This window comes from Ochlerotatus camptorhynchus, unplaced genomic scaffold, assembly GCF_037179485.1.
Source record: "Ochlerotatus camptorhynchus isolate MF236.1 unplaced genomic scaffold, CSIRO-AGI_Acam_v1.1 ptg000137l, whole genome shotgun sequence".
Taxonomy (NCBI): Eukaryota; Metazoa; Arthropoda; class Insecta; order Diptera; family Culicidae; genus Ochlerotatus; species Ochlerotatus camptorhynchus.
Window position 1 is genome coordinate 1,709,307 of NW_027040627.1, and position 520,376 is coordinate 2,229,682.

Here is a 520,376-nt window from a genome sequence, read left to right on the forward strand (position 1 = left end):
ATGTCTTAGCTAAATATTTCCCGCGAACTCGGAGCCAGATGTCAGTAGTGTGCTTTGGTCAGAAATGTTATTGTTGTTGCTATGGTCATTCATGCCGGTTTGTCGGTGGCTAGCCACAGCAAAACACAATCTTTCCTGCATCGTATATAGAGTCGTCCCCTCAAAGTCAAGCGTAATTTCTGACATTACTGATTAATTTTCGAGGGACTGATGGATGAACAATTACGATAGTTGCTAAACGATTTTGATGATAATAAACAATCGGTGTATCCCTCAATCAATGTCAGCTTTGACAGCTCAGCCTAACTAACGAGAGTGCTTACTAAGTGAGCTATTCCCGTTTGTTAGCTGAATCTCGGCAAAAAAAATCTAAGTGTGTGTACCTACGAACCTACTCACCAGAATATATACCGCATTCGCAATCACCGAATGTAGCATCGAACCGAGAACCGAACAAACTTCTGCACCCAATGATTAAATAGGGTAGAGAACTACTTCGGCCTAATCGCCCATTTTGGGCCTATCAAGCAGAAAACTTCAAATAAATCCATAATTTCAGAGTTAACAAGTCAATTATGCGTTTGGTACGATACTTTAATTAATAAGCTATTGTACAAAGTCAATGACAAAGCATGATATAAAGGTACCCATTATTCCCAAAAACAAAAGAAGCGCTCTGACCGAATCAATTTTTATCTTCATCCGATAGGCCAAAGTGAATGCATTGACGTTTCAATGGCGTTTCAATGCGTTAGGCCGAATTTACAATCCGTAGGACGAGTTTGGCGTCAAGAAGCAGTGTTATACCAACAATCAATACGAAACTAACGATTTTAAATTGGCTCACCACTTTAGTAGCCTATTGGTCCCAAGCAAACGATTAACGTACCCTATTCTAGTTGAAATTCTATTACTACACTATGTTTGTTTTGAATCGCTATGAAAGTTTGACAGATAACATCAGGGGTGTGTGGATTCATGCAGAACATGCAGGGGTGAGTGAAATAGCTTGGGACTGCTTGGGACCGTTGTTCTGGTACTGAGTGAGCCAAAAATAATAATGATTTTCTTCGGGACCCAGTGGTCTTAGAGTTACCTCTATGGTTATACCCCGTTCACATTACAGCCTATATCACGTAATATAGGCTGTCTTGCAATGAGCACTCATACATAGGATTTCCAGTGAAAACTAGATGTATGAGTGCTCATTGCAAGACATCGTATATCACGTGATATACGCTGTAATGTGAACGGGGTATTAGACTTTTGACAATATCTCGATGATCGGTTTCTCTTTTCAAATCTTACGGTCCGTACGGAAACGTAAATAAATTTGGAAACCATCAGTAATAATGACATTCCGTTTGGTGCTAAACCACCGACAAACCGACATGAGACTTAATTTTGACTTATGCCTGAAAATCGCAAACGGCCGATTAAAATGTGTGGTGATCCGAACTGTCAAAATCATAGGATTTTTTTATCTAGATAAAAATAATTGGTCCAGAATAGATCAGACACGAACCAATTCATAACTTCTGCATGCGGGTCCATATCTTAGCTAAATATTTCCCGTGAACACGGAGCCAGATGTCAGTAGTGTGCTTTGGTCAGAAATTTTATTGTTTTTGCTATGGTCATTCATGTCGGTTTGTCGGTGGCTAAACTGCGCTATATTAAGAAGGACTAAGTGTGGGTTGTGCTTAATAGGCTGGAAATGGGGTAGTTAACCCTACAATGCTTTAGTTTTTTTTAATATGATTTATTTGTCAAAGCTCAATTGCGTTAGCTTTGCGGAGCTCGAGGCGGAGCTATAATTCAATGTATATTAACAATACAGTGAACTCTCTACAACTCGAAATTGAAGGGACCATCGAGTTGTAGAATTATCGAGTTATAGAATAACAATCCCATGCAAAATTGCTATCACAGTAGCCATGAAGTTCATTTTTACTATGGTTCTATAACTCGATATCGAGCTCGAGTTGTGGAGAGTTGACTGTATTTCTTATGACTAACACGCAGAAAAAACATAGTTCATTCAAATAAAGCACGATTCATTTCAAACAAAATTTTGAATAGAATAAAGATCAATAAAATCCATAGAGTAATCCAATAAAAATATTGAATTGAAATAATGCCACCAGCTTTATTGAATTAAACATCGATTTTTATTGATCAACCTGCAGCATTTTTTATAGCAACGAATAATTTTAGTTGTAGCGATTCATATTTTTTATTGTATCAAAATCAAATTTATGTAAATCAAAAAATATTTGTTCCTCTTATTTATTCTATGTCAATTCAGGTTTTTAGAAAATTGCGAACAATACGCTTACTCGCATAAAAAGCATTCTTCGAGTCGGAATCAAATTCAATCATATCATTCAAATATGAAAACGTTAACGAACCAAATTTGTAACAATTGTATGGTATTGCGTTTTACTGCGTTTTTTTTCACGTCACCGCTGAAATTGTAATTACATGAATTAGGTAATTTGAAAATAATTTGAAAGAATCTACACAATTTAATAAAATTATGGCTTACATTTTAAGAGCAATAATAACGGAGGCAAAGGCAGGAGGAACTTCTTTTCGTTTGCCAAACGATGCCGAAACAGACTGACAGTTTGAAACGTGCACTTAAAAATATTCAGTTAAAACAATCAAAGTAACCATTTCGATTGAAAAAAGTTGGAAGGGTTGTATACTAGATACGACCGCAGGGTTGGCGTTGGATAACGTCTGTTATGTGTTGTACTTAATTGTGTATATAATATTTTAGGAATATTCCTTAATAACTCTTTTGCGAAAGTTTGGTGGTCCTGAAAAGGGCCGTTTTGTTGGGCTGATGTTGTTGGGTTTGCTCTGCTCTGTCGCCCTGGAGGAGCTTTGGAATGATGTTGGTAGTTCGAAGACAGACAGCATCTCCCCTTCCAGCGTTCCCACACCCCAGTATAGTCCCGAAATTTAAGTGTAACTGTGATATTCTGGATAGAAATTGTTTTCAAAACTAACTCTTTGTCGAATTATTATTGGCCCTGAAAAGGGCCGTTTTGGTTGTGGTTTTGGAATGATAGACTGAATAAATGATTATGTTTGAAAAATTTCAGTTTTTGCTCCGATCAACAACCATACGGGGCAATATGAGCACCCCAGTAAAAGTTAAGGTTTTGACAGGTTTTCACTAGAAAATAACATGCAGGAATCAAGTGAAATAGAAACATAAGTTCTTTTAGCAACAGTTACGTCACAGACAAACAGACGTAACACTTCATTGTGTATCTTCGTTCACGCATTTAACGGTTGATTTAAATATTATCAGTTGCGCGAACTACTCGCCGCAGCGCTGGCATCGGATCACTTTGACGTTTCTATACATTCTATAGAACTTTTATGCAATATTGTTTGCGAGTTAGCGAGCAAGCTTGTTTTCCGCGATAAGCCAGAGAGATGTCGTTACTGAGGTCCTATGTTTTGAGATACTATGTTTTCAAGAAAAACTTTGTCAAAGAGTTACGTCTGTTTGTCTGTGGTTACGTGTATTGCTCGCTGTAGAACCAGCGGATCAGTAAAATGTAATATAGTGAATGCGATGCTTGTTTTCTTGACTGCATATCTTATAATATTCTAGAGATTTTGAGCTAATGTTACATTTCCATTATTATCTTAGACATGTAATTGAATTTTGATACGGTTTTCATGGAGATGCATATTAGAAGCATTTTCAACAAGTTTGTAAAAAAAAAAATAGATTGAGTTAATAGGTATTATGCCCAAACGAACGGTGGCCCATCTCGCCCCGTATGGTCTTCTTGCCCCCATCGCCTCTATTGGACTGAATTCGGAAACGCTCATGTCCAACCGGTTTTCATTTTGGGCTGGAAATTCTCAAAAGCAACATATTTTAAAAATCTGGGAAAATCCGGAACATAATTAAAAATTCTTGAAATAAACGTAATAACATATAAGTGAATTATATCTGGGTAAGTATCTGGCAAGACGATTGAAAATCTGGAAAATCAAATAAATCAGGAATACTGGCAACGCTGTCTCGTTTCATACCCGTAGAGACAACCGACACTCATCCCATTTTCAGTATTTTGCTACCCACAGTATTTATTGTACCGTCCCTGTATTCATAATATGCTACTCGACGCAGGTATAAGACCACCCTCGACGGTCGAAATGTCATCATCGCCAGACTGTTGAGCAGTTCAGTCGATTTGAATTCTCTCTAGTTTCGTTCGTTCGTTCGCAAGTCGAATTAGCTCCGCGTTGTATAGTGACGCTCTCGCTGACCCAGCCATGGGTAAGAAATCGCGCGGTAACGCGAGTGCCGGCTTACCGGGAAAACAGACTCTCCCAGGAGACGGCGCGACCACCGAGCCAGCTCAGAAGAAGCAGAAGAAAACCCCATTGCCCGTCCCGACAGGCGTTGCGGACCCGCAGCCGGGGCCTCCCGGAACTAAACGACCCAGACCTGAAGACATCAGCGCCACCGCATCGGCAGCAAAAAAGCTGCTGAGCAACAATCCGTTCTCCGCCCTGCAGAACGGAGCCCAGCCGCAGTCGGACCCTGAGACGGTGCCTAAAAAAGTTAAGTTGCCACCCTTCTATGTGAAGGGCTTCCCTCCCGGGCTATGGGAGCAGCTGGATTTCTACATTAAGCAGGGCCTTCGCTGCACCATTCAACGGTGCACGGAAGGCTACAAACTGATGGTCTCGGCCGAAAATCACTACAACGCAGTCCAGGCCCTCTTGGACAGGATGAAGCTGGAGTACTTCTCCCACGACGTCGAGGCCACCAAGCCGCTGAAAGTGGTGCTGCGCGGGCTCCACGACATGGACACCACCACCTTAATGGACGAGATTAAGGCGAACGGCCTCAAGCCGGTCGAAATCCACAAGATGACCCGCAGCAAGGCCATCAAGTATCGTGACCAGCTCTACTTGGTCCATCTGCAGAAGAACTCCACAACCGTGAAGGATCTCCATACGACACGCACACTGTTCCACATCGTAGTGAAGTGGGAGCGGTATAAGCCAACCCACCGTGGCGTCACTCAGTGCTCGAACTGCCTATTGTTCGGGCACGGCACCAGGAACTGCCGCATGGCCAGCCGCTGCATCAAATGCGGCAAAAACCACAAGATCGACGACTGCGACAGCATCGAGGAAGCCGCTCCCACATGCGCCAACTGCGGTGCTGCCCACAAGGCCACGAGTAAGGCCTGTCCGAAGCGGGCCGAATACGCTGAGATCCGGAAGAAGGCCTCGTCCAACAACCAGCCCGGTCGCAAGAAGGTCCCGGAAAACAACGCGCAGAACTTTCCTCCGTTATCACCGGTCCAACCACGGCCAATTCCAGTGTTGGCGCCGCTCCCGCTCAACCAACAGTTGGCTGCTGCCCAGTCGGCTGCCGCTGCAGTACCCAGTCAAGCCTCCGGCCCATCGACGGATCCCCCTGCTCCGGGATTGGCCGGTACAACCGGTGAAGCTACAGACGATTCTCCGCTGTCAACGGATGAGATCGTCACACTGTTGGCCCAGGCCATCATCATCAAGCGCACCTGCGCAACAAGAACACAACAGCTCCAAGCTATCATCTCCTTCGTCGCTAATTATGGACCGTGAACCCATAAAGATCGCCAACTGGAACGCTCGCTCCGTAGGGGCGAAAAACATTGAGCTTGCAGACTTCCTCCGCAAGCACGACATCGACGTGGGCCTCCTCACCGAGACCCACCTCAAGACCGGTGACAGCTTCTGGCTGCCCGACCACAGCATTGTCCGGCTTGATCGCACCAGCTCCAGGGGGGGCGGTGTCGCGGTCATCATCAAGAAAGGCATCAAGTACTGCACCCTACCCCACTACCGCACTTCCATCATCGAGGCCGTCGGCGTAGAGGTGGAAACATCGACCGGAAACATCCGGTTCATCGCCGCCTACTGTCCCCGGCAATGTACCGTTAGCAATGGTACAGCACAGCAGTTCAAGAACGACCTTGCCATCATAACCCGCACCAATGCCCGCTTCGTAATCGGAGGGGACCTGAACGCCCGGCACGAGGCCTGGCGGAACTACCAGCAGAACCAGAACGGCCGCCTGCTATTCGACCATTCCCAGCATGGTCTCTATTCCGTCTGGTTTCCGGACGAACCAACCTTCACATCACCGACGGGCAACCCATCGACGCTGGACCTGTTCTTGGCAAACACCAGATTAGCCAAGCCGGTTGCCGTCAACGACCTGAGTTCGGACCACCAACCGGTGCTGACCGAGCTGGGCTACAACGTGGCCCCTGCACCGTGCCAGCGGAAGGACTACCATCGAGTCAACTGGGTCCAGTTTCGACGCGTGGTCGACCGCCACATCGACGACAACCCACCGCTCGACACAGTGGAGGACATCGACCGGGCCCTGGAGGGTCTCCATCAAGCCATATCCGTGGCTGACGAAGAGTGCGTTCGACGAGTTCCTGTGAGGGGTAAGTTTCAAGCAATTGATTCCCACACCAAACTCTTGATTCGGCTCAGAAATGTTCGTAGACGCCAGTTTCAGCGGACTGGGGATCTGCAGCGTAAATACGAAATGGTCGATCTGAATCGGCAGATCGCTTCCAGAATGGTCTCAATCCGGAACGAGAGTTTCGGGCGGCTCGTTCAGAACCTGGACGACCGTTCCAGACCATTCTGGAAGGTTGCCAAGGTGCTGAAGTCTCATCCCAAGCCCATTCCACCACTTAGAGTCAATGACGAACGGCTTATCACCAACGAAGAGAAGGCCAATGCGATTGGGGAGCACATTGCCCAGTCGCATTTGCTTGGCTCTAAAATCCCAAGTCCACTCGAGAACCAGGTTGCGCAGTGCGTCCTGACGTTAGATGCCTCCCCTTGTGCCGTCCCTCCAGAAGAACGGATTACAGAGGAACAAATTTGCTCAGCGCTGAAATACAGTAAGAACATGAAGGCTCCCGGGTTTGACGGAATATTCAACCTAGCGTTGAAAAATCTCAGCCCGAGGGTGTACTCGCTGCTAGCTGCCACCTTCAACAGATGCTTGGAGCTGCACTACTTTCCAAGCATCTGGAAGGTGGCAAAAATCATCCCGATCCGCAAACCTGGGAAAGACCCTTCACTACCGTCAAGCTACAGACCGATTAGCCTGCTCTCAGCGCTGAGCAAGCTGTTCGAAAAATTGATCCTCAGCCGACTCAACAAGTTTGTGGAGGAACATGACATTCTTCTTCCGGAACAGTTCGGGTTCCGCAAGGGGCATTCCACCAATCATCAGCTAGTGCGGGTGATGAATAACATCCGAAGTAACAAAGCTGTATCCAAGTCCACAGCCATGGCCTTGTTAGACGTCGAAAAGGCGTTTGACAATGTCTGGCACGACGGACTTATATACAAGCTTTGTAACTCCAACTTTCCACCATACCTTGTGAAAATCACCCGTAACTATCTCCAGCAAAGGTCGTTCAGGGTGTCGTTGAATAGTTCCCTTTCGGGACAATTTCCGATCCCAGCAGGTGTTCCGCAAGGGAGTCTGCTGGGACCACTGCTTTACAGCATCTACACGTCGGACATCCCTCCTCTAGGAGACGGTTGCGTGTTCTTTCTGTTTGCAGATGACACCGCGATAGCCGTCAAGGGTAGGATGCCTCGTGAAATTACGAACAAGCTCCAACGATGCCTTGACACCTTTACTGATTATGCCACCACGTGGAAAATCAAAATCAACGCCTCGAAAACCCAAGCGATCATGTTCCTTCACAGACAATCATTAAAACTTAAACCGTCTCCCTCCTGTACCGTAATGATGGATGGTACAAGGGTCGAGTGGTCCACTGATGTTACTTATCTCGGGATGTTGTTCGATGAGAAGCTCCTGTTCCGCTCGCACATAGAGAAAACCCTAGTTAAGTGCTCCGCCTCGGTTAGGTGTTTGTATCCGCTCATTTGCCGCAGATCCCGCCTCTCAAGGCAAAACAAACTGGCTGTTTACAAACAGATCATAGCCCCCGCGATCTTCTATGCCGCCCCGGTGTGGGAATCGTGCGCTCAGACCCACAGGAACAAAATCCAGGTTGCACAGAATAGAGTGTTGAGGATGATCCTAGATCGTCCATTCGACACAAGAATAGCAGACCTCCATCAAGAGGCAGAAATTCCCAAAGTAGATTCCAAAATTGATGATATGACAACTAAATTTATTCAAAAATGCAATCTTTCTGAACATGCTTTAATAAGCAATTTGTACATAGTAGGTTAAGTGTATATAGTAGAGTAGGTTTTAAGCTGTAAATAGTAGTATTAAGTAGTTTCTCTTCAAATTCTAAAAACAAAACAAACCAATCCCACCAAGGTGGTCGACCGTGTACTAAGTCTAGGACTAATTCTGTAAAACAAATTTTGAATTTTGCCCATACCTAAAGATGAAGAAAGCAATTAAATCACTTAGTAAAAAAATTATATGGTAATCGTCCAAGTTAAACTAAAATAAAGATCATTTAAACTAAACTAAAACGAAATGTCATCATTACAGTTTCAGCGTGCATCTGCTCGTGTCATTCGTATATCAGATCATCACCTTATTTACATTTGAATATGTCTGGACGTGGAAAAGGAGGTAAAGTCAAGGGAAAGGCAAAGTCCCATTCGAGCCGCGCTGGATTGCAGTTTCCAGTCGGTCGTATTCACCGTCTACTCCGAAAGGGCAACTATGCCGAGCGTGTTGGAGCCGGTGCTCCTGTCTACCTGGCGCCGTGATGGAGTATCTGGCCGCTGAAGTTCTCGAGTTGGCAGGAAATGTCGCCCGTGACAACAAGAAAACCCGAATTATCCCACGTCACCTGCAGTTGGCCATCCGCAACGACGAAGAGCTGAACAAACTTCTTTCCGGAGTGACCATCGCTCAGGGTGTCCTGGTCCTGGTGTCCTGCCAAACATCCAGGCCGTCCTGTTGCCCAAGAAGACCGAAAAGAAGGCCTAAATTCGATCGAAGTTCCCACCCTTTAACAAAATCCGTCCTTTTCAGGACGACCAATTTGATGGTAAAGAGTTTCGTTTTCAAAACAGTTTCCTTCGTGGTGCGCAAGGAGTGATAAAATGAATCCATTAAAAACATGGTTGAATCTTTCTGTCATGCTCTCCCTAGTTAATTGATATCCTCATCGAGTAGGTTCGATGATGGTTGATTAGTGTAGAGAAATTAACCGGTGCAGTTATCATTCCATCCATATCTAAAATTAAACTATCGACTAAATTTTCAATAGCGCCCTAAAATATCCATCAGTACCGTCCCAACGACGCGTTCATATAGATAAGATTGGTAAATAGCAGATTTTTAGCGATGGGCCCAATCTTAGATCAATTCCCCCTACCTTGCAGAGCTGCGGTGGCCCTGGACTTATGGCCTACATTGGTGCAGCGGAATGAAATTCAATATTTTGATTGCCGAAGCATATACTCAAAAAATTTACCACATAGGTATCTAATGGATGAAAACCATGTGAACTTCACATAGTTAAAAATCCCACCACCATATCACATGAATATCATGAGGCCGATGAAAGTCATATGAAAAAAAAGTGTCGGAAAGGCATTAGAAAATTAATCGTTAAACCAACAATCAATACGAAACTAACGATTTTAAATTGGCTCACCACTTTAGTAGCCTATTGGTCCCAAGCAAACGATTAACGTACCCTATTCTAGTTGAAATTCTATTACTACACTATGTTTGTTTTGATTCGCTATGAAAGTTTGACAGATAACATCAGGGGTATGTGGATTCATGCAGAACATGCAGGGGTGAGTGAAATAGCTTGGGACTGCTTGGGACCGTTGTTCTGGTACTGAGTGAGCCAAAAATAATAATGATTTTCTTCGGGACCCAGTGGTCTTAGAGTTACCTCTATGGTTAAACTCTTTCTTGATAATGTTGTGGCCCTGAAAAGGGCCATTTTTCCAACGCGCTCGGCGTAGTTGCCCTTGCGGAGCATACGGTGAATACGACCGACTGAGAACTGCAGCAGCTGGGCATTCCATGACGGCGGCCCAGTATACCGGAGCACTGGCACCAACGCACTCGGCGTAGTTGCCCTTTCGCCCCCAGGCTCTGCTGCCGCTGCTCTGCTTCCGCTGCTCTGGTACTGCTGCTCTGCTGCTCTGCTGCTCTGCTGCTGGGTCGACGATCGGATAGACAATGATGGAACGGGCGACCTTGTTGGACGCTTATATAGTAGAACAGAAAATATCAGAGGTGTCAGATACTCGCATCTGATGTCTCGGTTGGAGAAAGTATAAGAATATAAAAAAATCAATCGATCTTCACCATTTTTAGACAATGGTTTACTTTTAACCATTTTTCAATAGTTTACAGAATGAAATCAATAGTTTTGAAACATTCAGCAAATTGCTAGAAATATTTCCAATCGATTGATGCCATTATCTCATAAATCTATCGAGAGACGGTTGAGTTATTATGGTTCAAAATCTTTTAATTTTTCGTAACGCATCCAAAATGACTGTTTTTACCCCCGTATGTTGCCGAAAGACGTTATCCAACGTCAAAAATATATAATTGTTACAAACCAAATATCGTTTATTTAAATCAATCGCATGAGCGTTTTTTCTGCGTGAAAGTTAGTAGAACGGGGACCGAATACTCGCGGTTTACTCGAGGTTAAGGAAAACAATTTTCAAACAGGTTTGACGTGGACTTGAGATAAGGTATTAAGGGAGTGCAGGGGTGGACTTGAGATAAGGTATTAGGGGGATAAGGTATTGGGGGGAGGGGGTGGGGTTGTGAATTGTCGTTTTAACCTCCGTATAATCAACAATCAATACGAAACTAACGATTTTAAATTGACTCACCACTTTAGTAGCCTATTGGTCCCAAGCAAACGATTAACGTACCCTATTCTAGTTGAAATCCTATTACTACACTATGTTTGTTTTGATTCGCTACACACTACGAAAAACACATGTAAATTTCAGTGCCCTGAGACCGACACATGCAAGCGGCCCTTTTGACATAAGAATCAGTTGAAATGGTTGAGAAAATCAACTCGAACAAACGCACTTTTCATCGAGTTGCATATGTTTCAGTTTCAGGACACTTAATTTTACATGCCATGTTTGTTTACGTTCCATGATTTACGTCAAAGCTGAATTACGTCTCGTGTAAAAATAATAATTTCTAAGTGTGTATGAAAGTTTGACAGATAACATCAGGGGTGTGTGGATTCATGCAGAACATGCAGGGGTGAGTGAAATAGCTTGGGACTGCTTGGGACCGTTGTTCTGGTACTGAGTGAGCCAAAAATAATAATGATTTTCTTCGGGACCCAGTGGTCTTAGAGTTACCTCTATGGTATAATGCTTGAGTTGATGTTTTTCAGTTTTGATTTTGGTTTGTCTTAGCGTAGTAATCCAGTAGGAGAAACTGCTGGTAGGACTTCTTTCACTGATTGGTGGCTACCTGCAGATATGTAAATTGTTGTTCAAGATTCCAGAAGGCAAAATGAAATTTTTTGCAGTCCGTGTACTAAAATAAAATTGAAATCCTTTAATCGCAGTATCCAGCTGCTGCTGCTGCTACTTTTAGGTACTCATCCGATACCGATCGGAAAAACATTCAGTGCAAGGCTAATCTATTCCCGATTCCTTCCTATGCAAAATGCACTTCCAAAATTATATCAGAAAAAAATATCACACGCGAACGTGAAAAAATAAACCGTAAAACCGCTGCTTCGACTAGATTGCATGTATTTGCGTTGTTACCACCATTGGAATCGTTTTCGCACCCAGAATCTGCACTCTGGTTGACCGTGATCTTTTAACAGCTCTCCTATACACGGTTAGAAAAAAGTACTCAAAATTAAGTTATTTTCACTCATCTCGGTACTATAGTGCAGGAACCCAAAAGTAGGTAAAGCGGGTCAAAGTTATTTTCATTTACTTGTGTGCAGTTCGTATGGAATTTTCCACTGGCTTTTTAACCAAAAGTAAGTTAGTTGTACCCAACAGTAGTTAAATATGATTATACTCAACGTTGGGTTCCCACACTTTACTACCTCTGTTGGCTGGTTTTGCTCCTCCGTTATTGACAACATTAGAAGGAGAAAAGGAGACAAACTAGTCAAAAGTAGGTAAAAGTGAACTTTCCGTTGGGTACTTTTTTCTTATCGTGTAGGCAAACGACGTGCCGCGCTTTTCGCTCCCAGTTTATTCGTCGATCGTGGGGAATAACATTGTGGCCTTTTATTAGGCCGGGCGCCCTCTGGTGTGGCGGTTATGTGGCATCATACAACATGTCAAATCATGTGCGCCACATGACATGATGTTTTGACTGTTTTGACATGCTATAGCAGATGCCACACCTCCGTCACATCAGTGGCACCTTTGGCACGGTCGTTCGTTTCGCAAAGCAAAAGCCGCTTGAAACGTCGCAAAAGACCCGTTGAAAAAAACGACAGGCCGCGTGGTTTACGAAATCCACTGAATGATATAATACGCGTTTGCGCACATCTAATCTGCTGAATGATTCTAAAATTGATAGGTTTTCGTTATATTAGCAATTAATTACAAATTATTGCGAAACAGAATATTCCACCTCTGACGGGGCGACATCATTGGTAACGTGGTAACGGTTTTGTTTTCTGGCACTGGCGCGCATTTTAACGCCGGCTGTGGAAGATCGATCAACAGCAACGACAAAACGCGAGAAAGAGATGTGAGCGGTTATTTTGACAAAATTTAATCGACGAATACCTCTCAGTGATGCATGTGCGTCGTGTGTCAAGTGCTGCCAAAACTAGCAAGATTCAAATCTATTAAAATACAGCAAAAAAAATATCAACGCTCGTATCCACCTCATTCATGCTCTCGTTCATGCTGATGTTTCAAATATTAATGTATTGGAAAATAAAGCAGTTAAAATTTTGCAGAAATATTCACTTTTGATTTTCTAGATTTAAACATAGATTGCCCTAATAAACGGGTACCATACTCTAACGATATCATAGATGGTACGACCATCCCACATAAAGTTGGGATGATATCCCGAATTGGTGGTTAGGCGCTTCTTATGGTTATTGTTTATGCGGGTGACCCATACATGTAAATTGGTATTTACATGGAGAAAAGTATTATCCTTTAACAAGAAACGTAAGCGTCAGCAAATACTGTAAAACTGCTGAGGTCAATTCAATTGATTTAAATCACTGAGTCAACACAAATTTAAACCCATTTGTTTATTTTGAAACCCTTAGTTCTGTAACAAATTTTTGTTAACTTTAAAAAAAAAAGTTAATTTTTGGAACAATTTTTTGAGCTAAAAACATGTTAAAGTTCCTTACGGATGAAATGGATTAATTGTTTTCCCGTTAATCGGTTTCCCATTTGCTCGCCCGCATAAACGCGAACCATAACTTGTTCTTACCGAAAATGGATAAAAATTGTTGATAATCCCTGCTAAACTTTAACTGGAATGGTTATGGAACTTTTCATGAACTTTTGTGTGATAAAGTTTTAACCTTATGTATTATGGTTTGTTGGAACTGAATCTTACAAATAATGGGTTGTTAAGAACCATTACCATTCCAAATTCTTGTTTTGTCCATACATTTTCGAAAAATAAATTATATAAAAACCTTTTTATTTATGGTTTGAGAATTTTAATGATTATAGTAGTCAGTAAGGTTCATGGATGGTTTTGTAACATCGATCAACTTTATGTGGAATATATCGCGAATAGGTTGCCTGTAAATTAATGATTACCAATTCGCGATATATTTCACGTAACGTGGACGACAATATAAAACCATCCATGGACCTTACTGACTACCATAACCATTACCATAAAAATTCTCAAACCATAAGTAAAAAGCTTCTAATATAGTTTTCGTTCTGAAAATGTATGGAGAAAACAAGAATTTTGAATGGTTCTTAACAAGCCATTATTTGTATGGCTCAGTTCCAAAAAAAACATAATACATAAGGTTAAAACTTTATCACACAAACGTTCATGTAAAGTTCCATAACCATTTCAGTTAAAGTTTAGCAGAGATTATAAACAATTTTTATCCATTTTCGGTAAGTTTATGCGGGCGCACTTATTCGATTTAGATAGTGTAGCAGTATGCGCCAATTAAACATCAAAAAGCTCTATAGGAGTAAATGAATGGCAGAGTCACCGTCGTAAATATTGTTAATTTTTATGATTTCTTTTTTCGGGGAGTGAACTTTTTTTTATCGGCGAAAATTGGCAACGCTGCAACAGCTCGCATTTTCATCGATTTTATCATTGTTATGAACTGGTGGCACTCCTGTTTAAACGATCTGAAGGATGTCGGCTTGTTATTGACCCGTTGAACCCGACGTCAATCAAACATCAGTCAGCTTGCCTACATAGGACTGGTTACAAAATGTTAACCTGCTTGAAGCATAGCACCAAACGAAAACAACGACTCTTCCTCTCATGCTGCCGGCACCAATCTTACCGCACCGTAGTTTTACCGGTGACCTTCGTTCGTGTTGTACGATTTCGGTGGGTTGTTGACAAAAGTTCAATATTGTTTCCGAAGCTATTGTTCTACACAGTGTGACTACAGTGGACGTTCGGATTATTACGCGTATTCCGCTGATTAGTTTGTGATTAATAGGTTTAGAGGTTAGAGACGCAAACATTTTTCGGGTCGGTTTCCGTATCGGTTGTGATTGATAAACAATTTTCGTATCGGTTGTGTTGGTGAAGTGTAAAAGCCATGTCCTCCGACAACGTGGAGAATTTGGTTCATTCGAACCAGGTCCTGACCTGGCGTCCGGCACCAAAGTGCCCGAAGTGCCACCAGGCCTTCACTTCGAGCTACGGTAAGGATAGTGTTGATGTTGTTTTCTGAATGAAATGGCTAATGAGATTTTATGTTTCTAGTCAAGCAAAGCGTTTCTCGGCGGGCGTTCATTCTGGGATGTGATCATCTTATGTGCGAAAGATGCATTATGGACCAAATGTACACGCCGAATCGTGCAGCCATCTGTCGGATCTGCAACATTCGTACGCCGTTGGATCCGAAGCGCCGTATTTACGAACAGCTTCATTACAGCTACCAAATGATGGGGATTATCTATCAGCGTCAGCACGAGGTTTCCCGGCTGGCTACGGTAGTTGCTGGTCCCTCGGCTCCGGGAGAAACCGTTCCCGTTGAGGAAGAGGAGGACATGGAGTGCTACGAGTGTAATATGACGCGTACGCGCCACTACTGCCAGGAGTGTGATGCTGCATTGTGCAAGGATTGTTTCGAAAAGATCCACCGCGTCGGGAAGATTCTTGCCAAGCATAAGCTGTGCTCGATTACGGCTAAAAAGTGGATGCAGGGCGACATTAGCATCTGCGACCAGCACAAGCTGACGACGGTGCTTTTCTGCACCAGCTGTGAGGTGCGGGTCTGCACCGCATGTCGGGATGAAAGCCATTCGTCCCATTACTGTGCCGATTTGTTGGACATCAACCGGGAGGCCCAGCCGCGGCTGGACCAGCTGCTCAAGGATATGGAGTCGGCGTACGCAATGAACGAGCAAGGAAGAAAGGTGAGTGATGTTTCCCCATTGATCTGGACATTTTTTTGTGGTCGAGTTGAATGTGTAGTGATGGTTGCCTACCCTCCGGGAGGTATAACCTCAAACATGCAATAATTGGCGGTGACTTGAAGCTGGGTGTGGAATTGTTCGCCGAAAAATTACACGTGAGGAAGTGGCAACATGACTCATTGGTGATCTTATTGGAGCAAACGAATTTTAATAGCTTTTTCCTGGTCTCCAGGAAATTCCTTCAGGATCACAATGCACACTGCTCTTTGAAAATAAGTTAAAAAAAAAATCCTGTTAATTCTCCTCTTAGGATGCCTTCAGCCGCCGATTTCTCACAATTAAAAGCTCAAATATTCCCCAAATATTTCTCTACCTGATGGTGTCGTTACTTTGCATGTGTGCACTTTTGTTCGCGAGAAATCGTCGGCTAATGTAGAAATACATATGAAGAATTATCACGCAATTCTTCTTAAACTTACCACAATATTCTCTTGGAACTCTACTCAGAATGCCGTTGAAACTCTCCTTGGAATCCTTCTTAAAATTCCTTTACAACTTTTATGGGAATTAGAAAACTCTCCCTCGGAATTCTTCTCCAATTTGTTTTTAGATTCACCCTCAGAATACGATTCCTTTGATATATTTTTTTCGGAATTCCCTTGAATTTCTTTTCTGAACATCCCTCAGTATTCCTTTGAAATTATCCTCAGGAAACCTTTTTGGAAATCTCTTGAAATTCTAATTTAATTAAAATTCTCCTGCCTCACCAATCCCATGAAATATTCTCAGAATCATCTAATAGGGGTGCCTAGAAAACTAGGCCCTCCCCAGAAAATTTTGAAGATTTTACGAATTTAAATTGTCGATATTGAAATTTGAAAAAATGAAGTGGGCGTGGATTGTAAAATTATTGCCATCATTCTTTTTTCTGCTATTAAGATGCTTAACTTCCTTTTACTCTTTTCTCAAATGCAACGAGATTTGTTGTTCTTAATGACCTATCATGTTTATTTATATGACTGTGAAAAAAATCTTACCATTACAGTGCGAGTGGATACGGGATTTTCGGCTAATTCGAATTAAATAACTGTAAAAGCATTGTATTGTAGTTTTTCTCTTTATTTCGTTTCGGTAAAGTTTCTAATGGTACTTTTCTTGATTTTTATTTCGCAGCTTAATCTACATATTTCGCTTCAAATGTTGCATATGGCTTTCACTCGTCTTATTCCAGTCATTTTGTATTTCTCATTTTCTCTCATACGTTTTATAGCCGTACATTTTGACATTCATTAACCTAAGACTGCAGTCAATCATGTATGTCGGAATCACAAACCACCACAAACTCATTTGCACTCATATTCCCCCAAACTCCCAACTCCCAAGTGCAACTGATAAATTCCCCTGACAAAACACATGAAATCTGTTGTTCTATTTCGCACGCGCACTCACCGCTTATTTGCTACCTTACTGGCGAACCTACAAATATGGGGTAACTAAGTCGATACCTATCCGTTCGACGCTCTCTTCACGATTCTACACCGCTTCGCTCGGCCGATAAAGTAGAAGCAACAAGTGTTAAAAATGATCAAAACAAACCGGTCTTTCTCTCGCAAATTGCAGTACGAACAGCTGACTCACACTAAACAACGACAATAAATTACCCATAACGGGTATCGAGAAGAGATGATAACGACGATGATGAAACCTTACCTATGCGTTTTTAGGAAGAAATTGTGTACATTCAGGCGTGCGATGCGATTTCTATCGGTGCTTAATTCGCGCTTTGAAGGAAACTGCCAATTCGCAAAATGCTAAGCAAATCACCTGACAAAAGCGCACCGCTCGTTTGAACGCATGATTGCGTACTTATTCTACATATTTTTGTTACAGTTAAAGCGAGATAAATTAACGTCCATGTCTACTTATTCTTCGCGAAGCAAATTTATACGAAATGAAACTATAGTTGGTATAAATTAGATTCTAAGGAATGCACTAGTTGCTCGAGGAATGCAGTACGCATGTTCACGGTTTCCAACTCAACCCATGAACTACGCGTTTTCACAGTCTCTGGATAATAAGCAAAATTCTCGAACGTGGAGAATCTTCCAGAAATTGTTAGCATTAACATCTGATACGTTCAATTAGGTTAGGAAAACTTAAGCAGAAAACTATTCACAGAAATTGCAATCATAGGAGCGCGGTTATCGTCCTGGTCTACTTCCGTCTTTCTTCGCCGTAGTCGTGGTGGTTTGGCGATAGATGGCCACTGGTTCCATCGTGCTTCACTTCGATCCGCACCTCCCGCAGGGCTTGCATCACACCCTGTGGTGGCCGTGCCGAAGTTGTATGTTTCGATCCGTACTGTGGTGGCGGGATAGACTCCGCTATCACCGTGACCGGGACCGCCGGATTTTCTTCTTCCGCTCCGGTAGAACTCGCCGGAGCACTCGGAGCCGTTACCACGATCGGAGCACTTTGCGGTGTGTTCACACTCGCGTCAGGCCCGGTGTCCGATGCCGCTTCTATTCCGGAGCTCTCCGCCCGGTCATACTCGGCGTTGATGTCCTCGAGGGTGATCGGCGTCGTGGCGGAAGCTCCAGCTGCGCTGGGGGCCGTCACTTCAATGGCGTTCTCCGTTACGTACTGCACCGGATAGGGTTGGTTCTGGTTGTACCGGTTGTCGTTGTCTTCCAGCTTGTTGCCGTTCAGTTCGTCGTTTTCGTTCTCCGGGCTCGGTTTGACCACGGCTTTACCCTTGGATCGTTGCTTTTTCATCTTTTCCTCCATCTCTTGGAATTTGATTGCGAGGTATCTGCGGCGGGAAAAGGAATGGAACAATGGAAGGTTTGTGAATAAAGGGGATTAACTTTACAATAAATTTTTCGAAAATAGTAAGATTAGTAAAACCAACCGGGAAATGAAATTCTACAGTTTTGTACTAAGCCAACGGTGTTGATCTCCAAAGTTCTGTCTAAAACGATTAAATAAAGCGAGACCATGCCAACTGACGAGAGTGACAAAGGTCATTGATAGCCCTGGAACTAAATCTAATCTAATCTAATTTTAACAAAAACTAGTCATGCGGCATATCCAAATTTTCAGAATTTCATGGACATGTCATTAGAGACCATGTCAAATGACCAAGGCTGGTAGCGAGTCACTTTTTAGTGACTTGGTCAATTTTTTCAAGCCAGTCACTAAAAAGTCTCCTTTTTGAGGGCTAAGTCACTAAAGTCACTTTTTCTTGTAATCAGTCACTATTTTCAACTTTTTTAGAGTGAATTTATTTCAAGATTGATCATTCCTTGTGTTGTGATGTTTAATAGTCTTTCTCTATATATGCACAGAGCGTCTACTAATTTTTTAAATAAAATTTCCTGAGTTTTTCCAGAGCTTTAATAGATAAGAAAGCTATTTTTAAATGCGTTCAAAATATGCTTTTTTGGAAAATCAAAAACAACAGCAATTAACTCAAATGTTTTTAAGACATGGCAATCAGTTTTATATAAACAGCTTTACAATCAAATCCATTGTTTATCGTTTATTGTTTATTGTTTATCAGTCAACAGGTCAAATGTTTACCCCAATGACACTTGTTCTACAACTAAATACAAAACTAACGAATAACATAAATTAACATAAAACTCGTTTAAAACTACGCTTGTTTGTTTCTCGTGACACATTGAAATCGTACACATAATAACACCGGTTGAATACACGGGACATGCTTGGCAAAGGTTCGTGTAAGCCATAATTAGTTCTTGCCGGAGGGATGGTGATAAACGAGTGCGACCGAAGATTGCGACGACGTGTGTTGATGTCCAAGAGACTAAGAAGCGTAGGACTGTCAATGTTGCCTTGCAGAAGATCCCCAACAAAGCGCGCTTTTGCCACGTTGCGTCTTGTTTCTAGTAATTCCAGATTTATAAGTAGACAACGGCTTTCATAACTGGGCAGGTTGAATGGATCTCTCCACCTAAGATGACGTAGAGCGAACCGGACGAATTTTCGCTGAACAGCTTCGATGCGTTGAATTTCATTCTGGTAATAAGGAGACCAGACGATAGACGAATACTCCAAGATAGGGCGCACAATTGAGCAGTATAAAGTTTTAGGCAGTAAACGTCCTTGAACTTTTGTAAAGCGAAATAAAAATCCTAGTTGCGATGAGGCTTTAGAAACAACGTACACGACGTGATCCTTGAAGGTTAATTTTGTATCAATCAGAATCCCCAGGTCCTTGACTGTCGAATCACGTTGTAGATTCACGCCTCCCAAAGCATAGCTAAAATGGGAGAGTGATTGCTTGCGGCCAAATGAAATAACCGAACATTTGGACACGTTCAGCGACATTCGATTAATATGACACCATTCAGCGAAAGATAGGTTGAATACTCTTGCTAGTGGTGTTGCAAGTGTATTCGCGCAGTATTTGAGGACAAGCGATGGAATCCCATCCGGACCACATCCCGTGGAGGATTTTAAATCCTTTCCGGCTTATGTAACCATATCGTTCGTGATCACGAACTGTAGCCCAGAGGCCGAAAGTCGAGGAACATTTCTGGTGGCGACGGCTACATCCTGCGGGTCGATGTGTTCATTAATTGATTGATTTATCTTTATTAGGGAGGCTTTCAGCCTGGGGCTGGTTCGCCTCCAAGCATGTGTGTTCATTAGTGAAAACATTGCTGAATTGAGAACGGAACAGGTCGGCGATGTCAGTGGTGGAATCAGCTTCGAACAATCCGTTGGTCATCGTAGAGGGCAGTCCGGATTACATCCGTTGGTCATTGACGTAACGCCAAAAACTTCTGGGATTTGTCTTGAAGCGTCTTTGCAGATGGTCCTGATATGCGTTGTACAAACGATTATTAAGTTGGTTGTATTTAGTGCTCGCCGCCATATATCTCGTTCTCGTGGAGTCCGTGCGATACTTGCTATGTCGTCTGAGAGCTGCCCGCTTCACAGTCTTAAGATGCTTGAGGTCAGCATTTGACCTGGCTGGCTTAGCCGGCACAGGATACCAGATATGGTCGACGCAGCGAGGTTGGCATCACAATTTTGAAGCACCTCGTCCCAATCGACATGTGCGAGGAACTCGTTCATGCTGTTGAAGTCAGCCTTTCTGAAATCATAGGCGATGCTTTCAGAGGTATCTTGGAAGTGTTGCTGTGGACTTATCTTGAATTCCATCAGTACAGGAGGATGATGCCTACAGATTTTAACGAGCGGTGATGGAGCTTGCATAACTGTGCTGTGCTCGCAAAGTTCCTCACTGCGAAGCATAGATCAAGTGTACGATTGTTTGCATTTGCAATTCCACTCATTTGTCTGAGTCCAGTGGTGCTATACGCATCAAACAGCTTCCGTGATGCCAGGCTAATCGAGGATCGTGATGTAATCGGGTACAGGGAACCATGTGGACTACGCTGTCAAGAGATCGAGCTCAAGTTGAAATCGCCTATGATGATAACGTTGTCTCTTGGTTCTAACTGCGAAACCACCCAGTTAAGCGAATCGATATGCTTTTCGATCAAAGATTCATCGTTTACTCGATCAGGGGGAATATACACAACGCATAGGTAGAGTGTTGCATCGACAGTGGCAATTGCGATCCATATTTGCTCAACCGCCGAGCAATCAGGAGGGTCGAGCGTACGGGATTTAAAACTCGAGCGAACAGCCAGCAAAACACCACCTCCAGTGCTTTTGTTGCCATTCGAAGGCGACCAGTCTTGTCGATAAACGGAATATGATTAGCCAAACAACTGATTCGTTGAGGTATGTCCATTGAGCCAGGTTTCGGAAAGTGCGTAAACATCATAGGAACCGTCGCTGAAGGCCAATTGGTACTCGGCGAGAGAGCTGTTGATCTCACCAACATTTTGGTAGTACATTAGGACATTCGAAGAAGCAGGTGCAGCAATACTTGCTAGAGGCGCAGTCCTAGGGATTGAAGATTTGTCAGAGCGGGGATTGCCGTTACTAATAGGATACTTGCCATGATAGGCAGCTTGGAAGACCCCATCGCCAACGCTAGACTCAGGGCCGGGACGACTTGGATGGCAGGAACGAGAGAACTGCGACAGGTTTTCGATGATGGCTAAAGGCGCGACTGAGCTAGGCGGGTCAGGGGCTTCCGTACTGCTTTGTGTCAGGCGTCCCAGGTTCGATGGCGGTGATCTTGGTTGCGTTGGAGAATGGTGTGAAGACGAAGCGTAGAAAAGTGGTGGAGGACTAAGTGTCGGTGTATTGTAGCCAATAGTGTCCTCGACGAGACGGAAACGGAATGCCGATCAGGTAGTGGAAGAGCAGGCTGGAGGACCTCAACTGCAGACTCGACAACAGGACCGCGACGACTAAGATGATCGCTGGAAGCAAGAGACGGGACTGTGTCGGGCTGAGAAGAGACCTCTAAAGTGCTATCTAACATGCGTCGCGGGGTCCTTAGTCCATTATGGCTTGCTCCGTTAGTCAATCGTCGTGTTTCGTTGTCAGTTGATTTTTCCGGAAATTTGCGGTGGTCGATCGTTGATCCAGTAGAACCAACAGAAAGCATCAGTTTTTTGACAAATTCCCGGAAACGGATACCATTGAATGTTTTGAAGTTAAGCACTTGCTTAATTTCTCACTTAAATAGTTTAAAAAAAAAACGCACTTAATTTGAGTAAGTCCAAGATTTAAAAATATTCAATGTCTTGAAGTTTGGTATTCCAAGTACAAGTTCAAGATATTGACAAATTTCAAAGTGCCTGAATTAAGGAAAACAAATTAATGATTTATTTCAAGTTCGTTATTAACTTTATGAAAGATTAGAGATCTTCATTGCAGTTCCATTAACTTCTTCTTCTGAGGAATTAAAGGAAATGCTGAGAATTTCCGTGAAGCTTCATAAACAAACTGCGGGAACATAAGGGAAGTTAACACACTGAAAATATGGGGAACTTACTTAAATCCTCTAATCGGTTCTTTTAACAGCCGAAAAACTTTTATAAAGTCCCTAGAATTTCAGAGCACATAATAGGTGTAAAGGAAACTTGATAATTTAGGGTATTGTGCAATTTTTTAACAAGTTCTAAGCACCTCAAAAAAGCTAGATCTAGAGATCTTTGGGGAACTTCCCATCTTAAGAGCAGTTCCCGTAACTTTAGTCCAGACTTTTGGGGCAGTTAAAAGATCTATAATCGTAAATTTAGAAAAATTGAGAACTCTTAAGATGTTCCGAGAATTTCAGGGAAGTACAGAGACCATCAGAGAATTTATGAAAACTTCAGAAATATTTCAGGAACTTCACAGACCTCCAGAGAATTTCTGGGAAATTTATCTTCAATAGAGTTGAGAGCTTTAAGGAAGCTTCGAGAACATCAAGACGGATCAGAGAATCAAAGGGTAGTTCAAATAATTTCATGGGAATTGTAGAATCCTCCGGATACTTCAGCAAACCTCCGAGAGAATTTCTGGGACGTGATAAAAATTATATGAACATCCGGAAAACGTGAGAGTATTTTAGGGGTGTTCTATCATGGAGATTTCAAGAACTTTAAAAAATGCGAAAATTTAGCTAAGTTGATTAGAGAATATCAACGAAGTACCATTAATTTAAAAAAAAATGTGATAACTTTTAGCAAGCAGCGATATCTTCAAGAAATTCCAGCGAACTTTTAATAAATTTAGATAGTTTCATGATATTCAGCAAAGTTCTGAGTACTTCGAGGACGATCAGATAGCTTCAGAATAATCCTATTAACCTAAGCAAATTTGCAGCAACTTACAAGGAATTCCGTGGAATTATGGGGTATTCCAAGAATTCTATGATTGATTCGAAAACGTCAGAGAATTTTGAATATGTATTAGAAAATTTGCCGGATTATTAAACAAATTTAGAGATCTTCAGGTAAGTATAGATTAAATAAGAAAATAATAGAGCGTTTATGATGGCTAGACTACTAAGAATTAAGTCTTAAGGACAATTGTTGAATCTTCAAGGCAAATCAATTAATTTCAGTAAAGTTGCGGTTTCTTAAAATATACTGATAAATTCAGGGCAGTCTGGAGAACTTCGAAGATATGTAGTTATCGTTTAGGCAGTTTTAATAACACCAGGAAAGTCTAGACTATTGAAGAAGTTTAAAATTAGTGTCGATAATTTAATGGAAGTTTCATCAACTTCAGAGAAAATCATAGAACTATATTAATTATTTCATTCGAATTTCATAAAAGTTGCGGATTCGCAAAAGTTCCAGAAATTTAGAAAAACTTCGAAAACATCACAGTGGTCTTCAGAAACATTTCGATGACTTCATAGCAATCTATGGAGCTTAAGGGGAGATCCGCGAACCTCAGGAATTTTTATGAACATTAGCAAAATGCAGGAACTTTTCAAATTGGAGGAATTTCGAAGGGAGTTCAGTTCCATTAGTTTAAGAAAATTTGTGGGAGATTTAAAGCAGTTGCCAGATTTTCAGATAACTTCAGAGACGTTGAAAAGTTAATTGAAGTCTTCGCATAAGTTCAGAAGTTTACTGAAGCTTAAACATTTTTAGGACGGTTCAATTAGATTTAGCGCAGTTGTACTGCAAATGCTGCAAAAACTTAAGAGAAGTTTTGAGAATTTCAGAAAAGAACAGAGAATGTCAGAGCAGTTCCGTTAACATTTAAAGAAGTTTATAGAACTTCAGCGAATTGTTAATCCTTTAGACGAGATCCAGGAGAAAACATTTAGGAAATTTTAGGAAGTCTTAAAAAGCTCAGGGATGTTTAAGAATTTGATGAGAAGTATTGTGAGGCTCAGGCTAGCTTCTCAAACTACAAAAGAACTTCAAGGCAGTTTCATTAACTTCAGGAAAAATTTGGGAACTTTTAAGTAAAGGATGTCCACGATGAAATTGCCACACTATGAAATTGCTCTAACTTTTTAACCGTTGGGTAGAATTTAATGAAAATTTGGGTGGATTTAGTTCATAGTGCATTATTTACATCCTGCAAGTTTTAAAGTCCTGTGATCAAAACTCGCGGAAATGGAGTCGAAAGAACAGCTTGTGCGTGATAAAATCTTGCGCATTCATCACGAGAACAAGGATCTCTCGCATCGTTCCATCGCTAAAACGTTGGGAATCACGGTGTCGCGAGTGATTAAGCGGTTCGAGGAACGGTTGACCACCGATCGGAAGCCCAGAAGTGAAGGAAAAAGTATTCCGTACAACACCAAAAATCACAACCGCGTAGTTGGGGCCTTCAACCGAAATCCGAACGCCTCCGTTAGGGATGTGGCTAAGAAGTTGCACCTAAGCCGAAGTTTTGTCCAGAAGGCCAAAACTAAGGCTGGGCTTCGAACGTTCAAGGTACAAAAGGCCCCTAATCGCGATGAGAAGCAGAACAAGTCCGCCAAAACCCGTGCCAGGAAGTTGTACCTCAACATGCTGACGAAAGTTGAATGCTGCATCAGGGACGACGAAACATATGTGAAGACCGACTTCAAACAGATCCCCGGCAACCTGTTTTTCACGGCCAAGGATAAGTTCAGCGTTCCGGAGCATGTCCGCACTCAGAAGATGTCCAAATTTGCGAAGAAATTCCTGGTTTGGCAAGCCATCTGCACGTGCGGGAAGCGGAGTGCACCTTTCGTGACCCAGGACACGATGAACGGACAGGTGTACATAAAAGAGTGCCTCCAGAAGCGGCTGCTTCCTCTCCTGAAGGCCCACAACGTCCCAACAATCTTCTGGCCGGATTTGGCCTCATGCCACTACTCCAAGGACGTGCTGAAGTGGTATGCGGACAATAAGGTCAATTTCGTGCCGAAAATGTTCAACCCTCCCAACACTCCGGAGCTCCGCCCCATCGAGAAGTACTGGGCGATTATGAAGCAGCACCTTCTTAAACGACCTAAGGTAGTGAAGACAGTCGAGGAACTGAAGAAAGTATGGGTTTACATGCAAAAACGGTTGATTCACAGGTTGTGCAGAATCTTATGGCCGGGGTTAAGGCCAAGGTGCGGGCATTTGCGTATGGACTGTAAATAAAATACGAGTAAAATGGTAAAATGAAGTTTAATAGTTATTTCTCAATCCCTGAAAATTTGATGGCAATCGGATGAAAACTCGAATTTTGCGAATCAATTTTGTGTGTGGCAATTTCATCGTGGACACCCTTTAGTTCTGAAAACCTCGGAATAGTCCATTCCATATTCAACGGAGATTTCCATTGAAATATTCCTCAAAATTTTGATGAAGCTATCCTCCGAATTCAATTTTCTTTTAGTTTTCCTTGGAATTACCATGAAATTCTCCAAATTCTCCACAATAAGAAACCCTTTGGAAAGATTCTCCGAATTTTAATTGTATTCATTTCAGATTTCCTTTTCAATCGCACTCCTTTTCTTGGAATTCTACTCACATTGAAAGTCTCTTAAGAATTCATTGGCATTTTTCCTCACAAATTACTTAGATTTCCTCTCATAATTTGTTTGGAAAACTCTCCTGAATTGAGTTTCCAAATGCCTTTGAAGATGTTCTGGAGTTATTTTCAGATTTAATTGTAATCCTTCTTTTAGTGTTTTCAAAAAAATTATGCTCCGGATTCGTTTTCTCCCACAAACTTTATGAAATTATGCTCAGAATGCCCCTGGAATTTTTCTCTGAAGCTCACATGAGTTGTTTTCCCCAGAATTTCCTAAGAGTTTTCATTGAAATTTACTTTAACTTGGTTAAATTTACTTTACTTGGTTATAAACCTTCTATTGAATCTTTCGCTTTAAAGGTTCATATCGTACATAAGTGTTTATGAGATACTAATTGAATAAGTCTAAAACATCAAACATTTATTTGGTGTACCATCATAACGACTACTTTTCTTCTCTTAGGTCACTTTTTAGTCACTACGTCAACGATTTACATAGTAACGAGAGATGATAAAACCGATTTGTACCTTCCTAAAGTTGTCCTAGCTCGCTTTCTACTCTCTATATGCAATTTTCCCATTGCCGTACTCTAAACGGATCTATCAATTCTATACTTTCATCTCCTTATCTATCGTATACAAATTACCACTTTAGTCTGTTATTTGAAATTAGCATCTTCAACTATAACTATAAGTCACTATTTGGTCTCTTATTTCATCAACATGGTCACCAAAATCACTATTTTTAACAGCAGTGATTGCTACCAGCCCTGAATGACAGAAGTGACAAAGGCTATCCGATGACCCTAGAACAGATTCCGGAAGCCCCGGGGAATTAACCGGTCTCTTATTGCAACAGAAAACAGCATCCGCTGAAACTAGAGAAAGACCATTTCCTCAGGGGCCTCCGGAACCTATTCCAAGGACATTGGGTGGCCATTGTCATTTTTCTCAATTGGTGTGGTCTATTATGCATTGTCCATGAATTTCTGAAAAATTTGATGTGCCCGCACGTCTGGTTTTGTTGAAATCAGAGAACGGCCACTTCTAAAGGGGTTTCCGGATCCTGTTCCAGGGACATAGGGGGGTCATTGTCACTCTTATCATTTGGTATAGTCTTTAATGAAATGTCCATCAAATTCTGAAAATTTTGATATGTCGCATGGCTAGTTTTTGTTGACATTAAGGATGGCCTCTTCTTCTGGGGCTTCCGGTACCTGTTCCAGGGACTTTGGGTGGTCCACTGTAGAATTCATGTACGCCGTCTTTCAATTCTTATCTAAACCTACAACTTTGCAGAACATTGTTTGGTTCTATCTTATAGGGAATCCGTTTATTATCGGGGTTGGAAACCGAACTTTTTGTCAGTGCAAACCTCAACCTGAGCTAGGTTTTAAAAACAAACGAGTAAACTGACGTTTGTCAGAAAACAAGCAGACCCAATCTTGATACCCGATCCAGGTTGGAACTGAATAATAAACGAATTCGCTAATATTGTCTGAGCTTCGCAAAAAGCGTGGGTTACCCGGGTACCCCGTCATCCGTTTAAAGGGTACAGTGGCGTCGCCCTAACCCCAATCTACCGATTCAACAACTCTCAAAACGTAAACAAATACAAAGATAATGCTTTGAATCGATACATATCAGTGAAACTAGAAGATCCTATGCATTTTGAGGCCGATTTGAATATAAATATTGCTCTAAATAACGTTTGAACTGGTAAAAAGTGAGGTTACGCGACGCCACTGCAAATAGTACATGGCCCCTGATTAGCCCCTCCTTCACCCACATTTCTTGAACTTTCACCAGATCGTTTGTGTTAGTATTTGACAACATGTCAGACAGCTTAATAGCGACAAACATCACGTACATGATTTTATTTCAACTCAAAAGGAAATTTTCAGATATCTGTAGAATTACAAGATTCTGCACACAATTCACGCATACAGCATCTAATTGTTGGGTAGGCACACAACTAAAAAGTGAGGTTACACTACGTCACTTTATGTACTTTATACCCGCTGGATCTACTCTAGAGGTTCCGTTGATAATTAGGAATCAATGTAGATTGCCTTTGACATCCATTAAAATTGCTTGTTGTGTTCCCTGGACTTGCCGAAGAAGTCATGTAGGTTTATTTAATTTACGATTACCCTGGATTTTCCTCTGAACTAGCTTTTTATAGTCTTCTGGGGTTTTATTGTTCCAAAAATCTACCAAAAATTTTCATGCGGAGGTCATCTGGAAATCAGCTGATGTTAAAATTGAAGTCCACTGGGTAAAGTTCTCCATCGTCGATGTCATCCGAAGCCGATATCAACAGAAATTCGAGAACGTAATTGCAGGGCTGGTAGCGAGTCACTTTTGAGTGACTTGGTCACTTTTTTTTTCAAGCCAGTCACTAAAAAGTCTCTTTTTTTAAAACCAAGTTACTTAAGTCACTTTTTCTTGTAATGAGTCGCTATTTTAAACTTTTTTAAACGTGAATTTATTTCAAAATTGATCATTCTTCTGAATAGGCCTACATTTTGTTATAATTTTTGAACAATTCGAAGATGACTACCTTGTATAGAGTTTTTTTTTACGTTTAATCGTTCTTCTCTATCTACAGGGTGTCCACTCCACTTGGCTAAATAAAGTTCCCTGAGTTTTGAAGTTCTATTGATCTCAGAAAAGCTAGATCTAGAGATCTTTGGGGAATTCCAGAGATCTTAAGGGGAAGTCCCCGAAACTTTAGCCCACACTATTGAATTGATTTAAAAATATATAAGCGTGAGTTTAGACAAATTCAGATTATTTCCATGATGTGCTGAAATAAAAAGGCTTTCCAGGAAAAATTGGTGATTTAAGGCAATGTTCCGGAAAATTGTAGAACTTAAAGGCAATTAAATCGATTCCAGTAAATTGGTGGATTCTTTTAAAAAAAAAAAACTAAGATATTCAGAGCAGTCTAGAGAATTTTAAGGAAATTGAGAAATATTTTGGGAGTGTTTAAAAACATCAGGAAACTCTAGACTACTGAAGAAGTTATGAATTAGTTTCGATAATTTGAACTTCAGAAAAACCTTGAGAACTTCAGTGAAAATCATAGAACTATATTATTATATAATATTAATTATTTCGCTGCGGAAGTTTAACGAAGTTCCTGAAATTTCAGAATAACTAAAATTTCAAGAAGTTCCCAGATTTTCAGAGAACTTTAGAGATGTTAAGAAAATTATTGAAGTTTTCACATAAGTCCAGAAGTTGTGAATTTAATTGAATAAGTCTGAATAATATCAAACATTCATTTTGTATGCCATCAGAACGACTAATTTTCTACCCTTAGGTCACTTTTTAGTCACTTTTTTGTACAACTATAAGTCACTATTTGGTCACTTATTTCTTCAACATGGTCACTAAAATCAGTATTTTTGACAGCATTGATTGCTACCAGCCCTGTAATTGGAGGTGGGTCGACCACACAGTACGAAAGTGCAGAACCGAAATCTGTACTCAAGCGCTGGATTGGATTCCGGTAGGGCATCGCAGCAGAAGCAGAGCCATGAGCGATAGCTCAATTAAAAAAAAATCGATCAAATTGACAGAAACTTGCCATGGACCCAGGTCAAGTCGGTTTCAAGCAGTCAACCAGGATACTTGAGTTGAATGAGCTAGGGCAGATCCAGATCACACCAGAGTCAAGATCTAAAACATTTATAGCGCAAATCTTACATCCTAAATCTCCCATGTTTTTTTTTAGGTTTTGAAGCATTATACAAGTCTAAATCATGGTCTAAAGAACTCTCATAGAACCAAAATTGTTACTGGGATTGGCTCCGGGGTTCTCTGGATTTATCCTCCGAATCTTGCTTATCCAACATCATCCGTGCTTGCCTTTGAAATCCTGTTGACTTGTAGGGAGATTTCGTGTTTATGGTTTTCTCAGTCTAGGGTAATCCAAACGGTCTGTTATGCATTGCCCGACGTTTTGGCCGTTCATTGTGGCCTTGAAAAAGGCCACAATGAACGGCCAAAACGTGAAACAGAAAAGTACTATAAAATTGTGCTAGATATTCCAAGAGATACTCTAGATTGATCCATAAGGTTCTCTTAGCGTCGCTGTAACCTCAATCTATAGGTGCACCAATTTTTGAATTTAAAGTAAATCATACTCGAAATTAACAGATAGGGGAAATGTATGTAATGTCGGCCTAAATGTCCCTAATTTGGGCCCATCCATAAATTCAGCAATCGACTAAATTTTCAATACCGACCGAAAATATCCATTAGTACTGTAACAATGACACGTTCATCTAGATAAAATTGATAAATAGCAGATTTTTAGCGATGGGCCCAATCTTAGATCCATAAGCCAACATTATAGCCATTTCCCCTATAAGTGAAGATTCTACAAACAACACACCGTCACTTTTTGCATTTTATGTCATTTTGATCTACTCTCGAGTTCCTGTTCATATGTAAGGGTCTATATGGATTGCCTTCGAGGTCCACTGAACTTGCTAAGTGTTCCCTGGACATTCCTACGGAGTTCTATGAACTTAATATATAAGTCTTTTAGGGATTCCTTGAACACTAGCACTAGCCCATTTAGGTCTTTGAATTTGTAATTGCTAGACTCACGTTGAAATCACTAACCTCTCTCGCAACTAGGTATACAAATGACTTCCCACCGAGGTCATCTGGGCGTGTCCTGGAAGTTCTCTGAAGTTACAATTTAAGTCAACTGAACATATCAATAATGTCCTCTTAGGCTTGCCCACTACCTAATCAACAATGTGCCACGTAGACTATAATATAGAATTAAATAATGCTTTAAAACCTTGTTAAAACTTGTAATACTGCTCATTAAGATCTCTAGACTTTTCTTTGAAATTCTCTTGATTTACCAATGCGGACTTGTCCTAGAGTTGCCCACTCAATCGTTCGTGTCCATTGAGTCCTTTATCTTTTTGGTTCTTCATAGTTGACCTTGGGGGTATGACCACTGCAACCAGTACGTTGATCTATTGTTCGTGTACTTCGTTTACTCTTTTGTTGTTGTACGCTATCACAAGTGTTTAGAATCAGATTTCGGTAAATTTTACACAGTTGCACCATTGAGAGGTAATCTTCTAAAATGTATCTACGGTTCCGAACTATCACGGTTGTAGGACAAAAAATCGTATAGACAATAGGTTCATGCACAAAATTAGTATGAAATCTAGGAGAACCCAAGTTCAAATCGATAAGTTTTCCAAAAGGATGAATGAAAGCTAGGAAAACAAAAGATCGAATTGGCATATTTTTATTCCTCTACACTCTATTTCAATTCTACTCAGTGACTGAGTAGTATTGCCCTCTTTTTCTCTCACGGACATTTTACTCAGTTGCTGTTCAAAAGGGAGATTACCCAGTCATTGAGTAAGTTCCCTTTTGAACTGCAGCTGAGTAAAATTTCCGCGAAAGAAAAAATGAAATAGAGTGTAAATTTCACTAGACCTTTTGTCCATTCGACAATAAGTATGTTAAATTTTTATCGTAGATTCACTGTTACTTCAGTAGCCGCAAAAACACTTCCAAGAATTTAAAGAATTAATAGACATACTTATTCCTATAAATGCTAAAAAAAACCAGAACACTTACTTATCAACCAGTGGTCCACTGTAGTCTTCCGGGAACTTCGGTGTAAACGGCAGGATGTACTTGTACAGTCGTTCGTTCAGGACGTACAGCTGCGCCGTGGTAGAGCACTTGACGTTGAACCACCAATCACAGGTCAGGGCAACCTAATTGGAATAGAATTTGCTTTGTTAAAAATAAGAAAACCAAATTCCCTGCCATTCGCAAACCCAACTCACCTGACTGAAGATGGTTCCATTCGGGCAGAGGAAGGACGCCTTGCCGCCGTTCAGATCACAGTAGTGCCAAACCTGACAGTTGGTTTGCGGATCACCGAAGAAGCCCTTGTACCGTTGTTCCTTGCAGCTGAAACTGGTTTCCGGAATTTCAGAATAGTTCGGATAGTCGATACCCGGTCGGCCGGAGTTCGGTCCCGGCGATGTCGGTCCCAGTTCCGGATGATGCGGCATGTAGGGACCCGAATCGGACTGGTCATCGTCATCGTTGTGAGTGGCTGGTTTTTTAGTGGGTTTCGGTGGCTTCACATGTGGCGCCGGATGATGGTCGTACTCTTCGGTGGTGAACTCTTGCTCCGGTTGCTGATGGACTTGCTGCGATGCTTTGAGGTTGTTCAGGATCTTCACCAGCGTTCGGATGGAGTTGTCTATGTTGTCTGGAGTCAGCGTTTTTGGGAGGTGGTTACTGTCTTGAAGTTTCTTGAGTAGATCGGCGAGCGATGTCGATCCGGATGCACTGGCACTGTCGATGATTTGCGTAGAACTGACGGGGTGGGGCGGGGGATAAGGCTTGGCTGGGGTGTTATGTTGATACACGGGACGGGGCTTCTCCTCGTGATGGGCTGGTAGTAGTTTGGTAGTTTTGGCTGGTTTTGAGAGTGGAATGTAGCCACCTTGAGTGTAGAAGTTCTGTTTGACTTGTGCTTTGTAGTCGGCCTGCTGATCGAAGTAGTTTGGACTTGGGGACCGGATATCGGCTGGGTTGAGGCTCTCGGTGAGGTGTTGGCGGATGGGAGGTGCCTTGGTTGAAGCGCGGTGGTGTTTGTATGGTGGGGGCTTCTGGCGAGCGGAATACTTTGGTCGAGGAGTTGTTGGGATCGGAGGTGGTGGAGCTGGAGTACTACCCGAAAGTGGGATGTAGGGAGAGTAGTTCTCCTTGAGAATCGAAGCGGGATGGGGACGCGGAGTTGAGTACTCGACGCGCTGTGGGATATTCCGTGGAGTTGAGTATTCTACGGCTACAGGAATCGGCACGGGTATTGGCTTTGAACCAGGTCTGTATAGGTCGGAGTCATCTAGGTAACTCGGTTTGTGGACAGAGATTGGCTTAGGACCTGGCTTGTATATGATGTGTTCTTCCAGGTAGCTTGGCTTCGACACGGCTACCGGTTTCGGAAGGGTCTTGTAGATTTCAAGCTCGTGATCGTAGCTGGGCTTGGGAATGGGTTTCGGGTTGTAGACCTGGTCCTGATCTTCGTGGTAGCTTGGCTTTTCCTTGTAAGTTGCGTATGAGCCGGAACCAGTTGAAGGTCTTGCAGGCTTCTCGTGGTAGTACAGTTGATTTGGCTCGGGTGATGGTTTGACCAGTACGTAGGTGGTTTGGAACTTCGGGCCGCTGTAGCTTGGCGACGGAGTTGGTCGGGGAACTGGTTTGAGGTCCACTTCTTCTTCTTCTTCGCTTTCATCTTGTACAATGTGCTGTCCGTTGGGCGATGAGCCACCGCTGTTGTAGGTAAGCGGGGTAAAGGCACCGGGCAGTTTGTTGGAAGGCAGGAACGGATTGATCTGGTATTTTTTGTACACGGTGGCGGGTTGATACTGTGGAAGATTTCCGGAATTAATTCAGGTGCTGAACTGTACATATGCGTGAATTAAATTTATTTGTTTTATTATCAAAAAGATCCATATAGCAGTTGGTAATTAGGCCATTTTGACTCTCGCCAAATTTCGATATTTTTCAATAAATCATAGCATCAAAACGTCTCTTCTAATCAAAATGATATCTGAAACAAGGTTGTAGGAAACTGGATTGCCTTTTCAGAAAAAAATACGCACTGAAAATAAAATCACAAATTTTCAAACAATTATGGCAAAGGTTACAATTTAACTACTAAAAACTCTACGCTCCTCTAACTTAAAAAAACAGGTAGGTTAATAAACCTGAGTACCTATGCGCTTATCTTACTGGATACAGCATAACAAACATTTTTAATAATTATTTCTAGGAAGTCCTGAAAATGTATTGCGTGAAGATTGAATACCTCAGATCTGAAGTCCGGAAACCATTAAGCAATGTAAGTCCATGATCTAAGAATTTTTCTAAGTAGGCATGTGATCTGGGACGCTTTCTAAGCCTGAGAGTAACAACTTGAGTTCAAACATGATTGACAATTACCTTAATCGGACTTCTTGTCGCTATGGCCGGTGGAGTTGGTGTGGCGGTCAAACCAGATTCTCCAACGCTGTTACTGCTGCTGCTGCTGCTGCTACTGCTAAATCCATTTGGTAGAATCGATGGTTGTGGTTTCGGTATGGTCGCCGGTGGCTGAATTTCAATCGCATACAACTTCGAGGGTGGAGACTGCTGTTGTTGATATTGCTGATACTGATGCTGATGCTGTTGATGCTGTTGTTGCTGTTGTTGTAGCTGACCACGAGTGTTGTACAGAAAAGCCAGATTTGGGTCACGGCCTCCACCTGATCCGGAGTTACTGCTGCTGCTGCTGCTGCCGCTGCTACCGGAGGACGACGAAGATGGGGACGGAGCTAATTGATGGCGGTGTGAGTATTCGTACTTGATTGGAGAGTTATTTATCAGAATGGTCTTGAATGAGTTTCCTTGAGAGGATCCAGATGGAGAAGATGACGCTGATAAAGAGGACTGATAGCGTGTTGATTGATGGATCTGCGGTTGATAGGATTGGTACACCAGGGGCGGTTCCCCTCCGAGGCCGCTCTGCTGCTGCGGGTGACGCTGGTATTGTTGAAGTGACAATATTTGCTGCTTGCTACCATGCTGGCCGTGGTGAAGGTGTGACTGTTGCGGTTCCTGAGGTCGCTGTGTCCGCTGAAAATATTGCGAAACGAAATCCGGTTTTAAATTTAATTATTATTCTCTTTCAGTCACCGCAACCCCCTAATTTTGACTACATTATTTTAACACCTCATGAAGAAACTAATTCGCAGCCGACCGACCAGCAGTAATCTTACGCATGATACATTATCAGCAACTAGTCAAGTCACATTCTGATCGGTAAAGGCGTGTGTTCAATCCCCCAGACATAGTCTACAAAAGCAAACGCCGAAGAGTGTTGATCAAAAACCAATTAGAGGCCCCGTGACGTTAATTAGACACCTGAGTGTAAATTACAACCACCCGCACAAAAGCTCGACCAGGAAAGCACTCTCACTTTTGGCTACTGTTGTCGTAGGACTATTGTCTAAGCCCAATTTCGTTCGTTCATTATATTGGTCCGGCTATCGGAGGCAGCGGAGATCTGGAAATTGCCATCCAACTCAATCACTCACTCATTCACAAGCACCGCCCGCAGTCGAGTGGAGAGCCCTCAACAACGATGGCAAATGTGACAGATCGAAATCAAATGCACGTTACGACAAGAGAATCAGATAGGTCGTCAGATGGATGGATGGATTGGATTGAATGTATCTCACTCACGGCTAGTTTAGCGATTGTGTGGGAACTCCGGGTACGTTTGGTGTGCCATGCACAAATCATAATAAATTCCCCATCTGACGGCTCATCTTCAATTGCCTTTGCAATTGATTGCTAAAGGTAGGGATGTTGCATTGCAACAAGACTTCAATGTTGTCCTGAAATTAATTAAGTGAGTGTTTGTCTTTAGTTGCTATGCAACAGCTTTTTTCTTAGAATGCTTGAATTACTTCTAGTTATTGCAGATTAGAGAGATTTTCAAGTCAGAATTTTTGCAAAAACAAAAATATAGTCTAGTAGGAGTAGGATTCTGTCAATTTGAACATGGCTATGTTGAATTTCAGGAATTCAAAGAGTTTTAATAAATTATCAACAATTCAAAAGTATTTCAAATGTGTGTGTTTTTTAAATTAAGGCTACTTAAAGTATGTGTAATAATAAGTTTTGCATTTCGGAGAATAAAGTTATATAAAGTCATACAATTGCCCGCCTAACAAACGTTGTAATCTAAAGCTTTTACTGGAATGAAAATAGTACAATGTTCAAACACACAGTCTTTATTTGTATTAAAACTTATAGGAAGGGTAAAGAAAATCTCTAAGTCAAAGTGGCCATTGAATAGATAAAATCTGGAGAACCGGGAATCACAAACAACCGGTAATTTGATTGCAATCATAAAACACATTTGTTATACCTTCATAGACCATAGACCTTGTTAACGGTGAAACTGACATAGACCGGAATCTTAAAATGTTGTGTATGCATGACATTAAAAAAAAACAATTTGTCCGATTTGTCCAAGGAACTGGAACAGGAGTTGGCCAACCACACCATATCCACGCAAGATCGTTTCTTCGGTTTGAACACTACAGATGTGAGGCAACTTGATTATGAATTGGCCGTGAAACTCGCCGAAAGTGATTGGCTAAAAAGCTTCCGCCAAAGACACCCCGAAATTACACTTCAAACCCCCGAAAACACTTCAGTAGCCCGAGATAGATGTTGCAATAAACCGGATCGGAACCATCCCTCCTCTGACGAGAGAGGAATTTTAATCACTGGTGTAATTTGCTTGTCTGCTACAGGAGTCTACGTCTCTCCAATTTTAATGTTCCCACGTGTCCGGATGAAAGATGACCTATCAATTGGAACACTAGCAGGGACGCTGTTCAAGCACATCCCAGCGGATGGATGCAGACGGATTTATTCGTTGACTGGTTCAGGCATTTCCTGCTCCATGCGAAGCCCACGAAGGACGAGAACAATTTGAAATTACTCGATTTGGCTAGAGAAAACCAGGTTACTGTCGTATCGCCCCCTCCGCATTGCACCCATCGCCTACAACCATTGGACGTTTCGTTCATAGGTCCACTCAAGTCGTATTACTCAAAGGCGATCGAAAACCGAGAAAGTAAGGGACAGCGGGTAAAACATACTTTGATTCACTTTTTGCTAAAGCTTACGGCAAGGCAACTCCCCAAGTAACAATTTGGTTTTATGAAGGTTCTGTAGACCATGATTTAGACTTGTAGCATTCTTTAAAACCACTATAAATGTTACTTGGGTCAGCAAGCTACAGAGGAAAATGGTTTTCTATCCGCTTGGTACCAAGGTGTCTTCAACGGTGCATATTTTGCTCAATCTGATATTTCAATTAAACCTGCTGCATGAGGCGAGGTACTGGGAACACAGTTACACTCACGAAATAATTCTATTGGGTTCAAGGAGTATGTATTTATATCACTACAACCGGTTTTCCCGAAATACAATCCGAAAGTCCCAGGTCCATTCATATTAAGCGGCTGTTCATTTGTACTCTTATACGATGCGATTTGGACTGAATCTGTAGTATTTTACGATTCTCTCTCTGTGCATTGTTATACGACTTTTGGTTGTATGAGTCATAATCTCAATAATTTTTTCATGCAATCTCGAACAACGTTTCAGTTCGAGTATTCAAATGTTCGTAGATCTCATTGTTTTCTAAAATAATTTACAAGCTCAATCTAGTAATATTCCAAATTTCGGATTTAAAAAAAATATCTAACTTATGAAATATAATGCAGGGCTGGTAGCGAGTCACTTTTTAGTGACTTGGTCACTTTTTTCAAGCCAGTCACTAAAAAGTCTCTTTTTTAAGGCCAAGTCACTAAAGTCACTTTTTCTTGTAATCAGTCACTATTTTCAACTTTTTTTAGCGTGAATTTATTTTAAGATTGATCATTCTTCGCTTTGTGACGTCGCTTAATGACTTCGCTTTAATCGTCTTTCTCTATCTACAGGGTATCTACTCATCTTTCTAAATAAAATTACCTGAGTTTTCCAGAACTTTAACGGATAAATTCCAGGCTTATCATAAGAAAGCTATTTTTTAAATGCGTTAAAAATATGCTTCTTTGCAGATCAAAATATGCGGCCCGTTAGAGACATCTTGGCGAGCCAAGATCTCGACTATTGCAATTTAATTTATGTGTTTTTAAAACGGATAGATCTGAGGATTTAGTAGTTAGTGTCATCTTGTGTTCTCCCAAGTTGTTAGCTGCCCATCTGTGTACCCCCATATTTGTCTTTTTCATTAGAGTGTCGCTTAGTTCGAGATCAAGAACATATTGCTCTCCAAACCTTGTGTTCTCAATCCCTACCCTGCCATCCATTTGTTACAATTTGGTACCCGTAACCTCGAGATAGCCGCGAGTAATCGGCCCCCGCTTTACTAACGTTAGTTTTAAGTAATTTTGTAACCCAAACAATGAACATCGGCTCCGCAAAGCTACGGCAAATGAGACTCGAAAAATAAACGCATTATAAAAAAAACAATAGCAATTTACCCAAACGTTTTCAAGACATGGCAATCAGTTTTAAAGAAACAGCTTTACAGCTTTAAAGAAACAGCAATCCATTGAATGCTGAAGTTTAACACTTACTTAATTTCTAACTTAATAAAGTTAAAAAAAACTTACTTAATTTGAGTAAGTCCAAGATCTAAAATTATTCAATATCTTAAAGTTTCGCATTCCATGTACAATTTCAAGATATTGAAAATTTTCAAAGTGCCAAAAAAATGATTTCAATTCGATTGAATTTTATTTTAAATTATTTATTTCAAGTTCGTAATTAATTTTATTAAAGATTAGAGATCTTCAATGCAGTCCCATTAACTTCACAATAATGGTAGGAACTTTGGAGAAGTTCTGAGTAATGAAAAGAAATGCTGAGAATTTCAGTGAAGCTCCATAAAATAAGGGAAGTTAATACGCTGAAAATATGGCAAACTCACTGGAAACTTTAAGAACCTCAAAGCGGTTCTTCTAGCATCCGATTTTTTTTAGGAATGAATTTCCTAGAATTTCAGAGAACTTCACATGTGTCAAGCGAACTTGAGAAATATAGAAAACACGATTTTTAAGAAGTTCTAAGTGCCTCAGAAATGCTAGTTCTAGAGATCTTTGGGGAATTTCAGATCTTAAGAGCAGTTTCCGTAGCTTTAGTCCAGACTTTTGGAGCAGTTCAAAGATCTATAATCGTAAATTTAGACAAATTCAGGATAGTTCCATAGTGTGCTGAAAAAAAAATCGAGAACCCTTACGATTTTGCGATTCAGGGATATACAGAGGCCTTCAGAAAAATTATGAAAACTTCAGAAATATTTCAGAAACTTCACAGAATCCCAAAGCAGGGCAATTTAAAGGTGTTTATGGGAATTCTATTTAGTTCCGAGCAGAACTGAGATCCTCAATAGAATTTAGAGCTTCAAGAACATCAAGACAGATTAGAGAATCAAAGGGCAGTTCAAATAATTTCAAGGAATTGTAGAAACCTTAAAGAAGTTTCGAGAAACTCAAAGAATTCCCGCAAACTTCAGCAAAGCTCCGAGAGAATTTCTGGAACGTGATAAAAATTATATGTACATCAGGAAAATGTGAGAGTATTTTAAGGGTGTTATATCATGGAGATTTCAAGAATTTAAAAAAAATGCGAAAATTTAGCTTAGTTGATTAGAGAACATCAACGAAGTTCCATTAATAAAAAAAAATGCGAGAACTTTTAGTAAGCTTCAAGTAAATTCAGAGAACTTCTAATAAATTTAGATATTTTTAGATGGTTTCATAATATTCAGCGAAGTTTCGAGTACTTCGAGGACGATCATATAGCTTCAGAATAATCCCATTAATATAAGCAAATTTGCAGCAACTTACGGAGTTCCGTGGATTTATGGGGTATTTCAAGCATTCTATGATTGATCCAAAACGTCAGAAGCGTCAGGGAATGATGAATATATATCATAAAATTTGAAGGAATATTACACAAATTTAGAGAACTTCAGGTAAGCATAGATAAGTTCAGGGAAAATTAGTGAGCGTTTATAATTATTATAATAGGGTAGAGAACTACTTCGTTCTAAGCGCCCATGTTGGGCCTATCGAGCAGAAAACTTCTAATAAATCCATGATTTCAGAGTTAACAAGTCAATTATGCGTTTTGTACTATACTTTAGTCAATATGCTACCGAACGAAGTCAATGAGAACGCGTGATATGAAGGTTTGCACCCATTATTCCCAAAAACAAAAGAAGCGTTCCGACCGAATAAATTATTATCTTCATCCGATAGGCCGAAGTGAATTTAGTGGCGTTTCAATGCGTTAGGCCGAGTTTGGCGTCAAAAAGCAGTGTTAGACTTTTGACAATATCTCAATGATTGGTTTCTCTTTATCAAATCTTACGGTACGTACAGAAAGGTAAATAAATTTGGAAGCCATGAGTGATAATAGGATTCCGTTTGGTGCTAAACTGCGCTAGATTAAGAAAGACTAAGTGCGGGTTGTGCTTAATAGGTCGGAAATGGGGCAGTTAACCCTACTTACGAAAAATCATTTAATTCCAGTAAAATTGCGGGTTCTTAAAAAATACTGATAAATTCAGGGCAGTCTAGAGAACTTTGATTAAATTCAATAATCATTTAGGCAGTTTTAATACCACCAGGAAAGTCTAGACTATTTGAAAAAGTTTTAAATTAGTGCCAATAATTTACGGGAAGTTTCATGAACTTCAGAAAAATCTTGACAACTTCAGAGAAAATCATAGAAACATATTAATTATGTCGCTCTAATTCCATGAAAATTGCAGGAGCACAAAAGTTCCTGAAATACAGAAATTCACAGAAGGACAGTGATCGTCAGAAACATTTCGAGAACTTCATAGAAATCTATGGAGCTAAAGAGGATATCCGCGAACTTCAGGAATTTTAATTAACATTAGCAAAATGCGGGAGCATCTGAAAGAAGTTTAGTAAGCTTCGAAAATTGAAAGAATTTCAGGGGAGGTCAGTTCCACTAGTTTCAGAAAATTAGTGAAAATTTAAGGCACTTCCCAGATTTTCAGATAACTTCAGGTTACGTTGAAAATTTAATTGAGGTCTTCCCATGAGTTTAGAAATTCAGTGAAGCTTAAACATTTTTAGGATGGTTTAATTAAATTCAGCGCAGTACAACAAGCTTCATGAACTGCAAAAACCTTGGAGAAGTTTTGAGAATTTCAGAAAAGAACAGAGAACCTCAGAGCAGTTCTGTTAACATAAGAGAGTTTATGGAACTTCAGCGAATTGTTAAACCTTTAAAAGAGATCTATGATCGTTAGAAAAATTGAGGAAACTTTAAGGAAGTTTAAGAATTTAATGAGAAGTATTGTGAGCATCAAGCTAGTTTCTCAAACAAAAAAGAACTGCAAAGCAGTTTCATTAACTTCAGGACAAATTTGGGAACTTTCAAGTAGTTCTGAAGACCTCAGAATAGTCCATTCTGATTTCCATTGAAACATACCTCAACATTTCGATGATGCTTCAAATTCAATTTATCTTGAAATTCACAACAATAAGAAACCCTTTGGAAAGATTCTCCGAATATTCATTGAATTCATTTCAAATTTCTTTTTGAATCTTCCCTTGGAATTCTACTCACAGAAAGAATTCAGTCTCCTAAGAATTTATTGGCATTCCTTAGCTTTCTTCTCATAATTTGTTAGGCAAACTCTCCTGAATTTATTTTCCGAATACCTTTGAAGATGTTCTGGAGTTATTCTCAGATTTAATTGTAATCATCCTTTTAGTATTTTCAAAAAGATTCCAAGGACCCGGATTCGTTTTCTCCCACAAACTTTATGAAATTATCCTCAGAAGACCCTTGGAATTTTCCTCTGAAGGAGTTGTGCTCCTCAAAACAGGGTGGCCAGTGAACCGGGAAAACCGGGAATACCGGGAAATATCCGGGAATTTGAATAGTAACCGGGAAAACCGGGATAAACCCGGGAATTCGATGAGAGAACCGGGAAAAATAAATTAACCACACAATAGGAATAAATTTTGAGACCAGAATTTCAGAATAAACTGTTGAAACAGAGTGATTCTTTACCAAATGAATGTCTTTCTCTAAAAGTGCATAATTTTCTTCAGATTCCCGTCTTATTGTTTTTAGAATTTAATCACTCTGTCATATTTCAAATTGATTTTCGTCGTTTCAGATGAAAGGTGCATGATCCTTAAAACAAAATGTTGAAGATGCTGGACTTAAGAAACAAATATTTATAAAAACTGAAACTGAACTATTCTTTTCCGGAGTTTGAATTTTATTCAAAAAAAAAAATCTCATGATATGAATTCCAGAATTAACTTGGAATTCTGCTCTGAATTATCATGGATTTCTTCTGAAATTAAACAGAAAACGCTCGGCGTAATAATTATAACAGGATACATCACTCGAAATTTTATTTAGAAACCCCTTGGAGTATTTTAAAGAATTTCTTTCTAATTATTAGCAATACATTTTGTTGCAGCTCTGTGATGAATCTTTCACACTAGGGTTTTAATTATCGTCGGAATACTCTTAAAACTCTGTGTTTTGTTGAATTCTAATTAAATTCTCTAGGAATGATTCTTTTTTTTTTCACGGTCCACATACAAATCTCCTCGGAATCACGTAGGAATTGTCTCTAAAGTTTTTTTTCACAGCTCCTTTTGATATCTTCAAAAATTACAAATTATAATTACAATTATAAATAAAATGGAAGCACTGCTGGATAACTGTAATTGAAGTTATTCACATCATGACTTGCTGTTTGAATATATATTCAGGAACATCCTCTAATTGAATATACCAGAGGAACTCAGTCCAACAGTTTACTTTTAGATATAAATACGAAATGTAGGTTCTAGAGTGGGTTCAACAGAAAGAGGCAGTTATTCAGACCCCATTAGCACCCTTATTTCAAATAATGATGCAACTCACACAAAACAAACTACAGAAGTCTATTCATCATCCTCTATATAGTCAGTTTCCAACAATGTACCCCATCTTTCCGACCGTTGATAGACCGTTGTTTTTCACAGCACGATAGGTTAGGTTTCTGGTCTGCCTTATCATCCTATGAACATAAAACACCAACACCCGTCACTTCCCGCGTCATCCTCAATCCGATTTATCCTTGCGATTTCAAACCAAAACATTCAAGGTGTCAGAAATACCGGGTTGCTGGGTTGGGTATTTAACAAACAATCGCAGCTTGCTCTATGACCGGCACAATCGGTACACTTGCGGCAAACTTGCGGCACACTGACAAAAAAGATGACCCAAGATTGGTGTGCCGAGTGACCTACCCCTTGACGTGGGTATTAAATTTAATTAACCATGTTTACTTTCACGTTGAGCGAGTTACAATGTCAGTAGGTTTTACATATTTATGTCGTGTTTAACTATGTACACCAGCGCGAGTGCTGTAAGGTTAATATTTATGTTAATGTAGACAACGGAGTCAAGACACATTTTCTTTTTCCGATATTCCTAACAATTTGCTCTATAAACGCTCCTATAGTTGCGGTACGTTAGAAGCGTTAGGTTCCTATAGTTGTGTATGGAGTCTCCATACACAACTATAGGAACCTAACGCTTCTAACGTACCGCAACTATAGGAGCGTTTCCCCTAATTCTCATTTGTATCAAGTTAATTTTTTCTGATATTTTTAAAATTAAATCTCTTATTCTTCAAAATTCTGTTTTATAACCTATTCATCCAGATAGTATTTGCCCTAGTGACGTTAATTTCTGATACTCAATAAATTCTAGGGATTTGAAATCATAAGATGTATCGAGCATAACAATTGGTAGAATTTGATTTTTAAAAGTATCTCGAAAAATCAATAAATTGTTTTGAATACATGGATGGTTGATTGGTTGGTTGTCTTTATTAAGGAGATTTTCAGCCAGACGCTGGTTCATCTTCGGCTCGTTTTGAATACATTGCGTGACTCATAGAGTTGAATTTTTTCTTTAGCTTTAGAAAATACTTTTCTGTCATTTTGCTTTTATTTTTCCCATAAATAACCTCCAAGTTGGCCACGTTTTAAAAAATGCGTACAATTTCGTTTTATGTTGAATATTAACAACCGGGGAATTAATATGATTTGAACCGGGAAAACCGGGAATAAACCGGGAATTTCAAAATGAAAAGTCACTAGCCACCCTGTCAAAAATTACTAAGAGTTTTCATTAAAATTTGCTTTCAATTCAATTCAGGGTTTCTGGAGTCAAAGTCCATGCACAGTTTTAAAAGCTTGTGGAATTTTATTATAATTTCTTAGGACCTCATTTCGAGAAGTTCTGGGAAAAAAATCTGTCAGAAAAACATCAAATGCAATCTGCTTTTAAGGTAGTTCTGAGGAATTTTAGATTTCTTGTGAAGCTTGATAGTTTTGAGTAGAATTTCTTTTTTCCCAGAACTTCCTCGAAATGAGGTCCTAAGAAATTATAATAAAATTCCACAAGCTTTTAAAACTGTGCATGGGCTTTGACTCCAGATTCTTGAAAATGTATTGAAGTATTATAGCTTTCAAGTCCACAACTAGTTCAAATTTAAAATTTCTAGGAAATATGCATGTTCAAAAACAAAACAAAACATTTCAAGTCTCGTTTTTACCTTTGTTACTAGCGTAACATAGGTATTAGAATCGATTTTCACACGTCTTTCCGTCTGCGCCCGATAACCATCCACACAAGCTATCTCACCTGCATAAAACATTCTCAATCTATAGAACCCAATCGATTCTCAATTTCATCTCAGCAAGATTTTTTCGAGAATCTCAGCAAGATTTTTTCGAGATGGCTCATTCGACAAATATGGTGCATGTCGGTTAACCCCTGTTTTTTTAAGTCAGGGGAAGGCTTTATGTTTAGTTTGGGCGTTAGCATCAGAAGAAGAAATCTTGCGCAAAATCGTGGAATGTAGGGAAGAGTAGCCCATAATGCACCCCTGGGGTAAAATGGCCCCGTGCAGTTTTTCGTTGCTTATCCATTACTAATTCTGGAAATATCATGTGCCAGAATGGTAATTCAAGCACTGAACTAGCAATGCTGATTGTCACATTCACGAATTGACAATCGGAAAGCTATGAAAAACAGCGCAGGGCCATTTTACCCCAGGAGTGCGTTTTGAGCCAATAGACCTTTTCGATGCTGAATCGTCTTTCTCTATCTATCACACATGTATGAATCGACGGTGTATTTTCCCACTAACCTGTTTCCCTCTGACTCGCACTCGTTGGATTTAAATGGCACAGTAGTGTGCGTAGATATTCACAAATGAGTGAAGTGTCAGACACCTTTACCGAATAAGAGTATTCAGTTTTGTTGCACCAAATGAATGAACGAAACGAAAAACGATGGTTAAATACAAAAAAAAAACGATCTCAACAGTTCACCAAATGTTCAATGATTGTATACAACTTTGAACTGCACATAGCTTCTCTTCGTTTCTACCGCACATCATTGCCGCATAGATAAATACAAATCAGTGGATGATACATAAGGAATCGCAAACGTCATCTTTCTACCCAGGGTGGCCAGACCTACCGATTTGGGGATAAGGTTCAAAACTTGCTCTACTCGGAATTCGTTCAACTTGTACAAAGATCGGTAAACTGCTATAAACTCACTGTCCTTCAAAGAAGCTTCCGGAGGGACATCTAAGGTATCTAAGACCACCCACGATTTGTACTAGTACATTTGCTATGCTAAATCTAAGGAATATGTTTGTAGAACTACACAGCTAAAAAAAAGTAGTGTAAATTTCCGTTACTATGATGCACATAAATGGAGCGTCATAAATCATACAAATTTACATTGTAAATCGTGTAAATTTATGAGACATGTCATGCAATATTCCATATATTGTATGCAACTTTCCATTTTTGTTTGCAACATTTCTTGCAAGCTGCTAGTTTACGTGAAAAGGAAGTTTACATGCATGAATGTTTGCATGCATGGATGTTTACATCACCAGTAAAATTCAGATTTTTTTAGTGTGTACATTTATTTATAAGGAGAATTTAGAAACTGTAAGTTTATTTTAGGGGAAGGAGAAAATCCAAAGCGATTTTAGAAATAAATTCAGTTCTAAGAATAATTCCATTGAATTGAGTATGACAAATGATTTCAAATGTAAGTTCCGGAAAGCATTTAGACGAACTAAAAAAAAAATTCTGAGATAATTCATCTGAAATATTGGGAGAATACTAAGAGCGAACTCAATAGACTGTCCAAGAGTTCAAAGTTCTTCGAAATAATCTAAAAAGATACCAGCATGCTCAGAAATTATCGTAAACACCCAAGACTTCAGTGTGATTATTCTTCTGGAAATATTCAACAGCTCAACACGGCACAGGTATGAAGTTCTTCACATTTCCCTGAAGTTCTACGAAATTCCTTGATATTCTATGCAGGCTTGCAATTGCTCATTACAGCTAAAATGCTATTTTTCGTAATCATGAAACAATGAGATACTATAATGATAATTTTTATTTGTAAGATGCAAGAAGAGGTGGTAAAGTTTGTGTATGACATATAAAATTTGTCAATTTTGCTTTCAGAAGGTCCCAACTAACGATTAGCTGTAACGATGAGCAACCCGATGAGCGAGCAATCAGCGATCATAAAATCGCTAATTTTGACCTTCTGAAGGCAAAATTGACAAATTTTATAAGTCATACACAAACTTTACCACCTCTTCTTGCATCTTACTAATAAAAATTATCATTTTAGTATCTCATTGTTTCATAATTACGAAAAATAGCATTTTAGCTGTAATGAGCGATTGCAAGCCTGATTCTATGAACTTCCTTGAACTTTCACAATTTCCTCGGAAGATAGGGGAAATACAGGTAATGTCAGCCTAAGTGTCCCTAATTTGGGCCCATACATAAATTCAACAATCGACTAACTTTTCAATAGCATCCAAAAATATTCATTAGTATCGTCCCAATAACGCGTTTATCTAGATAAAATTGATTAATAGCAGATTTTTAGCGATGGGCCCAATCTTAGATCCATAAAGGGTGATACGGTCAAAATTTGGTCAATATCAACTTGACGTATTTCTTTCAATTTTGCATTTAAAAAACCTGAACACCCCTGATTTTGAAGGTGTGTGTGTGTAGAATGTTGCTCCTATTTTGATTTTGGAATTCACTCTTCAGTTGTCAAAATGCCGTCCAAGCAAGAAGAGCAGCGTATCAAAATTTTGCTCGCGCATCGCGAAAATCCGAGCTACTCGCACGCAAAGTTGCCAAATCAACCGTTACAAATGTAATTAAAGTGTTTGGGGAACGTTTGTCGACAGCCAGGAAGTCTGGATCGGGGGGAAATCGAAAACCGGAAGCCGCTGAGACGACAAAGAGAGTTGCCGGTAGTTTCAAGCGAAACCCTAACCTCTCTCTCCGAGATGCCGCAAATAAGCTGGGTGTATCGTCTACAACCGTGCATCGAGCCAAAAAACGAGCCGGACTATCGACTTACAAGAAGGTAGTGACTCCAAATCGCGATGATAAACAAAATACGACAGCCAAAGCGCGATCCCGGAGGCTGTACACGACGATGCTGACGAAGTTTGACTGCGTGGTAATGGACGACGAAACCTACGTCAAAGCCGACTACAAGCAGCTTCCGGGACAGGAGTTTTATACGGCAAAAGGAAGGGGAAAGGTAGCAGATGTTTTCAAGCACAAGAAACTGTCAAAGTTCGCAAAGAAATATCTGGTTTGGCAAGCCATCTGTACCTGTGGCTTGAAAAGCAGCATTTTCATAGCTTCCGGGACTGTCAACCAAGAAATTTACGTGAAAGAGTGTTTGAATAAACGTCTGCTGCCTTTCCTGAAGAAAAACAGTTGTTCCGTACTGTTTTGGCCGGATTTGGCATCTTGCCATTACGGTAAAAAGGCCATGGAGTGGTACGCCGCCAACAACGTGCAGGTGATTCCCAAGGACAAGAACCCTCCCAACACGCCAGAGCTCCGCCCAATTGAGAAATACTGGGCTATTGTCAAGCGGAACCTAAAGAAGACCAAAAAAACTGCTAAGGGCGAGTAGCAGTTCAAGGCAAACTGGCTTTCTGCGGCGAAGAAGGTGGACAAGGTGGCTGTACAAAATCTGATGGCAGGGGTCAAGCGTAAGGCCCGGCAATTCGGATTTGGAAAAGCGGAAGCCTAACTGAATATTTTTCCTGAATTTTATACTAATTGAACTTGAAAAAGAAATTTAATTTGATTTTTTAAATAAACGATTTCACCGATTTACACGCGTTTTCCCTTGACCAAATTTTGACCGTATCACCCTTTAATTACAAACGCAATTCAAATATTGTGAATTCCACGCAATTCCCAGAAGAATTTTGAGGGAGCTCCAGGATAATTTTCCCCCAATAGACCCCTTTCATTTTTTTGTCGAGAATCTGAGATGAATTACATCGGAATTCTACGGAAAAAAATAAAAACAAATTAGCTTCCAGTTTAAAATTTGATTAGAATCTAAGGACGAATTTGAATCATTTTTTGGAATGCTCTAATGATAATTTCTGGACTGTTTTAAAGAAATTTTCAAGGGACTTCCAGTGGAAATTTCAAATTAGTTTTAGAAGAATTCTGGAAAGAACTCTGTGGCCAGAAAGCACTATATATCTGAGGAAAGAAATAGCTGATCGGGTTGTGTTGCCAAAAACGGGTAGGCACTGCATCTGGATTTTTTTTTAATTGCTGGGAATTTCAGGGAACTTTGTTTTTTTTTTAATTTAGTCGACACTCTGATTTGTTTTCCTTTATTAGAGAGACTTTCAGCCGTGGGCCCACACTCTGAATTATTTATTTATGTTATGGTCAACAGGTAAAATATTCACCCCAATGACAGAATACTTATTTTAGACAAATTAACTCTTGAAATTGCACTTATTTATAAAACGGGAAACATTGAAATTTTTTTAATATTTGATTGCAGCATCTGTTAAAGATGCGACTCATCCTCCGCATGGGCTCATTCCATCTTTAGTTGGTTCGTGAGAGGCTGTTGTTAAGGAAAGCATGCGATCGTAGATTATGGCGGCGAGTATTGATGTCGATACTACTCAGCAGGGTAGAACAGTCAATGTTTCCCTGAAGAAGATCAACGACGAAGCTCGCCACGTTAAATCTCGCATCCAAAAGCTCTAAGTTGATAAGCATACAACGGTTTTCGTAGCTAGGCAGATTTGTTGGGTCATTCCAGCGAAAATGCCTTAAAGCATATCGGATGAACTTCCGTTGAATAGCTTCAATACGAAAGGTTTCGTGTGGAGACCACACGACCGTCGAATACTCCAGAATAGGTCGCACCAACGAACAGTATAATGCTTTTAGGCAGTATACATCTTTGATTTTTTGGCGAAGTGGAAGATGAACCCGAGTTGTGAGGAAGCCTTGGATACTACGTATGCAACATGATCCCGAAAGCTGAGCTTAGAGTAGATCAGTATTCCCAGATACTTGATAGTTGATTCACGTTTCAATTTTTTGCCCGTCAGGGTGTAGTCATGGTGAAGAAGCGAACGCTTGCGGCCAGAGGAAATTACAGAGCATTTCGAGACATTCTGTGACATACGATTAATACGACACCACTCAGCGAAGACTTCCAATTGTTGCTGCAAGAATCACTAGGTTTTTTTTTACCACGAGATAGAATTTCAGGTCGTCCGAATACGATAGTTTAAGACATTTCAGGATGGTGTTGACGCCATTCATGTACAGCAGAAACAGAAATGGCCCAAGATGGCTCCCTTGGGGAACGCCGGATGTCTCGGTGAAGGATGAAGAATCATAGTCTCCAGTCAGGTAGGAGTAGAGCCGAGTAAGCAAGCCATCGTGAACACCTATCCTGTAGTATTTAGCCAACGCAGAATCTGGGATATAGAACAGCTACCGGAGGAGTGGAAAGAGCGAGTAATATGCCAAGTATATAAAAAGGCGACAAACTAGAATGTGAGAACTATCGAGCGATCACTCTTCTTTTTTTTAAGGCTTTATTAAAGAGATTTTTAGCGTTAGGCTAGTTCATCTCTACGATCACTCTTCTTAACGCGGCCTACAAAGTGCTTTCCCAGATCATCTTTCGCCGTTTATCGCCGCTAGCAAGCAAATTTGTGGGAAGTTATCAAGCCGGTTTTATGGACGGGCGATCGACAACGGACCAAATCTTTACGTTGCGGCAGATCCTTTCAAAAGTGTCGTGAATATCAAGTCCCTACGCACCACCTATTCAACGATTTCAAGGCCCGCTTATGATACTATTAACCGTGAAGAGCTATGGAAGATTATGGACGAGAACGGGTTTCCCGGGAAGCTGACTAGACTGATCAGGGCTACGATGGATGGTGTATCGGGTGCGTTATCGGACTCGTTTGAAACTCGCAAAGGACTTCGACAAGGCGATGGTCTTTCCTGCCCCCTGTTCAACATTGCGCTAGAAGGTGTAATAAAACGTGCGGGCTTTAACATGCGGGGCACGATCTTCAATAAGTCCAGCCAGTTCATCTGCTTCGTTGACGACGTAGACATTGTGGGGAGAACGTTTCAGGCCGAGGCGGAGCAGCACACCAGGCTGAAACGTGAAGCAGAGAAGGTTAGATTAAAGGTGAATACGTCGAAGACAAAGTATCTGTTAGCTGGAGGAACCGAGCGGGATAGGGTTCGCATAGGCAGAAGCGTGACAATCGACGGAGATGAGTTCGGGGTGGTGGATGAATTCGGATCATTGGTGACGTCGGATAACAACTGCAGCAGAGAAATTAATCGGCGTATTATTGCCGGAAGTCGTGCTTACTGCGGACTCCACAAGACCATGAGGTCGGGTAAACTTCACCTCCGTACTAAATGTACCATGTACAAGACGCTGATAAGACCGGTAGTTCTCTACGGGCACGAGACGTGGACGATGCTCGAGGAGGACCTGCAAGCACTGGGTGTTTTCGAACGACGAGTGCTTAGGACCATCTTTGGCGGGGTATGTGAGAACGGTGTATGGAGGCGAAGGATGAACCACGAGCTGACGCAACTCTATGGCGAACCCTGTATCCAGAAAGTTGCGAAAGCTGGACGGGTACGATGGGCGGGATACGTTTTTAGAATGCCGGTCAACAATCCCGCAAAAAATGGTGTTTGCCTCGAATCCGGCCGGTACAATACGAAGAGGAGCACAGCGAGCAAGGTGGTTAGACCATGTGGAGTAGGATCTTGGAAGTGTGGAACGGTCAAGAAATTGAAGACAAGCAGCCACGGACCGAGTGAATTGGCGTAACATTGTGATGCAGGTGCAACCCTGTGGGATGTCGGACCAAGATAAGTAAGTAATGTCATGGTTCATTTTGTTAAATGCTGCGGAGAGGTCTGTGTAGATGGCATCTACTTGATGGTCACGTTCTACTTCACATATGATGAACGAAGTGAACGTAACTAAATTGGTTGTCGTGGAACGCTTAGGCATGAAGCCATGCGGGAGACGAAACAGCCCAGGGCTAAAAGTCTCCTTAAGAAAGATATAAAAAATTAAGCCATGCTGATCCGTCGAGAAACAGTGTGCAAAACTTTGAACCAATTTTTCGAGTATAATCAACTCGGTAGTTTGAAACAGTCCTTTTGCAGCCTTTCTTGAGGATTGGGAACACGGAAGACTCTTTGCAGCAAGCTGGAAAAACGCCTGACATCGAGGAGAGATTGAAAACGTAGGTGTCGTGAGAGCTGACAGGCAGCGCTTGAGGACTAACGACGGTACACCATCTGAACCGAAGTTTTTAGCTGCCTCCCGGCTGAAATTACTATTTCGCTGGTATTAGAAAATGGATGGCTGGAGAAGGTTGAGGAAGTGACGTTACTAGACGCAGCGATTACATCCTGAGAGCTGCGTCGTTCGTTGTTGAAAACACTGCTGAATTGTGTGCGAAACAAGTCGGCAATACCCACGATAGAGTCCACTTCCACTACGCCGTTCGTCATACTTGAGGGTAGTCCGCTTTCCTTTCTTTGGGCATTCACATGACGCCAAGAGCTCTTAGGATTTGATTTCAGACGACGCTGAAGCTGGTGTGCATGGTACAGTTGGTTGTTGAGTCGCTTGTAATCCGTGTTCGCTTTAGAAATAGCATGCTTTCGTTTAATCGGTTCGGTATTTGCTGTGTTTACGAAGAGTAGCAACTTTAATTTTTTTCAATCGCTTAAGCTCTGATTTCGACCAGGCAGGTTTAACAGGTTCGCGATTGTTTCACTTAGGTACGAGTTGATTTAGGATGAATACAAAAATTTTACTTCCATTATATATATATATATTTTTTTTTTGAAACTAGTTGCATTAAATTGGGTTGCAATTTGAGATCACACGATCAAAAAACGGACGAAACTAAAATTGCGTCGAAAAGAAATGAGTGTATTATAGAAACCACCCAGTATTGCTAATAATGAACAAAGTTTTAGGGTCCATTTTGGCTGACATTAGGGAAATCAAACCTATTTAGTGTTTATCTAAATATCATGTGCAAATTCCTACCCCTGTTTAGAAATGTAACCCAGCAAACCACGACATCCCCACACAACAGCTTCTAATCTGTGTGACACTAGCAAATCTCCCGTCCCAAAACAATCTGTCCAGCTTTGAGAGGCTACTTACAATGGGCATATAATTATACGCCTGATTGATTGGCAGACTGAAGTCGCCATTAGATGATGGGATGTAGAACGTCATGTACGGAATCAATCGTCGGTTCCGGTCCAGGGTTTGATTGTTGAGGGGCACCAGATTATCCGCACGGGACATCAGTCGTGGGGGTGGGGGTCGACCCTTGGCCGTGGCATACCGTTGCAGAGGGAAATTACTTCCTCCATAGTGGTATTGGTTACTCTCCGGCGACAGGGATGCTGCTCCGACCAGTGCGAGCACTGCGGTTAAAGCTGTGGAAAATAATGAAGAAATTTTCTAATTAGAATTGATATTTCCATACAAACGCAAAACTACTTTAATTCTCATTCCTCTCCATAGTAGGGAAGGAAAAACAAACACGAAAAGTTTAATGTTGTTAACAGGCGTGTAAAGCAAACTACTCGTGACTTGGGATTTGAATCATTCTTCTCTGTTTGGCAAGCCAAACTTTGTCTCGGAGTGGCTTTTGTGGACCGACCGACCGACCAAGGCACTGAACATGGGCCGATTTCCATGTTCACAACTCTCTTAACTCCTTCTCCCTGACATTGTGCAACAAGACGAAGTAGTTTAGTTTCCCCCATGCCGAAAGCCCGCATTTCACTCTATACCCCCAACGCAGCGTGGCCCCACGTTTCGCCAGTCACACATTATTCGGAGTGAAATTGATTTCATGCATGTTTTATTTCCAGAAGTCCAATGAGACCATCTCCTCCCTCGCCTATAGCTTTGGCAGCTCCGTATGGCTTGGAGAAGTTTGTGGTAAAACAAACTGAGAAACCAAAACGTCTAGGGTAATATCGTGGGACACTCGAGTGCACGTCTACCACCCGCTGCTGCTGCTGCTGCTTCTGGGGTGGTCTTTTACTATTGGTCATACCGAAAGAGGTGTCACAATTTGAATTGTGCAGTTGTCCAGAGGATAGAGAGGATTGCAGAACCCCAGTCGCTTGCTTGCCTGCCTTGTGACTACTTACGGGATTATTTGGTTGTTGTACATACTTATTATCGTCTCTGGAATATGTGGTCGTCGTGTTGTATGTGAACAGTTCCACGCCAAATGACGAATCGGAAAGATTCGACCTTTTCTGATTTGGATAAAACTTCGCATAATTGTGTGTTATGGGCAAACATTCAGATTTTTTTAGGAAAATTCGGTTATTTTGGATGTTTTAATTTTATTCAAAATGGCGTCTATGTCATTTTGCAACATAGATCAAAAATATTCAAGATTTACTTTAAAGTAAGCCATTAGATTACCTGTGGCTTGCATCGGATAATGTGATTCGAATCAAGTCGAATGGTTGTATCGTTAGCGAGAAATTGTTAATATAGTCTCAGCAGAACCAATCGTGTAAAAAAAACGTGTTCAAAAAAAGCTTTGAGTGTATTAGAGTTTTTAACACTAAATCGAAATTTTTATTCAAAATCACAAAAAAAAAAGATAACTTTGTCTCAGAAGTCCTTTTGATTATAAATTACGTTTTCGTGCTAAAATTTATTGAAAAATGTCACTGACGCCATTTTGATAAAAATTACTAAATCCAAAATGGCCGAACTTTTGCAAAAAATTGAATGAATGCCCATAACACGCAATTAAAGTTTAATGGCAATCGGAGAAGGTCGAGTTCAAATTGTTATGTTTTTATCATATTTGGTCTGGAACTGGTCATGTGGCTTATTGCCCCAGCATGCATGTACGTGTTTAAATATGTTGAAAATTTCTTTTTGCTACGATGTCACTTTTAGGCCACATATTTCACAGTTAATTAATGTTGGAATTGTTCGTTTTCCGGCAGTTAGTTGTAAGTTTTTTTTTTATGATATGAAACAATTTTAGAAAGAACCAAAATTCACCATTTATTAAAGATTGCAGTATTCGACATGAACATCACTCGTTCTTCTAAAGAGCAGCAACAATCGTGCCAAGAACCTAGCTTCAGGAACCTAGTTTTTTTTTTTCATTCCAATGATTTCGAAATTTTCAAAGCCTTATCACAAATGTTCTGAGGTTTTGAATAAAAATCTTGACTCAATATACTCGCACAGATTCTTAAGCCTAACACGGGAGATATTAAAATCAAAGCGGTTACAACATTTGTTGAAAATCTTGCACATGCTAGTTAACGGCTTATTAGCGCCGTAGCTTGTGCGAGAAGCCAGGGTGTTGAAAAAATAATAAGAACGTAAATTGACTCGTCTGATATTGACATTCAACTGCTGCCGAAGTGGACCGCAATTAATGTCCGATCGTACGAGATCAGCGATGAAGGTAGCCTTAGAGACGCTACGGCGAACACGAAGTATTTGTTGGGACATCAAATTTCAGCGATTTTCATAACTAGGGAGGTTGAAAGGATCACTTCAGGGTAGCCAACGAAGAGCGAAACGTACAAGTTACCTTACCAATCAGGCTAAGGCCTTTTTGTCCTCTGCTGTCCGAAGAAATCGTTTCCACTCTACTCGATCCATGGCCACACTTCGCCAGCCTCGTAGTCTGCGAAGGGTCCGCAGGACGCCTTCTACTTGATCGATCCACCTTGCCCGCTGCGCACCTCTTCTTCTTGGGTCGCTTTCTAGAACCATTTTCACTGGGTCATCGTGCAGCATTCTTACGACGTGCCCAGCACACTGTAGTCGCCCAATTTTTGCAATGTGGACGATGGATAGTTCTCCCAGTAGCTGGTGCAATTCGTGATTCATTCGCCTCCTCAACGTTCCGTCATCCATCTGCACTCAACCGTAGCTGGTACGCAACACCCCTTCCGTTCGAAAACACCAAGGGTTGTTCCTCCACAAGTATAGCCCAGGTCTCGTGGCCGTAGAGGACCACCGGTCTAATCAGCGTCTTGTAGACAGTCAACTTTATGCGGCGGCGAATTTTATTCGACCGGAGCGTCTTCCGGAGTCCAAAGTAGACACGATTCCCTGCCATAATGCGTTTTTGAATTTCTCTGCTGGTATCATTTTCGGCGGTCACCAGTGAGCCCAAATACACGAACTCATCGACCACCTCGATTTCGTCACCGTCAATCTGAACTCGGGGTGGGAGGCTAACATTGTATTCCCTAGAACCTCTTCCTTTTATGTATTTTGTCTTTGATACGTTGATGGCAAGTCCAATCCGCCTAGCTTCAGTCTTCAGTCTGATGTACGTTTCCGCCATCGTCTCAAAGTTCCGTGCCACGATGTCAATGTCATCGGCGAAACCAAGAAGCTGGTTGGACTTCTTGAAGATCGTGCCATTCGTGTCTATCCCAGCTCTTCTGATCACACCTTCTAACACGATGTTGAATAGTAGACACGAAATTCCATCACCTTGCCGTTACTTCGAGTTTCAAAGGGACTCGAGAGTGTCCACGATACTCGAACAACGCACATCACTCGATCCATCGTCGCCTTGACCAATCGCGTCAGTTTATCCGGAAATCCGTAATCTGCTAATCTGCCACAGCTCATCTCGATCGATTGTGTCGTATGCGGATTTGAAATCGATGAACAAATGATGTGTGGGCAGGTTGTATTCGCGGCATTTCTGCAGAACCTGCTGAATCCCGCCTGGTATTGCCCCACGAACTCACTTGCAAATGGTGACAGGCGGCGGCATAGAATTTGGGAGAGTACCTTGTAGGCGGCGCTCAGCAGTGTGATCGCGCGGTAGTTGCAGCAATTTAATTTGTCGCCCTTTTTGTAGATTGGGCATACCTTCCATCCACTTCCTATAATATCTCCTTCTCTCAAATCTTGGCAATTACTCAGTGCAGCGCTCTAGCCAGTGCTTCACCACCGCACTTTAATAGCTTCTTCAGCCAACCGATCTCCTCCTCAACTTCTTGAAGTTCAGGGGCCGGTAGCCTGTCGTCTTCTGCACGTGCTCCAAGGTCTGTTGCCGTGCCACCTTCGTTTCCTGCTGCATCACCGTTGAAGTGCTCGTCATAGTACAGCTTCCACCTCTCAATCACCTCACACTCGTTCGTGAGAAGGTTACCGTCCAAGTCCTTGCACATATCGGCTTGCGGCACGTAGCCTTTGCGCGAACTATTTAGCTTCTCGTAGAACTTCCGTGTGTCGTTTACGTGGTACAGATTTTCCATCGCCTCGCGATCTCGGTCTTCCTGCTAACGCTTCTTTCTTCGGATAACCGAGTTTATTCTGCATCGCTCCACATTTAATCTCGTGCGTCCAGCATTCTCGCCCATGCTGCATTCTTCTCCGCTACTAACAGTTTGCATTCCTCGTCAAACCAGTCATTTCTTCGGTCCGGGGTCGCAGTACCTAGTTCCACTGCAGCAGTACTACCTATGGCGGAACGGATGTCCCTCCAGCCATCTTCAGGAGAAGCTGCGCCAAGCTGCTCTTCCGTGAGTATTGCAACTTTCAGCTGTTGCGCGTAGTCCTGGGCAACTCCGGCGTCCCGTAATTGCTCAACGTTGGGTCGCGCCGTCCAACTTCTACGTCGAGTTTTGAGCGCATGCATACTGCAACTAGGTAGTGGTCCGAATCTATGTTCGCACTGCGGTACGTGCGGACGTTGATAATGTCGGAGAAGAATTTCGCGTCGATTAGAACGTGATCGATTTGGTTTTCTGTGTGTTGGTCAGGTGATCTTCAGGTGCCTTTGTGGACATCCTTGCGGGGGAAAAGGTACCACTACCATACCCCGAGAGGCTGCAAAGTTCACGCATCATTGGCCGTTGTCGTTCGATACGGCATGCAGGCTGTTTGGCCCGATTGCCGGTCTGTACATTGCCTCCCGTCCAACCTGAGCGTTCATGTCGCCGATGACGATTTTGATGTCCCGTTGCGTCCCTGCGCATAGAACGCTTCTTTCTCGTCGTCGGGTCTCCTTTTGTGTGGGCAGTGCACGTTGATAATGTTGTAGTTGAAGACACGGCCCTTAATCCTCAATTTGCACATCCTCGCGTTGATCGGCTGCCAACCACTCACGCGTTGGCGCATCTTACCCAGCACTGCAAGGCCGGTTCCCCGCTCGTTGGTGGTGCCACAGCTCTGGTAGCAAGTAGCCGCTCGATGCCCGCTTTTCCATACCTTTTGTCCCGTCCAGCAAAGTTCCTGCAGTGCAACGACTTTGAAGTTGCGTGGTTGAAGTTCGTCATATGTCTGTGCCGATTGTTCCGATCCGTATTTCTTTCTTCAGTATTTGCAACCTCCTGTCTCGCCGGGGGACCATCGCGCACAGCTCTGTTTAGAGTTGAACGCTGGCAATAGGACGGTGATCAGCCGCTCCTAACATGGAGAACTGACACCGTTTTGAGCCGCACCTCCATGGTGAACAGACGCTCGGGTTTGGTGAGGCATTTCCTCTATCACCATACTATGGTTGAATGGCCTCAATACGATTCACCCCGTTGCTGTAAAATGGAGCCCATACTACGGAACAGTACTCTATTTCATTGATTTCTTCACTATCATATTATCTTCAACGTTCTTCCTCTAAGCCTGCTGCTAGTTCCCTTCTTGTATTCCCATCAGCTTCCATATTCTTTTTCCAGTAGCGTCGTGTTCACATGTGCAACTTGTGCACGACACAGGTGTAAATAATTTAAAAAAAATGCGTTTAGATTTTTAATAGATTTTATGGTCACATTATAGCTGTACTTCTTTACTCCAGACCACAAGTGACCATTAATACACTATTTTATAGGGTGGTCAATTAAATCTTCGACCTTAGTTTGCTTCAAAAAGGGTTAAATTCAGTTCGGATACTCTGCCTAATCCCTAATGCATTGATTTTTAAGCATGTCGATAACACTACCATGACTAAACTGCACTATTTACACCTAAAAGCGAGCTTTTTTGGGTGGCGGGTGACAAGTTTGTGAATGGTCAAATACCTGATGTAAGCCAAGCAGACCTTCTATAACCTCTTGAAACATACCACAAATTTTCCACAATACATGGCGGTTTGCACCACTAGTTGTAATTGAAACTTTCAGCAGTCACGCGTCAAACGGGAGCAACACGGAAACAGCAGTCTGGTACGCTTTGGACGTTATCATACTTGCTGACCGGTTTTAATATGTGAGTTTAAATTAGAAGAACATTTGTGATGTATGTGTGCCCAAAGTGTGCATTTCTCGCTGTGCACTTGGATATCTGATTGTGATCAAGTGAAAAATGGAGAAAGAGTGCGCAAAAGCCCGCTCTCACTCTCATGTCAGTTGTGAATCTCTCAATTACCGATAGTTGCGCCGGTGCGCCTGTCAAAAGTTATGAGCTTCCCCTGGTTCATTCTGATAGTGTTGTTCTGATTGTTGATTAATTCCAGTTTGCTACGCAGGGGACTATTAATTTTCTCCAGATTTTGACATTGTTTTGTATCAACAAATGTTTTAGTTTTGCAATTCCTCCTATTTCGGTTAGCGCGAAAAGGGCCATACAAGTTTTGTTTATACAAGATGATAGGCCCTTCAAATGTTACCTTAGGTATTGATTAATATAGTGATGGAGAATATGTCCCTCGAATTCATGGAGCATTGAAAAATAAAACAAAAACTAATATGTGGTGGTAAACTACACCGTTCGAAAAATTCATGTAATTTTCTGCAAGATATAGCGTACATAAAATTTACGCTAGATTTGGCATAAATTTACGCGATATTTCGTGTAAATTTAAGCGCAATATGGCATAAATTAGCAATATTGCATGCAAGCTTGCAGACGATTTCGCTGTTTATGCTAAGTATAGCTCAAAATTAAACGAGGGGATATTTTACGCGATAGTTAAAATTCAGATTTTTTTTTCTGTGTATAACGAACAAAGCTTGGTGCACAGGTAAACAAATGAGGCACGCGACGCCTCTGTCTTTTTCTCTCCATCAGCTTTTCATTTCCTGCTTCTTGGATTTTCATCCACTTCAATCTTCTGCTGATTTTCATTTTTCGATTTTCCACTTCTTTTGATACCCGGTTTCACCTTCTTTATCGCCATATTTTTCAACCGTGCTTAAGCCTGTAATCACCTTTCCGTCTTCCTTCATCCCTTTTCGGTTTGCTTCGCCCTCTGCTTATTCCTTTGCATAACCATCCACGATTATTTTTCTCTATCTTCTTCTCCTTTTTCGCTTGATCTTCTGACCCGCTTTCTTCGTCTTGTTCTCCATTCATGTCTTCTTCTGCTCCAAGGTTTGTATGTTTCTTCTTCATCATCCTCTGTTTTCTTTTGTTGTCCTTAACGTCCTCTGAATCCGCTTCTCTGTTTTCCTCGTTTCCCCAATGTTCGATATCTATTTTAACTTCATGCAGGAACTTCAGCAACCGCTTTTCACTGTCATCATCGTTGCATAGTGCCGTGTGAAGACTAGTTGGATCGATCCTATGTTTCGTCCTGACTTTTTTTCAAATTTACTGCAGTGGAGAATTACGTGCCGAACATCCATAACCGTTCCATAGCATTCGCATGTCGGTGGCGATGATTTCTTTTATAGAAAATCATGTGTCAGCCTGAACAGTAAGTACTGTTCTGATCGATCCATGTCACGTTTTATCTCCTTCAACTTGACATCTGTTAGTTGTGCTTCCCACTGTTGACGGACGGTTTGGTTCATTGCCTTAATGACATCTTTTCCTGGAATACCGCTGTTGAGTGGCAGATTATTTCGTAAGTCGGTCCGCTTCTTCGTTGACACGGATGCCGGCGTGGCCGGGAACCCAACACAAGTGAATCCGACGGTTTTGAAGCAGATATTCAATTTCTTGGATCCAGGGATGCTGCGATTTGTCACTCTCTTTTGCTGAAAGACAGTTAGCCGAATCGGACAGATTAATCAGGTAATTTATTGTACTCGGCCAGTTGACAGCCGAGTTGATTGCAAAGGCCTCCGCCCAAAAAACGCTACATTGTGACGGAAGGCCTATTGGTCTCTGCACACTGCTGCTGAATACTCCTGCTCCTACTCTGTCTTCACACCTAGAACCGTCGGTATAGATAGCCCGCAGCACGGTGAAACCGGTTTGCCAGCAACTCCTGAACGATGGGATACACTGTATCCAGCTTTCACCTGTCGTTTCACGTCACATACAATGCGTGGCTTGGTAAGAATATTTATATCAACCACCTTCAGAAGATCGGATACACCTTGGAAGACTGGAAGGCCAACATTTCTGTGGTCCTTCTCCAGCAACCGAATTGTTGCGTGAAAAACCAAGCTATCGAACGTTTATGTGCCCGCTTCAGCCATGATCGCTGGAATCGGGCTGGTGACGTAAGCTCCCGAGGTGACCCGGACCATCCGGTTGTAGATGGGTGCGAGAGTTAGCACAACCGAATCCTTCGATCTACTGACGAGTCCGATGCCGTTGAGAACGCGTGACGTAACGATTGACGATCCGATGCACAGAAGAGACTCGCGTTGCCCTCGTGGAAGTTTAGTCCCAATTATTTTAAGAATTCGCAGTCTTGAGTCGCATGTAGTTTTCACAGTCTAACAATGCTGCTTGAAAGTCAGTGACCAATCGAGGGTGACACCGATGACTTTCAAACGATTCGTCTTGGGTACAGCTACACGATCGATGCAGATATTGTTGCTAGGTTCTCGACGGGCGTTGGGATTGCCAAAGAAGATGTTCGATTTCATAGCTGAGTTATTTCTATGGTAAACTCACGGCTTAATATTTGCTCCTGCAGGCTGTAAGCATAATATCTAGGTATTTTTTTCTTGCTGGAAAACGTTATAATGGCACATTTAGAAGCATTCAATACCATCCTGTTCTTGTCGCACCAAACAGCAAAAATGTCGAGCTGCCGCTGAGAAACAATGCATCACTTCGATCTTTGATGACAAGACAGCATAAGAAAACTTCAGGCAATGGATAGAAAAGTGAACGTCATTCAGATACAATAAAAATATGAACGGTCCCAGATGACTGCCTTGAGGTACACCAGAAGAAACAGCGAACAGTTGAGAAATATGATCTCCTATCTTCACTGACATATGGCGACCGGTGAGGTATGAGCGAAGCCAATCAAGAAGGGAACCGTGAAAGCCAAGTCGCTCTAGTTTGGCCACTGTTATCTCGTGATTGATTTCATCAAAAGGAGCGGAAAGATCGTTGTAGATAGCATCCACTTGATGTATTGAACGAGATTTGTAGCGGTCGACCTCTTCGGCATAAATCCGGTGTGTTCGGTCACGATGTACCTAGAGCATGTGTGTTTTAAATAATCTAGCACCAATAGTTCAAAAAGTTTTGAGAAAGCACATAAAGCAGCGATGCCACGGTAGTTGGACACCGACTGCATATTGCCTTTTTTGAAGACAGGGAAAACAAAAGAATCCTTCCAGTCGTCGGGAAAGATCCCAGAATCCAAAGCTAGGTTGAAGATGGATGCTAAAGGTGCGGTCAGCACTCCAATACAGTTCTTAATAACAGCGGAATGGATTCCGTCAGGGCCAGAGCTGAACGATTTTTTCTAACGAAGTCTACGAACATCATTAGTCGGGATAGGCGGATGCGGTACAACAGTAGAAAGTACAGTAACCTCGCTTACGGTGACTACGATGTGCTCGTTAGGTAAATTTTCTTTGACGAAGACACTGCTGAATTGTGACATGGACAGGTTAGCGATTTCATCCGTATCAGACTCTTCTCGATCCGTATTGTACATGGTAGAAGGGAAGTTCGATTCCTCCCCGTAACGTGGGTAGATCACCTTTTCTTAGTACGTTACGGGATGTAAGATCTACCACCGATTCCTAGTCTTGACTACTTCAAACTAGTTCAGTAATCAAAGGAACACATCTTAGTCCTTGTTACTTTTTATGCCTTATTAATTGTGATAAGTCTTCGAGTTGCTTGGACCGAGGATGATCTTGAAACAAGGAAAAATGAGTTAGTTAGTCTTCATCTATGTGATTCCTAATCTTCTATTCGTTGTTCCCTAGTTTGAAGTGGGGTAAGACTAGGGTTCTGATGCATGGTCATTATTGTTGTCATTCCTTAATTTTGCTTAGGAATCCAATGTTGACTGACAAAGGGGCGCGCCTTTGGAGGGTGTTTCAATACTCCGAAGGGTATAAATAGCGGGACCTTTCAATTAAAGTCGGATCCTTGCGATAAATGCAAGAATGACAACTGTAAAAAAAATCGAATTCTTCATCATTTCTCAATAGTGGTGGAGTAATACGATATGCACTAAACCTAAGGACACGGGATATACTAAAATAATCAAATTACTGGTCGCAGTGGTGTTAGGTCCCGAACAGAGGAAAAAAAGCCCGATTCCTTCCGTTGATCTTTCACATGATTCCAGAAACTCTTGGGATTTGCCTTGAGTTTAGTTTGTAGATGGCGCTGATGGGCTTGATAAAGCTGTTTGTTGAACCGCTTATACTGTTTGTTAACGAGGTTGTACTTCTTCTTCGATGCCTCCGTTCGAAGTTTACGAAAATTTCTTCAAGGCAGCTCCTTTGGATGACTTCAGTCGCTTGAGTTGGTGATTGGACCAAGGAGGATTACTAGAAATGGGTGGAGTTGTCCTGAGTACAAACTGATCGATCGCACAGACGACAATATTCGAGAAAACATGAGAGGCAGCATTCGCGTCACGAAAGTTTTCCAAGCTTAAGATGTCGAAAAATGGCTTAGACAATCGTAATCTACGAAAAATTGGAACCATATCTATCAGATCAATAAATGTCACTTTTGGTCACTTTTTCATTGTTTGTCGATTTTTTGCAATAATGTGAATTATTGCCCATAACACATAATTATGCAAAGTCGACTCAATTTATTTTTATTTTTTCTCCTTTTTGGCCTGAAACTGTTACACCATCTGCAGTTTGAAGAAGGTATAATAATGATTATTAATTGTTGAAAAGAAATTAGCTATACATAAATTGACAATGGGTATCATCTAAATTAATTGTACAATCCTGGCAAAACCTAAGAAACAACTGTTAACTTCAAATTGCTAATTGTTTTTCTTTTTCTTATGCCTTTTTCATTTACAGGTAAGTGCCAACTAACACTAAACACCATAAGGCACCATATGGATCTTTAAGGTAAATGAGTTTTAAAATTACCCGTTTATATCCTCCATGCAAATCCAACACTCACTTAAAAGAAACAATCGCATTTAATCAGCCACTCGGTTGCTCTTTCTCTCTCTCTCTCTCTCTGTGCTCGCTCACACATAAAAAACTCGTAATTTGAAAAGTACGTAATCGTCCGTACATAAATTTAATCATACGGACATCCATAATACATGTAATTAATTGACTCACAGTCATAATTTATTTTTCCGGACCCTCCACCAAACAACGCAACACGACAGTTGTTGCAACGGTAGGCAAAACGAAAACCATCATCTCTCTACCGCCCAAAAGACATGCTCGCGGGATGTTTTCGAATTTCAGACGACCCCTAAGTGCTCCCGGCCGGTCGGTTCCCAACAACAACGGGGCAGCCTGATTATCACTCCGACCTTTTCTCATTTGAAATACATAAAAATTACCCCGAGGGACGATTAAGTCCAACAACAACGCCAGTGAGGCCACCCAATTTGTCGTACTGCCACCGCCGCTGCACTCCCGTTTTGGTTGGGTTCACCCGAAAAAAAAGTACTTAAATAGCATGCACACATGTCCACACACACCCGATTTATGCGCATATATGCACTCAATTAATCGCGAAAAATCACAGAAAATTAATCAGCAAGTTGCAAAATTAATGCGAACAGCAGTTTTTCCCCAGCGCTTACCACCAATCGGCGGCGGGGAGAGTGACGGGTTAACTCCCCTGGGTCCACGTGTTGGGGGATCATTCGCAGGGAAATTAATGTTAAATGACGGTACTGATTTCTCATTTTTAACAGTCTAATAATGGTTGGGAGAAAAAAAAGAGTTGTCAGAAGTGGGATTCGAACCCACGCCTTCAGAGAAGACTACGACCTGAACGTAGCGCCTTAGACCGCTCGGCCATCCTGACTTGTGTGGGGATTCGGTCAAGTGCTAGACGCGATCGGCTTACGTGACTCAACTTGGCTCAGCAGATCGCATGATGATCAATAAAAGTGTAGTATCTATCGTCTATCCAGGGGCGGCAGCACACTAATAGAGGAAGCTATTTTTGTGTATTCCGCTCGGGTCGGGTGGCTCAGCTATCTTTATTATATTTACTATTGCCGGTTGCGTTGCCCTGCTCACACACATGCCACGGTCCGGGAGAGTGTGGCGTGCGTTATCTTTACTGATGCGTCGAGATGGTGGTATACACGTCAACGGAGACGATGTGTGCGAGTCACTGAGTGGAATTGTTCAGTTGTGGAGATAGGCTTAGTAGTAAACTGGTACGTATATTTCTTAGCGGAAGTGAATATACACTGTAATTATTTTTGAGAGGCATTGTGTACTGCCGCAAACTGCTATATTAGAAATAATCTCAGTGAAAAATGTGTGTTTTGTGACAAGTCTAACTTTCTAGTATCTATATCAATCGTTGAGCAAAGTTTTATTGGAAATATTACTTTAATGAGCATATGTTCCCAATTCATCAAACAAATACCATCGATGCTAATAACCGCATCATGCTATTAATGCTACAGTTGTTGAATCAACTAATACCAGAGACAGTGAATTCCTGAATTGGCAATAATTTTCAAACATTTAACCTTTCACAACTGAAAATTATTTGCTTTTCACATAGATAACTGAATTCTTTCTGTATGTAGCTTTTACTTATATATTATGTATAATGTATAAAAAAATGTACTTCTGACATCAAAACGATTGCATTCTGACACTTTCTGACATTTCTATATCATTAAATTTTTGACGGAGAGAACTCTTGAACTAATTTTCTTGGCTGAAAATCTGACGTGTTGTTTTTTTCAGCTGCGTTTTTTCCTTCCGTAAATTGAACAATTATGATTTCAAAATACTTCAAAGTATGTGACAACATTTATTTCCAAGCGTTCAAGAAGTAGTCAGTGTCGATTTTCCGTCGATTGTTGTGTTTTTCCCCCTTTATTTGGTTGCTAATCCGGTCAAAATCTATTGGAGGCCGTTTGCCCAACCAGAGCTAAACTTCAAAGTGAATTTCTTCACAAGCTGCTTATTCATCTCTATCTATGGCTCTTTGTAATCCACGCTGACGAGTGGCTTGAAAATGTTCACTTGAAGCATCGGAGCTGGCATAGCAATTTTTCTGGAATATCTGATAAGGAGGAGCTCCACTTGACTATTTGGGTGAGATCCCTCTTTTTTATCTGCAAATAATTATGTTTTATAGAAGAGTCACTACCAACATAGGAGAAAATTCGGTAAGATCCTTCCATTGCATTATTTTATGATTCTTCAATATTGTACAAATATTTACACATTACACACAACTACACATAGTAACTCGGAGCGTTTGGTACGGTATGTCCACGCATCCTTACACCCCTGTAGATTCAAGAAATGTTCCCATTCATTTCCAAGAATCATCTTTGCGGCAAATACAACGCAGTAGGCCTGGCCGTATTGATGTTTATATCATATCTCAGATATGCTGTAAACATCAATTAGACAAGAAAAATGATTAGACCTCATCTAACCCAATCATTTTCCAGGATGCTTTCTCGTACTGGCTGCGTTTGTATTAGATTAGATTAGATTAGAGAGAACTCTTGAACTATTTTTTTTAAACTACCTAGTAAATTTTCAGGATATAAAGTCGACACTCTAATGGTTCGATAATTTACTGGATGAAGATGAGAACAATTCAAAAATTGGTAATGTATTTTGTGCACACTGCCAAGTCAGTTTCTTACTAAAGTAGTTCAAATTTTGGTAGGCTAAGCAGGACCCAATTTGGAACCGTTTGAGCACTGTGGAGCGAAAATTTCAAATTTTGCATCAGTCTACTGTCCATACATTTTATTTTTAATTTGTATGGGCCGTGGATTATTGCAGGCAGCCTTTCGTTGTGAACTGGAGAACAACACCACTCACCACACGGAGATTGAATAAACACCGTTTGGGGAGACTGGAAGGAATTCAACTTTGAAATCTGTGTTAGGGAAATCACTTTTCGCAGGCAAGCGGTGATTATTTTAATTATCATAGCAACATTTGCACATTCGTGCAATTTTCAATAGTGACATTTTGAAAAATGATATAGTCTTAATTTTAACAGATTCGTAGAAAAAAATCCTATAGATTGGTGTATTCAGAATTAAAATCCATCATCTCTGGATCAAAATCAGACCACTTTCATGCCACGACCGACTTTGGTTTTTGAAATTGCACCCCCAATGTTGCCTTAAAGTACATGGTATGTTAGATTTAAACATATCTAGATAGAGCTTGAATTAGGCGTAACAGCTTTTGTATACAATGACTTCTCTCGATGATTTTTAGGAATTCAAGGTACGCCCACGTAAACCAACATTACCGTCGGGTAGAGAAAGTCTTACCCTACCTGATGGTGACCCGATTGATGACCTTGGCCACCACACACGCTGATTGGAACTGAATCCGATCAACGGTTAGGGCCAGCCTTGATAGCTAGCTGCTTGGGGGAGCCTTTCGTTTTGAAATGGAGAACACCACCACTGATTGAATAAATACACTGTTTGGTGAGACCGGATGGAATTCAACTTTGAAATCTATGTTAGGGAAATCGCTTTTCGCAGGCAATCGGTGATAATTTTAATTATCATAGCAATAGTCATACATTCGTGCAATTATCGATAGTGACATTTTGAAAAAATGATAAAGTTTTGAATTTAACAGATGCATATTTCTGATCGATTGGTGCTAACATTGTTGAAATTGATCCAGGGGCAGCTGAGTAATTAACGCTCAAAATCTTTCATAATTTTGTTACATGTTCCATTTTCAGTTTTCACAAAGTGTACTCCCATATAGAAATCACAGATGTAGTCCTACGTCAAAATCACGACTCTTGGACTTGAACAAAATTTTAGAATTCTGATTCTTTGAAGAAATGTCTGAAGACTTTTGATGAGAGTACCGAATGAGTTTTTTCAGATAATTGTACGGGAATTCTAGGGATAATTCTTAAAAATGTGGATTCTAACTGAGTTCCAGGTAACTTTGAGGAGTTTTTCAAGAAAATTCTAAAAATTCAATTCAAATTCAAAATTCCTTTGAAATTATCAGAGCGCTTTGCCAATGCCAAGATTTTTTTTTATTGTTTTAATCCAAGATCTTACGAATGGTTCACAATCCGAAATGTTAAGCTATTATATTTATTCAAGGTTTAAGAAATTCTTTTTCAATATTTTGGTTGATTTCTGAGTCACAAATCTCGAAACAAAATCAAGAGTCCCAAATCTATAACAAAGTGTTCACTCGGCTGTCGACAAAAGCAGGCCACGCGATCGTCTGTTTTCTCGGCAGCAACCATTGTGTGGTCCTCCTCATTGTTATTCATCAGGAGTTCTTTCGGTCGACTTTGGAAAGCAACCATTTCGTGATGAGTGTGTGAGTGTTGACCACGTTTTGCGTCCATTGCTGCAATGGAAGCGCTTTGCTCCACGATGGCGTAACTGCCATACAATGAAACCACTGGAAGCGGCTCCAGTTCTGATGGGGGAGGCTTTTTGGATAGCGGAAGATAAAGTGTTTATTGTGTGGTACCTTTTGACTACAGTTTTAAGATGTATTGTATAGTGACCAAGAATCCTCGGTTGTGTAAAGTTAATTCGGTTGAGCCTTATCAAATAAATTAATGAACAAAACAAAATCTATAACAAATCTTTAACTTGTCTTTAAGTAATAAAATCTTGAAGATTTTTGGTAGCCTTGATATATTTTCTTAGTCGGAGATCTCGAATTATTTTCCCTAAATCTCTTTGTTCAAGCTTTCTCAAGCAACCTCTAAATTCAATCTCTCTCTTTTTGATAGCGTTCGGTTTAGTAGTTTTCAAAATATTACATTATTATGGAAGTCATGGAATTACAATTCTAAAGCCTTTAAACACTTTTGTGATCGAGCTTTTGTGCGGATCTTCCGCTCCCACAGAGAATGATGGAAAGAGAGATGAGAGCACATATGCTGGAAGAATAAAATCAGCAATAAGATCCGGGTACGTAAATACATTGGGTAGTGAAAATTCAACATCGTGTAACACATTTACACATGTCTCTCTCTCTCCCACACAGCCGCTTGGAAGTTTGGTTTTACCTTTGATTCTATCGAACAGAAGGCAAATTCGGTATTACGCGGTGGCTTTTCAATGCGTAATAGTGGAGTAATGAGTCCTTGTTTGAAAAGTGAAAAAATGAACCGCCGGTCATCACCTCTTTTCTGTGAACTGGGTCTTGAGAACAGCTCGGGAGCGGATCGTCTATCTTTATTACAAGCCTTCATACGTTAGCTCTGTTATCAAGCTAACAAAACTCACCAGCTACAATTCTCACCAAACTGTGGTGAGTTTGAGCATCAAGATTTTTGCTATACACCCGAACAAGAACCGAAAAGTCCATCACTGCAGTAGCTTCGTGTCTGCCATCGGCGAAGAATAAAGAGAGATAGAAAACTTTGCTTTCTCTATCTAAGAAAACGATGTGCAACAGAATCATGTTTGTGTTGAGTCAACTTGTAGCTACTATTTTATATGCTATGAATAGTCTCGCAATATCAAAGAAGCTTGTAAAATCAATATCATGCTTGATATTTTATTCCTACATCACGCGTGGTATTGGGAGCCTTGAGAGCAAAAACAATCATCATTTGAGTGAGGATTATGCCATCACTGGTTTCAAGTTAACCCAAAACACCACTTGGATTAACTTGAAAGATTCTCATCCTAAGCTATTGCCGAGCCTAGGTTTTAAATGTATTTCGACTTGCTTAATTTCTTTGTTCAGGCTCCGCCGCCATGAGACCTTGGGTCTGCCTCTGATGCTACCTAGATTTAATTTCCACCCGTTCGTAGTGCGTGTCCTACCATCCTCCATTTACGGTCTCGAATTTCTGTTGACAGCATTCGAGATCCAGTTGTGCAACCACCAGGACCTACCCTATATAGTAAATTTCGAACAGCTATGTGGTTCTGTAGACCATGATTTAGAATTGTAGAATGCTTTAAAACCTCGATAAAACTTACAATGTTACTCGGTCTGGGTTTCGCCTTCTAACGTTCTCTGTCTGTCAAGACCTATTCTATATATAGCTTTCTACCTTCTCCACTTGCCCAGCTACCGTAAAGTTGAAACGATTGGCCGTGTTAACACCCAACGATGAAGATTTCATGGCACCAATTTAACGGATTGCTTTAACTCCACCAACGTCTCTCATTAGCACGTTTCTCTTATTTCGCCATTGCCACATTTCAAAGCTGATTATAGAACTTCCAATAAATCAACCCAAGCAACCGGGTTTGCAAAGTTTACACTCCTCCGTACATTCATCAACGGCGAAAACCAAACGAAACATTGCATTCGTTGGTCAAATTCTCGGGAAATAACCCTAGACTTTGGTTGGTCTTTCTGTACCCCCCCCCCCCGCCCCCCAGCCTTCGGTTCGGGCAATATTGATTCAATATGCAACGCCTAAAACGAAATCCACCACCGGGTTGTTGTTCACGCACTGCACTCTCCCCCATCATCTAATAATAATGCATTGCGTATTAGATCCGTCTGCTGTGGCGGATTCGCAGGTTAAGTATGCAAACGGATTCTTCGAGGTTTACGGCCTGCTAATACGCGCTGATGACCGACCGGGTCGGGAGGTCTGCTCACGTGTACCTTCTGTGTACCGACTTGTGTGTATGTGCGGTGGCGGCGGTGTCTACGTAAATCACGCGAATATCCTAAGAGCCATTATGATGAAGCCGTCGACGACGACGACGGCGGTGCGTTATGATTTGCAATCTCCCGGCCATCAGGAAGCGGCGGCATCCCAAAATCCGACAGCTAACTGACTTATGTGCTGCGGAATTTATGAGCCACCCTTCCAGCTTCCGGGCCACCACCTGCAAAAGGCTAACCAATCTCCAATATTGGTTTCTGGCAGCTGCTCTGCCGCGCGCTGCATCGAGAAACCGGTCGCTCATATTCGTAATAAAATTACACTAATTAATTAATTTCCAGTAGGTTCCGAATCTCGCTCATATGGCTCAGAATCGACTCTCAAACGGTGTCGTTTGTGTCGGTGTAGGAACCGGGCTAGATCGGTTTAGGAAGCTTCTTGTGCCCTGAAGGGGGCTCATCGATGTTGGGTTCACGTTATAGTGTGTCTATATCGAGCCAATATCGGGGGACCTGCTGTGTGTTTATTCATTTCAAATTACTTTCTTCTGGGCGAGTTTTCGGTACACTAGAGGGTTCGCCTGGGCATTGCATTTGGAAACGTCTAGCACGAACCGATTGAGGACTACTTGGAGACCGGGAATAATGCCGATTTAGGCTTACAAACGAGGGATGTCAACTTTACGACACAGAACTTTTTATCCAGTGACTCATAATTCCTCCAACATTCATTACTGTTAGGATTACCAACCGACATCACAGGGAAATGAACCGGTTATGTGCATCCCTAGATGAGACATGCGCTTCTTGCGACCCCCTGCATAGTGCTATGTAAATTGCAATTGATTCAAAAGCTTGCACGCGCGGAAGGGTTCGTTCAAAGGCAGCGAGCTCGAACCTAATTGAAGAGGTGACAAATGGTGCACGCGTTCTTCGGCTTTGGCAAATCTCGAACCGAACCGAACCGACAACGAAGCCTCGAACTGGGAATAAGAATCGCGGTCATTTCCACTGGGACTTGAAGCCGGTTCGTTATCGTTATAGGAAACTCGTTCGTCGTATATAGGAACGGCGACGGATGCAATATTGCATACATTGAGGGTTCTTGCTTTGTATCAGGAAGATGAAACAACACACGGCAAGAACAACAGAGGATTATTATTGCATTTTGTTGGCCGTGGTTCTGCTGGCTGGCGCGAAGTCAGTGTATCGAAATAGGAGCAACCGGTTTTGGCAATGTCTCAGGGATTTCGGTTGTGTGCTTTTTTGTGCATGCGAAAGGGAATTCCCTGTGGATGTCTGGAACGAGAAGAATGTGCACTTTGATTCGAAAGAATCAAGCGCTATTATGGGTCGAATGTTTCGAATTCATATGAGTAGAGCGTTGGAAAAGGTTACAGGAATTTAAAAATATCTTAATAGGGTTGGAGGATGTATTCCTGCCATAAGATCGCTATAGCGTGGGAACGTAGTCTACACTTCTAGGGATAATACCTAAGGATTTCTGGTTGCAGTCCAGCGAGGTTGGAATATAACCTCTCCTGTTGGTACATTATATTGAGCAGTGGCGTCACCCTAACCTCAATCTACCTGTTCAACAACTCTCAAAACGTAAACAAACAATACAATATTGGTTCCAATGGATACAAATCAGTGAAACTAGAAGACTCTATGCCTTTTGAAACTGATTTGAATGTAAACATGACCCTAAATAACGTTTTCAAAGTTTTTGAACAGGTAAAAAGTGAGGTTACGCGACGCCACTGATATTGAGGTATCGGGCTAGGAATGCGTGCTCTTGGTTCATTGATTCTACTGATTCACACGATTTTTGCCGTTCACCAATTTTTCCAAAGTGGCTCTAATGTTGGTCTATGGATCTAATATTGGCCTCATCGCTAAAAATCAGCTATTTATCATGAAGTAATGAAATTGATTTGTTAGCGGAATGCTTAAATAAAACCCAATTTCATTACTTCATTATGATGGCTACCAAGCTTTTGGGATTTTCCTTACTAGAGGGTTGTATAGATTTTTTTCTCCTTTACTTTACTTTGGTTTTTATTAGTTAGTTAGGTTCCGATTCAACACATTGTAGTTTCATTTTTATACCTCTGATCTTGACTTTTTTACCTAGGGAATGATTACTTAAGGGGGTTAGATTTTGATAAGTTCTTTAGTGGGAATGACACTGATGAAGACTGCACTATGATGTTGAAAATCAATATTTTTACCTATTTGAATCGATACGTAGAGAAAATTCCGATCGATTTATGCAAAAGTATTGAAAATGTATCATGAAATAACCGAGTTATAATCGTTCAAAACCTGAGCACTTTTCGTTACATGTTAATGTTTCGTTCTCGCAAAGTGTACCCTCATATAGAAAACAAAGACGTCCAAATCCGGGAAATTCCGATACTCCGATAACTTTCAAAACTCTTGGCAACTCCAAGCAGGATAAATGATGGCGTCGGTAATACCTTTACCTATTATAGTCAGGTGATAAACAAAGTCCTTCAGCGTTCAATTATTACCAAAGCACCAGCAAGATGACTTACTTGAACTGCCCCCTTCAAATTTTCTAGGGAGTAAACTCTCGGACACTATTCAAGCGATTTCAAGCATGAAAATTGCTGTTCCATATTTGCTGCGTTGCAACAAACAAGGGGTTTTTTTTCTGATAGCTGATATTTATACCTACTGCAGAAAATGCGAAGTGGCTTCAGAGCAATATCCAGACCGTATCACCTTAAAAATGATGTATCCTAATGCAAAAAAAAAAATCTTCCAAGGGCTTCATTTACTCCCCTGATGATAGGTATAGGATAGGATAGCAAATAGGTAAAGGTATTACCGCAGCCGTCTTTAACTATGCTCTCAATCTACTGGCACTCCTGGAACTTACAAAAAACGGTTGTGAGAACTTTCGGAACTACTAGCATTACTCAAATTTGCATTAACTCCAAGAAACAGGCATTTCGGTAACATGCGAAACATTCTGCTTTGAGAAGTGAGTCATCAATGATGCGAACGTTTCGAATTTTACTTATGCTTCAGAAGTTTCTATTGTTTCTATGGCTCTGGTAATTTTCGAAGTTCTAAAACCCAAGTAACGACATGTTTTCCGTTCATCGGGAAACTTTGCGAGTTAAGATGGGTTCAGAAAATCCGGTGTATTCTTGCTGTTTTTTTTTAAATTATTAGATCTTTTAATTTTGTTAAACCTCTTAACGGAATCTCTTTATGAAGAGCTTTTCGAGTGGGTTCATTTATTTCCTTTTAATTCCGTTATAATTGCTTATCTTTTGACAGATACGCGTATTTCGTCTACTACCCTGCAGAATTAATAGAGTTTAAAACGCTTCCAAGGTATGCCTCGCAGTTTTGGGAGTTCTTGAAACATCGAGTTCAGTGATTCTGGATACAACTCTTGAACCAAGAATTTCTCAGATTTCCGAAAAACTTTTTGAATTCTTAGATAACGGAGTCCTCATGATTCCCAACGATCCGAAAAACTTCCAGGAACTTAAAGAAAGATTGAGCGAGCATTGAGAACTTTCGGAAAAATCTATGACAAAATGTCGAAAAAGAGCAGTTCTAGGCAAAAAAGCGATGTTTGCTAAAATTGAGCCATTTTGGATCATGTATAATTTTAAAAATGGCGTCTTTGAAATGTTTCAAATAATTGTAGCACGGAAACGAAATTTCTGATCAAAATGATTTCTGGAGCAAAGTTGTAGAGAAAACTAAATTCTTTTTTTGAAAAATTTCAAAGACGCCATTTTGAAGATTTTACAAGATCCAAAATGGTCGAATTTGAGCAAAAATCTGAACCCATAACAAACAATTATGCAAGGCTGGTAGCGAGTCACTTTTTAGTGACTTGGTCACTTTTTTTCAAGCCAGTCACTAAAAAGTCTCTCTTTTTAAGGCCAAGTCACTAAAGTCACTTTTTCTTGTAATCAGTCACTATTTTCAACTTTTTTTAGCGTGAATTTACTTCAAGATTGATCATTCTTCGCTTTGTGGCGTTTAAACGTCTTTCTCTATCTACAGAGTGCCTACTCATTTTTCTAAATAAAATTTCCTGAGTTTTCCAGGATTTTCAATTACTTTAATGGATAAATTCCAGGTTCATAATAAAAAAAGAAGCTATTTTTTAAATGCGTTAAAAATATGTTCTTTTTTGGTGGATAAAAAACAATAGCAATTTACCCAAACGTTTTTAAGACATGGCAATCAGTTTTAAAGAAACAGTTTTACAATCAAATTCATTGAATGTTGAAGTTTAACACTTACTTAGTTTGAGTAAGTCCAAGCTGAAAATATAGGGAACTTACTGGAAGCTTTAAGAACCTCAAAGCGGTTCTTTTAGCATCTGAAAATTTTCGGGAACTTTTATGAAGTTCCTAGAATTTCAGAGAACTTCACAGGTGTCAAGTAAACTTGAGAAATATAGGAAACATGAGGGGTATTGTGTAAATTTTTAAGAAGTTCTAAGTACCTCAGAAAAGCTAGATCTAGAGATTTTTGGGGAATTTCAGTTCTTAAGAGCAGTTTTCGTAGCTTTAGTCAAGACTTTTGGAGCAGTTTAAAGATCTATAATCGGTAAATTTAGAAAAATTCAGGATAGTTCCATGATGTGCTGAAAAAAAAACGAGAACCCTTAAGATGTTCCGAGAATTTCAGGGAAGTACAGAGCCCTTCAGAAAATTTATGAAAACTTCAGTCAAGTCTTCAAACACAGAAGTCAAGAGAATTTCAGGGAAATTTAAAGGTGTTTACGGGAATTCCATTTATTTCCGAGCACCAGAACCGAGATCTTCAATAGAATTGAGAGTCTAAGGGAAGCTTCGAGAACATCAAGACAGATTAGAGAATCAAAGGGCAGTTCAAATAATTTCAAGGAAATTGTAGAAACCTGGAAGAAGTTGCGAGAAACTCAGGGAATTTCCGGAAACTTCAGCAAAGCTCCGAGAGAATTTCTGGATTATGATAAAAATTATATGAACATCCGGAAAACGTGAGAGTATTTTAAGCGTGTTATATCACGAAGATTTCAAGAACTTAAACGCGAAAATTTAGCAAAATTTATTAGAGAAAACTAACGAATTTCCATTAATTAAAAAAAAAATGAGAACTCTTAGCAAGCAGTGATATCTTCAAGAAATTCCAGAGAACTTCTAATAAAATGAGATACTTTTAGATAGTTTCATGATATTCAGCGAAGTTCCGAGTACTTCAAGTACGATCAGATAGCTTCAGAATAATACCATTAACTTAAGCAAATTTGCAGAGACTTACAAGGAGTTCCGATCGTTTAGGCAGGAAAGTCTAGACTATTAAAGAAGTTTTAAATTTGTGTCGATAATTTAAGGGAAATTTCATGAACTTTAAAAAAATCTTCAAAACCTTAGTGAAAATCATAGAATTATATTAATTATTTCATTCTAATTCCATGAACATTTCGGGTGCACAAAAGTTCCAGAAATTTAGAAAAACTTTGAAAACTTCACAGAAGTTTAAGAATTTGATGAGAAGCATTGTGAACATCCGGCTAGTTTCTCAAACTACAAAAGAACTTCAAAACTTCCCTTGGAATTCTACTCACATTATAAGTCTCCTAAGAATTCTTTGGCATGTCTCCTCATAAATTCTTTAGATTCCTTCTCATAATTTGTTTGGTGAACCCTCCTGAATTTATTTTCCGAATTCCTTTGAAGATGTTATGGAGTTATTCTCAGACATGATTGTAATCCTCCTTTTAGTATTTTCAAAAAGATTCCAAGGACTTATGCTCCAGATTCGTTTTCTCCCCTACAAGCAAAAAAATATCCTCAGAAGGCCGTTAGAATTTTGCTCTGAAGGAGTTGTGCTCTTCAGAAATTTTCAGAGTTTTCATTAAACTTTGCTTTTAATTCAATTCAGGGTTTCTTGAAATTCTACTCAAAACTATCGGGCTTCACAAGAAATCTAAAATTCCTCAGAACTACCTTAAAAGCAGATTGCATTTGATGTTTTTCTGAAAGTTTATTTTTTCCAGAACTTCCTTGAAATGGGGTCCTTAGAAATTATAGTAAAATTCCACGAGCTTTAAAAACTGTGCATGGATTTTGAACATTTCTTGAAGTATTATAGCTTTTAAGTGCAGAACTAGTTCAAATTTAAAATTTCTAAGAAATATGTATGTTAAAAAAAAAGAAACACATTTCAAGCCTCTGTTTTTTTTAAATTTATTTGTTGCTGAAGATTAGTCCACTGTCTATGAAGTTCAAAGTGTGAATGAAAATAACGAGAAAATTTAAACGCTAGTATTTTAAAATTCATTATTTTCTTTAAAATATGCTCAGTAAGAAAATTATTAAATTCTCTGAGCCGTCCAGGTAGTTTGAGGAAAAATAAAATTTCCTGAGGATTCCCTGTTTTCCAGGTTTTTGCAGTTAGTAGACACCCTGACTAATACCGTGGGTTTGGCCATAAACTTTCTATTGAATCTTTCGCTTTAAAGGTTCATATCGTACATAAGTGCTAATGAGATACTTATTGAATAAGCCTAAAACATCAAACATTTATTTTCTCTTAGGTTACTTTTTTTTTCACTTTTCACTTTTTTTCAGGAGTCACTATTTTTACAACTATAAGTCACTATTTGGTCACTTATTTCTTCAACATTGTCACTAAAATCACTATTTTTGACAACGATGATCGCTACCAGCCCTGAATTATGCAAATTTTCATGCAATTTGGCGTGGAACTGCTCAGAACAAAAGGTTTAATAAAATATAAAGGGATGATCGAATGGTAAAAAGGTCGAAATGGAGAAAAGTTTAAATGAAATTTAGGTCGAATACACAAAAGGTCAGACTGGACAAAACGTCAAAAGGACAATAGGTGGAATGCAATTTAAAGGGATAAAAGGTCGAATTAAATATAAGGGGACAAAAAGGCTAATCAAATAAAAAGGGACAAAAGGTTGATGTGTCCATTCTATTCTTTACAATTCTTTTGAAATATTTCCGAAAATCTTGTGGTATGCCATTTAGAATTTAGAAAATGTTATCTCAAAATGTTCTTGGATTCCACGTCAGAATTCTATAAAAAATTTCCTTTTCATTTCAAAATATTCTTTAGGAGGATCTCCTAGAATTCTCTCTTCTTATATATCCCATAAAAATTTCTTCAGAATCTCCTGGAACAGTACTCAGAGTTTCTTTGGAAATATGTTCAAAATTTCCAAACAAATCCTCCCATTTTTTTTTATATTTCGTCAAAACTCTCATAAATTCCTTTAAGAATTCTTTTGAAACTAGCTTAAACTACTGTAAAATTTTGTTTGACTTTATTACTAATTGGATTCTCTTGGAATTATTAACCATATTTTGTTGCAGCTCTCCTCAGAAGTTCTCTTTGATTAATTGATCGATCTACAATTAAGGGACTTTCAGCCGTGGGTGATCGTTATGTGTAGTTTCAGTATTTTAGTCATAGGGGAAATGCATGTAATGTCGGCCTAGATGCCCCTAATTTGGGCCCATACATAAATTTAGCAATCGACCAAAATTAGCCATTAGTACCGTCTCAATGACGCGTTCATCTAGATAAAATTGCGATGGGCCCAACCTAGATTTTTAGCGATGGGCCCAATCTTAGATCCATAGGCCAACATTAGAACCATTTCCCCTATCATCATTTAGTTTACCTCATGGCTAATTCCCTTTAAATCCTTTCAGATGTTCCTTGAAATGCTCTTTTAAATTCCATCCGATTCGCTTGTAAGTTCCCTTAAATACTACTGAAAACCCCCATAATAGTCTCTTCACATCTACCTTAGAAATCAGGTATGGTTCAAATTTAATTTTTTTTTTTTGTTTTTTTTTTTTTCCGTCGATCTTGTTTTCCGTGCTGAGCACCAATGCTACCGACGTGCCAGGAAGGCAGCTCCCACACCTGGACCCTACCTATCGACCCATCAACTCATGAACCGGGGACCAACGGCTTTACTTCCCATCCGAAGGAAGGCGTGATCAGAGATGTTATGCCTCAGAACATCCCGGCGGCGCCGACTGGGATTGAACCCAGGCCTGCTGGGGTGAGAGGTAATCACGCTTACCACTACACCACCGGCGCCGTTGAATTTAAATTTTATTGAAATGATTCTCAAAATTACCTGAAATTTCTATTCAAATTCCATTCAAAGTCGCCTCAGAATTAATTTATAATCGTCCCTAGAATTCCTGTACAATTTTTCTCTGCTTCGGAGTGTCAGAATCCTAAAGTTTTGTCCAATTCAAAAGCCATGTTTGTTTTTTAATCTGAGATCATTGAAATACACCATATCAAGACCAACAATTGAAATGGCCTTAACTCCATTTTGTAAACAAACCTTGTAAGGCCATTTTCTCGCGAACCGAAGTCCGCAAAGGCAGACCAACATAAGGTAGGGAAAATTCTCCTCTACCCGATTGTGGTTTAGGTTTGCGAATGAATGTTTCGGTTCACGAGAAAATGGCCTTACAAGGTTTGTTTACAAAATGGAGTTAAGGCAATTTCAATTGTTGAAAATTCGCATGTGAAAAACTGCCCTAGTGTCAAATTATTGAAAATTTTCAAGTGTATACTTCAGAAAAATTGTTAGTCCGAAAATTCAAAAGGTATTCCGTGGAACTCATTGTTTAAAAAAAATAAAAATAAAATTCTCAATCTATCAATACGGCCTAGTGCCGTTCGAATAATCTACATGTAACTTTGACAAATTTCAAAATTCTGAGACATTTAACAACTTTTCAAATTTTTGACTTAGGTAATAAAATTATCTATATAGGTTCCTCCGGGTTTCTGCATTTAAAATAAATAACTGAAATCAATCATGCCGGTATTCATTTCTTACCAAATTTAGCAGCTTGTATGAAACCGGGAAAAATATAAATAGGGGAAATGGATGTAATGTCGGCCTAAATGCTCCTAATTTGGGCCCATACATAAATTCAGCAATCGACTAAATTTTCAATAACGACCAAAAATATCCATAAGTACCCTCCCAATGACGCGTTCATCTAGATAAAATTGATAAATAGCAGATTTTTAGCGATGGGCCCAATCTTAGATCCATAGGCCAACATTAGAGCCATTTCCCCTACTTTAAAAAAAAGTATGACCACTTTGCTCGAAGAACAACTCGAAACCCATAGATTAAGAAAAGCTACTCTAAACTCTTGCACAACACCCACTACTGAAAATCAGTAATCTCGGAACATTCAGAACCACAAGGAAATTTTATGTACGTCATTACTATCCATAGTCATAGACTGGTTCCTCTCTCAGGAGAATGCGCAAAATCTCGTAGATCCCCAGGAATTTCTAGAATTCCGATACTCTCTAGGTTTTCCAAATGTTCACAACCACACAAAACTGTAGCATGGGACAAGACCTTTCAAAACTATAGGATTTTCTGGAACACTAGTAACCTTAGAACTCCTGAGAACTCCATGAAACTTCGGTATTTTGAGAGCTTGTAAAACATCCAGCAACTTTCAAAACTACGAGAATCGACCTCCCTGAACTGCAACTTTTAGAACTTGAGCAACCCTTAGGACTTTTTAACATAAATCCAGTAATCTGAGACCATAAAAAACATTCGGCAATTTTGAGAATTTCCAGAATTTCTGGAACTAAGGCCGTTTGGAGTAACTCCTGGAAAAAAACCCGAATTTATCCACCTATAGTGTGATCAGACCCTTCTTACTTATTCAAGTTTATTTATTTTATTGTCATTATCAGTGACCAAGCCCCTCACCCCCGTGTCATCCAGTGACGCTACGCCACTGCCTGGGGGTACCCGGAATATATCCGGGTGTAGTCTATTGGGTGAGGCTACCAATCACCTTATCATCGTATTTTAATGTGATTTAATGGGTTTTAATTCAATTCATATTCAAGCAACTTCCCCGGGGTACCCGGAACATGTCCAAGTGTGTCCAATGTGGTCTGGAACACTTAACACGACTTGCATTGATCTTATTTTTGAATTCTGTAGTAATTTGATGTGTCGCATGATGGTTTTGATACGTTTTCCGTTAAATCCAGCGTGAAGGCCCATATTCACCGGATCTTATTCCGGCCATATCTCCGGAACCGGTTCAACGATTCCAAAACCGTTCAATAGCGTTCAATTGGGACCCCAAGACCTATCATTTGGCGCCGAGTTTGTCCAAATCGGTTGAGCGGTTGCTGAGAAACGTGAGCGCATTCATTTCGTTACACACACACACACACATACACACGTACACACACACACACAGACATGTTCCGATCTCGTCGAGCTGAGTCGAATGGTATATGACACTCGGCCCTCCGGGCCTCGGATCGATAGTCGGTTTTTCAAGTGATATCTATACCCTTCTTTGTAAGAAGGGTAAAAAATGAAAGTCATTTCCCGGAGGAACTCTGAAAAAACTTCCCGTGGAAATAGGAAGACATTTCCAGGGGAAGTCGGATAAAACTTCGAGAAAAAGCCGGAAAAATCTTCCAGGGGAAGTCAGATGAAACTGCCGAGGGAAACAGGTTTAAAATTCCCACGAAAAGCGGGGAACACTTTCGGAGGAAACCAGGTGGAAGCTGTAAGAAGTTTCCGTAAGTAGTTAAAATAAACTGTGTAGTGGCAAGCTTGACTGCCTGGGTTCAATACTAAATGGTCAAATCGCTTGTTTATCGTGTATTTTGCGAAACTTGTCGTCGTCGGTGCCGGGTTTGAATGGGTACAGCAACTCGAGTAAATGGTATGATGTGATATGAGGGGCTCGGTGGCCTTAGAGCGATCGTTTTTGCTTACTGAGCAGAACATCATGAGTCTAATCTCAGGCCCATCCACATTCAAGATCTTTCAATCGCATTTGTTAGTGTGACTACATGGTAATAACAGCAACTCGATGATTAAAACGGAACTCGTTTGCCTAGTGGCAAACGTTTTTACTTACTGAACAGAAGACAGTGGGGTTCAATCCCAAGCTCGTTAGCGTTATAGGATCGTTAGGACATCAATTCAGCTAATCGTTAACCAAAACGAACCCTGCTGCAATCCCAACCCTCTTACCCAATATCCCAGTGGTGCCTCATGGAAGTTCAGAGGTGTTCTCGGCTTCCATCAAAGCGAGTGTCACGTCAACACAATCCTACCCATTCCTTTGTTGACCCGCGTTTGGGTGCGGCCGGAGCTGGTATTGCCTAGTTTGAGATCAGTAGTTTTTACTCATTGAGAATGATTGCTAGTCCCAAGCATCGTCTATTGGTTCTCTGTGTTATTACAGCTGATCTGGCAATAACGGGGTAGTAACAGTGGGCGGTCAATCATGCTCATGCTCATGCTATTTAAAAATCTTGTCAAATGCTACCGACTTTGTTGATCTAAATGCAGTGTGTGCATGTCGGAACCTACTAAATTGGATGACTGACGATTATTCGAATTTTAATTCGAGCCTGATTTTTATCAGACAACGGTTATATAAACCAACAGCAACCAACTTTCCTCACACTTTCCCATATGACCGCTGTGTCCGTATTAATTCAGCATAATATCTAGTTTTAAACTGTCACCGTGAACATACAGAGCAACTTTCATTTTGAGCAAGTTTGGAGACTTTAACTTCGGTTTAATTAATAATCGCAATATAACTATTATCAGCCACCGCATTTCCTTGCGAATATTTATCAATCCACAAACAACCGTGTACCCCCAAACGGGTTCCCCTTTCCGCTGATTGTTATGCAAATCTTTCGCGTTGCAGTCGCGGGCAATCTTTCGGCGCGTTATTGTTCCGAAATCCGGACGGACGCAGCACAGAGTTTCCTTTTTTGGACATTTACTTTTTTTTGTCTGCTTTTGCTTTTCCAAAGTGGAATACCATTGAACAGTTTTCTCTTATTATCGTCAGGGCAATCCACCGGAATGTGTCGTCGTATTTAAATATTTGAATCCTTTGTCCACAGTACCTTCACTAGTGTAATAGTATTTCGAAATTTAACATGTTTTAAAAAAAAACATTTTTACGACGAATCGCAAACCAAAAGCGCATCCTTTTGAAACATTCATTACCATTGGAAATCTTCTATGCGCCGTCGAATCCACGCGGGGTAATTAATTGACGTTGCATTATTTATAGGCCGTTGATTCATAAATAATTTCCTTCACATTGTTGCCTGCAAAACTGCTGCCAGTTTGGAATTTGTTCACCGTGGCACCGGCCGGTGCATTCAATTGCAGATCAAGGAGTATTTATATCGAACAGAGGAAAAAACCCGTGATCCTCTTCCAGTCTCCAGTCACAACTGGCAGGTGCTGCAGTTTATTGAAAAGAAAAATAACTCCCACCAGTAGCGTTGAAAAATAAAATATAAAGGAAGAGTTTAAAATTCAGATTAATTAAATACATCACCGGATGGCCATTAATGAGACATGTCAGATACATTGGAAAGCAAATGTGCATCGCGCGCTTGTATACGTTAATGCATTTGGCAGGGATTAAGCTTCCTGCATAGTTCGAGAGAGTGAGGGAAGATTCATTGCAACGGTTCCACGGAAGTGATTTGTTTGGGTAACAAATGATCGGAAATTCGGGAAAAAAAAGCCTGATCGGCATCTCATCCGTCTTGCGGACATTCTGTATGCTTTGCTTAATTTGTCTCGTGGCATTTAAAATAGCCCATGGTTTGAAAGTTGAACGGAAAATTACTAAATTTTGGAAATCGATACTTCAATCCTTCAATCCATCCTTCACTTCACAAGATCACTTTTTCCGTGCAGATTTTGTAATGAAACTACTAAGCCGTACACACATTTTAGAGACTCATTTTCGTTATACATTTCAAGCTTTCAAGCAGGTAGGCGTATCAACTGAATGAAGAAATGAAAAATGCATATGAAGAACATAATACCAAGGTAGAAAATAAAATTAAAACAGATCCAAAATCATTTTTTAACTATGTTAAAGAGAGACATAAATCAAATAACTTCTAAAATGCAGTTAGATAACAGAACAGGCAACACATTCAGTGAGATCAGTAATTTATTTGCTGACTTTTTTCAGAACATTTACACAACTCATGACGAAAATGATCGCGATTGTCAATATTTTTCATATCTTCCGGAGCCAATGACGGATATTACAGTTAACAAAGAAATCAAAGAAATCTTGCATGCTCTTGAGTCCTTGGATACGTCAAAAGGCGCTGGTCCAGATGGCTTACCACCTATTCTTCTAAAAACACTTTCAAAAGAATTAGTAAAGCTTTTATTTTGGTTGTTTAATTCATCGTTGAACGCCAGCATGCTGCCTCCAAATTTGGAAGGAATCATTTTTAAACCATATTTTTAAAAACGGGAAAAATCGGATATCACAAACTATCGCGGGGTTGCTAAACCATTCCTAAACTTTTCGAGTCCATCATAAATGCCAACATATTTTCCCAAGATAATATCTCATTACTAGTTAACAACATGGATTTGTTAAAGGTCGATCTACAGCTACTAATTTGATACATTTTGTAACATATGCTTTAAATGTAATGGATACGGGAAATTACGTAGAAACATGATTTTAGTAAAGCATTCGATAGAGTGGATATACCACTGTTGATTTTCAAGTTATCCAAGTTAGGTTTTAAGGGGAAGTTCACCGCTCCGAAAAAAATAATTACGTTTTGATTTTTCTAAAAATATTGAAAAATAGTATCAAAAATCTAAGAAAAAATCACATTTTTTCTAATTTTTCAAAGAAAATTCACGTGCAAAAACATGTTTCATAATTCATTATGGTATAAAGTTGGACTCAAAAAACCACAAAACATCAACTTTTCGGTTTTTCTCAGAGTCCAATTTTTTTTCATGATGGGATAGAAAAAAATATTTTTACATGTAATTTTTGACAAAAATCTAAGGAAGAAACTGATTTTCTTGGATTTTTGATAACTTTTCCCAATATTTTTAGAAAAATAAAAAAGGTACCGAAAATATTTTTTTATTTTCGGGCCGGTGAGCTTCCCCTTAATACCAGGCTAATGCAATGGATCGAGTCATACTTGTCAAGGAGAACGCAAAGAGTAAGATTTGAAGGAATATTGTCGTCTGTCGTTCATGTAATATCTGGTATGCCTCAAGGTTCGCATCTTGGTCCACTACTATTCATCTTATTTATCAATTATATAGAATACATTTTGAAGCTGCTTCATGTTTCAGTATTTTATGCAGATGACTTAAAACTTTTCATGGAAATATCTAAAGCATCTGATCTGCAGCTATTTCAGCAAGAAGTTGACATTTTTACACTTGGTGTAAGAAGAATTTGTTAGAGCTTAACGTTAGTAAATGTAATTATATATCGTTTAAAAGAAAGCATGCCACAGTAAATGACACAATTTGGTGAGAAAACTGTTGAAAGGTGTAATCAAGTAAGGGACTTAGGCATTATTCTCGGCTCTAAGTTATCATTTGTAGATCACTACAATAACATTATACATAAAGCAAGTACCATGCTAGGGTTTATTAAAAGATTTAGTCTGCACATTGTATGTGGCCTATGTGAGACCTCTTCTTGAATACTGTAGCGTAGTGTGAGCTCCGTATCAGGATACATATATAAACCGCATTGAGTCTGTTCAAAAACAGTTTTTGTTGTTTGTCCTTCGAACATTAGGTTGGACGAGATTACCACTTCCATCTTATGAATCACGATGTTTGTTAATAAATATAGATAGACTGGAAATTCGAAGAGACTTCGCCATGCTAACATTTATTAATGATGTTATTGCTCAAAGAGTTAATGTTCCGGAAATTTTAGAACATATAAATTTGTATGCTCCCACTCGTTCTCTGAGAATTAGGAATTTGTTTTACATTAACAATCAAAGAACAGACTATGCTAAAAATGGGCCTTTGAATAGAATTTTGTCCTGCTATAACGCATATTCCCAATCAATTGATGTAACAATGAATAAAATAACACTAAAAAAGCATTCTTTTCAAGGTTAGCCAGGCAATTATATATAAGACATAGTTAATAAGCACTCATTGTCATTGGTCTACGATTGATTGACGACATAAAAAAATATGTATATATTTTGAGTAAGCTACTTCTTATATGATCTCCAGATTTATCAGGACTCATCAAGAGCTCTAAACTTGTCCCAAAAGTTGCCTGGTTTATTTCAAAAGATCTTCAGATTTTTTTAATAATCTTCACACGGAACTTGCTTCGCAAGATCTCATCACTTGTACCCTTGGAAATGACCCACAAATGTACTAGACTGCTCCTATAAGTGTTCTATAAGGCCTCTAAATGCTTTTTCAGTACACCTTTGAAACCGAGCACCATTACTATAACCGTAAGAGACTAGAAAAAGAGCTTGTGCTCATATCCCAACCGTCAGTGGAAAATGAATCATCACTCAACCTTTCTAGCTTTGTAGATGCTTCCAACGACCAAATAATCATATAATTACCAAAAACGGAACGTACGGTACGAGATGTCCACGTTATTTATTCTGAAGCATCGCATCTTCGATTGAAACAGGTCCGAGGTTTTCTTAATCATCTTGCCCCTTAAATGCCATATACAGGGTGTCCATCCAAACGGGAAAACCGGGAAAAATGCGGGAAAACCCAAATCGCACCGGGAAAGATAATGTATACTCATCCTAAGTAAAATTTTTGGTTAAAGTCTTGTAGGCCATAATTTGGTCTTCAAGAATCATTTAAACCCTTATAACATTTTCAATTTTACATGGAATCAATGAATTTTATATCATATACATAATTATATTCATTTGTCTACACTTCTGTTTTAATTTTCATATTATGCTTTCACTGTGGTAAAGTATCAAATTCCTCAAAATTACAAAACAAATTTATTCTTTTCTTTCACTCGTTGCTCATACCAAGATAGCTTACAGAGTATTTTTTAGAATTTCTTTTGGTTGTCGATGGATGAACATTTTTTAAATTATTTTGCTACAGTTTTTCGAGTAAAGTGGTGTTAATATAAAACCTAACCGAGACATATCTTGTCACGAAGCTACTTGAAAATAGAGAAGCAAATTCATGCCAATTAAAAAATGTCCGATCTCAAACTCCTTGCATACCCGATCATGCTTGGCCTGCAAATGTTCGACACCGTACCCAATCAACGAACTTAAAAAAAAATCATGAGATGATTGGTCCAGAGATAAATTAAAAATAATTTCTGTACTTTGTGCTAATCAGGTACACAAGATTACACACAGGTACACACATATATCAAATAGACATGAATATTTATGGTGGTATTTCCATCATTTTCCAGGATCCTTCAAGAACTGGCTGTGTTGGTATTGGATCAGATTCGATTGGAAGCTTTCTTCAGTACATCTTTGTAGTTAGGGAACATGTATAAATGATTGTAAGTCATAATCTCAAATGACCTCCAGAGTTGGCCTATGAGAACTAAGAGGGCGATCGACAAAATCTCTTTATTTATATTTGTCGTCGTGATTCTCCAAAGATCTATAAATGTGCCAAATAAGATCCATGATCTTTCCAAGATCTCAAGACTTGTCACTTTGTAAATGTTCAACATATCAACTGGAGTTGTTTGTTGTAAAATACTATTATTATGGCCTATAATATGATTTCTTTAGTGACTATTAATCTTGTAATGCTTATAAAGTTGTAGAAGACCTCCAGGTATGATCTATAAAGTCTCTATTATGAAGCCTAGCGCTTTAAAATGTTACCCTTGTGTATTCCAGTCCGTAAGGTCTTCGGAGTTGACCCATAAGGCAATCCTAAGTTGATCCATGAAGCCTCTGTCATTAATGCAAAAAGTCGTCAAGTTTTGGAGTTGATACCACCGAACTCCACCCATGAGATACCCATTTTCTACTAAATCCTTAAGTCGTTGAATTGACTCGTAATCATTCTCAATCAGTTAATACATTTCGAAGACAGCTGGCGGTTGGTGGTTGGCCTTCGGGGGATAAGCATTTCTTATTCCCTTCAATGGCAATCGGATGACGGAAAAAATTACTAATGGCCCATACAGACAGTTGAGGATTGACCCCCCCCCCCCCCCCCCCTCTATGCATGGTTAAACATGTGGATGAAACGTTGAAAGAGTGTAAGGCGTTTATTGCCAACACTACAAATCAATTGAAAGTTTCAAACCCTATTCTACCTAGGATCAAAGGTTTACCAAAGATTCACAAACCAGGAAACGAAATGAGGGAGATTGTCTCGGCGGAAGGATCCCCCACTCAAAAGCTTGCCAAATGGCTAGTAAAGGAATTTCAAAATATGCCTAAACCCTTTACCACTCGCTCAGTTAACAGCACACAGGAATTCGCTAATCAACTTCAGGCATCAGGCGAGATTCAGGAAGATGAAGTCATGGTTTCATTTGATGTCATATTTCGGTCATATCTCAAACTTACTTGTATGGAGCAAAATTATTTCATTTTCAGAGAAATTTTTTATAAACAAACTGAAGGTGCTCCTATTTGCAATCCGCTTTCTCCATTTTTACTTGCATTGTTCATGGTTAACCTAGAAAATACCTTGGAGAATATGAATTTGTTTCCCAAGTGTTAGTATAGGTACGTGGATGATATTTTTAGCATTGTCAAAAGGGAAGATTCATCGAAAACTTTGGAGGCCATAAGCAACGTTCACAAGGACATCAAATTTACTCACGAAGAAGAGAGAGACGACAAACTCCCCTTCTTAGATCTTCTCTTCATCAGGGAAACGTCTTCGTTCAATTTCGAAATCTATAGGAAACCAACAAATCAAAGAGAGTAATACCAAGCAATTCAAACCATTCCCATCAACAAAAGATTCAATAAATGTGTTAATGAAAGCCGGAGTCTACAAAATCTCTTGTCCAGATTGCAATAAAATCTACATTGGTCAGACGAAAAGGACTTTGGAAACAAGGTTTATGGAACACATCGCAGAGGTAAAAAAGGCTAACAAAGAGATGGATAAAGGACTTCATTATGAATTTAAATCCAAGGTTGCAGCACATATCTTTACAAAGGGGCACAATTTGACAAAGTATGGATAACATTAATATCCTGCGGAGTGTATCTTCGCCTTGGAAACTAGACGTAGCAGAAAGTTTAGAAACATTGCTTAATAGAGATCAAGTAAACGGAGACTCGAGACTCTTTAGCATGCTACCTAAAACCACACATCGTAGCATACATCTACCTGTTGGAGACTAAATTTAGGCACCTGGTTAGTTAAATTGTGACATAGCAGTGGATACCTGCTGATTTTTAATACCTATTGAATAGTATATAACTCGTAGATAAAAGATGGATACTTCAGTGATGCTGAGTAGTTGGCACTGATGAAGTCTGCAAGTAGTAGACGAAATACGCGTATCTGTCAAACAGAATTTAAAGGAAATAAACCAACACACTCAAAGCTCTTCCTAAAATCATGGTATAATTCTCCTAACAAATCTCGAAACTCCTGAATCTTGGAAATTTGCTTAATTCCATTATTTTCAAGATTGCTTTTAGTACAGACTACCGAGTGTTCAAAAATTTTCTTACTCCGAGATCTCCAACAATTTTCCCTAGACCTCTTAAACGATTTCTTAATTCAATCTCTCATGCTTTACAATTCGGTCTAATTATCGTTTTCGACGCAATTTCAGTGATAATCCCGACATTTGCTAAACAAGCTAAATATCAAATCAATCAAATGTCACATTACAGTCACTGTCGTGTGGTCGAAGACCGTCACGTATTTATGTATTTTAGTTTTTCTCATAACAAGAGCTGCTAATTTGTAATTGTCCATCAAAGCGAGTGTCACGTCAACACAGTCCTACCCATTCCTTTTTTGACCTGCGTTCGGAAGCGGCCGGCGCTGGTATTGCCTAGTTTGAGATCACCAGTTTTTACACATTGAGGATGATTGCTAGTCCCAAACATCGTCTATTGGTTCTATGTGTAAGTACAGCTGATCTGGCAATAACAGAGTAGCAACCGTGGGCGGTCAATCATGCTCATGATCATAGCAAGAGCTGCTAATTTGTATTTGTATTTTATATAATTCATCTGACAATAGAGCTAAAATTAAAATTAATTTAACACAGACCTAATTCGATTTGCAAACCGTCCAGTTGGTTCATTGAACTCGAAAAACTCTTCGACAGCCGTAAACGCACGAACACACGCTGATATTGGTTCGTTGTTCCCAAGCATGGTTCGTTGAAAACTTGATTGCAAGAACGTTGTATTCCGAAGAGATCTGCTCGGCACACGAAAGTTCAACGTTGCAAGCAGTTCGAGGGCATTAGTTTCACCATTCAACAGCTTAGCAACAAGCAACGATGTTAATGTTTTGCTTGCGTGAATTTTGAAAATAGTAAGCAATGATGTTCTAGGAATGACATTTCAACAACAACATTTGTTCGGAAATGGTTTAATTTTCACATAATTGATGAATTAGAACATTGACATATGATAGTTATTTGATAATTTTCTTTTTTCTCGAATGTTGTACTACCGTTTGTGTTGTGCGAGGGAAAAGACGATAGAGCATGAGTGTACGAATACAAATAGACTGTCGTGCACGACAACGAAGCGAGTGTAGTAAAAACGTCAACCAAAAGTTAACTTGATACTTGACATGTTTCATGCAATTACTCCACATTTGAGGTTCACTTCCAGTTGACTGAAGCTGGACTGAAAAAATCACAATCATTTTAGCTGACCCATAGTTGTGAGATAACTGTTTATAAAACATATACAATGCATCAAAACGTCGTAAAGATCAATGGATTATTTTTTACCTATTCAAGCGAGCCATTTCGTTCAATTATTACTTTCAACTTAAAAAAATAATTCCTGTAGTTTTGCTATATTGAAGATAATTTACCCACAAATATCATCGCAGATTTGCATTTGGTTACGTAAAAAAATCATTTAATAGGGTTTTTGATCTAATTTCCGTCCTACTAAGCACAACCCGCGCTTATACTGCTTTTTGATTCCAAAGTCGTTCTTCGAGTTTCAATTCCATCCTAACGCATTGAAACGCCATTAGATTTTCTTCGTCCTAGGGGATTCGCTAGGTGCGCTTCTTTTGTGTTGAGAACAATGAGCGTAAATATTCATACAATACGCTCTAATAGGATTTATGTTGTAGCTAATGAACTAACGCATCGGAACAAACCTATTTTATTAATTTGTGCACGGTGAAATCATTGATATTATTGATCTTTTCTGATCGATAGAACGGAAATGGGCGACTACAACGAAGTAGTGCTCTAAACAACTTTGTATTAAATTTTGAATTTGAACCGGGAAAATGGGAAAAATACTGGAAATTTCAAAATGATGATTTATGCATACCTATTTATCAACCAACAGCTCAAATTTGATAAATTTTGATGCACATCCTGAAAAGTTATAGCTCATTGAACTTTTTTCTGAGAGGTAAGAAAAATCACGATGTTACATACTTTTGTCCGCTACTGTAGGTCTGCCTGTTATGACATACGTTCCTATTATGGTGTGTTCCAATTATGCCATATGGAATTCTCATAGACCATAAATTTAACACACCATAATATGAACGTATAGCCTTAACTGGTACACTTACCCTATGCATTTTCTATTTCCAGTCAATACAAACTTCAAACATTCCATTCAATCATGCTCATGTCAACAACAATACCAACATGTCTGATAAAACTCGATCAACGAGTTTCCACTTCATGTTACAAACCGTTGCAAGCAAATTTATTTCCAACGGGTTCGTTGGTCTAGGGGTATGATTTTCGCTTAGGGTGCGAGAGGTCCCGGGTTCAAATCCCGGACGAACCCACCTTTGATTTCTTTTTTGGGTCTATTCTTACTAACTAATACAACAATACAATAAAAACAGAAAGTGGCTCGTTCCTTCGGCCCACTACTCAACCGAGTCTTTCGGTTGTTTGCTATTGTTGTCCAGCATTGCTAATCAGTAACGCTGCTTTATTGGACTAGAAAAAACAGTCGTGATTTTCTTCTTGCAAATTTAAATCACCTCCAATGGGTGACGAAAATGAGGCCACTCAAAGCCGGTAAGACGCCACGCGGTAGAACAGTCGAACTGAGCACGACTGAGTGTTGCTATAACCGTTAAACGTTTATCATTAATATGATTGGTGCTGCTGTTGTAACGCGCGTTCTTCTATAAAGTCACGCGCGCGATGGTTCGCGAAATCTGCTGGACGCTAAAACGTAGACGCGAGAATAATTAAATTAATTCCGTTTAAATGCGAGTCAAAGAGCAGCAGCAATAGAATTTAAATTCACATTGGTTAGCAAAGGCGCGATGTGTGGCTCGTACCTACATGAGGGGGAATTTCATGCGCGAAATGGAATAGAAATCTGTTTTCAATAGGAGGTCGCGCGCTTAAGTCGAGAAGAGATCGAAGGTCGTGCCAGTGTGCTGGTCACACTTAGAATCCGGCGCCAACGTTACAGACAGTGAGCTGGAGTCGTGAGACGGGTCCTTCGAGAATGGAACGTAGCTGCGGACACGATCTGTCCATCGAATAATGATCCCCAAAGACATAGGTGTCTGTAGTAACGGCTTAGAAGAACATGCTTATTTCTTGCTTATTAAATATTTGAATTCAACTTAAATCCCTTGCCTGCATCTGCGTACCTCTCTGAGATGAATACGGATCACGACGCAATTGTAGATACAGGTACGCGACTTCATGTGTAGGATAGAATTGAAGTTTGCACGCTTTTTCGCAAGCGCTTTGAGCGAAAGACTAGAACTGGATCAGCTGCAGCAGCAGTGGAAATCTGCCTGCCTTTGTTGTTGCTGACCACTGGCGGACCGGCTATTGTATAACCTTCGGAGATTGATTGCCCACAATGGCAGCCTTTCAGAATACTGAACACCGCGGACCAGGTGGTCTAATTGGTGATCCTGCTGTATTGGACGAGCGATTTGTTTACTTTTGCTAGAGTCGTTTATGTTCGCACGTTCTGTGGTTGTACGAATATAAATTAGTGATTGTTGTGGTCGCTACCTTTTATGAACTCAATCGAAAACATTTTTAAAGAATTTTAGCATAGGGAAAGTGTATCAGTTATGGCACTAGTGGTCCTCTAATTGGGCATATGGCATAAAACCTTAAATTTTTCATAATATTCAAAATTTCTTCCACAGGAAGTTAATCACTGTATGTCTACGTTGAAAAATATGGAAAGTCTTATTTTAAACATAAATTAAGCCGTATGCCAAATTAGGAGCACTAGTACCACAACTGACACGAAGAGATGAACTAGCCTTCGGCTAAAAATATCTTAAATAAAGTTAAAAAAAACAACTGGCACACTTCCCCTTTATCACTGTTTTCATGTGGCACAACATTTCACTATAAATGTACTTCTTAACTAAAAGTAGTTGTTTTTCGAAATTCTTCGATGTGCCCTCATCCCACCTCTCTCGGTAGTAAGATCTTAAATACAGCGAATATTTACATGTTTTGGTTGGTTTTCTTCATTCATACATACTTAAAAATAACTAATTTTACGCTTGACGGAATCCATTTTTGACGTAAACTAACATGTAATGTAAAATTAAGGGCTCCGAGGCGTTCGTTACTCGACAAAAAGTACGTTTGATTGAGCTGAGTCAATATTGACACTCGTAAATGTCAGTGTCAGAGCACCTAACTTTACATGATTTTTTCTAAGTGTGTACGTAAGATATTTCGAAGGTCCTCTCCTCCATGTAAGACATCCTAAGAACATTTTAAACACACTCTTGTCCCTTAATTCTTACGTATTTATTGCATGATCCCTAATGTATCAATGCATGTTTCGTTATCAATCATATAAAAATGCTTTACATTGAGTAAATCTAAATGCCGTAACCCATTTTCAGAACTATAAAACAGGTTACAGAATTGATGATAATCTATCAAAAAGCACCCGTATGGGTGCATTCCAAATTATCGCCCAAGTCGAAAGAGGAGTGATTTTCTTAAATTAATTCAATTTATTTTGAATTCAGGCAATTAATCACAGGGGATTTTGGAACAATTGTTCAATTCTTTCGGATTCAACCACATGTGAGACAGGCACTTTCCTCCGTCATCGACTGCTTTATTGTTCCAGCGTCCGTTCTATTTATAAGCCTCTTTAGCTCAGTTGGCAGAGCGCTGGTCTTGTAAACCAGCGGTCGTGAGTTCAATTCTCACAGGAGGCAAAAGTGGATGATACTATTTTGGGCGCGAGTAGACATTGGGTGATCTGTGAATGTTTGATGATAATATGTGACGCTTCGTCGTGACTTTTCCATAAAATGCTGTCGTCAGTCTGCTCTCGTTCTGTCACGGTTTTCTATGAATTGGTTGTTAAGGAACATCCATAAATGACGTAGTTTATTTTTTTTAACCAATTTTGGACCCTCGTTTTTGGTTTTCCTAATACATGTCCAGCCACAATTTCAAACCATCCCCCCCCCCCCTTCCTCACCGTTTTAAATGGTACGTTATTTATGAAAACGGTAATCTCCAATCTTGGTTGATTGATATCAAAGGTGTAGTCCTCTAACAACGTGGACTTATTTTAAGAAATGTTTTATAATACACCTTCCCCTCTTACCTGTTTATGAACAACACCTTCAATTACGTGCACTATGCATAAGTCTCATTCGAATGAGTGATCAATGCTGTACAATAAGATCACTGTCAATGTTAAGAATACGCTTCACTCACCTGAAAAGCAATAAGAAAAGTTTTTTTTATTAATGTTGACATAATATAGAACATGTTATGATAAGCGTGTAATTTATTATTCTAAAAGCTGTTACAATTGCAGTAGCATTGCACATTATATATATAAAGCAGAGTATTAGAAAGCGATATCGAATTATTTAAAAGTAATGAATAAATTCTATATGAACATTTGAATAGGTCCTATAGAGAGTTAAAAAAAAGTTTAACTTTGTCTAGGTAATTTTAGTGAGTAAATAAATTAAATCCTTATATAACACCGTTAAAATGTTTTGATATTCAACATAGATCATTGCTGGTTGTTCATCAATCTGCTCAGAATCTATCCTGACCTGCATTGGAATGTTACATTAGTAATCTTCAGATTTACCCCTGAAGTTCAGTGAACTAATTATAAAACTTAACCAAAACCAAAACTTGTCGAGGTTGTTATTTGGATTTGTCGTATAATCCTGTGTTCGAATTACACTAAACTCGTTCTCCAGTCAACCCAAGTTCATTGAAATGTTTCATATGGAAAAATATATTGGAACATGCCACAACAGAGCAAACTAAGCCAGGCATCCGGCTTTCGATAATTTTTAACTACGGAACTGTTTAGTAAAAGTTCAAAATCAGCGAATAAGTCTGAAATTAGAAAGTTTATTCGGCATATATACGGACTTTGTTCAGTTGACTCCATTTAGGCCGGAACAAATATCAAGTTTTTCTTTTGTCACCCCCCCCCCCCCTCAAAATTTTGGAATATCACCAAGGGGGAAATAAAATAAAACTTTCAGTGTATATATGTTTTTCGCAAATTCATTTGAGTATCGATACTCGCTTTGCTAGATTTTATTATGTTATTGTTGTTTTTGTTGTTGTATCACCTTGTTCTTTTAAATAATTTTCACATAAATTGGCACATGACCAGTACGGCATGACAGGTCCTTGAAATCGGATCAGCCGGTTTCAGTTGTTGAAAACGGATTTTATCGAACATCATTCCTAATCTTTTTTGGCAACTGATCGATCCCTCTTGTTCGTTGCGCACATCTTCGTCTTGTCCCAATCGGACCACTACAAAGAACCATTTTCAGTGGGTCGTTATCCGACATTATTACGATGTGCCCAGCCCACCGTAGTCGCCAGATTTTTGCATTAGATCTACATTTCTTAACTTACAAACCTTCTGCAATGATATTTAATGATTCACTTCTTTTCTACAGTGATTCAACAATTTTCGAGCTAAATCCAATCTTTTCAAAATTGGTTTAAATTTTTAGAAGTGAGACCAAATCAGAAACGATTCAGGAAATTCCTAACTGAGGTGACACTTTTCAAAGCAGATTCAAAACTGAGTCTGAACTTTTTTGAAGTGAGTTCAAACTTTCGAATAAGTCATCAATATTTTTCTAACTGAGTCTAAACTTTTCTGTTATGTTATTCAATCCTTTTTAATGTTGTCAAAACTTTCCTGACATGATTCAACATATTCCAAATCCAATCTTTAAAGAATTGGTTTCGCATTTTCTGAAGTGAGGCAACATTAGCTGATTAATCCTTTTCCTAAATGAATCCAAGGTTTCCTGCATTGATTCAACTTTTTCCGAACTGAAACCAAACTAGTCAGAACGGGTTTGATATTTTCCTAAGTGAGCTCCAGATTTTTGTTAACTGCTTTGGCATTTGGCAAGGAGTGAAAGTGCTTAGTGAAAGTGTAGAAAGTTTTCCGAAGTGAACCGACAATTTTTTTAGCTTAAATTTTCCAAATGGTGTCCAACCTTTTCTGAAGTGTTTCAAAACCTTCCTTAGGGAGTCCAAACTTTTCTGTTCAGTGATTGAATTATATTGAATGTTAGTCTGAGCTTTCCTGAAGTGATTTACCTAACTTTTAACGTAGATTTCGCTCCCTTAGATCCCTTCCTCGTTCTTGTGAGATTCACATCGTTTGAAAATTAGGCTGAGATTTTAAAGAATGGACCTTTGTGTGTTCATACCTGATGGTAGATTTTTTTTAAAGCAAGCACAATTGTTGAGAAATCTGGGTTTACATCCACAAAAGTACGTATTTTTATAGAAATTTGGGTTTCTTGATCAGCCAAGTTGGATTTTGGCTCCGTCCTTTGAAAAACAGGCTTGGATGTTATGGAATAGACCTTTGTGAGTTCATAGGTTTTGAAGCCAGGTTGGATTTCGGTTCAATCTTTTGAAATTTGTGCTTGGATTTTGTAGAATGGAACATGCTGAATACCGGAAGGACGAACCATGCTGAATACCTGGAAGGACAAAAGAAGGTATTTTCATAGAAAATTAATTTTTCTGTTTTTCCAAACTGAATTTTGGCTTCTATCTTTGAAAAATAGGGTTGTATTTTAATAGAAGTTGCTGAATCCATACGTGAGGGTTGAATTTCTTCAATTTTTGAGAATACCGAGTTTAAATTCACAAAAGTACGTATTTTCATAAAAACTTTGATTTTCTGTTCTGCCAAGTTGACTTTCGGCTCCGATCTTTGAAAATAGACTTGAATTTTATAGAATGGACTTTTCTGAATCCATACCTGATGGTAAATTTTTTGAAGCGTGCAATTTATCTAGAAAACTGGTTTTGAATTCTCAAAAGTACGTATTTTTATAGAAATTTGGGTTTCTTGTTCAGCCATGTTGAATTTCGGCTCCTTCCTTTGAAAAATAGGAGTGGATTTTACCGAATTGCTGAATCCATCTGTATTACCTTTGTTACTAGCGTAACATAGGTATTAGAATCGATTTTCACACGTCCTGCCGTCTGCTCCCGATAGCCATCCACACAAGCTATCTCACCTGTATAAAACATTCTCAATCGATAGAACTCGGCGCGATCTGGCTCGACAGTTTAATTACGACATCGTAGAATCAAATTGAATATGAAAAATCGACCCAGCAAGGTGAAATTTGCTGATGTCTGTATGTGCGTCTGTGGACGCGTTTCATCTAGGCAAGCTTTTTTCGAGATGGCTCATGCGATCAATGTGGTTGATATCTCGTTCGATAGGCCCCATAGCGCCATTGATCGCTATTGAATTTTTTCTCGATCTGACTTCCGGTTTCGGAGATTTATAGGCCAGAATGATTTTAGTGAATGATTTTTTAAAAATCAACGGTACACTTTATCAACATGATTTCTTTAACAGTAGAAAGACCTCATCCATATCTACTTGGGGAAAAATTTTCATACCGATCTGACTTCCGGTTCCGGAGATTTACAGGATAGAAAGATTTTAGTTAACGATTTTTTACAAATCAACGGTACATCCCATCAACGTGAAATTTGCAGCAATGGAAAGACCTCATCCATATCTACCTGCAGAAAAAATTTCATACCGATTTGACGTTTGGTGTTCGAGATTCCGCCTTATTACCTTTGTTACTAGCGTAACATAGGTATTAGAATCGATTTTCACACGTCCTGCCGTCTGCTCCCGATAGCCATCCACACAAGCTATCTCACCTGTATAAAACATTCTCAATCGATAGAACTCGGCGCGATCTGGCTCGACAGTTTAATTACGACATCGTATGATACCTGCAATAATAAATCAAGAATATGCTTGATACATGCATGTCGGTTAACCCCTGTTTTTTTTTTTTTTTTTTTTTAAGTCAGAAGAAGGCTTTATGTTTAGTTTGGGCGTTATGATGAGAAGAAGAAATCGTACGCAAAATCGTGGAATGTAGGGGAGAATAGTCCATAATGCACCCCTGAGGTAAAATGGCCCCGTGCAGTTTTTCGATGCTTATCCATTACTAATTCTGGAAATATCATGTGCCAGAATGTTAGTTCAAGCACTGAACTAGCAATGCTGATTTTTAAATTCACGAATTGACAATCGGAAAACTATGAAAAACAGCGCAGGGCCATTTCACGCCAGGGGTGCGATTTGAACCATCCTACCCTACATATTCCAATAGACCTTTTCGATGCTTAGTCGTCGTTCTCTATCTATCACACATGTATGAATCGACGGTGTATTTTCCCACTAATGTGTTTCCCTTTTGCTCGCACTCGTTGGATTTAAATTGTACAGTAATGTGCGCCGATTTGACGTCGAGAAGCTCTATAAGACCAGTCAGATGTTGTCCCTTCATATTTGTGCACGGCCGATGAGATCAACCAAAATAAAAGCCTCAATAAGCTTCTGGAAAATGAGGAAAATTTACCAAAATTTTACACAGTCTAGTAGTAGTACCAATAGACCAAGAAAATCCAATCGCTAAAACTCTGGCATTTTTTCCTTGAAAAAGTGCGAACAAACTGGAAAAAACATGAAGTAAATCGCACTTATTGCGATTAATGAGTAAAATAAAATCAAATTTGGGTTGATCTCGTTGGCCGTGTGCAGAGAGTTTTTCCACCTGTCTGCACACGTTATTTCTAAACAATCCGAATTTAAGTAAGATCTACTCATTTCCATTAGAATTAGGGCTAAACAATATAGAGCGAACTAGATTGTGACTGACAAGATAACAAATTAACATTCGGATTCAGGTGTTCATTCGCCATCTTGTCAGTCCCAACTTTGTTTACTCAATTTTGGGGGATATGAGTAGATCCTAGTTGTTTAGAAATAGCGTGCATCCTGCATTTTTTTGTTCAGGATAGTGTATCTGACGCTTTAAACCTTGGTCTCTATATATTATATAATATATATAATATTCACAAGGAGGATAGTGTAACTGACGCTTTAAACCTTGGTCTATATATCACCCTCATTTTAAAAAATCGCTATTAGAACTGGTACATCGTGAATCTCTCACAGATCAGCTCCTGCCGAGTTCACGGGTAAACTTATGTTAATCTGCTGAAAAAAATTGACATAACAGCGTGGCCCTGTTTACTGTAAATGAATACCGGAATAATGCTCGTGTAACATTTGAACAGGAGCTATCAACAATTTGCTACACTGTTAAATATCAACACATTTTTATTGGTAATTTTCCATGTAAAATATCATATGATTTTCATGTGTCCACACATAAACAGAATCCACCCAGAAGTACACATGATATGTATGAGTCAAATGAATAGTATGTGTGGTTACACATGAATTTGATGTGTACACATAAGAACTATGTGTCCGACATATATAGATATATATCATTTGTTTATCACATTGCAAAAATTCATGTGTGGGACACATAAAAATTCGCAAAAAGGCCCTTTTCACAAGAACCGATGTACACCCTACCCGATGGTGTTGTAAGTTTGCGTAGACGTACATATTCGGTTCACGCGAAAAGGGCTTAACAAGTTTTGTGTACAAAAGTCTCAAATGTTACGCGAGTATTATTCATGTGTTCATTTTAAGAAAAAAGGGCCTATCCTCGTTGATCGATTCTTTTCATCGACTTTCTCGTTGATTAACCACGGCAACATAAATGAATTTCTCGCTAAGCTCACAAGACAGTTCGACAGAAGATGATGTTAGCTTTATAGTCGCTATATTCATAGAATGCCGGATAGAATCTCGCGAACTAATTGAGCTGTCAAATATCTGTTTGACCAATTGAACTGTCAAATCACGACCATCGAGAAACGAGAAAAGAGCACATCAGCTATTGCGAACAAAACTTTCGGAACCCGTTTTCTCGTGACTTAAGACTCGCCTACGCAAACTAACACCATCTTTGGGGAAAATTTCCTCTATCCGATGATGCCGGTAATTTGCGTTCGATTGGCTAGGAAAGAATAATCAACGTTTTGTTTATAAAACGTGATAGTACCATTTCAATTGTTGGTCTACAATATATTGAATTTGTTCCGCTTTTTGATAGATTGAAATTCTATCCGCCAAACTATAAATATAGCTATAAATAAAGCTTAAATCAACACACTGAATGGGAAATTCAATTGCACTCGGGTTATTCGCGAAAGAGAATATCGATTAAGAGAATTAGGCTGATTGATTATTTAACTTTATTGTTATGTATTGTATATAATAAGATTGTGCTTAAAGTATGTAGAGCACAATAAAGCAGATAAAGAATAAAGTAATAAAGCTCCAGTTGTAAGCCAAGAAGAAGAAAGTGATTTATATATACTTTGCACTACGTAAAACTCATATCAGCTCCTCATAGATAAGCCACAATTATATCTTAAAATTATTGTCATGTTAGAAAATTAACGTGAGGACATAAATCAATTGATTATTGAATAATAATTGCTGTTCAATTGAGCAGTGCAGAAAATGCGACCAGTAAAAAAAAATATCCTCTAAGGCCTCGTATATCTATGGATAATATCAAAAACGAGATTATACTGGGTAACAAAGGTTCTATTCACCTGCCCGGTGGATCAATTTGGGTTTTTTCATAGAAATTTGGTTTTTTGGTTCTGCCAAATTGCATTTTGGCTCATATCTTTGAAAAATAGGCTTGTATTTTTTAGAATGGACCTTGCTGAATCCATACGTGAAGGTTGAACCGGGTTTGTAATTCGAAAAGGTTTTTTTTTGGTTTTCCTTTTCTGCTAAGTTGGATTTTGATACTGTCCTTTGAAAGTTATGCTGAGATTTTATAGAATTGACCTTGCTGAATTCATATGTGATGATTATTTTTTTAAGCACACCCAAAGCCAGGTTTAAATTGACAAAGCTACGTATTTTTGTTAAAATTTGGTTTTTATGTTCAGCCAAGATGGATTTTGACTCCTTTTGTGAATAATATTATATTATTTTTTTTTTGAATCTTTGATCTTGAATTTCTGTGTACGGAATCTTGAAAATGTTTCGATGTTTGGATTTACTCAAATATTCCTTTGGAACTTGGAGCAAATGTACCATAGATTTCCTTAGGATCATACGAAAATGTCTTCGGAATTTTATGAACTTTCAGGTTCATTAAAAATCAGTGTGTCAGTCTTCACTCGGCTGTCGACAGAAGCAGACTACCCTCGATGTGTGTTACGCGATCGTCTGTTTACTCGGCAGCAACCATTGTGTGGTCCTCCTCATTGTTCTTCATCAGCAGTTCTTTCGGTCGATGCTTCGTCAATTTCGAATAGCAACCGTTTCGTGATGAGTGTGTGAGTGCTGACCACGTTTTGCGTCCATTGCTGCAATGGAAGCGCTTTGCCCCGCGTTGGCGATACTGCCATACTACGAAACCACTGGAAGTGGATCCCGTTCTGATGGAGGAGGCTTTTTGGACAGCGGAAGATAAAGTGTTTATTGTGTTGTACCTTTTGACTATAGTTTTAAGATGTTTTGTATAGTGAACAAGAATCCACGGCTCTGTAAAGTTAATTCGATTGAGCCTTAACAAATAATTTTTTAAACAATACAACAACAATAAAATCAGTGTGTAAAGCTTGAAAAGAAGTGCTGCGAACAGCTGTCCAATTGATATTGACGGAATCACTAATATTTTGATTGTTATTTCAATTCCGTGATGTAGAGAATCAAGTCCGTTAACTTCAAAATTTGACCAGGTTATAAAATTTCATTGTTTTTTTTTTCTCTTTCTTGTGATCTCGAAATTGTCACATTTCACCCATCGCAAATTTTGTGAGATTTAGAGAAAAAATCTCGACTCAATATTCAGGCTAGTTTTACAAATTTGATGTTGTCAAAAATGGTCTGGGAAATTTTTCAGGCTCTCGATATTTTTCAAAGGCCTTCTAATTTGCAAATTTCTATTTGCAAAATCTTTGAAACCCGCTAACTTTAATATTAGTATAAAGATCAAAAAAAATCATGTCGCAGAATCTTGGGTTACTTTTTAAGTCCATTAAACCAAGGTTGCAAATACTCATTTCTGCTAAAACAATGTTTTTTTTTTAAATTATGAAATAATTATATGCCATGATCATATTTTGAATTAGTAGGATACAAGAAGAGGTTTCAAAGAATTTGTTTGGCATATTAAACCTGTTTAGTCAGCGGCGCCGGTGGTGTAGTGGTAAGCGTGATTACCTCTCACTCCAGCAGGCCTGGGTTCAATCCCAGCTGAAGCCGCCGAGATGTTCTAAGGCATAACATCTCTGATCACGCCTTCCTTCGGATAGGAAGTAAAGCCGTTGGTCCCCGGTTCATGAGTTGATGGGTCGATAGGTAGGGTCCAGGTGTGGGAGCTGCCTTCTTGGCGTCGGTAGCATTGGTACTCAGCACGGAAAACAAGATCGACGGAAAACAAATCCAAGGAATAAAATAAACCTGTTTATTTCACTTCATGAGAGCCAAATCGGCGATGTTTCACACACTCACTCACTCACTCAGCGATCAGCAAATCGCTGATTGTGACTCATAGAAAGCAAAATTTACAGGTTTTATGTTTCAAACGCATACTTTGTAACCTCTTCTTGTAAGTTACAAGTAAAACATGCCATCATACCATCTTTTGGTTTTATTATTCCGAAAAACATTATTTTAGCTGAAATGAGTATTTGCAACCTTTAATGCAACAGCCACAGTAGGAAAGATTGACACTTCTCATAAGTTATGAATGAAAGTATTATGATGCAGCATCGAATTTGAAAGCGTAGCAATACTTTCGAAAATCACTGTTGGCACGCAAAGTGTAAAATTTTGAAACAAAACAAAAGTTTTCTTCGTGGGCACAGTAGTGGATGTTATTTTGCGGCTTCGGATATTTAGTTACACATCTTGAAGAGTTTGTATTTCCTGCTTTTTCCTACGTGAACGAGTTGTTTTGATTGTAAAGCACACATCTCGTGAAAGATCTGTAATTATTTTAATAAATTGTGAACGTTTAAAAAACAGCTTTCAAGTGGGAAAATTTTAGATTGCATGCACAAGTGCAGGTACTTAATAAAGCATGGATCATAATTGATTAGGTAGATTAGAGATTTCAAAAAAATTATTAAATTAGGCTAATGAGATATCATAATCATCAAACGAATTTAAATAAGAAAATTTAGACAGCCTAATAACATTAAGTAGATTAACAAAAAAGTTAGGATGCCCCCCGCATCCTAACTTTTTTGTTAATCTACTTAATGTTATTAGGCTGTCTAAATTTTCTTATTTAAATTCGTTTGATGATTATGATATCTCATTAGCCTAATTTAATAATTTTTTGAAATCTCTAATCTACCTAATCAATTATGATCCATGCTTTATTAAGTACCTGCACTTGTGCATGCAATCTAAAATTTTCCCACCGTCCGCTTAGGGAGGCAACTAGCCTTTATAGCAACTGACAATTAGCCTTTTCATATATTGTCTGTTTATTTTGATGGTTAATTTTAAAATATCAATTTGGTATATATGTGAAAGGATGAATCGTTGGGAAATGGATTTTCGGTTGCTTTACATTTTGCAGCACAAATCTAGTACTACGTGTCATTTCCTCAAAACCCCCCAATACTCGACCTCTGCAATCCCTTCCTTTTCCCATGGCGTTCAAGTGGTCCGCATAGACTATTCAGCCATTACTCGGCTAGAGATTGACTTGAGCTCCACCTTGCCCCACCAAACGCTGCATAATATAACTAGCTCGTTTATTTGCAAGGCTCAATCGCGTTAGCTTTACGGAGCCGGTAGTTCATTGTTTGTTGTAACAAAATTCACTTAATTCTATGTCTAGTAGGAGTTGGGGCGAATACTCGCGGCTTACTCGAGGTTACAGAGGTACATTGTCGAAAGAAAGGATCAGGGGAGGAACTTGGGGTAAGGTTTCGTTGTCTCATCAGAGCGTGGTCGCCAGTATGAACGTTAGTGCAGTTCTAGTTTCGTCTGGAGTTCGATGCCTTTCAAGTTAAAATGTATTGAAAACTTTCTTATTTCCATAATGTTAAGATTGTTTGTCAGTCTGTCAAATGTCAAATGATCCAAAATCTCGTCAGGGATCTTATGAATTGAAGTTCAAGGATTTTATGAATTCCTGGTATCTTGCATAAACAATTCCGACCACTCGATGTTTGACTCATCATGTCTTATTCTTTTTTTTCCAGTTTAAAACAGTTTATAAGCTTTAAAGGTTGAACACGAAAAAATGTAGACACATTAAATATGTTGCCATAAAGGCATTTTTTGAGTTTATTTTTTTCAAAATTTCTTAATCAAGCTAAGAGTGTATATCTTGCGCGCTCAAAACGAAAATACCGGTTTATCCGCTCCTGGCAGTTTTCGATCAAATTTCTGGGCAATAATTTCATACCTCGGTTGACCGGAAGAGTGCCCCGGATGAATATAAAATCAAAAAGAAATTGAAATTCCCCAAAAAGTTCCTTGTCTTGCAAGCAATCTGCAGTTGTGGGATTAAAAGTGAAACTGGGACCGTTTTATTACAGTTAAACTAATTTCAAAACTATATACGTGCCAGATTTGGAAATAATATTTTTTGAATCTGGAAGTGTGTTTATGATACCATTATCCATTTGATAAAGGTAGAGTGAACATGCGGGGCTTATTGTAAGTAAAAGTGACCTCGGAGTGGTCGTGAATTACCAGGCATTCTGAAATGGGTCACTGGAGCTGCAATAGAGCTAACACCTTCTAACTCCTGGACTAAACCTGCTTTAATTGAAGGGTAATAGAAAGCAGTTTTCTTCCATAATAACACTGCCGGACAGTGGGGGTTAGATTGTACACACACACACACACACACACAACTGGGACCATGAACCAGCAAATTTACCAGGAGGAGTGCCTACGGAAAAGAATACTGTCTTTTCTAGAGCAGCATGAGGTGGATTGCCTATTCTTGCTGGACTTGGCAAGCTGCCACTACTCAAATTCCACCAAACAGAGGTACAGCGAAAATTGCGTCACAGTGGTTCCCAAGGAGATGAATCCGGCCAATACTCTCCGGAACTAAGGGACAATTGAGGAATACTGGTCAAATGTGAAGCATATACTGAAGAAAAAGGGTGGAAATGCAATTTGGCAACCAAATACTTAAAATGGGAACAGGGCTCATGTAAAAGAAAAGTTTGAGAAATGGCCTATGATAAAAAGGAAGACTGAAACAATAGTCTTACAATAAGCATAATACTTACAAATGTATAGCTGCTACATTGAACTATGAAAAATAAAACGCACACTTTTATAATGTCGCTATCCCAAGCCGACCTAATGATTAATTCAACCTTGTTCGGTCCAGTAGATGTTCGGCCCAGTAGAATGAATAGCAAATCCTGTTGTAGAAGAATTATGCTTTTTTCAGTAATTTGATTTGGGTATCTATAGTATATAATTTAATATTTTAAAATGCTATCTCGACGTTTCATTCCTCATTTTGGAAATAGTTCTAATAATTAGGCAATGTCTTCTTTTGAGATAATTAAGCAAACGCGGAGCACCTTCGTGATGCAAGTTTGCAGATCGCCTAAAGATCATCATAGTTCATATCTAAAAAGCGTTACGCGTTAGAGAATAGATTTATTCTAGACTTTAATTCAGGAGACCATAACAATTTCAAATATGGTAAAATATCTCAGTTATTGAAAGTCGTGTTACACAGTGTTGTTAGTTTTTAATCTTGTTTTAAGTTGTGCAAGATCTTGCAATATAAACTTTTGACGAATGCGTACAGAAACGAAATCAATGCTTACCTTTTTTAGATGACTGACAAATAAATTTGCATGATTATATTTCTGAAAGTTTTCTGATTTTGTTTAAGTCACATTTTGGTAACTTTTTTAAATGATTTTAGTCACTAATCCACTATTTTTACCCTTCTTACAAAGAAGGGTATAGATATCACTTGAAAAACCGACTATCGATCCGAGGCCCGGAGGGCCGATTGTCATATACCATCCGACTCAGCTCGACGAGATCGGAACATGTCTGTGTGTGTATGTGTGTGTATGTGTGTATGTGTGTGTGTATGTAACGAAATGAATGCGCTCACGTTTCTCAGCAACCGCTCAACCGATTTGGACAAACTCGGCGCCAAATGATAGGTCTTGGGGTCCCATTGAACGCTATTAAACGGTTTTGGAATCGGTGAACCGGTTCCGGAGATATGGCCGGAATAAGATCCGGATAATATGGACCTTCACGCTGGATTTAACGGAAAACGTATCAAAACCATCATATACCATTCGACTCAGCTCGACGAGATCGGAACATGTCTGTGTGTGTGTGTACGTGTGTATGTGTGTATGTATGTATGTGTGTATGTGTGTGTGTATGTAACGAAATGAATGCGCTCACGTTTCTCAGCAACCGCTCAACCGATTTGGACAGACTCGGCGCCAAATGATAGGTCTTGGGGTCCCATTGAACGCTATTGAACGGTTTTGGAATCGGTGAACCGGTTCCGGAGATATGGCTGGAATAAGATCCTGTGAATATGGGCCTTCACGCTGGATTTAACGGAAAACGTATTAAAACCATCATGCGACACATCAAATTACTACAGAATTCAAAAATAAAATCAATGCAAGTCGTGTTAAGTGTTCCAGACCACATAAGACACACTTGGACATGTTCCGGGTACCCCGGGGAAGTTACTTGAATATGAATTGAATTAAAACCCATTAAATCACATTAAAATACGATGATAAGGTAATTGGTAGCCTCACCAAATAGACTACACCCGGATATATTCCGGCTACCCCCAGGCAGTGGCGTAGCGTCACTGGATGACACGGGGGTGGGGGGCTTGGTCACTGATAATGACAATAAAATAAATAAACTTGAATAAGTAAGAAGGGTCTGATCACACCATAGGTGGATAAATTCGGGTTTTTATTCTTAACACTGCTATCAGCCCTGCAGCGGATATGGCAATTTTTGATTTTAAAATCATGTTAGGATCAAAATTGTGCTCAAATCATCGTAGGAATCATCGACAAATTATGTGAGGTTATATGGGAGGGAAGGGGTATACAAATTTTTTGCAGTTACCTAATTTGTGGGGGGAGGAGGGGTTTGTTGAAATTTTCTAACATGAGATTTAAGTTTTATAAGAAATTTATTTGATTTGAACCGATATTAATCCAAAACACTCATTGGAGCATATGATAAATTTATTTTAAATTATTTAAAAAAAACAGGATTGAATTTATAATTATTTAAAATTGGCGAAAAAGTTTCTTAGGATTACTGGTTGACAAAAATCATGATTTATTTTTGGGATATTTTTGAATTATTGACCAGGAAAACCGAGAAAAACCATTTTTCGAAACATCCATTGCTCGGATCTCAAGTTCTTCATCGGTTTTCTTCAAGACCTTTTCACTGCGGGATCTTTTAGTCGGGGAATATTCGACTGCTGCAATGGTACTTTTGAGTGGCGGATGATAAATTGTGATTGAAACAAAAGTTGCTCAAGTGTGTATTTTTTCCCTCTGTCCACTGTGCGAGGTGTTTTTGAAAATGACCCAGTTTAAATGCGGAATAAAACGGTTCAATGTTGGCAATAATTGACATTTAAGGCCAATTATTTTTAAGTCTATAATTTAGATGACCATTAAAGTTTTAATCTCATTCTTTTCGTTATTATTAAGACTTTCACCCTAAGACTGGCTTGTCTCAGAAAAGACATTTGATTTTCCTGGATTTCACAGCTCCCACGAAATTAAAGCTGGATGTAATTGTTAAGATTATCTGCAAGTTGATGGCATAAGATAATTAACTAATGAAAGGGATGCCGAAAATTCATTGTTTTAATTGTGGTGCAATATATTTGATTAGTATGATATAACCTGTTATGCTGTAAAATATAAAAACGTTTTTTATTCACGATTGACGCCTAATTTTCATGCTCGATAACACGTCCCCAGTAGAATGATTTTTATTGCATCTGATCGTGCTAAAAAAAACTATACAAATGAAGGTAAAAGGGTGGCCTGACGACGACGACCCAATTCGTTTCACACCCGCAGTATGCCAGCTTTCAGGAAAACCACCACCCCAGCCCATTGGTTGAGTGGTTCGGTCGGACGAAAAAAAAAATAACCTCAGCCGAGCTGAGAGTGCAGAAAAACAATATAACTAATCGAAATGTAAAGTTTTAAATAATTGCCATATAAAATTCATAATAGCAATAAGCTGCAGCAGAATTTATGAATTTAAAAAAAATATAACCGGCGAACGCTACCGCAACCAACAATTGAAATCCCTTCGAAATGCGGTGGATTCCACATACCGAAACACACACCCGCTGCCCCCAATCGTTGACCGCCCAGTTCTGGTAGTATAGAAACAGACGGTCGGAAAATCGCGACCGGTGGACGACGACGCCGACGACGACGACGCGGTGTATAAATCATATAATTAAATTATTTATGCTGACACGAGTTTACATGACATTTTTTTCATATTTGCGCCTCTGTGTGTATGTGTGTGTGAGTGCTGCCATGGTGGATGCTGAGGTATGAAATAATTCCACACGTGTCTCCTGCCTCTGCGGCTCTCTCATTGAATTGAAATCACGGCAGTACCTCTAGTGATGGAGGTGGCCAGAGGCTGTGAAAAATGAATGGGAATAAATTTTTGTGTTTTCACCTTCCCAGTAGTGCAGTGTTGCTGTTGCTGTTGTTGTTGTTGTTGTTTATGACTATTGTGTTTAGCTCGCACCCGCCGGAATCATGAGAAATAATGGCGTTTTAGTGGAAGCGTTTTTTTTTTTTGCATTGCCCGATGTGTAGTTGTACAGATTGTTGTTTTGAAAAATAATAGCAGGAAAAAAGTTAGCTTTGAATAATTACTTGTTTTTTTAAATTTGTTATTAATCATCCGGTTTTAGAGTACAGGTCAAACGAGATGGTGATAAAAAGCATGATTATGGTTTTGCTGTGGGAAAGTTGAAAAGCCATTCGAATGCAGATTCGTTTGCGCATTGCTATTATATGGGAGGTTTTGATATGACAAAACCTTTTAATTAGTTGGAAAATTCAATTATTAATTACAGAAGTACAGCTTAATTATTAGTTTCGAAAAGTCATACAACATGGCTGTGTATTTTGTTATGATTATTTTTGTCAAACATAGAGAAGTTTTCCGGGGTAAATTGTGAATAGCTTATAAACAATGCTTCAACCACCGATTTGCTCACACTCAAACACAATCAGGCACGGCTATGATTCATGTAGTTAATATATTTTGTTTGCGTGAGAGAGAGAATTCACAAGAAATCGACGATTGAATTCATATTGTTTGCAGAAGCCGTTTTGCCCTAATCTCAATTCATTCCGGAATTCTGTGATGTAAACATCCATGCATGCAAACTTCGTTTTCACGTAAACAAGCAACTTGCAAGGTTGCACACAATATTTGGAATATTTCACGAAATGTCTCACAAACTCATGTAAACTTGTATGATATACAGGGTGGCCAGCAAACCGGGAAAACCGGGAATACCGGGAAATATCCGGGAATTTGAAAAGTAACCGGGAAAACCGGGAAAAACCCGGGAATTCGACGAGAGAACCGGGAAAAATAAATTAAACATACCATAGGAACAATTTTTTACACCAGGATTTCAGAATAAACCATTAAAACAGAGTGATCCTTTACCAAATGAATGTCTTGCTCTATTTGCTGCATAATTTTCTTCAGTTTCCCGTCTTATTGTTTTGAGAATTTAATCACTCAGCAATATTGCAAATTGATTTTTGTCGTTTCAATTTCAGATGAAAAGTGCATGGTCCTTAAAAGAAAATATTTAAGATGCTGGACTTTGGAAACAAATATTTGTAAAAACCGAACCTGAATTATTCTTTTCCGGGGTTTCAATTTTTCGTTGTTCAAAATTCTCATGATATGAATTCCAGAATGAACTTGGAATTCTGCTTTGAATTATCATGGAATTCTTCTGAAATTAACCAGAAAACACTCCGCGCAATAATTACCGTTGAATTATTTTTGGAATTTACTGGAAACCCTTCTAAGAATTTAGTTGGAATCCTTCTTAGAATTTCCTTGAATTTATTTCGAGGCTTTGATTCCTTTAAAAATCTTTTAAATTTTTTAATTTAACTCTATTCAAAACAACAGACATCTTTCGAAATTTTATTTAGAAACGCTTTGGAGTATTTTAAAGAATTTCTTTCTAATTATCAGCAAATGTTTTGCAATCAATTTTGTTGGAGCTCTGTGATGAATCTTTCGCAATAGGGTTGACATTATCCCAAGAACACTCTTAGAGCTCTGTTTCATGTTGAATTCTGATCATAATTCTCTTGGAATTCTTCTTTAAATTCATCTGTCATTTTCCTCAAGATTTAAAGTTTTGTTTTTCATAACTCCTTGGGCCTTATTACGGGTGTCACTACACGGTGATAAGGAAGTGATACTCAGAATAAGAGCCGTGATTGCCGTACAAATCAAATGGGAATCACTTCACCGTGACGACAAGTGACAAGTTTTCAGCGTGAAGTGACATCCGTAATAAGCCGCCTTGTGAAAACTTCCAAATTTACCTAAAAATTAATTTAGAACTTGCATTCTTCTCCACAGAAATCCCTCCAAATTCAGCTAACAATTTTTAAGGACTCTAATTTTGGACTTCTGCTCAGAACTTCTCCTTCGACAACGGTGTGAGAATCCTTCTCAATATATGTTTGAAATCAACACTTTGAATTCTTATAAATTTTACCAAAAATTCCAAGCTTTGTCCGCAAGATTCTATAGATTGTTCTGTTATTTTTTATAACCCTTAAAATGCTTCCAAGAGCTTGAAAATTATGACTCCACGACTCATAAGTATTTTTTTTTACTTCAAATCTGTGATCTTGAAATTGTTTCAAAATCTCACATTTTAATTATTTTTTCTCCAAATCTTGCATCACGAAGATTGTTATTTATCACAAATTTTGAAGAAAAGTTCTAGTTTCAGACTCTACACAAATTTCAAAGCCCCAGAATTTTGGGAATCTCCATAAATCACATTTTTTATCCTTTCAGTAAATTCCTTCCAGTTTTTTGTTGAATATTAACAACCGGGAAATTTTTAAGATTTGAACCGGGAAAACCGGGAAAAAACCGGGAATTTCAAAATGAAAATTCACTGGCCACCCTGGATATATGACGCTCCATTTATGTGCATCTTAGTAACATAAATTTACACTACTTTTTCGAGCTGTGCTGACCTTATGTTGTGTTATGCATAGTTTTATTAAACACTAAAATAAAGCATTCAACACCAATAATCAATCGAAAACTGCTATAAATTTTTCCCCAATTTGAGAAACATGACAGCAAATCACACCTGTCTATCGCAAAGATAAAAATTACCCAAACAATCGTAATCCGCTGCGTTCCACACTCCAGTCCAGCAAGCCCGCTCCGGTTGATGGTGAATGGCAAATCGCTTTAATTGAGAGCCTAATCCAAACCAATCAATTACTTCTGTGGTCAAATCACGGCAACAGCATCATTTTGATTTGCATGATTTGTTATGTGTGCACTGCTGTTTTGCCACGAACGGTCCTTCGCCGTCGGTGGTCGGTATAGACACGTTAAGCGGGGCGGCGCGCGTCGTTCGAATGTTTGGACACACGTTCTAAATATTGTTGCGTGCGGAAGAGCAGTGATTGAGGTCGATTAGTTACGCTCGTCAAATCGTCAATTATCACTCTAATCATGGCATGGCGGTGTTTTTTTTTTTCGGTGGTGGATCGAGAGGTAGAGATTAGTGGTTACGGTGGGTGGAAAGTCTTTTTTGGGATTCCGATAGTTGGTCTATTATGTGCAACGCCTAGGGCATGACTGTGGGACGGAAACTTGTGCATTAAACTTCAAATTTGGACCAAACGTCAATTACATCAAATGTAAGCATATTTTTTTTCGATAATTGTTCTGGTATTTAGTAAATGTTTGCACAACACATTCACTTTGTTGTTGTTTTCCTGATATCAGCAAAACCCTTAAGTAACGTTAATTTTTTTTAAATAATTAAAAAAGTTTTTTGACGACCACTTGTATCACATATGCGCACATTTATTACAGATTTCGTCTTTTGACAGCCTCGTAGAATCTGTTTTACAGTAGTACGAGGTACTTGTTTCGTCAGGAAAACGTCTGATATTACTATTTTGGTCATGCATCACTTATTTTTTATCTTATTTCATAACAATCGGAACATTTAGTGATTTTCTTAAACTATTAAGTGATGTAAAAATAAACAAAAAATGCCAAACCATTCTAATAGCGCGTTCTGATGTAATTTTTATAATGCCGAACTGAAGGATTTTGCGAGAAAAAAGTGTAGAAAGTGTTAAAACCATTGCTTATTTTCAAAAATATAGGTCTTAAGCAATATATTCACATCATAAGATGTTTAAAATTGGAGTAAAATTATGCAGTGAGCGAACATTTCTAGAAAGAGCTGGAATTAGGGCGTAACAGCCTTTGTAAACCATGACTTCTATCGGTGTTTTATAGGAAATCAAGGCACACTTACGCAAACCAACACAAACCGTCGGGTATGTTGGTTTGCGTAAGTTGTTGTTGATTTGCGTTGGCAAGCCCTAACTTCTAGAAATCATCAATAGAAGTCATTATTTACAAAAGCTGTTACACCCTAATTCCTGCTCTATCTAAATTTAACAAATATGTTGAAGATGGGGTAAAATGAACAGGAAGACAAGTTTTGTAAATGTGATAACCCGAACTGATACTTCTAATTTCTAGTTGGAGCTGATCTAAAGGGTGTCCCATATCAAATTGCATCACGGAAAAAAACGCTGTAAAAAATTACCTAGTAGACCGATCCTTTTCAAACTTTTAGACAATAAAATATATGCTATTAGTAAGCTTTTGGAATATTTATTTCATTCAACTTCAATACCATAACCGTACGCCCGCACCTTACGCTTAACTCCTCTCATTAGGTTCTGTGCAACATCTGGCTGCAGCTTCTTCTGTATGGGATTTCACTTTTTCTTCATGTCTTCCTCAGATCTGACCTCCTTGGGATGCTTCCGTAGTGTCTGATTCATAAAAGCCCAGTATTTTTCGATGGACCTTAGTTGCGGTGCGTTCGAGGGTACGAAAGTGACCCCGTTGGCTTCTTACCACTCCAGGACAACATTTGATCACTGGCACGAAGCTAGATCCGGCCAGAAGATCGTAGGGCCCTCGTGTCGCTTCAACAGAGGAAGCAGACGCTTCTGTAGACACTCCTTGAGGTAGATCTCCCCGTTTACAGTCCCGGTAGTCACGAACGGCGCACTCCGTTTGCCACATGAGCAGATCGCTCGCCAAATCATGTATTTCTTGGCAAACTTTGAAAGTTTCGGCTTCCTTACTTCCTCCGGAACATCAAACTTGTGCTGGGCGGTGAAGAACAGAAGCCCCGGAAGTCCGCCTTGACGTAAGTCTCATCATCCATGATGAGACAATGAGGCTTCGTCAGCATCTGGGTGTACAGTTTCCCCACCGTATTTTGCCGTCCGTCACGATTTGGAGCCTTCTGCACTTTGTACGAATGCAGTCCCTCCCGGTCCTTGGCGAAAGACTTGGACAGATTCAACTTTTTGGCCACATCCCCGGCCGAAGTATTGGGATTCCGCTTAAACGCTTTCACGACACGCTTGTGATCCCGGGGTGTTCAGCCGACTGCCCAAGAACGTGCACGTAATCGTCTATGCCGATGACATACTCATCGTCGTAACGGGACGAACGACTAAACGGACCAGGAATATTGCCCAAGCAGCTGTCTCCGCCGTCAGCTGGTGGGCGCTTTCTGTTGGTTTCCAGCTCTCCGCTCCAAAGAGTGTACGGTGCCATATCTGCCACTCGGGCCTTCTGATTCGGGAACCACCGATCACCATCCAGGACCATCCAATTCCGCTTAAGAAAACATTACGTGTTCTGGGGGTAATTCTGGATCGGACTCTAAGTTTCGACCAACACTTCAGATCGGTGAAAGAAAACTGTCGTAGCCGCATCAACATCGTCAGGACAATCTCCCGCCCGCACCGCTCCAGTAACCGCGAGATCCGCCTTCGTGTCACCCGGGCTGTTATCGACAGTCGACTTTTCTACGGCATTGAAATTACCTGCTTAGCCACCGAGAAGCTGAACCGCATCCTCGCTCCGGTATACAATACCTACGTACGCATCGTATCCGGCCTTCTACCTTCCACGCCTGCAGACGCTGCTTGTGCGGAAATCGGAGTCCTCCCTTTCCGCTATCGATCTGCTGCAGCTACTGCTACGAAAGCCGCTGCCCTCGCTGCTAAGACATCCGGGAATGATAGGGTCTTTCTCCTCAACGAGGGGAACAGAGCCCTCCGCACTGCAGCCAACCTTGACCTCCCCCCGGTGGCCAGGGAGAAAAGTTGGCGATCTAACGTTATCAAAATAGATAAGCGGATTAAGAGAGGATTCCAAGCCGGAGATAACTCTGTAGCGTTGAGGCGTTCAGTTGCAGAACTTCTTGGGTCGGTCTATCCGGGGCACGTTCATCGCTTTACGGACGGATCGCGATCACGGGCTGGAGTGGGACTCGGAGTGGCAGGACCAAACTCCGCAACAAGTCAAAGTCTACCGGAGGAGTGTTCCGTTTTTTCCGCAGAAGCCGCTGCTATTCTTGATGCAGCCATCACTCCTGCAGATCAACCGATCCTTGTGCTAACGGACTCACACAGCGTCATCCAGGCGCTGGAAGCCGAAGCCCCGCGGATACAAGCCATTACACGATATGCCCCACCCTCAACCGTTTTTACGTGGATTCCCGGGCACTGCGGTGTTCCTGGAAATGAGGCTGCGGACAGGCTGGCGGGATCCGGTCCATCTGGTCCCCGCTTCACCAGGAACGTACCACTCCTAGACATCAAGCGTTGGATCGCGAATATTATCATGGAAGCCTGGCAGGAGAAATAGTTTCAGTCGCGGACCACTTTCCTGAAAAAGATCAAAGAAACCGTACGACCCTGGCTAGACAGCCACAAGTACAAGGACCAACGGATCATTTCAAGACTCCGGACCGGCCATGCGAGGATTTCCCACAATTTTGGTGGGACACCCTGCCACAAGGTTTGTCCAATCTTCAGCATCCCTGCCTCGGTGGAACACGTGCTGTGTGTCTGCCCAGAGTTTCAAAGGCTACGCGAACAACACCGACTCCCAGAGAACATCAGGGAGCTACTTGGCAGCGACCCCTCGACGCTGGCTGCGCTGATTGCTTTCTTGAAGGACTCCCACCTGTACAACCAAATCTAGCACTCTCGTCGTTGGCTGCGCTGTCCGTGTTCTTCCACCTTCCTATTTTCCTGCCGTCGGGTATCTCTGCCGGACTGGGGCACTGTCTCTTACGGTGGAGCTCTACCTTGTTCGCGCATCCATTCCTCACCACAGTCCCGATGTAACTCCCATTTTACATTAAGTTTTTTTTTTAATGTTGTTTCAGAACCAGTTTTACGTTACGTTAATGTTAGACTGAAACGTTTCCTTAGAGGCAGGCCCTAAGCCTGACCTTCTACTATCAAATGAACTAGCCTACGGCTAAAAATCACAAAACAAAGAAAAAAAAAAAAAAACGCTTGTGATCCTGATCAATACTAGAACATCCATTCTGACCGCATTTCTCCTTCCGTTCGATGCTCAGAGTTTCGTAGTAACGTTTAATCACACGACTCACCGTTGACTGCACGATTCCGAGTTGTTTTCCGATGTCCCGATGAGAGAGTTGAGGATTTTCCAGGTGCTTGCGCAAAATCATTTCGCGACGTTGCTTTTCGGGTGACGCCATTTTTTCTACTTTCGAAAAACTGACAGCGATAAAAATACAGTGTAAACAATACACTCTTAACTACTTCTACCCAAATTTTTAAGAGAAAATACCCAAAGGGTAATTTTCTACAATGTTTCTCCGTGATGCAATTTGATGTGGGACACGACTCTCTAATGAAGATTAAAAAAAATTCAAATTTCTGGATGTCATATGAGGATCATTCATATATTTATTTATTTATTTATGATCGTACGGGTTGGGCAAAAGATGTGCGTTTGACTTTAATAACTGTCGCATTAATGGCCCTTCGCTCATTTTCAACTTCTATTCAATTTTCATACTACCGTACTCTAACGGAACTATCCACCTACCCTCTTCTAAAGATCATTCTCTAGCTAATAAATTATCACACTAAAGCTTCATGTTGGGATGTCCAACCAACTCTGAAAATCGCTAACTTCGCGTATGAAGTAACATAAAAACACGTTGAATCTATAGTTTTAGTTTTATGTTTATAAACATCAATAAGTACATAGATAGTCATCTCGCAAAAAAAAAGAACATTACTAGACAAACTAAACCGATGTAGAAAAAAACGAACTAAACCTCCGGCGAAGCAGCTGGCGAGTCAGGTAAAAGTCAAACAGTGCAGAGACCCTATTGAAGAGTCTCTGTAAACCACCGATTGCGCAGAACATGCTATCATTAGTTCGCGGTATGGGCAGGCGCAGCTTTGAATAATTCCGTAGGCCTTGGGTTGAGCAGGGCAATATATCCGCAATTAGCAATGCCCTTGCTGTATCTCTTCGGACCGACAGCGGCTCCAGATGGATCAGTTGCAAGCGACTTTCATAGCTAGGCAATCGGAAGGGATCCGTCCACGGCAGTTTACGTAGCGCATATTTCAGGAACCGTCGCTGAAGAGACTCAACTCTTTCTAATATGGAGCGAGACAAGGAGCAGTCCAACGATTTGAGGCAGTAGATATCCGTGAAGTCTTAGGCAATCCTGTAGATAAACCCTAGAATTCTGGAAGCTTTGTCGACGGCATACGAGATGTGCTGCTCGAAAGAGAGTTGTGTATCCAGAATCACACCTAGGTCCTCAATTTCGCTGACGCACTCAATTTCAGTGCCTAAAAAAACATACTTGAACATAATAGTCTCTTTCTTGTGCGAAAAAGAGGCAACAGAGCATTTGGACGGGTTAGCCTCCATATGATTCAGAATACACCAATCAGCAAAAGCATTCAGCTGACGTTGAAGGAAGCAACAATCCCCCTTATTCTGCGAGTCACGTGACTCTCTCTCACCGGTGAGGTGACAATAGTCACCTCGTGTGAGGTGACTCTCCATTTGATTTGCACGGAGAGTCACCTCACACGAGGTGACAATTGTCACCTCACCGGTGACAGAGAGTCACGTGACTCGCAGAATTAGGGGGAATCTTCAATTGAGTGAATTCGAAGGAAGAGTTTAAGGTCATCTGCCTAAGATAATCGTGGTCCCTCAACTACCAGATTCACATCGTTAAAGTCAGGCATGCTGAAACTCCTCAAACTCACTGGAGGTTTTAAAACACTCTTGTCCTGCGAGTTTAGCCAGCCCTTACCTCGAGTGAGTGGCGGCAGGAATATGGAAGAAGTAAACAAAAACTCCCCTAGAGAGAGGGAGAGTGAACTGTTCGACGCAAAAAGCTCAGCGTTCACCCAGAGTGAGAGTAAGAACGTGTGATAGAAAACATGAACATGAATGGCAGAAAACCTCACTCTCATTTTATACTCCTTCGCTCACAAGCTCTGCAGCTCAGTGGAATGATTTTGGCAGTAGACATTCCACTCCTCGGAAAAATGCTACGCTCGGCTCATTTCAAACTCGCGAGCGAAGCTCCATCAAGCCTGGTTGAAGTAAATCAGGAAAATTAGCGGTCCCAGGTTACTACCCTGGAGTATGCCGGACGTGGCAGCGAACATACGGGACTGGTGATGACCAATGACAACAGTAAGATAGCGATCGGTGGGGTACGACTGAAACCATTGCAAAAAGCAGCCGGCGATACTAATATACGGCTTACAGTGAGCGAGTAACGGTTCCATAACAACGAGTTCGAACAGCGCTAAGCGAAGTGATGCCACGGTAGTTGCCAACGTCCTGTGTGTTGCCCTTCTTGTGTACTGGAAACATGTACGCTAGCTTCCAACAGGATTGGAAAACACCGACGTCCACGGACCGTTGAAAAACGTGCAGTAGTGGAGACAACAAACTGTCCAAGTGCGTTTTGAGGAACGCCGATGGAATTCCGTCAGGACCCGGATTGTTCGACAAATTGAGTTTCGAGGAAGCCCTGAAAAACATCTCGGGATTGATGTCAATTCTGCTCATGGTTTTGTCAGAGAGTGGTACGTAACTGGCAGCCAGTCGGGCATGGGCTCAGTATCTCGTCCGTGAAGACACTAGCAAATTTTTCAGACAGATATATTGCGTAGACCACGTTACCATTAACTATGTATCATAGACGACGGCAGACCAGCTTCATGACGTTGTTCGTTGACAAACTTCCAAAACTGCTTGGGACGTGACTTAAGCTTTCTCTGCAATCCACGTTGATACTGAAGAAAGCACCGTTTTGCAACTCGTTTGATTCGTGATTGATTCTGACATAGTGACGTTGAAGGGATCGTGTGCGGTGCTTGGTGAATTTCCTAAGAGCGGCTCTCTTTCTGGATTTCAGTCGACGAAATTCGCTCGTATGCCATGGTGGATGGGTCGTATGACGATGAATCTTTTTCGAAACGTGTCTGTCAATGACATATGCCAAGACATTGGCTCAATCCACAGGAGTAGAACTTCGGATCAGAAAGTGGCTCCACTTGTCATTTGCGAACACTAGCGCACCTCGAGATGGAAATATGACCGGTGGGCAGGAACTCACGGTCTCCCAGTGTTGGTGAGGTCTTTGCCGTTAATGTTCACGAAAAGTTCACTATTTTGCCATACAGAAATTCAAAACAAAAAAATGTATGGCCGGATTTGGAATTTTTTTGACCTGCTTCATACGACCGGAAGGTGTATGCTGGTCACAAATGCCGTGCCAAACTGATTTCCTACGCAATTAATCAACCTTTCATGTGAATTTCGCTAATAAACACAAGGAGCATTTCTTATAGCAAAACTTGCCATAACAAAATGGGCATAGTTTATTTTAGTAAACAAACTAACACTTCTTCCTACTGTGTCACCTTTCTATTTCCCGCCTAGAGCGCACCTAGCGGTAGAAGGCATCTTCTGTCTGCAGTTAAGATAGGCAGCATGCTATGATAGTGTGAGTGCACATTGCAAGCCCGTGTGGAACGCTACCACAACACATCGCTTGTTGAGCAGAAAAACGAACCACCTTTTGATTCACCGATTTGTTTGCACTTCCCCTTCTGTTCTGTGCCCAATCGCGTAGCTTTACGGAGCCGTAATGCATTGTGTTTTTTTTTCCTTGTCGGGTATTTTCATCACTGCGACCATTTTTCTGATCTATTGTGATATATTCCCCATTTTTTTCTTTAGCTATATCAAGATGCCGTATCACTATTATTAGGAGTGATCGCCATCGTTTGACTGCATTGTTTGTAACGAAATTCACTTATTTCTATGCCTAGAAGAGTTGCGCCGAATACTTGCGACTTACCCGAGGTTACACGGATACATTGTCGAAGGATAGAATCAGGAAAGTATCTTGGGGGCGAGGTTTCGTTGTCTCATCAGGACGCTGTCGCCAGTACGGTACCCAATTAACAATTATGGTTTTATGAGGGTTCTGTAGACCATGATTTAGACTTGCAGAATGCTTTAAAACCACGGTAAAACTAGCAATGTTACTTGGGTAGTGTACTTCTAGATTCGTCTGGAGTTCGACTGGCTGTAATGGCCAGTGGGCGATGATGAGACTCTTCGAGACGGGGGGACAAGAGAAACTAAACTACCCTGAGATCCTGAAGCTGCGATATTATTATCAAAGGATTACTATGTCCGTAAAGTTCTTGAGTTTCTGGAGGTATAGAAGTTTATGATGTTTCGGAAGTACCTTGAAATGCTGGAATTAGAGTTGCCGGCTCCAGAAATGCGAAGGGTTGGGGTAGGGTTCAACAAAGGCCCTGGGGAAGAAAGGGGCTTGTCTTTTTATACAAAATGCGAGTCAACTTGTACTTTTCTTCATATGTAAAGAATGTAAATCAATTTCTGCGATTTTTGTTTTGTATCATTTTTCGCTAAATTCTTTTGTATGAAAAACATTAAACAACAATTTTATTGTTCAAAATGAAGCTATAAGCTATCTATGGACATTCTCTGGAAGTTTATTTACTTCCTCCGAAGCATTCTTCTAACTTATCCTGGATTTTTTTTTCTGTTTTCCCTTATAATCTAACTCCCAAGAGACGAACCAGCTACAGGCTGAAAGTCTCTATAATAAAGCAAAAAAAAAACTCCCACTGACTGGCAGTGGCATTATGGATAGAATCCCCCTGCAACCATCTAAATAATTGCAAAAAGCTTAAATCCGGGATTTAGAAGGTGACAGCTCTGTCGCAACTCCAAAAGCCCATTTCAAGAACGCAAGCATTCCGAAGCTATTTTCGTATACGCTCCAATACATTTCAATGTAGGAATCATTAACAATTTACTGGACGTGTATTTAATGAGTTGAAAAGTATGAAAATATTATATAGGACAAAATAAAATGAACTCACCAAATCTGGCCAAGTGAACCCAACAAGCTGACCTGATGTGTTAGAGGGGAATTCGCAATTGTAGACGGTTCTCTTCACGGAGTAATCCGGTTTGTGGTAGAGCTTGCACTGAATGTTTCGAATGTAGTCTTGACACACCTCTTGGCCGTCCGACACAATCCGCACACTGACGAGCTCAATTCAGGAAATTCAAGTATCCGTTCGTCACCAATATCACTTAGCTGTTAAAAAAAAAATCCGGAATAACGCAAAATCCATTTACAAGCACAGCACTAAAACAGATAGCGCTATCTCTCCCTTTCCCCATCCAAAAAATTGTAAATCTCCACTAACCTCGAGACGACCGCGAGTAATCGGTTCAATTCCTTTAACTCTAGATTTAAGACATTAATCATGTATAATGCAAATGATAACTCGGCTCTGTAAAGTTTATTCGATTGAGCCTGTACAAATAAATTAATATAAAAAAAAAAGATAGCGCTATCTTTTCTGTTTCCCCTGAAAGTGTCTTGAAACTACTCCTGAAATTTTATTCTGACTTTTCTAGGAATTTCGGTCAATATTTATTCCATCTCTCCTCGGAAGCTTGTTTCAGAAGATTCCTGCAATTGCTCCTGAAACTGCTGTATGCCAGTTTCCCCAGATTTGCTTTTAGCGTCCTCCTGTAGTTTCTATCGATTCTATCATCTGGGAGTTTTTTTGTTCAGGCTTGTCCTGAAATATTTCTCTGACTGACACCGGTTGATTCTTACGATTTCCCCTTAAGAGTTCCTGCTGATTGTCCCCGGAAATGTCTGCCTACTTCTTTGAGTTTTCTCTTAAAGTTTATTCCGCCTTGTCCCTGAAATTTCTTCCGACTTCTCCTGGACGTTTATCTTCCGACAAAGTCTGTTAACTTCTTCAGAAAGTTTTTCCCATGTTTCTCCGGAAGTTTTTTCCAACCTCTCCAGAAAGTTTTCATCTGCTTCAATAGAAAATTTCTCTTAATATATTGATAATTACACAGAGTAAATTTCCCGGGAATGGTTTCCTGGTCGGTGTGCGCTAACTCTGGTGAAAATGTATATTTAACATGACTTTTTGCAACCGAAAAACGACAGTAGAGAAATCGAATAAACGCCCGCTGTTAAAATGATGTTGCACATAGACCTACTTATCAATCTGAACTAAAACTATCATCAAAACTCGTTTGTTAACCATTAACAGACCTGTAATTTTCCACACACCGTGCGCTTCCAATCAACCCATTGTCCACTAATCTGCCACTATGGCTTGCTGTTGTATCGAAATAACTTAATTCTGGCCTGTTTTATCAGATAATTGCACATTCAAAACTGTCTCTAATGGCCATGGAATTGATGGAGAATAGCGCGCATCACATCAGGTAATAAGAGGTCCGGTGGGGCGGTGGAAGCAACGGACGTCAGTGTTTTTAGTAATTTAATTCAATTATAATTCGCACGTGTGTGCTGGGCCAATCTAAACATGCCGCTGCTGTTCTGGATGTTATTGTTACTATTGATGTTGTTATATTTTCCACCTGGCTCATTGCAAATCGCTCCCGAAAACGAGCTTCACGATTGCACGCTCGTCGTGGCGGTGGATATTTGAAGGGGCTAGGCGGCGGTGGCTAATTGAAATTCCCGCCGAGCGCTTCGGGGATCGGTTGGGGTAGACATTTCAAGCTCACTGGGAAATCGTTGATACGACCAAAACTCTGGTCCAACACAATACTTCAAAGTATCGTAGAAATCTGGTTTAGAGCACTAGGATTGATGGGATATCATGTTACACGTTGGGTAAGGGTAGTCAAATGGCACTGTTTTTGAGATAATTAGTGTGTGTGTGCTACAGAGGTCAGTTTAAATTGGAAATAGATTGTTGAGTATCAGTAATTATTTGCAATTTGTCACATCAATTGATATTAATAGTTTGAATTTCTCTTCTTTCAGGTAAATCAATCAAATCTTGATTATAACAATCGTTTAACTATAAAAGTGAGTATAATCAGATGTTATTATCTAAGTGCTAATCATAACACAGTTGAATTTTATCGAATTTGAAATGCTTCGGAACGTTCTAACCTACTGACAAAAACGAAATCAAAACAACCTCTCATTTCTCACATTCCGTTGTTCTGCCTGTCTATCCATACAGTAAGCCAACAGCACTTTGGTGTGTACTGGCTATACATCTCCCTTCTCCACGAACACAAAGCAAAGTGAGTAAAAACAAACCGCATCATATGGATAGAGTTGTTTGTGATGACTCACTTGCGCACTTTGTTTGCTTCTGGCTAATCTTCTGAAGTGTGCGTTCCTTTAATTTATTGTCTGGAATGATATATTTTTTCTTGCTGTCTGGAGCGTCAGAAGAAGGTCAAGTTCGCCGTTTCTCCAGCCGTACTGGTCGGAGCGCCCTTCTCCCGTCCTCGCCTCTTTAGCTCAGTGGTAGAGCGCTGGTCTCGTAAACCAGCGGTCGTGAGTTCAATCCTCACAGGAGGCACGGTTATGTTTTTTACTGCGCATTTACGAATTAGAAGCATATTCGGGGAGTGATCCGAGATTTGTAAACAAACACGTCATCGCCGATTTCTTACGAATAAAAGGCTCAATCTCAAAAACTAACTACACCATTATGTAGCGAAAAGATCCCTCTATGATTTGGTATGGGTTTGTTTGCGAGATTTAGATTTTATTCGAGAGAAATCGTACGCAAAACAAATGGCATAAACATCAAATGTAAGGGTGGATTTCTTTCATCCGCTGCTTTTTTTTTTTTCTTGCAACACATGTCGTGCCAGTTCTTACAGTCGACTGTAGCAAGTTTTTCCAGAATTAATATTTTCGTATGGAACCTTCACGAGATGACTTTCTAGCCGCAGTGCATTTGAGAAAACAAATTTTCGTCGAAAATTTAACTACCATTTAAATTACAAAATTATTTTAAAAACCTTCCGATGAACACGATTGACGTCTTTGCTTACAAAAGCACTTATACCCTAATCACGAAACACTCCGGATATTCTCACAAAGTTAAATTTTCTTCACGTTGTCATTTCAAGGTGTTAAAAGTAATTACCCTAGCTGAATAAGCACTTGTGAGGTTATTTACCAGTGTTAACATTAAAAAGCTTTACCAAACCATTCCATGCGGCTTGGATGAAAGCTAATGGCAGGACGAGAGACCGGAAAAAATGCAAATTTGACGGTCCCCGCGAATTGAATTGTTTCCTCCATGAATATATTATCGAATTAACCACTCTTTTTTTTTTTCTCCTCACTCTATGGCTGCAGTCAGTTTTCCCCTGCAGCAAGAACATGCAGATTTGGCTTTGTTGAAAGACCAAGAAAAGCACATAAAAAGCAAACTCTTTTGTGTCAATCCATTACCGCGAGGATGAGTGCGAAATCCTTTCTACTGCTCTCCTGGTCCGATAGAAGAATAGTTCAGCGGTTTTTTTTTTTGTCACGATGGAGTGACGTTTTTAGATCATTTTTACGCGCAAAATACGGTCGGCTACTCGAGTTTGTATTGTTATTTAATTTAATTTAATTTAATACTTTAAATACTCTGAGGCCACGACGAGGTTCAACCGATGTTCTTCAAATGGGACCTACCTATTGCTGATTTGGGTGGGATATGGCACAAAAGCTGTCGCGCCCCTGAACCATAAATTAACCGGGACTCGAATACATCCGGGAATACCTATTTTAATTAAATTCTGTTGTGTTGTTCTAGAATCTTGAATATTTCGCCAATCTCGAAATTCTGAACTTTTCCTTAGTACGGGATACCAAAAATGTATTCTGGATCTACAATAAATAGTTATGATCAACAATTATTAAGTCCAAGATCGTCCAAGAATTTCCTAAATGATTCCAGTGAAAATGCTATACAATTGCTAATCCTCAGCACGTGAAGATTTGTTCATTTTAAATTAAATGTTAACGAGTTTTAGATCACCAGGTCAATAATGGGACGTCATTATCGCAACATACATATACGTGACAAGAGGCCCAAGACAGCAAGACAAATAATTTGGATCCGGGACATGCTGCCTACTGTCAAACTCTGCCCTGTCAGTATTCTGGAAATCTCCTCTCACTGTTCCACTTTTCAGAAAATGCTGGTCCCATAATCTGCAGCAGTTTTCTTAGACCAGGGTCTTCAAATTTGCTAAAGATCAAAGTATCAGAATCTTGAAAAAAAAAATCATAATCTTGGACTTGAATTTATATGTATGAAGTCTTGTATAATTTCCAAAGTCTGAATTAACTAAATTTTGGAACTTTTTTCAGGATTCCTTAGAAAATGCCTTAATGATTTCCTTAGGATAATCTTGAAAATACCTTCAAAGATTTTTTTTTAAATTAGTTAGTTTAATACAGTTGAGGTCATTCATGACTTATCCGGAGATGACATTTGAACTTGTGATCTCTAGCGTGAGATTTAAAAATTCTCCTCAATACGTTTATGATTCTTTCCGGCATTTCGAGGAAAGTTTATCATAACAGATTGGAAATCCTGTGCAAAACACTTTAGGAATTACCTCCAGAATACTCTGGAAATTCACTCTACATTTATCTCCGTATACCTTACAATTCTCAAGAGAATTTTCTTTAGTTTCTCCCCTTTAAAATTTAGAAAGCATTCTTTCAAACTTTGCTTTGGTTTCACTTCAGAATTGCAAGGAATTCCCTTGAAATTCTTCTCAAAATGACGTTGAGAGAATCTCTTTCAATTTTCTTGGAATTATCATGAAGCTCTCCTTGGAATTGGATTTCTTTAGAGTCTCCTAGAACCCTACTCCGATTTTTTGAACCCCGCCGAAAATTTTGTTGAAACTATCTTCAAACTAGCTTGAAATTCTAAAAAGATTTCTTTAAATTATATTCAGAATCAAGTTGCTTTGGAATTATTATCAATTGGAGCTCTCTCCCAGAATTATTTAATTGTTTAACTTTTAAGAGATTTTTAGCCGTAGGTGATCAGTAAGGGTAGTGTCAGAATTGTATCCATACCATCATAAAGTTTGTCCTTAAGAGTTGCTTTAGAATTCCCTGGAATTCTACTCATAATCCCGATAATAGCATCCTCAGAACTACTTTGGAATTCATCTTTAGTTCTCCTGACAATATTCTTGAAATGCTTCTTAAAATTACTTGGAACTTCTAGTCAAATTCCTTCAGAACTGTCTTCAGAATTCCTAAAGAGAGTGAATTGTAGAGGACTTCAATTCTAATCAAAACTCATGTGGCATTCTCAACAAAGTTCTCCAGACAATAATATTCTTCAATACGTCAAAACTCTAAAATGTTATCTTCGTTTAAGATTTACGGTTTTTGTTTAATCTGAGATCATGAAAATAGCACCACCGATTCACTCATAAGGGGCTGTCCATAAACTACGTAGACAGTTTAGGGGGGGGGGGGGGTTGACAATTATCCACGGCGCATACAATTTTTTTTTGTATGGACAATTGTCTACGCAGGGGGAGAGGGGGGGGGTCAATAATCCCAAAAAACTGTCTACGTAGTTTATGAACAGGCCCTAATCAGTACTATTCAAAAACATTACAATGGACAGTTCTGACAACGATAATGCGATTATCTCTTTTGTTACACATCATGATCAATTCCAATAGAGCATTTCTAGCTCAAATCGTTAAAAAAAATGTCAATTTTGTCTCGACCCCTTCTGATTTGAATGAAACATTGCTCACGTGTTCGCTGCTACTAATGGTTGCATTTTTCATTTAAATATCATTTTTTCCTCCAGTGTAACTTTTGAAAAGGGCGTATAAAAAAATGGATTATTTTTTATTCAAAAAATCATAACTTGAAAACTATTGATCTGATCAAAACGGCATATGAGAAGAAGTTTTAGGTAGTTAAATTATTTTTGCGGAAAAAATACACTGAAAGAAAAAACTTCGTAAATTAGTATTTAAAAACGTAAAACGATGATTATCTCAAAACACCCCCCCTTCGATCTCTATAATTTTTTTTTTCAAGAAAATTGATGGAATACCCTTGAATTTCGTGAAAAGTGTATGCTGGTAACTTCCTTAAAAAGAAATCTATAATTTTTTAAATTTTTGTTGATTTTTACAAGTTGATGAAAATGCATATTTTTTTGAAAAATAACAATTTATTTGGATTCTACGCATAATTTTCGATAACTTTGCATATAAAAACTTTTTTCCTAAGTCCAGCCGTTCTCAAGTTAATGCAAATTAAAAAAAATATAATTATAACAATTTTCAACATTATTGGCCATTTTCAAATGTTTGTCGAGATGTCCAGCAACGAGATTTTATTTCATGATTGTATATTAAAAAACAAACAATTCATTCTCAGATATGGTAGCTGTCAGACTTACCCGTTTCTATCTAGAGGCAGCGGAAGAGAAGCACGTTGATATGGTCAAATGAAAGATTTGTTGAGATAAAAAACAGTATATATTTATTATTTTATTTTACAACTCATATTATTTGAATACATTGAATAATTTGGGTGTATCGTTTGAATTAGAGAATATTTTTACTGAAATTTGGTTGTTTGAAACTGGAATATAGCAATGATATTTTCGAGTTCCAGGAATTGGTTTCACTTTCTTAAAAATTGGATCAAATTCCGTGTCAGCCTTTTTGTATTCTTCCGTAGAAACATAACAAAATGACATTTTTGTTTGAAGATCTTCTTTACGACTATTTGCCCAGTCGTACAGTTGTTAAGGGTTCGTTATAGGGTGCTCGTGTTGCTTAGCTAAACTTGCTCTGGTTGCCATTCTCTTAAGGGTACCGCCAATCGCATAACAATGACCTTTGCCGTGTGAAGTTGCAAAAAAATGCCATTCAATTTCTACATTATGCTTATCTTTAAATCCACAAATGCTAGCCAAATTTTTTATGTTTTTGTATTGTGATGCTGCTCCATCTGACATAAAAATACACTTTTGGACTGTTATTTGCAACTTTAAAAATTCTAATAATTTTGAGATAAACAACTGAACTGCTACTGTGTCATGCTTTGAAATTGATTTAGGTGGAGGTTTACAACACTTGAAATTGTTATCCATCGTAAAAAACTACTTGCTTTTTAACTTGAAACGCTAAGAGAGATGAACTGAATGGAACAGGTGAAGATCGTCCCAATATATATATATATGTAGCAGAATAATTACAATGTTGACATTATACCTATCTTCATTAGGTACAATTGATTATAGCAAACTTTTTTAAGTGTCAGTGTAAGAAGCCTCCACGGGGTGCCTTTTTATGTAGTTGTGATATCGCGGGATGAGCTCTTAAGGCACAATATGGTATACGTCAGAGAAGTACCTAGAGAATTTATCTCAATTACAGGTTTAATAACATATTTGTTTACCTGTTTATGTTTTGAGCCTCTGTTATGACATACACAATTCTATCCAGGTATACAACTAATAGAGGACAGAAAAAAGGCACATGAGTGGGTTTGTTGATTATTTGGGTATATTTGAGAGTATTTACTTATAAACTTGTTTCTTTTCCGTTGCGTCTAAATAGAAACGGGTAAGTCTGACAGCTACCATATTTGAGAATGAATTGTCTGTTTTTTAATATATATTCATGGAAAAACATCTCGTTGCTGGACATCACGACTAACATTTGAAAATGGCCCAAAATGTAGAAAATTATTATAATTATTTTTTTTTAATTGCACTAACTTGAGAACGGCTGGATTTAGAAAAAAAGTTTCTATGTGCAATGTTTTTGAAAATTATGCGTAGAATCCAAATAAATTACTATTTTACTAAAAAATATGCAATTTCACCAACTTGTAAAAACCAACAAAAATTTCAAAAATTATAAATTTTTTTTTAAGAAAGTTACCAGTATACAATCTTCACCAAATATTAGGGCATTTTTTCAGTTTTCTTGAAAAAAAAAATTATAAAGATCGAAGGGGGGGTGTTTTGAGATAATCATCGTTTTACGTTTTTTAGATACTAATTTACTAAGTTTTTCTTTCAGTGTATTTTTTTCCGCAAAGATAATTTAACTACCTAAAACTTCTTCTCAAATGCCATTTTGATCAGATCAATAGTTTTCAAGTTATGATTTTTTGAAAAAAAAATAATCCATTTTTTTATACGCCCTTTTAAAAAGTTACTCTGGAGGAAAAAATCATATTTAAATGAAAAATGCAACCATTAGTAGCAGCGAACACGTGAGAAATGTTTCATTCAAATCGGAAACACTCATGACCAACCGGTTTGCGTTTTGGGCTGGAAATGCTCAATAGTGATAATCTCATCATCATCATCATCAACTGATATCAGGCGAGAATAATTTTCAGAATTGGTTGGAAATGCTATCTAACGTGTGATAATTTATTAGCAAGAAAAAGGTCTGAAGAGGTAGGGGCAGTATGAAAATTGAATAGAAGTTGAAATTGAGCCAAGGGCCATTAATGCGACCAGTACTAGTCAAACGCACACTTCACGATTTTCAGAGTTGGTTGGAAATGCTATCTAACATGAAGCTTTAGTGTGATAGCTAGAGAAAGGTCTGAAGAGGGAAGGTTGATAGTTACGCTAGAGTACGGCAGTATGAAAATTGAATAGAAGTTGAAAATGAGCAAAAATGACCATTGTAATGACCATTTTCGCTCATTTTCTCAACTTCTATTCAATTTTCATACTGCCGTACTCTAGCGTAACTATCAACCTTCCCTCTTCAGACCTTTCTCTAGCTATCGCACTAAAGCTTCATGTTAGATAGCATTTCCAACCAACTCTGAAAATCGTGAATGAAGTTACTTAAAAACAAGATTTCGGCCATTTTGAAAGTAGCTCTCTTCGGCAGTTCATATAACCAAATTCAGCCAGTAAACGGTGCTGGTGTACACGTAAAATTTCAAAATGCTCTATATCGATCCAGACCATCTGGAAAGCTGCTGTTGTTCAGCTAACCAAGGCCTTATGCATGGTAGACAGGCCAGTTGAAAATATACTAACTATGCGGCGCTAGTGTGCATCTGATCTTCCAAAGTATGCTTTTTATCTCTAGATTCTGAGCACGTGGAAAGTTTCTTCGGAAAATGTGTTTAAGTAACCAGAGCTTTTCGAATGGTGAACTGATTAGTTCAGGATTCTGCCGCTACGCGAAGCTAGTGTACATGTGAAGTTCTAGTTTTAGCTATATCTCAAGTGCCTGATCATCTGGGAAGTTGTTGTTTCAGCATAGTTCTTCAGGTAACGAAGGTCTGCTACATGGTAGACAAATTAGTTGAAAATTAACTCACTACGTGGCGCTAGTGTAACTTAAACATTTTTAACCGGCGACAGAATTGCAATCTATCACAATCCCTATCATTAAAAAGCTGATAGACATAACGCTTGCTACATTCTTATCAGTGTACTTGTCGACGTTCTCTTCATGAGCACCCATTGTTGATGAAAGAAGTGGTGAGTGTCACCTTCGGCGGTGCTCCATCACCGATCTGATTATTCCCGACATTCACAACAATCAACAGCAGTGGCCGATTCACTTGCTTATGCGAGTGTGTTGGAGCATGAGTCTAACAGCTTCCGTCTAATTTTGTCAGCTTTGTTTGTAACTCATTCAGTCGCGCATGCCAAGTTGCACTTGGAATGCGTAGGCCTTGTTTTCATTTTATTTGTCGTTTCGTTTTTTCTCGTCATCGTACTGTGGCAGTCTTCACTCTTTCCGTTGTGCTCTTCATCATCAACAGCGATGGTTACGTTTTTCCTGTGAGAAGAGACTGTTCCTGATGACAGTCACTTAACATGGCTCTACCTGTCGCTGCGTGTCAAACAAGTTCTGGCAGCGATATTTATTTGATGCGTTGACGACTCTCGCGTGAGCGTCATGATATTTTACATCAGTGCTAACCCATCACCCAGATGTGCGCCATCGACTGGCAGCAAGCTCTGGTAAACAGTATTATGCGTAAAGCTCGATCATGACTCTTAGATTATTTGTTTACGCTCGTAAACTTGTGAATGATTAGAGTGAAGCAAAATTAAAATATCTTTTGTTATTTTTATATATTTGAAGAAAAAAAAAGTGACTTACATTATCACTACATCCCACTATTAATAACATAATTTGATATAAGTTTGAACTTTTTTAATATTGATGAACCGCAATATTTTTATCCGTTTCGTCACACGGGGAGAGTAAAAATTGGTTCGATTTGACAGCTCGAGATAGGTTAGATTTTTGGGTCCGTCTTCACATCACCCAGGTGCTAACCTGATCAACTTTGCCAAAGACAACAATTTCCTAGATAGCCAGGATCTCGAGTTAAAGTAATTTCCCTATTAGTCAGAAACGTAAACTTCGAAATTTGAGTTATTGAATTATTTACAAATCTACTCATCATTTGAAAGGTTTTGGTTATTCTTCCCACTGTGAACTTTCATATACACACTAGCGCCGCATAGTGGCACTATTATGAACTTATCTACTCACCATCCCAGGGTTGATAGCGAGTCACTTTTTAGTAACGTTTTCACATTTCTCTAGCTAGTCACTAAAATGTCTCCTTTTTAAAGCCAAATAACTAAAGTAACTTTTTCGTTTAATCAGTCACAATTTTCAATATTTTCAGCGTGAATTTATTTTAAGATTGATCATTCTTCTTGCTGTGTGTAGGATCTGATAGTCCAATGAATCGTCTTTCTTTATCTACAAGGTGTCCACTAACTTGGCTAAATAAAATTCCCTGAGATTTTGTGTTAAAAATAACTTGTTTTTGTAAAACAACAACAATAACAATTAACTAAAACGTTTTTAAAAGATGACAATCAGTTTTAAATGAACATTTCTAGACCAACAATTGAACAACAACCAAACGTAAACAATGGCTTTTAAGGCAAATTTCTTCAGCATCAAAACACACCCACGCAAACTACCAATGTCATTCGATAAAGGAAGTTTGCTCTATCAGATGCTGGTGTTAGATTGCGTGGATATGTTTTGATTCTCGAGAAATTTGGGTTTAAAGCCATTGTTTACGTTTGATTGTTCCGTCTATTTAAATTTTTGGTCTAGATATTTACAATCAAATACATTAAATATTTAAGTTGAATATTTACTTTTTTTTTGCTTTATTATAGAGACTTTTAATATTTACTTAATGTTAGTAAGTCTATGATCTCGAAGTATGCAGTGTCTTGAAGTTTCGTATTCCATGTACAAGTAAATTATTTATTTCATGTTTGTGATTAACTATAACAAAGGATAGAGATCTTCAGTGAAGTCTCATTAACTTCACAACAATTTTAGGAACTGTACAGAAGTTCTGAGGAATGAAAAGAATTGCTGATAATTTCAGTGAAGCTTCATAAACAAACTGCAGGAACATAAGGGACATTAACATCCTAAAAATATGAAGAACTTACTGGAAGCTTTAAGAATCACAAAGCGGTTCTATTAGCTTCCGAAAAAATGCAATAAGATCCCAGAATATTAGAGAACTTCACCGATGTCAAGAGAATTTCACAAATATAGCGAAGTTGAGGAAAATTGTGTTTAGTTTAGAACAATTCAGGATAGTTCCATGATGCGCTGAAATGAAAAATCGAGTAGCCTTCCGAATTGTTCCGAGAATTTCAGGGAAGTACAAAGAGCTTAAGAGAATTTATGAAAACATCAGAAATATTTCAGGAACTTTACAGAAGTTCAGAGAATAAAAGGGACGCCTAAAGATGTATACGAGAGTTCCATTTATTTCAGAGTAGTACCGAGACCTTCAATAGAATTGAGAGCTTCAGGTATGCTCCGAGAACAGTTCTGGAAACTTCAGCATAGCTCCGAGAGAATTTTTGGAACGCTATAAAAATTATAGACGCACATCTCTACAGAATAAACCTCGTTGACAGCAATATGTGTAGGTGTAGAACCGGTTATGATGACAGCGGTTACGCAGTTTGGTATTGCCCGGGTAATGACGCCTCTAGAGCACGGCCGTTGGATACCCTAGTGGCCCGAGATAGACAACCCTTCCGTGAAGTAAGAGATGTATTGGGAACCCGTGATCTTCCCTTCATGCAGACGATCTACGATGATCTTTGTTTGTCTGATGTTAGAGTTTGATGTGACCATCCCCTCCTTTCCAAACAATTTCCAGCCATTGTGTCCCAGTCTTATTATCCTTCTGTTTCTGTGCTACTTGCCACAGAGAGTAGTATCTGAAGTTTCCTACCTAGCTCCTTCCAATCGAAATTGTTCCCCATTAACCTCGAGCCCGCCACGAGTAATTGGTACCCAATACTAACCTAGAACTACTGCTGTTTAAAATGTAAATTCCGCAAAGTGTCACACACGACTGAGCCTAGCAAATAAACGGACTAGTTTAAAAAAAATCATCTGGAATATGTGAAAGTTTTTTAAGGGTGTTATATCATGGAAATTTCAAAAACTTCAAAAAATTGCGAAAATTTAGTTAAATTAATTAGAGAACATCAACGAAGTTCAATCAACAAAAAAAACATGCGGGAACTTTAAGGAAGTACCGATATCATCTAGAAATTCCTGAGAACTTCTAACAAATTTATATATTTTTAGATAGTTTCATGATATTCAGCGAAGCTCCGAGTACTTCGAGGCCGATCATATAACTTCAGAACAATCCCATTAACTTACTGAAATTTGTAGTGACTTACAAGGAGTTCCGTGGAATTATGGGATGATCCGAAAACTCCAGAAGCGTCAGGGAAGTAAGAAAATTTTCCGGAACATTTAACAAATTTAGCGAACAGGCGCATTAAGGAAATTCAGAAATCTTTTGGGCAGCTTTAATAACATCAGCGGAATCTAGACTTATTGTAGAAGTGATGAATTAGTGTCGAAAATTTAAGGGCGGTTCCATGAACTTCAGAAAAATCTGGAGAACTTCAGTGAAAATCATAGAACTATGTTAATTATTTCGTTTTAATTAAAAAAAAATGCGGAAACATAAAGAAGTTCCAGAAATTTCTGAATAATTTCGAAAAGTTTGCAGAGATCTTCAGAAACATTTCGAGAACTCTATGGACCATAAGGGAAGATCCGAGAACTTAAGGAACTTTCATGAAATTTAGAAAAATGCGGGAGCATTTCAAAGGAATTTTGTAAGCTCCAAAAATAGGAAGAGTTCAGTTCCATTAGTTTTAGAAAACAAGCGGGAAATTTTAAGAAGTTTCCTGATTTTTAAAGAACTTCAGAGATGTTTAGAAAATTATTAAGATCTTCGCATAAGTTCAGAAGTTCACGAAGCTTAATCATTTTTAGGACTGTTTAATTAAATTCAGGGAAGTACAACAAGTTTCATGAGGACTGCAAAAACTGGAGAGAAGTTCAGGAAAGAACAGAGAACCTCAGAGCAGTTCCGTTAACATTAGAAAAATTGCATAAATTTTAGAGAAGTTTCGATAAGTTGAACAAATTGTTAAAACTACAGAGGAGATCAATTTTTTTTTCCTTTGATTTGTTTTCCGTCGATCTTGTTTTCCGTGCTGACCTCCAATGCTACCGACGCCAGGAAGGCAGCTCCTACACCTGGACCCTACCTACTATCGACCCAGTAATGTACCATTGTACCATCAGGCTAGTTTCTCAAACTACAAAGAACTTCAAGGCAGTTGCATTAACTTCAGATTTGTCATGAAAATTCACTTGGTGTTCTCCTCAGCTTTGTATTCTCCCGAAACTTTTATGAAATTATTCAAGAGACTCACTTGGAACCCTTCTCTGAATTATCTTTAAAATATCACCAGAATATACTTAGAACACTTCTCGCAATTCTACTGAAATATTCCTCAAAATTTAGTTTGAACTATATTGCAAAGATCTCCTGGAGTTATTATCAGATTTAATTGTAATCCTCCTTTTAGTATCCCCATAACCACCTAAGTATTCTTAAAAAAAGTTCTAAGGACTTTTACTCCGAATTCGATTTCTCCCACAAATCTCATGAAATTATCCTCAAGTGGCCTTGGTATTTTTCTCTGAAATTTACAGGAGTTCTGCTCATCCGTTTCTATGAGTTTTCATTAAAATTTAATTTAAATTCAATTCAGGGCTTTCCTAAAATTCTACTCAAAACTATCACATAAAATAGTCCATTCCAGTAGTCCTCAGTTACTACCTTGAAAGAAGACTGCACTTTGTGTTTTCTCAACGTTTTTTTTTTTTTAGATCTCCTCTGAAATGAGTCTTTAGAAATTATAGTAAAATTCCATGAGCCCTTAAAATTGTGCAAGGGAATTGACTCCAGATTGTTGAAACATTCTTAAAGTATTATAACTTTTAAATCCAGAATTTCAAAAACTTGTTCAAATTTAAAATTTGTGGGAAATTTGCATATTCCAGAACCAAGAAAAAAAAAACCTTTCAAGTCTTTGAATTTTTATTATTTATTTGTTACTGAGGATTTAACCACTCTTGATCTTTAGAGTTCAATGTGTGAATGAAAATAACGAGGAAAAATGAACGTTTGTATTTTAAATTGATTCTTTTCTTTAAAATATCCTTAGTAAGAAATTAAATTCCCTGATACTTCCAGGTATTTTCAGGGAAAATAAAATTCCCTGTGGATTCCCCGGTTTTCCAGCTTTTGTTCAAATAGTAGACACCCGCCTAATACAGTGGTTTTGGTCATAAATCTTCTATTGAATTTTAGATAAGTGTTTATGAGATACTAATCGAATAAGTCTGAATAAAACATCAAACATTTATTTGGTTGCGTCATCATAACGACTATTTTTCTTCTTCTAAGTCACTTTTTAGCGACGCTTTTTACAACTCAAGAACAACATGTGAAAAGAGCATACATGCATTTGTAAACAAACCTTCTAATGCCCTTTTCTCGCCACCTATATGACATCAACGCAAACCATCAACATCATCGGGTAGGGAAAATTTTCCCCTTCCCGATGATGTTATTGGTTTGCGTGGGCGACCCTCGGTTGGCGAGAAAAAGGGCCTACAAAAGTTTGTTTACAAAAAGCTTGTATGCTCTTTTCACATGTGGCTCTTGAACTGTAAGTCGCTTCATCAACATGGTCACTAATATCACTATTTTTCACAGCATTGATCGCTACTCGAAATTTCACAGATTTCCAGGATCTAAAGATATAGCTTTGAAAATTCACATGCACACTAGCGCTGCTTGGTGGCAGAATTATGAACTAATATTTTCACCAACCGTAAGTTTTTGGCTATCCGAACAGCTTTTCTGAAAAGAGCAACATCCCAGCTGGTCAGGATCTCGGATCTCAGGATTGTATTTACATACACACTAGTGCTGCATGATGACAGAATTTTGACTAATCGGACCACCGGTTTTGATTATCTGAACAACTTTGGCCTAGACAGCAACTTCCTATTTAGATTGGAATTTAGAAACATATTTCACAGTGATTGATACAGTGGATAACCTCAGTTCCGCAGCTCCATTTACTTGTGTTTTTATGATGTTTTAAAGATGTGGTTGAGTAACTCGCGGTCGTGCGGACATACCTGCAAATAGAAAAGAGACAGAAATATAGACTTAAATAAAGAATTCTTTGGTTTTAGTAGATACCTAATAAAAGTTCTAGCTAGCAAAAATTGACGAAAATACAAAAATTGTGTGAACTAATTCTGAACAGGCATAACACTACGAATCGAGGACGATCTTAACAGAATACCCAAATTGTGTGTCCACTTATGATCGTGAATTTCTATTGATGTTGGCTTCTGATGACATCGGCGATGGAGCTCGGCATGCGGGATCCAATTGTGCGGCCACCATGCACAAATTATTTCAACTACAATCCGTCGTTAGTGCCAATCCGTCAGACACTAGCAGTGCGTGGGATTGACACTGATGAAACCTGTACATGTACGACGAAATATGCGCATCTGCCATGGTTACAAATGTAACTAAGTGTAATCAAATAAACGTGCGTGTAATCGTAATTTTTGGTTTTATATTTTGCTTTCGAGTTATTTAAAACATCGATGTCAGATCAACCCTATTTCATCCCAATAAATGCAACCTTTTCTTTCCCCCCAAAATCATCTGACCAAAGCTGTGGAATGCTTTTAAAAGTTAATTAACATAAAACTTTATGGTTAGCAGCACACTCGCGCGGGTGCACTTCTTTCGTTGGAACAAGTTCGCAGCTCTAGTGGAGTAAGACATTCTTCCTAGTCGTCGTGGTTGATTTCCTTCCATATAATCCTCGTACTCGCTATTAATCGGTGTTCAGCGTAGAACGGTGGACGACGCGGTCATTTTAATTTTCATAAGTTTTCCGTCGCCGTTTTTGTTTCTTTAGGACTAACAGCTTTTCCTCTTTTTTGTTGCGGGACAAGTTTTTCATGGTGCTAAGCAGATTCAACGAACTTGCTCAAGCGTCAAGTGAAAACTGTTACACAATATGTAATTAATTATCGCGTCGTTGAACTTTTTAGACGCTTGGAAAGAATAGGGTGCAGTTTTTTTTTGTCTCTTTGTTGAACCGTCAGGTTGATAGCAATGAAACAGAATGTAACTTTTTGATAATACCCATCTTGTATAGTAATCAAATTTTAACGATTTACCACCGTCTTTTGCAATAAAACTTCAACCTACATCAATTAACCTTGCTAAAATACCTACCGCAAGTTTGATGTGAACACTTGCTCTGTAAGTTCGACGGTAACCAAAACACTAACCAAATTGCAATTAATCGCCTTTTCATTGCACAAGCCACACATTTTATAACCCACCTAACAACCGGAATGCATTCGGTACGTAGTTACAATAAACACCTGTCTTCGGCCGTCGAATATACAAACCGTAAAAACGTTCCTAAGCCAGCTCATCAGAATGTACCTGGCTCCGTAGAATTGGGTCTGACACTGGAAAATGACGAATTTATGATTCCAACTCGCGACCTTGGCTGATGGTCGGTCGGTCGGTCGGTGGTATCTGTTAGCACCCGCGCGATTGTGCGAAAATAAGGTGGCAGCCAAAAATGCAGCACCAAATGGTAGAAAATTAATTCCACACACCTGCGCCCCCGACACCCGTGAGCGTGCCGGTGTCAATGTGGATATAAAAACGTTTAAGAGTGCGATTATAAGCCACTTTAGGAGGAGGTGGATGGTTTAATAAACGGCCACCGCTGACGGGAATTTTCTCAAGATAATGTAACATCGACGGTGCGGTCAATTGTTTGGCGCGGGTCGCACATTCAAAAGTACATTCCTTCAATGTTAGTAGAATAGTTGGTGCTGTTTGTTGAGCGTTGTACGATTTCAAAATGTTTCATCAATCATTGATGTTTGAAGAGAAAAAGGAATTATTTTCTTGACGGAAAATATCGAAACAAGCAAATTTATCAAAAATTTCACAGAAATAGCAGAAAAAGCAAATTTGATCATCCTCAATTCTTATTTATTACATTACTTGCATCGAAAATAAACTCTTTTTCTTTGACTATAACGTTCCAACTGGCACTTTGGGCGTACCCTCAGCACTGTGTTATTTTAGCACATTCACAGTTGTTAATTGACAGCTTGCAGAGTCTGTACCATTTTTGCATTCTTCATTCATTCTTTGCACTTTTCCCAAAAAATCCTGAGTTAGTTATCGGAGGTAAACATATTAGCACAACGAGGAGACGCAGTCGTTGCAGTTTTAGTGGTTTTCAGAAAGACATTGTCGAATAACCTAATCAAAGCTTCATACAGTGCAAATTCATTTCTTCTACACTCAACTTAGCTGAAAATGAAGACCACCTTAACAGATAGACCAACTACCTGCATGAATTTGAATTTTGACATAAAAGCATTCTCTTGTTCAAGGCAACCTTTGTTATTCTTCATTCGTGGCTGGATGTTCATTAGCGCCTCTGTTTTGACAATATTAATATTCGGCTTCATCTTGGTGGGGATGATTTTGAGGATCAAATTGCAAAATGATTATTTTCATTTAACACAAATATAGCGCTGAATCTTTTTACACACAGATCGATGGCAAATTATTGCCTCATGCTGAATTGATGATAATATCTGCGTTTTAGGCTCTGGGGTCGACAATATTCAAAATAATCATTTTGCTCGAAATGAATTTGATTATTTTCCTTTTGAGGATCGCTTCTGATTTTGACAATTTTGGGTTGGATAATCAATCAAGGTGAATATAAACAAACGCGTATTCGTTGATGTATAATGAACTCATTTGTTCATTTTGCTCGTACGTATCAGCAAGGATTTTCAAAACAAACGCAATTCATCTACACTGAGTTGAAGCACTACTCCTTGCTTGTGATGGTAAATGATAAAAACAGACACTGGTGCAAATATATATATTTTTCATCAAATACAGCAGATCTGAAATGTATGTATAGAGCAATGAGACCTTACAGGCTAATTCTCCCAATGAGAGCGTCATTCATAAGGCCTTATGCGATAAGTCGACAGATTTTGTGGATAAACTTAGGATGTCAATGTAAATGTAATTTTCAATTATTGATCTCACGTGATTTTTATAAATATAATATACGTAAATATTCATACAATGCGCTCTAACAGGATTTAGGTTGTAGCTAATGGACTAACGCATCGGAACAAACCTATTATTGATTTGTGCACGGTGAAATCATTGATAGGGGAAATGTATGTAATGTCGGCCTAAGTGTCCCTAATTTGGGCCCATACATAAATTCAGCAATCGACTAAATTTTCAATAGCAACCAAAAATATCCATTAGTACCGTCCCAATGACGCGTTCATCTAGATACAATTGTTAAATAGCAGATTTTTAGCGATGGGCCCAATATTAGATCCATAGACCAACATTAGAGCCATTTTCCCTATTATTGATCTTTTCTGATCGATAGAACGGAAATGGGCGATTACGACAAAGTAGCGCTCTACCGTGTGAGGTTTTTTTTTTTTTTTAATTTCCTTAAGAAAAATTATGGAAGGGCAGCTTGGCGCAGCTACCCTTGAAGATGGCTCCGTTCCGCCATAGGTAGTGATGCTGCAGCGGCACTAGGTAATGCGATCCCGGACCGAAGAAATCACTGGTTTGACGGCGAATGTAAACTGTTAGTAGAGGAGAAGAATGCCGCACGAGATTGAATGTGGAGCGATACAGACAAAACTAGGTTTTTCGAAGGAAGAAGCGTCAGCAGGAATACCTAGATCGCGAGGCGATGGAAAATCTGTACCGCTTAAACGACACACGGAAATTCTACGGGAAGCTAAATAGTTCGCGCAAAAGCTACGTCGCAAGCCGATATGTGCAAGGATTTGGACGGCAACCTTCTCACGAATGAGTGTGAGGTAATTGAGAGGTGGAAGCAGTACAATGACGAGCACCTCAACGGTGATGCAGCAGGAAACGAAGGTGGCACGGCAACAGACCGCGCAGAAGACGACAGGCTACTGGCACCTGATCTTCAAGAAGTTGAGGAGGAGATCGGTTGGCTGAAGAACAACAAAGCAACTGGTGTAGATCAACTACCAAGTGAGTTATTAAAATACGGTGGTGGTGCACTGGCTAGAGCGCTGAACTGGGTAATTGCCAGGATTTGGGAGGAGGAGATATTACCGGAGAAGTGCATGGAAGGTGTCGTATGCCCAATCTACAAAAAGGGCAACAAGTTGAATTGCTGCAACTACCGCGCGATCACACTGCTGAGCGCCGCCTACAAGGTTCTCTCCCAATATTATGCTGCCGCCTGTTATTATTTGCATGAGTGTTCGTGGTGCAATACCAGGCGGGATTCATGGGTGCCAGCGCTTACAAAATTTTCGCGGTTCGGCAGATTCTGCAGAAATGCCGCGAATACAACATTTGTTCATCGATTTCAAATCCGCATACGACACAATCTATCAAGATCAGCTATGGCAGATTATGAACGAGGACGGATTTTCGGTTAAACTGACGCGATTCGTCAAGGCGACGATGGATCGAGTGATGTGCGTTGTTCGAGGATCGAGGGCACTCTCGAGTCTCTTTGAATCTCCAAGGGGGTTACTTCAAGGTGATGGACTTCCGTATCTGGTATACAACATCGCGTTAGAAGGTGCTGGAATAGACACAAGTGCACGATCTTCAGGAAGTCCATCCAGCTTCTTTGCTTCGCCGATGACATCGACATCATGGCACGGAGCTTTGAGTCGGTGGCGGAAACGTACATCAGACTGAAGGCTGAAGCTAGGTGGATTGGACTTGCCATCAACGCTTCGAAGACGAAATACATGAGAGGAAAAGGTTCTACGGAAGACAATGTTAGCGTCTCAACCTGAGTTCAGATTGACGGTGACGAAATCGATATTTGGGCTCTCTGGTGACCGCCGAAAATAATTAAATAATTAAATAATAAAAGGCCCTTTATGGCAGGCAATCGTGCATACTTCGGACTCCGGAGGACGCTCCGGTCGAATGAAATTCGCCGCCGCACGAAGTTGACTATCTACAAGACGCTGATTAGACCGGTGGTCCTCTACGGCCACGAGACCTGGACTATGCTCGTGGTGTTTTCGAACGGAAGGTGTTGCGTACCCATCTACGGCGGAGTGCAGATGGATGACGTAACGTGGAGGAGACAAATGAACCACGAATTGCACCAGCTGCTGGGAGAACCATACATCGTCCACATTGCAACATTTTGGCGACTACGGTGGGCTAGGCTCATCGTAAGAATGCCGGACAACGACCCAGTGAAAATGGTTTTCGATAGCGACCCAACAGGAACAAGAAGAAGTGGCGCAGGCTACGAGGCTGGTGACGTATGGCCATGGATCTGGTACAGTGGAGTCGACTTCCTCGCACAGCAGAGGGCAACAATGCCTTAGCCTGATGGGTAAGGTAAGGTAAGGGTTATGACCCGGATTTCAATAAGCTTTTCGTAATCAAATCGATGTGTTTTTATAGTCAAAATGTGTGTCAGAGTCTGAATTTGGATTGGAATCGATGTCAAATGAAATCAGGTTTGGTCACTTATCAATATACATCAATATAATAAAATCAACAACTTACTGAGGACAATTGATGGTTTCTTACATCATGTGAGCTAATCCGGATGTTCCAGATACTGGATCCGGTGGTCACTAGACTGGCCCACAAAAATAAAAGTTCTATTCCCCACGGGCCGACCTCTAGAGTTGTTCCTTTAGGTGAGAAAATCAGTCTTTGACAGTTTCAGCTCATTTGGTTTGGCTGGCGTTTTTAGTTTGAATTTTGTATGGGTAATTTGGATAGAATACATGAAAAAATGATACAAGTTTCCTTATTCCAGACTTGATTCAGATGTTCAAAACATGTAGTTCAAAGAATAAGTAACAACTTTCCTGAATCCTGCATCATAAATCCAGATGAGATATTAGCTTTTGAATGTATATGAGCATTTTGTATATGAAAATTTCAACCAAATCCTCTATATAAACATTAAAGAAAAAACCGCCAGTCCGTTTAACGTCGAAAACAGCTGAAACATTCAGAGAGGTGATATCTCACCTAATTACACGAGTCTGGAAGTTGGCCTGTGGAAAATATGAACTTTATTTTTTTAGTGGTAATCTAGTTGATACGTTAAGTAAGCTGCCTGTATTTTTTGCAATATACGAACAAAATGCACCTACAAATTCATGAATAAATATCTCCATAATACTAACTTGAATCGTGATGCTGTCTTGAGCAAAGTTGTTTCTTGTAGTTTAGGCTACATGTGCTGAAATTCGGAGCTTAATCGAGTTTGCCGAAACAGTTCTATGCACGAAAGAGTGATGGAATGTTATTGTGGTGAGAGTGATTTTCTCACCTAATGGCACAAATTTGGGGCTTGACCCGTTGAAAACGATGGTAAAGAAAATTATCCCATATAAATGTGGGTCAGTCTAGTGTCCACAATCAACTATCTCACAAAACTGGTCGTGCGACACATCAAAACACATCAAATCGATGCTTATGAAATCAATCTTGGAATATTTTCACAACATTCCGATTACAAGGGGCCCGAATGTTCCGGATAACGGTTCCAGAAAACACAATCGACTTTCTCCTAACAATGGTCATACGGAACATCAAAACACATCGAATTGATGCGCATGAAGCTATAATTTGAACGCTTTGTCATTATACTTGTTAATCGTGGCCAGCCAGTGACCTAACCCGGATGTTCCGGATACCGGTTCCAATGGCCAAATCAACTTTCTTCATATGAAACGATTCTTTGAGTATTTTTCTGCCAGTAATCTGGTTACTAGCGTCCAGTGACCTAACACGGATAACCCGGATACCCTCAAATAGGCGTGGTTTCTATATATATTGTAACTATTTCTTGTATAAATTTGTGATATGATGAATTACAAGTAAAGCTGTACTGCGGCCAAACATGCCTACTTCCAGTACCGATTCCTAGTGACCAATCGGGTCAAAATCGGTAGTTTCAACCAGAAACTGAAAATTTAGACTCCAACAAACAATTTGTCTACAAAAACATAAAGATTTGATCGATAAAACCTGTGCAGCTACGCGACGCCACTGCTTTAAATTATCTAAATTGAAAATTTTCCTAAAAGTACATTTTGGAACTTTGTTTCATAATATCCTTCATAATACTAAAGGAATTCTCTTCAGAAAACTTTTTGGAATACACTCTGCAAGACTATTTGAATTCATAGCAATTATTAGTCCCAGCATTCTTTAAGTAAAGTTAGTTTAAATCATCCAACTATTTTTTTTTGTGAACTCATGAACACGTTATCTTGGAATTCTTTGAAATGCTCTCTTGCAAATATACTTTAATTTCCATTTTAACTCTCCGCAGAATTCCTTCGGAATACTCTAAATTATCCTTATCATTTCTCGGAATTCTATTCCCCTCTACCATGGAATTTATTGACGAATCATAATCTGCAAAATGTTGCAAAGTTCCAGATTTTTAAATGTCTTCAATGCCCCTTTCAGACAGAGATCTTAAAAATATGCCAACAGTGTTGAAGATTGTTTCAAAGAACTTTCATAGATAGAATTCAATCGGCCTGCATCAAATTTTGAACTGCTTATTTTTCAACAAAGTGTATTCGTACTTTTCCGGTCGGTCTATATGCTCATACCGGATTAAACAGCAGCGTTATCATCTAATGAGCTAAGTTTTGATCATAGGTTTTTCTTTCCAACATTTATCAAAAAGGCTTTAAATCGCAACGTCAATAATCTTTTCCCCATTAATCTTCTATCAAAAAGCGGATGTTCCTAACAAAGGCAAGTGCCGAGTAATCCAAAATTCAAGATCAATTGATAATTCACAATAGAAAAAAAAACAAACCATGTGCATCAAATTGAATTTGCTCCGCGAACCGAAGTTATGAAACCAGCTCGCACCAATTGTTCAAAAACTTGTGAAAGTATTCAACTCGGGGTTTCATCCTCCTTTTCACACAATTCGCTTTGGGGTGCGAACAGCAATCAATACAGACATCTCATGATCGATCCAATAGGTCTTCCGAAAGGCGGCGGTGGCACACGATTTGGTTAATAAATTTTCTGAAGCGTGCCAAAGCAATTTCAGCAAGGTCATCCGGCGTTCAAGACGATGACGATGAGGTGAGATTACATCAATTTCAAATGAACAACACTTTTACCTGGCTGATCGTAGATCAGTGCTCCGGAGTCCGGCTTTGCTTCGCTATCATCTTTCGCGCGCCGTACACCTGGCGCAAAGTTCAACAAAATTGCGCGGTGTGCTATAAATCACGTAGAAAGACGTTGCGTTACGGCCAAGAAACGGAAAGCCGTCGGCTGCTGTCGGCTTGAGAAAATAAACAACGATTTATAACTTTATTGGACTACTTACAGCACATAAACGCGTGAAAGTGGCTCGACATATTTGCCTTCAATGGAATGATTTTGCACATTAGCTTATTTTTGCCTTCGGCTTGTTCGTTTTGTTTCTAGTGATATTTCCTAATATTTTGAAACATTGTAGGTAGGTATGTAAACCTTTTAACGGTGGAGATAAGCGAAATATAAATAAAACGTTTTTCAAAAGATAAGCCCTTGAAACCATATGAATACTGATGGAAATTGATTCCTTCAGGAGCGAGTAGTCATCACCGAAGCAGTCGTGGCCGAGTGGTTAAGGCGTCTGACTCGAAATCAGATTCCCTCTGGGAGCGTAGGTTCGAATCCTACCGGCTGCGAAGATTTTTTTCCTGATCAATTTAAGAGTCACCTATCTTCGTCTTCAACGGAACAAGTGGGTGGGTGGGTGAACGAACCGTGAGAATATTAAGGCTCATTCATGACCGTTCACCTGCGAGAGTCATGGTGTCTGTACCAAGTGACAATGCTTAAATTTTTCCCATATATATTTGTTTTATCTGGCAGTTGTTTTCCCGCTATACCACTTACTTTTCAGTAGGTTAGACTTATTTGGCAAATAGAGTCATGTATCTTAAGTGACTTTTTAACGAGATTGTTGTCATTTTTGTGCGGTTACGCCGTGGTGACCGTGAACGTTTTCGTCGTCTTCTCGTCGTAGACGTGATTGTTTGTTATTGAGCTGTATCGTTGCTCTGTCTGACCGCTACTGTGTGTGCCAGCAGCTCCATCACACAACTTGTGCGCTGTCTGGCTGGGGTTGCGGTTGGAAGTGTAGCTGGTAATACGTTCTTCGCGCGATATGCTTCTTTTCCACTTTTCAAGGTTGAGCTAAGCGTCGCGCGGCGTTGAGTGGTCGAGAATGATGGGAAAACCTGGTTGAACTTGGGGTTGTCACGGTGCGGTGTCTGGTGAGTGCAGGAAGTGTGTTTCGGATTTCTGCTCTTATCTGTTAGTCATTTGACGTTAGATTTTTATACGAACCAAATTAAAGCGTAATCCTGGATATTTGTTGCGATACCCAGGGTGCCGTTCCCCGTTCGGAAAATGCGGGAACAAGCCGGGAATCAAGAAAATGGCATGAAGTCGGAATTTCTTTGTTTATTCGGGAGTACAGATTTTTTTATTTGTTTGAATGTAGTGTTTACAGTCGAACGCCCGAGAAGAGCGAATTCAAATCATGTAAGTTAGTTAGTATTCCCCCTTTTCAAAAAAATGTTTTTTTTTTCATGACCTTGAATTTAATATACAATTGCCCCGTAGCGTGAGTAGATCACCTTTTATTGGTACGTTACGGGATGTACGATCTATCACATCAAACCCTGGCCTAAGCTCTTGTTATTGACGGTTATAAATCTCGGATTTTGAAATTGGAAACAAGAAAAGGTTCGGACCAGGGTTCCGATGCATGGTAGAATATTAGTATCATCGCTTGTTTTTCTTACTAAGAAGACCAATTTTGATTGCTGGAAAGCTGCATATCTGAAGAGGTCCCAGAATTTTTCAAATGATACGGAACATCAAAAATGAATAAGGATTCATGTAAGATCTATTTTGATTGATGAGAGGGCGCTTCTTTGGAAAAGTCCTAGAACGCTTCGAATATTGCGGAACATCACAATTGAATGAGGCTTCTTGTGAGAAGAGCAAGTGTGTATGATATAACTGTATCGAAAACGAATACCTCATTACTTTCTCATGGTAATGAATTACAACAGTAAACAAATTATATAGTAATAAATTACTGCAGTAAACGAAGGACCAGGACATATCACAGAAGATCATTATATTGGTTGTTATATTTATGACAGAGGAAAAAAAAAACAATTAATTGAAAATTAATCAATAGCTTCAATTTTTCGAGAATCAAACATATAGGGTTAATGTCCCTAATTCTAATGTCTACCTAAGTTTTCCTAATATTGGTCCCATTTGAATTGTTCTAAAACAATGAAGAACAGGAGATTTTTATCGATGGGCTCAACCTGTAGATCCATGATATGATATTTTGGCCATTATCCTACTACACTCAATCAAGGAATGTAGGATTTTCATTCAGTTTTGTATAAAAAAATTAACGTAAGGATTCACGACATGACCAGATTTTGTAATCGACGAAGACTTGTCAAATAATCTTCCGTAAAATTAATCTTAGTTAATTTTTTGTTAAGAGATAATTTACGAAGGTTTTGTATAAAAAAAAATTACCCTGATAAAAGATGATTGTTCATACTAGAGACTTTTAAACATTATGATTAGGGGAGAGTGGACACACTTGATCTCCTGTTTTGGTTTTGTATATATCTCAACGAAAAAATCAAAACTTTATGCGGTTTTCAACCAGGTTCACAGGAAAATATCTTTATAAATACTCAAAAGGCTTCAAAATTATGCATAAATTCCCATAAAAACGTTTATTGTCTGCAAGGTGTTTAAAAACACAGTTTGAAAAATTAGGAGAGGCTTGATCCCCCTTTAATTACATGCATTATATCAAAGGAGAATGGACTTTGCATGGGTCCAATATTAGGTACACTCTGGACAACATTAGGGACATTAACCCTTATTTCCTAAATGTATTGTTTTCTAAAATTTCATAATTGTGGGACGCTTAATCCCTCTTTTTATGATATGCATTTGAATATTAATTTTTACACGCATCTTAGGGTCGAATGAGCGGAAATTCTGTGGAATCAGGTATCCACAAAGTTTTATTTTTTTCGCATTCATGCATCAGGTTTAAGCGTGTGTAAACTTTGGGGGATCTAGTGTCCACTATGTGAGTTTTCATATTCATATCAATCAAACTGATCAAAAAATAATAAAAAGAACAGCATAAATTCAATGATTATTTTAGGGCATGAGCATGATTGACCGCCCATGGTTGCTACTCTGCTATTGACAGGTCAGCTGTAGTTACACAGAGAGCCAATAGACGAAGCTTGGGACTATAAATCATCCTCAATGTGTAAAAACTGGTTATCTCAAACTAGGCAATACCAGCGCCAGCTGCGCCCGAACACAGGTCAAGAAAGGAATGGGTAAGAATGTGTTGACGTGACACTCGCTTTGATGTAAGCCGAGAATACCTCTGCACTTCCACGAGGAATCATTGCATAAAAGAATTGGGATTGCAGCAGGGTTCGTTTTGGTAAACGATAAGCTGAATTGATGTCCTAGCGATCATATAACGCGAAGGAACTTGGTATTGAACCTACGATCTTCTGCTCAGTAAGCAAAACTGTTTGCCACTAGGCAAACGAGCTCCTTTTTGATCATCGGGTTGTTGCTATTACCACGCAGTCATATTAACAAATACAGCAATTGACGAATCTTGAATGTAAATGGATGATATTAGACTCATGATGTTCTACTCAGTAAGCAAAATCGATCGCTTTAAGGCCACCTAACCCCTCATATCAAATTATACCTTTACTCGAGTTGTTGTAACCATTCAAACCCAGCACCGGCGACGAGAAGTTTCGCAAAATACACGATAAATAAGCAATTTGACCACAAATCTCTTTGATATGAAAGGACCTAGGACCACGTTTTTCTGCTCAGTAAGCAAGCCACTGCAACCGACAATCTTTCAAATCCGAAATTTAAAAGCTACGAAAAAGCACTTAGGCCTTCATTAAGTTCCACTTTCACGCGACGTTCAATGTTTCGATTTGCTCTTAACGCATTGTTCAGGATATCGTGCCTTTTACAGTCTTACATCATAACAAGCTATGACCGACGTAACGATTGTTAAGGCCCTGATTAAACAAGATATTAAAATGAAATTACGTTCTCGAAAGCAGTCAATAATGTATCCCAAACTGGATCAAACTTGCACGCTCTATTTTTCTAAACATTCCGAAGCGTTCCGCCCAAGATCAAACAGGTTCAATTTTCTACAATAGTGGCTTGGGATAAATCGTAATGTATTATCGACAGTATCGCTTTTCTTATGTTCTATCTAAAACCGCAAAATAGATCACACGCGGTCGAGGTCATCCCGCCAGGAAACAAACGGCTTTTTTACTGGAACAAGCTCACCATATACAATCACCATGGCAGCACCAACACAACCTTAAACAAATTTTGGAAAATTTCGAAAAGAAAGAAAAGAAAAAAAATACACACAACCACATAAAAGCATATAAATAGGGAACATGACACTCTTCATAATGCAAAAACCATGGTGGTGGTCCTCAATCGAACTTTTTGAATTATAACACATTATAAACAGCGACAATTAACCAATATGGAAACCGATCCGAAAAAGTTCGCGCCTCTTACTTCTAAAATCGATTAATCACGAACTAATCAGAATGTATTAGGGTAAATGTCGGCTTCGGCACCCATTGACTGTTTTCGGCAATCAAAATTTAAACGTTAATTTCACTATGTTTTACCATCAACACACTTCCCTGAATGTATCCAAATGATTCTTTAGTCTTTCAGCTTCAATATGGTTATATTTGTAGGACCGAGCAATCCTTTTATGCCAGATTTTTCTTCAAATGAAGCATACGTAATACAAAATGGGGCTGATTTCGAGTTGCTGATAATAGAACAGCTGGTTAACACGCAGTTCTAATGGGAAGGTTGCCGAAGAAAAAGAGGCTGCCGACAATAGTCACACTCACCTGAGAAGTTTAGAGCGTTGTAAAAACGCTTTCAAACAGTTTTGAAGAATTCTGTCGATTGGAATGGATAGAGAAGCAAGCAGCAGATGAATTGAAACAAACAGACACGTCATATATGTGCGTGACGCTGTGAAAATGCTAATAGAAGTGCGGACGCTGCTTAGATTGACGAGAATACGTAAATTCCCCTAGTTTATTTAGAATTATTCTAGCAATCTTGAATTAAAAAAAAGGGTTTACTGAACCAATCGCGAGGTCTCATACCAAAAAAAAATAATACTACGAATCCAACAAACGCTTTCATGATTTTGGGATTGCTGCAAATTAGTTGGATAGACATTTGACTATAACTCTCAAGATGTTAGTTTTGATTATTCCAGAATTCATATTTTTCAGAGATTAAGATTTCAGATTTAAAAACAAGGCTTTCAAGGAATTTTCAGAATTTAGAATCTAAATTAATAAATTTTCCAGAGAATTTAAATTCTGATGCGAGTTTCTTTAAAATTCTAGTGATAATTCCAAAATAATTCTCTGGAGGCTTCTTAGAGAATATCGGGGGAAATTCTGAGGTGAATTCCTAGAAACAAGTTGAATTGTGGTAGAGTTCTGTAAAAAATTCAAACCAGCTTGGGAACTAGGAAAACTTATTTATAAAACTGTTCTAGCACCTTCATTAACATATGGTACAGAAGCGTCAGTTTTGACTAAGAAAAACAGAATTTCGATGGCAAATTTTGAAATTTTATATTAGATTCAATGCAACAACAAAAAACTCTTGGATGGTAAAACGATCAAAAGAAAAATAAAAATATGGTGATTAAGCTTCTTCGAACACATTATGCTCAGGGAAAGGCAACATCCTCTTAGAAAAGCATTCCTATTAAAGTTCAATAAAAAGAAAGAAGAAAGACCTAGTTTAACTTGGAAGGTTTGTTGTTTGGTTGTTTGGTTGTATCTTATAGATATAGAGAATTAACAGAGAGAAATAGCGTAGAAATAGGAAAAGATAGAGAAAAACCAAATAAAAAAGCAGATGAAACAATTTATAAAGGTATTTCAGGAGAAATATTAAACGGGGAATCTGCGAATGAAAACGGTAGTGAAAGAGATAAATACAAACATTGGAAAAGAAAATTCAACAGGAAATGAAGCCAAGATATGCAAGAGAATCAATAAACAGGAAATTCATGTGATAGTATGTAGAGATAAAGGTAAAATGAACAAATAGATTTAAAATTCATAACAGTTAAAAAAATAAACAAAGACTTGGGCTGCCCATTACTTACGAGAGATGAACGAAATAGTTACAATAAAATATAATAAATAATACATGGTAAGATTGTTCTATAATTTTGCTATCAAGATCACTTGACTGTTATTGATGAATCATTATATATAACATATAAATATACATTTAAATACATATATAAAAGGGAAAAAAGGTTCGAACAGGGCACCCGATTGAAGCGATTTGGATAGGGAGAGTGGGACTGCCAACTTCTTGTCGCTAACATGTCGTGGATAAAGGGTGGGCTCTTCTCCACACTCATGGGGCATCCTACAGGACGAGGGCTTGTTCCATACCGAATTATATAATCTTGTTTGCTGGAAGGAGATTCCTCTTCTGTTCCCGGTGGGTTTCGTGTAGGCGTTTCTGCTTACGGGTTCACCCCTCCAGGTTTGGCCCTTCATACAGCGCCAAGCTGAATATGATTTGTGAATGGGACTTGATCAAGACGACCAGATTGGATTGCCCATTGCTATGTGCAGGCGCCTTCCCACATGAGTGGTAGTCTCAATCATCATCATCAAATTCTGAAGTGAATTCCTGGAAAGTTCTGGGCAAACTCAAAGTAAGGTAATAGAAAATTGTAGCCAATTTCCGATTGCAATATTTAATGTGATTCAGTGGAATATTTTATAGGAAATTGCAGATGGATAGGAATTCAGAAAAGTTTTTCAAGAGGTGAGTTCCATGGGAATCAACTTCACAGAAGAGTTCTAACTAAATGTTGTAGAGAACTTAAGGAAATTTCTGGAAGTATTCCAAGGGAGTTTGTTTTAAAGGCAAATTTTATGAGGATTTCAATATCATTGAAAGAAGACCATTGAGATGGTTCCTTGAATGGCTGTCATGATGGTTGATATGTCCTATCACTTCGAGTTTTCCAGAGCACAAATCTCGGATACTGTTGCGATATCACTCACGACATTGGAAGTCGAAGTTTCAGTTTCACTATTATATGTTTTGTGAGAGCTGATATGTGTGCTCTTGAAATCATGAGGTGATATTGAGATTCATGAGAAATAGGGTTTCCACAGCAATTCACCTTAAGGTAATTCTGAAGAGTATACCAAGCGATTTCTGAGCATTTCCAGGCCAAATAGCAACAAAATAAATTTCATATTGGCCTTTCTCCGATTTGCATGAAACTCTGCATAATTGTTCGTTATGATTAATAATATTCACATTTGACTTATGTTTAATAATATTCAGCATTTATGCAAAAATCTTCAAAATGTCATTTCCGATATTTTTCAACAAATAATAACTTAAAAACGTCACTTTCAAGTAAAACGACGTCTGAGGCAAAGTTGCAAGGAAAAATAATTCCTTTTCAGCAAAATTATACACGGTAATAGCGGACGAATCTTGCAACCAAATGTTTTTTGCTGGATTTTGAAAGCTATCGAAATCAAGGTAAAAAGCATTTTTTTGTCAATGAATAATTATTAATTGAAAAATTCATGGTTAATCGTGCACACTAATCCGGCATTTAGTTGCCCAGTTATAAATTGCAAAACAGTCCGCTGAAAGTAAAAACTTCTACGAAAAAATAATAAAATACATTTATTGCGAACATGTTCAAGCTTTCTTCTGTTAAGCATTTTAATGATAAAAATATATATCACGTCATGTATATCTACTAGATGTACTAATTCAGCGGGTAACGTGAGCATTTTCGATCGATCATTTCAAAAACAAAATTGAAAATCACCGGACAATAAAATTGATCCATTACATAACCTTTGATGTCTGTGTTAGGGAAGTTTGTTTTTACGACCGACACATCCTCCAATAAATCTAAAGTGACACGCTTTCAACCTTCCATTCAGGTAGTTTAAATCGGCGACCGTGTAAGGGAATCCACCACGTGATTGGTATTCTCCCATACAACTTAGATCTCACTTCCACGATTTTTTTTAGCTCGTTTCAATGCTATTTTACAAGAGTGCGATCTATCTGAGTGAGGAAATAAAAATGTTCTATTCGAAGCCGCATTTTAATGCAGATTACATTACCTGCAACCACGGAGGAATCTTAGAACAAACGATTGTTTCCGAATTTCGTCATTACTTCTTTAACACTTTTCCGAGTCAGTAAGACCTTATTACCTCTTTACAGTATACCTTCGCCTCTTTGGCGGAATGTAGGCATGGTAAATAATTGAATGTAAACAATCCTAAAATTTGAACCCCACCAAGCTGGTCCCCTGATCCTATCCTTCCACAATGTACCCCTCTAACCTCGGGTAAGCCGCGAGTATTCGGCCCAACTCCTACTAGACATAGAAATAAGTTAATTTTGTTGCAACCAATGAACAATGAACTATCGGCTCCGTAAAGCTAACGCGATTGAGCCTTAAATAAACGAACTAGATAAAAAAAAATAAAAAATTTGCTTTTAGAGTTGTTTGCGTTAGAAAGATGTTATGGTGTATTATTGCGTTATTTTGATGGGATATTTTCAGCAGTATCTCAGAATGTTATGTATGCACTTGGCTTTTAGTGTAACTATCGATTATATCACAACAATCCCGTTGATGGATATATGTTTTATTTTTTGCTGTATGCACTCAATTCTGTTTTTATGCGATTTTCCATTTTTTTAATTTTGATCACACAAATTTTTATTATATTTGTATGATTTGTGTGTCAAGATTGTCGTTTTTCTTTCAAGCCTTAAACAATTTTAAACATTTTTCAAACTTCTAATTCGGTCAGACCCGTTAGTAGTGAACTAATTTTCTTGTTTCTTCTTTTCTTTACAGGTAAGTTCATTTTAAATACACTCTTTAAATAAACAATTGACCTGCGCCAGTCGAACATGTGGTAAGTGTTATCATAAGATCTTCAAATTATTTATCTCTATTTCAAGGAGTTGAATAATTTTCTTATTATTACGAAAAGTATTTTTTTATACTTAGAAAGGTACGCGTATATTTTATATCGACAATCTACTGCCAAGCATTCGACTCATCAAATGCCGTCAAGGCCGAAAGGTAGAAGACTGAGGGACAAAAGGCCGATTGAAGGTTAAGGGGACAAAAGGTCGAATGATGATTGGAGAACAAAATGGCTGGATGTTGTATCGTTACTTTTAACGAGTATCACACTTCAGTCACAAAAAGTAAGAGGTTGTATCCCAGACACGACCGTATATTTGACGTAGGATTATGTGCTCAGTATCAATTTTCGGCGACTGTGTTAGGGAAACCACTTTAACCCATCACGGAAACGCCTCGTTTTCTGATGACAAAATTACGCATTTTCAGGCACAAAACGCACGGAATTTTCGGTTTATTCAATAGATAATTAAACAAGCGAAAAATGATTGGAGGAATTTCTAGCTTAAATTTTCCAATCGCAAGATATTCGTGATCAATCATATAAAATCGAGATTGTAGCACGATATCACGTAACACTTCGAATTAAGGTAAGCTAGCGTCCTGGAGAAAACCTTACCTTAATTCGAAGTGTTTCTGGTTAATTGACACGGTATTCGGTCATTGCGAGAATGTTTAAGTAACACTTCAATACTGTTACGCATTTGACCACAAACGTTTGGTTGGTGGGTACATTATCAAAGAGCTTTGGGGTGATGTGGCTGGCAGCAAGGCGAGCGAACGTTTGATGAAAATTAACTCTTAAACAACAATAATTTATGGTGGTCCTGAAAAGAATCGAATTCGATTTTGAATTCTGTGTTAGGGAAAGCGCTTTTTGCAGACAATCGGTGATAATTTTGATTATCATTGCAACAGTTGCACATTAGTGTAATTTCAAATAATGACCTATTGAAAATGTTCAGTTAGACAGATTCGTAGAAATAATTCCAATCGAATTGGCTTGTTTAGAATTAAAATCCACTATTGATAGAATTATAAGTGGTCAAAACCTGACCACTTTCCGTAACGCGATCGATTTTGTTTTTTTTTTTTTTTATTTGCACCCCCGATATGTTGCCGAAAGACGTAATCCTACGGCAACTTGTTTATGAATGAAACTAGTCTTATAGAAGCTTTCACAACAGGTTTGCAAAAAGCGTACTACTAGGGTAGAGATACGGCTATTCTATGACAAATGAGCAAACGACTCAGCTCATTTCCCTCCGATTTGACTTTTCACATATAACCGGTATGGGAGTCCGAGTAAGTTTCGGACGATGGCGCAAGCTGTTTATTATCACCGACTTCTGGATAGCAGCATCATAATGCGCATTCAGGGCTTCCAGTTGCCTTTTTGGCAGGAGAAATAATAATATTTGTTTACAAATGATAGATATTTGATAAAAAAATGATCACATAATACGGTAAATTCGCGAGAAACCTTTTTTCGGGGGGAAATCAGAAAAAAACTATCGCAGGTAGTTTGAAGAAAAGTTGTCACAAAGTTCAAGCAACATCCGAGGGAAAAGAAATATACATGTTTGGAGCAAATTGGAAGAAACTTCAGGAAAAAATTGAAGAAATAAATTGTAAGCTGGATAATGCTTTTGTGAGCAGTTGTTATTCCAGAAAACTTCCAGGAAAAGGTGGAAGACACAGGACCACTAAGTCTTCTAGGAAAACTCGGGAGAAAATTTACGGAGATGCCCGAAGAATCTTTCAAGGAAAGCTAGCAGAAACATCCGAGAAAGGTCGGAAGATTTTCCACCTAAATGTCGAAAGAAATTTCCATGGTAGAAATATTTACTAGAAGTAAAAAAAAAAGCATTTTGGGAAGTCTGGAGAATCTTCCAGAGGAAGTCTAAAGATACTTTTGAAAATTAAAAATTCCATTGAAAGTTAAGAAAAGTGTCCTGGAACTTCCTTTAAAAGTAATGAAGAATCTCCCAAATGGTAGCTCCACAATCTGACGGAGCATTAGCCCCATAATATTTATCCATCTTTTCTTTTGTTTCCTTCGCCGTTTTGCCTCTAAAAAAATAATGTTTTATGAGGGAACGAAAATCGTTTTTATCCATACTTAACATGATGCCAAACACGTCAACAACAATGAGCTGTCAAAACAAAACTAAAGACAGTATCTCACTGAAATTTGGCATTTCTGCCTAATATGAACGGACACCATAACCTTTTTTTGCAGTAGCAGCGCATTCTGGCGGTCAAGGAGGTTACTTTTCACCCCACCTAGTATACATTTTAAGAAGAAAATCATTTTTTTTTTCCAAATCAGAATCCGTTAAGATTAATGAAGAAATACGGATGGAAAAACGTTTTCTGTATGCATGCTTGAAGCAAATTTCTGCATTAATGATGAACGGTAGAACATGTCCAGATGAGATGGCTGCCCTAATAAACAAATACCATAAACGAACAATAACCCAAATAGTTGAACTTTTCCACAAATGGTTTGGATGATACCCCAAACACGTCGTTAAGCAAAATAACCATAACAAATTTATTAGGGTTACGTCAAATCAAAACTGATGGAAATCGACGCATACAAAATTACCGCCTAAAATATCAACCAAGCACTCTAGATTAAATCAAGAAAGCAAATCCAATTTGCGAAATTGTAAATAAATGGTTCTATAACTTTAAAAATAAATAAATTACAGTACGATGAGAGCAAGCGTAAAGTCTCACTTGGGACGTAATATCCAAAAAGAGAAGAACAACAATAATAACAAATCTAGATAGAGCAGGAATTAGGGCGTAACAGCTTTTGTAAACAATGACTTCTGTCGATGATTTCTAGGAATTCAAGGCACGTCCACGCAGACCAACCTAACCATCGGATAGGGGAAGTCTTTCCCTACCCGATTGATGATGTTGGTTTGCGTGAGTGAGCCTTAAATTTCTAGAAATCATCAAGAGAAGTCATTTGTTTACAAAAGCTGTTAGTCCCTAATAATTCCAGCTCTATCTAGAGAAATGGTCTATATGTAGCGGTAAACCATCTCGCTTACATTCCAACCTGGTAAAATATTTCCATGGCTCCAGAGAGGATCGAACTCACGACCTTCGCGTTATTAGCACGACGCTCTAACCAACTGAGCTATGGGGCCATATGTAACTCCACCACCTCTCAACCATTTATACCGACGATGGCACGGCTTATCGTTTACACACAATACGAGGATTATCATCCCTTTACCACAACACACTTCTCGCTATCGCTTGGCGTGTAAAAAAAAACCACCAGCATGCGAAAATAAAACCGATTTTTCATCTCCGTCAGGGTAACAAAAACAATCAACACCGCTCAATTCAGAGTTAACAACCGGTTTACTTATTTTTCATTGGAGCTACCAATTTTTGTTGGTTACCATTTTTTTGCATTTTTGGCTCAACAAACACAGGTCGGTGGAACAAAAACCGACTTCAAACAAATGTTTCCATTTGCCAAAAAAAAAATCTTCCATTCAGCTACTGGTGCTGCCGTTCCTGCTCCTGTCCCCATGCTACCACGCTACGCACGCTTCATTCACTGTATGTGTATGTTTGATGTTATTTTGTGTCGAATGTAATTTTTATTGAACCAATTTATTGTGGTTTTTCCTCTGAATTGCAAAGGGCATCTGCGAAAATACAAAAAATAAAAACGTTTTGGGTGGTAAAAATAATCAACAGAATTCAACAAAAAGTAAATAAATGAAAACTGGCACACCGCGGCAACTGGCACCATTTGTTTGGTTGTTGTTGATGTTTTTGTTTTGTCCAAACCATTGAAATCAATATAATACAATTTAGTAAGAAGCATTTTTACAAACAATGAAATGAAGATGTTAACCAAGCAAAGCTTTGATCACAAATAAGCTTAAATCACTAAATCGCACACATTAGAAGTACATACACTACAACCGAACAAACAAAGAAACATTCTGAAACGCTATCTGTTTGCATTTCGCACATGGTTAGAGGCAATCGAAGGACGGTTGCAATACATCGCAAGTTGAAATCCGTTTGACAGAAAGCAAAAACTGAAAGCTCCTTTTTACTTCCTTTACCAGGGATACACGATTCGTTTGGATCAAGTAAAAACTGTGTGCGTGTGCGAAATGCGTAAAAGGAGAGGATTTCACACGTCTGGGATTTCTCTGGACCTACTACGCTTTTGTGTTGAGCCAGACCAGTTTCTTTGGGAAGCAAAAAAAAATCAAAACCCGAAAATCCGACCCAAACGAGGATGGTCTACTGTGGAAGTCCAGATTTCGAAATTCGATTACTGGTTTGCTGTTTGGGAATTTTACACACAAGTGTGAACGCATTTCGCGCCTTTCGCCTTCTTTTTTTTTTAATCGAAGGCATTTGTAGAACAGAACAAGTGCGATTGATTTGGTGGGATTTGTCGGTTTGCACTGGGGTTAGAATCTAGATTTGGTTTATTTTTTATCAATTGATGTACGATGGTGCATCCATTTTCGGGAAAGAAGGATATATCTGGAACAGGGTGTCGATTATCTGAAAAACATGGATCAGGGAATTTCAGGGAATTCCATTTATAACCTGGCAACTCAGGGAATCTCAGGATTTTTTTTTAATTCAAGAAAATATTTATCAATTCTTATTAATTAACGAACATGGACAATTTCTTCTTTCTTCTTCATGGTTCTGGGGCGTATTTATGTTCTTTTTTATTAAAACCCAAGTCTTTAAAAACAAGATTCTGTATCATTTTAATTTCTGGAAATTCCGGACTTACATATTTTTAATATTTATAACCGTACAGATTTACTAGGTTTCATACCGAAGATTTTTTTATTTTAATTTTGAATTTAGTTTTCCCAGAGCTTGTGAGACATTTTTAATTTATCAGATCTCGGACTTGTGGAAATAGCTTAAATAAAATCTTGGAATAAAAATCTTGGAAAAAAATCAAGGCCCAGAGTAACAAAACTTCGATTTGGATTTAGATAAAAGGAAAAGAAAAAAAATCACGGGTTTTCAAATATTAAAAAAGATCCCAGACATAGCAAAATCTCGAGCTTGGAGCAGTTTAAAAGATTGTGGGAAATATCAATTTACCAAATTGAGAAGAATGTTTCAGGAATGGTAGCGAGTCACTTTTTAGTGACTTGGTCACTTTTTTAAAGCTAGTTACTATAAAGTCTCATATTCAAGTCACTAAAGTCACTTTTTCTTGTAGTCAGTCACTATTTTCATCTTTTTTAGCGTGAATTCAAGATTGATCATTCTTCTGTATGATCAGATAGTTCAATCGATGCCTACATGTTGTTCTAATTTTCAAATAATTCGAAAATGTGTTGCTTATATAGAACTTTTGAACGTTTAATCGTCTTTCCTTATTTACAGAGTGTCTACTCATTTGGCTTAGTAGAATTTCCTGATTTTTCCAGAACTTTAACGGGTAATTTACAGATTTATAATAAGAAAGCTATTTTTTAGATGCGCTTTTTGGTACAACAACATGACAATCAATTTTAAAGAAACAGCTGTACAATCAAATCCATTAAATGTTAAAGTTTATCATTTATTGAATTTGAGTAATTCTAAGACCTCAAAATATTCTATGTTCTGAATATACGTTTTCCACGCACAAGTTTATGATATTAAAATTTTTCAAAGTGCCAAAATCGAGGAAAAACAATTATTTATTTGAAGTTTGTAATTAACTTTATGAACGATTAGAAATCTTCAGTCCCATTAACTTCACAACAATTGTAGGAACTTTACAAAAGTTCTGAGAAATGAAAGGAAATGCTAATCATTCCAGCGAAGTTTCATAAAAAAAACTGCGGGAATATACGGGAGGTTAACATCCTGAAAATATGGGGAACTTACTGAAAGCTTTAAGAACCACTTCTGTTAGCTTCTGAGAAACTGCAGAAACTATAAAGAAGTGCCTAGAATTTCAGAGAACTTCTCCGGTGCCAAAAGTACTTCAGAAATAAAGAGAACTTGAGGAAAGTTGTGGAAACTTTTAAGAAGTTTTGGGGAATTCCAGAGATCTTAACGGCAGTTCCTGTATCTTTAATCCAGACTCGCAGTTTAAAGATCTATTAGAGTGAGCTTAGCCAAATGTAGGATAGTTCCGTGATGCGCTATAGAAAAATCGAGAACCCTTAAGATATTCCGAGAATTTCAGGGAAGTACGGAGACCTTGAGAGAATTACTGAAAACTTCATAAAAATTCCAGAAAATTCACAGAAGCACAGAGAATTTGAAGGAAGTTCAAAGGTGTTTCAGAGAATTTCATTTATTTTTTAAGAGCAGAACCGAGATTTTCGATAGAGTTGAAAGCTTCAGGGAAGCACCGACAACATCAAGACAGATCAGAGAAACAAAGTGCAGTTCAAATAATTTCATGAAAATAGCAGAAACCTTAAAGAAGTTTCGAGAAGCTCAGGGAATTTCCGGAATCTCCAGCAAAACTCCGAGAGAATTTCTGGAACGCAATAAAAATTATATGAACATCCGGAAATTGTATGAGTATTGTAAGGGTGTTTATATCATGGATATTTCCAGTACACTCAGGTCTTTTTTTTTAAACGGGGGATACGTACCGTGTAAAAAAAACCGTGTAAAAAAACCTACGAGATTTTGATTTTTCGCATGCTTAAATGTTTTTAAAAAATCGGATTTTGATGCCATTTGTAATTAAAGCATGATATGGTCCATATAGACATATTTTAAAAATTTCTGTATTTACACCAAAAATTGTGTAATTATTTATTTGATAAAGCTCAACCGAATTAACTTAACAGAGCCGATGATTCTTGTTCACTATATAATACATCTTAAAACTATTGTCAAAAGGTACAACACAAAAAAAAAATATCTTCCGCTATCCAATAAGCCTCCTCCACCAGAACGGGAGCCACTTCCAGTGGTTTCATTGTATGGCAGATTCGCCAACGGGGAGCAGAGCGCTTCCATTGCAGAAATGGACGCAAAACGTGGTCAGCACTCACACACTCATCACGAAACGGTTGCTTTTCAAAGTCGACGGCGCGTCGACTGAAAGAACTGCTGATGAAGAACAATGAGGAGGACCACACAATGGTTGCTGCCGAGTAAATAGACGATCGCGCGACATACATTGAGAGTGGTCTGCTTCTGTCGACAGGCGAGTGAACACTGCTGTGAGCGTTTATTAAGTTTATAAAACTTAAGGAAAATTGTAAGAACTTCATGGCAATTTAATAAATTTCCGTTTGATTGTGAGCTCTTATAAACAAATACTGTGTAATTCTGGGCAGAAACGAAATTCAGAAATCATTTTGGCAGTTTTTATAATATCAGGAATGTATAGACTATTGATGAAGTTATGAATTAGCGTCGATAATGTAAGGGCAGTTCCACGAGCTTCAGATAAAAGTTGAGAACTTCAGCGAAAATCATAGAACTATATTAATTATTCTGTTTCATTCCATGAAAACTACGGGAGCACATTTAATCAATTGTTACGGGAGGAATTTCAGAAAAATTCGAATACTTCACAGAAGCCCAGAGATCTTCAGAAACATGTCTGAGAACTTCATAGTAGTCTATGGAACTTAAGGGAAGATTCGATAACTTCAGGAACTATCATGAAGATTAGCAAAATACGAGAACATTTCAATGAAGCTTAGTAAGCTCCAAAAAGGGGGTAGTTCACGGGGAGTTCAGTTCCATTTGTTTCGGCAAATTAGCGGAATTTTAAGAAGTTTCCAGATTTTCATAGAATTTCAGACATGTTAAGAAGATTATTGAGATCTTCACATAAGCTCAGAACCTCGCGGATGCTTAAACATACTTAGGTCAGTTCAATTAAAATCAGGGCTGTACAACAAGCTTCATGGGAACTTTAAAAACTTTAGAGAAGTTTCGACAACTTAAGGAAAGAACACAGAACCTCAGAGCAATTCCGTTACATTAAATAAATTACATAAATTTAAAGAAGTTTCGAGAACTTAAGCGAATTTTTAAAACGTCAAAAAAGTACGAAAAAGTTCAGGGATGTATGAACATTTCATGAGAAGTATTGTGAGCATCAGGTTAGTTTCTCAAACTCAGAACTGCCTTGAAAGCAGAATGCACTTGATGTTTTTCTCAGAGGTTTTTTTCCAGAACTCCCTTGGAATGAGGTCATTAGAAATTAAAATTAAATTCCATGAGCCCTTAAAACAGGAATTTGACTCCATATTATTGAAAACTTCTTGAAGTATTATAAATTTTAAGTCCAGAATTTCAAAAAATTATCCAAATTAAAAATAGCCTGAGTTTTAGACCTTCATTTGTTACTGAAGATTAGTCCACTTTGGATGTATAAAGTTCAATGTGTGAATAAAAAACTAAATGTTTGAATTCTTTTTATTAAAATATTATTATCCAAAGAAAACTATTAAATTCCGTCAATAATGATTAAATTCCCTGAGGGCTTCCAGAAAAATTAAATCACCTGAAGATTTGCGGTTGTCCACCCTGGCTAATACCGTGGGTTTGGTGATAAATTTTCTCTTGAATCTTGCCCTTTAAAACTTCATATCGTACATAAGTGTTTATGAGATACTAATTGAATAAGTCCAAAATATCAAACATTTATTTGATGTGCAATCAGATCAACTACTGTTCGTCTCTTAGGTCACTTTTAATTACTTTTTAACAACTATAAGTCACTATTAGGTCACTTATTTCTTCAACATGGTCACTGAAATCACTATTTTGGACAGCATTGATCGCTACCAGCCCATGAGATTTTTTATGATCCTGGATTCGATAAATATCATGATCCCAGAGCTTCGAGAGTAAGATAAATAAAAATCTGGGCATAAAAAAATGATCAGCAAAAACCCAAACATAAGTTGAGTTGTAGGACTTGAGAAAATGGGACGATCCTGGATTTGTACAAATTTACAATATTCGTGACCATTGAAACGTTCATAAATTTCAAACCCACCAAAATCCCGAGATTGAAAAACTTGATTAGATGTAGAAGTTGACTGTGTCTCAATCACTTTTAAAATGTTCTTTTAAATCTAAACTTGATTGTAGCTTTTAGACATTTTTAAGTTTGGCAGGTAATGGAATACTCAAATTTGATTCATTTTTGATCACGGTGCACTTAAGGATGCTAAGCGGGAACACCAATTCTAAATACGATCCACACACAATCAGCTGCAAATCTTCTCAATCGGCGATGCTGTTGATGACCATGTACACCTTAACAGCGTCAGCGTAGCATAGTCACGGTGATTACCTGATTACTCTATTAGGGAATGACGGAGATGTTTGTGAATATTTCAGATTGACTTTCTATTTACTCCGGTATGATCCTTCAAAATCTGAGTAATTATCGAGGACACAAATATTTCATATTCGAGCTTTTTTTTTAAACTCTTTTAAAGTAATTATCATTCATTGTTATTCTTTTTTTTTTTTTCTCTGTAGCTCTTTACACTTATTACCCCGCTATAAGACGGGCATGTTCTTGCTAAGCTTTCTAGTACTACACAATAAATACTGTGAGAGAATGTCCAACCAACAACAAAGCGCGCGTTGGTCAGCAAACTAGCAAACAAAAGAGCCAACGCCTTGAAACAACTAAATTTTACCCTTTTATTAAGAGTCATACTGACCAATTCGTGACGATTATGACCATCATCATCATCATCATCATCTTTTCGTGACGGTATCAGCATAGGCAAAGGCCCATTGAGAAAATCAATCATAATTAACCTATCAAGAGGCCTGCAACCTGAAAATCGCACAAATAAAGGACAAAGGCATTTTCTCTAAGCTCAGCTCTTTGTGTCCACCCCCCAAGTTGTTCTTATGCTATAAATGCGAACAACAAGGGCAAACATACTTTTGAACATAAAAACCAATAAATGATCCATAAAATATTGGAAAACGTTCCATAAAAAACATCCAAATGATCCATAAAACTTCGGAGAAAATCCTTAAAAAAGTGTGAATGATCCATAAAAAATATCAATATGATCCATATTTAATGTAAAATTTAGCAACACAATTGTAAAAATGTACCGCTAAATTTCTAAAGAATGAGCATTGAAATTGTACGAATTACCCATAAACATATTGCAATTGATCCATAATACATTCAGCAGTGAACCTTAGGCTAAAGAAAGTGATCCATAGGAAATCATGTTTGCGCACTTAAAAATATAGCCATGTTCGTATTAATGAAAGCAACTTCCTCAGAGCAGTCTCGTTTTGGACAGCTTGAAGCTGAAATAGGTTTTATTAAACTAATATAAAATCAAAACCAATCTTAATGCTTATAATAAAACCTATTTCAGCTTCAAGCTGTCCAAAACGAGACTGCTCTGAGGAAGTTGCTTTCATTAATCCGAATATTCTTGAAGAACAACATCGGATATAACCTCAAAATGTCAGAGGGGTCAACACCACTATACGCTTTGTGAAGGCCATGACCACGTAGATGATATGGTTCAGTGTGATGTCTGCGATTTCTGGACCCATTATAGTTGTGCTGGTAAGACAACAGCTGTAAAGGAGGTTCCGTAGACGTGCTCTAAGTGCACAAATATGCTGAAGGTGGCCAAAGGAACCAAGAAGTCTGTCTCAAAGAAACCACCTAGCAGAAATAATAGAGCGAGGAGTGATGTCGCAACCGAATCTGGGAAAGGAAGTACCAATGAGATCAGCCTGGAAGAATCCCTAGACCAGTTGCTGCAGGAGTAAAGCGCAAATAAGAAAGCGCTGGAGGAAGAGAAATTCCTCCATGAAAAGCGATAGGAGGCTGAGCGGAAGATTTTCAAACCGAGAGTTATCTTCCGTCACTCTTTCAACAAAGATTTGGCTAGATTTAGCATTTAGGGATTCAATTATTATTTTAGTTAAGCACGCAAACGATGTAGAATGCGCTACTTACTAGTTACTTAGGGTAAATCATGTATATAGGGTTAAGGAACAAATTGTAGGTTACCAGATTTTAGGATCAAATTGTAGTATCTAGATTAAGCAAATATAGGGTTATTAAATTCAATATTTGCACGAAATCCACCTCCAACTAACCTACTACTATGTAGCTACTATAGAGGTAACTTTAAGAGCAGAAGGTCCCGAAGAAATGTGCTCAACTTTTTGGCTAAGCTCTGGTACTATCTTCGGTCCCAAGCTTATCGATGCACCCCTCGAAACATAGGAAAATCTAATCTTTATCTGTCAAACTTTCATAGCGAATCAAAACAAACATAGTGTAGTACTAGAATTTTGGCTAGAATGGAGTACGTTAATCGATTTGCTTGGGACCAATAGGCAAGTCAAGTAGTGAGCCAATTTAAAATCGTTAGTTTCGTATTGATTGTTGGTAGCTAGGTCACTACAAATAACTACAATTTAATTAAACGATAGGTATATTAACAAATTTAGGCAATTAAAATAATTTAGCAATAAAACGTTTTTTAGATGGTTTGGAATTGTATCTTCTTTTCCTCTTTTTTCTCGTTCATACTCCGACCTATCTAAGGTTTGGCTCAACGGAACTGTGAGTTCACAGTTCCGTTGAACCAAACCTGACGTCTGTCATTTCTGACAGCGACCGTTACCGTAGCTCTCTGAATCTCCCACAGGGTTGTCACTGGGTTTAGCGATACAGGGTTATCCCGATATTCCGAACAGCCATGATCCATAAATTAGACGTATATTATTCACGTTGTGGACACTGTATTATTAATTTTTATCCATAAACCATGAAAAATAGCTCCATTACTGCTTAACTACTTAGATTTACTGTCCTGCCGTGTTTTTAGGTAGATGTTATCGATGGTCAAGCGTCTAGAATTAGCTTCCAAAAGAAGCTTCTATAATAATCTTCTTAAAAAAAAAATGATAGATAATACCTAGGGTAGGTGTTCCAGTTGTTGGTAGACGTGCTTATTTTGGTGTGTTCCAATTATAGTCTATATCGAGGGGGGCGACACATCCAAATCTCAATTCTAGATGCTCAACAGAACTACCACTAGCGAATCAATCTTCGAAAAATATTCTTTCATTTCTCGCATCTACTTGCATCGCGCCTCATATTCTTACAGGAAATCTTCAGAATCGTCATCAATCTTCTTTCTATCTACTCAGCGTGCGCGCAGCTAGCCGAAACAAAACACAATTTTTCCTGCATCGTAGCTAGAATCGCCCCCCTCGGTCTATATACATATGTTTTTTAATTTGATCAATAAACCTTGGAAAATTTCTACATTACTGCGTAGCTACTCAGGTTTACTGTTCTGCCCGTGTTTTTTTTTTTGTCAGAAGAGCAGATCGATGAGCGAGCGTCTAGAATAAGCTTCTTAAAAAGTTTCTAAATGAAGCTTCCATAGGAAGCTTCTTAAGAATATTATTATAGAATCTTCTTTTGGAAGCTAATTCTAGACGCTTGCCCGTCGCTTCGCACATCTACCTTAAATACACGGGCAGTACAGTAAATCTAGCAGATAAGCAGTGGAGCAATTTTTCAAGGTTTATGGATCAAAATTTAAAAAATAGTGTCCCAAACATGAATAATATACGTCTAATTTATGGATCATGCCTATATTTTTAAGTGTGCAAACTTGATTTTTTATGGATCACTTTCTTTAGTTTAAGGTTCATTGCTGAATGTTTTATGGATCAATTGCAATATGTTTATGGGTAATTCGTACAATTCCAATGCTCATTATTTAGAAATTTAGTGGTACATTTTTACAATTGTGTTGCTAAATTTCACATAAAATATTGAGAATATTGATATTTTTTATGGATCATCCTCACTTTTTTAGGGATTTTCTCCGATGTTTTATGGATCATTTACATGTTTTTAATGGAACGTTTTTCAATATTTTATGGATCGTTTTATCAATTCTAAAGGTGCAAACTTAGGGCTGCCAACAACAAGCTGCTTTTCGTTCATGTCTTTCCCTTTTTTTTTTGAAGTGTTAGTTGAACTTTGCATGTAGAGGCGTGTGTATGCAAAATAATACGATTTCCATCAACAACAAGAACAACAACGAATCCAAAAGGGTAGGTCTTCGAGGGGTCTACCGAGACGTGTCATGGGTCAGACGGATCCCTTTGGATTCGATGCTTCAGATCTCCGCTACTACAATGTGCAGTCCGGCAAAGAACTAACATTCTGCCGCACCCCAGCGTCACCGCCCGCCGCGGTTGTTAATTAGAAACTTTAATTGCATAGGATCTTTTTTTTTCCACCGCTTCGCTTTATGGCTGGTTGCGTTCCGATTATTTCTTTCTTTTCATCATTCAAGACAAAACCACATAATGGAGAGCCTGGTGATGGATGCAGGCTGCTGCTGCTGCTGACTTTCGGTTGAACCGCTCGTTACTCTTCCGATCCAATACTTTACCCTAAGGCACTGGCAGGAGGTAATCACAAACAAAACGAGCCAAGAACATTATTGAGGTGCACTGCTTCTAGGGTAGATGAAAAATGCTATCGCTTTCCGATTCAAACAATTTAGCGTGATGCTTCTCTGTAGTGCATAATTGCCGTGATGAATTAGGTGAATTGATTGGGTGGGAAATTGCTTGATTCTTCAAAGAATTGACGTGACAGACGGAAGGCAGACAGACAATAGATTAGACAGTTTGTTGCTTGATTGTTCAGCCAGTATGTCAAATGGGACGGACATCAGGTCGATGGATGTAGGGCAAAAGACACCTTCGTCAATTCCTCTACCTATTATTGTCAGCCACCCTTGAGCCCAGTCTTTCAGCGCTCAACAACTCAAGTTTCAGGGCATCGCTCAGCCAAAACTTACGTTAGGTAATTTTATGAAGTAAATTCAATTGCACCAATAAATAAAACCTATTACAATCACTTGTGCTAGTTTTGTTCGACTTCATGAGATTGTCGCTTGGTTTGTATACATTTACTCGAAGAACAAGTACACTGGCTATTGCTCACCTAGCAGGACAAGTTTGGTTATCTAGGCTTAATGCTGCTTAAGGATTCGATCATTCCTTTAAAATTATTAGGAAATATTCACACTGCATAATAAAAGCTAATGACACTAGACAGATGCGTTTGAAGATTAAGAGCTGAGGTTAACCAACACAACAAGTTCATCAAAGTATTCTGGAAAATGATACACATTTAGAAATAACTAATTTTACACATGACGGAATCCGTCTTTGACATAAAAGATGAGACGTAAACAAATATTTAATGTAAAATTAAGTGCTCCGAGACTGCAAAGTTCGTTGCACGACGAAAAGTACGTTTGTTTGAGCTATATTTCGCGCCTGTTATAACTCAAATTTATATCAAAATTGACGCTCGTATATGTCACTTTCAGAGCACCTAAATTTACGTGATTTTTTCTAAGTGTGTAGATATACCTCCATCATTTGTCTTGGCTTTTTGGAATATGTGCAGAAATGCGTAAAATTTATCAAAACGGCCAGGCCTACTGTGCAGCATTTAAGAGGCAAGATGATTCAGAGGGAGAGAATGTGTACTGTCATTTTAGATAGTTTCATTTCACTTCAACAGTTGCAATGAATTTGACGCGCTCTTCTTAAACAAACCATCCCGTGGAAAGCTTAACATGTATTGCGAATTTCGTTATTCGTTCTGTTGGATCATATTGTTGGAAGGAGATTCTCTTATTCCCTCGGGTTTCGCGTAAGTGTCTCTGCTTACGGGCCCGTCCAACCCCGTTTGACCCTTCATACAGCAGTATGTTGAATACAGAATGATGACGTAATTTGATCTTGCTGTTGAGTGGAGTCGCATGCAGTGGCTACTTACATACATACATACAAGATGATTCAGAATCATCGGGTCTGTTTAAACGATGCTTCAGAATCCAAGGAGAATCCAAATGCATGAAACGTGGACATCTCGCACGGTACGTTCCGTTGTACTGTTATTTAAAAATGATTAGTCGTTGCAATCATCTAGTCTAAAAAGGCTATGTGATGCTCCAGTTTTCACTAGTGGTCAGGGCATTTGCACTAACTCTTGTCCTAGTCCTATATAGCTTATGGTTATAGCACCATTACTCGCTTTCTGGAAACGGCGGCGAAAAAAAATAGCCAAAATTGCATTAGACAACTTCAGTAAGCGATCAATTATTAGACCAAAAAAAAATGCAGAACATATGGCCACCGACCTAAAGATAAATTTGTATCTTTCAAGAGAATGTTTAGTCGATCTGAAAATGACTCCAGAGAATCGTAGTCTTAAGTCCAAGGATCCGCGGAGAAATTGCATTCGATTGAAATGGCAAAACCGAATTGAGATAAAACCTGTTGACTTCTTCATGCCTTTTTGTCGCTTCTTATGTGAGCGTTTAGACGACTATCGACGCTTTGAAGCACTTCCTCAACCTTCGAATCAGTTGAACAGTTTTCAAGAAAACTAACCAGACATTCCTTGGACTCCGCTAATCCCGCCCTCAAGGGCTTCCGAATTTGGTTTTAAAGTTCTCTGGGTTGACTTCTTTAAAATTGTGTTCAAATTTATCAAATCCATTCATAGGGTTACGAAATGTAATATCGGCCTATGCTCCTAGTTGCAGTTTATCGTTTAAACCCGGACTCTAAATAACTTGTCTCTAATTTCCTATGCCACCGGGCTTCTGTAAATTATTGAGTAAGTAGAAAAATTAGTCAGAAGCTGATTCATGCCTGTGTTTTAGTGATAGGACCACAATGAGAGCAGATGTTGAGATTCATGTATCAACGTTCGTTGCGTTGGTCAACACAGAATCTTAAATTAGCTAACACTATACTAATTTTATTTTTATATTTAACTGTATAAAACTAAAAACGGAAAAATGTTATCTTCCATTTAATTCCACTTAGGGTTTTTGATCTAATTTCCGTCCTACTAAGCACAACCCACTCTTTAACTTTCTATCTTGAACGGGGTTTAACAATTAATGAAATGTTTCTATCTAAGATGACTTCTAAATTTGTTCACCTTTCCATAAGTACCGTTGAATTTGGTAAAGAGCCACACATTGTTGAGATATTGTTAAAAATCTAACACTGCTTCTTGATTCCAAATTCATCCTACGAGTTTCAATTCCGTCCAAACGCATTGAAACGCCATTGGATTTTCTTCATGCTACGGATGAAGGTAGAAAAAGCGAGTTCGCTAGGAGCGCTTCTTTTGTTTTGAGAACAATGAAAGTAAATATTCACACAATACGCTCTAATAGGTTTTGTATTGTAGCATGTGAAATAACGCATCGGTACAAACGTATTATTGATTTGTACACGGTGGAATCATTGATTATACTGATGTTTTCTGCTCGATAGAACGTAAATGGGCGATGCAGCGTCCTACCCTATGTCCTATACGTATTTTGACTACATTGTGCAGTCTTCATCTATGTCATTCCCACTAAAGACTTATCAAAATCTAACCACCTTAAGTACTTATCCCCTAGGTAAGAATGTCAAGATCACAGGTCATTTTATACGATAGATGGGGTGATGTAAGTATTGAGTTGATAGTTCCGTTAGAGTACGGCAGTGTGAAAATTGATATATAGAGATAGATATGTATAGAGAGTATAAAGCGAGCAAGGACAACTTTGAGGAAGGTACGAATCGGATTGATCATCGCTCTCTACCAAACTCCCCATTTGGAGAGGGATGGTGGTGGGTATCCCCCGTCACCACTGGCAAAAAGAGATGATCACCGATTTACTCATGTACCTACGTGTGTTGAAACAGTTCTATCGATTGTACCGCACTCAAGTTGTTATCTGAAGGGAGGCATCTAGTCGTAAGTTTGGAAATTGCAGCTGTTGTCACCTCCAAAGGTAAACATGTCAAGATCACAGGTATAAAAATGAAACTACAATGTGTAGAATCGGAACCTACTTAACTAAACAAAGCAAAGATTTAAGTAAAGGAGACAAATCTATACATGTATCTAATAAGGAAATACTTCATTACTTCATATATAAACCTAAGTTTATAAATTTCAGAGCTGTGCAGTCAGGGGCAGTGATATTATGCTGACTCCAATTCCGACTCCTACTCCGGCTTCTAGTTAAGAAGATTGAATCCAGATTGAAATTAAAGATGCTCAAAAATATTCATCTCCATATTATATTCATTGGCACTAGGAAAAAAACTATTCTCGATATAGATCGGATCATCTACGATCATCTCCAATGGAAAAGTTGGCTGGAAAATTAGTGCTATTCTGAGCTGACATGATATATAATTTGCCTTATGGGTGAACTTTTCGAGCTCTAGTGAAAAAAATGAGTTTGAATTTTGAACACTACAATAATTACCTGATTATTGAATAAATATCCATATATCCATGTCAGATTCAAGATCTTTTAAAAATGTTCCATGTCGGACAACATGATTTTTTCCCCATGGAACGTAAAGTTTTCCCACATTTGTTAGTTAACATTAGCCTAATGCAGCGTTTCTCGATCTTCCTTTTTCCTTTTTCTTATTTTGAAATTCAATAAGCGCCCAACCCATCAATATTGCATGTTGTATATACATATGATGCTCTGAAACTTAACAGTAGATCGACATCGAATCGGCTTAAAAAAGACAAATTTCTCACGGTGGTAGATTGAGAAAAGCTGGAGTATTCGGACAGTTTTACTCATTCATATTTATGTTGTCCAGTGCTCCGCCAAAATGTTGAGTTCCTCAACCAATGGCGCTGAACGGGAAGAGAGGGTCATGTTGTGTGTGCTCTTGTCTATATCGGGTATTGCTAAAGAGGAACATTTTTAACCTGTTACTTAGGTTATATCCCAAGTAACATTGTTAGTTTTATTGAGGTTTTATAACATTCTACAAGTCTAAATCATGGTATACAGAACCCTCATAAAACCCAAAATGTTACTTGGGATGTGACAGTGCGGTGAGTTAAGGAAAACCCGGAATCTATTCCAATTTCATTTTCCGAGGGAAGAAAGATGGAATTTCCGGAATGGAATTTTAATCAAGAAAGTCGATGTTGAATTTTGGGGTGGTTTAAAACGATTGAATAAAGATTTAAAATGAAAGTTTCAAGAAAGTTGCTCAAGAAATTGGGTGAACTTTCCAGCGGATTTCAAAAGGAGCTGTCGCGGAAAGTTCATAAAAGTGTCAGGAAAGTTCATAAAAGTGTTCCAGAACCTTTTCTTAATTACAAATCACTTCATTAATGATTTTTGTTAGTATAAGGAATTCCTTAGAAGTTTAGGAAACTTCACAGAAAATCATCGAACTTTGAATAACGGAATTTCGGCTTACTTTGTAGAAGTTCAGGAAATTTACTAGAAACTTCTCAGAACTTTAAGGATCTTTGTATCAGTTTAGGGAGCTTTGTTTCGTCAATTCCTAGAAAAGGATCAGGTTCTTTCCAGAATTTTGAAGAAGTTGATGGATGTTACAAGACCGAATCAAAAATTATGAATCCTTAGAAATTGAGACGTTTTTTTAAAAGTTAAGGGAACTTTGTAGATGATCACAGAACATGGTATGAATTATAGGAAATTGGTACAAGTTCTGCAAGCTTGGCAGAAATCCAGTTGTAGCTATCGAAAAATCTATGAATTACTGGGAACTTCGTAGAAGTCGACGAAAAATCTCAGGAGTTCGTCGAACATTCCACATATTCAAGAAACTTCATAGAGACTTTGAGCTCATGAAACTTCTTGATAGTTCAGGAATCTTTGTAGAAGTTCAGGAAGCGTCGTAGAATGTTAGATGACTTTTTTGATTTTCACAGATTTTCGATGAGATATCAATAAAGTTCTTTGGATATTGGATATTGACGATCTGCAACTATTCCAAAAATTAAATGACGTCTTTCAGATATCCTTTCAAGCCGGAAGTTTGATTAGACAGTATTTAAAGGCTATACAGCTTATCAAAGATTTTAAACCCTCTGTATATAGTTCAAGCCTTCAGGTTAATCAATTATTTTAAGATATTCAACTGTTCATAGAATTCAAATTATGTCTCCAGATAGTCTCTCAAGATTGCTGGTTGATCAGATATTAGTGAATTCAAGTTGATCAGGAAGATCGGAAGATTTAAAACTGGTCAAACATTCAATTGGATCTTTCAAGATGGCAGGTTGGTCACGAACTATTTAAAAGATCTCTAGCAAATCGCAAAAAATACCTTCACAGAATTTTAAATGTCTGCAAAATGAAGACATATCTTCAAATCTGGTGTCCTTGGTATTGAAGAAATCTACTTTTTTATTATTCTTCAAATTAGATAAACAGATAACCATATGAATATTTATTTATTTATTTGTTGTTTCATCTTCGATAAAAAATAAAAATCGTACAGACTACTTTACCTAATATTCTTAATCCTATTTTTAAAAGTACTTTTGCTAATCACAAAATCGAAATCCTCGTTAGTGTCGTTAAAAGCTCGCAGACAAGCGTCGAATGGATTGTTGAAACCGTAACCAGTTGCATTTTCCTATGTTGACACTCATACCATTTTCTTGGCACCATAGGAGTAGCCCATTTATGTCATTTTGCAGGGCGAGGCAGTCGAGTACGGTCGCGATGACTCTGAACATCTTCAGGTCGTCGGCGAACATTTGCTTAAATGAAGAAATCTGAAGGCACAGATCGTTGACGAAAAGGACAAACAGCATTGGGCCGAGCACACTTCCTTGCGGTACTCCCGAAGTAATTGCAAAGGCCTTCGAGCGTGCAGAATTGATCGAAACGAAGGAATGGCGGTCGGTCAAGTAAGAGAGAATCCAATTAACTAACCAAGTAGGGAATCCAATAGCTCTTAATTTTTCGGCAGCGTACACGTGTGGCACTGTGTCAAATGCTTTTGAAAAGTCGATGTAAATGGAGTCCACCTGTCGCCGGGCTTCAACCTCTCGAAACAGAGTATTAGCATAGAGGCAACTCTAAGACTAGTAGGTCCCGAAGAAACGTGCTCAACTTTTTGGCTCAGCTCTGGTACTATCTTCGGTCCCAAGCTAATCGATTCACCCCTCGAAACATAGGAATATCCACTAACCCCTCATTTTATCTGTCAAACTTTCATAGCGAATCAAAACAAACATTGTGTAGTAGTAGAATTTCGACTAGAATGGGGTACGTTAATCGATTTGCTTGGAACCAATAGGCTAGTCAAGTAGTGAACCAATTTAAAATCGATAGTTTCATATTGATTGTTGGTATTAGTGTAGCACAGCAAATTTGTAGTAGTAGAGCGGTGCTGGACAAACCCCTGATAGAACTCCGATATTATAGGATGAACCACATTGTACAGAGCGTGCACTAAAGTTTCAAAGACCTTGCACATGCAACAGAGAGTTGATATTCCACGGTAGTTTTCAGCTCGGTTTCGATTACCCGCTTTATGGATTGGCACAATTGAAGCTGTCTTCCAAACATTGGGAAATGATTTTTCGCTCAGCGAACGGTTGAATATGCAGGAGATCGGAGAAGCGAGTGAGCGTGCGCAATATTTGAGCAGAGATGAGGGAATACCATCTACCCCAGGGCCTTTAGAAATATCGAGGTCATTCAAGGCTTTCATAACGTCGTCCGGTGAGAAGCGCAACGTTGGGATATTCAGGTTGTACTCGTGGATGCGATCGAAACTTGAAGGATTTAGAGGTGGTGAATTTGTGTTGTAAACTGATTGGAAGAAGCTCGCAAACACGTTAGCAACATCGACAGGGGAGTTAGCAGCGATCCCGTTAAACTCAACTATGTCCGGAATACGATTACCAGACCGTTGTGATTTCACGAACTTCCAAAACGCCGATGGGTGCTGCTTCAGATTCGCTTGCGTTCGCTGGACGTACTCCTCATAGCTAGACTTCAACAGTCCGTTGTATCTCGTTTCGATTAATCGGAGACTATTTTTGCTCTCGTTGGTTCTGGTACTGAAATAGCATTTGCGCGACTTACGCAATACGTTCCGCAAATTACGTAGCTCAGGGCTCCACCAGGGTTGCACTGAGGTTAACCTCGTAACACGCATCCGGAGAGGAACTCGCGCATAGAGTGTTTCATACAGATTGTCGTAGAATTGGTCAGCAATAGCGTTGACAGAAACACCATCCAGAATCTGTTGCCAATTGATAGTGGACAGTTCATTATTCAAAGAGCCGAAATCGCAGTGCCTGTATGAGCGGATTGCAGTCGGCATCAAGTCGTAAGATGAATGGCTTATGATGATGATCGATATCCAGTAGAGGGACCGGAGGCTCAAGAAGGTTAACGTTATCCGGATCACTGATGAAGGCTAAGTCAAGCAGTCTTCCATTCAAATTAGACAGTGAATTGACTTGGATTAGCCCGCTAGCGAGCATCGGTTCCGTGAGAACCAGTTACTGTTCAGTGGACGCGTTTGATGGTAAATAATCGTTCACGTCCTCGTCGAAAGTCCAACTCAGAAACGGAAGGTTGTAGTCGCGCATTGCCAAGATGATATCGGCGTTCGAAGATCTCTCAAAGATAGTGTGTTGTGCAGTAGTGTGAGACGTGTATAAATCCGGGCTGGAGAGAGGACGGAGATAGATTCCGGTGATGAATAGCGAGCGGTGATAAAATAATCTACTATCTTTATTCACTTCCCGGGATCCCAGGATATCAAATTAATATTTCCCGAATCCCGGGATGGTGGGAATCCTCGGGAAATGGAAGCTCTACCCTTAATCTTATTATATCTTAAATAGAGTTCAATTTTAAAGAATGGATAAGGGTTTCAGGCTTCTAGAAAGATTTCGAACCTATTGTGATTGACGATTTTTATTAATGTTTTTATCAAGGCTCTGATAAATTCCTCGCACTTTGTCGAGGGACATGAAAGGCTTGATGAAGTTTGCAAAACAAATATCATTAACTAAGCTTTGAAATTAGCGACGATTGGCTCATATGACGTTTTCAGAACATGATATTGAACAATTCCAAGTTCCAATATAAAAAAATTGACTCGAGCTTCTCCGATTTGCATGAAACTTTGCACAATTGGTTTTTTATGGACGATGGGTTTGGAAAAAAATACATGATTCAAAATGGTCGTATTTTAGTAGAAATGTGAATAATTACCCATAAGAATCAATTATGCAAAATTTCATGCTAATCGGAGAAGGTCGAGTCCAGTCCGGAACTGCTCTATGCCAACTCTTGCTACATGGACTCGATTCCTGCGATAGAAATGGTGTAAGCTGACTCAAGATTTTTAAATTCCATCAAATCTATCAGATTCTACTGATTCATTTCAACCACCTGCTCTTCATTTCTTCTCCATGTGTCCCAATTTGCAGTCCCCAACAACATTGTAATTACCAGTGGCAATTGCACTGCAATGCCAGGGTGCATCTTGAAGCCATAACCCATCTCTCGACAATCGCCATCATCGTTATCACCATCGTCCTCTAGTAGTCGTCATCCCGATCATCATCTGATGGGTTCTCTGATTTTAATTTAATCTGTTTCCCATATTTTACCATTTGCATATTTGTGGCTTCCCGGTAAACCTTCATCCCCATGCTGCAATTCTTTCAAAACTCCGCAACAATCCAGCATCCAACCAAGCAACGAATCCTCCTGAGTTGGAAAACTGATTTACACTCTCTCACACTTTGTACTGGATGCCCACAGCAGATCTGTCTCATCCGACAAACCTGAAGTGAATACATCAACACACGGTACGTGAATTGGTTGACAATGAAGAAATGTGTTGGCGAGTACCGACCGAGGACTACAAAAGCCGAGTTCTGGATGATGGGTATTGTTGTGATCCTTTTTGGAATGATGCAACTATTATGGGAGGTGTGAAGTGCAGCAATGAATGAGTACACGTAGGCCCAGTAGTTGTGACCAGGTACATCCGGTAGCCACTAGAGAAGGCTGCTGCTTAGCTCAGAGGATGGTGTGCCTTCCCGTGATGGCCTTCGTTCTCCGAGAAGAAATTGATACTGCTATTAGGAAACATTCGGTTTCCTTTGCTTTGTGGAAAATGCAGGATTCGGAGAATTTGTGAAGGAATTGTTGAGAGTGTTTTAAAATTTTCCAACGTGAATAGTTTTGGCATTTTGTTGAAATTCTTGTAATTTCCACAAAGTTGGAACCAGCACCTCCGAAAATCTCTGACTTGGACAACATCATCATTTTAACAGTGCTCCGGTATGCGCTTTCTCGGTTCATTGGTTGGCCGGTTGGTTTGGTGGCGGCCGGCATTCGTTTCTGTCTCACGTTTGACAGGCTTAGCCGATTCCAACCGGGCTGCGGCTGGACAAATGAATGCTTTCCAGCAGTGCAGTGAGTATCGTAGTATGTAGTCCTCCCGAATGCTGCTACTGCTGGGTTAGGGGGCTATCGTACAAATCCACAGTACGTGCACTTTTACTGTCCAGTTGCAACTTTCCCCCCCTGTCCCCTGCCCCCACAGTACCCATTATCCATGCAGGCAGCCGCTAGTTTGTGGGGAAAAGTTCAGGATAATGGTATTTTGCAATAAACAAACAAAACAAAAAGCCTGGTTCGTTGCCGGCTTTCTCTTTAGCTCGCACACATACGCACACATTACTCGTTTCGATAGGTTTTTGCCGGTGCTTCTGGTTGCTCTGCTGGCTGGATGGTTAGAGTACACGTTCTTTTGTACACGCACGTAATTGGCCTATATGGAGATATCCAAAGGGGTTATTAATTGTCACGAAATGCAACAATATAATCAACAAATGCACAAACCAAGCACCCTTCCACCGAGCTTCAGCTTTTCCAACACCGTCTGTATCTTCACCCAACCTGTGTGCAGAGCTCTCGAGAGCAGCAATAGTAGAAGAGTCCGGTTGCTCTAAATGAAAATAAAATTATATTTATATATGGCAATTGTCATGCCTGGCTTTGTGTCCCAGCAACCTTCTGCTTCAGGTTGGTGTCTGTTGGTCGGTGTGGTTGTTCCTAAATCATCGGTTCCGGAGAGTTGATCGATTCATTTTCGGGTTTGCACAGATTGTGGTTTGATATTGCCTGGATGTTTTTATCGAGCAACACCCGTCGAAATTTATGCGTGTGTACATAGATTCACACCGCCCAACCCCGGACCGTCGTCATCATCGTAGTTATAGGACGTGTGTGAAGGTCCGGTTCCAGAATGGTTCGCCACATCACCCACAACAGAGGCAAAGGCACATTGTTTTGTTTACAGATGCCATAATTGTGAGTGTGTCTGCAGCATCCATGAAGACTCGGTTTCGATTCGGATGGGATTTTTCGTCGGTTTCGACGATTGTTTGATCACTGATTGGGGAGCCAAAACTGATTGGAGCTGATTGTAAACTCTGGGCGAAGTTTGTGGTGTTGATACAATGTGTGTATACATTTTGTGGCCTGCAGCAAATGCGGTTGATTGTTTTTGCCAAATCTTTTCCGGGTTGCGGTGTTTTTTAAGATTGCAATCATTGCTTTAGAGGTGGGATATTTTTTTTTCTTTATTTGAAATTGATACAAAGCTAATTGAATGGGTATAAATTTCAATCAATTATCAAGAATTCCAAGTTTAATTTATTAATTGCTTTAACGATTTATATTAATTTCTTCATGCAACGTAAACGTTGGATATGTTGGTAAGAGTTTAACTGTTATGGAGAAAGGAAAGTTTATGTTTTTGTTTTAAATCGCAGAGGTTTCTTCAGTAGGTCAGATTAAAAGCTGTGTATGACGAAAATTAGCTCAGGCCTCAGCCGATGTGGTGCGCACACCTGTATAATGATTTACCTGAACGTAGTTTATCAGTAGCACACAATAAAAGTCTTCAAGAAGCGAGTACATTTTTGTCACCGAAACCGGTTCATACCTGTAAATAAACAAAAATAAAAATATGTTACCCAAAATCAAAAAAAAAAATTATTGCGTAGTAATCTACCGAACTTATCTACGAACGCTCAAGTCGTATACGAATCTACATTATAAACTGAGTGTTCCTGTAGCATTTCAGGTTGTCTTAAACCAGAAAAACTGTAAATCCTCATGGAATTTTTTTTTTCTGGAATGAAACCTGAAAATCTCAATTAAACATCAACTTATTGTTTTGTTTTTCTTTATTTTCTCGTGCTCGTAACTGTACTTTTCTTAGAATTATGTTGCCCTTTTTCCACTCCTTCGGATAAATCCCCTGCGATCATTAATTTGATCTATTATAGTATATCCCATGTCCTTAGTTTAGTGCATGTCGTATTACTCCATCACTATTGAGAAATGATAAAGTATTCGATTTTGATACAGCAAGGAATCTATTCGAAATTAAATGTCCCGCTATTTATACCCTTCGAAGAGTGAGAACACCCTTCAATGAGCGATAATGACCCTGCATCAGAACCCTAGTCTAAACCACTTAAAACGAGGGAACAACGAATAGAAGATTAGGAATCACATCGGTGAAGACTAACTAACTAGTTTTTGCCTTGTTTCAATATCGACCTCGATCCGGGCAACCTGAGGACTTCTCACTATTAACAAGGTATAAAAAGTGACAAGGACTAAGATGTGTTCCTTTGATTACTGAAAAATCCTGTTTCACTACTTTAAGTAGTCAGGACTAGGAATCGGTGGTAGTTTTTTACATTCCGTATCGTACCACGAAAAGGTCATCTACCCACGTTATGTTGTCCTTACTCGATTGCCCTATATTGTTGATGCATTTTCACCACACCTACATCTAACACTTAAAATAATGTCCTTTGAGAATTAGGTAGATACTTAATTCTTGACCATAGATCTTAGTTATTCAAGGAAGGACTGTGTTGTTATGCAATTTTGAATGATTTCCGGATAAACATAAAAATCATGGCAATCTATCTAGTTTGTGCCACAGCTCCTCTCAAAGATCGAGAATTAAAACATAAAACATTTAAAAAAACTCCAAGGATTTCTTCATAGTTCCTTTCAGAATTCCAATCTTGAGATTTTCTCTGATAAGTCCTAAAATTGTTCCATAATACTTAAAGAAACCTCTGCAGCTTATGCCAAAAAGAAAAATTCCCGGGATTTGTAAATTAATTGTTAAGGAATCTCGGGAAATCCCGAGGAAAAAATTACTAAACGCTTAAACATATCTAACTTCACAAAAAAATTAAGCATTTATTCAACACTAGCTGAGTGTGCCCGGCCTTACCCAGGATTCAATATTAGCTTAAGTGTATGTGCCAATTAAAAAAAAGCACGCTATATTGTACGTAGACCGCCCCTCTTATCTAAGGGGCTACCCCCTATGACCTCCACATGTCAAATTTGGTTCCAATAGCTTGATTAGTCAGGGTGTCTACTACCTGGAAAAACCTGGAAAACCGGGAATTTACAGGGAATTTTACTTTTTCTGGAAAAACCTGGAATATTCAGGGAATTTCGGTTCCACTCAGGGAATTTTCCAATTATCACTTCATTCGTAATTCAAAAGAAGTTTTTCGTTCAGTTTGTCGAAGATATCAGCAGGTCTGAGAGCCTACATAGAATTTTTTAGAGAGTGTCGGAGATCTACTGAGAAATGTGTTAAGTTTCAGGGTAGTTCGTAGATCTTGAGAACAGAACTACAAACAAATTAAAAGTAATTAATAGAAATTCATAAAAACAAAATCACAAGATCAATGTTCAAAGAAATTTTCAAAACTTCAAGCAAGCAAAAATAATTTCGAATCAATTTGTAAAATTATAAGCGAAATTTTGCAAATCTTCAGGGAAATTCGCATAACTTTAGACAAGTCCAAGAATCTACAGTGAAATATAAAGTATTTCACATAAGTTTGGAGATCCTCGAAACATTATTCAACATCAGAAAAGTTCGTAGATCTTCAGAACAAAGCTACAGAACTTTGAAAAAATTACAGGACTTCTGAAAAAATCACAAGAATCTCAGAAATGTTATTGGATCTTCAGTAAAAATTGCAGAACTTCAGGGAAGTTCGGCAATTAAAAAAAAATATTTACACGATTTCAGGAAAATTTGTAGATTCTGAGAGAGACATTTAAAACTTCAAGGAAGCTCAAATATTTTCAGATAAATTTTGACAACTTTAGGTAATCTTCAAGGAAATTTTCAAATCTTCAGGGTAACCCGAGAGGAATTTACAAAACATCAGAGAAGTTTGCAGATCTACTGAGAAATTTATTGAGCCTCAAGATTTTTTTTTGTAGATTTTGGGAATAGAGCTACGGAGCTTAAGACAACTTTACAAAACTTTAAAGATATTTGCAGGGATTTGACGGAAAATTTCACACAAATTGTGAGATCTTCAGAAAAATTCGTTAAATGTCAGAAAAGCACCTCAATTTCAAAAACAAATCGCAGCGAAGTACAAAAGTACAATATTTTGCAGAACTCCATGGAAGTCGGAAATAGTTAGATCTAAAGAACTTCAGAGAAGTCCGTAGACCTTAAAAGAAGTCTGTAGAACGTCAGAAAGTTCGTACGCTTTTAGAAAAATTTGCAAAACTAACAGATCTTCGGGAAAGTTCGCCGATCTTTAGATCAAGAATCCACAAAGAAATTTAAAGAACTTTAGAAAAGTTCGGAGATCTACTGTGAAATTGATTGAACTTCAGGGCAGTTCGTAGATCTTTAGAGCAGAAATACAGTATTTTAGAAAACATTACAGAATTTAAAATAAATTTTAGGAACTTCAGAAAAGTTCAAAGGGTAGATCGTAAATCTACTCAAAAATTAGCAGATGTTTAAATAAACTTTCAGAATTTTACTGCGGTTCTTGGATTTTGAGAGACATTCACAGAACTTCAAGTATGTTCGCTGATCTTTAGAGATATTTGCACAGCTTGAGAAAAATTAGAAAAACTTCAGAATACTTCCTAAAACTTCCGGAAAGCTCAAAAATTTCTAGATAATCTTTTAATTCTTTAGAAAATTGTACAGATGTTCAGAGATATTTGCAGATATTAATTGAATCATGAAAATCTGCAGAAAAAATTGCGGAACTTTCGAGAAGTTTGTAGATTATTAGACATTTTGTGGACATTAGAGATAATTGTTGATCTTCAAGGATCTTAAATCTTCAGGGATTCAGAAACTTTGTAGATTCTTAGGAAAATTTGCAGAACTTCTAAAGAACACACAGAACTTCAAAGAAATCTGTAGAACTACCGAGAAATTTGCAGATCATCAGGAAAGATTGTTGATCTTTAAAGAAATTTTACAGGAGAACAGAAACAAAACTTCAGGGACGTCAAAAGGTTTGAAGACCTTGCAGAATTGCGTTGTTAACAGAAATTTTCAGAACTCAAGGAATCATGTAGATCTAGTGAGAACTTTTCCCACTAGCTTGTCTAAAGTTGGTATCGACATCCTGGTGAAGTTTTGAAATCCATTTTCATCTTCATATCGCAGCTCTTGAAGGACAAGATGAGCCAGATCCCTGCCGGTGTTCCTCCTGAGCAACCATTTCCTACTCCTCAAAGTTCACCTTCCCCTTCTCATTTTATTTAAAATAATAAAATCAAATAGGGGAATTTACGTATTCTCGTCAGTCTAAGCAGCGTCCGAACTTCTATTCGCGATTTCTCAGCGTCACACACATACATGACAGGTTTGTTTGTTGACATTTATCTGCTGCTTGCTGTTCTACCAATTCCAATCGACAGAATTGATCAAAACGGGTTGAACATGTTTTTACAACGCTCCAAACTTCTCAGGTGAGTGTGACTATTGTCGGCAGTCTCTTTTTCTTCGGCACCCTTTCCATTTGAACTGCGTGTTAACCAGCTGTTCTATTATCGGCAACTCGAAATGAGCAGTATTTTGTAGTGTGTATATTTAATTTAAAGAAAAATATGGCATAACAGGATTGCACAGGCTTAATACATTCAGCGAAGAGTTTTGATGGGAAAATACAGTGAAATTAACGTTTCAATTTCGGTTGCCGAAAGCAGTCAATGGGTGCCGAAGCCATAATTTACCCTACGTCTGCCGAAACTAGAGCAATTTTCCGGTAATTCATGATGGAAGAATTTACTTTTGATTCCTGATACAGTTTTGTTTTGAAATCTAAATTGACATTTCTTTCGACATGTGCAAGCAGTGTGAACACCAGCAAACAGGGGGGTTCGACAAAGTGTGTCGAAAGTAAATTTGAGCAGATTTTTCATTATGGCTGCGGTCAAAATAAGATAGTCTAAACGGACCGTAAGAGATTGTAGACATGTGAAACCATGATTTATTCTGTCTTGATCTTCCAAACAGAGTTGGACTCAAACATATTATTAAAATTATATTTTGTTTTTGAAAGCATATTGTTATCAAATTTTGATATATCGTTTTATCGAATGGTATAGACAGATTTCTTACTTGTATTTATATTCTTGAATTAAAAAATACTACACAAATACCAAAAAAGAATGTAATATTGATTGACGTAATGCATGCTACGTATGAATAACTAATGTGATTGCAAAAACCAAATACAATATTACACCCATGGATATAATTTCTTTTCGCAAATTATGTGTAGGATAAATGCACCAATAGTGGAGGTATTTTAGTGCAATGTGTTCCTATGGTGGCTTATAGAGTCTCCCTAAGCCGCTGTAGAAGTACATTGTACTAACGTACCTCCACTATTGGTGCATTTACTAAACATTTTTTTTTGAATTGTACAAATTAATATTAAACAACCTATGTGCATCGGTTCTGCTGTAATATTCAATAACTTTTTTGCTGTGCCGAGTTTTATTTTCGATTTTTCAAACTTGGGCACTGGTACTTTTAAGTACCAACGCCCAAGTTTGAAGAATTGAAAATAACATAAATCAATAAGTTCATAAAAGGGATTCCAGATGGATAAATAGATAAAATAATAATGTGTATAATTTGTATGCACCTGGAATTTTTTTCATCCGACCTGGAAAAGCCTGGAAAACTCAGGAAATTTGATTCCTTGGATTGAGTAGACACCCTGTTAGTTCTCAAGTTATCCAGAAATTTCTGTTTCATTTGTATGGGAGCCCCCTTTACAGAGAGGAGAGGGGTCTCGAACCATCATAAGAACCTTTCCCTGCCCCAAAAACCCCTGCATACAAATTTTCACGCCGATCGGTTCAGTTCAGACAGACAGAAATTCATTTTTTTATAGGGTAGGTGTACCAGTTATGGCCATACGTTCCTATTATGGTGTGTTCCAGCCTATGGAATTCCCATAGACCATAATTAGAACACACCATAATAGGAACGTATCCATCCTATATAGATAAAACCTGGTTAAAAGTAAATCTGGACGCAGGTTTCAATACACCAGCACGCCCCTAGTGGTTGGAACAAGAAACTTTGTTCAATATGCTTCGACGAGTAACTGGTGAAAGCTCATCAAAATTGATCAACTATATTGATGAACTATGGAACTTGATATAGGGGGAAAGTTGGCTTCGGCAATACCTTAACCTATTATCGTCAGGGGGGTAAACAACGTCCTTGAGAGCTCAATGTTGGCATGTGGATACATTATGTTTCAGAGCAACTAATGGCCAAATTTGAGTGCTCTAGGACTTTGTTTACCCCCTGACGATAATAGGTTAAGGTATTGCCGAAGCCAACATTTCCCCTAATAAAATTAATTCTGCACAAACTAGGAGAATCCCTCTTAGTCTGGTTCCGTGTTCATTGTTTATTGTTTAACATCAAAAGGTTAGATGAAGCCACAATGATGTTAACCTTATAAACTAGTTAAAAACTACATTCAAGCATGGTCATATCATAAAAAACACATCTTATAGTCAGTTACTCTTGCCGGTGAAAAACAGAACAAAACTTTCGACGAAGCGCATCACGCGAGAGATGAAAGTCGAAGACAGATGCAACTCTGTTGAATACTCTCTGCAGTCCACAAATCGCACCGTATGCTCCATAATTTGTGCGACGTAGAGGCAGTCTTAGCATAAGGTTGCTACGAAGCGGCCGGGGTTGAACAGTCTCGCAATCTGTCCTTCCTTGCAGGATATCGGCCACGGTTAGGGCTTGTGTCTCTTCTAGTTCGGAGAAGTTCTAGGTCGATAACTTGACAACGGCTTTCGTAACTGGGTAATCGAAACGGATCATTTCAAGGCAATCTACGTAGCGCGATTACACGAAGAAAGCGACGTTGAACAGATTCAGGTCTCTCGGCACCGTTGTTGTAGTTTGGATTCCAAACCGCTCAACAATACTCAAGCGTCGATCGATCAAGCGAACAATAGGGAGATTTTAGACAGTAGATATCGGTGAAGTTTTTAGCTATCCTAAAAATGAACCCTAAAGTTCTTTACACCTTATCGACAACATATGCAATGTGTTGCTTGAATGATAGCTGCGAATCCAAGATCACACCCAAGCCTTTACCCTGATTCACGCGTTCGATTGTCGAGCCAAGCAGGTCATAGCTAAATATTATCGGTTGTTGTTTTCGTAAGAACTTAATAGCATTTGGCTGGGTTCACTACCATTCTGTTTAAACTGCACTAACTAGCGAATACAGTCAGCTGATGTTGAAGAAAGTGAAATCGTAGGAAGATTTTGAGGTCATCTGCATATGATAACCGAGGAGCTTCGATCACCAGATGCACGTCGTTGAAGTACAGTATAAAAATCAACGGTCCCAGAGGACTTCCCTGAGACCTGATGTTGTGAAGAAGCTAGCTGATCTGCAATCTCCTATGGCAACCTTTAGTTGGCGACCGGTAAGATACGATCGAAACCAACTCAGAAGAAAACCACATACACCGAGCTTGCCGGGTTTAGCAATCGCAATAGCATGATTCAATTTGTCGAATGCTGCGGATAATTCTGAATAAATAACGTCCGTTTGAACCGATCCGATATGCTTTCGGTTATACACGATGTGAGACACAGCAAATTGGTGATTGTAGAGCGGCCGACAATAAACCCATGTTGGTCAGCACTCAAATACTACTTTCAATGGGGCAGCAACGGCTCAATAATCACTAGCACGAATAGCTTCGAAACGGCACATAACAATGTAATTCCTCGATAGTTATCCACAGCTCGTTTCTTTCCCTTTTTGTGGACGGAAACATGTGCGCAAATTTCCAGCAGGATGGAAATATGCCCCTGCAGAGAGACATGCGGAACAGACGATGAAGCGGAATTAACAAGCTAGCAATATGTACCTTCAAAACTACAGATGGAACTCCATCAGGTCCAGGATTGACTGGATCATTTCTGGCAGCCAGGGTAATATGGTCTTCAGTTTGTATTTCATTAGTGCCGGAAAAAAGGCGGCATACATCCTGAAAGGTGACAGCAACTTTTCCGTTGATTGCATAGACGATGGGAAGCCGGGCTCCGGAAACCGTCGAAATAACGCACGAGTTTGTCCTCATCAATGACAATTAGAGGAGGGTGCTGTGGAACTAGCATAGTTAGTGCACAAGGAGCGAAGGAAATTAATGGAGCCCTGTCCTGAGTGCTCACGAAGCAGAGGTCCAATCTACGATCAGTGAATCGCAAAACTTTAGAACACCAGGAAAACTATTGGGAAATGCCTTCAATTTCGATTAAAAATCGGGGAAAATATACCTCCTTTCCCAGAAAATTAATTGTAAACCTTAGAAACTTTCCAAAGGTATCTGTATGCGATAGATTTACAAAAGTATATCAAGGATGAATAAGAACTTTAAAAAATCGAAAGTGAATTTTAAGAGAATTTTAAAGGATTTAAATGAGAATTATTCTAAAAAAGTTTTTGAGATCACTCTGAAGAAATTCTGTGAAAAGTTCTTAGCGAATTATCAAGTTATCTACCTATATATATCAAAATTGTAAAGATTTAGAACGCAGAATCAAATTCAAGATAACGTAAGCAAAAGTAAATTATTCAAATCACTACAAATGCTCTTCACAGAAGATTCCGTTGGAAGATTCGATTAAATTAGAGGAATTTATGAAATTTGATTTTAAGTTTCATGACATAAAAAGTTTATTTCAATATCAAACCGTGTTTGAATTTCTAAGTTACCATATAAATGGTTACTTATTTAGTATTTTCAAGTCACTATTTGGTCACTTATTCCGTAATTTTAGTCACTAAAGTCACTACTATTATATCACATCAGCACTACCAGCCCTGCTTGCAATGATTTATTAGAAAACTTAGAATACTCCAGTTTGATTTTTTTTAATGATTCAAAATGGTTTAATATAAACACAAATATGAATGGTTGTTATAACAAACAATCATGCAAATCGGAGAAGTTCGAGTCAGAAATTCAATTTGTTTTTTTTTTTGGCCTGGAACTGCTAATTTATTTTTGGATTCCGTCATCAACAATTTCATCTTCTCAACAACAATAAGAACAAACAGATGACCCATCATGATACACAAATAATTCAGATTGATAAAGCTCGAGAATCGAACCATATCATTTCATCACCATCTACGATTATAAGATGAAATGACGAGCAAGAACTGAAATGCCTGGTATTCCCACATAATATTGCGCAAGCCTGGAAGCAAACTAATATGACTAGTAAGCCAATTGTTTTACGTCAATCGATTGCATTTATATGCTGGTTCTAGCTTGCCTTAAGACAGTACGGCAGTGGTTGAGCGAGCATCACAGTGCGTGCGATCCAATCGTCCAGTAAATTGTAGCAAGTGGCAAAGTGGCGCTCCAGTTCCGCAGATATTTTTTTCTATAATGATGAGAATATTGTTGCTAACGGTTTTGTTCGGTGTAGCTTTACAAATTGTTCAATCGCGTGTCATGGCAGCTACGACTACTGAACAAATTTTAACGCAGGAAGTGGTAAATTATCTCAAAAATTGCTTTCCTTATTAGAAGTTAATTGAAACATTCATTTTCTTATTAGAAGTTAATTGAAACATTCATTTTGTGTTTGCAGGTTATAGAAAAGATTTCCCATAATATATGGAGATTATGGTGAAACGTGCTTATCAAGTGAAATTTGTTCAGTATAGTTATACCGACAAATGTACACTGGTGTCCCAATGTTCAAAGAACCTGTAAATGCTGAAAATGACATTGAATAAAGATAATTTAATGGTAGATTTTTAACTTTTTGACCACTTCTGCATCTCAGTAAAGAAAGATCCCCTGTTTGTATCGAATAGAAACGAATCGTTCAACATCCAGTCCCAAGCACCAAATGTGTTCGACATTCCGACAGAATGACACAGAAGCTTCTTCACCGGAATGCTGCTGCTGTGGTCTTTCCCGAAACTCGCAAACGCAACACAGAACAGGGACAGGTTGTCATCTGTGCTTGAAATGCCACGCACCCATTCCTACAACACAGAGATGAAGATTGACAATGTCTTTCCCGGGTGCACAAAAACCCGACGCGTGATAGAAAATTCCGATCTAATTCCGATGACGAGCACGATGTCAGGAATTTGTCTCCACTTCTGTCGGAAGGATTCCAAGCTTTTTTTTATCGTTCTATACAAGAGAGTAGGTAGCTGGCAAATAGTCACTCTTCTAAGAGCGGTGGTCGTTTTGCGTGTTCTTTGTTGCCATCGACCGCAAAAGTACAAAGAGATTGATGATGTTGCCCCACCACAGCCGGCTATCAGCCGTGGGAAACCGTGGGAGCGTGGAAACGTGCCACGCGGAACCGAGCCCCAGCTAAGGATTTTCCAGATTCTCTGCCACCGGCAAATGCCAATATAGTATTTGTCATGTTTGCAGGAAGCGGAAACCCTAGAAAACGTTAGAATGCGATTCGGATCCCAGTAGTGCTTTGCTCTCTTCCACACCGGGTGATTGCATTGCCCTCAATTAACTATATATTCCTTCCTATCAGCCGCACACGGAAGAAGCTCTCTATAGCCAAACGACGTGCTTCTGATCGGAATCACATCTTCATCACAGTTGATTATGGAAAAACACTCCGATGTGCAGAGATGATGACGGCAATGACAATTGGCTGCTTATCGTTACCACAAGTCCCAGGCACCTGTGTGTGCCAACAAATGCGGGAAATTGCACGCGTCTGTTTGTTTGTTTGTAAATTCTGTGCGCCAATTTCGAATCCACATCGTCTTTTCCTGGAAGCTACAGAGATGCAACATCGAATCGGCTGGCTGGTAGAGGTACCACAGAGCACATGCAAAGATGTGCCACGACCAAATAGGGAAACGCAGAGTGCCGCTAGGTAAATGTGGTTAGTAAACACGCACACGGCGAAACATCGGTGGCGGAGTTCCCAACGTCGTCGTTGTCTTGTTGTTTGGGAATTAGCGACTGCTGCCTGCCAAATTCACCCTCACTCAGCATATTCAGGTACGACACGTGAAATGTTCGAATGTCTCCTTCTGAAAGCGGAAAAAGAAATCACGCCCTCGCAATGCTCCCATCACCAAGTGCATCAGCCACTGAATTCAGACACTGTAAAAACAACAGTTGCCAACCTTCGGGGCATGGATTTACGCGAGGTCTATTAACCCTCCGTGTTTATGTTTGCATGTGCTAGCACACCAACCCAGCCCAGACCAGCCAGCAAGCAAGCAACGAATATCCTTGCAGAACCCAAAAGAAGACATGTCGTCAACGGCGGAGAACGGAACAATCTCATCAGTCCCAATTTGTGGCGCGGAGAAATACGCGTAAAAATCAAAGCTCCGGCAGCCGGGAGAAGTGTTCCTTTTGTTTTCCACTGACGCCGTTCGTTGTTTGGTTAAAATCAAATCCGATGTATTGCCCGCGGGAAGGAAACGTTTTTCCAACTCTGAGCTGCTGCTAGTTTGCCGGTTCTCGAAAAAAAAATGGTTGATTGTTGTGTGGGATTTGAAGTTGGCAATATTCAGTGCGGCTTTGTAAGGAAGGGAATTGAGTTGAAGTTTTGTTAGTTTTGCAGCCAGAATTTTTATTGGGGGTGGTTTAGTTAAAATACAGAGATTGAAAAAAATATATAATATATTGAAATAATACCAGTGACATCCTGGGAATAATTTTGCAATTTCTTTTTCAATTCTAGGGAAGATTATTCGATTTCCTGGGAAACAGCTATATAAAAGCCATGTATTTTTTACTAAAGATAGCCGACACCGACCAATAATTTCTTTACTTCATTATGATGGCTACCAAGCCTTTGGGATTTTTTTCCTTATAGATTTGAATAGTTTTTTTTTCCTTTACTTAAATCTTTGGTTATTATTAGTTAGGTAGGTTCCGTTTCTGCACGTTGTAGTTTCATTTTTATACCTGCATTCTTGAAATTTTTACTTAGGGGGTGAGTACTTAAGGGGGTTAGGGGTTTTTGCTGTTTTATTTAAGCATTCAGCTAACAACCCAATTTCATTACTTTCATGAGGGAAGCCTGAAGTATCTTTTCAAGGAAATTACAAGAAACTTTCGGGGTAGCTAGAAGCAACTCCTAAAGGAAGTCTTACTGGAAGGTTGGAAAACAAATTCTCGGAAAGTCGAATGACGCTTCCTGGAGTAGTTGGATGAAACTTCTTGAACAAGTAAAAACTTCCAGAGAAGTATGAAGAAACTTCTGGGTGGAGCTCAAAAGATCTTTCGGGGTTAATTAAAATGTAAAAACTAAATGGTTAAAATTATTTAAATCTTAATGGCAATGTACAGGTCATTATTGAACATTTTGTTGCTAACTATCAAAAATTAAACATAATATTATAAATAATATGCAATTCATCCTCCTACTCCCAAATTGCGTTTGTTAAAATGAGCTAAAAATAAAAAGTAAGAGGTTGTATCCAAGACACGGCCGGAGATTTGACGTATGATTTCGTGTTCGGCATCAATATTCGGTGACTGTGTTAGGGAAACCACTTCTTCCCATCACGGAAACGCCTCGTTTTCTGATGACAAAATTACGCATTTTCATGCACAAAACGCACGGAATTTTTGGTTTATTCAATAGATAATAAAAAAGCGAAAATTTATTGAAGGAATCTTTTGCTAAAATTTTCCGTTCGCGAGATAGTCGCGATCAATCATATAAATTCGCCCTGCGCCGAAAGCACTGCTGCTGCTGCTGCTGCTGCTGATGACGACCGACCGGTCCTCACACCACACGGTGATTGAATAAGCACCGTTCGGCGAGACCAGATTTTGAAATCTGTGTTAGGGAAAGCGCTTTTTGCAGGCAATCGGTGATAATTTTGATCACCATTGCAACAGTTGGACATTTGTGTAATTTTCAATAGTGATCTATTGGCTATTGATAATGTGTTTGTTTTATCAGATTCGTAGAAAAAATTCCTATCGATTAGCTTGTTTAGAATTAAAATCCATCCGCTATTGACAGAGTTATAAGTAGTCAAAACCTGACCACTTTTCGTAACATGGCCCATGTTGTTTTTTTTTTTTTAAATTGCACTCTCAATATGTTGCCGTAAGATGTAATCAAAAAAATCGGCATTCCAACATCTTCCCGCTTTAAAGTATAAGACATTTCTCTGCAAGTTGCATTTTTATCGGAGGTCTTGAACGAACAAATTTCTCATCAATATTTGTCATGCAAAAGATTGTGCAAAAAATAGTCCTGCTAAGCAAACATCGTTCAAATTATTTCATATTCTGAACATATGCAAAAGTGTAAAAGTCGACTCACATTTTGTATAAAAAGTCTATTTTATATTTGCCTCAGGGTGGCCACTGAACCGGGAATCGAAATCAACCGGGAAAGCTGGGAAATAACCGGGAATTGGATTGATGCCTTAAAATAATCAGTGATGAGCAAAACACCGGTACAGCACCGGTACGGATTTCTAAATCATAACCAATGTGCTGATCTGTTGTACCGAGTGTTTGGTGCTGCTGTCGGTTCGGTTTGGTAGTTGCAAGCAACACCGCACCGTGTTCACCAGTTCGCTGCACACGGTACGGTTCTGATTTTCCAGTACCGGTGTTCGTGTTCACAAGGATGATGTTTTGAATTCAAGAACCGATCCGGTACTGTTGTTTGTTTATGTGCGTGGTGCGCATTATTCAGAATTGCCAGTGATGGCAGATAACTAAACAGAGTTTGTATTTGACGAATAAAATTATGCAGTGTCAAGTCGAAATAGCGGTTTTTGAATGCAGGAAAACTGTGAATTCATATAATGCATTACGCAATGTGGGTATTTCCAGAATTGGGGTGACGTGGAGACCGGAAATCGTCCAGTTGCATAAAACTGGGAAATACTGTCAAATACCCTTCAATACGGGTATTTTCGGAAACGGGCTAACGTATATAGGCCGGATATCAATGTCAGACACCATCTTGAAATCCAATATCGCGGAATCTCGTTGCAGAAAAACTGGGAAATACTTTTTTTTTTTTTTTTTTTTATTAATTTATTTGATAAGGCTCAACCGAATTAACTTAACAGAGCCGAGGATTCTTGTTCACTATACAATACATCTTAAAACTATAGTCAAAAGGTACAACACAATAAACATTTTATCTTCCGCTATCCAATAAGCCTCCTCTACCAGAACGGGAGCTGCTTCCAGTGGTTTACTTTTATGGCAGATTCGCCAACGAGGGTCAGAGCGCTTCCATTGTAGCAATGGACGCAAAACGTGGTCAGCACTCACATATTCATCACGAAACGATTGCTTTGCAAAGTCAACGACGCATCGACTGAAAGAACTGCTGATGAAGAACAATGAGGAGGACCACACAATGGTTGCTGCCGAGTAAACAGACGATCGCGTGACACACATTGAGAGTGGTCTGCTTCTGTCGACAGCCGAGTGAACACTGAACTGGGAAATACTGTCAAATACCTTTCAATATAGGTATTTTCGGAATCGGGGTGATGTCTAGAGACCAGAAATCAATTTCTGACGCCATTTTGAAATCCAATATGGCGATTCCGGTTGCAAAAAACTGGGAAATAACAGGATGACGTATATATACCGAAAATCAATTTCTGACGTCGTTTTGAAACCGGAAACCGGATATTGGATTTCGAGATGGCGGCTGATATTGATATCCGGTCTGTATACGTAATCCCGATTCCGAAAATACCCGTATTGAATGGTATTTGACAGTATTTCCCAGTTTTTCTGCAACGAGATTCCGCCATATTGGATTTCAAGATGGCGTCTGACATTGATATCCGGCCTATATACGTTATCCCGTTTCCGAAAATATCCGTATTGAAGGGTATTTGACAGTATTTCCCAGTTTTATGCAACTGGAAGCCGCCATATTGGATTTCAAGATGGCATCTGATATTGATTTCCAGTCCTTATACGTCAACCCGATTCCAAAAATACCCATATTGAAGGGTATTTGACAGTATATCTCAGTTTTTCTGTAACCGGAAGCTGCTCTCTTGGATTTCAAAATGGCGTCAGACATTGATTTCCAGTCTCTAGATATCACCCCGATTCCGAAAATACCCATATTGAAGGGCATTTGACAGTATTTCCTGGTTTTCTTACAACCTGAAGCCACCATCTTGGATTTCAAGATGGCGTCTGACATTGATTTCTGGTCTTTATACGTCATCCCGATTCCGAAAATACCCATATTGAAGAGTATTTGCTAGTATTTCTCAGTTTTCCTTTAACCGGAAGCCGCAATCTAGGATTTTAAAATGGCGTCTGATATTGATTTCCGGTCTTTATACGTCATCTCGGTTCCAAAAATACCCATATTGAAGGATATTTGACAGTAAATCCCAGTTTTGCTATGACCGGAAGCCGCCATATTGGATTTCAAAATGGCGTCAGACATTGATTTCTGCTCTCTAGATATCACCCTGATTCTGGAAATACCCATATTGAAGGGTATTTGACAGTATTTCCCAGTTTTTCTGCAACCGAAAGCTGCCATCTTGGATTTCAAGATGACGTCTGACATTGATTTCTGGTCTTTATACGTCATCTCGATTCCAAAAATACCCATATTGAAGGGTATTTTACAGTATTTCTCAGTTTATCTGCAACCGGAAGCCGCCATCTTGGATTTCAAGAAGGTATCGGTTATCGATTTCCAGACTTATAGGCGTTACCCGGAATCCAATAATATCCATATCGAAGGGTATTTGTCAGACTTCAAAATGATTTCCAGTTCCTTCGCTACCAATTATTGTCTATCAAAATATTTGACAATTGAATTAACAATTTTGTACAAATATTTTACTCACCTTTTTGGGAGCACTGCTATTTAATTCTTGCCAATGTTCTGAACCAAGAACGGTATACCTGGTCTTGGTTACATATAATTGCACCATGCACACGGTTCAGATCTCGTGAACCAAAACCAAAATTCTAGCACACCGGTTTTCGGTTTTCAAGCCGCGGTTCTGAACATCAACTCGAAAACCGGCAGTCGGTTTTGATTTAGAACACACTGGTACACGAAAACTCAACCGTACGCATACATAAACACAGAAGTATTTTTTTGAACACGAACCAGCACACGGTGCGCACCGGTTGGTTCAGTTGCCCATCACTGAAAATAATTAATCAAATTATTTGATTACATTTGGTAGGTTCGATTAGTTCTTTTAAGTCCAATTATATTTTCTCAGATTTTTGAATGCCGGAATTTTTCTCCTTTCTATAGCATACGATACCAAAAATTAAGTCTGAGATCTAAAAAAAATCTGCAGTGTCACAGTTCGTGTCACAGAATTTTTAAAATTTCTCCCATTCTGGAATATTGAATGCACGTCCATAGTGGATTTTCCCAAATTTTAGATCTCACATAGGGTAAATGTCGGCTTCGGCACCCATTGACTGTTTTCGGCAACCAAAATTTAAACGTTAATTTCACTATGTTTTCCCATCAACACACTTCCCTGAATGCATCCAAACGATTCTCTAGTCTTTCAGCTTCAATCTGATTGTATGTGTACGTCTGAGCAGTCCTGTTATGGCAGATTTTTATTCAAATGAAGCATACGTACTCTAAAATGGGGTTGATTTCAAGTTGCCGATAATAGAACAGCTGGTTAACACGCAGTTCTAATGGGAAGGTTGCCGAAGAAAACGAGGCTGCCGACAATAGTCACACTCACCTGAGAAGTTTGGAGCGTTGTAGAAACGCTTTCAAACAGTTTTGAAGAATTCTGTCGATTAAAATGGATAGAGAAGCAAGCAGCAGATGAATGTAAACCAACAGACACGTCATATATGTGCGTGACGCTGAGAAAACGCTAATAGAAGTGTGGACACTGCTTAGATTGACGAGAATACGTAAATTCCCCTATACTGTTACATGTTCTGAAATTTCTTGCCCCATAATCTTGAACAGTTTTCTAAGACCAGGAATTTGAAATTTGTGCTCAATCCAAGTCATATAATTATCTACATTTTTGTTAATCCTGGATCTTGAGTTTCTGTGTTTGAGTTCACTACATTATTTCTCTGGAACTTATATCATGATATCTTTACAAATTGCTTTAGGATTTCCTTACGATTATTCCAAAATGTCTTAAGAATTACTTTCACTTTCTTTATAATTGACGAGAATTCTGAGCAGAATATTTGAGGAATTCCATCCAGAAAATTCTTACTATACATTTATCTTCGTATTCTTAATCATTTTCTGGAGAATTTGCTTAATTTTTTTCTTCTTAATTTTCTTTACAATTCGCTTGATATATTTTTCTGAAATCTCTTAGTAGGGTAGAGCGCTACTTCGTCGTAATCGCCCATTTCCGTTCTATCGATCAGAAAAGATCAATAATATCAATGATTTCACCGTGCACAAATCAATAATAGGTTTGTTCCGATGCGTTAGTCCATTAGCTACAATTTAAATCCTGTTAGAGCGCATTGTATGAATATTAACGCTCATTGTTCTCAAAACAAAAGAAGCGCTCCCTGCGAATCCCCTTTTTCTACGTTTATCTGTAGGACGAAGAAAATCTAATGGCGTTTCAATGCGTTAGGACGGAATTGAAACTCGTAGAACGAATTTAGAATCAAGAAGCAGTATTAGATTTTGAACAATATCTCAACAATTTGTGACTCTTTATCAAATCCAACGGTACGTATGGAAAGGTGGATAAATTTAGAAGTCATATTTGACATAAATATTCCATTTTTGGTTTAAATTCGTTCAGAAAAGAGAGGTAAAGCACGGGTTGTCCTTAGTAAGACGAAAATTAGATCAAAAACCCTATGCCATTTAGAATTTCGAAAAGTATACTCCCAAAATTTATTTGGATTTTACCTCAAAATTGCATGTGAGTTTTCGTTAAAATTTCCATGAAATTCTTCTCAAAATGCTCTTGATAAGCAACTAAGGAATTTTCTTGTACCTCTCATTAGAATCCAAAATTACCTGAGATTTCTAGGCAAATCCCATTTGCATTCTTCCCAGAGTTCCTTTAGAATATCAGTCCTTTACAATTTTAAAAGTCTCATTAATAAAGATATAAAAAAAAATTCTGGAAAAAGTGTCAGAATCCTAAAATTTGTCCAATTTGATATCTTTAAATACGCCATATTTTAAGAAAATTATCACCTAAAGTTAAAAAAATGTTGAAAACTAGCCCAGCCCCAAATTCTTGCAATAATTCTCATGTAATGTGATCGCGCACGGGCAGAACTTCCCTACGTTGTGTATTACGGATGGTTAGAAATAATAAAACACAATCGAATTACTGACCGTCCTGCCATGGCGGAGGTAGAACTACTATTATTTATTGATAATGTAGAGGACACAATACAATGCACAGCTGGTAGGGTAGTACCACACGTAGTGGACGTTTGAACAAACATAATGTTATGTAAAATGTCTTAGTCCGAAAATTCAAATGTTATTCCGTAGATCTAATTTATTTCTTAATACCTAAAGGGGGAAAGTTTCTCCAGTTTTCTGTATTCCATTTTTTTCCAATGACATCAATTGCTGAAATCAATCATGCCGGGAAGTGAAGATCTAGTCATTGCCTAAAAATCACTCTAATGAAAAAAACAAATCGGTATTCGTTTTATTGCCATATTCAGCTTATGTTTATATGAAACCAGGAAAATATGTTGGGCACCCGGAAAAAGCCGGGAGTGTAATTTCTTATCTAAAATTTATGAGCTTTTTCCGATTTTGGGATCAAATTTTAACGCCTTCTTTAAGCGCTGGAATAGGCTTTTGCGGTTAAAAAAAAAAGCTCTTGCCTCAACTATACAAGTAGTCAGCGATTCGAGAGCATAATTAATGGTTTGCAAAGAACTATTCCATAAATGTTCGATATTGCTCCCAATCAGCTGTATGGTAATTGAAAGTAGAGCTGTTGGAATTATAAATTATCTCTTGCAGGGCTGGTAACAGGTCACTTTTTAGTGACTTGGTCACTATTTTCAAGTCAGTCACTATAAAGTCACTTTTTTTCACCTAAAAGTCACTATAGTCACTATTTCTTAAAATTTTGTCACTAAAGTCACTTTTTTACGACTAATAATGTCAAGAGTAAATAATTTTCCTTTAAAAAATCACATCAAGTAACAGCTCGATTTGGTAAAAAAAAAAATTGTTAAAAAGTTTCATTAAAAATCAGCGTGTAAAGTCCGTCAAAAAAGAGTTGCAAACAGACCAGAACCGTCCAATTTGTGCTGATGGAATCACTAATATTTTTAAAAAATTTTCATCTCCGTGATTTGGACATTCAGGTCCGTTATCCGATTTTGTTCCAGACCAAATTAAAAAATTCTAAGTTTTTCATTTGCCTTGTGATCTCGAAATAGGGGAAAAGTTGTCTTTGGCAATACCTTATCGTCAAGGGGGTAAACAAAGTCCTAGAGGACTCAAATTTGGCCAATAGTTGCTCTGAAACACAATGTATCCACATGCCAAAATTGAGCTCTCAAGGACGTAGTTTACCCCCTGACGATAATAGGTTAAGGTATTGCCGACGAAAACTTTTCCCCTAGTAAAAGAAAATGTATTCGCAAATTTTCTGAGGTTTCGATAAAAAAATCTGATTCCAACATCCTGGCTTCTGTACTTCGTGATTCCAAGTCTTAGATATTTCAAAAAATGGTCTAGGAAAATTTACTAATTTCAATTTTTGAAGGACTGTGAACTTACATTCCCTATATTCAAAATATGAAAAAATATTCTGGGCCGCACAAGTTTCTTAACTTGTTTGTCTTAGAGAGTTCGATATTCCGGAAGCTTTCAATTTTTTTTTTCGATTTCCAGATGTTAAGTCCGAGACGCATGCAAACTATTTTACACAGCAAATAAATCTGACTCATATGTGAGTCCCGTTCACTAAAATTCGCATTTGAGTAAATTTTTATTCAAATATGAGCAAATATCACTGATATTTGAATGCCATTTATTGATATATGAGTGACAATTACGCATCTTTGAGTAAAAATTTACTCATTTCTGTGACTTACGTTTTTGCGAATTTGAGTGAATTTGACTCATATATGAGTCAGATTAATTTGCCGTGTGTATTCACGATCTTTCCATCTTGGAAAATTTTCCTCGTTCCAGAATAATGAGATTTTTTCTTGGACCGCTATCTAGAAAAGTTGTGTAGCTCCTAGAGCTATACAAATCTGAGGTGTTTCACAAGTTTCTATTTATTGTCTAAAAATTGTCAACATTTGCCTTGTTATTATTATTTGATTACCTAATAAGGCATAAGGATGATGCAAATAATATTTTCATTTTATGTCCGACATCACTCAAATAGGACGAGTAAGTAACTCATTTAATGATAAATTCATATGATAAAAATAAATATGTGTACTGGATAAAGCGTAGAGTAGAAAATAATTTTAAAAAGAGCTAAATTTTCAAACTTTGGGTGACATAAAACAAACATCAAATTAGCATTAGTCATAATCATGGTGACCAGCAAATCTCAATTTGTAATTTCCTGGGGCTTTCCCGAAATGTTGGTGATTTTCCCGGTTGATTTGAGCCAGGGAAATTTCTGATAACTAAATTATAACCCATTTAGCTTAGTGATCTCTTCGGCTCAATCGCATACATATATGCTTAATTTAAATGCATATTTCACAACAGGCAAACACCAATTTTTTTTTGAAAAAATCGTTAGCTTCTTATCAAGAAGTCATTAAGATTTTTCGATGTTTTAACTATATTGAAAAAAGTTAGCTCAAAACACTTTACAGGATTTTTATGAAATGTTCTCAAATTTCCTTTAGAATCATATCCTATCACAGAGTTATTTTCAGAGTTTCTCTAAAATTAATTTGAGATTTTTTCCGAGAGACCGTTGAAAATGTCTATACAGCATTTCAGAAAAAAAAAATCGAAGAATTTAGCCTAAGATTCGCTTCGAAAAAACTTACTTAAACTTACTCCTTACATTCTATTTAGAATAAGTATGTATATTCCTTATAATTTACATGCAATTATCCTCAGAATTGTCACACAATTTGGATCATAACTATCTTGGAGCTCTCCACTAAATTCTTCTGAAAATTCGCTTGGAATTCTCCTCAGAATACCCTTGAAATTCTTCTCGAGATGCTCTTGGAATTAAACTCGGAATTCTCATAAAACTCATATCAGAATTCCTTTGGAATTGTTCCCTCAAAATTCGACTCCCTTGGTTTTTATTGTGAGATCCATGAAACTCTCTTCAGAATTCGCTTGATATTATCTTTAAATTTTCTAATAATTTGCTTTGAATCAAAAACTTATTTTGAATATTCATTTGAAATGGACCTGGAATCCTTCCAAAAGAACTACCTAAATATTCTACTCTGAACGTCTGAAGTCCTAAAACAAATGACTTGGAGTTCTAGTGAAATCTCTCTTAGAGTCCTTAAAAAAGATCTATTGGCATTTTTCTCTGAACAACATTGTTGTTATCTGCAGAATACATCCTAAAATCTTTTCAACATCTCATCAAATTTATTTCATTAAAGTGACTGTATCCTGAAAATATTTTCCAGTCCAGGGGCCTTGCAATAGTTTAAAGGTTTAGAATCTTATTTTTCTCGGTTTGTCATCGAAATTCACGGACTTTTTCCGATTATTTCCCGGTGATTTCGAATTCGCGCCTTTTTCCCGGTTTTTCTGAATTCCTGGTTCACTGTATAATAAATAATATTTTTTCGAGGCAAATTTATGGGCTTGGCAAATTATTATTTGTTTTATTTTAAAGGAGCATGAAAAATGTTCAGGATGGATTGTGATTGTGAGTTTATAAATCAGAAGGGGGATCGAGAGATTGCCCTTTTCTTTTGCGCTTACGCGCCCTGGCGGCAGAATCAAGTTCCTCCAAATCGACTTCCAAGCAGATTACTATAAGAATCCGAAGGATCGAAGAGGAATATTCCAAGTCGATGGCCAAGCAGGATTACCTCGGGTAGGGTTCAAACAAGGATCGAAGAGGAATAAGATTCACAAAAAGGTAGAAATTTTGCTTAAATTTGTTGTAGCTGTAGGCAGCAGTAACACTTCCTTCAGTATTAATCAAATAGCAAAGCGCTTCTTTTTTAGTGTCCGTCAGGGATAGGGATCAGCACAAAATACAAGCGAGCAAACACATACATCTATGTGTTTGCACGTCAAAAATAAAGAGACGTGCCATGAGCTAAAGCTATGAGGTTGTGCTTATGACAAAATGTGCGCTCATGCGCAGAAAGTTGCTGATTTTTCAAAACATAACTATTTTGAAAGTTTGAGTGAAGTTAAATATTGTTGCATGCTAACGAATTAACATCCAAAATGTAGTTTTGGTTAACATTGAATTTGGAACTGTTTATAATAAAATGAGCTTTTCTCGTGCTAATGTTGAGCTCTCTTTGTGTTGTTCCTGTACGCTCTTACCCACGTTGCACCTCTCTGGTCTGTGCTCTCGCTGGTCTCTTGATCTCGAACAAATCGAGTAATAAACGCACAGCACAACCTTTTTTGAGCTGTGCGCGTGCATACAGACGATCACTGATTTCCCTATTGAAACTGATATTTTTTTAATTAATCCAATAAAATCACTGAAATTTGACTCAATCAAAACATTGCATCCGTCAAACACCTTTCATGTCGTTTTCGCCAAATTAGATTCGTAAAATAAAAGATTGCGTGTTACCTCAAATTGACACTGCCACGCAAATACTCTTTACCGTTCAACCTAATAGGTTTAATGTCCCTAATGTTGACCTAAGTGTCCCTAATATTGGACCCATACATAAGTATCGAAGGAAAGCATTTTTGATTAGCAACGTTTGTGTTGTCCAGATAACGCATTTTTCAAGATCAGGAGATTTTTATCATTGGGCCCAATCTTTAGATCCGTAGGCCAACATTAGATCCCCTATCTAAATAATAATGCCTTATAATATTTCTTTATAGATTACATATCAATTTAAACAATTAAACTTGAATCGTAATTATAAATTCAGTAGTGCTTTTTTAAGCGTCGCTCCATTTTCCCACCATTCGATCAGTTTATGATATCTTTCACCGCATAAAAATCGACAACCTGCTTTCTTTTGCTTCCTCTCTCCGACTGTGATGAGCCGCCGCCAAATCAACTAAATAAAAAAATAAAATGCCCAAAACCCACGGAGATCACGCCTGGCCCGTCCGCGCCTGACCGATCAATCAATTGATTGCCGATCGTGTGGTTGGTGTACCATTCATGCGACTCCCCTCCGGCACAACAGCGGGAGGTCTCTGCCACCTTATAACCAACATCCACGAGAAAAGATCAATCGCTTTACACTACGGCCGTTCGGCAGTTTTTGATGACAGGTTGTGTCGTTACTTGAACGAGCGCGTGGTTCCGTCCGAATCCTTTCTCTTTCGCCAGTGCAGGTCTGAGGTTGGAATAACAACAACAACACCAACACAGTCGACTGCTCCAAAGGTCGGATCCAGGAAGGAACTACGGGTGGCGTGCAGCAGCCTATCGTAAATTGATGGCTATCGTTTGGCTTGTTGTTTGCGGTTGACGTTTCGCTGACAGCGTCCATTCTGGCTCAATGTAGGCTGGACTTTGGATTGCTGCAATTTCACCCCGTCTTTTTCTCCTTCTCTACGGGCTAATGGCTTGTTGGTAGAGGAGCAGTCCTAATTGAAATTGACATCGACTCAATTTCTGACGTTTTGCAAGTGGTTAGCGATCGGAATTTCTTAAACTGATCAATTTGGTAATTATATTCATGTTTCGGTTGGTTGAATGTACATATCTGTTCAATTGCTCTCGCCCGTAATTGGCCTTAATGGTGGAGGTTGAAGTTTGACTTCGATTGTATTTATTGCGCAGGATAATTGACTGCTGTTACAATGTTCGAGTCTAGCGATTACAATAATTTTTGGCAATTAGTGAATATTCACAATTTAATAATTTATAAAGAAGCCTGAGTGGAATATAATGAAATTATGAACCAACCAAATTAGTTGGTGTTGTAAACAACTGCATGATTTACCATTTGGATTAAAAGTCACAACTTGTTCACCCGTTGTTCTGCAACAAAGGCTGTTTTGAACATTGCCACCGGGTCCATTTGATAAATTTTCGACAGCAATAACGCACACAAACACACACACCCTTATTAATTACGTAATTTGCAACCAAACTATTCATCATAATTAATTCCCGATTCTGTATTACCGACATTATTGAAACCAATTAACTCCAACTGCGGCTGACAAATTAAATTGCCTCTGTTGGAAACCAATTAAATCAGATTAAAACTAAATAAATCGCACTCCTCTGTCAACTGCGATTTAGGATCTATCAAGACCCCCTCCCACCCGCGTCCCGCAGATCCTATCTGAACACAGCCCATCAACGGCATTTCAGATTAGTGTGACACGATAAAAAGAGAGCCGCGCCCGGCCGCTGGGAAAAAAAATCGTTCCGCGGCTTTTCCGCGCCAAGCGACCTTCCCTGATTGCCTTAATTTCCATGGACGCCGATCGAGCTTTTCCGTATAATTGATCACTCGGCGACTCTTTTCGCCACTGGCTCCGACTATGGCTGGAAACCGTGCGCCGCGCGGTTTCGGACGATTATAAATTAAAACGGGAGATTATTAATACACATTTTTCAAAACATTTATAAACACGAACAGAACTGGCTCGGGAGTCATTATCTAACCTCGGTTTGGGCTTTGACTGTGTCTGCCTGCCTGCCTCTCTGTATTGCCAACTTGCCTTGCCTAACTAGAACCGAGGCGCGGAATGCTTGCAAATCCAATAAATTGGATGCGGAGCAGCGGATGGTGAAATTGTTGATGGTTTTCATGTTTACACAAAGCATCAAAGAGAGTCATTGAGAGTGTAGTGCTATTATTATTTGTATTGCTATGCTGCTACCGGTCAATTGAGAAGTGGCAGATGAGAGCCGAAAGCTATTTTTTTCCTTTGTGTAATATCGGCGGTAATCGATTGTGGGTGATTTACGATTTTGTTTGTAGAAATTTATGGCTTCTAATGAGGTTTTGGGATAATCTAGTATTTCGATGGGACACTTGGCAAATAAAGCGGACGGTTGACCTAAAGTCGTCGATTCAGTCGGATGTGGCTAGGGGTTCACTTTAGGCTCAAACGTGACTGAAATTGCTTGTGGCACAGTACCCGGAAAGGCCACACCAGAATCAATTCCAAATATTGCGGAGTGGTCTCATCAGTTGGTGTGGGAACGTCTTTTGTCTAGATCTTTCACAGTTGTGAAGTTTGATACGTCGCTGGTTTTTCTTTTGTTTTTTTTTTTATGTAGGATAATTTTTCGGCAACTTGTTGGGGGTGCAATTAAAAAAAAAACCAAAATCGACCGCGTTACGAAAAGTGGTCAGATTTTGACCACTTATAACTCCGCCAATAGCGGATGGATTTTAATTCTAAACAAGCCAATCGATTGGTAATTTTTCTACGCAGCTGCTAAAATAAATACTTTATCAATTTTCAATCGGTCACTATTGAAAATTACACAAATGTCCAACTGTTGCAATGGTGATCAAAATTATCACAGATTGCCTGCAAAAAGTGGTTTGTTTATGATAATTTTGTGATCATCCGATGGATTGACCCCTACAATATGGGTAAGTTTCCCCTGATATTCAGATGACGAAAGAAGGGCATGGGGTATAATTTTCTGTTGAAAATTCATGAATTTTGATACCCATATTTTATGGGTTTCTTCCCAAACACTTATATGGTCAATAGACGCTAGGCTCTACGGGAACCTGCTCCGCAATGGCCGTTCTGGGGACAATACGTCAGATGACCACAGTATAAGGATAAATAGTCTCTTGCTGTAAATTCATGAATTTTGATACCCATATTGTAGGGGTTCCTTCCCAAACACTTCTATGGCCATTAGAGGCCCTACGGGAACCTGCTCCTGAATGGACGTTCCGGGGATAAAGCTTAAACTGTTCCTTAAGTGAGGTGACATTGTTTCTTAAAGGAGATTCTGATACTTTGATATCGATTCCTTCGAAATTCTAGCGAAAGTGGCAAGAAAATGCTTAGTTCTGGAACATTATACAGGAAATCCGGATTTCCGGGAACCATACGATTCCGGATGGACATTGTTGGCAATGTCCAGAAAGAAGATAAGTTTTTGAACCAAAATATTCAAAATTGACCGCAGTAGCAAGCATTTCAATTTTGTGGGTACCCGGGTACCCTTGTTGAGCTCCTAAAGGGTAAACAATTTCAGGATCCCCCCTTTCAAAGCCCCTTGCTGCAATATGAAATCTTTCTTCATGAAAAGTTGTCCCTCCATGAGTTCTAAGATGTCACTGAATTCTGGTTTCCTGTCGTGAATATAACTATTTCTTAACTTGAAATCTGAAAAGGTACTCGGGTACCCTGTCGATCATATAACGGTTAACGATCATTAAGCGTGAGCATGAGCATGATTGATCGCCCGTGGATGCAACTCCATTCTTGCCGGATCAGCTGTAATTACACCGAAAACCAGTAGTGTGTACGGAGATAAACTAGCCAAAGGCTAAAAATCTCCTTAATAAATAGTGAAAAACAATAGTTTGTAAATACTGGTGATCAAAAACTAGGCAAAGGTGGAATGGGTAGGGATATGTTGACGTAATACTTGCTTTAATCAAAGCCGAGAACACCTCTGCACTTCCATGGGAAATCACTGGGATGTTGAATAAAAGGGTTGAGATTCCAGCAGTATTCGTTTTGGTAAACGATATGCTGAATTGATGTCCTAACGATTCAACAGCACGAAGGAGTGTGGGATTGAACCCACGGTCTTCTGCTCAGTAAGCAAAATCGTCCGCCACTAGGCCACCGAGCTCCTTATTTCCCAAAACAATTACGATCAAGTTTCCGTTCAACTTGTTGTTATCCCGGCGGCGACCTCAATTGCTCTTGAGAAGGATTTGATTTGGATTTCCAATCTACACGTCTTTCCTAACACTCAAATATTACTTCTTTTACGCACCCGGCCCCTCAACCGAATTTCTTTACGTTTTACATCATATTATGAACGGAAGCCGATTTACAGTATAGCTCTATAATGTGAAGGACCCATGATTTTCTGCTCAGTAATCAAAATCGGTCGCCACAATGCCACCGAGCTCCTTATATCAGCGACGAGAGTTTTTTTTTCAATCTGAAGTAATGTCTTAGAGAAACTTTCATGGACTTCAGCAAAATGCGAGCTATTTCAAAGAAGTTTAGTAAGCTCATAAATAGAAGGACGTTCAGTTCCATTAGTTTCCGAAAATTTGCGGGAAATTTAAAGAAGTTTCAACATTTTCGGAGAACTACAGAGATGTTAAGAAAATTATTATCATAAGCTCAACAGTTCACGGAAGCTTAGAATTTTTTAGGAAAGTTCATTTAAACTATGGACAGTATAACAAGCTTCGTGAGAACTGTACAAACTTTAGAGAAGTTTCGAGAACTTTAAAAAAAAAGCAGAGAACCTCAGAGCAGTTCCGTTAACATTAGAGAAACATACATTTAAAGAAGTTTCGAAAACTTCAGCGAATTGTTAAAATTTAGATAGAAGATCCATGATAGTTAGGGAAATTGAGGAAACTTTTGGAAGTCCGAAAAAGTTCAAGCAACTTAAAAAACATTTGATAAGAAGTATTGTGAGCATCAGGCTAGTTTCTCAAAATACAAAAGGACTTCAAGGCAGTTTAATTAACTTCAGGAAAATTTTTGGAACTTTCCAGTAGTTTTGAAGACCGCAGTCGATTCAACGGAGATTTCTCATGAAAATTCACTTGAAGTTCTCCTCAACATTCACTTTGTATTCTCCAGAAACTCTCATGGAATAATTCTAGAAATTAACTTGTAACGATTCTCGCAATTCTCTCGGAATTCCAATGAAATTTTCCTTAAAGTTTCATTGGAACTCTCCGAATAGAACCTTTTTTTAAGTTTTCCTTCGAATTACCTTCAAATTCTCCTCTGTAAGAAGACCTCTGGAAATAATTCAGATTTTTTGTTGAATTAATTTCAGATTTCCTTATGAATCTCACTTCTTCCCTTGGAATTCTACTCACATTTAAAGTCTCATCGGAATTCATTTGCATTTCTCCTCACAACTTCCTTAGATTTTTCCTCATAATTTGTTTGCAAACTCTCCTGGTACTCTTTTCCGAATTCCTCTGAAGTTCTCCTGGAGTTATTCCCAGTTATAATAATAATCCTCCCTTACCCCGAAGTATTCTCCAACTGCCTTGAAATTAGCCTCTGAATTCCATTGGAATTTTCCTCTGAAGTTCACAGGAGTTCTGCTCCTCAGAAATGCCTACGAGTTTTTATTAAAATTTACTTTTAATTCAATTCACTTTCATTGAATGCTACTCAAAACTATATCAGGCTTCACATGAATTCTAAAATTCATCAGAATTACCTTGAAAGCAGATTGCACTTGAGGTTTTCCTAAAAAAAAATTTCCCTAGGACTCCCTTGGAATAAGGTTTTTAGAAATTATAATAAAATTCCATGATCGTTTAAAGCTGTTCAAGGAATTGGAAATTTAGATCATTGAAAATGTCTAGCAAAAAGTTTAGAATTTCAAAACATTTGAAGCCTCTGTATTTTCAAAATGTATATGTTACTGAGTATTGATCTCTTATGGACCTATAATGTTTTTTTTTTTTAATATCTTTATTGAGTCAAAATAAGTTTTCGATGCTTTGAAGAATTTTGACTAAACCATAAATTTTATCGCCTCAAAAGTTTCATAGAATTATCTACACTGTTATTGGGTGCATGACGTTAGGCATACGGTCGTTAGGCATACGGACGTTAGGCATACGTACGTTAGGCATAATGTACGATAGGCATAATGGACGTTGGGCATAAAGGACGTTAGGCATAATGGACGTTAGGCATAATCTACCGGATGAATTCCAGAAGGATGATAATGGAGACCGTCTATTGATTGCTGACTTCGGTGACAATAATGAAGGAGCCTTAATTTTTGGAACTCACGAACGACGTCTTGGACAGGCAAAGTATTGGGTTACAGATGGTACGTTTGCCACAGTTCCTTGTTTGTTTCGGCAACTCGTCACTGGGGTACACGACGTTAGGCATACGGACGTTAGGCATACGGACGTTAGGCATACGGACGTTAGGCATACGGACGTTAGGCATACGGACGTTAGGCATAATGTACGGTAGGCATAATGGACGTTAGGCATAAAGGACGTTAGGCATAACAGACGTTAGGCATAATGTACGGTAGGCATAATGGAGTTAGGCATAAAGGACGTTAGGCATAATAGACGTTAGGCATAATCTACCCGTTGAATTCCAGAAGGATGATAATGGGGACCGTGTATTGATTGCTGACATCGGTGACAATAATAAAAGAGCCTTAATTTTTGGGATTCATGAAAACTTGCGACGTCTTGGACAGGCAAAGTTTTTGGTTGAAGATGGTACGTTTGCGACAGTTCCTTGTTTGTTTCGGCAACTCGTCACTCTTCATGGAAGTATCGCTCCCTCACATCAGAAGACAGTTCTGCTAGTATTCATTCTGATGGCAACAAAAACACAATCGTTGTATCGAAAAGTATGGGAGTAAATCCTGGAAGCATCAGATATGTTTTTTTTATTGAATGAAAAACCATTCTTCATTTCATGAGCTGTTCTTTGGCATCATCTTTTATTCAACCTTAGCTGTTTTTTTGTTATTGAATGAAATTCACAGAATTCACCATTCTTTATTTCATGAGCTGTTCTTTGACGAAAACCTTTTCTTCTTTGACATTTCCGGAGAACTTCGAGACTAGGGTGTAATTGCTTTTGTAAACAAACACTTCATTTGACGATTTCTCGCGAATTAAAGCTCAATCTCAAAAACTAACAACACAAACAGGCAGATGAATGGTACCTCTATCATTTGGTATAGTTTGTTCACGAGATTTTTCTTTTATTCACGATCAGCGATTGACATGTCTGTTTACAAAAGCAATTGCGCCCAAATCTCAAAGTTTCCCGGACTTGCAATAGATGTGTAAGAATATATTACAACAAATGTGTGCTTTATTATTTCTATATGCGATTGATTTCAAGATGTAGTAAAAAACTATGCTGAGTTTTGTTGCCAGATTACTTAACCACTATCGCTACTAATCTTGGATCTAAGTAAATATGTAGGTACGACACTTATGATATGATAAATAATGGATTTCATTGTTTACCATGCTCGAAAAAGTTTTCTAGAGTTGCACAGCAGCAAGGTATTTTATGCCTAACGTCCATTATGCCTAACGTATATTATACCAAACGTCCATTATGCCTAATGACTTTATGCCTAACGTTCATTATGCCTAACGTCCGTATGCCTAACGTATTTATGCCAAATGGGGTACACTCCTCATGAACGACGTCTTGGACAGGCAAAGTATTGGGTTACAGATGGTACGTTTGCCACAGTTCCTTGTTTGTTTCGGCAACTCGTCACTGTTCATGGAAGTATCGCTCCCTCACATCAGCAGACGGTTCCGCTAGTTTTCATTCTGATGACAACAAAATCAGAATCGTTGTATCGAAAAGTATGGTAGGAAATCCTGGAAGCAGCAGGTATGTTTTTTTGTTATTTAATGAAAAACCACAGAATTAACCATTCTTGATTTCATGAGCTGTTCTTTGGCATCATATTTCACAAATCACAGAATTCACCATTCTTTATTTCATGAGCTGTTCTTTGAGGAAAACCTTTTCTTCTTTGACTTTTGCAATATGTGTGTAAGAATATATTACAACAAATGTGTGATTTTTTTATTTCTAGATGCGATTGATTTCAAGATATAGTTCAAAACTAAGCTGAGTTTTCAGTGTAAGATTACTTAACCACTATCGCTACTAATCATGGATCTAAGTAAATATGTAGATACGTCACTTATGATACGATAAATAATGGATTCCAAACTGTGCTTATTAAATAAACTATGTTTGTTTAACTTGTATCATTTTTTATTCAACACTAAGCCTAATTTAATCATTGTTTACAGGTTTACAGGTTAATCAGGTTTCTAGAGTTGCACAGCATCAAGGTATTTTATGCCTAACGTCCATTATGCCTAATGACTTTATGCCTAACGTCCGTATGCCTAACGTATTTATGCCTAATGGGGTACACTCACTGTTATCTATATTCTGATTAATTTGAAGAACTTATGAATTTGTAATATCATATTTTTTTAAGGTTTAAAGCATTGACTATTTTCTCCGTTAATAGTTGTAATAGTTAAAAAAATACATTCGGTTTGTGTTCTGACTCAGCTTAATTTGAAAACACGAGACTGCTGAAAATATTCTATTTTTGGTCCCAATTTGATCTTCACCGAACAAAGAAAAATCTAAAAACTTCACAACATTCGAGATCTTCTAATTTGATACATTGTCCCTAGCCAACCGGTTCCTCTCAGACTCATGTTTCACCTTGCACGGATGAACGAAATGAACGCAAAAATAGGAGCACATCCCGTTTGCTTGCACCGTGTGGATTGCTTGGAATAAAATTAATAAAAGCAATCGCACGTGAGCAAAATTCATATTTCCGAAGGGATTCCAACAACGTTCCAGCTTTTGCCAACACAGCAACAGCACAGGTACTTTTTAATGAACGAAAACATACGATATCAACCCCCGTCACCCACCGTACTTGTCCTTCATCGCCGTCACCGTTGTCGTCTAAGAGCATAAATTCAATAAGCCAATCTATGCACACAACACTTCTCACGCGCGACGACCGACCGGGATCCCACCGAATTTCCGAACTTCCGTGTGCATTCCATTAGTCATTAGTTTACCCCGGCGTCGACGGGTCTTTCCCAGAGGGAATCTTAACCCTAAGAAGGAAGGGAACGATAAAAAAACCGGCACCCGGCAAAAGCACACTTCCATGTTTTATTCAAATATTTGATTTTTCGAAATGAAATTAATCAAACTGTAAAAAAGAGAGCGGCGAACGAACGATCCCGTACTCCTCCACGGTCTATTTGGAACGTACCTACCTACGGAGTAGCGGGCATCTAGCCGGCGGAGAAATTAACAGGATCTTGCACCTGCTTCTTGCTGTGAGGAGCAAACGAACGGACCAATGAGCGAAACGGCCGAACGGACGACGACGACGACGACGGATGACTCCACTCCGGGACACGAACTCTCAGAATCAGAAACTTATTAAACTAAAATTTGTATGCATGAGTTTGCATGCATTCGAAATTACAGCAGGGAATTGAAAATCCATGTTGTGACATTCTGCTCGGTCGTGGTGGTGGGAGGCACTTTTCCTAGCCTTGCCAAGATGCTATTTTTATTTGCTCTGCTTTTCTGGTTTTTCGTTTCTTGAATTGGTTTGGTTTGGTCGGGCTGATGGCAGTCGTCATATAGGCGGTTTGGTGGAATGGGAAAGCAGGGACTGGGGACAATTGGCCGTACCCAGCCAAGAAGTGAGCGACGGAATGTTTAAATAACACTGTTGTATGCAGGGCTCATTGCCATTGATGGAAAAATATGATTTGCCATCGTAAATTTGTGGACGGTCGCCCGTTCTCTCCCGCTGGGTCTGGGGATTCCGTGCTGCTGCGGTGTGATTGTCTCCCAGCAGGGTGAATGTCTTCCGGGGATCAATTATTTGTTTTATTAGAGAAAGTCATTTGCACACTCTCTCGTCGGGGTGGTGACAGACAATCGGTATTAATAGTACCTCGGTGGATCAAATCGATATGGAAGTCAAATCTGTGACAGAACATTTCTCTGACAGATGACATTTTTTTAAAGGATTGTACGTAAGTGAATGAGAAAATAATTAGGTTGGTATTGGGTGCTACATGTTGAAAACAATATTTGCAATCAGTTTGATTCATAAACTAAAATATGAGGCTTAGAGATCGCAATAAAAAATTTAATGTTTATGTGGAGAATTTAACGAATATCCACACAGAAAAAAACCTAAAATTACTATCACATCAAAGAGGATGCGCTTCAACCAAGTCGAAAATAGTCTGTAATTTTTAATGGTACAAAAGGAAAAAATAGTACATTCAATGCTAATGATTTTGAAACGATCGAGAACAGCTATGTGAATTTCCTATTCATAATTGCATGATTTCCGTTTGTTACGTTATTACATCTGCATTTTGGTGGGTTCTAGGGTATTGCGTATTTATTTTTCATTTATGTTTGAACAAACCAGTCTAACAACCAAAAGTACAGTGAGGGCTTCGATCAAGGTAGTAAAAAACTCGGAAAAATTCTGGAAAATCCAAATTGCACCAAAAAAAGATCACTCATCAATCAATTTTATATCACATACACCATTGCATAAACTGTTTTATACACCTCTAACAACGTTCAAATAATACCTTTCACTGTAGTAAACTTTCAAAACTCATTAAAACGACAAAAAGTTCCTCTCTAATCTTATTTTTTCCCTAACTCGCAATCAACGATACGACGAATGAACTGTTCGTTAGAGTTTTGAAATATATTTTTTAACAAAGCTTTGCTGAACCCATACAACTACGAGATCTAAACTTCAGGATAATTTGGAGTACTCGATATACTATGTCATTGTAACTTCGTATCCCGCATTATATTGTGGCGCTCCACGAAGCTCTAAGGGTTCACAAGATAAGTCGACACATTGAATACCTGTTTGAGTCTATAGAATATCAAAATCTGTACTCCAGCTATTTTGGAGAACCTAAGATGCTTTTCCAATTCAACTTATGTCTCACAAAGCTCTACGGAATCGTATACTAAATCAGGAACTCGCACAAAAGTTGGTTGGGAATGCAAAACACAGCCTGGAAAAACCTTTAAAATCAGCCTCTTTTTCTTCGGCAACCTTTCCATTTGAACTGTGTGTTAATCTGCTACTAGAAATCAATTGTATCAATTGTAATGAGTATGTTTGATTTCAAGAAAAAAAACTGTCAAAATCCGGTTTTGCTGAAGCTGAAAGATTAAGCAATCGTTTGAATACATTCAGCAAAGTGTTTTGGTGAGAAAATGCAGTGAAATTAGTATAAATTTTGATTGTCGAAAACAATCAATGGGTGCCGAAGGCGACATTTACCCTTTGTAACTAGTTTTCTTGGAGCACGCAAATTGTTTCTTGTTTTTCTGGTGGCAAGCTTTCTTTTAATTGATGCTAAACCTAGTTGGGTCCAACACAATTAACCTCCAACTGGATTGGTGCATCGCTGGGTGGATGCTGAGTTCAGTTGAGTCTAACAAAAATCAAACTTCTTCGTTGGAACGTATTTGTGTAAATGCAAGAATGGTAAACAGTTCAGAGAAAAGAATAATCTTTCTGAATACTTGTGGTTCTAGTTCCTCATTATGTGCCTAACTTAACCGCTCAATCAATGAGAATCCAGGAATATGATCTTGATTGGATGTAAAAATTATGATTGCTTTGAGTAGCATGGCTATGATTGAATATTGAGTTAAAGGTTATTGGGCAAACAATTACCACTGTGGAACCGTATTTAGGTGGAATAAATTGTTTGTGCCTAATGCATTAGTTTTATGTATAAAGAGTCTTGGGAATGTTTTTTTTTTCATTTATTTTGGCCAACCATACAGTTGATGAGTTCCAAATATTAACTTTTAGTTATTCGAGTTAGACAAAGTTGTAGAACAAGTTATTACCAACAAAAAAAGATAGCACCTTACCCAAGCAACATTGCAAGTTTTATCGAGGTTGTATAGCATTCTACAAGCTTAAATCATGCTCTACAGAACCCTTATAAAACCAGAAATGTTACTTGGGTAGTTTCGTCGACAAAAATGTGCGCTAAAAAGTGTCTAGAACATATTCTGTATAAGGTACACCGGAGCAAATTAAAACGCACGGGGAAGTTGAAACAGTAAGAGTATCTCTTAGTGGATTAGAAATAATCGCACCCATCGTTTCAACTTGCCCCGGTGTACTTTACGAGAAAAATGTATTCAAATTTACTCTAAAACACGATTTTTAAGGAGTCACCCTACACATCACATATACTGTATTAACAATATACACTCTTCGATTTACCTTACATCCTGTTTGATACACCATCTATCGTCAGAAACGGCAACCAACATGCAATTAATTACAGCTGAGGGGTGAATAAGTTGCAATTATTACGCATGAAAAATATATAATTACATTAATTACATCAGGGAAAAAAGCTACACTCATTCCTTAGGCCTGTAGATAGCTATGGGAACACGAAAATAATTGTTTGGACAAGTTTTGATTTAAATCTCTGTTGTAGCATTGAAGCATCGCTCGTAATGTTTAAAGAATACATAAGTTGTCTTTTCTAACTCAAAGGCGCGCTGGTTGACTGTCTCGTGTCTCAAAAAAAAAAAAAATGAAACAGTTAACTACACATGAATTTATGTACAATTTTCAGTAAAAAATACGCTATTTTAAAAGTGATTTAAATGATTTCAACAAAAATGCCCATCACAGTTTTTGCACCGTAGTTAAATGAAATCATGATCTTTCGAATGCATCTAATAGTAAATAAATTCATTTGCACCATTTTTAAATATAAACGTTTGAAAATAACGTACTTTTCAGTGAAAATTGCTTTTCAATAAAATAAGAAAAGAAGATTTTTTTACATTTTTCAATGTAGTTTTTGCTAACTTCTCCTGGAAGTTTCTTCCGACACCTTCTAGACATATTTCCTGACTTTCTCTGGAACTGCACTGGAAAATACTTCTGAATACTGCTAGAAATTCCTCCCGACTTCTACCAGAAGACTTTCAGGTGTCCCCAGAAGTTTTATCCAGCTTCACCTAGAATTTTCTTCCGACTTCTCGGATTTTTTTTTCAGAAAGTTCCAATCAGCTTCCTCTTGAAGTTTTTTTTTTCATAAAACTAGTGATAGTTTTCCACCCAATGTTAACTTTTTTTAATGAAAATGTATGTTCAAAATTAAAAAAAAATTAGCTGTTTTCCAGGAAATGAAACTTATTTCCCGGGAATCGGATAACGTTATTGTTAGTGATTTTTTTTTCTGGGATGGTTTCCCGGAATGATCCGGATACATACAAAATACTAATCAAAGGAGATATAATTTATAATTTCTGGATTAAAGATGAGTGTTTATATGAAAGATGGAGGGGTGCCAGTTGAATTTCTGCCCTAGCGGAAAGTTCGGAAGTAGTCAGAATCACAACTACTAGGGGCGAGAAAATTGCAATGCTATGGAGGACATGGAGTAAATTGAGGTAAGAAACCGATCATGCACTTATTATCAAACTTTACGGCCATTAAATAGGCATCCCAGTAATGAAAATTTATGTTTAGATAATTAATCTTTGTTCGTGTATGATAACTTTATCGCATTCACAAGTCTGAAAAGATCATTTAATATTTTGAAAATAAGTTCTTCTAGAATATAGAAGATAGATATCGAGGAGCTTGCAGTTTCACAATAGCACATCGCTATCAATCATAGTAACATCCTGGTTACTGCTTGAACTGATTGCTATGTTTAAAATGGGAGATTTTTGCAAAGTTGGATGGTTTTCTTAACCTGGAATTTACCTGAAAATCGGCTGGAAAGTCAGCGAATACATTTTTCTTCACTAAGTCGACACTCTTAAAACACCGAGATCTAAGATTCAGGATAATTTGGAGAACTCAAAATACGTTGTCATTTCAACTATATATCACATGTTATAGATATTATGGAGCTCCAGGAAGGTTTACCTGTTCTAACAGTTAGTCTAGTCGTCGCAGAGTACCTTAGTGTTGAGTCTAAAGAATTTTAAGATTTTTAACACAAATATCTCAAATGGTGCTATGAGGCTCCACGAAGTACAAAAGGCTCGGAAAAAAATATTCAGGGTGAATAAGATTTCTATCAGTTTCTCAAATATCAAGATCAAAATTCCAGGGCAATTTGCAGGATCATATATATTTTGGTTACACAGCTTTGTGTTCCATAGCATGTTGTTGGGCTTAATTAACTATTAAACCCCCAACATCTGATACTGAAAAAAAATCTAAAACTATCATAAATTCTGAACAGATTTTGTATCTATTCAGCTCAGAAAGACCACAAACTCTTTTCAAGTTGTGATGAGTTTTAAACAATTTTGAAAAAAATATTTTTAATCTGAAAATATTTTGAATTAAAATTGGGTTTTTTTACGTTGGGGGTTTGAGAGGTTATACTTTGTTGGGCTTGTAGAACTTAATGATCTAAATTACAGAATAATTTGGAACCCTTTTGATACTGCCTTCTCCTGCTTAGATCTCTTTTCTTGAAAGCAAATTCTTAGTGTTGGAGCAGGTTCGTGATTCCCGTTTAAATTTAACTGGCATTAAATTCGATGGGCACTCCAACTATCCTGAGCGGATGGTTGAGCATCAACTAACACTGCAGTTGATTTCTTGCACAGAACTTGGTATGGTTTTCGCCTAGCCACCACTAGGGGTCACGTCTTCTTCTCAAAGGAAAAACTATGCAAATTGGATTTGAATTTATTCATTAGCAGTCTCCGACAAAGACTTCTAAGCCAAATCGGCAGAAATGTTGACATCGATGCACGAAACTTTGAGACGTACAGTGATGTTCGGTATAACAGCAGCGCATGTCGAAATGGTCAACTTGGGCATGATGTAACTGTGTTGTCTTATGATCAATTGAGCTAAAACCTTAGTGACAGAACAACAAATATTTTCAATTTTACGATTACAAGATACCAAATTTTTGGAAGCCCCTGCCAGAAACTAAGTAAAATTGTTCGAATTAATAGCATTTTTAATTTTTGCATTTCAGCTTAATTTTGAGATTATAATTTTTACATTTCTCAAAATTCAGACAATCCCCACCCAATTAACAAATGTACATAATACTTAAAAATGTTTAAAATAATTCCATCAAATACATTTTCAAATAAAAATCTGCTATTATTTCAAAAATGTTTACCTAGTGTCTCATTTTCCGGCAGGTGCTTCCGAAAATTTGGTATTTTGCAATCGTAAAATTTAACATACTTGTAGTGGCGAATGCTTCAACTCAATTGAGATCTTAAGAGACCAATGCTACAACAAAGTTGTCAATTTTGTATGAAAATCAGCATGCGCTGCTATTATCAGCGGTAGCCAATCGGATTGGACTCGTCACTAACCCTCTACCGCCCGATTTTTATTTTGCGTAAATAATTTTCAATTTTCTCACGAACGATTGCACCAATTTTAACAAAACTTTGTCATTTGAAACTAGAATTCACGAGCTGGTCAATGTTTAAAAAAAATATAGATTCAGTTTAAAGGTCATTATGAATTTCCTTTTCTCAAGGCAACATTTTTTTCCTGAAAATCATAGAGCATATCTTTTCAACACAACTTCACAGAATGGTGTTTAACCGGATAATTCCAAATGATTATATACATTTGAAATAAATAATGTATCTTTTCAATCATTCATACAACGATTTGTGTGGTCGTGGCGCTTTAAATTGACCCCACCAACAGGCGGGCTTGGGCGGGCAGTAGAGGGTTAATGCATCTGAACAAAATGCATGAAAGCAAGAGATTCAAGAGAAGATAACGTAGCCTCCACTATGAGTTTTGATTGATTATGATGAAATCGAGGTGATAGACGATTTCTTGGCTCAGTAGTGACCGCCGATAATGACATCAGCAGAGAATCGTGCTTACTTTGAACTCCGATGGACGCTCCGGTCAAATAAAGCTCGTCGAACCATTAAGTTGATTATATGTATTTAAAACGCTTATTAGACCGATAGGGTAGAGAACTACTTCGGTCTAATCGCCCATTTTGGGCCTATCGAGCAGAATACTTCAAATAAATCCATGATTTCAGAGTTAACAAGTCAAATATGCGTTTGTTACGATACTTGAGTAAATAAGCTACCGAACGAAGTCAATGAGAACGCGTGGTATGAAGGTTTGCACCCATTATTTCCAAAACAAAAGAAACGCTCCGACCGAATCAATTTTCATCTTCCTCCGATAGGCCGATGTGAATTCATTGGCGTTTCGATGGCGTTTCAATGCGTTAGGCCGAGTTTAGAATCCGTAGGCCGAGTTTGGTGTCAAGAAGCAGTGTTAGACTTTTGACAACATCTCAACAATTGGTTTCTCTTTTTCAAATCTTGCGGTACGTGCGGAAAGGTAAATAAATTTGAAAGCCATCAGTAATAATAACATTCCGTTTGGTGCTAAACTGCGCTAGATTAAAAAAGACTAAGTGCGGGTTGTGCTTAATAGGCCGGAAATGAGGTAGTTAACCCTAGTTCTCTACGGTCACGAGACTTCGACAATGCTCGTGAGGTCCAACTCTTGGTGTTTGTTTTACGGTGGAGTGCCAGTGAATTGTACCAGCTGCTCAGAGAAACACCAGACCACTAAAATCTTATGACCAAAGATGAGGCGCGCAGATGCAAGTTGGATCTACCACGTGGAGGGCGACCTGTGGAGGATGGCAATGGGATGTTGAGATTCATGGACCGAGTGTACTTCGATGTACAGCAAAGGACACTCAAGCCTTAGCCTGACTGGTAAGGTGGTAGGGTGGCCCCTGAACGGGGATAATCGGGAGAACTGGGAAAACTGGGAATCGAAAACAACCGGGAAATAACCGGGTATTTGATTGTAATCACCTCTTCGGTATTTATTTAAAATTATCTACATAACAGTGCTGGGATTCTCTGTAGAACACTTTAGGAAGGGAGTTCGCTTTGAGAATCGTTCGAGAACGGTTGTGTGTTTTTGCTCCGCTGCGTGCTTTATTTAATTTTTTTTTAGCTCGGGCTGCTTTGTGCTGGCGTGTAGTTTTTCGGTGCTCGCATTTGAATAGTTTTGTGTCCCGGGTGCGATAATTCAATTTGGAATGGTTGTGCTGATGTTTTACTTCTGTTGCTTAGGTGCCTGGTGCGCTCTCGCTTCCCTTTGTTGCCGGTGTAACTCGACCGCGCTGATCTATTGTTAGGTTTTTTGCGATTGCTTTTGTGCACAGAGTGATTTGAAATAGAAAAGTGATATTTAGTTATTGTGTGGCTGACCAGAGAAAAATATGCGTGGAAGCATCGGGAATGCGCTCCCGGATATAGTAACATTGCATGATTACAGTTTACAGCATATTTGAACTTTGTACCCTAATAAACGGGTACCATATACTGACGATATCTTAGATGGTGTGACCATACCACATAAAATTGGGATGTTATCTCGAATTAGTGGTTAGGCGCATCTTATGGTTTTTGTTTATGCGGGTACGCTGATAGTCATTTCCCATATGGGATCGTGCGCTGAATCCGTGGTGTGGTCGGAGGGAGTCTCGGTGGGATGGTTTTGTGGATGCAGCTGAGATGTGGAATTTCGCCTGATAAGGGTTTGTTGGCACAACCACTACAAAAAAAATTACTTCGCTTAAAAACTTAGCTGAAATCCAATTTCTCTTGGAAATATGCAAAACATTAAAAAAAATAAGCAAATTATTAATTGACAACAATACCACTAGTTTCACTGCAAAGTGGTGTTCAGCTGTTCGAAGTGAAATTTTCTTTCTCACCTCTGGTTTGGCGTTCAAATAGTTGATGTGGCTTCGTTGTAGCCGAAGGTGGTGTTTATGTTTGGTGGACAGACTTTTTTTGAGTGATGTTTCGTTTTTTAGCTGTATCTGGGGAGCTGTCCTATTGAGATTTTTTCTGGCTACATTTTTGGATTCAGCACACGATTTTACATAAGAATCATAGGTCAAACATTGAAGTTCATTTTTTTACTTTTATTTGTAAATATTTGTAAACTAGTATTATCGTGTGTTTTGTGAAACTTAGCATCGTTATCAACGTCACCGTAGGGGGCGATTGTGAATGGTTGCAATAACAACGCGATCGTAGCTTGTACGATGTGATATGAGGGGCTTGGCGGCCTTAGAGCGACCATTTTTGCTTACTGAGCAGAACATCATGAGTTTAATATCAAGCCCCTCATTATTTATCATTAAAGATTCGTTAATCGCTTAATAACAAATAATAATGTGAATACATTGGAATAACATCAAACCGATGATTGGTGTGTTGTAATAAAACGAGCTCGTTTGCCTTGTAGCAAACGCTTTGCTTACTGAGCAGCATATCATGGGTTCATGGGTATGATCGTTAGGACATCAATTCAGCTTATCGTTTACCAAAACGAAACCTGCTGCAATCCCAACTCTCTTACCCAATATCACAGTGATTCCCCGTGGAAGTGCAGAAGTGTTCTCGGCTTCCATCAAAACGAGTGTCACGTCAACGCATTCCTACCGTCAATGCGCGGTCAATGCTCATGCTCTCTGTAGAACACTTTAGGAAGTAACACCACTCTCGAAAACTAATGAAATCTACGCTACAATAATCCTCGTATTTTCAATAATTACCGTGTGCAGTTGCTTTAATTTCTTTCCATAATTCCCTTCCTCGAAAAGTTTCTCAGAATTTCCTTGGTATACGCTTTAGAATTCAGAAATTTTGAGATTCTCTTCAGACTTCCACTGAAGTTCACATAAGAATTGTCTTGGAATTCGTAACAGAATGTTCTAGTATTCACTCCAAAAATTCCATTAATATTCTTCTCAAATTTTCCGTGAGAATTCACTATGGAATTCCCATCTTCCCAACTCTTACCTTGAAATCATTCTTCGAAATCTCTTGAAACTCTCTTCAGAATACCTCTGAGCTGAGCTGAGCTATGGACTGCCACTCAAAATTCTCATGGTATCCTGAAGATTCACACACAATGTATCCGGATTTGATCCGTTGCTGAAAATCTGACAGTTAGGCAAAAAATTAGGTGATTCGATTATTAGAGTAGATCCGGATACATTGTTCTTGAGCATTTCCTTGGACCCCTTTCACAAGTTCCATAAAGTTCCCTCATCATTATCAAGAATTGGTTAAACTCTTGAAACTATCTTTAACAGTAGAATTATTATCAGTATGCTCTAGGAGTTCTGCCTTCATAATTAACTGTTCATTAACATTTGAGAAATATTCTGTACACGGAGAACAAATTCGTTAAGTTAAGATAACAATCCTAATAATTATTTTCACATAGAAATATTGTTGTTTGAAAGAAACCTATAGTTATTCCAACATTAATTTGACCGTCAACTCAAACTTGTGATGCGTAGAGCAGACGATAAGATAGCTGGCTCTCACGCAGATGAAAACGATTCAAATCTAAGTTGAATGTTCTTGTTCACTTTTTTATGATTTGAGCAAAACAAACTTCCTTAATATGTCGATAATGAAGAACAGTTCGTTTAATAAACATTGTAAAATTTTGCTTCCCTAACAATAGTTTTCTTGAATCAACTAAAGCATAGTTGTATTTTGAAGTTTGACGTTTGTTCATCTACTAAAAAATATAGTTGAGCCAACCGAGGAGCCAACTATGGACTATAGTTGTTGCCCTATATATATATAGTCAAATCAACTATTGTTTCGGTTTATCTCTAAAACAAGTTATTTTGACCGGGAAAATAATTGCGTCTGCTATAATTTGTTCTCCGTGTAGGCTGGTTCGTTTCTGGTAAAGAGTGAGAAGGCCTTGATCAGTGTTCGGAAAATCATTCTCAAATCTCATTCAATGGGCCTCTCTGAGAGTTTAAACTCGCGTGCGAATATTGCAAGCAAAACTCATGCTTGAGATTCTCATGCATATTCACGTACTCACTCTCACAACGCCGAAAAATCATTTCAGCTTAAAACTCATAGCGAATTTATTTAATATCCAAGTTGGAACCAGTTCCAACCCGTGCCAGTTCGAACCTCAACCCGCGCCAGGTTACAAAAACAAACGTTCACACTGATGTTTGACAGCTAACGAGAAGACACAATCTTGATAACCGATCCAGGTTGGAACTGAATCAAAAACAAATTCGTTATCAGATAAACCGCTTGAACGTCAATTGATAGCATGCTTATGGATGTAGTGTTAGTTTTCCATCCCCTAATGGAAAAATAATAGTTATAACAATGAATAGCGTCAAAATATAAACAATGAATTTTTGAACTAGAAAATTCATCCATGATTTTTGCCCTGTTGAATTTTGCAAGGCAAAAACTGTACATGGACTATATTAATATGTGTTCCTCGGATCATCGGTGACTTCTGAATTGCATCATCTTATTAACGCACCTGCATTAATTACTTTTCCAGTGCAAGTAAATGGCCTGAATCGAGAGGTATTGCCCAATAGCCGGTTCCTCCCATATATTTTCAAACGTTAATGTTTATCTGCGCCATAATTAATGCTCATTTTATGCCTCATATATGAGCACCCCTCCCGTAATTAAGAGTCATGATTTCCTGTACAGGCCTGTGTGTGTGTGTGTGGTCGACAATCCCCTAAAGGACCACACGCTCACGTCATGCACTACTACCGGGGACGGGCAGCTATCTTGATTCCCGGTTAATTTTGTCGCTTTTAATTTGACCCATAATTCATCGAACGGATCCATTAATTTCAATCTTCCGAGCTCGACAACATCAGCAACAAAAAACCAAACGTGTCGCACGATCTCCGCATTATCAAACGCGCATCTTAAAGTAAAGGGAACTAAAGCTGAAATTAAATTGTTAGCTGGTGTGATTTCCGCAATATCTGGAACTCCGAAAATGGTCGGTGAATGTATACAATATTTGACCTACTGTAGGGAGCCTGCAAAAATTCGTGAGTATGGCTTCAATCTTAATGACTGAGCTAATTTTTGTCTGCCTGCGGCCTTTTGATTTTCTGAATTCCTGGATTTTACAGTTACCCAATACAACCTAACTGTTAATCGTGTCGTTGGCATCTGGACCACGTCGGCCTACGTCATGATGTTCTGATGTCTGACGAAACCAACATATGCGAATGCTGTCTACATTATTTAATTTCCCCTTTCTTTATTTTTTAAACGGATTATTCATATCAGCTTCAGCAGTTTGTTGTGGTTCGCTACTTCGTTCGTTCCCCTTTCGTATGCTATTTTCAGCCTCGTGGTATACCGAACGGTTGATTTTTATTATCGCCTTGCTTGTCTTCGTTTGCTTTACTTCCTTCCTTCCCTTGTCCATTACTTTTTGTTGTTGCTGTTATTGACCATTCGCTACCGGCAAAAAACAACAAAAACTAAACCTGTTGAACGGGTGACGCGTCGACAACGAAAACAACGACGGGGGGATAATGGGCTAAATATAGTCCGTTCGCTTTTGAGGTGCCATCTTCCATCGGCGGCCGTGTGGCCTAATGGAGAAGGCGTCGGACTTCGGATCCGAAGATTGCAGGTTCGAGTCCTGTCACGGTCGACAATAACTTTTTTGCCACATAAATAAAGATAAGGAAAGAGTCGAACGGAACCGAACAAATGATATCAATTAAGTAAAATTGTTCTAATTGATAGAGTAAAGATTGTATTTTGCAATTCGAACTGTATTCCTCAAAAGTGCGAAATCGCTAATAAAAGTGCGCTTTTACGTTGTATCGTCTTGCTGCCTTCTGCGCACTTTTTCGTTATGAACCAAGGAAAAAGTGCGCAGAAGACACCAAAACGATTAAATGTAAAAGCGCATTTTTAATTGCACTTATAAATTAAGGAATTATTATGAAAGTCTGCTACATTTCGACTTCTAATTTTGTCGATATTAGATTTCGCTGTTACCGTTTCTACTTTGGTAAATATACATACATATATGTATATATATATATATATATATATTGATTCATTTTCATGCTTTTGACTACTTTGTTCTTCACGCGCTTCCAGCTGATCATAATTTCCAAACAAAAACAGGTGGTGTATTCGCTTGCCTATCCAGATAAACATTAATTTCAAAAGGTTCTATACCCAATTCTAAATTTGCGAGGTCGTATTTTTCCGCCTACGATCTCCGCATGAAAGTAACATTTGATGCAATTGGTTGGTGCCTACAAACATTTTCTAAGTTCACCACTGAAAAAGAAGATATTGAAAAAAAAATTCCGGCTCAAGTTTAGAGTTAGGTATAAAATCTGAATTGATCTATTCTCTTCATCGACCTTCTCTTTTGTGACTAACTTGACTGTAGAAATATTCCCAGCTGAGCCTAACGTTTAAATTTTACGGTACTAAATACCTTATTTTAACAAAGCATGTAGCCAAAACCGTCCGAAATGTTTATTAATAAAAGAGTAAATCGATGAAGAGAATCTATGCATGCATATAGAACCTTTTGACATGTTCATCTAGGATCTATCTCCATTTCTAGATAAACACTTCAAAAGGTCCTATCTGCATTGATCGATTCTCTTAATCGACTTTCTCTTTCGTCAATAATTCAGCTGCAAAACCTTTCCCTGTTGTATTTGACGTTAGGTTAGAACCTCCTTTATCAAACTATGTGGTAGAATTAGCGCGAAATCTGTTTGCATAGCAGTGGTTATGAAAAGAGAAAGTCGATGAAGAGAATCGATCAAAGCAGATAGGACCATTTAAAATGTTCATCAAGATTTGTCAATGACAAAAATCGATTAACTTGATTCGCTTTCTATCGCGACCTTGAAAGGTTCGAAGGTGAATTCTCGATTAATTTTCAATGAGGTCCTATCTCCATTTGTTTATTGAAAACTCGATAAACTTGATTCGCTCTCTACCTCGACCTGAACGGTGTATTTGCAATATTGGTGCATACAATCAAAATTGTGCGTATCATTATTGTAAAAATATTGCGCTGCTCGTAGTAGAAAGGGAATAAAGTTAATCGACAAATAAGACCTATTCAAAATTAATCGAGAATTCAGTCATGAGTGTGTATGCGCAAGCGGATGGAGCGGAGCACGATTTGCGGTGGTATGAAAGATACTAGTACCTACTAGTAATCTCTTTCATAGCGCCTCAAATCCCGCTCCGCTTGGCGCGTGCAAGCTTATCACCATTCACCCCTATTCTGTATTCCGATCGAAACGGATTTCTCATTCAAAAATAAAAAATGTATGGGAAATAGGGGTGAATTTCTGATCTTACCTTAAAATACCAGTGTTCGGTGAGGTGGATCAAAATGCATAATGGTCGAAGCGACCTATTGTAGGTTGTTAGTCTAGTCGAGTACAACATGAAATCACATTTGAAATTATTCTAACACCCCCAAATATAAAGTGATTGATAAAGAACCGATTTTGGGTAAGTGACCGCAAACTATCACGAGTAACTCAATAATGTTACTACCGAAAGGGGAGATACATTGTTATCCAAATATATACACATTTAAGGTAATTTTTTTGAAATTAGTGGAGTGTTTAGACGCCATTAAGGTGAGGCTTTGGTCAAAATTTGAGCAAATTCGGTCAACATTTACCCATTTGATGCCATTTTTCCGTGTTGATGGAGGTGACAATACTGTCAAACAATGGTCTAGGACTTGTATCACCTACGAATTTGTGCAACTTGCTTAATGCGAACAATTTTGTCAAAAACCGGAAGACGATCCAAGTTGATCCTGAAAAGTTATTAGCATTTTATTGAAGCATTGATCTGACTGATGTTAAATTTTAATCTTTCTTATAACTAATAAATTTTAAGGAGCAATGAGTTTTCAACGCCACCTATCGGCAAAACTTAAAAAAAAATTACCCAAAATATGATTTTTAACAATAGTTTTAAATTTTGGGGATGTTAGAACAATTAATTATTATTATTATTATTATTTATGGCACGTTGACGCCAAGTCGTGATTCGGTTATAAAATATAATAGACAACCAGATTAGAGTAATTGCTAGGAGAACATTATTTGCATAGTGGTTGTCAATTCTCAAATAAACTATCCTTTATTAAACTGGTCTCGTCTAAATAAACAAATAACGTGGGTAGATCACCTTTTCGTGGTACGTTACGGGATGTAAGATCTACCACCGATTCCTAGTCCTGACTACTTCAAACTAGGGGAACAAGATTTTTCAGTAATCCAAGGAACACATCTTAGTTCTTGTTACTTTTTATGCCTTGTTGATAGTGACAAGACTCGGCTTTGTCCACCGAGGGTGATCTTGAAACAAGGAAAAAATGAGTTAGTTAGTCTTCATTTATGTGATTGCTAATCTTCTATTCGTTGTTCCCTATTTTGAAATGGTTAAGACTAGGGTTCTGATGCATGGTCATTATCGGTGTTATTCCTTAATTTTGTTGCTAAGGAATCCAATTTTGGCTGGCAAAGGGGCGCGCCTTTCAACACTCCGAACGGTATAAATAGCGGGACCTTTCAATTAGAGTCGGATTATTGCGATAAATCCGAGAATGACAACTGTAAAAAAATCGAATACTTCATCATTTCTCAATAGTGACATGCACTAAATTATGGACACGGGATATACTGCAGTAGATCAAATTACTAGTCGCAGTGGTGTTAGGTCCCGAACAGAGGAAAAAAATAAAATAAACAACTTTGGCGAACACAAAAATATGATTATGAGCCTCAGGCATCACAAGAAAAGTGCCGTTGGGGTATTGTTGCACTGGACAACTTTACCATAGACAGGAACTTGCTATCCGATCATGGACCTGACTTATTACTAGAACCTAATGAGTCAATTGCAAAACAAACTGTCCTCTATCAGATGACTAGAGGATCATTGTTGTGCTCTGGCACCACCTAGTGAGTTGATTTCAAATTGAAGTATCTACTGATTCCAGACAGATCTTGTCCAATTCAACAACTTAGTTCAAAACATCCGGTGTTTATCTAATCATGAACCGGAGTTATCATCATTGTGGAAATATTGGTTGGATTTTAGCACCGCCATCTGATGAGTCAGTTCCGAAATTATAATAAATACATCGGTGTACCCCCATGTGTGTCTTTTTCATCAGTATGTCGCTTAGTTCGAGATCAAGAGCACATTGCTCTCCAAACCTTGCGTTCTCAATCCCTACCCTGCCATCCATTTGTTACAATTTGTTACCCCTAACCTCGAGATAGCCGCGCTTTACTCGGAATAGTCCCGCTTTACTAACGTTAGTTTTAAGTAAATTTGTTGAATATCGGCTCCGCAGAGCTACGGCAAATGAGCCTGGAAAAATAATCGTATTATATTAAAAAAAAGACAATTGACAAAACTTAAAGAAAACCTCATAAACCTTTTTGGCAGTTTTCATAAAATCAGGAAAGTCTAGGCTATTGCAGAAGTTATGAATTAGTGTCGATAATTTAAGGGCAGTTCCATGAACTTCAGAAAAATCTTGAGAATTTCACTGAAAATCATGAAATTATACTAATTATTTCTTCGAAATGTATCTTGTTTCTTTTCATGAGAAGTTTTTGAAGTTTTTCTGAAATTTCTGGAACTTGTTTAAGCTTGCGCAATTTTCTTGGAATCAAATCCAAGAAAATTTCGCGAGCTTAAACAAGTTCCACAAATTTCAGAAAAACTTCAAAAACTTTACATGAAAAGAAACAAGATACATTTCGAGAACTTCTATGGAAGTCTATGGAACTTAAGGGGGCAGATCCGAGAACTTCAGGATCTTTCACAAACATTAGGAAAATGCGGGAGCATTTTAAAGAAGTAGTAGTTTTTAGTAAGCTTAAAAATAGGGCGAATTTCAGGGGGAGTTCAGTTCCATTAGCTTCAGAATATGAGCGGATAGTTTTAAGAAGTTCCTAGATTTTCAGAGAACCTCAGAAATGTTAAGAAAATCATTGAGGTCTTCACAGAAGTTCATAAGTTCGCGGATGCTTAAAATTTTTTAGGGCAGTTGTTCAATTAAATTCAAGACGGTTCAACAAGCTTCATGAGAACTGTAAAAACGTTAGTGAAGTTTCAAGAACTTCAGCGCATTGTTAAAACCTTAGAGAAGATTCATGATCGTTAGGAAAGTTGGGGAATCTTTAGGTTGTCCGAAAAAAATCAGGGAAGTCTAAAAATTTGATAAGAAGTAAGTATTGTGAGCATCAGGATAATTTCGTAAATAACAAAAGAACTTCAAAGTAGTTTCATTTACTTCAGGAAAATTTTCAAGTATTTCTGAAGACCTCACAATACTGCATTCCAAGTTCAACGGAGATTTATCATGAAAATTTACTTGGAGTTCTCCTCAGTATTCGCTTTGTATGCTCCCAAATGGAATTATTCTAAAAATTCACTTGGAATGCTTTTCTGAATTCTCTAAAAAATATCACCATTATCTTTTGAATTACTTTCTTCTTTTCTTAAGAAATTGCAATTAACCTCAGCAATAAAAAAAAAACCCTTTGGAAAGAGTCTCAGAATTTTAGAATTCCATGAATCTCACCCATTTACAATCTTTTTTGAGCTGTGCCCATGCTTCCAGACGATCCCTGGTTTTCTCCCACAAACTTCATGAAATTATCCTCAGAATGCCCTTGAAATTTTCCTCCGAAATTCACAGGAGTTCTGCTCATCAGAAACTACAGGGTTTCCTTGAAATTCTACTCAAAACTATCTCAGGCTTCATATGAAATCTAAAATTTATCAGAACTACCTTGAAAGCAGATTGCACTTGATGTTTTTTTTAAAGAGATGAAGTATTTAAAAAAAACTTTGTTTTTCTCAAAGAGGTTCTCCCTTGGAATGAGGTCCTTAGAAATAATAATAACATTCCATAAGCCTTTAAAACTGTGAATGGAATTTGATTCCAGTTTCTTGAACATTTCTTCAACTATTATAACTTTCAAGTCCAGAATCTTAAAAACATGTTCAAATTTAAAATTTGTGGGAAATATGCATATAGGGTAGAGAGCTACTTCGCCTAATCGCCCATTTTGGGCCTATCGAGCAGAAAACATCAAATAAATCCATGATTTCAGAGTTAACAAGTTAGTTATGCGTTTGGTACGATACTTTAGTTAATAAGCTACGGAAAGAAGTCAATAAGAACGCGTGATATGATGGTTTGCACCCATTATTCCCAAAAACAAAAGAAGCGCTCCGACCGAATCAATTTTTATCTTCATCCGATAGGCCGAAGTGAGTTCATTGGCGTTTCGATGCGTTAGGCCGAGTTTAGAATCCGTTGGCCAAGTTTGGCGTCAAGAAGCAGTGTTAGACTTTTGACAATATCTCAACGATTGGTTTCTATTTATCAAATCTTACGCTACATACGGAAAGGTAAATAAATTTGGAAGCCATCAGTAATAATAACATTCCGTTTGGTGCTAAACTGCGCTAGATTACGAAAGACTAAGTGCGTGTTGTGCTTAATAGGCCGGAAATGGGGTAGTGTTAACCCTACCAGAACAAAAATAAATATCAAGCCTCTGAATTTTTAAACTTTATCTGTTGCTGAATTAATCCACTCTGGACCTGTAGTGTTCAATGTGTGAATTACAATAATGACAATCGTTTGTATTTTAAAATGCATTATTTTCTTTATCCTATAGTATCCTTAGTAAAAAATTTATTAAATTCCCTGAAACTTCCAGGTATTTTCAGAAAAAAAATAAAATTCTCTGAGGATTCCCGGTTTTCCAGGATTTTTCAAGTAGTAAACACCCTGGATAATACCGTGGATTTGGTCGTTAAGTTTCTATTGAATCTTTCGCTTTAGAGGTTCATATCGTACATAAGTGTTTATGAGATACTAATTGAGTAAGTCCAAATCATCAGAACGACTACTTTTCTTCTCTTAGGTCACTTTGTATCAACTTTTTTTCAACTATGAGGTCATCTATTTCTTCAACGTGGTCACTAAAATCACTATTTCTGACAGCATTGATCGTTGTCAGCTAATGTTTCATCCGAACAGGAAATCGCTCTAACGGAAAGTCTGTTCGCTTCTGGTTTGCGACGGATGTGTTCTGTTGCCAACTTTAACGATTGAATTCTAAACTTGCCAGAGTGCCATTTTGACTCCAAACGATGTGATTATGATGCTCTCAATGGTGAGCTTGACTGAATTGACTGAAACCGCACTTGTCCGTCGCTCCACACGACATACAAAACGACTCCGAGCTTGGACACAAGAAATATGTTTTCGCAACCGAACAGAACAAAACAGGCAATTTGTGAGACAATTAGAGACAAAATCAACGTGGATCTGCAATACCGTGAGTACCTACCGAACATTCCAAACGATCTGAAGCAGGGGTTGAAACTGTTGACGTTTTTTACTACACTCACTTCGTTGTCGTGCGCGACAGTCTGTTTGTATTCGTACTCTCATGCTATACCGTCGTCTCTCTTATACAACACGAACGGTAGAACAACATTCGAGCAAAAAGAAAATTATCAAATAACTATCATATGACATGTGTGATTTTGTTCTAATTTCTTAATTTGGTGTAAATTAAAGCATTTCTGATCAGAAATGTTATTACTAGGACATCGTTGTTTGCTATTTTCAGAATTCACACAAGCACAACATCAGCAACTCTTATTATGAGAAAAACCAAAATACATACATTCGTGACGGTCTTCGGCAAAAATGTTGTATGACAGAGCCTGTCATATGACATTTTAGTTTGGTAGTGTTATTTGATATCTTGTTTTGCAAATGTCGGAAGCAAAGGCAGTCAATTATCACAGAAAATGTGTCGACTACGGTGACCGCTTACAAGACTGATCTGAAGTCTATTCCTGCGGCTTTGTGGAGTTTTATCAAACGAAAAACATTGCTCGTCAGATCAAGTTGATTTCTGAATTTCAGATCATTTAGCGCCTTCCGTTCCCAAAATCTTCAACCGTTTGCCTTCGGAAGGTAATCCATGCGAGGCCTGCAAAACCGCCGTTACGCCTATCGAAAAAGCCTGTAGCGTTCATTCTGTTGAGAACTGCAAAGGTTTTCCTATTCTGTACACTTTATCGAAGATTTTGGAGTCCATTATTCACTGCCGAAATTCCAACACGAATTTGTTCTACTGTCACCAACCTGATGTCCAGTGGCGTCCTGTAACCTCACTTTTTACCTGTGGACCAACTTTCAAAACCAGATTTAATGCCATATTTATACTCGAATCGGTTGAGAAATACACTTAATCTTCTAGTTTACTCGATATCTATCCATTGCAAGCACTATTTTGATAATTCTTTATGTTTTGAGAGTTGGTGCACAGGTAGACTGAGGTTAAGGAAACACCACTGCTGATGTCATACTTATGTCAGCATTATCAACGGCGAAAAAAACAACGACAAGTGGATGTAGTATAAGTGGACTTCTCCAAGGCTTCCACATGGCTTACAGGGTGTCTAATTCCTTTAAAAATCCTGGAATACTCAGGGAATTTTATTTTACCTGATAAATCCTGGAATTCTCAGGGAATTTTTAAATTATCGTATTCTCAATCAATACTTAAAAATATGAATATAAATCGTTTAGTTAACATCCATTCGTGAAACTTGAATTGTTTTTTTTTTAAGGTTCTGAGACATAGATTAAAAATTTTAAACCCTGTGCCTAATAAAATCAAACTTGGAGAAATTTTCAAGAACCTGGAACGATAATAAACATTCAAGACGTCGGACAATGAATGTTTTCAAAGAGCCCAAATTAGAGTAGAGTAGATTTCTTTATACAAAGAACCCAGATTTTTTTTAAAGATAAAGCTTGCAAAAGTTTCACAGCTTATGGACTTTAATGAATGAACTTGATGAGAGTTTCCAAGGAACTCGGAATTCAGAGGAAGAATTGTTTGGAACACTTGAAGTGATATTTAAGGATTCCTTTCATGATTCTAGGTGGCAGGCAAGAAGACAGGCAAGGAATTATAAGGAATATTTCAAGGGAATTTCCAAAGAATTTTTGAGGTGAACTTTAAAGGAATACTTAGGAGAGTTTCAAGGCTATTCCTGTAATATTTTTTAGATAATTCAAAGAAGAATTTCCTTGATAATTCTAAGGATCATTCCATGAAATTTACAGGACTGCTGCTAGAGATTTATGAGTGGAATTTAGAGGAATTTAGGAGGATAATTTTGAGAGAATAGTTAGTGCATACTGAGGGAATGAATGGGTAACAAGGTCAAATTTAGTTAAGTGAAAGGTTGTCGTAAAAACATCTTTTTGGGACCATTTACTAATTAAGATCTAAGCTTAAAAAAAACTTGGGATCTGGCTTGAACCTTGAAATATAATTCAAGGTTTTTTCGAAGAGAACTCCTATGGAATCCTGGAATTAGAAAGTCATTCTAAAAAAAGATAGCGCTACTTCGTCATATTCCCGTTCTATCGAACAGAAAACATCAATAAAATCAATGATTTCACCGTATACAAATAGTTATACGATGCGTTAGCTCATAAGCTCACGGGAGCAACAATCAAGCATTTCGCCGTTGTTCACATCAATGTGATGAATATAGGGGCAGGCTTGCTGAAACTTAAACTCACTGGAGGTTTTCAAACTCTTTTATCTTGCGAGTTTAGCCAGCCCTCACCTCGAGTGAGTGGCGGCAGGAATATGGAAGAAGTAAACAAAAACTCCTCGAGAGAGAGGGAGAGTGAACTTCAGCGAGAGGATGATTTTACGTGAGGTGCGCTTTTCGAGACTCCGGATGACTTTTTTGTTCGACGCAAGAAACTCAGAGCGTGCGATAGAAAACATGAACACGAATAGTAGCGAACCTCACTCTTATGTTATCCCCTTTCGCTCACAAGCTCTGAAGCTCAGTGGAATGATTTGGCAGTAGGCATTCTACTCCTCAGAAAAATGCTACGCTCGGCTCATTCAAACTCGCGAGAGGGGTTAGGATGACTACAACAGACTCTCGAACAGATCACTCTTTCTAGCGTTCAGCACTGCGAAGCAAGTGTTCTGTTCTATCGTACCTCCGTCAGGTTAACCACTGTCAGTATACCCAAAAGTGTTAGATTGTTAAAAAATGTCAAAATCATGTGAGCTACAGTACATTTATATGTGGTTGACAGGAATAGAGTGCCCCCCAACAAAGCCTATAAGAGCGCGTTGTATAAATATTTACACTCATTGTTCTCATAACAGTAGAAGTGCTGAACGACAACGAAAAAAAAAGAAACCCTAGAAAAACCAATGGCGTTTCAATGCGTTAGGACGAGATTAAAACTCGTAGAACGAATTTGGATTCTAGAAGCAGTGTTCGATTTCTAACAATATCTCAATAATGTGTGACTCTATCACATCAAACGGTACGGAAATTAGATCAAAAAGCCTTCAAAGGCCTTATGAGGAAAGCTTTATGTAAATTGTTTGTACAATTTAAGTAGAATTGCATGGTAATTTTGAATACAACTCCACGTTGATTGTGAGGAAATGTCCTGGAGAATTTAAAAGAATCTCTGAAACGAACTCAAAGAGAATTCAGATTTTAATTCCCAAAAATATTCAAACCTCCACAATTCCAAGTAATTTCTGACAAGATTCTCAAAGTAATGTTGGCAAAAACTTTTAAGGATTTTTATCATAAATTTCAAGAAAATTGTGATAAGAATTCTATAGGAATCTGAAGATGATTCGATTCCAAAGGAATTCTAGGGAGAATTTGATAGTCTCGATAGTGAGACACTAATTAGCTGTAATTTTAGTTGATCTTCGTGGAAGTTCAAACGCAAGTCATCTGCGGATTATATCATGGGAGTATTGAGGAGAATGCAACAGAATTAAAAAAGTATTTATAACAGAATTTTGCGAAAATTTAACCGGAATTTGAGACAAATTATAACAACATTTTAAGGATAATTCGAGAGGATTTTTTTTTTAATTTGAGTGTAGTGTGTAAATTCGCTCATTGGGAAAATCATTGTGAGAATGGAAAAGAAAAAAGTTCTGATAAGAATTCCTAGGAAATCCTGACAAAAAAATCCAAGGGGATTCTGAAAAGAGTTCCAAACGAATTCTGATATAAAATCCAAGGAAATCTCAATGTGATAATAGTTGCAAAGGAATTCGAAGGCGAATTCTAATATGGAGGATAGTTTATTGCGAATTACGAAGAAGATTCCAAGTTACTTCTAAGGAGAATATCAAAGAAGTTCTGGAAACATTCCAAAGATACTTTTGAAAAGAGGTTGATTGAAATGATTAAAAATTTCCAAGATAATTTTAAAGAGGATTTCAACCGAATTCAGACACAATACTTAAAACTCAATGGCAATTTAAAAAAAAATCATTGCTCAGCAATTTATCGATCGATTTTAAATGTATTGATATCGAATAAATCTTTGAAGTATGAAGTTTGAAATGTCGTCAATAGATTTGAAATTTGTCAATTAATAACTGAGCTATGATTTTTCAAACACTGCAAGTTTGCCGTTACACATTTTACCGGAGGCATCGTGTTCGGAGTTTTAAGGAATAGTGAGGTGTGTTTCTAGGAAATGAATTGACTATTATGAAATTAAAAAAAAAACACATTAAGCATCTTTGAAATGTTTGGTCAGTCTGCTGGCATTCATTCCATAGAATGGCCGTTGTACGAGCACCACTGCGTTAGATCGCTGCTGTATCCAATTTAATTAGGTCTTTTTTCTCTACGATCCCGGTAAATCAAAATAAATATTTTAATCGTCGTAGTTTTAGCTAAAGACTTTGTATAAATAAATAAAATAAGCAAATAGAGTTAATGTCCCTAATGTCGGACTAAGCGTCCCTAATATTAGGCCCGTACATACATTTCGAAGGAGAGCATTTTTTGACAATTTTTCAAGAGCAATCAAAAATAACTATTTATTGTCCAGATGATGCATTGTTTTAAGAAAACAACAAGAACGCGAGGTTTTTATCGATGGGCCCAATCTTTAGATCCATAGACCAACATTAGAGTTGTTTTCCTACAGCAAATTGAGAACTACTGCATTGTTACATAGCTTTTCTGATGTACATGGGCTTCTGTTCACCGTCCTCGAGATAGTGTAGTTCATTTTGTTAATAATGGTTTGAAACTTTGAACATTGAAAACAACTCACAAATCTGTCGGGCTCAGCAACGAAGCAGCTGTAAGCAGCTGATTCTCCACTGCCTTTAGTAACCCTTTTCAAGCAAACAGTTCCTTCGCACCTGGTAGTGAAACTGAATAAAAAAAAACCGTAAACCCCCTGTGTTACGGTGCCAAATTTCTCAAGGGCTATTTTCTATCGGTTTAACAAGGTGGCCCCATAGCTCAGTTGGTTAGAGCGTCGTGCTAATAACGCGAAGGTCGTGAGTTCGATCCTCTCTGGAGCCAGTATTATTTTTTGTGCCAACTAAAAATCCACTTTTTTGCAAAGTGCACAGCACAACGGTGGGGTGATAAACTGACGATTTTTGTTATGCTACAATGATAGAATCACACGCTTCGATAAACTGAATTTCAAACGTGTAGATGTTTACTCCGATTTGCCCATATCGACAGCCAACCGGCGGCATGCGATCTCTAAAGCAAATAAACAAACGAAGACGCGCTATATACAGCTCTACACATTCAAAGAAAACTAAGTGAGTAGATAGCCACTCGTTCAACGGTAGGTAGGTATGTGAGTAGTAGGCACCGGTCAAGTTACTACGACGCCCACTTGATGAGCACCCATATTAAGTGATTGATCAAGTGGCGGTATGTTATGAGCAATTATATGTTTATCTTATGATTTGAAATGTGTGTTCACGGTGGGAAAAATGGTAACCTTTATTTTGTGAATCGATACTGCAATCTTTGATTTGGTTGAGTAAGATTTCTTCCATGGATTTCTCTTTTTCTTTATTTCATAACTGAAACCAACATCCGTAATTTTCGTTTTTCTTAAGTAGTTAATTAAGATGAACTCGAAGCGGGAAAGAACCCTTAATCACACCCTTTAGCACCGCTCTTCCAACCATATTAATTGCTGACAAACACGTTCAACGCCTACGAACTAGTCCTGTGTACATGTTAGCGGAAGGAGAAGAACTGGTTATTTGTTTCAAATATATTTAAGGAAGGTCCATAAATATGTTGCTAACATTTTGATTGAATTAAATATGTAAAAACAATATGTAAGATCAGTTTTGAAAGAGTTACTTCGTTTGGTAATACCCACCAAACCAAGCGACGGCTACTTCTTCCAGAACCAAACATTTGAATGATTTTCTAGATCCAGTACGATCATGAATCTGATTAATTGCAAAATTCCTATATCGTTCTTATAAAAACCTACGCATGAATCTTTCCTTCCCCGGTTGGGTGTACGTAGGACGCTGCTTGAAAAATTACTCATTGAAGCAGTTACCCATAAGAGCCACGCTCTTAGCTGTTTCTTTCTGTTATTTTTTGCCAAGCTTTTTCCCGTCTCTCTGTTTGAACGTTTCAAGATAACACGCCGAACCACGCGCCACAAGTAGATTATCACTGATTACTGCGGATTATTATTCATTCGTTCGAGATTTTAATTATCTTGGGCACTTTTTGACCTCGAACTTCTTCAAACTGAAAAAAAAACAGGGCTCCTCTCAATTATGATCTTCAAACGTCAAGTTGGAAGAAACGAGTCGAGTTTGCTAATTTCATCAAGATTTTTGGCATGATTGAAACAGGTTAATTTATATGTGTGAAAATTAAGCGTCCCAACCGTAACTCTAACGGTGATGACGACGGTGAGTGATGCCTGTCCCATCCCTAGGCAGCAATAAATACAAGTGCTAAAAATCTAATTCGTCTCTTCCTTCTCACTGTGGCCGGGATTTGACAAATTGTTAATGCACTGTTAGAAAGTACCCCGGGGGAATGGTTCGCATCATTTTTTTTACATTGTATTTTATTTCTCGGGGCCGTGATCAGGAACCTGCTGATCTGGATATGCCAAGCGTTTTTTTTTTATAATTTTATTTAACTCGGACAATGGACCGAAAATTAAAATAAGAAAATCACAGCGGATACCAGTATTACCTTGAACTGCTGACCGAGTTTCTGCTTTCACGGTTCCGGAGGGGAGCCGGCTTTTATATTTATATTAATAATAAATAGGGCGATGGTTTTATATATTATTTATCAGCACGCAAGAGTGGAACCAACGCATTTTCGGGAGCAGGAAATTGTCTTGATTTTAATCTGGAAGTCAGATGATTCGAATTAACATTGTGGATAAGCAGCGGATTTCAATCTAGATGATGGGCTTAAAAAATTTTGCTTTGTGGGTTGTCAGCTCTGATTTAGGGGCAAAACATCATTAACTTGTCAACCTGTTACATCAGCATTGTCGGCATTTCGTGGTTAGAATGCAAACTCTACTCACTATCCATTTGCGGCGTCCTTCTAAACAAAGTATTGCTATACATAATGTTTTTCATTCTTGTTTAAGGCATACCCAGAAAATCTTGAGAACAAGTCCAAGCACAATGATTTCAGACGAAATTAACTCATTCAGAAGACTGGATTCATCTCAGTATATCCCAGTTTAATCGATAATAAGTAAGCTCTATTGGAAATCTAGAGAAGGCAACAGTATTACAAGTCAAAGATTCCGAGCATAACTTCAAGAGTTACCGTAGGACCATAGGCCTCCATGGAAAAAGCCTGAAATATATCAAATAAATTATTGCCAAGGAGTTTGTTTTATAAAATGAATTGAACTCACTTCCTTATTACCATGCATCTGATCCGAAAATTTGCTCTTGATGGCCGAATTTTTAATATAATAAAAACTACCCATTTATGTTTCAAACTCTGGAAATGCCTCAAAGTTCTTTGAATCTTCCCTTCTTCTAAGCTTTCTGTCACTGTATCTGTATCTGTATCTGTCTGGAATAAACTCCCTCTCTAATTTTAAGGACTTAAAACAAGTGCCCTGAATCACACCTATTTTTCACCAAAATCATGAAGGACCTACCCTCAAACTCATAGAGAAGATCTGATCTCTAAAAGGACAAATACCGGGTGAACAAAAGGTCGACAAGGACGAAACCTCTATTGGACAACATGATGAAATTAACAAAATATCAAAATAACTTCTGAGCACTTCAAGTTGCAGTGTTCAATAGCTTTTATCTGGTAAATAACTGTTCATGTTATAAAGAAGGAGTTGACTTTAAAAGAGAGAGAGAGAGAAAAAACTTTCAAGTGTTTTAGTTAGGTGGTTAAATAGAGCAGTGCTAGGCAAATAACGAAAAGAAATTAATATTTGAATCGACCTTCTCCGATTTGTATGAAACTTTAAGTAATTATTTGTTATGGCCTATGATTCACATTTTTGCTGAAAATCGGCCACTTTGGATCTCGTAAAGTTTTCAAAATGGCGTCCTTGGAATTTTTCAAAAAAAATTGTACCACGGAAACAGCATTTCTGATCTTTTAAGTATGTCATTCAATTACCTATGGCTTGAATTGAAACATTTAATTCGAATCAAGTCGATAGGTTGTATCGTTATCGAGAAATCGTTCAAAAGAACCGTGCTGTTTACGATTCAGCGGAGCCAACGGTTTTAAAAAACTTATGAAAAATTAAAACTTTTGAAATGTTCAAAACCATGGACACTTGAAAACTGTCAAAAATCGTGGAACATGAACTTTTGGTTAAAAAAAATCAATGCTTTTTTTGTGTATTTTGTTACAGTAAATAATTAAAGATGTGTCAAACATTATTTCCTAAGTATAAATTACATGAAAAAACGTTTTAGCAAAAAGTTAAAAAAAAATCCAGAATTTCTTATTTTACGATTTTTGTAAATAGAGCAATACTTCGTTGTAATCGTCCATTTCCGTTCTATCGAGCAGAATAATCATCAGTATAATCAATGATTTCACCGTGCACAAATCAGTAATACGTTTGTACTGATGCGTTAGTTCACAAGCTACAACACAAAGCCTATTAGAGCGTATTGTGTGAATATTTACACTCATTGTTCTCAAAGAAGCGCTCCTAGCAAACTCGATTTTTCTACCCTGATCCGTAGGACGAAGAAAATCCAATGACGTTTCAATGCGAAACTCGTTGGTAGAATATTGAATCAAGAAGCAGTATTAGATGTTTAAAAATATCTCAACAATGTGTGGCTCTTTATCAAATTCAACGTTATTTATGGAAAGGGGAATAAATTTAGAAGTCATCTTTGATAAAACATTTATTGTTAAAACCCGTTCAAGAAAGAGAGGTAAATCGTGGGTTGTGCTTAGTAGGACGGAAATAAGATCAAAAACCCTCATTTTAAACATTCCATTTGCATTTTTCAGTAGCTTTAAAAAAAATTAAAAAACCGGGCAAGGACAACTTTTTGAAAATTGACTTGAATTTTCTTTAAACATTGTTTTGTATATTGTTCCCAGAAAACATTATTTTCTTATTCTCTACAACTTTGTCTCAGGCGTCATTTGGATCAGAAGTGCCGTTTTCGTGTTTTTTTTTTAATTTCAAAGGCGCCATTTTTTATGCTACACAAGATCTAAAATGGCCTAGTTTTAACAAAAATGTGAATTATTGGCCATAACAAACAGTTCTGCAAAGTTTCATGCAAATCGGAGATGATCGTGTTTTTTCGATTAGTCATTTAGCCTGGAACTGCTCGTTACTCAAAGCCTAAGCTTGATTTACTTGCTTTGCTCATCATATTGCCTGTCCAACCTTTGATTCTGTTTGATTTGACCTGTTCGACCTTATTTTTTCCATTTCAACCTTTTGAGCATTTGATCTTTTGTCCCTTTTAATTTTATTTGATTTTTTGTTCATTCGATCTTTTGTGAAATCTTCCCTTTGTCCATTGTGCAATCAGTAAGCTCAGGCAAGCTCAGTAACCTTGTCCAAAAGCTCAAGCAGTAAGTACGAGGAGCTTCCACCGGAAGTTCTAAGTCAATCTCGAGTTCATAAAAACACAAGTTTATTGCACCGAAGTTCAAGAGAAGTTCTTTTGGCATCGAGTTTGACAGGTTGTCTACTAGTTTCAAAATGCTGGATAACCTAAAATTTTCAGTATCTGCGAAAATTTTAAAACTAGGCTATGAATGGCAAGATCGGCAAATATTTTCGTTTTTGTTGAGTTCTTGATATTTTTCTCATACTTTTGATAGGGGAATTTACGTATTCTCGGCAACCTAAGCAGCGACCTTCTTTCTATAGCCTTTTTCTCTATGGAACGCACACATATGCAGTATTGGTTTGTTTACAATCTTTTGCTGCCAGCTGCTCTAACAATTTCAGTCGAAAGAATTGTCAAAAACTGTTTTGAAACGCTTTTACAAAGCTCCAATCTTCTCTAGTGAGAGCGAGTATTGTCGGCAACCAGTTTTTCTTCGGCAACCGTTCAATTTGAACTGCATGTAAATCTGCTGTTCTATTATCGGCAACTCGAAATCAGCTACAATTTGTAGAGCGTGTGTTTCATTTCAAGAAAACCCTGCTAGATTGCTTTTTCTCAGTGGTAAAAATATAGTCAAATTGAAGCTGAAAGCATACCGAATCGTTTGCATGCATTCAGCGAAGTGTTTTCGTAAGAAAATCCAACGAAAATAGTGTTTCAATTTGGGTAATAAACTGTAGAAATTATCCATAGCTGAAGCTAAACCCAATAATAATCTCACATATCTCACTGCTACACTTTTCAGAAGAGTCTAGCCCCATAATCTTGAACGGTTTCATTTGACTAGGATCTTGAAGTTTATTCTCAATCAAAGTCACAGAATCTTGACATATTTTCTTAATCCTGGATCTTGGATTTCAGAGCACGGGTTTTTTTAAAAATTCACAATGTCTGAATTAACTTATTTTTTTTTTATCTAGTTCGTTTATTTGCAAGGCCCAATCGCGTTAGCTTTACGGAGTCGATGTTCTTTGTTTGTAACAAAATTCACTTAATTCTATGTCTCGTAGGAGTTGGGTCGAATACTCGCGGCTTACTCGTTAGAGTTAGAGGGGTACATTGTCGAAGGATTGGAAAAGGGGAGGAGCTTGGGGGTAGGGTTTCGTTGTCTCATCAGAGCGATATCGCCAGTATGAAAGGTAGTGTGGTTCTAGATTCGTCTGGAGTTCGACCGGCTATGTTGACCAGTGGGCGACGATGAGACTCATCGAGACGGGGGACAAGACAAACAAAAACTAATAAGGAGATACAAAAGACAAACGAATTAAATTCTTATACTAGACATTTGCAGAAACAAATAAATCGACTGCATATAGCAGAGATCGCCGGTACCCAACACGTCTCTGATAGGGAACTTAATTATTTCTTTGGATATAAAAGACTTCTTTAAGATCATATCAAAATGTCTTATTCACGTTTTCCCGTCAAAACCATTATCCGATATTTCTAGTATTTTTTTTTCTAAAACAGTCTCGAAATACTGTGCATAGGAGTTCCGTCAAGAGTCTAATAAAACTTCTTTTATTCATGCGGATATTTCTTTTTGCAGGGTGAATCGGATAATCGGGAAAACCGAAAAAAAACCAGGAATCCGAAGCTACCGGGAAAAATCCGTGAATTTCGATGAGAAATTGAAAAAAATATACTTCGTTCTCTCTTAGTCCATAACAAATATTTAAGACCCTTAAACTGTACTAGATGTTCAGTATACAGTTACTTTTAAGAACTATAAAGAAAAGTTTAGAATTGTGTCCAAAGTCTGAGCAGATATCATAATAAGTCCTAGAGATAACACCAAGTTAATTTCAGAAAGAAAATATCCTAGAGAGTTTTGGGATGAATTCGAAGAGAATTTTGACTTGAACTTCAAGTCAATTGTGTGAGTTCACAGTAGTATTTATAAGTAGACCAGTTGACCAGGGGAATTTGAAAATAAGTCGGCAAAACCGGAGAAAACCCGGGAATTTGATGGGCCAACTGGGAAAAATTAATAAATCTAACATGCATACTTATATTAAATGTTGTGTTTTATTCATCGTAAATTTTGAGCTTAGGTTATATTTATTAGCGTTATAGCGAAGACAACATATCAAGAAGACTGGCAACTCTCCTATTTTCTCGAACAACGGTTATGAGATAGGCACAATCGCGTCATCTGCCGCTCTAAAAGTAAATGCTCCGAACGAATTGGATAGCAAAGGTTCCAACCTCAGAATAAAGGTTTATGTATTTGCTCATTTTCCTATGCGTTGCTTCCACCTTTGCTCGAGCGCAGCGCTACTGTGTCTTTCGCTTGGATTAAGGCAAAGTTGCCAGTCTTCTTGATATGTTGTCTTCGGTTCTAGTCTTGCATATTGCGGACTGCTCTTTTGTCATGATTTGCATATTCAGAAGTTTCAGATCCTTCCAAACACAAATCTAAATCACCATAATAAAAAGTTGGTCTTAAAACACCGAAATGGCTTGCGAATCTCCAACATATTTTAGGCCATATGAAGAAATCTGTGGGTTATGGCCCATGGATTGAGAAGCAGTAGTTTAGTCTCAGATTCGAAAGCATATAACTTCGAAACATTTTAATGATTCATATATCAGTGAATGTAACAGAACCTTTAAATGCATTACAGCTCTAAAATCTTTAAATAAATGTTTACGCCAGGGTTTAATAACCAATTCGCCAAACAGCGTACACACTAATCCAGGCCTCCGTTGTTCGGTAAATTTTGAACTACAGAACTGTTCGGTAAAAGTTTAAAAATCAGTGAAAAATCCAATTATTAAAAAAATTATCCCGAACTTGTACAGAAGTTGAACAAGTTTACCCCATTTATTGATGAAAAATAAAATTTATAAATTTTCTTGATTTCTCACGTGTAACGGTCATTTGAAAAATTTACCGAGTTGTTCTGCTGTTCAAAAACCCGGTAAATTCCTACCGACTTCGGTGATCTGAATTAAGTGTGTAGGTCTTTACCAAAAGAAAGACTTGCCCTTTTTTATGCATAATTTCCACCAGTAATTTGAATTTTTTTAAATTGAAATTTTTCTGCAATAGTATAAATTGTCCTCTCTGCTCTAACCAAGATGTAATGTGCATAACCTGAAACTAATCATGAAACCGGACTTTAAAAAAAATCTTGGCCGTAGTTCAACAATTTTAGAGATGGTTTTTTATCGGTTCAAAATCAAAATTACCATCCAATTTTTCCAGAGTTTCCATAGTATTAATCCCATAATTTTCTTTGAATTTTACTTATAATTATCATTAAATCCTGCTTAAACATACCGGGAAATTCCCTTGAAGCTCTCCTCGTTATTACCCTGGAATTCCTTTGAAACTCTTCTAAGATTTCCTTTGAATCCTCGTATGAATTTATTTGAAACTATTCCAAGGATTAGATTCTTTGGATTTTTTCTTCTTCAAAAATTTCTATGAACCTTACACAAAACTCTCTTCAGGTATCATTCGGAATTCTTCTCAGAAAACCTTGGGATACCCTTCTTAATATTCTAAAAATTATTTGAAAATATCTTCATTTTTTTTATAAACCTTAACATGATTCTTTGGTATTTTTCTCGGAGCTTCATTGATTATGTTTTTTTTAAAGAATTATCCTCAATAATTCTTTTAAATTATCCTCAGAACACTCTATAAATTCTATTCTCTTGAAATCCTGCTATTCTCCACACAATCCCCATATAATTCTCCTCAGAATCACCTAGGAATTATCCTTGGAGTTGTCCTCACAACTCCCTTGGGATTCTTCTAACAGTTCTTAGGGCTTAAGGGGGTATTCCCAATCTTTTGCCTTTTTTCGGCCTGTTTTTCTATTAATTTTTTTTTTCAAGGAAAATGAATAGTAATGCGCCTAACTCTTTGGGATTCTTGTTTATTGAACATTAAAGTTTACAAATAATTTTTTTTCGACATAAAAAAGACATTATTGACGTCACAAAATGGCGGCAACAGACCCCTGTTCGCCGCAAACGCCTGGACGGGCGAAGACTTTTCTCTGGAACGGCTTCATCTGAAACAGATTTCGTGATGAAATTAATAATCTGCATAAGATTCTCTGGAGCTTCTCCCGTTGGCAGCAAAAAATCTTGCAAATTAACAAAATGGCGGCCATATGAAAAAACAGGCGATTTTTAGCCCGCTTTTTTGCAGCTTTAAGGTGCTTCAAACAATGTTAAATGTTAATATTTTTGGCTGAAAGTGGGAGAAGCTCCAAAGAATTTAATAAGGAACAAAATGCGTAAAAAATCAAGTCAATATCTCTTATAGTTTCTGAGAAAAATCTTCGCCCGATAAAAAAATGTGGTTTCGAGAAAAACGCGTTTAAAGTTTTGACTTTAGTTAAAACCATTTTGGGGGTTCTTACTATTAGTCAGTTATGCCTGGACACCGAATTCGCTGATCGGAAAACGGCTTGGGGGGATGAAAGTATATAGTCTAAAGTACAAAAAAACGTGAAAAAAAAATTTGATTTTTTGAAAAAAAAAAGATTGGGAATACCCCCTTAATCTCAGAATTATCTTGGGCTTCTTCAGAAGTCCTTTGAGTTTTTCTATTTTTTTTTTTTAAGTGATTCAGCTATTTCGAATTTTCCAAAGCTCATAATTTATTTCATTCCAAATAAGTTTTGTTTATTTTTTCAATATTCCACATTTGGAGAATTTTTTCAGTCTCGAAAATTCCAATTCTATTTCGTTTTTTCGTTTGAATCTTGGATCACGAAGGTTTTTAAAAGTCACAAATCTTGGGAAAAATTTCCTAGTTTATTATTCTACTCAAATTTAAAAGCCTCAGAATGTTGGAAATTTTCTGTGTTTAGATCAAGGTGTGTTAAAATATTGTCATGCTCCGAGATCTTTGTATAAAGTTTTTCCTAATTTAATCGTCCACTCTAAAAATCCCATGCAGTCCGATAGAGTTTTATCTTAAAAAGAGGACTGGAGCTTTAAAAAAAATTACAATGGACAGCCCTATGGGGTTGAACGCAATGGAGACGTAGGACTACGTGGTGTTATATAATAAATGTTATCGGTTAACTGCAGCAGGAGCTTGTGTTTTGTGTAGGAATAGGAATTTGAGCGAAGTTCTCTCTGTTTATACTCTTTAGTATGGCTATGATTGCCCTAAAAAGAACCTTTGGACATGAATATTTTAGTTGGAACATGTTCAGAAATTTAACTCTTTTGGAAAATCTTGGTGCCCCTCAAAAGGGCCGATGGTACAGGCTCAGAGGTGGCAACAGTACATTTTTTGAAAAACCATCGTCCAGAGCGAAACAAAAACAGCCAGCACACGGGCGGCCGTTTATAACTACATTCCAAGCGAACAGCGGAGATAGAGAATAAATAAAATCTCGCAGCCTGATTTTTCCAAACAGTTTATTGTAATGAAATTTTAGCTGCAGGCTTGCGTGTGACAGTAAATTACCAACTCCCTTATTTACGCATAATTTTAACATCAATGCTTATGAGTGGTCAGTCTTCATTCTTATCCTTTAATTCCATGCAATGAACATCAAATAAATGCAGTAATTAGCCAGAAATCAGCAAAATTCTACACGACATAAATTTATGTCGCGCGCGCCGCCGGTCTTGTCTGCTTCTTTGTGCAAAAATGTTCTGTCGCTGGCAGAAAACAGTTTAGAAATGTCATGACATTTTTGCCGCTTGCCAGTTTGTTTTTGTGTGTCGTCAAAATGGTTATCGCAAAAAGTATCAAATGTTAAGGAAAAAATGTTAAACTCCAGGACTCGTGCCACCACTGTACAGGCTTATAAAGCCTTTGAAAGATGATGATGACGTGTAGGCAACTGGATCAGCAAATTCGGACCGGGCAATTCCATATTCTTCGGTTCAATGATTGGGCACTCGCAAGAGTCTCGGCCCGTCTGCTGGACTGGGGTTGAACTGGTATCTGCGACAGGTTGGAAGGTCGCAGAATATCAGTGTTCACCCAGTGTTGATAAATATTAAATCGAAGAGCTGGAAAAATCTTTATGATTAATCGTTAATCGAATAATTGGACTTTTAGGCATCCCTAGAAAATAATGTAATTTCATGTTTTTTGGTGGTCCTTCGAACATGTCGAACAGCAGAATTGCAACCAGCAAGTGTAAGCCAAGAATCAAAAGCGGTGCGATGCTAGTTTTCATTGCTATGACGACGACTGAATTAAGGGGCTTAGAAGCAGAGGGGTGAAAGTCAATTCTCTTCACCGATTTCCTCTTCCTGATGACCATGGCTTCACCAACATATTTCGCACTATTTCTGCTATGCTTTTCTATCATCCAGAACAACAAACGTATCAATGAATGTGTTTTCCGTCGAGTTATTAATTAAACAGAAAGTCGATGAAGAGAATCGATCAAAATCACTTGCACCCCTGCTTTCAAGTTTGGTTACAAGATTACAACTCTGGAGAGCATTTTGTGTGGTTGTTGGGGGCGTATGGTTCTGTATTCCTTATTCGCACACGCCCGAAGATCGGAGGCGAATACCACTTCGACTTGTTTTGTCTCTCTGATTACACACTTAGAAATTATAACTGACTTCGGTAATTTTGTACCGAACTTTCAACAGCTGAACGTTCGGTAAAACTTTGACCCTAAGTTCAAAAGCTCTTTCACTTTCACACTAGTTTCTTGTTGAAAATCAACAGTCGGAAATATTGCTATTGATGTGTAGAAATATTTCTGATCGAATGGAGATAAAATTATTGAAATTGGTCCAGGGACAGATGAGTTAATAACTTTAAAAATCTTTCATAATATCGTTACATGTTCCATTTTCTGTTTTCACAAAGTGTACCCCTAAATAGAAATCACAGACGTAGTCCTACGTCAAGGCAGTAAAATTGATTCGAAGCATCTCGAAACGTGAGTTTGCATCAGTTTAAAAATTTAGTTTTTTGCTGACTACTAACCACTGGGATATTTTTTTTTTTTATATTTTAACCGGGAAAAAATCAGGAATTTGAAAATTGTTTTTGTTAATTTTCAAGTTCAACCATTGAAGATATAAAGGGTGTCCACGATGAAATTGCCACACTATGAAATTGCTCTAACTTTTTAACCGTTGGGTAGAATTTAATGAAAATTTGGGTGGATTTAGTTCATAGTGCATTATTTACATCCTGCAAGTTTTAAAGTCATGTGATCAAAACTCGCGGAAATGGAGTCGAAAGAACAGCTCGTGCATGATAAAATCTTGCGCATTCATCACGAGAACAAGGATCTCTCGCATCGTTCCATCGCTAAAACGTTGGGAATCGCGAATTCCACGGTGTCGCGAGTGATTAAGCGGTTCGAGGAACGGTTGACCACCGATCGGAAGCCCAGAAGTGAAGGAAAAAGTATTCCGTACAACACCAAAAATCACAACCGCGTAGTTGGGGCCTTCAACCGAAATCCGAACGCCTCCGTTAGGGATGTGGCTAAGAAGCTGCACCTAAGCCGAAGTTTTGTCCAGAAGGCCAAAACTAAGGCTGGGCTTCGAGCGTTCAAGGTACAAAAGGCCCCTAATCGCGACGAGAAGCAGAACAAGTCCGCCAAAACCCGTGCCAGGAAGTTGTACCTCAACATGCTGACGAAAGTTGAATGCTGCATCATGGACGACGAAACATATGTGAAGGCCGACTTCAAACAGATTCCCGGCAACCTGTTTTTCACGGCCAAGGATAAGTTCAGCGTTCCGGAGCATGTCCGCACTCAGAAGATGTCCAAATTTGCGAAGAAATTCCTGGTTTGGCAAGCCATCTGCACGTGCATGAAGCGGAGTGCACCTTTCGTGACCCTGGACACGATGAACGGACAGGTGTACATAAAAGAGTGCCTCCAGAAGCGGCTGCTTCCTCTCCTGAAGGCCCACAACGTCCCAAAAATCTTCTGGCCGGATTTGGCCTCATGCCACTACTCCAAGGACGTGCGGACAATAAGGTCAATTTCGTGCCGAAAATGTTCAACCCTCCCAACACTCCGGAGCTCCGCCCCATCGAGAAGCACTGGGCGATTATGAAGCAGCACCTTCTTAAACGACCTAAGGTAGTGAAGACAGTCGAGGAACTGAAGAAAGTATGGGTTTAAATGCAAAAAACGGTTGATTCACAGGTTGTGCAGAATCTTATGGCCCGGGTTAAGGCCAAGGTGCGGGCATTTGCGTATGGACTGTAAATAAAATACGAGTAAAATGGTAAAATGAAGTTTAATAGTTATTTCTCAATCCCTGAAAATTTGATGGCAATCGGATGAAAACTCGAATTTTGCGAATCAATTTTGTGTGTGGCAATTTCATCGTGGACACCCTTTACTTTTGAGATATTTGAGTTTTTAACACTTATTTGGAATTTTTACTCAAAAAAAAAATGCCATGTATATTTTTCCCAGAAAAACTGTGTTTCTCTATAGCATTCTATCAGACACAATTTATTGAAAAATTACATAGACCCATTTTGAAAGAAAAAAAAAATACAGCATCCAAAAAGACCGAATTTTTGTAAAAAATGTGAATGATTGCCCATAACACTCAATTATGCAAAGTTTAATGCAAATCAGAAAAAAGTTGAGTTTTTCCGTTTCGTGGTTTGGCGTGGAACTGCTCGGAATCGAAATAAGGGTACAGTTCCAAAGGAATTCTTCGAAAAGTTTTAAAGAAATTACAAAGATCAAGTGAATTTTCGAGATGATTCTAGAGAAGAACTTCAAGATAGTTCTGTGCAAAATTTTTATTTCAATTCTGAAGTGAATTGCATGGGAATTCTAGGGAGAAATCAAAGGGAATTAAAAAAAATAGAATGAAGCTTCAGTAAATTCTAAGGAAAAGTTTGAAATTCGTAGAGAATCTACAGACAAATTTCATTAATTTTTTAGACTGTTCTGTAGAGAATTTATGAACTGTTATAGAACATTTTCAATGGACTCCCAGAGAGAATCTCAAATTTATTTTAGAAGAACTGTGTGAAGGGAATTGGTGTTAAAGGAAACGCTTGAGTGTTCTCATAAAATTCTCTAAAGGTTTGAGTGAATTATCATAGACAAATTTTGAAGACTTTTTGAACGTAGAACCAAATTCAAGATCCAGGAAAAATACTGCTGTCTTAGTAATGACACTCATTTAACCTAGTGAACTCTGTGACTCAATCGCATTCGGTTTTATGCTTAATTTAATTCAGAGATTCTAAAACTCTCTTTAATAAAGAATTCTACCTTAATTTAGATGTATATCGCAGCATTAGCATTAGCGGTCTAATTGGAATTTGCTGGTTTCATCATGTTTTAGTCCTTTTTACGACATTTAGTAGTTTATATTGAACCGGGTAAACCGAGAATTTATTTCTTAAATAATGTGGACAGATTTGTTATGATAATGTTGCCTAGAATTAGGAAGGTTAAATTTGTTTACTATTCTTCGGTGTTTATGTAATTTTAAGCGTGAATGTTTACATCATTTGAACCCAGACAATGCTTTTTTTTTTTTTTTCTTTATTTAAGAGATTTTTAGCCTTAGGCTAGTTCATCTCTAGACCCAGACAATGCTGTAAATAATTAACAAGGAATGATTTATCATACAAACGCTAAGAAACAGACACAATTGCATCATCTACCTCTGAAAAGTAAAAGCTCCGATCGAATAGCGAAGACGCCAACCTCAAAAGAAATGTATTCGATTCACCTTTGCTCGAGTCTTCTGAATGTGTTCTGCTCGCTAAGCTTTATGAACAATTTAAGATGTTTTGGAACCGGTCATCTTTGAATTCCTTCGGGAATTCCTTTGAACCTACGAAAGTGTTTCATAACTTTGAAGTTTTCGTACTATATTTTCCAAATATTGAAAAATCGTTTGAAATAGTTTGTGGTATAGGGATCATTTCATTGTTGTTTTGAAATTCTCAAATTAAGGCAACTCAGAAGAGAAGTTTTTGACGTAGGACTACGCCTGTGATTTCTATATGGGGGTACACTTTGTGAAAACCGAAAATGGAACATGAAACAAAATTATGAAAGATTTTGAACGTTAATAACTCAGCTGTCCCTGGACCAATTTCAATAATTTTATCACCAATCGATCAGAAATATTCCTACGCATCTGGTAAATTTAAGACTATAATGTCACTATTGAAAATTGCACGAATGTGCAACTATTGCTGCGATAGTTAAAATTATCACAGATTGCCTGCGAAAAGCGATTTCCCTAGCACAGATTTCAAAGTGAAATTCCATCCGGTCTCACCAAACGGTGTTTATTCAATCACCGCGTGGTGAGTGGTGGTTTTCTCCAGTACCCAACGTTTCCCGCAAGCAGCTAGCTATCAAGGGTGCCCACAACCGCTGATCTAATTCAGTTCCAATCACCGTGTGTGGTGGTGTCCGGTCGTCGGCATCAGCAACAGCAGCAGTGCTTTCGGCACGTAACGTTGAACATTGTTCTCCAATACACAACGAAAGGCTGCCTGCAAGCAGCGAGCTGGAGCCCACATGAGCATCCATAGAAGGAGGAAGAAGCCGCACCGCTATTGATCGGAATCAGTAGCTCTTCGTGAGTCGCTGTGGGCCGTCTATGTCAAGCGCGTCATACTAATGAGTATAAACAGAGAGATCTCCGCTAAAATTCCTATTCGTACACAAAACACAAGCTTTTGCTGCAGTGAGCAAATAACATTTATAATATAAGATCACGTAGTCCTACGTCACCATTGCGTACAACCCCATAGGGCTGTCCCTTGTAGTTTTTTTAAAACTTCCTTGAATTTGTATTCAATATTTTTAAAACTATTTCAAAGCTACCAAAGAATCAAAGATGGAGGAGATGCTCGGGAGATTTCTGAGGAAGAGTTTGAAAGGAAAGCCTGGATAAATTCATTGTGTGGTGAACTAGCTGAGATTGATTGGAGGACTTGATGACGGATTGGAGCACTTGACCCAAAGAACTTCAAAATGCTTCACTTCACTTCCTGAGAATGCTCCGTGAAACTGGGAACCTGTTTAACTACCTGGGGATGGGTAATGTTATCGAAAGATTTGATAGGAAATTAAAACCCGCTTCATGTATTGGGGCGTGATGCTTCGAAGGAAGTAACAAACGTATCCAAACCAAGCCTAGAGCGCTATGCTATAATATCTTACCAAAACGATAGGTGTCTATTGTTTGATTATAATAACACGGACTGCGGTTGAATCGGCTAAACCACATTGTACAATTAATTTTTCCAAGCGCCAATCACAATCAACGTCTACACTACATATTATACCACATAATTTACATTTCCGCAAAGTTCAAGGTGATAATCATCGAAGCTAGGCTTGAAACAATAGGCCCATCACATTGCTTCGATGCGCGATCCGCGGTCAGTGAAATGGCCACTTCCTACCGAAAAAGAAAAAGCCAACAATTCCAAACACTTCACAGCTCCGTAACGTCTTAATTATGCAATTCGTCTCTTAATCCAAACCGAAGTCGTTTGTTGTTGTTCCGGTTGCCTTCTCTCACCTGGGGGCTCTATTAGAAAATTGGTTCGGTCATAATACGATTGGCACGCGGTGGCGCTGATGGCGCTGGGGAAAATAAAGAAATTACTGCCGTCGTGGTCTTCGGCCGAGACTGCCGGTCCATCCATTCGACCTCTAGCCGGACTGTGGCTCATGGAAGCGTGACCTCTTCACCCCTATCGCGACTTGGAAAGCTATGCTGTGTATCAACCGAAATGCAAATGAATTTTTGAGATACCGTCTTCGACGATCACGATGGACCCCGTTTTAACTGGTGGCTGCAAGTGAGACATTCGCACTCGGGTAAAATGGTCCATAGGCGTGACGAATGTGCATTTTCTATTCGGTTTTTTTTTTTTATCTTGCTTTGGTTTGCCCCGTGAAAAAGATGCAAATCGAGTCATAGGCCAAAAGAAAAGGTGGAATTGCAGAGAAAAATTTCCCCAGCAGAAGCAGCAGAAGCAGCAGTTTATTTATTTATGACATTTCGCTTTCGGTACGCAACGAAACGTGAATTAAAAATGGTTTAATTATTCAATCAGTAGTCTTAAATTGTCAAATGAAAAGCTTGAAATTGTTGAACCCCATCTAACTCGTAATCGGTGGAAAATATTCTGCGGAGAAGGCCCTTACCGGAAACATCATTTCAAACCTTTCTGACATACAATGTAGCAGATCGGAGAAATCTTAAATTGTCCATGTCCATTGGCACAAATTGGTAGTATGAAATTGGAGTACAGCTGCCGGCTGCAAGGTTTCCTTGCTGCTGTCTTCTTGCAGTTCTAAGGAGCAATGGATCGCTGTGGCGAGATCACTTTCGGTCATAACCATGATCAACCTCAACAGAAGCAGAAACACCACCGACCACCGGAGAAAATTACCACTCTCGATTTCCTGCTGTTGATGCCCGATGCTGCTACTGGCAGACCGCCGCCACAAACAAATTGATGATGGAACTCTTTGGTTTCGAGATTTGCACCTTCATTTTCGGCACTGGGGTAATTGCGCGTTCCGCACAAAGTGATATATGTGTGTGTGGATGTGTTATTGAGTCGGGTGAAAGTGCCTTTTTGCACACCAGCAATTGTAGGTAGGTTTCGTCAAAACAATCGTTTATGTTGCCCATTACCTTGCCAGCAATAACCTAGCAATTTAAGGGAGCGTAAGACTTCCGTACCTTTTTCGGTTCGGGCAAGCCGAAATTGGTTTCATTGGGTTGGAATTGATCAGTGATGTCACATACCTGCAATGAGAAAGTATAATGAATTATTATTGAGGTGTCGATATTTTTCAAATTATGTTAAATCAATTTAGTAATAAAAGTTTTCTTTCTACTTTTCAGGTAATATATGACATCGGAGCTGGAGGTGATAACAGGTACAACACAACCTTAAAAACAAGTCAAGCTCAATGGCAAAGAAAACTGTGTTTTGCATATCTCGCAATTTTCCTCAAGACCTCTCGCCTTAAAAATCGTTTAAGCTTTCATATGAAATCTTCCTACGCCTAGAATCATTTGTAAAATCAGGCCAGTTTTCTTTTGCGGGGGGTCGTGCTGTCAAATCATCCTAAGGATCGTTCTTCATTCATGTTCGTATTTGACAGCCACATCCCACCCCTGGTTTTCTTTTGATATTTTCCCACCGAAATATTCAAGATTTGTTCATTAAGTTTTCTGGAATACCCTTTCTTTTCATCTGAACTTGTACTTATTACCGATCAATAGGTTATGGGTGACAAGTTCATGGAATCTCACAATTGTCCGGAAGTGGCTATGAATATGTGGGATGGTGAAGGATGTTCTAGTAGCGGCCTAAGAAGCGGCCATGCAATTCACCGTAAAGCAAAGTCACTTTTGGGGAGCTTGATGTTGGATGAGTACTTGGGATATATCCGGGAGAAATCTACGACGAAGGAAATGTACAAGGACCTTGCAGATATGGTTGCCAAAAAGTCGACCGGAAAACAAACAGTGATTAGGAAGCAGATCGTTCGTCTTAATTGAAGGAAGGGGCATCACTACCCGGGTAAAGGGGAATAGCAAAACCAGTGCAAAATAATATCAAAATATGTTATTGGAAAGTTGAGCGTTAGGACAAGTTAATAGCTTATTCTGCTATCAAAGCATAAGTCGCTATTCCCGAGCAGGCAAAAAATACTTGTTAATACCAAATTCAGGTATGGAAATAGCATGACTGGCAACCTACACATGACAAGTAAACTCACCATTAAAAGCTAGAACAAAGAACAAACAAGACGCAAAACAAGTTTTTCTTAAAATTTATAATTATTCTAGTTTAAAATTGTTGGACAGAGAGAACAAACACACTAATAAAGACTAGAAATGTAAGTGAACACAAACACAAACATTTAACAAACCCTTATTTAACAATAATCCTAATTAAATATATTACAGCTAAAAAGCTGACTCATGCACATTGCACAAAAACGAGTCGTGCTGTACCAGTCCGAAATTCAGTTTCTGTCCCAACAAACTTTTTAGATTTCTAACGGAAATGCCGCTCTGAGGGAAGGCTACCGGTGCCACATCGGAGGAAACGTCTCCAAGCGGGTGTCTGGAAGAAGGCAACCCTAACCTCAATTTGTTGGCTCCTCAGGAAAGTGAAAGTGGTAATGTCGGTGGCTTCACCGTTCGTTTCCAACCAACAGGTTCCAGAAAAAGCCGATCATCAAAGGCAAGTTCGCGAGCTGTACGTGCCTCTCTCGATCTTCAGCGGCTCGAAGAGGAGAAGCGTCTGGAAAAAGCATTCATTGCCAAAAAGTATGAGATCCTGCAAGCCCAGCTTGATGATGAACAAAGCAGCGGTAGAACACGACGATCATCCCGTGGCAGTTCGCAGAGAACTCACGATTGGGTACAGAGCCAGTTAGTCCCGACCACGAGCAGCACCGCCGGACCAAAAACGATCCCCGCGGGTACTCAGTCCCGGACCGGTACCATTCCCAAGGAAGTTCTAATAGTTCCAGTGACTAGCAGTGTTACAGCCAGGAATGAGTCGAGTACGCTGGACATGCAGTCTTTGTCGATCATCGCAAATCCAACGGATCCCGTTGTGCCGGACGTACATCATACCGATATCTCATCGTTTGTTCCAACACGTTATCGGCTAACAGAACTGCTAGCGCAAAACAACACGACCGACTATGGTGAAGCAGCAGGTGGTTTCCCAACAATTTCGACGGATGATCGTGTGTTGCCGGCTACGGTGAATTGTTTGATCTCGCCGACACGCACCCCGGAAGCCTTGATGGAGCAGATAAGCAATGAAAGATGTTTCACCAGTTCCTCATCCGACCAGAAGACCGATCTGCTCAGTTGTTCTTGTGGCGGGACGATCCATCTAAGCCTTTCAATGTGTTCGTGATGGACGTAGCCACGTTCGGCTCCACATGTTCGCCTTCTGCAGCACAGTTTATTAAAAATCGGAATGCTGAGGAATTTTCCGAACAGTTTCCACGAGCGGCGAAAGCGATCACGAATCATCATTACTCGCGTCGATTCCGAGGCCCCATCACTGCAGGAGATTGAAGCAGCTATCCGAAGCATGAAAAGCATGAAATCCAACAAGGCTCCAGGGGTCGATCGCATATCAGCAGAGATGCTCAAAGCTGACCCCATGCTATCCGCACAAATGTTGCATCAACTATTCTGTAATATCTGGGACACCGCGACTTTTCCGGCCGACTGGATGCAGGGCATCTTAGTGAAGGTCCCAAAGAAGGGGGATCTGACTGTGTGCGACAATTGGCGAGGCATCATGTTACTGTGTATTGTTCTCAAAGTTCTGTGCAAAGTTATCCTGAATCGGATACAGGAGAAGATCGACGTGACTCTCCGACGGCAGCAGGCAGGATTCCGTGCCGGAAGATCTTGTGTGAACCATATTGTCACGGTCCGCATCATCCTGGAGCAGGTCAATGAATTCCAAGAGTCCCTTTATTTGGTATTCATTGACTACGAAAAAGCTTTCGACCGTCTCAATCACGAGAATCTGTGGGACGCCCTGAGACGCAAGGGAGTCCCGGATAAAATCGTCAACCTCATCGAAGCGCAGTATGAGGCTTTCACGTGCAGAGTTCTGCATAACGGAGCCTTGTCCGACCCTATCCGGGTAGTCGCTGGTGTGAGACAAGGATGTATACTATCACCGCTACTGTTTCTCATCGTAATCGAAGAGATCATGGTAGGTGCAATTGACCGTGTACCGAACCCGTGGGCTGCTTTGGCAGCCTATCACCATGGAGCATCTCAACGACTTCGATTTGGCTGATGATGTTGCTCTACTAGCACAACGGCGCTCTGATATGCAGAGTAAGCTCAATTACCTAGCCGAACGCTCCTCTGCGGCGGGTGTCACCATCAACGTCAACAAGACCAAATCGTTGGATATCAACCCGGGCAACCCTTCCAACTTTACGGTAGTGGGGCAAGCAGTGGAGAAGGTCGAAAGTTTCCAATATCTTGGCAGCCAAATAGCGTCGGACGGCGGGACCAAGAGCGACATAGGTGCACGAATCAAGAAGGCTAGGGCTGCCTGTGCGAGTTTACGAAACGTATGGAGATCCAACCAGATAAGTCAACGCACCAAAATCCGAATTTTCAACTCGAACGTGAAATCTGTGTTGTTTTACGCCAGCGAGACGTGGTGTGTCTCAGCAGAGAGCACTCAAAAGCTGCAGGTCTTCATCAACCGATGCCTGCGGTATATAATTCGTGCCTGGTGGCCTCACAACTGGATCTCGAATGCCGAGTTCCATCGTCGATGTCATCAGAAGCCGATAGCAACAGAAATTCGAGAGCGAAAGTGGAGGTGGGTCGGCCACACACTTCGACGAGGCGGAAACGAAATCTGCAAGCAAGCGCTGGATTGGGATCCAGCAGGACATCGCAGCAGAGGCAGACCCAGGGGCTCATGGCGGCGGAGCCTCAATAAGGAAATTAAGCAAGTCAATAGAAATCTGACCTGGGCCCAGGTCAAGGCAAAAGCGAGCAGCCGCCCAGGATGGAAGTCTTTCACGTTGGCCCTTTGCACCGCTGGTGGTGCACAGGACCCTTAAGTAAGTAAGTAATTTGAAGAAGCATTTGCGGCTGTTGCGTATTTTCGAATCGTCGAAGGATCCAATCAACCGAAACGTGTTCTGGAGTGATTCTCGCACCTTTCTTTCCTGGTTGCAATGTGATCCTAGAAACTATCGACAATTCGTTGCTTTCAGGCTGACGGAAATCCACGATTTAACGCAGGTCGACGAGTGGCGTTGGGTGCCAACCCGTTTGAACGTTGCCGACGAGGCTTCAAAGTGGGGCAAAGGTCCAAATATCGCCTCCGACAGTCTTTGGTTCCATGCGCCATCGTTCCTCTATCAACACCCGGATCTGTGGCCCCAGCAAACAACGAAGGAGGTGGAGACAGTGGAAGAACTTCGTCCGGTACACCTCCATCAGAATGTCGTCGGAAATCAGCTCCTGCAGTTTGAAAGGTTCTCGAAATGGGAGCGCCTGGTCCGGGCGGTAGCCTACGCACGCAGGTTCGTTGACATCCTTCGCTGCAGAATCAAGAAGCTAGCACCAGGTAAAACAGAGTTCCTGAATCGGGACGAAATACTCAAGGCGGAGTCAACCATTTTCAATCTGATTCAGCTAGAGACCTTTGGGGATGAGTTCGTTATCCTCAAGAGAAATCGAGGACTTCCCGCCGGAGAACAAATGAAGATCGAGAAAACTAGCAAAATCTCCAAACTTTCTCCCTTCCTGGACGAACAGGATGTCATGCGGATGGATGGCAGAATTACAAATGCTCAGCAGGTATCGTTTGACTTCAAGTTTCCCGTGATTCTGCCCAAAAGATATGGCGGAATTAAACGTCGATTGGTACCATCGGCAGTACAAACACTGCAATGCTGAAACAGCGGTGAACGAGATGCGCCAAAGGTTTCACGTGTCGGAGATGAGGGTTGCCTTCATGCTAGCCAGAAAGCAGTGCCAGTGGTGCAACATCTACAAGGCGACTCCGGAGATTCCACGAATGGCTCCCCTGCCTCAAGCTAGGACGGTGTCGCACGTTCGGCCATTCACCTATGTCGTCGTGGACTACTTCGGGCCAATGCTGGTTAAGCAGGGACGAAGCGAGGTTAAGCGTTGGGTTGCACTATTCATCTGCTTGACCATACGTTCAGTGCATCTGGAGGTGGTGCACAACCTGACAACGGAATCCTGCAAAATGGCGATTAGGCGGTTCATCGCACGGAGGGGGGCCCCACGGGAGATATTCAGTGATCGGGGAACAAACTTCGAGGGAACTTCAGCACATCAACCGCAACCTTGCGGGTACGTTCACCAACACGGATACACAGTGACGATTCAATCCACCCTCCACGCCACACATGGGGGGGTCATGGGAACACATGGTTCGGTCGGTTAAAAGTGCGCTGGCATCTTTGAATACCGGGGGCAAGCCGGACGATGAAACCCTTTGTACGTTCCTGATCGAGGCTGCATCTCTTGTCAACTCACGGCCTGCCAATCGATTCCGAGGAACAAAAAGCACTTAACCCGAACAGCTTCCTAATGCTGAGCACTTGCGGAGTTAATCAGCCAGCTAGGGAGTCTATCGACGAGAGGGCAGTGGCACGCAGTAACTGGGACCTGTGCAAACAACTACTGGACAGGTTCTGGGGTTGATGGATCAAGGAGTATCTTCCTACGATCACTAAGCGTACGAAGTGGTTCGTGGATGGAAGACCCGTTCAAGTTGGTGATCTGGTAGTTGTGGTGGAAGACCGGATCCGGAATGGTTGGCTGAGAGGACGAGTGCTACGTGTTTTTCCGGGACGTGACGGCCGGGTACGGAATGCAGAGGTATTGACAGCCAGTGCAGGAGTGCTGGTTCGTTCAGTGGCAAAGTTGGCAGTTCTGGAAGTTGGTGGTACCGCTGAAGTAAACATCGAGCAATACGCAAATGAAACCAGGGTTACCCGGTCTACACGCAGCAGGATGTACTATAAATAACAATACCAATTTATACGCATTGAATTGTCAACGAATTGAATAGTTCCTAAATATCTACACACGACAAGTAAACTCACCATTAAAAGCTAGAACAAAGAACAAACAAGACGCAGAACAAGTTTTTCTTAAAATTTATAATTATTCTAGTTTAAAATTGTTGGACAGAAACTATCACACTAATAAGGACTAGAAATGTAAGTGAACACATAAACACAAACATTTAACAAACCCTTATTTAACAATAATCCTAATTAAATATATTATAGCTAAATAGCTGACTCATGCACGTTGCACAAAAACGAGTCGTGCTACGAGGCAAAATACCAAAAATAATACCTTAAAAATATTCTACGAATAACGAACAAATAACTAATTTAGTTATTACAATACCAAACGGATAACAGACGCTTTTTTAGATACCAGAATACCATAGTTTTTTTTTATATTTTGAAGGTCTTCTGATACCGATCCAATAACTCTTTTAGGTGTTATTGTTTAAAAACTGAAAGATCACATTTTGTTATTTTGGTATTCATTTGATGTTTTACAAAATATTACGATAACTGAATAATATCAAAACTAGGTTTTATACCACAAGCATACCAAAATATGGTATCATACCACATTAAGATATTCATTTGTTATCGATTAGCTATCGGTTCCTGCTCGGGTTGTATGATATTTTGGTATCATGAATTCAAGAGCTAATTTTGGTCTGATAGCCGAATAAGCTACTAATAAGTCATTGAATTGATATAATTTATTCTAGAGATAACATCAAACCATTTTAGAAAATATGTCCTTGGAGCTTTGGGTTGAACTCCAAGCGATTTTTGACTCGCTGACTCCAAGTCAGTTGTGCGAGAGTAATTTGTTGAATTGGCTTTGTGGAACATTTCATGGCGATTGTGAAGAGAATTCCGTGAAAAATACCAAGGAAATCGTATTTTGAAGGTACCATTTATTAAAAAAAAATGAGAAGAATTTTAAGTTTATTCCGAGGATAATTTCAAGGGCATCTCAAAAAGAATATCTAGATAATTTTAAAAGGAACTCAATGTGAATTTTTTGAAGAGTTTAGAGAGGAGAACTCAGAGATAATTCTGAGCAAAAGTATAAGACCTTTCAGAGAGAGATCAAGCAAATTAAAAATAATGGAAAGGTGCTTCAGTGAATTCTCAAAAAAAGATTAAAATTCGAGGAGAATAAGGATGAAGTTAATGAAATTTTTTAATTTTCTGTAGATATTTTGGACTGCTATAAACAAAATTGAAGGGACTCCCAGATAGAGATGGTAATGAAATGTTTTTTTCGTATGAAAAAATATCTCTCTGTAAACTTTTTAGATTTAATTTCCAGGCGCTTTGGAGAAGCTCAGATGTCCCAATATTTTGGATACAGAGCCGATTTGGAGAATTTATTATACCTCCTGCGGCTGTTCGGTATTTGATATGATGTATTTAAGCTTAAGACAAAGATCAGTACTTCAGAACTATGTGCACGTATCAAATCATACCAACAAAAATATTCTGTTATGTAATAGATTTATTGATTTTTGTACTTTAATAAAAACTGTAAAAATTTCCTAAAAATAAAGCTCAGAAAAAATTGGACCGTTGGGAAATTAACCCGTTCAATGCGAGTTGCTCCAACGGTACCTAATATCTTTCAACAGTCTATCACCTCCAGTAGATCTTTATTAGGCTGTTCAAGAACGAAAAGTGCATCTATCTGCACAGGCACCATCATGACTCAAGAAGCTACACGCTGTCGTGTGACTTCTTGCAGCCTCCGCGTTCAGTGTTGGAGGTTATTACTTCATTTTTGCTGCACCGACCGCCAGTCCACCATTTCCGAGCGTGAGAACACTCCGTGTTGCACTACACGCGTGGTGGATGGATGATTTATGTGTGAGAAATTCCGTCCGGTTTCCGCCAAACCAACAACCGATTTCTGTGTAGTAGCTACCATTTGCCTACCACAAGCCATAGGTATTTGAATGAATGAAACACCTTCACAACTGCCACCGAACCACAACCCATCCAACCCACACCGGTACTAACCGAAGAAGGCGTCAAATCTCTTTCATGTTCCCCATCTATCGTAGTAATTATTTAGTAATTTATAAACAGTGTTATTTAATAATAGCATATCATAACAAATTTATCGCCAAGTATTTTGCTTGCTACACGGAGAGACGTCTTCACAGATTCAGAGCAACTAGCCGCCGGTGTAGAGGAGATGAAGGTGATATGTTTGTATTTATCTGCTCTCGGTCTGGCGCTGACAGTTTCCCGATCCGACCGAACCTCCGTTCCACTCCGCTTTGGCTCCATCCTATTGTCGTAGGCTCAAGTCTTCATCAGCCAGCCAGCCGTAGGTAGGAGGAAAATCCCGCACACGAGATCTAATTCTTGCGATGTTTATTATTGTTATTACCCTAATCATACATGAAATAATTGGTATAAGATGCTCTTGCTCATCTTGCCAGCAGCCGGGTCGAACCGGGAGCCGGAAGGGGACGGAAGCCATCTTCCAAGATGATGTCCAGTTCCAAAGCCGGATCGCCAGCAGGATTGAAGAGAAGACGACGTCTGCTGCATTATTATTTATTAGAGACAAACAGTTCTCGCTCGCCTCGGATATATTGCTACCGTTCGTTGCTTCCGAAGCCGATTCCGTTATTGAGAAGGATTAGCAATCCGTAAGCAAGTGCCTACGGGTTCCGGTAGCAGCAAACAAACAAGGACTATTTCTTCCGCTTATAAATCAGCATTCGATTCGGTTCTGATTGTTAATTCATTATAAGGATTCTGGTCACACGGATGGACTTCGAGGTTTAGCAGTTTCTTAAGTAACGAAATTTGATCAATTTTTATACTAGCTTATCTAAGAAACAGAAATCCTAATTACTACTTTCAAATGTTTTGATCCCAAAGGGCTTGAGACGAAGTCTATTTTTTTAATAGGTTAAAACCGATTCCAAGAAACTTGAAGCAGAAGCAAACAACCATCCGCATGTCAAGTTTCCATTTGTTGAATGCGTCGTCCGTGATTTGGTTGAATGAGGAGAAACTACGACGAGGAAGGCAAGTTCGACCTTTTGAAACATGTGTTTCCGGGTGTGTTCTGCGTTGTGAACGTCTTCTCTTTCTCGAGCAAAGAAAATTGTCTTGAACTTGACTTGTAAAAGACTACTATCGTTCGGTAGGCACCTATGTCGATGGGATGGTGTGAATGTGTAGTGTGAAATGAATAAATTTTCAAGAAGTTTGTCGTTTGGAATTTGCAGAGAGGTTTACCTTGATGGCTCATGTCGTTTTCAGATCTTGAGAGGGGTGCGGAGCGAACGTTTGAACATTTCGGTGACTTTGGGGATAGTTGGGAAGCAATTTTATACAAAAATGATTTTCTATGGAGTGAGGAATGTAACTTTTAAGGAACTGACTGAATGAGTCAAGATGGAGTCCTTCACAGACCTATATCCTTCTCTCACAGTTCTCTCACAAGGCGGCCAACGCCAACGATCATTTGTGTGGGTGGAATTTTATTTGGATTAGGCGTCATCCCACGACAAGTATCCGAGCAAGAGAAATTGTTCCCTTCCGATTTATACCAAATTGGTGTAGAAGCTAAAAATCCAGTTTATTTATGCCGATTGGACATTTTTCAATTTATATTCTAATGTTAACTTTGCCGGGACAAATAAAGCTAGAGTCATGAGCGCTTAGTTGAACAATTTTGCCCAAGGAGTAATCTTCATATATGGTCAAGATCATTAGAATTGAGGGAAAACAGTATTTTGCTCACTAGCTCCTCCTAGTGGTTTTTTTAAACTAATTTTCCTACCATCTGAAAGGCTTTACTCCGTAACAACTTTGCCGAAGGCGGGAGTTTTTAGATCATCAGAAATGAGGCAGAGCAATACTTTGCTTACTAGCTCCACTTAGTGATCCATTTTCGGTCAAAGGTTCACTAAACTGAACAACTTTGCTGAATACGAAAGCTTTTCATAGGGTCATGATCAGTTAAAACAATATTTTGCTCACTAGCGCCTCCTGGTGAGTAAAATTTTAACGACATTACCCGTCATTAGAAAGACCTCATCCAAATGAACAGCTTTACCGAAGATAGGATTTTTCATTAGAAATGAGACAGAACTGTGTATAATGACGCAGCTCTTGCACTTGGTTGAAATTTCTCAGACTTACTCGGATTTTCCTGTAAAAAATAATTGTCAAACCTACTTGGAGCGACCACGCGCTTGTTCGACATGCTTACCTCAATCACCCGTTTGGTCTGATTTGCAATTTTTTTTTGCTGTGAAATACCTATAAATATACCAATTAGATCTAGATTCGTTTCTTCTTGTTATTCTCTAAAACCCTGAATAAACACCGGGACAAGCAACTCGAAGTGGGTTGGTTCGGTTGAATGAACGTCATAGAGGAGATCGCAAGTTGTTGGGATCTGTTTCGAGCACTCATTATACAAAGCTAATATATAAAAACTTTTGATATAGTTGACTATTTGCATAAAATGTTGATCTTTTGTTAAATCTGTGCTTTTACAAACAAAAATCAAAATGTGAATAACAAAAATCAATATGGGAGCAAATGAGAATTTTTATAATTTGAACTTAACAGAGATTTGTCTTCTTGTCTTCTTTTTGTTTTCAATCAATTCAACGTCTAATTAAATTTATTTTATCTCTATGTCTTATACCCATTATGTCTAACATTTTTATTACAAAAAAATCATTGCCTTCTTGCTTTAGCTGGGAAAGAGAGAGACAGAGGAGAGCGTATAAAAATGCATCAATGTCTCACTTTATCGGTTGTCAACGCATTACGATGGCTAATTACCGTTCTATTTTCATCAGTTTTCCTCACTCGGTCAATCCGTTCAATGTCAACGAATCGGGTAAAGGAACGGGGAGGGAAGGCCTCAAATAACAGCACTAATGCCAAACAACGAACAATATAAAGGGTGATACGGTAAAAATTTGGTCAATATCAACTTGACGTATTTCTTTCAATTTTGCATTTAAAAAACCTGAACACCCCTAATTTTGAAGGTGTGTGTGTGTAGAATGTTGCTCCTATTTTGATTTTGGAATTCACTCTTCAGTTGTCAAAATGCCGTCCAAGCAAGAAGAGCAGCGTATCAAAATTTTGCTCGCGCATCGCGAAAATCCGAGCTACTCGCACGCAAAGTTGGCAAAATCGCTAAAAGTTGCCAAATCAACCGTTACAAATGTAATTAAAGTGTTTGGGGAACATTTGTCGACAGCCAGGAAGTCTGGATCGGGGGGAAATCGAAAACCGGAAGCCGCTGAGACGACAAAGAGAGTTGCCGGTAGTTTCAAGCGAAACCCTAACCTCTCTCTCCGAGATGCCGCAAATAAGCGGGGTGTATCGTCTACAACCGTGCATCGAGCCAAAAAACGAGCCGGACTATCGACTTACAAGAAGGTAGTGACTCCAAATCGCGATGATAAACAAAATACGACGGCCAAAGCGCGATCCCGGAGGCTGTACATGACGATGCTGACGAAGTTTGACTGCGTGGTAATGGACGACGAAACCTACGTCAAAGCCGACTACAAGCAGCTTCCGGGACAGGAGTTTTATACGGCAAAAGGAAGGGGAAAGGTAGCAGATGTTTTCAAGCACATGAAACTGTCAAAGTTCGCAAAGAAATATCTGGTTTGGCAAGCCATCTGTACCTGTGGCTTGAAAAGCAGCATTTTCATAGCTTCCGGGACTGTCAACCAAGAAATTTACGTGAAAGAGTGTTTGAATAAACGTCTGCTGCCTTTCCTGAAGAAACACGGTTGTTCCGTACTGTTTTGGCCGGATTTGGTATCTTGCCATTACGGTAAAAAGGCCATGGAGTGGTACGCCGCCAACAACGTGCAGGTGGTTCCCAAGGACAAGAACCCTCCCAACACGCCAGAGCTCCGCCCAATTGAGAAATACTGGGCTATTGTCAAGCGGAACCTAAAGAAGACCAAAAAAACTGCTAAGGGCGAGCAGCAGTTCAAGGCAAACTGGCTTTCTGCGGCGAAGAAGGTGGACAAGGTGGCTGTACAAAATCTGATGGCAGGGGTCAGGCAATTCGGATTTGGAAAAGCGGAAGCCTAACTGAATATTTTTCCTGAATTTTATACTAATTGAACTTGAAAAAGAAATTTAATTTGATTTTTTAAATAAACGATTTCACCGATTTACACGCGTTTTCCCTTGACCAAATTTTGACCGTATCACCCTTTAGTGGAAAAACTTTTGCTTTTGATTGCAAAAGGTAGACAAGCAACCGCACTGGGACACACTGGGGCCAGGGGGAGCCACGCGCAGCAAAACGTTCGCCAAAGCGGAGACCTCAATTATGCTAACCTCGTTTTTACATTGGTTTTACAATTGTCAACAGAAGCGGCACACTTCGGGCGTCTCCGGAAAGCCACACAGACAATAGAGGGGTCTAGCGGGGATGGGTAGATGGATGTAGTTGTCTGTCAACTTCTCGGAAGCACCATGGATCTCGTTCCGTCGTTGTTGTCACAGTTTTGGAGCGATGGAAAACTTTTCGTGTAGCATAAATGTCGACGCGAGGAAGCCATGCGTCGGCTTTTTGTTAACTTTGTCACTTCAAATCTGATAAGATTTTTATCTGTTCTGTTGAACTGTTGAGAAAGTTTTGTTGTTGTGAGAGCAAAACAGTATTACATGTATTTATAAACGTTTGATTCGATGTGTCCAGTCAGCCCCTTTTTATATAAATCACTCATTTAAGACACAGAAAAATTTCGTCATCCCGCCAAGTAACAATCAAATCCTTCTCGAATCGATCCCCAAATCACAATCTGCCCTAGATATGTCCATAGGTCCACTCGTTCTCATGGCTCCAAAATCCAGTAAGCTACCAATCGACCCAAAATGTCAATAAACCGTCGGTCACAGAGAAGTTTCTTCGCCCCCACACCATATGGCTGCTGCACCTATAACGGCCAATGGACTATGTGCAATTTAAAAAAAAAACTCGCGCAGCGTAACCGCAAATTTGACGCACGCAAATTACCTTCAATTTATGTTTGTTGTTTGCTATACACTCTATTAGCTTACACATACCAATACTACATACCGCACCGGTAGATACTGCATCGGTTTGCCGGCTGCTTCAGATATTATTTGCTTGCACGCTCCTTACCACCGATCGTGCTTTGGTTGTGGTTTTGCTGCCGCAGTTTTCGCGATCAAAGTCAAAAGGAGAGGAACAACCAAATTTGGGGAGCAATAAAAAAATCTGATTTTCATTAGGTAATAGAGTGATTTTGTTTTTGTCTACTGCTTTCTACCAAATATCGATGTTCGGAACTTACGTGTGTGTGTGACCGTGGCATTAAACACCCGCGCTTTTGTGTTGGAATCAGCGTATTGAAAGATTGTGCTGGGTTAAAAAGGGTTGCATCCGCTGTCTTCAGAGAATGCTAGAGGCAGAATCAGTACACCTTGCGAGAAAATTAGGAGGAATGAATTGATCCGCTTTATGGACAGCTAGAAAAAAGAACAAACCCAGCAACAATCTTTCTGTTTCCCTTTTAAGTTCTAGTTAGGCAACTTGAATAAAAAAAAGGTCTTATCGATGGGCCCCTTGGAAGCGTTGTAGTGAGGGGGTGGCAAAAACGACCCTCGCCCTCGCTTGAGGTGTAGACTAATCAGGGAATTACAGAGAGTTCAATTTATGACCTGGAATTGCGAATTTGTGATTCCTCTAATGAAGGATGAAGCAACGAAGATGTGGCATTTTTTTGGAAGGTGAACAGAAAGTTAGTCATAGAAAAATGAGTAGATATTGATAGTTAACTGAAATTCCGACCTCCGAGTGGGTTTACAAGTCCCTATCTTAAATAAATCTGAGATCTTGTCCTCCGACTATGAAGTATTTTCAAATATATCAAAACGGACATGTACATTAGACCAGCTGTTTTCAAACTTTTGTTGATTGCGACCCCCTTTGAGAAATGCCATATGCTAGTGACTCACAAATATTGAAAAAAAAACACCAAAACTTGATAATTTCAAAAAATGTAACTCTTAAACGAAAAAAACACATCACTGATTTTTTTATATATTGTGTAAAAAAGCCTAAATTTTCAAGGAAAAATATAAAAATATATTGCGTACTCTGTCTACAAACCATGAAATCGGCGTCTGTGGTGTAGTAGTAAGCGTGATTACCTCTCACCCTAGCAGGCCTGGGTTCATGAGATGATGGGTCGATAGGTAGGGTCCAGGTGTAGGAGCTGCCTTCCCGGCGTTGGTAGCATTGGTGCTCAGCACGGAAAACAAGATCGACGAATCAAGGAAAAAAATACAAACCATGAAAACCATAAAAAACAAATACAATCAATGTTTTCAATGCAAAATCCCAATTTATAATAGGGTTACGGTATGTAATGTGGGTCTAGTCCTTTCATTCGGCCTATCACGCAAATAAATAATTAATTAAGGAATATTACACAAAAAATAAGGAAAATATTGATCACTGATGATTGATAAATGTGTACCACACACAAATCAATTTATATCACAACATTTCAATACATTTTCAGCTCTCGTAAGTAATAAAACTGGTTGAGAATATCACTCTGTTCGGAGTTTTTAGCCGCCATGACTTCTAAGGTTAAGATGGGAAGGTTGCACTGACGATCATCAAATGGCCTGATTATGGCATTTATTGAATGGAATTACCTGATAATACACACTAGACGTAAAACTCACAGTTACTGTTTGAATATTTTATGTTTATTTTAATTGTTTAACAACGTTTTCACAAGTAAATCATGGACCCAACTTTAGGGACACATTTCTTTTCTATGTTCCTAACTTTGGCCCATGAAATTCATTTGACAGCATATAGCAATAAGAGTAACGTCAACAATGTGGTTTGCATTTGGATGATAAGGAACGAACAGGAAGGGAGATTTTTTCTGCCAAATCTGTATAATGAACATCACAATGTTTTGATTTAGATATTCTGCGGTCGAAAGACGATAAGCGAAATTTTTAATTTTTAATTTTTAACTTGAGTGATTTAATGTAGTTTTCGTAAAATTTTCTCTAAGAAATGTTTTGAGGAATGAAGAGTATTAAGTTAACAGTGATAGTGATAAAAAAAAAATACATAAGAAAACGTTACCAAGAGCGTTTTTTTTGAGAATCAAACAGGATAGGACGAAGTTGCATCCATAAATAGACCCAATTTGGGGACAATAGACCGATATTACATACATTTCCCTGGTGAGTTTTTGTCTTAAAAAAAGTAAGTTTTTCAACTTTTTGCGGTTCCTGATAGCAAACGACATGATAAGCATATCTAAGCATACCATTTAGCAGTAGAATATCGTTTGCAGGTAAATTAATTGATGAGTTATGATTAAAAACGTAATCTATGGCTGCATATTAGACCGAGGTTAGGGACGTATACCCTATCATTACATTTTTTCATAAAAAAATGTTTTTAATTACCTTTCATTTGATATTTTGGTTCAAAAGTTATGAATTTTTAAAAATAAGGTATTTTTTGAAAAAATCCGCCCTAGCCACCCTAGCATGGAAATGGTCGCCCTAATGACAGAATAAATAAAAAATACGGGTCTTATATTTTTGTAGCAACTACCAATTTTTACAAAATTCTGTGACCACTCCTAAGGAGGCATGGAAAATCATTTGCATTCATTTCCTGCATTTATTTACATTCATTTGCCCCTAACTTTTTTATCAACAGAATTCCGCATAATAATTTATTGAGCTTTTGTAGGTTTTGTTATTAGCTACAACTTTTGTAGACAACTCAAATCCGTATCTCTTATGCACGACGAACCAGAGTGAACAGAAGCCACTACTGTTTTTTAGTGAATGTGTTTTACATTCACTGAAAAACAGTAACAAGTTCTGCCCACTCTATTTCGTGATGCATAAGAAATACAGATTTGAGTTATAGGCAAAAGTTGTAGCTAATAACAAATCCTACAAAAGCTCTATACATCCTTTTGCGGAATGCTGTTGATGAAAAAAGTTAGTGGCAATGTAAATGATTTTCCATGCCTGCTCCTAAGTAACATTTTAAGTTTTATGAAATACTACAAAGCAACTATAAAACAACATTCATAAAACCCGGGTCAAGGCTATTTTGTCAATAATGCATCCACCAAAACCTCATTAAGACTAGAATATGCCTAGTTGGCCCACCCTGGAGAAGGTTCTGAAGGGTGTATTTTCGAAGCTCTTCAAGATTGATTTACTGCCAAAGGTTGTACGACGAACGCATTGAGAACCATTTGAAAACTACAACAGCAACAATAGAAACCCTTTCCGAGCCATTTCCCCTAGCCGCATGCTAAATCCACCAGAAAACATCAATCAAGATAGAAAAGGATTTGTGAATTCGATCTTAACAAAATAATTAAAATAGAAACTGATGGTATGCAAATCTTGTTGAATATCCAAATTTAATACAATAGTTCTCATTAAGTGGCATAGTTTTAAGTGCCTTATTAAATGTCATGTGAAATGTACGTGAAAACATCGAAAAAAATAACTCTGCCCTCCTAAAACGTCGATTTGACTAATTATTTTACATTGAAAAAAAAAATTCTTAAGATCGAGCTAGGCCTAGATTTTTTTCTTTTGTTTTTCGCATTTAAATGTTTGCTAAATTTACCAAAATATAGTTATATCCAAGGAAATATAGATTGAAAATCGAAGATTGTTAAAAACAAGCAAACTAATTGTAACATGGCGGTGGCATAAAAGTTGATTGTCATGGGTCATCTGTCAAAAAGTTGTTTTGCTCTCACGAAAGATTCATAAGGTTTTAAAATGGCTTTTATGAAGAAACTTGCAGGCTGAATTGTATTTATGTTAAGCCATTTTGCTTGATCCTAACCCGTTCAGATTTATGGCAGCATTTATGGAGGCAATGTTGCCTGCAAAAAGTTAAACGTCAAAGTTTGTTTATCTTTCGATAGTTGCGCTGTGGGATCCAGGGTTCTTCCAGGCGGTTCTCTCCCGATGGATTGGGAGCAGTTACTCAGATAGTTTGCGATACTGTTTTACAACATTTTGCATTTCGAACAGCTGGAAGCGCAATCGTTCCCGGAAAAGATCCCCTTCTTCCGAATGGTTACAGAAGTGCACCATCCAACGCTTGAATGAAATTTTCTTTCACCGAATAAAATCGCTGCTATGGATCGAAAACCAGCTAATCTCCGCTAACTAACGCTCTTATGAAAAACCTAATGGTTTTATGGTTGCTTTTATAATGATAAAACGTTTATACAGTATTTTATCAAGACATTAATAAAAAGGCTAATGAAGTTTATGATTGATTTATAGAACAGTTTTATGGTGGGATTGAGAACTACTTTAAATTTAATTTTAAAACAAGACAGTTTTTGACTTCTCGCCAGACTGTAAAAGGGTTTTAAAACAGCAAAAAGCTGAATTACTAAGCAGGAATGTTTTACACTTTGAAATGCTGTATTTAAACTAAATGGATTGTTTATTGCCGTTATAAAACCATCATAAATCAGAGTGGATGCCAAATGGTTACTGAATTGTTACTTGGGACTATATCGTTTTGCTATGGAATGGCTGTATAAGAAAATGTCAATGCTGCATTAGACTGTTTCAAAATTCGAAATTTTCGCTCCACAGTGCTCAAGCGTTTCCAAATTGGGTCCTGATTAGCCTCCCGAAATTTGAACTCATTTGGTAACGAACTGACTTGGCACCAGGCTTGCAATTGCTCATTACAGCTATAATGCTATTTTTCGGTATTACGAAACAATGGGATACTATAATGATAATTTTTATTTGTAAGAAGATGCGGGTAGAGGTGGTAAAGTTTGTATTTGACATATAAAATTTGTCATTTTTGCTTTCAGAAGGTCACAACTAGTGATTAGCTGTAACGATGAGCAACGCGATGAGCGAGCAATCAGCGATCATAAAATCGCTAGTTGGACCTTCTGAAAGCAAAATTGACAAATTGTATATGTCATATACAAACTTTACCACCTCTTCCTGCATCTTACAAATAAAAATTATCATTATAGTATCCCATTGTTTCATAATACCGAAAAATAGTATTTTAGCTGTAATGAGCAATTGCAAGCCTGCTTGGCACAAACCATTTGAATTCTATACGGAAATTACTATAAAAAAATACCAAACTTTTTGTTCTTTGACTTCTAACTTTTTTCCATATTGCTCTGTTAAAAAGAAGTTTTCACAGCTTCAACTTTGCAGATAATCGCTTTTCAGCCAAAGCGTCAATTTAAATAGTTATTAATTGTTTGACAGACCGATAATCTTATGGCATGATCAAGCAGTTGTTTTGTGGGCAAAACTGAATTCTGCCATGATTTTTGTGCTCTATTTTAGGCGCCAGAAACACCAATGTTGCCTGTTGACAGGTTGATTGAGCATAATCATAAGACGTAAGCGACTTGAATCATTAATTACTTTTGTTCCTTATATTTTATCGAAAAGTGGTTTTCAACAAAATTGTAGAACAACAAGTACACCTATCATTCTTTAAAGCAGAGCCATACGGTGAATTGCTAGATAGATATGAACAAAAAAATTGGTTTTCCCATAGTAATTTCAATTATAAACTTCAAATATTGTGTTCCAAGTCAGTTTCTTACTAAATTACTTTAAGTTTTGAAAGGCTAATCAGGACCCAATTTGGAACCTTTCGAGCACAGTGGAGCAAAAATTTCAAATTTTGCATCAGTCTGATGCACATGTTTGCAAGATTCTTACATAATAATTATACTGGTGTGCTTTGGAAAATGTTGTAACAGGCTGAAAGCAATCAATATTCTGAGAAACTTGCTCCCGGACATGAACACTTTTATTATATTAAAGGTCCATTTTGAAAAATTCGTGTGCTTTCAATATTCAAAGTGTTTTTATGTTCCTTCATACGCAGTGTTGGGAAAATATCAAAAAATCAAATCTCACCAACGCCCAAGATCACGCTTGATTTTCGTATACAAAAATCAACAAGCAAACAACTGTGGTTGATTTTGCAAGCTGTGATATCGCAGCTCGGAATATCGAGCTAACAAAATTCACCAACTCCAAATCTCACCAAACTGTGGTGAGATTGAGGTTAATGATTTTTGCTTTACTCCCGAATGCAACCGAAACTTCCATAACGGCTTGCAGCAGTCCCTTCGCGTCTGCCATCGGTGAAGATTAAAAAGAGATAGCAAACAATGTTTTCTCTTTCTAAGAAAACGATGTGCAATGGAATCATTTTTGTGTCGAGTCAACTCTTAGCTTGATTTTTGCACGTTGTGAATAGTCTCGCAATATCAAAGGAGCTTGTAAAATCAATATCAAGCATGATGTTTTGTTCCAATATCACGCGGGATATTGCGATCGAATGAGAGCGGAAAAATATCAATTGATTTCTGATTTTGCCAACACTGTTCATAAGCGAAGTTAGCGATTTTCAGAGTTGGTTGGAAATGCTAACATGAAGCTTTAGTGCGATAATTTATTATTAGAAGAGAGTAGGTGGATAGTTCCGTTAGAGTACGGCAGTATGAAAATTAAATAGAAGTAGAAAATGAGCGAAGGGCCATTAATGCGACAGTTTTTAAAGTCAGACGCACATCTTTTTGCCTAACCCGTACGATGTACGCGGAGACTTGAAGTATGTCTTCAAGTCTACAGGCAAAAGATGTGCTTCTCTTTTTGCACATAACTGACTGCGGCTGTGGAATAGTTCTAGCGACGCTTCATCACTACCTGAAGCCCCACGTTTGCGAGAGCATTTCCAATGGTGTGTTATAATGCAAATCTTCTTTACCCAACTATTGTGTTGCTCCTCTCGTCATGACCCTACTCCTTTCTCTCTGAGAAGACCACCTCCACGGAGCCGAGAACCATAAAATAATAAAAAAAAAATCCACTAAAATGTTAAGAGCAACATAGTTGATGAGTTCTTCTTACTCTTCCTTGAAGGCTACTTGAGTTTAGCTTCAAGTTTCATCCGTACCCTCAACTCCTTTGCTTCTTTCAATTGTTTTTCCTTCAGCAGCGCCTCTTCTTACACTATCTCGAATTTGGAGTACGCATCATTATTACACTTTGAAATAGGCGGCTGCTATTTCTCTACATTGTTCGTCTCGACTTTCGGGGACGCCACATCCATCACCAACACCTCCTTCTTCCAGGACCTCTACTGTTTCCTCGTTTGGCGATGCACCTTCAGTCACTATCCCAGCGTACGTATTGGTTCTTCCTCAAACCGTTGATGGTTTTCTTCTTCCGTTCGTTGTTATGCTGACTGCTTCCGATTCTTACGGAATTCATCCGATGCCCCTCGTTCTTACAAAGGAAGCACAAATTGTTGTACCCTTGAAAGAATATGTTCCCCTTACGATTGAGGAAATGCAGCGGTTGGGAATCTCATTTTGTACATTAATATATACCCGTACGCCTGTTTGCATATCGAGGCCCAAGTCAGCTGGCAATGTCTCCCGACCTACACACGATCCAGCGATTTTCGCAACGCATCGCATCGAAAAAAAAACACACATGAATGCATCAAATAACACGAAAATGCTCTGTCCGAAATCTCATTAGAGGAATCAAATCTAACATGATATTAGTCCCTTAAACAATATTTGTTGGTTTACTTTTCTTTGATTAGTTTTAACGAAGGACATGACACACATATTCGAATAACTTTTTTTTTACGCATTTGGAAGGATAATTTTGTTTGCAACTGGATACAGTCCGAAGTATTTAGAAAAGCATTCATCGAAAATTTACTTGGATTTCTCCTCATAATTGCCATGGAAATGTTCCTCGGAATTTCTTTAACATTCTTTTTAAAATGCTCTTGAGGATCTCTGGGAATTGTAATTTTCTTGACACTACTTAGAGTTTCGGTGGAAATACGCTCAAAATTTTCTGCCAAACCTTCCCGGAAACTCATTGAAATTCCCTCAAAATACTTATGAATTCTCTAAGGAATTATGTTGAAGCTATCTTCAACATAAAATTCTTCAAAGAATTTGTTGAGTAATTGTGGGTAAGATTTCTTTGGAATTATTCTCCAAATTAACTTATAGCTTTCTTCAGAATTTCTCTTTGATTGATTGATTGGGTTTAAGCGATTTTCAACCGTAGGTGATCATTAGGTGTAGCTTCAGGATCAGTGCAGTAAATTTTCATATCATTCGCTTGATAATGAACCAATACAACCATTCAATCAATTCTGTGTAAAAGAATTGTCACATGGGTTGGAGGCGAACCAGCCTAAGGCTGAAAGCCTCCTAAATAAAGCTAAATAATAATAATAATTGTCACATGGTCATAATTTGAAGAGCCCCTTTCTCATTCGTAGCTCATTGTCACTGTCAATTGAGTCACTCACTATCATTTGATATAGGGTATACGTCCCTAACCTCGGTCTAATATGCAGCCATAGATTACGTTTTTAATCATAACTCATCAATTAATTTACCTGCAAACGATATTCTACTGCTAAATGGTATGCTTAGATATGCTTATCATGTCGTTTGCTATCAGGAACCGCAAAAAGTTGAAAAACTTACTTTTTTTAAGACAAAAACTCACCAGGGAAATGTATGTAATATCGGTCTATTGTCCCCAAATTGGGTCTATTTATGGATGCAACTTCGTCCTATCCTGTTTGATTCTCAAAAAAAACGCTCTTGGTAACGTTTTCTTATGTATTTTTTTTATCACTATCACTGTTAACTTAATACTCTTCATTCCTCAAAACATTTCTTAGAGAAAATTTTACGAAAACTACATTAAATCACTCAAGTTAAAAATTAAAAATTAAAAATTTCGCTTATCGTCTTTCGACCGCAGAATATCTAAATCAAAACATTGTGATGTTCATTATACAGATTTGGCAGAAAAAATCTCCCTTCCTGTTCGTTCCTTATCATCCAAATGCAAACCACATTGTTGACGTTACTCTTATTGCTATATGCTGTCAAATGAATTTCATGGGCCAAAGTTAGGAACATAGAAAAGAAATGTGTCCCTAAAGTTGGGTCCATGATTTACTTGTGAAAACGTTGTTAAACAATTAAAATAAACATAAAATATTCAAACAGTAACTGTGAGTTTTACGTCTAGTGTGTATTATCAGGTAATTCCATTCAATAAATGCCATAATCAGGCCATTTGATGATCGTCAGTGCAACCTTCCCATCTTAACCTTAGAAGTCATGGCGGCTAAAAACTCCGAACAGAGTGATATTCTCAACCAGTTTTATTACTTACGAGAGCTGAAAATGTATTGAAATGTTGTGATATAAATTGATTTGTGTGTGGTACACATTTATCAATCATCAGTGATCAATATTTTCCTTATTTTTTGTGTAATATTCCTTAATTAATTATTTATTTGCGTGATAGGCCGAATGAAAGGACTAGACCCACATTACATACCGTAACCCTATGTACAACTGGAGTGTGAAAGAAACCCAGTAAAATGGTCCCGAACAGACAAGTCGACCCGAAGTCGGATCAATGTATGGCTAATTTAAGGTCGATGTCGACCCAATGTCGTGTGGTTGTCGGGTCAATTTTGGGTTCATGTCGGGGCAATGTCGGGTCAACATCGGGTTGGAGGTTTAGTAGAAGTGAGGTTGGTGTCGGGTTGGCTTAGCTTTTTTGTCGGAATGTCGACCAGAGCTCCGTTTATGTGTAGGTTACACTCAATTGAATGATCCCATTTGATAGCGAATAACTACTTTTCTCATTTTCATCAAAAATGTTCAAATGATTTTGAGAATTTACAGCACTGTTCAGGATTTTTTACTGTAGATTTAAGATATTGATAACGTGTAACAAAAATGATAATTTGGCTCTGTAAAATTTATTCGATTGAGCCTGTACAACTGAATTAATTTACAAAAAAAGCGCTGTTCAGGATTGTAGTTTTATCATAATAAATTCTTTTAGAATGCTCCTTGAAATTCCCTACGATTTGATCTATTCATAATCTCCATAATAGTCTCTTCAGAACTAGCTTGGCATTCACCTTTATTTGTCTTGAAATACTTCAAGTGTAAGAATCCTATAAATGACGCATTTCACGCCAAATCGTATCGGAGCTGGCCGTTTTTGTTAGAAAAACTTTTTTTTTTCCTTAAGAGTGCCTACCTCGCGATGTATAGACGCTTGGCAGTAAGACAACATTTCATCCAAATCTTAAAATTTAAAAATCGATTTTTTTCAGCTGGTCTCAATTGAATTTTTTTCAATATTTTTTTTTTTTATTCGAAAATCTTCTCTTTCTAAAATTCATCCAAACAACACTTTTTTGTAGGAGTTGTCATTTATCTATCACATATTTTTTTGAAAAAAATCAGCCAAAAAAGTTTGACCCTTTTCAAATGATAGTCTAGGTAAATTTCGGAAAAAACTAAGTTGTTTATTTAATCATAGTCCACACATCCAGAAAGTTTCATTGAAATCTGAGAGGGTGCTTCGAATACGATTTGGTGCGAAATGCGTCCATGTCCAAGAGCTATGAAGCATTTTCAGCCAAAAACGGAATGGAAAAACATTTTATTGCTGGGCATCGACTAATATTTAAAAAGTGGAAAATTCATTTTTATATTTTTTTAAATTTGCATCAACTAGAGAACGGCAGGACTGAGGAAAAAAGTTTGAGTGCAAATTTTTCAAAAATGATGCGTAGATTCCAAATAAATTATTATTTTACTAAGAAATATGCAATTTAATTTAATTGTAAAACTCAATAAAAATTAGAAAAAAAAATATAGAATTGTAATGAAGCAAGCTACTAGCTTACTCTCTTCACTAAATTTTAGGACTTTAGCTTTCTTTGCAAAAAAAATAAAGGAGGGAAAGGGGGATGTTTTGGGGAAATCGACGTTGTATGTTTTTTTTTGTTGTGAATTTACTGATTTTACTTTCAGTGTTTATTTTTTCAAAGAACATTTAAATAATTATCCACAACTTTTTCTCAAATGACATTAAAATTAGATCAATTATTTTCATGCTATGATTTTTTGAAAAAATATAATCTATTTATTGAAACATCTTTTTCAAAAGTTTCTCTGCAGAAACAAATCATATATAAATGAAGAATGCGACCATTGGTAGCTGCGCGAACATATTTGTAATGTTTCATTGCAATCGTAAATACTTATGTTCAACCGGTTTGCGTTTTTGGCTGGAAATGCTCTATGATTTTTTTTTAAACTGAGATCTTTAAAATATGTAAAAGTTAAGTAAAAATCTCGTCAAGTTCAAGACTGTGAAAAATGTTATGTAATCTTCGAAAAAAATCTTAGTACGAGATTTCAAATGTTATTCCGTAGATCTCATTGTTTAAAAAAATAATTTATCTTGGCTCAATATATAACTTCGGCCTAGTGCCCTTCGAGTGTTCAACACGTGATTTTGATGAAAATAAAAATTCTGAGACTTTTAAAAACATTTCAAATTTGGGACGTCAAAAATTGGATTATGGAACAACATTTGACAATTTTTTTTGCCTAGTAAATTTCCAAAACTTATTTTGTTTCATTGGAATATCACCTGTTTTCTGCATTAAAAATTGATCCTGTTTTCTGCACTTATAATAAAATTTCGTACCTATTTTTTCCGGTGACATCAAGTGGCATAGCAAACCCTGACTACGACGCTGCCCCTCAATAACTAGCGACCCAAACTTATTTTATTTTATTTTTTTCGGAAAACCCCGGGCTGGGCCACGACATATTATCAAGTCTCAGAACATTTAAATTCCAAGATTCTGATACGTGAAAAACTGGTTTAATTTCCTCAATCGAAAAGGGGATATATTTTATGATGGGAATAAAAATAAATGCTTCTTGTGCAAGACTGAGGGGTCGGATGGAAAACTTGCCCCAAGTGAAAGGAGCTCGAAAGACAAACGGACGAGAAACGAAAGCAGGACGCAGAAAAGTAATACAAAGGAAGAATCCTCAACCTCCTCGAAGTGCAATATGAGGCTTTCACGTGCAGAGAGTCCTGTATAAGGGAGCTTGCGTTAGTGTGAGACAGGGATATATTCGACGTATTTGACCGTGTAACGAACCTTGGGCTGCTATCACTTTGGAGCATCTCAACGACCCCGATTTGGCTGATTATGTTGCTTTAGCTTTATTAGCTGCTGTTACAGAAGAGAACTACACCCCTACTTACTCAGTAAACTTTTCGCAGCGAATTCCGCCTCCGAGTTACGAAACAGGTAGGTATTCCGTTTTGATTGTTTAAAATTAAATTTATCAAAAGCTACACACATGACCTAATAGTTGGTCATACTGGTAAGTCGCTTGGTTTAGCAACCAACCAGTGCCCGGTGGTCTGGTTATTGCGAGTAGTATAGTGAATAAACGAACTTTTCCCTGAAAGTTTTCCAACCATCTCTCTGCTCATTGCTGGAAGTGGAAGGCTTGCGGTCAACGGTGGCTTTAGTTGGCCTTGATGGCAGCAGCACTGGTCTTACTTTCTCTTTCAACAACCCGTGTGTGGAAAGGGAAGTTTTTGGCTACAAAATCCAGTATTTAATTACTAAAGTAAACTTTGTGCCACCAGTAGAGTAGGTGCAGAAGGAGGGCTCCCATGCTATCCTTTGTGCGGGAGGATGGAACTTTTTGAAAGTGGTTCGGAAGCAGGAAATAGTTATTCTTCCCCTTAAAGCGGCGCACCCACTTCCTACGCTCGGTGTGTATTACATTGCGATGAATGTGGCGTGTGGGAAATTTGACTTTAATGATTTTATATGGGTTTTTATTTGAAATCTCGAAGGTATCCGCAGGTGGCACCCAGAAAGTTATAAACTATGCAATTTCCATTAAATCCAGCACGTACTTTGAAAACAATTCAGATCGCGGGTTCGAGAGCAATCAGCACAAGCGATACGACATTTGCCCAGATCAAAAGTGAAAGGAACTATCACTATCCGGTACTACGATGGCGAACGATGATCGGTTTCCCGGTTTCCGAGTGAATTACTCAATCGATCAACCATCAATAATCGCAAAACGGTCCGCGTAAATGCATCTCACTTTTTGCACTTTCTTCCATCAGCAAACAACCGCAAGACCAGAGGGGAAAAGCTGCTAGTGCATTATTCAATATAACCTAAACTGCGGATTGGTATTGACAGGTACATCGTAGGCCTTCCGTTCGATATCGATAGACTAATATCGCTGGTCAACAACGCGGCTGATGGTCGTCAATCGGTAGCGGCTTTAACGATTGGTCATTAGGCTGGTACATCTATGGAAAGGACCATCAAACCCGTGTGCGATGCGTAAATCTGATGATCTACCAGTCTTACCGCAAGATCTAAGAAGATAAAGAGGTTGTGACGCGTGGTAAGTGCCGATAATGAGCGCGTCTATAGTTCAGTTTTTGAGACACCGTCTTCCTCGTCGGAGAAGAGTGTGGTTCGTTGGGTGGTTGCTTGCTACTGGTAGCGTTTCTTTTCACGCGCCGGTACAAGGTGATTGTTGTAAAGCGCACCCGGTCGAAAGGGAAAAATGATTAGGTAACGGAAACAAGAAAGAGTTCGTCGTCGGTCGGTTACGGAATATTATTCGCCGGTAACTAGCGTCTTCCCTGAGAGATAGAGAGAGCGTGGATCGAGCCCTTTGTAGTAGCAGGTTATTGATTAAAAGTATCTGTTTCAAATATTTGTTTGGGATGATTGATAGGGTAGCGAACCGCGGAAGAACGTTGACGAATAGGGCTGACGGACGACGGAAAGCGTAATTGGTTGAAAGGTTTCTCGGTTGAATTTGAAAGTATTCGGGAAAAGAGACGGTATGCAGCTTGTCAATGCGTAACATTTGTTATGCAACATAGAAGAAAGGTTGCTGTGAAATAGTAACAAGTAAATGCAGTTTGATAGGACTTGAATTGTTATATGGCGATGTTGAAATCAATCAATAGGTTGGTCGAAGTCGTCAGATCAATCAGGCGAATTGACACAGGATTACTACAAAGCAGTTTGAACCTACTATTGGACATTTCTCTTGTTGGTGCTATTAGGAGAGCTGGTGCGCAGAGGAACGAAACCATCGTGCTCCACAATTATATCAGTGGAGAAGGTGTTTTTGCCATTTACGAGGGGAACAGCGATAATTGGGCTCATGATAAGCTCTACCAGGGGAGGTCCCTATAACTTGCATATGTACAAAAACCGAAATTCGCGTTGTCATATGACACTGTTATTTCCAATAGCGCTTCACGGATCGTGGATGTTAAAGGAAGCCAACCGCTGAGGTTTCGAAGGTACTCGTTGGTAAACTAGAAATCTGACATCTGGTTGTGTCAATAATGGATAATGTGATGCTTATAAACGAAGGGCTGGGCATGTATGACTGATGCCATAAATCTGGGGTTGACCTCGTACACCTTAGTTTTTTTTTTGCAGTTAAGGAGGATTTTGAGTTGCTTAACGTCCTAGGCAACTTGTGAAAAATCTTCGTTTGACGTAGTTCGAACAGATTATAGGCCAAAAAGTAACAGTAAGCAAATGCTTAGCAGAAAGTCAGTCGGAAGTTCTACAGCGGCATCAAAAACAAGTGTTTTACATGCAAGATGCAGAGGCATCAGATGATAATAATGAAAATCTGGCTCGTGTATTTCTGTTTATCTGTAGGTGCTTGAATAGGGGAAATGTATGTAATGTCGGCCTAAGTGTCCCTTATTTGGGCCCATACATAAATTCAGCAATCGACTAAATTTTCAATAGCAACCAAAAATATCCATTAGTACCGTCGTCCCAATGACGCGTTCATCTAGATACAATTGATAAATAGCAAATTTTTAGCGATTGGCCCAATCTTGGATCCTTAGGCCAACATTAGAGCCATTTCCCGTATTATTAGTAATTTCACATGGAAATTTGCCAATCAAAATGTATGTCCATCGTATGTTTTCGTGCACGCACCCCATCAGCAAATATTACTCAAAAGTTGCAGGTCTTCTTCAATCGATGTCTGTGGTAATTTGCGCTTGATGGCCTCACAACTGAATCTCGAATGCTGAGCTCTGTCGTCAATGTTATTAGAAGCCGGTGGGTTCGTCTACCACGCACAATGAAAGGATTGACACGAAATCTGCAAGCAAGCGCTGGTTCGTAATCTAACCGCCCGGTAACGCCTGGTAGATTACTTCGTGGTGCGTTACTGGCATTAAGATCTACCACCGAAGCCTAAAGGGTGATACGGTCAAAATTTGGTCAATATCAACTTGACGTATTTCTTTCAATTTTGCATTTAAAAAACCTGAACACCCCTCATTTTGAAGGTGTGTGTGTGTAGAATGTTGCTCCTATTTTGATTTTGGAATTCACTCTTCAGTTGTCAAAATGCCGTCCAAGCAAGAAGAGCAGCGTATCAAAATTTTGCTCGCGCATCGCGAAAATCCGAGCTACTCGCACGCAAAGTTGGCAAAATCGCTAAAAGTTGCCAAATCAACCGTTACAAATGTAATTAAAGTGTTTGGGGAACGTTTGTCGACAGCCAGGAAGTCTGGATCGGGGGGAAATCGAAAACCGGAAGCCGCTGAGACGACAAAGAGAGTTGCCGGTAGTTTCAAGCGAAACCCTAACCTCTCTCTCCGAGATGCCGCAAATAAGCTGGGTGTATCGTCTACAACCGTACATCGAGCCAAAAAACGAGCCGGACTATCGACTTACAAGAAGGTAGTGACTCCAAATCGCGATGATAAACAAAATACGACGGCCAAAGCGCGATCCCGGAGGCTGTACACGACGATGCTGACGAAGTTGACTGCGTGGTAATGGACGACGAAACCTACGTCAAAGCCGACTACAAGCAGCTTCCGGGACAGGAGTTTTATACGGCAAAAGGAAGGGGAAAGGTAGCAGATGTTTTCAAGCACATGAAACTGTCAAAGTTCGCAAAGAAATATCTGGTTTGGCAAGCCATCTGTACCTGTGGCTTGAAAAGCAGCATTTTCATAGCTTCCGGGACTGTCAACCAAGAAATTTACGTGAAAGAGTGTTTGAATAAACGTCTGCTGCCTTCCCTGAAGAAACACGATTGTTCCGTACTGTTTTGGCTGGATTTGGCATCTTGCCATTACGGTAAAAAGGCCATGGAGTGGTACGCCGCCAACAACGTGCAGGTGGTTCCCAAGGACAAGAACCCTCTCAACACGCCAGAGCTCCGCCCAATTGAGAAATACTGGGCTATTGTCAAGCGGAACCTAAAGAAGACCAAAAAAACTGCTAAGGGCGAGCAGCAGTTCAAGGCAAACTGGCTTTCTGCGGCGAAGAAGGTGGACAAGGTGGCTGTACAAAATCTGATGGCAGGGGTCAAGCGTAAGGCCCGGCAATTCGGATTTGGAAAAGCGGAAGCCTAACTGAATATTTTTCCTGAATTTTATACTAATTGAACTTGAAAAAGAAATTTAATTTGATTTTTTAAATAAACGATTTCACCGATTTACACGCATTTTCCCTTGACCAAATTTTGACCGTATCACCCTTTAGTCCGAACTACTTCAAACTAGGGGAACAGGATTGTTTTTGAAATCGAAGGAAAACATCTTAGTCCTTTTTATTTTGTATGCCTTGGTGACAGTGACAAGACTCGGCTTTGTGCACCGAGGATGATCTTGAAATAAGGAAAAAATGAGCTAGGTGGTTATTTTTCATCTACGTGACACCTAACCTTGTCCACGAAAAGATCGAAAAAATCGATCCTCAAAGAATAGATGTTGAATTTTCTAAGTGTATTTACATCTAAAAAACTATTTACTCTCACCCCAGACTGCGTGGTAAATTTAAAGAACATAACGTCAAAACGTCAAGCGTATTCAATAAAAATCAAAAGATCGATCTACCAATGATCGATTCTTTGGTACTGATTTTATCAGTGGATCGATTCTAGAGCCAAATATAAATCGATCTTTCTCTGAAGATCGCCCAATCCTACCATGGCCGCTTACGCTAGCGTGTTCAGCGTACCGTGACACCGCCACGGCGAACCAGACGACGGATGGTGGTTATCACGAAGAACCCTGCGATGACGCTTGGCGCTTTCTTTACCAAGACCTTTTCCTCCTTTATCACGACCAGTCATTGTTGCTTGTTAGGTAGAAAGAGTGGACTATCTAACCTGCCACCTTACTAGCTACTGCTACTATTGCTGCTTCTGCTGCCTGCTCACCACGCCGTACGAAGCGAAAATGAGTTGAGGCTTTTTTTTACTTTAAATGATCTTTATTTCTTGTATTTGTGTGGGTTTACATGTATGAATTTTTATCAATTGACACAGATGCGTCTTTTCAACTTTAGTTCATTTGAGATTTTTTAATTATTATTTAAAGTTCCTAGTCCTATCAGGCCTGTTTTAAAGTATGACCACTTTGGTGGGATTGGTTTGTGTGATGAGTTGAGGCTAGACAGTAGCACTCTTTTATATCTTTTCAGGTTAAAGCAGAATGATGTGCAACCAAGTGGTACTCGATTATGACGTCTGAGTTTGGGAAGAACGGTTATTTCATGAAAACAGTAATAAAATTATCCATTTTTATTTGTACATGGGACAATGCTTAACATTACCACTTTTTCAATAGTTTTGCTATTGCTGCGTAGAAATATTTTTGATCGATTGGTGATAAAATGATTGAAATTGGTCCAGGGGCAGCTGAGATATTAATGTTCAAAAATTTTCATAATTTTGTTACATGTTCCATTTTCGGTTTTCACAAAGTGTAACCCCCATATAGAAATCACAGACGTAGTCATACGTCACTATAATAAAGTTGTGATATCTTATAGCTACATATCCTGCTCTTATGGAAGCTTCTTATCTTTAGAAAAGTTGTTCAGATGGAAAAAACGTATTCTGGTGTAAACATTTCAGTTCAGAATCCACTCACCAGGCGGTGCTAGTGTGCTATTCATTTTTAGTTTGCTTTAACTCAACATCTTGACTAGATAGAGGCCGACCACCTAAACCTAAAACATTTGTCCAAAAATAAAAAGGCTTAATAAAACTACATAATTTTCATAACATGGAAATGGAAATTGTTTCCAAGATTTTGGATCATTGAAAAAATATTAAAAACGCCCAGCAAGAAAAAAAGTGGGACTTGAAAAATTGCTCATCATTTTAAAACATGTTCAAGCTCTCATTTTTGGAAAAAAGAATAGGATCCCGAACATGTTAAGTTTGAAATAGCCGACAAGATTCAGGAACTCACAAAAGTTTTTTTTTTGCTTTATTATAGAGACTTTCAGCCTGTACAGAAAAGTTTTAAGTCTGTAGCATGGTCACTTTTACGTAAATATAATTTAAATAATGCCAAGTATTATTTTGAATTTATAATTTGTTTTGCCATATATATTATCGTTCACGTTATTTATTTACCATTTACATTTATTCATTTTGTGGAATAATTACACGTTCACTTAAGTTAAACTGAAACCACTATTACAAATGAAACGTATTGTACATCCGCATAAAAACGAAACGGCAGCTTGTATGCAATGCCTTCAAAAATTCATTTTTACCACCACTGGAATGAGCGAGAAAGAGATAGAGTTCCAATCGGCTCAAGATCGTAGTTGATGAGATTTCTCGCGTCACCTTTCAAATAAACCAATCTACATTGAACGATTATCTTCATCGACTCTCTAAACACGAATATGAAAACCTAAACTTACTTAAATGTTTTAAAGTAGTTTACTCCAATGTGCATTCGTTAAATGTTGAAGTTTTCATGTAAATTATTTTTTTGGTTTCGAGAGTTCTCACATTTCGCATTATTTCACATTATTGTTGTTGTGTTCTTTTACGCTAGGTTAGACTGCCTGGGAAATCAGTCTCTTCGCTCACGTGTCTCGATCGGCTCACTGTCTTCCAGTGTTGGTGAGTTCTTTGCCGTTAATGTTCACGAAAAGTTCACTATTTTGCCATACAGAAATTCAAAACAAAAATTGTATGGGCGGATTTGCACAGTTTTTGACCTGTTTTATTCAACCGTAAGGTGTATGCTGGTCACAAATTCCGTGCCAAACGGATTTCCTACGCAATAAATCAATCTTTTATGTGAATTTCGCTAATAAACATGAGGAGAATTTCTTATAGCAAAACTTGCCATAACAAAATGGGTATAGTTCATTTTAGTAAACAAACTAACACTTCTTCCTTGTGTGTCATCTTTGTATTAAGCGCCTAGGATCGGTGGGGATTTTTGGATAAGTGAGTTCCTCCGGTGATGATACTGGTGAGTGGCATTTTTCGTGAGTAGGTAGAACGACCGGTAGCATCAACCATTCTCTTGTCGCGATTGAGGCGACCGCTGCTCGATCCATCATTTGAGCCTTCTATTTCGTTTTCAATGTAAATTTTTGGTTATGATTGAAAAAAATCCGCTCTGAGGTCAGGTTTCTAGCCGGGCAAACAAGACTCGACAGACGGTCCTCCCCGGAGGTGGCGCTTAAGCCGTCCCTTTAACGAGCCAGGGATCGTTACAGGAGACGAAAAACCGTTAGTCGCATTCTGTTCGCTACAAGTCCCTTTACGTATAAAATGTTTTAAGAATTATGACTTTTATGTACTTTCGAGACATACTGCAATTTACCGCAATGATTTTGGACATCTTGGAAGTCTTATTTTTCAAAATAATGTTGCCTTCTTTTTCGCTGCTATTTCTTTTCTCATCAATTCAAATTCTTCGGACAATACAGATGTCAGACAATTTCGACCTTATGACGTCCGGCGTAGTGGCATTTAGCCGAATGACTGATCATCGGTTTTAACTACTCCAAATGTAATACAAGCCATTAAGCGCCGCCTGGCGAGTGAATTATGAATTGATCTGTTTACCCTAGAATAGTTCTAGCCCATCTGAACAACTTTACCGAAGACCGTCTATCTAGTCAAGATAAGTTAAAGCAAATGAATGATACACTAGCGCCGCCTGGTGAGTGAATTTTGAGCTGAACTGTTAACCCTAGAATAGGTGTAGTCCATCTGAATAACTTTGCCTAAGATAAGAAGCTTCAATATGAACAGGATTTGTACATATAAGATTGTTTTAGAATTAGCTCCATCTAGTGTGAAAATTATTATATATACTATCCATAGTTTTGAGGACCTTGTATTCCTGACATCTTTGCCAAAGAAAGCAACATCCTATATGGTTAGGATCTCATGATATTAACATCTCTAATGTGATATTAACCCACAAGGGATCCGTCCCCCAAAAAAAGTTTGGTAATTTAAACTAAAAGTTACTACTACGTTACAAAATATCCGAAAATTAAAAAAAAATATTAAAATTTCGGTAAGATACGGCAATTTAAATTGGTGGTCAAACCGACCTCAGTAGACACGCAATTATAAGAAATTATTTAACAATTCAAAAAGTTACAGCCTTTAAAAGTGGCCTGAGGTCAAATTGACCCCAAGGTACAGACAAAGGGTTAAAGAGACTTTCAGGCATGGGCTGGTTACTCTCTTGAGAAAGCGAAAAATGGGGCTCCAGAAACAAGTCCCGTAATTTCGGTGCCTCCAGTACCCAAGCAGCACACTTCGATCGAAATAAGCTGCTGCAACTTAATTGCGACTGGAATAAGTAGCACACAAGTAACCACAATTGTTCAGAGAAATGTGTTCTGCTAGGGTAGGTAGCTCCCTGAGTAACAGCGTTGGGGTTGTAAGGGGAGAGTTCCCTACAGTTTTTCTGAGTCCTCTTAATAACTGAGTGGTGTGTTGCGAAGTTGTTGTTACCTTTGTGGCGGTGAAGGTTCTGTCAATTTATCTGGTCTTGGTGGTGTAGTCGAGGTTTCATGACTTCATGGTTCTAATAGCTGATAGCGTAGCATTTTTCGCACGTTTTGTTCTGGAGTGATTGGAGTTTTTCGACTGTGTTATTGTTTTATTGGTAATTTAATTCGATTGAATTTAAGCTTTTACAAATGTTTAGTTCTAGTGTTGCTAATGCAATTATGCTTGGTATGCTCCCTTTGTTACCGGCTATGACCTCGATCGCGCTGAATTTTTTTCGGTTGGTGCAATGAGCCACGTCTTGGTTCACGTGAGTGTGATGTGTTCATAAGTTCGATAGTTCGATCATGCAGTATTTGAGCTAGGCCTTTGGCTGATCGGGGTCAATAACCGGGATTTGTGATGACCATGGATATGGAAGAAAAGTTAGTCATATCTCATTACATATTGTGAGGCAAGAATGATACATTATGCATAGGTTGGACGAGTTTCGGTTCGTTTTCTGCCATTCATAAATGAAGTGAATGCAAATGTGGTGCATTTTTTAAATCATAATGTATGTATCCGCACCATTTCGACGTCGTTCATGGATAGATGTGGTGGAGTTTTTCCAGTTAAAAAAACATTCTAATGAATTTATTATCATTGTTCTTGATCCCCGCTTGTTCCCCGGCGGAATAACCTTGATCGCGCGTGATCTATTGTTAGATTTTTGCGGTTAGGTACCTGTGATGAATTTAGCTTTTGCTCGTTTTGAAACATAATTTGTAATTCAGGAAAGTGTTGAATTTTATTTTTATTTTTGGTATTTCTAGACCTAAATGGAGGTAAAGCGGGTGCAATTTTAATGATGCGCTCTTCGGATGATCCCTGTAGTAATAGAGTTTATTTCATCGGATTCCTTGCTTAAACATTTGCTATTAAATGAGATCATCAGTCTTCAAGAGAAACATAAATAAACTTTGCTTCTAAAAATCTTGTTTTAAGAAAACTGACTGCTGAAACCGAAATATTTGCAATCCTTTAGTTTTGACCAGGGATGTAAACCGTTGACGTTTTTTACTACACTCGCTTCGTTGTCGAGCGTGACAGTCTGTTTGTATTCGTACTCTCATGCTCTATCTTACACAACACAAACGGTAGAACAACATTCGAGCAAAAGAAAATTTTCAAATGACTATCATATGACGTGTGGGATTTTGTTCTAATTCCTTAATTTGGTGTAAATTACACCATTTCTGAACAGAAATATTTTTACTAGGACATCGTTGCTTGCTATTTTCAGAATTCACACAAGCACAATATCAGCAGCTCTTGTTATGAGAAAAACTAAAACACATACATTCGTGACGGTCTTCGGCAACAGAACCTATCATATGCCATTTTAGTTTGGTACTGTAATTTGATAGCTTGTTTTGCAACTGTCGCAAGCAAAGGCAGCCAAATATCACAGAAAATGTGTCGACTACGGTGACCGCTTGCAAGACTGGTCTTGACGGTCATTCTCAAGTTTTTAATTTGAATAAAGGATTTTTTGTGAATTTAGTTAACTTTAGGCATCTTGAATGTTGATACATAAAATCCCGAATCCCGGGGTTTTTAAAACCTGGCAAACAGGGTCCGCTAATCCGCAATAGCACTAACAGAGTCCGTGAAGATGACAAGTGGTTGCTGAACGGATTGCAGCAGCGAGAATAGCGTTAATCTGGAAGGCGGCAATACAGGCTGAAATGTGGATAAGACCCCCCGAAGCCCACCCTGCTGCTGGCCACGGACCCGTCAGGGTATCGGATGATGTGACTGTTGTATTTTTCTTGATGTAGTTTGGAAATCCTCCTCCCTCGGAAATGTTTGGAGGTTGTCTGATTTAAAAAAAAAGTTGCATTCATGCGTGACACAGCACCATTACTTAACAGTTTAACTTCACACTTTCCGGCTTTTTGTGTTGCTTCCACAAACAACGATTACTCTTCCCAGTGGTTCGCAAAGCTGAAAATAAGCGATCATTTACCATTATTGGTTCCGCGGTGCATAGTTCTCCGCTACCAAACCAATGCATCCCCCAATCGATCATACCTTCCCAGAGTTCGCATTCGATCGCGAAAAATAAACAAACCTCCAACCAAATGCCACATCCAATGAATCGGTTTGTTATCTCCTTGGGGGAGAAGGCGCGCGTTTAACGTCATGGAAATCATGATCTTTGCATTACGTCTACCCAAAGCTGCCGTTGCCCATATATGTTTCTCGTCACATACACCCACACACACACGCTTGGGGGTGGCTGTTTTGGAAGACTTCCCCTACGTCGCCGCCGAATCCACTCTATCGGTATGGTTACATCTGAGCCGCCCCGCAACCCCTTGGAGTTAGGTCATAATTGGCTATAATGCTCTTGGTTATGCTTTTGCTCTTTTATGCTGTGTCGGTGGGTATAGTTTATGAGGTATCTTTGAAGAGATAGATGTGTGTCGGTTTACCGCAAATCGCGCGAGCTTTGCTCGAGTTTCGAATGAAATAATTTAGCGTGATTCTGTTTGTTAATTACTAGCGGGAAGTCGTGCTTGGGAAATTACTTGGGCGGTGGTGTGGAAGTTGCTTTGCTATGCGCTGGGAACATCAGCTATATGCAAATATGGATGTAAATTAAGAAATTGCAAATTGTTCCGCTGATTAAATCTGAGTAATTTGCTAATGATCCATTTGCTCTCAGATGTGATCAGCGTCAACCTTGCTGTTTTTTTTCAGACTCTCTTAGCACTCTTTCCACAACCAAATTTCCACTCGGCTGATTTCCTAAAATGTCCAAATCAATTTTCCCCTATTTATTTCAGTGTTAAATAACAACCACCAAATACCAACCTTGGTGACGCGAAGCTCTCCGGTTTATTGTGCGTACCTTTTTTGATTGATTGACATTCGGCCCTAATTGAGGGCTCGGAACTTGTACCCTTCAACACCGGTGCACCATCGATCGTGTTTGTTGGTTGAAACCGTTCATTATGGTCCGTCGTCGTATAGATCTAGGAGCTAGATCTATACCTACAGCACAAATTAGAAACCGTGACAATCGTGGTTACTTCATCGATAGACACAGGTCATCCTTCAGGTGCTTAAACTGCACTCACTTTCGCATATAAATCCAACACATCAGTGTGTCAAACAGATGGACCGTGCGGGCGCAGGTGAAAGGTTGCACTTCACAGAGCTCATACCCAGTAGTGGCGGACTGCGATGTTACATATATGAAAAACGACCTGACGATCAACATCAATGAATGCCAACGAGGGAAAAAAGCTCCTCGGATCATGGCTCCAGTCACTTAAAAGTGGCCATCGAAGCGCGAGTTTAATTAGCGGTAGCAGCATGTTTGCAACGTATTTTTTTTTTCAGCTTCGTTTGTTAGTTGTCGTCATCGGACATTAGTCTTTCGATGGTTGTCAAAATCGGTGACGCGGTAAGAAACACATATCGACCGACGACTTTGAACACAAATTGCCAGCTCGATTAGAAGAGTTTATCGGTTTAAGTTTAACACTAATTTAGACGGTATTCGTGGCCTTCAATATCGTTTAGGACGTTCATCTTTCAAGAGAAAAATAAATAAATGTTCAATTGCTGCTCAGGTTTACTGCTTTGACCATCTTTTTTTTTAAGTTCGAAGAGTAGAAAAGTTGACCTCAACAACAAACATGTTTCATTTTTTAAAGATTTGATTTGAATGGTAGTTTACTGTGATTAAAACTTTCTATTATATAAAATATCCCTTCTCTATGAATGATTATTCGAGATCAAACAGCACTGGCTCTCCGGCATAAAATTTCAATTCAGCCAATTGCCTTTTGTTTTTGTTTACTGCTCAGATCTATTTTTAAGGCCAGAATATTTTTTTCGGTAAATGTTAAAAAATAATTTACCAAAACTGAACTTTATGTCCGTCCGAATGGTCTTATTTGACGATTTCACTTCATGCAAATTGCTTATTTTACATGCGTCACACATTCGACTATATTTTGGTCCGGGTAAACGGCTTTCTACCAAACGTCCATTTGACAGATCGTCCGTATGCCAAACGGGAAAAAACTAAACGTCTGGTGCTTGAGTTTGAAAATAAGATTAAACAACTTAATGGCCGATATACTTTCTGAACAGTTCCACGCCAAATTGTAAAAACTATTCAAATTTCTGACAGTATAATTGTTTGCATTTTCACATTTTCACACAGCCATCTTTTTTTTTTAAATCAGCGTTCGATATTTTTCGATAATAGGAAAGGGTGACAAAAGGTCGAATGGTTCAAAAAGTGGTGCAACTTTATCGGTCAATCCAGATTATCCGGAGAACCAGAATATGGCCACCTTGCCTCAAAATAGAAAATCCTTATTAAACTCGCTTTGATCTCGTGATTCTGAAAAACATAGAAAAATTCACAAGGTTCTAGGTAATTTTTTGTAATGAGGCCACTAAATTCCAAAATATCTATTCCATGTTAAATACGCTTTGGTCTCATGATTCTGAACGCTTGATTCGTTCACTTCGAAATCATCGATATACTTATTTCAATTTTCTACTCAATAATGTCGGAAATAGACGTTTATGCTGAAGTAGTCCTCTACCTTATTAGACTGAGGCAAATTTTGTTTCAATTTGGTGACATACACTCACTCCTTTAAAAATTCCAAAATACTAAACAAAATATTTAAGGGGCAAAACATATCAGCCCTATTCAAAATCGGCGCTTTCTCTGCGCTTTATCTTCAAACTACACAAATTATCACTTTTAATTTATGAATTTATTATTAGATGAGTTGTTGAGACACTAATTACACATGAATTCAATGTGAGGATTTTCTCTAGTGTGGATAATTCTAAGGCAGGTTTTGCAAGAATGCGATCGGCGTTCTCACAAGCTGTTTTGTAAAATCCAGGGTGACCAGCGAGCCGGGAAAACCGGGAATACCGGGAGATATGCGGGAATTCGATGAGAGAATTCGGTGAGAGAACCGGGAAAAATAAATTAATCACATCATAGGAATAAATTTCCACACCAGAATTTCAGAATAAACGATTAAAGCAGAGTGATTTTTACCACATGAATGTCTTTCTCTATTTGCTGCATAATTTTCTTCAGATTCCCGCCTTATTGTTTTTAGAACTGCATCATACAGCAATATTTCAAATTGATTTTTGCGATTCAATTTCAGATGTAAAGTGCATGGGCCTTAAAACAAAATATTAAAGAAACAAATATTTGTAAAAACTGAAACTGAACTAATATTTTCCCGGGTTTTAATTTTATTAAAAATTCTAATGATATGAATTTCAGAATGAACTTTGAATTCTGCTCTGAATTAGTATAGAATTCTTTTAAAATTTTTAATTCTTTTTGGAATTTCCTTGAAACTCCTTATAAGCAATTGTTTGGAATCCGTCTTAGAATTCCCTTAAACCTATTCGGAGACTTTGATTTCATTGAAATCCTTTTCAAAATTTTCTTTTAACCCTAGCATAAATCTTTCAAAATTTTTAACTATTTAGAAATTTAGAAACCCCTTGGAGTATTTTATAGAATTTTTTCTAATTATTAGCATTTTTTTTGCAATAAATTTTGTTGGAGCTCTTTGATGAATCATTCACACATTCAAATTAGAGGTTGAAATTATCGCCAGAACACTCTTAGAACTCTGTTTCTTGTTGAATTCTCATCATAATTAGCTTGGGATTCTTCAAAAATTACCTGATAATTTAATTTAGAACTTGCAATCTTCTCCACAGAAATCTCTTCAAATTCTTCTAACGATTTCTAAGGACTTCATGTCAGAATAATTCTGGAATTCTGCTCTTAACTTCTCCTTCAAAAACCATGTAGGATCCTCCTCAATAGTTTTTTGAAATCAACACTTTGAAAACTTTTAAATTTTACTGAAAATTCCAGGGTTTGTCCGCAAGATTCTATCGATTGTTCTCCAATTTGTTTTAACTCTTAAAATACTTTCAAGTCTCAGAGCCTTGACAATTTTTTTTATTAATTTATTTGATAAGGCTCAATCGAATTAACTTTACAGAGCCGAGGATTCTTGTTCACTATACACTATACAATACATCTATAGTCAATAGGTACAACACAATAAACATGTTGTCTTCCGCTATCCAATAAGCCTCCTCCACCAGAACGGGAGCCGCTTCCAGTGGTTCCATTGTATGGCAGATTCGCCAAGGGGGTCAGAGCACTTCCATAGCAGCAATGGACGCAAAACGTGGTCAGTACTCACACATTTATCACAAAACGGTTGCTTGCCAAAGTCGACGACGCATCGACTGAAAGAACTGCTGATGAAGAACAATGAGGAAGACCACACAAGTAATGCCGAGGAAACAGACGATCGCGTGACACACATTGAGAGTGGTCCGCTTCTGTCGACAGCCGAGTGAACACTGACTTGATAGTTATGACTGCACGACTATTTAATAGATATGATATTTTTTTTTTTGGAAAAATTTTTAACTCTCACATTTTTACTATTTTTTTCTCCAAATCTTGCATCACGAAGATTGTTAATAATCCCAAATTTTGAAGAAAAGTTCTATTTTCAAACCCTACACAAATTTCAAAGCCCCAGAATCTGCAAATCTATCTTTTTAGTAAATAATCTTTCAGTGAATATATATCTTCTTTTTCCAATATCACTGTCGATATGTGACGCTCCATTTATGTGCATTATACTGAACAGAAATTTGCACTACTTTTTCGAACTGTGTAGAGCAAATATCACTATCAATTTGCTCTAATTCTCATTTGTACCAAGTTCATTTTTCTGAAACATTTTTTTTTTAAATCTCTTATTCTTCACAAGTGAAGAACTAGCCAATGGCTAAAATTCACTAAAATAAAGAGAAAAAATCATATTCTTCACAATTCAACTATTATATAACCTATTCATCCAGATATCATTTGGCTCAGGGACCTTAATCTCTGTCACTCAATAAATTCTAGGGCTTTGAAATCATAAGATGTATCGATCATAAAAAGTGGTAGAATTCGATTTATCAAAGTATCTCGAAAGATCAATAAATTGTTTTGAATACATTAAGTGACTGATAGAGTTGAATTTTTTCTATAGCTGTAAAAAAACACTTTCTGTAATTTGGCTTTCATTTTTCCCACAAATAACCACTGAAAATTTACAGTTGGCCACGTTTTAAAAAATGCGTATAATTTCGTTTTTTGTTGAATATCAACAACCGGGAAATTTTTTAAGATTTGAACCGGGAATTTCAAAATGAAAAGTCACTGGCCACCCTGGTAATCTCATGAGCAATATTTTTTCCCATTAATAACAATTGCAAATAGCGGCGCCGGTGGTGTAGTGGTAAGCGTGATTCCCTCTCACCCCAGCAGGCCTGGGTTCAATCCCAGTCGTCACCGCCGGGATGTTCTGAGGTATAACATCTCTGATCACGCCTTCCTTCGGGCAGTTAAGCCGTTGGTCCTCGGTTCATGAGTTGATGTGTCGATAAGGGTCCAGGTGTGGGAGCTGCCTCCCTGGCGTCGGTAGCATTGTTGCCCAGCACGGAAAACAAGATCGACGGAAAATAAATCAAGGAAAAAAAACAATCGCAAATCATTCAAATAATTGTTCCAATTAAGACTGTGACTGGATTAATTTTTAAGTAAGAGCAGTTTGTGTTGGAATTCGGCAATTTTGACCCTCGGCTATTTTTTTTTAAACCTTACACCAGGAAATTTACGTGAACGAGTGTCTGGCAACACGATTGTTTCGTGCTGTTATGACTCAAATAGGGGAAATGGCTCTAATGTTGGCCTATGGCCCCAAGATTGGGCCCATCACTAAAAATCTTCTATTTATCAAATTTATCTAGATGAACGCGTCATTGGGACGGCTCTAATAAATATTTTTGGTCCCTATTGAAAATTTAGTCGATTGCTGAATTTATGTATGGGCCCATATTAGAGGCATTTAGGCCGACATTACATCCATTTCTCCATTTCGTCAAAATTGACGCTCGTATATGTCACTCTCAGAGCACCTAAATTTACATGAATTTTTCTAAGTGTGTATGATTTATTGCAAAATATCTAATACGCCATTTTGAAAAATTAAGCAATAGTCAAAATGGCCGAATTCTGTCACGAACTTGGTTCATTTTCCCTAGCGAACAATTAGACGAAGTTTCATGGAATTCGGAGATGGAAAAATAAAATCGATTGATCAGTTGCGTGAAAAGTTTTGGAAGTTTGTGGAATTCAAAGGTAGTTCTGTTGAGAAATTATAGCTTATTCTGAGGAGCTCTCGATTCTTGATAAAATCTCAGGAGAATTTAAAGGGCTTAGGACAATTAGGCAGAAGACCACCAGGCTGAGAAGGTTATAGGCCGAATTTTCTAAATTGTAAAGAACTGAAGGTATTCTGGGTCTTTAAAAAAATCAAATAATTTTTCTGAGAAAGGGCAATCTAGACATTACAAAATCTCTCACGTTAAAGGCTACGAGCTCAGATGTCATCGACGGACACGTGACGAATGGCCTTAAATTTTGTTAAAGTAACTTTAATAATAAAAAAATCAAAGGAGTTTGCACAAGTTTGGGAAGCAACGAAAAACATCGCATTTTACCCCAAGAGTGCGTTTTAGTCTATCCTTACTTATTATTCAAATTTTGCTTTTGTCTTCGTCCATGTGACCATGAAGTGTGTGAGTAGGAAGATCAGATTGAAAGACGAGAAGAAGACAAAGATGCACGTTCAATGAACATTGCGACCAAGATAATCACAAAAGGTGACCTTGATGTTGACTTGCATCTGTATTAGCATTTCGAAAATCAGCTGATAGCCTGTTTTCCCCTTCACGGAGAACCAAAACTACCGAACGGTTGAGTTCTTTAAGGGGGTAGTCCACTCTGGCGACATGAAAAATAGGTCATTTTCACGAATTTGAGGGTAAATAACGCTCAATTAAAAAAAAGGAATGCATTTTTGTCAATTGAAATGTCCTCTTTAATTGAGATTTTTTTGGCGCGATTGGATGTCTCCTGTAGCCGCTGCACCAGGTTCCCCAGGAGACCTCCCGTCTGAGTCGTCGCGGGGCGAGACGTCTGGCGGTCACACGACTGGAGCTGGAACAACGAATTTTGTTGTGGTTATTCTCTGATAGATGACTCAGTACGTAGCCGTTTTTGATTTGGTTAAAAAATAAAAATTTGGCGACGTTTTGAAAAAAAAACAGTCCGTTTTTGTACCCTAAAATTGGAGATAACAGCTTGCACCAAAAATCCATTTTTGATTCTTTTGAAAATCGGCTACGTACAAGACTAGAAAAAAAAGGTACTTAACTTGAAAATTCAATCGCCGTTTAAATCGAATGAGCCGTTTCTAAAACACAGCGCCCGCCAATTTTGAAAACATCGCTTAGAGATAATCGCGCAGCAGTTGGAACTACTAAGACACGCCGTTTCGCCGGTAACGGGCGGGTACTCCGAGCGCTCACCTGAGCGCGCTTGGAGCGTCTGGACACGAGTCCACTAATCGGCCTATAACTTTGGAACGATGTCACTTGCGGTCAAGTCTATGTCAAAGTAGACATTCCAAAGCATTTTTTAAGCCAAAAAAAAAAAAAGATTTTTTGAAATTTCCAGAGTGGACTACCCCCTTAAACTTACTTTTGAGTTGATGCCTCTCACTTGCTCTCTCGTTGATGTCAAAAATCGGAAGAGCAAAACAACCCAAAATTGAATTCTATTCACCCAACTCGACTGTTCCGTGCGCCAAGTTAAAATTGAGTAAGTTGTGTAAAACTGAATTTTGAGTAGTTTGAACTTGAACTACAGGTTCCCCCGGGGGTACTCCGGTGGTTCCGGAAATGGTCAATGTAGTCAATGATCAATTTAATGTCTATATAAAGTCCACTGATGAAAAACCATGAAGAAAGGTGGCACACGGCATGTTTTGGTGTAAAATTGAATTTGGCCCCCTACTACAGGTTCCCCCGAGGGCACTCTGGTGGTTCTTGAAGTGGTCAATATGGTCAATGATCCATTTCAAGTCTAAAGAAAGCCTACGGATGAAAAATCATGAAGAAAGAGCTGTCGTATGTCATAGTTTTTCGTAAAAATGCAATTGTCCTCTACTGCAGGTTCCCCGGTGGTACTCCGGTGGTTCCGTAAATGGTCAATGTAGTCAATGATCCATTTAAAGTCTTAAGAAATCCTACTGATGAAAAACCATGAAGAAGGAGGTGTCACACGGCATGTTTTTTGTAAAAATTAATTTGTCCCCCGAGTTCCCCCGAGGGCAATCCAGTGGTTCCGGAAGTGGCCAATGTGGTCAATGATCCATTTAAAGTCTAAATAAAGCATATTGGGAAAAAAAAAACCATTAAGAAAGAGGTGTCGCATGGCATGCTTTGAGTTAAAAAATGAACTGGCCGCACTCAGAACCCTCCGTCAGGACCGATTCCAGGAGAGTGACCATATATCGGTTCATTCTGGGCAAATTTTAGCTCTTGGTGCGTCATTCGCTTTGGAAATGGTTCTTTTTTTTTTTTGGCGTATGAACAAAACACACAGATTAGTAACAGACACCCTGGGAAAAACTCATCACAAATTTAGCAATTTAGACATGCCCTCCGGAAACCCGGAATATCTCCGGTATCCGGTAACCATGGTCATTTCCATTGCCACACCATAAAATTTTATTAGATTTCCAGTGGAATGCTTTCGGAAGAATAACTAATAACTATCGGACCATATTTGACGAAGTATAAATTTGCCTATCCCAGTTATTTTGAGTATCCCCTGTATATCAAGTCTATCAAATCAAGAGCAAATTTTCATTACGTCGAATGTAACAAAGGTAAACAAAGTCGAGCTATCAGTGTCAATCGATTCTCCTGCTATTACACTATATGCTGTCCGAATATAGGATCAAATCCCATTTTTAAATTTATTTACCAGTCAAATTGCTTTTTGACGTAATCACCTTCCGATCAAAATAGTTTTCGATGTTACTTAAGTCACCCAATTTCTATGGAGATGCCGTTTGACTTAAGTAACAGCGCTGAGAAACCCGGGAAAAGTGTACGTTCGTCGTTTCGCTTTCTCATTATTAAAGTGAATAAATCGAATTGTTTGTTGCTAAGATGATTTCGGTGGTCCTAAAATGATGAATGGGCTGCACGTAAGGAGACGTAATTGATAATTCTCCCGAATATCCTGGTAAATACACTTTGACTTAAGTAACAATAGGGGCCACCAAACGACGTATAATAACTTTTGACTCAAAAACCAGTATTTTTTAGCATGAAAGCTAGCGATTTGCATTTGTATGATTAAAACCCGGCTAAATATGTTAAACATTGCTATCACTATGAGATTATATGTGTTTAATTGGAAATAGGAATAACTTTTCGGTCATCAAAACAAAACTTTATTTTTCTCGGATCGGTGCGAATGTTACTTACGACATAATGAAAATTTGCTCTTGATATATTTTCTCGATTCAGATCAAGCTATGTCCTCATTCGTGTATATTTCAACAAAGCAGACAAGCAATAAATCATTAACCTTCTACCCCTCCGATCGAGCTATGTTACAGAGCGAGTTTGTCATGGTAGTCGTAGCAACCGTTTTGTCTGTATCGTTGATTACTTTATGTGTTTGGATTGGCTGGTGAGAATACATTATCATTAATTAAACAATTCCAAAGGTATTGTGGAGAGAACTCCTATGAAATTCGGGACAGTGTTCATAAGAGTTCCAAGCCATGGAAAGTACATGGTAATTCAGAAGAATATTTCAAAGCAACTTTGAGGAGAATTTTCAGTCAAAATTCCAAGAAAATTCTGACAAGAACTCCAAAGGATCTTTGACATGTATTATAAGATTAGTACTGATAAGAATTACAAGGGAATACGGGTATGATGATATTTCCAAAGAAATTCTAAAGAAAATGTACAGTCGGTAATTTTTCAAGGGAAAATTGCTTAAATGAGAATTTCTATGGAATAGTAGTATGTATTAGTTTCTAATTGAATTCCAGATTGATTTTGCCTCAGTACTTCGGAGGAGAGTGTTGTGTAGATTGTGAGGAGAATAGTAAGCAATAACAGTAGAATTAAAAAAAAAGTGTTAGCAAGACTAGATCCAAAGGAATTCGAAGCAGAATTTCAATTCTGAGGAAAGCTTTCAGGAAATTGCTGAAGAACTTCTAGGAGCATTTTTTAGCAATGAAAATAATGCTTAGGCCAAGCTAGAAACAATTAATGGGACATTTTCGAACGAATGTCTGGGAGTATTCCAAGGAAATTTGTAAATAATTTCATGTGAATTTTGGAAGAATATTCAGAACATGCCGAGGGATTATTCCAAGTCAATATTAAAGAGAATTGTGGAGAGAATTGTACTTAAGTTCTTGCGAGAATGAGTACGAATTGCAAAATAATTACCCCCTTTATTTCGAAACCTGGCGTCATTTTCATGGGCCAAGGGCGTAGCAAATCCTAACTTCGACGCTGATTTTATTTATCAGAAATTTACACTTTTTTCGAACTGTACATATTTAAGTAAAGGCCAATCACAATTTAATTCAGCAAACGGATTGAGGTCGAACGATTGTGGGCAATTCGGCAATTTCCCAAACGTGTGTCCCACTAACCATTCCACATCAATTCGCTCCTGGTTTAATAAAAAAAAAAACCCAACGGACAGGTGCTATACTTCCTTCCTCTCAACCAGCGCAGTTCCGAATTCGATTAATCTCAAGGTGTCATCGCGGTTTGCAATTTTCTCGCCATTATTGAATCAACCTTATACTCTATCTACTATGTACTCATTTCTCGCACTATTGTGTGTCATTTTTTTTCTTCGCCTTGTGATTTACTTCGGTTTACTTTGGGAGCTCATAAATTAAATATTTGTAATTGAGAGCCCCAAATTTCACACAAATGGTCCGCCAATGCGTCATGATCGATTTACGGCTATCGATGGGAAGCCGACGACTGGCCGTGCCACAAATGCGGGAGAGATCAAAATCATGCTAATTAAATAAAAACTCCTAAACTACCCCTCTCTCTCTCTGTGTCTCTCTCTCTCTCTCGCTTACTGTTGGTAATGCTCCGTTAAAAATTGAAACTCGAAACCATTTTGGATGGTTGATTGGCCACCTAAAGAGCCTACTCGTCGTCGGCGTCATCGCAAAGCATAAAAAGCACATTGCACGTGTGTAGTCATAGTGAAATTGACACACTGCAAAAATCATAAATGAACCGAGTCGAGTTGGATCTCTCACTTGTGCCTACATGAGTGCGATTCGATTTCAACAGACCAACAAGAGAAGTAAAGCACTCAGAAGAAGCCAATGTGGAAATCGCCCGTTTTCAGTTTGCCCACGACTGCTAACTGAAAGAATTTTTCGACCGATCTTGCATGGCGGAGGAGACAGCAGAGTACTGCAAAAATCATTCATCATCATCATCATCATCATCATCGTCACAGCACAGAAATAAACGCACGGTTTCATGTAGGTAAATAATTGCGGTACTGACGAATTTACTATGCTTTTTCGAGTGTGTTGGAGTCGGTGTACGATTGCCATATTTGAATAAGTTTCGATGGCTGTTACAGCAACCCACATGAAGTGCTCTGCTGTGGCAGTAGACCTTCGAAGAATTTAGTTCACTAAGTAAGGCAGCGATTGTTTTGTAACATGTGTGTTTCGAACATTTAGTGTCATAAATGCTGGATTACACTGCGGCGAGTGACCAGCGATTTCGTTTGCTAGACAGCTATGTTGCGTATCATTTCCTAAATCCTGATTGCCCTACCTATGCCTAATTGATAGCGACTAAAATTCCGTTTGTAATCACTTCCCACACCGAACTGTACTCTGCGTTGGGAAAAGAGGATTTATCGGAGATAAAATTCACCAGACCATAGACTATCCTCCTCCCCTTCCCCACTAAGTTGAGCTTGCAATCGTACTTATGCATGTTTATCAGCAACGCCAAGCTTGTTTCCGCACCCGGCGACCGAGAACCAACGCTTAAAATGAGATGCAACCAGTGGTAGAGAATGGCCAACGAACGAAGGCCGACCGGCATGTGGTTTCAGCCTTCCCAAAAAGCTTACAGAACTAATCGAAAGGCAATAAATTGTTCACAATGCGATCGTTCTTTCCGTTCCGTATTAGCTACAGGGGCTGACGACACGATGAACGCCCCCGTGTTGTTGTTGTGAAAAACTTATCGCCGATTAAAATTAATAGAGTGTCGGCTGGTAGCAACGTGCAAACGCGGCGCGGGATGCTGCTGTTCACAAATTGGACGACATTTAGTTTTAGCAGCAATTACTCTCCTTACGTGGTGGGTGTTCAGTGCATGTGGTTTATGATGCTTGTTGGCGATTTTTCGCGCCCGGATCAGGATGGTCGACGATGGTCACGAGTAGCGACGGTTTTGGATTTGTTCTGATAGTGTAATTAGGACACTCAGGGAAAAATGGGTCATTTTTTGTAGGGTTAGCTCATCTGATTGCTAACTCATTGTGTGCTGGTTTGAGGTTTATATTAGAATTTGTATGAAGATGGTAAATTTATTATAAAATAGTTACCTAATGGAAACCGTAGAGTTCAGATGCGAAAAAATGACACGATTATCATGTTTGATAGCTCGACCACCCACGAGGCTATCTTCGTAGTGTTAAGGTCAATCTCTTAATGTGAAAGTCTTAATGGTCATCGATCCCTAGGTCTTAGGATGGTTCAAAAACAATATATTACGCTGATTTTGAGTGTCATATTGTGGCAAAAGCAGTAGCTATTGAGCCTGAACACAAACTTTAAAAGAAAGAGGTCTTTTAAATTATCCTAAATACTCTCCTCGAAATTCCAATGGATTTTTAATTGCTGGAGCCCAGAACATTCTATCAAGTTGTAGAGACTTGAAGACAGTTAAGGAGCAACATAAGGATTCGTTTTTAATCTGTCATCTTGTAAGTTTTACAATATTCAACATTTTGAGTATTTTTCCCTATACCATATTTTAATAGAAGCCTGATAAATTTTTTTTCTCTCGTCGTCCATCATCTGGCACGCATCGTGATAAAAACTTTCAGTACTGCAAAACAAGCTCTTTCAAAACAAACTACTGTCAAAACATTCCAGAAACGACCAATAGAGTCGCTGCTATAAAATAAATTCTGCGTGCAGATTCTAACTGAACCCCGCTTTAAGGGGAAATATCCTAATACTCCTATTTACGTCTCGCAATTTCAGGAGCTCAAATATCAGCTCTCACGAAACATACAACAAGGAAACTGGAACTCATCGTTTGCAGGGCTGGTAGTGAGTAACTTTTTAGTGACTTGGTCACTTTTTTCAAGCCAGTCACTAAAAAGTCTCTTTTTTAAGGTCAAGTCACTAAAGTCACTTTTTCTTGTAATCAGTCACTATTTTCATCTTTTTTAGCGTGAATTTATTTCAAGATTGATCATTCTTTGCTTTGTGACGTTTAATCGTCTTTCTCTATCTACAGGGTGTCTACTCATTTTTCGAAATCAAATTTCTTGAGTTTTCCAGGTTTTTCCAGAACTTTAACGGATAATTCAAGGTTTATAATAAGAAAGCTAAGCGTTCAAAATATGCTTTTTCTGGAAGATCAAAAACAACAGTAATTACCCTAAACGTTTTTAAGACATGGCAATCAGTTTTAAAGAAACAACTTTATAATCAAATTTATTGAATGTTGAAGTTTAGTACTTCCTTAATTTCTAACTTTAATAAAGTTTAAAAAAATCCTAATTAATTTGAGTAAGTTCAAGATCTAAAAATATTCAATGTCTTGTAGTTTCGTATTCTATGTACAAGTTCAAGATATTGAAAATTTTCAATGCGCCTGAATTAAGGAAAACCTTAAACGATTTAGAAACGATAAGATTAGAGATCTTCATTGCAGTTTCATTAACTTCACAACAATTGTAGGAACTTTGAAAAAGTTCTGAGAAATGAAAGGAAATGCTGAGAATTTTAGTGAATCTCCATAAACAAACTACGGTAACATAAGGGAAGTTAACACACTGAAATTATTGGGAGATTACTGGAAGCTTTAAGATTCTCAAATCGGTTCTTTTAACATCCGAACTTTTTAGGAACTTTTATGAAGCTCATGGAATTTCAGAGCACATCACAGGTGTTAAGCGAACATGAGAAATATAGAATAGAGGAATACCTTGAGGGGTATTGTGTTATTTTTTAAGAAGTTCTAAGCACCTCAGAAAAGCTAGATCCAGATCCGATGACCTTAGTTCAGACTTTTTGGAGCAGTTTAAATACCTATAATCGTAAATTTAGAAAAATTGAGAACCCTTAAGATGTTCCGAGAATTTCAGGGATGTACAGAGACCATCAACGAATTTATGAAACCTTCAGAAATATTTCAGGAACTTCACAGGAGTCCATAGAATTTCAGGGAAATTAATCTTCAATAGAATTGAGAGCTTTAGGGAAGCTTCGAGAACATCAAGACAGATCAGAGGATCAAAGGACAGTTCAAATAATTTCAAGAAAATTATAGAAACCTTAAGGAATTTCCGGAAACTTCAGCAAAGCTCCGATAGAACTTCTAGAATGTGATAAAAATTGTATGAACATCCGAAAAACGTGAGAGTATTTTAAGGGTGTTATATCATGGAGATATCAAGAACTTTAAAAAATACGAAAATTTAACTAAGTTGATTAGAGAATATCAACGAAGTTCCATAAATCTAAAAAAAATGTGAGAACTTTTAGTAAGCAGCGATAAATATCTTGAAGAAACTCCAGAGAACTTAGAATTTAGATAGTTTCATTCAGTTTCAGCAAAGTTCCGAGTACTTTGAGGACGATCAGATAGCTTCAGAATAATCCCATTAACTTAAGCAAATTTACAGCGGCTTACAAGAAATTCCGTGGAATTATGGGGTATTCCAAGAATTCTATAATTAATCCAAAAACGTCAGGGAATTTTGAATATATATATTGGTGAGACTTGTATAACTATTGAGCTCCATAGTAACCAAAAATGTAACTGATCTTTAAATACTGTGAGTTAGAGGCTTCTGAAATAGATCACTGGGTGTTAAGGTGAATCACTGTGACATCCTAATTCTCGGTACCACTTTGAAATTTTAAGTGCACAAATATCAGCTTCTACGACACGTGCAACATTCAAATTGTTACTCCACGTTTGCTGCACTGCAGCATACATGAAGTACCAATTTCAGGTGAAATGGGGCACCGATTTCCGAGATTTGTGTTATTGAAAATTCGAAGTGAAGTGCATGCATAGCCTACGTGGTGGCCATTTGTGGACTCTACAAGGAATCACCTTAATGAACTTAAAAAAATAAACGATTAGGGGAAAAAACATTAGTTCTGATTGTCGAAATGCTGTGAACCGCGAGATCGGGAACCCGGCATCACCATGATAAAACCAGGAAAAGCTCATCAATTCCGATCGCAAATTAAAAATAAAATGTAATTCGTCACCTCTCCCGAAAAATAAGATGCTGGACCTGGAAATAGAATATAGTTACTTTGAGGAACTTTGTACATAATTTTTTATGCAAATTTCATAAGATTTTAGAATGAATCCTAGAGATAACAACTATGTTTTCTGGAGTTTTATGAAGAATTCTAAGAGAGTTTTGACTAGAACTCCAATTCAGTTGAGTGAGTTCACCGTAGAATTTTTAGGTAGTTCTGCGGAAAGTTCCATGACGATTGTGAAAACGATTCCAGTTCCATTTCTAATAAAAATTCTAAATAAGGTCTGAGAAGAATTTAATAAGAGTACTGATGAGAATTTCAAAAAAATTCTGATGATTCTTAGGAAATTTGAAAGCTTATTTCAAGTGAATTCTAAAGAGAGTTCCGCGAAATTCGTGAAAAATACCAAGGGAATCGAATTTCGAGTGTTCAATTCCAAAGGAATTCTAAGAAAAGTTTTAAGGGAATTCGGATCGAGGAACCTCTAGAAGAATTTCCAGAGAATTCTAAGTAGAACTCAAAGAGAATTTTCAGAAGAATTGAAGGGAGAACTCCATGATAATGCTGAGCAGAATTTCAAGAAAATTCTAAGAAGAATTCAAACGAATTTTAAATAGTATAGGAAGCTTCAGTACATTCTTGGAGGAGTCATTGAAAGTTCGAAGAGAAGCTTAGGTTGAATTCCAGTTATGAAGAAATATTCGAGGGACACCCAGAGAGAATTTAAAATTCATTTTAGAGGAATTCTGAAAATCTGGAAATAATTCTAACTACGTAGACATCTTTTAAGAAATTTCAACCCGTCGTCCCCCTGCCTAAGCAATCGTTAATACAAAACGTTTAAATATGTGTATGGACACATGCGATCATTTCTCACCAAATTAAGCACCCTAATTGGTAACTGCTGCCGTAACGGTATTATAGATAGCACTGGGCTGCTAGCCCATTTACTGAAATTAGATTTGTGTCAGTTCGTTTCATGTTTACATTCGCTTCCTGGTCCTAGCGCTATTAATATACATTTCTTCTCCACTACAAATTACAAATTCTATTGCATGTTCCATTTGCTATGGTGCGGCAGTTTTCTCAATCGAAATGTATGGCCATCTGCTGAATTTATTATCATTTTCATATTAAAAATTCCAATTTCCCTCCGTGCTATCAATAGCGCGCAGTAAATGAGCGCCGAAACACTTGTTATCTGTATCTCTTTCACATCCAATCATTCCACTCTCCTGAAATACCACGCAAGAGTACATCGTGATTCGTGATCTCGCAAATCTGGTCAGCTTCCCCAGCGTCCCTCCCGCATGAAGAGGCACTCTTTGGTGAAAATCGCACTTTCCATCTCTTTCAGCTATAAACATTCAAACGCACGCGACTCCCGCTGTGGGTACTGTAGTCTCTAACGGACCGAACACACATCGTCCAGCGTGTGTATGTGTGCGGTTTTCGCAGTTCTTTATTATTTTAGCTCTTGATATCGGCAATGTAGTATCGAATTTAAAATTATAGGTACTGCGCTTTCAATGGACCATTCGAGGACGACGTCGATGAGGCACACAGTTCAATAGAACTACAATTTCAATGAAGGTCCTGAATGGAATTATTTGCTACGAGCAGCAACAGTTGGCGTACTCCGACGAGGGTCTCTCGTAATGGGCGATTAATTTTGCGACAAATGGAATTTAGCATTTTAGCAGCCGACCTCGTCCGTCGTCGGGATCATTTGGGAACCGTGCCGTCTACCGTCGGTGAATGCCTTCTGTTAGCTGAAGCGTTCAGCCATCATCAACAAGGACAAACCATATGAAGATTAATTCCAATTGCTGTGAGAGGATTACAAATTGTTGTCGCCGCATGTAGATACGATGATTGTGGTCTGAAATCTGAAACATTCAATTGTCCAAATTCAATAGCAAACAACACACTCAGCGGGCATTCATCTATTTAAAATTGGGCATTCAAAACCTAATCGAATCAGTTGGTTTCGGTTTCACCGATTCGAACAACCAGCGGGATTTGTTTGTGTTTCCACGTACGTCCGTCTAACTAAGTCGTCGCATCATCGACGAATTTCAACTAAGTAACATTGATATTTCTGGGCATCGCATCTCCATCCGTCTCGCCTCCATTTGACCATTAGAAATTCGCCGCATATCCGTTTCGGGCAGTATCAAATGGACCGCAACTTAATTTGATTTCAACGACAATAATTCCATTTCAGTCTCGATTAAGTCGCGTTGTCACTATCTACTGTCGCGAAGTTTGACTGTTGTTTACTTAATTTATACGCTCTCCGTCTTCATCTCCTACATGTCACTAATCGATCTTGCTTTCTTTCGTGTTTTTTTTTCTGTTTCGCAGGTGAGTGTTCGTTGTATTTTTGGCCAACCAGGATGGACACGGGCAATCAGAGACACACTAGCCGAGAGACTGGTAATTGCTACATTTGTTGTTTTTGGATTCGGCGGTCGTACGCGTCGAACGCCAACAACTCTATTGATATTGACGTGAGTGCTCTGGTCGGGCTCGCAGGCGGACTTAGGCAGAGATGATTTGATTAGTATTTTACTGGCGTTCGTCAGGTAAATGGCTTCGCGAATGCCTTTTATTTTCTTTGCTTCGATTCTTCTTACTTTCGTTATCTGCACGTCAGCTTAACTGAGCCAAGCAGCTGCATAACCGTTCATGGTTGTTTATTGCACGGGTTACCTAATAGGGAAACACGTGTAAACATGCAAGATTATCTTGACAGGTTATGCTTAATTTGTGGGTCTAGTGATAACAAGCGGATGCAGTAATGTGATAGGAGAAGATGTCAAATAGCACCCCTAGAGAGAGAAATGGTCCATCGAGATTTACTGTTGGTGTTGTCATAGTTTTCCCATTTCAATTCCTGGAATGGGGATACTATTAAAAAAATGCGATGGTTAATTTTACCCTAGTTTTATTTTTACCCTAGTAGTCATTTTTGGACTGTTTTTCCGCTGCTCATTACATTTCATCTTGTAATATAGGGTAAATTTCTCCAATGGTTTAAGCGGACCGGAAGATCCTCATTCGTTAAATCCGTAGAGGAGACAAAATCGCAAATGCACACATATGTTATATGGGACATCGTGACTTTTCTGGCCGACTGGATGAAGGTCCCAAAATTCTGTGCAAAGTTATCCTGAATCGAATACAGGAGAAGATCGACGCGACTCTCCGGCGGCAGCAGACAGGATTCCGTGCCGGAAGATCTTGTGTGGACCATATTGTCACGCTCCGCATCATCCTGGAGCAGGTCAATGAATTCCAAGAGTCGCTTTATTTGGTATTCATTGACTACGAGAAAGCTTTCGACCGACACAATCACGATAATCTGTGGGGCGCCCTGAGACGCAAGGAAGTCCCGAATAAAATCGTCAACCTTATCGAAGCGTAGTATCAGGCTTTTACGTGCAGAGTTCTTCATAACGGAGCCTTGTCCGACCCTATACGGGTAGTCGCTGGTGAGACAAGGATGTATACCGAACCGTGGGCTGCTTTGGCAGCCTATCACCTTGGAGCATCTCAACGACTTCGATTTGGCTTATGATGTTGCTCTACTAGCACAACGGCGCTCTGATATGCAGAGTAAGCTCAATGACCTAGCCGAATGCTCCTCTGCGGCGGGTCTCACCATCAACGTCAACAAGACCAAATCGTTGGATGTCAGCACTGGCAACCCTTACAGCTTTACAGTAGCGAGGCAAGCAGTGCAGAAGGTCGAAAGTTTCCAATATCTTGGCAGTCAAATAGCGTCGGACGGCGGGACTAAGAGCGACATAGGTGCACGAATCAAGTGCGAGTTAACGAAACGTATGGAGATCAAACCAGATAAGTCAACGCACCAAAATCCGAATTTTCAACACGAACGTTAAATCAGTGTTGTTATACGCCAGCGATACGTGGTGTGTATCAGCGGAGAACACTTAGAAGCTGCAGGTCTTCGTCAACCGGTATATAATTCGTGCCTGGTGGCCTCACAACTGGATCTCGAATGCCGAGCTCCATCTTCGATGTCATCAGAAGCCGATAGCAACAGAAGCGAAAGTGGAGGTAGGTCGACCTTCGACGGGGCGGAAACGAAATCTGCAAGCAAGCGGTGGATTGGAATCCGGCAGGACATCGCAGCAGAGGCAGACCCAGGGGCTCATGGTGGCGGAGCCTCCACAAGGAAATAAAGCAAGTCGATAGGAATCTGACCTAGGCCCAGGTCAAGGCAAAAGCGAGTAGCCGCCCAGGATGGAAATCTTTGTACCTCCGGTGGTGTACAGGACCCTTAAACTAAAACACATATTTTGAAGATGAAACCTGCTTTGAAACATCCTTTCTTATGAAGTTTGGCATCTACAGTGGAATACTTATTTATGTAATTTCTCTTTTATTGCACTATATCGCAATGGCGTATCGTTGACAGATTCGCACAATTTGTCTACAATTATGGTAGTGGAATTAAATGGAAGTTCATTGCAGTTTGTTAGTAATCTTACTTCAAAAAAGCTTCATGATCTTCTTGGAAGTTTTGTGAACATCGTTAAATTTCAAAGAACTTTCCAGATGTTCAAGAATATTTGTAGATGATAGGTGTCTTTCCAGAAGTGCAACGATGTTCAGAGATCTTCGTAGAATTAATAGAGTTTGGAAAAATATGGAATTATGAATAAATTCAGGGAACATCGTAGAAGGCAGTTTTGTAGTTGCTCAGGAAATGTTGCATAAGTTACAGGATATTCTTTCAGACATCCTACATAGACAGCAAAAGATCTCCATATAGGCGATGATATTAGTAAAGTTATCTGGACATTTTGCCAAGAATTCACACATGTCAAGATTTTTCGAAATTTTTAAATCTTAATTTTTTCTAACATTCTTAAAAATTTTCCTCTCGAAAATGCTGTAAATATCAGGATCTAGGTAAGTTTCCCAAGATCTTGATTTTCGAATTTCGAAGACTAGGAGATTCAAAGCTTGTCCAAGCCTGCATTATTATTTTTTTAATCCCTAAAATTTATTTTGAAATAATTTTTTATGAAATTACTGTCTAGAAAGGATCTTGCAATTTTATCTTAGTCACAGAATTATGACAATTGATCCTATTTCGATTATTTTTATTTACATTTGTATTCTAAGAAATTATACTTACAATCTGTATCAGATATATCTATTTTTTTTAGTTGAAAACATATGGGTATGGGTTCTCAAAACTATTTTTGTTTAAACATTCAGAATGTTAAGAATTGTGTATGGACATATATCTTGAACATTTTTCTAAGTCCTTAATTTATAAATTTTATTCTGTGTGCACATTTGTCTGAGATTTAACTGATGATGCAATATTCAAAATCTAAAAAAAAAGGTTTCAAAATTCATTACCTAACTCTGACCATTTTCTTAAGATTGAAATACTTAAATTTTCGACATCCAAACGCTATGTGATTTCATTACAAACAGCATGAACAAACGATCATTGCTTCTTCAAAATCAGTAAGCTTTTAAGGCTCCTCCAACCGAGGTCCCAATCGTTGTTATGAAATAAATGTAATCTAATTTATTGTCTCATCATTAAAAAATAATAACCTCAATGTCATATTATTGGTCACAGAAAAAATGTTCCCAAAAACAAGTTGCCTTGACGCAATTTGATGGAATAGCATCTCGCGATTTTTTATTTAACTTTAGTTTAGCAAAAAAAAATGCAACAGGCCCCCCTAGGCCACAGATAAATTTTCTAGCTACGCCAATGAGAAGGGGTCAACTGTAAGAGAGGGAAAAGGCCTTTGATCATTTTCAGTTGGACTACACTAGCACAACCCAACGTGCGGCCCGTGAGCCGGACGTGGTATCTGGATCTCAGCAAAAATTTCAATTTTATGCATCATTTTGAATTTTAGCCCAGAATGAGTGTTCATCGAACATAGATACAGCCATTTTAAAAAGCATGTTTAGAAAGGTTGGGCAGGCCTGGACTACACAATAGCATTAATTTAATCCTTGGATCATTTTAAAACTAAAAAAAATGTAACACGTGCATAGAACAGGAAAATTTAACCGCAAGTATTGCAAAATAGGATCAATCTTCATGACTGTAACCTTTATAATTTGTTGATTTTTTTTTATTTCTTATAGGGTAAATGTTGGCTTCGGCACCCATTGACTGTTTTCGGCAACCTAAATTTAAACGTTAATTTCACTATGTTTTCCCATCAACGCACTTTCCTGAATGTGTCCAAACGATTGTTTAGCCTTTCAGCTTCAATCTGATTATATTTGAACGATCGAGCAATCCAGTAATGCTACATTTTTCTTCAAATAAAGCATACGCACTACAAAATGGGGTTGATTTCGAGTTGCCGATAATAGAACAGCTGGTTAACACGCAGTTCTAATGGGAAGGTTGCCGAAGAAAAAGAGGCTACCGACAATAGTCACACTCACCTGAGAAGTTTGGAGCGTTGTAAAAACGCTTTCAAAACGTTTTGAAAAATTCTGTCGATTGGAATGGATAGAGAAGCAAGCAGCAGTTGAATGTAAACAAACAGACACATCATATATGTGCGTGACGCTGAGAAAATGCTAGTAGAAGTGCAGACGCTGCTTAGATTGACGAGAATACGTAAATTCCCCTACTATGCCAAACGGCCATCATGTCAAACAACAATTATTCCGAACAACATTATGCCAAACGACTTTATGTCCAATGACCTACATCCGTTTATGCTCATCTCAAAGTAGTAGTAAGAATTAAGAGAGTCAGAAGGAAAGGGTTGCAAGTGACAAACATAAATGGCCACTATTGTAAAATAATATTAGCCTTAGACACTAATCAAAATCGTCCTCTCCCTCTTGAAGTGTTTACAAATATAAATGCAGTTTGCAAAATGTTTCTTAAAGTGCCTACAAATGCCATTTACTCATGTGTTTCAAAATTGTCACTTGAACCCCTTTCCTTCTAACCCCCTCAATTAACCTTTTATGCGATTTAGTAATTTATTTCACAGCTTCTGGCTTGTGCAACTAAAATATCAAAAAAAAAATTTAGAAATCTCTGTATGCTTTTTTAATTAGGTTTTTTTTTATAAAATAAATGGAGCACTCACAGTTTCTTTGGAAATACAAAACTATTGCCAAAACCCTTCCGGAAACCCCTTGAAATTCCCCAAAATTCTTATGAATTCTATTAGGAATTCTCCTGAAGCTATATTCAAACTATCTTAAAATTCTTCAAAGAATTTTTTGAGCTATAGGGCTTATTTTTTGAGCTGATTTTGGGCTTACTAAGCACAACTCGTCCTTTGCCTCTATTGGATTTTTTTTCACGAAATGGAATGTTTTCACTCCAGATGACTTCTAAATTTATCAACCTTTCCGTACGTACCGTAAGATTTGTCTAAAAGAATCAAATTGTTGAGATATTGTTAAACATGTAACACTGCTTCTTGACCCCAAACTCGGCCTACGGATTCTAAATTCGGTCTAACGGATTCAAACGCCATTCATACGCCTTTGAATTCACTTCGGCCTATCGGATGAAGATAAAAATTAATTCGATCGGAGCGCTTATGTTGTTTTTGTTCGTACCACGCGTTCTCATTGACTTCGTTCGGTAGCTTTTGAACTAAAGTATCGTACCAAATATATAATTGACTTGTTAACTCTGAAATCATGGATTTATTTGATGTTTTCTACTCGATAGGTACAAACTAGGTGCTTAGGCCGAAGAAGTTCTCTACCTTACACATGAAATAACCGACACGTTTGTTTGGTGGATCACCAATATTTGCTCTCCAGAGTAGTGGAGGCTTGGATTGAGATATTTAATGTTCATTTGGCCACTTGTTAAATTTTTAGGGAAATAATTATATTTTATGTTGCCCCTTCCTAATAATATTTAAAAAGATTTTTCAATTATTTTCCAATTACTAAAGTTTTATAGTTGGAAAAATTGTTTTACATTGCAATATTTTATTTCATGGTGCAACTTTTAAATTTATTGCTTCAATTTAAAAAAGTAATTTTCGAATTATTCGAATGCAATTTTTCCATTACATTTCAAAGCTTTGTTGATTTTTATGTTTTAAAATCTAATGCATAGAGAAAACTCCTGAGTACTATTTTTAATATTTTCAGCCTATAGAATTCTATAAAAAAGAGAAATCGTTCAACTACCCTAGACCTTCTAAATGTAGGCTAACATATTAAATCAGTAATAGAAGTTTTGGTTTAGGAGAGCAATTTTCCTAAGCTACAGGAAACCTTAAAAAAATAGACGATTGATTATTCATTAAACATCTCTAAGTTGAACGTAAAACACTCTTAGAAGGAAATCAACACTATGTTTATTTATTTGTAAATTTATAATACTTCAAATATTCGAATGCATTAATTTATTTACGTTATTGTAAAGCGAAAACTGAAACTGAATTTTCATGCGTAGATTTCTTGATTAATTCATCATTCTCGATGTTCATCGCACTAATGCTCCTTCTTTCAACACAATAATTGCTTAAGAATGCACTTTTATGGATGCCACATTACTGACACACCACCTGCCTAAGTGCATCGACCTTCAAAAATAAATCACCCTCCCCCCTCCCCCCGCATTCCCATAATCCAAGCAACTCTCCACAAGAAATGCAGGTCGAACAGAAAATTTCCCCCCTGAGAAAAAAAAATCTCACACGCTCCAAGCATCACCAATATAATTGTCGTTCCTCATTTGCTCACCTATGATCACACCGGTGGCCATCACCTCTGCTGGGTGGCCCATTCCGCGCACACGGAATGCCTGGGTAGCTGCGAAAGCGACGATATGTGTCCTCCTTTTGTGTGTCCAAGCTCGCGTCTCGTAGTTGGTTCCAATCCAAAAGCTGTCTATTTCTTCAGATTCCCAGAAACCAAAAAAAGAACTACCAATGCATGCACACTATGCTCTTCACTACAAACTGCAATTCACCCTCGTCGTCTTCGTCATACAGCACAGGCTAATCATTTGCTATATTTCTTTCCTCTCGCTACTACTCGGCTGTTATTATTGGATTTTACGATTTGATTGACTTAATTATCTTAATTATCTTCAAATCGACACCCCCTCGTACAGACACACGTTTCTTCTTGATTAATGCAACACTACTTCATTACACATGTTTCAACCCTTCTTCATTCACTCTCGGTCTCGGCGACTACTGCAACTCCTCACAATCCTCCGCGGAAGATTGCTCCAAACATCCTCACAATTCTCGCCTTAAGATTGCAACAATTCGATAATTCGCACGCACTTGCCAATACCTCGGGCACGGTCAGCATACATACGGACGCCCGCGCACTCGATCGTGATTCGCACTCAAAAAAAAATAAATCCACCTATTCAATTGCACAGACCGATTGCACAAATCCTTGGGACGCGACGCGTTCAAGTAGCAGCTCCGATAAAACAATGTAAGCAAACGTCCCGACTCTTACAAGTTCTACTGCAAAGCTCAGATTCGAACCTTCCCTGGCCACCGTCGGTGACTTACTGGCCGAGGTTGGCTGGCGCGTGGCTCTCCGAGGCCTTCGATCGCGGACCCCCGTCCGCAATCCAACACACGGGCGCTACGGTGGTACATCAGCAGGATGGAAAAGCTCTTTCGGACCTAAGCTCGCCGCGCTGCACTGCACTGTTGGACCGGAGAGCCACCGTATCATCACCTACCAGCATGGTTTTGTGGCGAGAGCGATCGAGGAACTCAACTCGAAACTCGATGGCGGCAGCGATGCGAAGGGGTAACGGTATTCTCGCGGTTTTCATGTTGTTCGATGCTGACGACCAGCTGTTGAGAGCGTGGAGTTGATCTTGTTTCCCGATCAACAGCGTGCGGCCGAGACGGACGGGCGAAACGGGGGTGGTATAAGAGGGTAATGGTCGATTGCCTTTCAAGAGTGAGAGTGGTTTTCTAGAGTAGCTGCTACGTACGGTGCAGATATTGAAGAATCGCACACGCGAGATGGCAGGTGAATTGGAATGCTGCGTGTGCGAGTTTGCTGAAGAGGTTCTACTTGGTTGCTTAGAGCAGAGGATGCGAAGATCGATGGGGAAGATAGACAGAGAGAGAGAAAGCCCGAGATGGTGTGTAAGTAATAGTCGAAAGTGAGGAGGATGATGATTATTACGGGAGTTGGTGATTACAAAATTAGTTGTTTCGAGCAGAGGCTGCTTGAGCCTGAGGCGGTTGTTTTGGTAAAATAATTTGGGTGGCTCTGCCCTATGTGCTGACGGGAAATCTGAGGTTATTGCTTTTGCTTGGGCAAGCAAATACACGTATTATGCATTCGATGGAAGCATGTAATTTTTCGGGTTGATTACCCTGAAGAGGCTGGTGAAAGGAACCTAACTGATCTCGATCTCGCAGAAGAGCTTTGTGCTATTATGTGTTGTTTATTATGCTTGAGCGTCCAGAGGAATTGGTACCGGCATAGTTGGTTTGCTTTTCCGTTCCGTATGATTCTCACCGAACAAGACATTAGTTCTAGCAGAGAAATTCTCCGTGTGTTGCTTCATTTAGCTCACGGAATACTCGGTGCCAACGTCATTAGGTGTTTGGCGATTTTTTGTATATAAATGGTACTTGTAGTGTTTTTGGATCATAACGAAAACACACTTTAGGAGCTCAGCAATTCTTTTGCAATATTACGGATTTCATTATCATTTAAATTAATTAGCTAACTGCTGACTTCCACCTTCCATATCGAACCAATTTTTGATCTTCATAGAAAGAAAAACCAACCGATTCTTGAATGTTCAGATTTATCAGGAATGGTATAGATTTTTCTTTTTCTACTATACGGAGCCGAAAGTCTTTAAATCAATACTTGCCTATGAAGTTGTAGCGTTTTAGCAATTATCGTTTCAATTTTTAAATGGAAAAGTTCACTAAATTTTCCAAAACGAATCTAACTTATCTATGAAAATTGACATATGTTCAATAGAATCATGTCATTTGAGACCTTTGTTTTCTTACTAGGTCTACTGAGCTGAAACGTTCGCCACAGAACTACAAATATGTTCAATTGTACGATTACAAAATACCCAATTTATTGAAGCACAAATTTTTGGACGCGCTTAGCATCTTCAACTCTATTACTCAGTTAATTATGGGACTTTGAAAACATTTTGAATAAATCAATTTACTTATTGAGTTGAATTATACATTCAGATTTGAATAATGCTTCCTGTAGTTTTGCTTTTGAATATATTTTTACCAAAAATAACTTCCAAAATTTCTCAGTTAGTCAAGTTTTCAATTTATTTTTTTGTTGTATATTAACAACCTGGAAATTTTTAAGATTTGAGCCAGAATTTGGGAATTTCCAAATGAAAATTCACATGTCACTGCAAAAAGTTTTAAAATCCTATATCTTAGGTCATTGTTTGCTACGATTTAGATAAAGATAATGTCCTTCTCATTTTCGGTTACTTTCATGATCATTACAAACCCAAAAATCACAACGGACAGTTCTGTAAACGATAGTGCGATTATCTTTTTGTGTTACAGATCATGATCATATGAAATAGCGATCATCTCCGATCATCATCATCAACTCTCGTCACTGAAAATTTCCCATTTAAGACAAGAAAAGTCACATACCCTATAATATGGGTCTTTTCGGAACGGGGATGACGTATAGAGATCAAAACTCGATGTCCGCCGCCATTTTGAAATCCAAGATGGTGGCCATGGATTTCAGAAAAACAGTCATATACCCTGCAATAAGGGTATTTTTGGAACAGGAGTTACGTTAAGATGACGAAAATTGATGTCCGCTGCCATTTTTCAAATCCAAGATAGTGACCATCAATATAGGAATAAAAAAAAACTGACGGTACTTATTAATATTTTAGGTCGCTATTGAAAATTTAGTCGATTGCTGAATTTATGTATAGGCCAAAATTGGGGGCATTTAGACCGACATTACATCCATTTCTCCTATGACAGTTTTTTTTTTCTAAAATCAATAGTTGGATTCCAAAATGGTGGCGGACATCGATTTTCGACATCTACACGTTAACCAGTTTCCAAAAATACCCATATTGTAGGGTATTTGACATTTTTTTCTGAAATCAACGGCCGCAATCTGGGATAACAAAATGGCGGCGGACATTGTTAGCTGACATCTACGTGTCATTCGGATCCAAAAATATCAAAATTTTAGGGTATTTGATCTCCAGAACAACTTTTCCGAAGACAGAAAGTTCGTAGATTTTGAGTTACATTACACAGCGATTGTGATCAAATCAGTGGATTATCGTTTTTGTTGCTGATCATGATGTGTGTAACACAAATGATAATCCATGAGCTCAGATGTACACTGATCATGATTCCGTTTACTAGTGTTTTTATCGTCGGTAAACATCGGAAGATAGGATTTTTTTGATTCGTTCTGGGCTCAGGACAAATTTCAGTCGACTTACGCGATTTTGATATGAAGTTCGCGTGGATTAGGTGGGAAGGGCCACTTGGATCTTGGGTTGCTTGGGTCTTAAACCAGTTATAATATTAATTATTAATTGGGTGATCTAGATTTTTCTGAAAATGTAGATTTGCGATTGGAATTTACCAATACCAAATCTACATACAATATTCTGTTATTTAAGATAGTATCAACGTTATTATTCAAGGCTCATAGAATTTATTTTAAATTTCTAAGGAACTCATTCCACGGCTGTTGTGGGAAGATTGTGAGAAAAATATCAACTGAAATCTGCTTTCAAGGTAGATATGAGAAATTCCAGATTCCATGTGTAGTTTTGAGTAGAATTCCATGGAAATAATGAATAGGATGCAACGGCAACTTTAACGAAAATTCATATGAATTACTAAGGTTAATTCCTAATGAATTTTGAGAAAATATTGACGGAAATTCTGAGGATTATTTCACGATTGTTCTAAGGAGCACTTCAAGGTAATTCAGAGCAAATGTCCATGGTAGTTCTGAGGATAATGTTAAGAAGATTTTAGGAGAAAAATAATTCAGAGCATAATTCTATGGGAATTTTTGCCAAACAATTTTTAAGGAAAATCTAAATTTTTTGTAGTTTTTTTTTTGTATTACAGACCCTTTTTGGTTTATTCGGGTCTTTAAGTCTTTGTAGTTAATTTAGGAGTTAATTGTTTAAAGAAATTAAAATTGAATTCTGAAGTGACTTCATCGAAAATTTCTTAACAATAATTCCAACGGATTTCTTAGGAATGTTCCAAAAGAATTGAATGCAAATTTTTAAGGACATTCCAAAAAAATTTCCAAAGAAATTGAATTTCTAATTCCGAGGATAGTTCCAACAATATCCTGGGAAAAATCTCAAGGAATCTCTAGCAGTATTTCAAAGATTTACCGGTTCCAAGTTCCAGGAAAATTATGAGTGGAATTTCAAAAAGTAAATAAAAATTCAGAGCAGAACCAAAAATTCATTCCTATGGTATTTCCATGAACATTTCAAGAAAAGACATAGTGAGTGCTGAGAAGAACTACTTTTTTGGAGTATTTTTCGGGAAATTGCATATTCTCGGCCTATGCTCGTATTTTGGGCCTAACGCTAAAACTCAGGATTGAAGTAACGTGTCACTAATATTCATTTATTAATGGTGTTATGCAATTCATTATATTCTATTCCAGCAGAAAAATCAGGCCGAAGTGATTTAAAACTGAGTTTTAGCATTAGGCCCAAAATAGGGCCATAAGCCGAGAATAGGATCACTAATCCTACTGCAAGATCTATTAATAATATAAAGAGCATTGCAGATTGAATTGAGAGAGTATGATGCAGAAGATTTCCAAGAGTAGTATGGAGCAAATTATGGAATTAAATTTTTCCATAAAACATTTCGAGATCCAGTACACAGAAAAAAAAATCAAGATTCTAGATTTGGGAAAAAATGTATGATCTTGGATTTTTAGAGTATGATCCTGGATTCAGGAAGCTTCACTTAAAATTAAATATTCAGAACATGAAGAAATTTTGCAAGATCAGGTATCATGAGAATTTTTTTAAGATTCAAAACTAGCCAAAATATTTGAAATGTCGAACTTTGAAATGTGTATAAGAATCATATGTCTGCGGTTTCATTCTTTCAATTTTGGAATGTTTTACGCTTGGAAAATTTTCAAGATCTAGGACTTTGAATGCTCGACAGTAATTTTCCATACGCACTCAGACCAACTACCAATCTTAAAAACTGCAACCTGCAGGTAAAAGCGTTATATCTTGTATATTTGTGCTCATACTGATGTTTACTGTAGGCTACTCCATGAACAACCAGCTCTGTACATCGAATTGATCTTTTTTAAATCAAAACTAGCTGGGCGCAAAAATATCGAATAGGGAATATCCAAAGTATTTCGGAAAACTTCAGGTATGTTCCGAGGATTACATGAAAGTTCTGTACTTTGGGAGTTTAAAGATATGTAAGGGTAAGTTCTGAGAAGTTCAGGACAGTTGCATAGACACCACGAATTTTACAAGAACTTCAAGAAATCCTCTTATTAGTTTGAAGATCTATAAAAAAAAAGGTTAGAGAGTGAGTTCTCTTTGAGAAATGTTCGAGAACGATTGTGTATTTTTGCTCGCTGCGTGCTTCTATTTTATTTTATTTTTTTGAGCTCGGGCTGTCTTTGTGCTGTTGTGTAGTTTTTCGGTGCTCGCATTTGATTAGTTTTAATGTATAACGAAAATGATAACTTGGCTCTGTAAAGTTTATTCGATTGAGCCTGTTCAAATGAAGCAATTAACAAAAAAAAAATGAATAGTTTTGAGTCCCGGGCGCGATAATTTGATTTGGAACGGTTTGTGCTGATGTTTCCCCCCTGTTGCTTAGGTACTTGGTGTGCTCTTGCTTCCCTTTGCTGCCGGTGTGACTCGATCGCGCTAATCTATTGTTAGGATTTTGCGATGTGCATTGCTTTTGTGCACAGAGTGATTTGAAAAAGAAAAGTGATATTTAGTTATGTGTGGTTAGAATCGCTGGAGGAGGAATTGTTTAAAAATGACTAGAGAAAAATATGCGTGGAAGCATCGGGAATGCGCTCCCGGGTGTAATTATTTGATGAGTAGGTTCCAGTTGAAGATTGTTCTTATACATTTCTCGATTGCATTTTCGAGGGGACGTGTCTTGTTTTTTTTTGGGTAGCGCGTCTGATGGTCGTGATTGGTGTGGCTGGTGGCTCGCCCGTGTGTGCTGGCGTCCCTATCTGATGGTGATGTTGGCATGCGTGGGCGGGATGCTGGTTGCGCTGGATTGGGATCACATGCGTTGTTTACGGGAGCGGATGCGTCCCTTCGGGGGAGTAATCGTGATTTATTTTCATCGTTTCCCTTTGCCAGAGGGATGACCTCGATCGCGTGAGGCATGTTCCTCGGTTTTTACGGTTAGGTGCCTACGAATAATTATTCATTATGATTTTGTTCATGTTAAAACATGCTTCGTTGAGATAGTAAATGTCGCGATCGGACATGCACGATTGGCACTTAACCGATTAGTTTTTGAAGTGTTGTTATGTGTGTCCTTAACACGATCAGACTGACGGTAGTCACGTCGTGTTTGATTATGTGGTTTGGTGGTTTTGATGCGGTAGTTTGACGCATAATCGGGGCGATCTGTTGAAATATTAAGGAGAAAATGCGATCCTAGCTTGTATGATGTGATACGAGGGGCTTGATGGCCTTAGAACGACCATTTTTGCTTGCTGAGTAGAACACCATAAGTTTAATCTCAAGCCCCTCCACATTAAAGATTGTTAATCGCTTTATTTGTTAATGTGAATACATCAGGGTCTCCCTTAGCTCAATCGGTAAAGGTGCAGCTACAAAGCAAGACCATGCTGGAGGTGGATGGGTTCGATTCCCGGTCCGGTCTAGGAATTTTTCGGGTTGGAAAATTTCTCAACTTCCCTGGGCATAATAGAGTATGATTGTACTTGCCACACAATTATACTAATGCAGAAATGGTACAGGTATCGAAAGATCTCAATTAATAACTGTGGAAGTGCATCTAGAACACTAAGTTGAGAACACGCAATAAGCTAATATGCGATATGCAATAAGCTTGAAATGCGAAGAAGAAGAAGAAAAAGGAGAAGAACATCAAATCGATTATAGGTGTGTCATAATAAAAGGAGCTCGTTTGCCTAGTGGAAAACGTTTTTGTTTACTGAGCAGAAGATCGTGGGTTCAATCACAAGCTCCTTCGCGTTATATGATCGTTAGGACATCAATTCAGCTTATCGTTTACCAAAACGAAACCTGCTGCAATCCCAACCCTCTTATCCAATATCCCAGTGATTCCTCGTGGAAGTGCAGAGGTATTCTCGGCTTCCATCAAAGCCAGTGTCACGTCAACACATTCCTACCCATTCCTTTATTGATCTGTGCTCAGGTGCGGCCGGCGCTGGTAGTGCCTAGTTTGAGATCACCAGTGTTTACACATTGATGATGATTGTTAGTCCCAAGCATCGTCTATTGGTTCTCTGTGCAATTACAGTTGATCTGGCAATAACAGAGTAGCAACCGTGGGTGATCAATCATGATCATACTCATATTCATGTTATAAAAAAGGTTAGAGAGCTTCGGGAAAGTTTTGAGAAATTAAGGGCAGTTCCATGAACATCTGAATTTTTTGGGAACATTTGGGAAATTCCTAAAACTTTAGAAATTTTTTGATAAGTTCAAGGCCTTTGGCCTTTTTCCATTTTTTTTTTAATCAAACGCGTTGTTTTTCGGGTATTTGAACTTCTCCTAAACATTATAAAAATTGCAGGAACTCATAGTTTTGAAAATTTCACGATAGTTCCGAGAATTTCCAGGAACTTCTGATAACTTCAGGATAGCTCAGAGAACTTCAAAAACGTCCATAACTACGGGAAAGTTTTGGTGCCAATAGAAAATTTAAAGAGCTGTTCCATTAAATTCAGGGGAATTGTAGGGAAGAAACTTAAGTAGAGAGAAATTTATGAATTTTCAAGGAAAATCTTCAAGTGTTGAACTTAATGAGAACTGCACAAACTTCCAGGAAGCTTCAAGAACATCAAAGAAGGTCATAGTTCAGTTCAATGAACATAACTAGAAACTCGGGGAATTTCCAGAAACTTCAGCAAATTTCTCAGATCTTCAGAGAAGTCCTGAGAAGCTTAGAGAAGTTTTTAGATTTTTAGGCGCTTTCATTATTTTTTGGAATGTTCAGAGCATTTGAAGGTTGATCAGAGATCTTCAAAGCAGTTTCTTTTTTTAATTGGTGCAATTTTCAAGAATTTCAGAGAAATTATAGAAAATTCAAAAAATGTCAGAATTGTTTCAAAAATATCAAATATTGCGTGGTTGTGAGGGAAATTTTATCAATATCAGGAAAATTGTTGGAACGTTTGGGAATTTCTGATAATTTCTTGATAATTTCGTGATAATTTAGGGAACATTGTCTTGGAGGATCGAAAACTTCCATGACCTTATGTTTTTAAAACTTAAGGAAAATTTAGGAACTTCTGGATAGACGTTTGAGAGAACTTGGAAGGAACTTTTTAAATGTTCTGAGAAATTCAGGGAAGTCTTGAGGAATTTGTTGGAGTTAAGAGATCTTTAGGACAGTATCCATAGCTTCCGAGATGTATGGAAAACTTCTGAAAAGACTAGACTTTTAAAGATCTTGAATGATGAATTATGTTTGGATTTCGATCAGGCGGTTTAGATCTTCATCAAGGCTATTTCTAGTAGCTCGTAAAGTTTTTGCGCTGAAGGGATGATGGTATCCCATGAAGAAGGTCAAGTGCAAAGACTGATACGTCGGACATAAAATATAGTAGGGTTTTGACCCACCGTTAAACTGAAAATCCAATACCCAAAAAATAGTATTTTTAGGTTTTAATGATTCCACTGATTACAGACACATTTTACCCGTACTCTAGTTTTGTGTTGGTATTTCCCTTAATTACGATTGTGAGCGCTCCTTATAATCCGCCACATGGATTTGTGGTGTTGTTTTTACTTTCCTGTGTCTGGAAATTTCATGACTAGTATTCATTCTCATATGTCAGACGCCCGTTGAATTTGCTTCGCATGTTTTGAAATTGGACAATATGACATTCAGGAGATTTAATTAATAAATTATTTCTCTGTTATTCGTGATTTTTATGAGAAACAAATTTAACACTCCGAACACGATGCCTCAATTAAAATGTGTAACGGCAAATTGGAAATGTTTGAAAAATCATTGCACAGCAAGTTATCAATAGATTTGAATTAATTGATACCGAATACATCTTTCAAGTATTTAGTATCAAATGACGCCAATAGATTTAAAATTCGTCATTAAATGTCTAAGCTATAATTTTTCAAACATTGCAAGTTTGCCGTTACACATTTTACCGGAGGCATCGTGCTGGGAGTGTTAAAGAAGTGACCTTAAACGTGAGAATACACCAAGGCGGACTCCTTTATATAATTTAATATTTTAATGTTTTCCATTTATTTTTTTTAAATCCCTTGGGTACCGGTAATTTACCGGTACTACCAGTACTAAATCTCTCAGTACCTAAATACCACAACTCGCAAAAGGAACCGGTACTGGCTACCCTATACAACACACAATCCGTTCAATGTTTTCTTCTTAGAAGTAAGTGGAAAAGTTTAAAAATTGTAACTTTTATACTTATATTCTGAGTTGGTTCGTTTTAGAAGTTATAGGTACTACAAACATCCGATGAAATCCACTGCTATTCTATGATTAGTATATAGCTACCCTCTTACATCGACTTCAACCTCATCGATTTACAGCGATTTTGCCCTCTCCTTTCGCCTACACTTTATTCCTCTCTAATTTTCCGTGAGTTCCTCCGAGCTCGCACGATCACTCAATCTCCACGATGCAGCGAGCAGCAAGAGCCTCACCAAATTCAAGTTTGTTTTCTGTTTACACTCTCCCACTAGCCTCTCTGTTGTCTGCACACTGCACCTTCAGTTATATTAACAGGTTCCGCGTTGTTTACATATTTTCCTCATTCTCTCATCGCGCGCACGATCTTCCATTCTCTCACCTCTATCTCCCACGCTTCTCCCGAGCTCAGTGAGAATCGAAAAATGTGCATCTCACAGCTTCCACCGACGCTCTCAAACTTGGTTTCAACAACAATATTGCATCGTAGACAAACGCAGAGCCCATTTGGAGTATCCCGCACATGATCACCATCGTCATCGTCTTATGGGCTGTTGAGGTAGGTCAAGTTTCAAAGAGGGTTCTTCAAATAGGAGCTCAACTTGACGGCCTGGCGAGTGTAGGTACCTACATACGTGAAGGTGGAGATGTGGGCACCCTTTTATGGCTAAATGAGACCTAGATCGAGAGTATGAACGCAGCCACGGGCGAGCTACCTATATGCACGCAGAGGCTGAGAGCTCCCCACAGTCGGAAAGTGGTATCCATTATAGGTCTTTTTTTTTTATTGTTGTTAGACGCGGTTTAATAATCTCAAAATAACATGAATTAACCGGGCCGGCGCAGCGTACGTACCTACATATGTGTTGTTATGATGTGCGAGTTGTTTTGCTGATGATGTGTCTGTCTGGGCCATTGTTAAATGCAGTTTTTTTGCTCGTTTTGCTTTATTTTGGTTCGGAATGCTCTCTTTCTGCAATTTATTCCCTTACGAGGGAAGTTATGTGCGCGAGCGTCGTCTATCTCTTCTGACCCAATGTCGGTCGGTCGGTTTAATAAGGGCCCGTGTTTGCGTGTATGGTTAGCTCTTCAAAATCTGGGTCTTCAACCTGGTTCTTTGGTATTACAGCGTCGTCGGCGGCGTCGGTGGCGATGGTGTTGGTACTTGCACTTGTTGTGTAATGGAAATGCTTTTCTTGAACGCAATTTGAATGACGGGTACAAGCTGCAACAGCATGGTTTGAGGGAACCCTTGCGGGAAACGGTGTCCATGGTGTGTGATTACCACGAGGATAGATGATCATGTTCGTACGGGTCTATGCTGATATTGCTGATGGAAACTGAAAGTAAAATTTCAACTTTCTGGTCCGCAGCTGTGGAGAGAAAAGCCGAAAAACACGTTTCAAGTGATGCCGTAGGAAGGAGTCCGGGATGCTATGTGGTAGGATGCTGCATTGGGGGTTTGAGTACGTTGGAAATACATGTACCATGGCCATCGTGGTTGGTCATAATCTGGGATAGTAAATTGTAACCTTTTCAGTTGAAATTTGTGCGGCCACTTGGCTTCCTATTCGATCTTTAAAATATGGAGCCACTGAAACATGTACATGGCGAATGGGCGATCCCTCCCAGCCCTATTCAGTTGATCCGTTGTGCCATTTGACATATTCTGATCAATCACGGAGTAGAAACCATTGATATGTGCAAAATGTCAGAGATTATATGATATGTCATAATGTTTGAATTATTGAGCAAGGCGATTGCCATATCATTGATTTTCAATAACGAACCATGCAATGTGAATACTATGATCAGGCTAGATGCATTGTAAAATGCTACAGTGAAACCCCCCATGAGTCGATAGCGAAGAGATTATCATAATATCGAGGTAAGGGCTCTCTAATAAAAAAAAACAAATACTTTCTGATAGGCCACATTTCTGGAACCCTCTTCTTCCCCAGGTAAAAATCGTAGGAAAACTTACAACACCCCCTCCCCTAAGTGCTTACGTTTGGATTCAAGACCCCAGTATTTTTTTTTCTTTTTTCCGTCAAATTTTAACAACCTAGCTCTCGGCAAACAAATTTTACTGAGATCTGAGCAAAAAGTGTTGGGAATATTTTTTTTCTGAATCACTGAAAGCACAAACTCTCTTGCTGAGATCAAGGAAAAAAATGTTTGCCGAGAATGGAAAACCGAACCAAGTGTGTGGAGTGGAATAAGACATTTCTTAAGGATCCTCAATTTGGAATTAAGTTCCATATCATGGATTTGATGCATATGCATGATCCTTTACTCAACAATATATTGAATATTCTAGAAGTTGGCTGGATTCCATTTTTTAAGGGTCCACAACCATGACAACATTTCATATCTGGTATAAAAATCCTATTTTTCAATTTCAAATTAAAATTTTGTTTGCGAAATAATATTAAAATCTGCAGGGCCCCTATACAGATGCCTGTGGTTAATAATTCGTGCGTGGTGACCCCATAGCTGAATCTCGAACACTGTGCTCTACTATCGATGATATCATTAGAAGTTGATAACAACAGACATTCGAGAACATTACTCAAGTAACTCAAGAAAAAAATGAAATAGGGTATACGTCCCTAACCTCGGTCTAATATGCAGCCATCGATTACGTTTTTAATCATAACTCATCAATGAATTTACCTGCAAACGATATTCTACTGCTAAATGGTATGCTTAGATATGCTTATCATGTCGTTTGCTATCAGAAACCACGAAAAGTTGAAAAACTTACTTTTTTTAAGACAATAACTCACGAGGGAAATGTATGTAATATGGGTCTATTGTCCCCAAATTGGGTCTATTTATGGATGCAACTTCGTCCTATCTTGTTTGATCCTCAAAAAAACGCTCTTGGTAACGTTTTCTGATGTATTTTTTTTTATCACTATCACTGTTAACTTAATGCTCTTCATTCCTCAAAACATTTCTTAGAGAAAATTTTACGAAAACTACATTAAATCACTCAATTTAAAAATTAAAAATTAAAAATTTCGCTTATCGTCTTTTGACCGCAGAATATCTAAATCAGAACATTGTGATGTTCATTATACAGGTTTGGCAGAAAAAATCTCCCTTCCTGTTCGTTCCTTATCATCCAAATGCAAAACAACATTGTTGACGTTACTCTTATTGCTATATGCTGTCAAATGAATTTCATGGGCCATAGTTAGGAACATAGAAAAGAAATGTGTCCCTAAAGTTGGGTCCATGTTTTACTTGTGAAAACGTTGTTAAACAATTAAAATAAACATAAAATATTCAAACAGCAACTGTAAGTTTTACGTCTAGTGTGTATTATCAGGTAATTCCAATCAATAAATGCCATAATCAGGCCATTTGATGATCGTCAGTCAACCTTCCCATCTTAACCTTATAAGTCATGGCGGCTAAAAACTCCGAACATTGTGATATTCTCAACCAGTTTTATTACTTACGAGAGCTGAAAATGTATTGAAATGTTGTGATATAAATTGATTTGTGTGTGGTACACATTTATCAACCATCAGTGATCAATATTTTCCTTATTTTTTGTGTAATATTCCTTAATTAATTATTTATTTGCGTGATAGGCCGAATGAAAGGACTAGACCCACATTACATACCGTAACCCTAGTTAAGCTATTACAAGTAAATCTCATGCAGAATTGTATAGTTCAATATACATCCTCAGGAAACCTCGCGAATTAAAATCCTCTTAAAATGTATATATTGATTTTGAAGAATGTTCTACAAACAACTTCACAATTGTCAATTAGAGCCAGTAGTAATGTCTTCAACTAATTTGTTTCCGATAGCTAGTTTCTCAACTCGTGTAACACTTTTGTAACGTAAAGTTAGGTGCTGTAACTTTATGCGGCTTAAAAATGTCATATGGAAGATTCTACAGCCTGTTTGTGACAAGCTTGCTACATGACAACATTACTGCCCTTTTCAGCACAGTTCAAGACCAACAATTGAAATGGCCTCAACTCCATTTTGTAAACAAACCTTGAAAGGCCATTTTCTCGTGAACCGAAACCTACATTCGCAAACATTCTAAACCACAATCGGGTAGAGGAGAATTTCCTCTATCTGTTCATTCTGTTGTTTTTCCTTGTAGTTTCCTTACAAGATTTGTTTATAAAATGGAGTTGAGGCCTTTTCAATTGTTGGTATTGAGTTGTCCCATTCTTTAAAACAGCAAGCTGAGAAAAATTCGGTGAAGTTTTTCTCTCTGAGCTCTTATGGATATGGATATGGACCTAGTTTTAATTTTTTTCGCGTCATTTTCTGAAAAAGTACGAAACTATTCGTGTGAGGGAAACAGTCCTATTGTTGCGGTACGTTAGAAGCATTTGAAGTCTATTGTTCTTTATGGAGGTCTCAATACACAACAATAGGCTCTTAACGCTTTTAACAAATCGCAACAATAGGACTGTTTCTCCTACATTGTAATGTGTTGATACTTGACAATCGATTCTCAATGTCACCAAAAATGCTAATCGTGACTGTTATGCCGCACATGGCAGTTTACATATCATACCAACACTTCATACGCGCTTAAGCAAGTATAATTAAGAAGAGCTGAGCAATTGCAATATAAGAAAACTGTCCTGATAATAAGAAGATTTTCAAAATCTATAAATCGAGATACAAAATTCCGATGACGCTTCTTGCAGGACTAAGGTCCAAAACATTCCAGACTGGATCTCACGAAAAATGCTTTTCTTAACGGGTAATTACAACGACTGAAAAACCAATTAAGTTTTTTTTTTATTGGAAAAATATATCGAAAATCTAAAAACATCGATTTTTTTTTCACCGATTCCAAAGAATATTTACGTGTAACAACATTTTTTCTATGTCATCATGGTAAAGAATTGGACTTAACAAACTGCAAAAATCGACCTTTCGGTTTTCTTTAGAGTCCAATTTATTTTCATGCTGTGGTATAAAAAATGTTTTAATATGACTTATCTCAAGAATCTAAGGATTAAACTGATTTTATTAAATTTTGGATATCTTTTTAAATTTTTTTTAGAAAAATAAAAAAACGCCATACATTTTTGGGCGGTAAGCTTCCTGTTAATAGTGGAGTCAGATTTTGAAAATTTGCTGGCCTAGCATTGTATCTTCAGGGTGGCCACTGAACCGAGAAAATTGAGAGAACCGGGAATTAATCGGGATTCGAAAATAACCGAGAATTTGACTGAATATGTCTTCAAGCAGGGAATTTTTTACTTTTCCATAGTACAGGATATCATAAATTAAACCTGAGCTCTAAAACTAATAGCAATGTCCCAGAGTCAGGCATTTTGAATATTTTTGATAATTTTAGAACCTTAAAAACTTTTCATGACTACTAATTTTAGAAAATTTCTTTTACACCTATAGTGGATTTTTCTCACATTCCTTACTTTTGTACTGTGAACACTTTTTTTAAAAAAGAGATGAACTAGTCATATGGTTAAAAATCTCTATAGTAAAGAAAAAAAAAACTTTTTTTAAACTTCTAGCTTCATAATATCAAACAGTTTTCCAAGACCATGATCTTGGAATTTGTTCTCAATCGAAGTCCCAGAATTTTTGTAGATTTTTTGTTAATCCTGGATCTTGAATTTCTGTGCACGGAATCTAGAAATATTTAATATTTGAATTTACTAAATTGTTTCTTAGGAATTCATCTCTCGATATCTTTGAAAATTTGTTAAGAATTTGCTTAGGATCGGATCATTCAAAAAAGTCTTCAGAATTACATTTAATTTCAGGATTTCCCTCAATCTTATAATACTGTCTGGTATTCCTTAGAACTTTTTTCCATAACAGTCTCGAAATTAGGTGCAAAACACTTAAGAAATTTGTTCCAGAAAGCTTTTGAAATTCACTCTTAGTTTATCTTCGCAGTCTTAATAATTCTTGCGAGAATTTATTTAATTTGTCTCCATAATTTTCTTTAGCATTCGCTTGGAATATTCCTCGGAAATCTTTTGGTTTGTCATTTAGAGTTATGAAGCTAATTCTCTCAAAATAACCTTAAACTTAACCTCAGAATTCTTCTTAAAATTCCCTTACGAGAATCTCTTAAATTTATCTTGGAATTCTCACATTCTCTTGGAGCACTAATGAGTAGTTCTTTGGAAAAATGCTCAACATTTCTTGACAATCCCTCCCGGAAACTCCTTCAAATTCCCTCATAATTTGCATACATTATCTTAGAAATTCTCTTGAAACTATCTTCAAACTAGCATGAAATTATGCAAATATTTTTTGCGTTATTTTAAGAGTTAGATTTCCGTGAAATTATTATCCATATGTCTTTGCAGTTCTCCTCAAAATTTCTCTTTAATTGATTGGTCAACATTTAGGAAATTTTCTGATCATTAGACGTAGTTTTAGGAGTGTAGTCAGTCATGCAGATAAATTTGTCGTAGGGGTTTATTCACTTCGAAGAAAAGAATTACCGAATTCCCTTAGAATGCTCTCTGAAATTTCTGTCTATTTGCTTTAGAGATCCCTGGAATAATAATCATAATTCCCATAGTAGTCTCTTCAGACCTCTTCCCTATTACATCTTTCATTAGATACTTCTCAAAACTACCTGAGATTTCTAGTTATATTCCATCGGAATTCTCTACAACTATACACTTAATTTGTTTGGCATTCTCAAAATCATCAATCAAATAATATTTTTCCGCTCTCATACGCTCTCAATATCACGCGTGATATTGGAACAAAATATCATGTTTGATATTGATTTTACAAGCTCCTTTGATATTGTGATACTATTCACAATGCGCAAAAATCAAGTTGAGAGTTGACTCGACACAAACATGATTCCGTTACACATCGTTTTCTTAGAAAGAGAAAGTATAGTTTGCTATCTCTTTTTAATCTTCACCGATGGTCGACACGAAGGGACTGCTGCCAGCCGTTATGGAAGTCTCGGTTCCATTCGGATGTAAAGCAAAAATCATTAAACTCAATATCACCACAGTTTGGTGAGATTTGTAGTTGGTGAGTTTTGTTAGCTTGATATTCTGAGCTGCGATATCAAAGCTTGCAAAATCAACCACAGATGTTTGTTTGTTGATTTTTGTCTACGAAAATCAAGCGTGATCTTGGGCATTGAAGAGATTTGATTTTTTGATATTTTTCCAACACTGCTTCATAGTGTCTGAATCCTGAAATTTTATCCAAGCCCAAGTGGTTGGATATTTTCTATAAATTCAGGTTTGCGTCCTTCCAATAATTTACATGAAATTTTTTTTAGTTTTTGTTGGGGGATTCCATCTACTGCGACATTTGAAAATTCCAAGGATTTCGGACTTCGTAAAATTTTCAAAATTATGGAGCATAATTTGGTTACACTCAATTATGTTTTTACGCTATTTTCATGTTCTCAAATATTCTCTCATGCAGGAATACAGCAGTTTTGATACCACCATATTTTTCTTGAATTTTTTGTGATTTTGTGGAACATATTGCATTAAATGGTTGGTTGCAATGAGATCACACGATCCAAAAATAGAGGCGATAAAAAAATCGCGTAAAAACATAATTGGGTGCATTTGTTGCCGTTATTCATTATAATTCCATCTGACGTTAAGTCTAAACGGAATATAGGATGAGGAAAAGCCTTTTTGAGTTAGCATTCTTGATTCAAAAGGGCGGAGAAATCCCAAAATAGCGTGAATATCTCGGGCATCTGTTTCGTTGGTCAACAAATAAGCCGAATACGAATACGGCTTGCATGGTCTCTCCTTTTTTCTAGGGTATTAATTTCCTGTAGCATACCAAGTAACATTGCAAGCTTAAGTAAGGTTTGTGGATGTTGTATAGCATTCTAGTAATCTAAATCATGATCTACAGAACCCTCATAAAACGGCGCCGGTGGTGTAGTGGTAGGCGTGATTACCTCTCACCCCAGCAGGCCTGGGTTCAATCCCAGTCGGCGCCGCCGGGATGTTCTGAGGCATAACATCTCTGATCACGCCTTCCTTCGGATGGGAAGTAAAGCCGTTGGTCCCCGGTTCATGAGTTGATGGGTCGATGGTGTAGGGTCCAAGTGTGGGGGAGAGCTGCCTTCCTGGTGGCACGTCGGTAGCATTGGTGCTCAGCACGGAAAACAAGATCGACGGAAAAAACAAACCAAAGGAAAAAAAAAAGAGCCCTCATAAAACCAAAATTGTTACATGGGATACTTCGATGCTCATATGGAGGAATATTCTATGCATCGCTCCAAGGCAAGTTCCGGAGAGCTAAGTGCACAAACTTGTTTTGTTGAGCCTCGAAGCGGTCAATCAAGTTTCTCCTGTATTGACACCATACTACCACTGCACATTCAAATATAGAGAATACTACGGCACAGTAGAGGGATTTCAGGCAAAGAAGATCGCGTAATCCATTAGCAATCTTAAAACTGAACCCGAGCTGCACGTTAGCTTTTGCTAACACATGTTTGCAATTCGGTCGAAAAGTGAGTTCGTGGTTCAATATCACATCGAGATCCCTCTATTACTGCGCAGCTAAAAAAAGGAGTGTAAATTTCCGTTACTATGATGCACATAAATGGAGCGTCATATATCATAAAAGTTTAGATTAAAGAACGTGTAAATTTATGAGACATGTCATGCCATATTTCATATACTGTATGCAACTGTCCACTTTTGTTTGCAACATTTCTTCCAAGCTGCTAGTTTACGTGAAAAGGAAGTTTACATGTATGAATGTTTGCATGGATGGATGTTTACATCGCCAGTAAAATTCATAATTTTTTGGTGTGTGTAATATGAAATTTAGATAAAACAAACCCTGTGGCTGTCTAGTACTATTTTCAACAATTTTTCGTTTTCTAGGAAAATCTGGATATCCGCAGAACATTCTGAGGAGAAGTGCTAGTATCCAAAACAAGTTCTAGAATATATTGCAATCGGGTGCTGACAAGTTTCCACTTCGCTCTGAATTCTATACTACATTTTCTTAAATGCAGAGCCCTAGGAACACTTCCCGAATATGGCCGCTTTTCCGGTAAGCCTGAATATCCGGATGACTGTTTTTTAGCCAACCGACAGCAGAATTGGTTTGGTGATGCATGCTCAAGATTGCTTGTGATAAAACAAAAAACGCGGAGCTTTATGACCACGTAAATTTCCAGGTGATTTTGAATATCCGCAAGGGCGTTTTCTGGTAGCTCGGAAGCATATTGGCATATTTTCTCTAGGCACAAGATTGTATGTATGCAGTGTAGTGAAAAAAGCGGGTCTCCAGGTCTACTTCCAGAAATTGACTATTTATCCGGTGTTTTCGGATATCCACAGGACCGCTTTGTAGCCACCCGGTAGTAGAATTGCTATGGAGATGGCATATTTCTTCTATGCTCATGATTGCTTGCAGTTAAGAAAAAATCGTGGATCTCTAGCTCTAGTTTCAGAAATTGAGAGCCACCTCTCAAGAATAAAGAGAGAGAGAGATAGAGAGATAGAGAGATAGAGAGATAGAGAGATAGAGAGATAGAGAGATAGAGAGATAGAGAGATAGAGAGATAGAGAGATAGAGAGATAGAGAGATAGAGAGATAGAGAGATAGAGAGATAGAGAGATAGAGAGATAGAGAGATAGAGAGATAGAGAGGTAGAGAGATAGAGAGATAGAGAGAGAGAGAGAGAGAGAGAGAGAGAGAGAGAGAGAGAGAGAGAGAGAGAGAGAGAGAGAGAAGGATTAGTAATTTCCATTTAATTCCACTACCTTATTTGCTTATCCTTGACGACAGATACGTGTATTTCGTCTACAATGTGCAGACTTTTTCAGTGTCTTGTTTGAGTCGAGTATTAGTACAAGACACTGAAGAAGTCTGCACATTGTAGACGAAATACGCGTATCTGTCAAGGATAAGCAAATAAGGTAATGGAATTAAATGGAAATTACTATTCCTTCTCTCTCTCTCTCTTTATACAGGTATTCCACTAAGACGCCAACATTCATCAGGATTCACCTCTCAAGGGTTTTCCCATTCTGACTGGTCAACCACATGTCCAATTAGTTCCCTGTTTGTTTCGTTCGAATGACGATAGTCATACCCTTCAACGAGTGGCCTAATCTTACAATTTGGTATCCAAAATCGACACGCATTTTGCTTGGGACTTTTTCGGGTTTTTTTTTTCGATCCAGGTGGCCAACCAAAGTTTCAATCGGGTTCCAAAGTAGATAGCCATACCTTTTGAATGGTGTCTGAATCATAACAATTGATCATTGCATTGCCGAGAACCAGCCGTTTCAACATGCATCAACACGCTGTTTGCAGCCTTCGGATTTTGTCAGTTAATAATGAAATTAAGAAGAAGAAGAAGAAGAAGAAGTTAAAATTAACGGTGATTGAAAGAATTTACGAGTCAATAATTGATTTTACAAAAAAAAAAAAGTACTGAAAATTTTCAAAATTTCGACTGAAAGTTTTCATAATTTCGACTGTAAATTTATAACAAAAATGTAATGAAGAAATTTTTTAGAGGACGTGTTGACTTATGCAGTTTGCTACTAAAAATTCATCAATTTATTGTTGTGTTCATCAAAGGATGTAGCTATTTTGTTCAATTTTCAAAAATATGATTTTATTTCAATTACTATCACTTCAATCGACGATTGATAGCAACTGCTAGTTCACTCACACAAACTCTCGGAGGCGAACCAGCCTAAGGCTGAAAGCCTCCTAAATAAAGCTAAATTAATTAATTCACACAAACTTACAATACCAGCTGGTTGGGGAAAGGTCCTCCTATTTGTTAGTGCTGTGAGTTTACGTGGGTGAGCTAGCAGTTAAGAAAAATCCTCGATTGAAGTGATTGTTTACAAAATCAGATTCGTCGAGTTGTAAAGTGACGCTTGAAATGAGTTAGGTTAAGTTGGGGTTTTCACAAAGGCTACTAAATTCGAAAGATCAACAAATGTTGCACAAATCCCCAACTAGGCACCCACGTTTATATATATTATTTTTCTTAGTTAATTACCATATGTACTACATATTATCCGCAATCTGATGAAAAAAGGAAAAGGAAATAAATGCATCCGTATTTTTTCAAACAATCCGCGACCGGCCAGGCAACAAATCAAACATGTGCGAATAGCACTGCATTACTAATCCAACCCAACCCAAACAACATTGACATTCACTTTCGATATCGCCTGTATGCTTTTATTTCATACCTTCCTACTATTTGTTTCCCCCCCTCTCGCTCTCTCGTCCTGCCTGACGATACGATACGACGAGGAACCTCGCTTGAGCGGTTAGCTGAGTTTTGATATAACACCTCGCTATAAACCAAATCATGCACTGTCAGGCCGAAAGCGCCAGTCACCAGCGAGACGCGAGATCCGCCTTTATCAGACTGTCAAGATCTTCGCTGCCAACCTCGGCAGCCGCTGGTGGTGCTCTTTTCATCCCCTGTTGGGTTGGTTGCTTGTTGCTCTGTTACTTGGGCCTTGTCAGCGAACAAGTTTTCTAAACGATCGCATTGCGATTTGTTTATAATTTATGTCGATTTGCGACGTAACTGCTTGTAGTTGTAAATAGCGTCGTGGCTACATGGGGTTACGGTTTATATTTTGGTGCAATTTATCATACGTTTATTTGTAAAATTTTGGCCATAATAGCAAACTATTAAACCGAAGCTCACCTACGCATGCCAACACCACTATCGGATAGGAAAGATTTTACCTTATCTGATGGTGTTGTTGCTTTGGGAATAAGCTTGGGTTCACCAGAAAACAGCATTCGCAAGTTTTATTTACAAAAGCGGATCTGCTCTTTAGTATGTGTGCTTTGCTTGTTGGCCTTAATCTGCATGCATTTTTGCAAAGGATTGTGTATAAAAAAGAATTCTGGCTCCAGAGAGGATCGAACTCACGACCTTCGCGTTATTAGCACGACGCTCTAACCAACTGAGCTATGGGGCCTTGTCGAGTGCCGAGTGGAAAAATTGCAATCATGATGCATTTGCTTGACTTACAACTGAATACACCCTTGCGCATTATTAGCATGTATCAGGTGAACAGCAAAATAATCACCTCCTTTATAACACAGATGTATAATTACAATAGGGGAAAATGTTTAATAGGATCCAGTTACCGACATTCTGTGGAAGATTTGAGCGATCCTTTTGATTATTTTGATAGGTAGTAGAAATAACTGGAAGCTTGGAAGTCAAAAATGCGTAAAGAGTACACAGAATCTCAACGTCTGGACTATTATTTACGATTGATACGCCAAAGTACGTTTCTAGTAACTCAGGAAAGAGATCAAGTTATTCTTAGGCCGCTAGCACAGTGAATGCGAGAAGCCATGGCCATGATGATGAATGATAATAAATATTAAAAATACATTTAAATCTGTGTCAGCCCGGATTTTTGCATTCACTGTGACTGCAACCTTATCTGTTTAGCTGCATAGGTATTCGTAGCAAATTTGATACCATTGGAATAAGTTGATTTATAACACATTCTAGGTAAATTTTTTACTTGTATATACATGCTCATTAGGAACAGGTCTTTATATATTTTCAATCAACTCGATACTTTCTTTAACTCGATGAAATTGAAAGTACCTTCAATTTACTCCTTTACTCGATTTTTCCATGCATTTTCACCTCCCTAAGTCGATATTATAGAAAATTGAGCTTAGTTGTGATCCGGTAAATAGATTTAATGATAAAATCAAAAGTTTATTTTTGATTTAAAAAATCTGAAAAATATACTCCACTAGTCGTGGTCAATGTACGAATAAAATTTTATATATAATTTCCCATTTCATATCAATATTATAGCTAAATAGACAATTAAATTACCTCCCTATGGTCCCTTGAATATCGAGTAAGGGATAGTTGACTGTATTTAACATTTGTTCTTATGGTTTATTTTGGATTAAGCCCAAAATTGATAGCAAACATTTATTACTAACGTACATACACACAATCATCATTACAAGGTAAATCCTCCGTAATGCCAAAAAAGTCTGGCTCCAGAGAGGATCGAACTCACGACCTTCGCGTTATTAGCACGACGCTCTAACCAACTGAGCTATGGGGCCACATACAAAAGTAGTTGCTAAAAGCATTTGACAAGCCACGTACCGTAACCAACCAAGCATTATGAAATAACCATTCAGATAGAATCATATTCGGAAACGAATCAGTTCCAGTGTCCTATTTCTTGTTGTTCTATTTTTGTGCAGACACTTCTGTAACATTCGTCAGTTAGTGGCAATAATCTGTCACATCCACGGGTACCCACCCTGCTGCAGCTAATTGAATTGACACTAATCTTTCAGCTTTACACGCCTTTCAACCGAAGCCGGAATTTACACCGATTAAATCAGAGGGAAAAAATCAACGACATCCTCTGGTTAAATCACTTCCCTCTTTTTTCCCGAAGCACATCGGTCGGTTACCTACCTAAAGAGCGGAATGTTTATCAAAGCCCAAATGCCACACCTCCGTAGCATGGCTTCTTCCTCTTCCGAGTAGAACTCGTTTTACTTGTAAGCCTTTTCCCGTGTGTACTTGCTTCCTATAACCGAACGTATGCAGGCAGGCAGCAGCTCGAAACTGCGCATGTGCTAACCGCATTTCGATCATCTGTCTACTTCGGCTTCGGCTGTTGGACTTGTGTGTATAGTGGCCTTTAGTGGCAGTGAGCTATTCTCGTATGGTATAAAACTAACACGTAGAGCAAAGGAAGAAAAACAAGAACAACGTAATAAAAGTGCTGTTTGGGCGAGGATAGGAATTCAAAATGCGTTTTTATCGCCGCCTTATACAAGTGGCTCGTTGGTCTAGGGGTATGATTCTCGCTTCGGGTGCGAGAGGTCCCGGGTTCAATTCCCGGACGAGCCCGCGCTGATAATTTTTTTGTTACATCGTTAAACAAGATTATGTGCGGGTATATGTTTTAAGTTTAACAAATATTTTAAATTATTGCATTTATTGTTTATTGATTTTGTTCCTTTGTGTGTCGCGATTGCATGGCGGCTTGCGGCTGCGAGATTGGCTTGTGCAAATTTATGACCTAAATGCAGCAGCGTAATTGGATGATCGCCACCATGGTTTAACCAGATCAGTAGCCACTTGGTTACCATTCGCCAATAACGAGCAAAGACTGACTGACTGCCTATCTATGCCAGGGTAAAAATGGAGGCGTAGGACAACTGAAGAGGAATGGAAAACTCCTTATTTGAAGTAACCGAAGTGTATGTCTATTATTACCTAGTAGTCTAGTTAGTAGCTAGTAGCTGCTGGAGTAAACTATAGCGGTGAAGGTGGTCGAAAAATGGCCAATTGCGCGAGCGACATTATGCTGAATGCATGAATTGTTGGATTAGACTGATCCGAATCAACGATAGGCACTCTAATTGGAGTGCAGTTTTTTTGTTGTTGCATGAATTAGTTGGTGTTATTAAAGATATAAGCTATTTGCAGAGTTTCGGCTTTGCAGTCTTACGATCCATAATTAGAACGAAATTACTGCAATTCGTCCCTACGTTTCGGCGCTGATTAGAGTCTTCTTCATGTAACAATTTGGTGATTCATGCCTTGTTTAAAACCTTTTCATAGTCTAATGTTTGATTGTGTTTTGGTGTTAGTAGTCATACATAGAGTTTGTTTTTTTAAGTGGGTGATGATGAATTTTCAAAAATTAAATTATTAATAAATTCATCACTATCCATTTAAATTAACCGTATGACTATTTGCCAAAACAAAATCAGGAGCTGTTCATTAGGATTAGGACATTAGGAGCTGTTCATAAACTACCTAGACAGATTTAGAGAGGTTAGACTCCCGAGTGGTCTAAAACCGATCCAACTTGATCGTTTGAGATTTGAGTGGGCAAACTTGATTTTAAGCACAATACAATGAAGAGGGTGTTTTTTAGATTTTTATAAAAAATAACATGAAATTTACTACCGTGTATATTTTTCCTGAAAAGCAATAATTATGTCCTACTTTGTATCAGACGTAATTTTGATTGGAGGTGATGTTTTCGAGTTATGATTTGTTATTAGCAAACACGCCATTTTGAAGTATTTTGCCAGATTCAAAATCGTCGAAGGTTAGCTCAAACGTGAATAAATTCCATAACAAACATTCAAGGTGTACGTGAAGTTTACGATTTTCAGAGCTGGTTGGAAATGCTAGCTAACTTGAAGCTGTAGTGTGATAATTTATTAGCTAGAGAAGGTCTGATAGTTCCGCTAGAGTACGGCAGTTGGAAAATTGAATAGAAGTTGAAAATGAACGAAGGGCCATTAATGCGACAGTTCTAGTCAAACGCACACTTTTTTACCTAACTCACACATTAATGGATGAGGAGACTTGCTATATCTAGAGCAACATGTGCAAAGAGCCTATGAGCCAAATGTAATCAATATCTTTAAGCACCAGCAGCATCTGGTAGAGGATGCTTGCCCTATCTGATAATGTAGTTAGTTTACGTGGGCGTGTTTAATTCATTGTTTATATTTTACATCGTTTGATAACATCATCTGAATTTCTTTAGAATTCTCTTTGGAATTCCGTGTGGATTTTTCTCTGAATCTCTTAAAACTCTTCTCAAAACTCCCATCAAATTCTGCTCAGTTACGTTGGTATTATCTCGGGATGCCCTTTCAATTCTCTTAACAGCTTCTTTCAAATGTCTTGAGATTATCCTTAGAATCTATCAGAAGTTCTCCTCAAACTTCCCTAGACGTTTTTTCCTGGATTATTGTGGAACTCCCCTCAGAACTTCCTTAAAATTATGTCTGGGATTCCTAAAGAACATCCAAATCATTGGGAAAGTTCTAAGAATTTGTACAAGGTTCTGTATCCTCGTAAGTATTTGACTTAGTGCCCAAAACATATAAATTCTACATGTTTGTATTTTGTTTTCGATTTTCTCCAAACATCTCCAAAAAATCTATAAAATATGCTTAAACCACAGAATCTTGAAGATTTTTTATCATTGAAATTCTAAACAAAAAATTAAAAAGACGAAGATCTCGAATCTTTTCCACATTTGAGATTTTGGAATGACTATCGATAAAATTTCGTGAATTAAATTCTGAGACTAAGAAAAACTTTGAAGAACTTGTCCTTGACAAAATTATCTGAGTTCTGAAATTTCGAACATTTGTTGCCATCTTGGGGTTTATCAGATTTTCCCGATTGTTTTAAAAACTGTTATTTGTTACTGAATTTGCTCTTCTTTCTGCCCTCTTTGGCACCCATGAACACAGAAATTGTTTAGGCACTATTTTTCATAGTTTGAAATTCAGATGCATATTGTAATTAATCAGCTCATTTTTAGTACCGAACCAACTTTTAAGCCCAACTTGTTTACAAAACAATAGCGCACCCTTCGATTACCGACCTAGTTCAATTCGGACCAGTCTGTCGTGCAAAGTTGACCTAATGTACCACCATAAGTCTTACCCGTGGTGAAGGCGATATGTTGCAGAGAAAGATAGGTACTCAAACAGCACCAGAAGTTGTCCAATTAAGTGCAAACATGTTGTCATTTTTTTCCCATTTTACTTTCAATCGCTCGCGCTCATCTGTCCGGTGGTGCTGCAGAACTCAACACTGAAAGAAATGCTTCTATTTGATTCGTCTGACATCTTTACCAATCGCAACGCACACATTTTCCAAGTGCATCCAATTTTGGAATGTTTGGCTTTTGGCGTGCGAAGACACCGCCGCCGCGCATGGATTGCAATAGTCTGAACATTATTCCACTCTCCACTGTAGCTAACATCTTGTCCAGTGATTTTTATATGCTTCTGACGCTACACTCACAGTTAACGACGAAGGCACGTTGGTGGCAAATGACGGTTCAATTGCGCGTGCTAGGAATCTGTCAGCTTGTTGTGTAATTATTGTATGCACTGTCTACCGATCACCCCGGCGAAGGGAGTTGAGTAAAAGCTTCTTACATGCATCGGCCAGAGTCAGTCCCTCTGCCGCCTGCGAAACTATTCCACCTTGAGCGCAAAAATGGGATCAATTGAGTGCTTTTATTTTTCTCATAATACCTATTGGTACTAAACGGATCGGTCGCAGCTTTGTAGCAGTTTGTAACTGCTGTTGCTACTGCTGCAAGCTATTAACAGGCAGTATGTTATTAATGGATAATCGATTGGTGGGTGCTTATCTTGAACTGACAATTAGTTGAGGTGTTAGTTGTGCATAGTTACTTGTGGACTTGTGGGGATGAAAATGGAATTATTGCGAACAGATGTAATTAATTAATTTAGCTTTATTTAGGAGGCTTTCAGCCTTAGGCTGGTTCGCCTCCAATGAACAGATGTACTAAAAATTGGCAAACATAGAGATACACTGCCTATAATTGCATATCAGACCCATATGATTTTTCATCAATTTTGATATAACAACGCTATACACTATCAATTGGCATCTTCTTTCATATTATGTGATGAAACTACACACTTTGATCATGAAAAATGTGAAAACAACATCAAGTCAATTTGTCCCATCAAGCAAACTAATCGCATATCAGTCCCATCATAATATTCGATCGTCGTTCAAGTTAAAGTTCTGCGGGTACCTAGCGGGCACTATACTTTTCCAAGAATCTTGAGCAAAGAGAAATACAGTATGGGATCGATTTTGGCAACACTCCTCTATTGTCGTTAATTTGCTTATACTCGGCACTTGGAAACCTCAAAGCTTATTTAATCATTTTCTTGTGTGTTTGTGTTGCCAAAATTGACCCTTACTGTATTCAAGATACCAGAATTTGTTAACAAGATCAATGTTCTGGGACTGAAGAATTTGCAATGTAAATCCCGAACTCTGATTGAATTATAAAATCCAGTATTTCGAATGTTTTTTAAGAAAAATCTTCAACATTCTGGGTCTCAAAGTGTTCTGGGACTCGAAAAATGGCGTACAATAATTTAAGGTGATTTTTTTCTAATTCTGAGAAATGCAAAGATTTAAAATTCTATGACTTACAGATACAATCAAAATGCTGGACTTGAAACAAATTGTAGGTTCCCGAATAGAACAATCAATCATTTTAAAGGACTGTGACAATTTGAAGAATATTCATGATTTTGGACTTAAGCAATTCTTCGAAACTAAAGGACGTTTCGATACATATACGCAAATTTCGAGCCGAACAATCGATAATCAGACTTTTATCACTTCATGCGTGACGTTGACGATTACAAAGTTGAAGTAGATACTTAATGAATTTCAATATCAGACTTAAGGTGAACATTCATATGATAGATGAAAGTATAGAATTGATAAGTCCGTTAGAGTACGACAGTGTGAATACTGTATATCGAAGTTAACTATCTTCGTCAATTTTCTCTTTGCATCCCCACGGTCATTTAGATATATTTCTAGCTAGTTGTAACACACAGATCGATGAAATAAGCTATTATCTAGAATCTAATACGACAATCATTACTATTAACTGGTTTGAAGCCATTAACGAAAGAAAAAGTCGATGAAGAGAATCGATCAATGTTACTTAGGACGTTATGCATTATTCGGGTTGATTTATTCGTCTCTGAAGTATAAGCAGTCCTTCCGATGTAACTTCGTCTTGTTTAACTCTCAGAGTACTGTGCTTGTAAACTGTGTGTCGATACTATGAGCAATCTCACACAGCATAACACGCAGTTTTCAGGCTTGGTACTCTGACTGTTAATCGTCTGCTAGGGGAAATTGATCTAATATTGGCCTATGGATCGACATTGTACCAAAGAAGAATACTAAGATGAAACTGTCAGAAGAAAATCTTTCTATTTTAGTGTCCTCTTGCAAGGTAATTTTGTGGTTTTGATGCCCCCTCGGTAGAGATGAAATTTTGCGAACTTTTTTATCAAAACAATCCCACCAAAATCAGATAGGGGAAATGACGGCTTCGGCATGCCAGACTATTTTCGGCAACCCAAATTGAAATACTATTTTCACTGGATTTTCTTACGAAAACACTTCGCTGAATGCATGCAAACGATTCTTTATGCTTTCAGCTTCAATTTGACTATATTTTTACCACTGAGAAAAAGCAATCTAGCAAGGTTTTCTTGAAATGAAACACACGCACTACAAATTGTAGCTGATTTCGAGTTGCCGATAATAGAACAGCAGATTTACATGCTGGTCAAATGTAACGGTTGCCGAAGAAAAACTGCTGACAATACTCGCTCTCACTAGAGAAGATTGGAGCTTTGTAAAAGCGTTTCAAAACAGTTTTTGACAATTCTTTCGACTGAAATTGTTAGAGCAGCTGGCAGCAAAAGATTGTAAACAAACCAATACTGCATATGTGTGCGTTCCTTAGAGAAAAAGGCTATAGAAAGAAGGTTGCTGCTTATGTTGCCGAGAATACGTAAATTACCCTATGTCCCATTTTTTAATTACTCGATTAACAACTAATCGATTTTTTTGTGTTCGCTGTGCTGTCATTTTTCCACCAATGAGAGTGCAGCACATGTTTGAAACGATCGGTGATGATTGTCTGCAGAAGTTAATGCTTATATCGGCATGATATAATCGATTACAAATATTTTACTTTTCGGTTCGTATGAATAAAAGTCGGCCATCACTAGATGAATGTGAAACGTCATTTCAAATATAAGGACCGTTCATAAATAATGATACAATTTGAAAGGGACCGGGGCTAATCACAAATTACGTCCCCACGGTAACTGAAATAAATACGAGTGTTCACCGGTTGATTGTACTGTATCCGCTCCTTCTCGGTATAGTCTACGATTCTGAATTTGTAGAAGTAATACGCGTCATGACGACGCTTGAAAACAGACTGATGTTGTTTCTGGGCATATCTTGGTTCCATTCCACTGAATTCATTCGGTGTCCCACCATTTTGCCTAAGAAACACTTGTTCTTGATCCTGGTATGTGAATTATTGAGGAGGAAATGAAGCGATTATAGAATGTCCCATTTCACGTTGATGTTCACATCGCGTACACCAGTGTGCATGTTGAAGCCATGCTTTGTTTCTTCCGGACGACACACTTAACTTTTCCATATTTTCCCAGCAGCAACACTAGATCACGATCCGGGACCTCAGGTGGCAGGTCGTATATTTGCACGTATCAAATGTTGCCTCCCGAAGGCGTTATACGTGCGAGCAGTGACTTACCATTCGCATAATGGAAAAAGTATTCATAAAAGTTGTTCTTAAATGCAAACAGCATAGACTTCTTCGACTTGAACATAATGAAAACTGGTTTCTGCTCCAATCCGGTAAGTTCCTTCCATCTCAACAACACTCACATTCAGTGTTATAACGGAATGGGCAATCTCGCACATCGATGTTCGAAGTCAAAATAAAAGCTATTATTTGTCATCAAATTGTATTGTCTGTGTGTGCAATAGTGACGAAACACACAGACCTAGCTGCATGCAATGAACAAACCACACCAAATAATTCTACCGGCTGGCTCAAAATTTTAGAAAAAAAACTCAAACTTTTTAAAATTTTAAATTTTAATTTTAATCTCGGACTAGGCTAGAGGTGCTGCCTGAGACGCTATTGTATTATTGACAGCGAGATTTTGCTGCTGGATTTATTAAAATCTTCAAAAAAAATGATACAGTCAACGTCAACTCTCCTCAACTCGATATTGATGGGACCATCGAGTTTGGGAAGCTATCAAACTAGAGGAGTATATATTAGAATTTTGTATGGGAAATGTAGTTGAAGTTTCCTGGATTACCATCGAGTTAAGATAGGTACTTCTAGATGGAGAATATCGAGTAAGGGAGAGTTGACTGTATATATAGGGATAATGGCTCTAATGTTGGCCTATGGATCTAAGATTGGGCTCATCGCTAAAAATCTGCTATTTATCAATTTTATCAAGATGAACGCGTTATTGGGACGTTACTAATGGATATTTTTGGTCGCTATTGAAAATTTAGTCGATTGCTGAACTTATGTATGTGCCCAAAATTAGGGGCATTTAGGCCAACATTACATCCATTTCCCTTGTATAAAATTTTCATGAATCTGGGACGAAAATAAATATGCAAGACGTCGAACATACAATTATAGATCGAAGTAGTCCGCGCTTTGAAGGCTCACGTGTGAGTTTTTGCTGCGTGTTTTTCTTCCGCTGATTTATCAATTTTAACTAAATGTCTGCATTGCTTGTAAAATGTCGCGAAGTTTTTAAATCAATGTTGAAAAGTGCATAATAGATACGCGTGTGCATTGTGTGCCAGATGAGTTGCCGGGTAGCATGAGCAGCTGGCTTGTTGGGTACGAAGCAGAAGTTTGCCAATATGGATGTTTCGTTGAGTTCCGTTTCCCGAAATGTGCAGCCACTGGGGATCATCGAAAGCCTGAAGTAGCTGTATTAACAAGGTTCCTCTATGTAACATGACGGAAGAAGCAAACAAAGATAAGTTTAGGTATTTTCTATTATAAACCGCTTCAATCAGTATTAGTTTACCAGAACGATCCCTGCTGCAAACCCTTCTCCACATCCAACATAGAATAGAATGATGATGGTCTCACATCTTACCCCTACAATGGTTTGAGCTGGACGATTTATCTTTAAGATGATTAAATATGTCATTTTGACGAGGTTAGCAGACAAATTCGAACTGGTTACAGTTGCAGATATGAATTCCCTCTAGAGTTTACAGTTGCTTCACAGCAATATAAGTGTGAAAGGGCTCAGGCGTCCCCCTCTTAGTTCGCCTTTTTGTCCATGTAAAATATTCATAAGCACAACACCAAGAAGTCGTTTCACACCAGCCGTTAACGTTCTAGCCTTTCAGAAGGCGAAGGAAAAAGTTGAACAATGCGAAAAATGAAAGGAATAGGTACAACCGCACAAACCGTTCCCAAAGGTTTCGTTCGAGTAGCTCACATGACCTCTGCAGTGACAGCGCCAGTGGCTTCCACCTCATCTGCTACTACTGCTGCTGCTCCACCTCCACCGACAGCGAAACCTGTTCCACCGGTGCTGGAAGCAGACTCTACCAAAATTTCCTACAACATTCGGATGCAATTCTACAATCTCATGATTAAGCATAGTCTAAACATCTACACAAGCAGCGAGGATGCCTATGAACGCGCACAAACCGAGGAGCTGGCCGTTGTCAAGAAATGCAACACTCCAATGATCTACAAAAGCAGTGCCCTTTTGGCGACTTACAAGCTGTTTTGTTTCTGTTTCTCTTTGTTTTCGCAGTAGTAGTTTCTAGTGAAATAAATGATCTCCATCACATCACTAATCATAACCACGAGCAATGAAGAAGAACTGCATCCCAAACCCCATGATAAACAAGGAGTGGATGCATCCAACTTTTAAGCGCAAAAGAATCATTACCAACATAGGAGAAAATTCGGTAAGATCCTTCCATTGCATTATTTTATGATTCTTCAATATTGTACAAATATTAACACATTACCCACAACTACACATAGTAACTCGGAGCATTTGGTACGGTATGTCCACGCATCCTTTCACCCCTGTAGATTCAAGAAATGTTCCCATTCATTTCCAAGAATGATCTTTACGGCAAATACAACGCAGTAGGCCTGGCCGTATTGATGTTTATATCATAACTCAGATATGCTGTAAACATCAATTGAACAAGAAAAAATAATTAGACCTCATCTAATCTAATCATTTTCCAGGATGCTTTCTCGTACTGGCAGCGTTTGTATTAGATTAGATTAGATTAGAAGACGTCGAACATACAATAATATTTTCAAAGATGTTGTTTTTAAATAAGGCACTTGCAAATGTTTCACAGCTTATTACAAACTTTAATGAATGAATTTGATGAGAATTTCTACGGAGCTTAAAATTCAGAAGAGAATTCCAAGGGAAGATGTGTTAAGCAAACTTGAAGTGATATTTGAGTATTCCTTTCATGTTAGTTTTGTTGAACTCCAGACTCCACGTGAAACGTAAAGAAAACTCCAAGGTAGTTCTGATAAGAATCCCAAGAGAATCATGAGTAGGATTCAAAGTAAATTTCCAATAGAATTCTGAGGAGGATTCCAAGGTTCCAATTCCAAAGAGAATTCCAAGGGATTTCTGATTAAAATACTAAAATGTAGGAAAGAACTGCAAAGAGAACTGCGACCTTCAAGTGACCAGAATTGAAATAGAAGAAGGAGATACTAAAGTGAATTTTGAAAATAATTCAATGAAAGTTCTAAGGATAATTCCAAAGGAATTCTAAGGAAAGTTTCAAGGAAATTTCCAACGAAGTTCTGAGGAAAATTTTAAAGGAACGCTTACGAGAGTTTTAGGGCTTAAGATTTTGTAGATAACTCAAAGAAGAGTTCCTTCTAAATTATGATGATAATTTCATGGAATTTTCGGGACTACTCCATGAGACTTATGTGTAGAATTAAGATGAAATTCCAACGATAATTTCTTGGTAGTTTAGGAGAATAGTTAATGAATACTAGGAGAGTTTATTTCAAAAGAATTCTTTGTGGAATTGCGAATTAATAATTTTGAGATGATTTCGGAGTGAATCAAAGATCCTTCTGTAGAGATTTCCTATATTATTATGAAGCAAATTGCAAATTTTTTTTTAGATTTTCGGCCCTTTGAATTATTGTTATTATTCCACCTTGAATAATCACCATGAAAAACCACGCTTGAAAGCTGTTGTGTTTTTCTTTTGCTGCGTATTTTTCGTCAGCGAATGAAACATATTTTTTTTCCTTAAAAAAAGTTAATTTGTGTAGTGAAATTTAGTTTCAAGTGTTGATAAAGTTATCATTTAGTGATCTATCGTGTTTTGTCTGTGGCTTTCTTGAGTGACTCGATTGACCTTGAATTTAACCTCCAAAATCTACGACGCAGCTTCAGTTTCGTTGTTCGGTGTCGGTTTTCATTGCCTCCCGGGAGCCCAGTTCTCCGAGTTCGGATGCCACACTTTCGGCGTGTAGTTCTGTTGAGAGATTCGTCACCGTGGGCAAGTTTGAACCCGGTCCGGTTGGTGAATTAGACCGGGAACGTGTTGATAATGTGTCTGTCAGTAGTTTTGGTGGTGATTCGGTAGCCGACGTTGTCGTGTTTTCCGCATGCAAAAGTCCTCGTCTGCTGGTCTCTCGCCGGTGTCAGAGATTGCGAGCAATCATCTGCAAAATATCTGGCTGGATACGCCCAAGACTGGACGGGTGGTAGCTGGTGGCCTTGGACGGTTCCTGTGAAGATTGCGGGGTTGCTAGTGTAATGGGATGCTTTGTTGATTGTTCGTTAACACTTGATTGCTTGTATTACTTATAAATAATTTAGGTGGACAAAAAGGCGAACTAAGAGGTGGACGCCGGAGTTTTTCCACTTTTATATCGCTGTGAAGCAACTGTAAACTCTAGAGGGAATTTATATCTATAACTGTAACCAGTTCGATTTTGTTTGCAAACCTGGTTAAAATGTCATATTTATTTATCTTAAAGATAAATCGTCCAGCTCAAACCTTTGTAGGGGTAAGAAGAGGTGGGACCATCATCATCATCAAAAGCACTAGATGCGAACCTCTTCCTAGATGACCATGGAAATCCAAGAAAATTTGTTTGGAAAACCAAATTAACATGCTGAGACCAGTGCAAATACTTTTTAAAATAAAAAATAAAAACATAAACTAAATACGTACCAGAATTCAAAAGAACATTTTCTAACTGGAAGTGTGTGTGTAATACTAATATCCAATTGATAGAGGTAATACATACATGCGGGGTTTATTGTAAGGGAAAGTAACCTTGGAATGGGCGTGACTCTCCAGACATTCTGAAATGGGTTGCTGGATTTGCAATAGAGCTATCACCTTCTAACTCCCGGACTAAAGCTGTCTGCAATGACCATAAATGCGACATTGTAGAGAGAGTTTTTCCATAATAATACTGCCGGTCAGTGGGGGTTAGAGGGAACACACATGCACCATCCTGTGTGTGAAACAAAGTTTATTGAAAGACCTAGAGAGTTTCCGTTGAAGTTCTGGAAAAAACTGAAAAACTTATGGAATTCTATTTAGCAAAAAGAGTAGACAATGGCAACCCGAGCAAAGTCGGTTAACAAAATGAAAGCAAATCGATATTAAAGTGTGCAGTTCCTATCATAATGAAAACTCATTTTGATTTCAAATGTCGCGACCAGCGAATCCAAACACATAAAGCAACCAACGATACAGACAAAACGGTTGCTACGACTACCATGACAAACTCGCTCTGTAACAAAGCTCGATCCGAGTGGTAGAAGGATAATGATATATTGCTTGCCTGCTTTGTTGCAATATACACGGATGAGGACATAGCTTGATATGAATCGGGAAAAGACATAACAAAAAAAATCCCATTAACACACGTGTATCATCTTCGGCTTTACTTCGTGAAGCAGCTTGCCAACAATTTGCTCGTTTCCTTCTACCGCCCCGAATGAGTTGGGTCGCACGAACTGCTTGTCATGAAAAAGAACGGTGAAGATTATATCATTATTGTTTTCCACTTCTGACATAGCGTTATTATTCGGTTCGTGGATCGCTTGTTATTTTGTCATTTGGAGATATTTTTGATTCCTTGGTCGCGACATAAGTCTGACATCATATTGTGCTTTCATTATGCAGTCAAGACTTTGTAAATGAAAGCAACTTAACTTGAAGTTCTGCTGTTAACGTCTTGTTCAAAATTTAATTGAAGTTCATCATGATTATTGTTTATTTGTTTTGTTTAACACATTTTAGGTCATTTGTGACTTGCCCGGGGTGAGATTTGAGCCCAAGTCTTTCAGCGTGAGAAGCATGAATGCTAACCATTTACTCCAGGCCCGTATTCAGTTAAACATTATGAATGCAAAATCAGTAATCAAATTGATTTCATTGAAAGCAGGATTAGTTTTCCGTTTGCTTCAACAGTGTTAAATTTTGCTCTCATTTTTGCTGTGTTAACCGTTAAGTCAGCCAAAATGAGATCAACTGGAGTATTCAAAATAAGTAACATCATAACAGCAAATTTTGATTTCAATTTGATCTCCAGCTTTGCTCGGGAATCTATCCAGCAAGACACTTTTCACAAAATTTATTTATTTATTTATTTGTTTATTTTATTTACTTGTCTTCGTATAATAAAAACGCACAGACAGAATTATTAATGTCTAGTTAAAGAACGAATCCTATATTTAAACATAGTTTTCGAAATATTAAAATCATAATCTTCTCGCGATTTGTTGAAACGACGGCAGCAAACATCGAGTGGATTGTTTTGACCGTAGACTGTACGATGCTGAGGAATACGGATAAGGTCATTTTGTCGCGTCTGCCTAGCCGGTGCATTGAACTGGATTTTCCCTAGAAGTTCAGCACAATCTACATTGTTGTCCAGAATGTCGAATATGAACAGCCATTGCAGAAGAATCCTTCTATCAGCCAATGTTGAAAGACGAATTAAAGCACAGCGATCCTCGTACGGCGGAAGAACAACCGGATCGTTCCATGGCAACAGTCGTAGAGCGTAGCGGACAAAGTTACGTTGAATCTTTTCAATGCGAAAGCAAAGCGTGACGTGATACGGTGCCCATACTAGAACGCCATATTCCAGTATGCTGCGCACTAGCGAACAATACAATGTTTTTAGACAGTATACATCCTTAAATTGCTGCGTGTTGCGCTTGATGAACCCTAGTATCGCATATGCTTTGGCGGTGGTTGTTGCAATGTGCTCGGTGAATTTCAGCTTACTGTCCAGTATTAATTCAAGATCCTTGATTGATGACACACGGTTGACACTTGAAGCGTTCATCTTATAATCGAAAATGGCAGTTGTCCTAGATCGGTTGAACGAGATTATGTTACATTTACGAATATTCACTTCCATTCCGTTTAATGAGCACCATTCAAGAAGCGAGTCGATATCCATCTGAAGAGCGCAACAATCGACCATGGAGGTTATCAGGCGGAAGAATTTCAGGTCATCAACGAACATGTACTACGGTGCATCAGCAGCTCTTATTATGAGAAAAACTAAAATACATACATTCGTGACGGTCTTCGGCGACCGTGTCGTATGACAGAGCCTTTCATATGACATTTTAGTTTGGTACTGTACTATGATAGCTTGTTTTGCAAGTGTCGGAGGCAAAGGCAGTCAATTATCACAGAAAATGTGTCGACTACCGTGACCGCTTACAAGACTGCCCGGAAGTAATTGAGAACGTTTCAGATGAGGTTCCACCGAGGCACAAAAGCCCAATGCCCAGACAAGTACGATTCAATCCATCGAGTAAGCCACTGTGGGAATCCCATGCGTTTGAGTTTTTCCACTGCCAGTGCATGCGGCACTTTGTCGAATGCTTTAGAAAAGTCGACATAAACTGCATCGACCTGTTGTTGCTTTTCAAGGCTGTCCACAAGAGAACAAACGTAGCACATCAGGTTGGTTGTTGTTGACCGCTTCCTGACAAATCCATGCTGACTCTCTGATATCACATGTTGAACGTTACGATACAAAGAATCATGCACAAGACTCTCCAAGACTTTAGGAAAGCAACTCAAAATCGAAATTGCACGATAATTTTCGACGTCATTAACATTACCACTTTTATGAAAGGGAGTGATGGCTGCAGTTTTCCATTTGTTGGGAAATATGCCCTCCGAAAGAGATCTGTTGAAGAGTATACTCACAGGCAAAGCGATTGACTCCGCACACCGATTGATGAAGAAAGGTGATAGACGATCTGGACCTGCTCCTTTCGAAGTGTCGATAGAAACCAGCTTAGCAAAAACATCTTGCCGAGAGAAGTTGTAGACGGTCACGTTCAAGTCGTAGTGCGGCAAATTGCTCAAGTACGATTCAGTCAAAGGTGGTTGGTTATTACTTTGCACACTTCGAAAGAACGCCGAGAACAGATTTGCAGATTCAGATGGAGATTCAGCTGCCTCACCTTGGTAACGAAGATGTCGAGGCATTCCGTTGGATCGCTTACGGGTCTTCACATATTGCCAGGATTGTTGGGGGTCCTGTTTCAAACTTGCTTCAGTACGATGAATGTAGCAGCGAAAGCATTGTGCATGCAAAGAGTTCTCTAAGTCACGCAGCTCAGTCTTATGCTGTTCATTCTTAGACCGAAAGTAACGCTTCCTTGCCCTGCGTAGACGATTTCGCAGCCGTTGCAGTTCATTGTTCCACCATGGTTGTTTCTTCCTGTGGGTGTCGATCCGTTGTTTTAGAGGCACAACTTCGCTGATGATTCCATAAAGCCTGTCGTAGAATATCGATACCGCTTCGTCGACACTGCAACCAATTAGAAGATTCACCCATCCGACGTCCGAAATCATTAAGCTCAAAACTGCAAAATCACATCGCTTGAAGTCAAAATCTAACGGATCAGTTGCTCGGGAAATTTCACATTCGCTTGCAGTTTCAATCACAAGCACCAAAAGTTGATACAATTATGATATCGTAGTGTACCAACAGCGTATCATAGCGTACCTTCAAAATTTTTGAACATACCTCGCAAATTCTTTGTTTTAGAGTGTCCTACTGAATAGACGCGTGATTTTTCGAAAATCTTCATTAAACCTTCCAAAATCATCATCAATGTAGTATACCAATAGCGTACCTTCAAAAGTTCAATTTTAACAATTTTACCATACTTACTTACATAAAACTATTTAGAGGCGAACCAGCCTTTAGGCTGAAAACCTCTTAAATAAAGAAAAATAAAAATAAAAAAAAACTATTTAATATACATTATATGTAAAATCTGACTTCGTATTTGGATTCCTCGGGAAATTTTAGCCTGTTACCTTATGACCAAAAACGTGATATTAAAACAAGTAGAGGAAATTGCTCTAATGTTGGTCTATGGATCTAAGATTGAGCCCATCGCTAAAAATTTGCTATTTATCAATTTTATCTAGATGAACGCGTCATTGAGACGGTACTAATTGATATTTTTGGTCGGTTGCTGAATTTATGTATGGGCCCAAATTAGGGGCATTTAGGCCGACATTACATCGATTTCCCTGTATCGAAATACCCTTGAATAACTACATCCAGCTAAGCATTCTGTTTAACCCTGAATGTAGATAACCAACAGACATGGAAGGGGGAATTTTGAAACATCTTTAAGTTATAATCAATTTGTATGGGTACAGGTTGAATGTACATTAAGGAAACTCAAGCTCGATGATTTTCTAAGAGAATTAAATATTTATTATTATTTTAGAAAAAAAACGTAGTTTTGTGAAAATGTCGTGGACTGCTGACGATTAAATTTTCTCAAAATATTCTCACAAGTTCCAGAAACATTCTGCAAGGGTACAGGGTGAAGGTTTAATGAAGATTTTTGAAAATTCACCCGTCCATTCAGCAGGACTCCCTAAAACAAGGGATAGGGGAAATGCAGCTAATGTCGGCCTAAATGTCCCTAATTTGGGCCCATACATGAATTCAGCAATCGACTAAATTTTCAATAGCAACCAAAAATATCCATTAGTAACGTCCCAATAACGCGTTCATCTAGATAAAATTGATAAATAGCAGATTTTTAGCGATGGGCCCAATCTTAGATCCATAGGCCAACATTAGAGACATTTCCCCTATGTGTTGTACGTTCAAAATCCTTCAAGGTACGCTATGATACGTTGTTGGTACACTACGAAAAACATAATTTTATTAAATTTTGTTTAAAGTGTCCTGCTGGATAGATTGACATGAGTAGACACACTGTAATTGCATTTCATGTATCAAATCGGTTGTCAAATACGTTTAAAATGCATCGAAGTTCAAATGATACCATCTCAATTTGGATTTGGATGGACATGTGTGCTTAACTTATTTTAGTTGACAGAATTGAAAGGTTTGAAAGTCTTTCAAAAAGTGATTGTTGAGTGTAATTCAATTAAATAGCAAACGAAATTAAACCTGGAGGCAACTGCAAAGTTACAGTTGGGAAGAAAAAATCAAAATTTCGAATTAACGAATCAGAATTTGAAAGGCACACTACCATGCACAGAGGTCGAATCGATTTGCCGTCTTCGACGAAGCTGTTCTGTATAGTTTCTCAATCTAAGTCCCAGGTTTGATGAAAATTGAGCAATTTTTGAAATTTTGTCAAGCAAATGAATAGTTTTCTTCTGTTTCCCATACATTTTCCCATACAAATTGCCGCAAATTACAAATTCAAAATTAGTTTCACGTGCAGATTGTAGAATATGCATAAATCTGTATAAATAATATATAAGTCATCTAATTTTAAGAGCATTCAATTGCAGTGGTTTGATAAACTTACCTCTCAAGCAGGCATGGAAAATCATTTAAATTCATTTCATGCATTCATCTACATTCATTTGCCTCTAATTTTTGTCATCAACAGCATTCCGCAAAATGATGTATAGAGCTTAAGTAGGTTTTGTTATTAGCTACAACTTTTGCCCATAACTTAAATCTGTATCTCTTATGCATCACGAATTATAGCGGGCAGAACTGGTTACTGTTTTTCAGTGAATGTAAAATACATTCATTGAAAAACAGTAGTGGCTTCTGTTCGGCCTGGTTCGTCATGCTTAAGAGATACGGATTTGAGTTGTTGGCAAAAGTTGTAGCTAATAACAAAAGCTCCATACATTACTTTGCGGAATTCTGTTGATGAAAAAAGTTAGGAGGAAATGAATGTAAATGAATGCACGAAATGAATACAAATTATTTTCCATGCCTGCTCTCAAGAGCACCAAGGGGGTCAGTGCTGTGACACAACCCGACTGTCCTGTTGCCGAGAAGCGAGCTTGCTCACGCAGGTTGCCGCCTTGGCATTCTGAGAGTTAATACACCAGCTTTGTTTTTGAAATCTTTAAAATTTATCTGATTTTAAAATCAGGTTGTGATCTAAATTATGCTTAAATAAGATCCTTTTGGCTGTAATAAGGCTAAATCGGATTAAATTTTAGTTATTAAGAAATGCAGAAAATTTAAACGAATAGAAGGTGTTTCCAGTCCATTTTCATATCAGACTTAGTAATTTTAAGAACATAAAACTCAAGATTTAAGAGGTTTAGGTATCTGTAAATTAAAAAAAAAACTTACTTCTCAGCAGCCAACAACAAGTATTGGTTTAAACTACGTGCATTTATAAAAACCTTTGTATTATTGCTTGTAGTATTGCAAACTTTTATGCGAAAAATAACGCAACAAAAAATAAACTTAAAAGTTAATAAAAAAAAAAAAAAAATTTAAAAACACTGTTGTAAAACCGGCAAATTTTTGAACTATTGACCAGGAAAACCTGTTACTATCCTATGCCATTTAAGAAGTCTAAGTTCTCAGTTTTTTGGATTACCTAATTCAAAAGTTGTGGATGAGATAATCTGATAAATCGCGCAGGATACGTTTGGAAATTAGGCCTGTTTAATCGCCGGGCTCTACCCGAGTTGAATTCTAACTACGACGATAAATATCCCTCGCTCTTTAGTAGCAAATGTGAACAGCAACATTTGGTAGGCAATCGTTCACCGTTCATTGTATTCATATACCAATGTTCTCTTTTATGTGTTTTGATTTGAATGGTGTTTTGTTTGTATTTTTAAAAGCACCAGATAATTTATTATACTGTTGTTTTATTGTAATACCTGGACTGAAGCCGCAATTCAATATTTTCGTGGATTTCAGAATAATAACATCATCCCATCAGGAAACTGCTGCTGGTGACTCATTTCATACAACACCGCCTATTCATCTTCTATTTCTACGACTTCCGTTATCAATCGGCATCAAATTAACCCTACGGCTCTATTCCGACCTATAATCTGCACAGATACCTATTTGTAGAAGCCACCCATAGAGTTCTCTCCGGAGCGACCGCACAGCTTAACCGACACTTGTACCTATAGTCTCTTCTTGTTCCCGGAAGTCATCCCCCCGGTCGCCGCTGCAAGATGGAATCTGCCATCGATCCCAATTTACAACCCAATTTAGTCTAATAGTTTCCTTCTTGTTGCAAAATCTCTAATCTGCTTTCCTTCGGCTTGTTTCCATCATCATCCAAGTGTGTGGACCAAAACTAACTGTGCTGTGTGTGTGCAGCAGCAGCAGCAGCAGCACACTTCATCAACCGAGTTAATGATTGCCTATCTTCATCTCGCTTGAATGGGTCACATAATGCACCTAGGATTTTACTAAATTCTTATCATTGATTTATGGCGAGCTGTGTGCCTTTCGCCTTATACATGCGTACTTGCTCCGTCGTCGTCGTCAAGTGTATGAGCATTTTCCAGATGGCAGCAGAAGAGATATCATCTCAGCAGCAGCTCAATCTTAGTCACGGTGTGGGAACGGTTCAGCAGCGCAAGGAGTGACAAGGGAAGACGAAATCGTCGGAAGCCCAAGATACAAGACAACAGCATCGGCTTTGTGCGAAAGTCAGGCTCAGAGGTCGGAGTCCAGTCCGGACCAACACTTGCCACAGCAGCTTGCCTTCGCAGTCTGACGTAAGAAAACCGATTTTGCTACAGCATCAATTTTTCATAAGCAAATCTTAAACCTCATAAGCATAAGACGACCGCTCTCGGATCGGATGCTGGCTGTCTGCTGCTGCTGCTGCAGCTGCCCTGGAGAAGCGCTGGAAGCTGTGTGTTGTCATTGCTGGACTATATCTCCATATCTCGAGTACATCTTCATTGGGGTACTTTATTGTGTTTGCCAACAACAGTAAAGGCATGTGCGTGAAAGAGAGAGGTACAAGAAGAAGAAGAAGAAGAAGCTATTAAGCAGTAGACTAACTCTCGAATCTTGGCACATTCCGGATTGCTCCTTCTGGAGCAGGGAATAACAACAGCACAAGAAGTTCATCGCATCATCGGAAGTTGTAGGTATTAGCATCTATCTCCTTCTCCGGATTGGTTCTCCATAAAGCATCCCGCAAAAGCTACCCGGCTGGATCGGCTGCCGTTTGTGTGACCCACACTCCCATCTCAGGTGTGCGTTGTTGTCGATTCCTTAACTAATCAAATTGCGACAAAGACAAGCTGCTGCTGCTCCCATTGTCCATAGGGCTGAAGTATGACTTAAGCCCCCATAGCTGGAGTTCTAATAATGGAAGGGGTTTCGGGAGATTTTCGGAAAAAGAAGCTCAATCGATTGGAAAGGAGCCGAAAGACGGGACGGAACACACAATATGCTGCCTTCTGTGTTTTCAGTTGAGGGTGTTATCAAATTGTGTGCATCTTAATTTTTATTGGCCGCAAAGCTCTTCCTAGCAGCAGGTTGTGTGTGTGTGTGTGTGTTGGCGTGTCGTCGTTTTGGGAAATGGGGACGAATAGTATACTCTTTCTTACAAATAGGTACAAAGATGGGATTGCAAAATCCCGTAGTTTGCTTGCACACTCTGTTGGGGCAGATATCGAAGAAGTGCGACAGACTTTCTTTGTGGATATTAAAAATTTAATTAAAATGCATAACTTGCTACTGCAGATTCGACTGGCTGATATGTCGGTTGGACGTCAGTTGCTATTATTGAATTTTATGGCAAATTGAAGTTCTTACAAATGCGTCCTGGGATTGTTTAGAATATGGAATTTGGTTCGGAGTGGTTAGCCTGAATGAGTCTCAAATAGACAGGATGTCTCCTTGCTAGTTATGGATGGTTATGCATCCAATACTTTTAGTTGTCTTTTAAAGTTAATCTAATAAGAGCATTTACTTATAATCTTCATTTTATTTGATTCGTTTCAGGTATGTGGACACCATCAGATGTTATGTGCTATGTTATAAAAGTGAATGTTGTGTCACATTCCTAGAAAAACGATCCAAGTTCTGGCAAGGTTGTGCACTATTTAGGCTCAAGGTGGAAGAATCCCGCAATAAAATTGCTAAACGCAGCTGTCAAACTTCAAATCATTTCAGTTTCATGCCGGCGATCAAACAATTTAGAAAACGAAATTTACTGATAAACTTTGTCTAAAACTCTAGATGAATCTTTACGGAACCACATGAAATACCTATCATAGGTAACCTATGTATATATATATAGGGTATACGTCCCTAACCTCGGTCTAATATGCAGCCATCGATTACGTTTTTAATCATAACTCATCAATGAATTTACCTGCAAACGATATTCTACTGCTAAATGGTATGCTTAGATATGCTTATCATGTCGTTTGCTATCAGAAACCACGAAAAGTTGAAAAACTTACTTTTTTTAAGACAATAACTCACGAGGGAAATGTATGTAATATGGGTCTATTGTCCCCAAATTGGGTCTATTTATGGATGCAACTTCGTCCTATCTTGTTTGATCCTCAAAAAAAACGCTCTTGGTAACGTTTTCTGATGTATTTTTTTTATCACTATCACTGTTAACTTAATGCTCTTCATTCCTCAAAACATTTCTTAGAGAAAATTTTACGAAAACTACATTAAATCACTCAATTTAAAAATTAAAAATTAAAAATTTCGCTTATCGTCTTTTGACCGCAGAATATCTAAATCAGAACATTGTGATGTTCATTATACAGGTTTGGCAGAAAAAATCTCCCTTCCTGTTCGTTCCTTATCATCCAAATGCAAAACAACATTGTTGACGTTACTCTTATTGCTATATGCTGTCAAATGAATTTCATGGGCCATAGTTAGGAACATAGAAAAGAAATGTGTCCCTAAAGTTGGGTCCATGTTTTACTTGTGAAAACGTTGTTAAACAATTAAAATAAACATAAAATATTCAAACAGCAACTGTAAGTTTTACGTCTAGTGTGTATTATCAGGTAATTCCAATCAATAAATGCCATAATCAGGCCATTTGATGATCGTCAGTCAACCTTCCCATCTTAACCTTATAAGTCATGGCGGCTAAAAACTCCGAACATTGTGATATTCTCAACCAGTTTTATTACTTACGAGAGCTGAAAATGTATTGAAATGTTGTGATATAAATTGATTTGTGTGTGGTACACATTTATCAACCATCAGTGATCAATATTTTCCTTATTTTTTGTGTAATATTCCTTAATTAATTATTTATTTGCGTGATAGGCCGAATGAAAGGACTAGACCCACATTACATACCGTAACCCTATATCTTTTTAATTTGGAAGCTTAGAAATTTAGAAAGGTCTGAAATGCAAGATGGCACTCATTTGGGTAGAATAATATGTCGTGACTGTTAAAATATTTTAATTTACTTTATTCGGCAAAATTATGCATATTTAAAATTTCTAATTTCTATAAAAAGCAGTTTTTATTTTCAGGGCACCCCTAAGTCAATTATCAGCATTTTTAAATTCTTTATTTAGGAGATTTTTAGCCTATGGCTAGATCATCTCTGGATCAATTATCAGTAGTTCATCGACCATCTCCGATTTGCATGAAACTTTGCATTCACATATTTGCTCAAATTCAGCCATTTTGAATCTTTTAACTCGTGTTGACATTTTGGATTTTTTTTTAATCCTTGCTAACATTTCAGGACAGTTAAGACTTTGTTAGACCATTTAAGCGTTTATTTGAATTTGCATTTTAGCGTTATTTAAGTTATTTTAGAGGTTGACGCCAGTTTTTGTATTTGTATTTATGCGTTAAAAGGCAATTTTGTGTTTTATGGCCATTTTGGCGTCAGTTTTGTTGCATCGATTGGATACCACGGAGATACAAAACACCAGTGGCCTCCCGTAGCCAAACTTTTTACCTGTGCACCAACTTTCAAAACCAGATTTAATGCCATAGAGTAGAGAACAACTTCGGCCTAATCGCCCATTTTGGGCCTATCGAGCAGAAAACTTCAAATAAATCCATGATTTCAGAGTTAACAAGTCAATTATGCAATTGTTACGATACTTTAGTTAATAAGCTACGGAACGAAGTCAATGAGAACGCGTGATATGAAGGTTTGCACCCATTATTCCCAAAAACAAAAGAAGCGCTCCGATCGAATCAATTTTTATCTTCATCCGATAGGACGAAGTGAATTCATTGGCGTTTCAATGGCGGTTTCAATGCGTTAGGCCGAGTTTAGCGTCAAGAAGCAGTGTTAGACCTTTGACAATATCTCAACGATTGGTTTGGATTGATAAATCTTACGGTAATAATAACATTCTGTTTAGTGTTAAACTGCGCCAGATTAAGAAAGACTAAGTGCTGGTTATGCTTAATAGGCCGGAAATGGAGTAGTTAACCCTACCTTCTCCGATTTGTATAAACATTTGCGTAATTGTTAATTATGGGCAATGATTCACATTTTTGTTAAAATTCGGGCACTTTGGATCATGTAGAATTTTCAAAATGGCCTCTGTGAAATTTTCAATAAATTGTAGCACAGAAACGGCATTGGACACTTGAAAACTGACAAAAATCGTAGAAAATGAACTTTTAATATTTTTTAAATTTTTTGATGGTATGTTTTTTGAGTATTTTCAGAAAATTACTTAAAATGTCCCAAACATTCTTTACAGTATAAATTACATTAAAAAAACATTTTAACAAAAAGTACAAGAAATTAACCGAATCCTTTGTTGTACGATTTTTGTCAAGTGTCCATAATTTTAAAAAGTAAAAAAAAAAAACATTTTTCTTGAGCTTTTTTCTAAGAAAAATTTATAAAATCGGATAAGAACCTTTTGAGATATTTAGTTTTTCAATTATTTTTAATTTTTTTCTTAAATTACTACAAACATTTTTGTGTGTTTTACTCAACAACTTTGACTCAGACGTTATTTCGATTAGAAATGCCGTTTCTGTGCTACAATTTTTAGAAAAACTTTTGAGACTCCATTTGAAAATCTTAAAATATCCTAAATGTAAAAATTTCAGTGAATCATCTCCTATAACTAACAATTATGCAAATCGGAGCAGTTTTTTCGATTCGTCACTAGAGATTCGTGAGGGAATCCAAACGGCCAATAATAGAGACAAAACGCTCGCGACGACGACTACGATAAACTCTCTCTCTCTCTGCTATATAGCTATATAGTAGAAGGAAAACGAAGTATTGTTTGCAAGACATTGTTGCAACAAACATTGTTGAGGACATAACTTGATCGGAACGGTGAAATTACATAGCAAAAAATCCCGATTTACTTCTGTGTATCATTTCCTGCGTATGTCGTAAAGCAGCTTGCAAACAATTTTATCGTTTCGTTCTACCGTTTTATATTGCAGAGGCAACTTTACATGAAAAAAGGGAGGATTGTGCCATTATTCGTTGCCGTTTATGACAAAGCGTTATAATTTGGCTCGTTTATCGTTTGTCATTTTGTCATCTTGATAGGGGAAATGGATGTAATGCCGGCCTAAATGCCCCTAATTTGGGCCCATACATAAATTCAGCAATCGACTAAATAGCGATCAAAAATATCCATTAGTATCATCCCAATTAAGCGTTCATCTAAATAAAATTGATAAATAGCAGATTTTTAGCGGTGGGCCCAATTTTAGATCCACAGACCAACATTAGAGCCATTTCCCCTATATATTTGATTCCCTGACGATAGCCTCCGATAGGAATCCGTGGAAATTCGTGTTAGTTCATCACATCAACACAATATATCTTTGACTCTCAGAAATATCCTGGAGCTCATATTTGGTATCCTACAGATTCAACGATGTCCTGATGGAGCTCGTAGTGACAGACTTCTTCCATTTTTCCAAAATACTGATCTTGATGTTCTACAGGTTCAACACAGTTTTGTACCGTGTATTGATTTATTTTACGACTCCGTGGTACTTTGTGGGACCTCATCAAATCATGGGAGATACTAATTTGTGTTAACAAAATCAATTTGAGGTTATCCCAAACACCGCAAGCTCCACAACACTCTACAGGTTCAAACTATATTCGGGACAGCGAACAGTGTCGATGAGTGTGTTAGAACATCAAGATTTGAACTCCAGGATGATCTGAAGAATAAAAGACATTTCTGCAACAAAACGATACATCTCACATGATGTGACGAGGTCTCACGAACCTCTAAAGACTCGTGCATTTAGTCGAGAGATCCTGTTAAACTTTATTGGGCATGTAGAACGTCAAAATCAACTATCGATAATAATTTGGAGAATTTATTGTACTTCGTAAACGCCGTTTTGTTTCTCGATGAATGCTTGGAGCCTCCCTCAGCTCGGTTAGTAAAGGCGCCGCAATAATTCAAGATCATGGTTGAGGCGCGAACCATTTTCACGTTCCGTCTTCCATCTGCACTCCACCGTAGGTGGTAAGCTACACCTTTCGTTCGAAACACCAAGTTGGTGCTTCACGAGCATAGTTCATGTCTCGTGACCTTAGAGGGTTCCACCTGTCTAATCAGCGTTTTGTAGATAGTCAACTTCATATTGTGGAGAACTTTATTCGACCGGAGCGTCTGTGTCTAAAGTAAGCACGATTCCCTGAAATAAAAATGGAACCGAAATCCAAAAATTTCCTGAATTTTCGTGCATTGGTACTATTTTTAATAAGTGCGATTACATGAGCAAAAATCACCATCTTAGCGTCCCTCGGTGGGACTTTCTATGAGAGCAAACTGTCAATTTTTTAGTTTATTGTTTGCTTTAAATCTTGATTTAAAAATCTAGATAAAAGTCTATGGGACCGTAAAATATATTGTTGTGCTCAGAAAAGTAGCTTTTTCAGTTGATTTATAATAACCGATAGGGGAAACGCTCCTATAGTTGCGGTACGTTAGAAGCGTTAGGTTCCTATAGTTGTGCATGAAGACTCAATAAACAACTATAGAAACCTAACGCTTCTAACGTATCGCAACTATAGGATCGTTTACCCTATATATTTTTCAAAATGTAAGCTCCCAATATGCGTCTTTCAATTTATCTGCTGGTGTCATTAACGGTGGTCATCAGTGCGCCGAAACGCATGAACTCGTCTACCATTCCTTTTTCATCGCCGTCAATCTGGGCTCAAGGTGGGAGGCTTACACTATCATCTCATGCACCTCTTTCTCTCATGTATTTTACCGTCATGAAGATTGGTTTCAACCTTCAGTCTGATGAACGTTTCTGCTATCGTGTCAGAGTTCCGTGCCATGACGTTCATGTCATCGACGAAGCCAAAAAGCTAAACCAAGTTGTCTACTGCCTGAAAAACCTGTAAAATCTGGAATCTCCAAGGTTTTTCTTCTACATGAAAAAATCTGGAATTCTCAGAGGCATGCTTGGAATACACAGTTGTACACACCAACTACTCATTTGTTAACAACTTTTCACTCAGTTGTTGTTTTTCTTTAAAGTAATTGATAGATTAGGATCATAGTTTACTATAGATATGCAAAGAGTAGGTAAATCTTAACATTTGAATCAACGCCAATGATTTTTTACACTTAAAGTACGAGATGAGCAGCGAGCATTTCTCATTTCAATTTTAACAACGCAAAAACAAACACAGTTTATTATTAGAATTAAAATCTACTTGTTTTTACGTATCTATAACAAGCTTAAACTCTATTCTATTTACTGCTTCAACAAGAACTATGTTACGTCAACTGTGTGCGAAGTTATTAGCAAATGAGCAGTTGGTGTGTACAACTGTGTATGCCAAGCATGCTCAGAGGATTTAAAAATTCCTTTATTAACCAAATTTTTAAGAACAGAATATATTTAAGTGCCCCAGAGAACCTTCAGGGGAATTTTTAAATAAATTTATAAATTTAAAAAAAAAATAATACAACTAACGTTAGCTTCTCCTCTTTAGTTACTCGTACTCCTTGCTCGAAATAATTCTGGAGTGGATTTATATTCAGTAACAACATAAATTATTAGCATGGATAATTTATGCAGATTTTAAGCTTAGACTATTTTTGGAATTTTGGACCTTTTTGGCAATCACAGTTGGAGAAATTTGCAAGATTCTGGAACGAAAATAAATATTCAAGACTGTGGACTACTGACAGGATTGTCACTGACAATAAATTGCTTTCAAATAAATTAAGGCCCTTTGCTAAAGTTTCAAAGCTTGTGAACTTTAATGAATGAAATTGATGAGAATTTCCAATGATATCTAGGAATAATTTTAAGGGAATTCAGAGGAAAATGGGTGATTTTTCAGGAAACTGAAATCTTAGGATACCTTTCCAATTAGTCCTGATCAGTGTTGGGGAAATATCAAAAGATCAAATTTCACCAATGAGCATAATCTCATTTGAGTACGTGCTAACAACAGCGAATGATATTACAAGCTGTGATACGGTAGCTCTGATATCATGCTAACAAAACTCACTAGATACAATTCTCACCAACCTGTGGTGAGTTTGAGCTTCAATATTTTTACTGTACACCCGAACACGAACCGAAACTTCCATCACAGCTGGCACCAGTAACTGCCATAGTCGCTGTATTCATAGTCTGGCGGATAGAATTTTGATCTATCAAACAGCGGAACCAATTCAATACATTGTTGACCAACAATTGAAAAGGTACTATCATCAACTTTTTTAAACAAAATGTTGATTATTCTTTCCTCGCCAATCGAAGGTAAATACCAGCATCATCGGATAGGGGAAACTTTCCACAGCCTAAAGATGGTGTTAGTTTCCGAAATTTTGTTCGCAATAGCTAATTTGCTCTTTTCTGTTGTTGGTCGTGATTTGCTCGATTGGTTCCGCTATTTGACAGCTCAGACTATGAATATAGCGACTATAGTAACTTCTTGTCTGTCATCTGTGGAAGCAGCGAATCCAAACACATAAAGCAACAAAACGCATGCTAATACTACCACGATAAACTCTATCTGTAATATAGCTTGATCGAAGTTGTAGAAGGATACTGATATACCGTAGAACCTCGTTAGTTGGAATAGCTAAAATCGCAATTAAACGACGCTCGTTTAGAATTTGTTTGACTGATACCCCTACAGTGGTGCGTAACGCTATTGGGTTCCTCTTTAGGGGTACCAGTTATACACATTCTAAACGAACGCCGTTTAATTGCGCCGATTTTAACTATTCAAATTCAAACAAGCAGTCCGAAAACTCCCAAAAAGTTTCCCAAGTCCGAATAGTCTGAAAAAATATCCAAGTGAAAAACATATATGTGTAGGGAAGCTCGTCAATATGTATTTAAGTCTGGGTAAGCTGGAAATCATTCGGTCTGATGACCTTTTGACCTAATGGTAAAAGTTCCTATAAGAATTGAGCAAGAGTTTATGATTTGAATAGCTTAACATGATTTGGAGAGCGACTATGTTGCGTGACGTTACTATATTTTTTTCACTTCTCAACTACAGCTACAACAACTACTCAAGAAAACGTTTTGAGCAACTCAAATCAGAAACTCTGGATTAATGCTTATAGGAAATTTAACGCAATTTCAAAATATACAATTACAGTTAGGGGTTAATTTTCATTTTATTTAGTTACAGTACACAATCTGCCGAAAATCAGTCAAAAACCGTTGTAACATCATGTAGAATGTAAACGTAACATTTTTGGTTGATTTCGTAGTCGTTCGCAATGCTGTTGAACTTTATATGAACTGTTTCAATTTGAAACTAGAACAAAAACACACCCCTCGCAATGCTGAGTTGCAGTTTCAATATTCGAGCACTATTTTGCACCAGATTTGCAACTGCTCGACTATTCGGTTTTATTTCTGAGCGGCTTTGAAACACGAATGGAACCCTGTTTAAAATTTCTTTGGATGTATGTATTGATGTTTCTCTTAAATGTTCAGAGAACTCCATAGAAGTTGAGAAGATTCAATAGATATTTGAGAATTTTACAGCAATGTTGGGAATTTCTGACTACTACTACTACTAAAATGTTAATTTATTTACTTTTAGTCTTATGGTTTACAATTATTGTACATTTCAATTGATTTAGCCCGAAAGCTCTTCATCAACAAGTTACTGTTTACTGTTTGATTTTAGTTTTACATGTAAACTATCATTTTGCTTTTAAGGAAAGCATTTTTTAATTAGAAATTTTCCAAACTTACGACTGAATGCCTTCTTTCAGATAACAACTTGAGTGCGGTAAAAATCGATACAACTGTTTCAAACACATCGTCGGTACATGAGCAAGTCGGCGATCATCTCTTTTTGCCAGTGGTGGCGGGGTGGAATACCCCTCGCCATCCCTCTCCAACGGGGAGTTTGGTAAAGAGAAATGATCAAACCGATTTGTACCTTCCTAAAGTTGTCCTTGCTCGCTTTCTACTCTCTATATACAATTTTCACACTGCCGTACTCTAACCGAACTATCAACTCTAAACTTTCATCTCCTCATCTATCGTATAAAAATTACCACTTTAGTCTGTTACTTCAAATTAGCATTTTCAACTATAGAAAATATGTTATTGTACCTACACTCCCGAGCATAAGTTTGAGGACACCCCCAAAAAAACATGACAAATTTGTTATGTTCATATCTCTGTCATGTTACGTCCAATTTTCGTTTGAAAGGTATTGAATGGAACTTTCCTCGTAGGCAAAGTTCAATATAATTTTCAAATTTTGTGTGCTAAAAGTTCATCCAAAGTTACAGGAGATCGAAGTGTGCCTTGGCCGCGATTAAACGTGTTTGTTTTCTATTGTCGGGATTTTTTGCGATAATCTTCTGTCAGCATTTTGGCTGGTGGCGCTACGCCATCCGGAAGAAATTTCGTTTGAATTATTTCCAAATGTATAGTCCAATTCAGTTTTTACGTATTCAGTAACCGTGTTGTGCCAGTGTTAGTGATTTAGACCGTGAAATCAGCATGGAAAGAAAAGATTCCCATTGGTTAAACCCTGTTAAGCCGTGCCGTTCTTTTCTGGATACTAATTTGGTGAGCTCGTTCCTTAATTTTTGTGGTAATTCTATCGTAAATATTTTTTTAAATCATTAAATACGCGTCAATCAAATTTTGCGCTACTGTTTTATAGAAAGTTTCAGTACATTATCAGCATCGATACTGTACCGGAGCGGGGCTTATTGTAAGCAAAATCTTCGGAAGCATGCGATCTTGAAATGGGCTAATGGGTATACGGTAAAGCTATCACCTTCGAACTCCAGAGTTCAAACTCTTTGCAGTCATAAAAAAATGGTTATAGGTAGATTTTATACATAATACCACTGCCAGACAGGAGTGTGATTGTAGATACATACAGTACATACAATAAATGAACGAATGAAAAATTGCATTAGTCAAATGTGTCAAAATTAGTCTGTTTTTTTTTTATAAAATCTTTATTCTGTCTTCCTAACATATAAACATGTCTTACAAGCTAAGCTATTCTAAACTAATTACAGGCATTTATTTCTAAGAAGAATTTGAAGCTAGGCAAGGAGATCATATGTCGTTCTGTTTCCAAAATATATTGACTAAACTGAACAAATTTTCTTAGAATCATAATTTTGTCATCCCTGCTAAACTCTTCTAAGGTTGGAGCTATCAAACTGGAAAAGGTTAAGAAGCGCATTAAACGAGGATCAAATCTGTTTAGTAAATGTCTAATAAAATAGTTCCATGACTGATTGACCGAAAAACGTTTACAAAATATATGCTCAAGATCTTCGAGGAATCCGCATGATAAGCAATTAGGGTTGTCAGCAATACCTATGCGATACAAATGAGCTCTGTGATCAATTTTCCTATTATAAAGTTAATAAAGAATAGATTTTTCATTTGAGTTCAGGTTCTTTAAGTTAATATTATTCCAGACACGTGGCCAATTGTTTTGTTCTTTAGTTTCAATAGTTGGTCTAGGCAATGATCCAATTTTATCAGAATATAGTTTTGTCGTAGAAAAAGGTTGTGTTAGATCATGTTCGTAAAACAAATTCATGAAAGAAGGATACGTGGTAATATAGTAACAGGTTCCCTAATGACTACTGAGTACTGATATTAGGCAGAATATAATTTTTCAACAAACACGTGTCGGTCAAATTAGGATTTATCCCAGGCTACTATTGTAGAAAAACGTAATTGATAGATATTGGGCGGAACGCGTCGGAATGTTTAGAAAAAATAAGGCGCACGCTTGATCAGGTTTATGAAAGTGGAACTTAATGAAGGCATCAGTGCTTTTTCGTAACTTTTAGTTTTCGGATTAGAAAAATCATCGGTTGCAGGACAGTGTTACCGATTTATATCGGATAATCCAAAGCTATGTTGATCATTATAACATTAAATTTTGAATAACAAATGATAAGACAATCTTATTCAAATGTCGTAATAATACCTCTGACCAAGGAAAAATGATTTATATAGTTTTCATAAAAGTTCACGATACAAATACTAATGAGGAAAGGAATTCCGCATTTCCTTTTCCCAAGTCCTTTTCCTCTCCTTCCCTTCTCTTGTTCTCTTTTCAGAAAGCGAGTAATGGCGCTATAACCATATGCCATATAGGGCTAGGACAAGAGTTAGTGCTCAGGTCCCAACCGCTAGAAGAAAATGGTAGCGAGCAAGGGCGCTATAACCTAGGCGAATACAGCATTCCCTCCGTATAGGTTACGTCCGCACACCGCTCTCTGTTGTCCTTCGACTGAGGTCGGCTGGATCGATTGAGGGATGGCAGTGGGTTGGCGGTGCCGTCCACGCTTGTACGAAGGGAGGACTGTACGCTCGAACACAAGGGGTAAATACCTGTGATCCATCCCAGGAGATCGGACAACCAAGGAGTGTACATTAACTTTCTTAGCTCTGTCACTCCCAACGATTTATATAGCCTATTTTCAAATCCTGCATACGGAGCGGTTGGTACGGTATGTCCCCGCTCTTTCATTACCTGTGGATTAAATGTTAACCACTGTCTATACTTATTAAGTAGACATGGTAAACATTCACTTCCACAAAAATTAACTAAACGCTACACAGTAGGCCTGGCCGCTTTATTGTTTGTTTCACATCCTTGATGTGAATTAATAATGACAAGAAAAATGATAGATGTATCATTTTCCAGGATTCTTTCAAGTACTGGCTGTGTATGTGTAGACTAGACTAAAAGTTCACCCAAAGTTACAATATTTTTCAAAATTTACTCTGAAGAATCGTGACTGATTTTCTCAGAATTGGGTTGGCCAAATTTTGAAATAAAAGTAGTAGTAGAACACTTAATATGCTATACCATTCATACCATTCAAATAACCTTTGGAGATCGTAAATTGAACAAAACATATTTGCATGGTTTTTTGGAGTGTCCTTAAACTTTTGATCGGTAGTGTACTTTACCTAGTTGTTTAACTGGCCAGAACCGTAATGATCTGTTGATCGGATCGGATCCAGCAATCTCTGAACCTTTCGATGGTAGCAGTTCTCCGTAACGCCAAGGTCTGAAGACCAGCCAGGCGGTGGACCTCAGAATTTCTAGTCCGCGGTGGACAGTTGAGGATCATCCTCAGGATCTTGTTCTGGATCCTTTGTAGTTTGAGGTGATGAGAATTTGCGAAACTCTCCCAGATTGCCAACCCGTACTCTAAGACGGGAAGGATTATTTGCTTGGAGACAACAAGCTTGTTTTTCAGGGATAGGGTGGATCTCCTGTTGATAAGCGGGTACAGCGTCCATATCAAGATGTTGCATTTTGTTTATGTTTTGTCAAAATGCTCCCTGAAAATCAACTTGCTGTCGAGTGTTAGTCCTAGGTAGACTACCTCTTTTGAAAAATCCACCACTGTTCAGGCAGATTTTGTTATTCTCCGACGGAACAAGTCTCGGAGATTTAGAGTGAGGATACTACGCCCCATTCTATTCAACATGTTCACCTCCGATATGCCGGCTCTCCCTGATGATGGATAGTTGTCTCTGTTCGCGGTTGACACATCTATCGTATACAAGGGGGTAGGGTGATCAGAGCTCTGACTGCTGAACTTCAGAGAGGACTGGACGTCCTGTCTGAATATTTCAACAGCTGGAAGATCCGGTACCGATGCTGAATGCAACCGATGAAATGCCATTCAGAGATACTCGGAACGTCCTGTCCGATAGATGACAGATTTTGGATAATCTTCACGAGGAATATTGGAAGACCGTACTGCTGCAATTTATAGACCAGGCAATCGTGCCAAACATTGTCGAACGCTTTTTCAACGATCAACAATGCCATGGCGCGTGATGTCAAGGTTTATTTCCAACAACTATTCGCTAGACGCACATCTCTACAGAATAAACCTCGTTGACAGCAATATATGTAGGTGCAGAACCGGTTATGATGACATCGATCACGCAGTTTGGTATTGCCCGGGTAATGACGCCTCCAGAGCACGACTGTTGGATACCCTGGTGGCCCGAGGTAGACAACCCTTCCGTGAAGTAAGAGATGTATTGGGAACCCGTGATCTTCCCTACATGCAGGCGATCTACGAATTCCTTTGTTTGTCTGATGTTAGAGTTTGATGTGACCATCCCCTTCTTTCCAAACAATTTCCAGCCATAGTGTCCCAGTCTTATTATCCTTCTGTTTCTGTGCTACTTGCCCCTGCCCAGTCAGGATTTGGTCAACCGTCCGAGAGTTCTGAAGGGGGCTTCAGAAACCAGTTTCCTACCTAGCTCCTTACAATCGAAATTGTTACCCATTAACCTCGAGCCCACCACGAGTAATTGGTATCCAATACTAACCTAGAACTACTGCTATTTAAAATGTAAATTCAAGCATTACTGATTTTTGGCTCCGCAAAGTGTCACACACGACTGAGCCTAGTAAATAAACGAACTAGTTAAAAAAAAACAATGCCATGGCAGAAGTTTTCAATACAGACTTGTTCCGTCGGAGAATGTTTGTCACTCGAGTCAGCTGGTGGATGGTCGAGCGACCTTTCCAGAAGCCAAACTGTTCCTCGAGTTACAAGTGGAGATCTTCGGCAGATGTTAGTAGCCGATGATTGAGTGCCCTTTCGATCAGCTTGGATAATCCTGAGAGAAGGCTGATGGGTCGGTAACTTGAAAGGAGAGGAAGAATCCTTCCCAGGTTTCCGAATGTGGATGACTTTAGCTAACTTGATGGTTGTAGAATCTGGATCTCAAGTGCTTGAGCTCCAGATTCAGGATGTTGTCGAAACCTGGGGCCTTCATGTTTTTGGAAGTTTTGATATAAGCCGTCAGTCGTGATCCTCGGATTCCTCGCAAAGATGTTAGGAACGTGGCTGAGATTGGTTACATTTTCAGCTACCTCAGCTTCGTGAGGGCTGGTGATGTTTTGTCCGAGATTATGGGAGCTGACGAAATGTTGACCTATCGCGGTAGTCTTCAGGTGTTATCAGGTGAACCACTGAATCGTCGGGATAATTCAGTGGAATTGGCCTCGGTTTAGTTTTGAGGACTTTTGTTAGTTTCCAAAGGGGTTTTACACAATCTGGGAGGGAACGGATGTTAATGGCAAAATTCTCATTTCTGAGTTCCACCATTTTGGCTGTGATATGTTTGGTTAGACGGTTGGAATGGGTCTTCAAGGTAGGCAATCCAGTTCTCTGGTACTGCCTACGCATGACATTACGGAGTCTGGAAGCTGGCACGTGTTGTTCCCGGGCGCGGGATATCGTCCCCTCGACGACGCACAGAGATCTATCGATGTCATCAGTCGTCTCCAGTGGGGCGCCGAAATCGATGGCTTCGTCGACGATGGGAACTTCTGAGAAGTTTTAGAATATTTTATAAAAGTTCGGAGAACTTCATTTAAATAACGAAGAGCTTCACACGAAAAATCGAAGAACTTCATAGAGAACAGTAAACTGTATGGAAATTGTAATTTTTTAAAGATTCAGGGTGTATCATTGATGTTTAGGTAATTTCAAATAAGTGACAGTTCTTTCATAAAAGATCCGGGAACATCATAGTAGTTCTGAGAATTTCATAGTGTATTATAGAACTTTATGGAAATCTATGGATCTTCACAGAATTTCATGAAAGCGCTTGCGTCTTTTACATCAAGAATATATTCTCTCATTTGATACCAGGCTGCTCAGAAATTATTCCAATTATCTTCAAGTGTTCTAAAATCTTCATGGAGTCCTTCAGATATTTTTCGAGACTTCAGGTTGATCAGGTATCATTCTGAAAATATCCAACTATGCAACAATTTCAGATATCCTCTCATATTATACCAGGCAGCTCAGAAATTATTCCATGTGTTTTGAGATGTCTTTAAAGTCCTCTGGATACTTTTTCAAGACTTGAGGTTGATAAGGTATTATTCTGATGAAGATCTCAAACTATCCAACACACATCTCATGATATCAGGTGACTCAGATAATATTCCAAAGGCTTTCAGGTGATAAATTTCGTGGTTCGAACCCTGATACTGGATTACGAATCACCGAAGCAAACAAAATTTGCACACCCACAGGTAGGAATGAATACCAAACACCGTTTAAAACTGTGCGTTGCGCTGGTCGTGTTGCAGTTTCATTTTTGACAGTTCCAATTTTTAGAGCTATCGAGTAGTTTGAAACGATTTTGAAACTCAGTATTCGAACGGCCTTAGGATGCTTTTGATAAGGTGTTCTATTGCATACATGTAAAAGTTGATGAACAAAGACTCTTTGAATTTGATAAGAGTCTTATCTTTTTTGGACAAATCTGGTAAGTTTTTGTTAATCCAGTAGATCATATGATCTGAATTATAGGATAATTTTGAGCACCTAGAACATGTTTTATCTATGAAATTCGATCGTAGTGATGGGCATGTAAATGTAAAGAACATAGAATATCTAATGGCCAAGTAAATTTATTCTGAATGATGAATCCTGGTCAATGTTCTAGTATATCACATGATCTAGACTCCAGGAGGGTTTGGAAAATCTTGGACGTCTCACAACATTTCCTTAATAAACTGTCATAGACTTATGAATCATGTAGATTTTAGGATTTTTTGGAAAACAATTATAAATTTTCAAATCTTCATGCATTTGGGAATTTAGTAATTGTTTCATATTTTACTGAATATTCATCATTAAAAAGTACAACTTGGCTAAACAATTTATGTAGCTAAGTATAATTCACCTGTGATTTCATATCCCGCCAAAATTATTCCAGTCATATTTCAAACACGTCCAAAACAGTACAAAATGCAATACGATAAAAGCGATGCGCAACCTCTGCTCTGTTTCCGGAGAAAAATTCAGCGACCCCAACTCAAATAAATTCATCTTCCATCCGCATTCAAGAAATACATCTTTTTCCATCGTAGGGCATGGTCAAGTTCAAACATTCGTCGGCGTAGTCACAAATGTCTGACCTCGTTAAGTCACATCAGCAGAGACCTCGTTCGGTTCAACCTGTGTGTGACCGATGGCGGTTAATGCTGTGCAATAAAATTTGCCTGTAGAAAGATTGACACATCGAAAAAGAAAACGAGGTGCGCTGTGCGTGTTTTCAAGACATCGCTCCGTAACTGACCACCACATCTCACAGCCCGTGGATTGCCCGCGGGTATTCGATATCGATATTCGGCCAAAATAGCAGCAGGCTGAAGGTGAAGTTCAACAGCTCGAACACTTGATCTACAGAGCAACAGACAGCGACAAGCTCTCGTAGATGAATTTCCGTCGCTTGGTCCACGCAATTTTCTCTTTTGCCATTCTCGACACACCACAAGCCGGAGCAGCCAAGCAAACCGGGACCGGGTCTACATTTCGCGGTTATTTCATTTTATATACGGTCAATTTAATCAAAACAAAAATAAAACGGTTTCACCGGCTCAAGTCGCGGACAGCTGAGATGCAGCATTTCATGTACAAACATGGGTCGTTCGATACGGTTTCCTCTCAATATCATGACAATGAACTCCTGCCGGAAAGGTTGATCTTCGCCGTTCGTTCGCAACGAGAGGGCAATGACTTCATGTTGGGCAGATTGTTGAAGTCGCATGGCAGCGGTAAGTGGAGCATTCATAACGTTTTCGAGCTGTCTGAGAAATGAAAAGCATTTCCTTTGCAAGATTTTGATTTGAGTATCATGATATGTTTCTGGAAATTTTTAATTTATGGCCTTAATGGGGGGCACTCAAACCAATCGGCAAACATGTACATCAAAAGAAGGTACGTGTTGCTTTACATCGTCGGTACATGATCCTTTAGAAAAAAAATGTAATGGTAATACTTACAACTAACTGTATCGAACAAACCGTCTGGAAATTTGGTTTTTCTCTCGAAAGTTCTCCAAGGCAATATGAATCTAGCTTATATAGAGAAGTTAAAACAAGTTTGATAGCGACGTAAGTGGAAGCAACCCTGAAGTCAAGAAATGTTATTTCTAATACTAATATCAAATTATATCACCGCAGTACCGTCAACACACCTGTCTAAAAATAACCCAACCGTGAACTCCACAACAAAAACATAATCTATCAACAAAACACGATCGAATAGCATGCCAGAGAGGTCTCTCTCTCTCTCTGGCCGAACACAATCCTTCATTGTGCTAACATATTTTATGAATCTACCTTGCATATGATGCAATGGTTATTTCACTAGCGAAAAAAAAATATGCTGCTCACAAGTGGAACAATTTTAAAGCCTTGCCATTTCTAGGTAATAACCAAAACCCCTTCTAAGCCCTGCAGTCAGTCGGGTCAGCAAAAAGCATCGTATTTGGCTTCGATTTCCGCGTACGAGAGACGAACAACTCCGAAAAAGTGTAATTCATTATATGAAACAGACACATCACCCCAAAAAATTTACAAACAATCAATTCCAAACCCCATCGTCGTTGTAGTGGATTCGATTCCAAGAGGACAGCTCCTCGTTCATTTTGTGGTCAAAGAAATAGACAATTGAATGTACGGGTTGCAGCTCTCCTGGATTCCCGTCCCTCCAGGTGGTGTGTTTCGTTCATTTCGACGACATATGTAACGATTAGAGAAGAGGACTTTCGGTTCGTTTCGAACGGATTTCTCAGCCAAGTGGACGGCCATAGACATATTATCGCATTTGTACGACACAAATAATAGAAAATCGAACGACGACCGGTACGGAGGAATAGACGGGTTCCTCTCGAGGCACTGCTAGAAATTGGGAAGAAAATTCGCACCGCAAATGTCGAGCAAAGAAAGTAAATTTCTCACAGTGTATGCAATAATTGAGCTCTCCGAACAATCCTGACTACACTGAACACTGATGGGAGCCTTTGGCCAACGTGATGTTATCTTTTCGCCTCTTTGCCAATCTCGGAAAATCGGAGAAAAACACATTAGTAGTGCAGTCCTACAGAAATCGATGCCCATTCGGAACCGTACCGCCGGAGCCTCTCTGACTGACGTTGTTCACCAGTGACAACACCTTCCGAACAGACCCTTGTGAGGACGACGACGAGGACCGATCTGGAACCGCAACCAACCGCAACGTCGATGAGAAGCCTGTATCCCGCACCCCATGAGAGAGCATTAGAATCTGTTAATGACGAGTGTTCTTTTGCTTACATTTCACCTCCGGTCATGTTCCGGTTGGTTGACAGGAGGCTGTGTAGCTGGAACCGATCCCAATGTCCTGATGTCAGAGTCACACACCTACACTCCCACCCACACATTTCTATATACCGATGCGATGGGCTTCCTCCACACACGGTTTGTATTTTCTAATCACTGTGCACCTCCAAGGTTTGAGGCCATCCTTTCGGCGACGAACGAAGGCAGACAAATGATTTTATTATTTCTCCGGCGATATCCTGGCGGTGACGATCTCATTCTGCTCTGTTCGAATCGATGAGGGAAGAGCTTTGATGTTCACTGCACGGAGAACTAGGATGCAGACAGCCGAGCCAAAAGACAGGTTTGACGACACATCAGTTGCACCGGTGGTGTGTGTGTCATCGATTCGATACCTTTCCTTTTTCCGAGGGCAAAGGCTTAGAAGTTCCGACTTTGTGAAAAGGGGAGGGTTGTCATTAGAAAGCAGGTTGGTGACATCTTGCTCGAATGGTGTAGCGCGTCGTTTTCGTATTTTCGATGACGTGAGAAAATATTGTGTCGTAAGTTTGGAGATCTACTGCTGGGAGCGGCTTCATTAAGGTATTCAAATGACAGAAGTTAAATGATTTCGAGTTCTGCGCCACTTCGCAACTTCATACCAACATAAAACCTGGCTTTCTACGGTCCAGTGTGATTATGTTGGGCAGCAAAGGAATTTGCAGGGAAAACATAGTGTGTACTTAATATAAAATAAAAATTGTTGGTTTAAATTCAGAAACATAATAAAAATAGTTTATTGACCCTAGCCTGTAAAAATTACATGAGCTATCAGAATCCAACCATTTGAATATGTTTTTGTATTCATTGTGTAATCAGAATTGTTTGTGTCATTTAACAAGCATTAAAAACTCAATAAAGAAAACAAAGGAAGGATCTTTCCAAGTAACTCATTGCCATCATGAAAAGTTGCAGCAACGCGTTTATGACTGAAATAAGTCATATAGATGTTTCCAAAACGTTTATATGACATGCGTACATCTATAACCCAGCAACGATTCAAAATTCAAATATTTATCTATTCTGTTAGTTTATAAGATAGCAGTGATAAGCAGCTTAGTTATTTAATAAGAAGCTTAAAATTGTTGGCTGCTCTCCAACACTTGTTGCATATTGATTTTAAAAATCTGTTAAAGAGTTCCGCAAGTATGATTCTATGATCACGCCTGACAAAGATGAACCAGAATAGAACAAACCGCGGGCCGGATGCGAAGACTTTTTCTAAACTCATTGCGGGACGCGGGCCGTGGTTCATAAGTCGTATTTAGGTGGAATAAGTCAGTCCGCATCGTGCTCTCTTGCCGTGCGGATCTATTTGCTTTTTGCTGAAGGAAGTGTTGCTACCACCTTAAGCTACAACAAATTTAAACAGCATTTTTCAGTGATCAACCTGTAAAATTTCTACCTTGTTCAACTCTTATTCCTCTTCGATCCTTGTTTGGACCCTACCCGAGGTAATCCTTCTTGGATATCGTTTTGGAAAATTCCTTTTCGATCCTTCAGATTCTTATAGTAAATCTGCTTGGAAGTCGATTTTGATAAAAATTTACTGCCGGCATGGCGCCTAAGCACAAAAGAAAAGGGCAAACTCTTGATCCCCCTTCTTATGAAATTAATTTGAGCAATCAATTTGATTTGCTCACGGATGATGAAAATGATCCATCATCCAGGAAAAATTCTAGTAAACTTTCCCGGCTTAATGCCAAGAAAGAAAAGATCCTTCCTATTGTGCTAACCACTTTCGATTTCCAAACTCTTCGCATGGAACTTTTGAACTTCGTGAAAGTTAACTTTTCACTACAAATTGAACGTCGGGGTGAATGTCGTATATTGGCTGAAACCTTGGACGGATTTAAATGTCCTCTCAAGTATCTTACTGAGAAGCAGCACAATTTTTTTACTTACGACACCAAAACTGAACGTGTGTTCAAGGTTGTCATGAAAGGACTACCCAGTGGTGAATCGCTGTATCAGATCAAAGATGAACTGGCAAAATTACTTGGAGCTGTGCCACTCCAAGTAATCAAAATGAAAATGAAATCCCGTCCTGGCGATTCGCGCAACGGGATTTCTAATGATTTTTATTTAGTTCACTTCAAGTCTAGTGAACTAAACAACCTTAAGGCCTTGGAAAAAGCTAGCCTTATGCTCACTTCAGGAAGACTGAAGGAAATTTCCAAAACCTCACCCAGTGCCGTATGTGCCAGGGATGGGGTCACGGGACTAAAAATTGCTACATGCCAGCTAAATGCATGAATTGTGGTGATTCCTCTCACGCAAAGGACGACTGTCCTGTGATGGAAGATCCAAGAAATTCAAATGTTCAAATTGTGACTCGCAAAGCATCCTACAATCTCAATGTAAGCGACAGGTAGGAAACGCTCCACGTTCCCGAACAGGTACAAATTCCTCTGCTGTTAACAACGGTCAGAGAGGAACACATTCAACATTCGTACCCGTAGGTACAAATACCACCCTGCTTCAAATTTGTCATCTATACCTACTCCCCTCGCTGCTAACAATGTTCAGAGAGTTAATAGAGCTACCTTTGCTGCTATTGCATCGGGTAGCAATCAAAATACTAACCAACGTAATTTTAACGGAAATTTTGAAAATTATGACCTCCTAAGTAGACCATTATTTAGACTTGTAGAATGCTATAAAAACGCGATAAAACTTGCAATGTTGCTTGGGTTAGGAAGCATTACTGCTCCTAAAATGGAATTTTTACAGAAATCATTAATTGAAATTGATGCTATTCAAACTGGAGTAAAATTTGTGAACAATATTGTTATGACTTTGAAATACAGCAATGGATTTTAAATCATAAAATATTTTAAATCGGAATTCATTCTAATAGGGGAACTGACGGCTTCGGCATGACAGACTATTTTTGGCAACCCAAATTGAAACACTATTTTCACTGGATTTTCTTACGAAAACACTTCGATGAATGCATGCAAACGATTCTTTATGCTTTCAGCTTCCATTTGACTATATTTTTACCACTGAGAAAAAGAAATCTAGCAGGGTTTTCTTGAAATGAAACACACGCACTACAAATTGTAGCTGATTTCGAGTTGCCGATAATAGAACAGCAGATTTACATGCAGTTCAAATGGAACGGTTGCCGAAGAAAAACTGGTTGCCGACAATACTCGCTCTCACTAGAGAAGATTGGAGCTTTGTAAAAGCATTTCAAAACAGTTTTTGACAATTCTTTCGATTGAAATTGTTAGAGCAGCTGGCAGCAAAAGATTGTAAACAAACCAATACTGCATATGTGTGCGTTCCATATAGAAAAAGGCTATAGAAAGAAGGTCGCTGCTTAGGTTACCGAGAATACGTAAATTCCCCTATTACAGCTCCTAACGTTTTCAAGAAAACCACAGAGCTTTAGGATCAGTTTCGTGAATTTTCCACTTTCACGGATGTTCCGGATCTTCCCGGGGGACGGTCCCATGGACATTCACTTTCATGTTTATGTCACAACCCCAAATTCTTTCTATCATCACAGTTCCTAATGTTTATAAAAAAAAACGCGGAGCTCTAGGATCAGGATCGTGGATTTTCTACTTTTACGGATGTTCCAGATCTTCCGCTGGACGGTCCAATATCCATCTGGATAAATGACCCAAATTCATTCTTATATCACAGATCCTAATGTTAAAAAAAAACGCGGAGCTCTAGGATCAGTTTCATGGATTGTCCACTTTTACGGATGTTCCGGATCTTCCGAAGGACGGTTCCACGGCCATCCAGGTACATGTATATGTCACGACCCCAAATATTTTTTTTACACCACAGTTCCTAATGTTTTCAGGTTCATGGATTGACCACTTTTACGGATGTTCCGAATTTTCTGAGGACCGTGTCGTTGACTCCAGGATCCATATATAGGAACCATGACTGTATTTTGGCTAATTGTGATCATTTGTGCCCATTAATCTAAATTTCAGATCTTGCGCCACTTGCAAAACCCTACAAACACACCTTCTAAAAAAACGTGTATCAAATCTTTTTGCTTTTTAAAAAAGTAGACGACTCTATTTTCAATCTTTTTACAATCAAAATTATCTACAAACCCAAGGAATTCTAAAGTTACCACAATTTTTGAAATTCATTAAGAAATGACCAAGTTGTGCCATTGCAAACTTGCCGTTACACGTTTTTCGGAGGCTTCGTAGTCGGCGTAAAGTTTTTTACCCACCGTATTCGGAGTGTTAAACTGAAAGGTAAGATGACGAAGGCATCCTGTGGTGACCATGCGCTTTGAGGGACCAACCAGGTGACTCATTGCATAGTTGAAAATTTGATTTGAATTGTTGCATAGTTGAAGATTTTCCGAACAAAAGTTGATCATCCAGTAGCCCAGAAAACAAAAATCTCTGAGCACCTGATGGTGTTTGGAATATTTTCGGAGCCACCTTGCATGAAAGAATGTCCGAGAGATCTTAAGTGCAATTAACCTGAAGTTTTGAAAAAATATTCGCTCATGGAGTCTTAAAACACATTAAGGATTTAAGAATAATTTCTTACTTGACGTGTTTCATATGACTGAAAATCTGAGATATCATATATGGATTATGGAATACTTGGAATGATACCTGCTTAATCTGAAAGCTTTGAGAAACATCCTGAGGTTTTCAAGGTGATCTCTTATAACTTGGTGTTATTTTAAATAATTTCAGAATGATACCTGATCAAGCTGAAGTCTAAAACAAATATCTTGAGGATATTTTGAAGATCTATGATCACCCGGAGGTATTTTCAACAATTTCTGAGCAAGCTGTTATCTTGATTGTATATCTGGAAGATATGATTTGAATTGTTGTACATTTGAAGATCTTCAGAATGACACCTGATGAACCTGAAAACACCTGATCAACCGAAGAACAAATATTTTTAGGACATTTTGGAGATTTCTGAAACGGAGGTCTTTGAAATAATTTTTGAACAACCTACTATTTGAGAGAAAATCTGAGAGATTTGATTTGAATTTTTGGGCAGATGAAGATCTTTAAAATGATACCTGATCAAGCTTTAGCCTTAGCGGCGCCAGTGGTGTAATGGTAAGCGTAACTGCAAAGGGCCTGGGTCGTCATCGTCGGGATTTTCTAAGGCATAAAATCTCTGATCAAGCCTTCCTTCGGAAGGGAAGTAAAGCCGTTGGTCGGTCCACAGTCCATGAGTTGAGATGGGTCAATATGTAGGGTCCAGGTGTGGATGCTGTCTACCTGGCATCGGTAGCATTGTTACTCGGAGAACAAACCAAGGAAAAGAAAATGTAGCCTTAACAAAATTCCCTGAGTAGTTTTTGTAGATGTATGATCACTTGGAAGTCTTGGAAATAATTTCTAATTTTTGTCCGGTACTAGACCAAGTGGAGCAAGATCTAGGAAGTGAGGGACGCTCAAGAAACTACAGATAAGCAGCCACGATCCGAGCTAGTTGGCGTAACATTGTAACAGGTCAAATCCCGAGGGACGTCGGACCAGTAAAGTCAATTATTTTACTTGAGTAACTTGACCAACTCGATGGTCCTTTCAATATCGAACTAGGGAGAGTTGACAGTTATGCATTTATTCTACTCTACTTTCAAGGGAGCTGCAGCGTGCATCAAGTTTGATTGAACAAAGACTAAAATATGGTCTAAATTTAAGTTGGTAATCTCGATTTTCTGGATAATCTAATTTCAAAAATGTTGTGGCAAGATTATTTTGCTGGTGAATTCCTAACATTGTGGTCACTTTCTCTTTTTTTCTGGCGAAAATTAAATTTTGAATCTTCCCCGGTTTTTCCTGGTAGAGCTGCCATCCAACAGAGTGAATAACTGTTGTAAATTGTAGGTATACAATAATTATGCGTACTCTCTCGCAACATTTTTGACGTAGGACTACGGCTTTGTGGACTATACTGGGGTTCAAATCAATAAATGGTGTGACGCAATACTGTCAGGTTTTAAATGCTTATAACTTGGCCATGTATTGATGGATTTCAATTCTTTTCACACCATTTGATTCAGGTTTGATGTAAGATTTGTTATAGTAAGATTATAGTAACTTACCATAAGTAAACTATTGAAAATTGACTAGCTTAAAATTGAGAACTATTTCTTAAAATAGTAGAGTGAATAAAATTTTCCTCGATTTTCCTCAAAAATCTGCTTGAATTTAAGGAAACGCGGTCAATTAGAGTAACTCAAAATTGAGTTGAATTTGACTCAGTGAATAATTCTTGGCCGTCCCACACTTCCGAGATCCTACTCCACTTGGTCTAACCACCTTGCTCGCTGTGTTCCTTGTACCGTCCGGATTCGAGGCAAACACCATTTTTGCGGGATTGCGCCATAGAGTTGCGCCAGCTCGTGGTTCATCCTTCTCCTCCATACACCGTTCTCATATACCCCGTAAAAGATGGTCCTAAGCACTCGTCGTTCGAAAACACCCAGCGCTTGAAGGTCCTCCTCGAGAATCGTCCACGTCTCGTGCCCGTAGAGAACTACCGGCCTTATCAGCGTCTTGTACATGGTACATTTAGTACGGGGGTGAAGTTTACCCGACCTCAGGGTCTTGTGGAGTCCGTAGTAAGCACGACTTCCGGCAATTATGCGTCTACGAATTTCTCTGCTGCAGCTGTTATCCGACGTCACCAATGATCCGAGGTACACACATTTATCCACCACCTCGAACTAATCTCCGTCGATTGTCGCGCTTCTGCCTATGCAAGCCCTATCGCACTCGGTTCCTCCAGCTAACAGATACTTTGTCTTCGACGTATTCACCTTTAATACAACCTTCTCTGCTTCACGTTTTAGCCTGGTGTATTGCTCCGCAAGCCCCGTAACGTGGGTAGATAACCTTTTCGTGGTACGTTACGGGATGTAAGATCTACCACCGATTCCTAGTCTTGACTGCTTCAAACTAGGGGAACAGGATTTTTCAGTAATCAAAGGAACACATCTTAGTCATTGTTACTTTTTATGCCTTGTTGAAAGTGATAAGTCCTCGGGTTGCCTGGACCGAGGATGATCTTGAAACAAGGAAAAAATGAGTAAGTTAGTCTTCATCTATGTGATTCCTAATATTCTATTCGTTGTTCCCTAGTTTGAAGTTGTTAAGACTAGGGTTCAGATGCATGGTCATGGTCACTATCGGTGTCATTCTTTAATTTTGTTGCTAAGGAATCCAATTTTGACTGACAAAGGGGCGCGCCTTTGGAGGGTGTTTCAACACTCCGAAGGGTATAAATAGCGGGACCTTTCAATTAGAATCGATTCCTTGCGATAAATGCGAGAATGACAACTGTAAAAAAATCGAATACTTCATCATTTCTCAATAGTGATGGAGTAATATGACATGCACTAAACTAAGGACACGGGATATACTACAATAGATCAAATTACTGGTCGCAGTAGTTTTATGTCCCGAACAGAGGAGATTGCTCCGCAACGGCGCAAAACGTTCTTTCGACAATGTCCACGTCGTCAGCGAATCAGATGATTGGCTGGACTTATTGAAGATCGTGCCCCGCATGTTAAAACCCGTACGTTTCATATCACCTTCTAGCGCTATGTTGACAGGAGGCAGGAAAGACCATCGCCTTGTCGAAGTTCTTTGCGAGATTCAAACGGGTCCAATGACGCACCCGATATCTTCACGCAGCACTGTACACCATCCATCGTAGCCCTGATCAGTCTGGTCAGCTTCCCAGGAAAACCGTTCTCGTCCATAATCTTTCAATAGCTCTTCACGGTCAATAATATCATAAGCGGCCCTGAAATCGATGAATAGGTGGTGCGTAGGGACTTGATATTCAAGACACTTTTGGAGGATCTGCCGCAACGTAAATATTTGGTCCGTTGTCGATCGCCCGTCCACAACACCGGCTTTATAACTTTCTCACAAATCTGCTTGCTAGCGGCGATAGACGGCGAAAGTTGATCTGGGAAAGCACTTTGTAGGCAGCGTTGAGAATAGTGATCGCTCGTTAGTTTTCACGTTCTAGCTTTTGGCTTTTTTAATATATTGGGCATATTACTCCCTCCTTCCACTCCTCCGGTAGCTGTTCTGTATCCCAGATCCTGACTATCAGTCGGTGCAGACAAGTGGCCAACTTATCCGGGCCTATTTTAATAAGTTCCGCTCCGATACCATCTTTACCAGCTGCTTTGTTGTTCTTAAGCTGTCGGATAGCATCCTTAACTTCACCTATCGTAGGAGCTGGGATTCAAATGTTCATCGTAGTGCTGCTTCCACCTATCAATCACCTCACGTTCGTCCGTCAAGATACCCCCTTCCTTATCCCGACACATTTCCGAAAAGTGCCTTCCGTCGATCAAAATGTGGTCGATTTGCAATTCTGTCTGCTGTGGTGATCTCCAGGTGTACCGATATGGGAGGCTATGCTGAAAGTAGGTACTAAGTATGGCCATGTTCTTAGAGGTGACGAAATCGATGAGTCTGAGGCCGTTGGCGTTCATTAGCTAGTGAGCGCTGAACTTTCCTATAACCGGTCTGAATTCCTCCTCCTGGCCGACCTGAGCGTTAAGATCTCCGATAACGATTTTGACGTCATGGCTTGGGCAGCTGTCGAATTCCCGTTCCAACTGCGCGAAAAAAACATCTTTATCGTTATCGTCACTTGCGAAGTGAGGGCTGTGCACGTTGATTATGCTGACATTGAAGAAACGGTCTTTGATCCTCAACTTGCACATTCTGCTATCGATTGGCCACCACCCAATCACGCGCTTCTGCATTTCGCCCATCAAGATGAAAGCTATCCCCAGCTCATGTGTATTGCCGCAGCTCTGGTAGATAGTATAACCATCCGTATGTACCGACGATCCCTTTCAGCAAACCTCCTGCAGCGTTAAAAAGTCGAACTTGCGGACCCTAAATAAATCGGAAAGAATGCGGGTACTTCCCAAGAAATTGAGAGACTTGCAGTTCCATGTTCCGAGTTTCCAATCGTTAGTCCGTTTTCTTTGTCTGGGTCTATGCCGATTGTTCCGGTCCGTATTTACATTGCTTGCTTCCTGTACTTTAGTTTTTTTTTTTACGGCTGGCTTGTAGGACCTACAACATTTCCCATTGTCTCGCCGGAGGACCATCGTGCACAGCACTGTTTAGAGTCCCACGATGGAACCAGGACGTTGATCAGCCGCTCCTAACATGGAGAACAGACCTCCATGGTGAGCAGACGCTCGAAGAATGCACTCTCTGGAGAGAGGAGTCCCGCCTTCCCTGTCAGTATACGACCAAGGTCCCACCGGGTTTGGTTATTCGATCTTTCCTATGGTTACTCATACCCCAGCCGGCATCGTGGGGAGGTAGCGATAGGAGTAACTGGACAAGAGGCTAAGTTACCACGCCCACAGAGATATTGGGGTCTATTTTATACCTGCAGATACGCGAAGTATAGATGGTACGCATTGTCCAGCCGTTTACCAGGACAAACTTCTTGAATACCGTAGAATCCCGTTTAGTTTGAATAGCTAAAATTGCATTAAAACGGCGCTCACTTTGAATTTGTTTAACAGTGCCCAATGGCGCTACGCAATGCAATGCAATTTTGAGTTGAATTCAGGTACAAAGCTACTTTTATCGTCCGTGTAGACTGGGTGAATTTGTTCTCGATTTTCATCATATTCTAGCAGATTTCTACGATCTAATGTGAAATGTTCAGTTAGAATAAATATGATTTAACTTTATTTCATACAAGGGCGCAAAGGGTAATTCTAAATGAGTAAACTGTTCCAAATTTACCATGACATCACTGCGGTCTTCATCAAAGCTGTTCCGATGGATAAGGCCTATTGGAAGGGGAACAGTTGAGTTCGGAATTCGTCTTACAGGTAGCACTAATATGCCATTGGTCTACTTACTAGATAGAAGGTTTCTGTCTTTGGAAAAGTTGTTCAAGTGAAAGAGACTTATTGGATGTTGTACATCACACTAGTATACTTTTTAACTTCTTATTGCTTTAACGACCTCGACTAGATAGAAGGTAGCGGTCTTGGACAAAGTTGTTCTGATGTTCTATTGGATGATGGGCAGCTCAGTTCAAAATTCACTCACCAGGTGACGCGAGTTTGAAATTTTACATCTTATTGCTTGCTTTAACTTGACACTACGACTAGATATAGACTGTTCCAGAAAGTATAAGCACACTTTCAAAATAACAAAAAAGTCATGTTTTTTTATGTTTTAATAATTTTATTTGGCAAATCATATTTGTATTTGTATTTCAAATGATATTTTACTCTCGTATAATCAACATATTTAATCATAGCCAAGACTCCTGACTTTTCTTCGAACACGACCCATTAGCTTCTGCGCAGTGGTACTTTTCACCATTTTGACCACTTTTGGCCAATCTTTTTTGAATTTTTGGATGTCGTCCGCTGGTTTTATTAATTTTCGAAGCTTTGCTTTAAGAAAAGCCCGAAAAGTCTCGATTGGCCGTGCCTCCGGGCAGTTCGGCGGATTCATGTCTTTCGGCACGAAACATACATTTTGACTTTTGTACTATTCTAAAGTGTCCTTTGCGTAATGACATGACGCCAAATCAGGCCAAAATACTACTTGACCTTCGTGCTGCCTGATCATCGGCAACAATCGCTTCTGAAGACATTTCTTAAGGGGTTACGCCTACCTGCAAGACCGAAAAAAAAGCGAAAGTTTGGATTTTTTTCTCGAAAACGACGCAACATATTGAAAATCGGTTTTCTGTCGTTTATTGAACACACATTAAATGGTACATTTATCAGTCGATGCTGTAAAAACGAGGTCCTGGTGCCCCGCACGGCTGCTCCCCGTGGACGATGTTCTAAAAAACGCTTTTTGCGGTGCCAACTGCGGTTTGTGATGTAATCATCTGAAATAAAAAAAAAAACCATGCCAAATCGTTAAGCATGTGTTGAACTAGTCCTTGATCGCTTGGTTTTTATTTTAATTTTTTTTGACAAAATGGCGGCCTAGCAAAGTTGAAGTGCCGATTTTTGATCCTTAAAATTTGTCTTTGATCGGCTGTAAAAAATCTAAATTAAATGATAGACGAAATCCGAACGATCGTGGACTGCACAAAATAGTACTGAACAGAAATCAAAACGAATCGAATGTATACATTTCGAGAAATTTTTGGCACCGGTTTTGAAAATATGATTCCGAGATAATCGCGTTTAAAGTTTCAAGTTGGGTTTAGTCCACTATGAGTGAATATTTTTGTACGTCGCATAACTTTCACAATTTTCATCGGATCAACTTAGGGTAGGTAGGCGTAACCCCTTAAACCATACACCAGCGAAAGAAGCCGGACAAATGCTTAACAAAATGGTACCCTAATGTTTGTAAATTTAAATTCAGCCAGACACCTTTCCATGTAACAATTTTGGTTTTATGAGGGTTCTGTAGACCATGATTAAGACTTGTAGAATGCTTTAAAACCTTGATAAAACTTGCAATGTTACTTGGGTTGTGTAATCGAGGATAGATCCGTTCAAACACAAAAGAATATGTTTATATGAATCAATTTAATTGACTTTAATTTATTTAATTACAGCGTTCACTTTTTGATAGATTTTTGTTTGAACACAGATGAAGTACAAACTCAAATGATTTTATTTGTCATAATTCTGCAACATCAAAATATAATAATATAGTGTGGCATAATTAAAATACATTAAATCGGTTTAAAATACTTCAATTAAGCTTAATTAGCAACATTAACATTGAAACGTATTTCAATTAGATAATTAGCACTCCGGTTACTGCAAATTATTCAGTAGGTATCTGAAAATTGATTGTACATGCATGGAGCCTTATTTTGAATGGGATAAGAACTGAGTTTTTAAATATGAAAAATTAATTCAATCAAGGATATTGAATGTCGCCTTATTTCAAAATTTTGTATTGAACGATTTTTAATTTTAGAATAAAATTTATAAATCAACAATTTTGTAATTAATATTAAAAACAATCTCGTAGTCCTACGTCAATAATTCGAACGTGATTGGGACACAACCCTTAACTTTTAATGTTTTCTGCTCGATAGGATGCATAAGATCTTGCTGAAAAATCACCTGTAATTTAAATGGGGTTTTATTCGAAATCGCCAATTAACAGGAGCACTATACTAGTCATAACTGCTACAAACTTAGGTCATGTTTCGGCTCATAATACACCGAACGGTCGGTAACGAATATTTGTCTCACAATCGCATTCAACCTATCCAGTAGGTAGTTGTTTAAGATCATGTTCATGTACGAGCTTGCAATTGCGACTCACAATCCGAACCGACGAACATCGAACCGATTGTGAAAGCCTTTGCCACCGATGCCGCCATGGGCAATCCGCCCTGACAAGAGAAGGCACACGATGCAAGCGATACAGAAAAAAAAAATTAAGCAAGCAAAAAAACACATTATCCAATAAACCAACACTTAACACGTCGTCGAGTGTTCTTAAGCAGGTAATTGCAAAGAATTAATCCAATTCGTTTCGTTTTCATTTTTGCTCTCTACCCACGGCAGCGCTTTTACGCTACCTTCTTTTCTGTGTTTGCCTTTATAAGACCCCAACCTCGTCAAGACTCTCTATCCCAGGCAGCATATAACTGCTTTACCCTGACGATGCGGTGCTCCGGTGGATTTACCCGTCCGCCGACAAGCTGTCGATTGTGATGATGAAAAATGAAGCGACCGTTCGAAAAGGAGATTAATTGAAATATAATTGAAATATGAGAGCCTCTCTAGCTGTCTGCTGCTTACCTACCTACATGAAGTTTTTGTTGGCTACCGCTACCGCCGCTCTGCTCTGATGCAAACTTGATCCGGCGATCATATCGAATTCAAGCGCTCGTCGGTCGGCGTTGGCAAGCGCGCGATCTTTTGCACCATTATCCGATGCAATGCGTGGTGGTCCCTCCTGACAGATGTTGGGTCATGATTGCACGTGATAGGCAAACGGGCTCCGCATGGAAATTGTTTGGGATGCTCTGCGAAAATACTGTATCGGTAGGGGGAACTGATTGAACCGTGTCTGGACTTGGGAACTGTTTCTTTTGACGGTACAGTTTAGGTTTCTCCCGTTGGCAGATTACGACAGTCATTGAGATCGAACCGTTCTTGAGCTCAGATCGATTGATTTGATACCTTCAAATAGGTTTTTTTTTGCTGTATGGTGCTATGCATGTAGATTTTTCCATAGAAAAGCCTCACATGAGCAGTGTACCTAACAACTTAATTACCACCTTTGGTACGATGACCTTTGCAGGAGCTACTGGTAAATTACCGCGCAAAACCCAACCGAGACCTTATGAGAGTGCGTTTTTAATCTATGAGCACTCCGATTCATATCTGATGGTGACCGCAACCAGCAACGATGCAGAGGGTAATTATCCGTATTCAACTACCGAACTACACCACCAGTAGCGCGACTTAGTTGAGTACACCGTAATTTGCGGTGATCTCGTCAAAGAGCCTGTCTAACTTACAGGGAGGCACGGCGCCCAGTTTTGCTGACCTCGACATTTACACACGCACACACACGTGCCTAATGCAACGGTTATGACGACGTCGAAGAGTGGAATGATGCGACGATTTCAAATGAATTTCCTGACTGTTGGAAAAGGTGAAACTTTGGACTGAAATTCGAATGTTTGCACGCAAATTGTTCGGGTACGTGTGTCGTTTGGTTCACGTTTTCCTGTTCGAACACGTCAAGGTTTCGATGGACGCCTTGGTTTTTGCGTATCTATCGGGCTTCTCCATGGCGCGTGTGTGGCCCCCTCATTGATTTGAGCTAGTATGTTAATTTGAATGCATCATTTTTTCAAGGTAACGTGTGTAACGTTTGAGCTTTTTCAAGGTAGGTCTTTTGAATTCAGATCCCGCATTATCATGTTTTTGTGATTCATTGGACATTGTAGGGTATACGTCCCTAACCTCGGTCTAATATGCAGCCATCGATTACGTTTTTAATCATAACTCATCAATGAATTTACCTGCAAACGATATTCTACTGCTAAATGGTATGCTTAGATATGCTTATCATGTCGTTTGCTATCAGAAACCACGAAAAGTTGAAAAACTTACTTTTTTTAAGACAATAACTCACGAGGGAAATGTATGTAATATGGGTCTATTGTCCCCAAATTGGGTCTATTTATGGATGCAACTTCGTCCTATCTTGTTTGATCCTCAAAAAAACGCTCTTGGTAACGTTTTCTGATGTATTTTTTTTTATCACTATCACTGTTAACTTAATGCTCTTCATTCCTCAAAACATTTCTTAGAGAAAATTTTACGAAAACTACATTAAATCACTCAATTTAAAAATTAAAAATTAAAAATTTCGCTTATCGTCTTTTGACCGCAGAATATCTAAATCAGAACATTGTGATGTTCATTATACAGGTTTGGCAGAAAAAATCTCCCTTCCTGTTCGTTCCTTATCATCCAAATGCAAAACAACATTGTTGACGTTACTCTTATTGCTATATGCTGTCAAATGAATTTCATGGGCCATAGTTAGGAACATAGAAAAGAAATGTGTCCCTAAAGTTGGGTCCATGTTTTACTTGTGAAAACGTTGTTAAACAATTAAAATAAACATAAAATATTCAAACAGCAACTGTAAGTTTTACGTCTAGTGTGTATTATCAGGTAATTCCAATCAATAAATGCCATAATCAGGCCATTTGATGATCGTCAGTCAACCTTCCCATCTTAACCTTATAAGTCATGGCGGCTAAAAACTCCGAACATTGTGATATTCTCAACCAGTTTTATTACTTACGAGAGCTGAAAATGTATTGAAATGTTGTGATATAAATTGATTTGTGTGTGGTACACATTTATCAACCATCAGTGATCAATATTTTCCTTATTTTTTGTGTAATATTCCTTAATTAATTATTTATTTGCGTGATAGGCCGAATGAAAGGACTAGACCCACATTACATACCGTAACCCTATATGCGAAATGGCTTAATATCCTATAAAAAATCTAATTTCAGGAATTTTCTTTTACAAAAACCAACCATTTTTAGATGTTGTACTTATTAACTGTAAGAAACTTATTTGATTTATTAATCTAACTTAGTCACGTTTTAAGATTTTTACAATGATCTTCATCTGTTTGGATTCTAGTTCGCGATAGCTGGTCTTTTCGTTGATGCTTCAATCGTAGCCTGAGTCATTTTCCAATGATAGCAACCATATTCGTTTCGTGCATATACTGAACTAAGGATTTGCTAATTGCAGCTGTAGGACGAATCACGAAACTCCTTTGCAAATTTCATTATAAATCCCAAATTGTTGTTTGCTTTAGCAATAATAATACTACTGTAGTGATTCTGGAATGTGAGACCTGTATCCTGCAATACTGCAAGATCCTTAAAAGCAGTTTCACGCTGAATTTGTTGGCAGTTTGTGGAAAAACAGTGTTGTACAGGGGTTTTCTTTCCGTTGAAACTAATCACTGAGCATCTTGCAACGCTGATATTGAGCCGGTTGCATTCACACCAGCCAGCCGTAAAACACGTCGATCAATTTCTGCAGTTCAATGTAATCGGCAACTGAGTGCACCACAAGGTATATTTTAAGGTCATCAACGTACACAATTCTGCATCCTGGAGGAAGTATTACGCAGATATCGTTGAAATAAAAGTAACGGCCCGTCGTTGCTGCCTGCTTTACTCTGGAAGTCACGAGACTCAACTTTTCCCAATTTAACTGAAAGTGAGTGGTTTGTAGCTACTGATCTACCTTATTTCCTAATTCAGAAATCTTATAACATTTTTGACATTTTGAGTTAGTCTAACATTTTTCGAATATTTGATATTTCAAGTAGGCTTGAAGCATTAAAGCCTCTAACAGACTTTTTTTTAAATATGTTCAATAATTTGGCAAAATTGCCCCACTTTCCCCTACGTGTGATGAGTTAAGATTTTGCTCATCATTAGACTTATTAGACATTAAATTTATTATCATTATTAACTCGTCTTTGTTACCCAGCGCGATGTCCTCAACCACGCGTGATCTATTGTTCGGTTGGTATGTTCATGTTGAGACTTCATGCTCTTAAAAAAAAGATATGTATCGCAATCGGGACCGAACAATCCAGGCTTAGCACGTGGTTAATTTCGTTGTGTATGGAAAAGTCGGTCACGATTTCAACAGTATAAAGTACAAAATCGCTTTTAAACATGGCTCGATCGGAGAGGTGTGCAATAAAAAAGCATCATTTTCGGTAAAATATTACATTTACTCGACCCGGGTGCAAAACATAGTTTATTTCTGCTATTGTAGAAATTCGTTACTGATAGAACTCGGGCGAAACGTAGTAGTAGTAATGAAAGTAATGAAATATGAATTCGTTTGATTAGCTTCTTGTAACCGGGCGTGAACGATCGTCGGTCGAAGGTTGGTGTGATGTGAGGGGCACTGTGACCTTAGAGCGACTGTTTTTGCTTACTGATCAGAAAATCGTGGGTTAAAACCCAACCCTTTTTTCTCATTGCTGAGTTGATAATGTCAATTCATTGTCTTACTATGCTTGAAAAAATAGCAGCGCTTTCCAAAGTGAATCCAGATCTAATTCGCCCTTCCCACTAACAAAAATGCCCTTCCCATCAAAACTGTGGAGATGCAGAGGTATACTCGGTTTCTAGTATCAACGGCTGTCGAACTAACAATCGTTTCTCTTCCCAATTACCGTAAGAACATGTCCGACGCTGAAAGCACTGATTCATCCTTCCGTTTGCACACTGAACCACTTTTTCCCATCACGGAAACGCCTCTTTTTTCTTATGACAAAATGACGCATTTTTGTGCACAAAACGCATGGAATGTTTGGTTTATTCAATAGGTAATTAAAAAGCGAAATTTGGTTGGAGGAATTTCTTGCTAAAATTTTCCACTCGCGAGATATTCGCCATCAATCATATAAATTCAAGATTTTTTGCTTTTTTTCTAGTGTCCTGGAGAAAATCCTAAATTAATTCGAAGTGTTTCTGGTTAATTGACAAGGTCATGTGGTAGATTTCCTATTGATTGGCGTATCAAGAATATTAAAATCCATCATCCCTGGATCAAAAACCGTAACCGACCCAATGTTGCCTTAAAAACTAATGGTATGTTAGATTTAAACATATAGGAACTGACGTCCAATTGATCACCAGAAAATACTATTTAACAAATTGATGGTGATGGTTTAGTAATTCTGAGCTATTAGGGTGTTCAACACAGATGAGACTGGCGAGCTGTATGTTGTTTGGAACGAGGCTAACGCGCTTGGCATAGATGGCCCACAGCGACTCACGAAGAGCTACTGAATCCGATCAGTAGCGGTGCGGCTTATTCCTCCTTCTTCGGTGAATGGATGTTCATGTGGGCTGCAGTTCGCTGCTTGCGGGCAGCCTTTCGCTGTGTACTGGAGAACAATGTTCAACGCCACGCGCCGAAAGCAGTGCTGCACTGAATGAATTGGTACCGTTCGGCGACACCGGATGAATAGCGCTTTTTGCAGGGAAGCGGTGATTATTGTGATCACTATTGCAACAGTTGGACATTTGCGTAATTTTCAATAGTTAGTGTTGATGTTAGCAGATTTGTAGAAAAATTTCCAATCGATTTACTTGTTTAGAATTAAAATCCATCCGCTATTGACAGAGTTATAAGTGGTCAAAACCTGACCACTTTTCGTAACGCAGTCGATTTTGGTTTTTTGAAATTGTACCCCATATGTTGCTGAAAGACGTAATCCTACGCAAAAAAAATGATCAGGATGAAGTATTGCAGCCTGAGGACATCCAGAAGTGCAAATTTAACAGGAGTTTCGAAATCGCTTCGATCACAGTCTGAGGAACTCCCAAGTGCTATGGAGGTTAATATACACATGTGACAACTATGCGTCCACCGTCAGTACAGTTTTCTAACACTTTTCAAACAAGCTCCCTGAGCTGTGTGAAAAGTGAGGTCAAAGCATTCCGTGCAATGATAAATATGAGCTCATTCCAATCAGGGCCCAACAAAGTCACTTTCAATTAAAAATCGTCAAGCGACGACGAAGCTGTCAACCATTATTTTCAATTGAAATTCATTCTGTCTTCTCTTCGAGCATATCCCCTTCAACATCAACAGAACCACTTTCGATGCTGTTTGTTTTGGCTTGACTCTTGTTCATTTCGTCTTCCATTGTCAAATGAGCTTACTTTCGCATTGAAGCGAATCTATTCTATCCAAATTCGCGCAGTTTTTCTGACTTCTGTTGATTGTTCACCACTCAGTTCATGCGCACAGATCTGTTCAGGTGGATGTCAAATTTATCATTGTCGGTTGTTCGGTATTTTTGGAATCGGGGTGACGTCTAGAGTCCGGAAATCGATGACCGATGTCATTTTGAAATCCAAGATGACGGCATCCGATTTCAGAAAATAAAAGAGTAAGAAATACTAACGCCGACACATCAATATTGGTATTTTTCGAAACGGGGTGACGTGTAAAGATTGAAAATCGATACCTATGTGATGCCATTTTAAAAAGCAATTTCAAATTTTAGAAAAAGTGGGAAATACTGATGCCGACCCATCAATATGGGTATTTTTGGAATCAGGGTGAAGTTTAGAGTTCGAACATTGATATGCGACGCCATTTTTAAATTCAAGATGGTGGCTTCCAGTTTAAGAAAAAGTGGGAAATACTGTCAAATAACCATCGATATTGGTATTTTTGGAGCCAGGATGCTGTCTAGAGAATGAAAATTTAATTCCGACACCATATCGAAATCCAAGATGGCTGCTTACGATTCTGGAAAGGGACAAATAGTGTAAAATACCTATCAATATAGGTATTTTTGGAAACGGCATGTCGTCTAGGGATTGGAAATAGATTTTTTTTGTTTATTAATTTATTTGATAAGGCTCACACGAATTAACTTTACAGAGCCGAGGATTCTTGGTCACTACACAATACATCTTAAAACTATAGTCAAAAGGTACAACACAATAAACACTTTATCTTCCGCTATCCAAAAAGCCTCCTCCATCAGAACTGGAGCCGCTTCCTGTGGTTTCCTTGTATGGCAATTACGCCATCGGGGGGCAGAGCGCTTCCATTGCAGCAATGGACGCAAGACATGGTCAGCACTCACACACCCATCACGAAACGGTTGCTTTTCAAAGTCGACGACGCATCGACCGGAAAAACTGCTGATGAAGAACAATGAGGAGGCCCACACAATGGTTGCTGCCGAGAAAACAGGCGTGGCACACATCGAGAGTGGCCTGCTTTTGTCGACAGCCGAGTGAACACTGATTGGAAACAGGGATGCCAGATGATGTTTTCAAAAGTCTGTTTGAGTTTAAAAAATATGTCTGTATTTATCTGTACACTAGAAAAAAAAAATCGCCGCACTGCTGTACGTATTTCCCACATGTATTTTGGCTAAAAAATTGCTCGCCACACAATAAACTGAATAAATAAGTATTTTTGTACTTTAAAAAGTGCGTTTATGTGTTTTTTTTTAATTTTTATTCCTATTACAAAAATACGAAGTCAAAATTTAAAACGCATTGTGTTGCTTAAAATCACGAGATTTAAAAAGATAAATATCCCATTTAAGGTCCGTATACCGAACCATCGGAATAAAGCGAAAACCTAAAAAAGTAACATGTGGGTAAGGCTAGAAAAAGAGAAAATCTATTATTTCAAATAAAAATAAATGAGAACCGATCAGAACTTACCGAACAGATGTTATTATTAAATCTTATCATACATGTTGCTTTAAAATAGTCGAAAAGCGGTTCATAATCATAACACATACCATAATCATAACAAGATGCACAAACTCGAACATAATTTTGTTTATTTCATGTTAAATTTCAGGAACCTATTCAGGGGAAATATGTCATAATAGACTGATGCAAAATTTGACTTTTTCGCTCCACAGTGTTTAAATGGTTTCAAATCGGGACCTGACTAGCCTCCCAAAGTTACAACTCATTTGGTTAGAAACAGACTTCGCACAAGCCATTTGAAGTTTACATGTTAATTACTATGGGAAATCTCAACTTTTTGTTCATTGTCTTCTAGTCTTTTTTCCATATTGAGCTGCGAAACAGTTCGATAACCATTCTTACAGAAAATTTTCTCAGCTACAACTTTGCTGAAGATCGTTTCTATGTAAAACGAGACAGGAAAAAGTTATTAATTATTTAAGAGATTGGTAAACTTATGACAAGATCAAGCAGCTGCTCTGTAGGCAACACTGTATTTTGCAGTGTGACATAGTAGTCATGATTTTTGTGTCCTATTCAACGCCCCAAAAACACCAATGTTGCCTGCTGAGCAGTTGATTGAGCATGATCATAAGACATCAGCGCATTGAACCATTGATAACTTTCGATCCTTGCATTTAATCAAAAAGTAGTCTTGAGCAAAGTTGTAGCTGGGAAAATTTCCTACAAGTACAATTGAAAGCTTTTGAAGCAGACCGATATGGTGAATTAATAGATCGATATGAACAAAAATCTTGGTTTTACCATAGTAATTACCATACAAACTTCTAATGGTTTGTGTCAATCCAGATTCTCACCAAATGGGTTCAAATTTTGAGAGGTTAGCCAGGATCCGATTTGGAATCGTTTAAGTATTGTGGAGCGAAAATTTCAAATTTTGCATCACTCTAATGTCATAAGGGTATAACTGGAAACGTAAACAATGACTTTGAACGTCGATTTCTCTTGACTGACCACACACCCACGAAATCTGATGACACCAGCCCATAGGACAAACATTTCTCTGTCAGATGATTTAGTTAGTTTGAGTGGGTGTGTTGTCATTCGTATGAAACCGACGATCCAAGTCATTGTTTACGTTTCAAGTTAGACCCTTCTGACATGTTCCCCCTGAATTCGTAAAAATCTGTACAAAACCTGTATTAAGTTTCAAATATCTGTATAATGTCTGTAGTCTGTATTGGGTCTGTACGAGACTTCAAAAATCTGTATAAATACAGACATATGTGTATATCTGGCACCGCTATGGAAATAGATATGCGACATCATTTTGAAATCCAAGATGGTGGCTTCCGGTTCGAGAAAATACGAAAAAATCTGTCAAATATGGGTATTTTTGGAATCGGGATGACGTCTAGAGAATAAAAATCAATATATGACAGCATTTTTAAATCCAAGATGGCCGCTTTAAATTAAAAAAAAGTAGGAAGTACTGTCAAATACCCATCAATATGGGTATTTTTTTAATCAGGGTTTTGTCTAGAGCCAGAAATTGATATCCTACGTCATTTTGAAATCGAACATGGCGGCTTCCGGTTTCCGAAAAACTGGAAATACTGATGCTGCCCCATCAATATGGGTATTTTTGGAACCAGGGTGACGTATAGAGGCTGACAATTGATATTATACGTCATTTTGAAATCCAAGATGGCGGCTTCCAGTTTAAGAAAAAAAATCCTAGATCGTAACTTCTGGTTTCAGAAAAAGTGGGAAATACTGTCAAATACCCATCATTTTGGGTATTTTCGATATACCAGTAGCGTCTAGAGGCCAGAAACCAATGTTTGGCGCCATTTCAAAATCTAACATGGCGGGTTTGATTCAGAAAAAGTGTGAAATACTGTCAAATACCGATCAATGTGGATATATTTGGAATCGGGGTGACATATTTAGGCCGGAAATCGATGTCCAACACCATCATTAAATTCAAGATGGTGGCTTCTTAATTCAGAAGAAGTGTCAAATACCCTACAGATGGCGTTGAATATTGACTTTCAGCTTTTACGCGTCATCTCCTTTCCGAAAATACCCATATCTTAGGGTATTTGACACTTTTTTTAAACCCAATGACAACCATCTTGGATTCCAAAATGGTGTCGGGTATCGATTTTCGGCATGTACGCGTCGTCCTCGTTACAAAAATACCCATATCTTAGGGTATTTGGCACTTCTGCTTAAACCCGATGGCTGCCATCTTGGATTCGATTTTCGGCAGCTACGCGTCATCCCCGTTCCAAAAATACAGATATTGTAGTGTATGTGAGACTTTTCCTGAGCCCGATGGCCACCATCTTGGACTCCAGAACGGCCTTGTTAATTTAATTTTCGTTTAATATAAAATAACATTTTATTACTATATATAATCCGGATGCCATCTCTATCGGCAACCGATATTGTGCGGATTCTATATTTTGATGCCTGACAACGCGACGCGTGACAAGTCGGATGAGCCCCGAATTGAAGTGAAAGTGGAAAAAATGGAAGGAAACAGTTTTTGAGTCATTTATTGCGTCAATTGAAACAAGTCTTTGCTTCAAATGAAATGAACTGATGCACTTGACGGACGAAACAAGTCATAGTCAAGTCATGGTTGAGATGAGGAATGTGCACTCGATAACAACAAACACAATGACTTACACGAAAATTATATTACTCGAAATGAAGCGAGTCTGCGGAGAGTTCATTTTCTCGTCTTTGTTTCGAAAATGCAGAACCCTGAATCCAATACAAACAGCTCCAAAATCAATGTAATCATAAAGAACGCATGGGCTGTTCGCTCCTTAACATGGTACTTATCATTATTCCTAAACTTGTTAAGCACCCGTCTTTGCAATGTCTTTTTCAAATCTTGACATTCTCGTGCATTTTGATGCACTCGTATTCACCGTAACAGGTGCAAAGGGGTTAATTAGGGAAATTAATTCCAGCATAGTTCTAATTTTATGTTTCAGGGTGAAAATGCTTAATTCGCATAAAACATGTTTATTTAGAATAATTAAATCAAAAGATGTTATGATCACGTGCTTTTAGTACACACAGAGGTTCCAAAGTATATTTAAATTTTACTTTAGCGATTTTATGAGTGAGTGTGTGAATGAGTGAAAATTGTTAAAATCGCTGGTTGTGACTCTCAGGAAGCGAAATTTACTGGTTTAAGACGAAATAAGAAAATGTATGTCTGAAATCGTACATCATCTTAAAAAAGTAAACTAAGTGAAAAAGTCGTGAATTTTGCGCAAAATCCTGGAACAAGTTGGTTTATGAATTTGTCAAACAGAGGTTCCAATGTGTTGAAAATTTTCTCGAGGCTCGAGAAGTTCATCGCAACTTGGAAGCTCAAGTTAGTGTCCTCAACTGGTGCGTTTTATGCGGCTTACTTATCCTCAAAAAACACCTCTACGCTCTGTCTACCACTTTGTCAAATGATTTTCCCATCAAGTTAATCCTAAGTTTACCGACTCACCTTGACATTTACATTCAATTAACGGACTTTTGAACCGTTCGAAACGACAGCGACGTTTCCTCACCTTATGCCGCTGGTCGCATTATCTGGTAATGCTAATCATTTTCTGGTTTAACTCCCTCATTCCGAAAGATCACCGGAAAAATTCCCACCTACACGCCCGAAACAGCTCAATTACACGCGCATTTGGGTGCAGTTCCGCTCGCGTGTGGATTGTTCGTGCCTACATCAATGTGCATGGTAGCCACTCCCAACCCAACCAAAAGTCAGCCAGTCGGCGGAAATTGGAACCGAGGCGACGGATACAGAACAAGAACAACACGAATGCCTACATATCTGAGCACCGAAATCTTTCCTAAAGCCTCCTCAAGCTCACTAATGCTTTGGCGTAGGTCCGGCGTTCTCAGCTGTGGTTGGCATGATTTTTTAATTAAGCTATTATTTTCCCATCGAGTCGATTGTGGGACTTGGGGGGGTCTTGAAATCTGATGATCGTGAAGTGCTGACTCGCGAAAACTTACACGACCTTGTAAAAGCGCGGATGGAGAAGAAGAAGAAGAAGAATACTAGGTAATTGGAAACGACGCCGCCGCCGACGACGACGCTGAATCAATTGATGCCGGCAGATATGCATTGCGGCGCGCTCCGTCGTGCCGCAATTGAAATCAGTTCTCATTGTGGTAATTATATCGATCTGAGTCCAGGTGAATAGAAATTAGATCATGGCTAGAGAATAAACTGGAACGTGTTTGGACTTTCAAATCCGATCTAACGAGCTTTGTTCTCGGATATTGAAAGATGACCAATGCTTCTATATACGGAAAGCGTTCTTGCAGCAGCGTTTTATTATCTGACAAAGAAGGCTTCAAAATACTGAAAGGCTTGTCACAACTCGAACCTTACAATGATAAATTGCAATTTATTTACGACTCCGCATGAACAAAATAAAAACCTTTATTATTCGAACAAGGAACAAAAAGACATGTGCAGACACATTTATGTTCGTTTCATCGCGAAAGCAAACCCCATTCCCGCGAGTGCATTATGACTGTGAGATGCCTAGAAGCACATTTTAATTCAACGGTTGTGTGTTGCATTTTGAAAGTGGCGAGCGCTACAATTTATATTGGAGTTGATATCTCCCCCAAGATAGTGCAGCACCCCTTTCAGGCCTCTTTGTTTGGCTGCGTCGGACTCCACCACAAGCACCACACATTGCATCGGTCGGTAATGTATGTATGGCTTGCGGGACGAAATCGAAAGTTTAATAAACGTGCCAGAAACTTTAAAATCTAATTCACCATATCTATTCGTCTCCCTTTCGCTGCTGCCAACCGCAACCGGAGGAGAGCTACCTTTGCTTGGGAGCTTTGGTAACAAACAAAGCACGCTGAGGCTGCTACTAAATATTGTTTCGTTCTAAACACCCGTGAGCGCAGTTTCCAAATGTCACGCCAGAAAACGAGCAGAACACGGAACGGGTGACAGTTAACAATGTGGAACCAAACGGGGCTATATAGGTGTCGTTTGTACGTGGAGCGGGTTGATAACATGAGCAATTCCTCGGTTGAAAAAGGTTATTAAGTCGTCTGTTACGAAACCGGACACCACACCACCGACCGGTAATTAGCCGGAGATAATTTCGAAAGCGGGCCGAGAAATGCAATTATGAATATTATGTTGTTGGTTATGTCATTAGAACAGGCGTAGGTTCTGGATTGCCACCAATATTGTGCCATGGGAGAGTGGAGTTTGAATCTTAATCATAGTTGATTGCTGTGGGAATCGTTTAGCTATGTTGCTCGATTCTTCCTGTATTTCTCGGTAAATAACAGTCCGAGGTCGTATGTAACGGGTGTCCATGACCAAATTTACGAGAGCACGCATCTGATAGAAATGGAACGAACATGATCGGCTACTGCAGCGATCCTAATAAACGGAGTTGGGAACTTTTGACATTGAAACTTTTTGACGTAGGACCGCGTTACGAAAAGTAGTCAGGTTTTGACCACTTATAACTCTGTCTATAGCGGATGGATTTTATTTCTAAACAAGTCAATCGATTGGAAAAAATTTCTACAAATCTGCTTAAATGAACACATTATCAATTTTCAATAGATAAATTGAAAATTACACAAATGTCTAACTGTTGCAATGGTGATCCGATAGCCTGTAAAAAGCGCTTTCCATAACACAATGTTCCATCGAGCGGTGACCAGGCCCTACGTTGTGTTTTTATGTTTTTCCGGATCCACGCACGTTCCAAAACCAACCGAATTTTTGATTTCTTCCTTAACTGAGAAACATTTCTTGTTCCATGCAACGCTTTTATTTCATGCAACGTGACGATCAAAACTGCGACTAACTACACTAAAAAGGTTGTGCTATAATCCAACTCGATTTTTCTACTGCTATACTATAGTGCGCGCTTGTGTTGGTGCAAGCGCTACTCACATCTGTCAACTAACATGGTTCGGCAACCTGATACCAACTTTATTACAACGTAAAGCGTTGGGAACAACACACAGATTTCAAAATCGAATTCCGGCGTTGAACATGGTTCTCCAGTACACAACGAAAGGCTGATTTCCCTAACACAGTCGCCGAATATTGATACCGAGCACGTAATGCTTCGCAAAAAAATAATTTTAAAATCACATCAAAGTGGGTGCACTTTAATCGTGTCGAAAATATGGTGTAATATGGTGTGCCAAAAAGGACATAATTATTATTAGTGCATGAACGCTACTTTTACTGCATTTGTTTATTGTTGTGGTCATACAAATTACATGAGATGTTCGACATGATTGAAGTGCATCCTCTTGGATGTAATATTAAAATTTATCTTTTGCTGTATTGGATACAACCATGTTCAATCAATCCAGAAGGAAAAAGATCAACGGTCCTGGCTACTGGCAGATGAGTGTAGAGACTTCTTTTGTTTGTGTGTCTCAAGGCGTTTAGACTGGGAGCTCTCAGAGTAGAAACCTAAATATAGAAATAGTTAGGATTTATCTTCATGAGTTTTATTAATCTTACTGGGCACAACCACTAGTGATCGCTTAACTTGAGGGCCTGTGGTCTGGCCAATCAGACGTTCTAGCCGTGTCGAGTTGCCTGGTGGCCGACGATGGAGAACGGTGGCCGTAAGGCGGGGATGTAGTTAGAAAATGTCTCCATCGAGATAGACGAAATGTCTCCTTGTGTCTTCACCGCTACTTTTGAAATTAACGAGGGCCCCGAGGTGTTCAAATTTATTAAATTTGGTATTCACTGATACTCTGGGATGATAAGGGAACGTCATTTAATAACAGGGAACTTTTTTGTAGATCGCGAACTTCATAAAAGCTCAGGAAACGTAGTAGAGTAAAAGTTCACGATACTTTCTAGAAGGGCAGCAAACTTCAGTGAGCTTTGTAGAAATCCAGAAAAGTATGTAGAAGTTCAGCGAAATTTGTAAAAGTTCATTGAACTTTTTCGAACTTCATTGAACTTTGTAGAAATTTAACCGTTACCCCGGTACCCAGCTCACGTGTGACTAGCACGGTTCAAATATCCATTAGCTTACATTTTGGAATTTTTCATTGTTATTACTGTTGTTTTTGCATCAGTGGATGGAAAACTAACACAACATGCATGAGCTTGCACTCAGCATTCCTTGGAACTCTGTTCAGAATTAGTTTGAAATTATTTTTAGAATAACCAACTACAAAACAAGGCCATGCTGGAGATGGCTGGGGCTCCCGGTCCAATCTAGGAATTTGTCGGGTTGGAAAATTTCTCGACTTTGCTGGGCATAGAGTATGAAGTGCATCCTCTTCATTGTACTATTGCCATACAATAATACTAATGCAAAAATGGTACAGGCATCGAAAGCTCTCAATTAATAACTGTGAAAGTGCATTTATTACACTATATAGAGAGCCGGCAATAATCTATTATGAAATAATCAATAAGCTTGAAATGCTAAGAAGAAGAAATATTCGTTAGAAATTTCAAAATTGTGGTAGAATATTCCCCAGATCAACCAAAAATTAAACTCTGAACCCTTTTTAAACTCCCCAGGAGTTTTTCTCACAACCACCCTGGAACTCTTCCTACATTTGACTTGGAATTCTAGTCAAAACTCTCTTAGAATTCTTTTAAAACCCACTTTGGGGTTTTCCCTAAAATTCCTTGGTGTTATCCCTTGAATTAATTCTAAAATCTCTTTAGAAGTCCTCTCGAATTTTCAAAAAAATTCTCTTAATAGCTTTTTAGACTGTATCTTGGAAATCTACAGTCTAAGAATCATGAATGTTTTCAAAGGTGAAGAATATTATTTTTGACGTAGGACTACGTCTTAATTTGTATACTGGGGGTCACATTAAAAAAATCAAAATTCAGACATGTAACGAAAAATCCCAAACACGGACGTAACGATAGAGCGCAAATCTAACACACGCATTGCGCATGCTCACATGAGCGAGTTCACCACTCGGTTGACCACTCACCATTTCACCAATGCATGGAAGGGAGGAGAAAAGCATAGGTAATAAAAACGCTTGCAAAATTGTTTTCTTCGTCATTTACTTTCGAGCAACGGACGGACACGACGTATGAGTGGAACAGCACGCATCGCACCGATACGAAGATGACGACGAATGCACTCACATCGACCGAAGGAAAGGCTTCCCGCAATAGGCAGCATGACTGGATAGCCGTCATCCGGTGGCATCGACTTGCGCTGGTGTGAAAGAGTCAAGTAGCGCTAGTTGTTCTTTCACAACAATCCAGTCCAATGCTGGTCGGAGCACGTCTTGGTCTGGTGTGAATGCTGCCATATACTTGTAACTAGGAACGCTCAGACGAATAATGCTCCAAAAGGGAGGGGCCTAATTAGCTATTCTGCAAGTATAAAACAGACTATAATTCAGTGAACGTGATCTGTTGCAATTGCATTAGCTGTGGAGACAGTCGTCACAACTAATTTGAAAGACCTAGAAAGTGGACGCGGACATCGGATCGGAATGAGAAGCATTACGGCAACGACCTCCTTCGAACGTTACACAGCTGAGTTTGACTACAATGATCACCTGCGTAATGCTGCTGCCAGGAAAGCCAACTGAGCACGCTGTCTCTGGAGATACCCAAGTACACTAGTTTGTTCGCTTTGATCCAAAATGGCAGTTTCATTTGCGACGGAGATGGTCACCACAAATTTCGTAGGACCCTGAAGGACGCGGACATCGGAGGCTCTCTGAATACCTTCACCATCTTTCGGACGTTCCACTGCTGCCGTTCCGTTAGGCTGACTACAACGCTGTGCAATGGTGTAAACATGCCATCCCGAAAATAGCAGCATGTAAATCTCTTGGGCCACCAATTCAAATACAGAAGGAGTTAAGATAATAGATTTTCGAATAATTAAAAGAACTAAGAGCAAACACATTTGTTCCGACCACTCACGGCTTTTGCGCTACATATTCCAGATCTTATCGATCGGCCTTTACTTACTGATATAGGTAAGTAGTAATATCAGAATTTAATGTCACAAACAAACTTATAAAATTACAGACATCAATAATCACTATTTTTCATCATCTACACGGTAGCCGTCCCAAACGTTCAAAAAGACACCAGAAAAAAAAACAAATAACGGCCATTTTCAGGGCCACCATTCGAAAAACAACCGGCCCTTTTCAGGGCCACCAATTCAAAAACGGAAAGAGTTAATATAATAGATTATCGATCAATTAAAAGAACTAAAGGCTCAACATATTTGTTCCGTCCACTAGCGGTCCTACGGCAAGCTTCCGTTCGCGCCCCTAGGCACAGACCCTTCTACTTTTTTTCTGGAGAGACGATGAAGTTTAGTTTTGCCGATTTGTCATCGAAATTCAGAGACTTTTTCTCGGATTTCTGAATTCCAGGCTATTTCCCGGATTTCTCAGTTTCTAGGTTTACTTGTATATAAATAGATAAATGTTATCATGGTTTCTATTATACTTTAAGATAAATTTCTAATTTTGAACAGTTTTCTAAGACTAGAATCTTGAAATTTATTCTCATTTGAAGTCTCATTATCTTAGGATTTTTTTGTAAATCCTTGATCTAGTATTTCTGTGCACGAATCTTGAGAAATTTTCAATGTTTGAATTTATTAAATTATTTCTTAGGAACCCATCTTAGATTATCTTTGCAAATTTATCATGGATTTGCTTAGGATTATTCCAAAAAAAGTCTTCAAAATAACTTTTACTTTCAGGATTCCCCCAATAATCTTATGATTTTATCCGGTATTCCCGAGAACTTTTCTCCATAATAGTCTCGGTGTTCTGTTCGGGAAATCTTAAGGAATTCTTTCCAGAAAGCTAGTGAAATCGACTCTTACTTTATCTTCGCATTTTTATTAATTCTCATGAGAAATCTTCCAACATTGCTTTGGATTTCACCTCTCATTTCTACGTGAAATTCCTTCAAAAATGAATTCTCTTGAAGCTACCTAGCTGAAATTCTGCCAAGAATATTTTGAGCTATACAATTAAGAATTCACTATTATCTATATTTGTTTCCAGCTCTCATCAAAATTTCCCTTTGATTCATTGATCAACATTTGACAGATTTTGAGCCGTAGGGATCAAAAAAAGGCGTAGATTTTGGATGATAGTCATGTAGTCTAGTTTGCGGTAGGGTTAATTAAAGGAGGCAGAGTTGCAATCGTTAAACAGCGATGATAGTAACGCTTTGTACATTCCTAACAATATGCTCGTCGAAGCTCTCTCCATGACCATCCATCAAGTTGACGAAAGAAGTAAAAAGTAACTGGTGAATGTCGTCTTCGGTAGTGATCCATCACCGATCTGGTCATTCCCGACAATCACGACACTCATATGTGCTCGTTTTTAAGCACTTGCTGCTTTGCTTGCTTATGTGAGTGTGTTGGTGAGTGAGCCCAACAGCTTCTAGTGTGTGCCGAGACGAACTTGGAATGCGCAGGCATTGTTTTCATTTTCTTCTGTCGTTTTGCTTTTTCTCATCATCGTACTGCAGAAGTATTCACTGTTTTCGTTGTGCTTTTCATCATAAGCAGCGAGTGTTACGTTTTGCCTGTGATCAGCGACCATTACTGGTGATTGTTGTTTCCCATGGCTCTACCTCTCATTGCGTGACAAAACGTTCTATCAGCGATAGTCGGTTGATGCATAGACGAGTATCACGTGAGTGTCATGAGATTTTGCATAACTGTAAGGAGGCTCTGAATTCCCTTAGATTGCTCCCTGAAACTCCCTTTGATATGCTTTAGAGTTCATTGGAATTCTTCTTATAATCCTCATAATAGGCTCTTCTACTTTACATTTCACCTTTCCTTCTCCTTACACTTTTCATGAGGTATTTCTCAAAATTTGAGTTGAAGTCAAAAATCTCGCAAAGTTCAAGAATGACTAAACTAGTGTAACATCAAACCCTTGATAATGTTGTCATGCAATCTTCTTTCACTTCTGTCGGAGTCGATTATTTCGAGCCCATACACATCAAGATAGCAAGCAGCCTGACTGCCGATTCCTGCCAATGCGCAGGTTCATCGACCGATGAGGAGTTCCGCAAAAGATAACAGATAACGGATATCTATTTGGTCAGAGTCTGCCGGGAGCAGTTCGTTCAAGGATCAACCCACCCTCAACGCCACGGATAAGTTAGCAGCATGGTCAAATTTTTGTTTTAAATCGTAAACTCAAAAACTATCTTTATTGTCACGTCATGAAGCCAGTGCAAAATCCATTCGAGCTACACTGAATTTTATCTGGATATAAGCAATAATTTGAAAAATTACATAATCACTACACCTTAGATACTAGAATATAATTTTCTAAAATCATCGCTGTCACTTCTTTTCCGGTTCCTTCCGCTGTTGCGCACCGCCAAAAGCAACCGCTTGTTCATCATATGGGTGGTGCGGCGGATAGTGCCCTCCCGGTGGATACTGTCCGGGTGGGTACTGTCCGGGTGGGTACTGTCCGGGTGGGTACTGGCCGGGTGGATACTGGCCGGGTGGATACTGCCCGGGTGGATACTGTCCAGGAGGATAGTGACCAGGCGGGTACGGTCCCGGGTAGTTTGGGTCATCCAACGGTGGTGGCATCAGGTGCGGTGGCGGATAGAGTCCCGGTGGATGAACTCCTCCCGGCGGATACTGCCCGGTGATTGGATCTGGACCAATCGGCCGATGGGGATACCTTGGATTCATATCCGGTGGGAAGACGGTGTGGGAAATTGGCCCCTCGTTCGGGTTGTGAGGTAGGTGTTGACCCTGCGGCGGGTAGTGTGACATCTCTCCGGGTTTGACGAAAGCGAACTAACTGAACGAACTGTGTAGCAGCAGGTGATATTTGATACCGCGATGGCAATCTTATCGATCGGGATTACTGTTGTTGTTCGATGAACTCATTTTTTGGTGGTTTATGCTTTGCTTTCTGCGAAAAGTCTTAGTCGACGTCTGATAAGCGAATGCTTGCAATGAAGTGATAAGAATCTGCTTGTGAGTAACCGCTTACTGACGTTTCCATACGTAAGCTACTGAAATTTCAACACCTAACTTCGAGTATTGACGTATAAGTTGAAAGAGTCTGCTCCCAACCTCTTGCGGAAATTGATATTAATTTGCTGTTTAAATCTTCCGACGTGCATTAATTACCAGCACAAAGCGAGCGTGAAGATGAAACTTCCATTCCCCCCAATATCAGTGTGAACCCAACTGCATGTAGCGCAACAGCCAAGAACAAGAGAAGATCGTCGTAAATATTTATCACCTTCAGATGAAGGAACTTACCTAAATACTACCGGCCTGCCGGTTGACCGGAGTATAGAGCACCGCTCAACCACCAGCCGACAAGGGCTTATTTCCGGCAAAACCGTATAGTTAATGAACGAGATTTATCTTTCCTTACTAGTTGGCGAATGAATCCCGTGTAGCCAGGCAGGTAGCCACCGCCGTGTAGGTTAGTATATTAGCAGCTTGAACAGAACGTATTCCTCCACCTCTACGCACACACGTTGGAATCCGGAATTCAGGCGCTGCAATGCTGCTGGCATCCTGTGGCTCCTCATTTGGTTACAATGAGAACGATGCGGTTCTGAGGGGGCCTTTTGCTCTCCCCTATTGTACGAATGGATGGCAATCGACGCAGTATGTAGGCAGCCATGTTGCAACCCTGCCTAATGATCCAGGAGGTGGTGGTGGTGGTGGTGGTGAATGGCACGCGATTAAATCTTTGGGATTTTGTGGTTTGTGACTTTGTGATTGTGCTACGGAGGGCTTCGAGAATAATGCTTCTTTATGGAGTTTGTAATCACCCGGAGATGCTGTTGGAAGTGTGGGAAGTTGGTTTGTTTCGATACATGGGTTTAACTTTGTGAGGTATTTGAACTTTGAGACTTCGACTTCAAGGTTGTGATTTTGAAGAAGTATTATCAACATTTCTTTATCTTTGCGAAAAACTAATGAGTAGGGATTCGCAGAATGCAAACTATTATGGATTAATCACTTGATATTTCAGGGTTTCGGCTACCTGGAAAAAGCTGGAAAATCAGGCAATTTAATTTTGGACCACAACAATCAGGGAATCTGAAGAATTTTTTTAATCCAGAGAAATTTTTCTCAATATTCTAGTCGCATATAATTTAATTTCTCGGTATAGTTTGAAGATGATTGTTAATCAATCAAATCTTGAATAGAGTTTAACATAGGGGTTGCTGTTGTATATAGCATTCTTATAAGTTTAGTTGGAAATTACTAAAACAAGATAGGCAATGTGATGATTTTAGGCTATATTGTCAATAAAAATCCAACTCTCACTAGTTTCACACGTTTCTGACTCTAACTGGGATCCAGAGAGTCAGTGATGACATCCAGTGGCGTAATGTAACCTCACTTTTTACCTGTGCACTAACTTTCAAAACCAGATTTGATGCCATATTTATACTTGAATCGGATGCAAAATGCGCATAATCTTCTAGTTTACTCGATATCTGTCCATTTCAAGCAATATTTTGATAATTGCTTATGTTTTGAGACTTAATGAAAACTTCACTTCAATTGATACAAAAGCATATGGAGGAGATTAATCTTTATTAGGTCTAAAAGAACCTAATCTCATCAATTCTCAATATGGCAAGGATTATTACATTATATAAATATAAATTCTTGCAGATTAACATATAGCTAAGATATATAGAGATGGTTGCAGTTTCTTTCACGCATCGGTATCAATCATAGTTACATCCCGGTTACAGCTTAAAATGATTTCCTGGCCTTTGCTATGTTGCTGGAATTAAAAAAAAAATAGTTTGTAGATATCTGGAATTTTTCTGAAGAATGACTGGAAAATCAGGGAATATCAGAGAGCTTGTTTTCCTTCATTGAGTCGATATTCATAAAGTATAAAACACGTCTTGGCTCCCACAGTGATCAGCTCACAGTTCTAGTTTCAACCGGTAAAACTCAATCCATCAATTCCAAAGAACAGGAAACGCTTAGATCTACAAAACCCGTTTAGTTCAATACGATTCCTACAAAGGAATAAACTCGTACATTTCACTTAACCACGTAACTCATTGATCGTATGATTCATTACCCTTTAGGCAATATTACTTCATCCAACGTTCACAAACCATTTGTTGCACCTTTATCTCTCGACTAATTCGTTTCTCCTGCCCTGAACTCGCCAGAATAGCCCAGGATACAACGATGCAGGCATCCATCCCATACGTCGCGTTCCACAGCACAGTTAGAAACCACTGCTGACAGACACGTGCTGCGGTTCGGTGCAGTCGTCACCATCACCGTGTTCCTTTTGTATTGTTCAAACTCAGCTCCCCGTAGGCTCTTTATCATTCCAATTAATCCGAACCCCGTCACAGACAGTTAATGGTAACCGCACTCCCAGTACAAGAAAAAAAACGAGTCAATAAAAATATTAACTCTAAACCACAAAACCCTCAACCGCATCCCATAAAAACCACACGAATCCATCATTCGCGGTGGTTGCCCTGCCATACAAGTTAGTTAATGGCCGTTGCCAATCTGTCTCAGTCCTTTTGATGGCCTGTAGCAGTAGCAACTGTTAACCCCCGTGTCAAACGCGGATGCGATCTGTAGCACCTGTCAAAGTGTGATGCTGTGATATCCGCCCGAGTGCTTGTGCCCTGGCGGGAGTTCAGCAGGTACTCCGTCTCATTAGAAAAATTTGCCAATCATTCGCCGTGTTTGGGTTCATACCAGGCGGCAGAGAGTGCCGGTAATAGGCAGCCAATGCGACGGAGGTGAGAGTTGCAATCTCGTATCTTTCCACTGGCATACGGTGCATCAAGGAGAGAGTGACTGCAAGGCAGTAAAAGAGAATGCACTTTCGTTTTACCTCATTTTTTTTTGTTTTCTGCTATAGGTTCCGTGCAGCTCCTGCTTACCTAATGATCGAATTTTAACTGTCCGGGTCGTCGAAGCTTTCATGCATAAAAAGTCATATGCAATGTGCGCACATATCCACTGACTGACTGACTGCCTATTTATTTCATTACTTATTCATTAATAAGAAAACAGCGCAGAAGGAGAGAAAGAAAAACTCCTCGCGTGGTCGATCGTCGTCGTCCGTCGATGACGAAACTATAAATCCGCATAAAAGGCGCATAAACGGTCTGTGTGGTATGTGTGTATGCATTACGACTATCCCGCGTTCAATTTTCGACCGATTAAGGTTTAAAGGGAAATTGTTGAAGCTCCACAAAAAAAGTGAAAAAAGGTATGGCATTTTCGCGTTTTTATTTGAGTATTTTAAGGAAATTTACGTTTCATTATTGCTATTTTGCGTTGTCAAACCATTTATAATGTTTTCAGGGACTTTTGGATAATTCAAGGCTATTTTCAAAGCTTTTGAGATCATTTTGGCATTTTAATACGATTGTGGTGTTTTTCGTAAATTATCAAGACTATTTTGGTGAGACGTTCCCAGAGGTAATAGTCTTTGCCACATATCTCAATCTCATTCAAAACTACAATTGATGCTATCTGAATGTTGGCATGTCCAGTGATCTACAGTGTCACTTAGAACCTTCTGATACTCTGTTTGGGTGACTTTTTGATGAACACGTAAGGATTTTTTCCAGTGTATGTTGTTCCAGTCCAAACCATAACAGAAGCTGATTGATGGCTCCTGTATACGGTTTAGCAATAAGCGATCTTGGATCGAAACACAAAAGATCGATTATTTTGGTTCGATTAATCGATTTTTTGAGTCGATCTCAAACAAGACAAAAATCGACTGGATCGATCCTTTTCATTCAATTTTTGTTTCGATCGAAATTTTTTTTTCAATTTTGCAATTTAATATTGATTTTTTATTTGTCTTCACCTTTGCACATCACTTGCCTTGAACATGGATTCTGAAATAACCAATGCACAGTGGTCCAGAATGCAGATTTAGGTGGAATGATATGTTTTGAGACTGAAATTGAAACTTTAGACTAAAAGTCTCTTCTACAAAGTTTTTCCTTATAGTTAGGCCCTTATTTTAATGACAATGAATTCTAGGGTGGTTCTTATTATCATTAAAATCACAAATCTAACTTTTTTGTTTGAATAAATTATGGTACACACTCTTCGGTAAAGTAATAGCTGAGCTAATTTCAAGCAACTTTGTTGAAAACATTTTTTTTGTATCTCTTAAATTGGCCGATTTAGAGCTATTTTCTTAAATTGAGTTAGGGTGGCGCTAAAAAAAGCAGTTATTTTGCTCTAGTTTTCTTATTTCAAATTTCTCAGTAAAGGTGTCTTGAAATGACTTTTAGACCTTTAGAAGGCGCAAATTTTTGCTGCAGAAAGCTTGTCAATATATTTCGCCGATCAAGAGTTATTGACGTTTTTATACTAAAAATATGCACTTTTCTAATGTTAATATCTCTGGTCGGGGCAAAAAAAAAAAGTTTTTTTGAATGCATTTGAAAGGGCGTATGTTATTCTGAATAATATGAAAAATTTTAGGTATGTTATTTTTTAAACTCGTATAAAATGAATTCGATTCAATATATTTTACTATATTTGGGTATATTTTTTATTAGAAAAGATACAGACAACAAATTTAGCTATAAAACATTCGTCTTAAAGAGTTTTAAAAGTTTTTAGAGGATGACTTTCATGAGAAATTTCAACAAATTTCAATTTTCAACAAAGTTGCTTGAAATTAGCTCAACTATAACTTTGCCGTAAAATGTATACCATAATTTAATCAAACAAAAAAGTTAGATTTTTGATTTTAATGATAATAAGAACCACCCTAGAATTCATTGTCATAAAAATGAGGGCCTTACTATAAGGAACAACTTTGTAGAAGAGACTTTTAGTCTAAAGTTTCAATGTCAGGCTCAAAACATATCATTCCACCTAAATCTGCATTCTGGACCACTGTGCAATGTGACAGTTCAGTAGAAACATTCACTTCTTATGGCATATTTCAGGTTCATCAGTTCTCTGCTATGTCAGAACTGGATCGCCATGGGGGCATATCGGCAACATTACAAAATGTCTTGCATCAGCCTGTTTTTCCACAGTCTGTCGATCCTTTTCAAGCAGGGGAGAAAATCCGTAGTGTATATTCCTATGTATACCCCATTCCTCGAGACTATTTATGAAGAATGATAACAAGTGTTCCGTCAGAAAGGCTTTTCTCTAAAACTGGTGAAACCACACAGAATCGATATCGGCTCAATGATGAGTTTTGGGATATCTGAATTAAGTACTTTCCGTACTTACTTGCTTTTACACTCCAACAATCTAATCCTTTTGTTTCATATGTTAATATTTCGTTTTTTAAATCGTTCATTTAATACCAATAAAACGAATATTATAACCTGTTAAATCACTCACCTAATCAAGTATCCTGAGAAAAAACTTCCACATGTCAAATGGAATCAAAATAGTCATTTATTATATTCTCATCATGTATGTATGTTATACCCACAACTTTTACTGCCTACGTACTACACAATTCATATCTAAATTTTATCAATCTTCACACTAAATGACTATTATAAGTTAAATGTCATAACAAAATAGCTTATGTAACGTAATAGAGGCATTCCACGAAGGTTCGCAAATCGATCCTGACCGATCATTTCCAATTACGCTGAAACTTTGCACAGTTGTTCCTTTTTAGTAAAGGCGCTATTTTGTGCTCTCAGTTTTTCATATTGAATTACGACTACTTTTTGAAAAGGGCCTGTGTAAAAATAGTACTAATGAGTTTAAATATATATATCGCCGAAACGCTTTGTTCGATTGATTTAGGGTCTAGAGCAAAGTTGTAGATATTATTTTGGCAATTGTGTAAAAAAAATATACACTGTAAAAAAATTCGTTTGTATCAATGAAAAAAATTATATTTATTATTAAAAAAGTTAATTTCTCAAAAAGTACACTTGGCGTTAATCTGCACCAGCTTTCCTATGATCCGCTTGATTTGATTTGATCATTTTGATATCAAAAGATCGATTCAAAATGATTGATTAAATCGGTGAATCGATTATTTTCAAAAAAATCGATTCACTAAGATCGATTCTTGCCTCAAGATCGCCCAAGATTCTATTACGGTTATTCGATACTTTGAAACGTAAGCAAGCAGTTGGCGATAATTCTGGTGGTTGTAGTTTATCAAATTGTAAAAAATGTCTCATCATTTTGCAACATTGATGGATGGCAGCCCTCGGGCAATTTCTTCAGCAAAGGATTTACCCTCATTTGGCCAGAATTTGAAAATAAAACAAAACCGAGTATCCCTTAAGGATTGACATTATCCAAGCTTTCAAATCTTATAAGTGTGTTTGTAATTTAGTTATAAATTGTAGAAAACTCTTTAAAAATTGTATATTTTTTATGGAACAATTAACAATAAAGGTGCTGCATGATATTTATGTTATAGTTCTCTATGACATAGCCGATTTAGTTTTCTATATCATAGTTCTATGTGATTTGCGAAACAATTTTCAAAAACTATGAACTATGACGTAATAGTAGCTATGTAGTAGAAAACTATGACGTAGTGCTATAAAATAGAGTTTTCGTTTGTACACACCAATGATTTTTTTGTGCATTTGTGTTCGCTTAATGAACCTGTGCACATCATAAAAAAAAATTCAGTGCCAACATTTCAAAGGGGCTTAATTGCTTTTGTAAACAATGGCTTTAGACGTCTATTTCTCGTAAATGAAAACCCACCTCTCCAAATTACAAATGCTTGCTGATACAGGAAACATTCCTCTGCGTGCTGGTGTCATTCATTTTCATGAGTGAGCTTTCATTCGCGAGAAATCGACAACTAAAACCATTGTTTACAAATGCAATTACGCCCCTTTGAAATGTTGGCATTGGATTGCAGAAAAGCAAAAATGGGTACTTCCGATTGCTCGACGTGAAGGCTTCGGAATCTAGACTAATCTTTTGAAGAAGTTGAGCGATGAAGATCCAGAATACTACCGTAATTTTGTGAGAATGACAAAGCAGGATTTTGATTATGTCCTGGAGAAAGTTTCACCGGTTACTACCAAGCAGGACACCAATATGCGTTAGATCCGGGACATCCGTTAAAGTGGTCAATTCTTGAAATCCTATATATATTGAAATCATAAGAACTACAGTCAGGAATCCTTATTGCCGGATTCCTTATTGCCGGTATCTCTTATTGCCGGATCCTTATTGCCGGGCTATCCGCGAATAAGGATACCCACAGCTTATGGGATTTTCACTAATGGGGGCTGTAGTGGATTATCTCATTTGTTTCAATACATAAAGCTATACTGTCTTCGACAAAGTTGCTGTACTGGGTTAGACCAACAAGCCTGTGCCATTGGATTGGAAATTGAGAACTACGCCGCTAGAGGCGCTTCACTTTTATGTTACTTATGACGGGCGCTATAATATATGGATCATATTCCCAACCTAGAATATTTCGTGATCCTGGCCATATAGAAAGTTGCTGTTTTCAGCAAAGTTGGGCAGGTGATCAAGTCCTTTTGGATGGTGGCCATATTAGTTCAGAACTCTCTCACTACGCAGCGCTAGTGTGCATGTGCAATTCCTATATAAACTGTATCTCGAGAGCCTGGTCATATAGAAAGTTGCTGTTTTCAGCAAAGTTGTGCAGGTGAGCAAGTCCTTTCGGATAATGGTCATATTAGTTCAGAACACGCTCACTACGCGGCGCTAGTGTTCAAGTGAATTTCCTGTATAAGCTGTATCTCGAGAACCTGGCCATATAGAAGGTTACTGTCTTGAGAAAAGTTGTTCAGGTCACTAAGTCCTTTCGGATGATGGTCATATTATTTCAGAACACGCTCACTACGCGGCGCTAGTGAGCAAGTAAATTTCCTGTATAAGCTGTATCTCGAGAACCTGGCCTTATAGAAGGTTACTGTCTTCATCAAAGTTGTTCAGATGACTAAGTCCTTTCGGATGATCGTCATATTATTTCAGAATCCTCACACTACGCGGCGCTAGTGTACACATGAACTTCCTTAATATGTTATGTCTCCAAAGCTTGTCCATATAAGATGTTGCTGTGCAATGTGAGAACAGGAACCGGAAAAGGGATGACGTGTAGAGGCCGGAAATCGATGTCAGATGCCATTTTGGAATCCAAGATGGCGGCCATCGGTTCAAGAAAAACTGTCAAATACCCTACAATATGGATATTTTTGGAAAGGGGACGACGTGTAGAGGCCGGAAATCGTTGCCAGACGTCATTTTGGAATCCAAGATGGCGGCCATAGGGTCAAGAAAAACTGTCAAATACCCTATAATACGGGTATTTCCAGAGAGGGAACGACGTGTAGAGGCTGGAAATCGACACAAGATGCCATTTTGGAATCCAAGATGGCGGCCATCAGTTTAAGAAAAACTGTCAAATACACTACAATGTGGGAATTTCCGAAAATGGACGACGTGTAGAGGCCAGATATAGATTCCAGACGCTATTTTGGAATCCAAGATGGCGGCCATAGGGTCAAGAAAAACTGTCAAATACCCTACCATATGGGTATTCCGGATAAGGAACGACGTGTAGAGACCGAAAATCGATGTCAGACGCCATTTTGGAATCCAAGATGGTTGCCATCGTTTCAAGAAAAACTGTCAAATACCCAACTACATGGGTATTTTCGGATAGGAGATGACGTGTAGAGACCGGAAATCGATGTCAGATGCCATTTTGTAATCCAAGATGGCGACCATAGGTTCAAGAAAAACTGTCAAATACCCTACAATATGGATATTTTTGGAAGGAGACGACGTGTAGAGGCCGGAAATAGATGCCAGACGACATTTTGGGATCCAAGATGGTGGCCATCGGGTCAAGAAAAACTGTCAAATACTCTACAATATGAGTATTTCCCGAAAGGAAACGACGTGTAGAGGTCGGAAATCGACGCAAGATGCCATATTGGAATCCAAGATGGCGGCCATCAGTTTAAGAAAAACTGTCAAATACACTACAATGTGGGAATTTCCGAAAATGGACGACGTGTAGAGGCCAGATATAGATTCCAGACGCTATTTTGGAATCCAATATGGCGGCAACATGTTTTCCATGGTCACCATAGCCGATCGAACTCCAGACGAAACTAGAACCGCACTACCGTTCATACTGGTGACAACGCTCTGATGAGACAACGAAACCTTACCCCCAAGCTCCTCCCCTGATCTTAGCCTTCGACAATGTATCTCTCTTACTTCGAGTAAGCCGCGAGTATTCGGACTAACTCCTACTAGACATAGAATTAAGTGAATGTTGTTACAAACAAAGAACAATGAACTATCGGCTCCGTAAAGCTAACGTGATTGAGCCTTCCAAATAAACGAACTAGCTAAAAAAACATGTTTTCCATATATAAGGCTTACCAAGAATATTGCGTATAATTTATTGTGTATAGCGTATCACTGAGCAAGATCGCAACATAACGTGGAAAATTCCTCAAAACAATAAAACGCTTTTAATTGTTTTGTTTTATTTTTTCTATCGTAAACTACAGATTTATTCCTGGACCCCTCTACAGTGAATATTGTTGATATTTTCATCCACCACCTGGTGCGGCAGAAATCGAGTTAAAACTAAATCAACTCTCCGAGGTCGAAAGTTTCTGCACATTGGACAGCAATGTTGAACGGAGTGCAAAAATGCAAGATTTGCTAAGGGAAGTCGAGGCCCATCTCACGGTGTGGAAGAATGAGAGTGACTAGAATGCATAAAACATGACAGCGCTGGTTGGTTCTTTGTTATCGAAAGAGAAAATAAAATGTGGAATAAATCTGTAGCTTACGATAGAAAAAACAAAACAAATCAATGATACGCTATACACAATAAATTATACGCAATATGCTTGGTAAGCCTTATTTATGGAAAACATGTTGCCGCCATATTGGATTCCAAAATAGCGGCTGGAATGTATATCTGACCTTTACACGTCGTCCCTTTTCGGAAATTCCTATATTGTAGGATATTTGACAGTTTTTCTTAAAACCGATGGCCGCCATCTTGGATTACAAAATGGCATCTGAAATCGATTTCTGGTCTCTACATGTCATCTCCTATCCGAAAATACCCATGTTGTAGGGTATTTGACAGTTTTTCTTGAATCGATGGCAACCATCTTGGATTCCAAAATGGCGTCTGACATCGATTTCCGGCCTCTACACGTCGTTCCCTATCCGGAAATACCCATATTGTAGGGTATTTGACAGTTTTTCTTGACCCGATGGTCACCATCTTGGATTCCAAAATGGCGTCTGGCATCGATTTCTGGCCTCTACACGTCGTTCCCTTTCCGGAAATACCCGTATTATAGGGTATTTGACAGTTTTTCTTGACCCGATGGCCGCCATCTTGGATTCCAAAATGACGTCTGGCAACGATTTCCGGCCTCTACACGACATCCCCTTTCCAAAAATATCCATATTGTACGGTATTTGACAGTTTTTCTTGAACCGATGGCCGCCATCTTGGATTCCAAAATGGCATCTGACATCGATTTCCGGCCTCTACACGTCATCCCTTTTCCGGTTCCTGATCTCACATTGCACAGCAACATCTTATATGGACAAGCTTTGGAGTCATAACATATTAAGGAAGTTCATGTGCACACTAGCGCCGCGTAGTGTGAGGGTTCTGAAATAATATGACCATCATCCGAAAGGACTTAGTGACCTGAACAATTTTTCTCAAGACAGTAACCTTCTATATGGCCAGGTTCTCGAGATACAGCTTATACAGGAAATTCACTTGCACACTAGCGCCGCGTAGTGAGCGTGTTCTGAACTAATATGACCATCATCCGAAAGGACTTGCTCACCTGCACAACTTTGCTGAAAACAGCAACTTTCTATATGGCCAGGCTCTCGAGATACAGTTTATATAGGAATTGCACATGCACACTAGCGCTGCGTAGTGAGAGAGTTCTGAACTAATATGGCCACCATCCGAAAGGACTTTGTCACCTGAACAACTTTGCTGAAGACAGTAACTTTCTATATGGCCAGGATCACGAAATATTCTATGTTGGAAATATGATCCATATATTATAGCGCCCGTCATAAGTAACATAAAAGTGAAGCGCCTCTAGCGGCGTAGTTCTCAATTTAACCCAAATCCAATGGCACAGGCTTGTTGGTCTAACCCAGTACAGCAACTTTGTCGAAGACAGTATAGCTTTATGTATTGAAACAAATGAGATAATCCACTACAGCCCCCATTAGTGAAAATCCCATAAGCTGTGGGTATCCTTATTCGCGGTTCCTTATTCACGCCCCCGTTACCCCGGCAATAAGGATTCCTGACTGTATATGATTTTTTCAAAACCATTCATTGACATCTTATTAATATGAGTTCGAAGTTGTGATCGGAAAATTGACTCTTGGGTCCACAAAATGGCCTTCCAGAGGATCAAAATCATCCCTTAAAGAGGTAAACTCATGAAACTGATCCTAGAGCTCTTCTGATCGTTCGAAATCACTCATATATGTATGTCTCATCAGAATAAAATGGGAGTTGTGATCGGAAAATGGACCCTTGGGACCACGAGATGGTCCGTTTTTTTTTTAAACCACTCATTGGTATCTTATCAGAATCAATTTGGAGTTATGACCAGAAATTTTACCCTGGGGACCAGTGCACAAAGGTCCCCAAGCCGTATTTAGGAAGACAAACATATTTGAGCCCAAACCATATTGTGGAAAGTTTCTTCGTAGTAGTTGGTCAATCTTTTTATGTTAGTGAAATTAGGGTGGTCCTTACAATTGGTGAATTGAAAATACAAACTTTTTCAATATATGAGATAGACCAATGCAGTGTTCTAAAAAGTTGTATAATCATCAATTTTAATCAATTTTACTTAGGATATCGAATTTTTATCTCTTATGGTTCATTACTTATGATTATTTTAAACAAGCAAGTTAGGGTGACCCCTAGAAAATCGGATTTCTTTAAATATCATTTTATAAGTTCATTTCTCGTAGAATTTTTGTTATAAATACTTTCAGAACTTTTTATGACGCATATTTTTGCTGAAGCAACTAAGTTGATATCTCCTTTATTTGAAAAGTTATGGTTTGACTTTTTAAATAAAATAAAATACTTTAAACCAAGGACGCCTACACCGTTTTTCCACCAAAAATGAAGAAAGACACGATCTTTCAAATGAAATACAAAGTTTGAAAACCGGTTTGCTCCTTTTAGAGATATTGACAATTCAAAAAAATCGAAGTATATCCATTAACTTTCTAAACAAAAAAGATAGCAGCTTGGTTGGTTGCGTCATCATAAGTTCTAAATGTGTCATCAAACGCTTCGAATTGATTGTTCACCAACTTTTTAGAACATTGCATTGGCCTATCTGAAATAATAAAAAAGTTTGTATATTCAATTCACCAATTTTGTCGACCACCCTAATTTCACTAACATATAAATATCGGCCAAAAAATATGAAGTAACTTTCCCCAAGACTCTATATAACTCAAACTGACGGTTTGGGCACAAACATTTTTGTCTTCCTAAAAACGGCTTTGGGACTCGTGCAGTGGATGGTCTTCCGAAAGATCCGAAACATCCGTAAAAGTGGTCAATTCATGGAACTGATCCAACAACTCCGTAATATTCGAAAACTCCCATAGACATCTTATAATTATGAATTCGGAGTTATGATCGGAAAATAAACCTTGGAGACCATGAATGCTCCTCTGGAACATCATATACGCTCCCCTGGAAGATAATAAACGTCTCTTCAGAATAAATTCGGAGTTGTGACTGGAAAATGAACCCCAGGGTCCGTAGGATGGTGCTGCGGAATATCTGGATATTATTATTATTATTATCGGATTATTCTAGGTGGTTTTCAAGTGTTTAATTCTAGGTGGTTTAACAGAATTTTTAAATGTTATTCCTTGGACTTCTTCGATTTTTTTTTCTCTTGACTTCTTAGAGATCTTTATTTGGAGTTTGGGACTATATTAAATTATAGTTTATTATAGTTTTAAATCGTCACATAAAAAAATTGAATCAATAAGCCATTTAAAAATACCGTCATATTGAGTTATTATTCAATTTAATTTATGAGTGGTTTCAAAAAACTAACGCGTAGCTCTAGGATCAGTTTCATGAATTGACCACTTTTACGGATCTACAAGTGGTCCCTAGCATCTATTGTCTGGTCAAAATTCCGAATTTGTTGTCATAAAACGTCTATTAGTGGTTTAGAAAAAAAATCGTGGAGCTCTAGGATCAATTTAATTAATTGACCACTTTTACGGGTGTTCCGGATCTTCCGGTGGACCATCCCATAGTCTCCAGAGTCCATATTCCGAACACAACTCCGAATTCATTTTGATAAGATCAGGGCTGGTAGCAAGTCATTTTTCAGTGACTTGGTCACTAATTTCAAGTCAGTCACTAAAAAGTCACTTATTTCATCAAAAAGTCACTAAAGTCACTTTTTTACGATGAGAGTAAAGAATTTGACTTCAAAAACTCCCATCAAATCACAGCTTGATTGGTAACACATTTGTGTTAGAAAGATTCATTAAAACTCAGTGTGTAAATCTGACTGACAAGAAGATTTGCGAACACACGGAAATGTTAACTGTTCAATTAATGTTGACGGAATCACTCATATTCGATTTTTTTTTTATCTCGAAATTGTCATAGATCGGTCACAAACTGTCAAAGGTTTTGAAAAAAGTTTCAGACTCAGTATTCTGACTATTTTACTTCGAGATCTTGATTTTTTTCCTAGCCTAAATCTCAAAAAATAGTCTAGAAAAATTTTCAAGCACTCGAAATTTTTTCATAGGTCAGAAATTTGAAAAATCATTGACACCTGGTAGCTTAAGTATTTGTCCAAAAACCAAGAAAAAAAAATCATGTCACAGAATCTTGAGTTCCTTTTTAAGTCCATTAAATTGTATAGTATTTTTTCCGTAATAACAATCCGGTACTACAGAAACAAATTTCCTGGTTCTTGTTGAAGAAAAAACATTATGTCCATGGTTATACAATGTTTTCTATGTTTCAAGAGCATTTAAAATGTTCAAGGATTGGGTTCAAAAATAATGGGGTAAAATGTTCAAAATAAAGAAAATCATTGCAGGCTGCACAATTTTCTTAATTTCCTTGTCTAGGATGTTTAAGTCCCAGCAATAAAAAATATGGTCCAAAACTCTCTAATTTTTCACGATCGAGATTTCAAGTCCTAGACGCTTTCAAATTTTGTTTTATAGGGGCAAATGCCAATGTTTATAGACCGAAATCCCCCTAATTTGGGCCCATACATAAGTTCAGCAATCGACTAAATTTTCAATAGCGACCAAAATATCCATTAGTACCATCCCAATGACGCGTTCATCTAGGTAAAATTGATAAATTGCAGATTTTTAGACCAACATTAGAGCCATTTCCCCTATTCGTAATCTTTCCATCTGGGATAATTTTCCTCGTTCCATAATAATGAGATTTTTACTTAGATTGCGCGCTCCAAAGAAGAGCACAATGTGTTTATTAGAATGCTCATGGCTATTTTAGATCTACATTTAATTCTAGACTGCAGTTATTCACGTCGCTAAACGTTTCGCTTCATATATACCCTAGATGTTTAAAATGTACTGTCCTAAATTGTCAAAATTTGTCCAAATCCTTGAATTTAAACATTTTTCTCTGTGCCTCAATTTTGTGATTTACTCGCCAATTACATCTAATATCAACTTAGGTAGACAAAAGAGTGAGGAAATGGAAGTTAGAATTGGACCGTTCTCTTGCTTATTCAATTCATACTTATTTTTGGAGACCAAATTTATGAGATCCTTAAACCTTATTTTTTAGAACATGAAATGGCAATCGTAATCAACGGAAGATTGGAACCATGTCTTTCCGATCAATAAATGTCACTATTGGTCACTTTATTATTGCTTGAAAGTCACTATTTGGTCACTATTTTCGTTATTATAGTCACTAAAGTCACTACTATTACATCACATACCCACTGCCAGCCCTGTAAGATGTCTATGAGTGGTTTCTAAAACCAAAACAAAGCGCCGCACACAGACTGTACAGACACTTTTACATAACCAGATTGAACAAGGCAAATAAAACTGAAGAAGGGATGCATCGTCAACAGAATTCGATCAATTTAGGTATACATCAACATATTTGAAGGTTGTTATCTAACTCCCGGTTTTTCTATAATTTCCGATTCCCGGTGCTTTCCCGGTTTCCCGGTTCAGTGACCACATTGAAAACGCTAATCGGTTCAGTGACTTCAAATTTGTTTGAATTGGTCTTAAAATCGATTTAGAATCGATTAAACTTCAAAACGGCCTCTAATATACCAAGCGAGGTTTAAAAAGGCTAAATCGTAATAATCGCTTTTGAAACGCAAAAATGGCCAAAATGATTTTAAAATCAATCATTACTCAGCAATATATTTATTTATGCATTAGCGGCACCGGTGGTGTAGTGGAAAGCGTGACTGCCTCTCACTCCAAAGGGCCTGGGTTCAAGCGGGGCAGTAAAGCCGTTGGTCCCCGGTCCATGAGTTTTGATGGTTCGATAGTTAGTTGTAGGAGCTGCCTCCCTGACGTCGGTGTAGCATTGAAAACAAGATCGACGGAAAATAAATCACACAATTATACATTTCACCGGGAGGCGGCAGCATGTTCCAAATGTGAGGAAACATTGTAAAAAGTTATAATAAATTTCTAGACTTCGTGAAGCTTCCGCTTTAAATAAATAAAAAATTAAAAGAAAGTCTCGACATTCTCTACATAACGCCACTTTAGAAATTGTCTTCTGGATACTCTTAAGAGCCACCTACATTAAATCCGTTTGCGTTGCGTTGATGTAAATTTGACAGCTAGACAATCAAATTACGAACTACATCCACCATATGAAACATGGGCAAACACAACCTCAATCATGCTGAGCGAGTCACGAAGAGGTTTGTAAAGGTAAACTTTGATATCTTGATAATTCCGTCGGATGAAGGAAACAAAACGGTTCTCATCCAGGAAAACGACTACCGACAGAAAATGCTAGACCTCGTAGGCGACCAGCAAACGTACAAACCCATGCGGAGGGATCCAACATCAAGCAATCAATCACGCAACAACAACCTCGTCAAACGGCACAATGACCTAAAACTCATTGACAACAGAACAGCACAGTCCTTAAAAACATACAAAGCCGTATGTCCGCGCATATATGGACAACCGAAAGCGCACAAGCAAGGACTACCACTCAGGCCGGTGTTACCAAACATGACAGGGGATATGGGGATACACTTTGTGAAAACTAAAAATGGAACATGTAACAAAATTATGAAAGACTTTGAACGTTAACAACTCAGCTTCCCCTGAACCAATTTCAATAATTTTAAAACCAATCGATCAGAAATATTTCTACGTATGATGATGACAATTAAAATTATTACCGATTGCCTGCGAAAAGCGATTTCCCTAACACAGATTTAAAAGTTGAATTCCATCCGGTCTCACCAAACAGTGTTTATTCGTGCTCTTCGTGAGTCGGTGTGGGCCATCTATGTCAAGCGCGTCATGCTAAAGAGTATAAACAGAGAGAACCCCGCTCAAATTCCTACTCCCACAAAAAAAAAACACAAGCTCCTACTGCAGTGAATAAATAAGATTTATTATATAAGACCACGTAGTCCTGCGTCACCACTGCTTACAACCCCATAGGGCTGTCTCTTGTATTTTTTTTTATTTTGGATCAATATGAGACTCAACGTCGCCAAAAATTTCATCAACCAAGTCCACCGTCTATCCACAAACCAGTCGAACGAGGAAAAAGCAGCAATAATCAACAATCAACTCAAGCTCAACCACTATCCATCACACCTTTGACAACATTACCTACACTCATCACATAACCAGTGGAAAATATCCACGTGAATTTCACATAACTTTCATGTGATCCCATAATTGGAAATTGCACCACTAAATCGCATGAACCTTATGTGTTCAATTAAATCTACACTATTAGGGTAAACGGTCCTATAGTTGCGCAGGGTGTCTACTACCTGGAAAAACCTGGAAAACCGGGAATTTACAGGGAATTTTATTTTTTCTGGAAAAACCTGGAATATTCAGGGAATTTTGGTTCCACTCAGAGAATTTTCCAATTATCACTCCATTCGTAATTCAAAAGAAGTTTTTCGTTCAGTTTCTCGAAACGTTTCTTAAGGACACTGGATTTGACAAGCATCTGACATCTAAGACAACGTGTGCGAACAAGACAAGTTCATTCAGAGAGTCTTGTCACGCTCGCTCTTCGCTGATTTGTATGTGGAGGATCAAAATCGTCGTAAAAAGGAAACAGTCGAAAAAGAGAGACTGGCAAAAGGAAGCATACGAAGCATGTATTGTATAAGAATAAGCATGCCAGACAGCAGGTCTGAGAGCCTACATAGAATTTTTTTTGAGCTTCAGAGAGGGTCGGAGATCTACTGAGAAATTTGTTGAGCTTCAGGGTAGTTCGTAGATCTTGAGAACAGAACTACAAACAAATTAAAAGTAATTAACAGAAATTCATAAAAACAACATCACAAGAGAGGTCGTAGATCTTCAGATAAATGTTCAAATAAATTTTCAAAACTTCAAGCAAGCAAAAATAGTTTCAAATCAATTTGTAAAACTATAAGCGAAATTTTGCAAATCTTCAGGGAAATTTGCATAACTTCAGACAAGTCCAAGAATCTACAGTGAAATATAAAGTATTTCACAGAAGTTTGGAGATCCTCGAAACATTATTCAACATCAGAAAAGTTCGTAGATCTTCAGAACAAAGTTACAGAACTTTGAAAAAAAATTACAGGATTTCTGAAAAAAATCACAAGAATCTCAGAAATGTTAATGGCTCTTCAGTAAAAATTGCAGAACTTCAGGGAAGTTCGGCGGTTTAAAAAAAAATATTTACACGGTTTCAGGAAAATTTTGAGAGAGACATTTAAAACTTCAAAGAAGCTCAAATATTTTCAGATAAATTTTGACAACTTGAGGTAATCTTCAACGAAATTTTCAAATCTTCAGGGTAACCCGAGAGGAATTTACAAAACATCAGAGAAGTTTGCAGATCTACTGAGAAATTTATTGAGCCTCAAGTTTTTATTTGTATATATTGGGAATAGAGCTACGGAGCTTAAGACAACTTTACAGAACTTTAAAGATATTTGCAGGAATTTGACAGAAAGTTTCACACAAATGTGAGATCTTCAGAAAAATTCGTTAAATGTCAGAAAAGCATCTCAATTCCAAAAACAAATCGCAGCGAAGTACAAAAGTACAATATTTTGCAGAACTCCATGGAAGTCGGAAATAGATACACACCAAAAAATTCTGAATTTTACTGGCGATGTAAACATCTATGCATGCAAACATTCATACATGTAAACTTCCTTTTCACGTAAACTAGCAACTTGCAAGAAATGTTGCATACAATATATGGGATATTACATGACATGTCTCATAAATTTACACGATCTATAATCTAAACTTGTATGATATATGACGCTCCATTTATGTGCATCATAGTAACGAAAATTTACACTACTTTTTTTAGCTGTGTAGATCTAAAGAACTTCAGAGAAGTCCGTAGACCTTAAAAGAAGTCCGTAGACCATAAGAGAAGTCTGTAGAACGTCAGAAAGTTCGTACGTTTTTAGAAAAAAATTGCAAAACTTCAGCAAAACTCACAGATCTTCGGGAAAGTTCGCCGATCTTTAGTTCAAGAATCCACAAAGAAATTTAAAGAACTTAAGAAAAGTTCGGAGATCTACTGTGAAATTTATTGAACTTCAGGGCAGATCGTAGATCTTTAGAGCAGAAATACAGTACTTCAGAAAACTTTACAGAATTTGAAATAAATTTTCGGATCTTCAGAAAAGTTCAGAGGATAGATCGTAAATCTACTGAAAAATTAGCAGATGTTTAAATAAATTTTCAGAATTTTACTGCGGTTCTTGGATTTTGAAAGACATTTACAGAACTTCAGGTAAGTTCGCTGATCTTTAGAGATATTTGCACAGCTTCAGAAAAATTAGAAAAACTTCAGAATACTTCCTAAAACTTCCGGAAAGCTCAAAAAATTCTAGATAATCTTTTAATTCTTTAGAAAATTGTATAGATGTTCAGAGATATTTGCAGATATTCATTGAATCATGAAAATCTGCAGAGAAAATTACAGAACTGTCAAGAAGTTTGTAGATTATTAGAAATTTTGTGAACATCACAGAAAATTGTTGATCTTCAAGGATCTTAAACCTCCAGGGATTCAGGAACTTTGTAGATTTTTAGGAAAAATTGCAGAACTACTGAAGAACACACAGAGCTTCAAATAAATCTGTAGAACTACCGAGAAATTTACAGATTGTCAGGAAAGATTGTTGATCTTTAAAGAAATGTTACCGGAAAACAGAAACAAAACTTCAGGGACGTCAGAAGGTTTGAAGACCTTGCAGAATTGAGTTGTTGACAGAAATTTTCAGAACTCAAGGAATCATGTATATCTAGTGAGAACTTTTCCCACTAGCTTGTCTAAAGTTGGTATTGACATCCTGGCGAAGTTTTGAAATCCATTTTCATCTTCATATCGCAGCGCTTGATGGACAAGATGAGCCAGATCCCTGCCGGTGTTCCTCCTGAGCAACTATTTCCTACTCCACAAAGTTCACCTTCTCTTCCTCATTTTATTTAAAATAATAAAAGCAAATACGTCTGCCGAAACTAGAGCAATTTTCCGGTAATTAATGATGGAAGTATTTACTTTTGATTCCTGATACAGTTTTGTTTTGAAATCTAAATTGGCAGTTCTTTAGACATGTGCAAGCAGTGTGAACACCAGCAAACAGGGGGGTTTGACAAAGTGTGTCGAAAGTAAATTCGAGCAGATTTTTCATTATGGCGGCGGTCAAAGTCAGACCAAGAAATCAGATAGTCTAAACGGACCTCAAGAGATTTTAGACATGTGAAACCATGATTTATTCTGTCTTGATCTTCCAAACAGAGTTGAACTCAAACATATTATCAAAATGATATGTTGTTTTTGAAAGCATATTGTTATCAAATTTTGATATATCGTTTTATCGAAAATAACATAAATCAATAAGTACATAAAAGGGATTCCAGATGGATAAATAGATAAAATAATAATGTGTATAATTTGTATGCACCTGGAATTTTTTTTTATCCAACCTGGAAAAACCTGGAAAACTCAGGGAATTTGATTCCTTGGATTGAGTAGACGCCCTGTTGCGGTACGTTAGAAGCGTTTGGTTCCTATAGTTGTGTATTGAGTCTCCATGCACAACTATTGGCACCTATCGCTTCTAACGTACCGCAACTATAGGAGCGTTTCCCCTACTCACATAGAATTTATTATTTCATGTGATATTCAGATAAAAATCATTATGTGCGTTACTAATACATAATATGTGAAAACTTGTTGCAGTGTACAGTGCACTGCCAAATATGGAATTTGTTTATTATGCAAGAGTGTGCGAACCCGAGCTCAACCCGAGCCAGGTTACAAAAATAAACATTCACACTGACTTTTAACAGATAACAAGTAGACCCAATATTGATACCCGATCCAGGCTGGAACTAAATCAAATAGAAATTCGCTATAATTTACCAAAACCATAAACCTAACCTACGACGCAAAATTCTCCTAATCAGAGTGGATGTTTTCCTGCTTGCCTACTTTTCGCTCTTCCATTCGTTTGGTGCCATTCTTTCTGCTTGTTCGCATACCGACGATGAATGTACCAATCACCAATCAGTCACGCTATGGCCGTGTGTTGTAGAAAAATTAACAAAAAGCAAACCTCAAGTAAAGCATCGCACAAAGTGCTCGCTAATAGTGGCCGTGATCTTCAACGGGCTCGTTGGTCTAGGGGTATGATTTTCGCTTAGGGTGCGAGAGGTCCCGGGTTCAAATCCCGGACGAGCCCACCGCGATCTTTTTTGGTAAATCTTTTCAGCCAAAGTGAGTGGTTTTCGTATGTTTTGTTGAATCTTGCGATCTATCAACAGTTGCACCATTAACAGATGTTTGAACGTGTAACTTTGAACTTAATTTCCCAGGAACGATTCCACTAATGACTTTGTTGAAGCACAGATTCTTCCTCCTTCATCCCAATACCTCACCATCGTAGAAAGTTTCATCTGATTCCAACGTCCTCAACTGGAAATTAGTCGTTCGTCTTCGGTCGGAAGTATTTAGCTAAGTGGGAAGCAGAAGATATAACACCAGCTGCTTTTTGCTACTTCTCTAAACGTCGCAGTCGTAGGTACCTACCAAGTGAAGAAGCAAACTATTTTAATAAGTCTTTTCAGCAAATCGTAGCTCTGCAATCCTCCATATTCCCTGTGGAGATTTATCGCATCCAGATTCGGAAGTGAGAAAATTAATCGAACCAAGATTCCCCAAGGAGTAATACATGTATGCATGCATCTAGGAAACGGAACCTTATGCTTGCTGGCGTGTAAAGATCGTTCCCGAGCTGAGATTAAGTGGCTGGACGTGAGTGAGTGTTTGGTTGGGTGCCAGAATAGACCTGTTATCAGTTCATTATAATCGCTTTTGCACCGATAACTTCTCCTCATAAGGAAGATTAAACTTTTTATGAGTGGTTGGCATGAATCTATTGATTTTTATTGCAGAACATTTACTTGCAACCGATTTACCCATGAACCAAGATTTATTGCGTAAAACTTCAAACTTCAATCAAACCTAATCATGAATTGGGGCTGCTGTAAAATAACCTCTTTAAAATAAGCTATAAATATTTAAATTGAGGTAAATTATTCAAATCCTAAGGCAACGATTACTGCAAGAATTACTTGAAATTTGCGTCATTTAAATATTTAAAACAATTCGCCGAACGCTTTTAAATCGTAGGAACGCTTCATCCGCTCCACGATGACGACGACGACGACGGCGAAGTGCATCTTCATCTTACGACCCTTATGATAGTCAGTGGTCATTGAGTGAGAGAAGTGCGCGACTCACAAATTAAACAAATCAAAGACCAGATGGTAATACAACAACAGCAGCACTAACTAGAGGAAAGCACTCCAAAAGGTGTTTGGCGAACATTATGCGTCCTGTTTGTTCACGTGATACGCAATTATCAGCGGACTGGACCTATCTGCTGTGTGTCTGGTACGCGCGTTCGTCCGGTTGCTTTCTAGGCCTAGCACAAACGGTTTGACAATAATTGGGATGAAATGGCGATAATAACAATAAACAGTGTAGTGAGCAATGTGGGAATATATTATAAGGGGTGGATCAAGGAGAAATGATGTTGCCACTGGGGTAATAAGAGTCTTTGGAAGGTTATCGGGTTTATGCAAAGATCTACAGTCCTTTCGATTTATTTCACCTACTAGGGGAAATGGATGTAATGTCGGCCTAAATCCCCCTAATTTGGGCCCATACATAAATTCAGCAATCGACTAAATTTTCAATAGCGACCAAAAATATCCATTAATACCGTCCCAATGACGCGTTCATCTAGATAAAATTGATAAATAACAGATTTTTAGCGATGGGCCTAATCTTAGATCCATAGGCCACATTAGAGCCATTTCCCCTATCAAACATTTCCTGATATGTGCCTAAAAACTTTAATATTTTGTGCACGCTATTGCGTCACTTGCACTAAATTCAATTTTGGAGGTTGTCAGATTATTGATAAAATCCTATTCACACACAACCAGGAAATTTAAGATTCTGTTATAAATTTAAAGTCTGTTGTATGTATTGCCATTTCATTTATAGAGTGGCCACTATACTGATGCAAAATTTTGATATTTTCGCTCCACAGTTCTTAAACGGTTCCAAATCAGTTCCTGATCTTCCCCCAAAATTTGAACACATTTAGTGACTGCGCACAAACCAGTTGAAGTTTGCATGGGAAATACTGATGTAATGTGTATGAAACCCACCATCAGGGCAAGGATTACCAATGTCTGCAGATACTTTACCGGTTGTAAAGTTCTGCCTGATGGTTTGTTGCAGCAGGGTTATTCAGCTTCACTGAAGACCTTTGGAAAACAAAACGACCAGATGGCTATCTGTAATCACGTGACAAGGGACTGGCAAATCCACGAACCCTCATCCAGTCAACAAATCATTTTATTCCCTTAGGCTTGCCCCCCAACCCAGTATATAATACATATAATATTTTAACATATATGATTTACAGTAATGTTCCTCCACATGCTCAAAAATGTGCAGACAATCCATTTGGCATTCAATGATGATTTCAAAGACACAAAAAATGGGATGCGTGGAGAAAATTCCATTAAGAATTTGTCAAATTTAAGAGAGACATTTATTTTTTAGTTTAAATAGATAAAATCAGATACGATCTCACCAAGTTAGTCCAAATGAATCCACAGGAAGCATCCGTGCTATTGTTGCATTGTAGTCAAATCAATCAAAGACGGTTCGCTTGATGGGAATCAACATAAACTAGTCCCGTCCAATGTAGAACCAGTTTGGAGTGTCCAAATGTAGTTTTCCTCCGGCTTGGGATCAAAGATAATCGGCTGTAGTCGATTGCTGGATCCGAGTGAAGGTAGCCAATTATCAGGTCCAGAAACTTGCAATTTCTTGACGCGAATACGACGAACAGAATATCTTGGTTCCAATAAAGGTTCCTCTTCGTTTTCGAAACCGTATGTCAGCGGCAAATCACAGTCAGTACAGAAGCATCACGTACAGCCAGTATTCCCTTGAAGATGGTATTCAGTTCTCGCAGGGCTTCTTCTGCATAGATGGTTTGATTTTTTTGAAACGGGTAATCGCGTTCATGGCAATCTTCGAAAATGTTAACCGGATTAATAACCAAATAAGCATAAAAAACACCGAGAAAAAAAAAGAACGTCACGTTCGTTCACACTAGAATTGGGCGATCTTGTATCGATCTTTGAAAGATCGATCTTATTCATACCGATTTCCGATTTTTCGGATCAATTCTTTGTCCACGAAAAGATCGAAAAAATCGATCTCTTCTTTCGATCTTTTCGATCTTCAAAAAATAATAGGTGTTAAATTGTGTTATTGTATGAACATCGAAAAAACTATTTACTCTCACCTCAGACTGCTTAGTAAACTTAACGAACATAACAGCATCCCCAAGTAACCATAGGCACGTTATTGCGCCTTTTTGGCTATATTCAGCTGAACAACGGCTTTACCAGTGTTTGCAAGCTCTGATGAGACCCGTATATAGCGAAAAAGGCGAAATAACGTGCCTATGGTTACTTGGGCGATCACTATTTGCGTTTCCGATATTTACGAATACAGCAACATTTGAAGGTTTTCTGTACCTCGCTCCTGTTGCTGATTGCTCATTACCGTCACGACACATTTAATTGAATATTATAAAGGAAAGAATTTCTTGGGGTACCAACGTTAACAAGCGTATCGTCCATTCTATATGCAAGAGATGGTCCGAAAGTGAGGACAACAATAACAAACCAAAATTTTTAGCTACGCGCATAAAAAATACTACCCAAAAGTTCTTTTTACTTAATTTATAGTTCAGCCTCTCACTTGCACTGTTTATTGGTGTCAAAAAAGGAACGAGAGATTCGACCCAACGATATAGTTCTGCCCAATAAGTTACTTCTGTGTAAATTGCATATCATCAAATTTACGTGAATTAAACTTAATTTTGGATAGAATATACTTTAAGAGCATGTAGTTTTTTTACTGGTGTTAAATGGAAACTACAATATGCGATTTACTCAAATTTGGGTTATTGGGCTGAACCCCGGAATTGAGGGAAAAGTACCTAATTTTGGGTAGTTTTTCATCTCCATGCAGAGTGAAAGTGAGGGTAGCCAACTAAACACTTGAAAATGGGATTACTAAAGTGTGCGAGTTATAAACTTCAGAAAGGTCAATTAAAATAAAAACAATAAGATCGATTTTTGGTACCGATTTAATCAGTGGAACAATTCTAGAGCCAAATATAAGATCGATCTTTCTCTGAAGATCGCCCAATCCTAGTTCACACGCGCCTACTGTGAAGTTTGCATAGGAAATACTATGGAAATAGTAAACCTTTTTTGCTTTATTGTAGAGGCTTTCAACCTTGGGATGGTTCGTCTCTTTAAGAAAAGCAAACTTTTTGTTCTAACAATTCACCGAATTTATCTACAAAAAAAAAGTTGATAGCTGTGCTTTTATAAAATTGTATCAGCTTCAACTTTGTTGAAGACTACTTTTCAAAGTTATCCATGGCTCAAGACGCTAATGTATGTATATAATCATCGGTGTAATCACCGGTGTATTGGCTTGTAACGTTTCCAAATCACCACGATGTGGAAAGGGTCCGAATGCTTTGAAGGTCTTTCAAGCATGTAGAATTCCTTTCCAGGTGGACCAGATACAGCTGGTTGACTTACGTCAAGCGTCATGACGATTCATCTTGAAGATTTGGATCGGCTTGATTCCATGTTGCTTCAATTCATCCGATAGTGTGACTGTTTCCATGTCGGGAAAGCTACACAAGACCACCTTGAGCGGCTCGGTCGCCTCAATATCGTAGGACAACTACTGCACGTTTTTCTGCTTCAACAACGCCTCGACGGCCTTGTAGTGGTTCATCGCTGGAACCATCAGCTTGATGCTTTCAGTGCATAGGCGCATGGTGAACTTGAGACCTTTACCGATGTAAAAGTAGATTTTCTCCCGCAAGCCTTCCGGGAATCCTTTTAAGAAGAATGGTGGAACTTTCTTCTTCTTTTCCACCGTCGGTTCAACGCCGTTTTCCTGGATGGCGTAACGATTGTTCGCCAACAGCTTCTTCGATGCCAACTGAGTACTGGCGGTGTCCGATCGGGATCGTTTCCCGGCCGGAATAGCAGTCGTGTCAACATGCTGGGGTCGTGTGATGCTTTACCAAACACCGCGAAAAAAGAGCGCAAACACTATCGCAACGAACTCTAGTGAACAACTTGAGAGAGCGGTAAAAACCAAACTGTACTGCTTGACGGTCATGACTGATCGTAAATGTTCAGCTCCGTACAATGTGTACGCATAGATTAGTGCACAATGCTTCACCCAATTTATATTCCACGCAGCGATGTCAAATTGCCAGATTTTTGCACACGAAAAAATATGGAACCTCCTTGTTCATTTTTAAACCGTAAGGTGGTTTAACATGTTTTTTAAGCTCCAAAAAATACAAGGGGCAGCCCTATGGGCTTGTACGCAATAGTGACGTAGGACTACGTGGTGTTATATAGTAAATGTTATTTGTTAACTGCAGCAGGAGCTTATGTTTTTTTGTGTAAGAATAGGAATTTAAGCGGGGTTCTCTCTGTTTATACTCTTTAGTATGACTATGATTGCCCAGAAACCCTGAAACGGGCCGATGGTAGTACAGGCTTAAAGCCTTTAGAAGATAATGATGACGTGTAGGCAGCTGGATCTGCAAATTCGGACCGGACAATCCCATATTCTTCGGTTCAATGATTGGGCACTCGCAAGAGTCTCGGCCCGTCTGCTGCTGGAGAGGGGTTGAACTGTTGTCTGCGACAGGTTGGAAGACCGCAGAATATTAGTGTCTATCCAGTTAAAGCTCCTCCCCTTTTTAGTTTTTTCTCGTTAAACTCCTTCTCTCAACAAGTTGGTAAATCTTAACCTTCAGCAGAAAGACGCTTAACATTTTTTCGGCGAATTTATGATGCTGTTTCACGTCATGGTTCCTCTCTATGCCTGTTCAGATAAATGAGTACTTTTATTTATTTTCTCTAATGCGCTAAATCAAACGAGTAAAAATAAGAAGGAAGGCCGGTTACGCCCTCAAATAAATGAAAATTTGATAAATATTGAATCAAATAGCTTGAAAAATCTTTACGATTAATCGTAAATCGAATAACTGGACTTTTGGGCATCCCTAGAAAATAATGTTTCATGTTTTTTGGTAGTCCTTCGAAAATGTCGTTCAGCAGAATTGCAACCAGCAAGTGTAACCTAAGAACCAAAAGCAGTGCGATGCTAGTTTCCATTGCTATGACAACGACTGAATTAATGGGCTTAGAAGCAGAGGGGTGAAAGTCAATTATCTTCATCGATTGCCTCTTTTGATGACCATGGCTTCACTAGCCTATTTCGCACTATTTCTGCTATGTTCTTCTATCATCCAGAACAACGTTTGCTGTCGAGTTATTAACGAAACTGAAAGTCTGCTTGCAAGTTTGGTTACAAGATTACAACTCTGGAGAGCATTTTGTGGGGTCGTTGGGGGCGTGTTGTTCAAAATGTTACGCAATTGAATCCTCCCTATTCGCACACGCCCGAAGAGAGGCGAATGCCCTTCGACTTGTTTCGTCTACTAACGACTCTCTGATGACTGTGTTGGGGAAGCAGCATTTGCATGTACGTAATTGGTCGACGCTTCTGGACAATGCTTGACATTTACCACTTTTTCAATTGCTTTTTGTTAAAAAATAAAAAAAAAAGCTTTGCTACGGTGCGTAGAAATATTTCTGATCGATTAGTGATAAAATTATTGAAATTGGTCCAGGAACAGCTGAGTTATTAACTTTCAAAATCTTTCATAATTTCGTTACATGTTCCATTTTAGGTTTTCATAAAGTGTACTCCCATATAGAAATAATAGACGTAGTTCTACGTTAAAACAGTGGGAAATTAGTTAGTTTTTATAACCACTGCTGAAAAATTTAAAATGTTTGCTATAGTGCTTTGTGCTAGTGTGTTCGGGCTTTTAAAGGACACTTCTAGCAACTCCGAGATGAACTAGCCAGTGTCTAAAATTGTCGCTAGTAAAGATAAAAAACCTTCTAGCAACGATTATGTGCGCATGTTTCAGGCTGGAGCTCGGTTGAACTTGTTTTGAATCGTTCATCAACGTTTGAATCATTTTCTTGATTTAATTTAATTTCAGATTCAACGTTCCAATTACCACAGCGTATAAACGATATTGATTCAATGCCCGATGGAAATATGGTCTTCTTACGTTTTTGTTATTTCAATTGATTACACATAGTAATAATTATTTTCTAGTATGTTAAAGAACAGTGAACAATCATGAAATTCCAAATCTAGATTCTAACAGTTGCTGTACCTGTAGCAGTATTTGTAATGCATTTGAAAAGTTTCCAATTCTTATTTATAAAGCAGGAGCTATCTACTAACATTCCTGATTAGTCTTAAGCCTGAATAAAAATATTTGCGAAGAACTTTGTTGCAAAATGCGCAATAAATTCAGAATTAATATTAAAGCTACAAAAAAGTCTTCAAAAATTCAAATGGCTTAATCTTTGACAACGACAAAATGGCGCTAACAAAAACTTGCCAAAACGGTCCATAGAAAAAATTACCCTATAAATTTGAAAAGCAAATCCTTTAGACCACCAAAACAGATTAAAATGGTTTTAAAACGCTAAACCGTCATCTAAAACGCATCTAGTAGGCTAATAAATTACTGTTCTGAATGTCGATCTCTCCCTATCTCGATGGCCCCTCCAATCCGATCCAAATTAAAAGTTGACTGTATGCTGAATAAAGTAAGTAGTAGACTTTCAGCAATCTATGCTCGAAAGTTTTTCTCACAAATGGGGTTTACTCCTTCTTTTAATACTGCGCATGATTGACAGATAATACTATTGAACATTCCAGTCGACGTTTTATCTATTCGAACTTTTGTCCATTGTTACTAAAACATTCGACATTTTGTCCTTCGACTTTTTGTCCTTAGATCTTTTGTTTTCTGTCAAAGATTCCTAAAAAACCCATACCAATCAGGCGAAGGCCTTGATGTCCTCTGATGTCCGAAGAAGTCGTCTCTACTCTACTCGATTCATGGCCTCGTAGTCTGTGAAGGCTCCGAATGTCTCTTTCTACTTAGTCGATCCACCTTGCCGTTGCACGCCTCTTTTTCTTATTCCAATTGGGTCACTTTCGAGAACCGTTTTCACTGTGTCGTCGTCCGGCATTCTTACGACGTGCCCAACCCACCGTAGTTGCCCAATTTTTGCAGTGTGGACGATGGATGGTTCTCCCAGTAGACGGAATTCGTGGCTCATTCGCCTCCTCCACGTTCCGTCATCGATCTGCACTCCGGTCCGCAACACCTTCCGTTTGAAAACACCAACATCAATATGGTCAAGGTCTCGTGGTCCAAGAGAACCACCGGCCTTATGAGCGTCAGCGTTCTTGTTATGTTTAGGAACCACTAATGAAACTTTCCTTGAAATTTGCAAATATTTGATCCCCCACCTTGGCATACAAGGATGTATTCAGAAGAGGTCTTAAAGAGGTACCGTGGAAGACCAAAATCGGTAGAATACAAGAGCAAGTTACAGAATAGGTCATTAGCAAGTAAAATAGTATCCTTACATTTTGTATCTTACTTCAGGGTCTTGAAGTTTCTTTCAGGCCCCAGAATCTTATTATTTAATTAGGGGCCGTATATTTTTTTTAGCTTGGCATCTAAGCAAGATTCATACAATTGTTTAGGTTTAGGATTTTTTGATGAAAAGAACATGTTCTCAAAATTCGTTCAAGCTGGGGACTCGATAAATTATTAAAGTCCCTGAATCTTGTTTTTTTTAAGCCTGAATTTTGAAGACTTTCTTAATATTGAGATCTGAAATTCTGTCATAGATTTCAATCTTGAAAAGTTGGGATTTTGAAACCTTTATCTATTTTTTCATAGTTTTTCTAAGCTCTAGAACAGGCCAGTCCAAAGTTTGGTCCGAGGGCTGGACGTGGTCGGTAATTAAGTCTGAAATCATCAAAACCTACGTACCAGAATTTTAGGATTTTTTTTTTTAAGACTTTGCTAAGTAGATAGCGGCGCCGGTGGTGTAGTGGTAAGTGTGATTACTTCTCACCCCAGCAGGCCTGGGTTCAATCCCAGTCGGCGCCGCCGGGATGTTCTGAGGCATAACATCTCTGATCACGCCTTCCTTCGGAAAGGAAGTAAAGCCGTTGGTCGATAGGTAGGGTCCAGGTGTGGGAGCTGCCTCCCTGGCGTCGGTAGCATTGGTGCTCTGCACGGAAAACAAGATCGACGGAAAACAAATCAAGGAAAAAATAAGTGCGAGATGTGGTTGAAAAAATTTCCTTTGATTCAAATTTGAATCAAGTTAAGATTTTTGCTAAGCTCACCCTTCCCTTATTCGTCACAATGTCCCATGTAACCTAATAAAATCCAATGATTTGTAAGTTTTAAACCCCCTCTTCTACATTTATCCTTATGGGCCTGTTCTGTGATGTATTCACATTTATCGCAGCTCTGCCCATCCAAATTCCATCCCTGTCCAGGTAAGTAGCAACCCAGGTCTTTGGTCGAACACGGTCCGAAATACAGACAAACAGTGCCGCCGGCGAGCGTCAACATTTGGCGGTAAAACGCGTGCATCTCTCCTCTTAAACATTAATGGCTCCTGCTCTACTGTGGACTGTATGTTTGTGCGTCCCGATCCTTAAGCAATAAACGGTTCCGTTGCTTTGAGCCGTCACACCCCGTTTCACCCCGCGAGACTCACTCGTGGCGGGCGTTGATCCATCCAGCAGCGGCCCCGCAAGATGTCGAAGTTTTAGTTAGAGACTAGATTAGGAAACACATCAGACAACAAGCCCCGGCAGCAGGACTAATTATATTGTTATTATTTGAGGAAGTGAAATTGCAGCTTCTGCTCAGCTGCTAATGCACCATTTGCAACTTTAGCGCTGGAAGCACCTACACTAGCCGTGGCAGCAACAGAACAGGCGAAATATAATCATAATAATTACAAACAACAATAATCTTCTAATCATTAGATTTCCCATTAAAATTAATCGTGAAATGGCGCTGCTGGCTTATGCAAGCGCATTTCCGTCGATTCGATGGTCGGTCGAATGCTTGGCGATGAAGTGCTTATGGCGAAAGGGGCGCGGGGGGACGGTTGTTGGTCATTGATCGGGAAAATTGAATAGTTGTTATTTTTTTCAATTCGAGCTTAATTAATTGCTAATTAAACGATATTAGCACTTTAGCGAGAGCGAGGAGATGGGCGACGCCGATGGATTTGCGGCAGAAGAGAGATATTATTGATGCTGGAGAAATGCTAGGAAAATAATAAGACGATTGCCACATATGTTTCAACCGGTACGCTTTGTTCGTTCTTCCGAGTATAATCATCTTCGACGCCCCCGGAAGGTGTGAAATTAAGAAGGCTCGGCGAGCGATGTGTTTAATTGAGTGGATAATTATATGAGAGAATGGCGTTCATCTATATATAATCCATGGCTGGATGTGTGATTAGCTGAAGATCTAATGGATGTCCAGTATGGATATCCTTTCATGATTAGGACGATGATTTGGAATAATTTTATAAGTGGAAGGTTTCGTTCTGCATTCGAAGTTTTACATTTTTTCTTCTGACGGTGGTTGTTCAGGTTTGTTGAGTTTATTTTCACCAAAAATTTCCTTCGGATTTTTTTAGTAATTACCATCATCATTATACTTTAATAAGTTAGAAAATCAAGTGCTGCGTAACCAGAATTAAAAAAATTAGACCAACCGCCAAAAGCCTGAAGGAGTTTTTAAGTCAAATGGGTCCAAGATTTGAAAAATACTTCATCATACGAAACCAGTGTTTTTCCAATTTAAAAAAATAACAATAATTAAAAGAATGCCAACGTACTGTTAATCCACGATTCCAAAAAAATGGTTCTACGATATAACTTGAATAATTTGTTAATATTTTAGGCCTCCAAATTTTTGTTAAACCTCAGAATCTTACAAATTTTCCCCAGAGAATTCTTCTCAGAATTATATTAGAATTCACATAAGAATAGTCTTGGAGTTCTCTTCACAATATTCCGTAAATTTTCTTGATATTATCCCCAACATTTACTTCCCAATATGTCCTTGGAATTATCCTCAGGAATCCGTTTGAACTCTCTTTAGAATACTCACTGATTTGTTCTAAGAACTATCTAGTAATGCTCACAGAAATTCCTTAAATGTCTAGTACGAATTCCTTTCAATTCTCAGAAATCCCTTTTGGTTCTATGTAGTCAATCGATTCGAACGTATTTGTTATTGCGCGATTATTTATTAGTTACTAGCTGAGTGTGCCTGGCCTTGCTCGGGATTCAAAATTAGCTTTAGTTTATGCGCCGATGCTATATTTTCTATTTCATTTGTATGGGAGCCCCTACCCCCCTCCCCTTACAGAGGTGGGAGGGTCTCGAACCATCATAAGAACCTTTCCCGGCCCCAAAAACCATACAAATTTTCACGCCAACCGATCGGAGTAGTTTCCGAACATATAAGGACAGACAGAAATTCATTTTTATATAGGGGAAATGGCTCAAGCTCTGGACCATTTTCGTCAATTGTAATGCGAAGAAGCGTTTTGGCCATCCAAGTCGTTACCTAGTCCTGATTCCATAAAGGAAATACGGCCAATTTATGCACACCATCGTGAAGCACCAGAACAACTGTTCGCTTACGGTAGGTTTTCAAGAATAGAGAGCCTACAAAGAAGTGTATCATTCGCATACGGAGGTTCCGGACCTCGGGAAGATCAACGGAAAGCGGAACCTACTCTGCGGTGGTCAATACAACTGGAAACATATCCGGATGCGATCCTAAACATACAGAAGAACGGTTCACTTCCTCCATAGCAACAAGTTAAGCTGGAGAAGTTTAGCCCGCTCCGTTTCTGGACGAAGCGGGATTGCTGAGAGTCGACGGTAGAATAAGCGCAGCACCGGAAGTATCTGAAGCAACAAAATTTCCAGTTATTATGTCGAGAAGCCATTATGTAACCAGTTGCTAGTAGAATCGTATCACCGACGGTACGGACTTTGAGATCGATTGTTCGAAGGGTTGCCAGGCAATGTACGTGGTGTAATGTCTATCGAGCTGTTCCCATGAATCCTCGTATGGCTCCATCGCCAGTAGTAAGAGTCACACCGTACGTTAGACCGTTCCCTTCCGTGGGCGTTGATTACTGTGGGCCATATTCGATTCGCATTGGAAGAAGTAGCGTCAAGTGGTGGGTAATGTTGTTCACATGCCTGACGGTGAGAGCTGTGCATTTGGAAGTGGCAAGCACACTGTCGACGGAATCTTGCAAGATGGCTATCAGGAGGTTCATTTCAAGGAGGGTTGCGCCTCAAGACATCTACAGCGACCAGGGCACGAATTTTGTAGGAGTAAGTAGAGAACTCAAGAAGGGGATTGACAGCATAATTCATTGGTTGGCGGGAACGTTTACTAACTACGACACACAGTGGCATTTCCAACCACCCGCTGCACCTCATATATATTCAGTGAAGACTGTTTTAGAAACTCTCTCCACGTCACGGAAGCCTGACGAAGAAACGTTTCGCACATACTTGACGAAAGTGGAGTCCATTGTCAATTCACGACCATTGACATACTAGATTCACAGGAAGATGAAGCACTAACATCTAATCATTTCCTGCTTTCTGAGCTATAGCGGAGTTGGGAAACCAGTCGAGATGCCAACGGATGGAGGGAGAGCCCTCAGCTCAAACTGGAATCACGTCCATGTGGATCAATTCTGGACGAAATGGATCAAAAGATACCTGCCGACCATCAATCGACGAACCAAGTGGTTCAACGACATCAAACCAGTGCCTCCAGGAGATTTGGTCATCATAGTGGATGAAGGTCTTAAGAACAGCTGGATTAGCGGAAAGGTATCGTGGAAAGGACGGAAGGATACACAGTGCAGAAGTACAGACAGCCAAAGGAATACTCCAACGGCCGGTTGCAATTTTACCGGTGCTCGATGTTTTGAGAAGAGGTAGGCTGGAGAAGACATTCAGGGCGGGGAATGTTGGCGAAAGTTAACACCTCGCGAGTCATAACCACCTTGGCCAGCTATCCGTCTGAACTGTCTGCAAACGTCTACTACAGTTTCCATGGGGAAGCTATTGGACGTCATTGGTAGATTAACGGATGATTGATAGATGGTAGGGTAAAAGGAAGATGAAAAAGATGTATCTTATGTAGTAAAATTGTAGTCATTGATTAATAGTTAAACGATTGTTACAGTTTATTTTAAAGAAATAGGTTCACCCACCGATGCCAACGATCGTAGATCTGTTCAGGAATCTGCTCATCCCAACTTCTTTTGGTTCTGGTACCTAAACAATGTTGCGGCACACGACAATAATAGACCTTTGGACGTCTTTTTAGCAAACCCAGTTTGTTTTATGGAAATATGCTTTAAGATTGTTTAGTCCAATTATAATTTGTTTATGGTGTTGCAAATTCGTGTGTTTTTCTTCGATCGTTGTCTATTATTTTTTAATATTTAATTCCATGTATATTGTTCGGTTCCGAACGTTCAATCGATGTGTTAATTTTCCCTACACTCCCCTCCATAAACGATTTGCATGGTTGTGAAGCAAAGCAGACTCCTCCCAGCATCATTAATTCCACGCAAGAAGAAGAAGTCTACTTTATACAGTGGTACGAATACAGAGAAAAAATGTTTAAAATCAAACCATTTCGCGCGAAGCGCATCACTATTATTGTAACTGTCGAATGAGAAACATCAAATAAATTAATTAAACTTCACTAAACGAGCATAATTTCATCCTCATGTCCATTGTCACTGGAGCACATGATCGCTGCTGTTGATAATCGCTCCCATACAGTCCACATTCTAGCCATTGCCTGGAGCCAACAGGAAGATCAATAGCGTTCTGTCCGATCGATCCGAACCACAACTGGACCCCACCCGTGGTAATCTAGTGTGCACCGGTTCCGTTTACATGTGCACCACACATATGTAATTCAATGTCGTGTACTTACAATTGTGTTATGTTCAAATGTTAGATAGTTTAATGAATTTTTTTTTCTTTAGAATGAACTGTAACAGTCGTTTAACTATTAATCAATAACTACAATTTTACTACATAATATACTTCTTTTTCATCTTCATTTTACCCTACAAGAGAAAATCGATCAAGAGAATCGAACTTCGCAGTTAGGCCCTTATGATTCTGAACGCTAGATATAATCCTTTTCCCTACGTCTTTCTCCTTTTCCTTTCCCTCTAAGAAGTTAGAGCTATTTTAGAAAAAAACTAGATTTCCTAAAAAAAACACATTTTCTTGAAACATAATGAGCCAAACATATTGAAATTTTGCTAATCTGTAGACATAATAAAGATCTTTAAAATGCCGCTAATTTTACTGAAATCCACTCACTATTAAAAAAGTTGAAAATCGACCGTTTTACTGAAATTACTCAAACTTCATACATACTCTGCGAATAAAGTCCTAAGCTTTACTGATAAATCAATAAATAGTTGTTCAACCACTAGTCAAGATTTCAAAAATCTATCTACTCACAGTCTTTCAAAAAGTTGTCCATTCAGGTGTACGCTCAATTTTGAGATACACTGTATATCCAATAGATAAGAAATATGATGGAAGTATATCAATCATTTTCCAGGATGCTTTCAAGAACTGGCTGTGTTGGTGTTGGATTAGATTAGATTAGATTTGTCCTGTCTTTGAAAAAAAAAAGATTTTGGGCAAATGTCAAAACCCTAGACTAGATTTTCAGGATACAGTCATTAGTTCTTCAAATGAAGATAATTTTAGATATATTTTTTAAGCAGATTTTAGAATGAATTCTAATAATAACACCAAGGTATTTCAAAGAAAATGTCCTAGGGAGTTTTAGAATTAATTCTAAGAGAGTTTTGACTCCAAGTCAATTTTGATTTCAAACTTCTAAGATTTTTTTATTAAGAAGCTTGTGAAAATTTTCATGGCAATTGTGAATAGGATTCCAAGGGAATTGAATTGAAAAGGTACAATTCCAAAGGAATTATGAGAAGTGTTTTAAGGAAATTCCGAGGATAATTTCAAGGGTATTTTGAAATTAATTTCTAGTTAACTAGGTTAATCTCTAGTGAATTTTCTGAAGTTCTTCCGAGGAGAACTCCAAGATAATTCTGAGCAAAATATATGACAAGTGAATTGCATGGACATTTTAAGAAGAATTCAAGGGCATTAAAAAATTCAAGAGAGTTTCAGTTAATTCTTAGAAAAAATTTTGAATTCGTCAAAAATCTATTGAGATGAATCAGCCTACGGCTAAAAATCTTATGAATTTTGGGTTTAACAGTTTAGAATTTACGGACGAATTTCATTAATTTTATGAAGTGTTCTGCAGAGAATTTTCGGACTTCTATAAATAAACTTTCAATGTACTCTCAAATTTATTTTTGAAGTATGCTGAAAAGAACTCTGAGATGGGAACTGATTTTAAAGGAAATGCTTGAGAACAAGCAAATAAAATCCTCTAAAGATCTGAGAGAATTGTCAGAGACAAATTTTGAAGACTTCGAACGCAGAACCAAATTCAAGATGCAGGAAAAATCCTACAGTCTTAGCATTGGGTTCTTTAAATCTTGAAGTTTGATGTTCGGTTTTTGGTTCATATCGAGAATTAATAATTTCCTTGTGGCAATGCTCAGTGGTCCAGAATGCAGATTTAGGTGGAAAGATATGTTTTGAGTCTGAAATTGAAACTTTAGACTAAAAGTCTCTTCTACAAAGTTGTTCCTTATAGTTGTGCCCTCATTTTTATGACAATGAATTCTAGGGTGGTTCCTAATATCATTAAAATCAAAAATCTAACTTATTTTTTTGAATAAATTAAGGTATACATACTGCGGCAAAGTCATAGCTGAGCTAATTTCAAGCAACTTTGTAGAAAACAACTTTTTTGTATCTCATAAATTGGCCGATTTAGAGCTATTTTCTTGAATTGAGTTAGGGTGGCTCTAAAAAAACAGTTGTTTTGCTCTAGTTTTCTTATTTCGAATTTCTCAGCAAAGGTGTCTTTGAGTAACTTTTAGATCTTAAGAAGGCGCAAATTTTTGCCGCACAAAGCTTGTCAATATCTTTCGCCGATCAAGAGTTATTGACGTTTTTATACTAAAAATATGCACTTTTCAAATGTTAATATCTCTGGTTAGGGCAAACAAAAAAAAAGTTTTTCTACGGCATTTGAAAGGGCGTATGTTATTCTCAATAATATATAATATAAAATTGGAGGTATGTTATTTTTTAAACTCGTATAAAATCAATTTGAATTTATTCATATTTTTTACTACATTCGGGTATATCTTTTTTATTAGAAGAGATACAGACAACAAATTTCGCTTTCAAACATTCGTCTTAAAGAGTTTTAAAAGTCTCTAGAAGATGACTTTCATGAGAAATTTCAGATAAAAAAGTTAGTGCTAAAAAACTATTTTTTTCAGGATCACCCTAGGAGAAATTCGAAATAAGAAAACTGTTTTTTTAGAGCCACCCTAACTCAATTCAAGAAAATAGCTCTAAATCGGCCAATTTAAGAGATACAAAAAAGTTGTTTTCTACAAAGTTGCTTGAAATTAGCTCAGCTATGACTTTGCCGAAGAATGTATACCTTAATTTATTCAAAAAAATAAGTTAGATTTTTGATTTTAATGATATTAGGAACCACCCTAGAATTCATTGTCATAAAAATGAGGGCACAACTATAAGGAACAACTTTGTAGAAGAGACTTTTAGTCTAAAGTTCCAATTTCAGGCTCAAAACATATCATTCCACCTAAATCTGCATTCTGGACCACTGTGCAATGGTACATTGCCAGAGGCACTGGGACATGTCCGGGATGGCCAATATGACCGTGAACTCTCAATTAGACCATTACCGGTCGAGATCTGAAAAAAATATGAAGCTTGATGTGTCGCACGACAGGTTTTAGTTCTAGCTAATAATTCGACACTTCCCCGAGGGCACCGCAGCATATCCGGGAAGGTCAACATGACAGTACCGGCCGAGTTTTGAAAAACCATGAAGTTTGATATATCGCACGACGGGTTTTGGCTCTTGTCGAAAATTGACTACTTCTCCGGGGCACCGGAAAATGTCCGAAAGGGCTAGAGTGAGACCGTGGACTCTCAATAAGACCATTACTGGGCAAGATTTGTAAAATCATGAAGTTTGATATGTCGCATGATGGGTTTTGGTTCTTGTTGAGAATTGGCCTCTTGCCCGGGTGCACCGGAACATTCCCGGGAGAGCTAGTGTGACCGTCAACTCTCAGTAAGGCCATTACCGGCCAAGATTTGTAAAAACGTGAATTTTGATATGTCGCACGATGGGTTTTGGTTCTTTTCGAGAATTGGCCACTTCCCCGGGGGCACCAGGACATGCCCGGGAGGGCTAAAGTGACCATGGACTCTCAATAAGGCCATTACCTGCCAAGAATTGTAAAATCATGAATTTTGATATGTCGCACGATGGGTTTTGGTTCTTTTCGAGAATTGGCCACTTCTTCGGGGGCACCAGGACATGCCCGGGAGGGCTAATGTAACCATAGACTCTCAATAAGACTATTACCGGCCAAGATTTGTAAAATCATGACGTTTGTTATGTCGCACGATAGGTTTTGGTTCTTGTTGAGAATTGGCCACTTCCCCGGGGCACCGGAACATTTCCGGGATGCCCAATGTGATCGTGAGCCGTCGGTATAGCTGCCATTGATCCAATTACATCAGTTGAGAGAAAAAACACGATTTTCATCGTGTGTATACTTATTACAGAACAGTAAAGCCGAATGCCGACCAAAAGTGACCCCAACAGGAATAGGAATATCAGATGGATTCATAAACTTCAATAGATTCCCGACAAAATGCAACTTGTTGTGAAGAAAATGATTGAGAAATTATGTTTTTAGAGCTAATTGAATGTTGAAATCTATGCAAATTTTGACGTTAGGCACGCAAAGTGTTATTAATTTTTGTATTCGGGAACTATTTGAAATAAGTTCCATTACATAAGCAAAAATCACCATCTTAGCGCCCCTCGGTGGGACTTTATATGGGAGCGAGCTGTCAATTTGTTAGTTGAGTGTCAAACAGTGGAGTTAAAATGTTGTTTAAATCTTGATTTGAAAATCGAGATGAAAGTCTATAAGCTCAAAAAAAAAATTCGTTGTACTCAGAAAAACCCATAAATTTTTCTAAATTATAGAACCCTATAGAATTGACTAATTTAACCTATTGATTTCTTCAGCTCTATCGGATTTAGATTTATGCTTAATTTAAATATATATCGCACAATCGGGAAAATTTCTAAAATTCCTGGAAAAAAACATGAAATTGCTAATAGGGATTTGCTGGTCGCCATGGACTTCTTACATGTTCTCGTGAATATGCATTTTGGGGATTGTAAGTTTCATTTCACGAATAATCTGTTGAAATGAGTTAACTGCATCGTACAAAGTAATTCAAATTGAAGAAAAAGCACTAACGAACCGAGTTCATTCAGTTAAGGGACGTGCTGTAAAAAGTCAATGAAAAAAAAACTGCCTGGATCAGTCACTGCCTGCGAAGCCATGTTTTACCCTAATTTAAAGTTGCTCAACTTTTACCAAAAATGAGTGGATTTTCAATCGTTCCTGTGTTGAAGCATGTAGAAATTATTCTCCAGAACGACCCATCCTACGACAAAACGCCCTAAGTGGGAACATGATTATGTACATCCTTTATGCACAAAATGTTAATAACGACAGTTTGCGTTGTTTGTTGTTGTTAGTCACCATAACGTGATGCAAAAATAAATTCAAATTCTACCCTTAATATTTAGGTTCCATAACCTTACGATTAACATAAATTAAAATACAATCGATCTACATGCATACATCATCATACAAGTGAAATTAGTATATTGTTATTGCAATAGATCTTCAATACGTCCCATATATTAAGAAATTCTTACTTTTTTTACTTTCTTTTTCTTACTTCAAATTCTTTCTAAGAATTTTAGACAATAGAAAAACACTACAATTAATGGTAAATGGCTCAAGTTCGGAAAAGTGATTTTTTATATGATCTAAGATACTTAACAACCCCCTTTTTCTATTGTAGATTTTCACATGCTAATGTTATCGTTGAAGACAATACGATTTACTGTAAATACAATACATTCTATTGTATACTTACAATTAATTTTATTGTACAGTACCCGTTCGGTTATGACAACAAACCCGAAAATGTAGTCGGTTTTATCGAACCGAAGCCGAACCGAGCCGAAATCGAACGGTTTTATTTTGAAATTTAATTTATTATTTCGTCGATTAAAGACCACCGTGAGTCATCTTCATGCCATAGACATTATTAAAATTAATCTTTTATTAAACATTTTAATCGCAAAGAGCAAAAATACATTATTTCAAAATCCGTTCGATAGCAACCTATTTTTTCGGTTTTAGGGCCAAAATCGAACGGGCACTGTACCTTTATAGCTTTATTCATTTACGGGTTGTTACATCCCTCTTTAAGCTTATACCAATTTTCATTTTAAACTGTTCGCATCAAACAACAACTGCGTTCACCTTTATTTTATTTTTTTTTCTCACTAGCTGCATGCCACCACCATTCCGTAGCCATATCGCAAGTTGAGATCAAACAAGCTTCATCGCGATACTGTTTTCCCCCTTATAGCATCGATCCTCCTAATATTTGCTTGCTTCGGACATCCATCACTTCCAATCAGAAAAGACGTTTCGGTTGCGTTCTACAAGTCAAATGTTTTCCATCATGAGGAATAAGCTTTGCTGTCGGCCGGCGGAACGAGGAGAAGTCAAGTTCCTGATTGAATTTCTTAAGCATCCCCCTTTGATGATGCTGCTCCGCGTGAATCTGTTGAAGCGTATTAAGTAGTTTTTTTGCATGCTTTTCCTTTCTTATGCTGGGTGGGTGCCTGTTGCCGCGCACTTTGCACCCTGGCGACGACGAGAGCACGTTCTTTAACACCGGTCAGCCATCAGGCCAGCGTGGTGGAAAATCTGTTTTGATTGCCAATCAAACAGCAAAAAAAGAAGAAGTTGTTTTTCCTTCTCTGCGGGAAGTTTTTTTTTAAAGGAATTGAGGGGGAAAAGTTTTTTGATAAAAATCACGTTTTGTTATTGATGGAAAGTGTGTATATTGATTCGATCTTTGTTCTGTTGTTTCTTTCGTTCCAGGTAAGCTTCTTTTAAATCTGGAATCCTAGCGAAGGTCAAGTGGGAGCAAAATGAACGGAAATGGGACCTTATTGGTGAAATCAGGTAGGCATTTGATCTGCAGTGGAACTGAATGGGTTATTATGTTGTCCTTTTATTTGAGTTTGCTAACTCAATGAAGGATAAGTCAGGATGGCCGAGTGGTCTAAGGCGCTACGTTCAGGTCGTAGTCTTCTCTGAAGGCGTGGGTTCGAATCCCACTTCTGACAAAATTGTATTTTACTCTTTTCTTTTAATTGGCTCGACGGTTTATGTAACTGTGCAATATGATGAAATTTTAAAATGGTTGTTTATTGAATGTAAAATGTTTTTTAATAGCATTAAATATAAATATCCACATATGAAAAAAACATTTATTTTTTCACATTGTCGTAAATTATTATCATTGTAAAATAGTACAAACAATAAAAACTAGACATTGTTATAGTGACACAGCTCTTGCAGCAAGCACTAAAAATAGATTCGATCTCAGGGGCGGGAGTGAGTATAGTTTACACCCCTTGTTTATTCTTTATTCCTTTTACAGACGAGAGTCTCATGCTCGCCTGGTACTTATTTGGCTTTAGGCAACAAAAAGGGATTTCAACGAAATTCGGTTTCGATCCGTTACCGTACTTATTGGAAGAATATCTGGTCGCCCAACCCACTCGGTCATATCGGCTGATGATATAGGGTCTGCCAAAATCCAAACACTCGCCGTTGACGTTTTTATGAATGAATTTCATTCATTGCAAAATGTGCATGAAAGAGGTACATTTTCAGGGGGGCTTCCATACGTTTCTACATTGCATGATTTTTTTTCGATTCGATTTACTTAGGACGACAAATGATGTCTCAATAGCAGGGTGGCAACTATACCAGGAAAATCGGGAATGAGATGGAATTTTATTTTCACCAGTAACATTTGGGTAATTTCCAAGAATTTGGAAAAGTATTCAGGAAAATCATCTTACAACTAAATATTTGAAATTAGATTAACTGTTATTTTTAAACAATTTCAGTTTCAGGCTTGCGTTCTCAAATTGCAGCAAAACAGGATTACTCGAATTCGTTTTATGATGCAATACCTTTTTAAACGAGAATTATATAATCCATTATATTCATAATTTTCATTACGGATGAATTTGTGATCAAGAGCTACCCCTCGTGGCGAACATAAGAACTATCGAAATGATGATGCTTGCAAAATTCCTTCACGGTGAGGTATGGGAAAGAATATTTGTATTTTATTAACTAAGCATTTTTTATTTGGTTTCTACTACGGGGTTAAAAAAGTTTAAATCTATCTATTCTTGTGAAAATTGAAAAAAGAATATTTGTTGATCTCGAAGTTTTTCCTCCGTAGCAAAAGACAAAAATTAATTATAAAAATACAAGCATTCCAGAAATTTATACTCTCTCCTATACCTCCTCATACCATTCATCGTGAGGAGATATGGGAGAGAACTAGCATCATTCCGCCGCAAGGGGCCAAATTTATTTTATTTTCTTAATGGACAAGTCCGTCATACACTGAATATTCTCATAACAACTTTTTCACGTATGCACTGAAAGAAATCTAAGTATAGATGAATTTCATCCAAAAGCAGATGAAATACACTGTTTGATATAACTAACCGCACCGAGCCTTCATTCCGGGTGGTGAGCGAACCTGAAGAAGAAGAAGAAGATGACCATGAGCCCCTTCTCGGAACGAGTGTATTGTTGATGGACCTGACCTACGATTCAAGGTTGGATTCTGTGATGATGAGTATCACCAAAAAGGTAAAATAAGTAGCACGATGTTCATCGAAATGTAAGTATTATTGACAATAATCACAACCATCAACTCGTATAAACATTGAAATACATATATAAAACGGTCCAACAGCCCAAGTAACAATTAGGGTTTTATGGGGGTTCTGTAGACTATGAATTAGACTTGTAGCATGCTTTAAAACCGTGATCTTGCAATGTTACTTGGGAGGGCACCCGATTGAAGCGATTTGGACGGGAAGAGTGGGAATGCCAACTCCCTGTTGATAACATTTCGTGGATAAAGGGCGGGCTCTTCTCCCCACTCATTGGGACATCTTCCTGTTTGGGGGCTTGTCTTTTCGACCAATTGGCTGGTCAAGTTGCTGGAAGGAGATTGTTTATTGTTCCGTAGATGCGTATAGGCGACTTTGCCTATCGATCTACCCAATCCGTTTTTGGTCCCTGCATACTGCGACATGTTGAGGATAATCAGAGGTTATTAAGCTTGATCAAGACAAACAGAGAAGAGAGCCCACTGCTGTCGGAATTTGTTATTTCTTAATATTTTGGCCTCAAATTTTCACCACACTTTGGAAAACACTTCTACTAGATGTGTTTCCAAGGGCAAATTATTTGGACAAATAGTTTTTGAGATATTACAAGATGAGTGAGTGATAGTTTTGAGCTTTTCTGGTGGAAAATCAATGATTTTTATTTATTTTTTTCTTGTCACACCGATGGCACAATAATATTGTTATGCTATTTTTCACATGTTCTGGGTACTATTCTCTCTATTTGAAATCATAACTAGCTCATTTATTTACTTCTGTCCATAATTTAATTGTGGTCTTAAAAGTGAAAAATACGTTCCTATGGGATATAGCCAAAACGTTGTTTGCTGATTTTCCTTGCGATTTTCCTCCACCGTGAAAATTTTCGTGGAAAACATTATTTCGAGTATATTTTTCATGGATTGCTGAGATAATTTCCATATAATCTCATTACACGACGTTTGGTCTATTGGCCACCTTGAGTTTTTTTTTTTAATTTTCGTTCATATAATCGGTTCATATAATTGGGGCAAAATTTCAAAAAATTCTGAGTTCATTCGCTCAAACCTGTCTGATAATAAAAAAAATCCTCAATGCACCATCTTCGACAAATGGATATTTGCTTGTGAAAAATGTTTGTTTTTCCAAATTTACGTATCGGGGCCTAATATTGAGGACATTTAATGCGAAATTAGGTTGACTAACCCTACAGTATATTTTTGAGTTATATTTTTTTAAACAAGTCGGAAAAATCAGCCAAAATAGTAGTTAAGATTATTTGTTTGTCTAGTAATCAAGTATAAAAAAGTTGCTCAAATTTTCGTTAGATTTTTAAAGGAAGGATTTTTGTCAGTGAAAGTTTGAAAAAGATGTTATGAGATAAACCTTTTTTTTCTATATAACTGCCCATTTTACGATGCATCGACGACTTGTAGATAATTAAAATGTTTTTTTTTTTTCACATTAAAGATCATAATTAAAAAAAAAACAATGTTTTCCTTGAAAAAAACTTTTAATTTTTAAAATGATAGATTGTTTTTTCAGTGAATTCATTATTTTTTTTTATTTTTAAACTTATTTTTGCAAGGGGATTTATACAAATTCCTACAAATTCATTCTTTGATCAATTTGTTGTAAATGTTATCATTTTTGGATTATAGGGGAAATGGATGCACTGTCGGCCGAAATGCCCCTAATTTGGGCCCATACATAAATTCAGCAATCGACTAAATTTTCAGTAACGACCAAAAATATCCAGTAGTACCGTCCCAATAAAATAATATTATAGATAAAATTGATGAATACACTGGAGTCGCTTTTTACGCGGGTGATACGTCCCGCGTAAAAAAAAACCGCGTAAAAAAAAACCGCGTAAATTCCGGAATCCGCGTAAAAAAAAACCGCGTAAATTCCGAAATCCGCGTAAAAAAAAACCGAGTAAAAAAAGACCGTGTAAGAAAAAACCGCGTAAAAAGCGATATACCGCGTAAATTCTGAAATCCGCGTAAAAAAAACCAAAATCCGCGTAAAAAAAAACCGCGTAAATTCCGGAATCCGCGTAAAAAAAAACCGCGTAAATTCCGGAATCCGCGTAAAAAAAAACCGCGTAAAAAAAACCGTGTAAAAAAAAACCGCGTAAAAAGCGACTCCAGTGTAACAGATTTTTAGCGATGTGCCCAATTTTTTTTTTTTTTTATAATCCATTTATTTGTCAAGGCTCAAATGCGTTAGCTTTGCGGAGCCGAATATTTTTACATAATTGTGTGTGAATATAATTTTCTTACAACTAATGTTAGTAGAACGGGGGCCGATTACTCGCGGTTTACTCGAGATTAGAGATTACATTTATTTATCATTTGGAGGGAGGACAAGGGAAAGCATTTTGAACTAATTTAAAACTTAAACGTAAAGGATGACTAAAACACAAAACACTAAACACATAAATCAACAGCTTTAAGAAAGTCGTAAATAAGCTTCATAAAGTCGATATCACGGCAAGCCAAGACGTCTCTAATTGGCTTAAAGGGTTGTTTTCCTCGGACCCTAAGGGAATCACACAGAACGGATCTCGCCTCATGATGCAAGGAGCAGGACCAAACAACATGCTCGATGTCGTGATAACCGTTTCCACAGGTGCACAAGTTGCTGTCGGCAAGCGTAATACGGAAGAGGTGGGCGTTTAACGAACAGTGATTGGACATGAGCCTGGACATTACACGAATAAAATCACGACTCATATCCAACCCTTTGAACCAGGGTTTGATCGACACCTGTGGGACAATAGAATGTAGCCATCTTCCCAGATCACCATCATTCCACTTTTGTTGCCAGTTGGCGAGGACTTGCTGACGAGAAATCGTGAAAAATTCGTGGTACACAGCAAAAAAATAATTTTGATATCACGTCAAAGTGGATGCACTACAATCATGTCGAAAATATGGTGTAATATTACTTGCTAAAAAGGACAAAATTATCATTTATACAATGCATGAACTGACATTACGCTGCTTTTACTGCATTTGTTTATTTATGTGGTCATAAAAGTTACATGAAATTTTCGACATGATTGTAGTGCATCCACTTTGATGTGATATCAAAATTATTTTTTTGCTGTGTAGGCGCTTTGTCGCTCGTAAACATCGCCTTCCATAGCGCCCACCTTGGCCAGCGAGTCCGCTTTCTCATTGCCAGGGATAGAGCAATGAGAAGGGACCCATACCAAGGTGATGACATGTGAGCTGTTTGATAAAGCACTCAATGACGATCGTATTTCCTGGAGGAAATACGCCGAGTGCTTCATCGGCCTCATTGAACGCATAGCCTCCAGGGAGCTTAGGCTATCCGTAAAAATGAAATATTGGTCAGGTGGAAGTGAGGCAATACGCTCTAACGTGTACGATATAGCTGCTAGTTCAGCAACGTATACCGAACACGGCTTTTGAAGCTTGTATGAGGCGCTATGAAGATCGTGGAATACTCCAAAACCAGTGGACGCATTTATCACCGACCCATCTGTGAAAAATCTCTTCTCGGTGGGGACGTGGCGGTATTTGTTCGCAAAAATAGTTGGGACAATCAGGGCACGGTGAGGCTCTGGAATTCCTTGAATCTCCTGCCTCATTGTGAGATCGAATCTCACGGAAGAACCACTGAAATGATGGGAGACAGCGCGATTGGGGTTGAACGAGGAGGGGCCGATGTCCAGAGTCATGTACTCGTAGTACAAGCTCATGAATCGTGTTTGAGGATTCCGCTCTAGCAGCTTCTCAAAGTTTTCGATCACCAGCGGGTTCATGACTTCACAGCGGATGAGGAACCGGAACGATAAATCCGCAAAACGATTTGTTAAGGGGAGGACGCCCGCAAGAACTTCAAGACTCATGGTATGCGTCGATTGCATACAACCTAGCGCGATTCGAATGCAACGATATTGAATCCTTTGGAGCTTCAATATGTGCGTCCCCGCTGCCGATTGAAAGCAAAAGCTACCGTACTCCAAAATCGAGAGAATGGTGGTCTTGTAGAGTCTTATCAGATCTTCCGGATGGGCTCCCCATGAAGTGCCGGTAATGGAACGAAGGAAATTGATTCGCTGTTGGCATCTCTGCCTCAGATACGCTATGTGTTTTCCCCAAGTGCACTTGGAATCGAACCAGACACCTAAATACTTAAACGACATGCTGTGAGTGATTGTTCTACCCATAAGTTGAAGCTGAAACTGTGCTGGATAAAGCTTCCTAGAAAAAACAACCATCTCTGTTTTCTCCGGAGAGAATTCGATACCCAGATTCATTGCCCAAGTAGACAAATTATCCAAGGTATCTTGCAATGGTCCTTGCAGGTCCGGTGCTGTTGGTCCAACCATGGAAACCACGCCGTCATCTGCAAGCTGCCTTAGCGTGCAATTTTCGGCCAGACATTCATCAATGTCTTTGACATAGAAGTTGTACAGGAGGGGACTTAAACATGAGCCTTGTGGAAGACCCATGTAGCTGATTCGTGCAATTTCCGTGTTGCCATGAGAGAAGCTCATTCGTTTCTTGGACAACAAATTAAACAGGAAATTGTTGATAATCGGAGAAAGCCCACTCGCATGGAGTTTGTCCGAAAGGATGTCGATGCAAACAGAATCAAACGCCCCTTTAATGTCCAAGAAAACTGAACCCATCTGCTGTTTTTCAGCATAGGCTAATTGGATTTCAGTTGAAAGCAACGCAAGGCAGTCGTTCGTCCCTTTGCCCCTACGGAATCCAAATTGCGTATCTGAGAGTAAGCCATTCACCTCGACCCACTTGTCCAGACGAAGAAGAATCATTTTTTCTAACAGCTTCCGAATACACGACAGCATCGCGATGGGACGGTACGAATTATGATCCGAAGCGGGTTTACCGGGCTTCTGGATGGCGATAACTCTCACTTGTCTCCAATCATCCGGAACAACGTTGAGCTCAAGGAATCGATTGAACAATTCAACAATCGCCTCTTTGTGACTTCTGGGAGGTTCTTGAGCAGGTTGAACTTGATTCGATCAATTCCCGGAGCTGAGTTATTGCATGAAAGAAGAGCAATTGAGAATTCTACCATCGAAAACGGGGAGTCCATGTCATCGTTTTCCAGCGGCGGATCGCGAGTGTTGCATCGGACCGGAACCGAATCGGGACAAACCTTACGCGCGAAGTCGAAAATCCACTTGTTAGAGTACTCCTTGCCCTCGTTGACCGACGATGCCGCGTTACGCATTCTCCTGCCGACATTCCAGAGCGTTTGCATGGAAGTCTCTCGCGATAGCCCTTCGACGAACCGACGCCAGTAACCGCGTTTTTTGGCCCTGACCAAGCTCTTAAACTTTTCCTCTAGCTCCGTATACCGCTCAAAGTATTCGCGGGAACCGTATTTACGAAACTGTTTAAACGCGGTAGACTTCTCTTTATTCACGTCGGTGCATTCCTGGTCCCACCACACAGTGGGAGGACGTTTGCGAATGGTAGTGCCAGGAACAGGCTTCGTTTGTGCTTGAAGCGCGCAATCCACTAAGAGCCGCGATAGGAAGGAGTACTCATCCAACGGAGAGAGAACGTCGACCGATTCTGAACCGTCACGGACCGCGTTCGCGTATTCTTCCCAATTGATGTTTCTCGTGAGATCGTACGCGATGTTGATTGGACACTGTGAAGATGAACCGTTGGAAATCGAAATTTTGATGGGCAAATGATCACTACCATAGGGGTCTTGGATTACCTCCCACATGCAATCCAATGATAGTGAGTTCGAACAGAGTGACAAGTCTAGTCTGCTCTCTCTTGCTGGAGGTTTGGCTATTCGAGTTACTTCACCGGTGTTTAGAATGGTCATATTGAAATCGTCGCATAGGTCATAGATGATGGTTGAGCGGTTGTCATCGTACAGCTCTCCCCAGCCTGTACCGTGGGAATTAAAATCCCCTAAGATCAACCGCGGCTCAGGTAGCACTGAGCAGATGTCAGATAGCGCTCGCCGAGAAACAGCCGTTCTCGGAGGGATGTATAACGAGGTAATACTGAAGGTTTTACCTCTAATATTCACCTGACATGCGACAATTTCAATACCTGACACTGGAGGAAGGTCGATTCTGTAGAATGAGTGTTGTTTGTTGACCCCTAGGAGCACCCCACCGTACGAATCTGCACGATCGAGACGGATAATGTTGTAGTCGTGAAGAGAAAGGTTAACATCTGGAGAGAGCCATGTTTCGCAGAGAGCAAACGCATCACAGTGTATGTTATGCAGTAAAAAATTGAATATGTCTAGTTTTGGTAAAATGCTTCTACAATTCCATTGAAGGAGAGATACCGTATCATTTTTTGGAAAATTATCCATCGAAGGATACGAATGAAGCAAGGAGGGGCCACTTGGAAGCAAATTGCTTCAGAAAAGGTTTCACGATTGGAAGCATCATGTTAATGATGCTCCGAAGAGGGTCAGTGATGTTGAACAGATCGAGAATGCTGTCCACAATTCCAGAAAGCGTGAACATGGCGTTCTGCTGTTCTGGTTGCAAAACTGGGACATCTGGGGTTTTAGATGTTCCCGGAAGCCCCGGAAATTTTTTGTCATAATCGACAGGCTTAAAACCCGGTGGATTGGGTTTCGGTTTATTTCCGTGACCTCTTGATTTATCCAAGTGGGCTTGGGAGTCAGTTTTTTTAGTTTTCTGCTAGTCATTCTTGGATCGCTTCCTTGAAGGACCTTTGAAAACAAAAGGACTTCCGTCATTGCCCTCTGAGTCAGTGTCGTCCTCGTCAACTGGGAGAAGATTGAACGGATTATTGTTTTCTTTTTCCGGAGTGATTTTGGGAGGAGGATTGAAAGTCTTCAAGATCTCCGCAAAGGAACGCTGAGAGCGCGCCTTCAGAGACCGTTCAAGTTTTTTTCCTTGCTGTTTATACTTCGGGCAATCTGCGAGAGGATGCGGAGGTGCCAAACAATAAACACATTTAGGAGGAGCACCACAAGCACCCTCCGCATGCTTCTCGCCGCACTGATCGCATCGTGGCTTATTGCCGCAGAAGGCGGCGGTGTGGCCTAATTGTTTGCACTTGGTGCAGTTCATCACCCTTGGTATAAACAACCGCACAGGAAGTCGAACCCTCCCAATTCGGACGTAATCTGGCAGAGTCGATCCGGAGAAAGTCACTCGAAACGAGTCAGTCAGCGAATAGATTTTTTTTGTCCCGTCGAGGGATGCTGACTGCATTTGGGTGCAGTCAAGAATCTTGACTTCTGGAAGAACGGGGTTCTTGAAGACACCAACCCCCCTCTTCAAGAAGTCATCGCAGGTCAAACTCGCTTCGGTGACCACTCCTTCGATTTCCACGTCACGACTGGGAATGTAAACGCGGTACTCTAACGTAAAAAGCTCGCAGGCAACAATCTCATTCGCCTGCTTGCGGTTACCAACAGTGACGCGCAGTTTGTCTGGCCTCACCTTCAAAATGTCGGTCACTGACGAGAAACGTTTGAATAGATCTTTTTCGATCTGGTTAACGTTAAGCGGTTTTTGTTTGGGTCGGAAAAAAACAACCCATGGGCCTGTCGAGGCGTCTGGGTATGACTTATGGCGGGGGGCAGTTTTTGTTTTCTTGGCGGGGTTAGGCGGAGTAGGGGGAGATGGTTTTGGCGGTGTGGGGGGAGAGGGATTAGGTGGGGTAGGGGGAAACGGGTTTGGTGGTGTGGGGGGTGACGGTGCTGGTGGTGTTGGTGGCGATGGATTAGGCGGGGTAGGAGGAGATGGGGTAGGCGGTACGGGCTCCGGTGCTCGTTTTCGCCTGGGCCGCTTCGGGATGGTTCCGGTGTACTTCTTCACCGTGGCTGACGTTTCCACGTCGGACAGTTCGTCTTCAGTGGGAAGGGCAGGAAGGGTATTCCCCCCGCCATCACTATTACCATCCATTGCGGGGCAACTGCCACCGCAATAGATACAAAACAACTACACACAGGGAACACACAGGGACAAGAGAAAAAAGAAGAAGAAGAAGAAGAAAATATTTGCGTGGGATGGGAGAAAGGGGAAACTAAAACAAAGGGGCAATAAATAAAACTTATTCGCTACTTAACTACACCGGCACAAAGCGTGTGTGTGGAAACGCTGTTATCACGTGGTGCGTTGGTGTTGGTCCACGCTGCTATCCGGTGGTGATGGTTGGTGTTGGTGGGTCAGCAAGCTGGTGATACGACACGCTTCACTATCACTTGCACACCCTCGCGACGGCGTGAAAAAATGATGGACTTGACGACGCCGTTAACTCCGGTGATGGATTACCGGGATGAATTAAAGCTGGATGGTAACTCCAAGGGGCTCGGCCGATAGAATTCCACTTCCTCTGTTGGACACTGGTCACTTGGGGCACCCAATGGGGGGTGAAAAAAACCGCTCGGGCGGAAAAAAACACCGAAAAAAACTAGATGCCGCGCAACTGAAACCGGGACGTTGTTAACCGACTGAATGCTCAACTAGGAATGATGTGCCCAATGTTAGATGTTAGATTAAATTGTATTCCAAGGCTTAGAATCATCAACAAATATCGTAGATCCATGCAACTGTGTCTATGTCCGTGAATATAACCTTTTCCAAGATTTTTTATTCCAGGATCAGGAGTTTTAAATTCTTTATTTAACCCCAGAATTATGGACACTTTTGTATGAGTCTGATGATTCAGAACTTTCCATGTCCGAGAGCTAAAAATTCAACTCGCTCTGAAAGTTTCTATCCTTAGAATTTTGCCATGTTCGTTCACGAAATTTTATCTCGGGCTCCCAATTTTTTCAAATCGAAGATTTATCTATCAATTGGAGAAATGACTCTAATGTTGGCCTATGGATCTAAGATTAAGCCCAACAATTTTATCTAGATGAACGCGTCATTAAATAAAAATTAAAAAATTAAATTTTGAACATTTTTTCTAACAAAAAATGATTTTTGAGGGAGTTTTTATAAAAACGTCAGTTAACTCATCATACATTGAGTATACGATATTGAAATCTTCAGCAAAGTTGCTAGTATTTGCATTATCTACAACTTTGCTGAAGATGCCAACCACTTTTGAGCATATTTACAAAATTTAAATTTTCTATTGCCCTTCTAGGTGGATAGATCCTAATTTTACTTACTTCAAAACAAAGCTTACAAAGTATCTAACAACTTCTCTCAAGACACTACCCTTCCAAAATGACGTTTACATACCCAAAATAAAAAAACGCACGTTTTCGGTAGGTTTGAACCACTGTGGAATGCTGTGATTTTTTTTTCCAGGCAATTAAAGTTAGTTTTGATTTTAATTTTCAACAGTTCATTAGATAGTAAATTGGTTCTAGATTTTATAGATTGTAATCGAATATCATTGCTTATACGAGCTATAACCAGAGCGTACAATTCTTGACTGTTCAAGACTTGTTCCGATTGCTATAGCGCCGCACCATTCAATTCGTTTCCCTATCCACATATGCCGCATCCTGCAGTAAATGTTAAAGCAAAAAAGAGCAAACAGAAACCAGGGTGACCAGTGAACCGGGAAAACCAGGAAAAACCAAAAAAAGGCTTATTCACGCAAAAATTTGCTTATTCAGCTCTCAACCAGTTCAAAAATTTTTGTTGGGACGGTCACTCAAATTATAGGAATTGATTTTGTCATCATAAATTTGGAGGTTATATTTATTAGTGTTCTCACATTGCAAACTGCTATTTTGTCATGACTTGTCTAAAAATATCAATATTTAATATTCTCAAATCCTTCCAAAAACAAATCTGAATCGTCATGGTAAATGTTGAAATCGCCGAAATGGCTAATGAAACACCAACCTATTTAAGGCCATATAAAGGAACCAGTAAGCAGGGTGGCAAGTGAACCAGGAAAACCAGGAAAACCGGGAAAAAGTCGGGAATTTATTTTCACCAGGAAAAACCGGGAAAAAACCAGGAATTTCATAAGTCCACCAGGAAAATAATCTTGTTGGTATAATTTAAATAGGTTTGAAATTTTATGTATGTCAAAGTTTCTTTTTATAATCAGGTCAAAACTAACCATTTTGTTCAAGCTAAATTTTTCACACAACTAAACATTGATGAACAACATTTGCCCTGAGAGTTTAGTAAATATATTTTGTATTTATTTTTAATTAATTTTTTTTTCTCGAATCAATTGCATGTATGATTTGTGCTTAATTGATAGCAGACTTAAGCAGTGCCGACGCGTAACTACTTTGAAGTACCTGTTCAACATGTTCAATAAAAAAGTTCCATTTCTAAAAACTTCAGATAAGGCGTTCGAGCTTCATGCAAGTTCTACAAAATTCGGGAAAGTTTACAAGTTTCAGGAAAATCTTGTGAACTACTGTGATGACCTACGACGGTCATGAAATCTCTCCGAACCTTCAGAGAAGTGCTACAAATTTCAGAGAAGTCTTACGAACTTCAGGGTAGTCCTTTAATCTTTGGGGAATAACTACGAATTTTACAGAATTTGCTACAGATTTAATGTAACTTCTACGACATTTAGGCATTGCTTAAAACTTAAGGATAACCGTATGACACTTATGGATTTTTTTCCGAGCTTCAGAGAAGTCTTCAATACTCTTGGGAAGTCCTCTGAACTTAACAAAGTTCTCCAAGCTCAAAAAAGTTCCTAGAACTTCCGAGAAGTCGATTGAACTACAGGTAGTCCTACGAAAGTCATGGGAGCTCTCCAAACTTCAGGGAATTTCCAAGAAATTAAGGAAAGACCCACATACTTTTGGAAAACCCTTCGATTTTTAAAGCCTTATGAACTTTAGGGAAGCTCTTCTAAATTTAGGGTCCTCATATATTCAGTTAAGTCCTTCAAACTTCAGGGAAGTCCTCAGATCTTCGAGAAAGTTTTTCGAACTTGAAGGAAGTCTTACGAACTTCTGAGAATTTCTGCGAACTTCGTGGTATTTCTACGATATTTAAGAACCCATGAATTAAAAAAAACTGCGAACCTCAGGGAAGTCCTAAGATCTTAAAAAAAGTCCTTCGAACTTCGGGGAAGTCCCATGAAATTCAGGCAATACAAACTTCAATGAACCCTTCAGCAAAGACCTTAACGCTTCAGGGAAGTTCAACGAACCTTAGAGACTTTCTATGAACTTCAGCAGTCAGTCTTTTTAATAATAAGAGTTATTAAACCAGCGTTGTTTATTGTTGTATTTCGTTATCGCAAATGTTTCAGTGTCAATCGTAATTAATCTTGTGAGCAAAGATGTTTTTGTAAAAACATGAGTGAAAACGCTTTGCTATTATAGTTTTAGCACATAGAACGGAAATAGGTGCCATGATACGACGAAGTAGCGCGGATCCCTACTAGATTCTTTACAGCAAACAATTAAATAAAGATTTCACGGGCATTCACAAGAACCTTAATACCTATTTTGGTATGTGAAATTCCGCATTGCGTGAAGAATGATGGTACAAGGATTCACTGTATTTTTTTTATTAAAAATTGTTTTTTAAATAAATGGTTTTTAAAACCAGGAAATTTTTAAATCATTGACCAGGAAAACCAGGAAAAAACCCGGAATTTCAAAATGGAAATTCACTTGCCACCCTGAGTAAGTCGCGGCCCGTAGAATGAGAAACAGTTAGTTAGTAGTTATATCACAGATTTGGAAGCATGTAATTTCGAAATATTGTAATGATTTATGTATCAATGTATGTAGCAGAAATTTTAAAATACCTTACAGCTTTTAAAGTACCTTAAGACGGGGTGACATTGGGCCAAAATTGATTTTTTTTCTATTGATGTCGATATCTTGAATATGCTGTAAAGTCAAATGTCATAAATAGTAGCAACACACGTTTTTTTTTAAATGTCCGCAGGCAAGCAAAAGTTTGAACACACTTTTATGTGGATAGATGAGGTTTACACGCAATCTGTAGCCATACAAACCAAGTTCATTGCGATTGTTAACCAAGTGTACTCCTAATAGCTACGTTACATTTGCTTATTTTGAGTTATTTTAATAAAATTTATGTTTAGGCCCAATGTCACCCCCATAAGGTTTTACATTGGTCTATTTTTTTTTTTATTTTTTTAGTAAAATGAGATATCGATTTCAATCAACCATTTACATGCTAGTCGTTAATATATCATTGATGGATATATTCACATGCTTAAAATGAATTTTTCTTGCTAAAATGTGAATGTTATAAGGTAGGGAACGACAAATTTTGATTTTTGGCATTTTTGATATGTTTACGCAAGAGTTTCAGAATCAATTAGTTAAACAGAACCAACATAAATACTTTCTCATCAATGATTCAAGTCGTCTTCTCTACCGCAATCCAGATGTAATGAGCATGGCCTTATATTTCATTTGAAATTATTTTCAAAATTTTCGTTGAGCTGTAAGCAAAACTCTCTTCAGAAAATATCTTCGGAATTATTATCAAAATACCATAAAATTCGATTTCAAATGACTCTGAAACTTTCCTTCTATTAAATTCATATCTATTTTTTTAATTTATCTCCGAATACGATTCGATTTGTAAAAGATGTCGTTTCGCATCGTATTGATCCAGTAGAACTCTTATCAACACTAAATTTCTATGTACCTCCACCCTCGTACAAATTATGCTAAATCAAATGATGACTACTTACAACAAGCACTGCGAAAACTATTGACAATGACAAAAAACAAATTGAAGCAACACTTCAATTTAATTCGTAATTCGAACACGTAAAAATAGAATATTTTTAAGTTAAACACTGCTTAATTTATGTTATGTATTTTTTATTCATTATTATTTATGAAAAAAACAAAGAATGTAGTTATTATTGTAACCAAACGGTCTACATCTGATTTACGACAATAAATAAATAAATAAATAAATAAATAAATAAATAAATAAATTTAAGAGTAGGGGTGAATGGTGACACATCTTCCCTACATGAATTTTAAAACCAGGAGTTTGTTTTAAACATTGACTAGGTCAAAAGGGGAGGACGAAAAAAGTTAGAGTTAAAAACTGATTACGTCGGAACCCCTCTTTATTGAGAACTGTATAGCTGCTTAAAACTGTCAAATAAAGAGCTAGACAAACGGTATCTTCAGCAAAGTTGCTTGAAAGCTTTTTTGGGAATCACAAAACTCATTTTTTGCTATCAAAAAAAAAAATTACCTTCAAAACTGAGTAATTAAGGTTGCGACCAGTTATTTGATCTATTGATCTATTGATCTATTTAATGCATACCACACCATGGTGTCGTATTACTATTATTTTGAGTGATTTCAACTTGCTTATATGCATTAGGGGCTATCCATATGCTACGTGGACAATTTAGTGGGGAGAGGGGGTTAACAAATGTCTACGTTTCATACACATTCTAAAACGTATATGGTGAGGAGGAGGAGCAAGGAGGGGGAGGATCTTAAACATCTCAACAACTGTCCACGTGGTATATGGACAGCCCCTTATCCCATCAAGGTATTATAAAACGAATAAAGTGTTTTGCCTTATTGGGAGAATACTTCGAGCATAGTGCAGATTATGTACATTGAACATTTAATAAAGAATGTTCGATACAATTAGGGCTGATTAAAAGGAGAATGGACATTTTTTTCTCGAAACCTCTCCCTCATCTTTATCATAACCTTCGATAGGTATCCTCCATCTCTATTAAAAGACCTTCGTTCTCCATCCCCATCATCTTTTCCGTGTGATCTTTTTTTCCTCCAAACGCCAAAGGGCGTTGTGTTTAACAGCTTGCAATAGAGATTTTCCCACTCTGATGCCCTTTCAGATCCATGATGCAGCCACTGCGGTATAAATGTTGGTTTTCAGTTGGTTCCTTCCTTCCATCATCATCGTACCCTGCGTGAATTTTCATGAACGTAGCAGATCTGACAAGAAGCCGTCGCCGCCGTCGTCGTCGTCGTTCTCGCATAACATCACTCATCCAGCCAACCAACAATATACCTAGTGGCAGCAACAGAGTGAGAGAGGTTTTAGAAATTGGGATCACGATAACACAAAGACGATAAGCTCTCACACCCTTCGAATAAGAACTTTCACGTTCCGTTCCGCTTCCAGCATCAGCCAGGATCCAGCACAGCAGCATGTGTGAGCTGAGAACCAGGGTTGAAAACCGACCGACCCCGTCAGATTGGAGAAAAGCGATGAAATGAAAACAACCAAGTGTCGGGATTGGAGTTTGGTGGCGAACTGGTGGAAAACTGGCTGCATCAACGTCAGGGAAGCGTTATGATGATGCTTATTGAAACGTTTTTGAGTAGTGTGTACCAACCACCTCGAGTCGAGTACCCCTCAGTCAGGCGATTGTTCTTCGTCTCTCATGAGGTTGATGTGCACGTAGGTACTGTGTACTAGCTGCGCGGTTCGGGCTGACCTCTACTGCGTTGGATTCTGTGGTTTGCCAGTAGCTACTGCTGATGCTGCCGAAGGATTGCTTGAACGAACTGTGGGCTTGTAATTCCCGTGGTGGTTAAAAAAAGGGGTATTAGCTTGGCACCTATCAATTCCAATAGCTACTTCAAATTAAATGTTTGGGTGTCCGGCGTCCTGTCGCACAGTGCGAAAAATTTAGTGTGAATATCTGCTAAATATTATCCACATAAATGGAGGGTCACATATCATTTCTTGAAATGGCTCAAATATTGTATGAGAATGTCTTGCAAGTTTCTATGATTACGTATATTGCGGAGGGTGCAGGTGAAAGTCATTGGACCGACTCTTCACTACAAAATCTTCACGATTGTACTTAGTTGTTATAATTAGATTTAACGGCCACCAGATATTGCGGATGATCATTTTTTAAATTGCTCAATTCTGAGAACTAATTTACGCAACAACTTACAATCATTCACATTTTTGCCAAAAAAATTGCCGTTTTGGATCTTGTATTTTTTGCAAAATGGCGTCTTTAGACCAAAAGTTCTTCTTCAACGATTTTTGTCAATTTACAAGTGTCCATAGTTTTAAATATTCTAAAAGCTTTATGAGTTTTTTTTTATTAATAAAATATAAGACTTTTTTAGATATTTGAAAGTTTAAAACTTGTTTTGAATTATAATTTGAATTATAAAATTACAAAGACATAATTTTGAAAAAAAAAATACAATATCCAAAATGATTGGTAAAATTTGGTTTTACCAATTTGGTAAAACTCAGAATTTTTGGTAAAATTCAGAATGATTTCCCACAACAAACAATTATGTAAAGTTTTATGCAAATCGGAGAAGGTCGAGCTTTTCCGATTCGTCATTTTGCGTTGAACTACTCTGTTGCTGTTCCCAGAAGCCAGAAGGATGCGATCGTCAACCGACATTACTTGAACGACTATTGTGACAGCACAGATACCGTCGAGGAGGCAAGTGAGGTTCGGTACATACCCTCGGTTGCAGGACAAAAGGTCGAAGGACATAAGTTCTCGGGATATAAGGTTGAAAGACAAAAGGTCGAAAGGACAAAATGTCCAAGTGACAAAAGGTCGAATTGAACTTAAATGGACAAATGGCTGAATTATACAAAAGGCCGAAATATACGAAAGGTCGAATGGACAAGATGTCAAAATGGATAAACTGGTCAAATTGTTGGAGGATAAATTACAATTAGTATAGTTTTCCTTCTTTAAATCATGGGCAGTTCTTTGAAAAATTATGTTAACAAATAGTTACTTTGCGTGTCATGATAATTCAAGAGAAAAATAACTCCTTTCTCTAGAACATATTCCTTCTTTAAATCATGAGCAGTTCTTTTTGAGCACTTGCAAAGTTTTTTTTAAGTTCTTTTAAACTCTGAGCGAAAATTTTCTATACAATATGTTGTCAATATTGATGTTGGTATTTTAACTTTTGTCCACTTCGACTTTTTGTCCATTTCGACCTTTTGTCATTCTAACTTAAATTCAACACTTTGTCCATTCGACCTTTTGTCCGTTCGTCCTTTTGTCCCTCTAAGTTCAATTCAATGTTTTGTCCATTTGACCTTTTGGCTTTATGGACAAAAGGTCGAATTGAAAAAAGTCAAACAGACAAAAGATTGAAGTGGACAAAAGGTCCGTTGGACAAAAAGTCGAATGGACAAAAGGTTGGAATGGACAAAAGGTCGAATGAAATTAAAAATAAGAAAAAGTCGAACACTCAATAGGTTAAAATGGTTAAAAGGTAAACTTTCTTTCAGGGAATTTAAAAATAAAAATAATTCGGAAAGATGATATGCAATCTACTGCATAACTAAACTTAAATACTCAATAGTAATTTTTCACTCTCTCTCTCTCTCTCTTTGAGTAAACTCATTATTTAAACATGATTAGCTTTGACAAATAAAATCTATTGAACACTCCAACAGAAGGTGAGTCGCTGAGCAGAATGCCATGAAGCCATGCCATGTATACAAGCTTGTAAGAAATATCGAACATATATATGAAATTTATTTGGTAAGACTCAATCAATTAACTTTACATAGCTGAGGATTCTTATTCAAAACATCTTAAAACTATAGTCAAAAGGTACAACACAATAAACACTTAATCTTGCGCTATCCGATAAGCCTCCTCCATCAGAACGGGATCCGCTTTCAGTGGTTTCATTGTATGGCAGTACCGCCAACGGAGGGCAGAGCGCTTCCATTACAGGAATGGACGTAAAACGTGGTAATTCCAAAATAAAAGTTTAGTGGCACCCTGCCAGGTTCTTGGTCAGATAAAAACTACTGAACACTCCAACTTAAAGCACTCGAAAGTTCTTTTTTCTTTTGTCCCTTCGACCTTTTGTCATAGATTCGATTGCGTCAATGCTGTCAAGGTTGTCTTTATTAAGCCTGTTTTTTTATCCTTCTTACAAAGAAGAGTATACATATCGCTTGAAAAAACGGACTTTCGATCCGAGGCCAAGCCGAGTGTCACATACCGATCGGCTCAGCTCGATTTTGGTAAATATGTCTGTGTGTGCATGTTTTTTTATATAGCAAGCTTTAGGAAAGCTTCAAGAAGCCAGGCCTGTAGTGAAGTTGGCACGGTGTGATATCCACTAGTTGCCTAGTGCAGCTCCACTAAAACCCATGCCTTACTCTCTCCTCTGCCTGCCGGGACCACTGTGAAGCGACTACTTCGGGGGGTGGCTATGCTCATGCACTTGTCGTACTCTCAGCGCTAGTTGGCGTTGCTAGATCGCTGCTCTTCTCTCCATTTGCGCTGCAGCTCCGACATAATCTGCGTGACTGCCCTGCTGACGGCATTCCAAGTGCCCTCCTCTCGACACATTTCAACGACGACATTCTTCACGTTAAAGACGGGCATCTCCCTTCGGCATGATTCTAGCCATCGCGTTGATGGCCTTCGAAACTTTCTCACAGGCAAATTCGACGTGGCTGTTGAAATTTAGCCGGTCATCGATCGAGGTATTTTAACACACGCTTCGAGGCTATGGTGTGCTCCCCGACAGTGATTTTTGCCCGCAGTACCGCTTTACAGTTACGGACCAATAACACTTCCGTTTTGTGGTGGGCTATCTGCAGCTTCGCTCCTTTCATCCAGTTACCAATCATGTCAATCGCCTCGGTTGACAACCTCTTCCAGCCTCTCGCCTGTTACCGTCAAGACGACGTCGTCCGCAAAGCCAACAATCTCAACTCCTTTGGGCAGCTTCAGCGTAAGCACGCAGTTGTACATCCCGCTCCAGAGCGTTGGACCAAGGATGGAGTCTTGTGGAACTCCCGCTGTGATCCTAATCGATCTCTGTCTGATGTCTGTGTCGTAGACCAGAACCCGGTTCTGAAAATAACTCCTCAGGATCCTGCACAGGTAATCAGGGACTCTCATTCTATGCAGCGCTTCGGCGATGGCCTTCCAGCTGGCGCTGTTGAACGCATTCTTGACGTCGATCGTTATCACGGCGCAATATCGATATCTTCTCCGCTTCTGTTTGAATGCCTTCTCAGCTAACTCGACCACTGTCCGAATTGCATTCACCGTCGATCTCCCCTTCCGAAATCCGAACTGCCTCTCCGACAATCCGTGCTCACTCTCCGTGCATTTCGTCAGCCTGTTTAGGATGATCCTCTCCAAGAGTTTTCCGAGTGTATCCAGCAGGCATATAGGCCTATACGATGCTGGATCCCCCGGTGGTTTTCCTGGTTTCGGCAGCAACACACGATGACTTTCAGCTTCTCTGGGCACATTTCAGCGGGCATCGTAGGACCTCTGATCTTCGCCATCACGATGCGGTATGCGTCGCTCCAGGGGTTGGCATCAGCGTCTCGACACAGCTCCTTAAAACAGTTTGACTTGCTCTGCTTTATCTCTCGTTTAAGAGCGGCCTGGCTGCTCGAAACACTCCTCTTCGTTCCTCTCTGTCTACTTCTGTTCGTGCTCTCTGAACACGTCTTCTGGCTCTGAGACAACTAGCGCGGAGGATGCTAATTGCCTCGTTCCACCAGTAAACTGGACGCCGTCTGTTATTTGGCTCCATTTTCCTCGGCATGGTCGTGTTACATGCTCTCACTAACGTTTCTGTAAGCCCGTCTGCGTTCAGAACCACGGGGCTCCTTTCCACACGGAGTGCCTCAACGAAAAGATCCTTGTCGAAAGCCTTCGTCTTCCACTTCCGGTTAGAAGATCTCGTCGTCCGTCCGTACTGCCACAGAATTTCGTTGGCCTGATGGTCGCTATGGGTATATCCTTCGCACACTCTTCAATCCATATTTGCTACCAACGGCGAACTGCAGAAAGTAACGTCGGTAATGGATTCCCGGCCATCTCTGCGAAAAGTGCTGCTGGTGCCTTCGTTGGCGAGCATAACTTCCAGTTTTGCCAGGCTTCCAGCAGACTGTGCCCTCTTGCATTGGAACATCTGCTTCCCCACTCCACTGCCCAAGCATTGAAGTCTCCTGCGATGACTACCGGTCGTCGTCCGATCAGCTTTTCGGTAAGCTCACAGCATCTCATGGAACTGCTCCATCGTCCATCTGGGGGGTGCGTAACAACTACATATGAAGATTCCGTTAATTTTGGCGATCATAAAACCTTCGTATGAGTTCGCAACCACTTCTTGCATAGGGTATCTGCCCATAACTTGTATAGCCACCATCCCAGCTCTATCCGCCACCCAGTTACCGTTATCGGGAGGGACTCGATACGGTTCCGGAATAACTGCAACGTCGCACTTTGTTTCTGTTGTGTCGCAATGATTGAGGTTTATTTGGGTTACCGCCATTGCTGTTGGCCTGCCATCGCCTTGTTGTATACTAGGCATTTGAAGCCTCCCGTCGTATGATCGTTTCAGTCCTCTTTTTTGCAGAGCATGCACCTCGCTTGCTTCGTGAAGCCTTTTGCAATGTAACCTTTCTTCCCACATTTCCTGCACAGATCAGATCTGTCAGGGCCATTGCAGTTCCTCGCCTGGTGACCGAATCCCATGCACTTGAAGCATCGCTCCAGTTGCTTGGTAACCCGAGGAGTGGCACACTGACCACCCATCCTTGACCTTGCCCGTCTCCAACAGCTTGTTCGCTGCAACTGTCGAAAGCTGTATCACCGCCGTTTGCATACCGCCGTACGCCTTCCTCATCCGGTTTGACATCGGGACATCTTCCAGATTGCAGTGCACTCTTAACACACTTCTCAGGTCCTCTTCTGTAGTGATCTCGTCCAGATCCCTACACTCGACCACTGTCTCCTGGGATAGGGCTCTTACTCTCGCCCTTTCGCCAAGAGACTTTTCGACGAGCTCCTTGAAGACTGAGCTCTTGATCGCAGAATCCTTCTTCAGCTCAAAGAGTATCTCGCTTTTCTGGGTGCGCCTGGTTTTCACCACGTTCTCTCCTAGTTCCTTCAACTCCGGATCCTCTCGAACCTTCCGGAGGAGTGCTGCATACGTCGTTTTGTCTTTTGCTTCGACGATCAGAGCATTGTGTGTGTGTGTGTGTAACGAAACTTTCCTAAGACGTGTTTCTCCACAACCACGAAGCGAATTGGGCGCAATAATCACCAAATGAAAGTTTTCAAGGTCCCATAGAACGCTGTTAAATATTTATAGATTCGGACTGGTTCCGGTGCACAACATCCGAAAAAAAAAGAAATTAGTAAACTAAGTCGTGTTTCGCAAGAACCACTGAACAAAAAGGACACATTAACCACCAAATGAAGGGTACTAAGATCCTATAGAACGTTTTTCAATATTTTTGGAATAGGACTACTGGTTCTGGAGATACGACCGGAGCATGGTCCGGTTTATATGGGCCATGAGACTAAATCCGACCTAAAACGAATAAAACCCATCATGTAACACCTTAAATGAAATGAGAATTCAAAATCCAGTTCAATCGTAGCTATTTGAAGTGCTCAGGAACTCATTGGGTTCCTTTGGCAATATTTTAGGAACCCCCGTAAAGTTGCCAGTTTGTGATTTGGGTCAAAACCCAACTAACAATTTTAGCTGCAGATCAGCTTATACAACCAAAAATTGGCTTACACAGCTAATTTTTGCCTGTATAAGCTAGTCTGCAGCTAAAATTGTTTGTTGGGAATCTATCATACGATTCCTTGACCTTCTCTGCATGTTAACATTTTGTGACGAATAAGGTGTCATACTAACCCGGATTTCAATCTAAATTTGGACAAGGTTTTCGTAGTAAAACCTATAAGTTTGTATAGCCAAAGTGTTTGTGCGGGTCTGAATTATAAGTTTCTATTATATAGAACCAATTTTGTCGCGATTGGCCACATGGAATCAACACCGAATGATTTCAGGTTTGGCCACAGTGTCGGTATGTTGGTCACTCATCAAATATCGTAGATCTTGCTTCATGTGACCTAACCCGGATGTTCCAGATATCTGTTTCGGTGGCCACAAACAACTTTCTCATAAGAATGATCATGCGACACATCAAAACGCATTAAATTGATGCATATGAAACGATTCTTCGAATTATTTACCAATATTCTGGTTACTCGTGGCCACTGATTTAACCGGGAAGTTTTGGATAACGGTTCCAGTGCCAACAATCAACTTTCTCATAATAATGGTCATGCGACTCAAATTGATGCGTATGAAACGATTCTTCGAATATTTTGATAATACTCTGGTTACTAGTGGCTTGAGACCTAATCCGGATGTTCCGGATACCGGTTCCGGTAGCCACAATCAACTTTCTCATTGGAGTGGTCATGTGCGACACATCAAAACACATCACATTGATGCGTATGCAACGATTCATCGAATATTTTGCAAATATTCTGGGTATTGATGACAAGTGACCCAGTCCGGATGATCCGGATACCAGTTCCGGTGGCCACAATCAACATTTTAATAAGAATGGTCATGCGACACATCAAAATACATTAAATTGATGCGTATGAAACGATTGTTTGAAATTTTTGCCAATATTCTGGTTACTCGTGGCCTGTAACCTAGTCCGGATATTCCGGAAACCGGTTCCGGTTGCCACAATAAACTTTCTCATTAGAGTGGTCATGTGCGACACATCAAAACACATCACATTGATGCGTATGCAACGATTCATCGAATATTTTGCAAATATTCTGGGTATTGGTGACAAGTGACCCAGTCCGGATGATCCAGATACCGGTTCCGGTAGCCACAATCAACTTTCTCATAAGAATGGTCATGCGACACATCAAAACACATCACATTGATGCATATGAAACGATTCTTCGAATATTTTACCAATATTATGGTTAGTAGGCCATTGACTCAAATGTTCCAAATACCGGTTCTGGAGTGCACAATTGGAATCCACTAAAAATGGCCATAATGTCATTTAGCTAATTCCTTTCGGATATATTTCCATGTGTTCTGTTGCGTTTAGGTTTTTTTACGACTGAGACTGAACATGTGTGCAGTTCGCCCCGCATATTGCCACGTCCATAATCATAACCTTGATTAGGAGCTCAGGCTAATCCCTCTAACACAGTCACTACAGTCAGCACTACGCAGCACTACAGTCGATGAGACGGATAGGAATCTGGAGGAATATCTCCTTTATATTCACCGATATTGCTACCTGGTGCTCGCAGAAATGGTACAAAACCAGCCTTTCCGGGCCTTAATCAGTACTTTAAAATGCCTCTTAAATCCGGTACCACTCCCACAGTGCGCCATCGAAAATCGCTGTAAACTTTCCTTCGCTTGACCTCTCTTCTATTCCACTTATTTCGAGTGCATCCTATATCCCAAAAAAAGGTTCTTTTCTACTCCCATCCTCTGTTTCATATCAGCTGCTACCTACTGCTGCTGGTTGGCTTGATGCTGATGTTGTATATGTGAGGATATTTTGACCTGACTTGCCGGAGAGTTCGCACATATTTGTGGCTTAGAAGTTGGCCTCCCGCCTCAGTCGGCCATTGTATGCTGATCTGCTGATGGTCAATGCGGCGGCGGTCGGTGGTGGGTGAGTGAGCAAAACTTTCGGGAAGTATCCTTTTCTGAGCTGGCCTGGCCTGGCTTGGCCCGGTCCGGCCCGAACCAGCTCGAAGTGATTGTGATTGTTTATGATGTGCTGCGGATATCGAAGTCGTACGGAATTTTCGATGGATCCGTCGTCGTCGTTGGTCGGTTGGTCGGTTGGTCGGTCGGCCTGGGGAAGCTGCAAGGATTGGTTCAGAGGTGAAAGTTTAACGTTTTGGTTTTGGTGCTGCAATCTGGCCACTGACTGGTTGTGAGAGTTCTAGGAAATGGGGTTCAACTAGAATGCAGAAAATTTCAATCCTCAAACGCCGAGACGACGAGGAACGAAGAAGAGAAGGCGTTCTGTGTACGTACCGACGAAGGAATGGTGCGAAGCAGATTCCGGTCGAAGTTGGTATTATTTTCAAATCATTGATTTCTAATTGGTGGTGGCACTTTGGCAGATACGACGAACGAGCTGAATAAAAGACGAATGTTTGTGGGCTTGAGGCTTTCTGCAGCAAGGAAAAGTTTTTCTTTGTTTGACCGGATTTGATTGAACTTTGAATTGGCTCCATACCGCATAAACACTTTTCAGATCTTTCATCAGTCTGTTGGCGACTTTTGGGTAATTGTTTTATCCAGAAGCTTTCAAAGTTGCAGTACGAAGTTACAATGCAGGAAATTTTTCCCTTTGTGAAGTGTGTTTATTAGTTTTTACTACCGGCAGACAAAATGATCCAAACTATTTTTTTGCTAATAATATATTGAAACAAACCATCAACCATTCTGTAGTTAAGCGTCTGAATACAAAAATCTTCTAAATAAAGACTTCCATAAACCACGGTCATTAATTGGACTCATTATAAATCGCAAACCAAAGCGACTTGCATGTGCGCTTTTTATTCGCTCCGCACAAAGACTTCAACTTTTTTTTTCATCCGACCACGCTAACATTTTATTTTTATGGTCAGCAACAGTTTTTCTTTGATTTTCGTCCTCCACAGCTCCAGTCCGGCTGAATGCCACGCGAGTTGAAATTATTTCTCATCATTCACAAACGGATTTTTTTTATCGCGATTTCCCGCCTTTCTGTCCGTCGTCGTCGGCTGGCTCAATCAAAGCACCTAGCCGTATGAAAAGCAGCAGCACATTTTCATAGCGAGCTATCATATTTTTTTCCACACTCTCTTGTGGGAGGGAAAAGTTTTTCCACAACTCACACGTGCACATGAATAGGAAGCGGAAAATCTCTGCATTTGATTGCACATTTATTGAAATAGATTAATTTTCAACTTGTGCGTTGGGTTCGTCCAGGTCCCGTCGTCGTCGTCGTAGTCGTTATCATCCTGGCGGGGGATTTCGCTAGCGGGCAGTGGTCTTTTCTATGCCATCATAACCCATCAACAAGGGGATAGAGAACAGTCTGATAAAAGGCTCTATCATCAGGTGGGATTTTTTTGCCTTTGTTTGGTACCTGGAGGATGATTGCGAGGGGTGAACAGGGAACATTTATTTTTTTCGGTGGATGGTGATTACGATTTTTCTGAACAGCTTATATGACTTATTATAAAGGCAGATGCAACTGTATGGGCCGCTTTTGGAGAAGCTTCTGTTACTATTATTATTAATATTATTAAATGCTTATTCATATGACTTATAATCGCAAATTAACTGAATCTTACTTTCTTTAATAATTCGGTGTTTCCAGATAATGTTTTCTGTGATTAATGAGCTACTTGGGCGTTGTTTAGGTTTTTTTCAAAACTATTTAGGCATTTTCAGACCAATTTGGCAACTTCAAGGCAATTTTCCCTTTTTAAACAAAGTTTGGAATGCTTGGAAGGTCTAGGCCAATTCAAATTGTTTGAGCCATTTTTTGGCGTTTTAGGAGCATTTTGACCTTTCAATGAGAGTTGTCATTTTAACGATTATTATAAGATTATTAGGTTATTGTAAGGCGATTTTTTTTTGTATTTTGAAGCCAGCTCTGGGATTTTAGGCCATGTTTTGCATTTGTAAGGTCATTTTGGCGTTGCAAGTTGACTCAGAGTTCAATTTTTGTTAACCATTCAATCATTTTGAGGTACTTTTCTATTAAGATTTATTACTACTTTGTTGTTTTGATCAGTGCTGGTAAATATCACGGCCATCATGTGACGATGAGAAAACAGGTCCTCTCACTATCACGAGACGAAATTACCTATCATTAGCTTTCTTGTCATTTTTTAATGATCAAGCACTCATGAGAATAATTCTTATGCGGTTTTGACATCAACATTTCTAACTGATTTAGATGAATTTAAGCAAACAACCGAATGTAAACGGTAGAGTGAATATATTATTAAGATTTCCTAGGTACAAGTAACTTTAATAGCATTAAATGAGCTAGTAATTACGATGATCACAACACTGTCACGTTCTGTCATGACGAAAAATTCGATGAGATTTTGAAGAAAATCTCTATCATCGTTTTCTTATCCAATGATAGTGACAGAAGTATCTCTGTAAATATCGAGTGAGTCCTGGTTTTGATACTACTGATACGTTTTAATCCATGATTTAAATGTTCAAATATTATTCGCATACATTTTTTGTAATTTTTTTTTTATATTTTGGCGTTTTTAACTTCTTTTGATACCAATCTGGTTTTGGGGTTTATTCAACTCGCAAACCCCCAACGTCAAATATCTACCCCATTTCAATTCAAAATACTTTCATGAGCATAAGCACAAGCATGTTGATCGCCCACGGTTGCTACTCCGTTACTGCTTTCTATATCAGCTGTTATTGCACAGATATTCAACAGATAACATTTGAGGCAAACATACATTGGTGGCCTTTAAATTAGCACAATAGGCCGACTTTCATACAAATTAGCCAACTTTGGCATGTTGCAACTATGTTTTGTTATGATCAATTGAGCTGAAATTGAAGAACAGAACGGAAATTTAGAATTATAAATGTGCTCATTAGTTGGCCATTTTCAACCTCAATTAAAAATAGCTGCAATTTCCAAACCTATGACTGGATGCCTTCCTTCATATAACAACCTGAGTGCGGTAAAAATCGATAAAACTGTTTCAAACACATCGTCGGTACATGAGCGAGTAAGTGATCATCTCTTTTTGCCAGTGGTGGCGGGGGGGGATACCCCTCACCATCCCTCTCCAACGGGAGAGTTTGGTAAAGAGAGATGATCAAACCGATTTGTACTTCATTCATACCTACTCTCTATTACATACAATTTCACACTGCCGTACTCTAACGGAACTATCAACTCTATACTTTCATCTCCTCATCTATCGTATAAAAATTACCACTCTAGTCTGTTATTTGAAACTAGCATCTTCAACTATATAAACTCAATTTCCGGCAAGCGCTTCCAATAATTTGATATTACGTACACGCAAAATTCAGCATATTTGTAGTTCTGTGTCAGAATTTCAGCTCAGTTGATCATAAGAAAAACATAGTTACAACATGCCAAAGATGGCTAGTTTGTATGAAAATCGGCCTATTGTGCTAATTTAAAGGCCACCACTGTACATCATCAATGTGTAAAAACTGATGATCCGATACTAAGCAGTACCAGCGCCAACTGTGCCCGAATGCAGGTCAACAAAGGAGTGGAAAGTGATGACGTGATACTTGCTTTGAAGCAAGCCAAGAACACCTCTGCACTTCAACGAGAAATCACTGGGATTTTGGATATATGGGTAGGGTCTGCAGCAGGGTTCGTTTTGGTAAACTTATGCTGAATGTAGCGACGCAGGACGACTACGACCTATTGATGTACGGCGACGGCGCAACGCTTGATGTGATGGATCATGGGTTTTATCCCATGATTTTCTGCTCAATAAACAGAAACGATCCCTCCAGGGTCATCGAGCTCTTCGAATTTCCGGTCTCTGTTCCGTAATCTAGTGCCAATCACCGACGGACATCGTAGATGGCAATAGAATAATGTGCAGGAAGGCAGCTTCCACACCTTCGTAGGATATCACACTTACCACCGGCGCACAGTGCACAGTGGTTTGAATGCTCAATATCACGAACTTTTTTATTTGCGCCTTCAATGTCGGTTTTTTCACTACGGTGTCTATAGAAGAGTTTTTGTATAAATAAGGCGCAAAGACTAGTGATAGGTTTTAGTTCGGAACTCCACCACAGGCGGCGCTGCAAAATCTAACTTTTTACATTTACAAGATAAGTATGTGGTGTCTTCAGCAAAGTTGTAGATAATTTTACTACAAAAATCTTTGCTGAACACACAAATCCTCTTTTTCCTTAGTTTTTGAGATACGTAGCGTTTAATATGACTGTTCAACAATATTTAATTTTTTTCAGTTTTTATAACATATTTAGTTTTTATAGGTTTTTAAAGACTATAATGTTCTACAAATATTTGTATTTTATTACAATACAAAACATTGTTCAAGACGTCCAAAAGGTATCGATTACACAGACTGAGTTATTCACAAATTTAGTAAAAAATTACATATTTTGTGCCCTCACAGACAAAAATCCGGCAAAATCCGGCAGGTGAATCTTGAATAGGATGAAAGCTTGTTCAAAAGTGATCTCAATTCCATTGAAACATTTGCCCCTTTTAGTATCCTCGTTGATTATTTTGCATTCAAAAAGGTCTTGACCACGGACATCAGACTAATTGCCATAATCATAAATCACAGTAGTCTACTTGAAAGTAATATATAATTTTGAGTTAGCTATTATTATATTATAATTAAATGATTTAACGTATTACGTTATATATCATTGTATGTATGAATATATGAATATTTCAAAAATATAAACAAAGGTTACACAATATTGATATCAAAAACATTTTTATCTTTTTCTTCCACATCAAGCATGTATTTTGCATCGCTACAGAGGTCATTAATCGGCTTGTCTCGAGATGCTCTAAGGCTGCTGATGAGAAGAACAGAAAATGTTCCCATTTGATTCCAATTTGATCGACACAATGGATGTAACAAACATATTTGCATCGGTTTAGTTCCGTCATCATCGCCAAGTGCTTGCTTGTATTCACTTAATCCAGTTGTGCCATCAAATTCCCACTTAATCGTCATTTTCTCCAATTCGTCATCACTAAACATTTCCAGCATGCACGCATTTGCATCAAAAATCCTCATTGTCGTGTGCTCCAAGAGATCCTTTAGTTTCACTTCTGCAGACGTTTCCGAAACTACTAACCCTGTATTGGGATAACAGCACTTTTTAGCTTGCAGCACTTTGTAGTAGGACGGATACAATGCAAGTTCATCTGTTGGGTAGTTAGACCGCATTGCAGACGTCTTGCGTCTCTTAACAACCTCGCTGCTTTCTTCGAACGCCAAAGATTTTCTTCCACGACGGGAAGATCCAGAAGTACAAGGGAAACGATCAACAACTTTCTGTGGTAGTTTGAAGGGGCTATCGAAATAACCACGACTGTTTCCCACAGTTTTATTTTTTTAATATTTGCATGTCGCCTTCACAAAATGGTTGATTTCAGCTGCCACTTGTGTCCAGAGAAGTTTTTGACTGTTACAGCATTGATTATGTTTCAATGCCGTAATAGCATAGCATAGCATAGCATAGCATATGCGATTGCACAAATCGTAGGTGGATATATAATGATCAGTTCATATATTCCGCAAAAACATAATATGTTGTCGCAAAAAGGATACTTGGGATTAATATCCTTTTCCCATACCATGCAATCTGCAAAACAAACCTCGCATTGTATACCTGGCTACGTCCTTACAATCGCAGGGGAAAGGTAGGAATGTTAGTTCAACATCTACTTAAGATTATGTTTCAATGCCGTAATAGTCAAAAACTTCTCTCGACACAACGTTTGATTTATCAATGTCGTTTTCCTTAAATTCTTTCCACCGTTTAAAAAGCTTTCGCCTGTCGATTTCAACCGAAATTTTATTTGATAACTTATAATTTAAACTATTTTTGAAATTGTCACAAACAAATAACTTCCATAGAAAACTCATTTATATCATAAATTGGAAATTAACACTGAATACCTTATAAACTACATGGTTGTATTTACCTTCATTGTTAAAAGACATGCTTTTCTCACTTTTGGGATCTGCTACGGAAATGTTGAAAAAATAACCTTCACTTCACTATAAAAGGATTATTTTCTAAGTAATATGCGTTTAATGCTGCAAACCCGATCAATGTGTGAAGAAACTTTGTTATATTGTCACTGAGCCTACTTTGATTCAGTCTTTGACAAATGCGCGCTGTCACTGAACTACGGAACGACCTTTTAAAAATACAAAACAATCAACGAGGATACTAAAAGGGACAAATGTTTCAATGGAATTGAGATCACTTTTGAACAAGCTTTCATCCTATTAAAGATTCACCTGCCGGATTTTGCCGGATTTTTGTCTGTGAGGGCACTAAATATGTAAAAAAAATTTCTAAAGTTGTGAATAACTCAGTCTGTGTAATCGATACCTTTTGGACGTCTTGAACAAAGTTTTGTATTGTGATAAAATACAAATATTTGTAGAACATTATAGACTTCTAAAACCTATAGTTTTTTAAATATGTTATAAAAACTGAAAAAAATTAAATTTTATTGAACGTTCATATTAAACGCTACGTATCTCAAAAACTAAAGAATACAGAGTATTTGTGTGTTCAGAAAAGATTTTTGTAGTAAAATTATCTACAACTTTGCTCAAGACACCACATACCTATCTTGTAAATGTAAAAAGTTAGATTTTGCAGCGCCGCCTGTGGTGGCGTTCCGAACTAAAACCTATCACTATTCTTTGCGCCTTATTTTATGCAAAAACTCTTTTAAAGACATCATAGTGAAAAAACCGACATTGAAGGCGCAAATAAAAAAGTTCGTGATATTGAGCATTCAAACCACTGCACAGTGGTCCAGAATGCAGATTTAGGTGGAATGATATGTTTTGAGCCTGAAATTGAAACTTTAGACTAAAAGTCTGTTGTACAAAGTTGTTCCTTATAGTTAGGCCCTCATTTTTATGACAATGAATTCTAGGGTGGTTCCTATTATCATTAAAATAAAAAATCTAACTTTTTTGTTTGAATAAATTAAGGTATACATTCTTGGGCAAAGTTATAGCTAAGCTAATTTCAAGCAACTTTGTTCAATATAACTTTTTTTTATCTCTTAAATTGGCCGATTTAGAGCTATTTTCTTGAATTGAGTTAGGGTGGCTCAAATTTTCAAATGTTAATATCTCTGGTTGGGGCAAACAAAAAAAAAAGTTTTTTTGCAGCATTTGAAAGGGCGTATGTTATTCTCAATAATATGAAAAAATTGGAGGTATGTTATTTTTTAAACTCGTATAAAATCAATTTGAATTTATTCATATTTTTTACTATATTTGAGTATATCTTTTTTATTAGAAGAGATACAGGCAACAAATCCAGCTATAAAACATTCGCCTTAAAGAGTTTTAAAAGTCTCTAGAAGATGACTTTCATGATAAATTTCAAATAAAAAAGTTTGACCGTTTTCGCATAAACTAAAAAACGCACGTTTTGGCCCTTTTAGACCACTGTGCGGCGCCGTAAATAGAGAGTCTTTTAGTACAGTATCTCCTTAATCATCTAATACACTCTTGATGTTATTTAATCGGAACTGCGTTACTACAATTCTCTCCTTTTTATAAAATCCATACATAATTGATTTTATAACATATTTCAGACTTCAATTTATACATTCAAATGTTTCAATAACTTCAAATTATTGCTACTTTTCGACATCGTTTATGTATTACGACTGTATTGTGATTCTTTACTTTTCTGTATCATTTAATAGCTTTTGTTGGCCCCTGGATGTCGTCAGGGTAGGACTTCGTATCTGCACATTTATTTATTTATTCATTTATTTAATAAGTCATCTGACAAAGTTGTCTTAATGAATAAACTATTCGTCTTAAATAAGGTTCAGTCTTCTTACTCTATTCACAAATTGAGGTGTGGACATACCAAAATCAAACGTGGACTCGACGGATACAAACATACGAACCATTGCACAAATAGGCTGGTTGTAGGCATAGAGAGTACGATGAAAGCTCGGTTGCATCAGGGATTGCTGATGTAACATCCTACCTGAAGCACGGAAATCAAGCAGTGACAGAAGATGAGAGCAATCGACGCCACCGTTGAGTAATTTTTCTCTATAAACGTAGCCTGTTGTAGCTTACGTCTTCGATCAAGCATTTCGAGGTCAAGCAGAAGGCATCTAGCGGGATATGCTGGAAGGTTCAAAGGATCACGCCACGGTAGGTTTCTGAGCGCAAGTCGTATGAATCTTTTTTGCACACGCTCGATTCTTAGATTCCATGATACATCGTTTGGAGCCCATACAACTGAAGCATTTTCTAGGATCGGCCTTACGAGTGAACAATACAATGCTTTTAGACAGTGTGGATCCGTGAAATCCTTGGCAATCTTAGAGATGAAGCCAAGTTGACGATTAGCCATGGAAATAATCGATGCATAATGGGAATGAAAGGAAAGCTTCGAGTCCAATACGACACCAAGATCCGTCACTTCAAGATCAACAATTGAAATGGCCTTAACTCCATTTTGTAAACAAACCTTGTAAGGCCATTTTCTCGCGAACCGTAGTCCGAAAAGGCAAACCAACATAATAAACAGGTAGGGGAAATTCTCCTCTACCCGATTGTGGTTTTGGTTTGCGAATGAAGGTTTCGGTTCGTGATAAAATGACCTTACAAGGCATGTTTACAAAATGGAGTTAAGGCCGTTTCAATTGTTGGTCTTGACTTGATCCACTCTGCTAAGAACAGTATCATCGATGTGGTATTGATAAATTAACGGGTCTTTGGACCGATAGAAGGTCATCACATGACATTTCGCGACGCTGATGACAAGCTTGTTCGAGCGGCACCACTGAACGAACATGTTGAGCAACATTTGCAGGTGAAAACAGTCCTCGATGCAGCGTTTCACTACATAGATTTTCAGACCATATAAGAGCTTGCACTTGACGCTTCTTCGCTAGCTGAACATCTTCTGGCACCATAGAAACATCCGGGAAACCCCAGAAGTCTTCCTCGTCAGAAACATTTCTGTGTCTCTTCTTGGATGCCCATGGATACGAATACTTTCGGTTGTCGGCGAGTCGTGTGCGCCATCTTCAGCTGGTTCCGATGAGCAGTTCGCTTGTGACGTATACCTCCGTCTTTTTTCAAAATTGCGATTACAGGCAAAGCCCATCCACTAGCCTTGATAGCTGTTATAACGAACAAACGACCAACGACAAAACGACCTAGCTCTGGTATTTGGTGACTACAATCAGTCTGGGCTCTCATGTAACGTTCCTGCAAACGATCTTCCTAGCATTGATGTTCTTCGCTCGAACATGCCCGCATCCTGCTGTGCTCTCCTTGATGGTTTCAACCTGCATGGCTTAATGCAAATCAACTCGATACTGAATAGCAACTCTCGGCTGCTTGATCTCGTTCTGGCGAACGAAGCTGCAGGACTGGAATGTTCTATCCTAGAAGCCCCAGAGCCTTTGATTGGCATCGACATCAATCATCCTGCGTTGGAAGTTTCCATCAACCTATCTGTTCCTGTTCGCTACGATAACCCCCCTGTTGATGTACATGAGCTCGACTTTCGTAGAGCAGATTTCGTCGCGCTGAGTCACTCGCTTGCCCAGGCAGATTGGCAGTTCCTTGACACGTGTTCATCTATTGATGAAGCCGTCAACTACTTCGCTGAGGTCGTTGGCCGGGCAATAACTGATTCTATCCCACTGAGGAGACCCTCTCCCAAACCCGCATGGTCCAATGCTCGACTACGGAATTTGAAGCGTCTGAGATCGAAGGCCCTCCGTAAATACTGTCGTACTCGTAACCCATTCACCAAACGATTATTTTCAACAGCGAGCAACGAATATCGCACATATAACCGCATTCTTTACAAGAGCTACACAAGGTGTGTGCAGGCTAATTTACGGCTTAATCCAGAACAGTTCCGGTCATTCGTGAATACCAAACGAGACGAGGAGGGGCTACCAGTCGAAATTCACCTGGATGATAGAATCGCCAGCAATTCCCTTGAGAAATGTAATATTCTAGCAGAACATTTCAAAAGCATTTTCAATGACACTAGCTTTATTGTCCCAAGTTGCTGAAGCGGTGAGGGACACTCCCAGTGATGCTTTCAATTTTTCGATTACCTCGGTTACAGTAGACCTCGTCGAATCCGCCATCAAGAAGCTGAAATTTTCTTATGCTGCTGGCCCTGACGGGATCCCCTCAAACATTCTGAAGCGATGCTGTTCAGAGCTTGCAACACCGCTTTCGAAGCTGTTCAATATTTCATTACAGCAGGGGGAGTTCCCTACGCGTTGTAAATCGTCATTCATGTTCCCGATCTACAAGAAAGGAGACAAGAGAAACGTCGAAAATTACCGAGGGATCACATCACTCAGTGCCTGCTCTAAAGTTTTCGAAATCATCATCAACGACGCATTATTCTCTAGCTGCAGAAATTACATTTCTCCTGACCAACACGGTTTTTATCCCAAGAGATCAGTTTCAACAAATCTAGCTCCGTTCATTTCTTTATGTCTTCGGAGTATGGAAGCTGGAGCGCCAGGTGGACGTTGTATATACAGATCTTAAGGCTGCATTCGACCGGGTTGACCACTCCATACTGCTAGCTAAACTTGAAAAACTCGGTGTATCCTCGGGTTTAACTCGTTGGTTCAAGTCCCATCTGACCAATCGGGAACTTTGTGTTAGAATCGGATCAGAGCAATCGCACTATTTTACAAACAGCTCCGGTGTTCCTCAAGGTAGCAACTTGGGACCATTGCTATTCTCGATTTTTGTGAATGAGGCCGGTCTGTTCCTCCCAACTGGTTGCTGATCGTTCTACGCGAATGATGTGAAGATCTATGATATTGTTCGTAGCTTCGCCGATTGCTTGCGGCTTCAGCACCTAATCGATACTTTCGAAGAGTGGTGCTCAAGAAACTATTTCACGTTGAATGTACAAAAATGTAATATTATCTCATTTCATCGCAAGCTGAAACCAGTGGCATTCAACTATACGATAAATCACCAACTTCTGCAACGTGTGGACAATGTTCGTGACCTAGGAATCACGCTGAACTGCGCCTTAACATTCAAGCTTCATTACTCGGGCGTCGTTGCGAAAGCTAACAGGCAACTCGGGTTCATTTTCAAGATCGCTGACGAGTTTCGCGATCCTGCCTGTCTAAAAGCTCTATACTGCTCTCTAGTGTGATCGATCTTGGAATTCAGATCGGTAGTATGGTGCCCGTATCAAGCAGTTTGGATAGAGAGGATTGAATCTGTTCAAAGGAAATTTGTTCGATATGCCTTTCGTCACCTTCCTTGGAATGACCCTGTGAACCTTCCGCCGTACGCAGATCGTTGTCAACTCCTGGGTCTTGAAACACTAGAACATAGGCGGACGATTAGTCAGGCCGTGTTCGCAGCGAAACTACGTATTGGTGATATCGACTCTCCAGGAATCTTGGCTGAATTCGAAATCTACGCACCCGAATGAGTTCTTTGGTCGCGAAGTTTCCTGCATCTTGGACCTCGTGCTGTGAACTACAGCTTGCATGACCCAATACAGTTCATGTCTGGGCGTTTCGACGAGTTTTACGAGTTTTTCGACTTTAACTGTGCAGCGGAAACCTTTCGTCACCGTATTCAACGCAGACTCCTGAGAAGGTGAGTAGCTGTCCATTTAATGTACACGTGAAGGATTGTGCTACCTGTTTATTTTTTGTTTCCGGTTCAACTGCATGACGAGGACTTCTACCTGATTCACGGACAACTCTATGCCATAGGAGGATAACTTTTTTTATGCTATAGACTTGATTAATGCTCGTTGTAATTGTATTGTATTATTGTGATTCATGTATTTCGAAAAGATATGGGGTTTTTACGCTTTTTCTAGGCTTTTCCCCATCAGGCTTCATTTAGACACGTTAAGTCCGATGAAGAAAAACAAATTAAATAAATAAATAAATAACTCCTTGTTGTTCAAGCATATCCAGATGATTCAGAAACTGTTCCTTTAGTGTGAAATGTGAATGTGAAAAAGCCTATTATTCACGTTTTCTGTTGTTCACTACTCACTGAATCTCACCCTCAACCTATAAGAATCGCTCTGCTCAAGGTTCAACGGTGTCGTCCACGCCAGACGTTCTCCGATGATCTACACACCCTCTCTGGTTATTTTGAACAATCCGCCGTCCGTTCACTCGCGCTGGAGATGACACTCCGTTCGGTGAAATTATGCGTTCTTGCTTTTCACCTATCGACGAACAAGACCATGAACTTCTTTTTTGCTCTCCGTTCTACACTTCACGTTTCCACCTTGCAATTAAGTTGTTTGCTGATACTGACTTCTTGTTTATTGCTATTGACCCACCAATGTTCTCTCGACGTGTCTCAACAACCGGGCCGATTGTCTGACGCTCTCACTACTTGCTTACTCACGCTTACGATTCGGATAACTCACGAGATTCCGTAGCTCTCTTCTCTCGTTGATTTTTCTCTCGGAAATTTGTTATGCTCTCGTCCAGAAATGTCTCTCGCCTTCTCTTGTACACGAGGGAACAAAAGAAAACGATTCTGTATACTGACGAACACTGTGAAAGAAAATTTAAAATGGAGATTAGTAATTGTGAAGAGAACAATGAACGGTGAATTTGGAATTTATTTCACAAAACCAATGTGGGCACAAATATTTCACCGCAAGAAAATCCTTATTTTCCTGAAATCGTTCGATGCTAACGCCTTCACGGTTTTGAATATGCTCAACAGCTACTCTAGCAAAATTTGCTTACAAGTGCACTGTCTGCTACGACGTAACTAACCCTAGTCAGTGATGCAAAATATCATGACACTCTCGTGACACTCGTCTGCGCATCAACCGACTTTCGCTGACAAGAACGTTTTGTGACGCAGTGAGAGGTAGAGCCATGGCAAACAACAATCACCAGTAATGGTCGCTGCTCACAAGCAAAACGTTGCACTCGCTGCTGATGATGAAAAGCACAACGAAAACAGTGAAGCCTTCTGCGTACGATCATGCGAAAAAGCAGACACAAGAAAATGAAAACAATGCCTATGCATTCCAAGTTCGTCTCGGCAGGCGCGACTGTGTAAGTTACAAACAAAGCAGGGAATATTAAACGACAGCTGTTGGGCTCACTCACCAACACACTCACATAGGCAAGCGAAATAGCAACTGCTTCAAAACGAGCACAGATGAATGTCGTGATTGTCGGGAATGACCAGATCGGTGATGGATCGCCACCGAAGACGACATTCACCAGTTGCTTTTTACTTCTTGCTTCAACTTGATGGATGGTCATGAAGAGAGCTTCGACGAGCACATTGATAGGATCTCTGACCCAGCTCACTATGGAAAGTTTCCGTCTGAGCCTGTTTTCGGTGGATCCGTTTCACTTTCTCGTCACCACTTTTATGTATTCACTTTGCGGCTTCAAATAACGATTGGTGTAAAAGGTAATTTAAAATTATTTCCTTTTTATTTAAAAATTATAATAAATACTGAAAGAATATAAATTGCCTCCGCTTACGGCTGCAGCTCAAGTTCGAATGACCTGGATTTATTCTGTCTCTGAGGAGATAGTTTTTTAGTACAGTATCTCTTTAATCATAGAATACACTCTTAATGTTATTTAATCGAAACTGCGTTACTACAGATCCCTCCAGGGTCATCGAACATCTCAGAACCTCTCGCTTGGTATGTAACGAACGACTGCAATACGCGATGATGCAAATAATATCCGAGGTTGATGGTTAATCTCAAATATACAAATGACGATGGCGATTTATTGTGATGTGGAAGAGCTTTGGCTTAAATCCTGGATGTTCTGCTCAGTAAGCAAAAACGATCCCTCGAAGGTCATCTGGCATCTCACAATCCAAAACGCTTCGCGTCAAAGTACGATGAAGCTCTCTTTAAGCTCTAAAATATACAAATACGACGACGATAATAACGAATTTGGAACTTACCTTTTGCCTAGGATAAAAACACCTTGGCACCTCCACTGGATCCTTGTGTACATCTATCACGCGCGAATAAAAGTTGATCTCTTGTACCCGCCAAAAAAATGGATCACGCGCGGTCGATATAATTTTTTACACTCATTTCAATTCGAAATACTTTCAGACTAAAAGGTTGTTTTACATTTTTTTAAACCTCATCAAAACTTTAGGAGTTTGCGTTTTTTTTTTGTAGATGCAAAATCTGGTCAGAAATGATGGAGTTATGACAATTTCATCATTTTTCTATATCAGATGTTGGGGGTTTGACAGTTAAGGTCATTTTGCCATTGGGTCGTGAGCTGGGCTACAAAATGGTGAGTTGACAACCTGGATGGAGCGGTCCATCTGGTCCTCACAAGTTGCCTCCTCGAGTCATATGATAACAAAAGACTACCAGCTGAAACATGGACACAGCTGAGTCAGTGGCGTAGCCTGCGCAATGTTACCAGTCCTACAATAGCAAAGTGAAGATGTGCGACGTGAACACTGGCGTGGTAACCAAAGTACAGTGATAGAGGAAATGCTTCATCAAACCCGAGCGTCTGTTCTCCATGTTAGGAGCGGCTGATCACCATCCTAGTCCCAGCGTGGGACTCTAAACAGAGCTGTGCACGATGGTCCCTCTGCGAGACAGGGGGTTGGGGCAAGCCGCCCTGGAAAAAAATATAAAGTTGCAAATACCCAAGAAAGAAATCCGGATCGGAACAATCGGCACAAACCTACACGCCGAAATAAGGTCTACGATTGGAATTTCGGCACATCCCAAATAACATTGCAAGTTTTATCGAGGTTTTAAAGCATGCTACAAGTCTAAATTGTGGTCTACAGAACCCTCATAAAACCAACATTGCTACTTGGGATGGAACTGTAAATCGCTCGGCTTCCTGGGCTGCGATAGGTTAATCTATGACGAACCTCAAACACGCAACTTCGAAGTCGTAGCACTGCAGGAACTTTACTCTGGACGTGATAAAAGGTATGGAAGAGCTGGCATCGAGCGGCTACTTTCTTCCAGAGCTGTAGCACCACCAACGAGCTGGGAACCGGCTTTGTAGTGATGGGTAAGATGCGCCAACGCGTGATTGGTTGGCAGCCGATCAAAGCAAGGATGTGCAAGCTGAGGATTAAGGGCTGTTTCTTCAACTACAGCATCATCAACGTGCACTGCCCACACGAAGTGAGACCCGACGACGAGAAAGAAACGTTTCATGCGCAGTTGGAGCAGGTGTACGACGGTTATTCGCAACGGGACGTCAAAATCGTCTTCGGCGACATGAACGCTCAGGTTGGACGGGAGGCAATGTACAGACAGGCAATTGAGCCAAACAGCAGCCTGCTTGCCGTATCAAACGACAACGGCCAACGATGCGTGAATGGAAACCTAGAGGAATGCTACCAAAGTTTTTCAAAATTCTGATTGGAATTGCTCTATCAATAGAATTCTCAAGAATTGATCTCTGAAAATTAAGAAAAATCTAGGAAATATATAATGCTACTTAAATATTTACAAACTTACTTTATAGTAAAAGACATTCGATAAAAAAAGATAGGGTGAACAGCACAGCAATCATTTTCATTACACTCCACCTGTGACCATACATTCATTCGTTTTATTTTCAATTTCCCAACTTAATTGAAAAAAATATCATTACAGTAGTAGTGAGATGTGGAATGAACAGCTACGCACCTTTTTGCCTTTCTCATTGTTCATTCTATTTTTAGACTCGACCTGACCGAAGAGCACGTTCGAGTCAGTATTATCATGCGGAAAAGCGATACGAAAGAGATGTTCTTTTTATGATTGTAGATTCTACATTGGTAATTAATTCAAGACCCCTTAAAAATTCTGCGAAGGTAGCTGAGGTGTATTTTATTCATTTATACAGTCATATTCGACAGGTAAACGAGCACTGTAGAAACCTGTAATGTAATGTTTCATACTGGAATTCAACCGAGACTGAGCGTGAATCGTTTCAATCACCGCCACTTTCGACTGGGAGCGTGGCGTCTCCTGTAACGTGGCTACTCACAAGTCGGGTTACGGACTGATTTGAGGTTGGGATCCACTGTGTGCCGGGTAAGTCCATGTTGACGGGACGTCCGCACTAAGCTGACCGTCAATATGGGTGCAACGGGGGAGCCCGATGCATTCAGGTTGGATAAAGAGAGATGAACCGAGCGAGGGGTGAAAACCAGCAGCTAAAAGTCTCCGCGGTAAGCAGTAGTGGGATCGCGTCCCGGAGTGGACTTCCGGTGCCAGCCTGACCAATACAGTCACACCGTAACCTTTTTGTTGATTTTTGGCTAAGCATTTCTTTAAAACTAGCCAGTTAGGGGTTGTTTATAAACGACGTACACACTTTAGGGGAGTTGAGAAGTGTCTACGGTCCATACAAATTTTAAAAAGTGGTATGGACGATTGTTCCCCTGGGATGGGGTCCTTCGGAAGGGGGTCTAAATTCTCTCAAAAACGCGGTCTACGTAGTGTATGAACAGCCCCACCGATTTGCATGAAACTTTGCATAATTGTTTGTTATGGGTAATCATTCACAGTTTTGCCTATACTCGGCCAATTTGGCCTTGTATTTTTTTCAAAATGGCGTCTTTGACATTTTTCAATAAATTCTAGCACAAAAATGTCACTTTTGATCGAAATGACGTCTGAGACAAAGTTATTGAGAAAAGAAAAGGCTTTCTGGGCAAAATATACACGTTTTTTGTTTTTTTTTGAGTAAAAATGATAAACCCCTAACCTGATGTTCCTGAAAGACATTATTTTCCCCTATATCTTTGTCTCAGGCGTTATTTAGATCAAAAATGCCGTTCTCGTTCTAATTTTTTGAAAAAATTCATGGATCTCATTTTGAAAATTTTACTAGATCCAAAATGGCAGAATTTTAGCAAATATGTGAATCATTGTCCATAACAAACAATTATGCAAAGTTTAATCGAATTAATTTGATATTAATTAACGTCTGCCACTACTTCTTTTTCTATAAAATTCTTCTAACTTGCTACAAGATCACCGCCTAGCTAGAAAACAATCTCTTATTTTAGGGTTAATTAAACATACAAATGTATTAGTTCAGCCTTTGTACACTTTCTGACACTGGTTAAATTCTCTTATGCTGACATTTTTCAAGATTTACAGTTACCTCTCCATATCTCGAAAGATGACCACTCTTTCTCTATGTTTATGCTTTCTGATCCCTTAGAACGTTTTAGTAGGTTGATTTAATTGTTAGTCTATATTCATCTCGGTGGTATCTTCAATATCAAAAGTTAAGTATCCTTGACTGTACCAAGTACGACTACTCTTTAGTCTTGGCATTAAGCTTTTCGGTAAAAGTTCACCCTTTTCCTGGGCATAGAAGCCATTCCCAAATCAAAGTGCGTATCCATCCTGCTTATTCCTTTCATTTTTTTAAATGCCAACCACTCGACACAAATCACAGGACTACTCTCTATCAACTCGTATGTTCCCACCTGATTGCGAAAGTTATACTCCTTCAGTAGTGGCATCAGCCAGAACTCAGAAGCATCGTCGTCGTGCCGTCACGTTCAAGCTCATTACAATCACAGAATTGCATGTGGGCAAAAGATGAATTTCGCGGCTGTCCCAAAGGCCCAAAACCGCGTCGCCGTCGTAGTCATCGTCATGTATCATCGTCGCGGTTTTCTTTTTTCATTCATCTTGTATCCAGTCAGTGTCATTTACCGACCGGTATGCCGGTAGATCTCCGCAGCTCGCAAAAACGTAATTATACCCAAACCTCTTCTTCTTGTCCGTAGGATGATCTCCGTGTCATCAGTGTGTTGTCGTCGTCGTCCTTGTATCCCCTGATCTCATGTATGCTAAGTAGAAACTTTCTCATGAAAATCCCCCTCATTCTCTCTCTCTCTCTCTGTCAGTGCCAGTGGACCATCAAACTTTTGCCGGATTGAATGAATAAAAATGTTGCCATCTGCGACAACGGATTCGGTTCTCGTTTCAAGCACCCGGACGCGGACGTCGTTCGTCCGTATCTATTATATGTGAGCGCGCGGCGATGATGATAGCTTATAGCAGAACAGATACCCAGGTGATGAGTGGAGGAACTTTTCTAATTAACTTCTCGAGGAACACATAACAATAATAATCAAAACCACGCTGGTCCCGCGAAAGTCACACCTGCAGAATGACATCTCGCGAAGGTACGAGGTGGAGGGGGTGGTCCCAGGATGATACTGCGGCACAGCGACACACAGAGAGGGAGAGAGAGCAGAAGGTGGAAGCGAAAAGATCTCACAATTCGCGAGCACAATCAGCTATCATTATCGCATTCAAATGAGGTTTTAATCAAGTTTGATATTGTGCATTGGGGGTGTCAATTCCCGAGGTGCAATTCCCTTTCGTGGGAGTTTTAGTATTGGCGCAATGTACCGGTTATGGATGGAGAAAAAAAAGTTCTTGAGTATTAATAATCATTATTTGGTTGAGTGATAAGCGTCACTGGGTCTTCGGAAGGCATTGACACTTTACCGAATCTTGGCAGTTTTTGCTTAAATTTGCGTAGCCGAGCTCCAGGCAAACAAATGTTACTGACAAGTTAAGGTGATTCCTTGAAGAGTCCAAAAGGGCCGTCATTATGGCTGATATACCCTATCACTTCAAGTTTTTTTAGAGCACAACTCTCGTACACTGTTGCTTCTTCGCTCATGAAATTGGATCTCCCTGTTAGATATTCTGCAGCAATTTTTGGAGCTCCTGTTCATTGTTGTATGTTGTGTGGGAGCTGATATTTGTGCTCTTGAAATTTCGAGATGATAGAAAGATCAATCAGATTCACCTTAAGTCGTTTAGTGTTCGGAAAATCATTCTCAAATCTCATCCATTGAGTCTCCTTGCGAGAATAAACTCGCGTGCGAATGTGGCAAACAAAATTCACGCTTGAGATTCTCATGCATATTCACGCACTCACACTCACAACGTCGAAAAATCATTCCAACTCTCAACTCATAAAAACCACTCAAACGTCAATTAATACCATGGTTATGCACGTTTTGTTAGTTCTCCAACCCCTGATGCACAAACAATAGCAATAACAATAAATAACGCCAAAATATAAATAAATGAATTTTTGAATCTGAAAACTCATCGGTGATTTTTGCGACGTTGAATTATGCAAGGCAAAATTCATAGGCGCATAAACTCATGCATGAGTTTTGAATTTTTGAGTTTTTCCGAACAATGCTGAGTCTCAAAAAAGGATTCACTGAATCTCAGAAAGCACAAACGTCACATTTGCTGAGATATCAGAAAACAACACTAAGATTCATGGGAGTGTGAAAGCTGTTAGCCTAAGAGTGTAGAGCGGTTGTATATCCACATTATTTCTTCACGTCTTAAATTCTAAATTGAAGCTTATCCCAGGATATAGGGTAGAGAACTACTTCGGCCTAATCGCCCATTTTAGGCCTATCGAGCAGAAAACTTCAAATAAATCCTTGATTTCAGAGTTAACAAGTCAATTATGCGTTTGGTTCTATACTTTAGTTGATAAGCTACCGAACGAAGTCAATGAGAACGCGTGATATGAAGGTTTGCACCCATTATTCCAAAAAACAAAAGAAGCGCTCCGACCGAATCATGTTTTATCTTCATCCGATAGGCCGAAGTGAATTCATTGGCGTTTCAATGGCGTTTCAATGCGTTAGGCTGAGTTTAGAATCCGTAGGCCGAGTTTGGCGTCAAGAAGCAGTGTTAGACTTTTGACAATATCTCAACGATTGGTTTGTCTTTATCAAGTCTTAAGATACTTGCGGAAAGTTAAATAAATTTGGAAGCCATCAGTAATAATAACATTCCGTTTGGTGCTAAACTGCGCTAGATTACGAAAGACTAAGTGAGGATTGTGATTAATAGGCCGGAAATTGGGTAGTTAACCCTATATCTTCTAATTCCTGGTTTCTCAGGAAATAAATGCATGCCCCACAGTGTGAATTACCTTTGATGCTAAGGATTCTAACACTATGGACATTTTTTTTTTTATAAAATTTAAGGGGGTATTCCCGATCTTTTTTTTTCAAAAAATCAAATTTTTTTTTTCACGTTTTTTTGTACTTTAGACTATATACTTTCATCCCTCCAAGCCGTTTTCCGATCAGCGAATTCGGTGTCCAGGCATAGCTGACTAATGGTAAGAACCCCCAAAATGGTTTTAACTAAAGTCAAAACTTTAAACGCGTTTTTCTCGAAACCACATTTTTTTTATCGGGCGAAGATTTTTCTCAGAAACTATAAGAGATATTGACTTGAATCTTTGCGCATTTTGTTCCTTATTAAATTCTTTGGAGCTTCTCCCACTTTCAGCCAAAAATATTAACATTTAACATTGTTTGAAGCACCTTAAAGCTGCAAAAAAGCGGGCTAAAAATCGCCTGTTTTTTCATATGGCCGCCATTTTGTTAATTTGAAAGATTTTTTGCTGCCAACGGGAGAAGCTCCAGAGAATCTTATGCAGATATTAATTTCATCACGAAATCTGTTTCAGATGAAGCCGTTCCAGAGAAAAGTCTTCGCCCGTCCAGGCGTTTGCGGCGAACAGGGGTCTGTTTGCCGCTATTTTGTGACGTCAAAAATGTTTTTTTATGTTGAAAAAAATTTATTTGTAAACTTTAATGTTCAATAAACAAGAATCCCAAAGAGTTAGGCGCATTACTATTCATTTTCCTTGAAAAAAAATTAATTGAAAAACAGGCCAAAAAAGGCAAAAGATTGGGAATACCCCCTTAAGATGCCTTAAAAAAATCTCAAATGATATTTTTAATAAGGATATCAAACCAACCTAGTTTCAAACATTTCTAAATAGAGCTGGAATTAGGGCGTAACAGCTTTTGTAAACAATGACTTCTTTCTATGATTTCTCGGAAGTCATGCCTCTTCCTGGCAAATCGATATCAACATCGAGCAGAGGAAGACTTCTTCTACCCGATGGATATGTTGGTTTGTGTGGGCGTGCCTTGAATTCCGATAAATCAACAAGAGAAGTCATTGATTACAAAGGCTGTTACGCCCTAATTCCAGCTCTATCTAGATTTATTTGTATTTTTTGTCTCAGATTCACTCAAATTTCTCTTTCTAATTACTCTAGTTACTAATTGAGTTGTTTTCTATGTCCAGCATATTGAAAAATTTCTCACCAATCTCAGAATTTTTGTTTTATTTATCTTTTTTTATTCTCTTGGGACTCTGCTATGATTTTTTTTTTCAGGGATGCCTTTAGAACCATTCTACCATCATTCTTCAAAGTTCTTATCAGACTACCCCTTAAACAGGCTTTGGAATATATCTGGTATTCCCATATATTTTTAATTTGCTTAAATAAATTTGAAATTTCTCTTGAAAAACTTTACCTGAGGTGTACCCTCCAGAATTGCTATGGAATTCTTCTCAGAACTACCATACAAGTATTCTCAGAATTCCTTTGAAATTCAGCTTTGAATTCTACACGGAATTATATTCAAATTTTCCTAAAGTTCCTCTTACAGGACTGATAGCGGGTCACTTTTTAGTGACTTTGTCACTTGTTTGAAGGTGGTCTCTAAAAAGTCCCTATTTTCGACAAAAAGTCACTAAAGTCACTATTTTCGCCATTCCCGCTTGCATTACAATGTAAAATTTGTTAAAAAATAAATAAAAAATTTAACAGTGACACTATGCTTAGTTCTTATTTGGAAGTTCATTAAACTAACTTACGAAAAAGTACGCAGAAGAAACCAAGACGATGCATCATCAAAGCACACTTTTATTTGAGATTTCGCACCTTGTAGGAGCCCAGGTTCAACTGCAACATTAAATAATCAGTGTGACCGGAAAATCGGGATAACTGGAAAATGCCGGAAATTCGATGTCACCGGGATAAACTCGTGAACTTCGATGCCAAATAGAAAAAAAGGTGCTTCTTCCTCTCTTTAAAAAATCTCAAGACCCTTGGATACAGTTACTTTAAAGAACTATTAAAAGAACTTTTTTCCAAAGCAGTTTTGAACAGATTTTAGAATATATTCTAGAGATATGTAATACCATGGTACTTCGGACAGTAATTTTTCAGGTGAAAATTTCATAGTTGTGAGTTGAATACCAAGGAAAGGAGCAAAATTCAACGGTAATTCCAACATATATTCAATTAGAATTTTAAGAATACTTCCAACGGATTTCTTAGAAAATCATTAGAAAATTCTGAGCTAAATTTCAAGTGGATTTCGAAGAGTATTCTAAGGATATTTTGGTTTTATTTTTTTCAGATAATTCAAAGGAGAATCCCAGCAGCATTGTCATTGGCCACATCTTGCTGGACCTTATTAATGAATCATTATAAACTGAACATGTGCCACAAATTTGGAAGGAATCCTTAGTGGCCCCTATTCAAAAAGTTACTGGAACGATTAAAGCCGAAGAGTTTCGTCCCATCAACATTTTTCACACATTAGAGAAAGTTTTAGAACTTGTTGTTAAAGGCCAGCTGTTGGAGTATTTAAATAGTAATAGTTTGTTGATACCAGAACAATCGGGATATCGGGAAGATCATTCTTGTGAAACCGCGTTGAGTTTGGTATTAGCGAAGTGGAAAAATAACTTGGAGTGTAAATTGTTACTGTTTTTTTGGATCTTAAACGCGCTTTTGAAACAATTTCTAGGCCCTTATTGTTAAGATCAATCAAGCGCTTTGGAATTACGAGTACTGTATATAAATGGTTTGAAAGCTTTTTGTCTGACTGAACTCAGCGGACTGTTTTTAATGATTCTGCTTCCAGTCCCGTGGGGAATAACCTTGGAGTGCCCCAGGGAAGTGTATTGGGGCCCCTGTTATTTATTATGTATATTAATTACTTGTTTTACGATTTTGCGATATTAATCTTTTCGCAGATGATACTGTGTTATTCAATACAGCTAAGGATTTAGATGATGCCGTTTTACACTTGAATGAAGATTTGCGTTCTCTAAGTAGATGGTTGAAGTCCAAGCAGTTGAAATTGAATACAAGTAAAACTAAATTTATGGTAATTTCGCGGAATCGAGTAAATGAGAACGTCTCTGTTGTAATTGATGATGATTATTGATGACACACTTAAGTTCAACTCTCACATTGACAATCTCATCAAGAAAATTACCAAGAAGAATGGAATTCTATGTCCACTAAAAAACGATTTAACTAATGCCAGTAAAATACAGCTATTCAAATCAATCATCTCTCCTCATCTAGACTTTTGCCCTTCCATTTTATTTCTGGCCAATGCAACACAAATATCGAGATTACAGCGCTTGCAGGATAAAATAATGCGTTTGGTTTTGAGATGTAATCGATTTTGTTTGCTAACCTGGTTAAAATGTCATATTTAATTATCTTAATCATCATTAGCATTATCAGCATTTCGAAGAATTTTTGGGATCTCCTAGCAGAACTAAAAAGAATATTCCTAAGAATTCTATGGGTATTTCAGGATAATATTAAGTAAATGCTGAGGAGAACTCTAAGTGAATTTTCAGGAGAATTCTTCTGGCAATTCCTAGCAAGAATTTTTAATAATGTAATGAGCATTGCAGAGTGAATTAAACTAGCTTTCTAAGGATTTTTTTAAAATCATATTTTTTTCCTTTACACTAGTCAATAATACCTATCAGAATTTTGAGCTCAATTTAAAAATTTTCCATTATACATATGGATTGTATTTTTGAAAAATGCGTGAAATTAGGATCATAGGTTAATGAAACTTACTATGGTACTTTATGGTAGAAACATTCGGAAAAACCTGTCCCAAGACGACCTAATGACTCATTCAGCCTTGTTCGGTCCAGTAGATGTTCGGCCCAGTAGATGTTCGTCACAGTAGAATGAATAGCAACTCCTGTTGTAGAAGAATTCTGCTTTTTTTCAGCAATTCAAAATTAGATCTGGGTATCCATGTCATTTAATATTTTAAAACACCAACTCGACGTTTCATTCCTCATTTCGGAAATAGTTCTAATAATTAGGTAATGTCTTCTTATTAGGTAACTAAGCAAACGCGGATCACCTTCGTGATGCAAGTTTGCAGATCGTATAAAGATTATCATAGTTCATATCTAAAATGCGTGACGTGTTAGAGAATAGATTTATTCTAAACTTTAATTCAGGAGACCATAATAATATCAAATATGGTAAAATATCTCTGTTATTGAAAGTCGTGTTACACAGTGTTGTTAGTTTTTAATCTAGTTGTGCTAGATATAAACTTTTGACGAATGCGTACAGATAGGAAATCAATGTCTACCTTTTTTGGATGACTGACAAATCAATTTGCATGAATCTATTTCTGGAAGTTTATTGATCATGTTTAAATCACATTTTGGTAACTTTTTAAAATGATTTTGGTCACTTTTTAGTCACTTTTTTAAATGATTTTAGTCACTAATTCACTATTTTTATTGCTTAACACTGCTATCAGCCCTGCTCTTAGCATTCCATTGAAATACTTAAAATTCTTGGAATTTTTCATTCAGCATTTCTTTCGAATTACTTGGAACTATTCTCTGAATTACCTTGGAATGCTCCTTGGAATTTCCTCGATACTGATACCATTGGAATTCTCCTTAGAATTCCTTTGGAGAAATTCAATAGAATTTTCTTGAATATCTACTCAGCACTCTTTCTCCGAAAATCCTGCACTTGGAATCCTCCTTTGAATTTCCTTGAAACACTCCTCGAATTTCCTCAGAATTCGATTGAACCTGTTCTGTCTTTTGATTTCCATTGGAATTCTTCTCGGTATTACTTTGAAATTATCCTCAGAATTTATTTTACATTCTCTTCAGACCGCTCAAAATTCAAATAGAAAAGTTCTCTTTCCAATTCCCGCTTCATTATCGTGTTATTCCGCATTAGTTAGGAATTCTTTCTGAAGTTCTCCTCACAATTGTTCTGGATTTCTTTTTAAAATCTCCTATATCTTCCCACAAGGCGCTTAAAATTTACCTCAGAATTACGTTAGATTTTTTTTCAGAATTCTATAGGAACCCTCCCCTGTACTCCCTAAGATTTCTCACTATAATTTCATTTTCTTCAAAAATCTTTAGTAAAATATTTGAATTTTTGGAATCTTAATTTTTTTAGGGTTGATTTTGTTATATCTGGGATCTTGTAAATTTTCCGAAATCCTGGCATCTGCAGCATTTTTGTTTTCTATAATATTTGGTAGGCTTATATTTTTTTATAATTATATTTGAAGTTGTGACTTTTCTCCGTGTCTTACTCGCCTGCAGATAGGAATTCTCTCTGAAGTTCTAATCACAATTGTCTTAGATTTCTTTTTAAAATCAATGTGTTCAGTATTTTCGAAAATGAATGATGTACTATTCAGGGTGGCCACCTAACCGAGAATATTAAGATATCAGGGAATCCGGGTACTAACCGGAAATCGAACACAACCGGGAAAACCGGGGAATAACCGTGAGTTTGATTGGAACCTTCAAATATATTTGTTTCAGCATAGGTTAATTTTTAGGGTATCTCGATTATATCTGAACCTCTTAGTACAGGATATGCCGAAGTCTAAGATCTAAAATTAATAGCTATATCCCAAATTTTCAAAAATTTGTAAATTTCAAGATCGTCCAAGATTTTCCCAAATCATTTCAATTGAAATTCTAAATAATTTCTATGCCTTAGACACACGAGTTTTTGTTAAGTATTACAATCTATACTGTGGCCTTCAGCGGTAGAGTTACTTTCAATATTACCCTCAATCGTTTTGTGATTCTCTCCAGTATTCACTCCAAAATACACTGGAAGTTCCTAATAATTCACGCAAAAATTTGATTCAATTTCTTTCCATAGTTTTCTTTAAATTTCCCTTGGAAAGTTCCTCAGAAATCTCGGGGTATGCCATTTGGAATTCGGAAAGCATTTCCATAAGATTTTTTCTCAGAATACCTTTGAAATTCTTCTTAAAATGCCATTGAGAAGAATGTATTCTATGTATGAATTCTCCTCTTTGAAACACTCTGGGAAACTTCATTAAATTTCCTCAAAATTCTTATGAATTCTATTAGAAATTCCCTTGAAAATAACTGCAAATTAGCTTGAAATTTTGCAAAGACTTTGTTTTAGCTATATTCAGAATTATATTCTCTTGGACAAATAATCGATATTCAATTTGAACTCTCCTGATTAATCTCTGGTTGATTGATTGATTGATTGAATGATTGATTGATAGATTGTTTAATATTTAAGAAATTTTCAGCCGTGGGTTACCCCTCACGACGGAATTGTATTCAAATCATCATTAAGTTTGCCGTAAGTTTAGTTCAATTTTTATGCTCCTCTGTATTCCTTGAGAATGCTCCCTGAAATTCCTTCAGAGTTGCTTCAGAATTCTCTGGATTTCTGCTCATGATACCGATAATAGTCTGAAATTCACCTTACAATTTTCATTAAATGCTTTTCATAATTACCTGGAACTTCTAGTCAAAGTTTTCTTTAGAATTACCGTAATGCACCGAAATCCAGAGTTCAAAAATCGGAACAATAGTTGACGACTTTGGTCCATTTTGAAGTAATGTTTGCATTTCTGATGAGTTTTCTAATGAACATTAGTTTATTTTATTTTTGAGGAAAATTAGCGATTTTTTGCAGAGAGTATTTTTTTTTCTAACATGGCAATTATGTTTCCTGCAAATTTGTCTCAGACATCATTTCGATTAGATGAGCCGTTTCCGTGCTATGATTTATTGAAAAATATAAAATACGTCATTTTAATAAATGAGGCGTGAATCAAAATGGCCGAATTCCGGCACACACTCGTGTTCATAGCCCTTAGAATCGACTCTTCAGTTTTCGTGGAACTGCTCTACACAGAAAAAAAACCTGAATTTTAATCATCGCGTTTAATTTGAGCTATGGCACAAACAACGAAATTGTTTGCAAATTTGAATACAACATTGCTTATTTATGCGATATTGCGCTTAAGGTGATTCCTTGTTCCTTGTCCACAAATGGCCGCTACGTAGACTGTACATACACTTACACTTCGAATTTTCAATTACACAAATCTCGGAAATCAGTGCCCCATTTCACCTGAAATTGCTACTTCATGTATGCTGCAGTGTAGCAAACGTGGAGTAAGAATTTGAATGCTGCAAGTGTCGTAAAAGCTGATATTTGTGCACTTAAAGTTTCGAAGTGGTTCCGAGAATAAGGATGTCACAGCCAGAGAGCTGGTAAATATAACAATGATAAAACAGGCCCTCTCACTATCACGAGACGAAACTACCTATCATTGGCTTTCTTGTCATTTTCCAATGATCAATCCCTCATGAGAATTATTTTTATGGGTTTTGACATCAACATTTCTAACTGAATAGAGTGAATATATTATTAAGATTTCCTCGAAACTCGTTACATTAATAGCAATAAATGAGCTAGTAATTACAATGAACACAACACTGTCACGTTCTGTCATGACCAAAAATTCTATGAGATTTTGAAGAAAATCTCTATCATCATTTTATCATCCGAAAATAGTGACAGAAGTAACTCTGTATATAACGCGTGAGATCTTTCATTGAAAATGACATTTGCTAGCTCTCGTCACAGCGAATCACCTTAAATTTACATGAAATATCGTGTAAATTTACACCAAATCTAGCGTTAACAACGTGTGCGCTACATATCACATGATTTTTTCAAACGGTGTAAAATTTTATTAAGTCCTCAAACATTGTAATTATAGGTATGCCCCCGGAAGCATTGTTCTACATCCTGAAATTTTGAAAAGTCGCAGAAGATTGCAAATTTGTCTAAATACCAGATTCTAAAAGTTTGCCTATTAGACCACAGAAACTGAAATAACAAAATAAAATTGCTCTATTAGGCCAAACAATTATTCTTTTTGTATTCTTACTGTAACTTCGACGATTGATCTGTAATATTACGCTTGATTAACAATTACCAATCAGAAGATTGAATATCAAAAGAAATAAGACCTGAGATATCAGAAAACATCAATGTCTGAATTTTAAAACTTTATCCAGTTTCAGAAGTCACATGAGCTTGAGAGTCGCTCAAGGTCCTGGAATCTTTAATATTTGACTGAGTTCCAGCATCATATACAAAGATAAAAATTCTGAATTTTAATAGTGATGTAAACATTCATTCACGTAAACTTATATTTCATTTCATGCAACCGAGCAACTTGTAAACAATGTTGTTTACAACAATGAGCTTTTGTATGCAATATTTGCTACATTTCATGAAATGTCTCAGAACTTTACATCATATATAATGTAAACTTATATGATATGTGATGCTCCATTTATGTGCATCATACTGAACAGAAATTTACACTACTTTTTCGAACTGTGTACAGTCAACTCTGCATAACTCCATATTGAAGGTACCATCCTGAAATGGGTAATTAATGATGTGTGATACTAGTGTTTATATTTGCCGGCCATTTCTGGCTACCCGGGAATCGGGAAACAGTTGACGGTTCTTCCCGGAATTTCCCGGGAATCGGGGAAACAAAATTTATTCTAATGAAGCATAAAACATACTTTAATAAAATTCAATATTTTGTTTTTTCTTGGAAGATTTGCACGCATTCCCTCGGGTGATTCTGATTCAGTTTTCCCCGGAAGATTTATTCTGGACGTTTCTTTCAACTGCCCCTTGAAGATTTTGACCGACTTTACCGGAAGAATTCTTATGATTTCTCTCGGCCCTGATATTTTTACCAACTTGCCCTGGATGAATGTTCCATTTTTATCCGAAAGTTTATTCCAGCTTTCTCCGGAAATCTCTTGCATCGCTCAACGGAAGTTTCTTAAAACTTTCCGTTCGAACAGTATCTCCTAATTTTCCTCAGAAATCTACTGTATTCTTCTGGAAGCGGACATTATTTTCCATTTCACCCGGAAGTTCCTTCTGACTTCCAACTCTTCTGAATTCGTCTGAAAGATTCTTCCGGCATTCCCTGTGAATGCCTTTGTGTGTCTTCTGACTTCCAAAGATTCCTTTTAACATGTCCTGGAAGACAACCCTACGTTCCTATCAGAGACGTGTTCGGAACTCGATTTATGTGTTTCTGAAAATGTCTAGTATAATAGTTTAATTCCGCTGTCTTTTGTTTTCTTTATTAGCTTTTGTTTGTTAAGCCCCTCCGTCTCGATGAGTCTCAACGTCGCCCACTTGTCACCATAGCCGGTCGAACTCCACACCAATATAGAATCGCACTACCGTTGATACTGGCGACAACGCTCTGATGAGACAAAGAAACCCCACCCCCAAGATCCTCCCCTGATCCTATCCTTCGACAATGTACCCCTCTAACCTCGGGTAAGCACGCATATTCGGCCCTACTTCTACTAGGCATAGAAATAGGTGAATTTTGTTACAAACTATGAACAATTAATTATCGGCTCAGTAATGCTAATGCGATTGGGCCTTCCAAATAAACGAAATAAATAAAAGAAAGAACATTTCTTGGAAGTCTTTTCCAACTAGTGTTTCCATTTCCCGGCATTATTTTGGAGAATTCACGGGTATCGGAAAATATGTTTATCCGGTGACCAGATGTATTTTTTGACTTTGTTTAAATGTATAATTACTCATATGAATTGGAACTTCGTCCTACTTAACACGAATGTTTCTTTCAACGTTTACGGAAAATTCCTTCCAACTTGCCTTGGAAGTTTCTTCCATCTTTCCCAGAACTATCTTCCAACTACCCCAAGAATTTGACTTCCTGTGGAAGTAGAAATTCTATTCTATTTCACACGAATCTATCCTTATTTCTTCCGGGGGACTTTTCTGACCTCTCCCCTGGATCTGTATTCCAGCTCACCAGAAGTTCTTGGCACTTTCTTTGAAAGTGTATTACGACTTCCGCGGGAAGTTTTTTCAAGGTTCACCCGGATGCTTCATCTGGAAAGTTCTGTCGCCTTGCTCCGGAAGTTTCTTCCAGCTTCTCTAGAGAGGTTGATCTGGTTTCCCCGAAAGTTTCTTCCGAATTCGCCGGAGGGCTTCTTATGTCTTCGCCCAAAAGTTTCTTCGATCTTTCCTAGGAAGTTTCATCCAACTTTTTTCGAAAATTTCGTCCAGCGTTCCCAGCAGAATCTTCCGATCTCTGAAAGTGTCTTCTGACTTTCCCGGATTTTGGTTTACCTATTTTCCTCAAAAGTTCCGTCTGACTTCCACCGGAAAACTCATTCGACGCTTACCGGAGGTTTCATTCAACGGATAGATTCTTCTTATTTCGACAAGTCAAAATGTAAGTTTAGCATGGTTTCTGTACGAAAAATGTGTTTCCCGGAAAGTCGAATCAGTTTCCTGGAAAAAGAGAATTGTTAATTTTGGTAAATTTCTCGGAAAAGGTTTCCCGGGATGTCCCGGGTAGGAAACACTATTTGATGCTCAATCTCGTTTTTCAAACGCATTGAAAACACCCGTTTCAATCTGAAAAAAGCTCTAAATCTGCTGTGAAAATGTCATAAGAATATAATTAAAACAAATAAGCTTACGTTGATTTTGTTTATTGTTTTGTGTTGTATGCTGGACTGATTCCGTGGATACAAGTCTGGCATCTCTAATCGGGTCTAGTGCACAATTTCTTAAAATTTTATTAAATCCTAGATGATTGAAATTCGGGCCTGTTCCCAGAATCAACGAATTTGTTCAACTCCCAAGAATCTTGAAAATGGCCGATGTCCCACAAGACTGAAAATTTAGTTTCGTTCTAAGAAATTCGTCTGAATAGGTAAGTCAATGATTTGTTTTACTGAAAATTTGGCAGAGTTCCAGTTGCTTGAAAATTTGGCAATTTTCCCCAGTATATTGAAAATGTAGCCAATTCAAAGTCCCGTTATCTTCTAAATTCTGCCTGGAAGCCCTGGATTTTAAATGTTTTATCACACTTAGAAAATAATACCGAACTTGGTTTAATTTTCTACCGAACCTCTTCGATTACCAACGAGAAACTGAATAAAAGGTTTAAAAACATTTTTTCGGGCGTATTTATCGAATCAGACCAAAATAAGTATACATTCGACAGATAGAAATGAAGACTGAACCGAAAAGTACGGTAAAGTATCGACATTTACGAATTCGCTTCGTGAAAACCGAGAAACTCGGTAAAATGAACCGAATATTCGATAAAACGTGTTAAACGTCAAACGTTCCACTTGCGCTCAGCTTGGCAACGAAAATTTTAACCGAAAACTCGGTTCTCTAAGCTGAGTCTAAAATTAGTCAGCCATTTTTCCTCGCGTGTACAAAACTTAAGTAAAAATGGAAAAAGTTCTGCAGCTGCAACAGGAGGATGCACGTTTGATTGAAATCTTTTGTATAAGTATTTGAAACTAACGGTATGATTTTATTTGCAGGCACCTTGTGCTTTAGTTTGTTTCTACTGACGTGAAAATGTACAAGGTAATGTCTCTGACTTGCAAAGGCATTTTAAAAACCATTTGAATAAGAATGACTTCAAAGTCAGTGATATTTTTTGGCTTTTATTTTCCACTCTGTAACTCACGTTACGGAAGTTTTTATTCGCTAAAACAAATTAAATATCATACATTTCTTTGACAAAACTGGTTTTATTTTTATGAAAATTCGAAGTAACGTATTCTTAATCAAAATTTAAAGCAGGATTTGAAGTGAAACCCGAGCACTGCCCAAGAGAACCGAATTCCGTAATTACAAAAGGTGAGTCGGTTTGTTTGACAGCGTTCGGTAATTCTTGAGTAAAACGATGTTCGGTTATTTTTGCTTAAATTTATTTTTCGTCAACCGAGATTTTCGGTAACTTTGACAGAATGTGGGTAGCAAAAAGAACTAACGACAGCTCGGTTATTCCTATTTGAACCGAACAGACTACCGAGCGTTCAGCCGATAAAAACTCGGTTGGAATCAAACCGAGTTCGGTAATATTTTCTAAGTGTTATTGTATCTCAATATTTTACGGAGTATAAATTAAAAATATACAAGTCAGTACCCCCTGTCAGCTGTCCGACTGGCTATAGGGTAGAGGGCAACTTAATCGTAATCGCCTATTTCCGTTCTATCGAGTAAAAAGTATCACCCATTGTTCTCAAAAACAAAAGAAGCGCTCCTAGCGAATCACGTGGTCAGGACAATCCTTAACTGTTGGAGCGGGATATGTCTTTATCCGGGAGATAGTAATTATTTCCTTCTTACTATCTGTCCAGTAATAGATATCCGTCTTGCTCTTAATAGTTTTGAATTGGTATCACCTATGATAATGTGCAACTTATTCGATGATAATGCTTATCAACATTTTGGAGAGAAACAACAACTCTTTCGAATCCTTGAAAAAGATACAATACGGATCAAAACGTCGTATCAAGAAAACATATACTGTGTCTTCCCGAATCTGGCAATACCCGTTTTTGGCAACAAAATTTAAAATTAAACAGAACATGATTTGTTGAGTATCAGTGCTGCAAAATCTCGACCATACACGACGATATTGACAAAACAGCTTTGGTCGCTCATTCGAGCTAGAAGTCATCTTCAAGGGAAACCATGGAATTATCAGTGACAATCTTGTCCGTGACGAACATGGGCAGTTTTTTAATAGCTCAATTTGTAACGAAATTACACGATCCGTTCCATGGAGCCGTTAAAGTGAACAAGCATCTACGTCTTTAAGTGCCTGGATAACAATAATGTGACACATTGACGAAAAAACTAATGTTTAAAAAGGTTTTTTATTTAGAATCAATTTATTCTTTCAGTGACGGTGTCAACAATTATTTTGTCAATATCGCGTGAAATATTTCAATGACAATGACAAATCTCAGCACTGGTTGAGACAAATGACATAAATTTATCCCAAATGGAAAATGTTTGTGCCTCTGAATTTGAATTGAAAATCATAGCTGTATTTCAGGGTTACGATTACGATTACAAAGTTTCCAGTTTTATTACACTTCACCAGCGACAACATTCATTCGTCTAATTTCCTACCTCCATCCATGGCTCCATGGAATAAAATCACGGTAGTAGTAGTGAGGTATGGAATGAACAGCTACGCACCTTTTTGCCTTTCTCATTGTTCATTCTATTTTTAGACTCTCGACCCGAACGAAGAGCACGTTCGAGTCAGTATGCGGAAAAGCGATACGAAAGAGATGTTCTTTTTATGATTGTAGATTCTACATTGGTAATTAATCCAAGACCCCTAATAATTCCGCGAAGGTAGCTGAGGTGTATTTTATTCATTTATACAGTCATATCCGACAGGTAAACGAGCACTGTAGAAACCTGTAATGTAATGTTTCATACTGGAATTCAACCGAGACTGAGCGTGAATCGTTTCAATCACCGCCACTTTCGACTGGGAGCGTGGCGTCTCCTGTAACGTGGCTACTCACAAGTCGGGTTACGGACTGATTTGAGGTTGGGATCCACTGTGTGCCGGGTAAGTCCATGTTGACGGGACGTCCGCACTAAGCTGACCGTCAATATGGGTGCAACGGGGGAGCCCGATGCATTCAGGTTGGATAAAGAGAGATGAACCGAGCGAGGGGTGAAAACCAGCAGCTAAAAGTCTCCGCGGTAAGCAGTAGTGGGATCGCGTCCCGGAGTGGACTTCCGGTGCCAGCCTGACCAATACAGTCACACCGTAACCTTTTGCTGATGATTTTGTTTGTAACGGTTAAAATGGTTAGACCATCGGTAATTGTTGTCAATTTAATATTTTGGGTAACCAGACATTTTTGCAAAAAAAAAAATGTCACTGTGAAATGCTGTGACATTTTTTCCCCATATCATTTCCATGACATTTACCGATTATCGATGTTATATGTCTTATTGAACTCTGTCAACAATTATGCATCCTTATTAGAAATTTTACGAATAATAACGCTGCCAAAAAGTACAAAAATTGTCAATTTTGCGAATGTTATTATTTTGAATTTCTATATAATCATGCTATATAGCCTCAATGCCCCAGGCACCATACACTTCAATTTTATAGCATCATTCGATTCACATAGACTTAATCTTAATTCCCGGGAGTTTTCATGCAAATGACTATCTTATTTCCGGCACTTAAGCGGCAATGAAAAAATAGATCCTTTCTCCCAGGACTCTCTTGGCGCATAGACTGTCCTGTCTCTAATTTCAACTGATTGGGGGTCTCAAATTAGGTTTCCAAACACCTTCGTTCAGCAGCAGTAGACTAACATTGAGTTTTTAATTCGATTTGACTGTGATGGAGACGATCGGCATGGGACACAAGAAGCTCAATTAAAGAAATCGACAAAATCTTCTGCCGAGGAGCGAGAAGAAGCCGACACTGGCCAATCGGAAGAATTGTGATTGGAAAAATATTATTTAAACATCTTCTCTTTGCTCCTGCTTCCCTAAGGGGGAAACCCAACATCGCTCAAAGACCTTCATAATGAATCTTCGGGGCAGCTTCGGGAAGATGGTCTTTGCTGGTCGGGAAAAGAAAAAGGGGTGATTGAACAATAACACAATCTACCCAGTACCCATCCGATGCGGCAAAAAGGGGACAGGATGCGTTCGGAATAAAATAGCCATCAGTGTTGCAATTCTACGGCCAAGGGGTAACGGTGTTTCTTATTCTTTTGGCCGCCAGGGGACCCTAGCTGTCCCCTGTTTGCATTAAAGAAATTGCATTTTATGAGCTCGCACGTGCGCCCATGTCTGAGATTTCAGTTTGTCCTAGGCACATGAAGACATGAGAAATGATTTTAACTAATTGGAAGAACTCCCCTTGCTCCTGATTAATTGAATTTTGAAAAATAAAGACGGAACATGGAACTTGTTGCTTTTTTACCGATCTGATGTGAAATGGGATGGGATCTGTGTTTAGCGCTAGTAGAGTACCAACACAAAATAAGAGAAAATGTGACTAGACGTACACAAACATGTGCTCAACGAATGAACGGAAGACATATGGAGGAAGATGGTAACGGTAAGACCCGTAAAGCTATTTTTAGCTCTCATTCGGTCTGCCTCACATTGTATACGTGTTGGTGAACATGGATAATGCAATTTTTAAACCGATATTACTTTCAATACTTAAGGAAAAGTTTTTCAAGGGTTCTTATATAAATTATAAAAATAATTAAAAAAGCTTGTGATAATTCAATTAACTGGCAAAGTTTTCATCTTTATGATCGAAAACAAAACACATAAATCTGCAAAATTCTACACGCTAATTTTCTCCCAGGGAGAGACATCTGGGGTATAGATTTGGTTCCAGTCGTAAATTGGTAGATTTTCAAGTTTAATATTGTTTTATTGATGTAAATTAGTACAACCAGTGGCGTCCCGTAACCTCACTTTTTACCTGTGCACCAACTTTCAAAACCAGATTTAATGTCATATTCATACTCGAATCGGTTGAAAAATACACATAATCTTCTAGTTTACTCGAGATCTATCCATTGCAAGCAATATTTTGATAATTATTTATGTTTTGAGAGTTGGTGCACAGGTGGATTGAGGTTAAGGAAACGCCACAACATTACTGTCGGAACAGTTTGTATTGATTTAGCGAAAATCGATTTCACTCGCGTTCTATACGTTATACATAATCTCGGAAATATTGCGCATTATTTTGCGGTTACAACGCACTACTTTTGACACTCTGTTTAACGTATAGAACGAGAGTAAAATCGATTTTCGCTAGTAATTTTTTCGAGTTTTCAGCTGTAACGACAATATAATTCGTGAATGTACATAGGGGAATTTACGTATTCTCGTCAATCTAAGCAGCGTCTGCACTTCTACTAGCATTTTCTCAGCGTCACGCACATATATGATGTGTCTGTTTGTTTACATTCATCTGCTGCTTGCTTCTCTATCCATTCCAATCGACAGAATTTTTCAAAACGTTTTGAAAGCATTTTTACAACGCTCCAAACTTCTCAGGTGAGTGTGACTATTGTCGGCAGCCTCTTTTTCTTCGGCAACCTTCCCATTAGAACTGCGTGTTAACCAGCTGTTCTATTATCGGCAACTCGAAATCAACCCCATTTTGTAGTGCGTATGCTTTATTTGAAGAAAAATGTAGCATTACTGGATTGCTCGATCGTTCAAATATAATCAGATTGAAGCTGAAAGGCTAAACAATCGTTTGGACACATTCAGGGAAGTGCGTTGATGGGAAAACATAGTGAAATTAACGTTTAAATTTAGGTTGCCGAAAACAGTCAATGGGTGCCGAAGCCAACATTTACCCTATGTTACCAACAACTTGCTATGCCTCCACGCAAAAGCAAAACAGAACAGACACAGTAACTGTTGATGTTTTCATTATCCGTGAACATAAGGATGCAAAAGTAACACATTGACATTAGCTAGTATGTATAAACTAATTAATCAAGTCAGCTCTGCTGCTACATATGAAGTTTTGGCTCAACATTCAATTGTAGTCAGGATGGCCGAGTGGTCTAAGGCGCTACGTTCAGGTCGTAGTCTTCTCTGAAGGCGTGGGTTCGAATCCCACTTCTGACATTAATATTTTGCCCTCCTCTTCCGGTTTATGTTTGCTCTTCATTGTTTATCCTTTATGCTGAGTTCACTCTCCTCTCCTCTGCAACTCATTGCGTGTTATGTATGAACTTATTCCTTACAATGTTGGTATACGGCTATTAATTAACTTTTCGTCATGGACGCAAATGCAATTGAGTTGAATTGACATTCTATAATTGTCTGTTCTCATAATTTTGGAAGATTGTATTTTAATATAAATGTATATTCAATCTGCATTGTTGTTATTGTTGAAATCATCAATTTACTATTGATTGTTTGGACAAACGCCAATTCCCTCCATCAAACGCTAAATGCTCTAATGGACATCGCCAAAATGTATACTCTACGCCTGCAAGCCATCAGCTTCGAAAAGAATGTCTATTCCTATTACCTACTACATATTTCGCCATTTCGCCTCGGATGAATCGCTTCGCTGCCTGTTAGTTCGCTCAACCTCTATGTGCAAAGGGACGCAGAACATTTTTTAAACAATAATTCACCAGCAGCTTTTTCGTTCCAAACTGAAATTCTGTTCATGAAAATGTGTTCACTGTATTGTACTTGCCATCCGGCACACAGTGAACATATTTTCATTAACAGAATTTCAGTTTTAAATGACAAAATAAAACTGCTGTTGAACTTTGAAAAATGTGTTTCGTCTCCTTTCCCTTTCCCCTTAATTTGTTAGTGTAATATGAGTGTGGGGAGATTCGTTTGAATACATCAAACCAATGCGCCGTCGCTACTGCGCCTGCGCTCACCAACACCATCAGTGCACAGTTTTCGTGGGGAGTTGAGATCATTCGCTTGTCAAGTGTGTCGTTTTAGTATTGTTATTTTCACCTCACTCTTCAACGGGCTCGTTGGTCTAGGGGTATGATTTTCGCTTAGGGTGCGAGAGGTCCCGGGTTCAAATCCCGGACGAGCCCACTGCGATTTTTTTCCCTTGGGTAGATTGATTGTTTTCAATGTTAGGCTAGGCTAGAGTAAAGTCCTCTAAGTAAAAGTATGGACGGCTGTCAAAAGTTTTTTTTTTCAATCGAACCGTCAAAATGCACTGCTTTGAATGGGTGCGATATCCTAGGCAGGTGTGGAAGCTGTCTTCCTGCATATTCGATTGCTGTCAATGGATGGCAATCGATGTCCCTCGGTGATTGGCACTAGATGGCGGAACAGAGATAGACGTTAAATAAAGAAATTAATGAAGAAGTAGAAGAAGAAGGAACTTTTTTTTTAATTTTGTGGTGAAAGTCGTCTATACTTTTACTAGAGTGCTTTAGGCTAGAGTCGGTGTATAATGAGTCACGCCACCTATTGAACTATTAAACCGGCTACATATCGTGCAAAATAAACAAACATTACGATGTTATGAAATCTCCATGAAAGATATTGCAATCAAATTTAAAATATAATCGAAGAAATGATCATAACCGCAGTGAACTTTAAATTGTCATGGGATACGATTAGTAATGATCAGAAATGAGAATTTGTAATATTTGCTGTTAAGATGATTCTACAAAATCACAGATAGGGTAGAGCGCTACTTCGTCGTAATGGCCCTTTTCCGTTGTATCGAGCAGAAAACATCAATAATATCAACCGTGCACAAATCAATAATACGTTTTTCTATGCGCTAATTAGCTCATATATAAGGGAAATGGCTCTAATGTTGGCCTATGGATCTAAGATTGGGCCCATCGCTAAAAATCTGCTATTTATCAATTTTATCTAGATGAACGCGTTATTGGGATGTTACTTATGGATATTTTTGGTTGCTATTGAAAATTTAGTCGATTGCTGAATTTATGTATGGGCCCAAATTAGGGACACTTAGGCCGACATTACCTGCATTTCCCCTATGTATGCATATTTACTATCATTGTTCTCAAAACAAAAGAAGCGCTCCAAGTAAATTCATTTTTTCAGCCTTCATTCTTAGAACGAAGAAAACTTAGAAAAACCAATGGCGTTTCAATGCGTTAGGACGGAATTGAAACACGTTGAAGGAATTTGGAATCAAGAATGTATTTTTATTATTCAGTTCCAACCTGGATCGGGTATCAAGATCGGCTCTGCTTGTTTGCTGAATCAGTTTGATTGTTTGTTGTTAAAAAACTACCTCAGGTCGAGGTTTACACTGACAAAAAGTTCGGCTTCACACACCCCGATAATAAACAAATTCGCTATATGTCTGATTTCTAACAATATCTCAATAATGTTTGACTCTTGATCAAATCCAACGGTACTTACAGAAAGGTAAATAAATTTGGAAGTCACCTATGGTAGAATCACTCCAGTTTTGGGTTCATATTCGATTGAAAAAGAGAGTTTAAGTGCGGGTTGTGCTTAGTAGGATGAAAATTAAATTAAAACTCCTATAATGATTTACTACCCAAGTAGCACATTCCCATCTCGAAAAGTTTTAGCAGCCTGTTTATGACTGATACAAGTTGTATAGAAGTTACCACGACCGATTCGCAACAAACGTAATAGGGTATGGAATATTTTACCCAAGACCATAAGTCTAAAATGGTTTACGTGTGTCGTCAGGATTAAGTTTGATTGGAATTGAAATATTCACTTGACTTTGTTATAGTGATTTGAGATGCCACACTCTTGGAATATTTTAGTCAGAACCATAAGTCTAGAATGACTTCCGGAAAACTCTGTATCAGTTCCTCGATGGGGACAAGTGTCCTTATGTTCATGTTTGATGGGCATTGTAATATTCACTTGGGTTTGCTATGGTGATTTTATTTGCAACACTCAATGGAATATGAACCATTGGTATGGTTTAACTTCCAGAGAATTTGGATCAGATCCTGGAAGGTGGAAATTGTCCTAGGGATCATGTTCTATTGACATTGTTATATTCACTGGAGATTGCTATAATGATTTGATGTGTCGAGATCTATGGAATATTGTAGCCAAGAAAGTTAGTCCAAAATAATTTCCAGAGATCATGGATAAGCCGGTGGAAAGTGTCCTCATGCTCATGTTTTATTAACATTGTAACATTCACTAGGGTTTCCTACCGTGATTTGATGGTTAACACAGCATTTAATATTCTATCCAAGACCAATGGTCCAGAATAACTACCAGAGATCCTGGATCAGACCCCAGATGGTATTCAGGATCATGTCTTATTGACATTGTAATATTCACTTGGGTTTGTTATGGAGATCTGATGTGTCACACTTCATGGAATATTTTAGCCAGAACCATTAGTTCAACATTATTTCCAGAGAACCTGGATCAGATCTTGGATGGTGGCAAGTGTCCTATGGTTCATGTTTGATTGGAATTTAAGTATTCACTTGGGTTTGTTATGGTGATTTGATCGGTAGCGCTCTATGGAATATTTCAGCCAGGACTATTAGTTAAAAATTGCTTCCGGAGAACCTGGATCAGATCCCGGATGGTGGAAAGCGTCCTCCTAAACTTAAAATTTCTCGAACATATCAAATCATAAAAATTTGTAATCTTAGGATGTAGGAAACTTGAAGTCCAGGAGTTTCCCAACTGTTCTAAGTATAAGATGTTTGTATTTTCAAAGTTCTAATTCTTCAATATTTTGAAGAGGTCATAGATTTATTTTAAAGTAGGGCTCTAATATTAGGAAATGGATCTAAAAATTGTGCCCATCGATAAAAATATTCAGTCCTTTTTGTTTCTAAAAACAATGCGTCATCTGGTTCATATTGATATTATTGGTTCCTATTGAAACATTGGCAACAAATGCTCTCCTAAGAAATTTATGTATGGGTCCAATATTAGGGACATTACCCTATTTGACTATAGTGATTATAATTATAATTCAAGCCTCTGGTCAAATATTTCACAAATTTTATAGTGATTCAGGAACTTGAAATTTCGCGAAAATCGCGAACATTTTTCCTCTGGAATTTTGAATGATGTTCTAATGGGATTTATTAATTTGAAAATCAAGAATATTATTCTTGAATTCATAAATATTTAGAATTTTGAAATTTTTTGTTGGTTAAGGATCTTCTTGTTTTTATTCAAGTCACCCGGCCTTGAGAATTTTTCTAAGACTAAAAATCTTAAGTTTTTGTTTGTCTGGATTCATTAATAACTACGTTTTTTATATGTCTAGTGTATTATTGTTTTTAAGTTCATATTTGTGTTCAATAATCTGTTATGTTTTGGAAATATTATTATGTGTGTATTATTTTACATATTTGTTTAGATTTGGGCAATCCGTTCACGAATGGTTCTAAAGAACTAGTTCTTCTAAATGATCGATTGAACGACCATTCTTTTAAAAATAATGGTAGTTCTTTTGTTTTTCTACATAGGAAAACTAGTACCACAGACAAACAGACATAACACATTGTATATTTCTCACTGTAAAACATCGTCGCTAAAACATTACCGCCATCTGTTGAGTACACTGTGGTGGGTAGTACGCTGAACAGATGGCGGTAGTGTGTAAACGTCAAACGCAAGGGAATTGACTATGCGCGCCACAGGTGGCGGTACTACCAACTACGATACTTTTAAATTGACCGTTAAATGCTTGTTCGATGAACAACTTGCGAGTGTTATGTCTGTTTGTCTGTGCTAGTACTGTAAATAACTAGTGCGAGAAATAGCTAGTAAGTGGGGCCATACGGGAAGGAACGCAATGCAAAGAACGACGAGAACGGCTCACAATGGCGCCAAGCTGGACTTTAATCAAAAAAATATTTTTTGGTTTTCAATGGTTTGAAATTTTTTTATTTTTACATACATATTGAATAAAGTTTTCCCACAATATCACAACATTATAAAGAAAATTCTTTTTTTAGCAGCTATTCAAAGGTGAGGAGGTCGAGAAATACTGTGAGAATATGCTTAAAAAAACAACAGCAAACCTCTGTCATTGATATGAATATATCTTTTCAACTATATTTCCGATTTGGGTCAAAATGGTTTTAATTTGAAGGTTTTCCATCCAGCTTATGTTTGCCATTCGATTTATCCGATTCAAGTCTTCCTTCTCTTTCCTACATTCGACTTTTAATGATAAGGCATGCAGAAAATTGCAAATCTTAATGTTTAAGGAGTTTGTACATTTTTTTTAAACAGTTCGAAAAGATCGCTTGTAGTGCACAATGATTGAAAATTATTGTACTTTTTGGAAATGTACATCTTGTTTTGCAGAGACGATTTTTCAAAAAAAAAAAACAGTGGAGACGCATGGTAGTTTGTAACACAAAAGGATTTTGTGATGCTTTGATTTTTATTAGTCCACTTTTCATAGAGATGATGTTTGACGATGAAAATTTTGATATGTCGTAGAAAAAAAAAGATAGGGTTATTATCCTCAAAAACGTTTATTTACTCTCAAACCATATTGATGTACTTCATATAACTGTCATCGCTCTCATCGCTGGGCTCGAATTCAGGCTTACTATAATTTTTCTTATCAAAAATTAATAACGACTTCACCTCTTCAGGCAAATCCCTCGACGCTTTAGTTGTTTCATGCCGAAAACTGGTGACAATCGGATCTGATGCTACCAACAATCCGCAAAATACATCGCGTAGCGTTTTTTCTAGTGATCCTTTCCAGGCATTGTCATTGCGCATCCTCTGAAGCTCGTTATTCAGACTTTCTTGAGCTTCCTCTGAAAGCTTGCCAATCGGTACTAATGCTTCGTGAATTATCGAATGTCCGTGAATCAGCAACTTATGGACCGATGTCGGCATGTGGTACCAGTCATAGATTTGGACGTACAGACGAGCCGTATTTGCGGCAAATTTCTGAAACTTTTCAGAATCAATGGATTCTCCACTAGAAATAGCTTTTAACAGGGTCCGAAATCTTATTATCAAATTCAAGTCGATATGGGTGATTTCCGAAGATATTTCCGCATTTTCAAAAAAACGCCTGGCGGTGTTGCCAGTATTGCTTGTGCCAAAACCAGGACGAGGTTTATCAACGTGCAGGCCAAGTTTACTGAAGAACTCTGTCTGCCATTGGTGGCACTCTCAAGCGAATGGCAAAGAAAGCTAGTCTTGCTCGAGATTATGGAAACACCATAACAACTCCACGAGAATTATATAACTGGGCAGTTGAACAAACAAATAAAAATATCACAAAACTACGTTTCGAGAGCATATCAACTGAACAGTACATCGACATGTCAGAATAACTGCCCAGAACGTGCAAACCACCTAGTATGTCTGTTCTTTTTAAGAAAATTTATATAACAATGCAAAGGGTTTAACTATTGTGTTTCTGATGCTAGTAGTATAGAAAAGGCTGAGTAAAATTTCCGTCGATTTTCCGAATATCCGGGAAGTTTTTTTTCCTAGAAAAGCCACACACACACACGCACACACACACACACGCACACACACACACACGCACACACACACACGCACACACACACACACACACACACACACACACACACACACACACACACACACACACACACACACACACACACACACACACACACACACACACACACACACACACACACACAAATACAGATATTGTTAATGATAAATTGTATATGACATTCGACCTTGCGCGTCTCGGGTAAAAAAACCGTTCTTCAAGCGGTTTCAAGTAAGGTGATAAGAGGGCGTCCATAAAATACGTCACGCCCTAAGGGGGGAGGGGCACATGAAGAATCTTTGACAAACAATGTATTAAGTCTAGGCAAAATGCATTGAAAGAGGAGAGAGGAGGGCTGATTTTCCCTCAATATAGCGTACTCTATGGATCGCCACTTAAAGTAAAAACATCAAAAACGGACGCAGCATCCAAAAATCACTACAATATGAAATTTCCATCAAATTCAGACAACTTTTGGATTTTTGTCCGAGATTTGTATGAACGGTGTCCACTGTGCGGCTCCATGAATGCTTCTCAGGTCTCTCACATTTGCACACTTTTCGCTCTCGTTATCTTTTTCAGTATTAAATGTCCCACTTCTCTGGTTATATTATGTAACCACTCTGCCTCTGCTCTTTTCAATATGTATTCATCGAATCCGCTATTTCCGCTCTGCAGATGTTTTTTTTTTTTTCTATTGTGTTTGTGTAGTTGCATGCGCGTATCTGTCATCAAGAACTGCTAGAAAGAAGCAATAGCTTTGCGCGCACAAAGGTTAGAGTGAGCATGTGACACTCGATTCTAGGACATGGCTTATCTGTCATGTCGAATATATTACGTTACGGATGACGATTAATCCCAACGCACTGAATCATCGGTACTATATTAGTGGACATATGGATTAATTAATATTATTTTGAACATGATTAATCATAATTCGCCTTGGGTAACTCTAGAAGGGTGGTCCAATTTTTGAACATGATAATCTAGATTTATATCCAAGAAAAAAAATCATCTTTGACTATTTACACATACAAAATGGAATACATACAAACATAAATAGCTTCAATAACAATTATAAGCTAACTATGCCGACAATAATAAGTAACAACTAATCCACAATTGTTTATTATCATTATCGGTACAATATACACGAGTGCAGTTTAAGCATTTGAGGTCTATTTTGATAAGAAACTCCAACCAACCTTAAAAATCTTGAAGTGCCTGAAAAAAAAATGTTTTCTGATAGAGCGGAAGAACTGTTCAACTAGTTCTTCTCAGTGAACTGAACGAGTCGGAACCATTCAGTGAAAAGAATTGTTTGCCCATCTCTATTTTTTTTCCCAAGTCCAATTTCATGAAATCATGCTTGTTTTTTAATCTAAGATCCTGAAACTCGGACGTGGACCCGAGATCTTCTATATTTATATCCAAATCCCAGAAATAAGTACTAAGTATGAAACCTTCATAATTTTTCTTTCATGTTCCCGAATCATTCCGTCCAAGGTTGCAAATACTCATTTCAGCTAAAAAAATGTTTTTTTTATTATGAAATAGTTGGATCATATTTTGAATTGGTAAGATACAAGAAGAGGTTGCAAAGAATGTGTTTTACATATTAAACCTGTTTATTTCACTTCATGAGAGTCACAATCAGCGATTTTTCACACACTCACTTGCTCACTCAGTGATCAGAAAATCGCTGATTGTGACTCATAGAAAGCGTGGAGGCGAACCAGCCTCAGGCTGAAAGCCTCCTAAATAAAGATAAATCAATCAATCATAGAAAGCAAAATTTACAGGTTTTATGTTTCAAACGCATACTTTGTAACCTCTTCTTGTAAGTTACAAGTAAAACATGTCATCATATCATCTTTTGGTTTTATTATTCCGAAAAACATTATTTTAGCTGAAATGAGTATTTGCAACCTTGATTCCGTCTCCAATTTGCGATTTTGGGTCACTTTTTCGGTAACCTTGATTCACTTTTTTGACAGTTTTTTAGACTACAGTGCCTTCCAGTTTTTGGCAACAGAGAAAGTTATAGCTTATGAGGTCGTGTCGCCGAAAACGGGAAGGCACTGTATTTGGTCATTAAAGTAACTACTTTCTTGGTCACTATCCATTCCAGCGCTGTTTTAATACCTGCTAATTTTGAATTTTTATTTTTTTTTTTTTTCAGGTAAGCGATTTTCTCTATGAACCTTGGGACATGGTAAGGAACAAATTCTGACCAGTAAGATAACAATGAACATAAGAAAGTTGTGTGTTCCTCGATTCCATTTTTTTTTTAAGTTTCGTCGTGGATGATTTTCAGGGTGCACAGTTGGACGAAATGAAAAAAATAGGAAATGACTATTTGCAACGAAACTATCTAGAATGTTTCTTCATTGAGTCATTTATTTGAGTAGTGACAAATTTTGGTAAGAGGTATGCACTCAAATAAAAAAAAACTTTTTTATGTCTTGTTAAAATGGATGAACATCAACATTGTAGATGCAGTAATCTTTAGAAACTTTGTGGACAAAGTTATAGGGTGAAAATCTATTACAGACGGTAGTACCCCATCAAAAAGCGTTTTTTACCATAACTTTTTATTTTGATTTTTTCCATTTTTCCAATGTTGTCCATAGTTTTAAGTGCTTTGAAAATGCACGTTTTTGCAGAAAGAAGCAAATCGCCATCTCTTCATTTAAGGATTTACGTTCGTTTTTATAATGTTCTAACAATCTTTAAGGGGTGTATTTTGCAGGTTAGCTGGTATTAGCAGCTAATCTCAACGTCATTTTAATGTTTTGTCTCGATTTGCTGCATCCATGACCATTTTTCCTAGTATGTAAATTAGGGTGGGTCAACTTGACAACCCCCTGTTCTCCACTGCTCTTTCAATGCGTATTGAGGTCCTCAACAACTGCGGAAAATTTGAACGAATTCGGTTCGATTTGCAGGAGATTTTTAAAATTTGTATGGGAAAACCAACTTACCAAAAATCCAAATATTGCTCAAATTTCACCAAATCTTGGACTTAGATTGAGAATAGTGTAAAAAAACAACTTTGTCGAGGACTGTAACTCAATTTGATCTTTGTACAATTGTTGCTACTCAGTGACTGGGTAGATCGCACTCATTTTGACATGCTGTATGGAGTTGTCAAAAACTGGTTTTGCTTCGATGGGTGGAATCTACCCTGAGTAAATGATCCTTATATACAATTTTCCTAAGTTCAAAATAGCGCACTTTGAATATGAACAGGCGATTATTACGCAGTGAGTCAACAATTAGTTTTTAGAAGTGAAGCAGTGAAAATGGAACAGCTACGTCATAGCATAAATGACGAAAGCTATCAAAGCTAAATACAGAATTATCATTTTCATATTGTTTGGTAGATATTCTTGAACGAAATAATTTATGGGGCATTCATTCGTTTCTATCGAAATGGGTAAGGTTTACTCAGTTGATAAATGTCATTATCTGAGTAAACCTTACCCAGTTTCCTTCATAGGCACGTTTACTTTAATTCGAGTAAAAGTATGTTTACCCATTTTGGGTAACTTCCCTTTGAGCTGGACTAAGTGATTTTCGACTCAAAAATGGGTAGTCTCAAAATAGCGTGTATTTTAACAACTTTTTTCTCAGAAGTCTAATCGATTTGCAGTATTCGACATGGTTGTTTTGTATAGTATTCTCAATCTATGTCCGCGATTTGGTGAAATTTGGCAATATTTGGATTTTTGGTGGTAGTGAAAATAAACGGCTTCGGTCCCGACTACGAGTACCTACATCTGCCGGTTTGGACTCCGACCACTCCAACATCAACCTTAAATTGTTAGGGAATAATTGTTGTTTGATTATTTGCACTGATTGATAAGAATAAATCAGTGCAAATAATCAAACAACAATTATTCCCTAACAATTTTAGGTTGATTAATTCGTATGCATACAAAGTCGGTTTCATAGCCATTCTGGAAATTTCTAAATCATATTGAAGTTCCTAAGACTTTTAAGCTAAATTCATTGTTATGGCCATTTTCTGTTTAAATGTTTTCTTCGGCGGTAAGGCCATTTTTTCAATTAGATGATTTTTATGGTGCTTCATGACCTTCATGAACTGATTCTAATGCAAAATCATGCTACTTATACCCTTCAAAGAGTTGGTGCACCCTCCAAAGGCGCGGCCCTTTACCAAAAGGTACCTTTAGATGTTTTATGAACAGTAAAATCCGTAAAATGTGTAATACAATAATTTACATAGAAATGCCCATCTTTCGCGACTAGGACGAACTTTTTCCAACAATACAATAATATAAATATAAAATAACGTACGGCAAGAGATTTCCACGTTTCATTCATTTATTCAGGGTGTCCATCCAACCGGGAAAACCGGGAATTTGGAGTTGCCGGGAAAAAAACCGGGAAAAATCCGGGAAAACCCAAATCTCACCGGGAAAGATCATATAAGTATTAGGTTGGATTTTATCATAGTCTTGTAGGCCATAATTTGGTCTTGAAGAATCATTCAAACCTTTATAAAACTTGCAGTGTCACTTGGAATCAATCAATTTTATATCATATGCATTCACTATGTTAAAGTATCAAAAATCATCAAAATTACAAAAACTCTATTATTTTCTTTCACTCGCAATCTGTTCGCGCACGGGGCAAACGGTGATTTTCCCGTTGTTCCTTCTAATATAGCTTACAGAGTTATTGCGCGTTTCACACCAAATTGGACTAATAAGCGCGTTTTCACTTATTAAAAAGTGTGATAAAACTGCAAGTTTACGTCTAATGGTCTTGGTGTCTTCGGTGCACTTATTTCTTATGATGCAAGCAATAGATGCTCCGGAGACATCAAAACGATTTGACGGAAACGTGCACTTTTATCACACTTTTTGCATTTTTGGGACAATCCAGTTTCAGATGCAATCAGCAATATTTTTAGAATTTCTGTTGGTGTCATTTGAAGAAAATTTTTTGAATTCTTTTGCTGCAATTTTCCGAGTGAAGAAGTTCTAGTATAAAGCCTGAACGAGACATATTATGCTACGAAGCTACTTGAATATAAGAAGCAGCTTCATACCAATAAATAAATGTCCGATCTCAAACTCCTTACATGCTCCATCATGATTGGCATGCAAATGTTTGACACCGGACACAATCAACAAACTAAGATGATTCGTTCAGAGATAAATTAAAAATAATTTCTGCTCTTTGTGCTATCCAGCTACACCAGATTAGTTAGGACATCGTAGAATACCTCGGTTAGTCTGTAAAACATAAAGATCTGACTCCATACCTCTCACGCCAAAGACAAAGTACTTAATTATCTTAGAGATAATTCATCCAGCTCAAACATTTCTAGGGGTAATCATCATGAGTTCAAATTTAAGTTGCAAATGTTCTAAGAGTGTTAAAGTGACTTCATTAAAAAAGGATAACGATCTGAACTCTAGGCATTTTGGAAAACCAAATAATCCAAATCAATGATATTATGGGGCTTCCTGATAGAATGGTAAATTAAGAATTAAATCGAATAATCGTATGCTATGTTGAGTCTGCAGAATTTCAAGAACAGATATCCAGGATGATTTTGATAATCGAACAATGTTATTTTTGAACACAATTGATAATTTTAAATTATGTTATGAACGGAGATTCAAAATGCTCAAAAGTGAAAATCGGACAAGATTTCGATTAACCTGTAAAATATCTTCAAGACAATAATGACAATTAGAATGATAAATTTGTTTGTAACACATCTTTGTATCCCACAAAATGTTGTTTGACTTATAGATTTTTAAGATCTAAACTCCAGGAAGATTAAAAGAAAATAATACTGCGTTTCTCCTGTTCAGGTACCATTAATACATGATTTTTCCGACTTAAAAAACAACATTTAGGCAACTTTGCGAGACTCTTTGATTTTATACGAATTCCATGAAGTTTTTAAGATCTAGATCATCACGTATTGTACAGCAATTCTGCTGGCAAAAATATATGATTATCTATAAACGGTCAATTTTGAACGTCTTTTTTGTATAAAGCAGAGGTGATTTTTGGGTTGGGGTTTTTTTTTTAATAACCGGGAAAAAACCGGGAATTGAAAAATTGGATTTGAATGAACACCCTGTTTATTGGAGTTTGTGGTATCGTGCTTAAACCTTTGATTTAAACAGACCCGATATTTCTTAATCATCTTGCCCCTTAAATGTTGCACATTTTGCGCATTTCTTTTTTGGTATTAGATTAGATCAGATTAGATTAGAAGCCCCAGAATTTTTGCTTTGAATATTAGATAAGCGTGCGATTCATATGAAATAATGTTAATAATTTTGACAAACATTGTTACACAACATTATATAAATGTATACTGCATTTCGCTCATGGTAAAAGTATATAGTGCAGGGTTGAGACTCAACCGGGGAAACTTGGAGATCCAGGAATCAAAAACAACCGGGAAAGAACAACACTAGAAATTGTCCGCATAACACTTTAGGAATCCCCTCCAGAAAACTCTTAGCCTTCACCCTTCAGCTATCTTAGTATTCTCAATAATTCTCACAAGAGTGACCTTAAGTTTATCTCCATTATTATTATTTAGAAGTAACCGTTTGGAAATTTATCCTTGGACTTCATCTCAGAATTGTCTTGGAAATCTAAACTGAACTATTTAGAATTTCTTAGTCATTTTTTCATGAAATTCCCTTGAAATTCTGCTTTCTCAAATTATCCTCCCGGAATTTTCTTTATATTCCGTTAAGATCATTTTAAAAATTTGCCATTGATTCTGCTTGAAATTTCTTTGCTTTTCTCTTCTGAATTCTGAACAACAATTTTCGCGGATTTGTCGCAGATTTGATTTATCAGTCGCAAAAATCGCGGAAACTTTAAATGATATCGTGAAAATCGTTAAGGGACTGATGTGCTATCATGAACATTGCGGAATTCATTGCAATGGCGCGAATTGTTTATGGTTATTTTTAGGAAAAAACTATCACGATTTTCTTTTTATCATTTATTATGATGTACACGGCAGTGATGTCAACTGGATTCTACATGATTCATCCACTTTTATCCAGTTTTAGATTATTAAAAGCAAAATATTTTGAAAAATAAGTACCAGTACCAGAATAATTAAGATGCTTCCACTTCCACTTCCACTTTTATATTAGAATTGCAGGGATGTTACAGTACACAGTTCGAAAAGTAGTGTAAATTTCTGTTCAATATGATGCACACAAATGGAGCGTCATATTTCATATAAGTTTACATTATATATCATGTAAAGTTCTAGCACAATTCATGCAATGTAGCAAATATTGTATACAAACCCCATCTTTGTAAACAATATTGTTTACAAGTTGCTCGGTTGTGTGAAATTAAATTTAAGTTTACGTGAATGAATGTTTACATCACAATTAAAATTCAGAATTTTTATCTGTGTAGGCACAAAGTTCGAGAATTTCTCGGATTTCGCGATTTTCACGGATTTGTCGTGGATTTGTCGCGGATTTGTCGCGGATTTGAACTTTCAGTCTCGAAAATCAGGCAAACATTAAATGATTTCGCGAAAATCGCGAACTGACTGATGTGCTGTCACAAAAATTGTGGAATTCATTGTAACCTTTCCGTCCCGGATTATTTTGCTGTCATCAATTTTGTTGTTCATTTGCCTCTCAATTTTTTACCGGTTCAAACCAAACACTGTACCCTGCAAATAATCGAGAAATGATCTCAAATCCATAAGTCACACCGGATTTACACGGAAATTCCCTGAGGTCTGTCCAATGTGCGGTATTTTCCATTTTTCCAATATGAACATAGTATTTTTCGTTGTCAAATCATAAACGAATCGTATATATGCGAGTAATTGCCATGTATACTGGATATCATAGGTTCTCAGAATCGTCCTGGAGCTCAGTTGATTTGTTCCACTATATCAATCAAGACTGCAATAATGTCTGTAGTATCAAAATATGTCCAAACAGATTCAAAGTGTCTATGTGGATCGTGAACGACCTATTACTACGTATACAAGATGTTATAGGTTCTGAAATCATTCTGGAGATCAGATTATTTTTATACTAGATCACCCAAGACTAATTCAATATCTGTGGTATCGAAATATGTCCAAACAAATTTGTAGTGTCTATGTGGATCATACCAACCTATTTTCGGGTATGCCAAATGTTCTAGGATTTCCATATCGATATTTCGATACTACAGATATTATCCCAGTATTTGTTGATCTAGTAAAACAAATCATCTGTACTGCAGGACGATATGGAGAACCAAGATCATCTGGTATACGTGGAAATAATTAAACATTATCCATATAGACACTAT

At 38.6% G+C, this 520,376-nt stretch overlaps 3 protein-coding genes and 15 non-coding genes across 21 annotated transcripts; 12 read left to right on the plus strand and 6 right to left on the minus strand.

Moving 5' to 3' along the window:
• The first annotated feature begins 14,514 nt into the window (after nucleotides 1-14,514).
• Nucleotides 14,515-444,839, plus strand: LOC135700502 (uncharacterized). Of its 3 annotated transcripts, none has more exons than XM_065221048.1 (3): nucleotides 14,515-14,883; nucleotides 14,945-15,600; nucleotides 444,770-444,839. In XM_065221048.1, exons 1-3 carry the CDS (start codon nucleotides 14,778-14,780, stop codon nucleotides 444,782-444,784), a joined length of 777 nt encoding a protein of 258 aa, XP_065077120.1. In that variant the 5' UTR covers nucleotides 14,515-14,777; the 3' UTR covers nucleotides 444,785-444,839. The 3 variants fall into 3 exon arrangements, with proteins under 3 accessions (XP_065077120.1, XP_065077119.1, XP_065077121.1); XM_065221047.1 differs by lacking the exon at nucleotides 444,770-444,839 and adding an exon at nucleotides 354,230-354,325; XM_065221049.1 differs by lacking the exon at nucleotides 444,770-444,839 and adding an exon at nucleotides 152,732-152,784.
• LOC135700489 (uncharacterized) lies at nucleotides 17,345-342,470 on the minus strand. Of its 2 annotated transcripts, XM_065221017.1 has the most exons (7): nucleotides 342,446-342,470; nucleotides 310,546-310,986; nucleotides 52,288-52,568; nucleotides 34,012-34,683; nucleotides 31,839-33,434; nucleotides 31,624-31,766; nucleotides 17,345-18,412 (listed from the first exon to the last, which is right to left on the minus strand). In XM_065221017.1, exons 2-7 carry the CDS (start codon nucleotides 310,586-310,588, stop codon nucleotides 17,815-17,817), a joined length of 3,333 nt encoding a protein of 1,110 aa, XP_065077089.1. In that variant the 5' UTR covers nucleotides 310,589-310,986; nucleotides 342,446-342,470; the 3' UTR covers nucleotides 17,345-17,814. The 2 variants fall into 2 exon arrangements, with proteins under 2 accessions (XP_065077089.1, XP_065077088.1); XM_065221016.1 differs by lacking the exon at nucleotides 342,446-342,470 and having other exon boundaries at nucleotides 310,546-311,172.
• On the minus strand, nucleotides 64,184-64,266 carry TRNAL-CAG (transfer RNA leucine (anticodon CAG)). Its single transcript has one exon. It is a non-coding gene; the product is annotated as a tRNA-Leu (tRNA).
• Nucleotides 90,837-90,908, plus strand: TRNAP-AGG (transfer RNA proline (anticodon AGG)). The gene has a single exon. It is a non-coding gene; the product is annotated as a tRNA-Pro (tRNA).
• On the plus strand, nucleotides 93,225-93,297 carry TRNAT-UGU (transfer RNA threonine (anticodon UGU)). The gene has a single exon. It is a non-coding gene; the product is annotated as a tRNA-Thr (tRNA).
• On the plus strand, nucleotides 122,609-122,680 carry TRNAT-CGU (transfer RNA threonine (anticodon CGU)). The gene has a single exon. It is a non-coding gene; the product is annotated as a tRNA-Thr (tRNA).
• On the plus strand, nucleotides 144,278-144,359 carry TRNAS-CGA (transfer RNA serine (anticodon CGA)). The gene has a single exon. It is a non-coding gene; the product is annotated as a tRNA-Ser (tRNA).
• On the minus strand, nucleotides 155,900-155,973 carry TRNAI-AAU (transfer RNA isoleucine (anticodon AAU)). Its single transcript has one exon. It is a non-coding gene; the product is annotated as a tRNA-Ile (tRNA).
• TRNAR-UCG (transfer RNA arginine (anticodon UCG)) lies at nucleotides 221,429-221,501 on the plus strand. Its single transcript has one exon. It is a non-coding gene; the product is annotated as a tRNA-Arg (tRNA).
• On the plus strand, nucleotides 233,241-233,314 carry TRNAI-AAU (transfer RNA isoleucine (anticodon AAU)). The gene has a single exon. It is a non-coding gene; the product is annotated as a tRNA-Ile (tRNA).
• TRNAI-AAU (transfer RNA isoleucine (anticodon AAU)) lies at nucleotides 332,382-332,455 on the minus strand. The gene has a single exon. It is a non-coding gene; the product is annotated as a tRNA-Ile (tRNA).
• On the minus strand, nucleotides 333,511-333,584 carry TRNAI-AAU (transfer RNA isoleucine (anticodon AAU)). The gene has a single exon. It is a non-coding gene; the product is annotated as a tRNA-Ile (tRNA).
• Nucleotides 334,318-334,389, plus strand: TRNAP-CGG (transfer RNA proline (anticodon CGG)). Its single transcript has one exon. It is a non-coding gene; the product is annotated as a tRNA-Pro (tRNA).
• Nucleotides 402,908-403,499, minus strand: LOC135700466 (basic proline-rich protein-like). Its single transcript, XM_065220984.1, has one exon. The coding sequence runs from the start codon at nucleotides 403,448-403,450 to the stop codon at nucleotides 403,004-403,006; it is 447 nt and encodes a 148-aa protein (XP_065077056.1). The 5' UTR covers nucleotides 403,451-403,499; the 3' UTR covers nucleotides 402,908-403,003.
• On the plus strand, nucleotides 424,594-424,665 carry TRNAP-AGG (transfer RNA proline (anticodon AGG)). The gene has a single exon. It is a non-coding gene; the product is annotated as a tRNA-Pro (tRNA).
• A 95-nt stretch (nucleotides 444,840-444,934) lies between the features above and the next one.
• TRNAL-CAG (transfer RNA leucine (anticodon CAG)) lies at nucleotides 444,935-445,017 on the plus strand. Its single transcript has one exon. It is a non-coding gene; the product is annotated as a tRNA-Leu (tRNA).
• Nucleotides 445,018-505,574: 60,557 nt separating this feature from the next.
• On the plus strand, nucleotides 505,575-505,657 carry TRNAL-CAG (transfer RNA leucine (anticodon CAG)). Its single transcript has one exon. It is a non-coding gene; the product is annotated as a tRNA-Leu (tRNA).
• An 875-nt stretch (nucleotides 505,658-506,532) lies between these two features.
• TRNAP-AGG (transfer RNA proline (anticodon AGG)) lies at nucleotides 506,533-506,604 on the plus strand. Its single transcript has one exon. It is a non-coding gene; the product is annotated as a tRNA-Pro (tRNA).
• Nucleotides 506,605-520,376: the final 13,772 nt, after the last annotated feature.

Bases quoted from the DNA above. Each gene is read 5' to 3' on its own strand.
- LOC135700502 (XM_065221047.1), top strand. From the start codon at position 14,778: ATGTCCTCCGACAACGTGGAGAATTTGGTTCATTCGAACCAGGTCCTG. The intron at 14,884-14,944 runs GTAAGGATAGTG...TTATGTTTCTAG, and splicing joins GGCCTTCACTTCGAGCTACG to TCAAGCAAAGCGTTTCTCGG. The intron at 15,601-354,229 runs GTGAGTGATGTT...GATTCGTTTCAG, and splicing joins TGAACGAGCAAGGAAGAAAG to GTATGTGGACACCATCAGAT.
- LOC135700489 (XM_065221017.1), bottom strand. From the start codon at position 310,588: ATGGGCCACCCAGCAGAGGTGATGGCCACCGGTGTGATCATAG. The intron at 33,435-34,011 runs GTAATTGTCAAT...AATCTTCCACAG, and splicing joins CGACAAGAAGTCCGATTAAG to TATCAACCCGCCACCGTGTA. The intron at 31,767-31,838 runs GTGAGTTGGGTT...TATTCCAATTAG, and splicing joins ATGGAACCATCTTCAGTCAG to GTTGCCCTGACCTGTGATTG.
- LOC135700466 (XM_065220984.1), bottom strand. From the start codon at position 403,450: ATGTCACACTACCCGCCGCAGGGTCAACACCTACCTCACAACCCGAAC.